Source organism: Eretmochelys imbricata, chromosome 18 (assembly GCF_965152235.1).
Source record: "Eretmochelys imbricata isolate rEreImb1 chromosome 18, rEreImb1.hap1, whole genome shotgun sequence".
Taxonomy (NCBI): Eukaryota; Metazoa; Chordata; order Testudines; family Cheloniidae; genus Eretmochelys; species Eretmochelys imbricata.
Window position 1 is genome coordinate 18,705,377 of NC_135589.1, and position 562,675 is coordinate 19,268,051.

General features: G+C 44.9%; 10 protein-coding genes, 3 long non-coding RNA genes and 1 pseudogene across 26 annotated transcripts; 8 read left to right on the forward strand and 6 right to left on the reverse strand.

Moving 5' to 3' along the window:
- Positions 1 to 21,841: 21,841 nt before the first annotated feature.
- LOC144277067 (large ribosomal subunit protein eL14 pseudogene) lies at positions 21,842 to 30,527 on the forward strand (annotated as a pseudogene).
- Positions 30,528 to 36,382: 5,855 nt separating this feature from the next.
- On the forward strand, positions 36,383 to 320,413 carry PLCH2 (phospholipase C eta 2). The gene is made up of 22 exons (XM_077837140.1): positions 36,383 to 36,494; positions 218,102 to 218,248; positions 223,141 to 223,384; positions 225,641 to 225,770; positions 239,205 to 239,375; positions 244,926 to 245,019; positions 256,955 to 257,158; positions 258,812 to 258,932; positions 262,661 to 262,832; positions 267,525 to 267,632; positions 271,629 to 271,787; positions 284,573 to 284,665; positions 288,040 to 288,140; positions 289,455 to 289,552; positions 290,434 to 290,616; positions 291,105 to 291,212; positions 294,384 to 294,508; positions 297,742 to 297,826; positions 298,474 to 298,620; positions 299,988 to 300,067; positions 312,449 to 312,788; positions 317,384 to 320,413. The coding sequence occupies exons 1-22, from the start codon at positions 36,383 to 36,385 to the stop codon at positions 319,126 to 319,128; spliced, it is 4,767 nt and encodes a 1,588-aa protein (XP_077693266.1). The 3' UTR covers positions 319,129 to 320,413.
- Positions 297,274 to 315,963, reverse strand: LOC144276792 (uncharacterized). 2 transcript variants are annotated; one of them, XR_013348336.1, is made up of 2 exons: positions 315,781 to 315,963; positions 297,274 to 298,206 (listed from the first exon to the last, which is right to left on the reverse strand). It is a non-coding gene; the product is annotated as an uncharacterized LOC144276792 (long non-coding RNA). The 2 variants fall into 2 exon arrangements; XR_013348335.1 differs by lacking the exon at positions 315,781 to 315,963 and adding an exon at positions 311,803 to 311,924.
- A 1,613-nt stretch (positions 320,414 to 322,026) lies between the features above and the next one.
- Positions 322,027 to 325,506, reverse strand: LOC144276760 (uncharacterized). The gene is made up of 3 exons (XR_013348331.1): positions 325,432 to 325,506; positions 324,539 to 324,672; positions 322,027 to 322,336 (listed from the first exon to the last, which is right to left on the reverse strand). It is a non-coding gene; the product is annotated as an uncharacterized LOC144276760 (long non-coding RNA).
- A 590-nt stretch (positions 325,507 to 326,096) lies between these two features.
- LOC144276757 (putative glutamate receptor) lies at positions 326,097 to 348,023 on the forward strand. 9 transcript variants are annotated; one of them, XM_077837033.1, is made up of 12 exons: positions 326,097 to 326,115; positions 326,352 to 326,578; positions 331,127 to 331,235; positions 334,458 to 334,489; positions 338,155 to 338,217; positions 338,950 to 339,129; positions 340,737 to 340,963; positions 342,344 to 342,441; positions 343,067 to 343,284; positions 343,707 to 343,932; positions 344,746 to 344,993; positions 345,964 to 348,023. In XM_077837033.1, exons 1-12 carry the CDS (start codon positions 326,112 to 326,114, stop codon positions 346,054 to 346,056), a joined length of 1,725 nt encoding a protein of 574 aa, XP_077693159.1. In that variant the 5' UTR covers positions 326,097 to 326,111; the 3' UTR covers positions 346,057 to 348,023. The 9 variants fall into 9 exon arrangements, with proteins under 9 accessions (XP_077693159.1, XP_077693160.1, XP_077693165.1 ...); XM_077837034.1 differs by having other exon boundaries at positions 331,130 to 331,235; XM_077837037.1 differs by lacking the exons at positions 326,097 to 326,115; positions 326,352 to 326,578 and adding exons at positions 327,870 to 328,065; positions 329,461 to 329,560 and having other exon boundaries at positions 345,964 to 348,022.
- Positions 348,024 to 349,924: 1,901 nt separating this feature from the next.
- On the reverse strand, positions 349,925 to 378,626 carry PANK4 (pantothenate kinase 4 (inactive)). Its single transcript, XM_077837032.1, has 19 exons — positions 378,494 to 378,626; positions 373,689 to 373,771; positions 371,764 to 371,972; positions 370,684 to 370,867; positions 368,843 to 368,935; positions 366,422 to 366,575; positions 366,043 to 366,224; positions 364,385 to 364,466; positions 362,986 to 363,086; positions 361,355 to 361,510; positions 360,345 to 360,457; positions 358,631 to 358,718; positions 357,731 to 357,882; positions 356,000 to 356,055; positions 355,296 to 355,345; positions 354,310 to 354,417; positions 353,182 to 353,282; positions 352,148 to 352,216; positions 349,925 to 350,313 (listed from the first exon to the last, which is right to left on the reverse strand). Exons 1-19 carry the CDS (start codon positions 378,618 to 378,620, stop codon positions 350,100 to 350,102), a joined length of 2,322 nt encoding a protein of 773 aa, XP_077693158.1. The 5' UTR covers positions 378,621 to 378,626; the 3' UTR covers positions 349,925 to 350,099.
- LOC144276758 (transcription factor HES-5-like) lies at positions 378,323 to 412,506 on the forward strand. Of its 2 annotated transcripts, none has more exons than XM_077837043.1 (6): positions 378,323 to 378,594; positions 380,498 to 380,601; positions 382,765 to 382,834; positions 410,336 to 410,839; positions 411,063 to 411,243; positions 411,379 to 412,506. In XM_077837043.1, the coding sequence occupies exons 4-6, from the start codon at positions 410,777 to 410,779 to the stop codon at positions 411,618 to 411,620; spliced, it is 486 nt and encodes a 161-aa protein (XP_077693169.1). In that variant the 5' UTR covers positions 378,323 to 378,594; positions 380,498 to 380,601; positions 382,765 to 382,834; positions 410,336 to 410,776; the 3' UTR covers positions 411,621 to 412,506. The 2 variants fall into 2 exon arrangements, with proteins under 2 accessions (XP_077693169.1, XP_077693168.1); XM_077837042.1 differs by having other exon boundaries at positions 378,538 to 378,656.
- On the reverse strand, positions 382,604 to 383,337 carry HES5 (hes family bHLH transcription factor 5). The gene is made up of 3 exons (XM_077837044.1): positions 383,284 to 383,337; positions 382,975 to 383,140; positions 382,604 to 382,857 (listed from the first exon to the last, which is right to left on the reverse strand). Exons 1-3 carry the CDS (start codon positions 383,335 to 383,337, stop codon positions 382,604 to 382,606), a joined length of 474 nt encoding a protein of 157 aa, XP_077693170.1.
- LOC144276942 (transcription factor HES-5-like) lies at positions 395,016 to 396,193 on the reverse strand. The gene is made up of 3 exons (XM_077837402.1): positions 396,128 to 396,193; positions 395,535 to 395,715; positions 395,016 to 395,284 (listed from the first exon to the last, which is right to left on the reverse strand). Exons 1-3 carry the CDS (start codon positions 396,191 to 396,193, stop codon positions 395,016 to 395,018), a joined length of 516 nt encoding a protein of 171 aa, XP_077693528.1.
- A 6,883-nt stretch (positions 412,507 to 419,389) lies between the features above and the next one.
- Positions 419,390 to 434,637, forward strand: LOC144276761 (uncharacterized). Its single transcript, XR_013348332.1, has 3 exons — positions 419,390 to 419,504; positions 424,529 to 424,671; positions 434,090 to 434,637. It is a non-coding gene; the product is annotated as an uncharacterized LOC144276761 (long non-coding RNA).
- A 1,427-nt stretch (positions 434,638 to 436,064) lies between these two features.
- LOC144276875 (tumor necrosis factor receptor superfamily member 14-like) lies at positions 436,065 to 450,274 on the forward strand. 2 transcript variants are annotated; one of them, XM_077837275.1, is made up of 8 exons: positions 436,065 to 436,380; positions 438,959 to 439,064; positions 440,668 to 440,793; positions 441,905 to 442,060; positions 444,829 to 444,919; positions 445,919 to 446,106; positions 447,212 to 447,228; positions 449,425 to 450,274. In XM_077837275.1, exons 1-8 carry the CDS (start codon positions 436,372 to 436,374, stop codon positions 449,512 to 449,514), a joined length of 783 nt encoding a protein of 260 aa, XP_077693401.1. In that variant the 5' UTR covers positions 436,065 to 436,371; the 3' UTR covers positions 449,515 to 450,274. The 2 variants fall into 2 exon arrangements, with proteins under 2 accessions (XP_077693401.1, XP_077693402.1); XM_077837276.1 differs by lacking the exon at positions 438,959 to 439,064.
- Positions 450,275 to 457,908: 7,634 nt separating this feature from the next.
- LOC144276874 (tumor necrosis factor receptor superfamily member 14-like) lies at positions 457,909 to 471,529 on the forward strand. 2 transcript variants are annotated; one of them, XM_077837274.1, is made up of 9 exons: positions 457,924 to 459,378; positions 460,131 to 460,264; positions 460,645 to 460,750; positions 462,328 to 462,453; positions 463,567 to 463,722; positions 466,479 to 466,569; positions 466,874 to 467,043; positions 468,162 to 468,178; positions 470,058 to 471,529. In XM_077837274.1, exons 3-9 carry the CDS (start codon positions 460,738 to 460,740, stop codon positions 470,178 to 470,180), a joined length of 696 nt encoding a protein of 231 aa, XP_077693400.1. In that variant the 5' UTR covers positions 457,924 to 459,378; positions 460,131 to 460,264; positions 460,645 to 460,737; the 3' UTR covers positions 470,181 to 471,529. The 2 variants fall into 2 exon arrangements, with proteins under 2 accessions (XP_077693399.1, XP_077693400.1); XM_077837273.1 differs by lacking the exon at positions 460,131 to 460,264 and having other exon boundaries at positions 457,909 to 459,378.
- A 431-nt stretch (positions 471,530 to 471,960) lies between these two features.
- PRXL2B (peroxiredoxin like 2B) lies at positions 471,961 to 485,873 on the forward strand. The gene is made up of 8 exons (XM_077837439.1): positions 471,961 to 472,724; positions 474,142 to 474,416; positions 475,914 to 476,118; positions 478,304 to 478,355; positions 479,174 to 479,237; positions 479,848 to 479,923; positions 483,460 to 483,578; positions 485,700 to 485,873. Exons 2-8 carry the CDS (start codon positions 474,354 to 474,356, stop codon positions 485,724 to 485,726), a joined length of 606 nt encoding a protein of 201 aa, XP_077693565.1. The 5' UTR covers positions 471,961 to 472,724; positions 474,142 to 474,353; the 3' UTR covers positions 485,727 to 485,873.
- Positions 485,874 to 491,042: 5,169 nt separating this feature from the next.
- On the reverse strand, positions 491,043 to 537,475 carry MMEL1 (membrane metalloendopeptidase like 1). 2 transcript variants are annotated; one of them, XM_077837380.1, is made up of 24 exons: positions 537,430 to 537,475; positions 537,156 to 537,159; positions 536,717 to 536,880; positions 524,132 to 524,191; positions 522,442 to 522,603; positions 520,992 to 521,072; positions 519,111 to 519,206; positions 517,560 to 517,678; positions 516,740 to 516,805; positions 514,544 to 514,678; positions 512,460 to 512,549; positions 508,542 to 508,678; positions 507,867 to 507,960; positions 506,309 to 506,437; positions 505,464 to 505,562; positions 504,190 to 504,273; positions 503,764 to 503,867; positions 500,746 to 500,804; positions 498,359 to 498,478; positions 497,133 to 497,266; positions 495,596 to 495,661; positions 492,885 to 492,980; positions 492,275 to 492,351; positions 491,043 to 491,142 (listed from the first exon to the last, which is right to left on the reverse strand). In XM_077837380.1, exons 1-24 carry the CDS (start codon positions 537,473 to 537,475, stop codon positions 491,043 to 491,045), a joined length of 2,322 nt encoding a protein of 773 aa, XP_077693506.1. The 2 variants fall into 2 exon arrangements, with proteins under 2 accessions (XP_077693506.1, XP_077693508.1); XM_077837382.1 differs by lacking the exons at positions 537,156 to 537,159; positions 537,430 to 537,475 and adding an exon at positions 526,157 to 526,185 and having other exon boundaries at positions 524,132 to 524,163; positions 536,742 to 536,870.
- Positions 537,476 to 562,675: the final 25,200 nt, after the last annotated feature.

Consider the following 562,675-nt stretch of genomic DNA (forward strand, 5'->3'; position numbering starts at 1 on the left):
CTTTTCCTGCACTGGATGTTGCAAGAGACTAATGGAGGGCTATGGCTCTTTTGTCATCTTTGATTTTTACTGGGCTCATTCTTCTTAATTTGTTGACTTCCAGCATTGTGGACTGTTACACAGGTGCTGGGTTCCACCCTAGAAGAGGTAGTATTTGTGATGGGTGAAGTCTCTAGTGTATATATAATACCTAAATGTTACAATGCTTTCCATCAGTAGATCTCAAAGTACTTTACAATGGAGGACAATATCATTATCCCCATTTTACAGATGGGGAAACTGAGGCACGGAGCGACAAGGTCACCCAGTAGTCCATTGGCAGAGCCAGGAATAGAACCTGTGACTGCTGAATACCACAGGGCTATAGTTTATTCAGAGTTTTGGAATCCTTATTGTATAAATGTAAGACGATGATGTCATAAAGAATGTGAAGATCTGAGTAATGTCAGTTTTACTTTATTATAAAACCCCCCTGTGCACTGAGAGAAAAACAGGATTAATCCATATCTGCAGTACAGGGGACTTGTTTAACCTCCAAGCTAGTTAATATTTGTACTGTGCTCTGTAGAGATGAAGTGCTGTGTGATTTTGTTAAAAAATAAAGGATGGCAACATTCTAGAGCTGCCTAGGGGGCAGCATTGACTTGTAATGTAGTTTCCTAAGTTTCCTTAAAAAATAAAAAATTGCTACAACAAATATCCCATCACTTGAAATGCACACAACTTCCTAATGCTTCCAAAACCAAGACATATTGGGGACTGTTACCAGGTGTAGCTTTTATATTGCATCAATACAGTTTAAATATGGACAGGTTTGGGGAGGAGGGCATTTAACAGAAATGGTTCCATTCCCTCATCTGTTCCTGTCTTAAGATCTTAACTTCTCTTATGCAGAAAGGAATAAGAATGTGAATATTTTACAGCTTTTAACACAAAAGGAAGATGCAATTGTTATGGGGGAATCTGGAGATTTCTTCCCAGAAATCATGGATCTGAGCCCTAGGTAGGAATTGAGATCTCTATAACTTAGAGCCAGGTTGTGTGACTCTGTTGTCCCATTGGTGAGCAGTTATTTGCATGACTAGTCCCCTTAGCTTCAGTGGGGGCTACTCATTCAAGTAACTCCTCCCCAGTGGGAGTAAGCAGTTAATGGCCTGACCCTTAGTTCATAAACCTAGTAAAAAATTACTTACAAACTTGTGGTCACTCAGGTTGAAATATTAAGTGCTCAAATTTCAGAAAATATTTAAAGTTAAGGCAAACTTGCATGCAGGAGTAGCTGTTTGTAGGACGGGGCCACTAGTTAAGATGTGACATGGCGAGGTAACTGAATGGTGTTCTCAGAAGCACTCTAGATACCCAGTTAATAAAAGAACATATCCTTGTGGGTCGCCTCCTGCTCTCGCCCACCTGTTTATTCTCTGCCTCATTTTGTTTCTTGCTGTCCTGCCCTGACTCTCTCCGCTCTCATGAGCAGGCTAGTGAAGGAATGGAAAAGCAGATTCTCTGTCTGCCTCCCTGAAGGCCAATGACAGGCTGCAGGGGTCAATTCATACTCCAGCTTGTTTTCCTCTCCACTTATTTCTCATCACTGCTCTTTTCTTCTCGAGGAGAGCTGTGGGAGTGGAACCATGCAGCTGTTCTTCTCTTGTAAAACTGGCCTTTCCAACAGAAAGGTCTATCAGTGTCAACTTACATACTGGTTTGTAGGTATGGATTCATAGCCCCAGTGGGGCAAATAGTTTGGAATGTGGTGGTTGACTTATCAATTGTGTATTCCCCCCCCCCCCGCATTTGGAACAATAATTACTTTGAAACAGCACTGTAATAAAATGGGTTAGTAATTAAGTGTCTTTTGGTAGCAATGTGAATGAATGGCACAAGTTAGTTCTGGTTCTAAAGTTATACAGGATTTGGCTTTGGTGTTCTGTTTGCAGTCTACTGACATGCATTCACATCGATCTATATTTGCAAAGGTTATTGTCTTTCTTCTGATTAATATTTTGCATGCTGTGGAAGCTCATATTGGACCAAATTCTGCTCTTGGGTGCCCCATGCATCCCTGTGGACCACACTTGAGTTTGTATGGGGGCAGCTGAGAACAGAATTTGGCCCAGTATGTGTTGCAACATTGATGGGGTTTGGTGATGTACACAATAGGAAACTGTAATTAGTCAAATTCCAGTCATCTCTGTGAGTGGGCTCGTGCCCCAAAAAACCCCCGGACTGAAGAGTGACTGTAGGGCATAAATCTTGCACTCTGAGCCCTACAGAGGAGGTTGGCTGGGGTGGCTTTGGTAATATTGTCTGCATGTTTCCAGATCAGATGTCCCGTGACCTGCCTATCCCATGTGTCTCACAAATTCCTTCCCCTGGCAGGATTACACTGAGTGCTGGAAGATGTAGAATAGGGAGGGGTGGCTGATCTGAATATGTGCCCGTGTTGGTGCTGCTTATGTGTGTCTAGGCCAACATATAGCTAGCATACTGTAATGGGAATTGCAGTGAGAAGAAGGCTGAAGTTAGAGTGAGATACATAAGCTGCCTTTACAAAAGATACTGAAGCGTGTTGCTTTTTCTTAGTTGCACACAGAGTAGTTTATTCCTTTTGCACTAAAGGAAATAATGTGGTGTAGCACAAGACCTAGGGCTTGTCTACACTACTGCTTAAGTGGTGTGAAAAAGCCACCCCCAATAGCGCTGCAAGTTACATCGACCTAAGCGTTGTCCACACCAGTGCTCAGTCGGCGAGAGAGGCTCTCCAGCTGGCATAGCTTCTGCCTTTCGTTGAGGTGGAGTAATTATGCTGACGGGAGAGCACTTTCCTGTCAGCATAGCCTGTCTTCACCAGACATGCTATAGGGGTGCAACTGCGCTGATGTAGCACGGTAGTGTAGACTAGCTCCTAGTACATTCCAAACATCAACTGCTAATCGCTGGCTATTCTGAATATTAGATAATTGAAATTGCCACAGCAGATCACAGCTGTAGCCCATCATATATCCTCCCTCCAGCAGTGAAGATTGTCTGATTCTGCAGTGGAAAGTGAAAACCCCTTGAATGCACCTGGCTAATTGTTCTGTATTATGTGTGGTGGGAGGAACAGTTCCTTCCTGACCTGCAAGGTGATCATTTTATGCCCGGAAGCATAAGAGTGATTTTTTTACCCCTCCCTTTGCACTTACTCTGTAATTGCAAATATTGATCAGAAAACTATTTAGACCTTCTAAACTTCTGCTACACTGGCTTGAATATAGGACTCAGAATTTTGCAAGACTGAAACTCTTTGCAGACCTGATCACTATTGAAATCTAGCATCCTGTTCGCCACTGTTGCCTACAACAGACATGATAAGGGATTTATTCCACTAGCAACTAAACAAGGAAGTCCGAAATGTAAAACAAATACAGTATACGCTAATGATTAACTTATTCTCCCATGTATTGCGTGAGTGTGCATTATTAAATATGGTTTTATCTCCATGGGCTTGTTAATGTGGAAGAGGCTTGGAGTGTAATATTCAAACATGGCAACAAACAGATGTTTCAATTTCCAACCTGAAGAACAGGTTCCCCTGATAAAAAAGGGGCTTAACGTCTGTCCAAGACTGTTACCACCCTCTGCTTCCCTTTGCCTCCTCCCACTCTGAACTTGTTACCCTGGAGCTGAACTGTTTGAACAAGGACTGTAAGAGTTGCTTTGTGATCAGTGAGCTGAGAGCCTTTACCATGTAAAATACAGGGGAGGAGCCTTTAACTTCAGATTGTGCTGAATTTTTTGTTTGTTATACATATGAAAGACTCCGGATACACAATGCAAAGAGGCTGGAACAGAACTGACTCTGCACAGTCCAGAGAAAAGAGATAAAGGTGTGTTCTTTATTTTTCTCCCCTGTCTCCTCTCCCCAAGCCTAGATTCTTTTCTTTGTACTTCTAACACTTCTTCAGTTCTCTGGTCTGAGAGGTTAGTTCAAAACTTCTAACAAGCTGCAGCAGGAATATCGATAGCTTTACAGTTGCAACAGAACTCGCTAATTCTGTTGGCCTCTGCTGTTACCTAAGGAAAATAGCATGGAAAAGCATCCAGTTTGGGTGCTAAATTTATGTTTGTATATGCTTTTCCTTTGTATATTTGTATATGCTAGGAAAATGTGTTAAGCTTTGGATTGGGGTCAGCCCTAGCATCTGGGCTTCAAACTTTTCTAGCCACATAGGAAGGATGGGGACTGCACTTGTGTATAGACCAAAATAATATTGGCAGGTGGTGTTTTTTTTTTAATTGGGCAACTTTTTCCAACAAGGAGATTTGGTGCACTCATATCTCCAAAATGACAATCCCAGGCACTTCGGAGCACTGAGCTCATGCAAAGTCTGTGAGTCTAATGGGAGGTGGACTTGCAAAGGGAAAAGTTGATCATAAAAAGAACAAATAGCAGCTAGGTAAAAGCAAACAAACAAGCCAATCTACCTCTGTGATTGAGCAGTAAATGAAACTCGACTTGGAAATAAATGCCAGCATCATTTCGTGTCCCTTTTGCCTTTGAACAGCATGTCATATAGCATGGCAAAGGAATTCCCAGTTACATTCCTGTGCCAAGGATGCAAATAGGATGTTGGAGACATGACAAAAGCAGGGATAGGTGAACTCTAGTGTACTGGAGATGAGCTCAAGTTGTGAAGTTTGGATGTGGATCTTGAGCGTGTCCAAAGTTCTATAGTGTTCAGCTCTAAAGTCTTGCTTTGACCCATTGTGGAAAGGGGGAGCAACTGTAAAAACGCACAGATCTGGGTTTGGATTCACTGCAAAGGCTGGGGATGTTGGACTCCCAGATTTTTGTTTGGGGCTCTCTGCAGTATCTAGCTCTAATTCCGTGTAACTGTTGGAGAGAAAGTGGTCAAAGTTTTTCTATTTAAGAGAGAAAGTCTCTGCTGTGATGGGGAGGAGGGGGCGGAGGCAGGAGTGCTCCCTGGGTACCATTCCTGTTTTTTTGTTGTTGATTGTGTACGGGAGTGAGGGATGGTTGGGGACTGTTTGATCAGATAAAGAATAAGAATTTTATACATTATGAGAGGAGGTCAGTGGCTGCAAATGAAGTATGCTAATTATGTAAACACAAGAGAGGCTGAACAGAGTCTCAATTCACATCCCCGCCAGAGCTGCATTCTAGTATTGACCTGAACACCAGTGTGTGGAGAGCAGAACATCTGCCTGTGCATAAATGTCTCCTCTCTGCTAACTCACTTCACAGCTCTTTGCTAAGAGAGAGAGAGAGTGAGTATGTGCGTGTTTGTGCTACCAGGGCTTGCCTGTTCCCGAGGGCTGGTGTGATGCAGGAGAGAAGGATCAGATTCTATGAGAATTTGAGACTTTAGTCCAACTATGTGTGGGCTTTTGTGGTTTATTTAATAAACCAGCAGGTTCACCAGACCCTCTTATCTCGCTGTCAGACACATATCTGCCTTACAGTTGCATGATCGTGAAACAGAGAGGCCTGCATAGCTGAAACTGAAAGCATTAAGTGTCTGTGTCCCCCGCCCCTCCCTTCCCGACAGCTCACAGATTGTGTTGGAGAAGGATCAGCTGCTGTCATGTATTGAAATTCTTTGGCCTGCTTATGCAGAAAGTCAGATTAAATGATCAGAATGGTCCCTTATGACCCAACCTGTCCTGTTTACTAGAAAAGGATTTTAAGTGAGTTTTGTGCTAATGAAAGGTGTTGCATTGGTGGCCCTAGAGGGTAATGCCCTTTGCTTAGCCCCAGGACAAGTACAGTGGCAGTAGAAGGTTGCCTCTATGCTGCTGTCAATGTGCTTCACTCCTGCGTTGCAGGAATCACTGATCCTGATCCATTCGATCCTTGGTACCTCTGCTGATCCTGCTAACAAGAGTTTGTGGTACTGGTGGCTGTTATGATACCTGGCTACTAGGAACTGGATTGAGACTCACCAAACTCGTTTCACACAAGTCACCAAGCGGCCTTCAGTCATTCCTAGCTTTGGGGTCACTTGTGATGAGTTTGAAACCATGACCGAAACTGTCTGATCTCCTACCAAGCTACTGAGCCATTAAATCTGCCCCTGCCACTTGGAAAGACTTCTGCCTTCCTCTGAAGCATTCCTCTCTTGTACTGAAAGTCTGGTCTGGTCATTCCAGACTCATCACAGACTGTATGAGAGGGCAGCTAAGTGAGCATTGCTGCTGAGAGCCCTTTCCACAACACAGGCTTGTTGATAGCAGCCACAAATCAGCAAAAGCCAGCTGCAAACACACTTCCCTCCCTCACCCCGCATTGCTGCTTTCTTTTTCTCCAGACATGCATCTGTGCCAGGGATTCCTGAAACTGATCCACCTCTGGCCTGTTGTAAAGGCTTCCCAACATTTCCCCAGACTTGCCCATCGCAGGTTTGTCGGGTCAGACAGGGTGTGCGTGAATTTCTAACTTGAGCAAACCAGTGAAAACACCACCTGCCAGCTGCTTCTGCTGTATCCCTTTCAAATTGTTTTAAAGCTACCTAGTACTTTTCAAAGGGTTCCTTTTTATGAGTGCAGAACTGCAAGAGAGGTGAAAGGCGGGAGAGCTTTTAAAAAAGGGCCTTTTCTTCTTGCTAAGAATACATGAGATACTGAAGAATACATGAGATACTGTATGTATGTTCCTTTGTAAGGTTCTGCTTTATCTCTTTCACAAGGCCACGGAGGCACTCCTCTCCCGGCCTAACAAGAGATCATTAAAATTGCTTTGATTATGGTGTTCACTTGATTTAAACTGAAATTTGCAAAGCACTCGACTCCTAAATACAATCCAAGGGAACCATCCTGCTGCAAATGCCATTGGACTCTGGTTATTGGTGCAAATAAGAAGTACCACCTGGTTTAATAATCCAGACTGGAGCAAATGGCTGTAGGAGTAATATCTGGGTGGGTTAAGCAGGATGTGGATGAACAGCCCTTCTATAAAGATATTCTCCTTGAGTTTTCTGAGCTTGCCTGACACTTACTGCAGTTTGTTGGGTGCCTAGCAAGGAGTGTGATGTGTCCGATTAATGAACATGAAATTAGGTGAATAGGAACACTCTGCCAAGAGACTCTTGGATTGATATTAAATTCCTTCCAGACAGGCTCTATCAGCAGTTCAGTTCTCTATTTTATTGTGTTGTCCTGAAATGACACATACGGCAGTTCCGAGTGAGCCCAATTGATTCTCAAGCTCTTCGCTGCTGAGAGCAATGGCAGAGTATTAAGCTGTGGAAGTGCAAGGGAGATTATTTCATGTGATGTTATTAGTGACCAGTGTGGGCCAGAGTCTCTTCTCAGCTATACCAGTGTAAATCTGGAGTTACTTCAGTGGAGTTATTCTTGATTTTATCTCAGGGTGGCAGAGGGCAAAATCTAGACCTGCCTAGTTAATCTAGTTGATGACAAAGTCCAGATTGTACTCAACTTTATGCTTGTACAGTCCTCTTGAATGAAGTGGGTCTGCCTGGCGTAACAGATGGCAGAATTGGTGCCACGGAGCGTCCCTGGCATCTGGAGTGCTCCCCTGTCACAAACCAGGGGCTTGATTCTCTATTGTCCTGCACCCAATATCAGTCCAAGAGCGGGTGTAAAGGGCTTCCGTTCTGATTTGGAAATGTTCCACCTCCACTTTGTACTGGGTGAGTAGAGATCCGGAGACTCAGTCCCTAGACTTCAGGGCATGGTGGTTTCCATAGCAGCATATTTTGGCAACCCTTGTTTTCAGGCTCAACCTCAGATTGGAGGCCCTATGTAAAGACAGAAGTACTTGGGCTCCAGGCAGCCACCTGTAAGCAGTGCTGTGATAGGGGGACAATTATATGCTCATCACAGGGACTCTTAGAGGGTTTGGTAGGGCGTACTGGGGTCTTGATTGGGGGTGCTTATCACTTGGGAGGGGGGATGCTGGCTCCCCAAACTTTTCAAGGGGGTGTGGGAAGGTGTTTGTGGCATGCTAATACCTGGCGAAGGTTGTGGATACATGATGGGAGCGAGAGGCTAGTCAAAGGGCTACCCAAAAACTACACTCTAGCTCCCCGGTACGACAAGGTGGCCTTCTCCTTTACAGCCCAGAAGCCAGGTGTCAGCCAGCCCTGTTCAATTAGCTTCACCCCACCAAACCTGGGCATGATGTGGGTCTCAAAGAAAGACCAGTGGTAGGAGGGTAACTGGGGAGGGGTTTAGACTGACTGCTCCTTCCTGAGGGCTGGCTGAGGATGAGACCTGAGGGAGAGTAGGGCTTTTCTCAACAGCTACACCTGCTTTGCTCTCAAGTCTTTCAGTGTGTTGGGGGGTCTCTTGAGAAGGGTCTGGGGAAGGAACCTGAGTGAGCCTAGGACCAGGGGCAGGGGAGGGGATTTTTCACAGACCCTAGTGGGAGGGAGCAGGGAGAGAACCCAGGCTGAAGAAAACCGAGGATGTGCAGAGTGGATGTTTCCTACCAGTGTCGGTGAGTGGTGGGGGTGAAGGAAGGCCTGGTAAAGTTCTGCTGTTCCATACAAGGAGAAAGAACAAGCTTGGAAAGAAGTCAGGAGGGACATGAGGCTTCTGTTAAGTTCAGGGAAGGGAGATGTTGGTGGTTGTTGCTTTGTTTTGAAGGAAGATTGTGGCGTGAAGAAGAGTTGAGAGTGACAGAAGGTGTCAGAGACTCAGGTGTCGAGAGTTACATTGTGGAACCTCAGAGTGTGCCTTTGAGAGGGGTAATAATAAATTAGCCTGTGACAAGGGACCCTTAGCCCAAGAGAGAGTTTAGAGTGACCCTGAGAGGGGAGGAAACTGAGGCTGGGCCTCTGCGGGGTGCCTTGCAGCCATGAGGGGCCCGCCTGAGGAGGGCCTGACATGTAACGTCTCCCCCCACCTGCTTCCTAGAGTGCCCTGCCTTCTGAGGGTCTGTGTTCCGGTCTGCAAGCTCTTTGGGGCAGGAACTGTCTCTCTGACTGTGTAGAACATGTTGTGCAAATAGTAATATATGCTAAAGGCTGGTCTGTGCATGTGACTGTATTGAGAGGAAACTCATTGTACCAGTGTGTTTCTTGGGGGTAAAATGTGTTTTTATAATCTCAAAGCCTCTTTTGTACAGTTTAAACCCCAGTTCCCTGTGTCTAATGGGGGTATGCTGGGACTGAATGGGGGGCTGTGTGCAATTCTAGAAGGGGACTGGAGTCAGAGGGAACAAGTCTCCTTTTTCTTTATAGCTTTAAGAGTAACATTATGTATTCAACCTAAATATAATTGATTTTTTTTAATAGTGAAAGGTGCCTTGGTTACTGTACCTGGAGGGCAGAAGTTATTTACACAGCATTATGCCGGCTCCGCTTTTCTGTTTGCTCTCTTATGCAGTCACAAATGCATATTTATCAAGACAACTCCTGCCTCACCTGGTGATAGCAATGAAGCTACTGCCTTCAGGAGATAGGAGGAGGAACTGTGCTGACATGTCTGTCTTGCAGTCGGCATGCAGGAAAAAACCCCATTGGCTTCACTGATGTGCAGGAGATTGTGCAATATTGCACAGGGGAAAAGTTATGCTCTTGCATGTTTAAGATTTTTCATTGTGTCTATGTATATGTGTGTATTTTATTTATAAATTAAAATCCTTTCTTTATTTCTTTCAAAATACCTCATCTGGGGGCTATAAAGCAAGAGTAGATCTGTACTTACAGCCTTAGAATATTTGTGGGTGTGAACTGCTACAGTAAACGGGTTGGGCTGTGAATTATGGGAAGAGTCTAGGTTCGTGCCATCCTAAACATCTGTTTCTCTTTTCCTGTGTGATGAAAATAGAAATATTAATTGCATGGGGTTGATGCCAAAGCTTCATAGCATTCTGTAGCCTGGTCACAGTCAGTGCTGCCTGTATCCATCTCCATCAGCATCCCTGCCCCTCTCTGTCCTGGAAGGCAGAGCACCTAAAGGATATGTAGGATATGCCTGCATGTATAAGAAGTTTTGCATCTGAAGTAGGATGCATTGCCATTTTTGGAATAAATGAGTAGTTTATTCCTGACTCCTTGTGGAGCAGAAGGAATCTGCTGTTGTTTTAGATTACTACTATTTAGAACTGTATCTCTTCAAAGCACTTTACTAACCAAATCTAATCTCACAATAGCCACTGTGAGGCCGGTCACTATTATTATCCCCTATTTTACAGATGTGGAAACTGAGTCACAGGGATTAACTGACTTGCCCAAGGCAGTAGATGGAGTCAGTGTCAGAACCATGATTAGAACTTGAAAGCGTTCAGGCCCATAGACCATATCTCTCTAATAGTCCAAAAGTCTGGACAGCATCTACCTGTGGCATGAACCATTTGGAAAATCTAGTTTATTACCTGCTAACATTTGAATTTCATATTCCCTTAGCAGTAAATGGTGCCTCGGTTGGTAGCTGAAGCAAGTCAGGGGCGATCTAGTGCATGGAGCACAAGAGAAGACTGATTTCTACACTCAGCTCCGCTTGCCATGTGGCCTTGTATAAGCTACTGTACCTCTCTATGACTTGGTTATCCTACTTGTAAAACGCGGAGCAATAGTTCTCCACACATTCTCTGTAAAGTGCCCTCAGATCTGTGGAGAAAAAAGCAATGTAACTGCAAAACTGTGGATTATTATTAATTGGCTCCTTAGTGTGGGAAGAACCTGTAATATTTGTTCTAAACAGATTGTACCAGATGTCTCTCTAGTTTACTCCGTGAAATCATTTTGATGGGTGTTTATAAATCTGTAAGTAATGTTTACTGATTTATATTACTTTTTAGGTATTTTTACTGGAATATGGAATAACATTCCCGTTGTACTTACTGTCATCTTTTCAATTTACTAAGATTTTGCTCGAGCTTGTTATCCATCATGGTAAAAGGCAGATAAATAAATACTGCAGCTGCTTGCCATAAATACAGCTTCTGTAGAATGCAATGGCAGAGAGGACTTATGAAAGAAACAGTTTTAAACTGCCTGTTCCAGCATTTGCCTCTCCCAAGTGCTCAAAAATCATGAGTCAGATTCCCCAAAAACTTAGATTGCCTTAAAGGTGACACCCACTTTTGCCCCTAAACTTCTGCAAGCCAAAAAAGGGGAAATTAATCCTCTTTAAAAAGAACAAACCCTTCACCAAGTAGAGTTTTGATCTTAGACGTGCCAGAGACTCCATTAAATCCATTACGGACTCTGCTGTTGCTATTGAGTTTACAGTACGTGGAAGGCACTCAGACAGAAACTACACTGTTAGCAGAAGAATAAAACCCTAAAACAGGTAAAAATGGTCTTTTTAATTGAGTTTTAATCTTAGGTCACACTTTCACACTTTTCTCTGCAACCAGGAGGGCTTGAAACTTCTTAAAATGAAAGCTGAGATTCTCACCTAGTAATTTGTCTCCAGGAACTGGGGCTTTAAATAAAACCACCACATGCCATAAGACTTTCAGTAAAATCACGAGAGTTGCAACACTGCCTTAGCTAAAAAATCCATGAAGTGACATACTAAAGTAGGGAACAATGGACGGTATTAACCCTGCTCACTGTGTCAAACAGAAGATTTGGAAGGATCATCTGAGCTGATGCTAGAAAATCCCTTTTAAAGGCCTTGTCTAAACACAGAAGCTGCACCAGAAGCTGGTCTGCACACAAACGTGCACTGAAATAATGAACCCAGTGCAGTCCCAGTATGTACACAGTTCTATTAGGCCATGTCTACATTGCACATCTTAAAACGGTGCGGCTGTGTGACTGCAGTCGTGCCATTGTAAGGTGCGCAATTTAGCTGCCCTTTTGTCGCCAGGAGAGAGCTATAAGCAAGCTATAAGCCATAAACAGCTATAAGCAAGGGGTAAATAGTAAGATGTAATTAAACCAGTGTTAAAAATGCACCTTTAGTTATGCTATATCTACATTACAAATCACTTCGACACAATTTACGTTGCTCAGGGATATGAATAATCCACACCATTGAGCGACATAAATGACACCGACCTAAGCGTCAGTGTGGACAGCACTGTGTCGGCAGGAGAGTTTCTCCCGCCAGCATAGCTACCGACTCTCGCGAAGGTAGGAGTTATTAAGCCGCATTATTAAGTTATTAAGCTGTGCTGCTGTAAATGTAGTACAGACATAGCCTTAAACTGAGGCAGGTTTGTGTGTGTGTGAACTGGGCCTAAGATACATGCAAGGGACTTTCTCAGACCTGGTGTATGTTGGGGATCTGGTCATTTCTTTCAGTGTGAAATTCCTCCCCAGGTCAGGGGGCCTGCGCAAGGCCTAGGTGCTAATTAATTCTCACTTATGGTTTAAAGTGGGGCAGAGGAGTCTCATGCTGGCTCTCTGCACAGACTTGGTGAATTTCACCCTCAGTACAGAGTTTCTTGTTTTTCAAAGATTGCATCATTGTGGAAATTGGCCATAATATCATAAAAAGAAAAGGAGTACTTGTGGCACCTTAGAGACTAACCAATTTATTTGAACATAAGCTTTCGTGAGCTACAGCTCACTTCATCAGATGCATTCGAAAGCTCACAAAAGCTTATGCTCAAATAAATTGGTTAGTCTCTAAGGTGCCACAAGTACTCCTTTTCTTTTTGAGAATACAGACTAACACCGCTGGTACTCTGAAACCTGTCATAATATCATAATATCTCATAGAAAGAATCTTGTTGCGACTGAAGACATTGTCTCTTACCAAATGTCTTTCTGTTTTTGTCATTGATTCACTAAACAGGTCTTTAAATATATTTAATTTAAATTCCAATTACATCCCTAGCACTCAGTCAAAATATCTTGTTTTAAAAGAAAATGATGGAAGTCTGGAAACTTGTTATGTGATAATGCTATAATTGTGTACCATATATAGATAGAGGACTCTCTGTTCCTTCTTCTGTACTCAAGCCAGACATAATAATAATAAAACAAAAACTATTTGTAGAGAGAAAAACTTCTCTCCTCTGTTTAAAAACTTGGACTGACTTGAAATCAGTTGGATTCCAGTGGTGGAAAATAATCAGGAAACAATGCACTGATCTTAAAATTCCTGTAATTCACAGTTTAATGCCAGGCAAACAGAATTTTCCCTGACATTGTTATTGTAAAGCATTATCATTTGGATCGGACACGGCTTGTGTATGTGTTTCCTTTTTTTAAATGATCTCCTTTGCTATTGGATGATATAGTCCTTTCTCAGTTTATTTTGGAATGAGTGCACAGTTTGTCCTGAAGAGCAAATGTCATATTTAAACAACTGGCAAATAATTTTAGGAGAACTGTATTTTGGGAGGGAGAGTATACATCAGAATTAAAAGTAGCTTCATTTGACAAATGGGTGATTACTGAATCATAGAATCAAATAAATTAGCAGTAAGAAAGATTCACACTGGGCTAAGCTCATCCAAGTTGTCCTCAGAGTCACACCAGAGATGGATCTGGCCAGTGCAGAATTATCCCCGTAGTGTATCGGCAATGCAGCTTTCCCCAGTCTGCCTGGGAGACTGTTCCCCAGTCTAACTGATCTCACAGTTATGGTGTTACTGCCAACATTTAGTTTGAATTTCTTTTTCATTTCATCCCCTTATTCCTAGCTGTGGGCTGAAACCTGTTGTCACTGAAACTATTGGGAAAACTCTATGGCAGCAGGATTGTCCTGTATGTTGCTTGTAAGACTATAAACAATGCCTTGAGGCATGGGCTTGGTAGTAGGGTATGGGGCCAGGTATGGAAGACTTAAGGCAGTAATAGTTACCATCAGATGGCAGTTTAGAGGCCTTTGTGGTGCAAATGCTGTGCCTCGGTTTACTTCCTCCTGGACAGCTGTCCCCATCGCTAACCAAATGCAGCACCACGGTGGCCCTTGTGTTGTTGATCTCAGCCAGCAGGCCTAGGTTTGCAGGCAGTCAGCACGATGTTCTAATCTCTGTCATGTTACCACTTGGAACATAGACTCTAGCGGAGCAGAGAATTTCCAAATCTTTTATTCACTGTGTTACCAATTTTGCCTTTGGGGTGGGAGGCTTTTTCCCCCAGCATACTTAGCACTCAGCAGACTCCTTGGCTGTCATGCTTTCAGTCTGGAGCTCTGTAAATGACAGAGGAGGGATAACTGGAAAGCTGCAGGCTCTGACACAAACGGTTACTCCTGCTAAGACAAATCTCTCTGTCTCTCTCTTCCTCCCTTTCTGTTGTTTTTCTGTAACCTGCTATTTGACAGTTTGCATGTGTGCTGTCAATGGCAATTTCATTGGCGAAACCCAAATGACTAGGCAGGCAGGCCCAGCACTCCAGTTGGGTCTGGAATGTTGGTTTGCACTGTGCAGCAAGATGCTTGTGAGCTCACTAAAGAACAGTGACAGCTGGAGTCAAGACCCCCATGTATTTGTGTTTTCAAAGGTGAACTGCACTGGAGCTGTGCAAAATGTTCACGGATGGGAGGCCGTGGGGCTTAGGGAACAGAGCACTGGACTAGGACTTGGGAGACCTGGATTCTGTTGCCAGCTCTGCCACTGGCCTGCACGGTAACATTGGGCAAATCACTTCAACTCTCTGTGGCTCAGTTTTCCCATCTGTGAAATGGCTGTAATGATACTGAGTTCCTTTATAAAGCACTGTGTGATCTATTGATGAAAAGTGCTATAGAAGAGCTAGGTATTTATTTTTGTATTTATTACACAGCCTCAAACCAGGGGAAACTGTCCAGCTATCACTAACACAAAATTCAGACCCAGTTGGTCAGACCCTGTGATCAAACCTGGGCCTGGTTTCAAAGCCCAGATCTTTGGTTTGGCACTGAAATCTCCCCAAACTTGTGGCTCCCAACTGACATGAAACCCACATGCTTTGGCTGAGTTGAGTGAGCTTTTCACTTTTTCTGAATTTGAAATTCAAAATGCAACTCATGGTATATGCCCCACGCACAATTCCAGTCTGGGTCTGAACTACCCCAGAGTGTAAGGCAGCCTAGATTGGGCCAACGGTAGTGGTGGACTAGGTTGTCTCTGATCCTTGTCCAGGGGTTGAGGAACTCCCTCTCTGTAAAAAGAAAAGGAGTACTCATGGCACCTTAGAGACTAATACATTTATTTGAGCATAAGCTTTCGTGAGCTACAGCTCACTTCATCGGATGCATTCAGTGGAAAATACAGTGGGGAGATTTATATACATAGAGAACATGAAACAATGGGTGTTACCATACACACTGTAAAGAGAGTGATCACTTAAGGTGACAGGTAAGCTGTAGCTCACGAAAGCTTATGCTCAAATAAATTGGTTAGTCTCTAAGTGCCACAAGTACTCCTTTTCACTTAAGGTGAGTTATTACCAGCAGGAGATGGGAACAGCAACAGCCCCTGCATGTCATCCACATACCATGGAGCACAATTTGCCACAAAAAGGGTGGGGGCAAGGTAAGCATGGCCCTTCCCCCTCTGCAGCAGCCTCTGGAGACAACTGGGCACACTGGGGAAGCAGTTTGCACCAGCCAAAAGACTATCCTGAATCTCAATCCCTGCCTGAGCTCCCCCAGGGGTGTACTGCTCTGCACCACTCCTGACGGGGGTCTGTCTGTGGCTGAAAGCCTGTTTTGCCATTAGATTGAGCTGGCTTCTGAAGCTTCATCTCTCTTCCCCACAGGTTGCCATGGGATCTTGAATGCCTTGGGGGTTAAAATAGAAACAAGGTGGGGAAGGGAAGGCGTCTACTGGACAGTCAACAAGCATGAGAGGCCGAGGGCTCTAGTGAGTGGGCTCCATTTCCTCCAGGTCTAGGTTGCTGAGGGGCATTGTAGGGAAACTTACATTGCCTCTGCTCATGGTGAACCTGTTTGATATTGAGGTCTTGGCTCCCCATGGTGGTCAGTCCCAGACAAGTCACCCTGCAATATTTGAAAGGGGCACTGTTTATTTTACCTGTGATTCCAGATTTCTCAGCATCTTCTCTTAACTATAGCACAACTAGCTGAGGGCTGGGGGTGCACTGATGCAGTATTGGGAGGTTTCTTTTGTGGTACTCATGTTTCATTACATCAAAATAAAACCTGGGTTTTTAAGAAACAAACAAACTTTTTCAAACTCCTGTTTTTTGAGACCAGTAGCTGGTAGAATTGTAACTAACAAACAGCACTTCTGTGATATTCCTCTGCTTTCAGTGGAACAGAGCCACAAATATATTATTGTGGTAACAATTCTTTTGTTCTTTAAAAAAAACAAACCAACCCAAAACTGGTGCTACATAAGTGCTGCATTTTCGTATTATCTACATTCACAAAAGTCCCTGTTTTCTGTAAATATATTATGCAAACTTGGCCATTAGCGTCAGAATGTTTAATCAAAGCTTCTTTTGATCCTTCAGTTGAAAGGAGAACTTAAGCAGGAAGGAATACTGTAGATTTGTTACAACTTCTACAAATGGGAACTATCCCCTCACTTTCCTTTGATGTATTTGGCTGTTTGTATTCCCTTCTGAGCTTCCTAAGCCTGTCCAAAGACTACTGAGGTCAAGACTCCAGTGACTTCAGTTGGCTTTGGATCATAATAGGCAGCAGGTTTAAAACAAACATAAGGAAGTGCTTCTTCACTCAATGCAGTTAACCTGTGGAACTTGTTGCTAGGGGATGTTGTGAGGGCCAAAAGTATAAATGGGTTCAGAAAAGAATTATGTTCATGAAGGATAGGTCCATCAATAGGTATAGATAGTCAGGGACACAAACCCTATGCTGCAGGTGTCCCTAAACCAGAAGCTGGGGCTGGACAACAGGAGATGGATCACTGCCTTGTTCTGTTTATTCCCTCTGAAGCATCCAGCATCGGGCACTGTCGGAAGACAGGTTATTGGGCTAGATGGACCATTGGTCTGACCCAGTATATCTGTTCTTATGTTCTTAAACCTATGGGAGGGGAGTGTTGGGGTATTTGTGTATGTTTTTACTGTAGATTTGGAGAGTGGGTCAAAACAAGATTTTGTTTTTTCAGTTCTGCACCCTCTGGTTTTAATGTTGATAATTTTTAGTAATCCACTTTGACTTTTGTGGAAGATATGTCTGTCTCTTATTGCATCTGGTGAGATTCCCAGAGGCTTCTAGGCATGGATTGCTGGAGAAATACAGATGTAGAATAATAATAGCTCTATCATTAATCATTAATAATAGCTCTATCATTAATTCTGGGGACACAATCTCACTTCAGTCTTTCACCAGTAAATCAGCCATTCAAACCCAGCTCATATTGGTAGCAGACAGGTGTCCAGATCACAAACCCAACCACCTAACTGGCACTCTCAGTAGAGAGGCCAAAAGACTGAAAAGGCCATAGAAACTAAACTTGCTTGCTCACCCCAGAGGTGGCTCCTCTCTGTCAGGATATGGTCATGTTGGTGGGGCAAACTGGCTAGGCCTGGTCAGAACTGATGGGAGGGAGGGAATCTCCAGAGGCTGTCAGTATAGCACATTTTTTGGCTACTAAATGGACAGAACATTTTCAAAAATACCAACAAAAAAGAAGCTTGATCGCTAAAGCTTATTAATGCTCCAGGATTTTTTCTGACACAAGGACTGAAGTAGTCCAACCTTTCCGATCACTGATGCTGTGGGTTTAAAATAATGGCTTTCTCCACAGATATGTGGCTAACCCTGTACTTAGTGCTATGTCCGTGTCTTGGCTGAGCTGATTGACTCATCTCTGGGTTTCCCATGTTGTGGTTTGTGGCTAAGTAAACAGACATTTATTCTTTAGCTTTCAATGAGTGCCATAGACACTCCATAGCTTTCTCACATCAATAAAACGTTGTTTACCGTGGGTAGATTATGAACCAGTTTTAAGAAGAGGGATTCCTGCTATTGTCCCCTAATCCTTCTCCAGATTGTTGTGCACTTTTGAGGATGTGTGACGACTTCACAATTCCAACACACAAAACTCGTTTGAGGCAGAAGTTACTGGGGAAAACTTGACTCTCTGATTGCTAGGTGGAATTACTCACGGATAGAGTAAGAGACGTCAGTTTGATCAACACCACAGGGGAGCACACAAGGGTAGGTGGGATGGATAACAAGGGAATGACATAGATCAGGAAGCAAATGTTTCATGTGCATTTTGAGGTCGTTGCTCAGAATTATCTTTGCGGAAATGGCCTTGTGAGATCTTCTACCACAAAATTTTTGTTCCTCCTACTATGCCCCCTACTCTCTGTGGTGTAATCAAATCATGGGGATCTCTATAAGGTAACAAGGGTCCACTTGGGAAATTGACTGTGTAAAAGGAATGGATGGAAGGGAGCAGAATGCGGAGCTGTATCTTGCTAAGTGATATGAACTGGGTAGTAGACTGGTGCTGTTGCTTCCACTGGTTGAGGAAGGCTTGCTTTATGGCCACGGAAGTTTATCACTTCAGAATAACTAAGTGGTGGAGTGGTCCCTGGGAAGAGAACTGTTCTTTGTACCCTACGGTTTCTGTATCCATTGTCTGGCTCCTCCTCCTAGACAGATCCCATATCCTCTCTCTGGAGAGCGGATCGGCTGTTCTGATGTGTCAGACTTGTCTCCGGTGTCTTTGGGGGCCAGAAGCACCCCTTCTCTCCCCATTCTGGCTTGGAGAAGGGCTCCTCTCCCCCTGAATCTGGTGGGATGAAGGGTCACCAAACAGGGACTCCTGAAGTGGGAACAATGGGTTGAGCAAGTGCCCCCAGCCACCCCACCAGTAGATGGAGCAACAGCACCGCCACCTTCATGGTACAAGAAAATGTTGCCCAGCCTGGGAGTCCCCTGTCCACCATCTTGACCTCCACAGAAAGATCTGGGTCCCCCTTCCTTCTTGGCGCGGAGAGGGGGGAGATGCTGCTTTTGCTCCTAGGGAGAAAAGACAGGCCCATCTGATCCCAGAGGTAAGAGAAGAGCAATGTCAGCTCTGTCTCCCCCCCCGGGGCTCATTAGGGGTCTGTGGCTGGAATATGGAGGAGGTGGAATGGGTGCCCACGGAGGAGTGAGCGAAAAGGGAAGGGGGTGGGATGGAGGAATAGAGGAGGACTGTGGCTGGAGGACAGACAGGGAATGCAGGGTAGGGACAGTGAGTGGGGATGAGGGATGAAGTGGCAGAGGGATGAGGGGTTACGGGCTAGTAGAATAAAATGGGAAGGAGAAAGGAAGAGCAGAGAGCCTGGGAGACCTAGTGAGAGAGCTGTATTGCTTAGGGAGCCCCGTGCTGGAACGATTGCATTGAAATGCATTTTGCTGCTTGCTTTGGGTGCCAGGGATGTGACCGCGTAAGAGGAAGAGAACAGAGAGGCCCGGTGGTGCATGGGAGACGTGACCAATATGCTGGCATAGGGGCTGAACCAAATCTCATTGAAGTCAGTACACTCCCATTACCTGCAGTCTGCCATGGCTCTGGCCCATGGAGGGGACGGGATAACTGCTCATGTTTTGCCCTGTCGATGCTAGCCTTCAGCATAGTTCAGCGTGGCTGCTAGGGAATAAGAGAATAGGATTGGGGGCCCTGGGCTGTGGTGTGCTTTGCCTGAATGTTTTAACTAGGATGCAGCTTTCCACTGGCAGATGCCAGTCTGTGGTTGCAGTTCAGGGCCATCTCTGGTTAAATGGTTCAGATGGTAGCTTTCTCTCCTCTCCTTCCAGAGACTTTGCTGACAGAACATCACATCTACTTTGGAAGGCAGAGTAAGCGCCATGTGGGATATAAGTTACTAGAGCAGTGTTACTCAGATTGAGGCTCTTTAATGTGTCTCCTGCGGCTCTTTGCAGCACTTGATGCATGATCTCAAAACACCGCATGATTTAATTATTAACCAATCAGGCTGCTTTCACTATGTTACTAACTATGTTATTAAGTAGACTACTTGGTTGGTCATTTTGCTGTAAGAATAATTTTTATATATAGATATATATAGTAAATGAAACAGTGAATTCACATTACTGTGGCTCTTTTGGGTAATGTTGATGGCTAATTTGGCTCCTGAACCACTGAGGTCGGAGTATCCCTGTACTGGAGTAATCATCTCATTTTATTGAATAGCAAAATACCAAAGTCCATGGCAAAAATACCAAAGTCCATGGCAAGGACCATAAAGCAAGACACAGGGATACTTTGGCAGTTACAGGCTGGTGCTGTTTAAAACTCCCTTTCTTATAGTAAATCCAATGCTCCTGTGTGCCCCTGCCCTCTACTGGACAAAACTAGAACTGCTCAGCTGTGTCATAAGCTCTATACTGATAACAACTAATGAAGATTCTCCTTTGGTTCAAATGGTAGGAGCCTGAACTCCAGAGCAAGAGGATTTGGCTTCTGTCTCTTTCACTTGTTGCTGTGAAGTTCCTAAATGTGGCCATGGATTTCTTGTGCATATGTGCAGTGGTCATTTTAAAGGCCCACTTCCTGTGTTGATGTTACTATGGCAGGGTGGGGCAGGGGGATACCCACTTGAGCCTTAGCTATGTCTACACTGCAGTTAGACACCCGCGGCTGGCCCGTGCCAGCTGACTTGGGCTCATGGGGCTTGGGCTAAAAGGCTATTAAACTGCGGTATAGACATTCAAGCTCAGGCTGGAGCTTGCGCTCTGGGACCCTCCCTCCTTGCAGGATCCTAGAGCCTGGGCTCCAGCCCAAGCCTGAACGTCTACTCTGCAATTAAACAGTCCCTTAGCCCAAGCTCTGCAAGCCTGAATCAGCTGGCATGGACCAGCCATGGGTTTTTAATTGCGATGAAGACATACCCTTAGTGAGCATGCTCTTAATCCTAGTTGGATTATTCATAGCAGGGAGGGGGGATGGTTCAGCTATGAAAATCCTAATTAAACATTTTATCTGTGTCTGCCCCTCCTTAGAGCGAGTCATTCCTTGGACTCATGGAGAAGAGCTGTCAGATGGTGAGAGGGTTGGCAAGGCAGAATGCAGGAAGCACTCAAAGGGCTGAGATAGTTTCATTTTACACCAGAAGTGACCACCTGATCTTCTAGTCTGACCTCTGCACATCACAGGCCATTAATTCTCACCCAGATACCCCCTCTGTTGAGCCCAGTGACATTAAATAGACCTCAAGGCATTTCAGTCCTCAGGAGACGGAACTGTTGTGTGCTACAGGCAGAGAATAGGAGAGCCTGAGGTGTCACATTGCCCGGGACTGCTGCCCAGGTAATCATAACAGGAGAGCCATACTCCATGCTACAGAGGAAAGCGAACCCCACCAAGGTCTGTGCCAATCTGATTTGAGGGAAAACTCGTTCTCTGTCCCCAATGTGACTATCAGTATGACCACGAGGAAGCTATAATAAGCATCTATAACTGGTTTGGCTATCTCCAGCTAGCGTGGAGTCTAAAGGTGATCCATCTACCTGCAGTGGCAGCAATGTTCAAATATGAAGAGCATGAGTGATCTGAGAAACAGGATGAATTCCTCACTAAAACAGCCATCCTCCAGCTAGTCTAACCAAACAAAAGGGCTTTTAACGTGATGGTATCTTGGATGAATTTACCTCTTGTGACAAATAGCAGCTCATGGCAACTCAAGCCCCCCCTGTCTCTAGGATCTTCCACAGAGCTGCTGCGTTCAACTCTCTCTGTCTCTAGTCGTGTTATTCATGTAGTACGCCATGGCTTTAATGCATGCCTATAGTTCAGAGCTACCTTGGGCCCCATGGGGAGGGGATGTTGGAATGTTCAGGCACTCCAGAACTGATGGCCAGTTCTGAGCAACTGTGAACTTCTGTGGAGCTGGGACCCTCTGAGATGGCGTCTGGCTTCATTTGCATTTAGCTGCTCCCCCGCTGTAAGGCTGAGCTTGTGTCCCCTCCGAGGGAGGTGGGAGGAAAGAAAAATGTAGCTCTACTAAGAGTCACACCCACAGCTCTCACAATGCTCTTCACAGCAACGTCTTCTACTAGAGCTTCCTGTGCACGGCCAACTAAGGAGCTGCTGACAGAAATAGCCTGTGGCAGTGGAAAAAGACAGGCAAGTGAGAGAGAGAGAGAGTGCACGCTCACACATAGAACTACTCCATCTGCACCCTCTCTCTGCACTGTTTGGCCTGAAGGTACCTATGGAACATGCTGCCTGAATTGCAAACCATGAGGGCTCCATGTTCAGCTGACTCATTTGTGCTTTTACAATAAGAGCATATATGTAAATCATCTGTCAATGGGAGAGACATCAATATTTGGCCCTAACTACAATGGAAAGGGATTACAGCTGAGATGTTCAAAGCGAGCCAGGCACCAAGTACCATTAAACTGCAGTGTGATTTGGACCCTAACCTCACTTGAACTCCCTGAAAAAATCTCAGCCCACACATTCAAGCAACAAGGAAGCCCAAGATAGACCAGGTTCACTGGTAAAGACTCTTCTTTCCAAACTCCATCAGTCAGTCTTCACACCATCTGCTGTCCTCTATTTAAGTCTCTTCAGGTAGCATTGTGACAATCAGTGTTTCAGAATGGACCCAGCACTCTTTTCATGCCCCCTTCTGCAGGGTTCATTGCAGGAAGGTCACATCAGTATTTTGATCTCACTATCATCTCCAATTTTGAAGTCTTTCATAACTCACCTATATTTTGGCTTTCCTGCAAGCCATACGCAGTTTTTGCACATTAAAGCAATGCTTTACATATCTATAGTACCTCTTCATTTGGGATCTGGAAGCTCTCTGAGAACTCTCATTGAGCCTCACAACAATGCCCATTGTGGAGTATTATGTATCCATTTTACAGGTGTGCAAACACAGGCATAGAGAGGGGAAGTGACTTACCCAAGGATATATAGTAAATTAATGGCAGAGTTGTAGAGCAGTTAATTACAGTAGTCCTGCCATTAGTCTTGCATCCCAGTCCCATGCTCTAATCTAGCGGTGTCCAATACATTCGCCACTAGCCACATGTGGCTAATAGGCTATTGAATTGTGGCTAGTGCATGTGGCTTTTTTATAATGTGGCTAATAAGAAAAATTCAAAACCACAAGTGTGGCTAGCATCGAATTTCTGTTGGACACCGCTGCTCTAATCCATACCTAGACTGTTCTCCTTGCAGCTGTTCTGAAGGCTAGGAGTCATGGGTTCTTACACTATAGTTATGTGCTGCTATAAACTATATTGATATAGCTCTACCTTGGAGATCCTTACATGGAAAATGCAAATCACAGAAGTGCAAACCATTATCCTCCTCCCAGTCTCAGACGATAGATTGTCTGAAACTGGGTCCTGTGAATTACCTGCTGACTCTGACTGCGCATTCCAGCTGTCCCATTATCAGCCCTGTTTCATGCCTCTCCACAGGAAATAAAGCCATTCTCTTCCCTTGCGCATGAAAGCTGAGGTGAATCAAACACTGTGGTTTCCTGTCTCCTAACTCACTCAGTGAATCACTTTCTAACATCGCAGGGAGCTTTTGGTTTTAGGTTACATCTACATTTCAAACTAAGGGTGTAATTTCCAGTTTGAGGAGATGTACCTTCGTTAGCTCAGATTGAGGCATCATGCTAAGAACAGAAGTGTAGTCGTGGTGGCGGAGGGGCTAAGCGTTTGAGTACATACCTAGTGTCTCAAATGGGATTGTATTTGGAGGGGCTAGCCTCCCACCACCCAGGCTGCCATGGCTACACGGCTATTTTTAGCACACCAGCTCAGTCATAGCTAGTAGGAGTGTGTTTCCTTGAGCTGAAAATGACACCTTGTTTCTGATCTTTACTTGCACCCAGGGTGATCTTTGCAAACTCTTTGGGGCTGGCCCTGTTTTTATGTTTGTATGGTGCCTAGTGTCTTGTGGTCTCTAGGTGCAACTGCAAAACAAATAATAAATATTCAAAATAACCAGCTGAACTGTTCAGAGCATCGCATGTGGTCAAGAACCTCCTAGAACTCTTGGTGCTCACTTTGTTTTAATTGCCTGTTATTTTTCAATCTCGGATTCTAATTCTACACTTTAACTTAATGCTAGACATCCTTCTGTTGCCCAGTATTGTTGGACATCACTTGGGCCACCGCTAGTGTTTGATACTCACCACTGACTATAGGTATCCAAAGCTGGTCTTGTCAATTTGTAGGCCTTGCCTGATCCATTACATCCAGAGTTTTATCCCTTCTCAATTCTCTATAAGTAGGCCAGATAAGCACTGATCAAAGCTCTCCAGGTATACTAGTATCCACTCTATTCAGACTATCAGGCTGTCTGTGCTAGGAAGTGCAGTCATTATCAGTGTTGTTAAATCTCTGATTGCTTTGTAGATCTATTCATGTGTATCAAAGAGGTTTTTAATTTGATTTAATTGAGTTTTCAAATTGCTCAGATCTGACTGTATATATATTTTTGCTGTAGAATATGGCCAAATGATACAACTAATGGATAATTACAATTATTATGTGCCAAAAGATTGCTGGAATAGCGCAGGCAAAAAAGATCTCGACTTGTATTCAGGTTGGGTGATGTATTATTATTTTTTAATTTAGATTTAGGAGCTGTAAAATAGACACATTATTTAACAAGTGATAGCACTTTGCAAAATGTTTATTATTTTTCTCTCTGATCTTCTCCTTCCCCTTACCTATTGGGCCTGATCTTGGCCAGTGCTGAGCACTTTCAGAGGGATGCTGAGTGCCCTTAACTTCTATTGACTTGAGTGGGAGTATAGGATACTTATTGGATAGCTGGAATAGGCTGTTGCTCTATATCCAAGAGCAGGGGTGGGCAAACTACGGCCCACGGGCCGGATCCGGCCCCTTAGGGCTTTGGATTTGGCCCGTGGAATTGCCCCCCTGTGGGACCGCAGGCCCCGCGCCACTCTCAGAAGTGGCCGGCACCACATCCCTGGGGCCCCGGAGGCGGGGCAGAGGGCTTCATGTGTTGCCCTTGCCTCCAGGCACCGCCCCGCACAGCTCCCATTGGCCGGGAACTGGGAACCACGGCCAATGGGAGCTTCGGGGGAGGTACCTGGAGGTGTGGCAAGGGCAGCACGTGGAGCCCTGTGCCCCCCACCCCAGGGGCAGGGTAGGGACCTGGTTCCGGCCGCTTTCTGGAGTGGCGCCACATGAGGCCGGGGAGGCAGGCAGGGAGCCTGCCCTGGTCCCGGTGCATGCTGCTGCCACCCTGGAGCCGCTTTAGGTAAGCAGTGCCGGGCCAGAGCCTGAACCCCTCCTGCACCCCGCCTCCCAACTCCATGCTCTAAGCCCCCTGCCTGCACCTCGCACCCCTCCTGCACCCCAACCCCCTGCCCTGAGCCCCCGTCACACCTCGCATCCCAACCCCCTGCCCTGAGCTCCCTCCCCCAGTCTGCACCCCTCCTGCACCCCAACCCCCTTCTCTGAGCCCCCTCATATGCCCTGCAGCCCTCCTCTGCCACAATGCCTTGCCCTGAGCCCGTTCCTGCACACTGCACTCCCTCCCACACCCCGCAGTCCATCCCGCACCCCAATCCCCGCCCCCAGCCCTGCATACAATTTCCCCACCCAGATGTGGCCCTTGGCCCAAAAAGTTTGCCCACTCCTGTCCAAGAGACTAATGGCTACTGTAATGGACTATTGGTTGGAATTGGAATGGCTCAACTATATGTCATATGTCGCCTCGTGCTAATGGAGATTCCTCTTTAGATGAAGTAGTAGGGAGACAGAGGCTGCTAGCCAGATTTCAATGGTATTGAAGAGTATGAATATTATCCAAATGCAGTCCTCCTCCTGAATACAAACAGCCTCAGAACCTAGAGCCTGCTCACCCTGCTAATGTAACCTGCTAATCCCTTGGGCAGTGTAAACCTCATTTTTCTTGCGGACGTCACCTCCTACAGAGCTGTCCCAGCGCTTCTGAGTGATGGCTGGAATAAGAGCACTTTAGGGAGTGCCTCCAATCCTAAGCCTCCTGGGAAAAGACAGAATTGCCAAGCCTTCTCAGGACTGAACCGATGGCCCCTCTTTCCTCTGATTCCCAAGTCTGCACAAAGCATTGCTTAATTCCTATTCACCCCTTACAGGCTGGATAACAATGTTGATTGATTTTCTTTCCTTTGTTCTGTGGGCCCCTGTGTGAGCTGTAGCTCACGAAAGCTTATGCTCAAATAAATTGGTTAGTCTCTAAGGTGCCACAAGTACTCCTTTTCTTTGTGTGAATCTTGTTATAGGATCACTTCACTCTCTAGGCTTCAGTGTTAACTAGTGAACAGCAGCATTTAAAAAAAAATAGAAATGAAAAAAGAAAGAAAAGCAAATAAGAGAGGGTTAAAACGACTCTCCCAAAACAAAACAGGGCAAAGGGGAAGTTTAAAAAAAATGGGAAATGAAAGAAAAAGGGTTATGTGTTGCTTCTCTCTTCCCTCCTTCCATCTCTCCTGGGTTTGTGTGCTGTCTCCTGAAACTGTTAGCTCTTCAGAGCAGGGATCTGTCTTCTGATGTGTCTGTAAAGCACCTAACACATTTTAGGGTACTATATACTTAGGGCCAGATTTGTGTCTTTAAGGTGTGTCTGGAGTGGCAGCATGTAGCTACACTTCTGCAGGAGGAGCTGAGCTAGGACATAACCCCTTGAACCGCAATTCCCTCCTCCTTTCCCTGGCTTGCAGTCTGCACTGTCAGTTAGGGGCATCCATTGACGTTGGTGGAATCTAGATTTATGCTGGTATAATCAAGATCTGAATTTGGTCCTGGGATATAGTCACCGATGGGCTCTCATATCTTATATCAAACTGTTAGAATCCTTAGAAGAATAAAAGTTTTTCACAGGAAATCTTGCAAATTTCATATTGTACCATGCAGAATGAAACTTGAAACTTCCAAGTGCCTCATGAGATGAGCTCTCAGACAGCATCTTGTTCGTTGCCAACCAGTTCCCTGTGCTTTCTATGCACAATCTCCTAACACACATTTCTGAGTCTCCCCCTCTGCTCTACCTCCCCGTCCCCACTGAGAAATGCAGGTGCTTTTGGGAGATCACTTCTTTGGCTGTTGTGCAATGTGCTGCATCACCATGTCAATTTCAAGCTTAAGATGTGTGTGAGCTGTCTTTCTGCAAGAAGAGGCTGGACTCCAAGAGGCCTTCTGGTAGCTCTTGGTAAGTAAGAAAACAGAACAAATGATGCAAGTAGAGCTGGCTTCTGCATATTCGCTTCCCTGGGTTCACCTTCCAAAAATTGCCACAATGTTAAATTTAGATTTGTAAAGCAGATGCTGAAATACATGTTATATAAGCTTATTGGTATAATTGGACTCTTCAAGCCCGGACTGAATATTCTTTAGGCTTAATAACCGTGTTTAATTATTTGAGGAACGAATGTGTAATTATATCATTCTCCAAAAATGCAGAGCTACTTCTGCATTGTATACATGTCCCTTCAGCTCTAGCTGTAAGAAAGACCTGCCAAGATTTAGAAGGTGTTCTCCGTAGATACAACAGATCAACTGTGTTTAGGTTTTAACTGAAAGACTGGGCTGCTAGAGAAATGCGCCAGTAAATGTCATCTTTTCCTTTGATGTTGTTTGGTTATTTTATTTTTTAACCAAATCATTTTGCCATCCGGCTCCGTGTGAGGACAGTTTACAACATGCATGCTCTGTCCCCATGGAAATGGAATGCTACGTCACACCCTAAGGTGTGGTTTTACCCACTTGTTCCAGAGTACTAAAACAGCCTGCTTTCCTCTTGCAGTTGCCTTGGATGTGAAACAACTTGCTTGGGCGTGTAAATATCTCAACTGGAATTGCCTGACAAATGATTTTGCATTTTAAAAGTGAATAGTGTGTCATAGGGAACAGCAGCTAAGGTTAAAAACAACCCCCAAATTTCACTTGTTAATGCTTTTGAGTATCTCTTTGGTATCATGTTTGACCTCCCTTCCTTTTGATCTGCTTCTTGAGCAGATTCAGATTAATCTGGTGTCTTGTTTTTGTGAATTTTGTGTCTGTCATGTACTGTGGCTATTTTGTTATTTACTCTGAGAGGAAATCAAAGCCGATCTGTATGCCATTAGACACCAAGTGGTAGCTGTCTAAACACAAAAACATGGCCTTTTTCAAGTGAGATTTTAAATAGTTTATTTGCAGTGATCAAAACAATGGCAAAGAGGATTAGTAATGGCATATGCAGTCTTTCATCTCTCAGGTTTATGTACCCTGCTGTGAGGATTCCAATCACATTGCCTTCCCAAGGAATGTTGGATGTGACAAAGATGGTAGGATATGGCCCTGAGCCAGGGTCACCAGTTCAAATCCTGGTCTTATGGGTTTGAGCAAAAATTGTTAACCTCTGCTGGCTGTTTCTGTGGCCTGTGTCAATGACCTGGTGGGCCTCAAGAGAGTTCCTAGTGTGCAAGAGCCCTTGTCAATACAAACTATTGTGGACTGTGATTCGCTGCAAGAAGGGCACTTAAGCATGTGCTGAACTCCCATGAAAGCCAGCGGGCCTTTAGCACATACTTAATGTTAAGCACATGCTTAATGATTTCCTGAACTGGGGAACCACACTTTGTGTAGTTGTTTATGTTCTGAAACAGGAAGCTCTGGGCCCAGAATGAACTCTTCTCTTTCCATTAGTAGCGGCTCCTTCAGTCCATGCCAGCAGAGGATGGTGTGGGGGAATGCTTTAATTGTGCCAAACCTGTCCCTGTTCTGGGGATTCACATTATTAATTCTACACTCTTGTCTTGCAGTAGTACTTACAGGCCAACCAAGCATGGTCCAGTTGTGCTAGGTACTGTACAAAGACAATAAATAGCAGTCCTTGTCCCAAACATTTTGTGTCTAAGCCACAAGACATGAGGAGGCTGAGACAGACAAGCAGGCTGCCATTGGGGAAGATGGGGTGACTAAAATACTAGGGTGCATGCAATTCTTAGCCTGTCAGGATGAGTGAATGAAGGGACATCACTTTCCAGCTGATGTCAATTCATCACCTTTGCCACAGGGTGGTTTTTTTACATAGTTACCAGGTGTTTGCGAAAATACTTATTGATTTGGTAAAACAGAAAGTTGGTCACTTTTTTTAAACACTTCCTTTTAGGCAGTGTGGGCTAGAAGGTGGGGCACTGAGCTGGAACTCGTAAGACTGGGTTCTATTTGCAGATATGCTACTGACCTGCTGGATGACTTTCTCTCTGCCTCAGTTTCCCCGTACGTAAAATGGGGATAATGGCTACTGATCTCCTTGCTTTGCTCTCTGCTGATGAAAAATGCTAAACCAGAACTAGGTGGTGGTAGTGTATCTTGCGTGGTATGGCAAAGGGAACATTTCATGTGAATGTAGCTTTAGCTGCATTGCAGTGAAACTCGTGAAGCGTAGCACTGGAAAAAATGTGAATGGCTCCAGAGTAGTGACAGTGAATTTTCTTTAAGGTACGTCCCCAGGAATGTAATTCTGAACACCTTCTTCTGGCAAAACTCCCGCTTGTAGTCAGAGCAAATTTGCCTGAAGAAAGAGTTCAGACCAGGACTGAGCTGAACTGCTACCTTCTGTGATAGCATTGGCATCTTGTGTCTGTAACTCAAATTAATAACATTGCGTGGATGTAAAGTACTTCGTTTATCACTGGTACAGACACAGCATGAGCAGCTCGTACAACCTTCCCCCCACACCATCCTCCTGTTCATGTACCTCAGTTCTGACCATGAGGGACCATTTCTTGGGGCATAGTTCAAAGTCCAATTGGTCTCCCTTTCTGCTGAGGTTCCCAACAAGGCGGGCAGTTGTAGTGGTGGTTTTGTGATATGGACACCAGGGACCAGATAGTCAGCTAGTGTAAATGGACACTGCTCCACTGACTTCACTGACATTTCATCCTCTGAGCTCACTAAAGAAACTCACCATTTGCATTATGTTAAACTGTCTACAAAGATTAATTGTCCACCCTTCCATTGGCACCCCTTGGCTAAGACATGGCTGCCTGGGGAAGGTGAGGGCAGAGCTATACTTGGTGGTCAGAGGTGCTCACTCAGCTTTGTTACAACTCCAGCAGTGCTGAGGCTGACAATGCTCTGGAGAGAACCTGGGCCCAATTTCAAGAACATGGGCCCAGTTCATGGCTGTGGGTCCAGAGAACGTGAGAAATGAACTGAAGGCGAATTTCAGGGAGTGAGAACCCCCACCTGCTCCCAAACTAAAGAAAATGTACTAGCGAACCCCTTGCAAGAGATTGGCCGAGTTGCCTACATCTCCTTTGGGCCACATGTTGGCAAGCTGGTGGCACTTGTGGATGTTATTGACCAGAACAGGGTGCTAGTTGGTGGCCCCTGCAGTGGTGTAAGAAGGCAGGCTATGCCCTTCAAGTGCATGCAGCGAACCGATTTTGTACTCAAATTTCCACACAGTGCTCGTCTGAAGCACGTGCGAGTTGCCGGGGAGAAAGAAAATATTAATGAAAAATGGATAGGTACAAGGTGGGCAAAGAAGATTGAAGCCAGAGAAAAGAAAGCCAAGATGACAGACTTTGATCGCTACAAGGTCATGAAGGCAAAGAAAATGAGGAACAGGATCATCAAGCATGAAGTAAAGAAGCTCCAGAAGCAATCTTCCAAAAAAGCATAAACAGTCAGTAGTCAAATAAAGTTCCAGTTTACTATTTAAAAAAAAAAAAAAAGAGTCTCTGCTGGCATAAAGCATGGTAGCAAAATTGACAGAGCTCTAGCGAGGACAGTTGGCACTAGCAGAGGATCTGGCCTGCTGAACTTTGCCCATGTCTGAAGGACACACTGCTTGGTGTGTAATCAGTCACAATGATTGAACTTCCTGTAGCGGGAGCCACTCAAACAAATCCTAAAGCAAACTGTTAGGAGTGTTTGGCAAAGCAATTGCCACCCAGCTCTGCTCTCTGAAGAGTGAATGGACAGATCCTGACTCACTTTTAAGCATTTCCTTCTCTCCCTGGGAATCATCCAGGAAGCCATGATTCCTTTCGTAAGACATGCAGTGTACACCTACCACAGCAGTGGTGTGGCTGGTGGGTGTACAACTATCAGTGCGGAATAGGCTTGGAGGAGAAATTACTTAAATGATTGAAAGTGCCAGATAAACTCTCCTGCTCTGAGGCCAGGCCTGTTTTTTAGCCCAGGTTCTCGGTATGCGGGTGCACAGAACCGTGGGCCAGCACTGCTGCAGCAAAGCAATTAATCACTTTTCTGGCTTCTTCAACTCACAACTTCCATGTTTTTCTCTCTGTCTCCTACACATCTTGGCTGAACACTGGAGGCACCTTTTGACCTATGCTCAATTCTCCCCCAAAGATCTAAGAAAACTGTGAGGCCTCTCTTTCTTCTTATTCATATCGGTGTAAGTCAGGAACCACTCCACTGGAGCGAAAGGAGTTACCAAGCTATAAGTGAGCGCAGTCTCTCTTGTTATGGGCCAACAGCTTCTCTGTCGCAGGTTTTATTTACTCTCATTGGATAATTGCCTGTGGCAGGCTCAGCCAGTCTCTGAAGATGTCCACTGGCTGGGGTGTAAAAATTAGACAAGGAGTAATCTGTTGCCACCTCCCAAAACATGAGAAAGGCGTGAGGTATAAGAGCAACACAGAGAGAGATCCTGATGCAGGATTGTATCCTGAGGCTTTTGCTGAGGCACACTCCCAGTGCAAACTCACTGATTTCAGTGGGAGATTGTCTGACTAAGGGCCGAGAGCAAACAAACGTAAGGAGCTAAGGGTTTGGCCTGCAGTGAATATTGCTAACATTACCTAAGAGCAGCTCTGTTTTACTGCACAGCATTTGCATGCCTTAGCGAAGCATCTGTTCTGGATAAGGTGCTGCTGCTAACAGGCCTCAGCAACTGTTAGCTTGTATAGGCGCTTTGTTGTCTCTGCGTAAGCATGGGTATCCTTTACTCATTCTTGGTCTTTGATCACAGCAAGGGTTTGATACTGACAGGGGGATTAGTCAGAGTGAGATAAGCATCATATGTACTGTAATTCCTAGACCTACACTGAAGGTGGCCTGACAGCCTCAGATGTGGAGTCTGACTTTTTAAAAAACAGATGCACAATTGCTTGCCTAATGTGTACACTCAGTTATAGCAACTGCACATACAAATAGCTCATTGTGCTCACAATTGTCTTCTCTCCATTTGCACTCACAATTGCCTGATTTGCACATGTAATTATAGCTAAACTTTTCCAGGTTGTTGTGTGCGGGGGGTTTTTGTACCTCATCACAACATTATTTCCCTGTAACAGCTAACGCACAGTTCCTTAAGGAGATTTCTTATCCTTTGTACATGATATTATTGCTATTTGTTTCAGAGTAACAACCGTGTTAGTCTGTATTCGCAAAAAGAAAAGGAGTACTTGTGGCACCTTAGAGACTAACCAATTTATTTGAGCATAAGCTTTCGTGAGCCGCAGCTCACTTCATCGGATGCATACTGTGGAAAGTGTAGAAGATCTTTTTATACACACAAAGCATGAAAAAAACCTGGATTTGTGCTGGAAATGGTCCAACTTGATTATCATACACATTGTAAGGAGAGTGATCACTTTAGATAAGCTATTACCAGCAGGAGAGTGGGGTGGGAGGAGGTATTTTTTCATGCTTTGTGTGTATAAAAAGATCTTCTAGACTTTCCACAGTATGCATCCAATGAAGTGAGCTGTAGCTCACGAAAGCTTATGCTCAAATAAATTGGTTAGTCTCTAAGGTGCCACAAGTACTCCTTTTCTTATTACTATTTGTATTTCAGTAGCACTTAGGAGCCCCAGTTCCAGACCAGGACCCCACTGGGCTAGGTGCTGTACAAACAGATAATGAAAAGGCTGCCCCGACTCCAAAAATCATACAGTCTAAGTATAAGACAAAAGATAACAGGTGGATACAGATGGGGGAGCACAAAGAAATAAGGCAATGGAGTGTGTTTATTACACTGGGCTATGTATTTTGAAGATCCATTAGCAGAATGCATGGTAGTTTGAACCAAAAGTGGCTTCAGATTTTCCTCTCTTTCTAGAAAGTGTGTGTCTGTGTGTGTGATAGACAGATCAGGCACTGCGTTCCCCCGTGACTCCCACACTGAAAGGCAGACACAATGCCATTCTTTCTCTGACTACCTCTTCATCAGCTGCTTAGGATTCTGGAGCGCTCTAGAAATGCCGTTGCAGAGGACTGGTTGTGGGAGGTGGGGCAGTGGCTGTGTGTCAAAGTCTCTTGTGTTCTTTTATTTGCTTTAAGACGTGGTTAGGGATTGGTGTTTGGAGACAAGCCGAAGCCTGCAGAGATTTCCTGTCCCTGGGTGTATGGAAAGCAAGGGGCAGTATATAGTAACATTTAAAAAAGAGCTAGAAAGTTCACATGCACGAAGGAGAGTCTGGGTGTTTATTAAGTGAGGTGAGCAGTGCTGGTGTGTTGGATCCTTTAGTCGGGGAGTGGTGAGCATTACTGGATGGAGAACCCTGGAGACTGAAATCTTCCAACCACTGAACAGACACAGCCCAGAAAGTGGCGGTGCAAATTTCCCACACTACCTTGTTAACGTGCTTCGGCCCTGACCAGGCTGGGATTGGCTGTGGGGATGGGGTTGGAATTCAGTCTCCCCCTAACCCATTCCATTTTTCACCTCTCTGGTGAAAGTGCCAACAAGGAGGCATCCATGAAGCTGGGTGTTGCTGTGTGGATGCTAGCATCTGGGAGTGGGATCAAAACCACCCCCCCATTGAAAGTATCTTTTTCTTTTCTTTTTTGGTATTGCAGTAGGGTTTAGAGGCAGCCATCGGGGACCAAGACCCGATTATGCTAAATACTGTGCAAACATGCACCAAAAAGATGGCCCATACCCCAAAGAGCTTACAGACAGCTCTGGGTCACTGTGCACCTGGGTAGCGTACAGCTCAATAGCAACTCCCTCAGCAATGACAGGTTTCAGAGTAGCAGCCGTGTTAGTTTTGCAAAAAGAAAAGGAGTACTAGTGGCACCTTAGAAACTAACCAATTTATTTGAGCATAAGCTTTCGTGAGCTACAGCTCACTTCATCGGATGCATCCCTCAGCAATGGGCTCTCACACGTTATCTCCGGGGTGGATGCTGTCTGGCTCCCACTCCTCCTTCACCCACATGGTATTAAGGCAGTCCTAGTGCAGGCACTGAGAAAGGAATGGCTGCAGCCTTGATGGAGCATCTAGATAGATAATAAATATTTAAAGGCTTTTAGCTAGGTCCACTGGAACTGAATCAGATGGTTCCGACGTTGCCAGCTCAGACCAAACAGAGGAGCATCACACCCCAGTGAGAGCCGACTTTTGGGAGGGGGGATGATGCAGAAGAGTCTGATCAGAGTCCTGCCTCCTTTTCCCTGGCCCATGGAAGGGGAATGGCTGACGGGGTGGGGAGAGCGCCTGCAATATAAATATAAGGACACTGCTGGGTTGGGAAGGTGTGGGTGTGGCTAAGATGTGTCTTATGATGGAGAAGGGTCAGGAGTGATTGTATTGAATATAATGGGTGTATAACAATTCTCCTGAGCAAGGCTCCTGGATGCAGACAGACTTTGTGGCTCTTTCAGCCTTTCAAGGTCCCAGGCTGACGGCAGTCTGTGCTACTGAATGTCACCACACGGGGTCGCTGCAAGTCCTGGCCTGGGATAAGCAGGGGGTGATGTGCTGATGGAAGGAGATTGCTGGGATTGTCGGGGGGACAATGGTACTCCTGACACCTCGTAGAGCCCGCGTTGTGCTTGCACACACTCATGCCAATGTGTAGGGGTCTCTCCTCTGCAGTCAAGGTTCCCTGGTGCTGAGACCCTCCTGAGTGCAGCAACCCCACTCCTGAAGGATGCCCTTGTCTCTGGTGAGATCCTCTCCCATGTGGGTGTAAAAATGCTGTGGTTTCAGTGGCATTAAAATTTTCCACTGCATAAATATTGCTAAGCCCTGACGTCCCGTATGTGAAGGAACCGTGCATTCAACTCACTGTCTAAGGTTTAGTTTGCTGGCTGAGGCGTTCCTTCCTCCAGGGTACCTGGGGCAAGACAGACTGGGGGAGAAAAGGCTTGCAGTGTTGCAGTATGGAGAGGAAACTGTTTCCTGCTGTAGTTGGATGAGGGAGCAAACGGGGAAGGCCCCTCTCACTTTGACTGGCACTTGCTGTAAAAAGGACACCTTTGAACTAGATTTTTGTTTTGCTACAAGCAAAACACCTTAATATTCCCCCCTCGCCTCTTACAAATTCTGTAGTGATGCCTCATTGCTATCTCTGTCTAGAAGTTCACTTCAGACTAGATCTCTGTTATTACAGCAAAACCTGTCCGGACAACGTTCCAGGGCTTAACTTGTAATTAAAAGCATGGAGTCAAATGGTTACAGTGTTAATACAAGAATCGCAGAGTTTTCTCCCACAGCCTTTTCTGATCATTGCGTCAGAGTCGGCTCTAATTTCTTTGAGAGGAAGGAGGCCCAGGGAGATTTGTGCGGAGCAGAAAGTTGCCTTTCCTGCAGCCCATGCGAGAAGGATGCCTGGTTAGAAGGGCGGGGGGTGGGGTGGGGATGCAGGTATGGAGATGAGGTGACAGCAGGTAAGAGAAAAGGGAAATGAAGATATGGAAGCTAAGAGGAGGGGTGGATGAGCAAACAAACATCCTAACAGATGCTGCTCCCAGCTATTTGTGTCCATTAGGGACGTGGTGTATTCTCTGATTTCTCCTGAAACAGGGTTGCATTTGAAATATATGTGATAAACTGTAACTACAGCAAGATACATCTGATGGTATCTTGAGAACCTGTAGCTGGCAGAACTGATCTCTCCCTGCTTCTACTCCAGCGCTCTTAAATGACATGAATTGAATGAAATACCAGAGTCCTCTGTGCGGCTCTGCTCTCACTCCCACCTGTGAATCATGGGAGTTACTTTGGCTTTATACTAGCATAAATGAGATCACAATCTGCCCAATGTGTGTAAGCAGGAGCAGAGTTTGGTCCATTGTAGATAATCCAGCATGGTGCTATTATAAGCTTTGCTCTTCATGATAGAATAGATGAGGTTATTTCAACTATTTGGAAAAAAAAATGTCTTCACTAGGTGTGTAACATGCAGTACGTACTGGGAGGAGATGCTGAATTCCAGCTCCTGTCACTCTGACCACCTGGAATGCAAAGGCCAAGGGATTCACTACATCAAGGCAGAAGACAGTGGTAACTTCTCTTTAGCAGCAGTACCTGAACATCTGTCCTCCATCTTGTATTGCAGGTGTCAATCGGACTGAGACAGGACAGTCTTCTGGACCTGGCAAGGCGAGCTTGGAATTCCAGAGAGGAGACTCTGCATGAATTCTGTAGGAACCTGGGACTATCCTCTAAATGGCAGGAGAAAGCCCCTGATTCCCTGAAGATTCTTTTTATCACTGGAACTGAATCTTTTGTGCCAATATGACATTTTCCATTTTCCAGTCTGACAATTGAAATAACACGCTGCGTGGCTTGGAGTGGACGTTCTGAAGGGGCAGCTTTGAGAGGCTACAATGGCTCTGGCATATCCAAAGGCCATGCTAGGGGACCTGCTGCATCCAGAAGAACCATCACTTGATAATGAAAAGTGTCACCACTTCCTGTCTGCAAACATCATCGCAGTAGGTAAGTGAAAGCTGAATAGCTCCTGATTTTATTGTTGTTGGGTATTTAAAACTTCTTTTCTTGTGGTTTTTCGTTTGGAAGCTGTGGTCTTACATGGGGCATCTAGTTTTCTTGATTATGGGCTGTACTACGGCAGTGGCTCTCAACCCTTCCAAACTACTGCACCCCTTTCAAGAGTCTTAAAAACTTACAAAATCAGACATAAAAATACAAACATGTCACTATTATTGACAAATTGCTGACTTTCTCATTTTTGCCATAGAATTATAAAATAAATCAATTGGAATATAAATATTTACTTACATTTTAGTGTATAGTATACAGAGCAGTACAAACAAATAATTGTCTATGGAATTTTAGTTTGTACTGACTTTGCTGGTGCTTTTTACATAGCCTGTTGTAAAACTAGGCCAATATCTAGATGAGTTGAAGTACCCCCTGGAAGACCTCTGAGTACCCCCAGGGGTACACGTACCCCAGGTTGAGAACCACTGCACTAGGGCATTGTACTGTGGTTGGCTTACAAACGATTGGGGCGGATTCTCTGATCTGTCCCACTCCCTTTGCACCACTCAGACAGTGCAGAGGGATGTGTTGAGACATGAAGGCAGAGTGGCCAGAATGTCATCTGCTCCAGCAATCCTGGGCTGGTACATGGTCCCTAGGAGACCATGAACCAGTGGCATAGCCCAGGACTCAACAGAGAATCTCGCCTCTTAAGTTTCACTGAACAGTAAATGTTCTGAAAGGCTTTTATGATCAGTCTTAGTAGCGTATACAACACAACAGACCAGTCAGTCAGTCTGTGTCTGTCTGTCTGTCTGTCTCACTCACACACAGACTTTGGACAAGCCTGTTGCCCTTTTCCATGCCTCTACTGGTGTAAAGCTGGGTAAATTAAAATATGCTCTTTCCAGCACCTTTCACCTGAGCATCTCAAAGCACTAAACGAATAAAACCTCTGATCCCTGCCTCAGGTAAGTAAGGGGTATAGAGGGATCACGTCTTACAGCAGCTGTTTGATAGATGTCTGTTCTAGGATTTAGTATGCATCATTACCATCTCTAAGATTGCAGCAACACCACATAACTGTTCAACTGAACTGAAAAAGGATGCAGAATCCAGTTAAAACAACAGTCACTTGGTGAGGCAAAATGTATCTGCACTGGAACTTGCCCAGACGCCTGGGGTTAACCCCCAATGCTTACTAAGAGATGCACGGGATCTTTAATGACCATGAGTTGAAAGGACTTTGTTTGACAAGTTGCCCTTATGATGACACCTTAGCAACACAATTTTTCATAGTACTATTCTGGCCCAATTCTAATTTGGAGGGAAGAATGTCCCCTTGCAAAGTCATTAGCGCCACTTCCCATAGCATCTCTTCATTCCTTTGAGGTCCCCTGCCCAAGTACTGACCGAAGCCAGCACAGCTTACCTTGGGAGAGCTGGGAGGATCGCTGTCTGTAGTGGTATTGGTTTACTTAGCCTTGATCTTTATGTTGGCACAGTGCACAGAAACCTCATGGTAACTATTAGATGGAAAGGTTGAGTCATTTGCCCAAAATTGCACATTGTGTCTGTGTTACAGACAGGATTAAAACCCAGCCTGCAGTGTGTTGTGCTCGACCCTAGTCTATAACTCATCCTCAATGCCTGTGTTACTGGCTATCATTTAAGGAGATTGAAATTGGAGCTGTGTTTATATATGTTGCTTTGCATAAAAGAGCTGCTTACTTTGTCTGTGTTCATAAGTGCATCCCATAGAATCTGTGGGATAATTGTGTTATGAATTTGTGGTACATAGTACCATAAGATTATTGTGGTTGTAAAGAGAGATTCATGTAGCAGTAAATGAAGCTTTCAAATGCTTCCCGAGTCATGCTAGGCCTAATAATCTCTTTATGTAGGCAATCACATTTAGGCCCCAATAGACTATCTTAATGTTTTTGAGATCCACTTGAATAAATGGGAAACTGAACTGTGGTCACCAGGGCTTTAACACAGTGTTAACCAACATCACAAACTGGGCACTCCAGCTTGTTGGGGGTCTTATAATGACAATCCATATTTGATGTCATTCCTTAATGTGCCAAAATTGGGAAGCCTGGCACTAAAAAGTGGCATGGGCCCAATTTCACAGAGAAGTTGGGAAGGCAGAATAAAAGTACCCTTTGTACTTACCAGTCTTCAAACAGCACTGGACTGTGTGGGGCAGGGAGGCCATCAAACCAGCTGTGATCCACCATCTCTTAGGAGGGATATGCTTTTGTAACAGAAATGGGTCTTTATGGGAATGAGGTGACTTACATCGACAGCTGGACCAGATGGGGCAATTTGGCCCCTGATTTGCTAAATGGTTCAGTATAAACCCAAAGTGGGACAGTGGGTGTGCCTGTAGAAATGCACACGTGCCCACAGAATGTGTGAGCATTCCCAATGTGCCAACAAAACCTTGTGTACTCCTACAAAAACCTATGATGCATCTAGTGTACCTGCAGAAAGGGGGTGTGTGTGTGTGTCTGTGTGCACACACACACATGCACCTATTATTCCAGACACAAGAATGCAAATCCCATCTGATGCGGCCACAAAATCAGTGCATTTGCACATGCAAATAAGCACTTTCAAATACAAATCCCAACAACTGTACACATAGGAATCTAAATATCTGGTTTGTGCATCCAAATGCAGGTTGTAGCAGGCAATGGCAACACGTTGTTCACCCTCCCTTTCACCTACTGTGACAGTTCGGCCTGAAGCGTCAATCTGACTGATAGTGGCTAACAGTCTTCTGAGGGAAAAGCTGAACAGCCCCTGCTAAGGTTCACTATCTGAATCTCTCACCATGCACGTTCATCTGCCACTGAAGCCTGGTTAACAGTGATGCCCCTGACAAATAAGTTAATTAAATGGAACATCCTCACTGGACAGTGGGCAACTTGGTGACTCGTTCTCTTTGCTAATTAGCTGATGTAGGCTGAAAGCAATTAATATTATATGTAAAAATGAAGCTGGCAAGAGAGTTAATTACAGGTAGAAAGTTGATTTCTCCCCACATGAGAGAGTGGGAATTTAAGGCCAAGTCAAAACAGTCCTTTAAGGTCACCATTAGAAGTTCAGTGGAATGTGCATCATTTCTTGTTCAGGGCAAGTAACAGGAAACTGACCAAACACGTGTACTCTAGATCAGTGCTACGCAAAGTGGTGGTCCGTGGACTGGTGGCGGTCTGCGAGCCATCGGCTGCCGGTCTGCGCGCATATTGGAAAAAAAAATTGCCAGTCCCCCACATCAGATAGCACTTGAAATCAGATTACAGGGATGAAACCTGTTGATCAAGTCAATGGGCTAGATCCTTAGATGGCATAGGTCCATTCCAGGTTGGGACAGCGACTTCAGATGGTATACGCATAGAAAATGATGGAATTGTCCAACGAGGGTGTGTTGAATTCTATTAGACACCTAAATCATTGACTTGTCCAGGAAAAAATATTCATTAGAAACTACTGGGTATCCCCTTAAAATGGTTAAATTTAAAATGGTCAGTAAATGTAGGAGCAGTTGATGCAATTCATTGTGTGTGTGTGTGTGGTATGGGATTCTCTCGATGTGTATGAAGTTTTGGGAAAAAATTTGATGTTACATGCAAATAGTATGCTGGCGCCAGAATGAGCTATGTTAGCGATCTCGGGGACTTGTCAATTATACATAAAATGGGTGAACAACTTCTCCTTTGAGCAAACTTGATACAACTAAAAGGGATAAGATGGGAAACACTGAAAATTCTGAATGCTACCAAATGGTATGTTGTCCTAACAGATCTGATTGGCCTTGAAAAGGTAGCTTAGCAAATGAATAACTAGCAGGAGTTCAATCTTTTTTAAAGACATGGATGATTAATGTAATTGTTGTTCGCTCTTCCCTCTCCTGTACTGGGAAGTAGCACAGAAGCCTGTCTTAGAAAAAAATATGTCTAGATATGTGTATGCTTAGCCAGGCTGTATCTGTGGGTTAGCATCCATACGACTGCATTACATTTAACTGTGGAAAACACAAAATTGTTAAAACAAACAGCCTGCAAAGCCTGTGTGTGAACATAGGATGTGAACTGGGGACCTGATGCAGTGAGTTAATGTACTGACTGTTCTTTAGGCCCAGAGACCAGAGCAATGTGTAGTTCCAGTTCAACAGCAAGGCTGAGTAGCTGGTTTTGCAAATTCTTTCCATCCTTTAGCTCACAATTCAGTGTTTTTTCTCCATGTTCAGGGGTTTCTGCTTTTCTGGGTCTTGTGCACTCTGATCTGTTGGGGCCCTCATGGGAGAGGAAGAAATGAGGCCAGTCCTAGTCATTGTTTCAAGAGGAGCATTAACTTTCAATCTACCATGGGCCAAATCTTAGCTCACTTATTTACTGATTGCTAAACTCCCATTGACTCATGGGACTAATGGAAATTGGCTTAGTTTTGAGCCATTGGAAAGCCTGGGATTGTTTACTATAGAAAAGAGACGAGTGAAAGGGAACATGATATAATAATGAATGGAATAGATAAGGTAGCTCAAAAGATTCTGTTTTCCCTGTCTCATACCACAAAAACAAGGAGACAGTAAATGAAATTAAAAGGGGACAAATTCAGTACAGATAAGAGAAATATCTTTTTACACAACGTGTAATTAGACCATGGAACGCCTGAAAATCATGGAGGCGAAGAACTTAGCAAGATTCAAAAAGGGACTGGACGTCTTATACGGATCAGCTGCCCCCACATCTGCTACTGTGTGGTTCTTACACCTTCCTCTGAAACTTCCTCTGATGCTGGCCACTGTCATGCAGGATAGTTGGCTAGATCCAGTCTGGCAATTTCTGTATTCCTAAAGTCCGTGAAAAAATGTATAAAGAACTCAGGGTTTAGCCCCATGCAAACTGTCAGCAGTAAAAATGTGTGTCTCGGACTCCCTCACAGTCTCCTGAGAAGGGGAACAGCACACGTGCTGTGTCTGTTTGCAAGTCTGCTGAAACTTTTGGGAGGGCAAAAGTTCACTGTGGTTTTTGCCCTTGTTTGTTTGTTTCCCTTCTTGTGGTAAGAGCAGTTGATACTAATAAGAAAGAAATGTCAAAAATTGTGTGACCTTATATCACACAATATATATATATATATATATATTGTGTTGGGAAACCTGCAGCCCGCAGGCCGCACGCGGCCCGTCAGGGCAATCCGCTGACGGGCCGCCACACACTTTGTTTACATTTGCATGACTGCCCACAGCTCCTGGCCAATGGGAGCTGCGGGAAGCCGCGCGGGCCACAGGGACGTAGGTTGCCCACCACTGCCTTATATAGAATTAAATGTCCCTTTTTATGGCTTGTGCTAATGCAACTTCCATGGCTACCTTTCATCTTTCACCTTTGCATCTTTCAGCCACCAGCGCTGAATTCACTTAAATAATTTTCTTCTTCTCTAATTTTTAATGAGTAAGTTCCAGAGGGAACACTGGATGGTGGAAACCTGTGAGGGAGTTTCGATAATCATCCCCTCATCATTCAGGTGTGAGGACAGTATGAAGAGCAAGTGAAACCCAATGATTACTTTTTAAAAGCCAAAGATCCCGAGTAAGATCCTTGACTGTTGTAAATCAGTGACTTAGGGGAAGACTTTCAAAAGCTGCTATGTTATTTAGGAGCATCAATTGAAGATTGGGACTTATGCTCCTGCATTCCTTAGGTGTTTTGGAAAATCTTCCTGTTAAGTCAGTGGAGCAATCCGAATTTATACCCGCTGATGTTCAGGCCCCTTAACCCTAAAGTGTTTCAACATCTGAGTTGAGAGCTTACATATTTACCCTAAGAATGATGATCGCTCACTGTTGCTGCTGTTTGTTGAGTGCTGTCAGGGTGTTTGGAGGAAGAAATGGTCCCTAAAGAGTTTCTCATGCTACAGACAATTTAAAACATCAGCTGTTGAGAGAGCAGAGGAATTGTCCAGTGGCCATTGTTGAAAGTCTTTGTGGGCTCATGGGTGTTGTAAGAAGGGATTTGAAGGAGATGGGGCAGGTTGCTTGATGCACAAGAGGAGCACTGAATTTGGCTCCCATGGGAGTTGCACCTCTTAAAGCTAGGCTGCATTTGATTGAATCTAGCCCATGAGATGAAATTCACCCCTGTGCATTGGCATGTGCACTGCTTAAGCACTTAAAGTAGAGTTTAAGTTGTGCCTAGGTCTTGTCCTGGTCTTGCACAGGGATGAATTTCACCTGATGGGTCAAATCCCCATTTGGTATAAACCAGTGTAGCTTCACCCTTTTTACACAAGCTGAGGGTCTGGACCTACATGTGTTGCTCCTACTAATATTGATGGGAGTGAAACCCACTTCACTGGTTACAGCACGTCAGTGGAAAGATAGATCCATAAGGGATGGCAGCTGTGCCAGTTCTTGTCTCTAGTTACCTAAGTGGGTTTTTTTCCCCAGTAGAGCTAGTCCATCTAAACATGCTTCTTGGGTTCACAGGGAGAAGTAACTAGTGAGATATTCTGCACCATTTAGTAAGCTGTTGTGTAATTTGTTCCATGTAATGCAAGATAATCATCTGGACACAAAAAAGAACCCCAGCTTATTCCAGCAATGCTTTTTACTTTTTCAAAGTAATCATCTGAAGAGTGAGAGGAAATTAACTGTTTCAAAATTTCCTGCAGTAGCAGTTACAGTTCTGAGTTAACATATGAAGACATGCACACTTTGTCTTCCTGGTCTCTCCTCAGGCATTTTGTCCCCATCTCTGGAAGGTAAGATGTAATTATAATTCAGTGGCCACAATAAGATTCAGGCCCTGATCCTGCAAGTTGTTCCATGTGGGCAGATCCCTGCATCCATGCAGAGCCCCAGTGGTTTAAACAGAGGAAGTACTTGCAGGATCCTAGCCTAAGTGTAGTCCCTTTTGAAAAAATCCTGTAGAATTCAATAAAGAATAGTAACCCTTCTATGGGATATTTTAGACTGTCTCATAGCAATATAGTTATAGATACAAACAGTGATGTAATTCTCTGTTCAACTCCCTCTACGCTGGATTACTTTCCATAGAAAGTTTGTTTATTTTTCTGGAACCCCATTAAAAGTCTGCTAGAATTGTATTTGTTTCATGGCAAATTTCCAAAGCTCTTAAGCACGTGTCTGAATTAAGCTTGTGCTTAAGTGCTTTGCTGAACCAGGATAGACTGAAGTATTGCTTAAATGTGCTGATGAACTGGGGCCTTAATTCCATAGGCTATTTCCATAAGGTATATCAATTTATTGTTTGATGCATTCTGTGTTCTGCGGAAAAGGACCTAGGGGTGACAGTGGACGAGAAGCTGGATATGAGTCAGCAGTGTGCCCTTGTTGCCAAGAAGGCCAATGGCATTTTGGAATGTATAAGTAGGGGCATAACGAGCAGATCGAGGGACGTGATCGTCCCCCTCTATTCGACATTGGTGAGGCCTCATCTGGAGTACTGTGTCCAGTTTTGGGCCCCACACTACAAGAAGGATGTGGATAAATTGGACAGAGTCCAGCGAAGGGCAACAAAAATGATTAGGGGTCTGGAACACATGACTTATGAGGAGAGGCTGAGGGAACTGGGATTGTTTAGTCTGCAGAAGAGAAGAATGAGGGGGGATTTGATAGCTGCTTTCAACTACCTGAGACGTGGTTCCAGAGAGGATGGTTCTAGACTATTCTCAGTGGTAGAAGACGACAGGACAAGGAGTAGTGGTCTCAAGTTGCAGTGGGGGAGGTTTAGGTTGGATATTAGGAAAATCTTTTTCACTAGGAGGGTGGTGAAACACTGGAATGCGTTACCTAGGGAGGTGGTAGAATCTCCTTCCTTAGAAGTTTTGAAGGTCAGGCTTGACAAAGCCCTGGCTGGGATGATTTAATTGGGGATTGGTCCTGCTTTGAGCAGGGGGTTGGACTAGATGACCTCCTGAGGTCCCTTCCAACCCTGATATTCTATGATTCTATGAATACTGTCTGTCTGATCCAAAGTTCATAGAAGTCAAAAGACAGACTTATCTAAAAGCAGACCTTGCAGGGTTATGGATGCCTAGTGAAATTTGCTCCCATGTAGGGGGCCACTCCAGCACAAAGTTTAGGCTAGGGATGTAAAACTTTAACTGGTTAACCGATAAGCATCAGTCTTATTGGTTTCGGTTAACGATTAAACTCTGCTGCCCCACAGAGCCCAGGACTCTGACTGCTGCCCCGGGCGCAGCGGGAGGGGCAGGCGGCAGAGACCCTGGCCGTGGTGGCGGGCCACTGGGGCTGGCAATGGGCAGCGGAGTCCCTGGTCATGGCAGTTGGCTGTGGGGGCTGGCGGTGGACGGCAGAGTCCCTGAGCACAGCGGCTGGCAGCTGGGACCCCAAGCGCTGATGTGAGCAGTCCCATTAACTTCAGTGGTACTCCTTTCATGAGGAAAGGTATGCACGCACTTAGGTGTTTGCAAGATTGGGGCCTAACTAACTACTCAGTCTTTTACAACATTGTCGTGAGGTAGCTGGGTAAATAGTAGTATCTCCATTTTATAGATGGTGAAACTGAGGCACAGAAGGGGGAGGTGCCTGTCCAAGGCTAAAGAATGAGTCAGAGGTAGGGCCAGGATTAGACTGCAGGACCTCCTGACTCCTAGTTTTGTGAAGATTCCAGGGCAGAACAGGGGACTAGAAGTTGAGACTGCTGGGATCTAATCCTATCTCTGCCACCGACTTTGTTTAAGCAGGTCCTATGACCTCAGCGTGGCTCAGTTACCTAATATACAAACTGGGATAATTCTCACTTATAGGAGGGTTATCAGCTTTCTTCTTTGAGACCCATTGAGATGTGCAAAGTATCTGTATAATATGCTCTGTCACTGCCTTCCGCTGGATGGAATGTCCTTTCCATGCCGGCTGGAGCAGATGTAATTATCTTTCCCTAGTGGCTGCAGCCTACAAAAGTGACCCTATATAGTATCAAGGTAGAGTTGAGATTATTATCTAATAAATTTCAGGGGTCTAGCATTGCTTCCTAATGCAAATATCTGTCATATTGCTATTAGTTGTTCTAGATTTTCAAAGTTTAGGTATATGTTACAAGCACAAAGTGCTGTTTGTTGCACCTACTGAGTACGGCCTTAATGGAGTCCAGAAAATTGTATTAATCTTTAAAAAAATCTAATGTCAATTTCTTTGATGTTAGAACACACAGCATTCTATGTCTGTCCAGAAAATCTTGTTTCATCTGAGATCTATAATAGCTTTTAGCTTCTGAAATAAAATGGTTTTGAATCAGGGCTGCACAGCCACTGACAGATCTGATTATTATTATTTATTCACTTTAGGAGTTCTGTCCATTTTTATAGTCTATTCAAATTAAGTTCTATGATGTTGCAGACCTCTCTCTTATTTGCAAACCACATTGACAGCGATTGCTTTCTTTCTCTCTCTTGTAAATTGGGTTTGCGAGGGATTTGAAAAGGAGATAATGGAATCACAGAAATTTAGAGATGAAAAAGATGCATTAGATCATCTAGTCCATTCCACATGCTCCCAGTAGCACAGGATTAAGAAGAGCTATTCTGCTTGCTGCTGCGTTATATAAACTGTCTTGCAAGAGGATTGTCATGGTTTCTTCCCCACTCTGAAATCTAGGGTACAGATGTGGGGACCTGCATGAAAACCCCCTAAGCTTATTTTTACCAGTTTAGGTTAAAACTTCCCCAAGGTACAAACTATTTTACCTTTTGCCCTTGGACTTTATTGCTGCCACCACCAAGCGTCTAACAAATATATAACAGCGAAAGAGCCTGCTTGGAAACGTCTTTCCCCGCAAAATCCTTCCCAAACCCTACACCCCCTTTCCTGGGGAAGGCTTGATAAAAATCCTCACCAATTTGCATAGGTGAGCACAGACGCAAACCCTTGGATCTTAAGAACAATGAAAAAGCAATCAGGTTCTTAAAAGAAGAATTTTAATTGAAGAAGACAAGTAAAAGAATCACCTCTGTAAAATCAGGATGGTAAATACCTTACAGGGGTAATCAGGTTCAAAACATAGAGAATCCCTCTAGGCAAAACCTTAAGTTACAAAAAGACACAAAAACAGGAATATACATTCCATTCAGCACAGCTTATTTTATCAGCCATTTAAACAAAACAGAATCTAACGCATATCTAGCTAGATTACTTACTAAATTCTAAGACTCCATTCCTTTTCTGTTCCCGGCAAAAGCATCACACAGACAGAGAGAACCCTTTGTTCCCCCCCCCCTCCAGCTTTGAAAGTATCTTGTCTCCTCATTTGTCATTTGGGTCACGTGCCAGTGAGGTTATCTTAGCTTCTTAACCCTCTACAGGTGAAAGGGTTTTTCCTCTGGCCAGGAGGGATTTAAAGGTGTTTTACCCTTCCTTTTATATTTATTGCAAGGATATTTTTATTTTTAGGATAGATTATATTTTTGGGGCCTCTCAAACAATAAGTGCCTTTTACACGTAGAAATATTACAGATGGCTGTATGTACATGTGTTTTGATAAGGGGGGTGAGGGATAAAGGCTGTGAAGGGATGCTATGAAAAATAGCTGCAAGGAGCCAACAGCATCTTTATTGTCACAGTGCCGCTCTTGCAGCATTCCAGGGAAAGCGGGCTTGATCCCAAACAAAAGCTGGCCTTCTACAGAGGAATCCTTCTGCAGCCCTGCTCGTGACCTTACTTGCACCCTCTAGAGTCTGTTCTGTTCTTCTTAATTCCTAAATCACTTTTGTGGCTAAGACTGACTGTTGTCTAGCTGTCACCATCCTACTGCACTCATCACTGATTTCAGCCTTCACATCACAATAAGTGCAAAGCAAAGCAATGCTCATTGCAGTGATAATGTTGGTGTTGGGCTGTTGCCTCTGCCAGTGACCAGTTCCTAATTCTTTGGAGGAAGGCAAAAAATCCTCTCACAGTGAAACAGGCCAGTTGTTCCATTTGGCACATGATGAGGTGGGATGACTTCTAGAACTCCGTGTTGATTAATTAGTTTATACTCTGAAATATGAAGCTTCGTTTGGATCAGTTAGGTGAGCATATGTGCAAGAAAGGGTTGAAGGAAAAGAGGAAGAAGGTTAGCTTTCTCACTGATATAAATCAGCGTAGCTCCATTGATGGTAACCAGAGTATCACCAGATGCCTACAGTCTGCTCCTGCATCTTGATTCATTGCTTTCAGGGGGTGCTTGAAACTCTGTGTTCTCTGTGATTCCCCCCCCCCCCCTTTTGTCGATAAAGAGAGCAACTGCTTGTTAGAGCTGATATGTCCTAAGGGAGGGAAATGCCCCTTTTCTGTGTGGGTCATGACTAACTGGTTGATCAGACATATTAGTAAGTAAAAAATGATGGAACATGGATAAGGGGCTGCTACTAATCAGTTTTCTTGTTAATAGCTACATGTCCTCAACAAAGTAGCATTATTAGCAAAGTCAACATTAAGACGGATGTGGTAAATTCAATAATCCTCTATTTCTAAAATGTGCTCTGACACGTCTGGGCCTACTTTGCCCTGTGGGTATGATGAAAGATTGCTATGCACAGACATGCAGTCCCAATCCACTTTGGGTTGCCATGCACCAGGGGAGAGAGAGGCACTGGTAAGACTGCCTTGGCTATGAGAAGATAGCGCACTGCTTGTCCACGTGGGCCATACGACCCGCATAGCAGGTCTTCGCATTCAGGGCTGCGTTAAGGCGACTGCTATGAATGAAAGGCTGTTTGAATTGACATCAGCTCTCTGAACACAATGTTAATTGGAGTTGGATCATTGTGAACTCTCTCTGCGTCAGGAGTGAGATTTGAACTAATGCTAGGATTGTGCTAGTGACGTGTGTAGCCGGGAGAGTACTTGCTTAGAATTAGATGACACATCTCTTTATTGGTAAGGTTTCTCCAGGGTGTTTCAATTTAGCTGCAACCAGCTTATTGTGTTGCTAATGTGTAGTCAATGGACACTATAGAATCATAAGGCCAAATCAGAATGGATAAAAATCAATGATTTTTTTTAAAAAAATAAAAAAAAGCAGATTTTTAAAATTTAAATCGGATTTTTTTGATAAAATGGTTTTGAGGAAAAAACTTATCTAAAGATAGATACATTGTAGCTCAAAGATATCTCATTATGGAATAGGGATTATAAATTCTAATTCTATAGTAAGAGACAATATATTCATGTAATGTTTAAGAAAAGTTTTGTAAATGAGTTCCAATAGTTCACAGATTAGGGACCCAATCTTATGGGGTTCCACAGGCTTCTGTATAGATTATTTAGGTTAATCTTTCTATCTAACGAATGGGACTCAGTGCTCAGTCTAGAAGATTCCACAGAGATACTTAGTTTTGCAGTTCTCAAACTGTGGATTTGTGTCTCCAGAGGTAACATGCTTGTTAACAGCAAAAATTTGATTTAAATCAAATCCACCCTGGGCCAAATCCTGAAATCTTTAGTTAGTCACTACTCAGCGAAAACTCACTGGTTTAAATAAGAATTTTGCCTGAACAGAGACCAAATGAAAATAGAGTAAAGGCTGTAGTCTAGTGGATAAGGTGTTAGACTGTGAGTTGGTAGATCCCACGTTCTGTTCCCTGTTTTGCCAGATCCTGGGCAAGTTACTTCGCCTTTGTCTAATTTGTTTAGATTGTAAACACTGACTGTGTCTTAGTGTGAGTTAGCACAGCGCCTAGGGCCTGAATCCTGGTGGAGGCCTCTAGCCAGGACTGAAATAAAAATAAAGACAGCAGGACTTGACCCAAAGAATTTAGAGATGGGAGACACATGGGAGGTTCCGTTGTCAGGTGGAATTGTCAGGGATTGAGTTAATTATCAGCCATTTGTGAACCAACCTGCAGGCTATTGTTAGTGAACCCCAAGAGGAACAGAGTCCTGTGGGGTTTGCAGAACTAGAAGTATGGTCAGCTTCAAGTAAGTGCTGTAGGGGATCTGTTGGAAAAGCATTCCCCTCACACAAAGATATTCTATTACAGAGACCCATAGGTATATTCCCAAGAAAAACAGTGGTATGCCTTTTGCAGTGAAGACTGTGTAATAAGTGAAGAGCATGTTGCAAAAGGCAAAGGTTGATTTACCAAAATCATTATGTATCCTAGGTAACATGCAGTTTAGTTTAGAGCTACCTAATCTAATTTTGTGAGTGAGATGATGTGCTAAGAATGGAAAAACGATGCAATTAATTTTTGTTAACATTAAGAGTAAAAATCAGAGAGGGACACAGAGGTGAGTTAAAATAAGTGTCAGTCAGTCCACATCTACTAGAGGCAGTGTAATCTTGTGAATTGAGCATCAGGATGGGAGCCAGGAACTCTCAGATTCTAATCCCCAAGCTCGGCCAGTGTCAAAGTTTCCATCAGATCCCAAAGCTGGTTCTTCCCCACCCGCCCCACGCACACCCTGACTTTCCAAAGCAAAGTAAATGTTACAATAATAATAGTACCCAGCTGTTGCTTAGCTTTTTTGGCCCATAGACCTCAAAGCACTTTACAAAGGCGCTGTCTTTATCCTCATTTCATGGATAGTGAAACTGAGGCCCAGAGGGAAGTGACTTATCCAAGGTCAGAGTTGGGAGAACTCTCAGGTGTACATAGTCCCAGGCTAGTCCCTTTCCATCTGCCAGCCAAGGAATACAGACTGAAGACCCTTCTTCATCACACAGGAACAGGCCAGTCTGTCTCCTTAAGTAGCCTGCTTCCCTTCTTTCTGGAAGCTGCATGCATATATCTAAATAGCAGAATTTGGCCTAGAATATTGAAAACTGAAGATGGGTAGTAAGTAAAATCAAAAGTGATTGCATTGGAGGAACACCTCCTCCCCCTTGAGGCCGCTAATGTGACATGCCGAATTAGTGACAGATTGTTATATCTGCACAGTGAGAGATGGACCCCTAAGTGCTATGCATCGTGTATGCACCTCCAGTCCCAGCTAACTCTTAGAGAGGGATCCATACTACCCTCTGATCTGAACATCCCCAAACCTAGGGGGAATTGGGATCCAGAATTACACTGGAACTTTATAGCTAGGCCCCAGCTCTATGGTGAGTCTGTTCCCAACTGTGGGATGAAATATTGGGTTAGTTTGCGTCCAGTGATGGATTTGTACTCCGTTGCTTGGGCCTGTCCCTAGCTGGCAGTGCGCTGAGGCTATACTTCTGACATTTCCTGATGCAGCTTCTAACTATCGGTTTCAGCTCCAGCCACATTTTCAACAGGCCTCACGAAAAACAACCTGTGCTATTTACGGGTGCATCTGTTTATGCATGCAAGGAGGCAGCCAGAAGCACGGACTCATGTTTGCATGAGCAGGCACAAATAAACGCATTACGGTCTCAGCTCCTGGCCTGGAATAAGCAGGGGGCACCTTGCGAATTGAAAATAATAGTGCAGTTGAATTAATTTACTTGCGGTTTGTAGTTTAGGAAAATCTTTCTTCTGCAGCTCGTTTTAAATACCTTTCCCTGATGTGGGATACAAAATGTGTGGGGCCCCCAGCAGGAGTAAGTTCTGGTTACAAAATCATCTGAGACTTCACGCCACACGTTGTTTTATCTCCTACTGTGAAAATCTCCCATTAAATTATGCCAAAGTGGTTATAAATTTGGCCTCTTATTTAAAGTGATGTATAATTTTAATGAGTAATATGTGCATGGGGCATGAGGGGGAAGGGAGGCTGTAACATCAGAACCTTCAGGGTCACTTATTTGCAAGAGGGAATACTTGCTATAAAGTTAACACTAGGGGGCGGGGGTGTTCTTTGTAATTTCCATGCTCAGTAAGATATAGGGCAGAGAGTTACAATTCATATATTTCAGAGTAGCAGCCGTGTTAATCTGTATTCGCAAAAAGATAAGGAGTACTTGTGGCACCTTAGAGACTAACCAAGAAGTGAGCTGTAGCTCACGAAAGCTTATGCTCAAATAAATTGGTTAGTCTCTAAGGTGCCACAAGTACTCCTTATCTTAATTCATATATTGGAGGAGGTACCAGGAAGACATCAAGTTTATATTCTGTTCTTGGCTTTTGCCAGAGTTGGCTGAATCTCTGAAGGGTGTGATGTTCAGCCTGGAGAATTCAGGTGGAATCGCCTGGCCCAGAAATGGTGTGAGAGCTGATTTGTACACCTGACAGGGATTTCATCTTCTGGGTCCAGATAAAAATGGCAAGGTCAGAGAAACATCAGTCATTTAAACTGCAAATTTCTGTGAACATTTTGTATTTGTTCTTTCTTTGTTGGAACTAGTTTCTCCCCCTCGCTCCTTTTTTTTATTATTATGGATAAAATTGGATGTAACGGGGGAAATTATTGGGACCTAAACATGTGCTTAAGTGCTTGGCTGAATTGAGACCTAAGTGGTGCGAAATTCCTATGGTTGAGTCTACAGATGGTGACGCATAAAGAGAGAAGTCTGTTACTTTACAGTACGTGGAGGGGGGACGGTAAAAGGAGAGACAGAAGTCCTCAGCATAGATACATTGAAATAGCTCTGACGTTGGCCCTATATTTACAGCTCACTACTCTAAGCAGTTCTCTCATTTGTGACTCTTTGCAGACTCCTTGCACTTGGCTTGCCATGGTTTAGTGGTAAAACCGTATGAGCTCCACACAGTTTTAATGCCATTTTTGATGCAACCAGATCAGCCATTGCTTGCTAACATCGAGCTCTAATGTTTTGTCTGCTTGCCGTAGTAGCTCTGCTAACTGGCATTGCAGGATTCATTTCTTTTAACTGATTTTGACAAGCAAGCATTCTTTTTTGGCTTATAGACAGTATTTATGTCAAAAGGAAATGATACAGTGCAATACAGGCCGCTGACTCGTGGCAGGAAGGATGGTCTTATGGTTCAAGCAAAGACACTTTGCCTGATTCTCTGCCTGGGCTCTGACACTGACACTCAAATCCTTTCAGTGCTACTTAGAACCATAGAATATCAGGGTTGGAAGAGACCTCAGGAGGTCATCTAGTCCAACCCCCTTCTCAAAGCAGGACTAACCCCAACTAAATCATCCCAGCCAGGGCTTTGTCAAGACGGGCCTTAAAAACTTCTAAGGATGGAGATTCCACCACCTCCCTAGGTAACCCATTCCAGTGCTTCACCACCCTCTTAGTGAAATAGTTTTTCCTAATATCCAACCTAGACCTCCCCACTGCAACTTGAGGCCATTGCTTCTTGTTCTGCCATCTGCCACCACTGAGGACAGCCGAGCTCCGTCCTCTTTGGAACCCCCCCTTCAGGTAGTTGAAAGCTGCTATCAAATTCCCCCTCATGCTTCTCTTCTGCAGACTAAATAAGCTCAGTTTCCCTCAGCCTCTCCTCGTAAATCATGTGCCCCAGCCCCCTAATCATTTTTGTTGGCCTCCGCTGGACTCTCTCCAATTTGTCCACATCCTTTCTGTAGTGAGGGGCCCAAAACTGGACACAGTACTCCATGTGAGGCCTCACCAATGTCGAATAGAGGGGAACGATCACGTCCCTCAATCTGCTGGCAATGTCCCTACTTATATATCCCAAAATGCCATTAGCCTTCTTGGCAACAAGGGCACACTGTTGACTCATATCCAGCTTCTCGTCCACTGTAATCCCCAGGTCCTTTTCTGCAGAACTGCCGCCTAGCCAGTCGGTCCCCAGCCTGTAGCGGTGCATGGGATTCTTCCGTCCTAAGCGCAGGACTCTGCACTTGTCCTTGTTGAACTTCATCAGATTTCTTTTGGCCCAATCCTCCGATGTTTTAAAGTCACTCTGGACCTTATCCCTACCCTCCAGCGTCTCTCTCCCCCCAAGCTTAGTGTCATCCGTGAACTTGCTGAGAGCGCAATCCAACCCATCCTCCAGATCATTAATGAAGATGTTGAATAAAACTGGCCCCAGAACTGACCCCTGGGGCACTCTTCTTGATACCAGCTGCCAACTAGACATCGAGCTGTTGATCACTACCCTTTGAGCCCGATGATCTAGCCAGCTTTCTATCCACCTTATAGTCCATTCATCCAATCAATACTTCTTTAACTTGCTTGCAAGAATACTGTGGGAGACCATATCAAAAATTTTGCTTGCCTCAAGTTCTCCATCTGTAATGTGGAGTTGAGGCTTCACTTTTAAGAAATTATCAGATCACATGGCGATCATTGGATGGAAGACACTATAGAAATGCAAAGTATTTTTTACAGTTGTTTAGAGATGGGGAAAAAATTCAAAATTTGAAAAGTTTAAGCCTAAAAATGGAAAATTTCATTAAAACTTCTTGCAAGAAAATTACTATTTTTCTACCAGTCCTGAAAGTAATGACTCTGGATCCAAGTGTGTGTGTACATGTCTGAGACAGACAGACACATATGCATTTTAACCGTAGCAAATAATTATTAAATTTTAATACTTTTGCTTAATTGCAACTAATTTATTCAGCTAAAGCCACCACACTAGTTTTCAAGGTGATTTTAACTATATGGAAAGTTTCAAGTGGTACTAACAAGCCATTTTTGAACTAGAGGTTTGAACTAGCTACATTTCAAATTGGGGTAATCTTTATTGACCTGCAGTTCAAAATCAATTTGACCAGGCTTTCCAGAAAAACTCCCTTTTGCCTCCGGAGTAAAACTGGAATATTTCAGGCCAGTTCAGTTTTTCATAAATTCTAAGGCCAGAAGGGACCATTATGATAATTTAATCTGACCTTTTTGCAAAAAAATGCCTTAGAATTTCGCCTCATGATTCTTCCATCAAGCCCAGTAACGTGGTTATGCAACAAGGATTAAATTAGGTTTATAATACAACCTGGCTACACCCTTAGGTATGGAAATATGACCAGAAATGTGTTGTAATATTAAGGTTGCCAACTTTCTAATTGCATAAAACTGAACACCTCTGCCCCGCCCCTTCTCTGAGGCCCCGCCCCCCCGCTTACTCCATCCCCTCTCCCTCCGTCGCTCACTCTCCCTCACCCTCACTCACATGCACTGGGCAGGGGTAGGGGTTGGAGTGCGGGAGGGGGGTGAGGGCTCTAGCTGTGGGGGTGGGCTCTGGGTGGGGCCAGAAAATGAGTGGTTCAGGGTGAAGGAGAGGGCTCTGGGCTGGAGGAGGGGGTTGGAGTGTGGGGGGAGTGAGCGCTCCAGCAGTGGGTGTGGGCTCTGGGGTGGGGCCGGGGATGAGGGGTTTAGGGTGCAGGAGTGGGATCAGGGCTGGGGCACAGCGGGGAGGTGAGGGCTCCTGCTGGGGGTATGGGCTCTGGGGTGGGGCCAGGGATGATGGGTTTGGGGTGCAGGTGGGGGCTCCAGGCTGGGACCGAGGGGTTGGGAGAGAGTGCGGGTTGCAGGCTCTGGGAGAGGACTCAGGGCTGGGGTAGGGGGCTGGATGTGGGAGTGTGTGTGAGAGGGCTCCAGCTGGAGGTGTCAGCTCTGGGGTGGGGTGGGGATGAGAGGAGTGGGAGGGGGCTTAGGACTGGGACAGGGGTTTGGGGGGGTGTGGGCTCTAGGGGGGAGTTTGGGTGCAGAAGGGGGCTCCAGGCTGGGGTAGGGGGCTGGATGCGGGGGGTTGGGGGATGAGGGTTCCGGCTGGGGGTGTGGGCTCTGTGAGGGAGTTTGGGTGTGGGAGGGGACTCCGGGTTGGGGCAGGGGGTTGGGGTGTGGGAGAGGGTTTGAGGTGCGGAGTCCTGGCAGTGCTTACCATGGCTCCCAGGAAGTGGCTGCCAGGTCCCTGCAGCCCCTAGGCGCATGGGTAGCCAGGTAGGCTCCGTGCACTGCCCTCATGCACGCCGGTGCCTCCCCTGCACCTCCCGTTGGTCGCGGTTCCCAGCCAATGGGAGCTGCGGAGCCGCCACTTGGGGTGGGGGCAGTGCGTGGAGCCTCCCTGCGCCTGCGGACCTCAGGGACCTGGCAGCTGCTTCTGGGAGCTGCGCAGAGCTAGAGCAGGCAGGGAGCCTGCCTTAGCCCCTCCCCTGCTACGCCACCAACCGGACTTTTAACAGCTTGGTTGGCAGTGCCGGCTGGAGCCACCAGGATCCCTTTTCGACCGGGCATTCTGGTCAAAAACTGGATGCCTGGCAACTCTATGTAATATGGCAAGCCAGACACCAATGATCTGGATAGGAGGGTTGAATTTGATAAGTGCCATTGGCTTGCCAGTAAAATATTGCCGGTTAAAATGCACATATAAAATGACAACCAAAGAGTGCATTCAAAAGAGGATGGCAAAGAAACAATCAGCTCAGTGATACTCACCAAAGAGGAAGTGATTAATGATTGTCCCTACCCATCTGTACATGTCTCTAGACTGTACTAATCTAGGGAGAGATACAGACAGGCGAAAAAGGAATTAAGGAAAAAAGCATCTCCTGAGCAGTGCATGTACACTGAACCTGATGGATGATACAAGACTGATTTTTCTAGCTGTTTAGCTGCCCAGGAACAGCATTTGTCTATCTCTGTATTATCTGACAGCTTGTGGTGTTGCTGGCTAGCAGCAGTGTATAATTTAAAAATAAATCTCTTACCCAAGTGGAACTTTCCTTAACAACAACAATAATGCCACAGTTTATGAAACATATTACCAGTTTCTCCTCGGAGATTTTGCAGTTTGCTTTTATTCAGTCTTCCTCATTTATCTGATTCTGTTTTCTGCTCTCCTCTGCACCTGTGGAAAAAGGCCTGCAATTCATTAAGAGTTTATATATCTTAAGGAGCATTGTTGTTTTCTTTGTTTGAAGCAGCATATAGTCTGTTTGCTCTGTCTTTGTCTACTTAAAAACCTGCTGCAGTATCAAAACCAGCATTGGAAGTATTGATCTGTCTTGGTAGCGACAAACCTGTGGGATGCTGATTGGTGGAGGGACATGGAAAATTCCGGCCAAATTCAAAACTGGTTGGAATTTTACTGCTCAGACCATTTGCATTAAAAACTTGGCTTGGCTTTTTTGAGTGAAGTGCATCCATTTCTGCTGAGAAGTGGACCTGTTTTCTGAGCCAGTTTGAGCCCGCTTTAGAGTAAAGAGGGCTTTGAATTAAAAATGTTCTAAAATTCATATATTTGCTGTAAAAAGTTACTTCTCTTAAATTCACATTAAAGCAAGATTTTGGAGAGTGCAAATGTGACAACACCTGGGGACTGAATTGGCTTTGTCCCCCTGTGCTGAACTGCATCCACCGTCTGTCTTCATTAAAACTTCGGGATCCAAAGTAAATGAGTTTGTCCTTGGCTGTAGATTATTGGCACCACAGTGACATGCTCATTAACATTAGCCAATGTATTCTCCTTCCCCTTCCTTAGGCACCGTAAATAAATAAAAAAATAAAAAATAAATAAATAAAAATAAATAAAAAAAAATCTGCTTTTAGTGGTTTGTATCAAATTGGCAGGATTACGCAAATTTATTTCCTAGGTTCAAGAAAGAAATCCCTACCTGCATATTAGAGCTCTGCTATACTTTAATCATTGTCTGGACACCAGAGAGATGTTTTCAAAAGTCCTCCTTTTATTGCACTTGCAATATTTGTAGACATGCACCTGTTTACGTGCATACAGCTGCCCACACATGTACACACTGTTATGCACAAGTGAGTGCTTGCACATGCATTTTGAGTAACAGGGAGAAGAATTGATTTGTAGGCATAATGCAAGTTTTTATACACTGTGCTGTGAAGAAGGTTTAGCCCACATTTCCTTTGACTCCTTTCATAGAAGGAGTGAGAGCAGCACAGTGCGGGGAAGATGGGATAAATGTTAATCCTGTATCAAGAGACAAGGTGGGGGAGGTAACATCTTTTATTGGACCAACAAGTTGGTGCGAGAGACAAGCATTTGAGCCACACAGAGCTCTTCTTCACATCTGGGAAAGACACTCAGAATGTCATTGCTAAATACAAGTTGGAACAGATAATTTAGCATAAGTAGTTAGCACATATTCGGGGACCTTTCCCAGACCTGAAGAAGAGCTCTGTATAGCTCGAAAGCGTGTCCCTCCCACAAACAAGTTGGTCCAATAAAAGATATACCTCACCCACCTTGTCTCTCTAGTATCTTGGGACCGACACACGCTGCTTAATTTGTAACGAAAGAGGTGCCAGGGTTCAAGCAATTAGGTGCCAGGGCTCAAGCAGTTTTTTTACATTTATAACTTATGCAGCAAGCCTAGAGGTGCCAGGGCTATGAACTGTCAAGCCCACAGGTGTTGAGACTGTGAACTGCCAAGCCTAGAGGTGCTGGGGCTCAGCCCTGGCACAAATTAAGCGCTGCTGACATGGCTACAACACTTCGTGCAATCCTGTATTGACACACTATAAGTCCCACATTGTTCCCAGCACAACTAGTCCCCCTTTTATCTGTGTCACTGTAGCAGGTTATCAAACTTAGCACCATTCACAGGTGTGCTCATATGCCTGTGAATGCAGCTGCAAATATTCATCATTGCTGCTAGATCTGATAAGTGTCGATCAGAACCTAATGAGTTCCAGCTGCTTTATGGCCACAATCAGATTGCAGAGGGAATGACTTTTCAAAGTGACAAGCTTCTTCAGATGCAGTCTGAATTGGTGGGACATGTAGCAAAGGACTAAGAGGAACAGCACTGACAGCTGCAGTTCAGGAACTACAGTCAGAGCTGATTTCATAATGTAACTTATGCACCAAGCAGAGTGATCAGTACATCCCATCCTTTTGGGTTCAGAGGGGCTGCTCTCTTGCCATCTGAGCTGAGGCTTTCTCACCTGGTTGGCTAAAAAGGCTTTGATATGTTTCAAGAGAGATAGTGGATAGAGGCAAAGAACATTTATACACAATCTCTTGGGTGCTGCGCAGGATAAATATTCCTATACTGTACTGTCCCTGCACATTCTTTTCCATTCAGCAAAAGAATGAAAAGACACCATGTGCCACTAACCCCTCAAAACAGTATTAGGGCCAAACCTTGAAGTCCTTGGCCCTCATTCTCCTCCCAGCATGTATAATCATTTACCCACCATGTAAAATGAGCTTAAAATGTTACTATTTTGGTTTGGAAATGTTTCACACTCACTGGTGTAAATGTTGCCATGAGGTACAGGGCAATGGAGAAGCTAGACCCAGTAGTCTAGTGGACTGAATGACACATGTTTTTCCTGCTGTTATTCATGCTCGTTTTCAGTGGACTCACTAGAGTTGGAGTTCCATTTCTTCAAGGATAGTGGTTTGACTCAAATGGTCTCTTGGACATCACCATTTAACCATATTGACTCTTTTTCTGGCCTTTGGGCTGAGGCAACTGGGTCTCTTTTGGCTAGTTTTCTCCACTTTTTTTAATTGACGTCAATAAGATTTAGATTAAGTCAATAAGATAGGAGAGGAAAGATTGCCTAGTGATTAAGGCTTCAGCCTGGGCCTTGGGAGACCAGAGTTTAATTCCTATCTCTGTCACAGACTTCCTGTTTGACCGTGGGCACGCCACCTAGGCCTTGTCTATGCTTGCTGCAGTGTGTAGGGTGCGAGTAGCTTACATACAGCAGGGAACGCAGGCTAAGTCCACACTATGAAGTGTAGCCACACCCTGCCGGAGCCTTTCCCTACTGCCTGCCAGAGCCTTTTCTTCACACCGGAGTCTTTCGATGTGGGCAGGAAAGGCTTCAGGGCACTGCCACGCTAAAAATAGCAGTGTAGATGAGGGTGGCACCACTCAGGCGTGCAAAGACCCATATATGGGGTACATGCCCTAGGGTTCTGGTGTGTCTCTGCTCTGCTCACCTAAGCCTCACTGTCTACACTGCTGTGTATGCCTAGGCTGGCTGGGTGTGTAGTGTCTGTGCACTACACGCTGCCATAATTGTAGACCTTCCCTTAATCTCCACGCCTTAGTTCCCCATCTGTAAAATTAGTGACAGTAACACTGCCCTGCCTCACATGGGTGTGGTGAAAATAAATATGTTAAAGGTGCTAAAGCACTATGGTAGTGTGAGTCACAAAAGTACCTAGATAGATTGACGTCAGGAGAGTAGCTGGGATCAACTAACTCATAGATTAGTCTCCATTATTGGAGGGAAGTTTGTAGTACAGATGTAGTTTTCTCCCCAGTCTTGGGGAAAATCTGTCTAGAGCACAGACATGACTGATAAAAAGACCGGAGCCATTTGCCTACCTAACCATGTTTCCCGCATTAGTTCCATCTCTCTTGTGTAAGACTCTTCACTCATTCAGCAGTTGTTGTAAAATAGAATAAAATCTATCTGAGAATTTATGCTGGAGAATCAATTTTTTTCTGTAAAGTTAAAAAATATCTACCAATGCCACACATATAATTATAGCCATATGGCTCTGTTATGGGAGAAATCTGTGTCTTAGTCAAATTTTGGGTGCTGTCATTTAAAATCCTTATGCTGCCCTGGATACTTTTGGGTTTGAAAAGCAAATTGACACATGGCGGGTGGATGGAATCGCTCTCCTTTCTGCTGTCTAGGATTTTCCTCTTCTGCAGATAAGGAGAGCTGTCAACCCCTTCCACCTGCACAGAACTCACTAAAAGACACAAGAGATGGATGATACCCCAAAGTTACATGAGTGCCTTGGCATCACAAGGGGCTCCGTTGAAAAGTTTCAGGCTTGGCAAGGGTCCTAACAATTAACATTGTGTCTTCTCAGGTGAGGTATCTGCCACTTTTTATGCTACACAGGCAGCCTAATTCATGCTGCTTAGCATTTGGCAGAGGAGGGATGCACAGGTTGAAAGATGCGTCAGACTTTAAAATTCCCCCTCAGCACTCTAGGTATTTCATTCAGTCTGTGCTTTGATATCAGTAATGGGTTCATTAGTTGGTGTTTTCATAACTCGCTCTCACACATACATACGGTTGACAGTGTCAGGCATTTATAGTGAAGGGATGGCTGAAAAATGCTCCTTCTCCACAGTTATAACATACAGCAGGGAATAGTTTTTCCTGTCACACTTTGAAAGCACCAGCTCCGTTTTAAGAGGAGAAGAAAAATTATCTCTCTCCACAGAACGGTTTGGAAATAATGCTAGAGCTCACACCTCTCTGCAGATGGAGTTATAATGGATAAGTGGCTATCATGGGCCAGAAGTGATTTCCAAAAACAAAAGTCATAACATTTTTCTCTGGTTATACAGAAGAGAAACATAATTTGCACAGGACAATTTCAGGGCTCCTGTGGGCATTGCCAGCAGTGGTGTGAAGTTCATTAATTTTACTTCACAGGGATTTGTGCCCCTGAGCTTGACTCTGAATTTTGTGTCTGAACAAAATCTAAAGCACAGTGCAAAACTTGGTTGAAACTCCAGAGTTTAAAAGGGGCTCGACTTCACTTGAAACTGACCCCTGGTTTGTTTTGTTAGCTGGATTGTCGGCTGCTGTAAGTCCATGTTGCGCTATTGAAGGTATTGGAGCTATGCCAGTTTATGCTGACTGAGGATCTGGCCCGGGAAGCTTAAATCAGCGCATGTGGAATCAGAAGCGTGCACCTAGAGTTGCTTTTGCTGTATTGATATTTTTGCACGGTTGTTAGAATTTGGCTAACACCTGAAGCTCCTCTCTTGTATTCCTGTAGTGTCCTGCAGGATTGTTCACAGTAGGCTTCCATGGCTGTATTTTGAATGGACCGCTGAGGCTCTGGATCAATACCAGCAAATAGCTCCAGGGGTGTTAAAGTTAACCTAATGCCACTGAAAGGTGCAATGAAAAGAAATAGGTCTACCCAGATGGAAGAAACTCTCTCTGGCCCCTTGGAGGGAGAGTAGATAAACAGGGAATGTGGCTGTTCATTATGTTCTCTTTCCACAAGTCCGTTTTTAAAATCAATGCTTCACTTTCGGTAAAGTTCCAGGTTGTCCATCCTATAATCATTGCTCTACCTCAATAGGGGCAGTGACCATTACCTGGCTGCTGCTTCCCCTCACCTCTCCCCAGAAATCACCTAGCTGGGGGATGTTTGGGTGTAAGACTTTCCCTGGGCTGGTCTGTTTCTCTCTTGCTTTCCTCTTTACTCAGACCATGCACACCCAGATGGTCTGAGAGGGGACTTGTACTATGTTCCACTGAGTGAGCAGCAGAGGCGATGATACCAAAGAAGTTCTGGTTCCCAGCCCCTTGTCTATCTCTGACAGAGAACTGCTCTAGCAGTTATATGGATGTGTGTGTGGGTGCATCTTTCCAAGCGAAATTATTCACACATGAGGTAGACTGGGCCATGACAAAGGACCGTTAACAAAGCCTGCTGGCACTGAGATAAAGAAAGCCCACACTCCTGTAGAGAGACATAATTTATTCAGACTTTGATTCTCCAGTGAAGAAGAATCCCATATTTAACCAAGTAAAGGCCTTTTTTAATTCCTGTGGTGTCCTGAGTTCTTTGCTGCAGTCATTGCAATGCCCAAGGTAAATGACAAATTAATTCTTTGCACAATACAGCAATTTGTAGCTGCATTTTAATTCCTTTTCTTTCTGGTATCTGTGTGCCCTCCCTAAAGTTCTCCCGATGATGATAAGATTTCTTACTGCTGTGCGGTGACACCTACTGGTGCGGGTTGGAAATCCAGGCTCCCAATTCTGGAGCTCGGAACCAGTGGGCTGCTCTCTTCCTTGGGGGATGCTTCTGCTTTTAGACCAGTGTAGCCTTATGCGCCATCCCCTTAGGGGATAGATAGAAAAATAAGCCCTTATGTGGTTCTAACTATTTTGTGGCAGAACAGAAGGTGTAATTGACTTCTGCCCTGACATATTTAATCACTGAACTAAATTAAACCCATTTACTGCAGGCTTCAGATACAGTGATTTATTTATAGACCTTCCTATGGCGCTCATCAGCATAGCGTCCGAGCACTACAGAAATATGAATGGATTTCTTCTCCTAACACCCCTGTGGGACAAGTGGTGTCATCCTCAATTTTTACAGATGGGGAAACTGAGGCACAGACCTTGTGACTTGCCCAAGGTTATGTAGGGCGTCTGTGGTAGAATTGGGGTCACCTGACCCCTATACCCGAAGTGCATCCTTTCCTTTCTCCTTCTTCTGTATGTCTGCTACATACAGTAATTGCCTTTCCCACCTGCATTGCGAAGCAGAGTGTTAAAAAGTCTGCTTGAAAAGTACTGTTAAATGTAGACTCATGTGTCATGGGCCTTAAACTAGCAAAGTAAAAATTACAGCGACATTTCAGCTGAAGTCCACCTGTCGCATCACTACCAATTCCCAGAGAATTCAAGCTAAGCCTTCTCCTCACAGAATTATTATTATTATTTGTAGTGTGATAGCACCCAAAAACCCCAGTCACAGACTGGGGCCCTGTGGTGCTAGGCCCAAAAAGAGGGCCCCAGACCTCTTACAATATGAGGTTTGTCTATGCAGCAAGTTCCTGTGGAGCAAGCCAGGGCGTGAATCTACAGTGCATCAGGTTGCCGTGCGGTACCATCCTGTGAGGGCACGGTTACAGCGCACTGAAAGTTCCGGAATAGTGTACTGTATGACAGGAGGAGTTCAGCTGGCAGGTCTCTGTAAGTTTTACTTTGCTACATAGTTCGTTGATGCTGCACTTCTTAAGAAACATCCATCATGATTTTAAAACCAAAGCTGCCTGTTTAACAAGTCGATAAATGCAGCAGCATATGCTACTGACAGAGTCTCACCTGGAGTGAAAACTCATTGACGACTTCTACGCCAAGCCATGGTCTGGGGCTTTCATTGGTCTGTGGCAGGATCCACACGGGACATTACTGCATAGCAAGCAGGTGCACTGTAGATTCACATCCTGGCTCGCTTTCCGGTAACTTGCTGTGTAGACAGAATAAAGTAAAATCTGGCCCTCTGTGTTTTCTAAGCATTACCTAAACAAGCAAAGGGAATATTGGAAATAGCTCCTGTCATTTGAGTGGAACTTCAGCAACATGAAAATAACCGTCAGCTAGTGAGATGTAAGTATCCAGCTTCTTTCTGCTTGTTCTAGCATTTAAATGTATTACCTGTACTAATGTTTACAGTGAATGCAGCAGGAGATGTTACCTACCCTATTGGATAAACACATGTAGCGATCCCTCTGAAACACACAATTTCTTGTTACTCTTAATACTGCGCCTGTAAATGCCATTTTCAAATAGCAGGGAGATTTTTGTTCTTTTTTGCGCTGAAGGCTACAGATTATTTATATTTTTGTTGTATTGAGACTGTGAAGGTTGCTGGCATTTGAAAAGCATATCACAAAATGTGAGCATCAGCATGCCATTTAAACAGAAGGTGTAATCAGTAGGGTGACCAGATAGCAAGTGTGAAAAACTGGGACAGGGGATGGGGGATAATAGGTGCCTATCTAAGAAAAAGCCCCCCAAATCTGGACTGTCTCTATAAAATAAGGACATCTGGTCACCCTAATGCAATGTAACTACAGCCTAGCTACAGACACTGTCAGATCTCTCCCCACCCAGTCAGTCTTGGGGAGAGGATAAGCCACTAGAATGTCTGTATGGGGTCTTGCTGCTGAGAATAAAAGCAAAAGCCATTTTAAAGACCTGGTTTTTCCGACCGTCTGATCCTGATGCGTCCTCCTCACTTCCTGACTGTGATGGAGTAGCCAGCACCACAGCAGTTTGGTGTGCTGCCACCAGAGTGGCTAGTGGTCGGAGCATCACAGTGGGGGTCAGGAATGCCTCAATTCTAATCCTGGCTCTGCCACTGATCTCTTGGGTGAGTCATTTCACCTCTTCATGGTTGCGCTCTGAGGATCAAATGCTTAGAGCTAGCTCTTTGATCCCTCCTTAATCCCAAAATTCAAGCTTTTGCTTGAAGCTGCCTGAATGCAGTGGTGGTGGAGACCTCTAGCATAAGGAAATCCTGAATTGGACCAGCACTATGCCAGTCCCCCTGCCTCCCCCTGCCCCTGAGTAGGGAGCATTCCAGAATGGGAAAGGGGCATGCCAAGGCAGAAGGGGGCAAGGCCAAAGTGTGATGTATTCTGGTGATCCTGGGTGGCAGAGTGCCTCCATGGCTTCTGCTAGAGCAGCCTTCAGACTGCTCTAACTTGCACTGAGGGCCATTTTGGCCCCCAGTGTTCCTCAGCATTTGGGGAGCAGAATGGTGGAACCACTGTTTTCCCCCTCCTCATAAGTGATGACTGCTTCTGAGGCATACATGGGGATTCACCCCTTGGGGTTACACATGTATATCAATGGGGGAAATGAGTCTGTTGGTTACGTTACCGCCATACTATCTACAATCACCCAGAAATAGCCACCTCGGCTACTTGTGGTGGCTGGCCTTTCCCACTGGGTACATACCACAACAGAACTCAGTGATCTGCACTGGCTGCTGGTCGATTGCAGGTGGCTTTAACCCACAAAAGCCCTCCATGGATTGGTTTGAATCCCATCTACTGGAGAGACGTATTTCCCCCTCATGGTATTATAGAAGTTGTGTTTCTCCGAGTCCTTCTGAGCTGGCTCTGAAGAAGGATCTGGGGCTCTGGAATTCACTTTCCATATTGCTTTTCCAGAGCCTGCTTCTCGTGGTCTGCAATATGGGTCGTAAGAGCCACCAGTTATCTCAGGTGATTCCTAGAGAGGAGGACTGGTGTGTTGGGAGGTAAGAAGTGGTAGGGGAGATGACGTTGGAGGTCATAAAGAAGTCTTTAATGGTGGCCAGGATGTACAGTTAGGTTTTGTACTGAGGCTTGTGCTGTAAGGGGGCTTGGGCCAGGCCTGGGAATGTTTTTCGGAGCTGTTTGTGAGGTACGTTTTTTGCGTATTGGTAATCACTGTGCTTTTAAAACTGTAATGTGCTTAGTGTTTGTGAGATTGAGATAAAAATTCAGGCAAATTACCGTGGCATCAGTCAGCACCTGCATGGGATATAACCCACCTGTCCGTGATTTCTCTACCCAGCAGTTGTAACAACAAAATCAACACACGTCCTGCCTTTCAGAAGGTCATTCATTACTTTGAGGCTGTTTGGATGGGATACTGGATTGGGACTGGTTCTGGTTCTGTTCTTGGCTTTACCACTTCCCTGTTGTGTGACCTTGGACAAATCCCTTTCGCTCCCTATGCCTCTGTTTCCCCTCTCAAGATTGTAAGCTGTATGCTTGTAGAGCATCTGCCATGACAGAGCCCAGATCTGGCTTGGAGCCTATAGCTGCTTCTATAACAAAAAGTTAGGAAAATACGTTAATATTGTGTTCCTAGTTCATGCCTCTGTCCTTACTTGTGTTCTTAAAGGGAGGTAGAGTAATAATAGATATTAGTCATTTGTAGTGTTTATATATCAAATACTCCTAACCAGTTATCTAGAAAGGGACTTTTTGTTCGTATACTACATTTAAACACTAGTGATCTCTGAAGAAAATGGGATCACATTCTTACAATACTTCCTGTGCTTATTTAACGTAATTGAGCAATACATTAGTGTCTGATACAGGCTGTAATTTATTTGGCGTGCTATGAAATCTTCAGTATATTTAGGAATTATCTGTGATACTAATCAGACTCTGACAGGTTTTTGTGCAAGTTGGGGGGAAAATGAGCTTCCTATTAAAGCTTCCTTGCAGCTGTTAAAGCATTGACATCAGCGACAGGTGAGCCTCCCGAGTGCAGAGATGCCAGCCCCAGGCAGTCATGAGTGTGGGAGCCCCAGAAGTGCTCTGGGCAGGAATCTGTTCCTCCTCAGATTCACTTCAGATTCCCTTGCCTGGGTACACTCCTACCACTAGCTCAGGAGGAGAGGGAGCTCTGGTGGTACAGGGCTCCAGCAGCTGAGGTGATAGGGTTGTGCTCCAGGGAGTAGTATTGTTATGGGTTTCAGAGTAACAGCCGTGTTAGTCTGTATTCGCAAAAAGCTCACTTCATCGGGTGCACGAAAGCTGATGCTCAAATAAATTGGTTAGTCTCTAAGGTGCCACAAGTCCTCCTTTTCTTTTTAGTATTGTTATGGTAGGAGTCACTAGATGGCACTGATAGTCTTACAAGTTGTTTTTAGCATGCAAGCATTGTTTAGTCTTTGAAGAAATGCTGTACCGTTGTTAGTTTTGTGATGGAGAGACTTTATGGGGATCTGTTGCAAACAGCAGGGAGATTGCTCTCTGCCTTAATGTCTCTAACTAGTGTCAATTCTTGGGGCAGAGTTGCTTCCTAGAAACCGGGCATTGATGATGTGGGCTTTGATCCCTGAAAGGGGGATTGCCTGCTTGCTGTTTGAGTTCAAGGACAGGTGTATACAATATAAACAAATAAGTTGCATGAAGAAAATATCCAGATTTCTGCATCCCTGATTTTTTCCCCTCCGTTGGGAAACCAGTCTGCAAGGCCCCAACTTTTGTTATTGCTCAGCAGAGTGGCAACGTTGTAGCTTAATATTTGTGTTGTGGTAGCACGGAGACAGCTTATTATACTAACTACCAAGCATACTTAAAACAGCCTCTGCCCCAAATAGCTTCAGCCTAAGTATAAAGGGAGAGAGAACAGGAGACTAGAACAAACAGATAGGAGGATGGAAGGAACCCAGAGATGCTTAGGAGTAGTGTAACAAGCAGCAGTCCCAACACACACAGCTGCGTAGCCATTGTTGACTGTTCTGTATGCATAACAGCATAGCTGAATTTTAAAGAGTGATTTGAAGGAGAATGGCTTTGCAGATGTTCACAGATAGCTCCTCCCCTGGATAAGCTATATATTGGTGGCCTGTATTTCAGGTTCCTTGTGGCACAGATGTGTCTGAACTCTGCCTGCTGGAAAGTTCTCTGCCCATCACTGGTGCAGCACAAGGAATAAGTAATGTTAACACTGCTCTCTTGTTGCTATCTGCCTCTCTGGCTTATAGCCTTGCTGTAGCAGCATTGCTGAATTTCACGCAGAGCAGATAATGAAGATTTAATGAAGTATTTTGTCTTCGGTCCTTTCCAGTGTTGCATCTAAGAACAGGACATTTTTCAGAGCAGTTGCTTGTGGGGGGAAAAAGCATCCTAACATTAGACTATTGTGAATTTCACATTTACTCCGTTAGCCATATTGATTTAATTCCATCTTTAATTTTGTTTTTACACCCAGACTTAGAAAGAGTAGATGATAAAGCTTATGCTACCTCAGTGCCATTTGCATTGGCAGAAATATTTCCGGAGCTACTGTATCTGACCGTTCTCGAGGGTTACTGCATATGCCAACTGTTCTCCAGTCTTTATTTTGTCCTGACAATGGACAACATATTTAAAGGATACACCATGGGTCTATGACAGCAGGAAGGCATGTTTCTCTATGTTTGATCCTTTGGAAATAATAATAATTAATAAGGAAAAATGTTCAGTCAGAAGCTTAAAATAAGTGCAATTTGTTTAGCGAAAACAGTGGAATGAATAAGCTAATTTCTGATTGGCTGAAATACTGGTGAAATAATTTCTCTCTTAGCCAATCAACTTTCCAATAAAGGTGACCCTTGTGATTTCTGTCTCATTGTCCCTATAACTTAAGGTTCCTGGAATAAAGTCTGGCCAGGACATTCACGTGGATGCTTGCCTGTCAGCCATATCCCTGGTTAGCATCTGCATTTGTCTCAGGGGGAAAATACCATTACCCATGATAAAGTTTTACTCCGTTGACATTATCGCTAAGAAGTTGTTAAGATCCGGTCATTAAATGTGAATAAATCTGTCAATCACATCCGCTAGCAAAAATATCCAATACTCGTAAATATTGTTAAATAAAAGTCGACTCTCTCTCCCTCATGGACATTTTCTTACACATGAATTATTTGCATCTGACGATAGTTCTGGTGAATTTAGTCCTTTAAAAGTCACTGGATGCAGATACAACCAAGCTATTCTTAGCAAATCTGCCTTGCAGCATGGACTCATGCCTGGCTTCTAATTTGCATTTAAAGTTTGGTAAATGGCTTTTAAAGATGCAAGCCATCCGTCTCTCTGGGTCGTGATAATGGGAACACTGCCAAGATCTAGATCCACTCACCTGCCAGAATATAAATACCATTCACCCGTGTATAGGAATTTTTTTTTATCTGTGTTCATAATCTTGTTTATCAGACAGGTCTAAAGTTAAATAGTTCATTGTAGGTTTAACAAAAGGATTTTCCTTTTTCTGCATTTCCTGCAGAGCAGATAATGACGGTTTGCAATTGTAATTAACTAACTAATGAACTGGTCTGTGTGTGCACGCATGTATGTGACTGCACTTCGCTGGATGGAATCGGAATTTCTGAACTGCGTTCTAGACCCTATATGGCAAATAGGGAAAGGAGACTCTAGTTTAACTCAAGTGGTATGAAACTGTGGTGTTAGAGAAGGAGGATCTGAGTTGTATCCATGCTGTCACCGTGAAATAACAACTGCTTTCATATGAATCCTTCATTTGGAAGAGGCTCTGCATGAAAGTAACAGCTGCGAATGATGCATGGAATTGGGGTGAAGGGGATATTTTTGGTTATGTTTGACTTTTGCTTTTATTTACTCCTTGTTCTGAATGTGGCATAGGATGACCAGATAGCAAGTATGAAAAATCGGGGAAAAGGGGGAGGGGGGGGGAAATAGACGCCTATATAAGAAAAAGCCGCAAATATTGGGACTGTCTCTATAAAACTGGGACATCTGGTCACCCGAATGTGGCAGAGCCCCAGTGTCAATCTGGTACAGTGCCTGTGTGCCCAGCATAGCTATAGCGTAAAGGACGGTTCTGTTTTATTTTAAAAATCCCCCATCTATTGAGCAGAGTGAGTGTTGGGACCTCATGCCTCCAGTGACAGGGGATCAGGCTGGCTGGTGAATACAATACTTGGATTACACTAGATCAAGCCCAAAGTCTTGTAAACAACTGGATGCAAAAATCAGGTCTCATTGGTGCCACTCAGGTCTAAACTGAGTGTGACACTTGAGTAATCCCTCTCATGTGGCATGCAGAGGGGATATGCTGAAGGATGGAGCTTCCTGCTTCAGCAGAGGGATCCAGGGTCTAGTTCCAGCTCTCTCAGGTCTATGTGATGGATCTAGCAATTGTCTGTTGGCTGTATAGCACAGGGTTTAATCACAGTCCCACTAGGTCAGGTTGCAGCATGTTGTTGTCGGGGGATGGATGGGGGTGTGTGTCTGTCATTGTTTGTATTGTGTTCGTTCTTTGGTGCTCAGTGCTTTCAGACCAGAAGCACCAAGTTCACCCTGTTGATTTAGTCATGTATTTGAGCGAGTACTCTCTTCTCTCCCTCTGGAAGGTCTCTGAAGGTGAATCCCAACATTAAGCTCCTCTGTGAGAGCTAAGTTCGGAGAGTAGTGCCCTGGGGACCTCAGGTTTGTGCAATTCTGGAATGCTTCATCACATAAATTCCAAATAACCCCTTTGGTCTGTAGTGTCACTTCAGATAGATTAGCACCAACAAGAATAGCAAAATGGGATATGGAGAAGGCAGGAGAACAGTGGCAAGCTGGGGCTTTGGCATAGCTGCTGGACCTGAGCAGTGCTGCTGCTATTCTGAGTGATGAAGGGGTTTCTGCTGGTAAATCAGGTGACTGTTGTTTTCTCTGTACTTAGGCTTCTGGGACACTGCCTGATCTGAGTCCCCTTAGACAACGGCTGGCAGAGCAGCTCCAATGCCTGGCATCAGCTAGTGGAGATGATTAGCTGAGCAGTTGGAGGGCTCATACAAAGCACGCATGGAACTTGCTCAGTGCATGTTGGCTTATAATGGCAAAAGTGAAGCTCGCCATTCTGCAAACATGCACTTATTAATGATGTCCCTAGTTAATCAACTTGCTTGTTATACAGCCCTTCTCTAGCGTGGCAGATGCAGCTCCAGTCCCTCCTACAGCCGGTCCTGGGGTGCCTTAGCACAGATTTTATCTCTTACCCACAAAAAGTAAACTCTGAGGCAGTTCTGTTTACAGTACTATGTTTTAAAAATGTTAATAATCTTCCTTAAAGTTTTGATTTAGAGTTAGGGAGCCACTTCTTTGGGAAGAGAAACAAAGCCGGTGCTCTCGCGGATTATGCCATTGATGATCTTTTGGCACTTCTTGCAAGAACTGGGGGGCGTTAGTCTCCAGTGTCTTGACCAAATTCCAGCTGAGCATTGCATCCTGCCTCCCTTAATTTCCCTTGCACTTATAATTGGATATGGTACTCTCAACCACTACCAGTTCTAAAGCTCTCATTGGTCAGACCCTAATTTGTCAATTACCAATCACAAAAAATAAAAGAATCTTGGGAGCCTTCTCTGGCTGCGATGTGGGTGAATGAATGAAGTGGTTTCCCATCTAGCTATGCACACGTAATGGCAGAGATTAATACAGTAAACAGGGGGAGCAACGCTCAATATGACCCGATTTTCAAAAGCATTCAGCAACCTGCTGCCGTTTTTGAGCTGAACATCTCTGAATATCTCACCATACACAACCCTCAAAGCTTAGGACCTAGCTACCTGAGACATCTCTCCCCCAATGGGAACAGTAGAGGCGCCCAAGCCAGAGTCCTGTTGGCAGGGCATATTCTGGGAGGACCTTGGAATTCATGCTTTGGAATTCATGCTCTCTCCTTTGGTATAGAAGAGCATCTGAAGACCTTAGGGCATACTGAAAACATGTCTTTCTCTCCCCCCATCACCGCCCAACATGTGAAAATGAGGAAGGTGGAGAAGGAAACTGTAACTCTAATTTATAGACGGGTAATTGTTGGACAAGGAGGGGATTTGAGCATTTAAGTGGCTTACTGGTGGTGAGTTATCTGAAATGTCACTGCTGCACTTGAAGTTTATTGAAGCTATGTCAAGGACACTTATAATGTATGGAACAGGTGCTCGTTTTGCTGTAAATCTACATTCATACCAGCAGTCTTGCAGTAGCATGTGCTACGTGGGTAATTGCCGGCATTGATCTGTATGCATTATTGTAGCTCCGTCCTGCAATAGTAGACATTTGCTGGAAGTCAGTCTGTGTGATTTGAGTGAGGGATGTTGGGATAAGAAGCATTTTTTATTTAGGTACCATTTCAAGAGAGAATATATTTTTATATTGTTATGCTTAATCCAGCAGGCTTTCCCCAGAGCGTCATGGTCATTCCAGACAATCTGTTTCTCTTGACCCCATTTTTCTTGTGCAGCTCTCCATAAAAATGTGCAGCTGAGAAATTTTCTCCAGGGATGGGGATTAAAAACAAAGTTGAGTCCCTGCATTGAGAGACAGACCTCTAGCAAATGCAAATACTGCATTTCAAAGGCTCCCACTGTTCCAAATGACTGCACTCAACTGAGTAAAGGGACATGCCAGCGTTGGTGTCTTCTGAGACATTGTGTGAACGGTACCTGCATTGTAGAAGCCTGTAAGTAAGGGGGTGTTGCCTGGTAGGTGTGTAAGAGTAGAGTGAGAGTAGTGGGGGCAAAGCCTACTTACAGTTATGGCAGTGTAAATCTGGAGTAATTCTACTGAAATTATTCTACTCTGTTAGCTTGGATTGGAAAATGCTTTAAGATCTTTGGATGAAAGGTGCATAAAAGTGCAATGTATTGCATCTCTCTCTCTCTCTTTCTCTCTCTCTGGTCTGCCTATCCTTTCTCACTTTCTTGACTTTTTTTTTTAATGACTGATCACATCTGACTGTATCTGGAATCTAAAATGTTAAGAAATTCCTTTTTCTAAAGGTAGTGAGTTAGTTTCTTTGGGAATAGTTTATGCTGTAGCACTTTTGGCTGTGACTATAAAATGTTTTAAACAATTAAACTTTAGGAAGTGATGAGCACTAAGTCAATCGGATTTGTGCTCCTATGTCACTTAGATAGTACTGGAAAAAGTAGATTTTCAGTCTACGCTAAGTAGATTTGTCCTGGCAATTCTGCCTGTGTTGTATTGTCCTATTGAGCAATGGAGGGGGATGCCCTGGAGATCTTAAAGGAAGAAGCACTACTTAAATAATTGCCATTAAATAAAAGAAGGAAGAAAAGAAAGGAAAAGAGGAAGATTCTCTATTGTCTTAGAAGAATTGATTCTTAGGCACTGGAGAGCATATTACTAAAAAATAGTCATCAGTCTGTGAAGGGTTAATAATTCTAGCAAAAAGTAATGTAGCTAAAATCCTGCCCCTTCCCTCTGCTCCAGTGTTTTCTACAGCAAAGGAACATGTATCATCAAGAGAGGGGAGAAAAGGGAAACTGACAGTGATTCCTCAGTGGCTGAGCTAATAAAATGGGATGAAATTTAAACTACCTTCTCATACAAACACAGAGAGAGAGAGAGAGACGCACACACACACACACACGCACACACACAGACACACACACACACACACACAAGCTACAGCAAAAGAAGGAGAGAGACAGAGAGGGAGAGAATGCTGGGAGTATTTATATTCTAATCTAGGCAACTGAAAAAAGTCTTATCTCTAGAAGACAATGGATTTAGGAAGCCTACCGCAGAAGCACAGTAGGTGGATTTATTCTTTCTACCGTATATTTTTTAATTTTTAGCCAGAGGGTAGATTGTACTTCTGCTTGCAAAATATGGCACAGTTGTTCTCTCTAGCCTTACTCAGGTTGATAGCAGAGCGGTTTGTACCCCCCTTTCTTTCAGTTCTGCACAGATATTTGTCTAGTTGAAAGAATACCTGTTACTTTTGGGACTGTAAAGGTTTTTTGTTTTTGTTTGTAATTTTATCAGTACAGTAGTTGGTTCAGAAGCTCCTCTTTCTCTAAATAGATATGGTTTATTAATTATGGCAATGGTATCCAGATTAAAAAAAAGTCTCTGCTAAATAAATGAAACTCCATTCCAGCGCTCAGAAACCAAATATATGCAGCAGCAATGAAACCTTGGTGGCAAAGCGATGTACTGAGTTAACATTTTATGTCAAATTTCAGCTGCTCCAGAGGAGTTTCAGCAGCTGTAGAGACAGCATATAAGCAGATCTTGCAAACTTTACCCACGGAGGAAGAGAAGATTTCGTTCTAAGTAGGAGGCAAGGAAGGTGATGCTTTAAGGAAGAGTCTTGCACTGCATTCCCAAGGAGTTAGGAATTGGTTCACATATTATTTGATAATGGCATTACCATGATAATTGCCACTTGGTAAACACAAAGCACTGTATTCCAAGTGTGGCAGTCACTCAGATGTGGCTGCATTCTTACTGTGGTTATGCAGTAGTTTTGCTTGTGTAGATGATGCTAATACCTTTTGACTGTGCAGCCATTCTTATCCTTAGTTATAGTGCATATTTCACTTAAGCATTAAATAGACATCTTAAATCTTAAATGAGGTTTTTTCTTCAGTACAGCGTGTGTATGTGTGTGTGTGTGTGTATGTATGTGTGTGCCAGCTGCATGTTGTATGACACAAGGCATTATCCGGGAGACAGCATTTTTCATATCTGTGCATTTGTTTAAGATAAGTCACTCAGATCTTTGGTGGTGGTTGTAAAATGTCAGGCATGCTATGTGATAAGCCATCTTGGGTAGATAATCAGTTAAATAAATGACTGACAGGTAAATTGCAGCTACCAGATGGAATACATCTGACTGGTAACAGCACCTGTAGGCATTAAGGCACAGTGTAATGCCAGCTCTTAACAAAATGCAAAGTAGGGAGATTAGAGTGCCGAAGACTGTTTGAAATGTACACCAAGACTCACACAGGACAGAGTGATATCTTATAGTTCTCTCCATAGCCAAGAAGGCATACGTGATCTTAGTGATACCCTTCCAGTGGAGAACTTCTCTTCTCACGTCTGTCTTCTCCCTTCAGGCTTCTGATTTTAGTGATTTTGCTCCATTTTTCTAATGTGTTTTGGACCCAGTGATACGGACATATCTAAGCTTTCTCAATAAAAATATTGATAGGTTTCCCCTACCCCCTTTTAAATAGGGATAACTTGCAGACACCGGCTGGCCTAACTTGCAGACACCGACTCAGTTTAGATTCTTAGACAGGGACTAGGGGAGGAAATAGTTTGTATTGTATGTGTGCCACATCAGAGCCAAGGTGTACCACAGTAAATGTGGGGCTAGATCCTCAGCAGATTTGTCCTCAATGGGGCTATGCCAGTTTACCCCTGCTAAGAATTCATCCCATGGTATTTTGTCTCTGGGTTAAATTGTGATATCATGTATGTCTGTGTAAATCCAGAGTAACTCAGTCGAATCCACTGAATGAGTGAGCTGCAGTTATTTTATACAGTAAAAGTTATTAAACAATACGAAATAGTATTGAGGTATGCAGGACCTGGATTTTGCACATAGATCAGAGCCAATGAGTTAATGATCGAATCATAGGAATTGGAGATGGAAGAGAGCTCCAATATTCGGTTAGCTACTCCAGCTGGGGCAGGATTTTCCCTGCCTCTCTGCACACCAGGACTTAGTTTGAAGTGTCCCAGGCAGTATGCACAGGAAGTTTCTTCTAATATTCTGAATTTCTTTCTATCATTGCATCCCTCTCCAGGCTGGGAACACTGATATTAGAGCTAGGCAAATATTTTTCAGTGAATGGTTTATCCAAGTTGACCTGAAATTCCCCCGCCCCTCCGTGATTTTTTGGTTCAGCCATTGAACTGAAAAATCAATTATTAGGCCAGCTGGAGCTGCTATAGAAAGGACAGCTTAAAATAAGCCTTATGCCCCCTCTGGCAGTTAGTAAGCCAACAGTAGCATAGACCCTTCAAAGGGACTTTGCTTTCAGTTATGCTGGTGTAAATGTGGAGTAAATCCACTCAAGGCAGTAGTTACACTGTGGAAGAATTTGGTCCTTCCCAGGGGCTTTGCGCATTGCTGCCTTTCCCATTCGCACTGCTGTCGATCCAGAGTCACTGCACCAATGCCAATGACGTTAAACATCAGTATAAAAATGGCATGAGAGCAGAACTGTGCCTCTTACCTTGTTTGATGTTACATCCGTCACTGTCCCTGCCTGTACGTTCCAAGGGGCTGATTCTGATCCCGCTTACATTGTGTTTATACTGGTTGGTGTTGCTCCATTGGAGTCATTCCTGTTTTACACTGGTGTAAGTGAGAGGAGAATTCAGCCCCAGGTCACCAGCTTGTGAGGATGCAGTGTCTTGTTTCATCAGACCTCTTGCCCTTTAAGTTTGAACGTTCTGACTCTATCAGACCTCGGCACTCGAAAACAGTTAGAAGTGGATATTTTAAAAGAAAAAACCAAACCCTTCTAGGAGGGCTCCCAGGAAGCCCCAGGTTCAAACTGGCTGGGATGGACTCTTTATCCTTTGGTGGTAGATAGGTGGATACCATGCTGCTTACTAAGTGGCTGGGGTTTATAATTTTTTCTTAATGAGGTCCCATCTACTCAGTATAGATATTACAGATCCCCAGGCACTTTATAGAAGAGCAGGGGAGTACACTTATAGCCTGGAAAAATCGGTTTTCCACGCCCTTCCCTAACTCCGGAGGCTGCCCTCCAGCCTACAGGTGGATGTATTTCAGTTACATTGCATATTAGGGGATGAGTCTGCTCTTGGTCACAGCAGTGTAATCCAGAGTAACTCCCATCTAAATCCAGGGCGTTTAGATACTCAGAGAATTTAGCCTTGCATCTAGATTGCAGAGCTCTGCAATTGAAAAGCTGATTGGCTGCCTTTGTGTGGAGTAGGCCCTGATTCCCTAAGTAGTCCCATTGCAGAGGAAGGTATACCTCAGGGCGAGTCCGTGGACAGAATTGGGTACATGGAGAGCTTCAGAAATGCAGATTATCAGTTTGGGTCCTGGCTGAAATATTCAGTGTAAAAGCTGTCCTAAAGCAAGTTGTGATGGGATTCTGGAGTCCAGTCTGGGTTCCTTAGGGAGATATGCCGGAGTCGTGGAGTTGGGATCTTGACTCCAAGGTGGTGCATGGGCCTGGTGTTTTGGTTTGAGGGGAAGGCCGGCTCTATAGCTAAGATGCTGGGCTGGGACTTCAGGTATGTCTACACGGCAGTTAGACACCTGCGGCTGGCCCGTACCAGCTGACTCAGGCTCGGGGGGCTTGGGCTAAGGGGCTGTTTGACTGCAGTGCGGACATTTGGGCTTGAGCTACAGCCCGGGATCTAGGACCCTGCAGGGTGGGAGGGTCCCAGAGCTTGGGCTGCAGCCTGAGCCCAACATGTCCACCACAATTAAACAGCCCCTTAGCCCGAGCCCCAGTCAGCTGGCATGGGCCAGCTGTGGGTGTCTAACTGTAGTGTAGACATACCCTTAGAAGATCTGGGTTCAATTCCTGGTTGCTCTGTGTGAACTCTGGCAGGTCACTGAGTCTCCTTGGGCCTCAGTTTCCTCTCTTTCCTTTCTGTCATCCTTTGGTTGTCTTGTCTGCTTAGACTGTAGGCTCTTCAGGGCAGGGACACTTACTGTGTCTCTTTACCTTGACCTCAGGTGGAGCCTTCCGGTTCCATTGTAATACAAACAAATACATAATAATGGTTTGGGTCCATATTCCTCCCTGCAGGAAACATGGCTGTTGTGGGTAAATCTATTTCCCTTTGCCCCTTGCCACTAACAATTCCTTGAAATGGAAGCTCAGTGTCTGCCAAGCTGTTGGATAGACGCTTTGTCTCACAGAGAATCTGCCAAGTGATCGATGATTCCCCCTTGTGTCCTCTGCTTGTCACTCTTTGACCATCTCTCCTGCTCTGCAGGATGGCAGCACCCCCAGCAGCACCAGGCAGGGAATAGTTCCCCATAGAGAAATGGGATGTTATGAAAGGATTATGAAATTTGTTTTTCTTTCTTTCTTTGCTTGCTTGCTTGCTCTGCAGATTCTTCAGGATTGATCATGTACTGTCATTAAATTGCTCTGAGAGTCACTTCTGCTGCTCTGTACGCAGAGCTGGTCTGTGATTTTTGTCTCTCTCTTTTGATCTTGAGAAACCTGCTAGCTGTGATGTTTGGAGAAACATTTCTTGGGGATTGGTAGTACATTTTAGCTTAAGATATATAGGTACTCAGGAGGAATGGTGTAGATAGTACTCCTGTCTGTCCATCACACAGTACCTATATAAGGACCAAGAAGGCAGTTCTTTCCCTTTCCTCAGCATTGGTTAGATCAGAGCTGAAGTGCTGCATACAGTACTGGATGCTGCGCTATAGGAGAGACAGAGAGAAGAGCTCAGAGACCAGAACAAAGATGAGATAGGATTCAAAGGGAAGGTGCTATGAGAGACAGGGGCTGGGGAGGATGGATTTATGGGTAGAACAAAGAGTTGAGCATTTCCCTTTCTACCTCTGTCTCTGGCTAGAAGTGTGACTTTGTGTAATGCACTTAATTGCTCTGTGCCTCGGTTTCCCCATCTGCAATTTCATTTTGGTATACTCGTCAACTTCCGAACTGTCCTGAAGTGTAGCTGCGTGCTTTTAATCAGCTGCCATATTTTACCTGAGAGGTGGCTGAGTTTCAGTGTCAGTTGAAGCGATTCTTGCATACAAGTTAAATATTTATTTTTAACTGTGCTTTGTGATCTTTCGATATTATAGGTTCTATATAAAAACTAAGATCTAGCCACCCTACAAATATCTCAATGTGGTTTTATCACCTTAGCACTCACTAGCACAGTAGCTGAGGTGAGCAGGTTAAGATTTGTGTGTTTACAAATATTAAAATGTTGACTTGATTCGTGTCAAGGGTGACAGAATGTTAAAGTGAACATGATAAAAAGGTGTAATATGAAAACATGTTTTCAGTTTAAAGAAACAAATTTGTTTTAACTGCATTTTCTTGGTAAAACACAAGACCACGACGCATCCCTGATGCAACAGCATTGACTCCAGGGGAGCTACACCAAATATGTGGTTGCCCCATAATATTTAACATATCTTTTTGATTATCCAGTCATCAGTCTAAAATGTTTTGGCTTCTCAGGGTGCTGGTCTAATAATATCCAGTGTATTTTTATTTCCTGACCAGAATCCATGGTGCACCAGTGTTCCTACCTTTTGTAACGCCAGTGCAACACACCTAGGTGTTTGTTTCTAGCGACAGTAGGCTCTGCAATATCAAGTAATTTCTGCTCCACTTTCACTTTGCAGTGGAGAAACAATTGTGATGTCTCCTGCCCTCAGCACCTGATCAAGTGATGCTTATGTTTTTTGAAGGAGGCTGCAGACAATGTAATATGCTCAGAGGTTTAGTGCATGACTTGAAAACATTGCCCTGCACAGGGCTAGCCTCTCAGCTCCTTGGATGATTGCAGTAACGAGCTTTCTGTGGTTGTGTTAGAGATGTGGAAACAGAGTTATAATGATTGTCATGCTCAGTAACCAGCCGTTTACAATAATAGTTGTAATTAGATTTTAATTTTTAATGTTTCAAACAGGTTAAGAGCTGTGGTTCAGTTTATATATTTTCAGTTATCATTAGTGCAATGACGGTAACGATGAGCTGTTTGCTGTTAAAATCAGTAGTACGCCACCCCCAGGAATGGAATAATACACTGAAAAATAAACAGATTTTGGCAATCACCTTGAAGAAAGTAGCTTAGTTTGGCACAGTTTGAGGCGCTTAAGAATCATAATTTGTGCAGTGGATTGTATCCCTGAAGACCAGCGCCCGCCTTCAGAATGAAATAATTAGAGGCATCTTTCCATCCCCTCTGATGCTTTGGGGTTCTGTAGACATGCCATTGTGAGACTTATCTAACCGCGCCCTTGTCCATGACCAGATTATACGGCCCGATTCAAAGCTCACTGAAGCCAATGGGACTCTTTCCTTCGACATCAAGGGCTTCTGGCTCAGACCTTTAAAGTTACATCTCTGATGTTTCACATGGGGCTGTCAAGGGAATGCCATAATTGTCTCTGTTAAGGATTCCTTAGCTGGACATACGTTGTACTGGCCAAAGATTCAATTCTCTATCATCCTGTATCCCTGCTAAAAATGGTGGTCACTGCTCCTCTTGCATAGAGAACTGGAGTGCAGAGGATTCAGGGACTTGGGTTTTATGATAAGGCTGAAATAATGGCACTTCTCAGGCCCGATTCTGCCCTTCCTTACACCACTATAAACGAAGAGTGACTCCATTAATGCCAATGGAGCTGGTGTAAAAGAGGAGAGACTCCACTGAAGCCAAAAAGAGTCATACTGGTGTAAGTGAGAGAAGAATCAGGACCACTGAGTCTATTTTGGCAGTATCCAGCGGTGGATTAAGGCAGGATCTTTGAATCCTTGGGATCTTTGGAACTATAATGGGTGAGGGTCCAGATGTAGCAGGTGGGGTTGCAGCACAGCATGAACCACTGTGCTGGAGGGCAGTGCTTTTTGGGGGGAGAGCTAAAGCTTTGGTAGATCTTAATCCACCTCTGGTGATACTGTAACCAGTCTGTGGCCACGTGCTGCACACCGTGGCCTGCTCCAGAAGCCCCAACCCAAGCTACAGCAGAATCTCCATTAGCTGTGCATGCAGTATGGAGCACATGACAGACAACCGAGCATGTAGAAAGCAATGGTGACAGTGTCTTTCTTTTATGAGTCCTCTTGGGAAAGGCCCTGAATCTGCATCCTGAAATGTGGTCAATGAATAGGGCCCAGGGCTGGGAGATGGGACACTTGGCTTTTATCCCTAGCTCTGTCATTGGCCTTCTGTGTGACCTTGAGGGAGCCACTTCACCCCTCTGTACCTCAATTTCCCCATCTGTAACATGAAGATAAGAGTAGGGCTGGTCTACACATGGAAATTGCTTCGATTTTAACCAAACTGGTTTCTAAATCACTTTAACTAAATCAGTGCAGCTTTCTCGTTAAGCTAAGTCAGTATTGGTTATGCTTTTATTGAAAACGATATCAGATATGATTCAAGAGTGTCTTTACAAATGGGTTGTACCAATTTATTATTAGGGAAAAAAGGGTTCCTTGTACTCCCCTGTCTGTATCTATCTGCTGTCTTTTGTCTTATACTTTGATTGTAAGCTACTTTGGGTCTGAACCGTCTTTTTGTTCTGTTTGCACAGCATCTAGCATAATGAGGTCAGGTCTATGACTAGGGTTCCCAGACACAATGGTAATACAAATAATAATAAGGACAAATCTGTTACCAGAACTGCTAGATAAACAGCCAAATTCCCCAAAACCAGACACTTTTCTGCCCTCCATGACTGGTTTTGATAGTGTAGGGGGAGAATTTGACGTAGTTAATTCTGTGTCCCTGAATCCTCAAATCCCTCTTTCCAGGATTCAGGAAGATTTCATTCCTTTTTTCTGCCCCAACTTATTATAATACACATGGGGGGCAGCGGGGGAAATGGAGGTGGGAGATGGAGAATTCGGTAGCTCCCATGGATTTTTAAAAAATTCTCGAGGCATATATATGATTTTTATCCTATTGTACAAATTTCTTTATGGTTTGAGACTGATAAAATCAAAGGCTCTGAATATTCAGATATGTCTGCAGAGACTGCTAGAAATCTGTACAGAATATACAGGTCGTGGGAAGTCTTTTATGTTCTGTTCTTGCAAAGCAGAATCCGACTAGCCTTTGAAAGTGATGGTTCAATCTGTGTTCGGAAATCTCAGTGTGAACCCCACACGCACACAGAAAGCAATCAGTCCTGGCCTAAATTTATGTCAAATAAATTCATAGCTGAGATTACTTAAGAAATGACTCATCACAGAGGGGCAGGAGCCAGGGCTTCTGTTCCAGTGTCTGACAGGAGTTGCATCCCTAACAAGAGGAGGTCATTGCTAGAAGAAGCTTGAAGTTGGGGGGGGGGAATCTTCCTCCTTTTCAGCTTCCTTCCACAGCTTCCTCCTTTTCTTTTCCTCGTATCAGAATTATTCATAGGCCTGTTTTACACCAGGCGAGCCATGACCTCACTGTTTGGTCACTAGTAAACTGAGCACATGCGGGATCACTTTCTGTCCCTGTATTGTCTGGGTTTTGCAGTATAATGAAAACATTTCAAATTTCCAGCTTTTCAAATGCTGGGAAATATGAGCACCATTCATTGGAGGATCTTAAAGCACTTCAAAAATACTTGTTAAGCCTCACACGACCCCCACCAAGGAGCGAGTAGGTGTAAGCTCTGTGGAGCAGGGGCAGTCTCCGTGTTCTGTTTGTACATCTAACACAATGGGATGCTGGCCCATGACTGCATCTGCTAAGCGCTACAAATATTTAATAATTATGGTAGCCTGGTGACAGATGACTTTCCAAAAACCTGAGAAGATCTTTCATTGGGGATACTGAGACAGAGAGTTTAAGCCACTGGCCCAAAGTCCATGCTGTGAATCAGCAGCTGAGGTAAGGAATGGATCTCCTGGGTCCCTTGCCTGGTAACACCCCTTCTGATATAATCATTAGGGTAGACCAAAGCAAGAGTAACATGAAGTCATTAGCTATATTGTCTTGACCTGTTTTTAATGATCTGCTAGCGAACTAGTAGCTGTTATCCAACAGCTGTTAACTGTTAGCACCAATAACCTCTCTGGCCATTGGGACAGGCATTATTCACAGTCTCAGCCCAGATGCATTGTTTCTTGGAGAGCACACAGACTGGAAGGATAAAACACATGTGTCTCCCATTCACCCACTGCCCTGGGGAAGTATTGGTAGCAAAAACATCTGACTTTCCTGTCTGTCTCCAAGCTCCTGTGTTATGTGCTACTTATGGCTCAAGGTCATCCCTCTGATCAGGACCTGGCCCTTTTTTCTTTTAGGATTATTTACAGATGCTTAGGTGTTGGGTTTGATGTGATATTAGATCTACTGGGAATAGCCAGGAAATGATTAAGCCATCAGGATAACCAAGTGAAAAATAGAGACATCAAATAGCTGTCATGAATGGCTGGCTCATCAGAGGTGGAGGAATGGATTTGCACTCAGAAGCTTGGGGCAGGGATTTATTTTAGGGGGATGCTAAAATGATTTGCTTGGATCGTTCAAGTGAGCACTTTGGAGACTGGACAGAGACACCCACCCACGCACATAACAACCTTAAAAGCACCTCTAGCTCCTTTTCTTTCTCCTATTTCTTTCACTTGAAAAAAGTATGTAGGGCTTGTGAAAGCTGCCGGATTAAGAGCCATGAAGATGAGCTGCGATGCAGTTTAGGCCACGCTGGCAGTGTGAGCTTCTCCAGTGTTTCCCAACAATATGCTTCACCTACTCACGTGGAGCCATTTGTATATGTGAAAAGATTTGGGCTAGCGAAAAGGAACTTCTCACAGCCTCTCTGCTGGGACTGCAAGCCTGGGTGTAAGTTGGTGCCAGCTACTCTCAGTTAATTTCCTAGCAGTTAATAGGCTGCCCTGCAGCCACCAAATGGAAACAGCTTTCAGTCACTACCAGTTTGGGACCCATTTAGAACCAGTGAAGAGGTTTGCTTTCACTCAGTCCTTGCCCTCCTACACAATCATGTGGCTGGCAGTCTGAAAAGTGCCTTGTACTCATAATATTCTAGTACTCAGGTTTTCATCTGTATAGTCACTGACCGGTACAAATGGAGACATAAAGAGCGTAGTGGCTAAACAATAATGGAAGAGCCTGTTCCAAGGAGACACCTTTTGGGTTGGTGCCCTTTGGATCTCATTATTTTGCTTTTTTGTTGTTGTTGTTGTTTTTTCCCCTTCCTTCCAACACCTCTGGGAATTGAGTTTGAGTTTGAGGCGGTAATAAAATGAAGACATAGCAGCGAACTGAAAATTTTTAAAATAAATAACTTGTTCAGATTCCAATTTGCTTACAGAATATATTGTCCATGCAGAAAAATAGTTGAAAATCATTTCCAATCTCTACTTATCTGCTAAGAGCTGAGTTCAGGAGAGCAGATGGCTTTTTCTCTGCAACCGCTGTAGCACTAAATTTACTCACAGTATTTTAAAAAAGACTATTAATGTGAGGGCCCTGAAGAAGTGGCTCGCTCAGGTGGGGAATGCTTGCACCCTCTCTCAGATAAATAGCAAACTAGTGATTCATGCATCAATCAAAGGAATATGTATGATCCACTGGGCACGTTTGGGGGCCTGATAAGTTACAGATTTTCAAAAGTGCCCAACATTGGCCTAACTCTACTACCTCCACTGATGTTTGAGAATTCTTCCATTGACTTCAGTGGTTGTAATTAGATCAGTGCTGTGTGCTTTCGAAAAATCTCGCCTATGTATATGTACAGTGTGTGTTTGAAAATTAACTACTTTAATGGAGCTGTCTTTATGTAAAATAATGTGCTAGAGATGTACGCCATACCAACATTTGCTGTGAATTTATCATCTTATGTGAGCTACGTATGGTTGGACTGGACCAGGACTTCAGATGGAACACCTAGTTTTTCTGCCACTCAGTCAAGTGCTATCATAATGAGAGTAGCAGGGCAAGAGCCCATGTTTGTGTCTCAATGGCTTTAAGAGGATGCTTGCTCTGTAAACAACCCAAAAGATTATTTTTATAATTGCTGTTGCTGTAAGCTCCACCTAAGATGTGGAACCCAGTGGGGTTCTGCAGTGTGTAGGAACTGCGCTGCAGTGCTTATTGAGATGATACTTGACTGCAACAAGGAGACAGACTTGCTATGATGTCCCACAAACAGTGTTGCACCCCCCCATATTGTTATGTTCACTTCGTAGATTTCTGGCACCTCCGATCCTGCAGTTGCTGCCAAAAAGAACTGAATGGCAAATACTGTTAAAAAACCTTCAGTCATAGAGTCAGGCTGAGGGTGTGTAGTACTCCTTTTCTTTTTGTTAGATTACGTACTTCTGGAATCTGGCAGGTCATACAATGTCATGTAGAAAGTGAATTCCCAAAAGAAAAAGACAAAGTGAAGTGGGTAATAGAACTCCATGTGCACTGATCAACGGTGACAATCATAGTGTTAGGTGGCCACGATGAAGACGAATACTCCAAGCAGCACTTATCGTTAGCTAACTTTCCTGTACACCTTTAACGATGGCTTTAATAAATGGATCATCCATCTTTAATAAGAATTTAAGTCTATTAATAACACATACCATCGCTGCTAACAGCTGTAATGGGAAAAGCAAAGGGGTTTTCATGGAGAGCATTAGAGTCGGTAAACATAGCCTTAAGTCTCATTTTAATCAAACATACACTTCCCTTTTATCTGCGGGGGGGGGAAGAACACCAAAGAGAGAACATTGCTGTAAGTTAATTGCTCTTGGCAGCAGGAAGTAAGTTCAAATTGCTCAGTTTGGTTCAAGAGAATGGGGGGGATTGGAAAAAGATTATGCAAATCTAATTGGCCCCTTGATGATTGCAAATTTATGTGGTTTTTATACAACCAATTAAATGCTTTAGGAAAAGAGGGTTTGTTTCTTGTTTCTTGCTGGTCTAATTCATTCCATCAGTAGTGACCCATGTCCAGTCCAGAGGTTGTGGAACTATATGGGATACAGGAGGGATTAGTGATGGGACACACACTCATCGCTGGTTCAGTTCAGGAGTAGGTTTGGAGTGGCCAAAAGTGGTTACTGTCTGAATGCATCCGATGAAGTGAGCTGTAGCTCACGAAAGCTAATGCTCAAATAAATTTGTTAGTCTCTCAAGGTGCCACAAGTCCTCCTTTTCTTTTTGTCTGATGGTTGTTTCAAGGCCTGTATTTAATAAATTTGTGAGCTCAGTCCACGTTGCAGATGCCGAGCAATGACACTGACAGCTGAGATGTCGCGGACTGAATGGTCCTGGGTATTGTCCCATGGGGTTATTTCTCTGGGCACATTGGTGAGGTAGCCCACACTGTATCCGTTTGACTTCAAAGGTGTCAATGTGGCATGTTTCAGAAGCACAATGGGCTAATTTCTCTGCCTCCGTAACTTCATTGCCTTTGATGGAGTTATGCTTGCACAGAAGTTGGCCCACTGTACTTCTGAAACTCCATTGCCTTGGATGGAGCATTGTGAGCAGAGAATTTGGGCCTTAATTATTAAAGGTTTTGGTGAGGAGTGGGAAGGGAAAGGAAAGTGAAGGGGCCAGGTTTTTATTGTTGGGTTTTGTATGGACACTGGCAATTTATCTACAATCATCTTCAAATATTTAGAACTGTATTTGATGCACTGCTTCTGTCAGTAATGGGTTATGAAAGAAAATCAATACCCTCTTACATTTACAATTTAATACCTTTTATGATAGGCAGATTTCCTTCACCACAGTCCTTTAAATCCAGTGTATCTCTGCCAAGTCAATGGCATACACAGAGCAGGTTGTTAGCTGTTTTCACTTGAGATGGTCCCTCATTTGGGGAGCTGGAGAACCTAACTTTTAGTCTGAGCGCATTCTAAGCATGTCCATTTCTCTTTGATAGTTTGCTACTGATAAAGTCATGAGAAAAAAGTCCTTTGGTTCAAGAAATGAAATTGATCGCAACAGGATTTGGAATCCAGCATCTGTTGCTGAGGCATAGAGTTCTCTGCAATGTTTATGGAAAAACAGAAATAACCACAGTTTATTCCGAGCTCTGTACCCAACACTGTATCACACACTTCTGAATGTAGAATGTTCCCTTCTACCAGGTATATCTCAAGTCTGATACATCAGTAACAGAGAGAGGAGAAGCCAAACACATTCGGTATTGTTCGGTTTTTTGTTTTTATTTCCAATTTTCAGCCATATTTTCAGTCACCTTATCTGCACTGTGTCTGCATCCACACATACTTCTTTTTGCATGTGCTAAAGCAAGTTTTTTCCTGTACAAATTTTCAGAGTGTATTTTAGGAGGCTCTTTTTGAAAATGAGGCTTCATATATGTGAGATCAGTAACCTATTTGTGTAGACTGACATGAGCCTGTGAAACATTGCTGAAGGAGGAACATGGGTTACATGATCTGTCATGTGCTATCTCACTGCTACAGAGAGGACTATACCGGAAGCGTTAAAGAAAGTTACTGTGATGCACATGGTAAATTATGCAGTGGTGTTCTTTGGGGGAAGCTGGGAATTCTTTCCTGGCTCTTGTGGTGAGCAGTTTATGCCTTGAAACACACAGTGTTATTTACCTTCTCTTGACATGTTAAACCACAAATGTTGTATTGGTAACAAAATTATCCAGCTCTTAAAATCCAGCTTCAGCATTTTACTTTGACCTCCTGCAGCAGTGAATATTTGTTGGAGGTCTGTGACTTTATCACAGTGCTTAGGTATGAAGCCAGCTGATCACCTCAATGCCAGCATCTTTTATTTAATTAACTGAATCCCTTTCCTTCATTATGATGTGTTGTTTAGACATAGTTTTACAACATGTCAAAGGCACTAGATCATAGTCACCAGGGGTGTGACATCACTGAAGTCATGACACTATGAAGTCAGTGGAATTACACCTGAGATGAATTTGGTCTATTGCGCTTAAAAATAAAATAAAATAAACATCAAGCCTGGATTTTGCTGCATGTTTGGTTTTAGCATTCTCCAGAAAAAGCCTGTTCATTGTAGATTTTGGTTCATGTTTGGGAATATTTATATCTGTCTTTAACACCCTTTATGTTTTCCACAAGATTTTTTTCACTCTCCATGAAAATTGAGAAATTTTTTAAAAGAAAGTTTTAAACCTTCCAAAGAATCCTCCTGAATTACAGAAGAACAAATTGCCCCAGACCTAGACCATAATATTTCCACACTGTACGTGTAAGTAAGTGTAACAGCATGAGCAAGATAAGTCATTTTGACAATTCAATGTGCAACCTTTCTTATGTGCAATATTGTAAGGAGATATTTTTAATATTTCACCCAGAAGCTAAAGCTAAAAATCAGTTAGGATATAAACGAAAATTGGTTAGAATAGAATCCATCTAAAATCTCAGAAACAATTTCTTCAGTATTTTCACTTATAGCAAGTGTGAATTTGGCAGGTGGGGAGGAAATTTGTGGAAAGGAGTTGTCAAGGTTCCTTCCCCACTCTGAACTGTAGGGCACAGATGTGGGGACCTGCATGAAAGACCGCCTAAGCTTATTCTTACCAGCTTAGGTTAAAAACTTCCTCAGGGTAGAAACTTTGCCTTGTCCTTGAACCCTATGCTGCCACCACCAAGCGTGTTAAACAAAGAACAGGGAAAGAGCCCACTTGGAGACGTCTTCCCCCCAAAATATTCCCCCCAAGCCCTACACCCCCTTTCCTGGGGAAGGTTTGATAAAACTCCTCAGCAATTTGCATAGGTGAACCCAGACCCAAACCCTTGGATCTTAAGAACAATGAAAAAGGAATCAGGTTCTTAAAAGAAGAATTTTAATTAAAGAAAAAGTAAAAGAATCACCTCTGTAAAATCAGGATGGTAAATACCTTACAGGGTAATCCGATTCAAAACATAGAAAATCCCTCTAGGCAAAACCTTAAGTTACAAAAAGACAAAAAAAAAAAAGGAATATATATTCCATTCAGCACTGCTATTTTACCAGCCATTAAACAAAAGAAAATCTAATGCATTTCTAGCTAGGTTACTTACTAACTTTTTACAGGAGTTCTGAAGAGCATTCCTGATCAGTTCCCAGCAAAAGCATCACACAGACAAACAGACCCTTTGTCCCCCCCTCCCCTCCAACTTTGAAAGTATCTTGTCTCCTCATTGGTCATTTTGGTCAGGTGCCAGTGAGGTTATCTTAGCTTCTTAACCCTTTTCTGGCCAGGAGGGATTTTATAGTTCTGTATACAGAAAGGTGGTTACCCTTCCCTTTATATTTATGACAGGAGTGGTTTCCATGTTCAACTTGTGTAGGAGTGATTAAGTCCATATGTGTATTTCAACACAATTTTCACTGCTTTGCTCTTTCCTAAATAGTGCAGGAGGAAGTGTGCAATGCACATTAAGTGTGTATAATTTTTTTCTTTTTTTCCCAGCATTTGTATCAAGCCTGTTTTACATCTTGCATTGCTGCGCATCACTGAAGCGGCACACTTAGTATCTCATTATATTGTAATGAAAATTCCCAGATTTATGAATAATTTTACACAGATACGTATGGCTTGTATTTTCCATTAATAGAATTTCATCAGGAAAAAAAGAGACAAACATGATTGCCTGTGACTGTGGCACTAAGATGTCTTGTGGGACTCTTTTTCTGTTTTGCTTTCATGAAAATGTAAAAGAAACATTTTGTTAATTAAAAAAAAGTCTGGTGGTGGTGCATTTCTAAAGAATGTGGGATCACTTATACGTGCCTTCCAGCTCCCCTAGGAGTTTCACTGGCAAACGCTGTTCTGCATTCTGTTGGCTCAGTGAGCCTTTAGTGTATTGAGTTGTCATCAAGTTCATATTGTTAATTTCTTGTCACTTTCAGGGACATGACATCTGTCACTCTTTTCTAACAGGGTAGTAAGGAGAACTGGGAAGATGGAATATCAGTTGTGTTGCTCATCCACTAAGCAAATGTTTTTCTGCTTTTGCTACTTCTTACATGTACATTTTGCTTTCAAGTTCTCCTACATGAGTTTGACACATCACTAAAAGTGACAGGGTACTGAGAATCTAGCAATTTTTTTTTTTTGGTGTGATGATTTACAAGCTGGTTAGTGTTAACTCTGGGCATTTCATGGTCTTGCTACTGATCTTGGATTGCATACTGGGACTGGGACGTCTTATATGTGTGGACAGGGTAGCATGTTGTGAGTGCCATTATGATACAGACAACAAGAGAGCAATATAAAATCCCATGATGTGTAAAATGTGTGCAGATAGGATCTGAGAGCTGAGGAAGTGTACAGAGCACCTGAGGGTGGAGGCAGGAGTGAAATGATAAAATGTCAGGAAAAAGTTTATTATTTGCATTTGCTTAAAAGCCGCAACCAGGCACAGTACAAGTCCATAGTAAGAAACAGCCCCTACCATGCACGATCTAAATAAACAAGAAAAACAGACTGGATGGGAGGGAGAAAGAAAGAATTATCCCTGTTTTACAGATGGGGAACTGAGGCCCAGAGAGAGTAAGTGGCTTGCCCAACGTCCCGCAGGGAGTCTGTGGCAGGGCAGGGAATTGACTCCACATCTCCTGAGTTGCAGTCCAAGCCCTTACTCACAAGGTCGTTCCTCATCACTAAGCAAACCCTTTAATAATCTATATAATATTATCTGTGAAAAAAGATTGAGATCTTGTTTCGGTTTTAAAACTTGGTGAAGGTGTAGGGCGGTGTGCCTAGCCCCATTTTCTACCCGGTCTAGAGGAAGGTCACAACCGAAACCCTCAGGTCAGAATGCCCTTGAACTTTGGAGATATTTGGATCTGGAGTTGAACTTTTATTAAGTATTGTGCTCTGAATATACGTGGAAACAAGCTACTAAGAATTGTCTCCAGGAAAGTCAGAGCTGTCATTCTGCTGCACTTCAGTAGGCATGAAAAAGTGGCACAGATGACCTCCAGATGTCTCCATTCCACACCTCCTCCACTGTAATGAGCTCTCCAGCTCTATTAGAAAGTTTACTCCATATAAATAGACTCCTACGAAGAGCTAAACATTTGGATTCACTTGCTTTTCATTATTTCCCATTTTTAAAAGTTAAATACTGCGAAGAATTAGCCTAAATTATGCTACTCAGTAACTTGTATTTGTATGGGGGTGGGGGGGGTTTCACCCTAAAGGATCTCAGAATTCTTCACAGATCTTGCACACAGAAATCATTACTCCCAGCACTGACATGCATTCACCTCTGTGACAGTGCATGATAGTTGTTTAATACCTCAGAACAGTTTAGGAAAGGAAGTGAGGAGCACCCCACCCAAATGAAATTGCAGAGGGAATCATCATACCTGTTAGGCAAAATGTGATACTATAAGTCACGGTGGACCAAGGCCAAAATCTCCAGTCCAGCACAGCTCTGGAGCACGTGTTTAACTTTATGGGTGTGAGTGGTCCCACTGAAATCTCCTGAAACTCTAAAAACTTATCTCTGCCGATCCAAATGGAATGGATACATAAAATCAGATAAAAGAAAAGGAGTTCTTGTGGCACCTTAGAGACTAACCAATTTATTTGAGCATAAGCTTTTGTGAGCTACAGCTCACTTCATCGGATCCAATGAAGGCAGTGTTTTAATGGTAATATTCCCAATTTAAGTTTGCTTCTGTTCAGATGCGAAATAAAACTAAAAGTTACTATAACTTAGACTGAATTTATTTATTGGATTAAATAATTCAGGGAGGTTTTTGGTGACGGCATGTACTTTCACTGAAATTCTATCACCTAGGAAGGCTGTATGTGACATTTCGCACTCTTCTATATACATAATTTACACTGCCTCCTAAATATGCAAATATGCGATAGCACTGTTATGCCCGCGTAGCCCCCAAACCAGCCACTTTCAATATGTATTTATATTTTGCTATTCTTTCTGGAGATCCTGCATATTTTTCCTTAAATAATAACACTGAATTTAATTTCCAACTAAGATTTCTTTTGTCGGTGTTTTGTAGCATGCTTCTAAAGGCAGTTGTGTGCAATAGTTCCATAACAACATATCATGCAACTTGTAAATAAATATTTGAGGCTATGCCTATTGCTTTATTACAAGCTGGTGATCAGTTATAAATTAAAGTCAGACTGTGCTAATTGCTTTATAAAAGTATATGACCAAAAATAACAGTTCACTGAGATATTTTTTTTAAAAGCTAGAAATGTATTTTTAAAAAGTCTTTGAGAGCTTAGCTTCTGGATCCCAGTAATGATGTATTCCAGTAATGAGAGAGTGAGACTTTGGCATCATTTGGATATGTATCATGCCAGCAAATGTATTGGAATTGAATTGAGATTGTATAAGGATGTTCTGGAGAGCTCTCAAGCTGTTAGCATATTTACAGCAAGGAATCAAATATCTGGACTTTCCTTACTGTAAAATATTAGTGTTTTTATTAATTGGCTTGATTTCACTCTAGTAGATTTTAAGTGCTTTGTTCCTTTGATCTCTTTGGCTCTTCACTCTTTAGAGCACTGCTTCTTGAGGCCCCATTTCTGCCACCCTTCTTATTGATTCCAGTGAGAGTGCTTGTGTAGCGAGATACCATTTAGTGTGAGTAAGAGGGGCAGAATCTGACCCTATATGTTTGAGCAAGGACCCTATTATACCCTACCAGATTATGGACTTGGTTCAAGTAACTTGAAACTTCAGATAACGTTTACTATTTGAGATGGGGGGAAATTTTCATTCTGCCGTTTTTTTAGATGGAAAATTGGGTTTACAAGTCAATGAAAATTTTCACAGAAAACATCTTCTTTCCTCAATAATGTTGGATTTTTCAGCAGAGAGTCACCAAAATATTGTGAGTTAGATGGTTCTTGGGGTAGAGGGCTGGCCATTAGATGTGTTGTTGCCAAGGGTGAAAAATGTTTTTGGTGCCCTTCTGAATGGCCGAGCAAAACAACAACAACAACAGCCCTGGTTTGGCTCCCCTGGAAGCTGGCATCCCAGGTTACTGCCCTGATTGCCTGCCCCTGAGGTCAGCCCTGTCAGGGTATGTCCTTCCCAATTAGAAGCAAAAGTACTAGAAATCTCATGACCGAGCTTGTTCGTGTGAGTTCACCAGCCTCTTGTCTCTGTCCTACTCCTATGGGGGTGAAATCTTGACCCCATTGCAGCCAATGGCTAAGAGTTTAGCCATTGACTTCAATAGGAGTAGGACCAGGCACTAACTTTGTAGATAGTGGGATAGTTTGAGAAAACATCCAAGCTTTGGTATGTTTACACAAACCTTTTAAAGTTTACCCATTACTACATTTGATGCTTGGGTGAGATTCAGTTGCCTGATGAGATACATGTATTCTGAATATGCACAAATCTGAGAATTAGACTGAAAATGTGGTTTTTATATTCGTGATGAACCTTTACATTTTGTACAATTACGAAGTAAATCAGTGTGGAGCTTACTAAACGCCGGGGCTTCAGTTAGAGAACATGGCACATGTTAGAACTTCTAATATTGGAAAATCTAATTTTTAGCATGTGGTTTCCTCTGTCATACATGGAAATCAATGGGAGATTTTCACAGAACCCTACTAGCCTGAATCAGCTGGCATGGGCCAGCCGTGGGTTTTTTATTGCAATGTTGACATACCCTTTGAGTCCCAGACCAATTCACTGACCACTAGAGGACACTGCCTCTGTCTTATCACTCTGATCGTTAATTTTCTCTTTATTTTATCTACAGTTTCTGTTAATGTAATCTATTTTAGCTATCTCCTGTACTTCCTGTCTATTAATCTTTGGAGGGAGGGGGGTGTTAAAGCACCTTTTGCTGTAGTATCTACTGTTGGACAAACTATTCAGTGCAAACAATTCATCTGGTGCATTAGGCTCTTTTCTCTATTTGCAAATGACCCAGGAACAGACTTTGATTTCATATGAATTTGCTTGTTCAGCGAGTATAATAATAATAATACTGTAAATTAATAAATTTGCTAACGCTGCTCCACTTAGTTTATATCCTTGTTTTTATTTAACCTTCTGCCTTTATTTGTTTATATTTTCATTTGCAGTAAGTTTGACTGTTGTGGTTGAACAACTGTTTAAAGGAAGCCAGATTATTTGTACCACAAACACTCCCTGTTGTTGGTTTTTGGTTTTTTTGGCATGCATCTTTATGTACCTTAACACATGCAAATTCTGGCTACTGCTAATCTCTCTTTGCGGGCTGGTGGTAATTGACTTTATAGGTCAGATTCAAAGCCCGCTGTAAGAGTTCACGATAATTATCCCCCTTTCCAACACTGTGTGTCTGTCTAATCCTGCTTTCTGGTCCCTTATGAGAAAGTCCTGTACAATTTTATAGACAACGCTCAGTAGGGTTTTTTTAGCCATGCTGTAGAATTTAAAACCGTATGCTTGCTATAGAGACGTTAACATTCTCTATAGACTTCAGTGGAGCTGTGCTCATTTACACCAGTTGTGGATCTGGCCCTGTAGATTTTAAGACTGTTGTAATTTCTGTAGTGCCCAATTAAAGTGTCTACAGAATTGTAGCAGGGATGCCAATCCAGCATTGGCAGCTGCCTCAGTTTCCCTTCTTCCCCAGTTAATCAAACTTCACCCTCCTTGTGTTTTCACAAGAACCCTGCCTTCTGGGAGTCTGAGTCATTAACACCAATCTTCCACCCTGATGGGTCACAGCCCTAGCTGCAGGGTTCTCAGCTGGGGCAGCCTTTCTCCCCTTGCTTTCCTAGCTGACTTGTACTTCCCATGTGTTCTACCTGGGAGCTCTGGATAGTCTACTCCATTGTGTGGGATCCCCTAATTCACGTTGACTTGAGCCCACAAGCTCCATATAAACTGTAGCCTTGTAAGACATAAAAGTCCTGCATCTGTCCCATAACCTGTACTAAATGAGGCACAGGTAAGGCTGAACCCTTTGAACAGAGATGCTTGGATGTGCATGCCCCCGGGGGCCAGTGTCGTTTTACAAGGACCATGTCCTATTGAGTGATATAGGACTCTTCTATAAGGGGTGGCGATCCTGGCCTGTGGTAGCTGAGCGCTCACAGGGTTGTAGTTACTGCCTGGAAGGAATCAGGCCACTGAGTCAGGTGAGGAAATCACATTCTGGAGTGTCTGGATAATCAGCATGTTGCACAGGAGTGCAGGGCAGCAGGAATTGATGTAATTTCATCTTCGACTTAATTGTAACAGCATAACACGAGCTAGACCTCCTTATCGGGTTGAGAACATTTCAGATTAACTGGATATCACATCGGTACCATTGTTTAGAAAGCCACCTGCAGTTTAGACTTCTGTCAATGAGAGAATAATAGAATGAAGCACTTGTTCTCCCTCCCAGGGAGCATAGAAGGAAAGATTGAATGACTTCATCTGTCTTCCCACTAAGATTTGCCTGCTATGTTTACTATGTAAGTTGCATCGGAAGACTTAGTACAGCTCTATTATATTGTGCTGTTGGGGAAGTCAGCTCTTCCAAGCTAAGCAGGCGTGGGCTGGATCAGGAGTGGATATCTGATCCTGTTATACCTGGCCCATGTAGTAGTAATAGTTCCTTACTTAGATGACAGGTTTCAGAGTGGTAGCCGTGTTAGTCTGTATCAGCAAAAACAACAAGGAATCCTTGTGGCACCTTAGAGACTAACAAATTTATTTGGGCATAAGCTTTCGTGGGTTAGAACCCACGAAAGCTTATGCCCAAATAAATTTGTTAGTCTCTAAGGTGCCACAAGGACTCCTCATTGTTTTCACTTAGATGAGAAGGCCAGATACTATTGTGATAAGCATCATAGGAATTATTATAAATGCGACATAGGTTTACCCACTGTTGTCGCAACTGATGTGATGCTACGAAAGGAAATGTAGAATATCTGACTAGCAAGAAAGTCAAGATGTTCAGCTATGGTAATGAAGGGCATATAGGTACATTGGCTGATAGAGGGAATGCTTCAGGGTCACAAACTCTGCTTTTAGAAAAGGAGTACTTGTGGCACCTTAGAGACTAACCAATTTATTTGAGCATGAGCTTTCGTGAGCTACAGCTCACTTCATCGGATGCATACCGTGGATACTGCAGCAGACTTTATATACACACAGAGATCATGAAACAAAACCTCCTCCCACCCCACTGTCCTGCTGGTAATAGCTTATCTAAAGTGATCATCAAGTTGGGCCATTTCCAGCACAAATCCAGATTTTCTCACCCTCCAACCCCCCACACACAGACTCACTCTCCTGCTGGTAATAGCCCATCCAAAGTGACAACTCTTTACACAATGTGCATGATAATCAAGGTGGGCCATTTCCTGCACAAATCCAGGTTCTCTCACCCCCTCACCCCCCTCCAAAAACCACACACACAAACTCACTATCCTGCTGGTAATAGCTCATCCAAAGTGACCACTCTCCTTACAATGTGCATGATAATCAAGGTGGGCCATTTCCAGCACAAATCCAGGTTTTCTCACCCCCCCCCCACCCCCATACACACACAAACTCACTCTCCTGCTGGCAATAGCTCATCCAAACTGACCACTCTCCAAGTTTAAATCCAAGTTTAACCAGAACATCTTGGGGGGGGGGGTAGGAAAAAACAAGGGGAAATAGGCTACCTTGCATAATGACTTAGCCACTCCCAGTCTCTATTTAAGCCTAAATTAATAGTATCCAATTTGCAAATGAATTCCAATTCAGCAGTTTCTTGCTGGAGTCTGGATTTGAAGTTTTTTTGTTTTAAGATAGCGACCTTCATGTCTGTGATTGCGTGACCAGAGAGATTGAAGTGTTCTCCGACTGGTTTATGAATGTTATAATTCTTGACATCTGATTTGTGTCCATTTATTCTTTTACGTAGAGATTGTCCAGTTTGACCAATGTAAATGGCAGAGGGGCATTGCTGGCACAAGGAACTTATCCTTGCAACAAAGCCCGTTGCCAACTGTGCCCACATATCTATTCAGCGGACACCATCACAGGGCCTAATAACATCAGCCACACTATCAGAGGCTCGTTCACCTGCACATCCACCAATGTGATATATGCCATCATGTGCCCCCCCCCCCCCGACATTCTGGTTAAACTTGGATTTAAACTTGGAGAGTGGTCAGTTTGGATGAGCTATTGCCAGCAGGAGAGTGAGTTTGTGTGTGTATGGGGGGGGGGGGGTGAGAAAACCTGGATTTGTGCTGGAAATGGCCCACCTTGATTATCATGCACATTGTAGGGAGAGTGGTCACTTTGGATGAGCTATTACCAGCAGGATAGTGAGTTTGTGTGTGTGGTTTTTGGAGGTGGGTGAGAGAACCTGGATTTGTGCAGGAAATGGCCCACCTTGATTATCATGCACATTGTGTAGAGAGTTGTCACTTTGGATGGGCTATTACCAGCAGGAGAGTGAGTTTGTGTGTGGGGGGGGTGGAGGGTGAGAAAACCTGGATTTGTGCTGGAAATGGCCCAACTTGATGATCACTTTAGATAAGCTATTACCAGCAGGACAGTGGGGTGGGAGGAGGTATTGTTTCATGATCTCTGTGTGTATATAAAGACTGCTGCAGTATCCACGGTATGCATCCGATGAAGTGAGCTGTAGCTCACGAAAGCTCATGCTCAAATAAATTGGTTAGTCTCTAAGGTGCCACAAGTACTCCTTTTCTTTTTGAGAATACAGACTAACACGGCTGTTACTCTGAAACTCTGCTTTTGTGACTGCAGCCCATGATTTAATTATTGACTCAGTTATATACTGAGCTGTGATAAATGGGAGACCTGGGAAATATTCAAATGGATGGAAGACTCAATGAAATGAGCGTGCCCATTGGAAAGCCAAGATGGAAGCATCCATAGATTAACATGTCTACATGTTAAATAGCATGTAGGTCATGAGTGTAACTAATAAAAATTTGGAAGTGGAAACCCAAAATGCTATAGCCAACTGGGGATTCGTACCGGCACTTAAATATTTAAGAATTTTATGGAAACAGGTTTGTTCCCTGCTTGAGGAATATGTGAAATATGTGAATGCATATAACTGATTGCAAGGAATAATAATTGAGATTTTTAGTCCTCACGGAACCTTTTTTCAAGGAATGTTTCTGAAGAGAAATCTGTCATTTAAATACACCCTTCCTGGTACAGTTCCAGATGGCCATGTTCTGTTTCCAAAGGCCATCCACTCACTGCTCATACCATCACAGAAAGCCTTGTTATGATCATTAGACTAAAAATAGCCTCTCATTCTGGTTTCACCATTCACCCATGGCGCATCCTGCATAAGTACAATGGATACTTTATTCTGGCTTCATCAGAGAGAACGCATCACTGTGGCATATCCTGTGTAGCCACAATATTTAATAAAAGGTAACAACATAGTTCAGCCCAAGCAATGTTAAATAATTGATCTTATATGTAACAAGAATATTTTCGTGGAGCTGAGGAGTGCCACAGATGCTCACACTGTTGTGGAAAAAGAGGACGGTAATGGTGTGTGTAACAGATGGATTTAAAGGTGGGTCTACCAGATTGATAAATGCTATTAAGTTTTACCATTGCCCTGGGATGAGACTTAAATTGGTGCCCCCAGGCTCTACCCACTTACTGGCAGAAGGAAAAAAGATTTGCTCCCTCATAGGATCTTGATGAAGAGTTCGGCAAGCAGACAAACCTTCAGGTATAGATAATAGCACATTGGACCTGGAGTCTGTTGGATCAGAGAGCATCTGATGAGCTATTTCAAAATATGCAACTGAGCCAAAGCAAAACAGAAAAATAAATTGTTCTGTGGAAAATCATCTGTGTCTCCCCTTTTCTTACTTTCTTGACCACAGGATGCTGGCCCATTTGGTTTATAGGTAAACATGTCCTTCCCTAACATGCTTTCACTGGATGTTCAAGGAATATGCTTTGGAGATGTTTTATATATGTTGTTTGTGGAGATGCAGCCTAATGAATTACAAAGAGGCTCATGCAAAACAGAAGCTCTTTTCTCCAAATAGGATGATGTTTTGCAGTATCTTTATGCAGATTATTTTCCCTGAAGCAACAGTGGAATCTGGCATAATAGAAACTACTTTTCTGTGCTCGTGTGTGTTTACAAACTCATGAGGTCTGATCCTGGACTGCTGAAGTTAATGAAAAAATTGCTATTGGCTTCAATGGGAACAGGATTGAGACCATATTAAGCTAGATAAATATTATCATGATGTTGCTTCCCCTTAACTTGGCCCCTTAGCCCTCCCCTCTCCACTCCCCCCCCCCCTTTTTTTCTTTCTTTTTTTTTTTCTGTTTGCCTGCTTGCCTTTTTAGCTACTAATCTCTTTGGGGCAGGGACATTGTTGGTGTTACTGGAAATCAATTGTGCAAATAACCCCGCTGCTGTTTCACGGACAAGGCTATCTGCACCATGCAAGTGGCCGATTCCATTGGACCCTTCCAGGAGAGCTTAGAATCTCAGGTGCAGAATACCAGAGCCTGTTGATCCTGTATGATTCTGCAAAGGTTTCCTTCCCTGGGTGCCATCTTTTCCGTATATATTTCTCCCCACATCTTTTCTGAGTCAGTCACTTTGATGTTGGACCCCTGCTTTCTAGGCATTCATGTTCATAAAATTCAGCATTAGCCTTTATTAAAAAAAAAATCATCTGGGATCAGAGCTGATAGTAAAGCTTTGATGCTTGCTGCCGTAGCACACCATTCAAAGTTCAGTCCCCCATGGCTCCCTTGACTCACTCAAGTCTCTTTGTTTATTCATATATTATTTAGCTAGCAATCTGAGTAGAAGATGCAAATAGGCAGCATTCATAATTTATCACTGAGGGTGAGCACACAGTGGTCTATGGACAGGGAGTGAGGACAAAATCAACTCGGGGTTGGCTTTTCATTAAAGGAAGAGTAAGACTGATGCTCTCACACAGCTGCCAAGGACGACAAGGGCAGTCTCTGCTGGTCATCAGAGGGCTGTGTGTGTTACCTTTAGTGATGGGCCATAGCAGTTCAGGGCATTGCCAAACAAAATCAATCTGTGCAAAACGATGGGGTGGGGTAGTGCAAACTACTCTCCAGAAGACAGCACTCTCAGTAAGCTAACTGGGGAAGGGGGCCTGTGACTTTTCCTTTAATAGCAGTGAGAAAAGATGGAAGAATCTTACTAACACAGTGAAACTTATGTAGAGACCCATCTGCAACAGGTTCCCCTGTTTTATGACAGTTGAAGCATCCCCGTGGGATCTGTAGTACAATCTTAATAATACTTAGCACATGTAAAGGCCTAATCCAGTGCCTCGTGTTGTAAGCTCCTCTGCGCAGGGGCCATGTCTTCCTTAGTATGTGTACAGTGCTCAGTTCCAGGGCTGGATTTACACCTTATGTGTCCCTAGGCGCAGCATCTTCAGCTCCCTCCCCACCCCCCGCCTATAGCTGACCTTTGTGTTGCACACAGTTTTAGAGAGGTAAGGCGCCCCTAGAACGCCAGCACCCCTAGGCACGTGCCTACTTTGCCTAATTGGAAATCCGGCCCTGTCAGCACCTGGTCCTGATTGGAGCCTCTAGGTGCTACCTCAGTAGAAATAATAATAGCAAGGTGTGCGGCGCCCTCCCCTTGGCAGGACTCAGACTGTCCTCACCTCTGAGTGGGAGTGCTAGGATGTTCACTTGACCCTTCTTTCCGGGCTACTTTTACCCTGGGTTTTTTCATAGGCCCAAAGTCTAATTTCCATTTGTTGCTGCTAGTATTGAGGCTTGCTCCTCTCTTTTGGCCTCTAGTTACTATAGGGCAATATAACGGATAATAAGTTAGCAGGTCTGTAGCCAGTATGCTATCCATAGTAGTCCTCACTGTAGACACGGGTGGGCAGAACGCTCCTCCATAATGGTATGGTCTATGGAATCACAGTCCATTTTAAACAGGGGCGTTTATGTAATAAGGCAGCTACAGACACAAAAGAAGCAGGCTTCCCACACAGCTTGTCTCACTTGTTCACCCTCCTGGGAACTCTGTACACGGGCAGCTAGTGGCTGAATAATGTACTGCAAGGAAACTTATTACTAGAGCTGGTTGGAAATTATTTTATGACAGTTTTTTATCAGATAATGCCAGGTGGTCAAAACAGGAAGTTTTGTGGGAAAGGGTCAATTTTGACAAAAGATTTGCCAGGAAAGTTTTTCAGGTCTAGGATGGAAATTTTTGGTCAAACTGAGGCAGAACGCTACCCATACTCCCCTCTTCTGCCTGATCTGGGGCAGGAACTCCTATATCCCAGCTGACTGCCCTGAGCACTGGACTATAGAGTCCAGGTTGCTCTCTCTTGCCAGCTGGTTATTTAATTATTTATACAAAATGGAACAGCTCCACCAGGAGAGATTTAAAAAAAGAGACTGACTTGATAGGCTGGTAATGAGGGCACTTAGCTGGGAGATGTAAATCAGGGAGAGCAGGACTTTGAACCTGGGTTTCTCACATCCCGGCTGAGTGCCCTGACCCTCAGGTGGGGTCTCTTCTCAGGAGACATTTTAAAAGGTCTCCATTTCGTCCCAGTGTGGAACAAAATTAAATGGCAAAACCTCCAAACTATTAACAAAATGGAATTCTTGTTTTGTGCTCAGCCCTAATTGTTGCATTCTGGCCTCCAAACAGAATTGGAGAGCAATGCAGATGAACTCTTCCCATCCTCCCCTTGGGCATTCAGAGCACCTTTAGCAAAGCTGTCAGCCAGATCTCTCCACATGCAGGTCTTTTGCTTGGCAGCCTGGCACACTAATGGCTGAGCCATCCAGCTGCCTCCTCTTGCCACCAAAGCTCTAGGAAACCTGACACAAACATTTTGCAGTGCTTTGATTCATAACACCTCAGGTCCCATTGGGTGTGTCTTGTAAGCTGTTCCAGCTAACCGTACAATGATGAAAGGACCCCTGCATATTGGGTACATCAAAGGGCTTTCAGTCCGTAGATAATTAACTTTGTGCTTCCTTGGGTGTGGCACCCTGCCTCTTCTTGGTGCTCTGGATCCATTTCTGCCTCCTTGGATCTGTGTAGGAATAATACTCAGTATGAGAGATGGAAACTGCAGCTTCCTTTCTGATAACAGATGCCTCCCACTTCAGGTTTTAAATATCTTATTGTACCATTTCACATTGCGGGTAGGGCACAGGAAATTTTCTCCTGATTCCCAAGTGAACCTCCATGTCATCATGACATAGTCTGTGTGCACTCCAACCAGCATTATTACTGGAAAATATTGATGTCATAAAACAAAAAACTGCATTTTATTGCCAGAAGCTTCCAAGGTACAAAAATCCTTCAGGAAAATGAGACTTTATATAAAGTGTCTTCAAGGCAAGTAATCAGCATTCCCAAAGAGATACTGATTAACTGCTGTCCATCCCTCCCCGGAAGCCAGAAACAAACATGAATTTGAAGAAGAATCTTTCACTTCTCTCCCCAAAAGCTGCACTGTTTTTATTATTACTATTGTTACTTATCATTCTGAGCCCTCCAACAGGCTCAGGATCTTCTCCACAGAAGGATTGCTGCAGGCTTATGGGAAATTGCCGAGGGAATCTGAATAAGATAGACTTTGGGCTTGTCTATATGGTGCTTTTGTCTGGACCGGGGAGGGGTGTACATTTTAGTCTGCACTAGTGTGCCATGCACTAACTGGCCCGTGTGGACCCAGCTGGCATGCACTAAAAGTTCCCTTGTGCTTATCAACATAGTCCTGCTAGTTAGTGCACAGGATCCTAGTGCACACTACAGTTTACCCCTCTCTGGTATTGGCTAACTCAGTGTGTAGACAAGCCCTGTCAGTTTGGATAAATTTCCACTCAGTACTAGGATGAAACCTTTGGGCTGGATAGTCAGCTGCACTGAGCTGAGTGTAGCAGACGGGGGCTGTAAAGGAGCTGTCTGTGGCTCCCCTGTCTTGGATTTTGAGTTGAATAGACTTTGGGTATAAATAGTTCAGGGCTGCTCTAAACTGTGCCAGCTCGCTATAACCACCAGCAGCTGCTTCAACAGCTAGAAATTGAAAGGTAGCAGTGTTCTGGCTGCACCCTGTGTGTTGGAGAATATGCTGTAAGAACCAGCATAGCTGGCTCCATTCCACCCAGCTGGCTGGGTCTATTGGCTTTATTGAACCCCTTTGCACTGGTAGACTGGAGCAAAGGGCTGTGTCATGGGGGAGAACCTGGCTCTTGAAGTTCTTTAGGTTAAACCCAGCTTTTTTTTCATGCACTGGCCTTTCCCATCAGAGAATCGTGCCTCAGAGTTCAACATGGCTGTGCAGCAGAGATCAGAGGGCCTTGGTCCAGAATTTGGGTTCAGGGAGCGTAGAAGTAGTATAGACATATCCTAAGTAGAGCAAGTCTATTGAAATGTGTTTGTGCAGTTTCCTGTGGCACGTTCTGCATGTGGGCTGGACCCAGGCTCAGTATACTTGAATTCTGTGCCTTCATCCCCAGATTTCTGCAGCAGAGCTGTTCAGGATTGTGTTGCACTATGAAATGTATGTACCAGTTTCAGGTTCCTTCCATAGCAGCATTTTACTGACCTGAATATGAAAAGAGATAATGCAATTAGTAGAGTCTTCCCCCTAGTATAACAGCACAGGGCACGTACATGTGAATGTCCCGAATGGGTAATTGCACGCACAGAGTGGTCTCTAGGTGCAGTTTCAGAGGCTGCTTTGAAAATTTGCCTCCTAATCTGAACCACTGAGTTCCACTGTAGGGAAATAGCATCGGAAGACAGATTTTTTTCTGCCTTGCAGCTTTCCTGTCTAAATGATCTGCTGTCTTGCTCTGTGCACCCAGAGAGCCTGCATTCAGTTGAATAGAGCTCTTTGTGTGCTAAGCACCCTTCTTTATCAAATGCATTGTGGATCTATCCATCCACAGTGAATACAGTTTGATCTATGTTATTTTTAAGTTGGGTGTCACTGGACATGTTTGGAATTTCTGCAAAGATGGTGAATGGGTTTTCATTGCAAACAACAAGGCTGACCATGGAATACAATAATATTCATTCTCACTGAAATAATTTAATACATTCTCTCAGTGGTGCATAGTTAAGGACGAAGATGCTTTCATATCTTTATGACAGTATATCGCAAATGGCAATAAGAAAGCCATTGATTTCCTAAGGATATTATTATTTCTTTTGGAGCTATGAATGGCTTTTTAGAAAGCACTGCATGCTAATAACTTCAGATGAAAATGAAAATCAATCTCTTATAGCAGAATGCAAAGCTCAAAGTTAACATTTGGCCCAGTTATGGTAAAACAGCAGTGCAAGCCCCATATAGGATGTCCAGGCACCAGGAAGTCCAATAGGCACTTACGGCTGGGTTAATTCACATCAGTGTGTGGACTCCATGTTCATAATTTTTAAGAAAACGTTCAAATGATTGAACTTCTAAAGACCTATTACTGGGTCAGCTTCTCAGGTACCTAGATAACATCGAGTCCAGATGAACTAAATTTTACTGCCCTTGTAGTAATCTTGACAAAAGTTATATAGTTTAAGATGACCAGTATTTAAGTTGCTCAGACAGCTGTCTTCGCTGGAAGTGTGGGACATTTTCAGTGGGTTAGCTGGCTAGCCCATGGCTTTGCAACGTTTCTTCTTGTGACAGTCGGATGGGCAATCACCTTACGTTTGGGAGTGTAAAGAAGAGATTGTCACATCGTAACCAGGCTGAGCACCTCATTCTTTTGAAGCCCTGCTGTTAAACTGTAATATCCCCTCATTCTCATTTTGGAGAACAGATGGTGAAGATTGTTTGATGAATCTAGAACATGTTAGGGGTGGTGAGCCACCAAGCTCAGCTGATTGTTGGATCTTTTGTATTAAGGGATCCGTGGAAAGCTTTTGGAGTTGAGAAAGATTTTTGTTGTGTTTCATGGATTGCCTGGAGTGCAACGTGCTCATTCATTTGCAAGCAAATTGAAGGCCTGGAGGACTGTGGTTTAACTTTCTCTCGCATCTGTGGTATTTTGCTGCTTTGGCTCAGAAACTGGAAAAAGAAAAGCAAACTTCTCTGGCTATAAAAACGCAAAGGAATGTGGAGTTTGGTGGTTTGTGGCTTTCAAATTTCAGGGTGGAAGACTTTTTTAAACACATTTTGACATAAGTGAAATCTGTATGTTCTTGGAGGATATGACATTGAGAAGCATCTTGCATTTCCACAGCTATTTTGCACCCACAGTGTGGGCATATAACGTAGCTTTTAGACAACTAGCTACCTGATCAGAGATGTCTACATGCTACAGATTCCACCTGCAGTTTATAGTGGGAGCAGGATTTGGGGGCAGTTTCCCTTTTTATAGGCATAAAATTGCATCTACAAAACTCAAAGACTGGTTTGAGGGGAAATGAAGACATTAGTGGCTAAAATATATTGTCAGTAAAACTGGCCAAAACCAACCAACCAAAATCCTTCTACTTTCTATGCATTTAGACAAGGATCACCACAAGCCAAGAGAGAGGTCAGTTTATCATGTCTGTTCAGTCCTTGGTCTCTGCTGGAAAGCACTATCTAAGTTACTCTAATACACCAAACTTCTTGATTTAATGAGTGCTACAATATATTACTGTGAAATCAAACAAATGAACTGATTGTGTATGTGCATTAGTACAAATCTACCAAAAATAATGGCTGTTAATGACACTAGAATGATAGCTTTAGATGAGATTAACATACCTCTGAGCAGTGTAGATTAGTTGTTTTATACAGTACAATGCATCAAGGGTTTTTTGGTATTTGTAGCATGTACATTCCTTAATTAGAATTAATTGAAATAGTAATTCTGACTACCTGGTTTATTATAAAAATAATGACTGCCTTATTTTTGGAAGCATGTGGGCAATAGGCATGCTGTTGAATTATAACAATTCTAGACAGAGTGGAGCGCTGACAATGACTGGATTAAAGGGAACAATACAATTATAGGCTCCAGCAGATGTAGCAGTATCTTTACAGGGAGGAGTGTGGGGAATGGCACATAAAATTCCACTCTTTACCAGTTTTTGAAATCAGTGACTAACTATGTTAGCCTGCGAGCTAAAGGTCCAGAAAATACAAAAATTGGCTACCACATTTTCTGTCCTATTGACAAATCCATATAATTTCTTAAATCGCCTACAGAGCATATCAAGGTCTATATTTTGGGTGTCACCATGTATTTGTGCATCCAGAAATACTCTGTGATGTAATTGATTGAATAGCATGGATTTCACAGTCAAATTTATTACAAATTTTGGTAGATAGTTTCAGCTGCATCAAGGAGTAAATTCTATCCTCTGTTACACCTGCATAACCCCACTACAATCAATGGAGTTGTACCGGTATAGCAAAGAACAAGCTTGAATCTATTTTTCTCCTCTACGGTGCATAATGGTAATTTGGAGATGTATCTTTTCCAAATGGGAGGTGACCCCGACATACCAAATTAATTTATAACCAAGAGGTTGAAACTAAATTTGCTCCAAGTAAATAGAATGTATTCACCTGTGGTTAAGGAAAGTTTTTCCTTTTGTAAATTGCAAGCTGGGTTTTTTATGGGGAGGGATTTGTTTTATTTTTTTATTCTTATTCTTTAAGAAACTGATTGACCAAGCAACAGACAACTAACACGGCTGTTACTCTGAAACCTTTTATTTTTTTGCCTTTGTTAGTTGTCTGTTGCTTGGTCAATCAGTTTCTTAAAGAATTCTGGGAGGAGACAGGAAGGTGGAGATTATTGGTGTCTTTTCTCATGGGTTGGGATCAGGAAGGATCTTAGAAAGGGGGATGGGTGGAAATCATTGGGAGCTAACTATTTTGGGGAGGTACTTCTAGGCGAGCCAGAGTGGATGTGGAACCTGTTGTGGGGGGTGAATTTGGGCTGATCCTTTGTGCAGAGAATATTAGTGCCAGTAACTGAATATTGGATTGGGAGAATTGCAAAATAGTAAGAGTCAGATGTTCGGCTGGTATAAACTGGTGTCAAACGTCAGGTGTTATCCCGATGAAGAATATTGGACTTCAGAAAAGCAGACTTTGACAACCTAGGGAACTGATGGGCAGGATCCCCTGGGAGAATAACATGAGGGGGAAAGGCGTCCAGGAGAGCTGGCTGTATTTTAAAGAATCCTTATTAAGGTTACAGGGACAAACCATCCCAATGTGTAGAAAGAATAGTAAATATGGTAGGCGACCAGCTTGGCTTAATAGTGAAATCCTTGCTGATCTTAAACACAAAAAAGGAGCTTACAAGAAGTGGAAGATTGGACAAATGACCAGGGGAGAGTATAAAAATATTGCTCGGGCATACAGGAGTGAAATCAGGAAGGCCAGATCACACCTGGAGTTGCAGCTAGCAAGAGATGTTAAGAGTAACAAGAAGCGTTTCTTCAGGTATGTTAGCAACAAAAAGAAAGTCAAGGAAAGTGTGGGCCCCTTACTGAATGAGGGAGGCAACCTCGTGACAGAGGATGTGGAAAAAGCTAATGTACTCAATGCTTTTTTTGCCTCTGTCTTCACGAACAAGGTCAGCTCCCAGACTACTGCACTGGGCAGCACAGCATGGGGAGGAGGAGACCAGCCCTCTGTGAAGAAAGAAGTGGTTCGGGACTATTTAGAAAAGCTGGACGAGCACAAGTCCATGGGGCCAGATGTGCTGCATCCAAGAGTGCTAAAGGAGTTGGCGGATGCGATTGCAGAGCCATTGGCCATTATCTTTGAAAATTCATGGTGATTGGGGGAGGTCCTGGACGACTGGAAAAAGGCTAATGTAGTGCCCATCTTTAAAAAAGGGAAGGAGGAGCATCCTGGGAACTACAGGCCAGTCAGCCTCACCTCAGTCCCTGGAAAAATCATGGGGCAGGTCCTCAAGGAATCAATTCTGAAGCACTTAGAGGAGAGGAAAGTGATCAGGAACAGTCAGCATGGATTCACCAAGGGCAAGTCATTCCTGACTAATCTAATTGCCTTCTGTGACAAGATAACTGGCTCTGTGGATGAGGGGAAAGCAGAGGACGTGTTGTTCCTTGACTTTAGCAAAGCTTTTGACACTGTTTCCCACAGTATTCTTGCCAGCAAGTTAAAGAAGTATGGGCTGGATGAAGGGACTATAAGGTGCATAGAAAGCTGGCTAGATTGTCGGGCTCAACGGGTAGTGATCAATGACCGTATGTCTAGTTGGCAGCCGGTATCAAGTGGAGTGCCCCAAGGGTCGGTCCTGGGGCCAGTTTTGTTCAATATCTTCATAAATGATCTGGAGGATGGTGTGAATTGCATCCTCAGCAAGTTTGCAGATGACACTATACTGGGAGGAGAGGTAGATACGCTGGAGGGTAGGGATAGGATACAGAGGGACCTAGACAAATTAGAGGATTGGGCCAAAAGAAATCTGATGAGGTTCAACAAGGACAAGTGCAGAGTCCTGCACTTAGGATGGAAGAATCCCATGCACCGCTACAGACTAGGGACCGAGCAGCTAGGCAGCAGTTCTGCAGAAAAGGACCTAGGGGTTACAGTGGACAAGAAGCTGGATATGAGTCAACAGTGTGTCCTTGTTGCCAAGAAGGCCAATGGCATTTTGGGATGTATAAGTAGGGGCATTGCCAGCAGATCGAGGGATGTGATCGTTCCCCTCTATTCGACGTTGGTGAGGCCTCATCTGGAATACTGTGTCCAGTTTTGGGCCCCACATTACAAGAAGGATGTGGAAAAATTGGAAAGCGTCCAGCGGAGGGCAACAAAAATGATTCGGGGACTGGAACACATGACTTATGAGAAGAGGCTGAGGGAACTGGGATTGTTTAGTCTGCGGAAGAGAAGAATGATGGGGGATTTCATAGCTGCTTTCAACGACCTGAAAGGGGGTTCCAAAGAGGATGGATCTAGACTGTTCTCAGTGGTAGCAGATGACAGAACGAGGAGTAATGGTCTCAAGTTGCAGTGGGGGAGGTTTAGGTTGGATATTAGGAAAAACTTTTTCAGTAGGTGGGTGGTGAAACACTGGAATGTGTTACCTAGGGAGGTGGTGGAATCTCTTTCCTTAGAAGTTTTTAAGGTCAGTCTTGACAAAGCCCTGGCTGGGATGATTTATTTGGGGTTTGGTCCTGCTTTGAGCAGGGGGTTGGACTAGATGACCTCCTGAGGTCCCTTCCAACCCTGATATTCTATGATTCTGTGATTCTATTATCTGGTGGCTTGTTCTTACTATGGAGTAGGGGCAGTAATTGGCAAATGCAGATTTTTCTCCCTGTTTGTCACTCAGAGAAGCTCTGTGATTTAGAAAACCTCATTGTCATAATAAACCCTGTGGCAGCATTGGGACTGCTGTCTGCTTCCATTTCAATTCCCCTGTAGGTACAGTGAAGCATAGCACATTCCTGCACTTTATACGCAGCGCTTAGAAGTGGAGTAGCCTGTCGCCAAACTCTGGCTAGTATAGAAGAAAGAGTATAAGGAGTTATTGGCATGAATATTGGGCCTAATCCTGTAGCCCTTACTTAGACACGATTACTGATGATGCTAGCAGGCCAAAATCCTCTCTGGTGACTCCTGTTGATTTCATTGGACTTACACTTCTGGTGGATTTAGCCCAGTAGGAACTTTGCCCCAAATCATTGAAGTAAAAAAAGGGTGTGCGGGGAACTGGAGATGTCCTAAGCTCAAATATCCACACTTTATACAGACGGAAATTCTACTACCATATTATGCTATAGAGCAGAGTGGTCTGAAATGGATTTGCTCTCCCAGTGTTCAGCTCTTTCACACAGAGGAACTAAGGGCAGATTTCCAGTGTAGGAGAGAAACCCCTAGTAGCAGGCCCTCTGTCTGAAGAGAGCTCCCCAAGTGGACTGGGTTTGAGTCCCACTCACTCACATCACTTTTATGCTGGTGTAAGTCAGTTTATGTTAATGGCTGGGGTAATGTCACAGACAGGCCCACTGCGAACCATTCTCATGCACTTTCAGTAGAAGATCCACCTCCGTCGAGCAGCCAGTTTTAAGAGTCCTTTTTCAGTATACCCAAGCCCTCTCTGGGATAGCAATAAACAGCCACTCTACAAATGTAAACAGAATAGATGTGTCTTCCAGATGTATCCACTGTATTGCATCCCAATCAAAATCCCCAAAGCACCATTAGGTCAAGAAAGCAGCTGTGTTAAGGGATATAACAAGGTCCTGTATTTTGTTCTCCCTTGACCATTTACATATCAGATCTGCTTCGTGCTCAAAACGAGGTTTTTCTGTCTACCAGCTAGGTCTGGTATCTGAAAAATCAAGCTGTGCTCTTCCTGCTTAGTACATGCGGAAGAAAGGCCTCTGGAAAAATGGCTCGGCAGGTTCCTCATGCCCTGCAGAGTAGCATGGAGGCACCACAGGGAAGAGAAGCCTGGACTCCCTGGAGAGGGGCCAATGTGGGACAACCCGGTGAGGGGGAAAGAGAAAAATCAAGGACTTGGAGCCCCTGCACCAGTGCTTTTCCCCCTGATCCTGCTAGATGTAATGTGACTAGAGCATGGCCCTACAGTTGTGGAGCCAGAGAGAGCTTTGCTAGTGAAGAAAGAGGCAGAACAGCATCCACTTTGCACTCTTGTGGCAACTCCGCCAACTCTGTCATGCTGACAAGAGGAGAAAGTTGTTTTTGTCGCTCCTCTGAGCAGATATGACTCAGAGAGGCATAGGAAGGAGTGTACCTCTCTGTTACGCCTCACTGGGTACGTCACTCACTTCAGGCCCAAATTTACCTCCAACCCTCACAAACCTGCTGTCACCTCATGGTTTATTTCAGTGCCTTAAATGACTTCAGCTGAAAGGCTGAATCTTGAGGCTGGGGTTATGGAAAAGTTTATGGCATGTCACTCCCAGCTCCATCCTCTGCTAATTAATCTGCAATGTCACCAGGGGTCTTTGTCATGTATTTCAAAGGCCAGTGTATCACCTTTCAATCTTGCTGGGTTGGGAGCTGTGCATAGAACTGAGACAAGCACCAGGAAGGGTGGGTTGGAGAGAATCACTTTTTGGCCATAACCAGATTTTCCAGAAGGGTTTCTGGTTGTATTCACATAGTTTTGAGACTGTATAGGCAATAGAACAATAGTTTGTTTGTTTTTCATTTGACCCAAAATTACATTTTACTGTAAAAAAGAGCAAGGGAACATGTATAGATCCTGGAATGGAATCTGCAATTAGTTATGCTGTCTGTATCACAGTATCTGATCTAGTCAGTCATATATCTAAGGTACCTGTCATATCTGTTTTACCTGCCACAGAACTCTTATTGTGGATAGGAATCTCTCTTTCTCAGGGACTTATGGCCCCATTTCCACAGTATCTGTGCACCTCTCAGTCTTTACTGGACTTGTCCTCACAGTACGCTGGTGAGGTAGGGAAGTATTAATCTTCTTTCTACACATAGGAAGCTGAGGCATGAAGAGACTTAGTGACTTGCCCAAGGTCACCCCGGTAGTCCTAGGCAAAGCAAGTAACTGAGCCTAGTTCTCACAGGTTCCAGGCTAGCACCTTATGCACAAGGAAATCATTCCTCCTACAGATAATGTAGTAAGAAATATTCCTACATGATCACAAAGAACTCACTGGGGCACATTTTCAAATGCACATCACAGGTTGCCAAGCTTGACACAGCAATATGGGCCAAGTTCTGCTCATGGCTGTGCCAGCGTAAGGCTGGAGTAACTTCGCTGACTTTGGATTAACGCTGGTGTAACTGAGTACAGAATTCAGTTATCTCGGTTTAACCACGGGTTGCTGTCTCAGCAGCTGAATTCCATCCAGTCTGGCAGAATGGACTCCTTTGTGGGCGTTAACAGGATGAGGATAAGGCTTTCTCTGGGCTGCCAATGTATTTATGTGCAGAGCTCTTTGGGACTGTCTTTCTGTTCTCTGTTTTGTATAGCACCTAGCACAATGGAGTCTTGGTCCATGACTGAGGTTACTAGGACGGTACAACCACACTAGAAAGAATTAATAACAACACATGACTTGACTGGACAATAGGTCACTCTGGCCTTTAGAAGGGGCCCCAAATATAAAGAATGAAAAGTCAGCCTCCATGGAGAGCATGAGGTCAGAACAGCAATGAAACCGTGTTGCAGACAGCAGGTGCTTGATAGATCACTAGATTAAGACCAGCGGTGCAATGGTGGCTCCACTGGACTAAAAGGCAAAATCTCATTGACTTCAGTGGGGCCAGGCCCTTCCTTAAAAAACTCTGATAACTGGTAGCAGTTGGCATCCTCTCTGTGGCCCAACTGTAGAGGTCAGTATCACATGTAAATGTACACATGTGTGCACAGACAACAAAGGACCCCAGCCAAAAAAGTAACTCATTTATTGTAACTAATCATTGGTGGGTTGTGCCTGTTTTTCATTGCTCAGAAGCAGAGCAGTGTAAGTTCTCTAGGATAAAAGGATAAATCATCTGCAACAGGGTGCAAGGGCACTGCCAGGGTCCCGACACACAAGGGGTTAACTCCTGCACCTCTTCTCCCTCTTTTTGCAGAGCTGTTCAGAAGAAAGGCTGGTGGGGACCAGAATTAGAATATCTGGGAGTGACGAAGAACAGTGCAGGGCAGGCTCTGCTCAGCTCTGATTTGAGGGTTCTGTAGAGCCCCAAGTTGGAGACATTTTTGTTGGCTGTTCGTAGTGCTTGTATTACCTGGTTCTGATTTGGATTTCTCCCAATTGTCCCCTGCTGGACAGACCTCTTTTCCTGTTGCTGTGTTACTGCTTGGCTGTCCCTTGCCACCCAGCCTTATACCATCTTCCAAAAGCAACAAGAAAATGGTTACTCTGAGTCTCTGGCTCCATGCAGCATTTGCTTTCTTTTGAGTGTCATGAGCAGGGATGCGTAACAAATAGGTTAAAACACTTAGCAGGCTCACTGTGAAGGGTCAACAAAGTTCCTGATTCAACCAAAAGGCCTGCAAGCTACATAGGCAAAACCTGCATGTGGTCTGTTAGGATAGAAACAGCTAGAGCTCTCATCACGGCTTCCCAGCTGGAGTTCCCATCGTTTTCTTCAGTCAAGGAGCAGCTGCCACCATGTTGCGTTCAGACCAGAGCAGCTCAGCAGGAGCCCCGCAGATAACTGTGACAGCCTTGCTCCCATTATGTATCCACTGTATTCACTTCCTTAGGCACATGTATTCACTTCCTTAGGCAGCAAGCCCTTTCCTTTACACTGGAGATCACTCTTTACTCTTCAGAGGGAAAAAGGAAGGAAAAACACCGATCGGGAGAGAAGAACTTTGGTTTTAAAACAATGAGCATTAAAAGTGAGAATAGATGTATGTAATATAGGCACATTTGCATACTTGGGTGCCTCATATTCAGGCAGCTCAACACGGTGGCCTGATTTTCAGAGGTGCTGAGTACCCACAAATTCCATTGAAATCCATGGGAGCTGCAGGTTTTCAGCATCCTTGAAAAGATCTTTTATTTTGGTACCTAGACATGAATTTAGGCAGGGGTTTTCAGAAGCACCCGAGTAATTTCAGAGCACAAATTCTCTTGGCTTTCAATGTGGCTTGTATTCCTAAATCACTTGGATGCTTTTGAAAAACTCACCCTTATGTGCTAACTTCATGCACCCAAGCTTGAAAAGTTTGACCTACATAGAGGGGCTCAGGAGACTGGTCATGGTATATAAAGCCTTTCATGTTTACTGCACAGGCCAAATCCAGCTCAGTCTGGTGGTAACCAAGAGCTGTATGATGTTTTTCATGAAATAAATTGGTGCTTCCAGGAACAGTTCTTGATGGACAAAAATCTACAAACCACAAAAGCCACCATCATCATTGGCATGACTTTTGAACTCTTGGGGTTGGCAGTACGGATAGTTACACTTAACACGCTTGCGAAGTGTTTGTGGTCTAAGGATGGGAAAATGCTATGTAAATCCTAAGTACTAGGGATTTAGAAGCAAATTTGCCTCCACTGTATGAGAACTACTATGCTGCTTTTATTATTATATTTTTACTTTCACCCAGTATGCTGCATCATGAAATTGTTATTTTATGCTTAAAGTAATTTATCCCACCACAGCATTTTAACTAGTCTTTACGATCTTAGCAGCTGAGTGGTAAAGATTGATAAGGTATTTGATCATGTATTTTGCAAGAAAGTTTTAGAATGCAGCTTTGTCAGGGCCAGTTGCTCCTTGGGAATTCAGGAGATGATGCATTTTGGATGTTATTTTGAGCTCAGTGTGATTTGAGAATTATTATATTTTCAACTCATAAGGGCAGTTCCAATGGCTGGGTGATAAATCAAGCTGAACATTGTCAAAGGGGTGTTATTATTTGGCGAGGTTTTGCATTAGATAGAAACAGAGTGGTGTGACAGTGTTAATAAGTGTTAGACCTGGTAGTTTATTGAAATGTTCTAATTGTGTCCTGAAGGCCAGGTTTAGTACAGTAAAATATTATCAATATGAATTTCATATCAGCTTGTAAAGGATTCTTGTTTTGTCTAATTTATGTGTGAAATTAAGACCAAGGAATTTCAGATCTTCATTCACATACCAACGAATTTCAAACACACACACAAAGTGGCATGGGGAGTGGAAAGAAAAGAAATTTGATCCAGTGACAGAAGGCCCTGACCAATAGCATGGAGGCTTATTCACGTGGCAATGTGGAAAACAAGGCCACAGCTGAAATGTGTTCTAACTAATTACTGGATAATTGGGAAAAAATGTTTCATTTGCTGCCAAAAAATAGTGTGTGGTTATTGAAAAGTATATCTGTCCATCCATCCATCCTTCCTCTTTGTTCCAGCACCCATCTACCCTTCCTACTGCGCCTGTCAGTCGAGTGCACGCTTGATTCTGTATGCCCTAGGGCTGCTTAGAACATCCATTTATCCTCTTTTTGCTCTCGTGAATTAAGCAGGGATAGTGAGTAAGAGATCACTGACTGGCTGTAGCCTGCTAAGATTTCAGAATCCCCATTCTAGCCCTATTCCACCCCTGTCCTGAATAGCAAACTGAGACATGTGAAGAGAAAGGCTTAGCTGGTGATTTAAAACCAATTCGTGGCTTTTGAGTGTCAACTATTATGAAGAATAGAATCCTAAGGACTTTACAGGCATACTGTTTTGATAGCTGTCATTTTCCCTTTTGTCTGTTCCTCCGTTTCTAATCTATCTTCCTCTCCTCTCCTCTCACCTTTTAATCCCCTCACTTCTCCTCTTTTCCTCCTGGAGATTCCCAGGATCAGAAGAGCAGTCCAAAACTCAAGAAAAAATACAAGAGAAATCCCCCTAGAAGACAGCAGCTTTGGTTTGGGGGTCCTCCAATGTAGTGTGTGCGCTTGTACTCTCTCTCTTTCTCTTTCAGATAAGCCCTTTATATGTTATACTATTATTAATGATCACATATGGTGGAATTTTCAAAAGCACAAAGCATAGACTTAACTTTACTCTTTAAATCTTTTAAATTAAATCTTTTACTGTCAATGGTGAGGTCAATGGTGAGGCCAGAGAAGAGTGCCCTTGGAAACCCTACCCATGAATATTATGATCAGCCAGGACCTTGATACGTTGCAGAATAAAATAAAATAAACCATGACAGCATTTGGAAACATCTGCGCCATTGGCCTCCTCCAAGATACTTGTTCAGCGCATCATTTATATAGGTGAAGTTACATCAGCAGCTCTGATGGAGAGACACAAATTAGGAATCTTTATAGGAATTGCTCGCATGTGAAGTTCCATTCCGAATCGGGACAGATATGGGCTTACATGCTTAGGGATGAACTTGCGCTAATACCCACTGAAGAGCTTATTATACTTGTTTCCTGCTCCTGCTGCTGCTCAGATTTTTCTGCTCCATCCTCCTTTCCTTAATGGCAGTGCTCATGATATTCTAACAGATCGCTGGTTCATGTCTTTTTATGGTAAACTCAGCCTCCTCTGTCTGTAATGCAGAGGGCATGAGGCTGTTTTCCATCCAATTTTAGGTTTTATGCTTTTCAAAACATATCTGGGGCAGAAAACTCATTTTCTAGAGAGTCTGGCTAAATTGCAGCACAGCTTACCTGTGAAATTATTTAGCCCATGTTAAGAATTAGGGCTGATTGAAAACTTTCCATCCTTCTTTTTTCCCAATGGAAACTGGAGGTTGTAACAAAATGAAATGTTTACTGGAAGTGTCTGCTTTGTGTGAAATGTTCCATCTTTCATTGAAGTTTTTCAGCTGAAAACAAAACTTTTTTTTAGTTTTTAGCAGTTTCTGTCCTAAAATTTTGTCAGATTTTGGCCAGATTTTGAAGGGGGTTCAGTTGCTGAAATAAAATAAAATAAAATAAAATAAAATTTAATCGACAAAAAGACAAACTTTTCCACAGAAAATGTTGATAAAAACAAAAATTTTCTTCAAGGAGAAAATTTTTTCTGACCAGCTCTATGTAGGGTATTAAGCTTTTGTGTTTTAAAAATACCAAATGATTAAATAGAAGAAGTTGGTGAATTAGCACTGTGTGAAAAGAGCCTGAGTGACAGCTCTGTAGACTACAGTCTCTCTTTATCCCCCTAACTGGTACGTCAGCAGCAGGGCATGCTTCTCCCGAACTGCCCCTCCTCTGGGCCTTAACCCTGACCAGGAAGGATGTCAATGGTTGTTCGTTCTCTGTTCTCATTCAGTCCTTGACTGCGAAGTGCTGACAGTTACTAACTAGAGCTAAGTGTGGTGGTGTTTGTGTGTTGATACTAGGCCATTAGGAACTGGGCTGAGACCCACCAAACTCATTTCACACATGCTCTTAGACAGCCATGAGATGGTTCCAGGGTTTTGGGACAACTAATGAAATAATGCGTCACATTCCGCCCTGACCTAACCAGTTGCGAGTCCTGCTGAAGCCAATGAAGTAGCATCCACTTACCTTAAGGGCCAAATTCGTTCCTGCTGTATGTCCACACTGCAGTCAGGGTTGTGACTTCAGCAGGTGTAGACATACCCCAGCTAGCTTTACGTGCTGCATCATGGACTAGCTGCTCGAATACGTAGCCAGGGTCCTGAGCGGAGTTGTACAGCAGTAGCTTTGCTGCTATTGTTTTCAAGCTAGCTAGATCAAAGCTCGCCCAGGTATGTCTGTGCCTGCGGCAGTCACGCCCCTGAGTGCAGAGCAGACATCCCCGCAGAGCAGTGTTCTGCTTTGGTGAAGCTCGGGTTTACCCCTTACTGTGTCATGAAAAGAGACACATTATAGAATGAAACCTTGCAGTCTCTTCTCGTTATCTGTTGACCAGCGACGCCCTTCATTGCTCCATGTGATAGGATTCTTCTTCTGCTTGGCTCAAGTCTTTGCCTGCATCAGGACCCCTAGAACACAGAGACTGAGCTGGCATAATCCCTGGAATTTCCAGATCTGAAACAGGAGAGCATGAGGATTATGGGCCATCTGTTCAGCGGCTCTGAGATCACCAGAAAGACACAAGATCCTGTGTACTTGACTGGAATTAATAGGGCTGCTGGCTTCCCTCAGCCTGGGTCAATAATTCAGCTGGTAATGCCACCAACAGCATTTCAGAGGCTGAGCTCTTTAAATGTTTAATTCCTTAAATCATGGGACATCACATTCTCTGAACCCTGCGAGTTTCAAACAGCATGAGCCTCCTTCAATATTTAGAGCAAAAGGAAGTGTGAAAATGCATGTCATTAGCAGGCTCTCTCGGTCCCCAGGCTGCTGTTTCACATCAAGGCTCTATAGGCAAAGAAGGCAGCAGAGCTGCACCAGGGAGGGATTTTGTCCTTTAGGAAGGCTCAGCTCACCCAAGTGGAGTGATAGCAGCAAGGGAATTCCTCCTGCCCCAAATCTAAACCCCCTGTGCCCTGGTGGTAAGCATCCGGGGTCAGTTTGTGGCAGATAATTGCAGCCCTGCACTGGGGGCTGTTCAGAACGGCACTGTCCCATGGTGCTTCCAGGAGGGATTGGATAGATCGTGGTCAAAATGCAGATGAGGGACAGACCCAGCCAGCCAGAACAAAGGTCAGATTGCCTGGGTCAGGGATGCAGCTAGCAACACTCCAGTCTCCCATCAGAGCTGGCTCTGATCACAGAAAGTCTAAGTGACCTGCCAAGGGTCACACAGGGAGTCTGTGTCAGAGCAAGGAATTGAACCTTATCTCCCTAGTCCCAGGCTAATACCTAGCCACTGGACTAGATCATCCTTCCAGATAACTCCCACCCTAATTTACCCACTAACACTTGAAACCTCTCAACCTTTAAGACCTTTCAGCTTTAAACTCCACTGAACTTTATTAGGAAACTTCTGAATTTGTGGGCCACTGTTGCCAGGTGCCCAGCTCCTCCTCCGAGGTGGTGAGTGCCCTCGAGTGCCATTGAGTGTAATCAGATTGAGGGCACTCAGCACCTTCCTGATGAGATCCTTGCTGTAGGGTCAAAGCTACAGGATGAGCTGGCTGCCCAAATCAGGAAACATTTTCATTACCAAGAAGCTATGTGATCAGAATTTCCTGCACCCAGGCAAAGCGAAAGCTTGGGCACCATGCCATGCGCGCATCTGCCTTTGGCAAAGGACAGACTTTGCTTCCTAATGCTACCTGAAGGGCACCCTTCTTGATAATAATAATAAAACAAACAAATGCGTAAGCCCTGAATGTTGCAGTTTGAGATAAATGGTGGGATTGGGGAAGTTTGCAGGAGAACAAATCATTCCCTTTTCCAGTCATTCCGTGCGATGGTGTGCCAGACCTGAGCAGCTCCTGTCTCTTATGCTGCCGGACAAAGTCATGCACAGTTCTAAAACTGTGATGCTGCAAAGGAAAATAAAGAGAGACATTCTCTCTCACTATTCCGTCCCTTCGCTGGTGCCGGAGTATGTTCAAAATGATTCCCATTGGCCTGGGTGATATAGTAGAGTGTACAAAAAGGAATAAATGTCTGCTTCAATATCCATCCACCATGTGTGTCCAGATGAAGGGTGAAGAGGGGAGTTTCTAAGGAGCTTCAGGCTTGAAGGCAGAGGGAATTGGTGATAGGATGCTGGGTCAAATCAAACCCTGTGGCTCGCTGGCCTTGCAGGGCTCAGTGCTTCTCAGGATTGGGCCTGTGGTTGCTGCCATCTAAAGCAGTTTATGCAAAATGAGTTGGTGATCAGACTAATTCTTGGTGGGCAGGTGTCCACATCATGCCTAGGACTAACCTCTGGCAGTCTAAGCAGAGAAACCCAGGACTGAGTCAGCCATAGTTTGAATTTGCCTTTTGCTCCTAACCGAAGAGCCCTCCTGGGAAGCTTAAAGACCTGCTGCCTGATGTGCAGACTGAATTCTTCAGGAGTTGTCAGTCGAGTGCTGTTCCCCTGCAGAATACATAGGCATGAGATCAGAGTCCTGGACACTCAGGAATGGGTATGTCAGAGACTGTGCTGTCCAGCTGGGATCAGAAATCGCTCACATGAAGGATTGTTGTTGGCTTTGTCATTAATATAGTTGTGAAGTTTTGTAATCTGTAATTTACCATTCCATCCAGAGGAACATTGCTCTTCATTTGAGTTTCTCCAGCAGCACAACTTATTGGCTGCTCCGATAGAGCTTGTTTCCCTCTTTAAAGGTCACATTTCTGTGTCTTGTTTATTTGGGGGGGAGGGAATCCTATTTCTTGCCCTAATTTAACCAAAATGCCACAACACTGCAACTATTGTCTTGAAAATTAGTTAATCTTTTTCATTTTCTTTTGCAAAGCTAGGTTTCCATGATAAAATAACAAGGATCAAAATGTTATTTTTTAAATTCAGTTTTCATGGAAAGAGAGTTTAAAAAAAACCCAAAACCTGCAAACTTATCTATACCTGTATCTGTGTAATTCTGGTTTGTGGTTAGCCATAGTACAGTAGTGTGCATGTCTTATTTTAGGGATTGCGTCCTGTGTTAACATAAATGGTGCATTTGTGACCATCTCTATGAGAGGGCAGGTATTTGTCTGCCTTTCGGGGCTGGTTAGGATATAAGCGTCTCATACTGCCTGTAGGGCACTTAGTCCCTTGCTCAGCAGTAGAAGCTCATACTTGTAGCTCTAAATGCCCCAGATACAAACCCACCTGTTGGCCCAGTCAGCACTGGTAAATGTTCCTTTCTCCATCAGCACTACGTTGTTCATTACGTAACAGGACATTTTCCTCCAACAAGACCAGCACCTGCTATGCATTCAACACTTAACTGACATGCAGCACACTGAAAGGAAAGACAGATGTGACACACAAGTGAGGAATGCTACCCAAATGCAGAGCCTTTATGATCCTCGACATTAATGGAGCTGTGCAATCCGCACGGGGCATCAACCCCTTTTTGCTTGATTATTACCAGTGGATCTTTGCACAACCTTGATTGGACATGGATTCTCTTGGAACTGATTGTTCGGTTTCCACACCCTGACTCACTTGTGCAGATGCAGGAAAGGATGGGGTTGTCTTCCACAGGGACCTGATCTGGAGAGGTGCTGAGCATCTGCAACTTCCTCTGGAATATATCTCACTAAATATTAACCCTAAGTGCTGTATTTCCTGAGAACAGAGCTTCAACAGAGAACAGTGAACATCCTCCTGGTTCCTTCCCCTTGCTTTCTAGCACACCCCTGTACATACCTCGAGAGATGGACTAATGCCCCCACCTGCCTATCAGAGGGGATTCTCACTCTAAACTCCTCTAAATAGAAATGGGTTGGCAACTACATATCAGGGTTTCATTGTGTGTGTGTCTGTGTGTATATTTATATATACATATACTGTGAAAACAATGATTATTACTTTATTTATTTACAGTAGCCTCCATGAAGAGCTTGGTGGTTTCCAAAAACTCAAGAAGGGTACAGTCCTTTCTCCCAGGAGCTCACAACCTGAGGACAGAGGTTTAGGGGGAAAGCATGGAGACAATAGGCAATTGACAGTCCTCTCAACTCACTGTAGGTAGCAGAAGTGGGTCTGTAAGAGGGACCTAAATGGGGTCACGATAGGGGCATCATGGATGAGGTGAGAGAGGTTGTACCATGACAGGAGGCCCTGTAAAAGAAGGCACATGGGTGATTTGGGATGGGGGGTAGGATGGTAAATGGGCATGTTATTTAATATAAAGGAACTTTGCATAATAGGAAAATGATCTGTGATTGAGAACTGGAAACAGAGAGAGGAGGGGGAGAAAGAGAGAAGGATCCATTGTTAAGGGCAAGACACAGCTCCAGATTTTAGCTACACACAGCAGAATCTCCTTTCTTAAATATCCCTTCCTTCTCTCAGAGAAATTCAGTTTTTACAATCTCCATAAGGGTTCACAGAGGCAGAAGATGCTAATTTTAGAAACACTGTGGCAGCATGTCTCTGATTTCCCCCACCCCCCTAGTTCGCTGAAAAAATGTATCAAAACAAATGATACATTGCATAAAGAGCAAAGCTGGGAGCGCTCAGGTCACCAGCCTCATTCCAATGGCATCTTCAGGAAAGTTAGGACTGCTTAAGGAAAAACCCAGGAGGCTTTACACATTCCCCCCCTTCTGGGTCCAGAGTTCACAGGAGCACACAGAAAGACAGGAGTAATAACTGAGCTGAAAGCATTTAACGGTGCAGTAACTAGGACTAGTCTTCCACTCTCGGTGAGCCGTTTAATCATGCAGCAGAACCAGAGGGAGCTCCAAGTTTAATATTTTATTTCCCTGGTGCCAAAAGTATGCTAAGGCACTTCATAGACAGGTGCAATGTCTAATGTATAATCTGGACTGATCTAGCTGTAGATCTGTTATTGAGCAGAGACTAGCTGATCACTCAAAGAGCTTCTCGTCTCTCTCTTACCCAGTAATCCCAATTCAAGGAGGCGCTGTTAGAAGTGATTGTATGTGTCTGTTAGCATGCATGCATTCTTGTACAATGCAGAGGATAGAATCGACTAGATGGAGCATTCGCCCACTCCTTCCTCATTTATCTCTCCCAGTTTATGACAGAGAATGGTAAGAATGATGGGACAAAGCAGTGAATACAAATTTTGTCCATCTACAAAACATCATAACATAAAGGTTGACTGTATTTGGGACATGAATAGTAAATAGTTACCAAGGACAGCTCTCCTGTTCTTATACCCTGTCCCTCTGCATTTTAGGAGCTGAAAGACCAATCCATGGGCTTGGCATTGACGTTGTGTTGACACTGAGGGCTGGAGCAGTGAGTTCTCAGGGTAGGGTTGCCAGGTGACATTGCCGACCGGGCTGTTAAAAGTCCAGTCAGTGGCACAGCGGGAGTCTGGGGCTCCCTGCCTGCCCTAGCTCCATGCAGGTCCCAGAAATGGTCACCAGGTCCTTGCAGCCCCTAGGCGCATGGGCGGCCAGGGAGGCTCCACGTGCTGCCCCCCGCTCCCAGTGCCAGCTCCGGAGCTCCTATTGGCTGGGAACCGCGACCAATGGGAGCTGTGGGGTTGGTGCCTATGGGTGCGAGGGCAGTGTTTGGAGCCTCTCTGGCCACCCATGCACCTAGGGGCTGCACTGCGGGGACCTGGTGGCCGCTTCCTAGGAGCCGCGGTAAGCACCGCCAGGACCCCGTGCCTCAAACCCCCTCCCACCCCCCCCAACTCCCTGCCCCAGCCCGGTGAAAGTGAGTGAGGATGGAGGGAGAGTGAGCAATGGAGGGAGGAGGGGATGGAGCGAGTGGAGGCGGGGCCTCAGAGAAGGGGTGGGGGGCCTTGGGGCAGGACAGAGGTATTCCATTTTGTGCGATTAGAAAGTTGGCAACCCTAGCTCAGGGCCATGTGTGAATCCAAAGTAACTCCACTGAAGTCAGTGGGGTAACTATACCAGCAGCAATTATGATTCCCCCTGTGCTGGTTCAGCTGTTATCCAGAGCACGGGGGAGGGTGGAGCCAATGCCTCTCTCTGCCCACCTGCTCCAGGACGTGAGGACCTCTGTTAGGCCCCTACGCCCAGCTAGCTAGCAGGCATGTAGGGTGTGGCCCTACTCCATATGGTTGTGTAATTCAAGGCACGTTCTGCCTCTTAAGTCTGCCTGGGGGTTTCCGTCTCTGGTTTATACCCGCCTCTGCCCACCCACATAGGGAAACATTCCAAGTCTCTTTCTTTAAAGGGCCCTGGCTCTGCTAGGAAACTAAATGAACTGGGTAGTTACAGTGAGCTCACATCGAAATCTCTGTGCAGAGACTGGCTTCACTGGCAGCCCTTGTGCTTCATCTTAGAAAAAGAAGTGCGAGACACAAGAGAAAGGAGGAACAGCCGCTCTCTCTCCCTGGAGATGCAGGTGCGCCATCAGGGAGCCAGCTGAATGGTAAGAGTGCATCTGAAGTGACTTGAAAGGTGTTGGATTCAGCACCGATCTGGTGGGAGAAGAGCCATTGTCAGTGTCTTTCCATTGCACTCATGCACTGCAAAATTAGAGCACGCTGAGACAAGGCAGGCAAAATCTTAGTATCTTAACGGGATGGAGGGCAGCTAAGGGCTTGTCTACACTACGCAGCTTTTGGTGACAAGGCTGTGTCGACACAGCCTTGTCGCTAAAGGCCAGCGTGTGTGAACGCTCTCTGTCGGTATTTTGTTGGCACTTTTGCTGACAAAATACTTCCAGCCCCGCAAGCGGCATTAGCTTTGTCGACAGGAGAGTGCTCCTGCTGACAAAGCCACGTTCACGCTGCCACTTGCCTCGGCAAAACTTTTGTCTTTTGCAGGGGGGCTTTTTAAAGTACCCGTGAAAGACAAAAGTTTTGTCAGCAACATAGCAGTGTGGACAAGCCAAGTGACACCAGTGTCCAAAGATGATGGGTTCTCAGTTGTTCTGTGCATCATACTCTGCTGCTTAATGTGACCCAATCCACAGGAACTTGAGCTATACAGGAGGCTTGCAACATAGACTAATGGCAGGAGCTAAAGCTGCTGCTGCATCAGCATGTGAGCTGCAGGATGGAAACAGGTTAGGAAAGAGAAAAGATGAAAGCAAATGTTTGTGGCCATGTGGGGCCTCCCTGGGGCCATGAGAGAAACGATGATGATAGTAGTTTATTATTATTATTGGAGGGAAGAGAAGCTGAGGTGCTGATGTAGAGAGGATAATAGTAAAGAAAACAGGAACAATGATTGTATCTAAAACAGTGGGTGGTTAAAAGATGTGAGGACACAGAAAGGAGATTAAAGGAGGAAAATGCCCAAGGATTATATAGGGTAAAATGGATGAAGCTTAATAGAAATGGACTCTGGATCTGCACAGACCTGAATTCTGGGAAAGATCCAGGCTTTTCCCCCACCCATCTCTGGAACAAGCCCCATTTAAAGGCTTGATCTCATGAGGATGAGGGCTATTGACTGCTATTGATTTAAATGGAAGTTGAGGGTGCTCAGCACTTCCAAGATTGGGCCCTTACTTAACAGAAAATGACAACCCCTCCTTCTGGGAAATATGCACATCTGGATCACACCATCTCAAATTCTGATGAAGTTTCAATGAAAAATTGAAGTTTTAGGTCTTCATCCTGCAAAGCGCTTCTGCATGGGCACTTAAGTTGGAAAGCAGCCACATTAACTCAGCGGAACCACTCACATGTAAAAATTTGGCACATGCTTTGGTGGAGCTGGACTTCAGTTTCCTCTCAGTTCCTATTCCCACCCTAAAAACTGAAGCGGCCTTGACATGAGAGTGTCCAGATATGGAAGGAGAAAGGGCACATGCTTCTCTGTATAGTTATCTGGAAACTTTTAGCGTATGTCTATGCTGTAAGTGAAGGTGGTATTATAGCACAGATAGGCATGTGTGTGCTATCTTTACTCTAGCTAGCATGGGTAATCAATGGTAGTGTCAATGGTGGCATAAGTTAGCAACCCCAGTATGTACCCATGATTCCTGATGGGTTTATACTCAAGTTGCTGGCCTATGCTGAAGCTCATGCTGCTATGTCTACACTACTGTTGTTATCTGGGTAACCATGCAACAATCACACCTTTAGTCGTAGAGTAGACAGACCCTGGAAGCGCCATGTCAGATCTAGATGTGAAGGAGTTATGATCTCTGAGCGACCCCCATGGCTCTGTGGAAGAACAAAGCAAAGCATTTTACAGTACATTTGTGCCTAGCTATATGCAATGATGGTGTCTTGTTTATAAAGTATAAGGCTGCAAATGCATAAAACAATTTAAAGAGCTTATTGCAAAGGCTTAAGCATAATCCTGTTGGATCTGATGTATGAGTCAATCACAATGTGTAATTTAAAAAGAATCTAAGATTGGTATCTTCTTTAGGGAAAAAATGAACTTTTAAAAATATAAAATAGGAAACTCTCTTAAATCCAAAATGCCTTTGTGTCTCTTGTCCAGATTGTAGCTCAAGTGTCTTCTGAGATCCTAAAACCCAAGTGTTGTGAAAGTTTTGGTTATCCCCCAAGTTCACATTTTATTTGTGACTGACACATGATCTTTCTTGCATATTTTGCTAGTGTTTTATGCCTCTGAACAGCCTGATGGAGAATTGGTATGTTCCAAAGCCTTGAGCAATGGAACTATAAGTCCCATAGGGTGAATGCTCTTACCTTCTTTAATGTAACTTTTGCTTCCTGCCTATACTTGATTCTCTTTCATTAATATGCAGTGAGGGGACACTGTGTATGCACACCAGCTGTGCTATTGTCCACCCTGTCAAACAAACCAGCAAGCCTCCATTATAGCAATGATCTTTTATTGCTTCCATCCAAGGCAGAATTTAGGAAAGAATGGTGGTTGTGGTTACCTTTTATCTTTCCACTGTTTCTGGCTTGTGGCCTTGTAATGAGGTGAATCCAGAGTAGAGCATCACTACAGCCATGTTGGAAGAAACTGTCCAAATTCTGCAGGTCAAAGTTGAGATAAGCGTTCAGAATTCTGGATCAAATGGCAGGATGCTGGGTAGAGACATGGGTTGGTCTATCTTTGATTAACCTAACCCGGTCAGAAGCCTGCAGAATCGCATAGGGCCATATCCAGTCCAGGTGTGACTCATCTGACTTAAGTTACACACTTCTGAAATGGCTGGCAGATTTGCATCCTTGGGGAAGCTGATGGGAAGCATGATGTGAAACACCATGAGAAGTGATGGAGTCTTTCCTAGCTAGGCATGGGAATGCCCAGTTATTTATACTTTCCTTTGGGATCTGGGGTGCAACGGTTGTATACAGTGATCTTGGAAATGGCCATATCAGTCCTGAATGGGGCTAAAGTGAGGGAAGAATCACAGCAAATGAAGCCTGTAAGAAGCTGAGAGTCAGGCGTAGTTTTCTTATTTAGCAAATGCATTTTGAATGCATATAGCAATGCAGGAGAAAGGCCTGACTTTGGCAGGTTTTCAGGGGCCTGTATGGTAAAGCTATCTCAACCCTTTGTTTATGAAATTCTAATTGTTCTGCAACCCTTGTTAAAAGATGGAGTATTCACCATATTTCAAGCAGCTACATCTGAACTGTACATTGCTCAAAGAGCAGCCTGGGAGAAGGGCTTCATCAGAATTCCAGAGGTGCCTTCCATATGGTCACACAAAGGAACAGAACTTGGGTATTTGTGCTCTGCTCACACTCCTTTGCAGATGCTATCTCTCTGTTTTAAATCCTCCTGTAGCTGGATTTTTCCCCCTAGCTAAAAAACTCAGAGATTCTGGGGAGTTTTCTGCAGATGCATTGCCTGTTCCGTGGATGATAATATTAGTATAGAAAGCCCATATTTATCTTGTTGTGATAACCAGAACAAATACATTCAAAGCTGAACTCAACCCCAGCCAACCAGCACTGCTCAAGCAGCGTGCAAGCACCAGGATCTCATTTTTTATTTAATCTCTATGGTTTATGTGACAATTATTTTCAGCATAGCACAAAAAAGGTTCCTAAATCGTTAAATGCATGTAATGCTGGCTAATGTATATTTTGTCATCTTCTTTCATGGAGATGAGCAGACAGAGGCTGTTCTGTATAGATCTTCATTTTAGCAGAAACTGTGCTTTCAGTTATTCCATGGGATCAGTTAACAAACAATTTTGCAATATTTTAAACATTTCTATCCTCTTTATAGAGAATGTGGACACATTTGATCAGGTAGGAGGTCTCTGTCCAGCCCCCTCCAAATGACAATGACCCTCAATGAACCAGCATCTTAGAGTGGTGGAAGCTAATCCTGCTTCAGGCTGAGATTTTGACAGGCATTTTTAAAGGTGTGTATGCATCGCTGTGCTCAGCATTGCCTTGCCTAGCTAATTCAGGATCCTAAATCTCATTTTCAAAAGGGATTTAGGCACTCCTAAATTTAGGCTCCCGAATTAGTTAGGCATTGCAACACTGAACACAGCAACGCCTACATACTTTTTGAAATCTCATCTTAAGGTCCAACTCCCACTGAAAAAACCTCAACAGTGATCTCCGAACTCCACTGAATTTCAGTGGGATTTGGATATCTCTCGGCCTTAGGCACCTCTGACAATCCAAGCCAAAATGCATATTGATTTCTTTTTAATCTTTATTTGTTAGTCCACATATGTCCACTGATCCCTTACACTAGGCTCTCCTTGGCAATTCTCTTTCTCTGTCTATGGTGCTTATCTGTGGCCCCCTGCACAATCATGCAAACAATCTTTAATGTATTTATCCTACAACATTGCAAACAATCTTTAATATATTTATCCAGCGAGGTAAGAGGAGCACTGATTTCCCTTAACTCCTACTCCAACCAAAATCCCTACGAGAAGAGAGAATAAATGTGACATGAGGAGCGTGGAGGGAGATTTTAGCTGCACTGTTAGGTTTTCAGTCTGACAAAGTGACTTTTCCCCCCTGATGGATTTCTTAAAAGAAACTTTACTCATGGTGCTTCTTAAATATTTTTTTCTTTCAATACAAGCTACTGAAGCATTTGCCTCTGAGGGCTAAATGAAGGTGAAGTGCGCTCTCTCTCTCTCTCTCTCTCTTCCTCTCTTCTTACACAGCTGATAATATTTAACTCTTTGCCGGCTGAAAATGATGTCTAGGGTTCTGACCTATATCTTGATAAAGTTGTTTAGGCTCCTCACGGTCACAACCATCCAGAAGGTCACAGCCCTCAGGCATCCCAAGCACTGACCCTCCAGAGACGTTGCTCAACCTGTGCTCCTGGTGAGAAATTACAAAGCATCTGAGGGAGAGCTGGTTGGAAAATGCTAATTATTTGATGTGGGCAATTTGATTGTTTTTTCAAAAATTCCTGTAAAATTTTCCAATTTTCCCACTGCTTTTGATTTCAAAAAAAGGTTTTGTTTTCTGTTTCTGATTTTGACCAAAATGAAATTTTTCTGTGAAAGTGTGTGTGTGTGTGTGAGAGAGAGAGAGAGAATTCCAAGCCTGAAAACTTTTTTAGGCTAGAAAAAGTTTGCTTAACTTTATTTTTCCAACTCTGTTTCTTTTGTGTTTTGATCCATTAATTAAATGTTTTCAAGGTGCTTGGAGTCTAAGAATTCTGTAGAATCTCTCTTCAGATTGAGTTGTGCTGATTTCAAAATAAAAATGATGAGCAAAAATCCATACGATTTGTAACAAAGAGGTGAATTATTTTAGACTTGTAATCAAATCCCAGATTTCAAGATGTTGGGAGACAGATATTTCAAACTCATCCAGATGCCAAGCACTGGAGTAAGAAAGGCCTTGAAGTTGGAATATACTTAGAGTTAATATACTCAATCATGATACTATAATGAGTCTCATGATATGTTTCATTTAAAGCCTCAGCTCCTAGGGTCATGTGAAGAGAAGATAACCTTGGCTTTATTTTTTTTTTAAAGGAAGTTTCTAGCTCTCCTGGTTGCAGAGAAAAGCTTGAAAACATAACTTGAGAGTATCCTACATGCTGGAAACCCAGAGGGTAAATAAAAGGAATCCAAAATGTATTTTTAATCTCATGATTTTTAAGTCAATCTTATGATTTTTGCAGGGCTGACCCATGATTTGTGACTGCTAGGATTGGCAAGAGAAGACTGTACTATACTAGCATTGAAATGTGTCTTATAGTCAAAAGCTTAAAGGAACACCAGAAGTTTGAATTTGGCTCAATCTTTAGGCTTTGTAAAACCAAGCTCATGATTTTTAAACTAACCGTATCCCTTTAATGTAGTACTCCTTGTTGTTCTGATTATCCATAATTAGTACGGCTCTGATCTGTGCTGCAGTAATTGTTTATTCCCTCAAAACATCTTTAGATCATCTCTCTTCATTACAAAGAGAATAATGCTCAAGTGAGCTAAATTAGGAAGTGTTGAGGCTTTTGTTTTTCTTTCCTTTGTGGTTTTGAAAATGCAAATTTTGTTGTTGAAAGTTCTTTATCCCCAATTTTAGTGCAGCCTCCTGGGGTCATTAGGGATGGCAGTTCAGTAGATGCTGATTGCAGTCGCTCATGCACCTTTTATCATGGTTACTGCACTGATTTCAGTGGAGAAGCTCCTGATTTACTCCAGTGCAAATGAGAACAGAAATCCCTAGTTTGTGACTTTTCTTTTCAAAGTGGATAAGTGTAAGGAATTGAATCAGCTCCCATTTATACTCCCAAAGCCTGTGATTTGGAACATAAATCTATCCTGATTTGTGTTCTGAGTACAGAGAAACTCTTTGGACTTTACTTGATAGTGACCAAATAAGTAGAGCTCAGCATATCCGTGGATATCGGCTTTATATCCATGGACTATGTTTGGGATTGCGAGTTGGATGCAGATAAAAATTTTGTATCCGCGCAGGGCTCTACACATAAATGCATATGTGATCTAAGAGTTTGCCTGTCACTTAGACTTACTGTATGTCCAAAAATAATTTCCCTTTGACAGTAGTTGCCTAAAAACAGAAATAACAAATCTGTATCCTGGTATTTACTATGTCTGCTTTTATTCTCTACTTGACTCGCCTGCATAACTCACAATAATTAGCTGTTTGCAGAGGGTCAGGAAACGCAGAGACTTACAGGGGGTAGAAGAAGTGAGATGAGAACTTAAGCTCTCTTGGCATTAAGGCTGTGCACATTCCACTAGGTTAAGGGGAAAGCATGATGGTTAAGCTGCAGGAGGAGCAGAAGGAGAGGCCCTTTTTAAGTAGGACTAGTTCAGATTTTTCATTTGAAAGGTTTTTTCAATGAGAAATGTTTATTTGCCAAAAATCTGAAAACATTTCCATTTACCTCAAAAAAATTTATGGGAACAAAAGCAATTTCCCAATCAGATATACTTCTAAGACCCTGGGTTTCAAAAACATTTGGAAAGGTGTCTGCTCTCATGGGAGCCTAGGAACTACCCAGCTTATTCTGCATTTCATTTAGAAATGCCCAGTGTTCCAATCAGGGTACAGAACAAAACCACTAGCACATGTGCTCAGTCAAAACCAATTTTTTCTGACCATAGGCCATTCACTGCTCCATGAGGAGTGCTTTTTCTGTGCCAAGTTGTACCTCTCAAGCCTGAGCTATTTAATAAGAGGTCACAAAGAATTGTTTTGTCATGGGAAAACTATTTCCCCCCACTCCTCTCTCGTTCAAAAATGACTGGAATCAGTTTTACCCAAACTTTCCAAAATGAAGCCTGGAAAATGTTGGCCCAAAAGGTGAAAGTTCCATGAAGTTCTGGCCATCTGAGAATAGGGCTTTATAATGGAAACCATTTTGCAACCATTTCTACTGCAGCTTAATTTTCAAAGTTTACAGAAGGTAAACTTGGTGCTGAGGTGCTGAGTAGAAAGGTGCTGAGTAGGGCTGGTCAGAAACTGCCCATTGAAACTGTTTTCTGATGAAAAATCGAATTTTTGAAGGAAAAGTAAAATTTTCACAAAAAGTATCTGATTTCCTTAGAAAATTTTGACTTTTTGTTGAAAAACAGAAAACCTGAAAACTGAAAATTTTCAGGTTTTGGTTTTTTGGGGGGAAAAGTTTAAATTTTCCATGGGTGAAAAACCCTTTATCCAAACAGCTTTAGGGCAGAATACCCAAAGTTCCCACTAACTTTGCATGGTTGCAGGTGCTTGGCACCTTGGTAATTGGTCCCATTGTGGTCACTGCTGTTAATTCTGTAGCGATCACAGTTACTAGGAGCTGTAAGTTGAGAGGCAGGATAATGATGCTGTGTAAAATAAGGCATTACCAGTTATTTCAGAGCAGATGCATTACTCAAAGCGTTTTTGGTTTCCCACAAGACCCACAACATTGATTTTTAAAATGTAAACATTGCTAATGAGGGGTCTGCTTAGGAAGGACTTTTTCTCTTCCTCTAGAGCTGGAAATGAAATGCACCAAAGTGTTCATTACATTCAGAACACAATGAAAACAAATCTGCTTAAATCTTACACACATCATAGTTTTAAACACCCTCCAGTGTTTGCAAGGGGTAACAGAGCATGAATCCATCCACTCAGTGCTGACGCAGAACAACATTTCTCTGTCTCTCTCGTCAGCCTGTTTGGGGGGATGAAATTGAGCATCGTGCAAATGCAGCATGCACCCAAACACATGTTCTGTTCCATAGCTAACTTGGGTTTGGAACAACACTGCTGTATATTCAGTAAGTGTTAGTAGCCCAGGCCCCAAAACATGTATATATTAACCTTTCACAAGACACTGTAGATATCTTGCAGACACTTATCTGTGTAGCAAGGACATCCAGTTATGTTTGTAACAATAAATACTGTTTGTATGAACTTTCCTGTTGTAGACTACAGGCCATCCATTAACTAATGTGGGCAGGAAGAAAGTTCCTCTGTACACAGGTTATTCCATAATTGTCCACTATGGGATTTTGTTGTAAGCATCCGGTACTGAGCACAGTGAGAGAGAGGATACCAAGCTATGTGAACAAACCACTGGTCTGATCTAGTCTATCAATTGCTGTGTGGGAGAGCCAGGTCACGTGTGTGACTGTGGATGAGCCAGGCATTAGGATTCTGCAAAGAGAACTCTTAGCTCCGAGCACATGTCACTGCTGACCTCCTTTCCCCACAGCATACACCTGTCTCCAAAAGACATTGCTGTAGTTATTGTTTAATGCTATTATGTCTATCTGCTTTTTTTGAAAAATAAAAACAATAGCCTATTTTGTGAATGCTCCACTCCTGTCTTTGGTTTTTAAAAATATGCAGCCTAGATACAATCTACGGGCAGGTATGTTATTATGGCCTTTCTCGAAGGGCTGTTTTGTGTGGTTCTGGCGGCAGCAATACCATTTTGGCTGTGGTGGTTTTCCACCCTCCCCATGGTGCTGTAGTAGCAAATATGGGAAGGGGAACTCAGCACTTATCCCCTGCTCCATTCTCCACGACCGTCAGAGGAAGCTAGAATCTGAACAATCTGCTGCATGTGCTGTCCAGGTAAGTTCTTGTAGTTTTGTCTCTTAAAAAGAAATAAAAGATTAAATGGAGGGATACAGGAGTTTAAGGTCACTGTGAACTGCTGTCTGTCTGTCTTATAGTAGCACCTCCAGGCCCCAACCAAGATCAGGCCTCTACTGTGCTAGGTGCTGTACATACATGGAGAGAAAGACAGCCCTTGACCATAGCATTTACAAATCTAAACAGACAAGACCAGGGGAACCAGTGGCACAGAGAGGGGAAGGTCTCACAGAGAGCCAGTAGCAGAGCCAGGAATAGAACCCATTGCTCTGTTCACTAGAGCAGTGGTTCTCAAACTAGGGGCGCCACTTGTTCAGGGAAAGCCCCTGGCGGGCTGGGCCGGTTTGTTTACCTGCTGCGTCCGCAGGTTTGGCTGATCGTGGCTCCCACTGGCCGCGGTTTGCCGCTCCAGGCCAATGGTGGCTGCGGGAAGGGCGGCCAGCACATCCCTCGGCCCGCACCACTTCCCACAGGCCCCATTGCCCTGGAGCGGTGAACTGCGCCCAGTGGGAGCCGCGATTGGCCGAACCTGCGGACGCAGCAGGTGAACAAACCGGCCCGGCCCGCCAGGGGCTTTCCCTGAACAAGCGGCACCCCTAGTTTGAGAACCACTGGTTTACAGGCTTTAGCAAGGGTTTAATTTATTGGATTTTTAATGGATATGCAGTGAATGTAGGGACAGTGGGCCCACTCCTGCTCCCACTGAAGTCATTGAGAGTTTTGCCATTGACTCCAGTGCAATAAGGATCAGGCCCTATCTTAGTAGTTCATTGTAGGTACATATATTCAGCAAAAACCAAAACCTTACCACCAACAAAAAACCTGAGGCATTGAGTCTCAGTGCCTGGGTCAACTGGCTCATCCTGCAGGGCTAAAAACAGCAGTTTAGGCATTCAGGCTCAGGCTGGAATCTGGGCTCTCTGAGACCTTCCCACTCGCCAGGTTTCATAGCCCAGGCTCCAGCCCGAACCTGGACCTCTACACTGCCCTTTTTAGAGCTGTAGCATGAACCCAAGAACTCTGAGACTCACTGCCATGGGTGTTTTTGCTGTATAGACGTCCCCTCTTCTGCCAGAAGACTTTAGTGCTTTATTCCCTGTGCTGCAGAGGTTCAGCCACACTCCCCTGGCTAACCAGCGGCTACTCTGTGCAGGCTATAATCACGAATGTGCTCAGGGGGTGATGGGCTCAGCAGGAGATGCAGATGGGAGGGGACAGAGAGAGAGAGATTAGGCAGATTATTTTCTTTAGGTTCAACTCGTCTTTTCCCTTTAGGAGTTCCACCCTTTTAGCATCCCACATTGTGTCTCTTCTTCCTTCTCTCTTTTAGCACCTGCTTTCTCTCCATCCCCGCTGCCTTTTGTCTACAATGTTTTTTTTACTCATTCTCTGGCCACCACTGCCAGCCCAGCAGTGGGGGTCCTGGCAACCTGCTGGAGACTAGCCATTTGTTTACCTTACTGGCATTATTTCTCCAGCAAAACTAGTCAATAAGCCAGAATTTTGCTAACAACTTAAAATTCAGAAGGAAAGCCACCCTGCGGCGCACAAAGGTACCCTGCAGCTTTAGAGATTAGTTGTTACCTCAGTCAGTTCCAAGAGGAAAACGCACCAGAAGCAGCAGTCATAAAGGGCAGCCTTCTGTTCAGCCAGAGGAATGTAGAGCTGATGAGTCTGGGGGGGAAAACACACCGCACTTTTAGTCCAGTGTTCTAGAGGCCCAGCTATATAAGGACCATCCCTGTTTCAGGAGATGCCCAGAGAAAAACTAAAAATATGTACTTAGGCCTTGGATGGAAAGATATGAATGATACCTAGACTGAGAACCAAATGGTGGCGGAAACCCACTGCAGCCAGTTGGGGTTGGAAGGGAGGACTCCTAGGGATCCTGGGCCAGAAACTCCTCTCTGCCACTTGGGTGTTAATCCTGGCTATCAGCACCATAGTCAGCGGAGCACCTTTGGATTTATGCTTGCGTAACTGAAGCAGAATGTGACCTGTTGTGCCTAGCTCAGGCTCAATGGGGCCTCCTTCTGATCTCACTTATGCCAATGTCAATCAGGAGCTACATCCATGAGGGAAGGATGATGTAGCAGTTAATTCGCTGGAATAGGACTCAGGAGTCCTCCGTGTTAGGTTCCCAGTTTTGTCACAGACTCCCTGCGTGAGCTTGGCTGAATCAGTTCAGACTTGATCCAGAGCCCACTGAAGTCACTGGAAAGACTCAGATTGGCTTCAAAGAACTTTGGATCAGGTGTCCAGTCTGTCAGGGCCTCAGTTATCCCATCTGCAAAATGGGGATTGTAACCCATACCTGCCTTGTTACTGTGTGGGACACTGTGGTGATGGGGCCATTCAAGGGCCCACTGATGCTGTGGGTGAGAGCAGAGCAGAGCATCCCATGAAAGCCTGCAGGGCATGATCCCACAACACTGCTTTAGCTCCCCAGGCTAGTGAGGAGGGGCGTGGGGCCATCACCTCCACTCTGTGCTCCCTGCTGTAGCATATTCCTATCTCCCATGTTCCTCATGGACAGCAAGGGAAACGTTTAATCTTTTATCTAAGGCCAGAGCTGTGCACCCTGTTTGTGGCGGAGGGCTCTGCAGCTAGGATATTGTAATGGAAATGCACAGGATCATGGCATCTGTGTTGTCACCACGATATTAGCAGCAGAAGCACTGTAAGGTATTTTAATTAATCCAGAGGCTTTGGAGACAGCTTTGGTGAATGAAAAAGCCATGGACAGTAGTCTGTAAAGGGCTTTGGAAGACTGTAAAATCCTTTTGACTAAAAATGTGTAAGTTTTAAACAAGGCTGAGGAGAGCATGCCCATTAACCTGTGTACTGCTGGCATCTCCAGCAACAGTCACCCACTGACATGGCGATCAATGGGCTGTTTGGACATGCCAGTTATACACCATCTCTGCAAATGTGTTTTACCTGGGCATCCCTGGAATGTCTGACAGCACTGCAGGTGCCTTCCACCTCGCAATACTACAAGGTGGCAAAGTAGTTCAAGCAACTCTTCTCTTGGGGCACCAGAATTGCTTCTCCTCCTATTCCATTAGATTTTAGATTTCTTTTTATGGGCATGTTAAACACTTAAAATATTACCCGTGTGCTGACCTGTTAGTTATTAATTTAACAGCAAGACTATGGATCACTGAGCTTATGCTCATTTGGGATTCCAGCTCACTTTCTCAAATAGATCATGTACTTTGCATCACAGGATTATTGTGGATTGCTGCTTGCAGTGATCCTTTGGCTGTGTGGATCCAGACTTACCTTCCAGAAGCTGGTGTGTTATGTGTGCCCCAATTATACTAATCTGTGGGGTCGTTCACCCATCAGGCTCCGGTTAGAAGTGCTTCACTTAACATTTTTGCCAGGCTTCAGTTAAAATATGTCTCATTTTAGGGTAGTGTTATAGATCCAATGGTAATTTGACTGACTTTTCCAGTGCTAACATAGAATGTCTGTCATCCCTGCAGAATGGCATACCTTGCTGTCCCCTCTTCCCTTCTAGGGATAGCTCATGATTTCATGGATCTGCTCCTTGTGATTACTTGGAGGTAAAGATCACAAGAAGTCAGGTCCTTCTCACTGAATCTGACTGAATCCGCAACACAGTAAAACAACAGACTCTTCTGGTGGTGGGATGGAGAAATTCCTGGGTGTAGTCAGGGTCCAATGAAGGCAACAGATTGCCTTCCCAGGCACACCCCTTATCAGGCCTCCCATGGGCCAGCCCTTGTGCTGAGATTGCCTCTTTCTGAGTGGCATAGGGTTCAGTGTTAAAATGAATAAGGCAGGTCACACCTTTTGGAACTATTGTTTCGGGCTGTCTTCATGCTCAGGCAGGCATCATTTGCGCTTAGTTTGTGTTATCAAGCTTTTTTTTCCCCTTTGCATCTATTAGGGCTAGAAACTTTAAAAAAAAAAAAAGAAAACTGAGATTCTGATCTCATCACTTGACTGTAGGAGCTGGGCTGTAGGCATGGTCCTACTGTATCTATGCTTTAATCCAACCCGTGTGTAGGGTAATCCTTCCACACTAAAGTTTCACCCCAGATTTTCTTGTACACAATTGGCAGTATGTGGATAATACATCTTCACAGTACCCACCAAACAGCGAGTGACCTCTCACACAGTTGTAAAATTCATCCTAGCTACCCATGCACTCCTCTTACATTGCAGGCGGCAGAATAAAGAGGCTTTCACGTGGATTGCCACACTTGTGGTGAATATTATCAAACCTAAGTTAAAAGGCTGGGATAATTTCAGTTGATTCCATTAGCACTTCATATGAATGGCAGCTGCCTGAACACTGGCTGTTGCTGTAGGTAGTGCACACGGCATTCTTGCTGTACACATTGTAACAGGAGAGAATAGCTCTCTGTTCATTTTCTTTTTCTAATGTTTTAAAAATCCATATTAGACTTCTTGCTGTGACCGTGTTTCCCCTGTAGGGGGAGCTCTAAAAATACTCTGCAACCCATACTCATGTGAGTGGCTTTTGCTTATGCAAACATTGACTTTAGCAAGTAAGGACAACTCTGTGAGGGAGGGTGGCAGGATTGGGCCCTTATTGATGGAGAGCCTTAAAAAGCTTGGCATCTGTGTTCAGCTTGGATGAACATCCAATAAAAGTTCAGCTGATTCTCGGAGGCATGGAGCCCCTTGACGCTGCAGAAGCAGTAATCTCATGAGAACAGGCCTTGTGAAATGTCAGTCCCATCCACACATCAGATGTATGGTTAAAAAACAGAAGAGTCCCTCTTTCCCAAAGTGTTGAGAACTTTTAAAAGATTCATTTCATGTTTCGTTCCAGAAATGAGGAAAAGTTTCAGAACATCTTACTTTTGTTTAAGTGATGTCTCCATCTCCAGTGACCACCATTGATTTTGAGAATCATTGAGTAAGTTTCATATCCTGACAGGATCTTGGAAACTGTCTGTTTCTTTGGCCATCCGATGGCCAGGTAATAACAATCTCTACCTCTTATGCAGCACTTTTCATCTTTTCATCTCAAAGCACTTTACAAAGGAGGTCAATCTCATTATCCCCATTTGAGAACTGGGGAAACTGAGTTACAGAGAGGAGTAGTGATTTGCCCGAGGTCACCCTTCAAACCACTGGCAAAGCAGGGATTAGAACCCAGGTTTCCTGAGTCTCGGTCCAGTTCTCCATCCACTGGGCAGCACAGCCTCCAGAGACTTGTGTTTTAGTCACCACTATGCCACTGACTCAGTGTGTGACCTTGGGCAAGGGACTTAACTTTTCTGTGGCTGAGATTCCCCATCTCTCCAATGGAAATATTGATACTTGCCCACCTCTGTGAAAACCCTAAGATTTATGGATGGTCATTGTCATGCATTACTATTTTATGAATAACTTGGAAGCTTTCCAAAGCTCTAATAACATTCTCTAAATGTCAACACTTGCCAGCACCGTACAGAAATCAATTTCCAGCTGCTATAGGCTATGTGGTAGGACACAGCATTTGCTGCTAATATGAAAATATTGTTGGCACTTTTTTGTCCCCTTCCCCTTTGTGGACTGAGCTGATAACGCAATTGAATGTAAAGCTGGTCTGGTTGCCTCTGTTCTCCAGGCTGTTGCCTTCTGCTTTGTTGGAGCAAAGAGTAATTTTGTATTGAAGATGGGATTATGTGGGAGACAAGGCACGTGTGAGAGCAAGGAATATAAACAGGAGAGGGGTCAGTTTCCTAAAGCATTGTCCTGAGTGACACGCACATGCACACACACGCACCCCCCTCCCGCCCCCCCGGGATAGTTAGATGTCTGGCAGACTGTGACATCCACTAGGTTGTCTTTTATACAGAGTGCCAGCTGCGATGATCCCTTTTTGTCATGAGAAAACCCATTAAGAACTAAACTCGGGCCAACTAAACTCGGGCCCAATATCTCATTTCATGTAAGCCTCTGAACAACGCTCTGAAAGCAGTGGTGTTTGGTCATGAGCTGCAAGGTCTGTACTGAGCTGGTGAGCTAAGGAGAAAGGCTCCATGTCCCAGCGCCATCCCGCATTGAGTTCAGTTGGTAGGACTGCTGAGAAGAGCTAGCTCAGTGACCTGACAGTACTGTAATGAAGGATCTGAGTTTCCAAATGTGTCAGCATTAGAGGATGGATAAATAATGAACAGGAATCTAATAACGTGTGTTCATGATGACAGTGAAGAATGTCTGCCTGTTATCCCATGAATGAGTCTGCCTTCTAGGGGACCAGTGATACACTCTCACGAGTCCCTTTCAGGCTATGTGCAGGGAACAAACACGTTATGTCGTGCAGAAAGCACAGTGTATAGACTGGAGTGCCTTGTAGTGTCCCTCTTCCAAGATCATCAGTGCAAATAAAACCTGGGAACTTCAGCATCACTAGCATTCTACTTTGTTGTTTGAGCTAAGGGGCAACTTAATTTACTAACTGGTACCAGTAGTAGTTTCTTATCCTGCATGTAGATCAGTCACAAGACCAGGACACGGCATGCTTAGTTAGACTGTTACATTCTGATAGACTCAAGTCCTGAATGTCCATTTTATACACTCAAGAGTTACATTCATAAGCTGGAAAGAAATAATTCATTAATTTGTCTTATTAATGGGACCCAGACAAAGAAAACTTCAGGGGTGGGGAAAAGTGGAGGGGTTAAGCAGAGTTGCTATGTTCTTAGTGATCACTTCTAGGACTAACACTCTTATGAAACTTTTGTTCACTAATTTCTAGGATTAGAGGATCCTTTCTATGTTTAATAAATCCAGGGAATTAAAATGTTCCAGCAGTCTGTGTGAGAAACTGTCTTGCTCATTTCACCCTTCCACTAACATCTAGTCTGATCCAGGTTCATACTGAATCGTATCCAGGTTTTGTATATGGTTTGGACTGCGGGGCTGTACTCAGGGGAGTCAGTAGATTTTGACATTTATCATGTGATGAGTTATAAACTTTAGTAACCTTGAGAGGGGCAGGAAAAAATCTCTCACCAGCCCTCCTGAATGTAACACCTTAAGTGTAAGCAGAAACTACCGTAGTCTTGGCAGAGTCCTGTGGCACCTTATAGACTCCAATATGTCTGCTAGTCTATAAGGTGCCACAGGACTCTTTGCCGCTTTTACAGATCCAGACTAACACGGCTACCCCTCTGATACTTGATACCCTAGTCTTGCACTGGATCCTATCACACTTTGGTACTGTGTTTGGACTTTTGCTGGAGCACAACACATTATATACCATTCTGAATCCAGCTGTTGCCTGTCAAATCAAGGAAATCAGAAACCCCCTTTGAGCCTTGGATTCAGCTGTTTTACTGCCCGAAATAACTAACAGTATGTAGCAATTAACCATTAATTGGTAGGCATTAAAGTTAATGTGCTAACATTAATTGATATTAATGAACGGTATTAACATACAACAGCAATAATTATTAATAGTTTCTACATTTTATACACTATTGCCAACCCCAACTGTTCAAAAATAGTGAGTTTTTTAAAAAATATAATTTATTTTGGATGCTTTTTATTTACCTCCTTTTTTTGAGCCTTTAGGGTACATTTTCTTTGTGTTTTCAAGCTTTGCTCTGCAACCAGGAAGCTGGAACCTTTCTTTTTTTAGGGGAAAGCTGACATTCACATATCACATGACACCAGGAGCTGGGGCTTTAAGAAAAAGACAAGTTTTCCAAGACTTGCAATGAAATCTCAAGAGCTGGCAGCACTGCTTTCATCCCAGAAATTTCCAAAGCAACATCCCTTCAAGATTCAGCACTTGACAAGCCTTCCAACACTGCTGTGAGATGGAGAATGATGATTAGCCCTCTGTTACAGGAAGTGTACAGAGTTAAAGGACGTACCCAAGGTCCTCAGAAAGTCCGTGGCAGAGCTGTGAACATTTGCTTCAAGACAAGCCTTTTCCTTACCTCAGATGTTATCTCAAAGTAGAAACAACCCAGTGCATCTCTTGTGGGCTCTTGACTAGTACATGCATGCATAAACAGAAGTAGAGCAAAGCCGTGAAAATTCTGCTGCTGGATATTTCTCTTCCTAGGCATAAACCGGAACAATAACTTGGACAGGGATCTGGGTGTGATTCAGTAAACAATGCTATTTTAATAAGCATTTCTATCTTGGTTACACAGTTAAACCATGCCTGTGGACTGCATTCATCTCTGGCATAAGCTGACCCCATTCCACTGCCTTCCCTGGAGTGGTGGGGGCTTATTCCGGGTTGGTTCTGGATCTCTGTCTCAATAAAACAACAGCCTGCAGAACCAAAATGGCAAGAAGCTATTCATTTTCTTGTCAGCCTTTCTATTGTTTATAAAAGCCCATCGCAGCCATGCGATATCAGTGACATTTAGAAGCATTAAATCAATGGACACATCGAAATATTGTTTTGTGCGGTGCAAACTAGTGAAAGTCCCAAGTAGAGAAACACAATGAATGGGTGGCAGGAAAGTGAGTGCATCGTCTGTCCAACAAGTCCCTGAAGCATATTGAAAGTAAAATGATTCTCTGTCAGTGATAATTGTTAAATCAAGATTGGATGTTTTTGCTCAAAGATCTGCTCTAGGAATTATTTTGGGGGAAGTTCTGTGGCCTGTGTTGTACAGGAGGTCAGACTAGATAATCTCTGAATTGACCTGGACTCTAGGTTACTTTGCCCAAGGTTTCTTTATTGCTATACATCCGACAGGAAAATTATAGGGCATGATTAGATCAGCTGGAAATTTTCCAACTCTGCATTTTTCCATTGGAAAATGCTGTTTTATCAAAATCAAAATGTTTTGTGGAAACATAGATTTTGATGAAATTTTGTTTAGATGATGTTGTTTTATGTTTTATAATTTTATATAATGTTTTTAACAAGTCAAAATTGGAACAAAACATTAAGATTATGTCAAAACAAATGTTTTGATTGGATTGAAAACAATTTTATTTCAGAATTGTCTTCTCAGGAAATTTCAAATTTTTTTTGTTTTGTTCCAATTCAGAATAAAAAATTTTGAAATGTCAGAATTTCCCATAGTACAGAAATTCCAAGTTTCAATCAGCTCTAGACCTGATATTGATCTCGCTTACAGTATACCACTTATATCTACCCAAGTCCATAGATTTCAGTGGAGTTTCTCCTGATGTACATTAGTGTCAGTGAGAGCAGAATCTTTACCACAATGTGAAATATCTTTGGAAACAGAGACATTGCCACAGTAGAAGGATAATCTGCCCCTCACATTAGGTCTGATCCTCATTTATGGTAGTCAGAGATTGGCTTCACCCCTGAAGCATGAAGTTTAATATCCCTTCCAAAATGTTTGTTTGTAATCATTATAACAACTTGGAATATCTTTGTTATCCATGATTTTATCCTTTAATGACCTTGCATTCAGAGATCCTGAGCCCAAACCTCTCCAGTTGAAGCCTCTGAAAATCAGACCACAAGTGCTTAAGAGGTGATCTATCAAATCTGAGGTCTGACAGTAGCCCGAGTTGCAAAATGTGTTAGTGAAGAAAAGCCTGGGGTGCTAACTAGTCCTGAGCCCTTGCTTTCAGCAGGACGGCAATCACACCGAAGCTTCTGGTCCTTGCTGTATCTGAAGGCACCTTTTCATGCGCCTGGCCTGTGTGATCAACATTTCCACTACCCTACGTTTGTGTCCCAAATCTGCAATGTTTGTGACTTCTTATTTCTCTCTTTTTCCTCTCCACATCCATCCAGTTTAACAGATAATCTAGTTAGTCTCATGGGCAAATTTACTATGAAATTTAGGTCACATTGATGCAAATTAAATAAATAAATTAGCCTTGAACAGCTATGAAAGTCTGGATGTCAGGAAATAACAGACGGTGGTTTGAGTTGGGCGCTGCCTTCCCTTCCTGCTGTTGTACCTTGCCTATGTTGTCCCCAGTTTACCTGCAAGCCACTTTGTTTGATCACATCTGATTGAGTGAAAGACAGATATCGTCTACTGATCTTTTTCCTTCCCCTTTGTTATTGACACCCTCTAAATTAATCTGAGTGTAAGAGATCTGCAGCAATGCCTCAGCTCTTGTCCTGGATGGTCTGTCTATGGTAAATATAAATAAAAAGAAGAAATAGATTCACATGGTCTGGAAACTCTCTTGCTTATAAGTTGTTTGTTGTAAGTTGTGCCTTTGTTTTTGGAGTGTCTCATTGATCAGGGGGCAGCAGCAGTTTGTAAAAGCTGGGGGGGTGGCTTCGAAAATACACTCACAGCAAATTGGTAGCCATGGAGCCTCCTACCGTGGAGGCGTTTAGGGAGATGGTCATTTGTGCTGCCTAAAGCTGGGGCTGGGGGGTTGGGGGTTAAAGACAATGTGACCTACTTCTATTAAACCAAAGTCATATGTATGCAGCAGACAGGAAAACACAGGAGCTTTGTCATTTGGATATTTCAGTGGCCAGTATCCATTGGAGCTGATGATAATTGTACATAGGTAGACTGAATACCAGTTCCTAGGCTTCAGAGCCCGAACTCCAGCCTAAACTGTAATGTCTACTCAGCTATTTTTAGCACCTTAGCATAAGCCCTGTGAACCTGAGTTGGTCAACCTGGGCTCTGAGACTCTGCTGCGGGCTGCAGCTCGCTGTGTAGACATAGCTATGGGAACCTGCAACAAAGCCAGGACCTAAACCCAAATCTGAGTCCCAAGGCAGTGCCTTAATTACAAGCTCATCATTCCTGCCCTCAAGCCTTTCTGTAGTCATTGGACTTGGGGTTAGCTTTAGTCTCACTCCTTATCCATCTCTGATAAAAGCAAAAGGCCATGAACAATGGGGCAGTACCAAATGATCTTATTTTATTTGTCTGAATGAGGCAAGAGACATTGCAGATGAACTCCAGACATCATGATGTTATTTGAAGCACATTTAATTTCAGGGTAACATGTCACAGCATTTTACCTTTCTCTTAGTTGAAAATGGCAAAGGTAGTGGCTTACAGGCAGTGATGGATTTGACAGGAACTTTCAAGGAAATTGTTATGTTGGGCAAACAGCTTGTTTGGATATGCTTTCACTGTTATTTTTCTATCACTGGGATAATTTCATTGCAAGAAACCCAAATGTGCTGCTCTCCATGTAGCTGGGCTTTTACCTTCCTCACCATTTCTCTGCAGAAAGCCCATGAAAAATATTGGCCAGAGCTAGTGATTAGTGCTTAGTTCCTGTTAACATATGATTTAACAGTTGTCCAGTGTGAGACCCAGAAGTGAATAAAATGTCTGTAATGCTGTGGATACAGACTGTGTACAATCAGCTACGTGGTAGCATCTCATGGCTGCACGTAACAGCCCCTTCACAGCATCTCCACCTGTGAGAAAATCTGTGGCAAAAGGGGGAGGAGCCAGCTGCACAACACAGCATGGTCTCTACCTTAAAGCAGCAGAAGCCACAGTGGTGTTTGGGTTAATTCTGCATTATCCTCCCTGGAGGCATCACATGGCTGACACTTGGAGACCAGTGAGAACATGGTAACTGAGCCTGCCATCTCGCCAGTGCTGGGGAGAAGCATGGGAGATTGGCAGCAGTTATGGAGTTAGGTGCACAAGACCGCAATCTGCAGCAAGTGGGTGGTTTCTGTGGCGTTGGCTGTGATTTGGAGGCCATGTCCCCAGTTCTTTGGGCTCCACTCTGCTTTGGAGGCCATGTTGCCCAGTGTTTTGGGCTCTGTCCTGCTCTACCAAAGTGCAAATACAGTTTCCTCAGACAGTAAAGTCTGGGATATTTCTTGGAAAGAGGAGAACCCATGGGAAAAAAACAATCACAAATTACATAGAATTAGCTGCTGAGATTCTTAACAGTCATAAAAGAATCAGGCCATTATATAAGTTATGGGCTAATTGATAGTAATTAAACATGAACTTCTTCATTTGCCAAGACGTGAATTGACTTCTCTTCACGTGCAGGATAAATATTATTTTTATTAAGTAATTCAATTGTGTGGTCGTTTCCCAAAATGTATTTATTAATCTTAATTAATTTTAGATAAGCAGGAGTAAAGAGTCAAGTAATTGTTTTTTTTTTAATAAAAACAGTAATGGTAAAATAATTCTTTTCCCATCTATGTCCCTTAAAGATGAGGATTTCAAAGCATTTTCAAAAGACTTAATTTCCTCCTTCTCCTGGGAAGTAGGTTAGTGTTTGTAACCTCATTTCCAAGGCAGTGTGGTGGTGAAGCAAGCGAGTCAGGAATAGAACGCAGGAGTTCTGACTCTGTCTCTGCCCTGCTCTAAATATGAGCTCACACGTCTTCCTGGAAGCAGGAGTTGAGCCCAGGAATCCTGACTCCCAGGCCTGTGTGCTACTGCTAGTTCACGCTCCCCTTGCTCTCCAAGGAATTGTTGTGGCTGCATTTTCATAATGTGTCCCGAGTCCTGCATACCCCTTAAGCTAACTATCTGATGAGCAAATCTTTTATAGTACTTGCAGCTTGGAACAGCAATTTGTAAACGTCCTCAGCTCATCTCCTTTGCTTTCTAAGTGGCAGAAGCAGCAGCAGATGAAGTCTGAGGCAGAATTTGGTTGGTGCAATGAATCATATTTCATCCTGGCAGGTTATTAGGAATTGTTTCCCTGGAGGTTTATGTAGAATAGAAGCCAGAACCAGAAACCTCAGAAATGTAATAGAGGGTTCACCCTGTAGAATATCCCCTGATTTTATTTACCAAAAAATATTTAAAAAATCTTCATTAAATGTTAGGTGCAAGTTTCTTGAGTTTCCCAAAGTCTGAGGGATAAAGCAGATGATTTTCATCTCACAGTAGTGCAAATGAGATCTGTGGGGGGTCAGTGCATTCTGCTAGTGCTTGTTTGTGTAGAGAAATCAGGGGCTCCATGGTAATAGCTGCTTCTGCGAGTGCAGAGGAGCCCAACCCATGCAGCTGGCTGATGGGGGGCGCCGGGGGTACGGAAGTGGGAGGAGGGCTGTGGCAGTGCTGTTTCCAGCCTGTGCTTCCCATTTCCATTCAACCCTGCATAAGCCCCTAACGGGAACCCTGGGTTGTGATTGGGCGATGGGTCCAGATGGTTCTCCCAGATCTGCAGGGCAAGTAGAAAGTAGTTACTGCAGCCACGTGGGTGGTGTCACCCATCATGTGGTGCACTTTCCCTCCCTGCCTGAGCAGGGCTCTTGGGCAGCTGGTGGGCAGGAGGGGTGGGAGCTCATTGGAGGTAAGAGATCTTCAGGCAAAGGCCTCTGAGGATACCCAGGAAGTATGGTTGCCAGGTATCCGGTTTTTGACCAGAACGCCTGGTCAACAAGTTTGTCTGTACCTGTGTTCCAAGCTCTGACCTTCCGCTAGCAAAGCTTTCTGGTAGAGGGAAACCATTGGCCACTTTCATGAGCTAATAACCAAGGGTTATCCTGTGGCTATAATAGCTCCAGTGACATTGATTCCTTCCCCTTTTGACTTGCCCCTGTCCCTACATCTTCAGTTCTTATCCCGACTTCACCCTCCGCCATCTGTCGCTGTAAATAACCTCACAGCTCGTATATCAGGGGCTCAGTCTGCCTGCCAGAGTGCTGTCAGAAATCACCACTCCCACATGTGCAAGTGGGCCCAGTAGACAGTGCCTAAGGTGCACAAAGCCATGAGACGCAAGTGCAAAATCAAGGGTCTGCTCTTGAATACTGGCCCCTGTTGTGGTTAAGTGCCTGATTAGACAACCTGGGCAATTTGCAGATGGGCCAATAGAGGGCGCTGCATGTTAGAAGCAGCCTCTGACCCCTTCCTTTTTTTCTTGTCCAGGGTACATGTGGTACATTGGCAGATTTCTCTGCTATCCCCAGACAAGTGGTTAAAATCCTGCTCCAGCATATGAGCACTGTTGCTCTGGGAGAGCTGGCTTCCAAGGAGAAGAAAAGCCCTGTGCTATATTTTATTCTAAACAGGGTTTCTGTATTTAAACATCATTAATTCGTTTGAAAAATCAATAATTGCACTGAAAATCCCCTCCCTGCCTTTGTTTGCTATGTAACTATCAGAACAGCAGGATGCTGCTGTCCATGATCATCCTTTGTCTCAATGCACATACACAGCTTCCAGATGAGAGAGGGTCATCACTAGCAGTGCCAGCAGCATCTAGCTCCTTTGCAGACCTCTGGGCAGGGCGGGTGGATGAGGACAGAGTAGGATGAGGATGGAGTGACTTGTCAGACTGTGAAGTTGTTAAGCTTGTATCCAGTTAGTTGGGCCGCCTTGTATTTAGGAATGTCTGGGATTTATACATGTCTGCCTCTTGGTTCAGGATAGATTCCTTGGGAAGTTTATGGCAGGACCTCTTGAAGGAGAAAAATGTTTCCTTCCCTTTGGCTAGCTCTGTACAGGGTGGGATACTAATGCCTGCCCCTTATAGGATTGGATTCTACCCTCTAATATGCACATGCATTTCCAGTTTTGATCAATGGGACCTATACATGCTTATGCGAAGGCAGAATTTGGCTCATGTAACACCTTCTTTCAGAGGATCCCATAGTGCTTTGCTTGTACCCATAGCAATACATTTAGCCTCACATTGGGAGGTACCTCAATACCATTATCAGAGGATGCACATAGAATTCTAAGTGACTTATCCAAGTTCTAATGGAGAGTCAGGGGCAGAGCTGGGAATGGAACCCAGGAGTCCTGACTCTCAGTCCCTTTCTTCCAGCCACTACTCCATACTGCCTCTGATACGCTTAAGGGCTTCCTCCTGAATGGAATGATCAGCAAGTGGTGGAGCTCTGCAGTTTTAAACCATCTTCATCCTTCTGCTACGACCTCTTTCCTACCACCGTACCAAACAAACGTTTTTAGAAATGGCCTGATCCAGTCTACTGAAGCCAATGGAGAGACTCCCATGGACTGCAATGGGTGGCCTGAAATGGGCAGTTGGGCTACTCCCCTTCCACCTCAGAGCTGCATCAGCACCACTGTAGAACCATTGTCAAGGTAGGGCACATAAAGAAGATGGGGTGACCTTGTGTCAAGAAGGCAGAGATGGCTGGAGGGCAATTCCGACAGAGCACGGGAACTTACTTGATCAGACAGGAGGGGGTGGGGGAAAGGCGAGAGAAACAAAGGACTATATGAGAGCGAGGGAGAATCTCTGGAAGACATGGCGAGTTTGAGTGGTTTGTACATGCCACAGAACCCTACGATAATAAACCAATGGTTTATCATATGCTCAGTTCACCTGCAGCTTACTACTTCTGACACTCAGACCCCAGTCCTTCTCAGATCAGAATCTCCAGTATTTGTCCCCTGGCTAGCGAGGTCACATCCCTCTTGCTGTTTATCTACTTTCTTTTTAGGTTGGTTTTATGTCCTCAACATGTTTCTCTTCATTCTTCCCATGCAGCAGCAGAACCGGGGGACACTGCAGCAAAAGCACAGGAAATTCCTTATTTAAAAGCAAAAAAGTCACAGAGGTTTTACATGGGATATCATGTGCTGCTGTGCTATATCACAGGGCACGTTGCTCTGTCAGGCTCAACACTGCAAATGTGCAAATTTATTGGCAGCTTGTGGAATTACTCTCAGGGGGCAAATAGATTAGCCCCGGGGGATGCTGCAGGTTGCTGGGCCTAGTGCATTGCTCCTGGGGTAGTTTCACAGCTTTTCCTAAACACTTGGCAATTAAATCCTTTTCTGGAACCTCCCCATTCATCACATGTTTTGTTGCTGCCCTGTGTTTTGCTTACGTATTTTGTGCTATTTTTTTTAGCTGCCCTCTGCTTTTTCCCCTCTGAAGTACACTCGTAACTATGGGAACAAAAGTACCGTTGGTATGGGGGGACTTTGCGACACCCACATGTGCCAAACCAAGTCAGTTTATAAAAGGGTTTTGAAGTGATGCCATGAATTGTGAGGTCTGGGATGGGATTCAACAGCTTTCTGTGGGAGCTAGGTGTCTAACTCCCTTAAGCTATCTTGAAAAATCCCACTAAAGAGTAGATCTGATGTTCTCCACTTTCTGTCCTACCCTGTGGTGGTGTTGCTGTGCTCTGTCAAACAGCTGCCGCGTTTTGCCCCAGAGGTGGCAGCATGGAAATGATTTCTGCCTATTTGTGGCGGGAGAGTTGTGCAAACTAGTGCTCTGAGCGTGGTACTGAATGGCAGAAACTCCTGATGGACTGTGGGTCATGCCAGCTTGCAGTGCACTTTGGGGATCTTTGGGGGGAAAGTGCCAAAGGCATGTAGGAGAATAGATAGACAAGTGCTTATGTAATCCAGTGGTGTGTCACATGTCCTTGATCCACAGAGGATATGAGTCTGTTATGGTGCCATCTGGCAAGCATTGCTTATGCTTTTAGCTCTGGAGGGACCCCAGTTCGACCTCTGGTGTGGAGCTGTCAAATACATGGCTCTAGAAATAAAAGCTTCAGCTGCTAGAGCTAAAGAGCCCAGTCTCACTACCTGAGAGCCGTAGCAGACTCTCATCCTGTGTGCATTAAACAGGGAAGGTGACCGTAAGACACACTCACCAGTAACAGTGAATATCAGAACAGGTGATAAGGCCCCTGAGATGCAGAGAACCGCTGTGGTTCCAAATAAAGGAGAAGTTGTGCACCAGATATGGAGCCATGAGTTTCAGCATTCGAATGGAGTATACAAGTGTCCAGCAGGCACAAGGTCAGTGGATTCTTCTTCCCTGTCTGCCTCTGGTGTTTGTTCTGATGGCAGCTGCCTTTGGTGCGAGCTCCTCACTCCTCTCCCCTTGTGCTGTGGTGTCCAGTCCCTCTCCAAGAACATGAAGTGTCCTGCTTGGCTGGTTTGAAAGATCGAAAGAATGATGGAAATTGAAATACTTGCATCTGTCTCTGCCACCGCCTGGGCTGTGTCCCTGCTGTTGCCTGATATCTCTCCCTGTGTGGGGCCATCAGGGCACTGAGCATGTAAAGGGGAGAGCGGAGGAGGCAGCGGTGTGCCACAGAGTCCGTCATCTGGGCAGAGGGAGGGGGATGAAGACAGATAGTGTGCCCAGAGCAGGGTGGGTGTGTGGGGTGATCCATGTGCTCGGAGAGCAGGAATGGCGCTCTGTTCTGCAGCACAGGGAGGCGTGTTATATCACTGAGTCACACTGTGCATTACAGCTATCCCAGCCCTTCACCGTAGGCATGATAGGGTCGGGGAGAAACACCTGCTTCTGCAGTCCCAACTCAGGACTCAGGGTGAGTGGAGATTTTTGGAGGTGACATCTCAAAGACAGCAGACGCAACGTGGGAAGGAAATGAGACCTCCCTGTGTTCACTCAGCCAACACCAGGCTGAGCTGTTGGTCTGATCTGTTCCCTCACTGCTGGGCAGGCTGAACAATCCAGCATCTCAGAGCAACGGGTTGGAACCCAGCCATGCCGTGGGGAGGCAGAGATGGAGACAGGGAAAGCAGCGCCAAGAGAACCGGATCCCAGCTGGACGTCTCTGGGGCACAGCGGCGGTAGGAAGATGTGTTCACACCAGCAAGGGACAAGGCCTCCAACGCCCTCAAAGTTCAGCTGTTTCTCCAGACAAGTCTGTACAGCAGCAGGTGTGGAAATCTCCTGAGATGAAGCTTTCTAGCTAGATTTCAAGGGCTCCCTGGATTAATCAGAAATAGGAACACTGATGGGAACTAATGACAGATTAAAGCTCCCTGCTGCCCAAGCTCAAGGCTAAAACCCTTGCCCCCGGAGTAGGTGCTTGCCGCACAAGAATGCAGGAAGTAAAACCACTTGGCCACATCCTCTCCAGGAAGCCCAAGGTTTACTAGGGCCAAGCTCCGTAAACGAGCACTGCTTCAAGCACACACAACATTGCGCTGGATGTGGTGTCCAGGGAACTGAAGAACATTGCAGCATCATAATGAGACACGGAGCCAAGTCCCATCATCACTAGCAGAATGATGAAAATCAGTTTTGTATCCCATCTATCTGCCCCTGTCCCCCGTCCAGCCCAGATCTATCTGTACTTCTTCCCGGGACAGCGTCTATCCCAATGTTTACCCTTGTCTAGTGCCTCCTACTGGAGGATCTCAGAATTTCAGTATACTTCTGTTGGCAGAGAAACTATTTCAGCTACTAGTGTGTGCAAAGACATTGTACTGTGTCCTATATGTGTTATCAAATCAGACTTAATAGGCATGGAAACTAGACAACTTTCCCTGCTCTCTGCTCAGTGGAGGATGCATCCACAGATCGCGTTGTGGTGCTAGAACAGATAAGGCCTTGAGATGATGGAACGCTACAATTCAACACATGGGCGTTGCAGCTGTAGTGAAAGATCTCATGGAATCATGATTTCCTGTGTGAATCATTCCCACTGTAAACTGACAGCAGTGTGCTCAAAAGACTCACTCTGGGAAAAGGGGTCTTTTCACCAGGAAGCCATAGGGAAAGGTTCAGAATGACGTGAACAAGGGCAATTCGAGGACGGGTCTATTCTATTCTATTCTATTCTATTCCATATATGTTTTTATACTACGCTTATCACCTTAGTATCTGAGTACCTTCCAGCAGTGCATTAAGCAACATGACTAACACCTGTCACATGGTGTTTGTTCAGCCACTGGAGTGGAGCCATCCACAGTGTTTCAGCATCCCTAGCCTGCTTCTTGCAAGAGGACAAATGATTCTTGTCTCGTTATATCCCGCTGTTGTTAAGATGACTGTTATTTAGTGAGCAGTCAAAGCGGTAACCAAGCCCCCCGTAAGTAACAACTGAAGTTGCTGAAATCATTATCATAATTTTTTTAATTGAATATATTTAATGTCATCCTACAAGGAAAAATAAATAAATGGTAATAGCTACAAAGCCGTAAAGTCTCAATACAGAACCAGGCAAGCCAGCTGCAGTTAGCCCTTGTTTAGAAAAGGCTGCAGAGGGGGAAAGCTGTCCCCTGCAGGCAGGTGACCAAAGGTAAATTGACATCAGAAGACAGCATGTCACATTGTGTGATGCTGACATCACCTTCTCTGCTCTGTGGGATGGATTCCACATCTGCATGCCAGCGCTCGCTACATTTGTCAGGTAATTTTGTGTAAAGATATTGCTTCCAGCTCTAATGGACAGAGATTTATTTCCGCCCAAAGAAAATAAAATACAAACTTTGTCTTTAAGGTGCCACTAGTACTCCTTTTCTTTTTGCGAATACAGACTAACACGGCTGCTACTCTGAAACCTTTCTGTGCTGTATTGCAATAGCTGTCCAGTGGATTTATTAGCCTGGAATCTTTAAAGGCTATTTTGTGACTGGAAATTGGAGGGAGCACCCCAGATCTCTGTACTGCACAGGAGAGCTCCCCACATTGAAGGTCTGGGCATGGGGGAGAGGAAAGAGCCACCATGCTACAATTCTCCCTACCTGAGCCCTCCTGAACTGTCGGATAATTGTTCTTTGTTTGGAACAAAGGGGAAGTAATTGGATCTCTCAGCATTATATAATTCCTTTCCAGATCCCCTCTTGGAGTGGCGCTGCCAGGCACTTCTCAGTGCTTGGAGCAAAGGCAGTTCTGGTCCTTCCAGGAGCACAAGAGGCTTTTCAGCCTCCTCACAAGCTAGTCTCCTCAGTGGGCTCATCTACAGTCCATGCCCCATCCCAGCCCTGTTCCACCGTGCCACTATTGCAAGGTGGCTGCTGAGGGCTGTACACAGCCCTATACTGCACCTCTGCTGGGGTAATTCCCCAGAGCCCATTGTGTCTCCTTTATGGGACAGTCCCCATATGTTGCCAGAATGACATGTGGGGGCTGGTCTGGGGGCCAGAATTTGGCCCTCAATCTAGCCCTAAAGGAGCAGTTATTTATATAGGACAAAATCCTGCCAACCTTACACTGCAATATTTTTCTCCACAAAGAGCTCTTAAGTATTATTTGTTGTGAGAGCAGCAGGATTTGGCCCTTATTTTGCAGACTATATTTTTTCCTGTGCAGGTTATTTATCCTGCACTGGGGACGTCCCCCTAAAGAAAGATGGATCACTGAAAATTAAAATCCTTACAAGCCCAACAGGTTCTCTTTCCAGATGACACGGTTTGTTTTCCCGTCCGTTTTGTAAACCACTCGGTCATCAAGCAGCCAATGATGATGAATTGATGGCATTTTACCCTCAAAGACAAGATACAGCTTAAATACTCAGGAAGAACATTGACAGCATCAGAATTTTAAGCAAATTAATATAAAATGTAGCATGCCATTTCTAAATGAGATGCCTTAATCACAGGGACTGTCATAAAAGACACAATCTCGCTCTTTATTTCAGTTCAGTGGCTCTGGACTGGCAGCATTTGAGAAACTATTGAATCTAATTTTGCAGATGTTTGTTTGTTTTTGTATTCTGTGCAGACACGAGGGTAAAATGTCACATCATATGATGGAGTGGAGCTTGGCATGACATCAGTTTGGCATCATCACACACTAGAAAATTTCTTTCTTTCGTTCTTTCCTTCCACCAGAAGTGAGTCAGGTGCCTGATTTTTAAATCTGCGCTTTGTAGGACTCCAGCATGTCCCACTGTATTTGGGGCATTCTCTCACCAGATCCGTCTGTGACCCATTAGGGCCTTGGGGAAGTTGAGTTTACAGACCGGTATTCGATAGCCATTATTTTTAGCAACAAATATATTTAATGGGTCTAAAATCATCCATCTCTTTCAGATGATGATGTTTGTCTTATGGGAGTAGGCAAAGCTTTCTCCTAATTGAATCCTGTGTAGTGTCTAAGACAAGAGACAAGGCTCCCGACTGCTATAGGGACCTGATTTTCCAAGTTGTTCCTTGAAAGGTTGTCAGCCATTATTGCTGTGTAAAAATAATTATAGGTCCCATAAAAGGCTGAAAGAAAAGAAAGGAGGGAAGAAGGAAAGGAAGAGAATCATACAGATAATGAAAACCTCAGATTTCTTAAGAGCTGCATAAAAGAAACCAGGCTCTTAAAACAATAACCCAGAGATTGTATTAACCTATGCTCCTGTTTTTATGAACAAGGCCTCAGGGCTTGCAACCTGGCTTGTAGAGTAGATCTGAACCGATGGGAAAGCCCGCCTTAATCCTCTGTTGTTTGTTCTTTGCTTCTTAGTCTTTCAAGAAAGTGTCCACAAACCTCCCTCAGGGGACCCACTCATCTAAACATATCTCCTGTCATGTAATCTCTTCCCTCCCAGATCTGTTGAGGTGGGAGGGAAAGCTTTTGTCTCACAAGTGCTGGCCTATAATTTTCTTGTCAAGTGCCTGTGTAACCAAACAGTCTGAAGTGGGTCTGAGATCTGTAGGCTCAGAAACTGGATCACATTGTAAGGGAAGAGGGAATACATCCCCATAAAAGAGAATGGGGGTGCACAAGCTAAAGACCTGCCGGATGTGCACAAGAGACTGCTGCTTATTAAAATAGCAAGGGTTATGGTGACATGATCAGCAAGACTGACTGGGCAGTGCAGATAGTGTCACTTGAAAGATCTGCACTTTTAATCAAGATGGAGAACAATCTTTCCACCTCTGCATGTTGTACCCCCATAGCATTAGCCTGCCATCTGCAGAGGCCTAGATTTAGTTCCAGGGGTTCCAAGGGTTAATTAGACAACATTGGTAGGATACTTTGAGATCCTCAGCTGGGAGAACTAGACAGTTTCAAAGAATGACTGTTACAAACTGGTTTTCAGGAAATGCTTTGGGCCTGATTCTCCATTGTAACCCACCTTGTGTTGTCATTTATACATGTGCAAAACGCTACCCTATCACAGTGGCTGCATCTAACCTCACTTTGCACAGGTGTAAATGACGATAGCAGGTTTGAGGCAAGTGGGGAAGATCAATCCCTTTGGCTTTGTTCGTAAAAGACATTTAGTGAGATGGAGAAAGTCCATTTGATGAATTCTGAATGTGTCAGAGTTTACTGGAAGCTTAAACATTATTTGCTTGACAGCCGTTTGCATGACAGCCATTAAGTGCTTAAGAAGGCAGAGATTTAATTATTTCTCTGCTTCATAATATCTTATTAAAATTTCTGCAAGGTACTAGGAGCCTCATTTGAACAGTTGCTTTGTTATGGTGTAGATCATTTGTTTGTGTCAGGCTGTGTCTCCTCTGATTGCTTTCCTAATCTTTTTTTGCTTAGCTTGCTCCCAAGGACATCGTTTGAGACTGTGCATCTAGAATTTAATTTCTGATGCACCAGTGGGGCTCCAGTGAAAAACTGAAGGAGGTCTTTTAATGACTCAATTGCAGTCACTCTAGTGCTGCAGGGCAGAGCAATATAGGAAGGCCAGGGTGAATAGTTTGAGGTGGAAGGAGGAAACCATGCTTATCAGAGGACTTGACGCCCTCTAAGCAACCAGAGCAGAACTGCACTCCAACATCCTGCTCTGAAATCTAGAGATCTTTCCAAGCTGTTATTAGATTGGTTTGCAGCAAGGGGTCTTGTGCACTATTGCCAGAAACCCTGCAAGACCTGCTTTGCCTGTGATGTTTTGGCATAGCTGGATCCAGCTGGCTGGAATGTATAATTCCACAACCATGAAAAATAAACTGAAACATATGTTAATCAAACTCTTCTGAGCCTCCAGCAAGGGTTTGGGTTTGGCTTGACTTTTGAGTGAAGATCCAGGTTGTTTTTTGCCCATTCCTGGTACAAAATTTAGGGCCAGATTCTGCTAACCTTATGCTGAATATCCCCTTAGTTCTGAGGTGACCATGCTACTTACTGTCTGCCACTGTGGCAGAATTAGGTTTTTACAAAACTGAACAGCCTGACATGAGAAAAAAACAGATGGAGAAGATGATTGTGCAGTGGCCACAGGATACCATTTGCAGAGTGCCCTTTGGCACTGCTGGAGATGCTGGAAGCTGGAGTCTTGCCCATTCTGATCTTTACTGGGTTAGAGTCTCTAACAGATTCCTACCCTCTTTTCAGGGTGGGAGGAGTTCGCTTCAGGGAAACGCTCCTTTCCCTCCCTCCATTCCTGGCCTTTCAGTTCCGTGCCATGTCTCAAAGGCGCTTCAGATCAAAGCACTCTTTTGCACAGTCATTCCAGTGATTAAATTCAGTGACTGTGGGCACTGAGCACTTCACAGGATTGGGCCTTTAGGACCCAATCCCACATCATTGACGTCAATGGGGAGTTTTGCCATTTGGTGTCAGTAGGAAGCAGGATCAGGCCCTTGGTGGGTTACAGACCAGTGTAGCTCTATTCTAATTACATACACTAGCCAGTCTATACAGCCAGGGGTAGATTGTGCCTATCTCGCATGGGTGTGAAAGGAGACAAGTGTGCCAGGACCCTTCACTCCCTGTGCTCACCTGCCCAAGATCCAAGCCCTTGTGCTCATGGCATAAAAGGATGGGGGAGTCCGGCTTGGACACCACAAAGAGGACCGAAAGGAGAAAGGAAGTGTGGCAAGGCCATGCCTCAAGCCACACCTCCTCCCTGGCCAGTGGGGCTGGGCAGGGGCAGAGGATATCGGGGTGGCTCAGGCTTTTGTTCTGCTAAGCGCAGCACTTTGTGAGGTGGAGATCCTTCAAGAGCAGCTGCCAGCCGCTTTCCACCCACTGCCCCATGCTGTTTCTTTGGGCCGGATTCCAAGCCAGTGGATAGACTCCCATTGATATCAAGGGAGACTGGAGTAGGCCAGGGGTTCTCAAACTTCATTGCACCATGACCCCCTTCTGACAACAAAAATTACTACATGACCCCAAGACGGGGCACTGAAGCCTGGGCCTGCCCAAGCCCTGCTGCCCTGGGTGGGGTGCGGAGGGGCAAAGCCAAAGCCCAAGGGGTTCAGACCCGAGTCGGGTGGGGGGGCCTGTAGCCTGAGCCCCTCTACCCAGGGCTGAAGCTGAAGCTTGAGCCCCAGGCAGCGGGCCTTGGGTTTAGGTTTTGGCCCCAGGTGGTGGGGCTTGGGCTTCAGCAAGTCTAACGCCAGCCCTGGCGACTCCATTAAAATGGGGTCACAACCCACGGCTTGAGAACCTCTGGATTAGGCTCTTTCTGCATAAATCTCCCATGCTGTCCATGGAGGACATCTTCAGTTGAAGAACGATCATAATAGGGCAGCCTGTTTTCTCTTTGCTTGCAAAACATTTCCATGCATCAAAATGTTTGTGGGACATTGGCTGCGTGACCCTTTTATAGCTACAGGGCAGTTGCTTTATTTGGTGGAAAACACAGAGAAATAAACCCTTTTCCCTGCTGTGTTTTGAGTATTTATATATAGATCTCTAATAACCCATATTGATTCTGAATATGTAATGTCCTCATAGGTTAGGTGTTATCATTTAAAAACAAACTGTCCCCGCGAAAAGCAGCAAACCTTGATGAGTTTGAAATCAGAGGCTAACCTGAGAGTGAATTAGCCCGAGAGATTTGGAGCTGGTGTCTTGATTTTCTCTGTCTCTGAGCAAACTTCCATAGAATAATAATCTCCTGAGGGCAAGATTGTTCCTTTAAGCTCCCCAGAGGTGCCGTGCCTCAAAGGCACCCCTGAGAGTCGCAACCCCTGTCCTGCACCTCCCCTGTCAAGGGGAGTAGTCATTCATCGGTGGCCTACTTTTCCCACCTCTTCCTGTCCACTCTCTGCACACCTACTCCAGGAAGGGAGCAAGCACGCAAATAGCCCTGCTTACTTGTACACGGCGGGAGTCGAGGGCCAGGCCTGTCGAGAGAAATTGGAGGCTCCTCCCATTTCGCTTTATTTACACAGATCTGTTACAGACGTTTTGGAGGCCCCGCTGAGCTCTGGGCCCCAGTACAACTCTCCCGCCCCATCTCCCTCTCTCATCAGCCCTGCCAAGGTCTAGGTAGCCTTTTTGAGGGCCCTGCAGCAGTGGACAGTCTGAGTCATAGCCTAGCCCTTAGAGAACACCTTTCATCCCAAGGCATATTACAGACTGTCTCCAGAGAGGGCATATTCAGCCACTGCCAGAACGCAGTGGCCTAAGGGGTGGAGGGCAGCAGGCTTGCTGGCATCTGCTGTGCAACACTCTGCACAACTGTATGGGTAAGGGTAGACTTAGCCAAGGTCATTCGGCTACAGGCTGACTCTTCCCAGAAGTGCTCTAGGAGCTTTAATGCCCAAAAAGAACCTTGGGTGTTTATTATGGATTGTTCCCCTCCAGACAACATAACAAACAGTTTTACACAATACAGAGACAAAGGAAAACACAACAAGATAGGAAAAACTGCTTTGTAAGTTTATCCATATCTAGACAAATACAGCAACTCAGCCATGGGGCTGTCAGAAGATAAAGTAGTATGTTGACACAGAAGTATTTTTGTACACATCCAAAATCAGATCAAAACTCCATCAGATTTGTGCTCCAAGAAATTAGGATCTTCATTCGTATTCGTTAAGATCAGACTCATTAATAACTTCATTAAATTGACCATTGTTTGATGTTGGCTTTCTTGGAAGCTTTGAAAATAGAATAAAAGAGTAATCATTGTAGCCTCATTGAAATCTGGAAGCTGTGCAGGATGAAACATTTCTGCCTGAGTGCTTGTTTTATCGACCTCTTGCTTCAAGAATCTAAGACTCATTCTGGGAGGTTGAGTTTCCTTCGTGGGTTCTGGAAACATTAAAGTGCCATGTGCCACATAATTGACTTGTGTTTGCTGTTTGCAGTGTTGGTCCCAGGACATTGGAGAGACAAGGTGGGTCCAATAAAAGATCATACCCCTCCCCCCAGACACACCCCTTGTTTCTCGTGTTAGCTGGTTTAGTTATGGGGGACATAGACATCTGAAAAATCCCCCTCTACTATGCTGCAAACTCATCTTTTCTCCTTCAGCAGGACAGAGGGGTGACCTGGGCTTCCAGACAGCATAAGGCTGCCATACTTCATGTTTAAACAACAAAACCATCCCCTGTTCTAGCCTTACCCTTGACGAGGATCAGCATCTACTATTAGCAACTCATTTACCAGCCCAGCAGGACGAGTGACGGGTAGGTGAGATGTGTTTTGCTCTTCCGTTGCTGCCTGGAGAATTCAGAAGGGATGTTCCTTTTTATCCTTAAATCTCTGATGAACCAATGGGAGAGCAAACCCCACAATCTCTCATGTAATGATTACATCCCTTTGAAAACTTGGCAAGGCTTTCTGTGTAGGGATCTTCTCTGTTGGTCAGCATTTCTTCTGCGTGTTTTTTTCCTTATGCAAATCACCTACATGCAAACAGGTGCAGCTTGAGCATTTCACCTGCTGCTACTGCTTATTTCTCCACTTAGTTTCACAAATAGAGGATTATAACTTGTTATTATTTATATGGAACACGGGGTGTGCACCGTGTGTACAATGGGCAAGGCATGCCAGGCAATTGGCAGGCCCCTGCCCTGAGGAGCTCCCATTATAAAAGGCCCAGCAGCTACAATAGAAAACAAAACAAATGCTGAACAGTGTGAGTTTATGATGTCCCAGAGGCCTCCTGCAATAAGTGCTCCTATGGTAATAGGTTGCTGTGGAGATAGTTGCAATGTCTCAGAGGGCATGGTGGCTTTAGGGGAACAGTAAGCAGCAGAGATCCTATTTTCATGCAGCTGTGCTTGAGCCAAGTCCTGACGTCCTTACACGGGCAATGATGTCAGCGGGAGTGTTGCATGAGTGAGGATGGAGCAGCACGTAGGAATTGCCAGATCGGATTAGACAGACTGATGGGCTGTCTAGTCTCCTGTCTTAGCCAGTGGCGATAACCAGACCCTACAGTGATGAGTGCCTGAGACAGATGAGGTAGAATGAAAAGCCAGCAGAACCATCAGATGCTGACAATGGAGAGTAATACGCATGCATTTCTTGCCATTCCTCTAGTTGACCAGGCTGAATATAGTCATCACTCCCCAGCGTCTTTCAACCCAAAGGACCCCACAGCCCTTCACAGACTTTCTTACGTCTACCACTGCAATGCAGCCACCTCGGAAATGAAATGCCACAGCAGCATAACAACGCCACACAGCCAGTCAGGGAAGGAATGGCCTGATCCTGCAAGGAAATGAGTGTGTCTTACCTGTGGGATGCTAAGAACCCACATGAATCATCCTCCTTCTCACTCACTGCAATCAATGGAAGCTGAGTTCTCAGCCTCTCTCAGGATTGCGGTGAAGAGGAGCTCCGTGCCTGTTGAAATCTACAGAGGGTGAAGAGACCTGGGTTCAGTTCCTGGCTCTGCCATATACTTCCTGTGTGACTCTGGGCAAGTCACTTCATCCCCCCTGTGCCTCAGTTCCCCTTCTGTGAAACAGGGATAGTCACACTTCCTTTGTCTGCCTTGCCTGTTTAGATAGTGTGCTCTTTGAAGCAAGAACTGTCTCATTCTGTGTATATGTACAGCACCTAGCACAATGGCAGCCCGTTCTGGGTTGGGGCCAGCAAGCTTTCATGTACTATAAATTAGTGAGGCGGAATGTATTTATTTCCTTTACAAGTTATCCAGGACACAGAGGTTTGTGCCCATCTTGTTGGGACACAGCAAACAGAGTGCCAGGCATTTGCATTATTCACTGACTAGTGTCCATCAATTCTAAGTGACTATTTCCTGGCAAATTAAAAAGGAGAGAAACATGGGTTGTTTGCCAGAAAAATTAACAAAAAATTAAAAAAAAAAACAAAACAAAAACGAGACAAAAGTCCAAAGACAACAGCTTGCATGTCTTTATGAGTAACTCTACACTTGCATTCTGAAAACTAGCCGAGTAGGAGTGAGGATCTTAACAGGCTGGAGGGTACAGAGCTGGCGCAGGGGAGGTGTTAAAGCATACAACACCAGAGCAAGCAGTGAAGACCAAAGTAACGCTAAGATAAAGAAATGAACTGACGTCCTGCTGGTGAGAAGTGAAATTAGTGACAGCTGCCGACTGAATGAAACAGGTCCCAGGGGAACATGGCTGTCAGTTACCTGTTTGTTATTTATTTCCCAGCATCTACCATCCTTTCCTCTGGCACTTCCATGAGGGAACCAAGACTCCCATATCCCAGTTGAGAGTGGGGAGCAAAGAGTTAATTCACGATTATCCCAGGTGGCTGAACACTTGAGTTGCAGTGAAAGGCTGGTAAAATTCATTTAACTCCTGCGCTGGTTTCTACCTATCAACGGCTCCTGACATACTGTACAGGGAGTAAAATGAGCCTGTACAATCCAGAGGAAGCAGAAAGCATTCTTAGGAACTTTCTGACGTTGCATTAAAGGCCAATGTGCATGCATTATTATTATTTGAGAGGATGCTTTTAAAGGCTCAGTGATGAGCATTGCTTTGGTCTTCATTGCTTTCTTTGGTGTTTCTTTCACTTGAGTCCGGCTGGAATATGGACGATGCAAGCACCATTAGATGCCTCAGTCAAGATAAAGGTAAGGGAAGATTTTTTTAAATCACCTTTTCAAAGATTTCGTTACACTGAGATGGAATGCTTAGTTCCGCCTACATTCTGAGTTGATTATTATGTGTTATTCAAACTGAGATGTCTAGTGCAAAGATGTGGCAGTTTCTTGAGTGAGTCTTTGCAGTAACTTGGCTTTTCCTGACGTTACCAACAAGCCTTAATAAATGTATACATACACACATGCACATATATGTTTGTAGCCAGGGTCTGCTTCTCACCGATGAGCAGAAAGGAGGCACAAGTTGCATCTATCTCCCTTTTCTCTTGTCTAGGTAGCTGGCTCTCACTGTAAAGAAGAAATTTCAATGTTTATCCTCAGACCTTTTGCTACCCACAGCAGAAGAGGAAAAAAAGGCTCCCAGAACTATTGCGAGTCAGCTGTTTGCTTTTCAAAGAATGCCTGTGATTAGTTTTTAATTTTAAACCTACCAGGCTAGACACACACTGAGCCATACTCATCCCTGGTGGAACCCCAGGTCTTCTCTGTGAATTGCCTCCAGCTGGTTTGATGTTGCTGCAGACGTTACCAGTCACTTGAATTTGGGGGTCATACCCTCAGCTCCTAAGGTCACCGGGAGAAATTATAATAATTTGAGCAGAAACTTGTGCAGTCTCTGGGCAGATCTACACTGAAAATGCCTCAGCGGCACTGCTGTAGCACTTCAGTGAAGATGCTATTACACTGAGGGAGGGTTTCTCTGTTCGGTGTAGGTAACCCACCTCCTCGAGAGGTGGGAGCTATGTCAGTGGGAGACTTCTCCCCTCGACATAGCACTGTCTACACCGGGGGTGAGATTGTTTTAACTGCATCGCTCACGGGTGGGGATTTTTCACACTCCTGAGTACCATCATTATACTGACTTAATTGCCTAGTATAGACCTGGCCTCTCTCTCTTTATTTTTAAAGCTGTATCATTGTTATTGACTTCTTTGGAAAGAGTCCAGTAACAGCAACCCTGAGTTGCTGTAACATTACATTAATGGAGTCAAATGCCTAACTGCTTATCTCTGCATATTTTATAGCACTGTATTTTATGCCTGGTAGCCATGCAGTTTTATAATCGTTTTGCAGGAAGTAAAGAGTGTGACTTCTTATATGGCTTCTCTGTGTGCACTGGGTGGGGTATGTCAGTTATCTCCTTCACATCTGTTGGAATGAATCCCTAGATAATGCCACACCAGACCAGGGACATATTCACCGGGCTTACATCCCTTTCAAACCACTGAAGATGGGTCCTGGCTGGAAAATTCACAGCCGGATTCAAACTTCCCCAAAGTTAGAACGGCACAGACCGGTGTGGCTGGGACCATTTCAATCATTCATCACTGAAGCAGTTGATGCTTTGGCAACCCGAAGACGTGGAAGCCAACTGGATTTTAAAAGCCTTGCTATACTGCAGTATTTCAGCAGTGTTAGAATAACAAGGGAAGTCTGGGGAACTTCACCTATGATTTGACATGTTTTCAGAGTAAACGGCCAGACTGTGGGCCCCTTACTCACAATGTTGAGCAGTACTCACCCAAGTAATTCAGTTAACTACAGTGAAGTTCACAGTCTGAACCCAGGTAGCTTGGATGCCCAACAAAATTCCTGAAGACCCTCTAATCTGTAACCACTAGCCCATGGGGTTTGCGAAGAATTAAACAAAATGGTAGAAGTATTTGAGATTCAACGGGGGACATGCTTTAATGATGACATCAACTTAACTCTGAGTGTGTTACAAGAGTATTGAGATACTGTCAGTGCTTTGATTTGGTTTTTTAATATGGTCAACTTGGTGGCAGTCATCTTGCTAAACTAATACTCTAAAAAAATCTTATTGTTTAAGCAAAGTTCTTAAAAACAGACTTGCTCATGGTAAGGGTTAATTTTGTGTATGGCAATAGAGACAGTGCTTGTGAATCTCTTGCGGTGACGCTAGATGACACCAAGGATTGGGAGCATAAAAGGTTTTATCCTTAAAGGAGCTAAGAAGAGCTGGGTAGGAAATGGTTTCCCTGTTCCATAAGAATTTTTGAGGTATAAAAAATTCCTATCACAAACTGTGACAAAAAGTCAATCCCGGAAATCCAAGAGAATTTTTGGATTGTGTCAATTGAAACAGTTTTGATTAGACAGTTTTGAAAAGTTTCAATTTCAACCTTTTAAAAAATTTGATAAATTAACTTAAATTTCAAAATGAAAAGCCATTTTGAACCAAAACCCAGAACTTTTCATTTTCAAAAGTGTTGAAATGGACATTTCAACTATTTGAAACTTTTTTTTTCAAAATTGTTCTGAAACAGGAGAGTTGTCAAAAGTTTCAGTTTTGACAGATTGGCATTTCCCATGACAGAATGTTTTGTTGAAACATTCCCAACCAGTTCTAGTGTTGAGTGCCTCCAGGAGGATACTGAGTGCCCCCAATTCCTGGTAACCTGACTAAAGGTTGACAGCACTCCACGTTTCAGGTTTGGGTCTAATCTTTGCTCTCTGAGGTCAGCCACTCCACACCTAGGAATCGTCAGGTGGGGAAGCAATGGTAGAGTGGGAAGCATACCACCTGCAGCACCTTAGCCTCTTAGTCGCAACCCTGGTACTGCTTGTTAGTCTATCTGGGAAGAACAGACTCGGGGCACATCGGAGCGATGAGTTCTCAGACTTCCATCTCCCAGGCCCCAGGGAAGCAGTCAATCTCAGTTACTTATTTGAGTCCCATTGTTTAAGCCCTAGCATTGTCCAACTGTGGTTTGTGGACATTCACCAAGTCTGTGTTTTTGCCAGCGGGGGTCATTCTAAGCCAGTGATAGGAAGCATCTTGGAAGCAAAGGGTGCTGGGGCAAGAAGAAAGAGCAAAAGTACTACAAGCCTCTGCTGTAAGGCTAGCAGCGAGGCCATTACATCATGTTTCTTTTGTACCAGGCAGGTGTTTCCTTCCTGTCACTTTGTGTTAATTGAGAACCTGATTCTCCTCTCACTTTTGCTAGTGTAAAGCAGGGATGACTGCACTGAAGCCAGTGGAGTTGCACCAGGATAAGAGAGAGCAGAACCAGTCCCTTACTGGAATGTTTTGTATACCTGAATTACAGCCTGGTAGCAATGAAAGGTGTCAGCTCAACAGCTCTCGCGGCCAAAGCCCTCAAGTGACCCGCAAGTTGGTAAGAAACAGAGAGCTTTTCCCCTGCAGAGACACTGTAAGATCACCCCTGAAGTGTTTAAAAAACGCTGCACTGCTTGGTAGCAGATTCCCAAATTTTCAGCAATTGCTCAGGACACAAGGGAGATTGGAAACAAGCATCAGTGAGAGCAGGGTTGGGCCCATAGGCAATAGAGCCCAAAGTCTGCGGAAGAGACTTTATAGTATTAGGAATTTCCTTTCCATTTGGCATTGGTAAGAATCCCTACTGCCCTGATACGCAGCACCTTGTGGGTCAGTTCTAGGGTGTTGGTTAGGAAGTCAAATATATGTTCCCATTAGATGTGACCACAGAATCAAGCTGGAATTGCAGCTGTGATGAAACATCTGTAATTTTGGAAACACCAATATTCTGCTCTGAGTTAAACTGAGGTAAATCTGAGTAACTTTACTGAAGTGAATGGAGTTGCTGTGGATTTACACCATCTTAACTTGGAGCAGAATTAGGCCTCCAGTATACAATGGGCTGGGGGCCAATTTATCAGATGTGAACGGGCATCTTTTATGGGCATCCTAGTTGCTCCTATTAGTTAGCTGTCTCTTTGCTGCTGCCTGACATTCATCTCACTGTGCTCAGTCCCGGCTGTCAGTTTAGCTAGTGTCAGGTGGAAAATGCCCGTTGCGGTGCTCAGTGTCCTTTCCTATCCATCAATCTAGAAGTGGTCCTGAGCTAGCTGACAGGACACTTTGAAATAGCACTCCAGGATCAGTTTCTATTTTGAAACCTTTTACTTACTACACACCTCTCAAGAGCAACATATTCCGGTTTGCATTACTCCCAGAAATGGAATCTGATAACAAGCTTTACTGATGTGAAGTAGGGTCGGGCCAAAGAGCTGGTGTTCATTTGAGATGGGGATTCAGGTTTTGAGACTGAACGAGGGCTTGGATTTGATGGTGATGAAATCTCATGAGCTGCTGCAAGGTTGCCGCCCCCAAATTATAGCAATCTGCAAGAACAGCTGCTTTTGTGAGCTTTTTGCCATTTTGGGCTGAATCCCAATCTGAACAGACTCCTTCCTGGCTTGGATCCTCAGCCAAAAGCATAGGGCAGGATTGGATTCATGGAACTAAATCTGAAACAACCCCAGTGTTTTGGTCCAATCTTTAGTAGGAGATAAATACATAACTGGTCTCTTCCATTATGGGTAAAGTTCTCCCCTCTGGCGGATCTGCATCGCAGACTCCACTCAGTCTTATACATGTAGCTTCCATTTTCATTCAGCTATGGTGATTGATGCAATATATTTGTCTTCCAACGGAGAAAGATATAGGGGAGGAAGGATGGTCTATCGAGTAGAGTACGAGTCTGGGTCTTGGCACACCTGGATTCAATTCCCAGCTTGGCTACAGACTTCGTTGTGTGACTTAGGGCATGTCAGTTAGTTTAGCCTGAGCCTTGGTTCCCTATCTATGAGATGGGATGTAGCCTAATCAATTATTACACTTATCAGATCATTATCAAGGTGCAACATGCACTTATCACACATGACAGGTTCTTTTTTCAGGTGGCTACTTAGAGTTAATGGAGAAGATGAAATTTGGTGAAATACATAAACAAACTTTGAGCTTTACTTCATACAGACAAATATAATTGAAATAATAAAAAAATCAGTACACATAAATATCAGAATAAGAAGTACAATAATATGGTTTCCAGCATTGTTCATATTTGTAATCTTGCATTGTGTATACTTACAACTTTACGAAGATCATTGGAAACAAAGACAGTATGAAAAGTAAATGGAGCTCATCAGCAGGGAGGCCCTGATTTGGTTTACACTGTCTCGGGGACCCAATGAATTCAAAAATAGGAACTAGATTTATCCCCCTTCTTTATGTTTGTTATCGGCTATACAACCATATTTGGTCAATGTCCATGCATGCAACAAGATTAATACCTGCCCCTTATCCATATGTGGCATTCCAGCTTTCCATAGCTATGCGTTTAATCATGAATATTGCTAAACTATATCACACATTTCTGAATAATTCCTATACATTACTACGGTCTAACTACCTAGTTACAGCCTAGTAACCAGATTCCCTCTCCGCAAACTCCCTTCTGGCAGAATTCTGCAGCGTACTGCACTCTTTGTGGTTACTCATTTGTCTCTCGAAATGAGAGTGCAGAATTTGTGACCTGGAGTTATCTTCTTGGGCCTACCAGCTTTTAGCTAAACTTCAGCCTTTAGCATGACTACTCCCACAAGGCCTCACACTAATAACACAGGTCTTTAACTATAGCAAAACCTAACGATCCAATTATTTGTTCTCCTACTTGCTGTTACAGCTTTGCTACCTTCCATTAAACATGCTTAACAAAGAAATTATATTTTACCCAAAACTATAAACCCTCCAAGGTCAGGTCAGAGTCATTGGTCAACAGGGGATGATGCCTCCTTGTCACATAGTAGAGTTTTGAGATGACAAAATGAGTTAATGGCTGAGAGCTGCACTGTTACTATGATGAGGAGGGCCTCGGTAAGTTGATTTATAAACTAGGTTCGGTGGGTTCTTATGGGTGAGTCTACTGGACTATCTGTTCTTGCAAGGTCGTTTGGGGGGGAGAAAACCTGGATTTGTGCTGGAAATGGCCCACCTTGATTATCATACACGTTGTAAGGAGAGTGATCACTTTAGATAAGCTATTACCAGCAGGAGAGTAGGGTGAGGGGAGAGAAAACCTTTTGTAGTGATAAACACCCATTTTTTCATGGTTTGTGTGTATAAAAACATCTTCTGTATTTTCCACAGTATGCATCCGATGAAGTGAGCTGTAGCTCATGAAAGCTTATGCTCAAATAAATTGGTTAGTCTCTAAGGTGCCACAAGTACTCCTTTTCTTTTTAGTGGGATCAGTGTCTAAAGAGGAAACGCTCTAATTTATGATGGGGAGGAACATTTCTGATATTCCATCTGTGGAGGAGGTTTGTGCTAGTCACTTTTTGGTGTGAAAAGTGAACAAATGACAAAATTCCACTTGAAGAAGTAGGCACAGCCTTCCCTGAGCTGCTTTCATGATATGTGTCGAAGTGAGATGACCAATAAGTCTGATACATCAAAGAGCCTATTACACTTGCCAATTGTCAGTGAATTAATTAAGGTGGAGGAATTTATTTTTATCTTTAGGAAACATTTGGGCCTAATTCTCTGTGACCTTTCACTTTGCTTGGTCATTTGTAGGTCTAAACAGTGGTTTTAAAATGTTACCTGAGTAACTTTCCACTCACAGCAAGTGATAGCATTTTCACACTTACTTGGCACAGGCATAACAGCTGACACAGAGTGCAAAGGAGCAGAGAATGGGGGCTCAGATAGGTAGCTACATACTGTAAATGTGTAAAAAAAATTATTCTGTCCAAATCTGAACTACATGGTTGGCCCTACTGTTGCATCATGAGTGGGGTTGGTAGCACCACCTAATATTAAGGTTGCCTGACACTTCCCAGTGCAAGACTCTGTTTTGAGTTGCTTATAACTTTGCCAAACTTTAACAGTTTGGGCTGAAATTTTCCATGGAGGGTGTATGCTTCAGGAGGATTTTGAATTTTTTAGCCAGAATGGTTCAGTTGTTTACGACAACAAGGTTAAGGAAAAGTATGTTGCTTTCCAATGCAATGAATAAATAAATCAGGTAACCTTTCCTTTGTAAAGCTCTAGAGCCTCAATGCTTTCAAACAGGGACTGGAAATGTGGCAGGAGGGTGCCTTTATGTCAGGGATGTGCTTTTGTCTTCCTGGTGAAAATCTGCCCACGTCTGAGCATGTTGTAAACATAGGTGCTGGAACTAGGAGTGCTGGGGATGTGGCTGACCTCCTGGCTTGAAGTCATTTCCATCATATACAGGGTTTGCAGTTTACTTCAATGGCTCTCAGCACCCCCACTATACAAATTGTTCCAGCTGCCCTGGTTATAAGTAAGGCTGCGATTTGGTCACGGAGGTTGCAGAAGTCACAGAATCCGTGACTTCCACAGACCTCCGTGACTTCAACCCACAGCAGTTGGGAGCTGCAGGCTACCCCCACCTCCCCTGGTGCCTGGGAGCTTCGGGGTATCCCTGCCGCCTGGAGTGGGGGGTCCCCCGCAGCTCCCCAGCAGCCGTGGGTGCAGAGGAAATCCCCCAGAGCTCCCCAGTCTCCGCGGGTGCTGGGGATCCCCAGAGCTCCCCAGCCACCATAGGCAGAGGGGTGGGGGGAATTCCCTGGCAGCTCCCCAGTCCTCAGGTGGCGGGGTATCCCTCCCAGCTCCCCAGCCGCCATAGGCGGGGTCCCTCCCAGCTCCTAGTCACAGGGCAGGGACCGCAACTTCCAGCCACAGCAGGGCAGGGTGCTGGACCCTCTTCCCTCCCACTTTTTGTCATGGACAATTTTAGTAAAAGTCAGGGACAGGTCACAGCTGCCCTAAATTTTTGTTAATTGCCTGTGACCTGTCCATGATCTTAACTAAAAATGTCCATAACAAAATCGTAGCCTTAGTTAAAAGCCTTGGAAGAATCTCAGTTTGCATATGCTCAACAGAGACTTAGATTTTAGAAGCTAAAATCTCTGAAATGTCAGAATTAAGATTGTCTGGGCAAACGTAATCCGCACCTCTTGTGTGTATGCTTTATGATCGTCTTTAATTATATGATCACATACTATTTTGTCCACGGGATCCCTGCCTCAGTCAGTGCACAGAGTGGATCTGCTCTGGGAATGAATCAGAGTTGTGTAGTTAAGGAGACTTGTGTGCAGGACCCCAGCTTTGTTTCTTGTAGACATCGGAAGAAGTGTAGTGTATGTGGCAGGGACTACAGGAGGAGAAAGGATAATCTCATGGCTAAGGCACCTGAATGGAGAACCATATTCTATCCCTGCCTCTGTTGCAATGTTCATGTAAGATGCTGGGCAAGTTGCTTAAACCAGACTTTTCACAGGGGGTCACTAACTGTGTTCCTCATTTTCTGGGTGTCTGACTTATGATCCGATAGCAGAAGTGCTGAGCACGCATAGCTGCAAGTGAAGGCCCTGGGAGCTGTGCTTTGAACAAATAAAGTGCTGTATGATGGTGAGGACTCTGAAAAATCAGGTCTCAAATTGGGCACCTAAAGCACTCTGTGTCCCGCAGATCCCCATCTATGAAATAGCACCCCCTCACCTCACAGTGGTGCTGGGAAGGTAAGTTAATGTTTTTGAAGCACTGAGACATCATGGTGCTGAGTGCCATAGAAAAGCCATTGAGGAAGTTTGTAACTCTTCATAGCAGGGTTTAAACAGTGTGCAGTAAATAAGGCATAAGGCCCCACACGGAACAAAAGGGACAAAACAAAATATTGAATAGGTGCTCATTAAGTGGGCACCATCCATTCTGTGCATTAAATGAGGCAGGAGGCCTGGAATAAATAATACATGATCTTGTAGTTAAAGACTGTCGTAATTCATATGCACAAGAGGGTTGAATTAAGATTACAGAGACAACCTTATTTCTGACATTCCCTAACTTTACAGGGCTTGACTTTGCAAGCTTAATATTCTTTTAACATAACTGTTTTGTGCATAACATCTATGGAAGATAGCTACTATAATTTGTAGTCTAAAATTTGTAGAACTGTTAAAAAAGGAGAGAGCACAAGTTAATACCAAAAGCACAACAAATTGATGTGTTTCTCATTTAATGACGTCCCTAAGTGGCATATAAAGGATTATTCTCAGAATCTCGACCCTTTGTGGGCCTCTGGTAGATAATTTAACATAAATCTATATTTCTACACACATTAGCTGTACTATTTACGCTCCACTCCTTGCTTTAAACATATTATCAGGGTATTTATTGCCTCAAAAAAAGCTGACTTTCCCTGTTAATAATACATGTGTTGAATCAAGCAGTTTGCTAGGCAACAGATCAAGGAGATAAAATTCAATTTTGAAAGATTATATATCCTGTGTTATGGAGGAATGAAATCGGGGGGGGGGAATACTTTATTCATAAAACAACAAAGTGGGGAGAGGGCTGAGGGAAATGGTGTTGAGAAAGAGGAAGGAGAAGCCCTCTGAATACATTACACTGCACTTGTTAAAGAGAAACATAGCCAAGCCAGATTACCTGGGTGAAATTCATCCCTCTTCAGAGGGGATAATGCACCACATAATTCCCCACTTAAGTCTGCAGAACAGGTTTTAAGTGGTGCCTAAGACTTGTGCTTGTCTTTGTTCACTGGGGTGATTTCAGAATTTGTATAACTGAGATCAGAACCTGGCCTTTGGACTCTACCTGGATTTCACTGGCTCTGCAACAGCTAGAGTTCATGAACCAAAGTTTTAGTAAAAATTTCTAGCTGAAATGAACTTCTTCTTGTGCTATCTTTCTTTTTTTTTTCTTTTGTTATTGTTGTGAGCAAATTGGACTTTGTTTGTAGAGGACAGTGAGCTGTAACTATAACCATACAGAAATTGAATAAAAATGAATGCTGCTCATTCAAGATTTTTACACTTTATAGGGGAGTCTGATTTTTAAAGATGGTTGACAGCAAAACTTCACAGTCTGTGTCATACAGCATCCCATAAGCTAAGCAAATAGCCTGCAAATAATCATTTCTTCAGATTTAGCCTCCTTTTATCTTCACAGGTGGCAATGCTGTTAAATGTATTTCTCTGTCAAATTTAATTAACAAATATCTTTTCCGATTTTGTTCTCCAGGGACTGGTCACAGATACTTTACATTCCCGCTGGGTTGCTTAATTTTGATTGGCCAAATAAGTCAACGTGTACTGCTCCTTGATTGGATGCGCAGGCAAGCACTTCCAACACAGATTCTCTTATGTATAAATTCCATATCTGGTTTCTGTGAATGTTCACATATGAAAGCTTGAAATTTGCTTTCTGACAACTTTTATTGCTTGAACATGTATGGGAAACATGCACAAAACGGGTGTGAGCATCGCAAAGTGAATTCTTGTCAAAAAGGATATTTGCCTTATTCTCTCCCAGATCTATCTGTGATCAAGATTACCTTAGCTGGGGAGATCATTGCATGACGGCTTGATTCACTGCACAGCAGAAGTTCACTGCACATAAACTGGTGGATTAGATGAAGGAAGAATCAGACATTCAGGGCAAACTGTCTTTTCTCACTTTGGTTTGTTTAATTTGGCCCATTTAAGTAGACGTCTTTAGCACTGGAAGGAGGGGAAATGATAAATGTCCTGCTTTTGAGAGGAGGAATGCACTGTCACTCATAATAATATACAGGAGCTACTGGGAATCTTTGTCTAGCTTTAGGACTGTAAATCAGGATTTCTCAGTGGAGAAATTTCACTGTCTTTCGTGTAAATCAAGATCAGTCATTATCTTTAGTAGTAGATGAAAGGATAGGAGAGATCCTTGTTGCTGTGATATATGCACCATTTTCTTCCAGGAGCTTTAAAACCCTCTAGCTATTCTTCTCAGACCTCTTAAACTGTAATGAAATGAATTGAATAATGCAATTCTTAGCTCTTTACATTTAAAAAGATTTTTAGATCCCAAAGGATTTTAGACTCTATTAGGCCATGCAAACCTTTATGTTTAGTATGTTCCCTGAGACTGAGTGGTGGGGAATAGGGATAAAAGCTTCCCAGGAAACTGACATTGTGAGCTTTATCTTCCTTCTGGACAAATTTCTTCTGAGATTAGATCACATCATGGCCTTTGAGCTAAGCTCAAGGATCTGATTCTGATCTCACTCTTCTTTATAACAAGGGAGCGACTCCAGATTTACTGGTGTCCGTGACAGGAGAATCATGCCCCAAGCATTGAATGATGAGGATGGGTGGACCTCAAAGAATGTGGAGGTTTGTTTCAAATCCAAGAGTCTGAATAATTGCCCAGATTTCTCTGGATCTCTTTGGTCTTGAATTCTGGTTACAACTCCCATAAGAGGATCCTGAGGCTTCCAGGAGATTTCTGGTAACTACAAGTTACAGTTCAGTTGGAGGTATTGCAAAAATAGTCTTTCATGAGAGTTTAGCATTTCCACTTCCTATACTAGCCCAAGCCAGCTAGTGCAGAGACCACACAGAGATTTTTCCAAGTTTACTGAACTTTTTAAAACATCAGGAAGGGTTATCTGCACATTCTGGGGAAGATTCAAGATCAGTTTTGATTGTGTCCCAGCCAGTCTTCCCATTGCGAATTCACAGTCCCCAGCTCTCTGGTTTTCCTGTGTAATGAGGAAAAAGATCCAAGTCCAGGGGAAGTTCTTTTAAGGAAGTCAACTGGTAAAGTGAGTCCCCATATGAAAGTCAGAGTCATTTCATGCGATGGGTGGAGTCTTTAACATTCAGCCAGCAGCTTGAGATATAAAACAGAGATGGCCGGAGAACGTTCTATTAGTAAAGCCCTGCGCGGATACAAAATTGGTATCTGCATCTGATCCGTGATCCACTAACATGGTCCACGGATATCCGCATCCGTCCATGATCTCCAAATGGTCCATGGATATAAACCTCATATCCGCAGATTTGCAGGGCTCTATCTATCAGGACCCAAGACATTATGTTCCAAAGTGGACCTTGATCTGTTAAAGGGTGTCTGCTCAACTTACCGCCTGGTATTTCAGGGCAGTGCTCAGATGTTGCTTAGAAGTTAAACAATTCACCCATCAGCTCACTTGCTGGTTTCCTTATTTCCATTTGTATATTTGAGCTTGTGGAGAGCTTAGATGCTGTCAGAGTAATTGTGGGAGAGTAAAATTTACCTTCAGTTCCAGTCTCTGGTTACATGTTTCAGAGCTTGCTGTTCCTCAGCCATTCAAACCTGTTTAAAATTAAACATCAAATAACATTACCAAAGCTCCCACAGGCTTCAGTGGAAGACAAGGCACTCAGCACCTCAAAGGATTGGGACCTAACACATGGCGTGCTGTATCCTCTTTTACAAGAAACTCACTTTTGGCCTATTTCGGTTGCCTTTTCTATATGCACATATTAAAGTTCTTATAGTTACAACTTGCTTGTGGTTCTGTTCTCAGCTCAGAGACCATGGCGATGGGCGTGCTATATGTGCTCCCTCCATCTATTCTATTCACCTGTTGCCTACAGTTTTATGTGAAGATTGTAAGCTCTTCAAGGCAGAGACTGTTGCTGTAATTTGTTTGTACAGTGCCTAGCACCATGGGGCTGGAGCCCTTAGGCACTACCATGCTACACATCCACACAGCCAAAACATGTGTCCAGCCTCTCATTATCTCGCACCTCAACTTCTGCAACATCCTTCTGTCTGGCCTTGACAAATGCAATCTTGCCCTGTTCAGGTTGTTCAGAGTGCTGCTGCAAAGATCATATCCATAGCTCATTGCTTTAACCGTATCACCCCTCTCTTGACGGCTATACACTGGCTCCTCTTTCTCCATCACATCAGACACAAAATATGTGTCTTCCTGTTCAAGGCCCCTCACTTTATATCCTCATCCCACCTATCATTTCTCATCTGCTATCGAGTTGCTGACCCCAGCCTCCAATCAGCCAGTCATCCCAGCCACCATCACCCACTTGTTACATTCTCAAACCCACACCGTTGTGCTTTCTCCCATGCTGTCCATCACGCTTAGAATGAGCTTCCTGTAAGCATCCGCAGAGCTACTGCCTTGTCCTCTTTCACATCCCTCTTATAAGTCTCCTTTACTGTGATGCCAGCAAAAAAAGAATGATAATGGTTAGGAACTGGTGTGTTGAAACCACTGTCGGTCCTACTGATCCATATTGCCTCATTGTTTCCTTGTGCTCCACCACCTCTGTCTGTCTGTCTATCCACCTGTTTTCTCTTCTCTTACACTTAGATTGTAAGTTCTTTGCGGCAGGCACCATTGTTTGTTTTGTGTTTCTACCCTGCTTAGCACTACAGGGTCTTTGTCTGTGACTGGGGCTCTTAGGATACGTCTACATGGTTAGCAGAACCCTGCGGCAGTGAGTCTCAGAGCCCAGGTCTACAGAATCAGGCTTGCAGGGCTTGCACTACGGCACTCAAAATACCTGTGTAGATGTTTGGGCTTAGACTGGAACTTGGGCTCTGAAGTCTAGGGAGGGGGTGGGCTTCAGGCTCTGAGTGCCAGTCTGAGCCCGAAGGTCTACACAGCTATTTTTATAAGCCTAGCATGAATCCTGCAAGCTGAATCTGTCGATCCTGGCTCCGATACACACTACCGTGCATTTCTGGTTGCCGGTTAGACTTACCTTTAGGTTCCACTGCAATGCAAATAAATAAATAGTAATACCAGAACAGGTATGCAGAATGATGGAATTCATCCCTTGTGGACTTGTACCTTTACGAGTTAAGTTTTGACTAGGGAATAATATATAATGAAATAGTGAATGAAACTGTGTTTTGTGCTTTGCTCCCATTTGAAACCTTGATCAGGGTTGTATTAGCAGGGGGCAAAGTTCTCCTTTGGCACTGAGCTTCTCCTTCTCTAGTGAAGGCTTCATAGAGCCTTCACTGTCCTAGAGGCAATCAAGGGAAATCTCTAGCACAGATTCCCACATTGCTTCCTGCAGTCAATTAGCTGCAGGCCTCCTCTGAATTTTTGACCAATCTTCTATCACAAGGCACCATGCAGACAGCTATCCTGGTTCTCTCTGGACTACAGATGAATGAATGAGTACAGATAAAATAAAAACCAACTGGGGCCTTCATCAAAAACTCAGACTAAGCTTGAACAGATAGGTTCAGTCACTTTGTTAGGATTTTGCCTCCGGGTTCTGGCTGAGGTGGGAAGTGTAGGCAGGAATGAGAAATACTGTTTTCACGTATTTCTGCCCCAGGTACAAGCAGGAAGGTGCGGAAAACTTAGGCTCCCAGAAGTAGACCTGGGCAAAAGTTTTTGGCTGAAGCTTTTTTTCAGGAAAGAATGCAGATTTGGTGACACCAGAACATTTCACAAATTTGTGTCTGTTTTGCCAAATAGTTTTAGTTAAAAAAAGAAAAGGAAAACAAACAAATTCTGACAAAGTGTAAATGTTTAATTGTTTGACATTTTCAAAATGAAATGTTGTGATATTTTGGTTCAAAATTACTCTTCATTTCAGAGTTTCCTTTAATTTTGTACAGAACCAATCCAAAACACTTTGAAATGGTCAGAATTGAAATGAAACATTTCATTTGAACTGAAACCATTTTTTTTATTCAACTTTTCAATTTGCCAAAAATGTTGGTTTTGGCTTGACCCAAAAACTCTTTTTTAAAGTCATTTTTTGGGATTTCCAGCAAACTAAAGATTCCATTATTCACACAGCTCTGCCCATGAGCCTTTCATGTCTGGATAGTTCATAGAAGCTTCCAGACCTCTGGATGCTGACCTGAACAAGATCTCTGACCCTTTTGAGGCTTCCCATAAATCACAGATGATTGGGCTGCTAGGGACCCCTTTGATAACTTGCTAGATTTACAGGATTGAACCAGATGATCTGGGAAGTCCTATCCAATTGCATCACCAAGGAGTCTGAATTATTGACCATAGCTACATCTGTCTGGCGCACATGATTGACTTGTATTGGTAAAGACAAGATGCTGGCTGTCCAAGTGGGGGTTTCTATACAACACCTGGGCTTTGAGAGTTCATTTCTGGTATAAATATCATGGGCTGAATCTGTGCTGACTCTAGTTCGGGGGTTCTCAAACTGGGGGTCGTGACCCTTCAGGGGGTCATGAGGTTATTACATGGAGGGTCACGAGCTGTCAGCCTCCACCCCTAAACCCTGCTTCTCTTCCAGCTTTTATAATAGAGTTAAATATAAAAAATGTGTTTTTAATTTATAAGGAGGGTTGCAGTCAGAAGCTTGCTGTGTGAAAGGCATCACCAATGCAAAGTTTGAGAACCATTGCTCTAGCTGGCTTACACAGGGTGTGCATCAGAACTGAATTTGGCTGTGCTACTGTTGTTGTTTCTTTATTATTTCACTATTTTTATTTGTTGCCGGTGGCAGGGAGCTGTTTTGCTAAATGAATGTTGATAATTTGCTCTTGGCTTTGCAGAGCTTTGTGCTAATAAAAGAGGAATCAGTAATAAATTAAAAACCCAACAGGAGTGAACAGGAAAATGTTGTATGAGCAATAATTCCATTTCTAGTTATTGCAATGAGAAGACAGTCCCTAGGGTAGCCCCTGACTGACATCCTTGGGAGGCAGTTTGGTCTAGTCAGGAGACTAGGTTAGTTCTAATCCTGTCTTTGCCATTAAGGTGCCCTGTTACCTTAAACAAGTCACTTCGCCTCTCTGTGCCTGTTTCCCATCCTGCCGTTTGTTGTCTTGTCTGTTTAGACTGTGAGATGCTTGGGTCAGGGACTGTCTTATTATTTGTATGTGCAGCACCTAATGCAATGGGCCCTGATCTCAGTTGAGTCTCAGTGCTATGGTTATATGAGTATATGATAATAATTGTGCTGAGTACTGTGAGGGCATTGAAACTACTCACGTGCATAGTGTTAATCATATGCTTAAATGCTTTGCTGGATTGAGGACAGAATGCTCAGGACCTTATGTGATTGAGCCCTAAGATAGTGAAGCAAATCTCAGGGTTCAGGAAGGAATTTGTCTTTTCCCATTTATAACATAGCAATGTGCATGAGTGGGAATGGTTTGGGATTCCTTGGAAGCATCAAGCATAGGTCAGATACAAAAAACAGACTTGATCCAAGGCAATGTAAGGCAAATCCTGCTAAAGTTCCTGCTGAACAGAAAGACACTGTTGCCTGTCGTTTCTAAGCAGATACAACCAATGCGGATGAAAGGTCCTGGGTCGACAGTCCTAGAGACTGAGGGTATGGCTACCCTGCAGTTGGATTGCAGTTCAGGTAGGCATACCCACACTAGCTTTAATCTAGCTAATGTGGCCAAAAATAGCAGTGAAGTTATGGCGGCATGGACCTTGGTGCCAGCTAGCAATGTGAGCACATGCCCAGGGTTCCAGGCAGGGGTGAGCCCTGGTGTGTGTCACTGGAGTGCTACATCTTATTACAGATGGAGAAATGGAGGCCCAGAGAAGATGAGTGAAATGGCTGAGTTCACCTTGCCCGATCAGTGCCAGCTGTGGAAATAATGCCCAGGAGTCCTAATGCCCACTCTCCTGCTCTAACCACTAGGGAACACAAAGTGTATAAACCATCTGATGGGACTTCAGAAGTCTTGTCTTTTAGTGGGGGACATTTTGAATGCCATTCAGAAGACTCTGATATAGGCCTCTCTGTCTGCCATCAAATGGGCTATAAATCAAGAGTGAGTAATACAATCAGTGCTGCCCTTTGAGCCTATATTTTATAGCCTTGTGAATGAACACAGTGGAGGAGGGATGAGCACAGAATCCCAGAGAAAGCCAGTGTAACTGATGCTTATGGCAGAATCCAGTCGAGGGTTATTAATATGAAGAATCAGGCAGTGCATAAAGCTGTGAAATGGGCTATTTATAGAGTTGGTTTAGTCTTGATGGGCCTGTCGAACATGATTAATGTGAACAAGAATGCTGTCCATGCTGAACCTGGCTACATGCTGCAGATCTATCCTGAAGAGATTTATAAAGTAAAGGAATTTTTTAAAAGGTTAATCGTCGACAAAAATGCCAGATTCTGAAGAAAGTTACGACATGTGAGTAAAACCCTAATTACATCAAATGCAGAAACCCTTGAAAAGGTTTAACAGGTACTTACAAGTCTTCATTCAGACTCAAGGTCCTGTCTCGAGGGAATCCACTCACACACATAGGTGCACCCTTGAGGACCCTCCATATTCTGCTTAGAGCAGGGGTCGGCAACCTTTTAGAAGTGGTCTTCATTTATTCACTTTAATTTAAGGTTTCACGTGCCCATACTACATTTGAACGTTTTTTAGAAGGTCTCTCTCTATAAGTCTATATATTATATAACTAAACTATTGTTGTATGTAAACAAGGTTTTCAAAATGTTTAAGAAGCTTCATTTAAATTTAAATTAAAATGCTGATCTTACACCCCTGGCCCACTCAGCCTGCTGCCGGCCTGGGGTTCCATTCACCTAGGCCGGCAGCAGACTGAGCGGGGCCTGCGGCCGGGACCCCAGCTGGCAAGGGGCCGGCAGCCAGAACCCCAGACCGGCAGCAGGCTGAGCGGGTCCGGCAGCTGGGACCCCAGACCAGCCGTGGGCTGAGCGGCTCAGTGGGCTGAGTGGCTCAGCCCGCTGCCGCTCAGCCCGCTGCCGGTCTGGGGTTCCGTCCGCAGTCTCCTGCCAGCCAGGGTCCCGGCTGCCGGTCCCGCTCAGCCCGCTGCCAGTCTGGGGTCCTGGCCCTGTCCACATAGAGTAGGTACCTACTTTCTCCCTGGTTCTGGCCCATTCTCTTCCTTTCTCTGCACTGAGCTGAGGGTGGGAGTGCACTGAGCACAGGGCTGGGGGTGAAGGAGCAGGCTGGGTGTGTATGAGGAGGGTTCAGGGATCAGGGCAGAGGGCTGGGTGTGTGTGAGGGAAGTGCAGGGGTCAGGGCAGAGGGCTGGGGGGGTTCAGGGTCAGGGCAGAGGGCTGGGTGTGTGAGAAGGGTGCAGGGGTCAGGGCAGAGGGCTGGGTGTGTGTGAGGAGGGTTCAGGGGTCAGGGCAGAGGGCTGGGGGTGCATGAGGGAGGTGCAGGGGTCAGGGCAGAGGGCTGGGGGGGTTCAGGGTCAGGGCAGAGGGCTGGGGGTGTGTGAGGGAGGTGCAGGGGTCAGGGCAGAGGACTGGGGGGGTTCAGGGTCAGGGCAGAGGGCTGGGTGTGTGTGAGGAGGGTTCAGGGATCACGGCAGAGGGCTGGGGGTGTGGGCTGGGGTCGTGGGGGTGCTCCCAGCCCCCTGCCCTGAGCAGTTCACGGCAGGGGGCTGGAGGGGATATGCCGATTCCACTCCCTTCCCCAATGTCCCCAGAGCAGAGAGTGCGCTGCGGCTCCGCTTTTCCCTCTCCCCTCCTTAGCAAGGGCCCGTCAGCTGATGGGCCGCAGGGAGGGAGAGAAGGAGGGGCAGGAACCCTGCACACTGGGGGAAGAGGCGGGGGGAGGGGAAAGCTTGCCTGCCCTGCAAGGAGAGAGCAGTGGGTGGGGGCAGAGAAGAGTGGGCTGGGCCAGGCAGGATTTTTAATTGCATGGTGCTGTCCCCGGCAGACAGCTGTGTACCATTAAAAATTGGCTCGCGTGCCGTGTTTGGCATGTGTGCCATAGGTTGCCGACCCCTGGGTTAGAGCATGGGCTTTTGTTTCTGGCTTTGCTATTGACTTCACATGTGACCCTGGGCACATCACTATGAGGATGATACCCTCACTTGGGGTAATTTATATTTGTAAAGTGTGTTCAGGTCCTTGAAGGAAAAGTGCCAAGTAACATTACTTTTAGTAGAGCTGGGAGAGTGCTTATTTGCACAATTCATGTCAGAAGTGGATCTATATCTACTTTAGAAGAGAATTAAGCAAATTGAATAAGGTACACTTACTCCACAATAACAGCTTTCACACATGAAGTTAATCAGGAATAGGTAATCCACTTTAAATTCATACCCTCCCTTATTCCAGATTAATTTTCATGTACAGGCAAGCCCTAGGTACGTGACAAGAGATAACAATCAGGCGGGGGAGCACAAGGTAATAATGAGATGACGGTAATTAGTGCCAGACATCAGTCACAGCATGCCAGATGACCAGTTATTGTCAAGCATTGGTTGATTGACCACTGCATTACACCACTTTGACATCAGTGGGGGGCATGTGTTTGTTGTTCCTTTAATAAATCAGCAGCTAGCAGTAAAAAGAAAAGGAGTACTTGTGGCACCTTAGAGACTAACCAATTTATTTGAGCATGAGCTTTCGTGAGCTACAGCTCACTTCATCGGATGCATCCGATGAAGTGAGCTGTAGTAGCTCACGAAAGCTCATGCTCAAATAAATTGGTTAGTCTCTAAGGTGCCACAAGTACTCCTTTTCTTTTTGCGAATACAGACTAACACGGCTGTAACTCTGAAACCAGCTAGCAGTAAGTCATTCCCTTTAAATATGCCATACTCAGCACTTTTGTTGCTCTTGGTTTCAAAGGGGTTTTGATTTTGAAATAATTGGTGCTTTTGGACGCGGGATTGCAGCACAGGAATACCCAGATTTCAGCATGTTCTGGTTGAATTATCAGCTTGTTACAGGTTAATATTATGGGGTGTCCTGATTATTCGCATGCTTACAGCTTTGGTTTTCAGAGAGAATTTTTTTACAAGGATTTTATTGTCACTGTTGTTGTTGTTTGTACTTATTTTATTCTGAGTTGATTAAAGCAGGGAGAAAGGAGCCAGAGTTTGCTCCCCAGCTCAACTGACTCACATGGCTTTGAATTAAGTTGCCTTACCCGAGAATGCTTTATAGCATACAATCCCCCTTATCAAAAGCATTTCTCCTGCTCTGCTCTTTGCAAAGGTCCTTTGAAAGGCTTGCAGTGAGCAGTCGAAAAAATCAAGGTGATTATTTATGGAGGCTAGGTTGCCACATAGAATCAGTGCACAAGTGTTCTCTTCCCCCTTCCCCCATGGCATCTTATCAACTGATGTTTTGTTAGTACCTAAGAACACACACACATTGCACTGTGCTTGTGGCCTGAAGTTCAAAGAGGTGTGCACATTTCTCTCCTTCATTTTTGCATACATAATTTCCTGTCGGTGCCTGATTGGCAGCCTTGGAGGTGGAGATCTGATCCAGTGTTTGCCCCTATCTGTGTGTACTCGGCTTGTTCTCCAGGGAACAGATGGGAAAGGAGAGTTCAAGTCTCCCTGCCCCATACCATCCTGTCCTCTTTGTGGAGACGGCCCTGCAGGAGGCAAGTCAGTGCCCATTCTCTTGGTGGGTTTTGGCATGTGGATTTGTGTTATTGGCACGAACGTGACTCAGTTCCTGTAAGTGGCTGAATGGCCTTCTGATGGCAAGAATTTAAAGGGCCAAATTCAGAGAGGCCATAAATGGGTGGTAAGTTATAAACTGTCAAGTGGGTGTAAGGTAGTCCATGTGTCACGGAAGGGGATGTAAACTACACTAAGGGAAGACACTTCCTCTGCTTGAACACTTACATCCTCCTGTTAGTTCCTTGGCCTGCTGCACCTCGTTCTTCCACCCCGTGACATATAAGGAGTATCAGTTTAGACACCATTTGACCCATGACCAGCCTAGAGTTTAGCACCACTTTGCACATCACCTCTGACTTTGGCCCAGCGTCACTGCTCACCTGGGTCACTGCTCACTCTGGAACCGATGATGTTGTAGCAAAACATGCCATATCCCATTCGCAATACCAGTCTTCTGAGCCCCCCCCCCCCCGCCCCACAGCACATGAACCAATCAGCATAAGAATGCCGCTAGAAGTAAAAACAACAACAACAACAACCCCTTATGTGAACTGCATTAATAACAGAAGCATGCATAAAACGTGCCTTTCACTGTGTCGTCACTACAGTGGTGGGCACAAGTTGGCAAGAGCTGCTGCCATGTTTTCGATAAAGCTGTTTTCTTTGCCATAAACTGAAACGCTGGGAATGGTTTGTGTTCACCCTGCAGCTGCAGAATGTCTCCAGCATCACAAGAGAGCCTATTCATTCCCCACTTAGCTAACTGTCTGCGAGAGCTGCCTGGTGGCCTTGATCTCTCCTTCCCTGGTAGAATAATCTTGCCCATATTTGGGTCAAAGGGAATCCAATTTGGGAAACAACTCAAAGATTGGCTGCGTTTTATTTGCAGCTCATCTCATTAGTCAGCCTGCTTTGCAGGTAGGCAGCAGTAGCTGTCTCTCCAAGAGGCCAAGTGCAGCTGTCCTTTGTGAGCGGTGCAGTGTAATACCAGGAAGGGGCCCTTGGGTGAAGGAGCCTTGAAGTTAGTGTCTGAGTCAGTGCATGGTCTAGGAGGGGATGGTACACATTGGTGTGTGGGAGAGAGCTGTTCCTACACTGCACTGGGGTCCAGTCCCTCCAGGTATGAGCATTCTTGGCTTCCCCTGACATCAGTGAGAGCTGAAGGTGCTCGGGACCTCACAGGATTGGGCCTGAAAGGGTCAGCTGATGGGATGTCGGATGGGGCAAGAGTCCTGCTCATTCGGATAATTCCTGCAGGAAGCTTCCCACACACCAGCTCCTCTGCATGCTGAGTTCCAGTGGGATGGGTGTTCGCCCAGTTAGTTGTTTGTGCCTCCCATTTCCTTCCTTCATCCTTCCTCCCCCTGCTAGTGGCAAGTGTCACACGTGGCTACTCTGGAGGCTGTCGGCACAGATCTCAGGGGGTGCTCAGGATCCCATTTTTGCCTCCTCCTTCTCTCTGTGCTTTGCACCCCCACCTCCACCCAGCACTGGGAGCCTGATCCAGGCACGACTGTTGCTATTAACTGTGTTGGGAGCAGGCCTGGTGTGCTCTGGGAGGGGAGACTTCGGGAAGTCACCAGAGTAGCTGTCGCTAACTGTATGAGAAGCACTGATTGCTCGGGAAGCTTGTCCCACATCCCAGATCAACTGTACAGAAAGAAAGGGTGGGTTGGGGAAGGTTATTGGGGTGCACAGAGCCTTTGATCTCCAGTTAGCAGTTGCAGTCCAGGCCATTTGGTGGTCTCTTTGGAATGAGCGGAAGTGTCTCAGGCTAGTTACTAGCAGACAGATGTCTCTGTTACGAGACCATCTTTGAAATTACCCCCCTTGGATAGTTGTATCCTAGGCCCAAAGGAATGAATGGAACTGGAACTCCCCTGTCCCCTTCACCCCGCTCCTGGTCACGCTCTTGGGGTGGAGAGCAGTGGGGGAAGCTGGCAGTGCCTCGCTGCTCCCTTCTGGAGATAAACAGTTGAGACTCTGTTTTCTAGGGCCACAAACAGAGCCCCCGTCACCAGCAGGAACTTCCTGTAGCACCAGATTGTTCCCCTTGCACTGGTGAACAGCGACTTGCATGGGCAGTGCTACTGAAATCACTGAGCTGCTCACCTGTGCGAATGAGGCCTTCACAATCTTCCCATCATTCAGGGGAAACGGTGCACAATGCTAAAGTGATCAAATCTGAGCGTATTCCTTCTTTAAAGAGTCTCCCCAAATCAGAATTGGGGCTGAGCAGGTGACTGTGCCGTGTGCATCCCAAGTGTCTTGTATTCTTCTCCCTGCTCTCCAACAGATTCAGTACTCGTTGCTGAGTATACGGACGTCCCTCAGCATTGCGCTGTCAAGAATACAATGCTCTGAATGTAAGTGTAGAAATAAGAGCAGCAGCCAGCATCCCTCTAGCCTCATGCTGGAAAGAGCTTTCCATTTCCATGGCTCTGGCATGTCTGAATGTTTTGCAGGTAACATTGTCCCTGCCCCTAACAAGGAAGCGGCACATGCCATCTGCTGTCCTCTCTCTTGCCTTGGTTTGTTTATTAGTAATTTTCCCATTTGCCAACTTGGGTGACTAAGGAAAGTGCTTTCTTGGGTTTTGGATCTAGATCTGCAGCCGCCGAAGGCACCGTGCAGCAAGTACCATTCTTGTGTGTTTGCTTGTGAACAATGGGAGATGAGTTTGCAGTTACCAAAGTCTGAATTCTTCCCTGCATTAACCACTGAAGGGTGCCAGGGGCTCCTCCCCTCACACCTCTCCTTTAGCAAGGAGAAAGCTTTAATGTAAGCAGGCTCAAGCCCCTGTGGCCATCACTCTTAAGAGACCTGGATTGGATTCCTTGGGCCCATCTCTGTCTCCTTAGGCCAGCAGGAGATACAACAGTGGAAAGAACAGTTCAGCTTCTAGGGAGGAGGCTGCAATGAAAGAGAGAGCTCATGGGCGGCGCATGAACCGCCGACTGGGGGAGACTAGCCCTCAGCCCCGCCCCTTCTGCCTGAGGCCCCGTCCCTTCTACCCCCCTGCAGGAGCCCAGAGGTCCCCTCCCCCATTGCAGCTACCAGTCCCACCACAGGCTAGTACCCCCCAGTCCCAGAGCGCTGGGAGAGCGGGCAGCACATGGCCGCAGCCCCCCCATCCCGGAGTGGGGAGCAGGACGCGGGGGGGGCTAGGGTGGAGCATGAGCAGGGCCACGCCTGGCTGTTTGGGAAGGCACAGACCTATGCTACCCACCGCCCATGAGAGAGCACCCTGCCCTGGGAGAATGTGCCGGCTGCAATAAGAAAGGGAGAGCTCTCTGCTCAGGGAGAATGTGCAGGGTGCAGTGAGAGAGCGAGTACTCCCTGCCCAGGGAAAGGTGCAGGCTGCACAGAGAGAAAGCTCTCCTTGTCTGGAGAGAGCATGAGAGCTGTAATTAGTGTTGGCATGTGCAAATCTAATGAGTCCATCTGATGGGGAGCAACGTAAGCCTGCGACTGGACATGCTGGAACCAGCACCGCTGTGCTCAAGGAAGTTCAGCAATGCTGTAAAATCCGGATCTCTGCTAAGTGTTATTCCCAAGGAGCCTACTTTCACAGTTCAGCCAGCAAGCCGACTCTCTCCAAGCTGCAACCAGCTGCCTATCTTCTGCTCCTGCAGCCCAGAGGGGAATGTCTATCTGACAGCTAAGTTTCAAACTGAAGGGGTTATTGGGGGACCTTGCAAAAAATAGAAACACTTTTCCCTTAAGAGCCCAGAAGCAAAATTGTTTTCCCTCCTCTGTGAATACCCTACCCTACCTACTGCATCCAAGCCTCATAAATATTCTGCAGTGAGCTTTATTGACTTGCAGCCATTGAGACAGTGTTGGGACTTGAACTCGCAAATGTCAGATGCAGAGGGCTACTGCTTTATTTGTTATCAGTTTGAGCCATGGTAGAAAGAATCAGAATTCACCTTTTATACCACATCCATCATATCTCATATAATTTTGTTAACATTTCCACTTTGGGAATACAATAGATGATTGCTGCTAAAGGCAGGATAAAGTACAGTTGTATCCTTCATCCAAATTATTACGAAAAGATCTGTGATCAATTCCCAAGAGCCGCAGACTCTGGCTTCTCAAAAGTGTAATATTTTGCAAAATAAAGAAATAAGAAACTGCTGGATAGCTGTTTTTCAAAAGCATTTGATCAAAATGTTAAAAAATGTTCCTCTTCAGGGGGACCTCCAGGTAATGTTCCCAAATGGAAATGGGCTTGTCTGGACATGTGTGCTCAGCGTGAAACCACCACTCACTTCAGACCATGTGGCCATCAGCTCAGGAAGAGACATGGGGCCTGGAAAAGCAAGGAAATTGCAAGTGAGGTTGAAGGGGTTGTTGGCAGAGCCGTAAGAAAGGTCGGTCCTCGGCATTTCCTGAGTCTAATCTCATGCTTTTTGGAGTCCAGTGCTCCCAGCAATCCTCTTACTTATAACTCCCCAGTCCAGCACCCCAATCGCAGCTACTGAATCCCTCCCAGGTTCTGGAGTAAAAAGTACCATGAAGCCCCACTCGGTTGACAGTTTCCCAAACACCCACTCAGACTGAGCAGGCTGTAGATGTCTTCCTGAGGCTGCTGCAGATTTTACTTGGCACAGGGCAGCCCTAATCTTGGTAGGACCCTAAGGCCAGTTATGGGACAGCAGCCGTGGAGGCAGGCAGCACTGAGATGCATTTGTAGATCTGGGAACCCAGGAGAGCAGTGGGGTTTAGAGTAGAAGGACTGTGCTGTGCTAGCAGAAGTATCTGGAGGAAGCCAGCAGAGTGCCTATCTGCACCATGTCTGGTTTTAGCTACTGCTATCAGTCATTCATTTTCATGAGCATGAGATTCACCCAATTAAAAAATATACAGCATATAAAAAAGCCATAAATTCTGCTTGATGGGCCTGTAACACAAGCAGGTTCCAAAGCGATAAATCTAATACGTTACAGTTGCCAAGAATGCAGGAAACTAGAACAGTCAACTGTCCATTATCATTCAGTAAAAAATTATGAGCCTAGAGAGATAAACACTGAATCCATGATTCATACATATTCTCCATCTGAAGAAATGTGGTTGACACAGAAACTTCTAGGGAGTGTCGGACCATTGATAATAGTCCTAACCAGGTCAGCAGTGATCAAGTGTTGTGTCATTGGAAAGCTGTTTTGTGGCTGGTGTGACATGAACTGGCTGTTCCATGTGGACTGGTGTCCACTTTGCGATGGATTTTCTTGCTGGCATACTCAGCGAGGGAGGCCCATGAGAGAATGGAGATGGAGAATGAAATGACCAACTCCAATGGTGGTCCTTTGATAGCAGGCTGAAGTACACCAGCTGGGGCTGGTTGCCTGGGTAGCTTGTTGTGCCACTACACCAGTTCTATGGCAAAAGTCTTCAGCTCTGTTCCCCAGAGCTGGTCCAAGACTGTCACTTAGTTCTGGCAGGAAATTTTGAAAAAAAAAATTCCCTGTGAAATTATCATTTTTTCAAAAGCCATTTTCAGTTTTAAAAAGAATGGGTGGTGGTGGGGCATGGTAAAAATGATCAGTTTTTGTAAATCGAACATTTTTACCAAAAACTGAATTGTTTTCCTAAAAATCCTTTGGCTTTCAGAGGGCTTTTTGGTTATAAAACCAGAAAATTTTGACCAAGAAAAAATCTTAAGTGAAAATACTCATTTTGGTTAAAAAAAATGTTTTGCAAGAAAAATTTCAACCAGTGTACTATTCACAAGTGCTAAATCCACTTAAAATGAATGCATACAATCACTTTGCAGGGGCCTGAGGTCTCACAGTGGGTTGATCGTTTTATTTCAGAATACCATTAATTGCATTAATTAAATGTAATGTTTCCCATGGGCTAATAGAAAAATACTATCGCCAGAAGGAGACAAATGCAGATCTACACATTTTCTCTGCACTTTTTAGAAAAGAGATCAGTAGCACTCTGTATCGGTTTGATGAATAGTTGGCCCATTAAATAAAAACATTAATATTCATAGCTCCAAAGGGCTAATTTGAAGGAAAACGCCAATATCTGAGCAGCAATACACCAAAAAAAAAAAAATCTGATGTGACATAAATCCACAAAAACAAGGAAGTCAGAGCTAAAGTTAAAAGCGCATTCCTTTTCTTCCTAAGACACCTGAATATGCCTTGGGTTTGCAGCTGATTACTGTCACGGTTCTTGCCACTGTCTGATAGCGATAGGTAAGGTCTCACTTGTTTTCCAATGGCGCACAGGAACTGATCAAATACATGCTCTATCCCTGACTCCAACTGTGGGCAGTTCTAGATGCTTCAGTACGCAGGGAGTTGTAACATCATGCCTTTGGAGCATGTTTCTCTCTAACCCTGGGAAGCCAGGTTGGCTCGTGCCTTGCATCATGAGAGTTTAAGTCTTTTATTAATTTAGTCCGTAATCCAAACCCACTAGAATCTATGGGAGTCTCTCTGTTGGAACAGGCCTGCATATTCTAGCCAGTCTAACTGGGGGTGATGGTGTTCTTTTATCATTTATATAAATGTCTAATCCCTATATAAAATCCTGCCCTGCTTTGTACCTCTTTCCCTTAGGAACTGGAGACTCCAGCAGTATTGGGGGTGGGAAGGAGCAGGGATATTTTAAAGTGGAGCATTCAAATTAAGGCCTTGGGAAGCCAGGCTTGTGGGGAGATTTACTGCAAGCTTGTGAAGTTTGGCATAAGAACGAGGATGAATTCTTTACATGCATTAGCTTAGCAACATACATTTAATTACATGCATTAGAGTAGGAACAAGAATCAATTCTTTACATGTATCCATAGCCTACACGAGAAAAGGTCACCATGTGGGACCGCTCTGTTTTTTGCCATGGCTGTGTGTGTGCAGGAGCACACAATATTACAGAGTCAGAATGTGAAATACATTCCACCTGGTTTTATTATTCCTCATGTGGCGTTCTGGTAAAAGACATGGAGAACAGAGCCATATGCTGCCCTTGATCCGCATGCGCCGCTTCTGTGGACATCATGGAGAGCCTTCTGAGCAGAATGCGGGCTGGTCATGGCCTTTGCTAGGCTGAAAGTATCCAAGTTAGTTAACATCTCCACACTCCCGTCCCTGCTCATCATGGTCACAAGTGTCAGTGTGCTTGGTTGGCTCATTCTTTTTGCCTGTCGCCAAAGTGCCACATGGTTTGGTACCATTCAGCCTGCCTTATGCTCTGTGCCCGCAGAGGGCCCAGATAGGAGATGCTGAAGGTCAGGCCTGAGAAGCAATTTGACACCAAACATCTTAACAAAAAATGATTCTCTCTCATTACTTAGATATTTAACGATGGGCTGAGCTTTGTGGTCCCAGTGAATGGGTGTCCCTGGCACAGAGGGAAAAGCTAGTTTTGCGGGTAATGTTTTGGCGAAGGAGACGTTGGTTCAGTTCCTGGCTCTGCCACAGACTCCCTGGGTCACCTTGGACCAGTCACTCGGTCGTCTCTGAGCCTCAGTTCCCGGTTTGTATAATGGGGATAAGGATAGTCCTTCACCCTGTGTCTGTCCGGTCTGTTGGGAGAGGGACTGCCTCACACTGTGTCTCTACAGCAGCAGCAGGGCTTCGATCTCGGCTGTGGTCGCCAGCCACTAGCGTAACCCCCGTCATACGCAGTGTGGCCCCGGGCACCGTTTGGTACCTTGGCTGGGAGTCTCAGCAGGGAGGCCCAGGATTTGTTGGCAATTCAAGGCACATGAAGATTTGAGCCAGTGGAAGGAATGAGGTTGGCAGGAGGACAGTGTGTAGGGAAGCCAGTGGTGATGCACGCATTGTACTTGTTGCGTGGATGAACAGAGGACTTTTTTCCAGGACTCTGCACCTTGCACAAGGAGCAAAGGGACATTCCTGTTATTGAAATGGACAGATTTCTTGTAAAAGTGGTTAACTTTCCATCTCTGGAAAGCTTTTACATCAAATTTCAGGCTGGAAAAAGGTTTGAGATTTTACAAATCTTTGAAAATAAAGAGTGTTCTAATGGGAACATGAACAAACTCTCAAGCAGGTGCTAACACAACACTGCAATAAATAAATAGATCCTGCAATACATCATTTCCTCCCAAGTACTCTCTCAGAATAAGAGGTAATTGCCAGTTAAAAGTTTGTATAAGAAATAATGTTTTAGCAAACCCAAAGGTTGATCTATTGCTGTGCTGTATGTATTAATCACCTTGAAGAAATGCTGGTTAATTACACAGGACAAGTCGGATCCTCAGCTAGTGTAAATCGGCATGGTGCCATTGACTTTAATGAAGCCAGGCTGATTTTCACCACATGACGATCTGAATCTCTGTTCTCTCAGATTTAGGATTTCAGCTGGATTGTGTTTTTTAAGGGGGAAGTGGTGCATTCCAACTAAAGCCAATCCTCTATCTTCATCAACCCACAAAGGACTGTAGAAATTGGATATGACCTTTTAGGGCAGCTAGCTCAATTCAAGGTGTTCCAGGACAATGTATTATCCAAGACACAGAGACAGATGGTTTAAAACAAACATCAGAGAAACCAGTTGCACCCAAAAGAGAATGATCCCTTTTAGGGCTTGATCTTGCCCTCACTGAAATCAATGTCAGACTTCAAAGTTCAGAGTAGCAGCCGTGTTAGTCTGTATTTGCAAAAAGAACAGGAGGACTTGCGGCACCTTAGAGACTAACCAATTTATTTGAGCATAAGCTTTCGTGAGCTACAGCTCACTTCATCGGATGCATTCAGTGGTATTTTCCAATAAATTTGTTAGTCTCTAAGGTGTCACAAGTACTCCTTTTCTTTTACACTTCAGGTGAGCCTTTTTCACCAATGTGTGAACTGCCCCCTGCTGTTAGAACTCCAGACACGCGGGAGTTTTGTCTCATTAGGATTCTATCTGTCTCTCCATCCATGTTAGGTTTCTCTGTAACAGCCATCACTGTAATACCAAGGCCCCGATTCGGCAAAGCACTTAAGCACATGCTTAACTTTGTGCATGTGCATAAATCCCAGTGTCACTGGGACTTGAGCACATGCTGGCATTCTTTGCTGAATAGGGATGAACTCTCTCGTGTCTTAGTCCAGTGCATTAACCACCAGACCATTCCTCCTTCCTAGACAGTCAACAGAAACAAACTTTCTTAGAAGGAAGCAGCTCACACTGCGAACGTTGCGGATCTGACACAGCAGGTGAGACTGGCAGGAGGGAGGGAGAGCATCTGGATGGCTGCAATATAGCATAATGCAGCCAAACTCTTGTGGTTTTCCTTTTATACTGGAATATTTTAATTACTTCCTGTTAAAGGTCCAAAGCTAAATTAAAAGTCAGGAAGGGAATTTGCCCTGATCTTGTGCTTAGTGCAGACTGCAGATTAGCTGCCTGTGCCAATTGTTGTTGAAGCTTTGGGAGCATCTCTCAGCATCCTGCTTTGTCCTGAGACACACGTTGCATTTTTGTTTATGTCTGTCTCTGTAATTTAACGGAAGGTTCTGGTCCAAATATTTTACAGGAGCCATATCAAGAGGATGCAGTTCCCTGCAGAGCAAGTACCTTAGGTAGAAACTAAAAGTGCTGATTAGGTTCAGTAATATGGCTCAAACAGACACAATGGCTACAGATCCACCCTTTCTATGTGGGTTACATGGATAGCATAGACACTTAACGTTTGCTTTGATGTTGCTCTTTGTAATCCTGTATGAATCACTCTGCTCATTCTAAACACCTGAAAACATTTTGAAAGTTTAGCTGTTAGAGTACAGCTCCTTGATGTCTAGGTGTAGTTGGATTTGGATGGTTTACCCTAATTGCTAGGAAATGAAGATTCACCAAGGCGAGTTGTGCTGGGGGGTTGAGGGTGCGTGTGCAGTGAAATGCTTAGGATCAGGGTTTCAGAACTCCTAGATTTTATTCCTACCTACCTCTGCTCCCCAGTACAAGTAGCTCTGCTGGAATTTACAGAGCAGCCCAAGGGATTTAGCTACCCATCTCCCATTGAAAGTCAGTTTGCTTCTTTAAAAATTCCAGCCGAGTCTCCATGTTCAAACTGGGGTGCCTTCAGTTTACCACTTAAATCCATAGTCAGGCACCTAAATAAATGGGCTGATTTTTAGAAGTGCAATCAGCACCCTCATCTCCCACTGACTTATTCGTGGCCTAAATATGGTTGTAGGTGCCTAACATTAGGCATCAAGATTTCCTGTGCCTTAGTTTTGCCCTCTATAAAAGTGCTATCAAAATACTTCACTACGTCGTGTTCCTTTCTTTACCTACATTTGAGTTCAATAGATGAAGGATGCTACAGAATAGGGGGATGCTATTATAACCTGTGTCTGTGATATCAAAGTGAACCAAGCTATTTCTCACAAGTGGTGAAAATGGCTTTGCACCAAAATAAACAAACAAAATGCACATTTCCAACCCCCCTCCCCAATCATCTGAGATTGGTTGTGCACCACAATTAACTAGGCAAAGCAGCTTCCTGAAGAACGACCCCATCCCTTTGTAAGGTACCTGCTTGCGGTCTGTCTCATTTGATCCTTAACTAGGAGACAGAGACCTGCAAAATCTCATGGATTCAGGAGTGCTGCTGAGATGCTCCAGTGAATCTGTAATCTGCACTGACAAGGCTGAGATGAAGCCGAGATGGCGGTGTCCTGCCAGAGGCCGGGGCAGTCTCTGAACCCCGAGTGATACTGTGGTTAAAGGAAAATTGCTTTCCCTCCCGGCCTGAAGATTGGAGCCATCAGTAGCTGCGCTCAGATTTAATCATAACTCCCTTAGATGGATTGAGGTGGTCAGGGGTGTTTCTCAATTCTTGATTTTTATCAAGGGGATAAAATAGATTGTTCTGTGGAGATAGAAAACCTAGGCCTGGATTTTAGCAGAGTGAGGGAACGTGCTGTGCCTTTCAGAAATGAAGCTTCAGCACAACATTTAGGGCCTGATCCAACGCCCTTTGAATCAGTCAGAGTCTTTCCATTAATTTCTGTGGGTGTTGGATGGGCCCTTTAGAGCATGATGGTGTGAAGTGCTGAGCATCCCCAGCTCCCATCTAAATGTATGAGTGCTCAGAACCTTGCAGAATCTGGCCTTAAGTTAAGAAGCCCTATTGGTCTGAAACTGCAATGGACCCATCTCCAGGATCCGGAAGAGACGTAAAAATCTTCCTTTCATGTGAGCATGGGCTTCCCTTGAGGATCCATTTTTGGCTGTTATTTTGAGAAGGGATTTGTTGATTATCATTAATCATAATAAAGGATGTGTATGTTGCTGGCACTTTCCATCCAAGGACTGCAAAACACTTTACAAGTGTGAATTAAACCTCACAGCATAGTGAGGTAGGAAAGCATTATTATCCCCATTTTACAGATGGGGAAACTGAGGCACAGAGTAGTGAAATGAGTTGCTCAAGGTCACACAGCAGTTAGTGTCAGAGCTAGGATTAGAATCCATGAGTCCTTTTTCCTGGCTCCCTGTTCAATCATACCTTGAGGCCCAGCCACAATTAGTGAGCATGATGAATTAACAAAGGACTCTTTCCTAGGAGTAATAATTAGATCTTTGTAACATCTGGGGCCTTTATGTCTTGCATCTGAAATGTTTGTACAATGCTATTCTGTGGTTTTATCCCCCAAAGTCCCTGCTCACAGCCAAACTTCAGGACTTTGTGTATCCCATTTCCAAGATGGGTTAATGCAAAGAAAGACAATGCAGAGAGGAGTTTGTGATCATCTCCAGCTAACAAGGCATACACACATATAATAGAATTGCTGGCAAGGAAGCAGTTTGCTTAGAGAGATCTAAGGTACAGGCATTAGCTGACAGTAAAATCATGACAAACAACATGAACCTTTCATCACAAGTCTCTGAATCACCACACCCCATGTTGAAATGCAGCCACCTGCGGGGGGTGGAACTGAGCAGGTGCATTGCACTTTGGAGCTTCTTTGCCCTTTGTGCAGTCGCTTGTACCTTTGCTAAGGGAGTGTAGAGTGGGCGTAAGGTGCTCCTAGTGGGGCAAATGAGTTGAGAGTTCTGGTTTGGTAGCACGTTACATGATAACACAAGGTACAAGGCAGGGGAGAGTCCAGCCACTGATGTTCAGCAGCACACAGCAATGCTACACAGCAAGAGAAACATTGAATTCAGGTGAAACTGCAGAGGAAGCTAATACAGTTTGGGATATGGGCAGGACTAACAACCCTGCACTTGTTCAGCGTGTGGTGGGTTTTTTAATGGGCACATTTGGTCAGGAAGATTTCAGTTGCTAACAGTAGGCTGGGCCTCGAGTTCAGTGCTGAATTATAGAGAAGAACTATACCTACCTAAACACCTACCCCACTGCAGGAGCACTCTGGACTTAGAGGGTCCTCCATCCAAGTGCTGATCCAGCCCAACTCTGTTTAATATATGACAGCTGAGTTGAACACAGGCCAAGGCTGTGGACCATGGAGCACAAACCAAAGTCGATCCCTTGTAACAAAGCATGCAACCCTAATCTGATGTCTCTTGACACTAGGAGGGTCATCTCATGCTGGAGATGTTGTCTGGATTATGCATCATCTAATGGCTGCCTTTGTACAAGGTGGCACAGAGGCCTTGTTAAAAATGGACACACATGCTTTTAGACTGCCTGAGTGATAGGTGTTCAGTATGCACCTGGGAGTGGACTTGCCAAAGAGCCAATCTGAATATCATTTAACAGGACAGGCTGTCATCATAAAAATGTTACCGCAGCAGTCCACTCAGACTAGTTTTGGTGCCCAAGGGCATCATGTCAGCACCAGTCCAGCTCAGAGCTGGGCTGCCTTTGAAAATCCCAAAACAGTTTCTGCAAATGCATGAAGTGAGTTTATGGCTCGGGTGGTTCAGGATTTGTGCTCCCCGCAGGGGAAGGAAGGCAGTATTAGAGAAGTTTCAGAGGAGCAGCCGTGTTAGTCTGTATCCGCAAAAAGAAAAGGAGGACTTGTGGCACCTTGGAGACGAACCAATTTGTTAGTCTCGAAGGTGCCACAAGTACTCCTAGTATTAGAGAAGTCTCAGCTCCCCCCAACACCTCTTGCTAGGGAGACTTCCGCCACTCTTGGCAAAACAGCTTCCCCAGTGAACGTCTCTGGAGAGTGCTGGCCTTGATTTCCCTTCGCTTCCTTAGGCTGCTGCACTGGAGAGTATATAGTTCAGCATATACTTTGTGCTGAAGAGGCCCAGGGCTGCACCGCCCAAGGGAAACAGCCAGACTGGCAGGAAGAATTCCTTGCTGGTATAAAACTCGGTCTAATGGGAGCTGTGCCTGAGTAAGGATTGAATAAAAACTGGCGAAGGACTTCAGTATGATGAATACTATGATTTTCTAAAGAGCCTATGTGATTTAGGAGCAGAAGTCAAATGAGCTCTCAGTGGGAATTGTGTTCTCAAATTACTTTGGCTCTCTTGAAAATCCTACCTTGTGTTTACAGTAATGGTAGTTTTCCTGCTAGGCTTAATCTTAAATAGCAAAGAAAGCCAATGAATGCTGAGCTTGAGAGTCAGGGGGAGCCTGTGCTGGAGTACGGCGCTGAGCAATAGTGTATAACCCTCTGCTGCCTTGAGTAATCTGGCTGTAGGGCTCAGAAGGCCAGTACGGGGCATAATAGATACATCAGAGGGATATGGAGCTTTTTAACTTCATTGGGGGAACATAGATCAAAGCATTGCTGTTGGAAGTTACTGGTATGGTCTGGTGAGTGCTGAGGAATGCATAGATTCTAGCCAACAGGCATTCATGCTCTCAAAAGCACTCTCTTGCCTGGCATCTGATGGTACCACCACTGGCAGCCAAGGGGCCAAGGATAGACTAGGCCATGGAAACTGAACTCCCCTCTTGTCCCTAGAGCGGATTTCCGGAACATATCGATGGGGAAGCTTGCACTGCTGAATTCCCTGGTGCAGCTGCTCTGTGGATGATTAAAAGAACTTTATTGACAAAGGGTCAATTCCTTCTCCTCTTATTCACTGAATGAATGGCAGTGAGCAGGGCAAGCAGGATTTAAACTAGTGCTGCTCCCAGAGAAGTCAATGGAAAAGCCCCTTAGGACCACCCCTGCTCTTGGTTACATGGGCATAAAACAGAAGTGACTCCATTGGACTCAAGGGAGTGGCACTGGTGTGTGAGGAGAATCAGGCCCCTTGACTTCAGCAGGAGCAGGACTGGTTCCTAAGCCATTGCCTAAGACTGCAGAGCAAGTCACAGGCAGAGCCAGGATCAGAACTCAGGTCCCGGTGGTCCGTATCATGCGCCATCCACTATATCGTGCTGTCTTTCGGCACTCTATATCCTGCACTTACAGGGAATACCTATAACGGTTTGACTCAGCCAGCAAGACAGCTGGTTAATTAACGTTTTCCCCAGCTGAGAACCTATGTGCTAAGACAGCTTGAATTTCTGTTGGTCAGTGACAGAATATTAACGCTGCCGTAGGCACATCTGTTAAGAAAATGCCACTGCAGTGTAGGGAGTGCCAGCATTTTGAGATCCCATTTTTCTTTCCGTTGCTCTGAATGCTGCATGCTTCCCTTCTGCTCAGAATAAACATTATCAGTAGGATGTTATAAACTGTCCCATAGACTGAGATTATACGATTCCTGCTCTATCTTATTATACCACCATCATGAGTGATCTCCCATTAAAATGTAAACGAGGGATGTGAACCCGAGCCTGACATAAAGTTACAGATGAGAAACAACTAAAGAACGTGTCAGCTGAATGTATTCATAACTAGTAAAAGTGAAGCAATGAACACCCTGTCCCCTAAACCAGGCAGAAAGAAATGCCTAAACCAGGCATCAGCCACAGTTCCTAAGGTAGGTTGGCAGTAAGGATGAGCAAGACTAGCATTGTTTTGGTTGGGTGAATCCAGAATACAGGGGTGCTTCAGAGCTAAATGCCCTTTTACCCAACCCACTGCCATTTGAACAATTCAGATCAGTGGTTCTGGTTGAGACTGCCTGCTAGCAGACCCTTGTAAAGTCCATTGTAGTGGAAAAGAGACAGGACTTGATTGTAATGAGTAGAAAGGGGGGCTCTTTATTGAGGGTGGACACAGATGGGACCCTGCAGCTCCAAGATGAATTAAATACAAACCATGTGCTATGCATCATTGCAGAGGGAGTTCTAGGTCCCTCACATGGTGGTTTCTGGCAAGCTGCTCTCAGGGCCAAGGGTAGCATCTGAATCACCTGCAGGGGGAATTTGGCCCAGATCTTGAAAGGTATTTAGGCACCTAACTCCCCTTGAAATCAATGAGAGTTAGGCACCTAAATACCTTTCAGGATCTGGGCCTTCGGCACTCCCACCTACTAGATGTCTCACATCTGTGCAAACACTCTGCAGTGGCTCATGGGGACTGCATCCAGTCCAGAGGATAGGTTCTTATGACTTCTTCTCAGGGTATCCGCAGCCGCATCCCCATGTATACCACCAGCCTTTCTTACTCCGAGGCAGCAAAGCAGACCTTATGTTGTACTCCATCTCCTTTGTGTATTTAAGCCTGGCACCAGTTTTGCTGCCCTGGTGGATAAGTGATCAGCTTGACTCTCTAGGGAAGCACATTTATCTCAGACTTCTCCAAGGGATTTCAGAACTCCTGCTATCTCCCTGCAGCAGCAGCCAGCATTAACACATCCACAACAGGGGTCTAAGGCCCGGAAGTGGGGAGACGGAGCTACGGATAACACAGATGTGTAAATAGAGCAGGAGGACTAAGAAATCTGGTGAGGAGCCTAGGAAGAGAAGGTGAAGAAAACAATGAGGCCCTAAATATGGGATTCCCTAGTTCCAGAAAATAGGAATGAGTCAGTGGAGGGAAAAGACTCGATTCTTTGTCTGACCCACACAAACACAGTGTGAGTCACGTACCCCTTGGGGGAGCGGGAGCTGGGCTACTATAGGATAACAGCCTACTACAGCTACCAGCTAGAGGAGTTACTCTTTTAGCTCTAATGGAAGAAGCTCATGTTTTTTGCAAAGTAAGTGCATCTTGGTTCCAACCCTGATGATGACCTAAGTGGGATGCGGGGAGAAGTGGAGGGCATTGTATTTGCACTTCCGTGGTTTGCTTTGCAGACCTGTTTCCATTCAGTATGCTGTCCCACCTATTACTCATTCCCTCTGCTGCTGGGAAAAAAGGAGCTCTCCCTATATGCTCATTAGTGCTTTGCCACAAGGGAGATACAGGTTTGATCCAGGGTGGTAGAGGCTCAGAGAGCTAGAGTTGTGCAAGTTCAGGGACCAGTGTAACTGGTCAAATTCGCAAGATGGATGTAGGCCCAGTCCACACAGAACTCATATCCTTTGCTGCTCAGAAGACCAATGGGAGGGGAGAGAAGCTGGCCTAGCAGCCAACACCATTCACACCAGGACCTGCCTTTGGCCGCTGTACTGGGTATCTTAGCTAGCAGCAAAGGAAAGCCAGTGCATTCAGACCCTGCAGGGAATAGCGGGGACCTCAGTGCTATTCCTTAGCCCTGTTCTGCACACTGTCTGACTGTGGGGTTTTTAATTTATGTAAAAATCCATTAAGTGACTTACTTTTTGTAAGCAGCTGCCTACTTTTGCGTTTCACTGGCATTCTCCGTGGTCTTTCCTCCTTGTTCTGCAGTCGCACACTGTCTGTCAAGCACCGGTAACCACTAACCAAAGGGACCCAAATAGCCCCATTACAGTCCTTGAGCTGGGAAGCTTCAGTGCCTGGGCTTTTAGGACATGAAGCTTTCTAGGACTGCATCTAGATCTACAGCATGGGGGGAAGCCAGCAGCCTTGAGAGTGTCTCCCTGAGATGGCTGACTCCTGGGTAATTCAAGAGCTAGGGAGTACACTCAGGGAGGGTGGAGAGTGGGCTCCTCCCACAGGAAACGCTGTTTCAAAGACCTGCTTGCCTCAGTGTCTGGCATGGGGGAAACAAGTTCTCACACCCTGCCCTAGGCAATAGGTCAAGTCTCATCCTTGCAGTTTGGAGCTTCCACTTAGTGTCTCAGTCCTCTGAGTCACAATCTTTGTTCCTTTTTGATGAGGCATAAAACCCTTGGTATAAAAGGCCTGAAAGAGAGAGTTGTTACATGTGGAATAAAGCTGCAGCATCTGTGGGATTCCCGTTTCCTTTAAGGTAGTGCGGCTGCAAATCCCACAGGGGAGTTGGTGGGGACTACCGCCCCGACTGCTGCCTTGGGGAATGGTGACTTGAGCAGCAGGTTTGTTCCCTGATCAAGTTGACTCCACATACACTAGATTCAGGGAGCCATTCTCCCAGCTAGGTGAGCAGAGCTAGTGAGCTCACGAAGACTTGCAGTGGTGGACAAGTGTAGTGCATCTCTGTGAAGAGGGCTTTGCTTGCTGTCTTTAAATCTGTCTTGCTCTGACTTTGTTCCACTTTTTAAAAGTGTTTTGGTGTGAGGCTAATGGTTCAGTAACAGTGATAGATTGATTTTCTTCTCATCTAAATCTCCTTTCCCATGTTTGTTACTCCTGTCACTGAACAGATGGTAAAGTGTTGAGAGATCTTTGGATGTAAAGAGTTTAAGATCTTACCTCGGTGATGGTGTAGGGTATCTTATTATGTCAGCGAGAGGTTGGCAAACAAGGTGACCTTAGAGCAGGATTTATAGTCCCTATTTCGGGCATAGAGGGGGGGAAAGGATATTCTATCCTGACATTTCTCTTGCAAACATGCAAACTTGCACTTTTAAAATTTTCATGTAAAATAGTTAATACACATTTTGTTCCTTGTTTCACTAAAGTGATCTTGAAAGCTGAAATTTTTCTACCAAATAGCTTCAGAATTCTTAGTGGAGTTCATTAGTAGCTCTCTCTTTTTATATCCTTGTAGGCAGAAAGCTAGATAAATATTGCAAGGCTGATATATATTTTAAATGGAAAAGGGATAATGCTGCTTGTAGTGGTAACAGAATTTAATTAAGGCATTTTAAAATGTCAGACCCTGTTTCATCCTTTTTTTTTTTTTTTTTTTTTTAAATGCCTTAGGGACAAATCCATGGTACACCTATAATGCTTAATTGGTAAAACATGATAAAAACCTTAGTGTGTATTTATTAAAGCAACAGCCTTCCTCTAGGTGAGAGAAGCTATTTGGAGACTTTAAAAGCCAGGGATAAACACTCACTTAAGATAAATTAGGGATTTTTATTTATTTGAATGTGTTGGAGTATTTTGGATGCCATGAAGGAAGTAACTCCACTGTGATTATTAAATGGATATATTGATAATAGATCTTGATCCTGCAAATGCTTAACTATTACATGGGGCTATTCCTGAGAGTAAATTTATACATGGGGCTCAAGTGACTGCAGGATCAGGGACTGCCTTTTACATAAATTTGCATGTTAATAATGAGGGAAATGCTTTGTTTGGGTTTTTTTAATATACAAAAAATAAGTTTGCAAATGGAGCTTTATTTTGTCTGACTACTGAAAACAAATAAACCTTTGCAGGAAGTTACTGGATCTCACTAGGTTTTCATTTTTGTGGAATGTATGTGATGAGCTGTGTGCATTTGGAAGGAGCTGCCCTGAATAACGAATACATTGTGTTATTTCCTAGCCCTCTCTTGTGTGACTCTACATTTCCAATTTTATTTCATGAATCTTAAGAAAAACCTGGCCAGAGAAGAGCCGCTGAATGGTGCTGCTCTCACTGTCCAGAACTAGACAGGCTAGGCCCTGGTCCTGCAATGAGCTCCGCAAGGACAGGCCCCTATACTGGCCTGGAGCCCTGTTGGCAGTCAGTGGTGCTGAAGACTGGCACCATTACCAGAATACCCAATATCTGTGTATTTGTAAATAGTTCAGGTACCAGGAAATGGCACTCAGGAATATTTGTTGTAGTTCCTGGAACTTATAGACCCAATAAAGCTTGTTCTTGTGTACACTACAATTGATTTTTCTTTACACAAATCATTACATCAGCTCTTAAAAGCACAAGGGTCTGCCTATGTGGCTCATTGGGACTTTAGGTCCTATAACTTTCTTAGGCTCTGCTTTGCAGGCAGTTTGCTGTCTGATCACACAGTCCTTGCCTTGACTGTGCAGGCTAAAGATTGACATAATCTGATGATATGGAATGTGACATTGTTGCTCTTCCACTTCCTTGCTAGAAAGAATAGTAGCTTCCTGTAAGGACTCCTGTTAGCTGTGCAGTTTGACTGGGATTTTCAGAGGAGCTTAAGAAAGTTAAACACCCAAATCTCAATGACTCTGAAACTCCCATGGGCTCTCTTGAAAGTCCTGCTCTGCATGCATAGCTTGCCTCGCTACAAAATAGACATTGGTACTTTCACTATTCTTTTATTTATTTAAAAATGCTCCCATCAGTCCTGAGGAGGCACTTCCACTCACGTTTGCAATTTGTGTGTCACTAACGTTCAAAATATAACAGCTTCCCAAAGCCAGCCACAGTAGGACACTACCCTGTCCGCCCATCCAGCCACCTTTCCCAGCAAACACTTGGAGCTGGGGGAAGTGAGCTTTGCAGCATGAAAGCCAATCTACTTGACCTCTAGAGGGCAAGTTCCAGAATCAAGGACCAGGCCCCGAAAGACTGCTTTATAATCAAATGGCTACAGATTGAATTATATGTAAAATGAGAGGAGAAACTCTTTTAAAAATTGGTAGGTGACAAGCATAAATAAAGTCAATGAGCCCTGAAAAGGAACTTCCTAATGTGGCTAAAGGGGCCACTTCCAGGATTGTCATCGAGATAAGAGAGAAGGAATCCTCTAGCTCTGGGGGAGCAGTCATAGCTGGGGACTGACCCTATGTGTATGTTCCTATAAAAATGCTCTCTGCTTCGAGCAACCCTATTGAGGCCATGTCACGGTGCCTATGATAGGGGCAACGCCAGCGGTATCACAGTCTAAAATCTGTACTAGTGCATGTGTAATTGCTCCATGTCCAAGCCCATGAAACAATGAAACCAAGCTAAAAAGGAACCCTAAGTACTTTGTGATGGCACATTGCTTGGAACTCCTGTTAGGCTGAAGTGTTGCCAAGCAATTAAATTGATAGTTCTCCCTTTCCTGTGTCCCGTCCCGTTCCTGCGCCCCCCGACCCCCACAATTGTCTCACTGTTTGCAGAGCCCCTTTGAGTTGCGCTATTGCGGTGGGTGATGGGTTACTTAGGCTCCAATACCTGTGAGTCTCCTCTCAATGAGCTTCCATAGAAATGAAGCCAGCTACTTCCATCTGTCTAAAGAAAAGGAATACTTGTGGCACCTTAGAGACAGCAAGGTGCCACAAGTACTCCTTTTCTTTTTGCGGATACAGACCAACACGGCTGCTACTCTGAAATCTTCCATCCATCTGTCTGTCCATCCACACACTGCTTGGCTCTTAATTCTTTAAACTGAGTTTCCTTTACGACTTCCCCCAAATAGCAGGGAATACACTAGAAATCCTTATAAAGGATGGATGCATTGCGGGGAAAATCCTCCTCCCTCCAAAAGCTTACTGAATCTGTGCACAGAAATTGCAACATTCCCTTCTTCTGCTACAATTGTTGCACCTGCAGGAGGAATCCCACACGGAAAAGTCGTATAGGGCCATGCAGTCCATTGGAGCATGGGCCAGGCTCCTGCTAGCTCTGCTTTTAGGGCCATGTGGTTTTGAAGCCTAATTCTTGTACATTACCGTCCATTCTTCAGTACTTGAAAGCCGGAGTTCTTTCTCTGCTGATTTGGTCCATTTTTTTCAGCTGTCAAACAGATTCCTCACATAAGTCTCCACATAAAGCTGCACATAAAGGGGATATCTCTTTGTGTATGGGTGCAGCGTGCCTGTAAGAAGGCATATGCCTTGCCTGGGGGCTCATGCTGTAGCAGAGATACCCCAGAGTGTACATCTTGCTGAAGAATCTGCCTGTCTGGGATATTTTTGCTTTCCAAAGACAATTGTGAGTTTGCTGCCAAGAGGAAGTGTCGTGGGGTCTCTTTTTCGGGAGCAGGTTATTGGACCCATACAGAGAAGGGAAAGAATGATGAAAGACACTTTCTCCCCTGAGAAAGAGGAGGCTGAAAGAGCCCGGCTTATTTTGCTAGGAGTGTTGTTCACAACCTCATCTCTAGCTCCTGCACGTTTATTTTGTGGCAGAAAAATCTTCAGCAAAATACACTGGTTACGTTCTGGTGTCTTCCTTAATAAACCTGCTTGGTGCAGATGAGGCCTCACTAAGATCTATAAAACAATTGCTGGCCTTAGCTTTACCGCTAAATAAGGAGGGCAAAATGCATCTGTTGTTGAGAACGCCCTGTGATCTTGCACTGGTAAGTCATAGTCCCCTTTCTCATTCTTGACTTTAACAATAGGCTTCTCTGGGGCTGGTAGAGAATATTCTTATTAGCTGACCTACTTACTGGGCAATTATAGGTTAATGCTTTCTAATCCTTTAGCAATGAAGTGGGTCAAGTGGATAGCAGGTATGTTTGTGTGTGCAGGAGGCTGTCTATTTTATCTGGGTTTCTAAAGAGAATGAGATAATATAGATTTTTAAAAAATCAGTACTTGGGTTTGATGTCTTTAAGAAGATCGGTCTGTATGGATTTCTTTGATATGGTAGCTCTGGCACAAGCCATCCAGAGGTGTCAGAACTCTTCCGACCCATATTCTGTTCTTTCTTTCTCTCACTCTCTCTGTCAAATTGCCACTCGTTGGCATCCTTTTGTCTACGAGAGACAGTGGGAATTGCAGCCTATGATGTAGATAGTTTGCAATGTGACTGAATAGTCCAATCTGAAATTTGCATGGTCTTTGGCAGTTATTACAAATGTATGTACCTGATGTCAGAGGAAACTCAGCTAGTCGAATATATAGTCTTTAAGAATGAGGCTGGCAGCCTTCATTCTGCTAGGCAAATGAATGCTCTGATTGTGTTGCACACATCTGCACTCCACAAAGGGTTGCAAGGGAATATGACAAATGTTACAGTGCATGCAGATGACTTTCAACTATGAGATTTCCATTCAGATTCCTGCCGAGAATGAAAGATGTGGGTGCTCTCGTGGTGCCAGCCAGCCTTATTCCTTCACTGCTGTGCTAACGAGTGCTGGCTCTAATCCTCAGAGAGTGATGCGTCACAGGAATTAGAGTGTCAGTTTTCAAACCCAGAGTCAGACGAGGCAATAAAGACACACAGCGTATGACTGTGAAATGGGTTTTATTTATTTTGTACTAGCACCCAAATATTTGGAAAATGCCTCTGCTAGAGTGGGGCTGGAAATCATGTTCCTGTCCCATGAGAAATTTTGATTTCTCTTTCCCTTAGCAAATTAAGCTGAAAAGTCAAAACCTCACTTTTCCGCCACAGATTATCAATTCATGAAAATTTTGAATCTGCTCAATCAAAACATTTTATATCAATTCTGACCTTTTTATTAGATATAAAATCATTTTAATGTTTTTACCTTGGTATAAATTAACATTTCAAAACAGAGTCATTTTGAATTTAAAAAATAACCCGAAGTTTTCATTTCAAAAACATTGAAACAGGAGTTTTTGACAATTTCAAAACTTGTTTTAAAAAACTTATTTTAATTGGAGATTTGTCGAAACCGACCCTGTCCCATGAACTGTTTCAGATTTGGAAAGTTGCCATTTTCCGATTTAGGGGGAGAAATGTTTCGTGGGAAAATTCCTGACCAGTTCCACCCTCCACCCTTGTTTCTGGGTTGGCAATGGAAATTTACTTAGCTGTACCTCCCCATTAGAATAATTCCCACCCTCCCCCAAATTCGCCTTCTCATTGAACTGGCTTTGTATTGCTTTTAAGATGATGCTGCCCATAGACGAGAACATGGGTGTCAAAGTACCTTTCAGATCCCAAAGTATGTTACAAAACCTTCCCATTGAAGTCGGTAGTGAATTAGATACTAGTTATGTGCTGATTAAGTAAAGGCAGCAGCTCCTGTCATTACATGTATAGCACTTTAAGCATTAGTCTTGGACACTAGGACTTCTGCTGGTGAGTGAGGGAATGTAAGGTGTGACTTGAGTTCCCTACTCACTTTTTATTGTTCGGGGGGTGGGAAGAGTGATGGACAGCTAAATGCAAGGGGTTTCTTAATTGGTCAGGGAATAGGACCTAGGGTTTAAGTCTTGCCTGCAGGGCAAGATCATATGAAAGAGGAATAGATGGGGGATGTTCTTTAACAGGCATATTAATGAAGGAGTTCTCTTCTGTAAGATGGATGTGTGGGTAATATATAAGCAACTGTAGCACTTGGTTTATCTCTTTTCGGGGGGGGGGGGGGGAATATGTTGCCTTTAACCCTCTATCCTCTTTGCTCCACGCTGTCTGTACTTGCACAATATCCTGCCGAAGCCTTTTCCCCCCCAACAAGGCACTCACCAAGCCATTAGAAAATATAAGTAAGACTCTGCAGCACTGAATAAAAGAAAGTGGACCTTGTCAGCTCATCCCACTCCAACAGAAAAGGGGTCAAAAGCAGGAGATGCCATTAATATCTGGCTACTAGTGCATAAACTTGGGGTTTTCTTAACCTCGAACCTCTCCAGTTCAGCTAGAGATCCTCCTTGAATAAGGAGTGAGCCGCCCAGCCTATCCATAACCAAGCCCCCATTATTGCAGAGTGGGCCATTGGATCACTGGCTGTTGAAATTCTTGGATGACTGATTGCAGCTGTATCCTTGCTATCCATCAGTCCCCTCTAGATTCAGATAATTTATTATCTCACCAAGTTTTTTGCTATTCCACAGAGGATAATTACTCTGGGGCTGCTAGATGACCAGGTGAGGCTTTGAGGGTGCGGTTTGGTCCCATGTGCATTGCCTGTTTCCTGGCGCCAATCACTTGCTTATTGGCAAGTTTTAGGATTGTTTCTCCTCTTCCAACTTAAGAAATAATGTTGTCCTCCCAACCAGACGTGTGCTGCACTGCTTTCTAAAGGGAGAAAAACAGACAATGACTAGTTAACACCACACATGCCTTTTCTACTGGTCCTTGTAACTTGAGGAATGTGATAGGCACGCTGACTTAATGAGCAGTTGCCAGCTAGTCCACCCATCCAGCATTTCTCTGACTCAAACCTCTTGAAATTCACACCAAGGCCTTAACTACTTGGCTTATTCACAAGACCTCATCCAGTTCTGGGAGAACACTTCCTCCAGGTCTCTGAGACACAAAAAACTCTAGAGACTAACCAATTTATTTGAGCATAAGCTTTCATGAGCTACAGCTCACTTCATCCGATGAAGTGAGCTGTAGCTCACGAAAGCTTAGGGCTCAAATAAATTGGTTAGTCTCTAAGGTGCCACAAGTACTCCTTTTCTTTTTGCGAATACAGACTAACACGGCTGTTACTCTGAAACAAAAAACTCTGTTCAGCTTCAGCTCATCACTCAGGTTACTTTATTAGGAATGTAACTACTCTCAGCCCAGGCTGGCTAGGTCCAGACACAGTTGGTTTATGTACAGGGTGATACGACACTTCCAATTCATGTCACACACCCCACAGTTTGTTAGTAGCAAGGAAAGATGTATATATTTACAGTTCTTCCATGTAAAGACCAATTGCTTTGCAAATTGCGTAAGGCAAGCCTATCAGTTTAGAGTGTTTCTGCTTACTTTGTTTTGTTTGTTTCTGCCTCCTTTATTTACTCTTCACAATAGTTTCTAGAGCTTGTTCAGCAGTTACTCATTCAGGCATGTCTTGTCTTAACTTGGGCCTGCTCATGTCTGCTAAGCCAGCCCTACGTACATACGGTTGTGAAACCTGCTCATCTTGTCAGAGAAAGCTCTCTAGTGACAGAGGAGCTCATTAGAAGGAAGGTTTAAATAATCTCAAAGACAGCTGCTCACTAATACCATGGCTCAGCACTGGCTCCCTCCTCTCTAAACCACTTCCTTTCCTGAAGTTCTTGGTGGTGTGACCAGTAGGGTAATTAAGATAAATCCTTCCTATAAGAGATAGGCCAAGTGGAGTGGTTAAAACCAGATTATGCCCTGTGTATGTGATGAAATAGTGTGTGCATATCATTGTCCTCTTCCAAATGGAATTGGAAGCGCTCAGCTGTGCCACATGCCCTATTCTGCTAGAAGTTAGCTTGTGATCATGGAGCAGGTTGACTGGAGTTCTATCCCTGTGGATGGCTGAGTGGCCACACTGTGCAGCCCAGTGACAACTGTGAGATTTTGCATAACTCAGGATTTGTCATAATCAGCCTTGGAAAATTCACTAACCTAGGCACAAAATCTGCTTACCTGGCCTCCACCATTACAAGAAAACTACTTAATGAAAATTGCCTCCATTTGCACCCTCCAAAAAAAATTATTCACCCAAAGTGAGACTGATTAAGTAGAATTTTGCAAGGCTCAGCTCAATACATACTTATCTATTTTTTATTTATTTATTGTAAAATTGGAATTTCCCTGTGTTTCTGTCAAAGCTAGGATGTGCAGAGGCTGTTAGCAGAAATACCATGCAGTAGACTAGTTACTTATAACATTTCCAACTTTTGGCTGAAATCAGGAAGCACTGAAAATCTCCAAATTTATGGCTGCTCATCTGAAGCGACCCTCTGGAGGTTTTCCCTGTCACGAATTCCAGTGCTGAAGTTGTCTTAGGCTGCAGAATGCACAATGGAGTGTGTCGGGTTTCAGCTGTAACACTGCTCTCAACGGGACTGCTTGCCATTTAAATTTGTGCAAATTAAAGAGGTGTATTGTGTGATATAACTGAGCCACTTAGGTCAGCTCTGGCTCTGTGTGAGGTTGCCGGGCTTTGGCTTAGTTCATGCAATGTTAAAAACTGGGTGAATGTGTATGAGACAGTAAACAACAAAATCCCCACCTGCCATGGGGAAGATATGTGGCTTCAAGCATGACCATGGATTGATTAGAGTGCTTAGTGCTGCTGCCCATCTGGTGTCGCAGTTTGTAGTCGGATATTACTCCGATTGTGTCCATGTTGAAGTTCATTTAAAGACATATAACCATTCTAAATGTTCGAGTTAAGGAAAAAGCAGCTTATAAACTGTCATGGTATTGCTGTGACCCAGCTGGTCTTGTGAAAATGCCTCCTCAGCCTGTCAATTCATGAACCGGGGGGTGCAGGAAACTCAGCCATGACTCTGCATGTGTCTTCAGACATCTGTGGGTACTTTTCCCCTGGGAGTTGATGGAGCTGTGTGAAAGTGACAGCGCCAGGGAGCTTTTAATCTGAGATAACTATTCGGTATCCAGACTGGGCCTAACATACATCTGTTTACTTAAGTGCATGATCCTGGTTGCTTTGCCCAGAAAGGAACTAAACTAGAAATATAACCAATTAAAAGACTTGGTTCCCTGATGACATTTCTTTTTCCTTAATCCACTCCCCCTCATAGCAAGGGCTGCAGCACTGACAGAACCTGTTCCTCTGAGGGACCCAGTGGCCAACTCAGTGATGGATTTGTCACAGGCACGTGTGGTGTCTTCCCCTGAAGTCTCTTGTAGAGAGAAGTTGGGACTCTCACAGAAAATAATAAATTAAAAAAAAACCCCTTAATGTTCATTATTGCTGCTGGTGGTTCCTTCTGGCTCTGTAGCTCCTGGAAAATCTCAGTTTGTGCTGCCTGGTGTCACCAGACAGGGTTTTCCCAACTCCTGGCCTAGATTGGCGAGGCATGGAGTAGACTGTTGTCTACATTACTCCCCTTTCTGTTAGACAAAAGGGTATTGGAATGGAGACATGCAGGACACACCACAGGGGAAACGACTCCAGGGCAACCAGCCTGACAGAAGACAGGCTGAAACTAGGAGATGCTGCTCTCCTTCGCTGTCTGAGAGGCGCTTGCTTGCATTCTCAGGAATGGGAAGACAGTTTCTCCTGGGAAAAGGCAGAAGTGGAAACCCTGCGTTTTGAAAGCTTGAGCCCCTCATTAGTGTCATGACTTTAGGTGACCAGGTCAATCTCTCTTGTGCTCCTGGCATGACTGTTTCTGCTGTGAGAGGGTAGTCAACATGGACATGATTTTGGGTAGGTGGGGGGGGAGGGGGGAGGGGGAAGGGAGGTGGACCTGGATCTGTGCCTTAATTAATTAGAAACGGATTAGAAAAGTATCTGCATTTACTTATGGTGGGTTTTAAAATATATATATATATTTCCCCTCTATCGGGTTTCAGAATCTCTTGTGTCTCTTGGCTAAGTTACCGTCTCTCATAATTATTCATTTGAAATGTTGCTGCTTGGAAACTCTTGCATTTAACGTCCTAGTTTTTTGATTACACATTTCACATGCCGCCACTTCTAAACAGGCTCTCTTCTCCCTCCCCTCCAGTCTCTCTCTTAGATTTACATAATTTCTGTCACAGTTGGGGTACCCACCAAGCTGTTAATGGCTTTAGTTTCCAGTGCTCTTCTGTGGGTCATGGGGTCCTTGCTGTCCCTTGGAGACCTGTAAAAAGCCGAGAAGCTACTTGGGCTGTATTTCTGGCTTGGAAGTTCCAGAAACATGGTGAATTCTTCTTTGTTCTCTTGAAACTTTTTTTGGGGAGGGAGGGGAGATGTGTCTAGAAATCTCATGAAGCATCAGAACCAGCATTTTGGAGATACTCCCAAGCATTGATGGGTGAATCATGTCACATACCCATTCACTCTTCGGGATCTCCATTCCTTGTCCTTTTCTTACATGATCCTTGTTTATGTACTGTATCTTCTCAAAGGTGCTCATGTCTCTCTTAGGAAACTACCCCTTTCCTTGACTCTTGCTATAGAAGTCACTTAGATTAAGACTACCCAACATCACAGCACTGCTCTTGAAGACTTTAGAGTTCTGCTACTAGCTACACCACAGAGCAAAGTTGGACACTTCCACTGGAAAAAAAAAGCAAACAAAACTCTGGTGACTGCTGGGAATAATGGGAAGTCTCTAAGAGTGCAATAGAAACAAGGCTTTAATCTGTGCGTTGTGTCACTCGAGGAAGATTTTTCTAAGGATGTTAAGTGAGGCAAGAATAGAAACCCTTTTCAATAGGCTTATGTCTAAGTACTTCAGCTCAATATGCTCTATGAAGAAGTTGGAGGAGGGATTTTGTCACATTTAACCCTTTTTGATTTCCGATCTCCTCCCTGCATGGTTGCCCAGTGCCCGCCATGGGTGATCAGTGGATGGAGGGGTTTTTGTTTGCATTTTTTAAATATTATGTTTGTTTTTGCTGTCTATGTGAGCCTCTTTGTAAGTGGCCTGAAGGACTGATTGATTGTCAACTGCAATGATTACATTGATGGAAAGCTTCCTCTCTGCTTGTCTTGCAAATCTAGTGTTAGCTGTATATGAAGATGGCTTTTTCCACACCTCATCCTCCGCTGGGTTCAAAACCACCAGCATTTCTTAGTTCTGAGCTCTGGAAATGCCAGACCAAACATCTGAAGGCTCTTGTTCAAGAGTCTGCTTATAGGGAGGGAATTCTAACTCAGGACTGCTGTCAACTTAATATCTTGCGTAATGCTGCTATAGGAGCTTTGTTCCACCTCCCTCCCACCCCGTGCCCAGATTGATATCACATGAATGGTTAATGCTGAATCTAGGGTGTCCCTGCTGCAAATGTTGCTGTTTAGAAAGAGTGCTGCTCCTCGTGCATGGCGAGCCAGCTCCCAGGATTTAGCACTCCGAGCACTGCAGCCCGTTCTTCTCCCCTGGGATTCAGACTTGCCGTGGTAATGGTGCATGGGAATGAAGGCGCTCGATGGGACACCCTTTCTTTTCTTGGGAGAGGAGGGGGAGCAGGTGAGCACAGTCCTAAATCTTAGCTCAGTTCAGCAGGCACCATGTTCTGTAACACCCCACCAGGTACTGTGGCACAGGCATTTCGGATTGTTTTACACAAACACGAGTGCAGACACTGCGCGCTCAGCTAGCAGTGTAGGTGGTGAGGCAAGAAGAATGCCTTGCACCGTCAGGTGTGTTCCCTAAACGCTCAGACAGTGCCTCCCCTGTCTATGCTGCTGTTTTTAAGCGGCGTAGCGTCCGGCTACCAGAGCTTTTCTCTGCTGCCTCCACCTTGCTGGAGCCTTTCACTGTGGCATGCAACTGCAGGACCTCTACATGTTGCTGCAAGCACAGGCAGGGCCTCAGGTGTACCACGTCTTTGGTACCACCATCAGTGTAGTAGCTGAGCAGTTTAGTCCTTAATGTAGTTACCCTACCAACAGTGCCGTGTGGCAGGGAAGTGCTATTTTCCCCATTGTACAGATGGGGGAACTGAGGCCCAGAGAGGCTAAGGAGGTTGCCTAGCAGCACCTAGGAAGCCTCTGGTGGGGCAGCGAATTGAACCCAGCTCTTCCAAGTCCTAGACTAGTGCCCTGACCACTGGGCCGTTATTCCCCTTAAAAAAGATTCAAGTGTCTTTAGAACCAGGCTGTGTGGACCCCTGCCTCTTTCTCTCCAAAGCAGCAGGTTTTCATCCATAGATCTCGGAGCACACCACAAAGGAAGTCCCCATTCCTCAGATGGGGAGCCTGAGACCCAGAAGTTGGGAGGGGAGTGACTTGCCCAAGGCCATGCACTTAAGCCAGTGGCAGAGCCAGCTGTAGAACCCAGGTTTCCTGACTCTAGTCTGGTGCAGTCTCCACTGTCTCTGTCCTGAGAAATGACATGAGGCAGCCGCAAGGTGTTTGTGGCAAGCTCATGAGCACATACATGTGCTCCTCATCCTCCCTCCAGTCCCAATCAGCAGTCTTCCCCCTGTGCTGTGCCAGATTCTACTCAGAACAGATCTCCAAGCTGGGAAACCAGCAGTCCATCCCAACTTGTGACCCTGTCCTGAGATGTGAACTCTGGACTTGAGGCAAAAAGACTGTCAAACTCCTCCTTTTTGAGAGTCACTTCTTTCTAGGTTTAGCTATTCCGCAGCTCCACTGAGCTGTGAAATGGGGAGTGGAGGATATTTTAGGGAGTGCTGCTTAATATGCAAAGGTCTTGCTCGGCACCCAGAGAGGTAAGTGGATCTGTTCTTAAACAGAACTGACAGGCAGACCCCCGCCGCCACCGAAGCCGTAAGATGCATATTACACTCCCCGTCTGGCCCAGGAATGGCAGGAGTGAACTGGGTGCATATCCATGATCTACTGTAGGCAAGAAAAACTTGACACCGTTCCAAAAGGTGAATGCAGCTACTCTGAAGATTTAGGGAGACGTTTCTCCTGGAAGGTTCCCACTGGATGAGAAATGGCAGCTTTATGGTTTAGAGGAACCTTGCCAGTGTTGAGCTCTGCCTTTTTCCCGGCACTTGGAATGCTCTTTCCATGCCCCGCTAGCCGTGCTTGTGCTGTACTGGCTGGCTGGTGTCCTGAGCAGGCGTATTTTGGGGGCCGTCTGTTCGTTAGGGCTTGGCACTCTTGAATGGGCTGTGCAGTTGGAGAGAGGCTGCCAAGTTAGACTGGAGGAAAAATAATCGGAGGTTTTGTTGTGGTGGTGTTTTTTCCTTTTCCCTCCCCCTTCTCCTTTTTCTATGGCTGCAGAATGTGCCCCCTAAATGCCATGACTGGATAGGGCAGAAGCCAGAGCTTTAGGATTAGTGCGTAGGGAGGATTTAGGATTACAGGCGGACATGTATTGCTGTGTTTGGATTGTGTGTGGTTTCTCCTGGCCGGAAAGAAATAGTCTTCCTCTTCTAAACATGCCAGTTAGAATATTCAAAAGACCCGTCTGAGGCTTGAAAGGGAGGAAGGTTTGAAGCAAGGCTTTGAAAGAGCTACATGAGAAGGGCATGTGAGCACACAGAGATGGAAAGAGAATGAAGAACTCAGGCACCTGGATGGACTTGTGGCGTGGAAGATGTTCTGAACGGTGTCCTTTGTGTTTATTCCAACAGACATTATTGTTCATGGGTGAGGAGGTAGAGGCTGATCCTCACAGGAGCGAGACTTCAAGTGCTTTACAAATCCAGCATGTGTGAGGGATAAATTCACCTGTGTGTAAAGTCGCAGCTGAAAGGGGGAAGCGTCCTACAGACTCCCGACAGCTGAGGGCTGGTGTAATGGTGCGCTGGGTTCCCAACAGCTGATGACTTTTGGAAAGGAAATAAAAATATGCTTGAGAGGTCTTTCTGTGCGCCTTGAATGCATTCTTCCAAATCCTGCCTTACCTCATGGGACTATTGGAGCTCCTCATGTCCCCTCTTTTTAAATAGCAAACTTGAAAAAACACCTTCTTAACTACGAGATTCAAAACCAAAACCCCGTCATATAGAGTGACAACTGAATGTATTTTAATATTCAGTTTTGCAGCAGGTGGGAAGAGTCTAAATTAAACCATGAAATTGCTGTGTAACAAAACAGCCTGAAGAAACATCGTACTCTTTACTTCACTGATTAGCTTGAAGATTTTTTTTTCAGATTTTTGTCTTTGTTGGTTTTTTTTTTGTTTATGGTGGTGTACTGGAAATTGCAACCACAGAACATTGGCCTCCGCTCGGGGGAAGAGCTGCCTGGAGCCCTGGCATACAATTCAGAAGCTCCCTTTTGTCTCCAACATGGACACCTTCAAATCTCCCTTGCTTCAAAATAAGTTTTCTGTCGCCCGCTTGGCTGCGGAGTTTTTCTGGATTGGTGGCAGCATCGTGGCTACGCCGAAATGGAAAATGGGCCAGATTGGTAAGACAGGGAATGTCAGAGTCCCTGCTGCTTAATTGCACAAGATAATAGTATCTTAAAGGCTTTCACATTTACATCTTATTTAATGACAGCTTTGTCTAGCCATAGCTGGGGTGGGGAGGAGGATGTTGACACACATTTGCAGAGCATGCAGCCCCTATGTTCTTTTATCTTTCATTGCTTTATGAGTTCCTGGCATGTCTCTCTCTTTTATTGTGAAAGATTCAAGAACTTTTGAATTATATTTTGACTCTTGATTTCTTTATTTTTATGACAATCTGAATAAAATGTGTATGTCTTAACACACGTTGACTTTGAAAATCCCTATTTTGCCATAGATTCCCCCCCCCCCCCCGAACACCCCGTCTGAAAAAATAAAGTAAGTTGGTTGACTGGGCAGATCTGGTGTTAGCAGCAAGAGTTTGTGCAGTGTGAACAATTCCTCCTGGCTCATCGCTTTTCACAGACTGTCCACTTTCAGCAAACTGAATCCTTCACCGTTGTAAATTTGAAGGAGCCGTGTTTAGAAGGAGCCATGTTGCCTTTTCCCGGATTCAGATCCCTTCCTGGGTGTTTAATTGTAAGTGCTGATAAGCTGTGGCACAATCCTTTGACCTCAGGATTGAAATTCTGTACTAGCTGGATGAGGTAAGAGCACTTTATTATTTAGGGAATAAAAAGGGGACACCTGGCTAGAAATGATATCATAAATATCTGCATGGTACAGTATAGTAATATGATAGAACAAACAAAGCTTCCTGTTACATTGGTGCATTGTCACTCGATAACCGTGGGCTTGCCCAGATGTAACTGAGACTCTGTAGAAAAGGGGTTTGCCTACAGAGCCTTCTATTACTTACACCGTTCAAAGATCTACTTCTTAAAAGGAAGCCTGGGTTGGGGCTTGCTTGAAAACTGATCAGAGCTAGCTGCTTCTACTCTGGCCAGAACCACCATCGTGAGTGGAGCACAGTGCTTCGGCAGCACCCCCGCCTGTAGGTGGGTTGAATGGATGTTAACATAACATAAGAGCATAAGAATGGCCAAAGGTCCATCCAGCCTAGTATCCTGTCTACTGACAATGGCCAATGCCAGGTGTCCCTGAGGGAGTGAACCTAACAGGTAATGATCAAGTGATCTGTCTCCTGCCATCCATCTCCACCCTCTGACAAACAGAGGCTAGGGACACTATTCCTTACCTATCCTGGCTAATAGCCATTAACGGACTTAACCTCCATGAATTTATCCAGTTCTCTTTTAAACTCTGTTATAGTCCTAGCCTTATAGTTCCAGTCCAGAGGAGCAACTGCAGAAGCAACAGGTTGCCCGTAAATTAAGCTTTTTAATTTTTGCAGCGTTTCCAGTGTCTCTTTTCGCATTAACCTCTTTGTTAATGATTGTACGCTTTAATAATGGAAGCATTCCAATACACTCTGCTTTGTATAGTACCATTTGTACAAACACTGCCCATCCCTCCACTTGCAGGTTTAAGCAGCCAGTAACTCAGTTCCCCTCTCCCTGATGTTTTAAGGGCTGTCTGCCCGGGGGAGGAGAAATGGGGTTCAGCTGAGAATTGAAATGAGACGTGAGTCAATGCAGGCAAGAACTTCAGAGGAGAAGGCTCTTGCACCAAGGGTGACGAGACAGTGTGCAGGGACAAAGGAGACCTGTTTATCCAGCACTGAGGCAACAGAGAGGCAGGAGTACAAAGAGAAACCAGGTAGAGGGAAGCTGAAGAAGTCTGAGAAAGGCAATTATTGAGCTGGGTCCTGGAATCAAGTGTGCAAATTGCTATCAAGGCAGCCCTCTGTGCCTGGTGCAGCTGTGACATAAGTGAGTCTCCTTGGCTCTGCCGACTGACTGTACCAGTCACTGCAACACAATAGCCTGCTCTCTGTCTGAAATGGAGTCAACCCAGTGAACAGCAGCCCATGCATTGTGTAAAAAGAGATTTTCCCTCTCTCCCCGAATGCTGCAAAGAAAAGCATTTGCAGAACATCTGTCCTCCACTTCCATTTGTGTGCAGAGCCTCAATCACTCTTGATCACAGGGGTAATTTAAAAGAAACAGGCATAGCTATGACTGCTCACCCATCAGCATAGGGGCATCTGCTGCTAGTGGCAAAAGCCCGCTCTGGAGCCAGTGGCAGATCGTCACGTTTCTGTAGTAACAGAACTCAGGGGTGAATTTCTGCAGGGTAAGAGTGAGTGGAATGCAAGGCACCTTACACTGAGCACTCTAAGGTGAGTTGCCAGGGAAAGGACTAGCTCCCAGGAAGCCATTGTGCCGCTAGTGGGTTGGCTTTTTAATATGTCCTCCAGTTCTGTGGCCCTTCAATGGAACAGAATTCTCAGAGCTGAAGTAGGATACCGGGGTCTAAATTGTATGTGGGCCTCGTTCCTCCTCCCCCGTGTAAACTGGGACTAATGTCGCTGAGGGCAATGAGACTGCAGCCGTGTACAGCTGGGGTGCGCTTTAGACCATGCAGGGGCTGCTTCGGGCTGGCAAATGTCACATACTTGGAGATCCTTGAAAGGGAAATGAGACTCTCCTTAAGCAGGTGCTCTCTCTGTCTCTGCCACCCCCTGCAGTGAAAAGATGAACCGTTGTCATGCAGGATGCAGAAAACATGCACTTTGTAGGTTTCCAAGTCAGACTCTGTTAACAAAACTGGGCTGAAAAGTTCAGCAGAGCTGTGAGCGGCTGGGCTTCTGACCTTCCTAGGGAGCCTGGCTGTGCTAGCAAAGCTGCATGATGCACCCTGGAACCGGGCCAAGCTGTGTTTCTGAATGTTCTGAGAAAAATCTGAGCCCAGGTGTGAAGATACCCAACTGCTCCCTCCGCTCTGCTACCTTGCATCCAGTACAGGCAGTCTCTTCCCCTGCCCCCCCCCCCCGCCCCCACTGAAAGCAGTAAGAAAAGTTACAGTGTTACAGTGGGGAGATTTATATTTATATTTTCTCTACCTGGGTTTCTCAATCTGTAAAGTAGGGCTGCATCCCTGTATCACAAGAGTATTGTGAAGCTGAATTAGCGTTTGCAGGAAGGTGCTGCGGGGGTTAGTGAAAGGGCAGAAATGAACAGTTAAGGAAGGTAGCTGAGCTCTGAGCGCATAGGAATATTTATCCACCTTCTCATGACTGTTCTCATACATTAAGATTTTTCTACCTGTAACTTTCCTTGGTATAAATACCACCATGGAACTCCTTTCCGTAGAGCTGCCACATCTCCTCTAGGGGAAGGAGCTCTTCCAGACCTTAGGAGGTGCCTAAGAAAGGAGTGTAATGTATGTTTGGGCTCCCCACCCTACCCCAGAAATTCCTCTGCTCTCTCTACCACCACCACCCGCAAACCTCCCCAGGGCTGCCTTCTTTCCACGTTAGTAGGAATTTGCAGTTGTGTGCACCCGCGGGATGCTGCACCGCCGAAATGCTTGTCGGCGGCATGTGTGGCGCCCTCCACAGTCTTCTGGGAATAGGAATGTGCTATTCCCACAGAAAGGTTGGGGACCACTGGTCTAACCTAAAAGAGCTTTGCTCCCCCTGCCCCCCTTTGAATCTTGGCTTCTTTTGAGTCACAGTCAAAACATGGCCATTGAGCGAAACTCTTATTACTGGAGCTCCTGCACCAATCCAGCCGGCTGGGGGAATAGATATTCAAATACACAAGAGCAGTTAGGCTCCTGCTCAGATTGACTTTCAATAGCAGTTAAGTGCCTAGCTGTCTTTTTTCAGAGTAGCAGCTGTGTTAGTCTGTATTCGCAAAAAGAAAAGGAGGACTTGTGGCACCTTAGAGACTAACAAATTTGTTAGAGCATAAGCTTTCGTGAGCTACAGCTCACTTCATCGGATGCATTCAGTGGAAAATACAGTGGGGAGATTTATATACATAGAGAACATGAAACAATGGGTGTTACCATACACACTGTCTTTTGTGCCTCTAAATCCACTCCATGAATAACAAATAAAAGTGTTGCACAAGAAACGCCTCTGTGACACTGGATGGTCTGGGTGTTAAACGGATACAGGTGTCTTTACTTGTGCATTGGGTGCAACATTTGAAGATTTTTCTTAACTTGGAAAGAATCATATCTTTGTTCCATTGCTTCTCAAACAGACAAAAAGGAATTTCCGAAAGAATATTGCTGATAAATTCACATTAAACTTGTTCCAGATTTTTTTCTTTCTTATTCATTTATTTTTATTTTATTTATTTATTCTATCCTTTCAAATCACACCAAAATATTTCTCATTTCTTTCTCCTTTACAAACTTTGCTACAAAGTGCAGTGCACATTGGAGTACCCTGTTGTGCTACCAGACAAGTTAAGGACTGCAAATCAATCTTGCCTCTGAACTTCCATGCATTTTATGCAAGAAACTTCTAACAGCTTCATGTTTTCTCCTGATCTTGCTCTAAATTATGGGAATGAGTTTATCTGAGACATGCCAACATTTGGGAACAGTTTTAGTTTTGCAGACTTAGGGGTGGTTCTGTTCTACTCCACTTATCACCATGGTTCTCAGATGTGGTTTCTCTTCTACCACAATCTGCAGATGTCAGGGTAGGATGGATAAGTGTTTATCTCCTAAGCTTTAATGACTATATTAAATAGTATTGGACCACTAGACTTTAGGCTCCAATCTTGCAAATACCTAAACAACACGAGGCGTTTTACTGGGACTGCTCATGTGCTAAAAGTTGACTGATTTGTGTAAGTGTTTGCAGGATCTGGGTTCTAGACTTCAAGTGCTTTTTGGGCAAGGACTGTCTTCACTCTGGGCCTTGAGCAGTACTCAGTATTCAGTCAACATTTTAATATTCTCACCCTAAATATAAAGTGTTCCATGAACTCCTATTTTTCAAATCCACATGAAAACAGACGGGGGGAGGGGTGGTTTTTCTTACTGCTTTTCTTGTACTGCCACCTTTGTTTTCTGTTCTGTATAGGTGCTCATCACTGTAGTATCTGAGTGCCTTCCAGTCAGGGCATCAAGCAACACGGCTAACATCTGGCCTGTGTTTTGTTCTCTCCTTAGGAGGAGAGTGTGCAGTTGAGGGTTGTTTTTTTTTGTTTTTTATGGTTTGGATTTTTTTAAAATATATATTACACACCTTGCTCTGTTTGTTAGAGAAGGCAGGTCAAGGAAGTGTGCATGGCACTGAATAGAAGGCGGACCGGTTTGTATCCTTAGTCCCTGGGGCAGTTCAGGCTACAGTCTTGGGCTGGCTCCCAAGAAAGCTCTGTCTCCTGCACAGATGAACTTTATTTACCCTAATGGTAGAAAGTTCCAGTGTGCTTGAGGAGCGGAGCTGTCAACCACAATCTTCATCCTGGAGCTTTAGTTGATCTTTTAGATACCTTGTGCCCAGGCCATTGAGCACCTTGAACTTGATTAAATATTCTCGGAGAAGCCAGCTTGTGCTGCTTTTTGCTATCCGACTGTCACAGCTGTAAGCAGACCAAGTTTAATGATCCTCTCTTGAATAGTTCAGCAGCAGATGGGAGTGCTTTATTGTCTGCTGGAGTTCAGAGCTCGGAGCCATAACCAGAGCATTCAAAGAAAGGCAACTGCATATTTATCTTCAAAAAAAAATTTTTTTTTAAAGTATTAACCCTGAAGCTGGCACATTAGAAACTCCCTCCATTGCAGACTTAGCTACTGCTTCGTATTGCTGGTTTTTATTAATAAATCTGTTTCATTTTTATCTACGAACTTACCTTAACATTGGGCTCAGATGGCCCATTACCATGAAATGAGCCTGAGAATATTGGCATCTAACTCACAGCAGTGCAGAGAGTGATGCATGTTGGGTTGTTTTTTTTTTAAATCTTACAGAAGTATATGATGCATAAGGAGAATGAGCGTGAGTATCGATACTGTGGTGAGCAGCAAACAATTACCAAGCTCTAGTAATAGTCACTTGAGCATCAAACTGACTCACGGCTTCCGCTGTTCAGTTCCTAATGATGGGATGCAGGAGGTAGCAATGGTGCAAAGTTGGTTTGTTGCTTCTTCGAAGAACAGAACATTTAGGGAGATGGAGGGAATTGTTTTGGAATGCTTTGTTCAGCTCTGCGTCTCTCTGGCTATCGTACAAGGCACTTAGCATTACACAGAAGATAACTGCAGACTATTTTATAAGAATGTAGCCTCTGAGGCTGCCTTCGTCTTAGCAGATGGCCCTTTTAAAAAATAAATAAATGAATTGAATCCAGTGTGTGTTTCTAATAACCTTTGTGCTGTTAATTTTTAATGCCTCCCCTCTATAGTGGAAAAATGGTTTTTAGTTCTAAAGCAATTTGTACACTAAGGACTTTTGTGAATTATTTATCAGGTTCCAGAATATTTGCTATATTCTGAGTGGCCAAGTTGGGTAATTAATTTTTTTTCCCTTTAGTTAATTGGGCTCCGGGTAGGCAGGATGCTAATTCAGCCACTTCCCAGGAAGCAAATTTATTTCTAACTGGGGATGCTGCTGCCCAAAACTTCTGACTTTGTAGTGAGAAATGGTGGGGAGGAGGGGAAAGTGTTATCTTTTTGTCAAAGAGGCAGTTGGAAGTTTAAAGGTCAGCTCTCAGCTGGTCGGTGTAAATCTGTGTAGCTCCACTTATGGTAACAGTTATGCCAGTTTTACATCTGCTGATCATTTGACCTAAAGGTTGAAATTCCCCCGCCATGCAGAGGGTCAGCAGGAGGCCTAGACATCATGAAAGTCCAGCTTAAGTGGTGCCTAGTTCTTGTGCTGACCTCCTGTGCTACTGTGGATTCCACCTTAGATGTGGAGGTGGAGCTTTTCAAAGGCACGGCTGGGAGCTGTCGGCGAGAAGGGACCCCTGTGATCATCTGGTCTGACTTCCTGTGCTACTGAGGCCAAAGAACCTCCCCCTTTGACTTCCTGGGGCAGTTGAGTGCCTAACTACACGTTGTGCCTTTCAGAATTTTGAAGAATTTCAGTCTTGTGTCTAACTCAGGCTGTCCTTTATTTCTCTCTCCAGTGGAAAGATGTATGAGCTGCATGCAAGCTGGTACCCAGATGATCAAACTCCGGGGCAGTTCCAAAGGGCTAGTCCGGTTCTATTACCTCGATGAGCACAAGTCGTGTATTCGCTGGAGACCGTCGCGAAAGAATGAGAAAGCCAAAAGTAAGTGCCGGCCACTGGGTCTTTCTACTGAGAATGAGAGGTTTGCGTTGGCACTGAGCAGCCGACATGAGGGGTTCGGTAACATGGAAGATGACCAAGGCAAAAGCTGTTGCTGGATTGGCAGGACTGTGCCTGACTTGTATGAATGTTAATAACATGTCTGCTAGTTGAGGGCTAAAATAACCCCACAGACTTGGAGATGAGCTCCAAGCAAATCCTATGTGAATAACCCCAGATTTAGGAGAGTCTGCAGTTTGACGTTTGGGTCTTCCCTAGAAATGTCTGTGGGAGAAGGAAGGGATATTCCCTCCCCTCCACATCCATATCCCATGTGGCACAGCTAGCTAGCTGTATTTATGGTTAAGGCAATGTTCCTCTGAAGCACCTGCTAGTGATCATTGCTGGAGACAAGATCCGAGGTCATGTGGACCAGTTGTCTGATGGGTTGAGGGAGCTCTGGTAGGGTTTATCGTGCACCAGAAGGGTAATGATTACTGGTTGCAAATAAAGACGCCCAATCCTGCAACCAGGTCTATGTGGACAAAACCCCATTAGAGTCAATCAGGATCCATTTAGACACAGGGATCTGCCCTTGCAGATCATGCTGCATATTCTGGCTCCAAGAGCTGATATGTCTCTGCATTCAGCTACATGTTGTGTTGTATTAGTCATCCTGAGAGCCCCCCACTGAAATCGGGGCTCCATTGTGCTAGATGCTGGAGAAAAAGATAGTGAAAGGCTCCCTGCCACAAGGGGCTTGCAATGAAATCGACAAGACGGATGAAGTTTGGGAGCCCCACCCCATCTCCCAGTGGCCTAAGGGTAAGGGTTTTTACCTGTCAGGACTTTTGTTCTTTAACTGGGGCCGCTTTGTAATATTTTCCCCAAATGTGTGTGCATGTGTGTGTGTGTTTTTTTCAGTGTCTTTTTTCACCAGATGGTGGCTGATCTACTCCAATGAACATATACATGATTGAAAAGCAATGATTGCTTCACAGACACGAGTTGTAACCTGCACTAAAACAGGGCCTTCAATTATTTGTTTAACAAGATGTGTGAAACTGTGCTGGCAAGGAAATGCTGCAGAGAGGTGTCTGACAACCATCATGTTGAGGGGAGGATCAGGGAGACTGAGATCTTGGGGACCAAATTAATCTTATTGTTTCCCCTTTCAAAACTACAAATATGAATGTAAATGTTGGCACAATCTGCATCTCTGCTTGTGACCTGTTTGTTGGTATGTAAAGATGCACAGGGAGGACACCTAATCTGAGAGGGGTGCTGGCATAGTGGTTAGGGACATAGTAGATTAGGACTTGGAAGATCTCGATTCAATTCCTGGCTCTACAATAAACTGTGTTGTGACTTCTGACAAGTCATTTAATCTCTCTGTGTCTCAGTTTCCCATCTGTGAAATGGGATAATAATCCCTCCTTTGTCTGTTTTAGCATAGATTGTTCAAAAGTGCCCACCATCCCTGGGTGACTACAATGGGAGCTTGAGGAGCACTTTGAAAATGTGACCCTTTTCCAGTGTTGACCCTAAACTCTTCAGGGCAGAGGTTGTCCTCCGCTAGCATGTTCATAGAGTGCCTAGCACAATGAGGCACCAATCGCAGTTGGAGCCTCTTGATTCTACTGAAATACAGATGAATAATAATGCACAGGAACGAATATTGAATAGTGAACTTAAACCTCTACTGAAATCTAGCTCTAGACTTTTCCTTTTGCCTCCTGTTGCATTATTCAGAACCAGCTTTTTAAACTGCATGCAGAAGACCTAAAAATTCCTTCAAGTATGTGAGTTAGAATTACTTGGCTGGTTGTTTAAGCAAAGATACTAACCCTAATAATAATTAATAACATGCACATCTTCTCCGACTAAGCTGTAACGGATTAGTTTAACCAGCTACCATTACATTAAAGACATTTAGGAAATTGTTTTTTTCAAAGTCTGTATCTCCTTGATCAGGCTTTTTTAATTTGCGTTGAGTGGCACAGTAAAGCTAGAAGCACTAGCATACCAAGCCACCTTGATAATGTCCAAAGTGTTAAATTTTTGCCCCGTTCTATAAAATGACTGCACGTAAATCGACTGCTCTAGACTATTAAAGGCTGGGCTTGGCGTTGACATTATCCTTGGCGTGAGTTGTGCCGTCAGCACAGAGGGCTCATAAACCGGAGGTTAAGTCTTTTTGCATTTCCTCTTTTGACATTTGCTTTGACTAGTGCTATTTGAGCTCTGTGTGTCTGTGACTGTCCCATACCCCCTTGCTAAATAACAGTAAGCCCAGAGGGCAGTGATGTAACACAACACAAATTCACTGGTTTCTGCTTCGTTTAATTTCAAATGAAGAAAATCTGCCAGGGTCTGGAGTCTGTGTTGGATTTTAAATGTTTTCCTCCCGTCCGCTTTGAGCTAACTGCTTCCCCCCTAGAAACAGTTAATGGTGCAGTTTGGATTTTGGCCCTGCTGCAACACTTTTCCTTTTTTAAATCTTTTAAACTTCTGGCACGTGTAGATCTGGGTAATATATCCTCTGTAGCTGCCCAGTACACATACCATAGCAAACAGCTGTTTGCTTCTAGGGAGAGCCATGCTTCTTGTAATCTCAGGAGGACACTGTAATCTGCAAAATTAAATTCTGTGCTGGGGTTTATTTTATTGTTAAAATTTCTCTTCTTGACACTCAGGATCTAGGATCTTTAGAAGGGAACAAATTATTCAAATAATTATCGGATGTGCTGGCTCTGAGTGCATGTGGATACTAGACACCGTTTCATTAAACGTAAGGGCACTCTATAGCATTTTAAGATTTGTATATTCAAGGGGAAGAGGAATGGGGGTTGACAAACGTTACCAATATCTTGGTAATTTACTCCCAAACCTAGATGTAGGAAGGAACCTGGTAGCTAGAAATGTGAACGATTAGTTGGATCAAGTCCTGCAAAGGCAAGAATTCATTCCTGAGTAAATGACACTAGGTGGTTCAGTGGATTGTTTCAGAGTCGGGGTACCTGGGTTCTGATCCTGGCTCTGCCACTGAACTATTGTGTGACCTGGGGCAAGTTACTTCACCTCTCTGTTCCTCTGTTTTGTCTCTCTTTGCCTGTGTTGTCTATTTAGATCAGAAGCTTCTCGGTGCAGAGACCATCTCACTGTGTATGTACAGTGCCTAGCACAATGGATCTCAGTGCTTAGAGCCCTCAACTATCATAATTATAGCTGTTCTACTGATACTGTGTTTCATCTTAGCCAAGAAGATTTACAGGATGCTTCACAACAGACTAGGATGTGCCTAATGTCCCTTGTTGGCTGAGCTTGCAAATGCCTTAAACCCAACTCAGCGGCATTTCTCTATCTATAATATCAGAGAGACAAGGTGGGTGAGGTAATATCTTTAATTGGACAAACTTCTGTTGGCGAGAGATACAAGCTTTCGAGCCACACAGCGCTCTTCTTGGGGTCTGGGAAAGGTGCTCCCAGTGTCATGGCAAAATGCAAGGGGGAACAGATTGTTCAGTATTTGCATTTTCCTGTGACGCTGGGAATACCTTTCCGAGACCTGAAGAAGAGCTCTGGGCTTGTCTGCGCTTACAGCGCTGCCGCTGAAGCGGTGGAGCTGCGCCACTGTAGCACTCAGTGAAGACACTACTGCGTGGATGGGAGAGCTTCTCCCTTCGGCGTAGGCCCTGCTTCTTGGGGAGATGAAACCCTCCTGCTGACCTAATGCTCTCTACACCGGGAACTGGGTCAGTATAACTGTGTCACTCAAGGGTGTGGCTTGTCCGCATGCCTGAGCGATTTAGTTTTACTGCCATAAGTTGGTAGTATAGACCAAGCCTCTGTGTGGCTTGAAAGCTTGTCTCTCACCAACAGGAGTTGGTCCGATAAAATATATTGCCTCCCCCACCTCGTAGGCATGTCAGTCCCAGGATATTAGACAGACAACACTGCGTAGTATCTGTAACATAACTTTGAATGCTCTAGCTGATCCATTCCAAACCTCACGGCATGTTCGAGGTATAAGTGGCTAGAACCCAACTGATTTGGAGAAAGGGGAAGAAATGGGGGCAGTAGGACACCTCTGCCAGCTCTTTAGCACTGTCACAGCCTCAGTGTGGGAAACTAGTTTTAAGAGCAACCATTCCTGGGGGAATTCTGAGGCTACGACTCATAAGAAATGCTAGTTTTTAAGGTGTTTCTCTGAATTCTGCAAAGAGTTTTACCCACCTCTCCAGTGTTAGAGGCCTAGGATATTGACTGCCTGCTGCACAAAATCCATTGACATTGGTGCTAAATGCTGGTGAGAACATGGGGGGCTGGCTCGCTGCATGTGCCTCTGACTCTTCCATAGACAATGTGTAGGCTCTCTTTACAACGGGTTGTGTGTGGGGAAGCAACTGTAATGTGCAAACTGTGTTCGATTTTATTTCTAGCTGGAGAATATAGCAAACCAAATATAGCCACAAAGAATAGTGGAAAAGAGTCACTAACAATTGATTGTCAATGCAGACAGGCTACAAAAGCTTAAAGGAAAGGCACGAGAGTACTAGAAACTAAACGGTGTATCATAAGATCCTGTTGTATTAATATGCAGATTACCTCATGCTCCTTCGCCTTCTCAGACTAAAATAAGATCTGGATGCTTGTCTGGGCTCATTTTGTTACAAATCCTTCCCCCCTCCCCCCCATGGCAAAGCTCTTTCATTTATTAAGTCATCCTCCAAGTGATAATGCTCAGCAATGAGGATAAAGGGGGTGATTTGTTTTTCCAGGACAAAAAAAAGGACCCTTTTCCCTCCAAGAGTCTGATTGTAACTAACTAACTAACACAAATGATTTTCCACTGACCATCTCTAACGAGCCACCCACCTCTCTTGTTCTTCTAGTCTCCATTGACTCCATGCAGGAGGTGTGTGAGGGGAAGCAGTCGGAGATCTTCCAGCGCTACGCCGATGGCAGCTTCGACCCCAACTGCTGCTTCAGCATCTATTATGGAGACCACATGGAGTCTCTCGACCTGGTGTCCTCCAGCGGGGAGGAGGCACGCACCTGGATCACGGGGCTCAAGTACCTGATGGCAGGGATCAGTGATGAAGACAGCCTGTCAAAACGGCAGAGGACCAGAGACCAATATCCTTCTGTGCTGTGGGGGAGGGTGCCTAGCAGGGTGGGGCGGTATCACTCCTAAAGGAATTTGTGGAGCTGTCCTTAGTGCTTTATTTCACTGGCAGCAAGTGTGAGGCATAGGATTGCACAACAAGGCCTATCATACGTTCCTGTTCCCATGGGGCCCTACACAACCGAGTATGGGGTGCAGCGTTCCATGCTCTATTTCATCCCAGAGCAGATTCCCACTTCTGCGCGCTCCCATTTAGATCCCCTCCTCCAGTCCAGCCCACACACCTGCTCTCCTGTTATCTGTGTCTCACCCACGCACATCCTGAAAAAGCCAGGGGGATATTTTCAAAGGCACAAATTAAGTGCATGACTCCCATTGACGTTCAGTGGGAGATGGGCTCCTACCTGCCCTTTGTGTCTTTGCCAATACCCTTAGCGGGTAGTTTTCAGCCTTCTGGGCTGAGAATAAGGGGCAAATGAGTGAGAGAGGCTGGGGGGTGGAGAAGGTGGGTTCTGTGTCCTATCACTGGTTGTCATCCTGCAGGAAAGTCTCAACAGCTGACACTTTGCATGTCAAAAGTCCTTCATTAGGATTAGAGGCCTGTGCTAGGCGTATGGTGAAGGGAGAATGGAATTTTAAAAAAATAGAGGGCCACATTCTGCCTTCAGTTAGACCCTGTGCAGCCGTATCTATCTCTGCAGGTTGCAGAATTCAACCCTAAGTTTATATTTGTTCAGAGCTTAAAGCCATTTCTCATTGTGTATCTGTGGGTACATAGCCGGTGCTGCTGCTGAGGAGATTCACATGAGCAGGATTTTAATAGGCATCATTTAAAGCTCACGCGCAAGCAGACCAAAATCCTCTCCCCACATCTTAACATCAGGGACCGGAGAAAATTGTATTCACGGACAAAACTACATCAAACCCCAAATCAGGCAGTGAGATCCTGGCTTGGGGCTGCTTCTGAGATGCTAAAGGCCCCATCACTCTCTGCTTATTGCAATTCCTGGATCACTCCGCTATGCTGGGCTATTGCAGGGTGTCTGCTGTGGTCACCACTGGAAGACAGAATTTGCTGCCAGTGCCCATACAGTGAGATCTCTCCGAGATGCCATCATTTTCTTTCCCTGTATTTAGAATAGGAAACAGATTGTAGACTTGCCAAATATTGTCCCTTTGGTGATGGCCACTGTACGGTATCTCTGATGTTAACTCTGGCAGGTAGGAAGCCTTTGCTGCTTATTAGATCCTGTTCTGTAGAGGAAAGCCTGTCCCCTGCTATTGCATGTAGCCATCTATTGTTATTTCCTTGTACAGGGAATGTTCTTGTGCTGGTGAGAAGAAAAGGGCATTGCGGTCCCTTTAGCTAACTGCTGCAAGGCAACGTTAGGTCGAGCAGTCTGAGATCCTGGCCTGGGAAAGAGGCACCATAACAAGGTGTGTAACAAACTGTCAGCCTTCAGGAAGGCTGCAAAGAACTTCAGCTTTTTTGGGGACCAATAACCTGTTTAACAAGCGCCAGCCAGGAAAGGTGCTGGGAACCTGTTAAAAGCTTGTATACAGCACCTGACGTGCATTTGCATCCTTTGGATTAGGGGGTTTTTATATCCAGCTTAGGCTGTCAGGGTTCCCAGTGACAAATCTAGTTCATGGGCAATAAAGCTGCTTTTATTGTTTTTCTAGTTAAGCTATCTTCGGTTAGATAGTAAGAAAACCTTTCTAACTATAAGTGTGGTTGAGCTCTGGAAAAGGCTTCTAAGGGAAGTTGTGGAATCCCTGTCAATGGAGGTTTTTAAGAGCAGGTTAGACAGACACCTGTTGGGACAGTCTAGGTTTAGTTGGTCCTGCCTCAGCACAGGGGCTCAGACCTGATGACCTCCTGAGATCCCTTTCAGCTCTGTTTCTTTGATTTTTATGTGTGGTTTACAGCCTCAGTAGAAAGTCCACTAGTCTGTAGTGCTACAGCTGTGCCGCTGTTCATTTGCAGCGTTGACACTTTCTGCGGTGAGAGAGGGGGATTTTCCACCACTGTAATAAATGTACCACCTGGAGAGGGGGTAGCTAGGTCAACAGAAGGTGATTTTAGTGGTCAATGGAAGTATCTTCTTCCATTTACCTAGGGGTGTCTATACTGGGGCGTAGAGCAGCTTAACTACGTCTCTCCGGGTGTGAATTAGGTCCACGTACGTTTTAGGTATAGACTGGGCCTAAATAATGTTCAGTAAGGTCCCTTGATGCTCCATTGCCTTCCTTAACTCCAATTAAATGTGGTTGAAGCAAACCTTTGATGAGGCCGATAAGAATGGTGATGGCAGTTTGAGTATTAACGAGGTGCTCCAGCTGATGCACAAATTGAATGTGAACCTCCCCCGACAGAAAGTCAAGCAAATGTTTAAGGTAAGACGTGAGAATGATCATTTCTAAGGGAAAAAGGGCTGAGCTGCAGAGATCTAATGTGCAACACGGCAGGAGAGAGAGTAAATGCTTCGCTAGCAAATTCCTGTTCGTTTCCTCAGTGGATACTGCATTGTGCATTTCAGCAAGTCGGAGAGAACTTTGGAAACAAAGGGGTCGTGAGTAAATTCTTAGCTGCAAAAGGAAAAGATACTTGCACCAAGTTGCTTCTGGAGTTTTACAGTGTAAGGACAAGCACAGCGCATCTGCCTCTGTCAGCTTCTGTGCCCTACCCTCCTGTGCTTGGGGCCGGATTCCGATACCCTTATTTGCATTGAACCAGGCCTTCTCACTGGAGGAATCTCAATCTCCATCATGGGAGGTTTTTCGGAGCAGGTTAAACAAACACCTGTCAGGGATGATCTAGATAATACTTACCCCTGCCATGACTGCAGGGGACTGGATTAGATGACCTATTGAAGTCCCTTCCAGTTTTATGATTCCTCTAACTCCAGAAGTAAGGAACTCAGTAGGACCACTCATGGAGTAGGGTGATACCCTTTCTCTCACAGAGTATCAAAATTTAACCAGTATTGTTATAAACCTGGTCTTCTATGGCCATTGGTTTGATTATCCTTCATCATTTCCAGCTGTGAAGTGACATGGGCATTCTTCCATGTGCAATGGACTGCTCATTTGGTGATGGTGACTAGGTGGACTGTGCTCGCAAACCATGTGCTTCATCCAAAAGCCAGCTGCTACCAAGTAATTTCTGTTACTAGATCTATTGCTCTACAAATACCTGGGGAGCCTTTTCGCAGTTTGAAAGGAAGAAATGACTCCAAAGGAGTACTATGGGAGGCAAATGCAGATACAAATTTAAAGATCCTATGGATTGACTGAGAAACACGTTAAATAGCAGAACCTGGATTTAGGTCCAATGACTATGAAAGCGACCCACTCTAAGGGGCTCCGTTTCCATTGACCTGATCTGTAGCTAAATCCCCATTTCACTAGCCTAATTGTCCTAATTTTTAATGGTCAAGCAAAGTGCTGTTGCTAAATAAGGTGAAGTGACTCACGCATGATGCCAGGTGCTGTTGGCAAACAGGGAAGTCATTGCATTTCTGTGGACAGCTGCTTGGGGTGATTACTGTGTGCAACAGTGGGGCTGTGGCTTCACCTTCCTTCTCTGTCATTCCCTTTCCTCCCTTTTCACTGTGCCTCTTCTTCTTTAAGTTTGGCCTAGAATTAGGTCACATGAGTTGCTGAGACATTATCTCCCTCTTGACTCCAGGGATCTCTCTTGGCATTTCCTCCTCTCTTCAAAGTGCTCTGACTGTTCTTTCAAATGAAGTCTTAATCCTCCTGCCAAATCTCTGAGTAATTATGACTGGCCTGCTCCCTTTCGCACAGCACTTTGTGAAATGCACTGCTTGTAGTGGGTAAATTATGGGACGCCAGGTGATGTGCCCAACCTTTCTCCTCCGATATGCTCAGTGCTTCACCCAGAATACGTCACTCCTACTTAGTGGAGAAGGAAAAGTTCTCTGTGTGGCTGGGCTTGGAGTCGATTTCTGTTTAAATGTCCACTTGAGTTGGGCTAAAATGCTCTTGTAGATGTTCCGGCTAAGGGGAGCAATGAGTGAGGTGAAAGGAACTGATTGTCTGCGGGGAGAGGGAGTGTGTACGTAAGAGAGATTGAGAATGTGATTGGCTTAATACAGGGGATAACTGGCTGTCCAAATTCTTGCTATTTTTGTCCTGCTGTTGAAAATATGCCCTTAAGCTGTCAGGCAGTAAACCCAGAAGCCCACCAATGGGACCCTCTTTTTGTATGTGCAAGATGGGGAGAGAAGGGATTAGTCTCCTTAGGAGCTGAATTGTGGTCCTCGGTGGTGAATTCTGTATACATGGGCAGCTACTCGGTGTGGTGGTGAACCTATTAAGTTAGTTTTTAATTACAATTCAGACTAGACATGAGCCATCACCCTAGGGATGATAGTGAATGTAGAATGAAGAGAAGTTGTTTTTTTTTAAGATGTGGCATTAGTGTTTTTTCAGGAGCCCTGAATCTGAGATCTGCTCTCTAGTTCTGTTGGGCTGTGCCTGTTCTGACCATCATCACGGTACTTGTGTACTAATCTGTCTTGTAGAATATGGACCAAAACCATTTTGGAAGCTGTAGCTTGATTATAATTATTTCCTTTAAAAAGCCTCAAATCATGCTAATAACAGGTTTCAGAGTAGCAGCCGTGTTAGTCTGTATTTGCAAAAAGAAAAGGAGTACTTGTGGCACCTTAGAGACTAACCAATTTATTTGAGCATAAGCTTTCGTGAGCTACAGCTCACTTCATCGGAGCTGTAGCTCATGAAAGCTTATGCTCAAATAAATTGGTTAGTCTCTAAGGTGCCACAAGTACTCCTTTTCTTTTTGCAAATCATGCTAAGACATTCACAGAAAACATAACTTACATCCTAAATAAAGTCATCGCATAACAGATGGCTGCTGGAAGAACAAAAGCAGTCAGGAAACTTGACTACAGTAAGATCTTTGTTCATTAGAATGAGATGTTGCTGACCTCTGGGTCTTGCATGTTTTGTTTAAAATCTACGCTGCTGGTAAGATGCAGAGGATTCCTCCAAAAGTTCCCTGATCAAGGAAGGACATTTGTAAGGTGCATGTGTTTTAGAATCACATCCTGTCCTGGGGTCAAGTCCTCAGCTGGTGTAACTGTCCTAGCCCCATTGACAGCAGCTGAGGATCTGTCCTCTGAAGCCTTCATAGTGGAGAACTTAACAAGTTATATCTGCCATTTATACAGCAGCATTGTTTCTTAAAGTCTGGTTTGGTGATAGACTTCTCTGCAGAGAAGTGTAAAGTCTGGTTCTTTTATATCCAAAGACATTCACTGGCCAAAAAAAAAAATTAAAAAAAAAATTTAAACCTACTTGATATTTGATAACTTTCTGTTAAATTGCTTTCCCGGGGTTTCCTGTTGGGGCAGCCAGACATCAAAGATAATATTGCTAGATATGGCCAAAGCATGTATGACTGTTGCAGAGAAATCTTTCTTGACCTACCTGGTGATCTGAAGTCCAGTCACCGACTTGGTGTCCTCCGATCACACCTGCTACAATCTCTGTTTTTGTTGGAGTGTTGTATCAGGTATGCAGATGCTCATATATGTCATGTTGATACAGCTACAACACTGCATACATGTCTGTTGCAATGCAGATAGCTGCTCCTTTGCAGTTAGTTCTGCTGTTGTCCTTGGCCCACTTTATTGTCTAATTGAATAGGAGAGGATTAAGGATACATCTGTGCCTCCACACCAATGATCAAAAAGCTGATTGTGCATGGGACCCTGCTGGGAATGAAGTCAGTGCGGTGTTTTTATAGTAGGCAAACAACGGCAGCCTTTGCTGTATGCCATGTGCCTCAGAAACATGCCAACAGTAGCAGAATTTTAAAGAGGCGGCTTTGCTGTTGATGATGTGCTGGAGATTGGAGAGAAGGGATGTTTTCAAAAAATCTAAATGGTGGGATTTCAATGGAGCGCGGCACCCAGTTCCCAATGACCCTCTGAGATTTTGGGCTCCATCGAAATCCAGCCTAAATCAATTTATCTTAGATGCTTACATGGCCCCCATTACAGTAGTATCTGAGAACCTCAGTCTTTAATGTTGTTACCCTCACAACACCCCAGTGGGGTAGGGCAGTGCTATTATCCTCATTTTACAGATAGGGAAACTGAGGTAGACCAAGTCACTTGTCTAAGGTCACATGGAAAATCTGTGGCAGGGTAGGGAATTGAACCGAGGTCTCCCAAGTTCTAGATCTGTGCCCTAACCACAAGACCATCCTTCCTCTCTTACCATTTGTCCAGGTAGTGTCTCCAGCTCCTGTGCAGACTTGTACAGCTCTTGTACAAACTGCAACTGGTTTAAGACTCAGTGGTGAAAGATTTCTCTCAAAGTCCATCCCTTCATCTTCCAAGAGTTTTTCTATCCAGACTTCTGGACTCTCTGTGGTTGTGCTGGTCCAACAGGACTGGAATGAGGCTGCCTTGACATAGTGGGCCTCTCCTCTTGCTCTGTAGCGAGACAAATAAGGAATCTGGGCGTCATAGCCAGTGTTAAATTGCCTTGGATCTGTATATGTAATCAGTTGGGTAAAAACCATTCCAAAGCTGCAGTCAGGGGAAATGCAGTTGAGGCACAATACGGTTTGAACTGTTACAGATTCCTTTGAAATCCTAGTGTGGTGGTCACTGTGCCATGAGACCTTGTTTGACTGAGCTCAGATGCTTTGCGTCTCCGTGGGCAGGAGCCCCCAAATGATCTTCCAGGAACCATTCAGGAGCAGGCAGTGCTAATCTCAGTAGTCCGGTGTTTCCTGGTATGTTGTCTAGGGATGTCTGTAACTTGGGCTTCTGGATTCTCTCACCGCTGCGTGACCGTGGACAAGCCTCTTACCTCACTGTGGGTGACATGCAACCCTGTGCAGAGGGCTAGACACTGCTTCAATCCTATTTGCAGGGCTTAAGTGGTGCATGGATTCACTGTCTGGGCAGTGCATTGAGATCCTTGAATGAAAGGCACTAGGAAAATGGATTCACTACTAGTAACAATAACAACTAGTCATAACATTGCCCTAGGGCGGGAGCAGAGCTCAGAAGAAAGAGTCCAGCCTAGATTTTTCCCTTGCAATGCAGACCCTGTCTGAATAGGTATCGTCACTCATGGAGAGCCCTTACTGTCCCATCCTGAGCTGCCTGTATTGTTTACACTCGGAGTGGCTCCTTTGGCAGTGGGGTAGCTGCTGGTGTGACAAGCAGAAATCAAGTCAGTCAATCCGTTTTTTACAGAGATCCCAGCCGGAACAAAAACACCCGTCCCCAGCTGGGTTTCCCAGCCCTCAGTACCCGTTCTGGATTCCTCTCCTTCCACTCTTGCTCATGCAACTGGGGAGGGAAAGAAAGGCAAAGTTAATCCCTTGCTTACTGGAAGGCAGCACTACCCTCACACCCGCCACCAGCAGCCTTTGTGGATAGACTTTTTGGCCTTTGATTTTGGTTTTTGCCTTGAGTTTTTTAGGAAAATGAGAAGGGGAGGCAGGGGGAAGGTGGCGCTTTGGAAATGATCTGTCTTGATTCTGGGGAGAGAAGAAGATGCCTCTGGATTCCTTCCCCTGCCTCATGACTGTGGTAGCAGATTTATTCCAGTGCCTCTGGGCAGAAAATATTTTTAGCCTGCAACTCTTTCTGCTATGTTTTCTTCATCCTGCGGACAGCTGATGCTAAAGCCTGCCCTGCTGTCTCTTGTGTCCAATGTAGATTCCTCTATGGATATACAATGGTAGGATTTGCTCAGCTGGAGCATGGAAAACAGAATGGCTCTGTGGCTTGCAGCAGCGCAGGGTCTGGGGGAGGGACAGAGAAGCTATTGCAGAGGCTGAGAACCCTCCAGCAACTGCAAAATACAGGTTACCCTGGCATATACTGTACCTGTAACTTCAGTGTCTCTGGTGCCCTGCAGGTATAGAAATTGCTGCACTGATAACCGCTCACAGCTAAAAGATGGAAACACCAGGGCAGGAGCTGCTTATAGTGATGTCTTTCAGCCATAAACTTCACACACCCAGCAAGTCTGTGTTACTGAATAAAGTCTTGGATGAATAAAATAGGAGGGATTTTAAAACTCTGGGCTGAGGCTTTTTTTCAAAGGTGCCCTGGGGATTTGGGCACTTTGTTCTCCTGGTCAGCTTGGCCATCACAGCCCTGAACTTTGTAACAATTGGCACTGTTTCAGATTAATAAAATGCACGTGCAAATGGAAACTTAATAGGTGTGTTCTGGAACTTGTGCACTAGTGCAAAGTCTGGGCTCACAGCACTGCAGGGGATACCTCTCAGCGTAGAAATTAGCCTGAACTGCATGGAAACACTTGTAACCTAGTTAGGTTGTGGCCAGCCCTGCACATTAACTTAAAGGTTTTCCCCATCCTCCCTACACCGCATTCCTGACACACTTGCATCCACGTGCTCAGAGAATGCAAGGACTACGAGAGTCTGTAGCACCTCTGGGGGTGCTGGGTTCCTCAGGGGGTGTGGTAGGGTTTCTGACCCTAATCCAAGCCACAGAAGGCCATTAAATGCTGGCCTGTGGAATCATGTCACCCTCTAGTGGCTGCCCTGCTACCCACAGCTAAGGGAGAGTTTCCTAGAAATCCCAGGCCAGCTGGAGGGAAGGAGTCCAGGCCCATCTCCAAGGAGCATGTGTTACTCTGGCTGGTAACTGTCTTAGCTCAGTGCCTGGCTTCATTCTGCTCCTCTTGAACGGATGTTACAGGCACCACGCTCCCCCTGCACTGCAGGACGCATTGCTGCTTAATGGACCCACCACTGGGAATGAAAAGACTTTTTTTTTTTTTGGTTTTTGCCTTGAGTTTTATAGTTGGGGTTTTTTTTTGGTTTTTGCCTATAAGGAGGGGAGGCAGGGGGAAGGTAGCACTTTGGAAACGATCTGGCACTGGAGATCTGTGTTCTATTGCTGGCCCTGTCACTGGCCAGCTGGCTGACCTTGGGCAGGTCCATTCCCCTTGTGCCGCAGTTTTCCCCATCTGCAAAAGGGGGATGATGATACTGGCCTCCCTGGATGGTGGTGTTACTGCTGGATGCAGCGTCGCAGGAGGCGAAGAAGCAGCTTCTCCCCAGTGCAGCCTGCTGAGCCACGCTCCGCACCTGAACGCCTCTAACCAGGCGGGGCCTGAGTGCCTTGTGAGCATCTTTACCTTGAGCTGAAAGCAAGTGTGCTGAGTGCGCGCACACGTCTAGGTACCCCAGCTTTAGCCCAATGGGCCCATGCACCTCAGTGCATTTCCTTCCATTTGGGGGCAGATGCCAGGCTAAAAAGCTTTGTAGAAACATATACGTGTCCGCACCCGCAACAAGAGGCCCTTGTCAAAAGCTTGTTTTTGAACAAAGGCTCTTCCCTCCCATGGCAATGGGAAGATAATACTCATACATCTATTAATATGCACGCTGCCTGGCAGCACTATAATCTGCTGATCCCTGTGTTATTAGACCCTGTGCACCATGGACTTCTGCTCCACTGAGAATCCTGTCCTTTCATCAATTGTGCTGGACTGTAATGAGGCTTTTGGAGCGGGGCAGGGGGGACATGGTGTCTCTGTACAAGCAGAACATTTTAATAATGTTTTAATAAAACTTCTTTGCAATGCCAGCAAATACCACACTCACAAATGCAGCACTGTGGAAAACAAAATTTCAGAAACTCATTAAAATTAGTGGATTAAAGGGAGTTGCTTTCTAGGATAAATCATTCGGATTAACTGGAGCCAAAGGGTAGAGACTGGTATAACTTCTGTGACCAGAGAATGGGTTTCTACTAGTAGCATGCTAGACTCTTGTCTTAATAGTTTCAGATGAATGGCAATAATTAGAAATCCTGTTAAGGGAGGAAAAAATGGATGAGCCTTTTCCATATGAAAGTGTATAAATGAGAGCAGCCTGGTCTGAATTATGGATGTAATTGGTGTTCTGTGATATAAAATTCCTGATATTAAGCAGCCTTGAATTGCCTAATCAAAGCAGAAATCTCTGCCTTGGTTAACGAAAGAGCTAAACAGAACGTTGTTAAAACTAACATTGTATATCATACATGGGGTTTGAAGGCAGTCCCCTTGGGTTCAATTTTTCTAATTAATATCCTTTCACTGACTTGGATGAATGCCTGCTTTTATTAAAGTGCTGTATTTTCATTCTACCCAGAACTTTATTTTTAAAGGAGATGAATGTTGTGTGTTTGCGGCCCCCCGCTGCCCCATTCATTCATGGTGGTGGGAGGAAACAGTGCAATTTTATTATTAGCAAGGTTTTGCTCACAAGTACATTCAGATATGTTTCACTGGGCTCCTTTAATAAGTTCAGTGTCTCTGCATTGATTGACCTGTTTTATATTGGTGTCTAATTCTATTAACCATTTCAGAGCCTACACAAAATTTGGCTTCAGTGTTGTAGTTGCTACAATTCTAGAGTTGTTAAAGTGTCAGGCTGCTAAATAGAAATCTAACATCCAGGGCAATCAAGAGTTAGAAAGTGTGTGTGGATTCCTTGGGGGCTGAGAATAGACTAGGAAGCTGATAATGTATCGCTGATAACCTATTGAGTGTCTCTCTCTAAGTAAATCAAGGATTTTCAGTTTTGCCGTGTTCCTGGAGAACTAGCTGAGCATGGGTACTTAACCCTGGGACTCCTAAATGGAATTTGTGCTGTTAGTTCAGTGCTGTTTGTCCATGGTCTTGGTGTGCTGTTGTCCATTGTCTTGAGACGTTTCCCAACTAACTGATAAAACTGCAGCCTTCATGGCACCAGCCCAAGGGAATGCAGCGAAGAAGTATTATCTGGGCTGTACAAGAAGCCTGAAACTTTGTCTCTGATCTGTAATGTGCTTAGGTTTGTCTACAGCAAAAATGTGCAAAGCAACCAGCTGACAACTCAATTGCTGGAAAACAAAGTGGGGGATGTGGGAGGAGCTCAACATTAAAGCAGGTCTGTGGAATCTTCAGTCCTGACACTATGCGAGACACACACATCCTGGCTTGATAATGCAGCAGTTTAATTCCAAAGGACAATGTCTGAAAGGGATGGTTAAGCTCTGTATGGTAAATGAGCACAGGCGTCTTACACTGGGAAATAATGTATGCAATGTTGTTGTAGCTGTGTCAGTCCCAGGATATGAGAGAGACAAGGTTGGGGAGGTAATATTTTTTATTGGACCAACTTCTGTTGGTGAGAGAGACAAGCTTCCCAGCTACACAGAGTTCTCTTTCAGGAAAGGAAACAATGAGGAGTCCAGTGGCACCTTAAAGACTAACAGATTTATTTGAGCATAAGCTTTCATCGGTAAAAAACCACTTCTTCAGATGCATGAAGTGAAAATTACAGATACAAGCATAAATATACTGGCATGTGAAGACAAGGGAGTTACCTTACAAGGAAAGAACCAGTGATGACCAGGCCAATCCAACTCCTCGTTGTTTTTGTGGATACAGACTAACATGGCTACCCCTCTGATACTTTCAGAAAGGAGTCGGTTAGCACCATCCTAGCAAGATAATTACTAAGCAAATTTTTGATTCTCTTTTCAAACTTTTTCTTTCTCTCTCATGCTCCTACAACAAGACACATTTCCATTTTGCCTAGCCAGTGGGTTGATTCTCCAGCCTCACTGACAGGCCCATTCATAAAAATGGGACCAAGTGAGAATAAGGATGGGAAGTGCTGATTCAGAGCTATCCTAAAAGATCCGCACATGTGGCATCTGACTGGATAGTGCATTGTTCTGCCTGCCATCTGCCAAACTGCCAGCTGCATTTTCTCATAGTCTGAAATGGAGGTGTCTGGAATTATCACCTAAGGGTATGACCACACCGCAGTGAGGAGGTATGTAGATATACCCAAGCTAGCTTACATCTAGCTAGATAAAAAGCTAGCTCAAGGAACAAGAGCAATGAAGCCATAACAGCATAGGTGGCTTCCTGCGCCCTGGCTACATACTTACGCAGTAGTTATACTGCTGTTGTTACTTGAAGTCGCTTTGATCTACCCATGCTGCAGTCACACCTCCTGATTGCAGTGTAGACATACACTGAGTAGCTCAACATTCCTATACTTGTCTGCCCAATTGAGTCTGAGGATGCTGGACTAGCTGTTCCCTAAACCATCTGCGAGAACCCTTCTCCGTTCGAATGCTTGGTGAGGTCTGACCTGACCGCTGCACCTTTGGTGGGAGATGTTCATTGGACTGAGATCTTCCAGAAGAGTATTTTTCAGGGGGGCCACGCTCAACAAACAAAATTCAGATCGGAGTTTGGATTTTAAGCATTCTTAAGCTTTTGATGGGTTCTGGTCTGTGAAGTTTTGGTTCAGGCTGATGTCTAAATGTTTTGCCTTCCTACATTTCTCATAGTTCGTCTATGGCTGATAGTGGCCCTGAATTTTACAGTAACTGCAGCAGAAATGTCCACTGGCTGACTCGGATCAGCAGTACTACAAACCTATTCAGCAGCTGTCTTAGCTTTTCCCCTGGCATCATCAGTATGCATGCCTTACTGGAGACTTCAGAGCCTATTCCTAAGCATCACCCAGATACAATCAGATAATGTGTCATCAGACAAAGCGACTGAGCCCTGCGGCCTTCAAGGGGCTCTTTTTAATCCTTATGATTTACTCGTTGATTTTTTTCTTCTTCCTCCTCTCCTCTTCATAACAGCTGCTCAACTTTAATTGAAACTTCAGTGTTGATGTGGTGGACTCTACACTGAAGCACTGAGCTGCATTCAGATTCCTCTCGCTGTTCAGGAGATCTGCTGGCTGTTCTGGATGGCTGGCTTTTTTTCATTATACTCTAGTCGTCTTATGCCATTGTATTGACTTTACTCTGCCTTATCTGCCCTGCTCATTAAACAGAGCTCGTTTTGCATATTTCATATGCCTGCATTGTACGAAGTATTTTTCCCTCTATCTGCCCATCATAGACTGTTCCTAATTTAATTTTTAGGGAGGGATTAGCCATGGGAAGGGTGGACCATTCGTTCTCAATAATCTTTTTAAAACTCTGCCATTGGTATTGCTCAGCCCAGCAGCTCTGGGAGATTTGATTAGTCCTTTTCATTAGGCACAAAACCTTATGCCTCACATCAGCGGTTCTTTTTTTATGAGACACTTTATGGCAGTGGAGCTCCCCTCTATTCAGTTTGTGGGTGTGAGGGGTCTTTTCACAGCTAGCTTCCATAAGCTCACATGCAAATGAACAGCCATATTTACTCCGGCCACTTTTGTGGGTGGGTCGGTGGGGTCAAGGGGAATAGTGGTACAATACACATCTGCAGAATTTCTGCCTATGCTTTCTTTAGGCTTGCAGCTTGTTGTGGGTAGAAATCTGAGTTCTTTAATTGACAGATACCTAGCTGCAGTCACAAATCAGGTGCATAGCCCCTGCATGGCTGGACTTTGGACGTTGTGCATTTCAAAAATACAGGTGCAATTTTTGCCATTGCATGTTTTGTCTACCAAAAAAAAGTTACCCTTTAAAAATCAGATCTCATACAAATTGCTCCCCCCCCCCCACCCCCAATCAATAGAAAAATCATTGAGACTCTTGCCTAGGGCACGGAGCTGGGTTTTGTTTGGTTCTGATCATGGCGGTTCCACTGACTGCATAGGCATCCCTGGGGCTCACTTCACCCGTCTGTAGAATCACTGGCTGTAATGTATTTACTTCACATGTCCTTGTGAGGCTCAATGCCTGTAACGGGCTTTTGAGACTGCTGGATGAAAGGCACGCTAGAGGTGCATCGTGAATGGCAATCCAAATGCCAAACCTCTTGTCCGTCTGTAATTCTCCACACTCCTCCTGTCATGCTCCCCTCTAATTTTAGGATATGTTAGTCCAAAAAGCTGGGGCTCCCTTTAATAGAGAGCAAGAGGACTGAAGTGAAGGAGAGGACCAAGAGTCACAGTACTCCTTGAGACTTATGGGTAACGGAAATAGGAGCTGATCTATATTCCAGAGGACATCAGAAAGCATTATTGCACAGGAGTTCTGTGTCATTAGCACTAATGGAGCGTGAGGCCTGCGTGGTGGCAGAGTGAAAATGGAATCAGATTTTTGTACTCAAAGCAGTTATAGGTGTAAACCAACTCTTGATAAACCGGCAATGCAGTTAAGATACAATGTGAAATTGCTAATCCAAACTGATGTGTGGTTATTTTGGTATCGTCAAAGCTGAATTCCAACAGGCTCTGATATCTTGGCATTTGCTGACATGGGACTATATTTGCACTTCATCCAGCTTTAAAATCCTGTGAAGAATCCTGTTGTTGATGGGTTGCAAAGGGGAAAAAGTGCTTCTCCCATTTGAAACATCAGAGCAATGATTCTCAACCTGTGGCCCGTGGGCCGCTTGCGGGCCAATCAGCACGCAGCTGCTGCCCATGTGACATCCTCAGGGCTATACAGGTAGTATTGGATGCAGTAAATAGGTTGAGAATTACTTCATCAGAGGATAATTAGGGACAATGTAATGGGGAGAATTGGCTCATTTTCTGTGGTGTGGTTTGTTTGGGATTTTTTTTTTTATGGCTACTTTGCTTCAAGGGATATTTTCACACTCCTGTATCTCCATGTATTTCTAATTGATGAATAATGTTTTTTTTAATTAGCGTTTTCACAAAGTGTGCCAAGGGACAAACATGCCGAATGAATGTACAACATCTCTGGAGATGGTGTGTGTGGCTCACTGAATCCTATAGCTATACAGAAGAAGCATGGCCTTGTGGTTAAGGCACTGGCCTGAGAGACTGAGGATCTGGGGTCTATCCTCAGCTCTGCGGTATACTTTATGGTGCCTTATTTTCCTTCAGTAAAATGGGGGAAATATTTGCTGTTCCATCTTTTGTCTGTCCTGTTTAGATTGTAAGCTGTCTGGGCAGGGATGGTCTCTAGTATCATGTGTTTGTACAACACCTAGCACCTGCAGGATGGGTGCAGGAACTCCGCTGGGACCTTTATGCAGGCACTACGGTAATATGGTATGTATCTCAGTGGCCTCCAGTCACGGACATGCACGCAACTGGCGGTGCTCTAAGGATCAACGATAAGCTTCTGTGTTGGGCCCCACTGGTGCCCTGACACTCACGAGACTGGTCTGGAGCAGCCCCATTTCAGCAGTGATCAAATGGAAGGTTTTGTGCCGGGTAGGCTGGTGCAATTGGTCAAAGAGTGGAGAACTGCTGAGATGTGTAAACTTATTAGGCTGGGTGCCCGAGGGCAGTGTATTTTGCTGCTGCTTTATTTCCTCCGTAGGACCCTATTAAATTAACGTGTGTATGTGTCTCTGCCCTAGGAATTCACAGGTGTGCTCCTGAGCCATGGGCTTCTTGGCAGGATGGTGTTGTTTCTAGTGACCTTCCCAAGACACCACAAGTGTCCCCTTTTTCCTGGACACCTGCATGTCCTCTCCCCAGTACTCAATTGCATAGTGCCCTGCCTCAATGCCATAGATGGGAGAACCCTCCCAATGTGGGGGACCTACTGAAGACTGCTGCCTCTGGGAAAGTGAGCTCTGGAAGCCTGCATTAAAATGCAGATGTTTGAGAAGGTTGAAAGGGGTGGGGGTAGGGGGGTTGCAAGCCATTCATGATACCAGTTTCAGCCTGGTGAGCCAAATCTTCCTGAGCAGTGTGTTGCTAGGCGAGACTGCATTCAGGTTAAAAATGACTTTCTTGTGAAACACAAGGGTTTGTGTATTTTGGTTTTAGTTTTGGTTTCTTTTTCAATTCCCTCCATTGTAATGATCTTGCTGGGAACCGGGGCACCTTTAACGGCACCTTGCTGTTGCGTATCGCAGGAGGCTGATACGGATGATAACCAGGGCACGCTGGGCTTCGACGAGTTCTGCGCCTTCTACAAGATGATGTCGACGCGGCGCGATCTGTACCTGCTCATGCTCACCTACAGCAACCACAAGGACTATCTAGATGCAGATGACCTGAAGCGCTTCCTTGAGATTGAGCAAAAGGTAGGTGGGCACTGGGGAGAGAAGTGCAGCTTGGGTGCAGAACCCTGGTATCTCTCCCTTAGAAAGCTACAATGTTCCAACCTTCCACTTAAAGGTGACCTTTTAATGGTTCGCTCGTGGCTTCTTCCCAAAGTGGATAGAAACCCTATCAAACCTTGACATTTTATGTGATAACAAGGTCACCTGCAGAGCATGTCCAAACCTGTGCACAGAAACTTCAAGCCTATTGCCACTCGATGTTATTTATCCCAGCTGAGTTCTTGGTTTTGATGTCTTAAAATGGAAGGAGATTCTGATAAGCTAGTGCTACCTCTTTTTCTCTTTATATGCAGCACCCTTGGCAGGTTTGAATAATCGGCCTGCTCATTTAGGGAACATTGGAGAAATTAATACTCTCCATAAACTGGGAGAGCAAAGATGGGCTAACCATCTAATTTAGCATGGAAGATGGATTGTGTTTTACTCCTGTGGATCTCACCTGGTATGTTGATTTCTTAATGATCATAATTTGCACGCCCCACCTAATATCAAAATTGGATGTCATTGTACATAGCGTACTCTGTATGCACTGGACAGCTTTTTTAATTTAATTTTTTAAAGCAGTAATAACTGAGTGCTTTAATTGCGCACAGCAGAGCGTGGGCATGACTCTTGGTGACAGAGGGAATAATCCAAGAAAGAGTTAATGTTTGCCATATGTTTGATTCAAGGCCTCTTCCTAATACTGGTTTATGTTAATTTCATGCTTGTAAAAGAGAAGGACAAATAGAACTGGCCAGAAGCAGGCAGGAGATGGGCAGGTACTATACAAACATGCCATTCATATGTCTGAAAATGTATCCCAAGGTACCCCTTCTGTTGCAGTTATTAGTCTCCCAAAGCCAGAGCCTTCTGATCAGGCCAAACTCCATATGGCCTAGAAAAATGCATCCGTGTCCACCTCAGACCACTGAATTCACCTTTCCCATTTTCAGTGACTTTTTGAATAAAGATTTAGTTTCACGCTACAGACTGTAATATTGTTGAACAAACAATTGTCACTGTAGGAACATGTTTTGCAGTATCACACCTACCAGCTGCTTTGATGGGCCCTGCCTCACGAGCTTGGTTCACAATGGTTTTTACTCTACTAGACACTTATTACTGGAAAGATACATGGCTAGCTTTATAACTAAGCATTACTGTAAGGTTTCTGACCAGCCCCCTGGGTTCTAAATCTGCCATGTTTTAATTCTGTGGGTGGGATGAATTTTTACATTTGTTTCAAGTAGAGAGCATTTCCGAGGTGCAATTGAAAAGTTTAGTAGCTACCTACATCTGGCCACTCCAATCACGGGGCATGTGGGGCACTCAGACAATTGGGTGACTTAGACAAAAGCCACTGATACCACTTCAGGCCTGGTGTGGATGTTTCCTGGAATCTCCTTATTCCCCTATCTCCCTAATGCAGATCATTCTGCTGTAGCTTCCCTCCTTCCCCTTACTTTTCCTTTAGAAAAATCCTGCAGACATGTGGCTAGATGGAGACATTTGACTCTTTCCAGTATGAGAGATGGGAGTGGGAGGTAATATCTTTTACTGGGCCAACATCTGTTGGTGAGAGAGACAGGCTTTCACAGAGCTCTTCTTCAGGTCTGGAAAAGATACCCTGAGTGTCACAGCTAAATAAAAGATGGAACAGATTGTTTAGCATAAGTAGTTAATACACATTTCAAGGGACCATTCAATTGTTAACACCTCTCCAGTTATCACCTTCCCAGTATGAGGTAACCTGATCCAGTGGTGATATTTTTGCCTCTGTCTCTGTCTTGCTGCATGGCCTTGTGGGTAGAGTAATGAAGTGATTTGCTTACTGGAGGGTGGCCATCTTTCCCAGGCTTATTGAGAGGATTCACTGCTGGCTTGGATAGCCCTTTGGAGATAGAAAGGACTAACTGTTTGGTCCTTCTCTTGCCACTCTAGTGGGTTTTACAAGTCACACAATGTTCTGTCAGTTCATCTGATTTGAAAGAGATGAAGAGTTTATGGTCCAACAGAACAGGTGATTCTCTAGTAGAAGCCAATACCTAATGGCAAGCGTTACACCTAACGCTGTTCATAAAATCAGACCTTTCATATGTCTTCAGAGACTTTAACTCCTGGGTTTATAAGCTTTACTAGTCAAATATTGAATTTTACCTCGATGCCCTTGCCATAGTTATCAATGGGCTATCAGTTAAATAGCAGCAAACTAATCTCCGTGCACCCTGTTGCAATAGCTGCTATGTACAGTGGAATTAATGATTTGCTCCTTGTAGGCGAGGGCTAAACAGGAAGGTTTGCATTCTTTATGCATATTAGTCACTTTTATCCATCAACCAGTGCTGCAGATTAAAGATGTTGGCTCCCTTTCCTGACAGCTCCTGTAGGCTTTTGTGAAAAGGAAATAAATAGAGGTGTACCATGCTTTTATTTTCTCATGGCTAAAGCTAAGTAGCTTCCTCTCTGCACACGTACGTACACATGCTTATACAAATGCATTGATCTATTCCATCTTCTGCATCAAATCTCAACTATACCCACCTTGGTGGGAACAGCCAACTGCCAGCTACGTGATCATCTTGGTTATTGGTGGCTTCAGTGGGCTGATCGTTTTAAAATAAGCCATGAATGATGAAAAATACAAATGTTAATATCACCCCTCTCAGCAGCCATAGGAATGGAACAAAGGCTGCCACATATCATAGAATCATAGAATATCAGGGTTAAAAGGGACCCCTGAAGGTCATCTAGTCCAACCCCCTGCTCGAAGCAGGACCAATTCCCAGTTAAATGATCCCAGCCAGGGCTTTGTCAAGCCTGACCTTAAAAACCTCTAAGGAAGGAGATTCTACCACCTCCCTAGGTATTAGGGCATCTATGCCAGCAAACACTGGTATGTACCGAGGACGGCTGCAAATAGCTGGTAGACCTTGCCAGAAGTGCCAGTTAACCAGATTTTGTGACCCATTCATCTGTTGCTTAGTGTGAATGTGCTTTACTGTACCTGTACTATACTGTACCTATACCTTACCAGTTGTTCCTCTTATCAGGTTTTGAGCGGCTTCTGATGCATAGCTGTCTAAACCTTTTGGACTGCAAGGTTGTTGGCTGGTCTGTTCTGGGAAAGTTAAAGCCTATTGCAGTGAAGAGGCTGGTGATTATTTTAAGTTGGCTGGTAATGGAGGAGCGATTTAGTAAGCTAGAGTGCCACTAGCAATGGGGACAGGGAAACCAGCCCACTATAAATGTGACCGAAGGAACATGTAATAAAAGACCACATTGCAATGCTTAAATAAAAGGGGAGAGGGAAGGCGGATGCCAGAAGCTGAAGGGTCAGTATGGCCCCAGAGGAAGACAGGAGCTATGAAGTTAAGGTAAAATCCAACCAGAGAGCCCTGCAGTTTAGAGTATTTCTTTTCATAGAGGAGAGAGGGATTCCAGTGGGATTTTTTTTCAAGATTTCATTAAGTCTGAGAATTTAGTGAAGTTGTTTTGTTTCTCTCGCTCTACTTTAACATCCTCAGGAGAAAGGGAGCATTTCAACTGCCCATTGGCCCCACCCCACCCCACCCGATATAAAACCCCTTCTCTCCTCTACTTCTGCCCTGGAGGCTCCTCTGTCAGGATGAGGCTGGGGCATTCCTGGTTTTAGGGAGGCAGCAAAATAATAGCTCAGCCAGGACTTTTTTTTTCTCGCCAGAATTGTAGAAGTAGATGGGGTGGGAAAGAAAAACTACCATGGACAGCAATGGCGAAGTCAGCACGAAAACTCCTAGGCTGGGCTATCTCTGTCCATGTGCTTCTGCTTTTCATGCTCTGATAGAGTCTCTTGAGTCATCTGCTAATTAAATAAATGAACACCCATCCCTTTGTGCCTGTTGTCTCTTTAAACGAGTTATGCAGTGTGTCTGTTTCCCTGGGCCTATTGATCCTCTTCATGCTGAGAGAAAAAAATTAACTTCAGCCATAGGACTCAATCAGTTCAGCTAATCGCTGGCACTGAGCACTAAAAGCTCTCCAGCTTTCCTCCCACAGATAGTGCTGCCCTCTCTAATGCAATATGTCTAGAACGAGCAGGTGTTGCTGCTGTAGGTTTGAGCCTTGTCAAAAACAGAACAAAAGCATGCAACAGCAGTGCTGAGCTAGCAGCAGGGAAAGGCCTTGTTGTGGGATTGGGACGAGAAATCTCATGAAAACCAATTTTCTTATGAGATCCTGCCTTTGCTGGTCATGGCCAAAATGTAAATGCTGCAAGAAAGGTGTTTTGGTAGGGAGACTTCTGGGCTTTTGTGTCTCAGCCCAGCCCAGCCAAGCCAGGACATTCAGTGGAAGGAGAATGCTTTTTTCATGCTCCTTAATCTGTTGTGTTTTGAACCTCCCCACAAGAAGGCTCCAGTCCAGTGTCAAAACTGCTGACCCTTTGGGCATGGGTCCACCTTGCCCAACCCACCACCATAATTAGTCCCTTTGTTGGCAGACTCAGCAGAGAGGGCAAGGACGGAACGGTCCATGCACTCTGAAGTCCCCTTGCAAGTGGTTCCTCCTGGGCAGGATACAGTTCTGTTTGTGCACTTCCAGAGAAGCTTGCACGGCCACTGCCATGCTGTAGGTCTTCTGTGGCTAGATGGAGAACGCCCTGCTCCAGGCATCTGTCATGAGATGTTAACTCCTCGTCCCGCTTTATGCTTTACTTTGGTTTTACGTGTGTATTTTTGAAAGATTCTGCTTGGCTTTTTAATCTGCACCACTCTTTGGGACAGGCACCATATGGTCGTGTGTGTGCACAGCACCTCACACAGTGAAGCCTTGATCCTGATTTGTAGCACTGCTGATGACAGATGTAGTAAATAATTGGTCATCCAGTTCTGTTTACATAATGCAGGGCTATATGGTTCCTTTTTAAACATAAATGGAGCTAACCATAAATGGCCTAACTTTCAATTGTCAATGTCTCAGAACATGCAGAATTTTCTCTGTGCACACATCTTGAGGACCAGAATGAAATCCTACCATTGATCAAAGTAACGGATGCACTAGAAATGCTTCCAATAATCTCCTGTCCTTCTGATACCTGGCCAATTTATTATAATTCATTCTTCTCTCCACTGGCTCCTGGAGTTCTGTTTTGTTGCATGCCTCTAAAGTAAAAACCTTTTGACAACACAAATTAATCCTGCAGCCAAAAGACCCTATTGGGCCATAGCAAAACACGTGCTGTTTGGTTGCCCTGTGGGCTTAAAAACACTAAACAAAATTGACCTACAAAGCAGAAATTGGGCTCTGTGTTTTATTGTGTGCTATCAGGCAGCTGCCAATGGGACTAACTTTTCACTAAGCAGCCTGATTCTTATCTGACCTGACACTGAGTGGCAGGAGTGGGAATTTTAGTGAACAGTGTAAAAATCCTAGTACTAGTGCAGAAAATACAGCCAGTTCTCATACTACACAGAGAGAAGAGAACTAGGGGAGCAGTGGATGATTATTTAGTTAACGAGATGTTCTCCACTTCATGTTCTGTTTCCTTTCTAGATGACTAATGTGACCAAGGAGTACTGCCTGCAAATTATCAATCAGTTTGAACCGTGTCTGGAGAACAAGAAGCAGCGGGCTCTGGGAATAGACGGTAAGTTGGTTTTTGCTGCTGTTCTGGAAAATGCCCAATGGACGGTAAATGCTAGTTCGAATTTGACACTTGTTTGAGTACTGTATGGTGTCTCCTTGCATAGGGGATGCTTTGTCTGTGCTTTTCCGTTAATGTTGTTGACGTGGGCTGGGATTTTCAAAGGAGCCTAAGGGAGTTAGACACCCGGAGGGATGAGGCTTCTGTCATTGCAAGTCAATGGAGGTTGGATGCCTGTCTGTCATTTATGCCTTTGAAAGTCTCTCCCCAGGTCCTACTGAAATGCAATGGAATTTGGCACTTAACTCCCCTAGGCATCTGTGACAATCCCAGACAAAGTGTTAATCCCCGTCACCCCCCAAAGAACAACAAATGTTAGAGTGTTAATAAAACCAGTGTTCTGAGCATGTGTCGAAATTTACAATGGGGGTGGTAAATAATGTTGCCCCAAGAAGCACACTCTCAGCAGGCCCGGTGCTAATGGGCTCTCACTGAACACCAGGTGCTGCACTGAACAAGACTTCAGTGGTGGCCAGGTGGTGGTACAGGTTGCTTTAGGGCTGATTCTGAATCCCTTACTCAGTACAGTGGCCCCTTTATCCACGGTGGTCCCATCAACTTCAAAAGCAAACAAGGAGTGCTAGTCAGGCCCTGGAAATGTTGTTTGGCAATAGATTGTGTGGGAAGTGTCTTGAGCTATGTTTCAAAAAAAAAAGCCGTAATATGCACATCTGTGGCTGTGTTGAACTAATGCAGAATGGCCAAGTATAAATTGGTACAGTCTGTTCTTCAACCCAAATGAATGGGGTAGTTTCCAATACCTGGAGTCGCCTCTTTGTCGTTGGTGAAGGATGGTTCCTATATAATGGATTCAGGTCTCTCCTGCTCTGGGGACTGAAATCGCTGTTTCCCTGTCCCTTACAGCAGGTAAAACACTCCATTCGGGATGTGTTGTGCTTTACGCCCACTTCACCTGAGTGTGAGAACAGAGAATTGGGTCCATCAGCTTGGCTGCCTTGTGATTGGACATTAGCCTGATCTTACCTGAGACTTAGACATGTTAGACAAGAAGGGATTATTGTGATCATCTCATCTGACCTCCTGCATAACAGAGTAATTCCTGCAATGAACCCAGGTTGTCTGAGTGAGAGAGAACATCTGACTTTACTCTCATTATGTTTTAACACAACTTCTCTTCCTTCTTACCGTTAAACTCAAAGTGTGTGGGAGTTACTGCTCACTCCTGGGCTCAGAAGACAGATTGCACAGATATTAGCGACATTGGATTGCCTGTTAGGGTCTATAAGCATTGCTTATGAAGAAGTCAAGCCTATGAGCAACAGTACTTACCCCTAACAGGCAAAGCATAGACTGTGGGGTCACCTTGACAAGAGGCACAGAACTACGTTACTCACGGCTGGTTGTGCTGCTGTGAGAGATTCTGGAGCACAGGTGTTACTCTACCATGAAATGGAAGTCTAGCACAGGAGCCAGTAGCTTGGTCCTCATTTGAGAAGTCATTGCAGAGGGACTCCATATGATTTCTTTCTTACTTTTTATATATACAGTTTCTTATGGATGGAAAAGATGCTCTTGTGCTTAAGGCACAAAATAGGGAGGCAGGCTTGGTGTCTACTCTTAGCCAGTGGTGAGCTGGAACTGGTTCGCTAGAACCGGCTGTTAAATTCCACGAGGGCCTAAAAAGGCTTCTAAATTTAACCGGCCAAAAGTGGCGCCTTAGGTACCGACTCCATTTTCCAAGGGGAAAATTTGGTGGGTGCAGAGCACCCACCGGCAGCTCCCCGCCCTACCCCCAGCCCCAGCTCACCTTTGCTCCGCCTCCTCCCCTGAATGCGCTGCCCCGCTCTGCTTCTCCGACCCCAGCCCCCCCCGGCTTCCCGCAAATCAGCTGTTGGCACGGGAAGCCGGGGCGGGCTGAGAAGCCGGCGGCGGCTTCGCACTCAGGCCCAGGGAGGTGGAGGTGAGCTGGGGCGGGGGGACGCGAGGAAGGCTGCCCACGCCACAGCATGTAACCAGGGGGGCTCAGGGGAACCACTCCCCGCCCCAGCTCACCTCCGCCACCCTCGGCCCGAGCGGGAAGCCGCTGCCTGCTTCTCAGCCCTCCCAGGCTTCCCGCTGAACAGCTTATTTGCTCTGCACCCACCAAATTTCCCCCTGGGTGTTCCAGCCCCGGAGCACCCAGGGAGCCGGTGCCTAAGGCGCCACTTTTGATGGGATCAGTGGGGGGAGCGGTCGCTCCCCCTGCTCCCCCCCTAGCTACGCTCTCCCACCCCTAGAAGCCAGAGTGACCTGCCGGATGCTTCCTGTGAGCTGCCCCAGGTAAGCACTGCCGGGACTCCCCACCTCGCCCTGCAGTAGGTCCATCTGGCTCTTAGGGGTGGGGTGGGCACCCACTACAGTGGCCCACGAGACCCTCCTGCCCAGTTCTGGGGGAAGTCAGGGGACAGGGGAGGGGGTGGATGGGGCAGGGGTCATGGAGGGGGCATCAAGGAACGTGGGGGGTTGGATGGGGCAGGAGTCCCAGGGGAGTGGGGGTGAGCAACGACCCCCTCGTGGGGTGAGGAGGGAACTGGTTGTTAAGATTTTGGCAGCTCGTCACTGGTCTCAGCTCTGTGCCAGATGCCCTATATACCCTTGGGTTTAGGTTAGTCTCTGTCAGTTTTCCCACCTCCAAATGGGAGTAATAATAACTCTGACCTCCATTCTTCCCAGGAGGCTGTAAAGCTTCACTTCGCTAATCTTTTATGAAGCACTTTGAGATCCTGGCGCTACAGAAGCACAGAGCATTGCTCTTTATTATTGTGGTTTGAAAATGTAAAACAAGTGCTTGGGGTAGTTGACGGAGTTTATGATGAAACATGCTCTATTTCTCCGCAACTTTTTATTGATAATTGGTTGCAGTTCTAAGATCCTACCTGGTATTGACCAAGCTTTTGGTCTGCCAAAAACTGCTGAGAGAGAGAGAGAAAGTCTGGTAAATGTCTTGTCTGGGCTGCCTATCTAGGAAATACACCTGTCCCTGTTTTGAAATGTGCAGAAGACTGACAAGTTATGTATATCCAGGACTCTTGTTTGCAGGCATTGCAATTATTGCAATTCTTTCTGCTGGTCTACACATCTCATTTACCCATATCTTATCCCAGGACTTGATTTTGAGAGCCTGAATGCCTAATCAAATAGCTAATATATTTGGGGAGGAGGGATTGAGAGCACACTTTATAGATTACTAGATTTTGCTGAGGATGGACAATAGCCAGGCCTGAGACTAACGAGTGAGCTCCAGGAGTTATTTTTCATTAGGATGAAGAAAGGATGGAGAGGGACAAAGCCCCTCTGTTTTGCTCAGATAGTGTCTGAGGGGGGCTGTGTAGGGCTGTTTCCCAAGCATTCTCCCTCTTACTCCATTACCTTTTTTAAATTGGCATCTTCTCAGGGAAAAGTTCATTCTTCAGCGCTGTCCACTCTGGCACGTCTAGCTAAATGTCCTCTAAATGTTTTTTTTTTAATTCACACAGGGGGTTGTGTAATCTTATAACCTCCTTAGACTTCAGAATGCTGCTGCTTCATTTATGTAATCTAGTACAGAGTTGTTCTTTTCATGGCTTTGTGTTCTCTAGACTTTAGGTCTCTCTTGCCCTCTATAAAGGCTAGCTGGAAGAGGGCTAGCTAGAGAGGCTGGACTGTAATAGTGCTGAAGACAGAAGTCCTCTGTTTTTCCTCGGAACCAGTATGGCCACACGCAATGCAGTGCAAGTTCCCTGCCAATGACTTGGAGGGCCCATTCTCTCCTGGTGGTCTGTTGAGATTGCCAAGTAGGGATCTAATTTATGTCCTCTGTAGTTGGTGGCTTCTTGTCATGTGGCACCTGACTAGTAGGAACTGGATAATTTTAATAGGATCACGGTTTGCTGCTGAGCAAAATAAAGCACCTTGTGTGACAGGAGGCTTTCCTGAGAATGGAGTCAAGCTCTTGAGGTCTTCGTTTCACACTGCTGACAGCATCCCGAGGCATTCATTTTTCTTCATTCTAGAACTGACGGACACAGTTAGTGTTAGCTAATTACGGCAGTTTCAGCATTAAACTTCAGCAAGTGCATGAAACAAGCACCAGGGCCAGTTCACAGGGGGCCCAATTAGCGATACACAGAACCGCTCCTTCAGCAGTCAAATCTATCATCCAGAATGAGGGAATGATTAATTTGCTGCAAGCAGCTGGTACTATTTTTGCTAGTGTGCAATACATCCTATTGATTTTTCATCCTAGCTGATCTTACTTGGGTAGCCTCTTGCTTTTACGCAAGCTATGGTAATGGTTTGCTGGAGGAGGTGTTCTGATCATGATATGTTCAATTCTCTTGCAAGCTGGCCTAAAGCTGCCGTGTCTTAGTGTTGGCTACAGGAGTTATGAGCCTGCTGATTTGAAAGTGACTCCCTGCTACATTGCATTCAGCACAGGCCATCAAATAGGGTGAAATCTTGTTATCAATAGTTGGTGGAAGTGGGGTGGCTAGTGCTATTATTGGGCCTGATTGCTTATTTCTGTTTGAGACATGTTTGATGGAAAGAGAAAATGCTACAGTGCAAACATTATGCTCCCCTCTACTGAGATAGTCTTGAGATAGCAGTGTGACTTGCCTATGTAGTTCGTTGGTATTTTTGCAGTTCTAGCAAAGATGTTGTTTTTAAAGAAAAGTCTAAGTGGTATGAATGCAAATCAAGCAAATAATGATTTAATCAATGAAGATCAGGTGTCAGTTTATCTGCATAGATCCACAACTGAGCAATTAAATACAATAATAATTAGTGAACAATTGTTTTTCTTTCAACATGTATTAACCCAGTTACTCTTATGGAAAAGTTCCTGTTGTGTTTAATAGGAATTAAACCAATTGGGTTCCACAGAAATTACTTTCATATATAGAATGTTAATAGATAATGAGAATCTTTTGTGTAGGTGGTATTTGAATTTTCTGTTGCAGGAACAGAATTCTCTGTTACATTCTGTAGCAGTGGTCCCCTGGGGGGAGCACTGAAGAATGTTTTGGGCGGATGCATCGGGCCCCGGGCCAGCCCCCATGGGGGGCAGGGAGGGAGCACCGCCAAGCTCTTCTCTCAGCCTCAGCTTCTCTCTGCCCCCAGTCCAGTTCCTCCCCCATCCCCAGTTCTGCCCCCAGCTCTGCCTTCAGCTGAAACTCCTCTGAGCCAACTGTGCAGTAACAGAAGGGGACATGGACTGATTCTATTACTGGTAAGGGAGGGGAGTGACAGGAAATGTTTGGGTACCACTGGTCTATGGGATGGCTGGAAAGCCTATAAAATGGTTACTGTTTTCCATTACGTCCTATAGAACTCTTCCATAAGAGTAGCGTGACCTAACTTTAGTTTTTGAACCTTCATGCTACGTCCTATAGAATTGTATGGAAAGGGAGGACACAGCTGAATACAACTGACAGTCTCTACTAGGAGTCAGGTTTCAGAGTAACAGCCGTGTTAGTCTGTATTCGCAAAAAGAAAAGGAGTACTTGTGGCACCTTAGAGACTAACCAATTTATTTTAGCATGAGCTTTCGTGAGCTACAGCTCACTTCATCAGATACATACCGTGGAAACTGCAGCAGACTTTATATATACACAGAGAATATGAAACAATACCTCCTCCCACCCCACTGTCCTGCTGGTAATAGCTTATCTAAAGTAATCGTCAGGTTAGGCCATTTCCAGCACAAATCCAGGTTTTCTCACCCTCCACCCCCCCACACAAATTCACTCTCCTGCTGGTGATAGCCCATCCAAAGTGACAACTCTTTACACAATGTGCATGATAATGAAGTTAGGCCATTTCCTGCACAAATCCAGGTTCTCTCACTCCCTCACCCCCCTCCAAAAACCCACCCCCATACACACACAGACTCACTCTCCTGCTGGTAATAGCTCTTCCAAACTGACCACTCTCCAAGTTTAAATCCAAGTTAAACCAGAACATCTGGGGGGGGTGGGGGTAGGAAAAAACAAGAGGAAATAGGCTACCTTGCATAATGACTTAGCCACTCCCAGTCTCTATTTAAGCCTAAATTAATAGTATCCAATTTGCAAATGAATTCCAATTCAGCAGTTTCTCGCTGGAGTCTGGATTTGAAGTTTTTTTGTTTTAAGATAGCGACCTTCATGTCTGTGATTGCGTGACCAGAGAGATTGAAGTGTTCTCCGACTGGTTTATGAATGTTATAATTCTTGACATCTGATTTGTGTCCATTTATTCTTTTACGTAGAGACTGTCCAGTTTGACCAATGTACATGGCAGAGGGGCATTGCTGGCACATGATGGCATAAATCACATTGGTGGATGTGCAGGTGAACGAGCCTCTGATAGTGTGGCTGATGTTATTAGGCCCTGTGATGGTGTCCCCTGAATAGATATGTGGGCACAATTGGCAACGGGCTTTGTTGCAAGGATAAGTTCCTGGGTTAGTGGTTCTGTTGTGTGGTATGTGGTTGTTGGTGAGTATTTGCTTCAGGTTGCGGGGCTGTCTGTAGGCAAGGACTGGCCTGTCTCCCAAGATTTGTGAGAGTGTTGGGTCATCCTTTAGGATAGGTTGTAGATCCTTAATAATGCGTTGGAGGGGTTTTAGTTGGGGGCTGAAGGTGACGGCTAGTGGCGTTCTGTTATTTTCTTTGTTAGGCCTGTCCTGCAGTAGGTAACTTCTGGGAACTCTTCTGGCTCTATCAATCTGTTTCTTTACTTCCGCAGGTGGGTATTGTAGTTGTAAGAAAGCTTGACAGAGATCTTGTAGGTGTTTGTCTCTGTCTGAGGGGTTGGAGCAAATGCGGTTGTATCGCAGAGCTTGGCTGTAGACGATGGATCGTGTGGTGTGGTCAGGGTGAAAGCTGGAGGCATGCAGGTAGGAATAGCGGTCAGTAGGTTTCCGGTATAGGGTGGTGTTTATGTGACCATTGTTTATTAGCACTGTAGTGTCTACTAGGAGTGTTATTACATTTTTGCAAGTCTTTGTGAGAACTTGCAGACTTTTGTTCTGAAGGTGAAACTTTTGGCATCTAAGATGGCATAGACAGGGATTTCCCTTGCAGGAAAAAATAAAATCCCTATGGAGACAAACATCTGAAAAATTGAGCTTTTCCCATTTGTTGCCTTCGTTTTTACCAGCAAAGAGGTGTCTGAGCTAAAATGACTGTGTTGCACTCTTTTTTTAATTTTACACAAGTGTTTGCTTCTGGTCTGACTTGGTTTTTTTTTTCTTTTTTCTTTTCTTCCCCATGGTTTCTAGGCAGGGAGGATTGCCTGGCTTTGCACACCATTGTGAAAACTTAACAGCACTTAGTGCTTGCTCATGGGATTACTTGACTACTTAAAGTTAAGCCTGTGTTGAAGAGCCATGCTTTTGTTCAGAGCCTACCCAGGCAGGGACTGCACTAGGGCTAGGTTGAGGCTTTGGAGAGCTGTCTCAGGGTGGATTATTCAGCACTTAACTACCAAAGTTCTCATTGTAGCCTGTGTTTAACAGCTCAGTTTAATAAGCATGTTTAATTAACACTCAAAGTCAGAATTTGAAGCCAGCAAGAACCATCATAAAGGAAATGTTTTTGCAGCAATTTATCCCCAAGTTAATTTTCTCTGCAGCTTGAAGGCCAGTATTGGGAGGCTGATTCAGATTGTTTCTGTTTTCATTTCCTGGGTAGTCCTCTACTCTGTGACGGACTGATGTATTGTTTCACTAGAATCATAGAAGATTAGGGTTGGAAGAGACCTCAGGAGGTCATCTAGTCCAACCCCCTGCTCAAAGCAGGACCAACCCCAACAAGTGAGCGTGTTAATTCATTTAGGAGGTAGCAGCATCTTCTTATAGTCCCCACTTTGCTTATGGACTAGTGAGAGAGATGTCAGGGGAATGATTCATGGCAAAGCAGAGATTCCAGGGAATAAAGTCTTCATTGTTGTGGAGAGCTGTTAAGACCCAGTTGCAAATGGGGAACATGCAGCATTTCAGTGGAGTTGAACAAAAGGGATTTGTGGGACACTTAGGATGGAAGTTATGGTTTTTACTAATCCTCTGTCCTGCACGTACTGGGATGTGAGGCAACAGTTTCTCAACTATGGGAGAAAATCAGTGTCCCAAAGCTACTTCTCCAGTCCCTTCTTCCCCCCGTGTTCCCCAAGTCTGTAAAGGGACGTACAAAAAGATGGCATGATGGATCATTGTGCAGTGTCCTTCAAGGCAAGGAGTCTGCATGATCAACAAAAATTCCATCGCTTTGGGAAGCTAATTCTTCAGGTAGCATCTCTGTGCCTAGTCCAGCTGATGAGCGGCCTGGTGCCAAATCCACAGTATTTCAGCGACCTGCAAGCTTGATAAAGATACAGACAATAATGTGGTGCTGGCCTCTCTTGTCAGCATGCATATGTGGAAATGTGGTGGCCCGTTAAAGTCAGGGATTCAAGTATCTGTCTGCAGGAGCCAGGCAGAAGGGCAGACCAAGAACCAATGCACAGCCATGCCAGACAGGTTGGGGGCTGAGGCTTTCTCAGGAAGGCTCTCATGGGAGTTGGAGGAAAGAGAGGAATCCTTTCACGTTGTCCCTGGCTGTGGCCGGGCATCGGAGACTGTCTGCATGGATGACAGTAACCCCTGCAGCTGTTACTCTCCCTCTGCATGTAGGAGAATGGCCGGTGCAGCAATGTAATCATGGCTCAACTAGCCAGAAACCTTCATACTCCGGACACTGTGGTGCAGGGAACACCTGAGGAACAGCACTCTGGAGCATGCATGATGCCAGCAGCCCCTGAGAGAGTGGTCCTCAAATCCTGCCTTTCTTTGTGGAGTGAACCCACACTAGATTTGCCAAGTTAGGGGGGCAAGGTTTGGTCCAGACAATCTCATATGACCCTTACTCCTGACATGCAACACTGTTCTCTCAATATCAAATTCCTGACTGGGAGGCCTCTGAATGAGCCAAGTAGAAGTGTGGCTTTGTCATGTCCCCAAGGGACTGGAACGAGACTCCCGTCCCCCAAACTCATCTCACTGATAAGCAAAGGTCTCCAGAGGCTTCCATCTGCTCAACCCTTGGCCAGCATCTGTTTAATGAAATTAACCTGAATCATCAAATCTAGGCAGTAAAGAAACACTGCAGCCCTCTGTGCTGCAGAAGGCAGTCCAGGGCAATGTAGAAGGCAACCAGGAGAGATTCCAGACACCTTTTCCCTTTAACAATACATCCTCAGAACTAATTATCAGACTCTAGCCATGTGACAGTTTTGAGTTCTGTCTATTCTGGGTCTGGATTTTTTTGTTTTTATTTTTTTTTTAACTACAGACTTTCAAGGTGAATGTAAAGATGCGTTCAGGGACTAGTTACTCCGAAGGTTACAGCAACAAATCTGTCACAGCCCAAGTACAGACACAAAGTCAAACAGCAGCACTGTTGGGAAGATTAGGATATAGCTAGACCAAGCAGCATCAGAGAGCTGAAAGGATACAGAAGCCACAACTGAAAAGTAAAAGGAATATTAAGACAGGCCGATGGAAGGTTTAAGGACTTGTATGTTGTGTCTGAACTGGTATTTAAGACCAATTATCAGCTGTTTGTAGCTTTATAGTGAGTTTGCCAAAGAGAAAGCATCCGCTGCCCTGGATGGAATGCTAGAATTTTGACAGTGCTAAATAGATTTCAGATTCTTAATATAGTAATATACTTAGGAGTTCTGTAACTCTGACTTGTCTTGCAGCCTTTCACTTCCAAATCTGACATTTGGGTCAGCTTTTCTAGTCTAATTAAATCTCCATAGAGCTGGCTTGCTACTGTATTGGAAATCGTGAGTCAGTTGTGGCATATACTGTCCACAGAGGACATTAATTGCTGGAAGTCAGTCGTGGAGATAACCCAGTTGTTCTGTAGGAATTAGGATTAGTATCACAAATGGAACCTGGACACACTCTGTCATGAATGATGAGAAGAAACTGTGGGCCAAAGTACACAAGCCTAAATGAACCTGATCTGAATTAATACTGTGACATAAAACCAGGTTACTTTCACATAGCTTCCAGTTCTGTTGCCCACCTAACTTTGTGTCACACAGGCCACCCATCACTTCTGTTATGATTTATTGCTTCTATTTTTCAAGCACCGAGATGCTAGGGCCCTGTGCTGCTAGGTGCTGTGCAAACATGTAACAAAAAGACTGTATTTGCCCAGAAGAATTTACATTTGAAGTCTAATAGTAACACCTAACCAGAGCTGAATCAGGTTAGTAACACCTAACCTGGACTGGCTACCTTTTGGAGAAAAGATCTCCATCCTGATCCTGATCCCCTTGGCCAGAGTTATCCCAATTAATTCATAACAAATTTTGGAAGAGATATTTAATCTCCTGCTTCAGGGTTAAGCCAGTCTCTAATTATTAGAGACCAGGATGACAGTTTACCCCACATATGGTACTGCAGGGGTTCTTTGCACCTTCTTCTGAAACATCGTCTACTGGCCACACCTGGAGCAGGATATTGAACTAGATGGACCTTGGGTCTGGTCTAGTTTGGCAACTTCTAGGTATGTGAAAGATGGCAAGAGCAACAAAGTGTTACCCTTCTGGAAGCGCAGAGAGATATGTGAGCGAGACCATTCTGAGCTGTTGTTCGAATCCCACTGAGGGGAGTAAAACAACATTCGTAGGGACAGCCAGGATGGATCAAATGGATCCGAGGATCAGGGGTCTATCTCGTGTAGTATCCTGGCTCCAACTGTGACCCACACCACATGCTCCAGAGAAGGTGCAAGAACCCTGTATTGATATTTATGGGATCACCTTCCCCTGAAGAAGGTTTCCCATTAATCCCCAGTAGGATTCATGCCCTGAAGTAGAGAGGTTTATATTCCTTCCAAAATGTATCTTAAAATCGTTGCTCTTGAAACTCTGAATGTTCTTCTTATCAGTATAAATGTTCATTCCTTTATTGCATCCTGCTAAGCTCTTGGCCTCAAAATGGAGCATTTAAAAAGCGTGTTCAGTAGGGTTATAGGAGAGGGAAGGTCTAGCAACTCTGCCTAACAATCTGTCTACAGCATAGTTCCTTTCCTCTGGGGTTAGCAGCTTCATAGCATCGTCTCTGGTGACCTCCAGGAATAACAGTGGACACTGGGAATAAACACAGAGGGAGCAGAAAAGCATGAATAACCTTTTCATTTACACTTTATAAATGCAGATATGATTGCTCTCCAAGTGGGTGCATTTGTTTCGTTGTTTTCACAGACCCATATGCTCAGTAATTCCCATCAGAGAGCTGTCACTTTGCAAAAGAAAGTAAGGGTTTCTGAAAGACATCATGTTGGAAAAGAACCTGAGCATCTTGTCTTGCTTCTATAGTTCCCATCATCTCAGGGACCAACATAACAAGGAGCTCTCTTAAACTGGGACTGGTTTTTCCGCAGGTCAGGGGATTGGAACCACTTGGTTTTGCCATTTGGGAGTTATTGACCTGGTGGATGTAGAAATGGCGGCCAAAATGGTCAGTGACCAAGGTTTAGACTACATCATTTGAAAGGACTTTGACAGCTGTATGACTGTGTCTTCTCTCTGATTGCTGATTTTAAACCATGAAATTAGGTGATCTTGGTCTCCCAGTTTCTCTGCTTGCTTTTTCTTGAATCTCAGTGAGCCCGTTAGACATGGAAAGAGTCAAAACCCTCCATCCTGTAAAAGGAAAACTCACCACTGCTCTCATGAGAATTTGGTGTTCAGACTGTTTCACGGCAGATGGGGTGCAGAGGGGTTTGTGTCAGACTGGTGTGTGTTGGGAAAGAGGAAGAATGTAGATAAAGGAGAGTTTATACCGAGCAATCTCTGATTCACATTCTGCTCTCAAACAGAACAACAAACGCTGTTGCTAGCCTATCGGTTTTTCCTACAGGCTTCACCAATTACACACGGAGCCCGTCGGGGGACATCTTCAATCCAGAACACTACCAGGTGAACCAGGACATGACCCAGCCTTTGAGCCACTACTTCATCACCTCTTCCCATAACACCTACCTCATGGGGGATCAGCTGATGTCTCAGTCTAGGGTGGACATGTATGCCTGGGTGCTGCAGTCTGGCTGCCGCTGCGTGGAAGGTAAAGACAGAAGGGAATAACTGTGAGGTAATCAGGAGGCTCCATAGTTCATGTGTCTCGTCTTTTAGGGAAAGAATCATGAGAGCAAAGTAGGTGGGTTGGGGGAAAGGTTTAGCACAATGTGCATTTCCTGTATAAGCAATGGCAAAACAGGGCTTCTATGACAGCAGTATTTATGGCCTCCTCGCTGGTGCACTTTCCATGACACAGCAATAGGAAGAGGCCTGAGGCCAGTGTTGTTGTTTATACTCATAAAAAATTTTGAATCCGTCTTTTAAGGGAGAAGGCTCTTTTCCCAAAGCTATTCTATGCTTGTTCTCCATTTGCTGCACAGGGCTTGTGATGTATGGTTGAGCTATACCGATTCCATCTAGTACAGGGCATTGGTGCACATACACACTAGCCTGGGATTTGCAGCCATGTTGCTAAGTGGGAGGGAGTCCCTGATATGGAAAAGGGGGTCACGCTATGAAACTGTTGTGACAACCCTTGCACTCCACAATGGGTCTGTTGTTTGTTGCTGGGGAATCAATCGTGGAGTCTGTTAGCGTAAAGTATCCTGTCGGTAGCAGTACCCATGTTGTCCCTGTCTCCAAGGTCTTGACCACTATATAGAGGGTCACCGTCTCCAGGAGGTAAATATGGCAGCCTGCTCAGGTTGAGGTTTGTGAATGTGGTAACACATTCTTAGGGGAATGAGCATTACATGGAAATATGCCTATAGGTGAGTGTAAAGCTTGGGAAATTCACTGGAGGGACAGAGGTGCTTAGATCTTGGCATTACTGCTACCCTGAGGAGCTCTGCTGAGACTCTGCTCTCTAGTCTAGTGCTGAATCCGAATGGGATTTTTACGCTTTAATATCTTTCTCCAGGAAGATATTCTTCTGCACTCACAAAAGAACATCTTCTTTGCTTGGGGCTTTCTCAACTGAAGGGATCTGGGTCAGCTGTTCACAACATAATTTCATGGCAAGCAAGTGCCTGCAGAGGAAACCGCTCAGGGACCTATAGGGAGAGACACACATGAGGTGGGGGGAGGAGGCAAGCCTGCACTCAGCTGCAGGACAGTGGGGGGCAGATGCTGTGTCTGGGTCACAATGGGGAGTTGCAGGTTCTGAGCACCTTTCACAGCGGCACGGCCCCAAGTCACTCCTGGCAGGATGACACTACTGTAATGGGTAGTTATGCTGTTCAGCAAGATGCGCCCAGTACCAGGAAAATCTCTGGCTCTCTTTTTAATGGGCTTGAGTCTGTCTGTCTGTCTGTCTGAATTATCTGTTATAACAGGGGTGGCCAAACATGCTGACTTGCTGAGCTGCATACGATGGTCTTCAGAAGTTCAAGAGTGGGGTGCACCTGCCGGGGCTTGGGGTTTCAGCCCTGCTCCTGCTGAGCTCCCCCTCCTCGCTGGGCATAAGGCCCTATCCCACCACCCTGCTGCAAGGCAGAGGTCCCAGGCCTCCTCCCTCCCTTCCTCCCCCCCCGCCCATGTCTAGTAAGTGGAGAGCAGGGATGGCGTGGGGGGCTCCACGGGCTGCACTTTAACTGTAAAAGAGACACTTGCAGCTTGCGAGCCATGGTTTGGCCACCCTGGGTTATAATCTATGATTCTAAGATCTAAAGATAAATGGGACCTTTTTTCCCCTCTGTAGTTGACTGTTGGGATGGGCCAGACGGCGAGCCAATTGTCCACCATGGATACACCCTCACCTCCAAGATACTCTTCAAAGATGTGATTGAAACCATCAACAAATATGCTTTCATCAAGAATGAGTACGTACCCAGCCTGCTGCTAGCTCCCTTGGTATCCCCTGGCTCCGTGGTCCTAGATCCCTGTTTAGGCAGCCTTGCTTCGTGCAAAGGCAGTATGCAAAGCTGACTCGGTACTGTATGAGCCAGACAAGCCTGCACGTGCTTGCTTCTTCCTGCAGTGAATAACTCCTGTATGGGAGGCGTAATAATGCAGAGATGCTTGTTGGCCTGATAACTTTCCCTGTTCTATTCATTCACTCTGAAGCATCGGGCACTGACCACTGTTGGAAGACAGGATACTGGGCTAGGTGGACCGTTGGTCTGACCCAGTAAGGCTTCTCTTATGTGGAAGGGCAAAATTTAATTAGACCAAGTGGGGCTTTCCATAATCTCATGTCTAAAAGCCAGAGACTCTAACACATTTTGACAATGAGTGCCCTGCTTATCCATGTGCCAGTAATACCAGCGTCACTGGGTGAGAAGTTGGGCAGCAAAGGGCTAGACAGAGGCAGTAGCCTGGACCTGGGTTACTCAACCCATTCAAGGGAAATGGGGTTTGTCTGAGTCCAGGATCTGGCAGGAGACCAGAGAATCACCAGGGGGGAAGATGTTTCCTACAGCTGACCGTACACACAACCTGCACTTACGATGTGAGGAGTTGGGATTCTCTGTTTGGATATTGAGATGAAAGGGCAGGGCAGCCACCCAAGTGTCCCTGTAAAGGATGCTGTGAAAGGCAGGGGACCGGTGCCTATGGCAGTTATCTGTTTTGTTTTGTTTTGTTTTTCTCTTTCCTTGAATTTTTGTCAGATGAAGCAACGCGCCTGCTGAAGAATGCTGGGGTTGGGGTACAGATGGGTGTTTCAGTTAAGCTTCCCCTGTTGCACAGCTGCTTTCTGAATTACCTCTACAACATGTGCCTGTGTGCAATGAAGAGTGGTTATTGTATCTCTATAACCCTAAGTAGGCAGGGACTGTTACCTGATGCTGAAAATCTGTTCCTGGGTCCTCTGTGTTTGCCTGGTCTGACGTTTTCTACAAAGCAGCAAATCTGATGAGCGCGTGAGCAAGGTGTGAGAGCACAAGGCTTTCACGCAGTTCCGGAGACCTGTATAACACCGCACTGGGAACATCTGGGTTTCCAGTATCACACCCATCTTTGTTCTCTGCCAGAGAGACAAAAAGCTGTGCAGAGCCATTGTAACCCCAGAGCCCGTACCCCACAGTATATGTCTGCTGCACCCCAAACACAGCCATGCTTGGCCTTTTCTCCTGATCTATAGTTCTGGGAGTGTGGAAGTGGTATGTGTGTGGGGAGAGTTATAGCAGCTTGTTCCACAACTGACTTCCAGGAACCCAAGCAATTCCCCAAACCATCTGCTTGGGGAGAGCAAACTCGTTACATAGACTTGTGCTTCTCCAGAGTAGCTTACACAGAAAAGCCCTGGTAAGTTATGGCCACTGTGGGCAGCAACAACTAGCTATTGACAAAAGCTGCACTGTGGGGTGGAGTGGTATAAATATTTCCATGGAAGGATATGCGTGTGTGGTGGGAAGGCCTGCACCTCAGGCAGCTCCAAAACCCCAACCTGCATAAACACTAGACTCTGTAGCACACTTCTGCAGAAGCTCCAATGTGTTCAGGGCCATGTTTCCTCCCCATTATGTTCTTCATGGTGTTTAGCTTCTAGGCAGTGGATGTTTTCAGCTGCGTCCCATACCACCGACCATCTTTGTCTTTTCACTGGAGGGCATGGCGTGCCTCAGAGGAGAGAGCGTTCGGGAAGGAGGTTCCTGCTGACACTAGCCCTTACTTGGTACTTTTTAGAGCAGGCCCGTGGGTGCTGATTCCGCAGTTTTTGGAGGTTTCAAAATTTGTTTTCATTCCGCACTGGAAGGGAAGCCAGACCTTCTTAACGTGTCTGCGAAACAGAACTGTGTCAAGATGTCCATTTTCTGATCAAAGCCCAAGCTTTTCTATTCAGCAGGGCAGGTGACACAGCCGGTACTTGTATCCCACCATCTGCGTTACTTTCTGAAATCACACTTTAAAAAAAATAATACGTCTTTGCGTGTTGGATTCTGCATTTGTCCCAGAATCGTGTCCCCTGTAAGCTAAACAGAAATCCATCTGGCTTTGGTTTATATATAGTGCTGATCACCTTGGTTTCAAATTCTATGAATCCTTCTTGACGAGTTCTAAGGAGTGCAATGTGATTTCCCAGCCTCAGCCGGAAGGACCCAAAAATAGATGCTGAAAATGAAAAATAACCCTGGAGATTGATTGCCCTTTACACGATGTTGTCTGGGTTGTTAGACCTTGATAATGAACTTGTTTTGGCAGTAGTTCCGTGTGTGTGTGTGTTTCTTTTTGGTGGTCTTTTCTTATCAATAATCTAGAGCTAAGCTTCAAACTGAGTCCTGTAACCATGTGCTGTTGTAGGTGGTCCACATAGCTTTGATGCTGTTCCCTTTTGGGTGCAGTGTAACCCTTGGGAGCAATCTGGAATTAATCTTTCCAAATCCTAAAACTTCTGGCTATGTTTTCCAGTATGGAAAAAAATAGGAGAATTCTAGACCTGGTCCAAAGCCCACTGAAGTCAATAGAAACTCTCTCACTGACTTGAACTGATCCAAAGATCACTGATCTGTTAGCAGAAGCATGTATCCCCAAGAACATCCAAATGAATAGTGTCCTATAAATAGTGTCTGAGGGCTCTGGTTTGCCCACTTTCCATTTATATAGTGAGGTGGCTGATTATAAGACCTGTGGATGTCTGTGCTGGATAAATTGGGTGGTATTTCATACTGCATTTATCGAGCTGCCATCATTTTTATGGGGCTTTCCATCTCATTGTTTATCACCTCTGAATGTCTTGTCTTTGGAAGAGCGATTCATATTTTTTTTTTAAATGGCCTGGAGCCCTGCCGTGATCATGAATAGAATGAGGCACCATTAGGATTTGCCTGGGTATTTGTCAACAAGCTACTTATAACTCCTGTAGCTATTACACAATTGTTAGACAATGAAAGATGCTATGAGTAAGGTGAGGCTGTTAGAGACCAGATGGATGGTAAGCGTTTTAATAGAACAATCCTGCGGGGGCAGGAATGAGAGGCTCTGCCCACTTTGTTTGATATGTTTTTTGTAAAATACTGACTGAAAATAATTTTGATTTTTTTAAAAACGACATGAAATGACGTTTGTTGCAAACCTAAAAAAACAAGTAAAAACAACTTTGTACCAGAGTGTATGATGACTAGCAGCATGGTCATGTGAATCAGATGCTGGCCTGGCATTTAGAAAAGCTTGGACAAGTCACTTTACTGCTCACTGCCTCAGTTTCCCAATACAGGATAATGATGCTGACCTTCCGTAAAAAAGCACCTGTAGATTTATGGATGAAAATCTCTAGATGAGTGACCATTAAACGTCACACTTTATATAGTGCTTTTATTCTCTCAAATCCAGGAACAATCTCCACAGAACCGCTTTGTGAGAAGCACGTAGGCAAATGTTATCCCCAGACATGAAAACCAAGATATGCCGAGAGGTTGCAATTAATTTTGGGTCTGTAACAGGACACTACCATGTACACTGATTGGCTGAGTCAGTCCCTTGAGAGTGTCAGTAACTGTCCCTAGTCAGACTGAGCTGCTGAATTGGTTGGATTCAAATGGTTCTTTCTCCATCAGCTCTGTAAAATGCTGACTCTGCAGATGGTCTTTCCTGGTTTTTTCTTTTCCAGGTATCCTGTTGTTTTATCCATTGAGAACCACTGCAGCGTTCTCCAGCAGAAGAAGATGGCTCAGTATCTTATTGAAATCCTAGGGGACAAGCTGGACCTGTCTTCAGTGCGCAGTGAGGATTCCACCAAACTCCCTTCCCCGGAAAGTCTTAAAGGAAAGATATTAGTGAAGGTAAAAGACCTGCTTGTGTTTGCTCTCTAGCCCTCTTCTTTGGTGGTTTTAAGCTCATTCTGGGTTATGAACCCCTTGCAGCTTCACTTAAATCAGATCATTAGAGGTGCTCTCAAGTCACAGAACTTGGATCCAGATTTCAAATTACTCAAAAGGCTTGTAAAAACCCAGGCGATGACCCAGATGAAACACAGCTACTGGGGACGGTAGGAACAAGGACTGAATGTGCTTGTCATACCATCCCTTTGCACTTTCCCCATCACCTTATATCAGTGAGCAATGGAGTGCTTGTTGCTCTGTCCTTGCACCCCTGGCTGCCTTTAGTATGGTGGGGTGGCAATCAGAATTGAATGATCATCGTTCACTCAGCTCAACTAGGAGGTTCTGATTTTAACCCAAATTAAGATAAATATGTCCGGCTGGCTCTCACTGTAAACTTGATCTTTCTGTATTTATTTTACATTTGCACAAAACATCACGGTTTCTTGCTTAGATATTAAGTTGCTCTTCTGTGAATTGGAAGATGTCACCTGTATGTGCGTGTTTGTGTTTATACAAGCTAACATTTTTCAGGCCGTTAGTTTGTGATGTTGACTCTGATGCCTCTGGGTATCTGTTGGTGGGGGGAAATAAATAAGAGATGACAGGGTTATAGGATTTAGAATCCTGGTTCCCTTCACCTGCACATGCTGTAAATTATTTTAACAAATTGTTTGTAAGAGTATTTTCTTGCACCAAGACTCTGGCTGATGTCTTTTGCGCTTCCTTGGGGGTGGAGCACATAAGTGCTTTTAATGCTAATGACCCATTGAGAAGGATGTGTTCCTAACTGGCATGAACGGCACTCAGGCTGATGTAATATAAGAGCTGTTCTCTAATCTTTCCAGTCCAGAACCTGTTAAATATAAAGAAGTGTAGCTGTTTCAGGGAAGCCTGTGTTATCTATTGGCTCAGTAATGCATGCACTGACGTGAAAACCTTACCTGCAAATCTGTCCTGGCTCATTTTGGAAATGTCCTAAACTTTTAGGTCTATTGTATGTGCTTTCTTACAGTCCAGATGAAAGGGAAGGGTGCTAATTTGGCAGGTCTTGTGGCTTCATTAAAGCACCAGGGTCAAACTTCTGTCCTTCGTTTATGGTAGCTTGAGGAGTACCTGGGTGCCCCTCAGAGGAACTCGTCTGGGAGAAGGGGTATGTTTTCTCTTGCTGAAGAGGGGCTCTGAGTGCTTTAGCCTTCCCCCATGAAAACAGTTTGCTCCTGATCTGGTCTGTTAAGAGTGGCCTATGTGTGGAGGGATGGGATGCAGACTGAAGGCTTCATTGAAGGGAGGGTTTGTGGTCTAAGCAATGTTAGAGCCAGAGAAGAGGTTTGGGGTCAGCTCCTGGCTCTACCTTTCACTCACTGAGGCACCTAGGCCAACCACTCCGCAAACTAGAACTGTTTTCCCCCCCTGCACTTTGCCCCTCGTGCATGGACATAGAATTACCTGTGCAGATGGATGAAGATGTGCAAAGCAGCATCCATTGCCTGGTTGAAAGGAGCATTTGTATTCGGTCCCTAGTTCTTTTCAAAGTCAGGGCTGTTCCATATGACTCTTCCTTAAGGCACTTGAAATAGTCGCTGCTTAAAGTAGGTTTTACCTGTCTAAATAAATAACTCTTTGACCGCAGCTAAATTCAACATCTCTGTGGAATCCTTCCAGCATCAATCAAGAGCTAATGCCATGTGTGATGTAGCCTGTAAAATTTGCCTCAGGAGGGCAGGGCCAGTCTTGGATCAACTAAGTGAAAAAAATATACAGTTCCTATTATCTAAGTGTTGTGCAAGTAACAGGGCAGAGGCACAGTGGGCTGCTAGCCATGACTGGCAGTAGATTCCAGGTGCTCATCCAAACCAGCCATTCTGCACTTTTTACTGGAAAAACTAAATGTATAAAAACAAAGTCTCCTGAAGTCCATGTATGTTCTTAGATTAATTCAAACATAGCAATGTAAAGGGTTGAAATAAAAATGATTTTTCTTCACCCTACTCTGAACATTTAATGGTAGGTTTCCAGTGTAGCTCATGAGGGAGGTTCATTTTACATGGTGCTGAGTGCAGGACGCAAACACTAAAAACCAAATCACTTCTGTTTGTGGAGGTTTAAATATTAATACAGTCATACAGCCTTCCTCACTACAGTCTGCCAGCCTTTCTCCTTCTCTCCAGTCCAGAATAATAATGGGTTTTCAGCACCTCTTTTACCCTGGGAATCCAAATAACTTTACAGCGGTTTGTTAGTTAACTAAAACCTCTCTGTGCCCTGTGCTATACCTGTGTTGCCTGTCATATTCTTGAACTGGTTCCATGGTTCAAAGATGGGATTTTTCTTTGTTTCTTTTAACCTGCCTAGGTCTGGGTTTCATTTCTGATGCACAGGACACTGGCATCTCCATAACAGATGCAGTAGGTGAATCTCAAGACTATTAGAGTCCATTAGGTACTTAGTCAGACTTAGCACAAGTTCTTCAAATCTTGTCATCTCCCAGGCACCTGCTAACGAGAAATAACTTTCAGCTGCTTTTAACTTATTCAAGGCTAATCTATCAAAAGGGCCACTGGAAATGTCAAGGACGTTTTCAGAGATGGAATGAAACCAGAACAAATGGGATTAAGGGTAGGTTACAGCTGTGCTATTGTAGTGCCATAGAGTAGACGCATCCTACAGCGATGGAAGGGGGTTTTCCATTGACGTTAGGAAGTCCACCTCTCAGAGAGGCAGTAGCTAGGTCAACAGAAGAATTCTTTCATCAGTCTAGCCACGTCTACACAAGGGGTTAGGTGAACCTAACTTCAGGTCTCAGGGCATGATATTTTTTCCTTGCCCTGAGCAACATAGGTAGGTCAATCTAATTTTTAAGTGTAGACCAGGCCTAATATAACACAGAATAAAGCGGAGAGATACACTGGTGAGTGAAGATATTGTGGTGAGTGCCCTGGGACTGAGATGAGCTAGGCCCCAATCATCTACTCTCTGAATTGGGATGGCCACCTGGCTTAAATCAATTAAGAGACCCACTCAAAACTTGTGCCAGTCTTTGAGGTTTGAGAAAACCCTGGGGCAACTTATTTCTACAGCTCTATTTCTCTATCCCCTGTATTCTTCACATCCTTCTCTCTTCAGGTTTCATACCCAACTGGAAATGCCCTAAGAAATTTTCCTTGTGGCATTTCTGACCTACCCCATACCAAAGAGGTGCAAGGAATCTCATGAGACAAATGGTTCTGTGCAGGGGATGGACTGTCAAAGAGTGGCATGATGGTCTCAGACCAAGCCTTCACCTCAAACTGATCCAGAAATGAATGCTGCTTGCCCAGCTCCGATTCAGCCAGGCGATAAATACCTGTCTTCAGGAATAATCACACTGCAGCTGACGTTACTTATCTGTTAAATGTCCGCAGTTTCAATATGAATGACTTTACCCGTGCTGCTATTCTGGTGGAGTCAGAAATGCCGGGGCACTGGGCTGGCACACTCTGTGGTTCTGGTGGTGTGAATATTTGCTTACTAGGTCAAAGGGTTTCTGCTGGGGCTGTACAGATTAATTGCTTTAATTGTACATGCTGAGTTTGCTTTTGTCCTGGCAAATATCAGTGACGGCCCTTTCAAATGAAATTAAATCTCTTTCCTGTGTGGACTGAATGGACAGGGCAGCTGGCGACTCAGCTCTTTAAATAATATCACCAGCTCCTGTTCTTCCTCTTTTGCTGCCATTTCAGCTACTGCAAATGGTGATAAGCATCCGTCGAGGAGATTTAAACTCCCATTAAATCCTGCTCATCAGCAGCAGTGATGGCTCTTAGACCAGAAGGCTCTGAAAGGTTCCATGATTCTACCCTTTCTTGAAAAAGCTCCAAGCCCAGCCTCTGTCCAGGTCACTGCCTGAAGCTGTAATTCAGGCTCATTCCCCTCTGCCACCCTTTGCTCTGTAGGTTGGGGCACACATTGAAGAATACTATCAAATCTGGAGTTTCCACTCTGGCTTGAGGTGGCTCATAGCAGCTACTGTGAGGGGCAGTAGCAGCTAGGTTTGGAGGAAAGAAAGGGAGATGGGCAGCAATGGAAGGGAAGGTATCTCCTTTGGGCAGGCAGGATAGATGTGCAGTACCCTTTTCCTAGGTGTATATGTAATGTGAGAAGGAAGCTAGGCTTTTCCAAGCCATGTCCACTCACCAACGACAGATTCTGTCCCCTTTTCGGTCTGAGATTTCACGGCCAGACCTTCAGAACTGCTCATTGCTCATGAGCTCCCATTGAGAACCTCTGGAGCAGCTGGACACTGAACTCTTCTGAAAATCTGGCCCCTCGCATCCGCTCTCCTCATAGCCATTTCCTTCCTGACTATGTTTCTTGCATTAGTTCAGTCCACCTTGGGATTACTCAAGGCAAGAATTACAGCAAAAGGACCAAGGAGGTGGAACGCTTTCTTCCCTACAATATGGGCTAAAGGAGAGTCCTTTCTTATTCTTGAGTGGGTCACTTGACAACCTTAAACTTAATTGAACCCATGATATACTGACTCCACAGACCACAGAAAACCGGTCTGGACTCCCAGCCCTTCTTATGTCTCCAGTTGCACATTATCACTTTCCTCTCGTCATACCAAGAGATGCATGGTGACCTGCCTGTCTAATCCTTTTCGTTTTCCAGGGCAAGAAACTTCCAGCCACCATTAGTGATGATGCAGAGGAAGGGGAAGTGTCTGATGAGGACAGTGCTGATGAGATTGATGATGACTGCAAACTAATGAATGGAGATGTAAGTAAAACAGATACATGAATATAAATGTATGTTGACCTGTTCCACTGCAGTGGGATGAATGCTGAGTTCATATGGTGTCTGGAATGTGAAATTAGGTTCAGGCGCATAGGGTTCTCAAACTTTGTGAGACTCTTTTTTTAAGGAGAGAGAGAGAGGGAGAGGGAGAGGGAGAGGGAGAGGGAGAGGGTGTGTGTGTGTGTGTGTGTGTGTGTGTGTGTGTGTGTGTGTGTGTGTGTGTGTGTGTGTGTGTGTGTGTGTGTGTGTGTGTGTGTGTGTGTGTGTGTGTGTGTGTGTGTGTGTGTGTGTGTGAGAGATAGAGCTGACCTGAGGGTGACAAATCTGTTTCACGTCTGGGAGATCTGCATTAGAATTTGGGAGGAAAACTAAACTTTCAAATATTTTTCACAAAATCGGAATTGTCTAAATGTCTGTTTTGGTATCAAAACCTGAGGTTTTCAATTCAGGCAGAGGTACCTCCCTGAGTGAGTGAGTGGGTGAGTGGCCTTGTTGTGAGGCCACCGGCCTGGCATTCCATGTGGGAGAGTCCGGTTCACGTCCCTGCTATGTCTGACTCAAAACAGAGTTGTTCATCCCAGATGACTCTGATGCAGACAGAGCAGGGACTTGAATCTGGCTCGCCCGTGCTATAGAGTTAAGTTAAGAGAGTCTCACTCTTTGTCAAAAACATTGTGACACAGTCTGCATCCAAACAAAATGGTTTGGCTTTGACAAAACTGCACATTTTGGGGAAATTTTATTTTATCAAAAATGTTCTGACCAGCTCTAGTATCAAATGTTCCAGATAGGTACAGATCTGGTTTATTTTTCTTTCTTCCCTGCAGAGGTGCTAACCACTTACAGCTCCAGTCACCTTCATCTGGAGTTGGGGATGCTCAGTTGTTCTGCAAATCAGGCCCACAAGGGTGGGGTCTGCGTGTGTATGTGAGAGAGAGACGTACAATGCATGTATATGATCTGATTTTCAGAAATGCTGCACAACTTAATCTCCCATTGAAGTCTTTTGAGAGCTGCAAGTGTGAGAACCTCTGAAAAATCAGTCCATAAATATACATTACATGTGTCAGGGTCTATATATTAAATGTAAAAAAGATGCCCTGTGGAGGGGGTGGGAGAGAGCCATACCTACATGTGTGTCTCTCTATATATAATTTCATTGTAACTCTTAAACTTGGCACTGCATGTGTCAGAGAATAGACTGTAAAAAAGTACTGCAGCTGCTTAATCAATGGTAAATGACCGTGGGTAACAGCAGTCCAGTTGCTTTTTTCTAACTTTCCTTTGTGTGTGTGTGTGTTTAAGATAAAAATGTCACCTTGCAGATTCTTTGGTACCTTGGTGGGTTGTATTCTTCCAAAGTGGAGTATTCTTCCAAAAAATGTGAGCCCCCTTTCAATGCTTCCCACCCCATCTCAAACTGGGCCTTCTCTGGAGAATAATTTCCCCAGCTCTGTGGTCCTTTTATTGAGCACTTTTTGACATGTAGAATGCTGTGCTTAGTTGGCTTTAACTGTACAAAAGTGTTAAAAGGAAATAAGCTGTTCATTTCTGCTTACTTCAGCCTGAGAACACCTTATTCGTTCTTTCCTTTTTAGAAGTAAAATTCTTCTGACACTTAATCTTCTGGCATGCAGTGAGTATGGCATTGCAGCTTATGGAAACTTAATATAAAAGGGACAGCAGAAACCTTTAATAACATTAAACCAAGATTGCCTTGGACGTGTGTCACATTTGCGGTCCTTTATTTTTGTCCTTCAGACTATTTCCTTCTTTCCTATTATGGGTGCAATTGTTTTGTTTTAGGTCTAGAAGAGAAACTTCTCCTTAGAGCTGTGCTAGCGTGGAAGGGAGCGGGGGAGGACCTTGAAATCCATCTTAAGGAGGAGAATTGGTTTTGTTTGGTTATATTTCTACTGTAGCACTCTTAATTTTTTCCCCTTAATCTTGAGATCTGCAATGTTTTGACACTTTGCTGCTATGGTTTTTGTCTCTCTCTTTCTGCCTGGCATTACGTCCATTCAAAGTGGAAGGTACTGTACACCTAGGCTGGTGGTAGAGGTTAGCCTGCCGGGCTTTACATTGTGGGATCAGTCCTGTTACCAAGGAATGAACATGTGGAGCAGGGAAGAAAAAATCGTTGGAGGGTATTGAGGTGAAAGGCAAACCAAATTGTACTAAAAGTCCCACATTCACATGAACTATACAATCCGATCCCCCTGCCTTTTATGGTTGTGTATACGGAGCAGCTAGAGATGGGCAAATCAGATAAAATAAGAGCCTATGGAACACTCCACATCTGCAGACTTCAGCCCAAATTGAACTGAACCTTTCTACTGCCATAGGCCAGGGTCATGCAGCTTGTTGTTCTTCTCCCTCCTGTTTTCCACATGCCTTTGTCTTCGTTCCCTGGACTCACCAGGGAGCACCCAGCATCAGAAAGCAACAAGGGAACCATTTCCTCATTCCTGCTGGAACCAGGAAGTGTTTCAAGAGCCTGTTCTCGCGGCTTTCCAGCCTCGTTTAGTAGACAGTTCAAGTAAACGCTCACATTTCTGGATGTTGTTCAAAAGCAAACTTTTGTGACTCTCCCATTGGTAGGTTTTTTTCAAGCCCTTTTTGACGCAGCTTTCAGGTGAGCTTCTGTTTGAAAGAAGGAAGTTTTCCTCCCTCAAACAGGCAGAGAGAGCTGGGGGTAGTAAAAGAGACATTCTTTAGTAAAGAGACTCTTCCACTTTCCCTGCTACATCTTAGAGCTGGGCACATTACTTTCCAAAAAGCCCCTGTAGGCACTGCCTTGCTTACATCTTTGTCTTCATTAACTAACAATTTGTTTTAGTCTGACTTGTGCCGACATCTGGGATTCCAGATTTGCTCGACCTGGCTCGCTCTACAGTGAGGCTTTGGGAAGCATGGGAAACAACAGCTTGTTTCCTGATGGAATTAATCAGGACATTTTAAGGCCTGTTAAGCAAACACAATCTGTGAGGGTGGTGGGTTTTTGGTTTTTTTAAACCGTCCAAAGATCTGAAGTTGTGAGTTGCTCCATGTAAACTGCATGACTAGAAAAGAGAACCGTGTTTCCATCTCTGTTCCCCTACACCACTCCTCACCTCAGTCGTTCAACAGCCTGAATGGAAGAAGGGAGCAGGAACATACAACAAATATTGCGTTTTAACTGTGGAAGTCCTGATTCACCAGCTGCTCCCATTCCAACTGAATCCTGCAGGCACTGTGGCTGCAGACACAGGCTCTTCCATAGCAAATAGTTGATGGTTTTGATCTCTTTAAGTTCCCTCAAACTTGATGTGGAATAGAAATGCCATGTTTTATTCAGCCTTTGTGGGTGTGCAAAACTTGAGAATGGCAAAGCGCAGTCACTATAGTGAAATAGATCCGACTGTTTTTGTAAATGAGTACTACAAAATGGAGCCTGCACTAGTCAAGTCTCCAAGGAATCACCTCAATACCAGCTATTTCCAGGTAGCACATCAATGGCTTGGTAACAAAGCCCATGCCACATGAGCAGCCTTGCTGACAAGCGATTTTGGTTCCACGCAACCAGAAGTTGTTATATTTTTATGTATGTGTTTATTTATTTTGAAAAATGTTTAACTTTCATTCCATTGTGGCTTCAGGTTATCTATTTAAACTCCCTAACTAATCTCCAGGTTAGGGCTTCACATGCCTACATATCTGCTGTGAAGCCCAACACTGGGCACTCTTATAATTGCAGATAACTGACAATGTTACTGTATTTCACAGTGTACAAACTAAGAGGCAGCTGGGCTATTAGCATGGAGAGCAGTAGTTAATAACAGTCCTTTAGAATGAAGCCTCAGTCCATTTCTTTTGCCTCATTTTCTTCTTATTTTTTTCCCCCTTAATGTACAGTTTTAGTTTGTGTTACCTCTTGTTGGAGAAATGAAGATTTCACATTAAATGTGCCCTCATTTAATGACCGCATTTCATTGATAGGCTTCCACCAATCGGAAGCGAGTAGAGAATATAGCAAAGAAGAAACTTGACTCGCTGATAAAGGAATCCAAAATCCGTGACTGTGAAGATCCAAACAATTTTACAGTCGCCACTCTGCCACCATCTGGGAAACTCAGCCAAAAGTCAGACATCAAGAAGGTGAAAATCTTTTTTGTCTTTCTCCGCCCATAACAGAGTTGACTTTTCATTTTTCTCTCTCTTCCCCTGATGTACATTAGTATAATAAATATTAAGAATAACAAAGGTCTACAGAGCTGCGTGCTTAAAGGTAGGCTTCTAAACACACATTAAGACTCCCAAATTGAACTGACTTGGCTTTTGGGTGCTGAGAACCTGCAACTCGTGACACCCATGGGATTGGAGCATGCCCAACCCCTTTATTAAATTAGGTCTCTTCTATTTGTGCGCTTGGATGTGGATTTAGAAGCCTAACTTTAGGCCCTCAGCTGTGCCCCCTTTCCCTTTTTTGGCTTAATAAGTGTGTCTTGTTCTTTCCTTTTAAAACCCAATAGTCTTTTAGCCCGAAGAAGGTGTGTTACTATAATAACCAGTATGACTTTTAATTTGGATGAATTCCAATGTGTGTTGATCTCAACGTATAAATCATGAAACTTTTTTTTTTTTTTAAAGTATAGATTACTGTGATTGATACTTTTCCGTATTAAAAATGCTGGCTGCATGGGAGCCCTGAGTGCCCAATTGAATATTAATTTTGCAGAATTATAGTTCTGTGGTGCTTTCTGCAGCAGACAAGACCATGGAAAGGCTAATAATATCCCAGCTGTTGACTCCAAGTCCCACTGGAATCCCTTGTTTCCTCTCTGAGTGTGCGCTGCAGTGGCTGCTGTGTGCAAGGGAGATATCCTTGCTGGCGATGTAACAAATTTGTGCCTCATGTTGAGTACGCGGTGTTGAACTTCACCATATGCAATGCTAAATATAGACTGGAGTCACTCTGTGTGTATGCAAAGACATCTCATCGTGGGAATTTAAAGAACCGGCAGCTAAAGCCTGCTCTCATTTGAAATCTATGGCAAAGCTCCAGTTCTAGTTCGACTTCAGCGAGGGTGAATAATAAACCATATTAATTAACAATGGTTGAACCCCCACCACCCCAAAACCTGTGGCGAATAAGGCCAAACCTACCCTTTTTAAAAAAAAACAAACTGCTGATCTCAAAGCACTTGGGGTCAGAAATTGGAAAGAAACCATATCGGAACCCTCGAGCGTTCAAAAATCAGGTGTTGGCCTTCTCCCCTGCCCCAAGTCATGAATTTTTTTAATACTTTTGAGTTTCTTTTTATTTGCCTTCTGGTTTTGAGCCTTTATGATTCACATTATCCAGCTTCTCTGTGCAATCATGAGATCTAAAAACTTATCTTTTATTAATGAAGGTGGAGAGTCTCGTCTAATCACATGACTCTGGGAGCTGGGCCTTTACAGACCAACTTGCAATAACATGTCAGGAGTTGGCAACACCGAGGAGTTCTAGAGAGCCAGCTTGCTTGGGAGATTTCTATTAATGTTTGTTCTGGTGTCCTTAATCATGCAATTAAGTTGCATGGAAATCACTGTGGTTTACTTCTCTGATTGACCCTAAGTTAATTAAATTAACTATGGGAAATTGGGAGAAGTAAAAACTTCAATGAATCTCTTTTTCTGATTGTCTCCAGTTAATGACATGGAAGTAGCCAGGCTCTTAGGAGTGAGTCATCAGAAAGGCCTATAGTATTTCCATCCTGCATGTCCTTCCATATGCCCGTGAAGGAGCTATCTGCAGTAGGTCGAGAGTTTGTTATAATTGGCAGATATCATTCCCAAAACAGCCGGTCTCTCTCTCTGTCTCTCTCTACCCCACAGCCCCTTGGTCTCTTGCATGTAAGTCTAAAGCAGCCTTGACACTCTGTATATAAACCAACAGGAACCTTCCAGTACATAGGAGGTGATTGGGAAGTAAGTAGGTGGAAGAGTGGGAAAATACAGGCCTGGGATGGCATTGGAGATCTATCAAAACCGAAGCTCTGCAATCTATCTTCTTTGCAGCATGAGCCTGTCCTGCTCAACTCTAAGCTATACCCCCAAATGAGCGAGTGAGCTCAGATAAGCCCGGATTTATGGGTTTTGTGTGTGGACAATAGGGTGTTGGGCTAAAACCGAGGTGAGAGCCTGGGGTTAAGCCTGCTGTGCAGCCATACCCTGTGAGGCACACCTGGCTGAGCTGCCAAATGCAGGGAGAGTGGAAGTGGCTGTTTTTTTATTATTGTGAGTTGTATTAGTAGCGGAAACCATGCTGAGATCCACTGGGCTGTATTTTTAGAGTAACAGCATGCTTTGTTTGTAAATAGGGACACCTACATGTTGTTTAGTCTGCTGAAGCTGCCCGGAGAGCTCTGAGTACCCTTCTATTTAATGCAGCTCGGTGCTTGTGTCATACTCTGGTATTTCAGTTCCTGGGTGGTGGCTTTCTGCTTTGGTGCATGGGGACATTCTGTTGCAAAGAGCTCCTTTTGTTCCTTAGCAGGCTCTGTCTGTTGACTGCTATAATGATAATACTTTGCCTTCCCTAGTGCTTTCCATCCATAGATCTCAAAGCCCTTTGCAACTGTTAATGAATAAATCTTCATAGCCCACGTGTTATGCTGGTAAATCCCATCTCCAGTTTGCAGATGGGGAAACAAGGCACAATGCTGGCTGGTTCTTAGAGAAGTCTGGGGCAGAGTCTGAAGCAGAAAGCCAGATCTCCTGGCTCCTGTGCTTCAACCACTTAGCAGAGCAGGCTGCTCTGCATGTGGCTGCAGAGAGGGCTGATGCGGAGAAGGCTGCAGTTTCAAACAGAAGAACTGTGATGCATTTGGAGCAAGAGGAAGCTGGGTTACATGGGATTGCTAGGCAGTAATGGCCCTGTTTTCATGTCAGTGTCATGAGGAATAAAAACTGAGGGATGTTAAATCCCAGGGGGTGATATTTCGATCCTGCTTTCCTATACTTTGCTTTCCTGTCATGGAAACAGGATCTCTGCTTCTTGAAGACTTCAGCGATCCGGCTGCTGGGGAGTTCGGTCCAACGTGAACCCCACTGGGCAAGCTGGGTTCTGCATCGGAACCTGCAGTTGGAGTGAGTCCTATCATTCCGTGGCAGCACAGACGGTTGCTGTGGCAATGACTGCAGCGAAAATGTCCACAAGTCCCAAGTGAAAGAATCTTTTGTCTCGTCCTATTTCACACCTGTGCCCATCACAGAATTGCCATAGAGCAGGCAGCCCTGTTTGAGACTAAAATAGCAGGGATCTGGTTGCTCACGATCATTGAGGCAGGAAGAGCCGCAAATCAGCTGCATTGGAGTACGGGACTGGCAAAGCTGAGGGAATGCAGGTGCAGTTGCTAGAAAAGCATAGAGGAAGCATGCGTAGTGCCTGTCCCTTCTGCACCTCACTCAGTACATCCATAGCTGCTTTTCAGTAATGTAAAAGGTGTGGCGACTTGCATAAGGAAAGCACTCTGAGGCTTTAGCATTGGCTGCTAAACCCAGGGTTGTGGGTTCAATCCTTGAGGGGGCCGTTTGGGATCTGGGGCAAATATTGGAGATTGGTCCTGCTTTGAGCAGGGGATTGGACTAGATGACCTCCTGAGGTCCCTTCCAACCCTGATATTCTATGATTCTTTACGATCAGTGTTCCCGTCTCTGCCTGAAACCCGTTCTGTTTCATGTGGTGCCAAGCGCGTTGTCACTTGAGTTCTTACGAGACCCACCTTTGAAATACTCATGTCACTGGGCAAAGAGGGTTCTCTGGCTTTGCGAGGGGCATGGAGTACATTTCAGCAGACACAGCAGCAGTCTGAGGGGGCTTTTGTTTGTAAGTCCATGTTTTATTATTTGGGAGGCTTTCTACGATGATGGAGTCAGGCACATAATCACGGTTAATCCTGAATGATGGCGGGGAATCAGTTTTGCCGCGTGTTGCTAATTTAGCTTGAAGCGTTAATGGCACTATTTGGCTTTCCCCTTAATCATAATAAATATTTGTCAGTCCACATCCACCGTCACCGTTTAGCATGCGCCATCAGATGCTTCGAGTGCAGTGAGGCATGCAAAGCCTTTCATTTTCCTGTAATGAACCATTAATATCACTTTTTGGCACACACACAGCCCTTGCCACTGCACCAGGTAGGAAGCAGGGAATATGTTTCCCTGGGCAGAGAGGGGGCCGGGGGGAGAGAGAGCTATAGAGTTAATTTCATTCAAAAACCCCATTGTTATTGGAAACTTGTGTTCAGGGGTAGAAGGTGGCAAACTGCTCACAGCCATTTCTGGGAGGGGCTGGGAGAAAGAGGCGGGCCAGGTTGAGTTTTGTTGAAGGGTTGGTATCTGTAAATGGCAGTGCGCATGGCAAAGCCAATCCAGCTTTATAAAAAGGATATAAATAAAATGTTGCCAGGTTGTCTCATTAAAGAAGAAAGATGAGGAAAGGGCACTGGGTGGGCGCTAACAGCCTGGCCCAGAGCTGGCGAGTAATGGAGAAAAATGATTTGCACCGATAAATGCCGTGCTCCACTCAGGCTTTGGCTTATGGAAATAGATGGGGGTGCTGTGTGCACACTTTTGGAAGCTCTGCCTGTAGTTTTTACGGATGAGGCTGTTGTGAGCAATCTCTGCCACTTTGCTGGGTGGCTGGAGATTTCCTTGTCAAAGGAGAGGGAAGAAAAAATGGTCTCACATTTTGTGTGCTGGTCAGATCAGAGTTTGTGCTGCTAATGCAGTGGGGAGACGTAATGCTTCTAATGCAACAGTTTTCAACCCCCCCTTTTTTTTGACCCCCTTTTCATTTGCGGACCCCTAAAATTGTTGAATGCTATTTATGGAAGGCACAATGGACAAATTAATTCATTGCTTTTTGCACCGCTTCAGTCCTATGTATAAAGAGGGGAGGAGGGAATTGCCTCTACTTCGAAGGGCAGCTGCTACCGATGGCCTTGTTCCAGCAAATAATTCAGTCTCGGGATAAGGCGCAGCGCTGGGAACGGGGCAGAAGGGCTCAGCCTGCAGAGATACAGCGGCAGTCATTTAAACATTCAAGCGCTTAGAGGCCTCGGTACTGATTTGCACAAATGGGATCATGCGTTACATAATGCTAAATAACAATAGCCCATAAGCCAGGAGCCGCATTCCAGCAGGAGACTTGCAGAGTAAATATTTTGGGTCTGCAGCTTTGCAGGAGGCAGCACTGCGCTGTTCTGCTGCTGCGGCTTCACATCAAATGGTTGCAAACCTCTTCTTCCCCTTTCTCGGCAGCGGAAGACAAAGCTATTCAGATGTGGAGCAATGGCTTTCTGTGCCCCCGGGATGGAACATTTAATCCTCCCTCTAGCTCCAGTTTTCACTGGATTAGGGGTTGAATATGATCTTTACTATTCAATACATCCCTGTGTCTGGAAAACTGTTCTTGGCAGTGGAGTAAGTAAAGGGAGAGATGTGCTCCAAGTTTAGAGCTGGGATCTGAATCTTGGCTGTCCGAGGGTGTCAGTAGGCTCCCTAGGCTGGCTGTGACTCATGGGAGACAGGACCCACAATACAGACATGGGAAGCAGGAAGTTGGTTGGAGGTTCTGAAGGAACATTTTCCGTCTGAGAACGCCAGACGTGAAACATTTCATGGAAATAGTTTGATTTCAATGAAGTTCTGACCGACCCCAGGCAGGATTTCAGTGGAGCCTTGTCTGGTTTCCAGCCCACTCGCTTGCCTGGTTTCTCAGCAGCCCACCTGGTGGGATGCCAGGGAGCTGGAAACCATGCTCCCAGGATCCTAGCTCCTCAGCAGCCTGCACTCTCAGGGCTTCCAAGGTGTGGGGCAGTGTGCCAGGCAGACCCCCTTGGCTCCAGGGTTCCAGTCCCGTTCATGGAGAACATCTAAAGTCTGGGGCTTTGTCCTGAATCAGAACAAAGACAAATTTCAAAATATCAAAATCCTCCATGAAACAGAATAACTTATTTTCCCAGCTCCGATGGGACACTTTGGAGAGAGAAGTAAAAGGCTGACGGTATGAAGTGGTGACGAAGGGAGATGTCCCATCACCTTGCCCGTTGGTATAATTTATCTATTGCGGCAGCAGCAGCCGCCGAACCTCAGGTGGAAATTAGAGTTGAATTGACTGTGTCAACCTGAGGCCAGGAGCACTGATGAAGCTACAGGATAATCCATCACTGCTGAAGCTGAGCCACTTCCCTTGCGGCAGGAAGTGATTGTTCCTGCCCTGAGACTTTCCAATCTAAATAGACAAGACAGAGAGAGGCAGGATTATTATTCCCATTTACAGACGTGGAAACTGAGGCACAGAGGGATCAAGTGACTTTTTTTCCCCAAGGTCACACAGTGAGTTTGTGACAGATCTAGGAAATGAGCTCAGTTTCATGAGCTGCAATCAAGACCATCCTTCTTCTCTGGGATCCTTTCGATAGAAAGGAACGAGTTTGAGACTCCATCCCAAAGCCCCTCCTCCACCTTTGAAACCTCTCCATTCCAGATTTAATCTTCATCCTGCGGTTCTTGTCTCGGAGGAAGAAATTTCTAACTGTCTTAAATCTAATTCACGAATGAAGGGAAGAAAATAATTTCTTTCCTCCCACATCTCTGTCCAAAAGTGTGCATGTGAAATGACTTGTTTCATCTGACATAGGAAACATTGCCATTTTGGTCTAGAAACTCTTGAGGACATGAATAGCAGGTTCCTTACACCCTACTGACGTCGTGGCTTGATCTTGCTGACCTTATGGTAAATGACTTTTATTTAACGTTTTTCACTCTGTTCATCAGAGGCACTTATCTTACACTAGGATCTGTATGCAATGCTCATTTAGCTCCTTTGTTTTAAGGCCACTGAGGTATTCCTGTGCCTCTCTGTGTTTTGCTTGCATAAACTTCTCTACTGCGATATCCTGTCTGGCAATTTGGACGCTACAGGCTGGAATCAGCTCTAGGCTGGTCTGTAAGACCGAGGCACACCCTTGGTGAGCTACCCCACTGGAAATAAATAGAGGAAGAACTTGCACAGAACCTGGTAGGAATTGACAAAGTTGAAAAATTCTCCAACTAGGGATGAGCAAGGCAGTACAGATTAACCCAAGTCAGCCCTTCACCTGAAACATGAGCTTCTGTGACCTGTCCCCGTCACCTTTTCTCCTCCTCGCTTTAGGCTGCCCTTTCTAGTGCTATTTGGAAATGGAAGTGCTGAAACACTGAGAGAGGCAGGAAAAGGCAGAAATACTGTGGAAGAGGCTGTTCTGGTGAATTGTCTGTTATGATAAAGGTACACAGATGGACTTGTTTTAAAGAGATTAGTTTGTGTTTCCAGAATTAGAAGAATAGTGTGTGTGGGGATGGTTAAGCTGTTAAACTCTTGAGCTGCCAGAGTGTGTTGTGGCAGTGAATTCCACAGGCTAGCTCATAGCACTGGACAGGGGTATTTCCTCTCCCATCAGATTTTAACCTTGCTGCGTCTGCATGTTGTGGTGTCATGCAGGAGGGAAAATAGAAGCACCGTCTCTACCTTTTCTGCCATTCATTCTCACGTAGAAAACTCTCTCATGTCCCAAGGGGCCCAAGCACTGGGATAAACATCCAAATGTTTTAGGGACTTCAATCAGAGTTCAGAACCTGCACGGTTTGCCTGTCACCCTGCAGTTGTTGATGAACCGTTGTGTGAGGGAACTCCCAAGCCTTTAGGGCTGACCATCCTGCTCTGTCCTGACTGGTTCTTTTTGTTAAAGACAAGAGAATTACTCCTTTGAGATTGCGACGGTTCGAGGGACACACAAAGCTGCCAAGTCTGGCTTGAGAGTCTTGCCCTGACGTTACGTTGTTGGGGGATTTGAAAACATTTGACAGACCCTATTTGTAACCACTAATGCTTCCTGACTGAGCAATGAGAGCAAGCGCTCTGGGGGGGCCTGGCTTCCTGCCACCCGCCTTTTGGAGTGGGGCTGGGCTCTCAGATCCTGTGTTCTGTGGACTCTGTGCAATTTCCAAGACCTCTTCCCCTGGCATGGAAAAATTATCCTGATCCTGGAAACATCGCAATTTGCAGGAGCAGGGAGCCTAGATGATGCTCTTACAGAGACTCTGAATAATTGTGGCTAGAGCTGGGTGAACGTTTTTAGCAAAATGCAGTTAGGGTGCCACTGGAACACTTAGTAAATTCTTGCCGATTCTGCCAGATGGTTTTGGTCAAAAAAATCCTGAGAAAAATAGTCTAAAATAATCAAAATATTTCATTTCAACATTTTCTAAACAAAATGTTTCAATTTTTGGGTTCAAAACAAGTTTTTATTTCAACATTTCTCTTAATTTTATTTTAAAAAAATCAAAAATATCTAAAAATGGTTGAAATCAAAATGAAACATTTTGGTTTTGTTGGAACGTTCTTTGACCCAAAATGATTTTTTTTTCTGAAAATTTTGAAGAAAAATGTTCCTTTTGGCTCAACCCTAAACTAATTTTTTTTAATTGTTTTTGAAATTGCCAGTGAACCGAAGACTATGATCCAGTTCTATTTGTGGTGGCACCCAAGAACCCCCCACTGAGTAGAGATAATTAACTTTAGCTTGGGCTCTAGAATTTTCAGTTGCTTTTGATTCCAGACTTGACCCCCTCTTCTCGGCTAGGTCAGATCACTATTGATTTGTCAGCTGTCTGCAGTTGTATAACATGGTTAAACAGCCTGTCTCCGTGTGTTCAGTGCACACAAGCATTTATTTTAACAACATCTACACCTGCTCTGACAGATAGTCAGGAATCAACTATTTATAAATAATGCAGTTCTGTAATATGCTTTTGTAAGTTATTAAAGAGATCTTAATAAATATTTAATAACTAGAAATAGCCATTTTTAAACGTGCTTTTTAATTTTAAAGAAGAAAACCATTTAAGTAGTTCAAACCCCAGATTTGCCGATATATGTAGGATAGATGTTCTCTCTGTTCTAAAAATGCAGTAGCTGTGTATGGAAGGGATGTGATGTCTTGGCTCTTTAGAGAGGAGAGAGATTCTTGAAAGTTAATGTGGGTCAGACCTAAGAGAGGCTATCCCAGGAACTGGATACCTTCTTTTTTCGTTTGCAGTGTTGTTGTAGCAGGGTTGATCCCAGGATATTAGAGACAGACCTAAAAGTCGCAATTCTTCAACAACAAAACTTCAAAAACAGATTCCAACAAGAAACTGCAGAACTGGAATTAAATTGTAAACTGGACACCATTAAATTAGGCTTGAATAAAGACTGGGAGTGAATGGGTCATTACACAAACTGAAAACTATTTCCCCATGCTAATTTTTCCCCTACTGACAGGTTTCAGAGTGGTAGCAGTGTTAGTCTGTATCAGCAAAAAGAACAAGGAGTACTTGTACTCCTCATTCTTTTTTTCCTACTGTTACTCACACCTTCTTGTCAACTGTTTGAAATGGGCCATCTTGATTATCACAACAAAAGTTTTTTTTCCTCCTCCTGATAATAGCCCACCTTAATTAATTAGTCTTGTTAGAGTTGGTATGGCAACCCCCATTTTTTCATGTTCTCTGTGTGTGTGTGTGTGTATAAAGATATATATATAATATGTCTTCCTACTGTATTTTCCACTGCATGCATCTGATGAAGTGGGTTTTAGCCCACGAAAGCTTATGCCCAAATAAATTTGTTAGTCTTTAAGGTGCCACAAGTACTCCTCATTCTTTTTGCTGATACAGACTACACGTCTACCACTTTGAAAGGTGGGTGAGGTATCTTTTATTGGAGAAACTTCTGCTGATGAAAAATAAAGAGTACTTGTGGCACCTTAGAGACTAACAAATTTATTTGAGCATGAGCTTTGGTGGGCTAAAACCCACTTCATCAGATGCATGCAGTGGTGCATCCGATGAAGTGAGCTGTAGCTCACGAAAGCTTATGCTCAAATAAATTTGTTAGTCTCTAAGGTACCACAAGTACTCCGTTTCTTTTTGCGGGTACAGATGAACACAGCTGCTACTCTGAAACCTGATGAAAGATACAAGCTTTCAAGCTACACAAGTGGTGTTAATGTGTCACTTCACCGTGAATGGTCCCTTGAAATATGTGTTAACTACTTATGCTAAATAATCTGTTCTACCATGACACTCTTGAGTACATCTCCCAGCCATGAAGAATAGCTCTGTGTGGCTCAAAAGCTTGTCTCTCTCACCGACAGAAGTTGGTCCAGTAAAAGATGTTACCTCACCCACCTAGATCTTCTTTTTTTGACATTTATTTTTTAAAATTATGGTCCCGTCCACCCACACCTCATCCCTCACACTATCAATGACCGTTCAGGAAGTGGCATAGCTTTCTGTGTGTAGAACCATTGCCCTCTAGAGGTGCAAAGCTTTCTTAGCCTGGAAAACTCTATTGTGTGCTGCATTAAGAGTGAGGATAGTCTAAGCCTCTCTTAGGGAACAATCCTGTAGATTTTAATAGAAAATAGCTGTTCTATGAGGGGTTGTGAAGCTTTCTAAAGAATTCTCTCCATGCTATAGAACGCTCCAGGCTTACATTTGAAATTTTATATTCATTTTTATAGTTCTAGATCAACCCTATTGGCTTCATCACTACTCAGTTCTGTAGGATTTTTCCATATGACTTGGAGCATTTTAGATTTCTTCAGTTGGTTGCAGGGCACCGCGGGTTTCTTTGGGTTATCCAGCAAAGTTTATCCCCTCTCGGTTTTGGAAAGCTGTTTGGTTGGCATTGTGTTGGATGTGAAAGCGCTTTGCTGACCACAGCAGATGGGTCTAATGGACAGTGTAAGCTTTAGGTTTTAACTGGTATATATCAGTTTTTTACTAGTGAAATAAACCAAACCAGCAAATGTTGGTTAAATCAAAAGACACCTGAGGATCGTTCCTGCCTGTCGCCATCTTTCTCCTTGTGCTCATCATGACACCCTTGGTTTGCTGCCATGATCATTGCTGCACTAGAGGGACCCCGGAACAGTGGGGCTATGTGTATCAGGAGCAGCAAAATATGCACTGGAAATGACAGAATGAAGCAAAGACAAGGCTGTGGCGTGGGGATCCCAACCTTTACTTAATATAGTAGAGTCCTGTCAAATTTCAGTCATGTGACGTAACATGTAAGGACCAAGATTAATGTCCCTAAGGCATATCCTCCCTATTTCAGCCTCAGGATATTAATGTCCGCTATCTTCATTGGCCAAAGATATGCCAGCAAGCCTGCTTATAATATTTAACTGCACTTTTACCTATCTGTGCTGTTTGGTTTCTTTTTGTCTGCAGCCAGAGACGGGACAGAGTCTGCTCTTGGATGGTTATAAATCCAGAGGTACTCCACGGGAGTTGTTCCACTTTTATAACACTCCAAGATTTGCTTCTGACTGAGAATATTAAGAAAATAAAAAGGAAAAGAATGTTTCCCTCTGCTGTAATGTTTGTCATGGGTCTTTGTTGGTACTTTGAGTTGTTTATGTAAAAGCTATTTATGAAGAAAAATGTCTCTCCTGTTGATGTCCATTTAGAGGTCTCTTTCTGCTTTTAAGGGTGAGATATTTTTATTAGCAATTTGTATAGTGAATGCTGGATACAGGAGGATAATCTGTCATTGCACATGAATAATGGAGTGTGGCAGTCTTTGGAAATGCAAATTGGGACTATGGAGGAAAAGGTGTTTAGCAATCTACTTTGTTGGATTTTACTAGCTTTCTGTATAAATTGTTTATTAATGACTTTGGCTTCCATAGCTGAATGCACACAGTTAATGACGCTGCCAGGTGAGCAGCATTGTCGGAGACACAGGGCTTTTTTTCTGGCTCCAGCACAGAGCAACCGGGGCGTGACATATACACTGGTGACTTTTTTTCTTTTGAGCAAACAGAATTTGTGTTCCACTGTAAAGTGCATTTAAAAATTTGGGGGTTTTAGTGTAAGAAAAAAAGTGTCTATTCTCTTGTTTCACATTTTTAATTTTATAATAACAGTTATGTATAAAAGTGTACTCAGCCCACTAACTAAATTGCATGAACTTGAAGCACTGCCACTTTAGAGTTTATCATTAGCCACAAAGGGCTTAGGGAAGGTTGTTACATGCAAATTAGAAATGTTCTAGACAGGTTACTTAGCAAGCATCTTGGAACTAAAGCTAAACTAGGTTTAGAAACAGAACTCTGCTTCCCAAGTCTTGCTGGGGCTTGAGTTTGTGCATACTTTTAAACCTAGCTGTTTTCGTAATGTATCGTGGAGTGTAGTCCAGGTCAGGGCTAGGCAAGTCCCTGTAGGGACTGCACTAGGGAGAACAGGCTGTGTTGAGCCAATCAGGGAGACAGAGAACCCCAGGTTCTTGTCTACATCCAGTGGCCTCAGTGAAGAACCTCCCTTTAGAGTCCTAAGAAGTCTTTTCTCTTTCTTACTGTGAGGTATCCTATCATTACACATCCGAGCAATAATACAGCCACTCAAACAATAAGCAGAATTGTTTGACCTGATCCTGTTAATCCTAAAGAGTAGACAGCTCAGCTATTGTGAGAGAAGTAACTCCCATCAGTATCTGCCTTGCAAAACAATCAAATATTGATGCATGACACATAGTTTGTCACCGAATTTTTGCCACAATGGACAATGTAATAAAGTTACCATAGACTGGTGCATGGGTACTTTATGTGGTTCTTGTGAAAGTGACCATGGATTGTGACTATACCAGTGGAAAAGAGCAGTTAATAAGATCATGCTGCTGACTTCAAAGGTCTTGCGTTGAACTGGTAGGGGAGATGTTGGTATCAGTCTGAGTTATGCTGAGGTTTTAGGAGGGATTTTTCAAACTTCTGGTTGTATTTCAGTGTGGTTCTCTGCAGCACTGCTGTCCTGTCTGCTATCCTTTCATAGTCTCTCTCTCTCTTGCTCTCTTCTTCCTGTAGAACAAACCTGAGGATGACGTGGAATCTGGAGAAGACTCAAGCACCAACAAACGGTACAGCCGATCGCTGATGGGCAGCTTTTCCAAACGCAAGGTTAGTCTCTCAACAGATAACTTGCACTGGATAGCAGAAGAAGCACTGAGCTCCCAGATCATAAAATCATAGAATATCAGCGTTGGAAGGGACCTCAGGAGGTCATCTAGTCCAATCCCCTGCTCAAAGCAGGACCAACCTCAACTAAATCATCCCAGCCAGGGCTTTGTCAAGACTGACCTTGAAAACCTCAAAGGAAGGAGATTCCACCACCTCCCTAGGTAACGCATTCCAGTGTTTCACCACCCTCCTAGTGAAAAAGTTTTTCCTAATTTCCAACCTAAACCTACCCCACTGCAACTTGAGACCATTACTCCTTGTTCTGTCATCTGCTACCACTGAGAACAGTCTAGATCCATCCTCTTTGGAACCCCCTTTCAGGTCGTTGAAAGCAGCTATGAAATCCCCCATCATTCTTCTCTTCCGCAGACTAAACAATCCCAGTTCCCTCAGCCTCTCCTCATAAGTCATGTGTTCCAGTCCCCTAATCATTTTTGTTGCCCTCCGCTGGATGCTTTCCAATTTTTCCACATCCTTCTTGTAGTGTGGGGCCCAAAACTGGACACAGTACTCCAGATGAGGCCTCACCAATGTCGAATAAAGGGGAACGATCACGTCCCTCCATCTGCTGGCAATGCCCCTACTTATACATCCCAAAATGCCATTAGCCTTCTTGGCAACAAGGGCACACTGTTGACTCATATCCAGCTTCTCGTCCACTATAACCCCTGGGTCCTTTTCTGCAGAACTGCTGCCTAGCCGCTCGGTCCCTAGTCTGTAGCGGTGCATGGGATTCTTCCATCCTAAGTGCAGGACTCTGCACTTGTCCTTGTTGAACCTCATCAGATTTCTTTTGGCCCAATCCTCTAATTTGTCTAGGTCCCTCTGTATCCTATCCCTACCCTCCAGTGTATCTACTACTCCTCCCAGTTTAGTGTCATCTGCAAACTTGCTGGGGGTGCAATCATAGAATCATAGAATATCAAGGTTGGAAGGGACCTCAGGAGGTCATCTAGTCCAACCCCTGCTCAAAGCAGGGCCAATCCCCAATTTTTGCCCCAGATCCCTAAATGGCCCCCTCAAGGATTGAACTCACAACCCTGGGTTTAGCAGGCCAATGCTCAAACCATAATCCACACCATCCTCCAAATCATTAATGAAGATATTGAACAAAACCAGCCCCAGGGCCAACGGTTGGGGCACTCCTCTTGATACTAGCTGCCAACTAGACATGGAGCCATTGATCACTACCCGTTGAGCCCGACAATCTAGCCAGCTTTCTATCCACCTTATAGTCCCTTCATCCAGCCCATACTTCTTTAACTTGCTGGCAAGAATACTGTGGGAGACCAGATCAAAAGCTTTGCTAAAGTCAAGGAATAACTCGTCCGTTGCTTTCCCCCCATCCACAGAGCCAGGTACCTCGTTATAGAAGACAATTAGATTAGTCAGGAATGACTTGCCTTTGGTGAATCCATGCTGACTGTTCCTGATCACTTTCCTTTCCTCTAAGTGCTTCAGAATTGAATCCTTGAGGACCTGCTCCATGATTTTTCCAGGGACTGAGGTGAGGCTGACTGGCCGGTAGTTCCCCGGATCCTCCTCCTTTCCTTTTTTAAAGATGGGCACTACATTAGCCTTTTTTCCAGTCATCCGGGACCTCCCCCGATCACCATGAGTTTTCAAAGGTAATGGCCAATGGCTCTGCAATCGCATCCGCCAACTCCTTTAGCACTCTCGGATGTAGCTCATCCGGCTCCATGAACTTGTGCTCATCCAGCTTTTCTAAATAGTCCCGAACCACTTCTTTCTTCACAGAGGGCTGGTCTCCTCCTCCCCATGCTGTGCTGCCCAGTGCAGTAATCTGGGAGCTGACCTTGTTCGTGAAGACAGAGGCAAAAAAAGCATTGAGCACATTAGCTTTTTCCACATCCTCTGTCACTAGGTTGCCTGCCTCATTCAGTAAGGGGCCCACACTTTCCCTGACTTTCTTTTTGTTGCTAACATATCTGAAGAAACCCTTCTTGTTACTCTTAACATCTCTTGCTAGCTGCAACTCCAGGTGTGATCTGGCCTTCCTGATTTCACTCCTGCATGCCTGAGCAATATTTTTATACTCTTCCATGGTCATTTGTCCAATCTTCCACTTCTTGTAAGCTTCTTTTTTGTGTTTAAGATCAGCAAGGATTTCACTGTTAAGCCAAGCTGGTCGCCTGCCATATTTGCTATTCTTTCTACACATCGGGATGGTTTGTCCCTGTAACCTCAATAAGGATTCTTTAAAATACAGATGTGTGTGTGGAGGGGGGGAAGGGGAGGGGAGAGAGAAGGAAGATATAATACACAGTCTGACAGAGTCCCACTCCAGTGGTCAAGCAGGCAGGATGACCAGTTGCCTTTACTCTTAACAACTTGCTTAAGTTCACATCAAATGCCGACAAACTCAAGCTATCAGATCCAACCTGAAAAGCAGTAAGGTTAATTTAACCTCTTGTAGAGCAGTTTATTGCAATGTGACTTAGAGTAACAGTGGAACAAGAGAATCCTTTTCTCACGCCCTCTCTGATCATAGTAATCATAGTAGCACCAATAATAATTCCCCTTTAGACAGCACCTTTCATACTAGCATCTCTAGTCCCATTATGAAAGGCTCTAACCCCAGGCTGTCTCGTCCATGTGTTCACAGATCAGTTCTGGCGTAGTGCAGTCTCTTGTAGTAAAAGGTTGCCATTTCCCATTCCCTGGAAGAAACATGCTCCTTGAAAGAATGAAGCAGAATTGCATGGGGCAGCGTGGTCAAATGCTTGTCTGATGAGTGTGGCTTTAAAAGCTAGCTGGCCTGGATCAACTCCTGTGCCAAAATTTTCAAGGATGACTAAAACTCTGGGTGCCGAACTTGAGGGGCCTGTTCTTCACAAAATGGGTGCTCAAAATCTGGGCCCCTTTCAAAGTCCCTCAAATTGGGTACCCATAAATCTCTAGTCACTTTTGAAAATCTGGGTCCAGAATAATTTGCCACCATATGCAAATGCGCCACCAACATGGCTCGCTTGCATGTGAATGGTTAACCCCAGACGAGCTGATCCATCCTCTGACAAAGGCTTCCCAAACTTTTATCACCCTTTTCCTTTTCTAGCACCCTCTTAGAATTTTGCAGATATCTGTTTGGTTGTTCCCCTGCACACAACTTTTCAGAACAAATCCTAGGAGGTTTGCTCCACTTTGCTTGTAGCACTCAGGCACACATGACTAAATCTGTTTTTATTTTTCACACACACCACCCTTTAAATGTTTACTTGGTGCCCAAGTGAAACCTAAGACTTTTCTGAACAATGATGCCTGTTTTGTACCGTGGTTTTGTTTCCTTTATGCAGAAAAAAGGAAGCAAATTGAAAAAGGCATCCAGCCTGGAAGAAGGTGAAGATGACCTAGACTATCAAGGAAACTTAGCCAGGGGCGCAGTGCATTATAGCAGGTTGGTAACAAGGAATCCTGGCCATTTAATGCTCTACAGAGGTGTGTACACAAGTGTAGCAGGTTTGGAAGCTATAACCATGTGATTGGAAGCCCATGTAAAGGTAGATCCAAAATGTTTGTGACTCCATCATCAGATTAGTCTCCTGACACGGCTCTTCCTAATTTGTCAGTGGACGACTGAGCCAGACATGTTGTTCAGACCTGGCTTGAGGTTTCACTACTTCGCCCAGCTCTATTGTGAAGATGTCTCTTAAGTTGGTGTAGCATTTTAGCCATGGGAGCCTTCCTGTAGCACAGGGGGTTTCTGGTGAGCGTACGAAGCCCATGGCTGTTTAATTTGTTAAATGGCATTGCACCTAAGAGTCGAAGTGCTGCTTTGATTTTGAAAATCATCCCTTCAAAACACCTGAAGCCAAAGCTTTTTTTATGAGATTATCTGATGGGTTCCAGACTCTGGAAGCAAGAGATCAGATGGAAATCAGGTTGGGAAGCTTAGGAGAGATTCATTGGGGCTACCAGGAGAGCTGACTGGAGGGCAGAAGAGGGTGTGTTGGAAAAAGGCCAGTGGAGTAGCCAGCAGCCTTGTCAGAGAGCTCCAGGATCATAAACCCACTTGGCACACTGTGGTGTTAACCAGAAGCAAATGGAAAGGATCAGGGCACCAAATTCTTTGGTATTTAAAATATACGTCCTTTAAGGACTAGTAAAATCATATCAGTTAGAGGTGAAAAAGACCTTTTAAAGGGCAAGTCCACCGTTCAACCTCCTGTCTAGCAGCACAGAGTATCTGCGACACACCAGATCTTAAAGTATAACTCTTAGTCAGAAGTTCAAGTCTTTTCTTGGCCATTAACATACAAGAAGATGAGGCTCTTTGGCCCAAATTTTAAAACATATTTAGGCATTGCTGTGCTCAGTGTTGTGATGCTTAAGTCTCATCTTCCAAAGGGATTTAGGTGCTCAGGAGCCAACAGCCCATTGACAGTCTTTCTGTGTGCTTCCAGAGCTGGTTTAACCAGAAACCTGTACTTTTACAATGAGTCTTCATGTGGCATCCCTACAATTATGGCATAAGAATGGCCATACTGGATCAGACCAAAGGTCCATCTAGCCCAGTATCCTGTCTTCCGACAGTGGCCAATGCCAGGTGCCCCCGAGGGAATGAATAGAATGGGCATGGCAGCATGCCTTATTGGAAGAGACTCCTCCCTGTATTTCATTACCATGCCAGTTATTTAAAAAACTAACGTTTTATGGGGGAAAAATTGTCTCTTGATCAGTTTATGGAAAACTGTTTGTTTTATTCACCCAGGATGAGCAGACAGAAGAAAACAATGAAGCTTTCCCGGGCGCTCTCTGACCTGGTGAAGTATACAAAGTCTGTTGGGATCCATGATGTTGAAACCGAAAGTAGGTTGAACTAAGTGTCTGCTAAAAACAAACTGCCGTGCATAGAGCTTGAAACTGGCATGGAAGGTTTATGTTCTTTCACTTAATTTTGATGATAAACGCTTTATTCCAAGAGGAATTTGACAGTAGAGCTGCATGCAATAAATCTGTGTCATTTCAAAGTGGCCAGTCATCATTTGTTAAGACTTGGAGTCTGCAATGTGAATCTGGATTTGTGCAGGAACTTCATTAAAGTGGATAAAAATAACCACATGTTGTAGTAACCCGTTGGCTACTGCCAATTGCTAGAAAGGCTGCTACATGCCAGTTCATACTTTAAGAAGCAGGACAATTCTGAAAGGACATTTATGCTACTCCCAACTAGAATTTGTGGTGGTTTGGAGAGGAATCACTACATGAGAAATTTTAATCTTCATTACAAAGCAATAGGAAAATCTCCAGAACTTTGGCTAAGTATATGAAAGTTCAGGGGCTGCTTCAAAACAGTTGATCCTGCAAAATGAAACTGCTTGGAGAGTTTAGCCCTCCTTGTATGTTTTCTGCACCTGATCCTGAGCAGAACCAGAAATTCCAAATGCCACCTGTGGCAGAGAGAAATATTCAGGGATTAGGGGATTTCAACTTTCCTCAAGCCATCCTCAAACCTCAAATATTTGGGTCAAGTTCTGTGTGATGGTTCAGATCACTTATTGTACCTGACCTGGATTTCCCATCACTAACTCTTCCGTGCATGAAGCAAAATGTGATGATGGAAGAGAGAGAAAACCATATCTGATCAGGTTGTGTTTGCAAGAGGATTATTAGTAACGGATGGGATGTTGTTGAAGGGGATTGTTTTTAAGGGGAAGCCATCCCCTTCTAACTTTCTTCTCTCCTTGCAGTCTCTTCCAGTTGGCAGGTCTCATCTTTCAGCGAGACAAAGGCCCACCAGATACTCCAGCAAAAGCCAGCACAATATCTGCGTTTCAACCAACACCAGTTGTCCCGCATCTACCCATCTTCCTATCGCGTAGATTCTAGCAATTACAATCCCCAGCCCTTCTGGAATGCTGGCTGCCAGATGGGTAAGCAAAAAGGACGTGTTGTTTTGTTTTATTTTTGTAACTAGGTGGAAATCTCATGCTTGAATGCGGTCCCAGAATCTATCTTTGAAAGACAGGCTGAACAGAAAGCACCAGCAAAGATCCCTGGGTTACCTAGTCATCCAACTCTCCTGACATCTGGGTCTTTGGTACCTGGGGTATTGTCTGTGTCTCTAGTAGGGTAGGATGCCTTGAGTATTCATATGCCTAGTGGTAACTGGTGGCTGAGACATGGAAAGCAATGCCCTCTTGCCCACTTGCAAGAAACCCTACAGACAGGAGGAAAGACTCTTCTCGGGAGTCTCTGTCCCTGGAGCTGTGCTGTCTTGGGTTTAGGAGGAGAAGAGAGTCCCTTTTCCAACATCTCTGGCTCTCTGTCACCAGAGAACAAAGTTTAAAACATACGTCAGTTTTCTTTCCCGTGAATGTGCTGAACAGACTTAATGTTGTTGCCTCCTTCTTTGCAACAGTTGCATTGAACTATCAGTCAGAGGGGAGAATGCTGCAGCTGAACCGGGCCAAGTTCAATGCCAATGGGAATTGTGGCTATATCCTCAAACCGAAGTGCATGTGTCAAGGTAAGGAAAAGCCAGCCAGTAGGGACTGCAGAGGGAGAGGAAGGCTCCTGTGGGTGGGAATGGTACTTTACAAGGGAAAGATGTGTGGTGCTGCTATGCATTGTGGGATAGGCCAGCAAGCGATGGGAATGGAAGCAGTAGAGTGAATAACTCATTATGTTTGGGCGTGACTTTTCCAGCAGTTTCCAAAGTTGTTCGAGTAGTAGGGGAGTGTACGTGTACAGCTGCTGGGCGCTTTCCTCCAGCTTTTCCTTCTCCCTTTGAAACTTCAGGCCTTATCCTGCTCTTACGCTGGCGTGAGTACCGTTGACATCAGTGAAGTTGTTCCTGAATTACACGGGTGTAAGTGAGAGCAGGTTTGGCCCAATATCCCCAAGTGTCTCTGAATGCATTGGGATGGAATAATTTTCCCCTAATACATGTATCATAGACTTATTCGTTAGTACTTCTTGAAAGTAGAGACTGCAAGTACTGTCACATGGGCTGTGTGTAACTGTAGGCCCATGATACGTCATCTAAGGTAGTCACAGATAAATGAAAGCTAAATGAGGCCCATATCTCCCCACACACGAGAAAGACTCATCCTCTCTACAGCTTCCATATTTCGATTGGCTGGAGTTGTGGCAGTTTCCCCCTGAATGGAGTTTGGATTGTATTGCTCCAGGTATGGTGCCTTAGTATACATGACTGCAGCAAGGAACCTACGAACTACACACTAACCACTGCTTGCATCCAAAGTGATAGAGGGATTGGGATCAGTATATAAAATATCTGTTTCCTGGATCTCTATAAGTCTTTCACACATAAGGCACCATCTTCTTCCCTTCAGCCCAGCCAAGTCAGGCAAGAATTCACAAACTCCCACAGCATTAAGTGCTGTCCCGTCCTTTCTCTTTAAGGAAGACGGAATCCCAGTTTAGAGCATCAGCTGACAGGTAAATGTAAGTTTGGCAGGCTCTTTAGCCTCTAGGGGTGACCAATTGCTCTCCCTCTAAATCCACAAAACACAGCATGGGGAACCAAATGTTATCCTGCTGGGGAGATGCCATAGTAAATAAAGCTGGAATAGCACTGACAGGTATCCAAAGTGGTACAGGGATTGGGACCCAGCCCTCACAGGAGACACGTTTCTTGGTCCTGCTGCATGTGGGTTTATATAACTGTTTGTCATAATAATCATCAGACTTTGGGTGGGGTTTTCAAAACTACTTGAGTGATGTAGGAGCCACAAGTCCTATTGAAAGTCAGCAGGACCTGGGTTTCTAAGTCACAGAGGGAATGTCTACACCAGCTGACTCAGGCTTGTGGGTCTTGGGCAAAGGGGCTGTTTAATTGCAGTGTAGACATTCGGGCTCAGGCTAGAGCCCAGGCTCTAGGACCCTGCGAGGTGGGACGGTCCCAGGGTTCCGGCTGCAGCCCAAGCCAGAATGTCTACACTGCAATTAAACAGCCCAGTAGCCCGAGCCTGCGTCTGCTGGTATGGTCCAGCCATGGGTATCTAATTGCAGTGTAGACACACCGTTAGACATCTTGAAATTTACACCCCTTGTCAATTATATTTTGGAATTTTAGGGGAGGGGGGCTTTGTTTGTTGAGTTTTTTTTGTGCAGTTCTCACCACTGCAGTCTTATCATCACTGTGGTGTTCATTACCACTTCCTAAGGGAATGCCATGGTAACCTTATCTACTTGCAAAAGCAGACATGCAAAAATTATACAGCAATTGCCATTATAGGCACTCAGAAGTTACCAGGGGTGCACGTTTATTAAGTCTAGTTTAATTAAATCAGTTACACTAATGTGTTTCAGAGCGGTAGCCGCGTTAGTCTGTATCAGCAGAAACAACGAGGAGTCCTTGTGGCACGTTACAGACTAACACATTTATTTGGGCATAAGCTTTCGTGGGCTAGAACCCACTTCATCGGGTTCAAGCCCACAAAAGCTTATGCCCAAATAAATTTGTTAGTCTCTAAGGTGTCACAAGGACTCCTCGTTGTTTTTACTAATGTGCTTGTGGTTAGAACAACTCTTAAGCAGAGCCTTGTGCGTGTGGAATGTTTTATGGGAGTGCATAGGTCTGTGCAGGTGTGTTCCTCCTTTAGGCCTTACACTACTACACTGTATGGGCTGCGTAATGAACATCTCCCGTGAAGGCACCCAGCTGTTAAGGATCTATGTGTTTGTTTCAGGCTCTGCTGAAGCAGATTTGTCCCTGAGAAAGATGAAACCCTCATTTTTATTGGGTTGATTTCTCATTTAATTCGTCATTTTGTCTCTGTCTGTAACCCTTTATCTAGAATCCTGCATATTTCTAATAATGTGGCCTTGAGCAAAGTATTTTAATACTACCTTAGTGTTTGAGGTGTCATATGTAAACAACTCCCACTTTTCTTCATTGATTTGATATCTGCCCAACCCTGGACTTTTAAATAAATTGAATTTACTATCCTATCTTCTCTATTGCAATGTCCCATCTCCTCCCACTGCTCTACAACAGTACAGTCCATTACTATCCCATGCCTGATCTGGTCTTCAGATGCTCTTTTAACTTCAGATAACAGCTGACTGATGGTTTCTTTCTGTTCTAGTATAAGTCAGGTAGAGCACTTACTAGCATCCTAAGTCGAGAGTTTCAGTGTGTTATGAATTATTTCACCTCAGCAAAGTTCCAGTGTTTATGATCTAAAAGCGATTGGTGCTGGTTCCAAAGCCATAAAATTCAGGTCTGGATTTTGAAATCCACCACACACAATTATGGGGTGTTCAGATCCAAGTTTCGGTTTGGCCCCACCTCTCAGTGCCACCAGATCAGTAACCTACTACCTGGTGATTAATTTGGTAACATGCAATATTTGCAACTAAAGCTTTTTCCAATTGCCTTTGTAAGCAATTAACTTGTCCTTGGTGCTCGCTATGCTGAAAAGTATCCAGAATGCTGTACCAGTGTGTTATCTGCTTGTAAAGATGTTAATGACTATGGTGCATTTTTGGATGTTTGTACCTATAAGTGCTTGAGGGGACTGGGTGGGGCACCTTCCTAAGTATAGTTTGTAACAACTGATTGTAGAGTCAAATAAGTAGGGAAAAGAGAGAGGAAGAGCTCGAGGAAAATGTCACCATCCCTAAAATAGCACCAGACCTCCTTTATGTTCTGCGGATTCTTGCCCCACAGGTGTCTTTAACCCAAATTCTGAAGACCCGCTTCCCAATCAATTGAAGAAGCAGCTGGTGTTGAGGATAATCAGCGGGCAACAGCTACCGAAGCCCCGGGACTCCATGCTGGGAGACAGAGGAGAGGTGGGAATGCTGAACGAGGGATGAGGCTCTCCTATCCGAGAGTGTCTGTCTCTCTGGGAGCTGGTCTGGACAAGGCCTTAACTTCCTGCATTTGTTTCTGTGGGGAAACACTGAGCTTCACTTGGAATATATCATGCAGCTCATTAGCTTCAAAGAGCACCAGGTGCCTTTCCTCCCTTAAGCATTGTGGAGCTAGTCCATTTTGCCTTATTCTCATACAGTGCCTCTAGGATGTGTAGGAAAACCCAAGATGCTTGATTACTGTGATGGGTCCCTATTCACTGCAGTGCTCTTAAACTCCAAAACAGAGCCAGCAAAACCCTGCGTCCCCTAAACGTGCACAAAACTGCTGAGCTCGTCAGCAAGACAAATGAAGCTACTTGAGGGTCCCTCTTGTCCTCTGCCTGTGTGAGTGCTTGTTCTTTGAAAGCCTCTGGCAACTCTAATTGAAGCAAAATCAGCCAGTCCGTAATGAGCAAAAAATTTAGCCTCTTGACAGTGTTGGGGCTTTTTATTTCTTCTGCTGTTCTGTATCGAATGCTTGTGGAGTATGGCCAGTGTGCCTATATTAATTAAACATTAGTTTTCAGAAATGTGAAGACCGAGCAACTAGCTCCTAATAAAACTTCCCCTCGAGCCTTTAGCCCATTAGAACTAGAACCGAACCTCTGAGTGGTTCTGAAATGCTTGGATTTGTCACGAATACTTTGAAATACTCTTTCCCTGAATGCTTAGTGTTGAGAGATGTATCAGTCTGGAATGGCTGTCATAATCCAAATGAAGATTCTGGCCAGAAGCAGCAGGATGGTATGCGGTTGAATTGCTGGATAGTCCCCTTAGAGATACAGATTTCAGTCCTAGTTTTTCCACAAACTCACTGTTGGGCAAGTCACATAACCTCCCTGTGCCCCAGGTCCCCGTCTGTGAAACTGGGATAATAGTCTCCCTTTTCCCCACCTTTTGTCTGTCTTGTGTGCAGAGAGTGAAAGCTCTTTGGGATAGGGACTGTCTCTGCATCTCTGCAGCGCCTAGCACAATGGGGCCTTGATCTCAGGTGCAGCCTCTAGGTGCTCCTGTAATACAAACAATATTTATTGGTGGGGTGGAAGGAGCTGCTAATATTGAAAGATTAATGGGCTATGGGCTCCACATAGAAAAAAATGAGTCAACATCTTCCTTTCACTTCCCTTTTTTATTGCCAAGGGCACTTAGGCTGTGCACAGGTTGTCTTCTCCTCAGAATGTTCATCTCCTTTCTCTCCTGCCTGTCTATTTATTCCCCACCCTCAAGTGAGGCAAACCTCACTTTTTGACATCACAGTTAATTCTCTGGAGGGGTTTGTGATGTCACAAGCAGAGGGTGGTGACAAATGGGTCCTTTTGGCAGGAATAGTTCACTAATAAAGTTTTTTAAAAACAAAACAGGGGAAAGGTTGAGGGTGGGAAAAAGCAGAAAATAACTGAGTGGGGGTTGCCCCAAAACTCTGGATTCCAACAACCATGATGGTCTGTATATCTGGTAGAAACTTGGTAATTCCATCCCATGGGAAATTACAATATTTCAGCATTTGTTTTTGTCCCAAATCAGGATGAAAAATCTACCTTGGAATTTTTTTTCACAAAATGAAATAGGCAACTTCTTATAGAATAGAAAAGTCAAAACAATAAAGTTGAAATGAAATGTTTGGATACGTGCCCTACATGACTTAGAAACACCATTGACCCATGTGCCCTAAAGTCCCTCAGGCCTGACCTACACTAAAAAGTTCGGTTGACCTACCTACATTGCTCCGGGCATGGAAAAACACTCACCCCTGACCAATGTAGTTAAGCCCACCTAACTTCGCTGTGTAGACAGTGCTGGGTCAGTGGAAGAATTCTTCCGTCGACCTAGCTACTGTCTCTCAAGGAGGTAGATTAACTGCAGGGATGGGAGAACCCCTCCCGTTGGCAGAGATAGTGTCTCCACTGACATGCTGCAGCTGCGCTGCTGTAGAATTTCAAGTGTAGACAATCCCTTAGCTGCTTTTGGAAACCCCACCCTTTATTTTATTGGCCGTGTGGTACGACCTAGAGGCCCCAATCAGTTATCAGGGCCTCATTGTCCTAGGTACTATATACATGTTGTGAAAAGAGAGGCCCTGCCCCAGAGCCTTTTGCAGAATAGAGCTATATGAACAAGGTTCATATGTACTGAACATTCAGCTGTCTTGCAAGCAGTAAGGAGGGAGGTAAGACAGTTGTGTTTTTCTTTAGTGACAAAGTATCCCGAGTGCTGAACATTTGTTTTCTGCTGAACACCAAAACTCTAGCATATAACCATTACTCAGTCCAGCCACTCTGTGTTTTGTTTTGCTTTTGTCATCCCAATTTAGCTGGTCTCAGATTTGAGATGATTCCTTATAGTTTTTGTCAGTTTCTTGGAGAGCAATTACTTGAAAGGCTCTTCTCCCTGCTGAGACTGTATTGAACGGTGGTTGTACGTACTCTGTGTTCAGCATACACTGACTGAAAGCAGTAGCAGGCTTTCCTAGGATCTAACTAATTGTTAAATTACTATTCTTCATCCCCACTATTCTTAATTTTAGTTCCTAGAAGTCCCAACTGAGATCATGGCTCCATTGTTCTAGACAGCTATAGACACCCAGCAAGACACATGCCCTGTCATGAAGATCTTCAGTCTAAACTGATAGCAGGAGGGGGAAAGGAGGCACAGAGAGCAGAAGTAATTTGCCCATGATCAGAGACTAGAGCAGAACCCACATGTCCCGAATCGTAATCCATTGTTTTATTCACTGGATCAGGCTGCTTCTCTAGTCACCCAGATCTTCCACAACCAGAAGTTCCCTGAACTCGCTCAGTTTATGTTGTCTTGCAAGCTGTCTCTTTACAACTTCTTTGCAATGGTGACCACCTGAAGAAATTCTTAAAGCTTCTGCTTAGATGTACACTGAGTTGAAAGTTATTCAAATAGAGAGAACTGTTAACTTGCTGTAAGCTCTAACACCCATTTTGAATCAGTGGGGAAGTAGTCACATCATGATGATGAAGGTTATTATATTTTTTTAATGTGATGTAGTCCTACATCTTTTAGCAGCAAAGCAACAAGTTACCCATATGACCCTGGCTGTTTCATCTGCAATAGCGTGTGATGCCCGTGTGGTGAAGCTAAGGATATTACTTGATTTCTATCTTTTTCATTTTTTTAAATATTCTTTCCTTTTTCTTTTCCAGATTATAGATCCATTTGTAGAGGTAGAGATCATAGGGTTACCAGTGGACTGCTACAAAGAGCAAACTAGAGTAGTTGATGACAATGGTAAGACCATGGTTTGGGTGTTTTGTTTGTTTTATTTCCCCCTTGCCATCTAGTACACACTTGGACATGAAGTTCGAAGGGTCATTTTGTCACACGGAGGCAAAATGGGCCAAACTTGGGATCCATTGCAGCAAAGCATTTAGCACATGCTTAAGTGTTGTTAACTTCAGTGACGATTACACGTTGTTCCTATGTGTTTTGCTGAATCAGGGCCTAGGTAAGGGAGTGTTGTGTAATTACAGTCTTGATGCAATGAGATCAGACACACAGATCAGTCTGTATATTTATGTCACACTCCTCTTCATTAGTGGTCAGGACAGGAGACTGGAAGCCAGCAACTTCTCAGGTTTATCCATTCCTTGTTCTCCCACTTGGTAGACCTTCGGAGAAGATAAAAATGTTTGAGAGACATTAAAATCCTGTGTTTCTTACACCATCGCAGCTCCAACTGATATGAGTGGGAGTTCCGGATGTGCAAGGAATACAGAACCAAAGCCTTTATGGTCAATTAGAGTGACCATTGCTATGTAGGAATTGATGGATCTTCAGAACAATATAGCAAGAACTAAATGGGTTTCTGGTCCGTAGCTGGGGCTGCTTGGGGCTGCTGCAATATAAATAACAAAAGCTGATTCTCCAATTCCCAGGTTTCAATCCAATGTGGGAGGAGACTCTGGTGTTCACAGTGCACATGCCAGAGATTGCACTGATTCGCTTTCTGGTGTGGGATCATGATCCAATTGGGCGGGATTTCATTGGACAGAGGACGATAGCTTTTACCAGCATGATGCCAGGTAGGGCCGTGCTCTCTGTCTTGATGACCTACAGGATTGATTGGCTGAGGCCTTGTTTTATAAAATTGTGACAATTAAAATATACCCAAGGGTAGCTTTACCACGTGCACATAAATATGAATCTGCACTGGGGAGGAGTCGTGAGCCAGTGGCTAGAGCAGGAGACTGGGTATTCAGGACTCCTGGGTTCTGTACCCACATCTGTCACTAACTCATCCTGTGACCATGACCAAGTCACTTACCCTCCTCTGGCCGGATTTTCAAAGGTGCTCAGTGTCCAGAAGTTCTCACTGAGAACAAATTCTAGCTACTTATTTAGGCACTTCTGTGGACACTGGTGTTGAGCTCTTTTGGAAAATATGGTCCCTTGTGCCTCAGTTTTCCCACTTGTAAAATGGGGATGCTAATACTTGCCTCTGTCACAGGCATGTTATGCAGCTTAATTAGTGAATGCCTTACAATGCTCAGGTTTAAAAGTGCTCTTGGGTAGAAGTGCAGGGGATCAGGCGGGAACTAGGAAAGCACTATATAGCTACGCATGCTGGACTGGAAAGGCGACAGTAAATGGTCCATTTCTTTCTGTCCTGTTGTGCTACAACTTTTATTTTTTTTCTCAAATGTATTATTTTTATTTGGCCGCTGTTTGGCTTTTGACAGCATAAGTGAGATACGGTGACTTCCGTAGACAGTGGGGCAAACGTTGAAAGCCTTCCTGAACAAAGCTGGAGTCGCATTTGGTCTTGTGTTTGCTGGGAGCTCACCAGTGGCCACAGTTATTGCCTGTGCTAGCTGAGTGTAAAGTAGGCTGCTGGTTGGGCTGCCGGTGAGCTCTGGAGATTTGTTTGTGTTTTTATTTGGGGGGGTGGTTGTTTTTGGGTTTTTTTTTCTGACTATTTTGTGCTTTTTGCGCAATCTTATTTCACATAAAGAAAACAGCTGCACCCACAGGGTGCTTTTACCCATCAGAACAGAGGAAACTTAGGTTTATTCAGGGGCCGGATCCCACAACCCCCATCTGGGTAATGAGAGTAACGTCTGCTGAAGAATTAATAATGGCCCCAAGTCTGCCAGGGACGAGCTAATCAATTTGCATTGCAGAATTGACAGCAGCAAAAGTGTAAAGTGGGAAAATTAGGGTGACTTTTTTTTTTTCTATAATAAGGAAGGGACAGGGGAAAACACCAGTAAACTTTGTAAATGGCATATTGCTCTCACACAAATCAAGTGTGGCAAGATGATGTTCAAGCCTGAGTGCTCAGCGGTTGGACGTGGCCATAGAAAGCTTGTTAAATTTTTCCCTCCTGTGGTTAGAAATGGAAAGTCTGTAGCGACAGGAGGCGCTCATCTCTGCTCGCTCTGTGTTTCAGGCTATCGGCACGTGTACCTGGAAGGCATAGAAGAGGCATCCATCTTTGTTCATGTAGCTATTAATGACATCTGTGGTAAGGTGAGTGACTGACTGCAGCGCCATAATGCAGCCTGCGTTTGTAATCGTGCTGGCAGGGTTTGTACCATGCAGGGAGGGGGAGAGCCCAGGGGTGGGACCCAAGCTGACCCATTTGTGGAATCCAAGTAACTGCTGCTGCTCTGAGGTTTTTATAGTAGCCTGAGAATTCTTTAAACATCCATGTAGCATAAGCGAGTGGCACAACCAGGTAAGGAACCTCCACTGGATTCCTATCTAGATACTCCCCATACAGTGCTTCAGTTCTGGGGCATTCTTCCATCGCTTCCCACTCTATTGCTCCTAACGAAGGGCCAAATCCTGATGCAGTTCTTACTCACTCCTTACGGCTACTAGACAAAACTTGGCTAGGAACTCTGGTGTAACTCGGAAGTGGCTGCACTGATATGGCAGAATTCAGCCCATTGTCTGAGTAAGGCCTTTGGGATTTCGCCTAAGTGTCCTGCTATCGATGCAGCCATATGCAGCAGCACAAACTGGCGAAAGCCTGCTTGTTCAGTGAGCAGGTTCTCTCTCTCCATCACCACATGCCTCTCCAGGCACCGGGCATGTCTTCCAGCCCTTGTGGGGGAATCAGAAGACAATGGAGCATTTAGACCATATAAAAATGTGTCAGGCTATCTGTACTTTACATAACACATCTTCTGGTGGTTTCTGAACACCCCCCCTTTGTAACACTGATACAAACACTCATGCAAAATGAAGGATTCACCCACCCCCAATATATTGTGTAATTGGTGGACAGCTCCTAAAGGGGACAGCAGCACCCTGCTGAGTGATAGCGTTTTATAGGCAGGCGTATAGCACTTCAGCACATATGTGTGCATGTAAGGGAGTGTCTGATACATTTGGTGCTCCTAAATTAAAAGTGCAGACCTGAACTGTTGGGTGCTTTCTGGCTGCAGAGTTTATGCCATGAGTGCCCTGTCACTCTGCCTCCCTGATGCTTTAGCATTTTAAACATAGCGCTGAAGAGTCGCCAGCTTGGAGACTTGATCCCTGCTGCTGCACTTTCCTTTTCGGGTCTGTCTTTGACTCTTGTTGTGCTGAGAAGTGCACAAAGTGGCCTCCTTCCTGGTTTGTGGGGCTCAGTGGTCTCTCCCCACCTGCCATTCATCTGTCCAGCCTCTGGGTTGCTTCACATGCAGTCAAAATACAACTGCCTTTATGACATGTTCTGATTTCATATGAACAGTTCCCAGGTTGAAAGTACAGCCTAAGAGCTTCAAGCGTCCCCCCTAGCTGAGTCTGAGACTCTTTCCATTGCAGTCCATAGCGTTTAGTTACACATCTCCTATTCATTTTAATGACGGGCATGTGGCTAAATCCCTGCAATGCTTTGGAAACTGCAACCGTTGCTTGGTATAAGGTGATAAAAAGAGGGGCAGCAGGCTGAAATATTGGCATTTGGACAGCAGGAGGCAGTATTAAACAGGCTGAGAAACCTAAGTGTCTCTAGTATTGCTCATTTTAGGATAATTTTTTTTAAAGGAATGTGGCTTTTTTAGGTGAATTCTAAAATAGGAAAGAGTTGGAATAACTCATGGGAAAGCTGCACTTTGGGGCATAGAAAGGGGGTGGGTTTCTGGAAGGAACATCCCACTGCTCATTTCAGTTAATGCCTCTACAAGGAGAGGAGTGTCCGGCTGTTATTGCCCAGGTATCTAATGCCTGAACTGACAGCTTTCCGGCATGTACATCTCCCTCCCTTCTGACTTTGCCGACAGCCTTGACTGCAGCGTCTGACCCAGGATTTCATTTTCCTCGTGAGAGGAGCATTGCTCTCAGGAGCAGGAGACTTGAAAGCTTTGGGTGAGAGGGAAGTGGCTGGTGCTGGGTGGCGAGCAGTAACGTGCTCAGTGTCAGGCGCTCCAGCCTGTGGTGCGCCTATCCCCTCCACAGCTTGGTAATGCCAGTCCCCAGGAGCAGGAAAATAAATGGCAGGCTGAGAATAGCTATTATGAGACTGATTCTGCCTGAGCTCCCACTGCTATGTGCCTGAGATCAAAGCAGTTGCACAGGGTGTAAATCAGACCAGATTTAGCCTTCTATATAAGGGGGGAGGGATAGCTCAGTGGTTTGAGCATTGGCCTGCTAAACCCAGGGTTGTGAGTTCAATCCTTGAGGGGGGCCATTTAGGGATCTGGGGCAAAAATTGGGGATTAGTCCTGCTTTGAGCAGGGGTTTGGACTAGATGACCTCCTGAGGTCCCTTCCAACCCTGATATTCTGTGGGGAAGAGTGTGGTTTTGGCCCAGGGACCTGCTTTCAGATACGTGCTCCCTGGCCTGGATTCAAGCAGCATCATTTGGTTTTACCCCACAAACCTCTTTTTGATTCTGGGGTCACTGTGTGCAGGTTGATTGCCTCTTTCCTGGCCCCTCTTGCCCCACCACGCGCCTAGAGCTGGGAGAGCCAGATGTTCAGGGCCCTCAGGACAGTGGCCAGTGCATGCCTAACTGGGCCACGAAGGTGAAACAAAGCGTCTCAGGACTGTCCCCACTGCACTGACCTGCAATCACCAAACGGTGCCCCTCTGCTCCACTAGCCCAGCTCTTGAGCTGACTGTCCCCTCTACCCAAGGCAGGTCATGGAAAGAGAAGTGATAGAATTTACCAAAGCAAAACTTTTCCGAAATGCAGATTCTTCTCCCTGCCCCAGTCAGAATGCTACAAAACAGATAAATTCTTCCCTCCCTCCTGATGCAGTGTGTGTTCGCGCTGCTGCAGCTACTATGTGCAAGAGGGATTGTGCAGCATGATGCTCTCCATCAGGGGACACGGTGGGTATGTCTACACTGCAGTTTTAGACACCTGTAGCTGGTCCATGCTCGCTGACTCATGGTAAGGAGCAGTTTAATTGCAGCATAGACATCTGAGGTGGGAGGGTCCCAGAGCCTGGGCTGCCACCTGTCTACACCACAGTTAAACAGCCCCATAGGCCAGGTCAGCTGTCACAGGGCAGTTGTAGGTTTCTTAATCGCAGTGTGGGCATACGGTGTCCGGCTAAGCCATCCAGGCCCTCTCCTTTCTCCTGCTTCTTTCAGGGACACTGTTGCTGGGGCCAGTTGTGAGATCTCTGTTGCTTAGGCAGTTCCATAAACATGAGTCTGCTGGTGGAAAACAAAGCCAAATCCAAACATACACACACACTCCTCTCTCTCTCTCTCTCTGTTTGAAATCATTAAATTTATTTTATGAATGTTCACCTGCCTCTCCAGTTCTCAGTTACAGCTGGGATAGGACAGAGAAGAACCAAAATAATACTAGGAGAGCCGGGTCTGGTGCTATTTCTGACCCAGCCTGAGATAGGAAATGCTGGAAATGTCCAGAGAATGTCTGTTGGTTCCCGTGAGACCCTATTGTAGCTTCTCGGCTGGGGCACAGATGCTTTGCTGAACTGGTGATGGCCCTAAGCCTCCGAGACTGTCACGGATGGCACAACTCACAGCTCCCCTGCCACTATAAACCTGTTTAATTGTGTTTGCTTTTGGGCCTCTGTTGTTCCACTGGTTTTTGACCTGCCATCTTCCCCCCCAGACCCCCGCATCCTCCTGCCAAAAAAACCCCCAGAAAGGCATGGCTGCCACTATCCTTGCTACAAACCCAAAACAAGGGAGAGAAAAAGGCCAAATGATTACCAGTGCTGCATATCGTAGTATCCAGGTGATTATTTAGCTCCAGAAAGCTTTGTCTATTATAGAAGAAGCAGCTTCTGGAGCTTAAATCCTGTACCTCCCAAATACTAGTTAGCACTTAATTACTGCAAACTCCACAAGGGGGTTGTCTTTTTTTTTTTTTAAGCTGGAGGAGGATGGAAAGGGGGGAGCATCAGGACTTCATCTATGGCCCCAGGTGATTGGAGAGGGGATGTACAGAGACTATTCCATTTCTGTTACTTCCTGAGTTACCTCCCTCTTTATAAGAGCTACTTCGTGTCTGGCCCCTTCTGCTGCAACATGCAAAAGGAGATGGGCTAGTTTTTGTCCACCTGAAGATGCCAAGAATGAAAACAAACCTGGGGATGAGGGTGGGAGATAAGAAAGAACTGATCCTAAAAACAACAGTAGGCTATAGCTTTTGTACATACACCTTCAAAGGTGAAAGGCCTTATATACCCTTACTATTCCCCTGAGCTATCCAGCTTTCCCAGAGCCATCAAGTGGCTACACTGGCAAGCGAAAGACAAAACTTTTGTCATTCAGAGGTGTTAACAAAAGCACCCCACTGAAAGACACAAGTTTTGCTGATTGCAAGCGCTGGTGGGAACACTGCTCTGTTGACAGGAGAGCCAACAAACAGCGGCTACACTACGTACCTTTTAGCAGCACGGCTGTAGTGTCACATAGCGTAGACATAGCCTAAGACTCTTCTCTTGGTGAGTGAAATCTTGGCCCCTTGAAGTCAATGGGAGCTTTGTCATTAACCTCCAGAGGGCTGTTTTTAAAGCAGAGCCATTCTTAAACTTGGTTTCAGAGTAACAGCCGGGTTAGTCTGTATTCGCAAAAAGAAACGGAGGACTTGTGGCACCTTAGAGACGAACCAATTATTTGAGCATGAGCTTTCGTGAGCTACAGCTCACTTCATCGGATGCATCTTCTACATTTTCCACAGTATGCATCCGATGAAGTGAGCTGTAGCTCACGAAAGCTTATGGTCAAATAAATTGGTTCGTCTCTAAGGTGCCACAAGTATTCTTAAACTTGGAAGTCAATTAAATTCAGAGGGCACATTTTCAACTCTTTTTTTCATCTCTTTTTTAAAAAAGCTTCTTAAATGTGCTGGGTTTTTTTTTTTTTTTTTTTTTACATGGCCCTAATTAAAGGCAGGGGAAAGTGACAGGAGATTTTAATTAGGGCAGCAAGAAATAACGAAATAAACAATAAAGACTTTGTCTCAGTTCAAAGAAGTCTGAGGGGAAGCTAGGGAGCATCTGATGCCAGCCACTGATGGTTTCAGGGTAAAACTGTTTCAAGTGTTGCCTGGCAACAGCCACAAAGGAAGGAGAAGGAAAGTGCCCACCTGCCCAGCCACGTGCTGGGATCAGAGGGGATGGAAAGGGGAGCAATAAGATGAAGGCATTTAATTTCCAGTTAAGTTTCTTTCTAAGGTGCCCACTTCCTTCTAGCCTCTTGCTGCCAGTGGACTGGCTTGTGGTCTCTGGTTTTGTATCTGTTTGCCTTATATGATTCTTAGATGCAGAGAAGTTGTCTCTTCAGCCCTGGTCATCTACAGGTCAAGTTCTACAGTATCTCCTCAGTGCACCCTCTTATGTTACAGCAAGAGGAAGACGACCACCACAAGTCCTCCTTTTCTTTTTGCGGATACAGACTAACACGGCTGCTACTCTGAATCCTAAACCGTAGTCATCCCTAATCTTTGTGACTGTTTCCTCTGAAGTGTCCTTAGCCCCCTCTTGTGTGGCAGTTCCTTGGTTTAACTGCTCCTAGGAAACTATTTCATATCTAAATTTGCCTTTCTTTAGTTGAAGGCAGGCACTCCCTTTTACTACCTCCTTGGTCAGTCTCGTATAATTATTTGCTTTTCTTGATTTCTCCTTTTTCCCCCCGACTAACTTGCTGATAGATCATTTTAATTTGCAGCAGGGTGACGCATTTGTTTAAACCTTTACAGGAACTTTGGGGTTGTTGGATTTTTTTCAGAAAGCTGTCTTACACAAGTAGTTATCTTTAAGCACATCAAAGGACCCCTGTTGTGTCTTGCTGTTTCATCCATGTCTTTATCTCTTAGCTTCCAATCTACTGAGCTGATTTGTTTTCTGAGTGCTTTATTTCCTTTTCATGTTCTCAATATATTACACACCGCTTGTTGCTTCTCATTACCACTGCAGCCTCTTTAGCTTTGCTGTTGTTTATATGCCAATACTGAGATCTCACCTCAGGAAGACACAGATTTTTAATGAGCCTGTGGACACTTCCAATCACATCTTCTACAAAACGTGAGACAAAACACCCCCAGCCCTGTGTCTCCACCTCGCACAACACCTGCTCACCCCAGTCTCTTTGGACCACATTCTGCCACCCTCATGTTAGGGTAGTACCTTGACATGTAAGTAGACTCATTGTAATGAACAGAACTGCAGATGGAGTAAGTTTAGACTCAACAAGAGCAAAAATGGCAGTATCTGACTCACAATCTGCATCTGGACCATTTCCCAGTTGATTATAAAGACTATCGTCAACAAGACTACTGTAGCCTCCATCGGAACCCCTACACCTCTTGTTAGCTCGGACTTCTTGCTTATTTCCTTGGATCAACTTCTGTTTGTCTGCTTTGCTAATGGTTAGAGTTGAAGTCTCCTGCCTCTTAGCAATGTTGCTCCAGTTTCTGTGGTTTGTCTGGTCTCAAATCACAGGATCAGTTCCTATTGTTTAGATTTAGGGCCAGGTCATGAGATGGTGTAAATCAGTGTATTCATTAGAGCTATGCCCAGTTTACACCTGCTGGCTAATTGGCTTATTAACATCAGTTAAGCTATTCTGTTTTATACTAGCTGAGGAATGAACCTTTAAACTGAAAGGATGTTGACTCCAGTTTTTCAGAAAGACTTCTGCTCCACTCCATGTTTCTATCTGGATATAAGTGCTAAAAGACTTTGTAGGCATTAATATTTGCTGGTTTTAGACATCGATGTACTATAAAATGTCCCCAAATTTCTATTCAGGCTCATTGTATCTGATGTTGCTTATAAATAGAGATGGTTGGAAAATCTGTGAGTAGTTTTTTTATTATTTTTGACCAAAAATTGGGAACTTTCTTAGACAAAAATTTTAACCTCCCCCTCTTGGCATTTTCCAACCAACTTTACTTGAAAATATTATTTTTTTCTGAGTTTGAAAAAGAACTCCGAGTTGATCTCTGGTTAGGAACCTGTGTAAATGCCTTGATCATGTTAATTTTGGGTGGTTCTGTGCTGTGTTTATATTACTGGAACAAACAAATTTTCAAAAACAATTATCAATCAGTAGAGATGGATCAAAACCAGAACCGTATATCTATTTCCCCACACAGCTGGGTGAAAGCCATGTCACATGTCTCAGAACAACCGTAATCAACCTCTGGTTTTGCCTATCCTTACCGATCCATTTGCTCCAGTGCAACTAGCATTCTCCTAAACTTAGGTATTGTCGCTTCTTCGGTAATTCACAGTTGCAAAAATAGGGTGACCCAGCACCTCTAGTTAACTTAATACCTCTTTATGGGCTGTTCTGTCTCCTAAATTTGATCTTCTGTTTCAGTCTCTTCTGTAGTCTATTCATGTATTGTGGAATTTCTCATGTTTTTCTAGATGTGCGTATCTCTTAGAGCCTCCCTCAATGTTTTGTGTCTTACTTGCCTTTACTCTGTCTGTTTGTGATTTCAGTGGACTTCTCTATGTCAAAAAAAAGTCTACTTTTAGAAGCAGAGCAATTTTAGGAGCCTTGAAGGTACCCCCTCCTGACTCAGGAAGGTGTAGTGAGCACCACCACACACCTGCATGCCTCTAACCAGTGAACTCATTAGCATTGTTGTTTCCTTATTAGCATTTTGAAACTCTTCAACTCATATAACATGGATTGTGACATTTTACTTGGTTAGTTTTGTCGGGTCATTGATCAGCCAGAGAGCCCACCATTTATGAAGCAGATCCAGGATAAAAATCTTTCTTTCTCCCAACCCATCCCCTTCCCCCGCTCCTTGTTGTCTCTTCTTCCACGTCCTATCTTTTTTTCATTTTTTTTAAGCTACAGTTCAAACCGTTTCCTTCAGTTGTATGTGATATCATTAAACATAATGTGGTTAAGTTTTGGGAAAGTCAACAGTGAGGACCAAAGGGTCTGGTGCTGATTTCTATAGGTCTGCTTTGAAGAAGGAAATCGCCAGCACTGTTTGCAAAAGCTAGAATTGGAGCTGAAAGCAGATATTCTGGATCTTCTTCTAAATGACTCTTGTTTTTACTTTTTTTTTTTTTCTTTTAAACCAAATTTGCATTGGATTTGGGATCTTGAATCGGTAATTTGATTCAAGCATTAATGACAAGTCTAGCAGATGCACCAAATAAGCTAGAATGATACCTGGGGCCCTTCACTGCACATCACCCATTCCATCAGTGGGCCACTTTCTTTCGTTTTAATTGGGGTTATTTGTGTGTGTGTGTGTGTGTGTGTGTGTGTGTGTTTGGAGATTTTTCTGAATTTTGCAAGTATTTTGTACCAGGTCTGATTATCATTTTATAGTAGTAAATTAGTGCACTTGCCAACTTGTCTCAATTGGATTCTGCTTGGAAACTTCATATTTTGGCTGGTATAATTTCTTTCCCGCTCTGGTTATTATCAGATGCGGTTGCTCAACAACAAATGTTTAACAGCTTAACAGCTTGTTCTATTGCCCGAAATGTCACAGAGAGCTTATTTGTTTGTAGTGTTGTTATAGCCCTGTTGGTCCCAGAATATTAGAGAGATAAGGTGAGTGAGGTATTCTCTTTTATTGGACTGACTTCTGTTGGTGAGAGATGCAAAGTTTGGACCTACACAAAGCTCTTCAAATCTCTTTTGCCCACACAGAGCTTATTGATATTTAACCTCAGTTTTTCCTGCCCTATACTGTTTGCACTTCCTTTGTTGGCTTATGGGAATAATCAGTCCCTGTCTTCTTTCTTTAAACAGGTATGTTTCTTCTTCACACAGAAACATGCTTACTCTTGCTGGGTGTAAGGCTGATCCAAACCCTACTGAAGTCGAAAGAGAAGTTCCCGTTGACTTCAGTGGGTTTTGGATCAGGTCCCTAAACTATGATTTTTATGGGCTAGGTTTATAGGCTCACACAGAGCAGCTTTATACCCAGTCTGGCTGGCTGGTTGAACTGGGTGTGCAGCTGCTTCCTAGCTCTGAAGCCATGCAGAGCAGGCAGAGCATCCTGGTGAATCTGACCATGTGTTCCGGAGTAGGAAAGTAAAATTAAATTGAACACTTCTGCACCTACAAATGGTATTGCAGAAATGTGACCTCCTCTGTGACGTCACAGGGCAACGGATCCAAAGTGACTGCAAGCTAACTTCTAGCTGCTAGCGACACTGAATCAGTTGCAACCTTTATCTCCGAGCTGATAAATTTCAAGCCCTGGGTTATGGGGGCCTCTGATAAGAGCATGTGTACTCCTCTTTACACTCCAAATAGAGGACAGAGATTACCCTGCTACCACAGGGGAATTTGATCAAACTGCAAACGAGACAGAGTTCAGGGAGGGATGAACTGGTTAGAGCCGATCAACAGAAGCAAGTTATATAAAAAGATGCTCCAAGCACACAGTCAAAACCAAAGGAGCCCTTTATTATGCATGAGCAGCTTGTTACTTAAAAAGTTGGCAAGTACACCTGGAATGTTTATAGGAATGCTGAAACTTTGTAAAATTCACTGAATTGTAAATCAACTGGGGGAGGGTGTGGGGAATTGTCTGTGTTTAACATTTGGATAAGCATTGAAATGTATTTATTATGGCTCTGACTGCCTTTGCTTGTTTATAATGTGTTTCTCCAATGATGAAAATGTGCATGAGGGACATTTGGATGAGGAGGTTGTATGATGGGAATTGATTAAAACGCAATCCCATGGGTGGGGAGGGCCAGAATACGTCCTTGAGACGGAAACATTTCTGGTGCTGGAGCCTGGATATATGGTCTCCTGTATGCTATTATTATGGCACCTGTGATAGTCTTCTGTTTGCTATAGAACAGAATGTGGCATTTTATAGCTGTTTTAGACTTCCCTACAATTACTAAAAAAATGTAAAGATCAGTTTGAATGACAGGGTTATTTTTGTTTTTGATGAGGCATGTGGGATTTTTTTAATTGAAGGGGCATTGTCTGATTAAACTGTCAGCTTAAAAATTGAAACCGCACCCATGTTACTAAGAAGGCATTGGCTGATTCAAATTGGAATGATTTTTAAAAATACATTTTTAGCTTGACCCCATTTCTGTTGTTTTGTGTTTTCAGCTGTTGTGTGTCAATCATTCTGGACCTCTCTGTTCTGCTTTGGACCCTGACTCTCTCCTGCCTTGCACACTATGTGCTCAGTTACTCCTATGCAAAGTGTTAGGGTGTGTCTATGCAGCTGACGTAATGTGGCTATGTAGTGGTGGCTCCAGCCCTGGGAGAGAGGTCTCCCAGCGCTGTAATAAAATCACCTCTGCGAGGGGAGTAGCTCCCAGCGCGGGTGCACTGTCAACACTGACATTTTACAGCGCTCAAACTCTCACCACTGGGGGGGGGTGTTTTTTCACACCCCTGAGTGAAGAAAGTTGCAGCGCTGTAAGTGGCAGTGTAGACAAGGCCTTAGAGAGGGGAGAATTCTGATTGGAAGCATTTGACACCCACTCTGCACAGCTGTTAACTGACAGCACAAGATGAAAGGCCGTGGAGATTCAGCCCCATATTTCTACTCACTTTTTCTGCCGGGTACTCATGCAGTAGCCCCGTGCTGTTGTGTCTGGGTTTCCAGTATTACAGGTGACTTATTGAATTGCAAAAACATAATTTTTAATTGACTTTTTAAAAAAAACCTTTATTGGGTTTTTCTTCCAGACTGGCCTAGCCTAAATGAAGTGATCCTTTTAAAATAATTGTTTGTTTGCAATATATATTATTAGTTTTATTTGTATTATGGTCGGGCCTAGGGGAAGCCCTGCGCCACGGCATGCAGTTCTGCTCTGCAGGGTGACACACAGCTCTCCTCTGAGACTCTCTGCCTTTCCTGGTGGCAGCTGGCACAACAGGAATGGCCTTGGTCCATAGCCAAGGAAAAGGTGGCCCAGGATGAGGGTGAAAGGAAAGAGGCTTGGGACAGTCACTCAGGCTGGCTAAATCCATGCTGTCGTCACTGGCTTAGTGAGGCGAGGGCTCTGCCAACACCAGTGGGTTAGAGAAAGGTCCACTGAGATGTCGAGGGAGCCTCTGATTTTAAAAAGTGCAGCACAGTGTGTAGGCTCACAAATCAGCACGGGCAGCCCCTAGGGACTCTTTCCATTGGCTATTTCCCCTTCCTTCTGTCCTGTAGCAGAGCCAGTTACAGGTGTTTGGCCTGGCTGGAGGGGGAATGAACGTGGTGCTTGGATAAGCCAGCTACGTAACCACTGCAGTGAAAGTGGGAAGCTGTTCCCTGGACATGCACAGCTGACGTCTTTATCTTGTTGAATGATAGCCTGCACCATTTCTAGGAAGCTTTGCATTGGAGAACCAGGGAGGGGTTAAGGGCCTGCCTTAGATAGATACAGCAATGTCAGGTGAAAGAGCTCTAGCTAGGAAGTAACTCACAATACCTAATATTATTTTTTAAGGTGCTCGTCCAATTCCCATTGAGGTCAGTGGAAGAACCCTGTGGACTGAAATAGAGTTGGATCAGACCCTAATGTCATAACTGTCGCTCGGCTAAGAAGTTGCTGAGAACATTACAGGTGTAATGTTGTCCATTTGTTGAGTGCCATCATTGTGGGACTCAAGACACTGGCTGATCTGGGTAACCAGAGACATTCAAAGTTGCTGTAATGTACATTCTTAATATGTTTTTTACATTTAGGGTTACTACTGTTTAAAGTATTTTTTTAAACATTAAAACACTTTCAGTGTTTGTTAAAATTAAATATAAATTAACTATTTTAAGCAGTTTTATTTTGTTAAGGGAAAGCACTAACTTTGCAACAAATTTGTAAGTCTCTACTTACCCTGGATTCCACTGAAGAGTTGATTGCCTCTTCTCCCCTCACCCCCAAGTTCTGCTCTGCATCCTCATAGTGAGCCTGTGGGTGTGAATCATTCACACTTGCGGGCACATTGGAGGGCTGACCCACCAGCTGTGCCATGGAGATAGCAAAACAATAACTAGTATTTTGAAAAAGTTCCTTGAAATTCATCGTTGGGAGCCCCAAGGCTGTAAATTTATGAGTACCCCAAAGCTTGCTGCTTTCAGCAGGCATTGGGACACTCTGCACCTTTCAGAATTCAGGTCCTTATTTAGTGTTTTTCTCTCCAGTATCTTGCCCCTGTGGATTTCCTTGTAAGGAGATGTGTAGTACTAATACAAGGATTATTAATACAAGAATAAAGCTAAAGGAAGGGTCATTAATACAGGAATAAAGCTGGTTGGAAAAATTAAAACAACATTTCAATGAAAAACAGCGATGAAATTCTGCAAACCCATTTGCCTTCTCCATCCCCGTCATTTTCCAACCAGTTCCGGTGCTGGGCAGTGACAATTTCACAGGAATTGGGGAGGGGGAACACTCCTTTGCACTTTACTGCACCTCAAGTACTTGTGTGCCAGGGCAGACATGCACATCTTCTATTATGGGGGTTTCTTTTATTTTCCAGGTCAAGCAAGCTCTGGGCTTAAAAGGTCTATTTCTCAGAAATCCAAAACAGGCCTCGCTAGACAGTCATGCTGCTGGTCAGCTCCATCGCAAACACTCCTTTAGCAGCCACATTTTACGGCGGACGGCCAGCGCCCCTACCAAGAGTCAGAAGAAGAACAAGAAAGGCTTTCCCGAGATTGTTATCGACACCAAAGACAACAGCTCTGAAGGGGCCAGTGAAGACCACGAACTGGAAGATTCTTCGCAGCCTCGCTTTGACAAAGAGCCGGAAAGCTCCTCTCCATCGCTGGCTCCCAGAGAGGGGGCCAACGGAGAGGTACATGGCAAAGGGTTGAAAGGTAAGGCCCATAGTTCTGGTAAAGGTAAAGGCCAAACTCGTACTCATGGGGGTGCAACTTTCAGTGAGCCTACACGGAGGTCCAACAGGGTCCGTCTTCAGGAGCACCAGCAGGAGAAACAGAGCGTCTTTGCACGCTGCGCCATCAATGGCTCTGGTAGGATCGGAGTGGCAACCAATTGCATGAAATGCATGATTGGTTCCAAGGAGAGCCCCGATCTAGAATGCAAGTGGAGTGACCATGCTACCAGGCTAATTGCTAAAGATATGCTGCACCATGATCAGTATAGCAGTATAACGGGAGACGAGAGGTTAGAACTAAAAAATTGGGGTATAACAGAGCAACCCAGGCCTCGGTCAGATTTGCAGACTTGCAGCAGCCTCGGAACGGCCAGTGATCAACCAAGGAGCACTCAGTCCTTTGTGACTCCAGGGAAGAAAAATGGTGAAACTAAATGTCACGGGATGAAAGGTCATCCCCGGCAGAGGTGGCCGTGCCAATCAGGTGGCAAGTATGGAAGCACTGTCAACTTGGTGACAGCCAGCAATGGCTCAATATCCTCCAACTCAAGCAGTCTAGAGAGTCTTGGAAGCCCAGAATTCCCCAAGCGCTTGTCTGAGAATTCCCGAAGGCAAGTGGGCACCCTTCAGAGGGAAATGAATGCCTTGTTCATTCAAAAATTGGAGGAAATTCGAAGTAAATCCCCTATATTCTTTACTGGTAAGACCAGATTTTTTTCACCCCATTTGCCTTAGATCACCTCATTGCCTTGGCTTCCTCATAGCTCCTCCCCTTAGAAGCTCCCAGATTTTTATTTTGCCATCATAGCTCATTTTGTTTTTTTCAGTGAAAGAAAAACATTTCTGCATAAATATGCTTTGTTTTGTTCCCTAGTTGTATCTGATCTAGACTGGTCCTTTCCATACCTAGCAAACCATCTTCAGTAGCACATCCATCTGTCGTCCATGAATGTGGAGTGGAGATTTTAATCATGAATAAAGTATGATACTAAGTAAATTTTGAAACTCCCAACCAGAGCATTGCTTAGAGATTGAATTGGAAAAGGAACACTGCTGTCCATCCTGATTGTCATCCTCATTATCATTATTATCTGTATTGCAGTAGAGTGCACAAGCCAGAGCAGGATAGGGACTTAGTTGTGCTAAGCACTGTACAAACACACAATTAAAGACAGTCCCAGCCCCAAGGAACTTACAATCTAGATATTCTCTATTTCAGCTACTATTTATGGGCTCAATGCAGGATTACTGGGTGAGGTTCTCTGGCCTGGGCTATGCATGAGGTCAGACTAGATGAACATAATAGTCCTTTCTGGTCTTAAACCCTATGAATTTATAAACCCCATGACAATGCAAACACTTAAGTACCTGCTGAACTTTAAGCATGTGATTTCAGTGCAACTTACAAACATGCTTTAAAGTGAAGCATTTGTGTGTCTGCAAGGTGGGAGCCTACCATGGATGTCCTCTTTAATTCTCTTAAAGGACACTATCTAGATTAAAAATTATTCTATTTCTTTAAAAAAAATCTTGCTAATGAGATTGTAGATTATTAAAACTGAAAGATTTTTTTTTCAAACAATACTGTTCCCTGTCTTTGCCATCTGCCATCTTAAGGTTGTATGTCTGGGATTTCTAAAGCAGCTAAGGGAGTTAGACATCCAGGGTGAAATTTCAGAAACACTTAAGTAACTTAGGTGCTTTTAAAAAGATTATTGCCAACTCCCATTAAATTTCACTGCAGTTTATTTCAGGCTCCTTTGAGAGCCCCAACCAAAGCCTAAAGAGCTTCTAGAGGGGAAGCCAAGACAGATTTGCCTTCCATGGATTAGGCTGCTCCTTATATCTTTTTTAATTTCAATTTTTAATTTTGCTTTAAATGATCTGCTCTGAACATCTGGATTATGTTTTATCGCCAAGTCGCATAGCATGAAATTAAATCAAAACTGCAGAACCCTTTGTGTATCTGGATTGTTCATAAGCTCCAAGAGATGCAACATATGGAACCATTTACCATCGTCTGTGCCAGCGGGCGGGAGCCCCACCCCAGCCTCCTAAGTCACTGAAGAAATATTAAGATAGGCTCTAAATTTGATTAAATCCACCTGACTTCTCAAGTGTAGAATCACAAACCTTTAAAAGGATGAAAGAGGTATTTGGATTGGATGTTGATGAGCTAGTGACCAAATATTAGGGTTGCATAAACTGCAAGCATTCTCCGTCCACGTACTATTTCAGTGCACTGTGCAAAGACCCCCAAGGAGCCAATACAGATAGGCTAATCTAACGACACTTCAGAAATAAATGTTGTGTTGGTGAAAGATGCCAGAAGGATGGGACAGGAAACTGAAGGCCCCTGCTTGGCCACAGAATAGGGAGAGCTCTGGCAGCAGCAGTGTGAGCCTTGGTTCTTTTGCCATGCTAACGGGAGAGTGAACATTCAGCCCTCGGCACTTCTGAGCGCCCACAGTGGTATTGATCAGCACCACTGGTAGGGAATTTTTTCACGTGGGTACTTGCCTTATAGATATTAGACTGAGACACCCTCCCCGACTGGTGGTATATAGGCCACTGAACAGCCATCTGATGCTTCCAGTCACTGAGCTAGGATGAAGTCCAAGCTTAGTTTGCTCAGCCCCCGCACTGGGCAGTGCCAGAGTCAATGGTTCATGTGCAGGGGATCTATGAAAGGGATGTGCAGAGGGGGAGAAGTCTTTCCTTCCTCCAGCCTGCTGGCTTGGCATGGAGTTGGTATGCAGCCACTAACACAGTCTAGGGGCTATGAAAGCCCCATGGGTCCTTGCCTGCCCCAAGCAGTCTAGGAAACATACTGATTTGGGCCTGATCCAGGAACGCTGACATAAATGGAAGCTTTGCCATTGATTTCAGTTGAGCAGATTTGGGTCTTTGGGACTTTTTCTTCTACCTGGGAGGAAAAGGGCTGGAGAGGGGAGAAAGTTGAAGCTACTTACCAGTCCTCCTAGAAACCAGCAAGGTTGACTCTTGGCAGGGCATCTGCTTTCATGCAGCTAGACCACTAGACTGGTCCCATGATTGACCCCAGTCAGCGAGGAACTATGGCTGGAGATGGATGAATGGACAACATCCAGATGACAGCAGGAACCTGCCCCTGAACCTGTCAGATATGTCTACACTTATTGTTGATTTACCTTGCTGCATGCATGCCCTGCTTGTGTGATATGTAGTGCAGCTTTATGCTGAAGTCATGTTCTGCTCGCCCCAAGATAACTAGCATCTGCTGGAAAGCTCATTTGTGCCCAGTTAGTGCTTCTTTTATAGCAACTCCAGAATGTCAAGTAAGGCAAAAATCAGCGGTGGTTTCAGACTCAGGTTACATGTTTCCAAAACTTCCTTGAACAGTTACAAATTTTCCAACTTCTTTTTAAAACAAAAACCTTTGGTCTGGGTCCAATTTATGCAATCCATTGTGTGCTCTGGTTGGTCAAAAATTCTTAGGATCCTACAAGAAATGTATTACTATCTGTGTCTATTTCCCTCTCCCTCCCCACTAATCGATCCTTTTATCTGCTCCTGCCTTCCGTAAATTAACTGGATTTTTTCCTCTGTTCTATCCTCCTCCACGTGCACACTCTCTCTCTGTAGTTAAGAACTGAAAGGACAAGCAAGTTCAAGGTAACTGTTTATTGAGTGTCACTGATGCAAGCATTGTGTTGCCCGGGTTCCTTTTTAGTTTCCAGGCATCTTATAACTACCTCCTCCTTGTACTCCTAAACCTGCTGCCTGGCTTCTTTCTGCTGCTTTGCTAGTTCTTGGAGCATGTTGGCATTTTGGTCAGCGGGCAGCCTTTTGTTTGTGTGTTTGTTTTTTTTGGCATGATTGTTTTGTATGTCAGGATATACAGGATAAAGAATATAACCTGAGCATCTGTTTTGTTCAGGCAACTGGCTACTCCAGTGACTTCTCAAGAGTGGACTGTCAGCTTTGTTTTCATCGGCATGCCTTCGTGTGTGGTCTTTGAAAAATAAATGACAAATTCATTTGTCAAAATAAGGTGGTGCTTGCTGATAAGTAACAAAATGGGCAAATAGCTGAAAAGGATTTTTTAAAAATCACTTTGGTTTTCATCTCTTCCACTGCCCCTGCACCACCTTCCTCTTGAACTACAATGGATGCCAAACACGTCACCAGCTGGTCAAGCAGCGATCTTCTGACTTTTGTCTCATGCTGGCCGTTCTCAGTGCTGCTGAAGGATAGAACAGTTCAAACAGATGGGGGATGGGGTCAGGGTTGTTTTGCTTCTTTGGATTTGTATAATCAGTGAAGTAACATGCTACAGATATGGTCAGAAGTGACTAGTGATTTTTGTGTGTCTCATTGATGCTCATCGCTTTCTGAAGATTGCATGTCTTCAGTTGGGTACCCAACATCACGACGAGTTACTTTTGAAAATCCTGGCCAACATTTCTGACAAATGACAGTTTTCATAGCAAAGGGATATTGAGTAAAATATGCATCTGTAAGTGAATCAGCATTGTTGATAGTTTGATTAACCTTTACATTGCCCATGTATTTTTTTTCTCTCCCTCCCATTAGGCGTCTGCCAGCTCTCAAGGCAGAGGTCAGTCACTTCTTTATGCAGCCTAGAAACTATGACCGAAGAACCCATCGTTGCCAATGAAAAACAACATGCTGGTTCTTGTATCCCTCTGCCTGTTAACCCCAGCAGCGATTCTGAACAAGGGTCTGTGTCTCATCATTCCAGTGAATCTAGATCGGCAGGAAGTAGCCCAACAGACCAGCCTGAGAAAGCTGCTCTTGCTCATGAACCACAGGCAGGCTTGGCTTCAAAAGACCAAGTGCTCGTAACTCCAGGGACAGCAGCCACAAGCACGTTGGGCCAGGAAGGTAAAAGTAGAAGCACAAAGGGACCACTTGAAGATGGGGGTGACTGGGAAAAAACCCATGGTAGTGGTGAAGATCAGTCTGGTTTGGCAGTGTATCCTCAACGAACCTGGGGGATGTTGGCACTGAGTGATACTTCAGTCCATTCCACTGAAAGCTGCCAGAAGCAACAAGACCGTGTATATCAAAGGTTACCAGATGTGAACTGCGCTGCCATATCCATAAGCCAGAAGGATGGTGCCACAACCAGCCCACCACGACCACGCCACCTGAATAACAGCACCCAGCCGACTTTGCCTCTAGATGCTTTCCAGAGACTCCAGCCTGCCTGGGCTCCGACTGCTTCTGTTTCTCTGACCAGCTCTCACGTATTAGTGAGGAGGTCGAAGAACGAAGGGCACAAGAGTTCTGACTACTCAGCCTTAATGAAAAATCCAAGTAGCCTGTCCCCGGCAGCAGAAGTGTACTCTGATGCCACTGTTCATGACCAGATCTGGAACAAGCTAGATTCCAGCAGTCACCGGGACAGTATGTCTTCCTCCTCCAGCATGTCATCCAACGACACTGTGATAGACCTCTCTCTGCCCAACCTAGCTCGCAAAAGCCTTCCAGACCTAGGTACCCATCACGAAAACATTGAGACCGTTGCTGTGAGAAAGGGCATGCGCCCCCGGTCTGCTACGACATCTGGTAATGAAATGCCAATAGTGACCAAGAGCAAATCCAATCCCAACCTGCGGGCCAGCCAGACGTCCGTTGATGAGCTGCACGCCAGGCCTCTGGCCAGGGTACCTCAAGATGCATTAGCCTCCATCCCAAGGAGGCATACCTGGAGCAGGCTCTACATGGAAAGTCTCAAACAGTCTTCTGTCAAGTCCAAAGCCCAGGATAAAGCAGGGACCAGCCAGGCAAAATCCAAAAGCCTTGGGGATCTTACCTCCGATGACATTGCGTGCACTTTTGAAAGCAAGTACCGGAGCATCAGCAGGAGCTTCGTCACTAAGTCGATGCGAGAGCAGCGCCGCTCCTCAGGTATAAGGTCCTCGGCCAAGCCCCAGGACCAACTGACCGAGCAGCTGAAGAAGCTGACAACCTTTCAGGAGGAAAACGACATCACCTCCCCAACTAGCCTCGAGCCAGTTGAATCCGAGGAGGAAGAGGAGGGCTTGCTCCTCCGCAGGTCGTCCTCTCGCAGCCAGAGCAGGGTGCGGTACGTTGCCAATCGAGCCAAGCAAGCCCAGGAGAGGCAACGGCTGCAGAGCCTGGGCCAGATCAATGGGAGCCCCATTGAGGAGAGGGGGATCCCCGAGGGAGCCTGCTGCATTGCAAAAGGAGTTTGTACGGATTCAGCTGCCCCCCGTCTGCTGACACCCCAGCTAAAGAACCAAACGGATTTTAACCAGGACACTGAGGTCTTCTTCATGCTGAAACTCTAATGCTGGGAAACACTGAACAAGGTCGATATTTACATTCCAGTCTGAGCAAAACTTGGAAACCCGAGAGGTGTGAAATGTCCACACGCATGATAACATTTCTTCGCCCCCCTTAAAGATAAAGCAACCAAAGAGATTGGCTGTGAAGAGATGGATGACAGCGTATTGGACATCCAAAATTAGGGCAGGCCCAGTGGAGTCAGCAGTTTGCAGATACGGTTACAGTTTTAAGGGCCTGGGGTTTTTGTGGGGTGGCTTGTTTTGTTTTGGCAGCCTCTACTCTGGCCTTTTTTTCTATCTGACCACCAATTTGCTCCTTCAGTTGTCTGTGCACTCAAGCCACGTTGCTTCTGCCTGCCAGGTAAACCTCTGTGTGACACTAGTGGTGCCCACAGCTACTTGCTCCCGCAAAGTGCAGGTCCATAAAGGGAGGCCTGGCTTTAAAATCTGGCCCCCGGCTGTTTTTCTGAAGAGGCTGAGGCAGTCTGAGATAGTCAAAACCATAGTATAGCTGTTTTTCTGTGTTAATAATCCAGCCAGCAGAGTCCACCGCCCAGCCTGGTCTTGTATGTTCCAATGAAAGTCCCCAATGCCTCATTCTTTTAAGCTGAGGAAGAGAAATCTCTCCATGTTCAGAAGCAGTGCTTTTAACCCAGTCTGTCTATATATACAAACTGTGTCAAGTTATTGTTTCAGAACCCTAATTTTGGGGGAGAAGGAAGGTGCTCGAAAACAGACAGGAAATGTCTTCTATTGACTTTGTTTAGCTCTGCAATAGTTAAAATGAATGCTACTATTCCTTTGAAAAGAGAATTGACCCTTTTAGGTGAGATTTTAACCATGCTGCTGTACATAGCACCTTCAGGATGAATTTTACTTTTTTCTGTTATGCACTGCCATGCAAGATTTTTGAGCGTATGTTTTAAAAAGATATATATATATATATATATACACACACACACAAATTTTAGGTTAACATATTTAGAATGAAACCCAACCTAAACAGAATAATTTTTTCATTTTTTAACCTTTTTTATTTTTAGTTTATTTTTGTCAGGATTATCATTTGTTGTTTGAGATGAGATGTACATTTTATTGGTGTGGGAGGAGAATGTTTGTTGAGATGTGTTTTTAAAATGGAGCTAAAGTTTTAATTTTATTTGCCTAGTCCCTTTTATTGGGGGTATTTTTGTTTTTGTTTGTAACGATTCCTCTCTGGATAGTTCAAAATTTTAAAATCTATTTGTAAAGCCGTCTGACACTACTCAAATAAAAGCATTTAACCTTTTTCAGCTTCCAGACTGTTTAGCTGCAGCCAAACAAGAGAAGTTCCCGGGATTTCTTATGCTCCCTATAAGATTGTTATGGAAATGTGCCTAATTTCCCGTTTTCCACTTCCATGATACATGCCATTTAATGGACCACCTTTCCAAGGTGCCACCCATTTTGGATCCCACACAACTTATGTCCATCAGCTCCACCGAAATGCAGCCCACTCTGGTTAGAGGGTGGCCTCCCATTGTGTCACAATATCCTCACAACCATTATTCAGGGTGTGTGGGTTCAAAAGGGATGGGGGTGCCTCTAGCTGACAATTCTAGGTGGCCCTGTATCTTCCCCCTCTATAAAGGCCTGAACCAAGGACCTAATGTAAAGTCCACTGAAGTCAATGGAAGACTCCCACTGAGGGCACTGAGATTTTGCTCATTCCTGTAGCAGTCCTCAGTGGCTGCCAAGCTGTTCGGCGGAGGGTCTCTATTGCTGCATTGGAGCCTGCGGCTAGAAGGTACGAGATACAGTCCTGGGCAGCTGCAGCCTTCTGGAGCGTTCATCTGTAAGAGCTGTCCCGTGCCCACGGAAGCTGCGCGTGGTGAGTAGAACGGGGGGAGGTAAACGTGGACTGTTTACTCTGTGGAGCAGTGGTGGAAGTGAGGTTAAGCTTGACTGAAGACAGAGTGGCAAACCTCTGCTCTGATGCTGAGGGCCCTTGGTCTTTGCTCTTTCATGTCTCTGTAGGTTTCATACAAAAATGCCCCTCCCACCCCCGTGTGCAGCAAGGTGCATATTGCTCAGTTCACGCTATTTACACTGGAAGGACAATCCACCTGCTTTGTGTTGCAGGGTATCCAATACTCATGGAGTCGGATCCACAGATAGTCGGGGTCAATTTGGCCACAGGCATTTCAGACCTGGATATTGGATCATAAAGCCACCTTATCGGATGATCACTAGTGACTTGTTGATCACAATGCATAGAGGGACAGCTTAGGGGGGCTAACTTCTCTGACAGAGCTTTTAAAGTGACATTGAAATGTTATCATAAAGCAAAGTCTAGCATCCTTAAATATCCCCAGATGGAAATCTTATCACTCCAAATGCCAATTGGACAAAAGTTTTACTAGACTCCCAGGGCACAGGGACTATGGTAACGCTTATTGAAGTGGCCCAACGGGATCTTTTGAATCTCTGAAGAATAATGCCGATTGGCAAAGCGGAATGCGTGACTTGCCAGGACTCGTCCCGCATTGTCACCAACACAAAGCAGCTCCCATTAATATTCACAAGACACCAAGTTGGACTCTAATGCCATTTATCATTGGGCTGAAAAGCTGTATGTTTTTGTACTTAAAACTAGAAACCCATAGAGCAGAGTGTGTCAGTTTAAGAATGTTAATAGTTTATTTTAAGCTCCCCTGCTGGGTTCAGGTAAGGAATGGGGAGAGGCATTTAAAATGCATTTTAGTTTGGGGTTTTTTTAATCTAGTTTCATAATCTGGTTCTCTGTATTCAACTGATTAAGTACCTTTTTATTTAACTAATGCACAATATGAAAGTCAAAACCATGAACCACTTCCAGCCACTTGGCTTTTTTCACAGATATGAAACCTGCATATCGTTTTAACACCCTCTGGTTCATTTGGATTTTGTCACCTGCTTGTAGGTCTATAGCAACTGTCTCTTAAGCACATTTGGACGATTCGCCGGGTTCCAGTAAACCCAGGGGACAGTGAATGCTGCTACATAGAAGACTTTTAATGATGTGTTCAAGTATCTATTCTAGTGGGATTTTCTTTCACGGTGTCTACAGAAGTTTAATAAGCCGCCTTAATTTCTCTCCTTGCGTTTAATCTTCTTGGCTAGCACACTGGTTTCTCTGCGTCCTATTCTGCATTCTTGCTCGGTTGGTTGGATGCTGCTGTCCAGAGCTGATCTGCGGATGGAAGTCAGGAAAGTGCTGTCACCCACTGTATTGCCTAAAAAATTGTGAGACAGGTGGGGGAGATTTTCTAAGGTACAAGCGGGAGCCAGGTCCCCAAATCCCACTGACTTCCACTGGGAGTTGGCGGGCGTCTAATTGCACTATGTGCCTTTGATCAATCTCCCCTTCCGTCAATATACCAGCAGACACAATGAAAAGGCAGGCCCTGCCCAATGGAGGTTACAATCGACTTTTAAAAAGGGAGGATGCCACAAATAGAGCACAAATTAACTGTCAGATGATGGTGATTATTGTAATTAGCAGCAGTCACGGGACACCCCCTGCCTTGCCAGTATCATTCACTCCTGGACATCTGAAGTAATCAATAATAATCATGAATGATCAGTAGCTGCAAACATTCCTGTTCCTATAACAGGTGAAGTGGTTCTACAGCGCTCTCTGGCCTCAGAGATCTATCGGGGAGATATAAGAAACTACCCCCATTATACTGTTAACTCCATGTAACAACCCAAAGCCCTGGCAGATACTGTACACACCTCGTTCTGCTGGGCCCCATTTGGATTGTTGTGCAGCAGAATGGCAAGTGCCAGAGATGGAATGGCAGCAGGCGTTCAGAGGGGAAGTAGGCAGCAAGGGCAGGTGAATTCAGCATCCTTCCACAAGGCCAATAATGGAAAGGCCAGAGAGAGGACACTGCCATTCTGCTCTGAGATGTGAGTCCTACAATAGCATCATGTTGGTTCAGTACTTTCCACTGACTTCCAGCTCCACCCTACTTGGTTTACACGTTTAAAAAATGACAACCACCAATCCTGAAACCTCCACTTGTGATCAGAGGTGGAGTTCGTTCTGGCTCAAGCATCATCATCACTAATTAAGACCCTGCAGGTCAAATTCCATCCTCAGTTACTAACAGGCAAACCTCATGGTCTACTAATTTGTCCCAAAGTCGAACCCGGGCCAGTCCATTGATATCTGAGCATTGGCACAGGGGTAACAGAATGCAGAACTTGGCCTTGCAGATGGAACTGTATTAACAATGTTGCTGTTACTGAGGCACAAGCCAGACTAGTGATACGGGTCAGCTGTGCCCAAAGTAAATAAAGCTACTCCAAGGGCATGTAGAGAGAGAGACAGCACTGTGAGGACATTACACTGGTGAGAGTTGCAGTGTTGTATATAAAAACTCAGTGAAGCTCTCCTAATCCACTCCTCAGAGACCCTGGCACCCGCCAGGCACAGTAGGAGATAAATAGTGTTACACATCCATTGCTTTTTATATCCTGCTCTTTGAGCTTCTGTTGTCTTGCTTTCCATCTCCTCTGCGAATGGGCCACCTGCACGTGCAGCTGCAGAGTTATCGCATGCCAGGAAATGCGTCTTCCCGCCATCCCCAAGCTCAGCGAATCCTCCATTATTAGTATTTGAATTTTCCAGAGTTTGTGACTAACACAGCGTGAGAATGGAACTGTCAGAAGAGAGCAGAAGCCAGCGCTTTGCGCTTCTATACAGCACCTGTCTCCTAAGACACTCAGACTGCCACAGATGGGTCTGAATCCAAATTCCAGGTCCCCTCTTATAATATGGATCTGAACCTAGACCCAACCTTGCAGGCTGGGCCCTAGGTAAACATAAGGCTGGACTATCCGTCACATCCCAAATCCAAGCACCTCTCCACTCTGAGGAAACTTGGATTTGAGTTTTGTGAGTTGGATCCATTTCTATTCTATGCCCTGTCTAGGTCTTGCAGCATCCCAGGAATGTATTCTTACCCCAGTACTGCAATGGGGAATGGAGGCCTTGAGCAGCTGTGTCTGTCTCCCAGGAAAGAAAATAGGGTCTTCGCCACCTGTTGCTATGATGCAAAGGGACAAGGGAGTGAGGTAGAATCACAAGAGCAGGCGTGAGGTAATGGGTATCTAGAGTCACCTTGCTGCCCTGCAGGGTTGCCTATGCAAGCAAGTATTTTGCCTCGATGCTGTGATATCACCCACACCTTTAGAACAAAATATTTCATCCCTCTAAACACCAAAAAAGAAATGGTTTGGTCTGGAGCCCATAATAACGGCCACACTAGGTCAGACCAAAGGTCATCTAGCCCAGTATCCTTCTTCCAGCAGTGGCCAGTGCCAGATGCTTCAGAGGGAATGAACAGAACAGGAATCATCAATTGATCCATCCCCATATTTGTACCAGATACAGCAGTTGGGTCTTCCCAGGATGCTCTGGTCTTCGTCCCTCCTAGCTCCTCTTGGTAAGGCATCACATGCACCCAGCACTGCAGCTTGCTGGAAGAGGCAAAAGCATTGCCTTGAGTAGCCAGGAGCCTATGTGGAGAGACAGCAAGAGTTTTCCCCTGCCCTCAGTTCTTGCCATGAGGCCTTGCATGCTGCTCAATTCATTAAACCCCTGCGACTAGGACCAGTGGTTCCACTTTACAAGCTATTTCCCCCTCAGGGTTTGGCTGAGTGTTTGTCCTCCAAGCCCCTCGTGTAGCTCAGTGTTTGGCCTTGCTGATGGTGAGCACTTGATTGTATTTTTAAAAACTCATTTTGGCAAAGCACAAACATGCGCAGCAGCCCCTGGTTTTACTTATTAGCTGATTATCCCTTACTTGCCACCAGCTGTGAAGAATCTTACACATAATTTACATCTTCTTATAGCCCATAAAATTTCACAAGAACCAGCATGAAGCTGCTTACTCCCCCCCTCCCCAGTTGCTTGGATTCTTGCTTGACTCCTGGGAGCAGAGAGTGAAAAACAAACGGAGGGATGATCTTCTTAGCCTCTTGCAGGAAAAAGGTGTTTGTGCCAACCACAGGAGCTGGGGACTGCCCCTGCAGGGGAGCCAGGAGGAGAGAGCCGTGGCTGACGCCACTTCTCAGGGTTCTTTGACCCTTGCACTGCAGCCATAAGAATGAGAAAACATTTGAGCGTTTTCTCTTCCTGCCCCTACTTTCATCCACCATGGTCTCTTGTCATTCCTTGTGCTGTCTGTTCAATGGAGGGCCAGATCCAAAACCCATTGAAGATACTAGAAAGACTCATTGATTTCAATGGGCTTTGGCTCATGCACTTGAACTGACCATTCTGTTACGCAAAGGTGTATGTAGAGGCAGCTCTGAAGGATCTGGAGCTGGCCGAGCGGCAGCAGGAATTCGCTCTTTGCTTTGGTCTCTGAGTAGAGCCAAGGCTGGAGGCAGAGTTCCACCCTAGGAACGGTGGTGGGCCAAGATTCCTGGAAGAAGGGGTGTTGTCAGACGTCACCGGTGTGGTGCTCTGCTCTGTTCAGTGCTGATAACAGTCGGCTGCCTGGGTGTCTTCCCTCTGTGTGCAGCCCCGGCTCTGCAGATCACTGACACAGCAGACCCGAGAGAACCCCCAATGACCATAGACTCCGATAAGGTACGAAGGCACTCATCCAGGTTTATTGCCAAACGAAACACAGTTTCTCGCTCCCCAGATCAGATGTGTACAGTTCTGCTAGTACATATGTGCTCCCTGACAATGGATAACTCCGTCAGCGGTGGGATTTACCGCTGCCCCCTAAGCGTGACAAGACAACTTCTCAGGGGTAAATTCTTATACACGGGTACAAACAAGTTACACCTCACTCCTGACGTATTGAGGTACAACCCCTCCATATAGTAAGGTGCTGCCTATCAGCTTGTACATGTTGGTTCGAACAAAACAACTCTAGCCTTCATATTACCCTTTTGCCCCTGTCTTTAGGATGGGTCCGCCTGTTCCTTGTTATCTGTGTGGAATGTGTGAGTATCGGAGTGTTCTGGTACCATCCTGGCACATGTTTGTACCTCTAGTGTCCAGTACCTTGTAGGTATGTGTATTTTTGCAACATCAGCTCTTTCCTTGCCCGCTTCTGTGAGCAGGGCCTGCCTCTGGCTCACAGGTTAACTTTGCTTTATGTTAACAAAGTCTTGACCATTCCTTTAGTTCAGGCTTTAGGCCTCATACCGGGCCTCTGATACAAGGGTTTATGTTTCAGGGCCTCATCTTACCACAAGGGGTTGCCCTGTTCGCTCTCTGACCACCTCATTTCCGGGCTGTGGTACGTGTACAACTAAAGCCAGCCTCCACAGCGCTGATGTATCGTCTTCTGGGAAGCCAACCTGCAAGGCCGTGGGCATCTGGTACCACCCAACAGAGGGGCGACAGTGGACCCTGGTGAAGGGCAGCAGCTCCCTGGAGCAGGAATTGTGCCTTCTAATCCAGGTCTGTAGCCTTCACACTTCAACTGCCTTGCAAGGTGCGTTGCATCAGATTGCATTGAGTTCCCTATGAAAGGGAAGCTCTGTTCCTGCAAGTGGGTATGAATTTAAACGTCCAGGGGTCATGTACCTACATTACCGGGCAAAGCAGCGTTTCTGCCTGGATAGCACTGCGCTCCAGGCTGGCTCTTTCTGATATGGAAATTGGTAAAGGAGACATAGCAGGGGCAGGATTTCACACAAATCTGTGTGTGATCAGATATTTTATAGCGTGTTTCAAAACACTGGTGAATACGCCTACAAACTCTCAATCACTTTGCCAGTTTTTATATATAATTATAATAAATTCTTTAATAAAAAAACAATTTAATTCCTCACTTAAACAGTTGGTTAACGAGGGGCAATGAGGCTTCAGATAGTAATGAGGGCCTCCCCGTCGCCTGACGTGCAGCAAGGAGCACCCAGCAAACCATACCTTGCTTTATCAGCTCGCTGTTTGATAGTGTGCCTAAGGTGGTTGTCACCTTGGGGTCCGGGCGCGCTTTACGTGGCTGAAAGTTGGGCTGTTAACATGCAAAGCTAGAGGCAAGACCCACCTGCTGCAAATCAGTTTTCTCTTGCAAAGACACTGAACTCTCTAGCGGTCGCTGCTCAGAGCCAGCCCTGGTTCGTCTGTGAACGCCGTGAGCCCTTTGGTCTGTGACAGCTTGCCTGTCTCCTGGCACGTTCTTGCAGCGAGGGGGGTTTATCCCGAGAAGTATGTTCTACACATCTGATGGTCTCCCCCAGTCTTTGTAGGCCACATGTTGTGGCCTTACACTGGAAGCCCTTCAGCACAGGGACTGTGTTTGTGTTTGCACCTAGCATCACAGGGTCCTGATGCTGTGGGAAGGCCTGAACGCTATGGTAAATAACAGACCTGTCAGACAGCCCAGCCCATAGCCTTAGTGGCTTAGATGTGGGATTGGTCCTGCTTTGAGCAGGGGTTGGACTAGATGACCTCCTGAGGTCCGTTCCAACCCTGATATTCTATGATTCTATGTGCCCCGATGAACTTGTATAAGGAGACAAGCCAGCCAAAGAGCGGGAGGGTAAACTGAGGCACAGAGTGGGGGAAGCGCCTTGCCCAGACTCGCTCAGCAAGCTGGTGGCAGAGCCAGAACAGAACCTGAGTCTGCTGAGTCTGAGCCCAGCACCCTGCCTGTTGGAGCACTCTGCTGCTGAGCCCTCCACTTTGTTGGTATGATACTGCGTTGGCGTGAGCCCCCTCTCGCCTTCCCAGAATCAAGGGGCTCTTGCTGTGTGCTTGGAACAATAGCCAGCACTCTCCCTGCTGGAGTCCCCTTCGCCTGGCTCCTCCTACTGAGTCCAACCCTTTATCTAGGGGAAGGGGCGAGCCAGCCTGCATGTTCGATTTATCCCAGCTCAGAGTCGTTTCTGCTGCGGTCCCCTGGCAGACAAACCAGTCTAGGAGAGGCAAAGGGAATCGCTGTAAGTGAGACGCTACCTTGAATTGCTCCTCTTCTTGTTTAGCTGAAAGGCCAGGTGTGCAGCTGGCTTTTCAGCTCCGTCCGTTGGGGTCCTCTGTCCTGCTAGCTAGATTTGGCAGCGAACATGGCAATTTGCAAGAACTCTGCAAACGGTGGAGCTGGTAATACTGACAGCTTTTGTATTTGTTAACTCTTTGTAGAAGGAGAAAGCCCCCGAAGATTGCGCACCAGCTCTGCTTGTCTCCCCTCCTGCTTCTAGTGAAGTGACTAGCCCTCTCCCTGTGAACAACAGTAGTGCTAACTCCAAGCCAGTTTCCCTAGAGCTGTGTCGCTCTAGTCTAGCCCCCTCTCTAGCTTTCTGGAGACTGGGATGCCCTGAAACCCTTTGGGGCTTTCCTTCCCCTTGTGCCTGAGCTTACTGGGACCAAGTCACACACTGTTTCCTAGTGGAGCATGACACATGTTTGCATGGCCTTCCCAGGTTTTATTCCTGAGTGTAAGAAGCTGGAAAAGCTGGAATCTGTTCCTGCTAACCAGCATTTCACCAGGCTGTTTGCTTATGGCAGGCACAGGCAATTCACTACCAGCGCAAATCCAGTATATTCCTCGAGTGGAGATGCCAAGTCACTAGAAATAAATCCAGCACTTTACTGTATGTGCTCTGTTGTAAACGGCTGAGAGCTCAATTTGCAGTGTAACCCGGGTGGGGACTGTTTTTTTTTTTTATGTGCAGTGGTGGCTGATTTACCTGGTGTTCTGGCAACAGCTAACTGCAGCTGCTGCTCAGTCTCCACCCCGCAGTGATTTTCCAGAAACCCAGGTGTGCACCCCAGACTGAATTCTCGCCCTGCCTTTGGGATTTAACAATAAAACCCCACTTTTGAAGTCTCTTTATGAAGAAGGCAGCTGTAATGTTTACTCCCGAAAGGCTGCTTTTGCATCAGCTTTGGTTTCTTTCAGCTCCTCTTGCTCTCTTTGGAGGGGAGAAGGAAAACTTAGAGGGAATCCGCTAGGGAAACAACTGTGTCTTTGTATTGTTGAGTGTGTGCGGGATCCCGGGCTGGGGGTGAGCGCCACTAGAGCTGGGAGGAAGAAGTAAAATATAAATGGAAGCATTTAAGAGGCAGTTTGGGAAGCACAGGTGCTGAATGAGCCACTGTGGGAGCTGCTAGCACTTGGGAGGACTGGATTTGTTGTTTTAGCTCTGGGTCCCTTCCCCTGGTGAGTTCCCACACTGGGCGAATAGCTGGGGGAGCTTTGTGAGTCTGTCCAGCACCAAGGTTTGCTGGGACTCTCTTGGTTGTCAAGCTGGCAGTCTCTCTGGTTGGGATCCTGAGTGGTGCTAAGTCCCCCAGTTAATGGGAACTGAAGCCACTCAGCACCTCCCTGGATCCAGCCCTCTCTCAAGATCTGACCTGTGTGAACTGGACCATGAGTCCTGAGCCCAGCATTCAAACACGAGGAGCTGCTGCCTGTTTGTCCAGTTGAAAAAGAAGGTGAGCTTTTCGGAGCAAGGTAAATTTGAGAGACGTGTCTCTTCCCTGGGCTAAGGGTTGAACTAGGGATAGGGGGGCCAGGAGCTGATCTGGGAGGCTGTGCAGACCCAGTTCATTCAGCCAATGAGGTGGGGTTTTGAGAGCGAATCAGCTTTGGGAGAAAACCTATTTTTCTCCCCAGAGAGGTGGCCTGGGCCATGTGTCCAGGCCAGAGAATTCCATCTACCCTCTCCAGCAAGATCTGAGGCGATGGTGGTGGGAACCTTAGAGGCGGCTGATGCTACCAAACTGTGCCCTGGTAACTCAGCAGTGTGGGCAGGGCCTTGGAAAAGTGTGTTAAGGTTTTTAAGTGGCTAGTCATTTTGGGTGCTTGGATATTGCGTGCCCTGCGTGAGGCACCGCCAGGGGTCCTGAGCTCCAGAGGGCAGGTGCTCCATTGTCTGCAGATCACGCCCTTTAAAATGCGCCAAATTGAGCACCCAAAATAACAAGTTTCTTCTGAAAATCTTGGGCTTAGCTAGCTGCTCTGCCCTATTTTCTATGGACGGGGGACCAGAGATCCCTCTCCTTACCTTGTCTCTTAACCAGCTATTTGTGCTCAAACCACTAAGGGAGCGAGTCATTTCCAAGATTACAGCACGTTGCCCTCTCTTCTGTATAATTTCCTGGGGTGTGAGCTCTCTGGGGCAGGTACTGGCTCTGTGGTTTCGTGCTATGGCAATAGAGGAACTAGAGCCTTTTGCAATGGTCTGTGTGACTTGGCATAATACAGCACCATTGCATCTGTCATTGCAATTACAGCTGGTTGCAAATTTTTCATCAAAGTTGTTCAATGACAAACGGCTTTTCAAACTTTAGGAAAACTTCTGTTAAAAAAAAAATTTCATAACATTCTAACGTTTCCAGTTTTGTGAGGAAACAATTCAGAATGAAATTTGTTCATTGTTTGGTGCAGAATGAAAATGTTTCACTTCAAAACATTTTGGTGAAAAATCCCTGAAAAGTTTTGCTTGAAGCTGACACTTGTAATTCTGACTCTTTTCCCAGAAAACAAATCCTCCTTTTTTGTTGTTTATCCTGCCCTAATTGCAACTCAGGCTGCAGCACAAACCAGCAAGATTTCAGTACTTGGCCTGTGTCCAGTTGCTCTGCGCTCACTCTGCTTTCTTCCTCCTGCCAGCCCAAGCAGGCTAATGAGGAGCACTGCTTTCCTATTAGCACCTCATTACCACACACATCTGCAGCCATTTCTCTTCTGCCCCGGCACACTAATTGTGCCAGAGGAGGAAATGTAAGTCCTCCCGTTTCCCCTTTCCTTCTGATGCAAGAACGGTGACTGGAGAACCCTGCTTGTGGCATGTCCTGGCGTATTTGCTGCAGTGAAATGCACTGGTGACCCCTCACTGAGGTGCCTGGTCCCATAAGCCGTCATACTTTCCCCTGGAGACCTCCCTTTGAGTCAGAGATTTTTAAAAATACAATGCAGAAAATCAGCGATGCCGTGACATTTACCCAGCCCTAGTGAACTGTGAAACTGACTTTACCCTACCTGCCTTTTGTCTCTAGCAGGGCTCCCTCTGGGCACCAGCTGCTTCCGCCCTGATGGAGGAAGCTTTTCGCTTGGCTTTGTGCGTGACGATGGGCCTGCTGCTCCTGGGGGGATCGCGCCTGGCAGGTGAGAGCAAAGTCTGCTCCAGACGTGGGAGGGACCATCCAGACACATTCTCACTCTACCTTGGGATGCGGTCATCTGTGCAGCTCCCTCACTGATGCGAGCATACGGGACTGTCCCTTGTGTATTCTGCTCTGTCCAAGGCTTTAGCTTGGCTACAGGGATGCAGCCAGGTGCCTTCTACACTGCAGCTTGTAACCATGCTGCCACCAGGTTAGGAGACATGTGGCTAACCCCGTTTTGGTTGTAGAGTGGATGAGTGGGGCCAGGAGGCAAACTGGCTGGAGAGAACTGGGAAGGGAGGCTGGGTTTTGCTAAACCACATCAGTGAGGTGTCTGTAGCTAAAATCTCCCCAGCATTCCCCACTTTAGCCTGCCCCTTGCCAGTGGTATTTTCATGTAACTTGTTAGCATCCTGGAAGGGAAGTGTGAAACGGGAAGCAGTCATTCTGACACGCCTCCCGGGCATGGTGTGTCCCTGAGGGGACGCAGGGGCTCCAGGGAGGTGTTTGAGGGAGAGAAAAGCCCTGCTTGGTTTGTGGATAATTGATGCTGTGTTCCCTAGTGCTATCCACAGACAGCAACAGGAGCTTGGCAGGGGCTTGGCACAGTGAGGACCGGGTTCACCCCTCCCTCAGCCCACTGCACAAGGAGCCAGTTTACTCTCCTCTGCTCAGGGGGCTTGTGTAGCCAAGGGAGCTGATGTTCAGCTGCTCAGGTTCCTTCCACTTCCTAGGTTCTCCCAAGTCGTCTGCTTCAGGAACAAGCTCTAGGGCAAGCAGGGAGGGGGCAGGAAATTGGGTCAAGCCCCCTCCTCTGAACAGTGGTGCCGGGTCTCTCACTGCCCGTGCGGAACGGAAAAGCCCTGGGCTAAGGTCTCCTCTGGCAGGCCGCTTGTGCCATGTGGCATGTCGACCGGATGGGGTAAGGGCTGAGAATACGAGACCTGCAGTTCTCAGATCTCAGGTCTGTTGCTGAGGAAGCTGAGGTGGCCTCTTGCCACTGGGAAAGGCTTGAGTTCAGGGGCACGGAGCGGGGTGGACGAAGGCGCTGCTGTCCTTGCTGTCCCCAAAATGCACAGTCAATGCGTGTCGCAGCCCTCCGGCTCCCCCCTGCCCTCCAGTGGAGCACCAGGCCCACACCGCCGATGGGAGCTGGACGTGTCCCCTCTGCAGCGCAGTCCCTTCGTCCTGTCCCTTCCCCCGCTCCTGGCCTCTCCTGGGTTCCCTGGAGACGGGCTTAGGCCCCAAAAGCCTCCCTCCCTTTGCGGCCTGCGAAATCGGAACCCACGTCTCGTTCCGTGGCTTGCGCCCTCGTCACAGGGGCGGGAAATGGCCGTGGCGGTTTGGCCCTGGAGCAGAGCCTGTTGCTGTTGAAGGGGCAGGGAGCAAGCGCCTACGTGGCCTAGGCGTAGCGCTTCAGCCCTCCCCAGCACAGGTTGCTCTGTGTCCAGGTGGCTCACAGCTCCCGTTTGTCTCTGTTTTCCTCTACCCCCTTCATTTTGTGCTGTGTACTTGGATTCTCACAAAGGGCCGGCCGTGGATTTGGGTGCAAATGTCGCTGTTGGGCTTGGCGCGAGTGCTACCCCGCTCGGTTATTTACCGTCCTTTCACACAGTGAGAGCTGGATGCGGCTCTGACAGTGAGGGTTTTGAACGGCCCCATGCAGCGCCGCTGCGGGGGGCTGAATACTTCAACACAGATGCTTGTTTTGTTCCAAGAGTTCCAAGAAACTCTTCAAAAAGGAGCCCAAAGGAACTCGTGCTGGCTCTAACTTCTGAAACAACAAAAGAGCTCCTTTGAGGAGGTTCCAGCTCCCCGGAGAACTGCAGCGGCGAAGGAGAAAGCTGGGTTTGTTCTACAATAAGCTAGAGTTCAGCCTGAGAACAGAAGAGGCAAAGCTGATGAACCTTTGTTAAATGAAAGAGCCCAGCAGCTTCCATTTGAAAGTGCTCTGAATTCTGCTCGGGGTTTGGCCTTGCAGGCTGGTAGATCAGTATCTCTCTCATCCCAAAACACAGGCTTGTGTTTTCCCGTGGAAAACTGATTCTGTGCAGCTAGTAAACGATGCTCTGGACTGTTTGCGCTTTTAGTCCAGCACCTCCAAGCACTTCCATTTAGCACTGCAATCCTGGGGTGGGAGGTGAGTATTAGCTGTAATTTTGTAGATGCAGAAGCTGAGGCTCAAAGGGACTTGTTCAAGGTCAGGTGATAGAGCTGGGAATAGAACCCAGGAGTCCTGATCTCACCACTAATAATAGTGTCCAGCTTTTATACAGCACTTTTCAGCCACAGATCTCAAAGCACTTTACGACAGAGGGCAGGGTCGTTGTCTCCATTTCACAGATGGGGAAACTGAGGCACAGTGCAGGGAAATGATTTGCCAGCAGGCCAGTGGCAGAGCCAAGAATAGAGCCCAGGTCTCCTGAGTCCCTGCCCACTAGGCCGTGCTGTCACGCACCAGACAAAACTCCTGCAGCAGTAACTGGCATTTTGCTCTGTGTGCTCCCGAGGGTGGCACAGTGAGGCAGCAGCTCAGGCTGGAGTCCGTTCTTCTCTCTCCCCAGTGCCATCATCGATGGGGTCCCTGTCTTCATTTCACTCTTTTCAAAGACACGGCATCTTCCCAGCACCCTGCATGCCATGCCAGGGCCAATGGGCTCTCCATAATGGGGCATGGCGGGGAAGGATTCCTGCTTCCATCCTGGTGGCTGCACGGCCGGGTGCCTTCTGCTGCCCCAGCCCTATGCAACTGGAGAGTATGGGAGCCTCGCTCTGATGTCTGGGTGTTGTTTTGTTTTTTTTTAATAACTTCCTGCCCCCCCCCTACAGAATTTCATAGCGAAGATGATTGAAAAACACTAGGGAACGTATCTCCATCACTATCAGCTGCAACAAGGCTTTCCCATAGGGATGCAGGTGAGGTCCCTGGGCACCCTTCCCTGGAGCGAACATGTAGGGCTTTCGGTACTGGTGGCAGCTGGGATTGTGGCATTTGGCCACATGTATCTGTAGGTATTTGCTGCCCACTAACAGTGTGGTGGGAACAAGGGAGCACACAGAATAAACCCATCAAGTGTCATGAAGCCAAACTCTGAACCTGATACAGAGCCCCCTGAAATCAAGGAGAGTCGTTCCCTGGATCGAATTCCCCCCTAGGAAATGTGATCATTGCCCTTTAAAAGCAGAGTAACCCTCACCAAAAACATTTTGTTTGTATTTGCAGGAGCTATCGAGACTGGAAATGCTGTCAGTAAGGTATGTCAGTTTGTTAGTACACAGCTGTGAATGTTCATGTGAAAAGGCCTGTTTCACTCCAGAGTGGGTTGTTGGTATTAGTGTTGTCAGTGCATAAAGTTTGATCAGGAAGGATTAATTTTTGTAATGAATTTTCATGGTTAATGACATCGGTTCCTGTGTGTGTGTGGTTTTTTTTTTTAATGGATTTTATATTTTTTGCCGTATCAAAATAAGGCTCAAGGAAAAACCAACCTTCAGCTATTATTATTTCAGGACGATAGAAATAAACTCCTCACTGAGGGTCAGAACAAACACTGGATTGTCTGTTTTTTCAGCATGATGGAATGCTGCATTTTTAGCCAGACACGCACAAAATCCTTGTTCTTAGCCCTCAAGTTGTGTTTTAATTGCCAATAATTTCAATTAACAATAATTCAGGGGAAAGGGGAGATAGTGCCTCAGGTTTTTGCATGAAGGAAGAAATAGGCAATTAAAGGACGTTTACTAATTAAATCTAATCCTGTTTAGAAATAAACTGCAGGTCTGATAGCAGCTCGGGTAGGCATCCCCACGCTAGCTGTGATCTGGCTAATGCAGCTCAGGTTGGCAATGAAGACATGACAGCATGTGCTGCATGAATCTGCCTGGAAACCCGGGTCCACACTTGCATTCCTGGTCTGAGCCAGGGTCCACACTACCATGCCTTCACTGCTGTTTGAGTCGCGCCAGCTAGATTCAAGCTAGCACGGATGTATCTACCTGACTCCAACTGCCAGGTACACATACCCTTTATTATTTTTATATTAGGTAGTGTCTAGATGCCCAAGCCAAGCTAGGGATTCTGTTGTGCATGGTGCTGTATGCAAAAAGGGAGGGAGGGGAAACAGTGGCATAGAGAGGGGAAGTGATTTATCCAAGGTTACACAGCAGGGCAGAGTGGGGAACAGAACCCAGCTCTCCTGGATTATGGCTACACTCCAAAAAACAACCCCTTGTGCCAGTCAGGCTGCGCCTGGGGCAGCTGGCTTGGGCTGGCGCTCTGGGGCTAAATGTAGCAGTGTGGATGCTTCCATTCTGGCTGGAGGCAGCTCTGGAATCTGGTGAAGGGGGAGGGTTTTGGAGTTCAGGCACCAGCTCCAGCAGGAACATCTACACTGCGATTTTTAGCCTTGTAACGTGAGCCTTGCAAGCTCGTGGCAGTTGCTGTGGGGTTTGGGGGACTTCTTTGCAGTAAAGACGTACCCCAAATTCCCACGCTGGTGCTCTAGCCACCAGATTGTGCTGCTTCTGACAGGGAGGCAGGTAGATAAACAGATGGATTCATTCACTGTGTTTCAGAGTAACAGCCGTGTTAGTTTGTATTCGTAAAAAGAAAAGGAGTACTTGTGGCACCTTAGAGACTAACCAATTTATTTGAGCATGAGCTTTCGTGAGCTACAGCTTACTTCATCGGATGCATACCGTGGAAACTGCAGCAGACTTTATATATACACAGAGAATATGAAACAATACCTCCTCCCACCCCACTGTCCTGCTGGTAATAGCTTATCTAAAGTGATCATCAAGTTGGGCCATTTCCAGCACAAATCCAGGTTTTCTCACCCTCCAGCCCCCCACACACAAACTCACTCTTCTGCTGTGTTGCTGATTACAAAAATAAATACTTCAGCTTCCTGCAGGGTCCCTTATTTTCTCCCCATCAGTGCGACTCTTTCCGTTGGGCAAGTTTTTGTCTCTTCCTCTCGTTCAGTTCTTTCGATGGGACTGAAACGAACGCAGCTTGTTTGACTTCTGCAGCGCTTTGTGCGATAGTGGCAATTTCAGCATTGCTTCTAGAACAGCATCTTCGTTAGCTGCTGACGGATGGCACCCAACTCAGGCCCTGATTCTGGGAGGTGCCCAGCTCCTTCCATTCCAGGGGCACTCAACACCCTGGCAGATCAGACCCCCTTTTTCTGCTGCACCTCCTGCAAAAATAGTAGCTCTTGGTGTTTCTTTTGGCAGCAAAGCAGATGTAAATACGTCTTATAGAACCTGGCCTGTTTTCAGGCAAAGCTCAGAAGAACTTTAGAATGGGTCAGGTTCTGGCCCTAAAACCTTGCGAAGGTGGCCGTGCGAGGGCTGTGAAGGTAGGAAAACACCGTTTTCCAGTTCAGTGCTCCATGCAGAACTGAATCTGTGCTTTCCTTACCTCCCCCTTATCTAATGCTCCCTGCCGTTCTGTGCCTCCTGGAAGTGAGCTCTAATGAGGCCTTAATTGGCTTCCAGCTGTTTTGTCTGCAGTGTAAATTGATCGTTTTTGAAAGAATGTGTATGTGCTGTGTATCCCAAGAAGTGAGACAACATGGAAAGTGATTTTTTGTTTGGGTAAAATATGTTGGCAACACACGATAAAGTAAACGGTTGTGATTTATTAATTACCATTGGGGAGCGAGTGACAGGTGACGGAGTCGAGTGGGAGGGGGAGACATATCGCTGCGAACACTGGGCCCGCTCCAAAGCAGGTGAAGAGCTGTGGTGCTTCATTGACTGCAGTGGGGTTGTGCTAACTTACACCGGCTGAGAATCTGGCCCTTTAAATCTAGACGTTCAGTGCTGGCAACAGCATGGAGTGTTGGCTGCCCTGAACATGGCCCCCTGGTGCCGGGACTGCAGGCTGGAGGACCAGGGCCTGTGTTCCTGCAGAACCATGTGGCAAGTGGATTGCTGCAAAACCTCATATTTTGGAGTGTGGCTCTCTGATGCTGCAAGGTGCCCACCTGCCCCAGCGGGGAAGGCACAGAGGACCTTGGGGGCATCGCCAGGTGTTTAGTGTGTGAACCGGATAAACCCCAGCGGTGAGTCTGCCATTATTAGAACCATTTAACACATGCCTGTGAGATGCCTTTACCCCGGAGTTCCAGTGCAGAAAGCAGAAATGAGTCTGCTTTGCTGGATCGAGCCCTTCCTCCCATTTCTGTGCTGAGCGCCTCGAAAGGAGACGCTTAGTTTTTCTGGTGGCCTTGGCATTGCCGTGTGCCTCAGTTTCCCCATCTGCCACATGGGGATAATGATATTAAACTTCCACCTTTTGTGGTGGTGGAGAGTATTTATCCAGCACTTTGCAGGGCCGTGTTGGTAAGTGTCTGGCTTTGATGCAGCACTTTTTATCAGTGGATCTCAAAGTGCTTTATGAAGGAGGGCAGTATCGCTATCCCCATTTTACAGGTGGGGAAACTGAGGCACAGAGAGGAGACATGTTTTGTCCAAGGTCACCCAGCAGGCCAGTGGCAGAGCTGAGAATAGAGTGCAGGTCTCCTAAGTCCACTACACCGTGCTGACCCTGGTACAATGTGTGACGGGGCAGAGAGAGGGCAGTTTCACTCATTGCTGTCAGGAACGTGCCAGCATTCAACCCTCGATGCATGGGTGGAAAGTGGAATTTGCAGCCGTCCCTTCACTCCCGATGGCATGTGCCATTTGCTTTCCCACAGCTTGAAAGCAGGCTTGCTAATTCTGTGGTACCATTTAAATGGTAAGGCCCTTGGGACAGGGACCATCTGTGTTCTGTGTTTGTACAGTGCCTCGGACTATGGGGTCTTGTTCGTGACTGGGCCCCTAGGTACAATAACAATGGGTCGGGCTGAGCCGGCGCACTTCATGGCTGAGATCCAGCTGCTCACCCTGAATGCTTTGCATTGCAGGGTGGTGATGAGGAAGGACAAGGGGCAACGGATCCTCAGACGCTGACTGTCACAACAATCCTGGTAAGGCCAAGGAGCCTGTTGCTGCTAGCAGCTGGGGTAGCGGACTCTCTTCATCCCACCCCTAGGCTTGCACGTGGCTTCGTCCGTTTTTGAGACCAAACTCCCTTCCTCTCTCTGTCTTCAGTGAGTCTTTCTAGGGCGCTCAGGTACCAGCTAGCACAGGCTAGAGGAAAGAGTGCCTGGAGGCTTCCGGGACAGAATGGACCCAATCCAGCAGGAGGGCTGGGTGGATGCTTCTTTCAAACACATATTATCTTGAGAGCTGGGCCTGTTCCCAGCTAGACGCGGCCAATGCCCACTGAGTCGTGTCCCGCAGCGGAAGCTGGTAGTGCCCAGACTTGTCGCTCAGCATTGTCAGGAGGCTCAAAAGCAGAGACAGATCATGTGAAAAGCAAATAAAAGCCTAAGTGGTAAAAAACGAGGCCGCCCTGCTTTAGGATTGGGGGAGTCTATGTTTCATGTGAATGAGTGACTGCTAGCATCTCTTACCAGGGAGGAGGTGTGTGGGGAGCAGATTTCCAGGCCCTGGAAGCACCACAGCTAAATCCTGGGTTCTCTCACCAGGTCTTGAATCTGCAGGTGGCCATCTGTTGGGGGTTTGGCAGGCCGAGGGGGGTGGAGGCTGCTGAAATGGGGAAGGATCTCACAGCCGGTTCCTGGTTGTTGATGGTGGAGCTGTCTGGTTTCAAACATCCTTCTCCTTCCCCCCCCCCCCCGCCCCTTTGCGTGTAGCAAGACCCCTATGCGATGGCAAGAGGCACAGAGCTGGAGGGCTATTGCCTGGATCTGCTGGACATGCTCGCCAAGAAGCTGCACTTCAACTACAAGGTGACAATAGTGAAAGATGGCCGCTATGGGGCTGTCTCCTCCAGTGGGAACTGGACCGGGATGGTCGGCGAGATCGTCAGGCAGGTGACTTCTCGGGAGGGCTGAACTTCCCCAGGTGTGGGGGTGGAAACAACCACGTTAGCATCCTCCGCCGGGGATTCTTGTTTCCCTGACAACCCCAGGGAGCTGTCACCCTTCCCACTTCACCTCAGCACTAACAATCCAAGTGCCTAGCGCACATCTCCTCTTCACGCAGCACTTGGCAAGCATTTGGTATGGAGGCCTCCCTGTGAGGTAGGCCAGTAGTGTTATCCCCATTCTTCAGATAGGGAAACTGAGACACAGAGATGGGACATGACTGTGCACAAGACCACAAAGGAAAGTGGGAGTTCCTGGCTTGCTGTGTTGTGCTCAGACCACTAGGCTGTGCTGCCTCGTGGACTGCTGAGAGGTACTGGATTGCAACCAAGTGGCCGCAGTGTTCCATTCAGTCTGATGTGCCGAAGATAAAGGCTTTAAAGGAAACTGTCTTAAAACCAAACAATTGGCTGAAATACACCCGAGGTGCAGCCCTTGCTAGCTGGTATCACGGAGTCAGAATGAAACTGATGCAAACGCCTTAGAGGCTGGGACAAACTCACTTGCCAACTTTCAAAGAGACAAGGTGGGTGAGGTCACAGTTTTTATTGGACCAGCTTCTGTTGGTGAAGGAGACAAGCTGTCTTGACCTGAAAAAGAGCTCTGTGTAGCTCGAAGCCTTGTCTCTTTCACCAGCAGAAGTTGGCCCAGTAAAAGATACGACCTCACCCACCTTGTCTCTCTGATTTCCTGGGACCGACATGAGTAACTTTGAAAACTTTTGGTCATAGCAGGTTTCAGAGTACCAGCATAGTAACAGAGTAACAGTCATAGCAGTTGCTCAACAAGGGTGCATTTACTGTACGCTTCCTGTTTTTCACATTCCATGGCTCTATCTGGATACATGCCAGGGCTGGTCCAGAAATAAAGGGCCAGCCCAAGTATATGTAGCTCCAGGTAGATTTTGGAGGAGGAGGGAGGGAGAAAGCAGGCCTCTTTGGGTTTATTACAATAAACTAGTTAAGGACACGTTTGAATGGGCGCCTTGTCCTGTCCTGTGCTGCCACCTGGTGGCAAGTTGCAAATTAGAGCCTACGCTGCCTTGAGCCTGGCCCTGTGTACCTACTTGCAGCTCTCCAAATCCTGGCTCTGGCTCAAGTTGCAGTGGGGGAGGTTTAGGCTGGATATGAGGAAAAACTTTTTCACTAGGAGGGTGGTGAAACACTGGAATGCGTTACCTAGGGAGGCGGTGGAATCTCCTTCCTTCGAAGTTTTTAAGGCCAGGCTTGACAAAGCCCTGGCTGGGATGATTTAGTTGGGGATTGGTCCTGCTTTGAACAGGGGGTTGGACTAGATGACCTCCTGAGGTCATTTCCAACCCTGATATTCTATGATTCATGCCTGTAAATGCTGCAGCCTGGAGAATTGGGAGACACAACTTGCTTCTCAGCCCTGGCTCTTCCCGAAATGGGGATGGCTTGCCAGATGGCAAATACTAGGCTGCTAAGTGGGACAGTGATGGGGGTTGTCCGGTGGCCACCTGTCCACTGGGAACTGAGACTCCTCCAGCTTGTGTCCCAAGGGTTGCTGAGACATCACGGCTTGTCCTGCAGGAAGCAGACCTCGCTGTGGCTCCCTTGACGATCACGTCAGTGAGGGAAGAGGTGATTTCCTTCACCATGCCATTCCTGGGCACAGGGATCGGGATCCTGCTCAGGAAGGATGCTGCCTCCCAGGGTGCTTCTCTCTTCGGCTTCCTTGCTCCTTTCAGTAAGGAGACCTGGACTGGCCTGATGGTTGCTTACCTGCTGACCTGCCTCTGCCTCTTCCTTGCAGCCAGGTAAAAATACAGCTGCTGTTCTGTACAATGTGTTTGGCTTTCTCTGGGACCTATTGCTTTCCCCAGGCACCGAACAGACCCTTACTCCTAGCCAAAGCACTGGGTTGTATTTGCTTCTGCACGCCTCAGAACAGCTCACTGGGCTAAAAGTGCAGATAAAGTGTCTCTTTTAAGGCCCACGGTACTTGAGAGATCTCAGCAAAATCAGGGTCTCTTCCCCTCTAGATAGTCACATGCAGCATGTCTCTAACATTCTAAAAAGCTTTGGATGCTCCATTTAAACACACGAATTTCATCCCTGTGCTTTCACCTTCATCCCAGTTAATTTCTCTCCCCTTAAACCTGACCATGTTTGTGTCTATGGCGCAACTCACCTCTGGGTGCTTCACTCACACTGGCTTCAGTGGGTGGAATTCTCTCTCCTCTAGGGTGACCAGAGAGCAAGTGTGAAAAATTGGGACAGAGGGTGGGGAGTAATAGGAGCCTATATAAGAAAAAGACCCAATAATCGGGACTGTCCCTATAAAATTGGGACCTCTGGTCACGCTACTCTCCTCTCCTGCCCATGCAGAGCAGGGATATCCAGGCATGATGCGGGAGGAAGAACTTCACTCCCCACTTCCAAGCCAGCCGCAGCGTGGCCCCGCTGCAGCCACAGGCTAGAACAGCAGCTGCTGCTTTGCCTTCCTTGTGCTGGGATTTCCCTGTGGAATCCATGTCATCACAGATCCACTCGCTGCGCCTCCTGTCCCGAGCACCCTGCACAGCCCATCTCTGCTGCTTCAGTAGAGTTGAGGATGGTGAACAGGGCCACTCTTAGCACAGCCCCCCAGTAACCAGAGGCCTTGGTGATCATCTGAGCTGTTCCCCCTCCTGCCTCTCTCACTTGGAACTGCCTCATTGGATTCGTTCTTCTCCCTTGGCCTGGGCATAGGCTGGGGCAGTTAAGCAACCCCAGTGCCAGTGCATATCAGCCACCATTCATGCCCCCAGGGCAGAGTGATCTCAGTGTGCTGGGGCCCACACCGCTCGCTTTGTACCAGGTCTTTCCCTTCAGTGCCGCCCCACTCCCTGCGGAAGGCCCAGCTTCGCAGCCCAGCACTTGTTCCTCCCAGCTGGCTGCCACCGTGGCCAGGTTGGGAGAAGGAGGCTTGTCTGTGTTTCTGGGCAATGCACCCGTCCCAAGCCTTCACTGCTGCGATGCACCCCAGGTCGAGGGCAGCATCAGCTGGTCGCTTCCGAGGTCATGGCCCGGGTGCTCCAAACAGGCACGCAGTCACTCTGAATCAGAGACTGGAGCCGTGTGGGCCTCGGAACAACCCCGGCCCCTCTGCGGTTGATGCTGGCGGGGCTGGTGTGACACCTGGTTTCTTTCCATAGGCTGAGCCCCTGTGAATGGAAGGAACCCAAGAGTGAGGAGAACCACTTCACCTTTCTGAACAGCCTCTGGTTTGGAGCAGGAGCTCTTACCCTGCAAGGTAGGACCCTAGTGGGGCTGTGGGTGTGACCAGCTAAACCTACAGCTGTCAGGGAGCCGATCGCACCATTTCGGCCCACATCCATCGTGGGGTAAAGACCTTGTGTGCGGCTGGCATGCTCTGCTCTGTGGATGGCCCTGCCTGTTTGATTTTGATGGAGAAGGCCATCTCAGCAGGGCGTCCTGCAGCACTAACTCTGCCCACTGGACCACAGACAGTACCTTAGTCATCGCTCTGCTTGAGTAACGGAGGGGTGGAGGAGTCTGGCTGCAGTGGGAGGTGGTTTGAAGGGACGTTACCTGAACACCGGTGTTTGTGGTCAGAGGGTGCCAGGCTTTCCTTTGCCTCTGGCCATCGGTGTGGTTTCCGTGCAGCGGGTGGGTGGACTGGGCTGAGGCTGAGTTGCTGTCCAGGGCTCATGTACTAGCCATGGCTGCTGTGTGCTGGGCTCTAGCGCTGCAGGGGAAGTTTCCATCGGGACGAGTGTCGTTAAATAAAGAGAAACGCACTTTTTCAAGCTCCCTGAGTCCCTTTAAATACATGGATCCGCTCCCGGCTGCCCGCGCTGTCCCTTTCGTGAGCGTGTCAAGCTGCGAACCCTGCAGCTGCCTTCTCTCCTCTGCAGGTGCAGCACCTCATCCCAAAGCACTGTCCGGGCGAATCATTGCTGCCATCTGGTGGCTGTTCACCCTCTCTCTGCTGGCTGCCTATATTGCCAATTTCACCGCCTTGCTGCGAGCTGGGAACGAGCCGCTTCCAATCCAGACTTTTGAAGATCTCGTGAAGCAGAGAGAGATCGAGTTTGGGACAGTAGAAAGTTCCTCCACGTTTCAATTCTTCAAGGTGCCTGACCCTGTTGTAGAGTCCCTAAGAGCCCAGGAGCTGCGATTGTGCTCAGAGTCAGACTCCGCACGTAGACAGCTTGAGCTAGCCAAGCTTTGATGAGCTTCTTTTGCTTAGCTAGTGAGCTTCCTGCATAGGCTGGATGTGTTCCCGCTTCAATTCTTGCTGACTTTTAAAGCTGTGTATCCCCGGTCTGCCTGGTGATGCTTTACCTTTTATCTGAAACCTGTGTACTTTGCTGAGAGACTGATTAACTTCCCCACCAGGGATAGTGCATTGGCAGCTCTCAGTACAGAGGCTCAGAGGGAGAGAGAGTTTAAACTATCTTCTCCAGATGGCTATTTTGCAATTGGTGCACACCGGTCTTGTACAGCCGCTTCCTTGATCACTGCGAGTTTGACGCTTTACTTTGTGGGCTGCAGAACTCCAGGAATCCCATCCATCAGATGATCTATGAGTACATGGACAAGAGGAGAGACCATGTTTTAGTCAAAAGCTACCATGAGGCGGTTCAGCGTGTGCTGGAATCGAACTATGCCTTCATTGGGGAATCTGTATCCCAAGATCTTCTCGCAGCCAGGCACTGCAATTTGATCAGGGCTCCCGAGGTTGTTGGAGCACGGGGATTCGGCCTGGCCACAGCAAAGGGTGAGACGTGTCTGCTGCTTTGTTTCCACCCCGCCAGCTCCTTTCAACTCACTTGCAGTAACTGTGCCACAGAGCTAAGAACCCCTGATTTCTAGATCCACTTCAGTGCCCTTCTGCCGGCCCATGGGACATAGGAAACTTCAATGGGCCAGGTCCAAAACAGCCTCTCCTGCCATGAGACTCCGAGGGGAGCTCCGTGACCCGAAGCAACGTCAATATCCAACATATTAATTCTGCTGATGACTTTGGGCTCACAAAGTTTTGCTCTCTGACACGGACCCTTCATTCTTTAGAGGCTAAAGAATCCTCTGCCAGTCAGTGATTGGTTAATTTTTTTTCTGTAGCCCCAATGTCCCAGAATAGCAGCCGATGCATACTGAGGACTTTAAAAAAAAGTAAAAGTTTGCTGGGAAGGCTTTGATGATTGTTCTCTTTAATGGCTGTTCTGCCTGTATTTTTTACATTGCCTTTCCCTGTATCTCTTTCATTATTTTTTTAGGCGGACTGGCATGAGGATAGCATAGCTGTTCAACAGCTCAGCCGCTCCTACTGCATGGCTGTTTTGAGATGTGACTGTTTGTTTTTAAAATGCAAAGATTTAACATTATCTGTCATGGTTATCCCATCTTTCCTCTCAAAAAGCTTCAACAATTACACACACAATATATGCCTGGACTGCAGCCATTCCAGAGGTGGTAGGCAGCAGCCAACCGACTGCCTGCTGCGTATTTATGGGTTGTGCCTGAGCGGCTAGCAGTAAGTTGTGCAAGTGTCGTATAATGCTCCAGTTCACTTCTCTCTGCTACCCTCCAGGATCACCGTGGGCCAGTAAACTCTCCCTCGCTGTGCTGAAACTGGGCGAGTCAGGCGACCTGGACTACCTACGTAACAAGTGGTGGGAAACCACCTGTTTCCATAAGGGCCCGGACACATGGAGTCCTCTGAAACCGCAAGCCATGGGAGGACTTTTCCTGGTTCTTGCCATTGGCCTCGTGCTGGGAGTGATCGTGGCTTTGGTGGAGTTGTCAAGCAAGAGCCGACATGCTGCTGAACGGGAGAAGGTAAGTGGCACTGTGAAACCTCCTTACCTTTGCACAGCTTTACTCTCACGCGATGGACCTAGATCCCTACCCCCAGTACAGCTGCACCTCCTCTGATGTAACTGGCAAGTCAGAGAGGTGTCCTGGACCCCACCTGGTGGAAAACATTTGACATGGGGTAGATCTGCACTGCAACTGGAGAAGTTATTTCCAGCTCAGGTCGCAAAGCTAGTGTCTGAGTATGTACCTAGGATCTCAGACAGGATTGTCTATGAGCTGTTAGCCCATGACACCATTGCTATGCTGCTATCTCTGTCAAAGCCAGTGTGGCTACAATTACTCAAGCTGGAAATTACATCTCTAGCTGCAGTATAGATGTATCCTTAGAAACATCTTTCTGTATTACTATGGATCTTTGCACAAAACTACGATCTCCATTATGGAAAGAAATCTGTTTATTCCTCACTTCAAATGATGATCTATAACATTTCCACAGCCTGTGATTCGTGATGATATCATTGAGGGTTACGAATTTATTTAGGGAATAAACTGGAGGAGATAAGAAAAAAAACTTGATTTTTGTTTAACTCTCGTTAATAGTTAGTATCCGTGTGCCTTCTAACTTGCTGTGGACAGACAGAGGACGAGTGTGTGTCAGAGTTAACGTCAACTGCATTGCTTAAGTTATGCTGCCGTAAAACTAGTGCAAGTGGAAAGCCTTGGCAGTACACCCACTTTATTTGCTACTTCTGTCCTGTTTCCTTGGCAATGATAAATTTGTTCTAAAGTACCAGTAGTTCTAACGAATGCTTTGACAAGTAAGGGAATGAATGCAAAGAAAAGACAGCTCTTGCAGTTCCTGTACTTGGATCTCAGCCTTGTTGTGCTCAGCTGATTCCTTAGTACAACCAAGGCCCTGTGTATATTAAAAGGGACTTTTCTGGGTCACATGGAACACCTTCTCCTCCCCCACCCCCTTCATATCTTTCAGAAATCTTGCTGCTCTGTTCTCATCGAGGAGATGAGTCATCGGTTCAGAATAAAAGAAGGTGCAAGAGAGAATCCAGAGAAGGTTAAACCATAAGAACCTCTTTAGGGAGTGGAGTCTCAGTGTTAATCAATTTCTTTCCTAGGGTGTGTATTCAGTAGTAGCTGTTTCTCTGCATGAGTTTTCTGCACTGGTACTGTATCTCTGTATACCTAGAGTGTAGCTCCCCTAGCACTAGGAAAGGTCAATCTCTATAACGATTGAACTGCAGACAGAGAACTAAATAGCTCAGAGGACTGACTCCAGATCCTGGCCGCTCTAAAGCACTAAATCCAGCCTAGCAATGATTACTGAAGATGTCAGCATCTGATGGCTACTGGGTGGCCCCCGTAAAACAGTCACAGCTCAAAGGTTGAGGATTGAGCAAACGTGGAGAATGAGCACCTCATTCATACAAGGTTCTGTCTACACTGGACTTGGAGGTGTGACTGCAGCACCTAACCATCGCAGTGAAGCCTTAGCAGCATGGGCTGGACAGCCCTCCCGCTGATGCTGGGGTATGTTTTGAAGCAGTTAGCCCATGTTACCCAAGCTAGCTCAAATAACAATAGAAGTGAAGCTGTGGCCAGTCTGTGTGTGCCCCTGTCACACCTGACTGCAGTGTAGACATACCCTTAGCATATGGCGACACTGCAGCTGGGGATGTGACTAGCAGCTTGTGTAGAGTGAACTAGCTCGAGTACCAGCTACTGCAAGTCTGTCTGCAGGCTGTGCCAGTCACACCCTCGGCTGCAGTGTAGACGCACCTTTAGAAGTGGAGCCTGCAGCTCAGAGTGATACATGTAAGCTGTCCCTGCTCTGTGACGCAGCAGAGGATTGTGGCTGTCAAGCCAGCAACCTCCATCAGCGGTAATTGTTCATTTTAAATGCTCAAAACTGAATGACACGTGGAGCTGCAAGTCAAGGGGATCAGTGTGAATATTCTGGAACCAAGCTTAGGAGACTCTAGAATGAGACTTCGAGAGCAGTGTAAAACAGAATAAGCAGCATTTTCCATGGTGCTGCCCAGGTTACTGCCTGCCATTTTTCAGTATGACAAAGATTGTGTCTGTACAGAGCTTTGAATACTGAAAACATAACAAGTATCAAAGAACAGCTTTGCTAGACAAAATACACTTATTCGGAGCCAGAGCATGGGAACAGCTCTATTAAAAAACAAACTGATATTTAGCCTTTAAGTTAATGCAGCTGCTTGCCACCTGCCAATGTTTATCAGTATAACTTCCTCCAAGTGAGATGCTAGCCAGGAGCATGTTGAAGGGCACAATGATTGAGATTCTCTCATGCAAAACTTCCAGTCTCAAGTTCCTAGGTCTCACTCACCGACCACACGAAGGTGAGTTTTTTCCCAGTGAAAATGTATTGACTATTTAAAAAAAAAAGGGGGGGTGGGGGAGGGTGCAAATCTTGCTGCCTGCGGTTTTCAAATTGAATGACTCACTTAATATCAGCCACCTGTGGAAAGAGTGACTGCAATGGAATATTAACGGCCTCAGTTATGCTGAGCTTGAACTAAATAAAATGAGGTAAATCAACTAAAATAACCTGGCTCTTAAATCAGCAGGGCCAATTTAACTAACGTGTGATCCAACAGAAGTTGCATTGTTCTTACCCTTGGTTTCTGAGACTTTTGGTTGCCTTTCCGCATATCAGAAGAGCTGGGCTTAGTGGCAGAGCATGTTACACAGCATATGCATTGCCCTCCTGTATATACTGCCTTATATCTGCTGCTAGTTTTGCGTGGCTGTAGTGGGAAAGGGTGAAGAGGGACAGTCAGTTTCGGTAACATATTGAATATTGGCAACTGCAAAACTTGGGAAACATGCATTGCCTTGTGGTAGCAGGAACATCTGTAGAGTCCCTTTGCACCTGGCACCTAACAGTATATACAGGAGGGTGAAGCATAAGGGATGCTAAAAATGTTAGAAGAAAAGGAGTACTTGTGGCACCTTAGAGACTAACCAATTTATTTGAGCATAAGCTTTCATGAGCTACAGCTCACTTCATCGGATGCATACTGTGGAGGAAGTGAGCTGCCGCTCACAAAAGCTTATGCTCAAATAAATTGGTTAGTCTCTAAGGTGCCACAAGTACTCCTTTTCTTTTTGCGAATACAGACTAACATGGCTGTTACTCTGAAACCTGTAAAAATGTTAGAGGAACAGTCTGATCACTTGGCTGAAGTTACTTAAGGACATGTTTAATCCCGGCTATTACAGAGTAGGAATTTTCAAATTAAACATTCAATGTTACTGTCTGTCTGGCTTGTTTTTGACTGAACGATATAAGGGATCTAATCTAATTTAAGGGAGAATAAAGTAAGTGATGATCTCCATCTACCCCCGGAAAGGTAAGAGACCTTCATTTACTGTTTGGCTGGGTGGTGAGGGAAGAAGCAGCAGCATGTTGACTATGGTTCATATTCACCTTCGGGCTGACGGGAGTTTACTGTGTAAATACATGGTGCTTCATGGGGAGAGCAGACTTCTGTGCTGAGACTATCCCTCCTCTTGTAAGAGACACGCTAGTGCTTTAATACAAGGCTGAGAGCCACATAGCAAATGCTATTTAAAACTATGAAAGCCTGTCACCACTGCAAACGTAACCAGTCCGCCACCCTTAAAAAAGTTGTTTGAAAAAGAGCATGTGACTTACTTAAAACTAAATTAAATTAGTTCTTGACAAGTTGACTCTGCTCTTTCATCCCTCTAGACAACACTAAATATCGGGACTCTCCCTATAAAATCGGGACATCTGGTCACCCTAAATAGGATACTGCTGCTAATTTAAAGTTCTATAGTGAAAGTCAGTGAAGAGTACGGAGTATCTTTCCTTGCAAGCTAATGGAGACTTCACCAAGCAGGCTTACGTTACTACAGATTTTCCACTATTTAGAATATCAGGAGCAGAGAAGAAACAGGCATCTTCTCGCAGGTATCCTTGGAGAATGGCCAGGAGGGAATCATTACCATTCACTCTGAATGGCTATTTGATGCTGAAGATTTGGCCATAACCCTCCAATTACTTGCCTTTATTTAAGGGAAACTGGAGCAGAGCTGAAATGAATGTGAGCGTGACCTGAAGTCACTTGTTACCCGGCGTGTAGGTACAGCGCTTTGAGCTGATCAACAAAAGCCAAGTAGTTTAGCATGGATATGTGTACGTTTGGCCAAAATCTTATTGCCAGGGAGGGTTTAACAAGCGGAACAGATTAAGAGAAGCATGCATTAGCTGATTCTGTCTTTAGGGTACAGGAATATCAAATGGAAGAAGAGAGTACATGGGAATTCTTGAAGGCCTTATTCCAGATTAATTCCTAGTCTAATTTAAGTAGCTGTATGGGCGAGGAATTGAGCTTGCTTTGGTTCAGCCTTAAAAAATTAGACAATTTAGCTGAAGAGACTGGTTTTCCTTAACCCATTTAGATGGGATCCAGAAGACTATAAAACCCAGGAATGGAGGTGGACGAGCTTCAGGAATTTAACTTCACCCTGCAGCAGCTGGATAAATCTTAGCAGCAATAAGTCTGCTGCTCTCATTGACGATCAGGTCAGTTACTGTTCTAGGCTCCCATGTGTCTGAAATAAACACTGCTCAGAGCTTGCAAGGAAATAAGTCTCTTCCTAGCTTAACAAGAGAGGAATTTAGAAAGGTCTGAAGTATTTCATGAACTAAAATATTCAAATGCAAAGTCAAACGCTTTCAGCACTTTAAAAACTCTATTTGGTATGTGCCAAGTCACTGCTGGCATAGTAAGCAGAGATATATAAAAAGAGTTCATTGACATTTAAATATATTTCTATATGAATGTCTCACAGAACAAAAAAATAAAGTCTTTCCATCACAAATACTGCAGCATTAAAATAAACACTTACCAAAATAAACAGTGAGTGATATACATATATATTTTGGGTGTATTTTTTATATAATGAATATTGTTGCTTTAAGTCACAAAGCACAGTATAAATATGGAATTTCATGTGAATTCATTTTCCCTGTCGTAATAAAAATACATTCTTTACAATTAAAGTAAAACTAGTGCAAGTCCATTGCTGCCACACTTCAGGCCTCCACCCCAATCACTTGCGTGGCACTTCATACTTAAAGATGACACTGAAGATTTTTCCGCCCAGCCGATCAGCCAACCATGAGTTTTTGATGACTGCAAGTTTGAGGCTCTCACACTGCAGAGCTGCATAGTAATTCGTATGGATAGCACGGCCCATCCCTTCAATTATAACCAAGTCAGTCCTCCGCTCTCTGACCAGCAGGGCCAGGCCTTTGTCCAGCCGGCTGTAATGAGATGCAGATAGAAAATTTAATTGTCCAGTTATGTCAGTAATGGAGTAAGATCTGACTACACCTAAAACATAGGTTGACCTAACTATATTGCTCAGGGCTGTGAACAATTTGTCACCCTGTGTGACATAGTAAAGTAGACTTAACCCCCACTGGTTAACTGAGGAATTCTTCTACTGACCTAGCTACCATCAGTCAGAGGTGGATTACCTACGTTGATGGAAAAACCCCTTCCATGGGTGCACAAAGTATCTACACTACACCGGCATAGCTGCTATGCAATTAGTCCAACATAGCTGCTATGCCGGTGTAGTGTAGATGCACCCATTACCTGATAGTCCATTTGGCTTGCAGAGAGCACCTTCAGGAGCTCCAGAGACTTTACCCTGCATGGCAGGCGGATTTAATGTCTACACTGCAATCACAGACTGTGGCTGCAGCTTGTGTTAGACATATCCTAGTTAACTGTGTGCTGGTATCAGGGAAGGCTACAGAAGCCTTCCCAGACCCTCAGGTAATTATTCCGGTTGCTAGCTTGTGCTATCATGGCTTTAGGGCTCCAGTACCTGACTTAGTGCCATTGAAGCTAGCTCAGGTATGTCTACACAAGCTGCACTCACTCCACGATTTCAAGGTAGATATACACTTAGCCAGACCATATAGGTGGTACCGCTAGCGTATCTACAGCGAGTTCTCTCCTTCCATCAGGGAAGGTTAGGAATGGTTGATTTGGTTATTCTTCCAAGAGGGCTATCTTGCTTTCCCCATGCATTGTTTCTTCTTTTAAAGCAATTAGTCCAACAACTAGGGGATGAGAAGGGAGCAGGAGACTCATTCTAGCCCATTTGGAAATACCAATTGAGAGAAACCAAGAGCCACAAAGTTACATAGAGCAGGGCTTGTGAGATGTCCTCAAGCTCCCTTCCCCCTGCAATTTTCTCAAGCCAGGCCTATAGTGCTCTAGCTGCCTTCTCAAAAGACAGGTAGAATGCAAGCAAAGGGTTCCAGTTAACTTCTTTAGAGAGAATGAGGTGCCAAGGCAACAACACGCAGGATAGGAAATAAAGCATTACATCTAGTTCTACAAGTGACAAAGCTGTAAGAAGTCCAATTGTGCCAAGTACAGACGGGGTCAGGATGTTAGAAAAAAACCAAGCACTAGTGGCATTCAGCTTCTCAATGGGCTGCTGGAAAGGATCACTGTCTTTCTGCATCGAGTTAAAGATCTTACTGCAGCTTTGATTTAATCACTAGACAACAGGAATCTGCGCGATGAGACTGAATCTTGGGGTTAAGTCCCCTTTTCTCTGCACCGGGGCAAGGACTCAAGTTAACCTCATGTATGGCAGAGAGCAGTCTGTGCTTGCTACCAAATCCAGTACATAAGGCACCCGTGACTGAGAAAACTACTTTAAGACAAAGAGTCGATCCAGGCAGAACTGCCTACAATAACTACAGGATTAGGCCTGTTACCCTTAAGAACCAATTTTTCATTTCCGACAATAGCCACCTGATGTAGTTACATAAAAAATTCAGAGTAGTTGAATATTCTGAGCCAAAGCTTTTAATGTTTAATCCACTTGAGGGTGAAAGTAGATATGTTTGCTGCAGCAAGAGAGAATTAAGATATCAGACAGACAGCAGGGACTGATCATTATCATCATACATGCTTGTCTGCAGGTTTCAGCAAGTATAATGGATTTTATAGAAATGCTTTCTATTGAAAGAAAGAGGTTGGGTGGTTACTGTACTAAAGTGCAGAATCTACCTCACTGCATGGCAAAGGCAGAGAATTTACAATACACATTTCATCCACTGGTAAACATACCTCAGATCTAAACATGGGGAACTGGAGCCTGTTTGTACCAACAGCAACCTCTCTTCCGTCAGTGCAGATCTTTGGAAAAAACAACAAAAACAAACAAACCACATAATTTCTTTCACTACCATCTAAACAAGGAAGTCCTGAAGGCAAGAACCCTTGGGAAAGCCAGGCCCACAATGCAGCCAGACTGGCATTAGTCTGAAACAACGCAAGACTTAACTCCCTCCTGCAGACCAGAGCCAAGTTCTAGCTTACTCCATGGAGGCAGATGGGGCAACCTACGCACTGAGGCTGAATTGTGAGTATCCAGACACATGGCTGCAGGCTGCAACGTACCCTGCCACCAAGATGCTCTGTGCCTGTTGCTGAGGATTCTTTCTCAATCTTATGTACCTATTCAGGCTGAGTAGAAAGGGGGGCATTTAGTCATCCTTTTCCAGAATTTCACTCTCAACTTATTACACGATTATGAAGCAGTTGCTCGGACAGTGGGGACATATTTCACTCATGCAGCCCTAGAAGGGATGCTTTGTACACCACATTAATATACATTTCTCTCATTTCACAATTCAAAAAAGTTAACACCTGTAAGGATTTGAGTGGCATCATGTAAGGGATCCCCAAGAACAGTTAAAATACATCTTTGGTGCTTTATCATCTTATATTATGAAAGCTGAAAGTTTGTGAATTCTAGCTTATTGTTACAGAGTAGTCAGTTTTGAATTTCCACTCAGTTTTCATTAAGTTTCATTTCAGTATTTCCCCATTTATTTCAGGTTCTGGTTCTCATGCGTTAGCCAAATGGGGTTGAGTAGGAGACACAATCATTACAGGAGGTTTCTCTTCTCACTGACATTTAAGATATATTCAATCTTGTGTATATCATGTATTCTACACCTTCAGCATGGACAGTATTTCCTTTTAAGGAAATGACGGGGGAGAGGGCAGGTCAAAGTGCAGAATCTAGTTTAAGTATTTATAAATGTGGTCAGAGCCTTTTTCTTCACACAATTCAAAAAAGGAAAAAAGAGACTTACTGTATAATGGGATCCATTGCTGCTATCCGCTCAGCGACAATCAAGGATTCACTGTAGGTAACATCGTTTAGTGCAGGGCCAGAGTTACAAGCCAATATAACCTGCAGCAAAGAGATCAGAGGATTTCCCCTCTTATCTAAGATATTCACACATTCATCAAAACGGGTGGAGGTGGAAGAATGTCTAGCTGAAATCTCAATTTCAAAGATGATCAAGGTTGTTTCATGTTCTATGGCTGCCTTCAATTGCCCCTGCCAAATTGTGGCTTTACAATGACATTTTCCTAGTTTTGGTTTTCCCTCCCCAATACAGCATGGAAGATCACCACCAGCCACAGCCTACACCCATGCATGCACATTTTCCCGTTCTAATAGTTTATACAAATAGATAGAAGCATGGTTTTTAAATTTGCTAAAGCCAATGGTTGTATCAGACTTTTAGTGTATTCTTTTAAAGTTTATTCCACTACTGTCTAATACAACAACATTTTGGATTGGAGTTGCCAGTTTCACAAAGTTATTACTTTTACCAAGACTTGCTAAACTTTCTCTCAGATACCCCTAGCTTCACTTAAAAGGACTGAGGACCTCAAACCTAACAGCCATTTATTACTCAATTTACCCGTCACCGTTTCTTACGCTCCCTGTCACCACACTCACAACTCCCTTATCGGTAGTCAAACACGCAGTCAGACTAAACCCAACATTTAGTGTATTAAAAACAAGAGTGTCAGATTTTTACTGCCATTTAGTAACTCCTTAAACTGCTCCAGCACATTTCAACTAAAGAGATCATAGCACTTTTAATTTATCCCTCCCCCAAATTCCTCAGTTTCTCCTGCAGTAGGTTATTATTAGACTCATTTTACAGCTCATGAGACAGAGGCTGTGATTTTTTTAAGTCAGAGCAGAGATGAATCTAGAAGCCAGGAGTCCTGACTCCTAAATTCCCTTACCCATATCACTTGGCCACATTCCTCCCATTTGGTTTATTATTACAATTTCTGGTGCACAGAAGTGCTTTAGCAGATGTTAGTGGGAAGTAGTGTTAAGTCTTTCACTATTAGTGAACACTTCAAACAATTATAAAGCCCATGAAGCATCCATAATCCAGAGTACTCAAACTCACCTCTGTACCTCTAGAGAGTAGCTCTCTGACAAAGGGGAAGACTCCTAAAATGATGTCTATTCCACTGTTATCTGCGAAAATTAAGGCACATTTATGAGGGGGACCTTCCTGAAAGAGAAAACCAGTGCATTCAGGGTTGAGTTGCCAGTTCTCATAAGTTCAATGACTAATTTGTGTTAACTATTTACAAAGATTCAGATCAAAACCCCAGACTCTTAGTATCCAGAAATTAATGATATCGTTGGCAAATGTCTGCATGGGTCACCATTATTTGGAAGCAGCTCAGCTCTCCTGCTGGTGAAGAAGGCTATACTGACACAGCTGGAAACAGAAGCCCTATTCATAGTACAAGCAGAGCAAGATTTCCACAACATAGTCCTGCCAACGAGGTTTAAAGTAGCCTTGAACTACCCTATTCCCGTAGAGGTAGCATCTTCAAACTCTGATCAATTAATCCTAGGCCTGTCAACTAAAGTGAACTGTGGCAGTTTGTCACATCAACACCAACTGAGGCTATGGAACAGCCAAAGACATTAACTACTCCATTGTCGCCACTGATCTGGGCTGCCTTAGTACTAGGCAACTAAAATGAAAAGCTTATTGCCTAGTCCCACTCCCCTTCAATTCACTCCAATTCTTAGGCTATGAAAACTTTAAAACCAGTCTTATGGTACTGCAATTCATGCTGCTTAAAGTATTTTCGTTAAACCCTGATTGAGGTTTTGATGAGGAGTAACAAACCTTTGTTTCGGGGTTTTTAAGTTATAGAAGGCAAGTAATATGTTTTCCACTTTAATAAACACGATCACAAAATGCAAATTTGATCAGTAATTACAGAGCTTGAGGATTTTTTTTTTTTTTTTAAGATGGAAATTTACACCTGAGACAGTGATTGCATTATGCAACTCAAAAGGTGATCAGAGTAATTTTTATGACTATTGCATAAATCTAAGTGAATAGTTAAAGCCACAATGGACCAAGCATACCTTTAGTCGTTGTATCCACTCACTGTAGGAATCTTCTAGCCACGGGCGCTCTGTAGAGTTGACAAAATCAGCTGGTTAGCATTTTTCCCATGGCAATCTTTGTAAGCATTGTTAGAACAAGTACTTATGAAAAGGCAGGTCAGGTTTATATATATCTGCTTTAATATTAAAACATTTGAGCTCTGGACGATGCTATAATATTAGATTTGTAGGTTCAAAGAATTCTTGGGCTCTTAACTGTGAAAGCAGATCAGTTAGTTTCCCTGAAATAGCACTTGATAAAGAATACAGAACAAGTCATAAGAGATTAGAGTCAGTGTCTCCAGTGACACACTGTTACCCCTCATAGGATGACTACTTTCTATTTGGTGTTGCTAAGCAGGAGGTATATTTAGAATAGCAGGCAGGAAAAGACGGTTGACATTCAGGCAGAGTGTTCACTGGAGCCTTTTTGCTCACTGGAAAAAAAAAAAATCTTACATGTTCTGGACTAAGAGGAAATGGGGCCCTGACATCTTTGGAATTCAGAGAGCAGCAATTCAGTGAAGTACTGTAGCATAGTCATCTGGAATAAAGACTAGACACCATTTATTTCATGTGACCTTCCTTGGTAGAAGAACTCTCTCCCACTAGACACTTTCTTGCCCACCTCCATTCTTATATTAACACGCACAGGCAAGATGCCACAGAATGATTCTCTATACCTTGCAATTTTTCCTTGGCTTCTTCAAATCCAAATTGTGGCTCAGATTCCAAAACGCTGCATCGGAAGAAAGACGAACAGGACAGCATTAAACAAGTTTGGACAGGGCATCTATGTGGGATAAACAGCTCTGCAGCTGAACAAACAAAATATCAGATGGGGGTTTTATAGCATCAGTTTTAGTGGGGGTGTGCAGAGATCCACTGGCTGAACAATAGGTGCTTTATATTATTTTTATAAACAAAAAATTCAAAATTTTAAACAAGAACTCCTCTTATGTTCAAAGGAAAGAGCTGCCAGCACCATGTAAAAACGTACAGGCACTAACAATAGGTTCTAGGGAAAGCATCGAATGGTAGCACCTATATTCTCATGTAAACATAGTTATGATTTATATATAATCATGACAAACTGCAAGACAAGCTTTGGATATTTTTGTACAGGAAGCAGTAATTTGCCTTGTTTAATTTGAAGATGACAGTAGAATTGGTATTGAACATTTTGTCAAACTTTTAAACAAAGCCATTTTAAAGTTAAACTGGTTGACAACATATTGCAGACTTCCCCATCAGCTAGACATTTTAAGCAAAAACCTCCACCACAGTTAAATGGTGGTGTGGATGATGCGAATATGATGGCCTGGTTTAATTTCAAGTGATCAGCAGTGAAATGTTGCAGAGCTCTGCTGGGTTTCTCCACCATCCTTGACCCCTTCCCCATTCCCATTAGATGTGTAGATATTGCCTGCAAATCAATTCCCACCGAGATAAAATTCCTTGAGCCAGTTGTGAATGCCATTAACTTGGACATCTTCCCTTAATCCTCTCCTCTGAGGGAAGAGAACATGCACTGATGAATAGGTGGGTGACCAGATCTATATTAGTAACTACAGTTGGTCATTTTAGGAACTGAAATTCTGTGACTTACTAGGCTAAAATCGGATTGGCCATGGAAACATTCACATAATACAAGCCTGTTTAAAGTGCTTCCCAAAGAGTGTTTTCTGGAAGGGGTCTATACCAGAATAACAAGCTTATACAGAAAGCCAAAGAGCCAAATCATCCTGGCAGGTGCACAAGGTCACCTCCTGTTGGTTTTAAAGGGGCGTTTTGTATGCGCATCTCCCAGAAGTCAGACTCCCTGGGTTTAAGGCAGCTAACCCTGAGATACTGTGAGAATGCGGGTATTCAGGTATCTAGTGCTGACAGGAACGAGGAATTCATTTGTGTGGGAGAGTTTAATAAAAGTTTTCCAGATAAAGATTTAGTCTGAGCAAAGTATTGGTAGATTCCCATTCTATCCAAACTCGTTCAGCCATCCCTAATTACAAACTACCGAGTGAACACGTAATACAGGGTACTAGGACAGCACAGAATAACAGTGGGAAGTACACATTCATCTTACAGGAACATAATGCCAAGCTAAGTGGAACACATATCCAAAACAGTGCTAAAGATGTCCACTACAAGCGAAGTGCGCAAACTTTCAAATGTGAACCTCTGTATTATTACTACTTCATTCAAACATTCATAGTGACATCTGCCCGTTTTAAGGGTTGGTAATGGTGAATTTCCTGCAGCACCACAAGTCTTGCAAATAAACAACCAGCATTTGAAGAAGATGACATACAAACTATTCCATTAAAATTGGATTGGTGCACTTGAATTTGTTAAAAGAAAGATGGGATATTTAGTGTCTTAAAAATGGTGTTTTTAAAATATTTAGCACCTACTCTGAGACTGCTTTTGCTCCCCAGTCAAAGACATTCCCCGCAAGAAGTCCTTTCACCAGAGCAAACTGCCTCTCCTCCCAGCCTAATGAATCCAAAGATTCGATTACGCTTGGAAAACATTTTAACGCTATGCCATTTTCTTTCTGCTTTACCTGTAAGAAAGATATGAGACATTGGATTTATAGATGAAAAATTCTTACCCATCATTGGTTGCCTCAGTGCCAAGACCACCTCCAAGCATTCTCCTCTAGGTTCATGGCCTCTAATGGACCAACAAGTTACTGTTATCAGCATGCTTAGTATGAACAAGTAAAAATAAAATATCTCCTTGGCTGCTAATAACTGCATTAATGCTAGAAAAAGAGCACAAATTGCTATTGTTTCTTTTCAAGACAGTGACAGGACAATGGATCTTGGCCAGCAGGAAGAAGTAGTGTCAAGTGAGCCATCAAGAACAAAAAAAAAAACAAAACAAACTAAAACAACCCTAAGCAAAGGCATCCCCATGATAATCAGCCTTGCAAAATGCATGCATCCCCCTTATATTTACTATAAATGTAACAGTAAAAAAATCCCAGTGATAATGATTAGACTATATAATTTGTATTCTGAGAGGTTAACAAAATATTTGATTTAAAAGGGTAAAGGTGTGCTGGGAATAGGGGAACAAGATTTTCTTTAGTTTAGATTGTAACAAAAATGTTCAATGCCTTGCAATCACCCTGATTGCCTTTCATGACCCCTGGGGGTAGCGACCCACCAGCTGAGAAACTCTGCCTTAAGCTATCCAGTCCCCACCTCCTCACCATGAGCAACTACCTACCTACATCAAGTTTGAGAGGAACCAAAAATATCTTGAACTTACATTTTTGTCCACCCTGTAAAGCAAGAAGGACTTACCTTTGAATAGGGATCTGGAAAGTTGAATTCATTTAGACAATGTTCCCTTGTATCCAACAAACTTCTAACTGTTAAGGTGCCGTAGGCACTGAAAGAAAGAGTGAGAATGGAGGATCAGCTGCTTCAGACAGTGGAGGAAGAACTGGTTCTCTCCCCATGCCCACCATCTTCAGAATCTGATTCTGTAAACTGACCCAGATGTAATACAGGTGCCACTTCACTATACCCTAGATTCACGACATCAGTCACTATTGTATCTGAGCATCTAAAGCAGGGTTGACTATTACACACATGCTTCTTTTACTCCAGTGAGAAAAGTCCTATTTTAAAGTGGCAAGGATAGTGAAGTTTTGACCAAGAAACTGGCCATTAAACTATTCTAATTACTACTTCTAGGATCATTGCCATATCTAGACCATCAAGTTTTACTGTGCAATAAAAATTAAAATGTCTTTGTTAAGTTCTAGTAATTGTGGTCAAATCAATATGGTTAACTAGGAGCACAGGCACCTCTGAGGCTAGGAAGGTACTACAATATAAAAGGCTACCATACATAAACTTGTCCACTGCAGTTTGTGCAAGCACAATTAGCTAGAATGAGACACAGTAATGATTAGCTGGACATCTGAATCTAGAGAGGTCCTTAATCTTATTTTTCATACTTTAAGAGGTAATGTATCAGTCCATAGTCTACTCTTAATACGGGCCAAGATCATAAAAAATGGGGGCCTACAGCAAGCTTTACTTATGGACATACAATGGAATGTTGATTCCTACTCTAGGAGACAGTTGTCGTTTTGATTACTTGGGATGTAGAAATATTTTGTTTCCTACTAATGAGTCTGAGCACCCTATATAAAAAAACAAACCCAATTTCTTCCAATATGCATCTGTAACAGGGTGGCCTGCCTCTTTAAGGGTAAGGAACCCTCAGGCTAGCCAGTGTGTTCAGATAGCCCCACCTCACCACACCTGTGCAGGATGTAGGACTTAAAAAGGGAGGAAGCCCAGCCATCAGGGGGATGGCAGTTGGAAAGCTAACTCCTGTAGGGTGTCACTGGAAAAATAGGCGAAGCTCCAGGGAGGCAATCCGTGGGCTCAAGAGGAGCCTGAGAAGGATGAGAGGCTCAAGCCTGGAGAGGGGTTAAATATGCTTAAGTTAGCTTTGTTTGTTGTTTTGAGTTCTACTGAGTGGTCCCCAGAGATTGACAGAAGAGTGTCAATCTGTTAAATTCTGTTTGAGTTGGAAGGACTTTGGTGCTGGCTCACAGAGGTGCCAGGTGAAGGGATGTTGAATAGGCCAGCCAAGAGAAGCCAAATGGGGGCTTGACAAGTTACAGCTGGATTTGGGTTCCTCAGAAAGGGACTGAACTCTTAAGTGTGAGCTGGCCGGAGGGCCAAGTCACTCAGCCAGACCAACAAAGAGTCTGAACAGCCATCAGGAGGAGGCAACCAAGCAGAAGGCCCAGCAACGATGCACCCAACCATGAGAGGGCACCAGCTGGTGAGTCACCTCTGTATGCATGGGGCTCACTCTGGGGTAGGAGTGAGCAGTAGTTTTAACTTTTTATTTCTTATGCATATGACCTAAATGTAACATGTAGGGAACAAAGAATTACAAAAGTGAGCTACTTGCTAACAAATGCATATTAAACATACATTTACTAAATCACATCTAAGTTAACTGTGCTCACTGGAAAAAGCCCACACTTACAAAGGCTGCTGTCTGAGTGTCTGTAGCTTATTCCAATACTTCTGTCGGAACTTTTCAGCTCGCTCAGCTGCATCAATAGAGTCTGGCTGACTGACCATAGCACGATTCACCACCTGGCAGAGAAACAAGGAGGCTGGATTGGAGACACCAAATGCTTCTACCCTCACGTGATGGGTAATGCAACAGTCTCAATGGCTGAAGTTCAGGCTTAGAAATATTTGTTCTGTCTTCTGTAATGTTCAGTGTGTCAATGCCAAAGAACTTTAGACTTGAGGTTTTCCCCCCAGATTCAAGTCGTAGGTTGAAGGATATGCAATCAGAGAGGAAATAGGCATCTAAAAATAAGTGCTTACTATTGTTTGAATAATACAGGTAGAGGGGGGGCATTCCAGATAATCCCAAAAGCTAGAAGCATCTGATACAATATTCTACCAGTCTGCTACAATAAAGTTCAAATCATTCGCTCTTTAGTTAAGATGCGGGTTAGTCAATTGTTTTTATATCCAATAAATTCTTTGGATGGGTTTGCTTACTATGGATACAGGAATTCAGGAGTGATTTATAAACACAGAATCCTTGAAGAGCATGACAATCATGTGAATTGTTTAAGTTAGGCCAAACTGTATTCATCTGACTCACACCAGCAGTTCCACTGCAGTCAGTGGGACTGCTTAAAAGAATAAGGACAGCAGGATTTGGCCTTTTAGGCATGATCATCTTTGCCCTCTCTTGTTTGTTTGTTTTTTTTAAACAGGGAGCGTTTTATTGTTTAGAAACCATTCAAAAAAGGTCACAAGAAAAAAAAATTCCAGCTATGCTGAGGTAAGAGTGTCCAGAGAACCTCCACCAATGCACCTATAAGATTTGCTAGAGGGAAGGCTCCATTATCCACCAAGTGTAACTATGTGCTCAAGTTAGCAGTTTGAGCTCATCCATGTCAGCCCACAGAAAAATCTATTTGCCAAGTCATGAAACTATTTAGACACACATTACTGCATTGTGACCCTTACCCCATCCAAAGCCTCCTCAAAGCAAGTGAGCCAGTATTTCCTGGCCATGGCATCATCAGTGAGGTCAACAGTGTCAGGGATGTATGTGGATGGGTCCTTTAGCAAGGGTAGGTTAACAAGCGGTCGCTCCAACCGATCCATTTCGAACATGTCAAACTGGGAAGTGATGGGGGAAAAATAAAGGTATTAGACTTCTCAATTAAATTAACTCAGAAACAGGCTGGTCCAGTAAGATTGATTTATAATGGGACTAGCTCACAGAAGTTACAGCTTAGTGGACAGCTGCCTTAGAGTGTGCATAGAGTATGGTAAAGAATGTTTCCACAATTGTCAAAGCTTTGCCTTGACATCTTAGGAGTTTTCATTAATAAAAAAAAGCTTCTTATAATCCCCCTATTTCTTTCCCCTTCCCACAAGTTTCCTGGTAAAACGAGAGGTGGGATCATTCTGAAGGGAGTATTCAAGCACACAGCTTTCACTTTATCAAAATGATATTTCCCTGTCCATTTCAGTTCACACATTCCTGTTTGCTGCCCCTCCCCCACAGCCCTTAAACTTATAGAAAAACAACACTGAGGGTCAAATGTTTAACAGGCAACACACAAGCAGTTAATTCCACATGTACAAATATTCTGTTGCACAGTTTAAAAAAAAGCTAGCAAAGTGCATAGATTTATTTTTGCAAATGAACTGCATATTATGCACACACAGTTACCTGTTCTCACCTACGTATAATATGTACAACTTGGACACCTACTTTAAATTTTTTGCCATGTCAGATAAGAACTAGGAAGCTTAGAAACTGAGCGCTCAAGTATTTCAGTGGTTTTACATACAGCCTCTGAGCACTATTGTGTATATGCTACTCCTTATCTAGGTACAGCAATAGGCAACAAGAATCTCGTGTGTGTGAATTCCCAGATTTTTTTATTTAAATATTCTTCTAAAATGTTATCCAAGATTGAGTGTAAATCATACAAGTCAAAAGTGTTCTTTACTTCAAAATTAACATTGACTGCGGCTTCTTTACTAAAGAATTCTACCACCATTCCCTGGAGAAAGAGTACACCGCATACAGACAGGTTTTCCACCTGTTGAGACTCAAAATCAAGCTTATGAGTCATACGGACATTACTAACATCTGAAATAGTTCAGTGTACTCCTTCTACTGCTTTAGGCATGAGCTGTAGCAATGGCTACAGAAGAAACACAAACACTGGTTTTTGCAGGTCTAATTGAGGATCTGATTTTTCACTTAGTTGGTTTTAAAACATTGACTTGCAAATGTTGGGCTCTGTTTTCAAGATACAGATTACCGACTGCACATGCAACACTGCATGCACAACTGTTGGGACTCATTTGCATACACAACTGATTTGCATGTGCAGTCTTAACAACTGTGATGACAAGACTGACACCCAGTTGATGGTTAACTTTCTTCGGGCGGGGTGAGAAATCAGGCTACAAATTATTTACTTGGGATCTTGAACTATTATTTAAGATGGGGAGGAGTGTGTGCAGGGAAGGTAGTTAGGAGTTTGATAGTTTTATTACAGTCCTGAAGTCCCATGAGGGTTCCAAATGATCTCTCAGGGAAGACAGCTTGTGGTCCTAGAAAGACAGTAACTTACCGTTCCACTCCTTGCACGTTGCATGGGGCAGAGATCGGGTGAAGTGCTCATAAGGCCAGAACTCCCAGCATAATTCTCTCCCCAACTGTACTGGTTGGGATCTGGAGGAACAAAGACAGAGATGCCATAAACTGAAAGTAAGACAGTCTATACCACAAGTGATTTTAATGTCTATATGCCTCTGTTTAGGTTTTAAATAAAGACAAATAGCCATGGAAATAAATGTTTTTTAAAAAGTGCAGTTACTCAACCATCCAGTTAACTAGTAATTTGGGGCTTCTTATTTACTGAATTCGGGGAGGGGCAAGAAACCTTAAGTTTCAGAAATGATCACTTCATCACTTTTTAGTAAAGTAAACTTTAAAAAAAAAAAAGGGGGGGGAAGGGGTGTTCTGTCAAGAGAATACATTTTTTTTTTCCCCTTCTGGAATTATCTCCAAGCCCCTATTTTTATTTCCAAACCTAGTACATCTTCATCTTTAGAGCTATTAAAGTTCTTATTAAGAATGCATTGCAACCAATTAGTTTAATAAACTCTTTACAGCTATTTCTAGGAAGAATTGGCTCTTTTGATAAATTAAAAAAAATGCACTAGTCAGAGTGTAGGATATACAGCTACAGAAGAAGAATGCCTTGTGTTGCAGGGATTCCTAGTTACTCTTCCCACACCTACAGAACCTCCACCAATTTACATAGCTTCTTAGGGCCTTAGTTTTCCATCTCTGTAAAATGGGTATGAAAATTTCCTGCTTTACAGGACTATTATGAGGCTTAATAATTTCTGTGAATGCAGACGTCACTGGATAAGTAAGGAGAAGTTTTCTTAACCCCAATCTGTCTGGTTCTGTTCCCACCCTAACACAAACTGAGTGGCTTGGCCATACAGCAACTACAAATAGTAGTGACTAATCAGAGAGTGCAGCACCACAGCTCTATACTCAGCAAAAACAACCTGTAACTGAAGAATGCTAGGAGCAGATATGTGCTCTCCAATTATTGAGGTGTTTTTATGGGCAAAAGAATGCAATTTCATAATTCCATTATTTCTACACTAACACACTGGCCATATTCAGAAACTGTCCTCTCTGGAGCAGAGAGAAATCAGAAGCCTGGCTTCTCCCTCTGCCTTTAGAGAGGAGGTTGTTCTTGGCACAGTCATGCGGGGGAGGGGGAAGAGAAGAAGCAAATCTTCCAGGCTCCTCAAAGTGGAGCAAGGAAGTGGAGTAAATAGAGAGCTCCTTGCCAGAAGAAAATAAGCGTTTACAAAATAAATCTGTGCTGTTAATGGCAAACGTATTTGATTAACCAATGATTCACATGCAGCCCCGTGAAAGAACCTTGGACTGATACTGACATTTCAGAACACTGCATATACAGAACATAGTGATGCTGTACTTACTGTCTTGTTCAGCTCCTTTTAAAAATGCCCCAATGGCTCCCAGGTAGCCTTCATGTCTCAGGAACAATGCCTGAACCTCTCCCTGCCACAATATGAAACATTGCATTTGGATGGCCCCTGATTGCTAACATGTACTTTGTCACTAATTTACACTTAACACAGATAAACCAGCTAGAATATTTTATTGTATCCATGCTACATTCCAACACACTTCAATAATTTCAAATGGTGCTGTAGGAGGCATGTTTGAAACATGTCTTTTCAGCATGTGCTACTTACACCTACCTGCCCAGGACTATGAGACAGCCAGGGAACATGCAAAGAGGAATATGCAGTTTGTTCTAAGACTGAATAATCCTGAAAGTGTAATTAGCCTCTGCTTCAGTATAGAAAGCTACTGCAACTTCCCATGGAAAAGTGCTGTTAATGTCGCGGCATTTGGCACATTCATTCATGTTTGGCAGTGCATCTCTCAAATGTTCTAAACCATGACGCTCGTTTCCTTCCTCTGCTTCACTCCCTCTCACGTCGCACTGGCTCAAGATCCAAGCACACACTGGAATGTCCATGCAAACGGAGAGAGCCAGTACACCTGCACATGCACACACTTTGTTAAACCAGTCAGGGAGATATTCACTCGTCAACACCAGAAAGCAAGACCTCCGCAATACAATGCAGGAATCTTCGTGCTAAGGAGATGTACCCATTATCCACCAATCCCCCTCACCTTCCTAGGCAATCAGAAATTTTGTGGAAACTGGGAGGGAGAGAGGGGGGCAAAATCAGCTCCCACATAAAGGAGCTCACAAAAGAATGTTTTGCGTGGGGTACAGCAAAAGACCAGCAATGACTTCACAACTCACTTACACAAGTGGAGGAAGTTTCCTAAAGCTTTCAGCTAGTCTATAAAAAGGCATTGTAGGGGTATGACAAAGGGAGATCAGAGAGAAACTGAAAAAAGATCCAGAGACCCAACCCTGGAGGGTTGAGTTGAGAATGAAAAAATCTAAGCATTGATGCCTACGGGGTCCAAATACTATTAAGTTTATAAAGCCACCACACATGTAGACCAGTTCCCACTCTGGCAAACCAACAGATCTAAAACCAGCTCTTGGCTTTGGATTTCACCCACACACTCGGTTCACAAAACTTTGGAACTAGGGAAAGCCTCTGTAAAGGGGAAAATTACACTTTGAAATGATTTCAGATAGCTATTTTAGAAGGAATGGCAGTTGGTATTTTTTAAAGCTGGTATCAGTTGCAGGTTTTATCTTAGAAGAACAATCCCACACTGAACTTGACAAGGGAATGTGAAGTTTAACAAGAGGATTTGAATAATCATGGTAGCATGCGAGGAAAATTGAAAGGATCAATGCTAAGCAGCCACAGGACAACTGAGATGGTTAGAAAACCCACAGACAACTACTCTGCATAACTATTTGCAATTGATCTTTATAGCAGTACTTGACCTTTAGTAAAGGATGGCCCTAGTCAGTGGCCATTCATTATTAATAATCATGTGTTACAGATTCACTGCATTACTTTGATCATGCTGCCAACTTGGTACACTTGAAAACAACTATCTTAAGGTCTTCCAGCAAATTGGGAAAGGTACCCAAGACTTGTTCTAGTGTTCCTGAGAGCTTAGTTTTTATTACCTTGGAGAAGAAGTTAATACTGTAGGTGATTGTGCGCATAGTGACTGGGTGACCCCGAATAAAGAATCCTCCGAAGTAAATTTTGTGTAGGTTATGGAGTTTAGCATAGAGGCAGGCAAGCTGTCCAATGTCATTACTGATCATGTGCAGTAAACTCTTTGCCATATCATCTTTAGAAAATTCTAAAGAAAGAAATAATAAAATACATTAAAAATGGTTGAATCATGCCCAAGTGGACATTCTCATCCTTTCAGTATTTGAAAGTGTCACAAATATTCACACAATCAGCATACTAAAGTAAAATGGGCAATAGGCAAAATATAGTATGATCTGTACAGCAAAACTTGGGCAGACTCCTCCCCTTGCCCAGTGTTGGTACCTTTATCTGCTGTGGCAGATTTCCCAAAGCTGCTGGCTATTAGATTTCCACTTAACCCCAGTGTCTGGTAGGCCCCACCATACACATCTTTCACCAGCATGTCGACATTTGTATGCTGTCCCTTTGAAGCAAGCTGCAGCAATTCATCAAATTTCTGAGGAAGAAAAGCAAACGAACAGTGTTACTCCAGGTTTTCTGGATGGCAAGATAATTTTGTCTGAATCTCAAACTTCTGCAGAACTCTTAGTAAGACTAGTCATTCAAAAAAACCCAGCCCCCACCAAACAGGCATTCCTTGTATTTCATATCACAGGGACTGACTACCCACCCTAATCTTAGAGCAGAGCTTCAGAATCTCCTATTGTAACCACTCCTCTCTGAATCAGACCTCAGATGACCAAGTGACCAAGATATGCAAGTAACTGGTTGAAAGATGTTCCTCCTGAAGACTGGAAATGAGGAATGTGCGAGTGTCCTCCAAGTTTATTGCTTGCAACCCCTTAGGGTATTGCTGCTCTCTGGTGGAGAACTCCATCCTAGACTAGCATGGTGCGAAATGAGACAAATATGTACCTTTCACCCAAACAACTCCCATGAATGGCTCAGAATTCAAATAGGGTTCCATAGGCATATATAAATAGAATGTGACCCAGTATCCCTAGATACTTTGGATTCTATGTTTCAAGAAGCAGATTAGCAAAAAGCCTTAGCTCAGTATCCTTCACCTCACCCTGATTACAGGGATAACATGTTTCATAGATTCATAGACTTTAAGGTCAGAAGGGACCATTATGATCATCTAGTCTGACCTCCTGCACAACGCAGGCCACAGAATCTCACTACCCACTCCTGCGAAAAACCTCTCACCTATGTCTGAGCTATTGAAGTCCTCCAATCGTGGTTTAAAGACTTCAAGGAGCAGAGAATCCTCCAGCAAGTGACCCATGCCCCATGCTACAGAGGAAGGCGAAAAACTTCCAGGGTCTCTTCCAATCCAAGATTCACCAGCCAGATACCCAGTAAGTAAACTGTAGTGAAACTCACAAGAGCTACTCTGGATCAACTTCTTAATACTCAGCCGTTGTTTCCATTCCTTTCCTTGTTACTAGAGACCGTTGGTGTAGCCTAGCAACCTTTCAGGTATCAGCATGAATAGAATTCCAGCCAGAGTCTGCCACATAGGCAGCGTACCGATCATCTACTCAGGATGGGAGGCCAAGTGGGCTTAGTTATAGGATGAAGTGGGATTATGTCTCAGAGGTATTTTAGTTCAAAAAGTAAAACTATAAAAGAGAGGCTGTCTGTCCAGCTACAGAGAGCTATTAAAAGGAAGCACCAAAATAAAATAAACCTAGCAGCAGACTAGTCCTGCCTTTCTGGGCTCCCCCACTGCTTACAGTTCAGCTATAAACTCTGTTAGAAGTCTAGACATGTTACTCCACCAAGTCCAGTAAAAGAGAACTTGTGAAGCTCTGCTCTGAGACTAATAAATGTATCTGACAAAACACTGCTAATATAGACTCTTCCCTTTGACCTTTTGACAGGTTCATATGTAACAGTATCTCCTCCTGTATAAGCTAACATTTACAGTCACATGCATCTTGGGACACAGAAAAACCACATGATTTAAACGGTTGAGTTAAAACACAGCAGTACCAGGTTAGGCTGTGGACTGGCAATTGGCCTTCTGGTCTCTGAACATACAAATCCCCTAAAATGCAACAGGAACTGAGCTACCCCTCTTGCCTCAGATATACTGCAATACTCAGGCTCTCTACTTTGCTACTCTTCAGGACTTTAGACTGAAACTGAACCTGGAGATCAGATCTCAAGGCGTGAGCAGCTCAATCATTTTGGAACACAGGGCACAGAAAAACAGGTAACATGGAGCAGACTACTCAAACTGTACACAGTGAGGGGAAAAGACTCTTCAAGAATAAAAGGGAATTGTACACTGCACCCTCTCCATGCAATCCTAGAAGCTGTAAAAAAAAAAAAAAAAAAAAAAAAAAAAAAAATCCTCTATCCCAGGCAGCCTCAGCCTTTTGCCCACTTGACAGGTATTTCTTTATTGCTTTGTCCCCTGTGTTTCTAAGGGGGCTTTTTTTGGTTTATTGCTTGGATTTATGGACCAGTATCACAAAGGATATTATCACAGCTCAGGGGCCTAGGTTTGTTGTTTAATAGTAGCAGCAGAGACAAGAGGGAACAAAAGAGCATTTAACAGAAAATATAAAAATAAGCTGCATAGTGCATTAATGGCAATTTTAAAAAAATTTCTGTGGCGGAACAGTGATCCTTAATCTGTAACGTTAGAAATCATAATTCTCCACCAGATTGTTTGTTCCTCGTTTCTAAAGAGCAACACAACTGAAGGCCCCTGTATTTCCCCATTCTACTTTAAGTGCAACTGTCAAATACCTTTGTTTTTGTGAGTAAAGCTCCTAGACCCCAGAAGGTTCCCCCTCCGATTGAACTCCCTCCAATCCATTCAAATTTGTCCTCTGTTTCCACCTATGAGTCAAACACAAGTTTAACAAACAATCATGGATATAAGTATGAATTAATACACAACACACTTATAAACCGATTAACATATGGACTCCAAAAAATGGAAAGGATGCAAACAGTATGAATAAATGCTGTTAACAGGGCTGCTTAATGATCTAAATATCAGGTATGAAATATATAGACTCCATGGAACTACATGATCCAATCTCGGTAGGATCCATTTAGCCCTTTATCTTCAGCTACAGACTTGCTGCATGAAATTCAGTTTTTGGTCTTCAGGATGACTCCTTAGAAGTCGGAAGTCCTTTCAGCTCTATGGACAAACCAACATCTCACAGTATCTGATGTAAGAGTAGGAGTTTGCTTAAGAGCCCTGGCCAAAATTTCCTCCCTTCTTCTCCCAATATGTTCAGTGTGCCAGCTGTCCACTTGGCTGCCACACTCCAACAGAGGTGGCAGCATTTCAATGGCAAAATTCTCTTATGTAAAGAATTTGTAGCGTCCTTGTCTTTAGATTAGAAGAACTGGGTATGTCTGCGCTGCAATACAATACCTGCAGCTGGCCCAAGTCAGCTGTCTCAGGCTCATGGGACTATAGAATTGCAGTGTAGATGTTCAGGCTCCAGCCAGCTGACGTGGGCCAGCAACTGGTATTGTATTGCAATGTAGACCTACCCACTTGTTGAACATATTCGTACAGATCACAGCACAATCTTAATTGAGGCCTTTGGGTACTTCTACCACAATAGTTACAAAAATACAATAAGTTATCTATAAGCTGAGATTCCTTGCCTTTGTTACATATCCAAGTTATACTTTGAAATCCTACATTGCTTCTATAATCTCTCACTCTGTATCTGGCCCACTGGTTACCATATAGCTTTTTCTTTAACCCAGACTGTTTAGGGATTAGAACTACAGACATGCTTTTACAGAAAGAGTTGCTTTAATGGACTGAGCATGATTTTAGCCACTACAGATGTGCATAGGATAGTTACTAGATTTAATTTAGAGGATATTAACTATGACAACACAACCCTTGTCACATGCCGAGAGTTGGAAATTGTTAGTCATTAATACAACGTACAGTGCTTTCGATCATAACCAGTCCTCTAAAACTTCTGAAGCAGGGAAGCACTGCCACCCCTCATACCCACTTTATATACTGAGAAGTTCCGGCAAAGAAGTTTAAGGCAGGCATTCTTCTTCTGCTCAGAGCATCCATCTGAAGACTAAAGGCTTTTCTACACTAGAAATGCTACCACAGTGCAACTGCACTGCTGTACTGCTTCAGTGTAAACACTACCTCCACTGACAGGAGGGGGTTCTCTCTTCAGAAAAGGTAATCCACCTCACACCCCAGAGACATGACATGATGATGATGTAGTTTCCCAGTGTGGACCAGCCCTAAGCGTTTATCCATAAGTGGCTGCCAAAAGTGTGTTTTTGTATTTGTCATTTGCAGCTGCAGTATTACACTAGCCTCTTTAAGCACAGCATTATCCAACTAAAAGGGGACAGATGGTAGTGCAGTGGAAAAGCAGGTAAAACGTATATTAAGAAATGGAAGTCAACATGTGTGGTTGTGGTCTGGGTCTTTTTGTTTAAAATTTGATAACCCAGAAAGGAAACAAACATCAATCTGACAGTCTTACATGTAGATCTAGATGACTACCGTTCATCAGTTTGAGGACACAACCCCCCCACTCTCCCCACACACACTAAATGAAATAGTCTAATGGCTTACTCACCTTCACTATAGAAACCCCAGAGCCAATATTGACTAGCAAATAAGGGAAAATATTTGGATGATTTGTCTGAAATCGGAATTCCGTATCTGAATCTTTCTGGTATGCAAACACCTCATGGGGTATATTTTTTAACACAAAGTTACACCCTTTAATTAGGCAAGTCATTACATCTTCTTTATCCACCCTGAAGAGAAAACACACACACTTATAAACAGAATAATCCTAAAGACAATATGCCCTTTTAAAAATTACCTTTTTTCCACACACATCCAACAATACTTGGCAGGAAAACAGAAATCAACAATCATGACTTTTAATGGCTTATGATTTTGGACACAGTCTATGTAGATTTGTTATGTACAGAAAAATATTGACGTGAGAAAATACAATAGTTACAGGCTAAAGATTCCAGAGCTTTGCAATTCCTGTTGTTAAAGAACTGATAGCATTTATATAGTGCTTTGAATTTTGAATCCACTGTGATAGGTATCCCAGAGATAGGAATGATGGTTTCTATAGGAACTCTCCTCAAAATGAATCCAAAGCACTTTAGAAACTGATGGAGAATCACTTGCCCACCACTGAAATGCAGCCACCTCTGAGATAAGAGTTGAACTGTCTAACATCAGAGTCACACTACATAGTGTTTAGGACACAGAGGTAAGATTACCATATGCAGCTGAAACCGCAGGGAGAGTTTTAGGGAAGCAGAATATATTAACAATGCTGGAGTTTAGCCAGGACCCTGAGGGTAAGACCCCTATTGTGTCAAATTTTCAGATCTTTAGTGACCTTCGTTATTTGTCAACTGAAAGATGGCATGTATGGCAGCACAGCACACCCAACCAACATGCTGGGGAAATTCAGTACCAACACAGGGGGACAAGTATCTCCTAGTGAATTACAATCACATCAACATTCCTTGATGTCACCCATTCAAGCCCAGCCTTGCTAAGCTTATGAGGTCCTAGAAGATTACAGTACAAGCACGTAAGGCTACAGTCTAACATTTACTAGTGACAGTATTTTATCTTTCAAAAAGAGTTATCCCCTAATGAGTTTCAACCAGTTTCCACTTACTTCAGTCCTAGTTTCTTCTCAATGAGGTCTTTGAATTTGTAGGCACCACCCCCTGTGGCTTTGAGCACTTTAGTTTCTGTGTTGACAAGATGGTCTTTAATGAAATCTAAGCAGGTTTCAATGTAAGTGTTCTCAAATTTAATGAAGTGCAGTCGAGCCGTGATTTCCTCTTGAACTGTAATTTCATATGGAGATTCATGTTCTATGTCCTAAAAAATTCAGAGTAAGTATTTCTCTTTTGGCTTCACTTGTCAGGGACATTTTTCTGAGCAGTAGAGTTAGTTATTCAGTAAGCTAGTGAATATTTCCATTTGTATTTTCTATGCATGCAACAACTACCTAATGGCTACCAAAGCCTCCCCACGAACACCCTCAATTTTCTTCACATAATATAATTGTAATACACACTAATTCATAGAGAATGCCCATTCCTCTATCTTTACACAGGCATACACAGAAAGCACCAGTGTACCAGACAGAACTTGAGTTTAGAACTTCAGCAGTCTTGTATTTTGTATATAAGATGGCGACCCTGATGTTGCATACATCAGCTGCATAGAGTCAAGCATTCCTTAATATCCAAGCCCATGAAGAGTATATATGACCATTGGTTTGATGCATGAGAGCCAACACCAAAAGATCGGTTCAGAAGACTCCTACCTTTTTATTCTAAGAACCAAGTAACTAGCCTTAGTCATCCAATGGTATTTATTATTCACACAGCATGTCAAACAAGAGCGTCAAACTATACCATGGTCAAAGAGCCAACAGTTGGAGGAAAGCTTCCTCCCACCCCACAAATGCTGCAGTAAGACAAACTCTCTCCCTGCCCCCCCCCTTTGAAAGGGGGACTTGAAATTTGTGTCAGGAACGTCTTTTGCCATCCTTGTGAAAATATGTCCAAATTATCAGCCTTGGGAGGGGAAACGGGGGGGGGGGGGGGGGAATCAAACGAGGCAGGGATCATGTGGAAAAAATAGTCTGATTATGTGATCACATACTATCATAATGTACATCCATAAGGTGACCAAGTTAAGGTTGCCTGTGCAATCTCAAATCTGGCATTTCCTAACTTGACTTAGCAGCCTTAATAACATCCTTTTAACAAGTTCTTTGTTGAGTTTGCATACTGTGTTCTTCATGCAAGCTTGGAACGAGAACTCTAATAAGCTTCCACAATGAAATATGAGTGTCAGCTGGCAAACCTGGGCCAAAGGGTTGTTTCACCTGAAATACTGAATCAAACTCTATAGGTGTGAACAAAAACAAGGGTCTCACACACACTTAACCTGAAATGCAAGTATCTACAAATGGTTAGGTGCACACTCAAAAATTTCCGCATTACAAGCTATAATGCAGGACAACAGTAATTGATAATTTAAGGTCTCAGGTAGGACAATCGCCCTGGAATTTCCTTCTTGACCCCCAGCTGCCTGACTTCCACCCTCCTCCAAATCCCTTCTCAAAACCCAATTCAGTATTGGCTTATAAGCTTAGATGTTAGGTTTGTTTTTCATTTCAGATACTGTACATGCACTGCTCACTCACGTGAGCACACAACCTTACTGTCATTACCAACAATTCTTCCTTGTGCTAAGCCTCCCATTTTGTTTTTAAACGCCTCTTAATTTAGGGTCCAAACTTGTAAACCCTTACTACAGTGCTTCAGGTCAATGGGACTCCTCACAGCAGGAACCATTAAGGGTTTGTAGGATTGGACTTTAATACCATGAGCAACTCGTGGCAAGAGCTGTGCTCTGAAGTACCGTGCACATATATAGTGCTATATAAATAATAGATATTCCTGGTGCCATCTGAAAATTGATATTATGGAAAACTGCCCTGTTTCAAATTTCCATTTTTTTTTGTTTTCTCATGCCTGCTCACATTAGAGGTTCTGGTTTGCTATATAATGCAATTCTTACCTTTCCAGAATGATCAAAAGATCTCACTCTTGCTACTTTATGCTGCACAGTTGAATAATAAGCCAACTTGGTTAACGACCCACCTGTTATCAAAAACAAGACATCATGCATCTCAGATTCAGGCGTCAGACAGAATTTAGATACTTCTGCGTATTAGTTACCTAGCACAGTTTTAAGAATGGCTTGGATGCAAGCAGAACTAATTAGGCAAAGCTCTTTATTCAGTGAACCAAAGGACAGTCATTTGGGGACTGTCTTGGCATAGCTAGATCCAGATGCATTGCGGGAAGGTAGAAGCTCCACAGAAGGGACTCAAGCCCAACTGATGCTGGGGTGGCTGAAGATGAACAGAGGTCATGAGTTCACTTCCTAGTTACCTCACAGTATGCATGTAAACAGACTACTTGCTTGAGTAAGGGCTATTCAGGTGATTATAAATAGATGATTGCAGGATTGGAAATTTAACCTCCAGCCCCTCCAAGATTCAAGAAAGCTTCTTTCCCCCATGAAATAAAATCCCTTAGCACAGACAGGCTCTCTACTGGAGGTAATGAAATCAAGCTTTCAAACTGAATGTGATCATTTTTAAGGTTGTACATCAAGAATTATGACTTTGCTAGACAGAGTAGAAGACGTCTAAAAAAACAAAGCTTTTAAACTCACAAGTATCCAAGCCATTTTTGCCAACAGTTTATAGAATTGCATTAAAGGCAATATAATTACAATGTTCTTAGGAAAGTACTTTTTCAATCTAACTATTTTATAACTGCCAAAATAATTTAAGACTACTTGTTTTAAAGCAATGACAATTTCTTAAGGCTGTTGATCAGAATGTCGTAAGTGCTTGTTGCTTTGCATTACACAGAAATACTTTGATAGGCACCTTAAAAATATGCTTTCAAATGAAAACTGTTTCTCTTGCTTTAGTTGATTACATTTCCAGTATTTAGTGCGGTTGTCATCCAGAGTATGGGAAACACTTCACTTCATACAAGCAAAAGTGGTGCTTTCAAAAGGGTTTGCTTCAAACCCATTGGTAAATGTGAAATAATGTGTAGACTTCAGTTCACCTTTAAGGCTTCTCGGTTATCTATCACACACCTTCTTGCAATTCTATTTCTCCAGTACCATCCCATACAGGGATTACCCACTCTGACAACCCCACCCAAAACACAAACACACACACACACACACACACACACAGAGCTGACTGATTGTCTTTAAAATGGATCAGCATTGCCTATGCCCCAAGAAACCCAGCATCACCAAGAACACACACAGAGAACCAAAATCTGAGCAGTGACTGGAACCAAATTTTTAAAACTGTTTAGCCAGCACTCTACTAGCACATCAGTTTCCTTCATAATTTTATTTTACCTTCTGACTTTTGGACAGATGTTAATTTACAGGAGCCAATGCCCAAAAGCCTCTGGGCAATCTGAGAGGAAAATAAACCCCTATTTTAACCGCAAGTAGAAAATATTATTTAAAAGGTGTTATGGGCTACACATCACATAACTCCCTCCCTCCACTCCCACACACCTACATAGAAAGAAACACATCTTAAACCTTGCACCGAAGGATGCCAGTGATATGTTGTAGCCAACACAGGGCTACAACATATCAGGGCATTCAGAATCACAGATCCTGAAGGAAGATAGTGCCTCCTTTCCTCTTAGAACAGAGCCTAGGAGGGTTCTAGGTCTCGTGCTGCTGTTTTGCAAATAACTATACAATTAATTCTCCACCCTATCTCTCTCATCCAACTATTTGGAGAGGTGTCCCCTTATTAAGATCTGCATTTCTCTTAGAAAACATACAATGCACTCTTGTGGTCCACAGCAGCGTTCCGGATGCTGAACTGCCAAATCTCTCAGACATATCCTGTGATTTTTCCAAAATCCAAGTGAAAATCTGCATGCACTAAGCCATATCATACTGCTTCACTAACTGATTCCTGGACTGCACACGTCCCCCACTGGTAAATTCAGTGTCACGCTTCTGCAAACTAAAATTTGCAGCACTAAAGATTTGTAATTTAGGCAAATGAGGAAAGTGGGTTTTTTTGTTTTTGAAGAGTGGTACAGAGGAGACACTGAGTGCCAGACAGATTAAGCAGCATATGATGGTCAGTTCCACAAGACCAATTATGACCATTTATGGTAACAAAAGCAGTGAAACTTAATAACCCTCAGACCTTCTGAAGTCCCATTCTGATGCATCAGCTGAAACTGTCACTTCCAGTTGATAAGAAAATAACTTTTTACCCTTCTCCTAGTTTTAACTTCAAAATAGAAATTCAGAGATCAACACAAGCTTGATGGATCTCTGCTGAGAAGGTACATTTACCTTCCCAACCTCTAAAAATAGGGAAATATAAAAGATAGGGATGCTTTGAAATTAAAGTGGTGTTTGTAAAGCACTTTGAGATCCCTAGATGAAAGGCACTGCAGAAGTACAAAGTTATTTCTTGATATCTACCTTGCACTGCAATTCTCTATCTAGCTAAATTGCTTTTAGCTTTATTTTCCCAGTTTGGAATTTAACCTGAGCTGCTTCACTTGCACCTAGAGAAGTATCCTGTCTCCCTTTGTGCCATTCTTGCAATGATCAAGTGCTGGCAAGGAATATGAAAAGCTGGGGGAAATCTATCCCTTCAGCCTCTGTTCCCTGGCATAAAGGTTCAACAGTGTCACAACAAGTAACATAGTAGTTTCATCTTCCCATTTGTTTGTTTTCATTTTTTGATTATATTGTGAAATGCTATGCACCTTGGTCCAAGATGTCAAGACCTTTGTGTATATGCCCATTGGGTTTTCACCAGTGCATATTGGTACTTTCACAGAGAAATATCCAGTGGTGAGCTGGAGCCGGTTCGCATCGGTTTGTTAGAACCAGTTGTTAAATTTAGAAGCCCTTTTAGAACTGGTTGTTCTGCGAGGGACAACTGGTTCTAAAAGGGCTTCTAAATTTAACCGGTCAAAAGTGGCACCTTAAGCGCCGACTCCATGGGTGTTCCAGCCTGGGTGCACCGGGGCTGGAGCACCCAAGGGGAAAATTTGGTGGGTGCAGCGAATCAGCTGAAGGGAGGAGGTGGAGCGGAGGTGAGGCGAGCTGGGGCCGGGCACAGGGTGGGGAGCTGCCGGTGGGTACTCTGCATCCACCAATTTTCCCCGCGGGTGCTTCAGCCCCAGTGCACCCAGGGAGTCAGTGCCTAAGGTGCCACTTTTGATGTGATCAGTGGGGGAGCGACTGCTCCCCCTCTAGCTACGTTCTCCCTATGAGCCAGAGGGACCTGCCAGATGCTTCCTGGGAGCTGCCCCAGGTAAGCACCACCGGGACTCCTCACCTCACCCCCTGGCAGGTACCTCTGGCTCTTAGGGGTGGGGTGGGCACCCACTACGGTGGCCCATGAGACCCTCCTGCCCAGTTCTGGGGGCAGTCAGGGGACAGAGGAGGGAGGTGGATGGGGCAGGGGTCCTGGGGGGTGGGGGTGGGCAACAACCCCCTCGTTGTTAAGATTTTGGCAGCTCATCACTGGAAAAATCCCATCTCCCTAGGTGGCTGTGGGAAATGCACACACATCCAGCTGTCAATATAGATAGGCTACTGGCATACTATAAATTCAGAAATTAGCCTTTCCTCCACCATCGCCCCCACAGTCCTTACATTCTCCCTAAAGCAAGGGGAGGGGGAAAGCAGGAGGAAAATCAGGAAAAAAAGACATGGCTAACAATACTATGTCTTTCTCCTGAATGTGTTTTTTGAGGGGGTGGGTAGAAGACAACGGCGTCAGAGTTTGTCTACAATGTAAGCTCAGGGTTAGTACAACTCGCATTAGCAGACCTTGGGGTTGTCAGCCTAGGTTTTGAGTATCCCTACGCTCACTTCTAATCTGAGGTTAGGAATAGTTGAACCCCCAGCTCAACCTGGGGCTCCAGCATCTATGCGGCCCAGCGTTCAACCAGGCGTATCCCAGTCGTCCTAGCACCCTCTCACACTGTGACCGCTCTAGCCTTTGTCTGCGGGGCAGCATGGGGAAACCTGACCGTCCACCAAGCTTAACTGTCCAGAGGACAAAGAAAGTCAGCCCCTGGGCCTGTCAAATACTTTTGAAGGACGCCCCCGAGCACAAGTCCGGAGGGGCTGCATCTACACCGAAAAGCAGCAGGGCTTGAACCCTGGGTCGCAGGGTGGGCGCCTGGGGCCGAGGCCTGAGTTAGCCTGATGTGTGTGCCAAGTTCTGCCTCCAGGCCCGCTCTCCCGAACCGTGCACCCGCCCGCGCCGAGGCAGCCCGGCCCCCCTCCCGGGGGCTAACCCCCTTCACTCCTCTCCCTTGACGCTGCGGAGGCCTCCCTCAGAGGGGCCCGTCCCCTAGCCCCCTCCCCGGGGTCGCCCCCTCTCCTAGGCTGCTGTCCTCCGGCCCCCTTTCGTCTCCCCCGCAACGGGCCCCACCCCGCTCTCCTCGGCTGGCCCCTCCAGCCTGTTTACCACCCCGGCCGGCCCGTTAGCAGCCCCCGGCGGCATGCTGGGACTTGTAGTTCGACTGCCCGCCCTCTGCCTCGCCACGGGAGAGCCTCTGGACCACAACTCCCGTCATGTCCCGCTTCGCCAGCCCGCCGCGGCGCACGCCGGGAGCCGTAGTCCCTCTCCCGCTCCAGGCAGTGTGCGTCGCGCCCAGCGGGACTGCATTTCCCAACGTGCCCTGCGCGCCACTGGCTGCCCGTCCCGGCGGTTTCCCTGAGCGGTCAGAGCCGCTCCCCGCCCTCGACCGCTGCCGCCCCCGAGGCGCCCGCCCGGTTACCGATGTCTATGGCGAAGCACTTGGCGTTCTCCAGGTTGCGGAAGATCTCGTCAGGTGGGAGAGTGATGCTCTTGTCCAGGCTGCTGTCACTGCCGCTGCTGGTACCTCGCCCGGCCCGCTCCGCCATTTTGAACGCCACCCACCACCTTGTCTGGCCTCATCGGTATGCAAATATATGCGCATATATTTACATATTAATATGATATGTGCCCATATTATGCAAATGAGGCCAGGCTGGGGCTCCCTAAAGCTTTACCAGCATTCATCCTTTTTGCCCAGGGCAGTGTGAGAAGGTGGATCGTGGCCCCATTTTATCTGCAGCCGAAAAAGTTATGAGGGGGTGGAACTGGGCTCCATATTTTTTACCTTACAAAGTTATTGGTAGGTTAGAACTTTGATGCCAAATAATCTGCCCGCCCCCCCAAAAGTTACAGGGGTCTAGATCTATGATCTACAACGTTATAGGTGTGTGAGGGTCTGGATTCACTTTTATTTGCACCTCGGAGTTGCTGAGGGGTTTCCACCTGGCCCCTTTCATCCTCAGCCCACAAAGTTACTGAAGAGATGGTAGGGGGTGTGTTGGGGGTTTGTGTTCCATTTCATCTGAAGTCCCAAAGTTATTGAGGGAAAAGGCACATTGATACAAATAATCTGTTTGCCTCTTCTCTAATATAGCATCATCATTTATTTTTATTAGCAATGATACTTTCTATGGGTCTCTCATCCAAGGATCTCAAAGTACCTTATGATCATAAATTGTTGTTAATAATACTAGTACACTATAATATCCTGCGCTTACAGTAGATCACCCCAAATAAATACTCGTAGTTTGCAGGTCCTCCCTGCTCTTGAGAGAGTTTGTACCCCCGCTCCATTTTTGGTGAGAGAAAAGGAGATTTTTCCAGGTATTGCACAAAAAATTGAGGACAAATTATTGCGAATGGATTCAGTAACACATTATCTTTTGATAGCTAATCTGAAGACCCCCAAACCCACCCAAATGAGAAAGGTGTTGCAGCTTTCCGTAATATTGCTGTTTCATACTGACACAGTGCTTGAACTGGGCCACAGGGTGGCATAGCACAGTTGGAGATTACAGTTCTGCTTGTGCAGCAAACATCACATGATCCCTCCCTGAAAACGTATAAGTCAAAACTGGAGTGATGGTTCAATGTGGGTAAAGAAGACAGGAGTTTTTGGAGGGTAAAGTCAGAGTCAAACAAATGTCTCTACCTGTCATAAACTAACGATAGGGCAAACAGCAAGAGAAGTGGCAATACATAGAGCTTACATTGATGCAGGGGCATTGCTGGAAACTCCAACAATTGAGATATTTATACAGGACTAGACAAAATACTAGCAAATGTGCTGTAGGAGACACATTAGATGAGACCTGACAGACCTCTAATTTCTGTGATTCTAGGTGGGATACATTCCCTTATTGCAAACACCATTTTTTAGCTCCTTGCATATATGCTTCTGCATTCTCAGGTAAAACATTTGCACTAACAAATATGAGGTAAAGGCAGGTTGGTGTGGAATGGAGGTACATTTGGGTTTAACTGAAATGAGGGAGAGTTAAGGGTTATCATCAGCTTAATAGCTCCCAGTATTCCTTTTTCTCTGAATAAAGGGATACCTTGTTGGCCTAACATATAGTTTGAGTTTTGTAACCTCTAACTTTCCCACTCTGTGGCCCTAATACTGCTCCCATTCACATCAGTGTTGTGGGTTCAAGCCCCAGGTATACTGGCTTTTCCCCGCAAGGAAGAATTAAGTAGCTACAAATATTTCTGCTTTATGTGGAAAACCATTTGGATCTAAATTTTGTTGCATCTCTTACTACTAACTGTTGCTGCCCCACATCTATTTAATATATAAAAAGAAGGGAATTAAACATTAAGTGCCTAGCAAAGTTTATTTTCACTTATGAAGTTATTTCTTCCTTACTTGAAGTGGATTCTCTGTTTCTAAAATGATGGCCCTCATTTTTCTCATTCATAGATACATCAGAGCCACCCCGGACCTATCAGTCTGAATATGGGACCGAGACCCAAGAGCTCCTGAGTTAAATCCAGCTGTGACACTCACCTTTTCTGTGATGTTGGGTAAGTCACTTGGGTCTAAGTGTCTAGTGACGTTTGGTTGTCTTCATTTTGGGGGAGTGATTTCTGAAGGTGCTGAGCGCTCACAACTCCAGTTGAAGTCAGTGAAACTGTATACCTTTATCACCTTGGAAAATCAGGTCTTAGACATCTGAAATTGGGCATCTGAAGATTAGGGGCTTGTTTAGAATATTTTTACTTTAATCTCTGTCTCAGTTCTTCTATATTTAAAGTGGGAATCATAATATGTAAGGGCTTAATATTATTGTTGGACGTCTGCAAGGTGTTTGATTTTGTTTGTTAAAGGGGTATCTAGCATGTGACTAAGAAGCTGCAAAATGAGCAGTTAAAAGTACAGTACTAAAGTTAAGTGTCTCAGTCTTTGAACTAATTTGTGAGTAGCCTTGTTAAATGAATATGAGATCTATGAGAAGTCTGCTGTAGAATCATATTTATTGGATTCTTCCCCTTAGCAAGGGCTTTGCTTTCCCCTTACTGTCTTCTGGCACAGTCTCAACAACTCAGGGATACCAGCCATGAGTATAGTGGATTTGCCTTATTAAACCCAAAGGCAGACACCAAATGGCCCATTAAAACATTTCCCCTCTGAATTAAAGAAATCCTCTGACTCTGGATAGTGAGTGTTGAGGGTGGGCATTCTGCTGCATTATAGAATGTGAGTGCTTGATCCTGCAAACCCTTACTCACATGAGTAATCCCTATTCACAGTTTCCTCACTGCTGAGGAAGGCTGACTATGGCTCCTTCTGGATCTTGTCAGTGCCATTCTGTATGTTAATCAATAGGAGTCATTCAAATTACAGTGCCTTAGATCAAACTTTACAAATCTGGGTTGCTCCACAGCTGAACTGTGATCTTTGTGTATCTATTGTGAGGTCTCCTATGGTAATTCTTTAAAGAGCACTATCCTGTGAAGCCTCTGTCAAAGGGGCATCAGTTAGGGATTTCTACACAGAAGAGAATAACTTGCTGCATATAGATTCAGTAATCAGATTTTATTTTAACAGTGTGTAAAGTTTCTGCAACTTTTGAAATTCAAAATGGTTTCAAACACAGATCATACAATCGGTGCACCTGACAGATACACATCAGAGCATCCTCTGAGGATTATAGTGAATAGACTATCTTCCATAACATTATGGTACCAAAAATGTAAATATAACTTGTACAGTTGCCTTTCATGAAAGACTTTTGCTAAATATTTCTTGTAAAACCGACAACACAAGTTGATACTTTCCTTCTTATGAGGATACAAAACAAGTTACTGCCTTTATAAAAGGCATTGCATATCCTGAACATAACAAACAATACTCTGCTTTTAAGAGTAATACATCCTGAAGAATCTCCTCTACTTAGCTTGAGTTATGGTGTAACACTTTTCCAAATACACTCAATAAACTCTATAAACATTATAGAACCCCTTACAACAACAATATGAGAGCCAGATTTTCAAAGGTGCCCACTAAGATTGAATGCTCACCTTATGATTTGTGGGACATTGATTTTTCACAAGTGGTGAACTCCCACAATTCCAGTTGAAATCAAGTGGAGTGGGATGCTGCACGCTTCGAAAATCAATGTTCTGTGAGTCTCAGGTTGGGCCGCTAAAATTGGAGGCACTCCAGTTGAGTGGACGCTTTTGAAAACTGTAGCCTAAACTTCCTAGAAGTTACTTCTTTCTAAACAAATACACTCAAAAACCTCAGCAAGGTTAAAAAACCATTAAAAGTTCCCTTTTGAACAACTCCTCAGTCATCCTACCATGAGGATTACTTTGCACATTCTTTTAGAATAGCTACCTCTCCGCGTGGTGGGAGCATTTAGATCCTTCTAGAAGGGAAATTGACATCCAAGCATAAGTATGCTCTGTAAAAGGAAAGTATTCTTCCCTACTCATTAGAGGAGTGAGAGGACTTGTACAGCAAGTCACAGTCTCCTCTGGAATATGAGTGAATGTCCAGAAACCATACAGAAGTCCTTCTAATCTACCAGGGCCTCCAAAGTCTGCTGGTGGGTTTCAGTGCTGCTTGTTTTGCAGACATTTGGTGGGCTGCAGAGGATGGAGCTGGAGAATTTGAGTCCTTGGCTGTAACTTTAGGCCTTTGGAAGTGGCACAGCAATTTCATCTGGGTTTCTGTGTTTGCAGAATGGAGAGACAAGAACTGCAGAGCCTCTTTGAGGCACCAGGAATACCCTTCACTGTAATCCTGCTGCAGGTTTGTAGAAGTGGGTGCAAAATCTGGGAAGAGAGAAAAGATGGAGATGGGTTTTAGATAGGGACATCTAGGCTGGAGTTTGGACCGGGGATAAATACAGCACAGGGGAGTTATTTAGAAGCAAAGGGGAAGGCACTTACTTTGACTGTATTTTAGGTAGCTGACAGTCATCTCCAGGATGTCAGCTTTCTCCAGCTTGGAGTTGGGCTGGTGTCTCTGGAACTCCTCCTCCAGCAGGAGTTTCAGCTGCTCGATGCTACTGTTAATCCGGTCCCGGCGCAGCTTCTCTACAATCGGCTTTCTCAGCTGTAACACAAGAGAGGAGAGAAAGTTAGTGACCACATTTCTCTTTTCCATCCATTTCCCAACTTCTCTGTGTAATCAGCTCAGCCTGTATCAACCACTTGCCCTTTAGTCAGTGCATGTTGCAATATGCAGTGGATACTTACTCTGTTTTTCTCTTTGGATGTTAAGATTTCCAGTGAGATAGTATTGGGTGCCATTATCCCAAATGTTCAAGTGCAGGTTTCACTTCCAATCTTGCTGTTTAGCCAGTGCAGAAAGGAGCTGGAAAGCTCTTCTATTTATACCCATAAGCTGCATACAAATGTCTGGGTCCTAAGCTTCTTTGAGTTTCCCACACTCACTAGCCAATCCATGCATTTACCAGGACAATAGAGAAAGCATCTATTACAGCATGGTAAATTGACTGTGAATTGCCTGGGGATAATACTGTGCTCCCAAAGGAGCAGGTGGACTGGGGAGCGTGTTACACAATAGAGACTGGCCTTGGAGGGAACGTGGGAAAGCATTCGTAGTCATTATAATCAGTCTTGTGCCTGATGTTGGGAACATCAACATCTCAATATGCTGCCTTTTCCCAGGCTGCGGTGAAATTAAGCACAGAAGACAGCTCCCTGGAAGGGAAAATGTCCCCTACTTTCCTGTGCCCAGAAAAGAAGCTGTAAAGGGAAAAGTGCAGAATTAGAGAGACTAAACATTTTCATTGACATTAAACCGTGCTTAGATGAATACAGTGCTTGTCAATTTTCAGGCAACTGTGATCAAAATCAAAAGGGAAAACACATGTTTTTGGGGAAGGGATCTTTTTAAGAAAGATACAGTTCAAAATGCTTTTCTCCCCATCTTTTATAGACATTTTGGTTCCTCTGTCATTCTTTAAAAGTCTTAAATCTTTCTTTTTTGCTTTTTTTTCTGGGCAATCTCAATTCCTCCTATGATGGTCTGGCAAATCTGTACAATAATAATTAATAGTTGCTTTGCCCTTCCCTGACATCTTCCATTTGATATCTCAGAGCATTAGACAAATAATCATGAACTAAGCCTCACAACACTCTCCTGTGCCTCAGCCCCCATGTGCAATAGGGGAATATCTTCCTTAACACATGGGGAAACTGGGGTACCAAGGAAATCATGTCCTCACCCACACTCGGCCTCAATTATCCTATCTGCAAAATGGCTATAATACTGCAAGATTTCCTGACTCCTAGTCCAATCTCTCTCTCTGTCTCTCTCACATACAAGCACCATTTTTTTTCCAATATGTTTGACTGTTTTATACCCCATATGCATTAGATATATTTGGCACAGTCAAATCTGCCACAGGGAAGTGTGAGAATAGCACACAGGTGGGAATATTTTCTAAATAAATAAATAATATTTGTTTTATTTTTCATCTGACCTGATGCCAGAAATCTTGGATCCTGTTCCAGAGACGCTGGCTCAGTGATTAAACTGGCTTAGAGAAATGCTTTTCTGGTCACTTCTTCCCTTACCACAGGCCCTGCACTCATGAGTATTTTGACTATTAATAAAACATATAGACCCCGATTCATGTTTCTTTCTTAATTTATATCATCAATGTAATCATCATCCTCACTGTTTAATGGTTAAAGCATTGCTTAACAGCCTTCAAGTCGTAAAATGACATAAAAGGTTGTTATAAAGAGGTGGGTGATAAATTGTTCTTCTTAACCAATAAGGCCAGGACAAGAAGCAATGGGCTTAAATTACAGCAAGGGAGGTTTAGGTTGGAAATTAGGGAAAACTTCCTCATTGTCAGGGTAGTTAAGCTGGAACAAATTGCCTAGGGAGTTTGTGGAGTCTACATCAGTGGAGGTTTTTAAAAGCAGGCCAGAGGTGGTCCAGATAATACGCAATCCCGCCTCAGCTGTCCAGTCTTACATTGCTGCGATTCCCCATCAGACACACACACAGCTACACACATAAGTTCAGAGGATGGACTGCAATTGAATAGTGTAATCCTAAAGAACAATCAGAAGTAGTGTACTGGAAAAAACCACCCCCAAAGTCACACAACATGCACACAGGAAATACGGGGGATGGTAACAGAAAGGAACCACTCGTGGTCACAGTAAAAACACCTTTTGGGGGGGAAAGGTTTAAGATGCCATTTAAAGTGGAGTGGGAGGGTCTGAGATGTCAGTAAGTTCCACTCTCTAGGGAGGGCTCTGAGATGTCAGTAAGTTCCACTCTCTACCACACCAGAGGCACAGTCACCTGCTGACCGGAGCCATGATGTTAGAATCTAGAATCATGTGGTGTCAGAGCAAGTATGTGAGATCTTGTTTTGACAGAGGCGCCAATTCTTTCTATCATGCCTGGTCAAACTGCCATGTTTGCTTGGAGCACCATTGATTTCAGTGGGGTTTGGTGTGTGCAGATTTGTCCTCTCAGGAGCTACACGTTCCAGAATTGTAAGCTGGGGCCTGAGAGAGTACCCAGAGCCAGAAATAATAACATCTAGCACTTATATAGTGCTCTTCAGCAGTAGATCTCACAGTATCACTGTTCCCATTTTACAGATGGAGAAATTGAGGTGCGGGGGGGGAGTGACTTTGCCTTCCTCTGTGGTGTGGGGCATGGGTCACTTGTGGGGGTTTTTTTTTGGTTTGTTTTTCCAACTAGAGTAAATGGGGGATTCTCTGTAACATGAAACCCTTAGATCAAGATTTGAGGACGTCAGTAACTCAGACAGAGGTGATGGGCCTACTACAGGGCAGATGAGATTCTGTGGCCTGTGATGTGTGGGAGGTCAGACTAGATGATCGTGATGTTCCCTCCTGGCCTTAAAGTCTGAGTCTAAGATCATCCAGTGTGTCAGTGGCCAAGACAGGAATAGAATACAGATGTCCTGAGTCCCAGTCCAGTGCTCTATTCCCTAAGCCAGACTTCCTTTCACAGAACCCAGCTCTTCAGCTCTGCTGTTCACAGATTAAGGACCTAATTTTCTACATGCCTCAGTTTCCCCATTGTTACAAAGACGTTAATGAAAGCCTCATCTAACACTCTTTGTCAACCTTTTAAAATGCAGAGAAAAAACAAATAAACTTTTTTCTCTAAGCTCACTGTATGACCTCTCCATACTTCAGTTTCCCCATATGAAAAATTGGGCTGACAATGGTATCACGTATGGCTGCATGTAAATAATAACACACACACCGTTGCTGAAAGGGCGAATCTGTTACAGTTTGAAATCCTGCAAGTATATTTTACTGGTCATAAAATTTTGTCATAAAGTTATCTAGCTGTTTTTATGAATCAGTTGCTGTAGTAGTTAACTCCATGACTTCATGTGACAATGAGTTCCTTTCAGTTACCCCAGGGCGTGTTATATGTTAATAGCTTATTCATTATTTTTTATTGTTTTTCAAAGCACGTGGGTGACTCAGCAACACAAGTCCCGTTAAAAGTCTGCCTCTAGGTCACTTTATACATTTTGAATTATTATTATTATTACTTATTATTTTATTTTATATTAGCCAATACAGGATGACACACACTTTGATCACTGTTGTATCTCACGGTGAAAATATAATGCAAAGCTCTGTACAGGATCAGCAGTATGTCACATGCATTGGACAGGAAGTCCTGCCACACGCTGGATGAGAGGGGATGTGTTTTCAGCAGCAGAAGGGCACCATCAGGTGGGAGGTTTCCTTCAGCCAGAGAAGCTTTTGATCCAATTTTCAATTCTGAAAATATGAAATGAGTGGTTTTAAATAATGCCATCCTCTCCCCGGCACAATGCCTGGGAACGCAAAGGACTGAACCAGCCCTTATTGATTAAAGCATTATCCCTTTCTCCGAGTGCTGGCCAGATGGTATAGAAGGCATTAGCTTTCTGCTCAGGACCTGCAGAAGCACACTTCTATTGTTGACAGTTTAACACTGTGAATGGAGTGATGTGTGGGAAACTCTCAAAATTCCGGACTCACACCATCTGAGGTGAATGGTGAACTAGGCAGGCTGCCTTGCATTGCATGCACAAAACAACAAGCCTCTGGGGTTACAAACTCCAGCTTCCCTCTCTCTGTGTCATCAGTTGGAAAAGACCAGAGCTCTAGCACCACCCTCCTGTTTTCTGCCTCACCCCCCTCCCCATTCACAAATCAAAGAAATAAGCCAGTCCTTTCATATTTGCTTTGATTGTATTATGCAGGTCTAAATACTTTATAGTAAGTGAATATTTGTGAATTAGTATTTCCTCACATGGTAATCTCAGATTAATAAAATCCCTAATTTTTCCACGGTATGCATCCGATGAAGTGAGCTGTAGCTCACGAAAGCTCATGCTCAAATAAATTGGTTAGTCTCTAAGGTGCCACAAGTACTCCTTTTCTTTTTGCGAAGACAGACTAGCACGGCTGTTACTCTGAAACCTAATTTAAGGCTGCCACATAAGTAGATTCGTATGTAATGTATATTTTATTTATTTCCACAAGGAAGAACAAACATTGACTATATAATCATTATCACCTCTGAATATGGTGGAAATCAGAGCATCAAGGTGATTAGAATGGGATGCTACTGTACTTTAGCTGGAGTCATATTCTCCCCCCCCCCAAATATTCACTATTACATTTGAGCACCCGCAAAGCATCTTTGTGCATCAACATATCTTTATGTAAGTAGTCTATTCAGTAGGTCAAACTCTTCCCTGTGATATTGCCATCAATGAAGTTACCCCAGGGATGAATTTGTCTGCCTCTATCTCATGTCCTTTGCACCACTTTTTTTAGTTTATCCCATGTAACATCATTGTCTTATTTTCTTTAACCCTGCAACACAATTTATGAGTCAATTTGAATGAAAAATACATGGTCTATTCAGAGTGGTAGCTGTGTTAGTCTGTGCAAAAACAATGAGGAGTCCTTGTGGCACCTTAGACTAACAAATTTATTTGGGCATAAGCTTTCGTGGACATCTAAGATATTTGCCCTTCTGGAAGAAAATAATTTGTATTGTCAACAGTCTGTTTGTCTTTAATAAAAGGTTAGTAACTAAAATGTTGGTCTTGTTTCCGTCTGGCAAACATGGCTGTTTTTTGTTTAGTTTTGCTTTTTAAAGGGAAGCTGAAAAGTTCAGTTTCCGTAGCAGTTTGTCCTTTAAAAACATGCTTGTGCTCCAAGATCACCCATTGTGGGAAGGGTTTGTGGCTTTCAACTAGCAGTAACTGTAGGGGAAGCAGAGAACGTTGTTTTGTGTGAGACTCACAAAAATCGTTATAAGTTGTTTCCCCCCCTCCCCGGTTCCCTTCCCCTCCATTGTTAATGGAATGATAGATTTAAAGAAACAAACCACAACATGCACAAAAGACACTGGAATCTAGATTGTACTAATCAGGTAATTCCAATTTTTGTAGATCTGCTAACTGCAGTGGTCTAAATAATTACCCTCTTCTTTGTATGAAGTGGTGTTTTAGCAGTGTTGATCCCAAGATATTAGACAGACAAGGTGGGTGAGATAATATGTTTTATTGTACCAGCTTTTGAGTTTGCACAGAGCTCTTCCTCAGGTCTGGGAAAGGTACTCCGAGTGCCACAGCTAAATACAAGGTGGAACAGATTGTTTAGCAAACATGATTAACACATATTTCAAGGGACCTATTCTAGGTGAAGTGGTCATTAACACCTCTCCTGTCACAAGGGGGAGAGAAGGAGGAGGGAAAAAGCTGGGAGGGGTGGTTAGTGAGTTATGGATTGTTGTAATAAGCCATAAATCCAGTGTCTCTAAACAGTCCATGATTTTTAATGTCTAACAAAGTTATTAATTTAAGCTCCCAGGCTCATCTTTTGAAGGTGTTGTGCAAGCTTCCTTTGAGGATGAGGACTGAGAAGTCAGATACAGAACCATCACTTTGTGAGAAGTGTTCACTCACAGGTGATTTGGTGGTTTTGTCTTTTTTTATAATTTTTTATGAGAGAGTTCATTCAAGAGCGTAGTGATTGTCTTGTTTCACCCATATAGTTGCTATTGGGGACATATAGTGCACTCTCTTCATTGTAATGCTTCCTGTCATATTTCATTGCTGTGAAATATGGACCAGATCTTGAGAGATGGACTGCAGCTGAGCACTTAAGCCATTGCACCTGTGACGTTCATTTTCTCAGTGGCCTTGTTCAATCATGAATCACGTTAACAGTCAATAGCAGCACTGTGAATATAGGACAGCTTCAAAACTATGATAAGAATCACTGAGGAGAATAGAGGGGCTGATCTATCTAGTTACGTTCATTATTTTGTATTGATTAAATATTGGCACCAGAAATCAGTGATGTCACAAAGGCTGAGTCTTCTGTACACTATGGCCATGTGACCCCCACCTGCTGTAAGGCCAGGCCTTAGTGTAGATGAGAATCAGGCCCATAACATTTTATCAGTCATAACAATCAAATGCATACAGGGTTGCCCCCGCCCCTCTTTTTTTTTTTTTTTTTTAACTCCCATCTCATCCTGGGTGACTATCCCCATTCTTGGCACTCTCCCGCCCTTGGGAAGCATGCTGTTTATTATGCTGATCCTACAGCCCAGGGATACTCTTCTGACAAAGACCCTATTAACCTCAGAGTGTGGGCCTGAGTTTTTCAGAGTTTCCCACACTTTCTTCCCTATTTATGACATTCAAGGGAATCACAAAAGAAGCGTGCCTCACAACAGCCCCCATTAGTGACACTCTTTGACTCCGCATTGTGATTACCAGCAATTCCTGTCCCAATAGACCATCTGGAGAGCTATTTTCCCAAGGAGCACATTGATCGATCAGTATTATCCAGGCCCTTTTAAAACTTGGGAATGTTATGCTCTTTGACACTAAATAGGTGGCTTGAGGATGGATTGTCAGCTCGATTTTAAGATATCTAAGGTGCAGAAAAAGATGATGATTGTTCTTTTAAAACACACACACACACATGCAGTATCGATACCTTTCATGAGACAGGGTGACATGAAGTCAGGAAGTAGCATAAAATGCAAAAGAGGGTTATGTGAATGTAATGCTGGATGCACAGCCCAGGAGAATAAACTTCACTCTTTATCCACAGAGCAGGTACAACCCTGGCAGTGGAAATGCAGGCGTCTCTCTTCTTGATTTATACCAGGATGAGTGGAAGGAGACACCTGCCTTATGGGCTTGATTCTGATCTCACACCAGTTTTTCACAGATTTTTCTGATTTTTTCCTGATTTAAACCAGCGCAAGCGAGGTCAGACTCAGACCCAGCAGTCCCTAAACTCTTGTTTTCAGAGTTTTTCTTTTCTGTTTTTCTGTCTGACTTCGTCAGTTTAAACTCAATCCATGTGTGATGTTGCTCAGTGTGATTTTTAGCAAGCTTCTGTGGCTCAGTTTACTCCAAGTAGATGTAGGTTAGCTCCAAGGGCTTGTCTACACTACCGCGCCAGGTCGATCTAAGATATGCAACTTCAGCTACGTGAATAGCTTGACGGTTTGACAGTTATGTGCAGATTTAATTTCCTTGGGAATTGTAGATAGGGAAAGTAAAACCTCAACATCCCGTGCTGAGCTTGCTTGGGAGTGGGATTTCTCTGGAGGAGTGGCACTTCTTAAGTGTGAGGGAAATCTAATCGTAGATAAGGGATGTGGTTTGAAAGTGACTGTAAAAAACGCTGTCTAGCTGTATCACTGGGTGGCTGACTCCTTAAGAGGAGATGGACTTCAGTGCCTAGGGAAACAAAGATAAGAGGGCCTAGAGAAGCAGAGGGGTTCTCTGCAGGGAAGAAGGAAGAGAGCAGGAAGGAAGTGCTGGGAGTTGCTGCCAGTGCTTAGTAAAAGAGTAGGAAGACAGACTAGATCCTCAGGACAGGAGGACTGGGTCCATCTTGAGGCTGGCATGTAGATGCTGTGTGGGTTTCTGTGTTGTTGGTTTGGCATTGGTAGGTATATCCTAGATGGGGTGGACTTCTGTTAAATGATATAGCCAGAGGGCCAAGTCACTGCAGCAGCCACACCAGGCTGCAGGGTTCTTTGAGATGCCCTGAGAAGGGGGAACTGATACTGTATTGTTCTAGAGACACCCTAGGCCATGAGGGGACGCTCAGTGGATGATGACCTCTAACACTGGTGCAGTCAGCAGGATTTCTCCTGTGAATCCCCGTTAGTTAGAGCAGAGGATGGAGGAGAGGAAGCCAAAAAGCAGCAGCTGTAGTTAAGCCGTGGGGTCAGCAGTAACTACTATGGTTCCTGTTCCAGTTTTTAGAAGTGGACAGGTGGCACAAGCCAATCCAGGAAGTTCTCCTGGTGGATTTAGAGGCAGCAGGAGGCACTGTTGTATCTGCAAAGATGGCTGGCAATCTTGGAGGAGTAGCAACAGCAGCAGCACCTACTGGGGATCCTGCAAAAGAAAACATCCGTAGCCACAGATATGGAGACTAGAGAAGGTCTACGATGCCTGTGGGCAACAGGGACACCTGAGAATGGTTTGCCCCTATGGCACCATTGTTGAGATTGACTTCGGGAAGCAGAGCACAAAGTTGCAGGCTGCAAAGAGAGTGGCAGAGAGGCTCCTACAGGGAAAAGACCCCAGGCTGGAAGGCTTGGGAGTGGGTTAAAGAATAGCCCAAGTGGGGTGGAAGAACTCTTGTTTGTTTGGACTTCTGTTACATTGAAACCCAGGTGAGGGGGATACTGAGGCAGGGTGCTGCAGTGCCAGGCTGCCCACAAGGTGGCTAGACCCATGACAAATTCTATAAAATATTTTTGTGAGAGAGTGAGTGGGGAAGGTGCTCAAGGCTGGCTTTGTGTTACCCAATAAAGTAATGCGGGGGGCTTCTCCCTCCCATCCTCAAATCTCCTCCATCTGTCTTCCTTCATTTTCCCTGGCTTTCCATAATCTCTGTCCCTGATGGTTGAGTGGAGGATGGACGTAAAAGTTCTTCTAAGGTACCTATCTTCCCCCCTCCCCGCCCCGCCACTACTGCACTATTTGAGCACCTCACAATTTATAATGTATCTTATCCTCCGCATACCCAGGGGAGTCAGATAAGTGCTATTAACTGATTTTATAGATGGGGACTGAGACGTAGAGACTGAGTGACTTGCCCAAGGTCACTCAGGAAGTCTGTGGCAAATCAGAATTGAACCCATGTCTCTCGAAGCCCAAGCTAGTGCCTATGACCATGGTGGACAACGCTGCTTCTGCTCCGGCACAGTAGAACTTTCTAACACGGGTGAAGCTCATCTTTGCGGGAGACAGCGCTTTCTCAGGGGCTGCTCTGACGCTCTGAAACAAACTCCTGCAGGCGCAAAGGACCAACACAGGCCTCCCCACATTTCACTACTCTGACCTGTCATCTCTAACAAAGACACAGAGCAGCATGGGGATCCTCAAACCTTCATCACCCCACCCCCGAACAAACCACCTCACTACAGACACACTTCCAACCCATCCAGCACTTCAGAGAGAGAATGAGAGAGAAAACAGCTGGCAGATGTTAGCCATGTCGCTTAATGCACAGCCGTACATGCTACAGTGATGAGGTGGGACAGGAACCTCGATAGACTAGTACAGAATAGAATGCTGCCTTTGTGCTTCTTTTCCAACTCCCAGGGAGGGAAATTGGCAAGCCTTCTCTTCTAAAGCAAAACACCTGTCCATTTTAATCCTTTGCCTGCTCTCGGGAACAGACCTGGCTGGTAATGTGGCTACTGCACCCACGTCTGTGGTTCACAAGAAGCCTAGCACCTTGGATTTGTTTAGCTTGGGTCACCCAATTGGTGTGCTGGGGTTTTCAGGCTTTTGTAACCCCTCATTTAGGAGGGCATGTGGGATTTGTTTTCTCTGTTGGGGTGGGGGGAGAGATCAAAGTTGTCACGGTCATATTTTTGAATCTCAGCTAATAGGGTTTGTGTTAAATATTTTAAATGCTGGAGTGTGGCAGTATTTCCTTGAGGCAAACAAGCCCAAGTTAAAAGTGTACGGTTAATACATAATAACATCTAGCATTCATATAGCAATTGTCATTCAGAGATCTCAAAGTGCTTTAGAAAGGGTGGGACAGCACTATCCTCCCAGGCCTACAGATAGGGAAACTGAGGCACAGAGGTGAAGTGACTCACCTGAGGTCACTCAGCAAATCAGTGGCAAAGCAGGGAGTAGTACCAAAATCTCTTGATTCCTAGCACTGTGCTTGATCTTCCTGGACTATAATGCTGAATTTCTGAGCCTTACTTGGATTCCTTAAAGAAGAAAGTAAAATGCTTTTAGAAAACAAGAGAAAATAATCTGGAAAAGGAAATCCGTAAGAGATTCTATAGATTTGCAATTTTCCTTTTAAAGGAGGAAGGAGAAGCTTTGTGTTACCTGTGAGGACCAGCGTTCTCCTAATCAGGTTTCTGTGAACAAGAGTTGTTAACATCAAAACACCAAGTGACCCCTGAATTTTCTCCTATTAAAGGAACTGGGAATTTTGCCAGTGACTTCAGTGGGAGCAGGTTTAGACCAGAGCAGAGCAAGGAGCTGAATTCTTCATAGTTCATAAGGTGATGTCCATGCTACCCACCCCTGCAGGGTAGGGAAACATAGCACTCTGAACTCAGGGCTTGACAGGTAAGTTAACAGAGTTGGTGAGGGAGGGCAGTGACATTTTTCATGATGTTTTATTTTTGAAGTCTATGCGTGGTTTTAGGAATCTTACACATCTGTCTATAGCATTTCAATTCACCTTTAATACACATTAGGCCTTTGTAACTTTTATTTTTGGTACCTTTTTTGTTTATCTTTTTAAGCCAAATCCTGCTTCTCTTCCAGCTGAAATCTGTGTAGGTGCTTGCATGAGTGTACACACTGGAGTTAGGGTTTGCAACATTTACAAACAGCAACATCCCCACAGAGCCTCATTCTGGATATAGACTAAAAAAGGGGGGTGGTCTATTGTAATCTGAGAGCAGCAGAGTTCATAAAACAGTGCTTAAAGAGCACCCCGGCCCTAAGCAATCTGGCTTGATTCTGAAAAAATGTGTTTGCTCGATCTCCCAGGACCCCTTGTGACACTCCCACCCCACACACTTCAAGTCCTGATGTTCCTCACACATTGTCCAATAAAATTCTATGTTTTAATGACTTCAAACAAAAGATCAATGAATAAAAAAAACATTTTATTGACATTTACAGTAATGGAACCAATGTCACTTTCAACATCACAACTTTATAAAAGTATGTTAAGCTCATCAGCACATTCAGTGAATGACTGTAGAGTACACATTTCCCACCATCCCCACTAGGTAAAATACACAGCAGGTACTTCCTTTACAAAAGGCATCAATTATCCCTCAACTGAGATTAACCCATGCTGCATGTTAAGAGAATTTCTCCTACAGTCATTCGTTATCATAATAACTTTGCACAAGAGATTATACTAAAATAGTATAGGAACTTCAGAAGCATCCATATTTCTGAAACAAATCTTTCACTCAAAAGGTAAAGGCTAGATTCTCTTTATGATACAAACTACATCCTCAAATGCCCCCTCTTTCTGAAGATCAGTGCCTAATATAGGGCCAAAACAGCTCCTGAATCAATGCCCATAGAAATCCATGAAGATTCCCATTGACTTCAAAGGGCATTTATCAAGCTAAACTCTGATTGGAAGCCAATGGGAGATTTGCTCTGTAAAGTGCCAAAGGGCTTGGCCCTGTATTCAGCCAGGAGCCACCCATAAGGGCAGCATGTTTGCTGCAAGATACAGACACCATCCTTCACCATGAAGGGAAACTACTGCAGAGAGCATGTCTCATGACAAACAATAAAACCCCTCCTGGAAATCAAAGTTTCCTACTTCAAAGAGGGACCATTAAATCAAAGATCCCTTTGGTTTTGCAGCACACACACACATAAATGTCCAGTCTACCATGGTCTCCAGATGGCAGCAACAGTCACAGGGATGTTCTTCTGGGAAGGATGCTTCCTGGGTACCAGACATGACAGTGAAGGTGGGCTATGCATGGGGGTTGAGCATAGGTTGTCTGGAATCGTCTGAGCTTTGCAGAAATGCTTGATCAGCCGGGCCTGAGCTTCCTTCTTAGGCTCACAGTAGGAGAGGAAATGCAGAGCTTCCTTCAGGCACTCCAGGTAACCAGTGTTAAAATCCTGTTCTGGGCTCTTTTGAGTGAACACTGGAAAATAAATGGGAGAAAATCAACATGTTAATGGTCTGTCCAGACTCTGAGCAGTGTAAATACATCTGCAGGGATCAACATGAGGAGCCATCTCCCACAAATCCTTGCTCATGTGGATAGTCCTTATGCAAATGGTCCCATTGACTCCTGCAGGAGTAAGGTCTACTTGTGTGAGCAAAGATTTGAAGGAGTCGGCCCTCAAGGAAGCAGCATATGTGAGTGAGTGAAAAGCATGCTGCATACTCACTTTGTGTCTGCAGCTGGCTCTGCTGTTTCAAGTAGCCGACTGCCACTTCCAGGATATCGGCTTTCTCCAGCTTGGAGTTGGGCTGGTGTCTCCGGAACTCCTTCTCCAGCAGGAGTTTCAGTTGCTCGATGCTGCTGTTAATCCGGTCCCGGCGCATTTTCTCCACCACCGGCTTCCTCAGCTGCACAAGAGAAGGGCCAGGTTGTTAGGGATACAGTTGGATCCAATTTATTTACATAATCTCCATTGATTCCCACCCGCGTACATTAGGACAAATTTCTACTCAGTAGGAACTCTATGGTCCTGGCGTGTCTGTCTGTCCATCTGTCTTCCTCTTTTTTACCTCTATATGTCCATCCGCCATCTTTACGCCAATCTTTGTTCTCGTTCTTTACATCTTTTTTTTTTTTTTTACTCTATCACTAATCTATCTGTTTATTCTTATTTTCACGTTTCTATTATATCTCTCTGATGTTCCTGTATAAAATCGGTTAGGTAAACACCCAACTGGCTCTGAAGTTTCAGATGCATTAGGAGTCACACTGAATATAACCTAACACTCACTTTCCAGCCCTGTCCATTGTTTAACTTACTTTATTCTTCTCTTTTGGCAGCAGTTTCTCCTCCACCTGGGCCATGAAGCTGTTGCTGGGAGCCATTCTTATCCTTGCCAGTTAGGGCCACAGATCTGTGGATCAGGGGTTCCTGTGCTGAACACAAGGCTATGTGACAGCCTCTATTTATACCCAGAATGGCCAAGCCGATATGTGAGTCTCAGGCTCGTTGATGTTTCCCACACTTGTTCAGCCAATCCGGGCACATGGTCAAACAATAGAGGAGGCATCTATCAGTGCATGGTACATTGATTATAAATGCCCCGGAGAGAATAACCTTCTGCCCAAACCAACTGGTGGAGTGTGCAGTGTGGTGCTGCAGGGCTGCACTAGGATCTGGGAAAGCACTGACCCTCCAGCTGGTTGTCTGGGATCAATTGCATTCCAAAGTCGCAGCATGTGCCAGTCACATTCGTACTGGGGATGGAGGCACACGTTTCGGGGAAGGCGGGAAAAGGAGGGGGCAGTGCCTTAAGGGTTAAAATAAAGAGTTCTGCGTCCATCTCTCTGCTCTTTCTGGAGAGGGCATTGAACACCCAGCCCCGTTATCACAGAGTTTACCTGCTGAGGGTGCTTGCTTGTAGAGTACTTGGGGTTTTCCCAGTACTGACCAAATGGCAAAGTAAAATACTGTCTTAGTGTAAAATGACAGGCCCATTAGAAAAGCAGGTTTTAAGTGCTGAGGAGATTCTAAGTGATGACTGCTGGATGGCTAGCGAGGGGTGTGTACGGGGGTGGATACAGTTCACGGGGGTGGCTGGGTAGGGGGAGTGTATGAGGATGGCTAGAGCTCATGAGAATGACTAGGCGGGGGGGGAGTATGCGGATTGATAGAGCCCGTGGGGATGGCTAGCAATATTGCCCTTTTTCACTGTAGAATGATAACTCAGGTAGGTTCCAGACTAGAATCCATTAGACTTTGACCCTAACTGACTGTGTGACCTTTGGCAAGTCACTTCACCTCTGTTTCATGGTCTGGAATAATAGTAGGGCATGGAGACAAATGGATGAGGAGTGCGTTCTCCTTTTTTTTCTTTTCTTTTCTTTTTTGGCTGAAATCAGCAAGTGCAGAGGCACCTAAGAATTTTTTTTAATTAAAATTTAAACTAACATTTTTGAGCCTCAGAACTCTCTCTTTAGGTTTAGTTCACATTGGGGCAAATGTTCAGGTCAGTTCTGATTTTTATCCAGTTGGATAAATTTAATCCCTGGGCATAATCTTAAAGGCAGCAGTGAAAATAGCGTAGGGCCAGATCCTCAGCTGGCATAAACTGGGATAGCTCCATTGATATATGATAGAGGGGTATACATGGAGATGGATAAAAAAGGGTTACACATGGAGCTGATCTCAGTAAAGCTATGCTGTTTACACTGGCGGAGGATCTGCTCCGTACTGTCTAAAGGATAGGAGCCCTTGTTTCTCTACAAACGATGGGCATGGAACATGGAGGCAAGGCTGATGAATAGAGAAACAGAACTGTTTCTAGTTGTGGGAACTCAGCAATGGTTAAAGAAAGCCAAGGACTGTTGCCTATGTGTAAAACCCTGAAGTAAAGCCTGAATTTAATAGGCATTTGTCAGGAAGGGAAGTCAGAGAAATAGCCAGCTTCATGGTTTTCATTGTATGGGCCTGAAAGGGCTTAGTTCTTTGTTAGGGACAGATGTTGTCCTCAGAGCCTTTTATTCCCTGTGTTCTGGGAAAGCCGGGAGATAGGTCATCTCATGAACATTTTGATCCAGTCAAAGGATTAAAACATTAGATAAGACGCAGCCCAGTGACGGTTCACCAGCACCACTGGCTTTTGCCAGCTCTAATAAGATGCTGCCCTTTTCCTTGCATCATTTCACCGCCCTGTCTCCAAAAGGCCATGTCTCATGTCATTTTTCCCAAAGCGCCAGAGTGATGGCAAGGGACCTTGAAGCTAGAGTCTGACAGGTAGTCGTTGTACCAAGCTGGTTAAAGAGACTCTTCAGTGTCAAAGAGCATCTTTTTCCCAACTTCTGAGAGGCAGCCCTGACCTTTATTGCTATATTATAACTGCTAGCCAGATGGTCTTTTGGGAGTTGGATTTTTTCCCTTGAATTCATTCAGGCTCAGGCACCGTCACTAATGTTGCAAGTCGTCGCAAGGCACACGTCTATTGTCCACACAAGAAATGTTATCAATAGGGGGAAAGTGTGGGAAACTCGGAGAAATTCAAACCCACACAGCTTGGTGCTAATAACTCCTTTGTGGAGTCTGCGCGTCTGTCAATGCACCATGAATTCACGTGATTTTTCTCTGGGCGTCACTAAAGTGCTTGGATGGCCATGTGGGTAGGAGCGTCTCAGAGATCCTTACCGCAATATGGGGGGGCAAGGTGCAGAGTTACGCCAGTCTCTGGTTTATGCCCAGGGCTGGGATTTAGAAAATCTAGGCTCTGCCACTGACTCCTCTGTGACCTTGGCCTAGTCCATAGATGCCTTTCTGCCTTGGTTTACCCTTCCATGAAATGGGGATATGGTACTGACTTTCTTTGGAGGGGTCTTGCTACGACTGTTCATGGTCTACCTGCAAGCCTCAGTGTTGAGCCCATCTTTGCAGTGCCTCCAGTGTGCCTTTCCTGCCTCTAGGGCAGATGAGGCAGGTGACGGGGCAGGTGAGACCAGCTGAATATAGGACCCAAAGGAGGATGACTGTGTGAGCAGAGTCTGTAGGGAAAGCACTTCCCTGGAGATAGAAATGCCATGAGTGGCTTCTTCCTCCTACCCAGGAGGGTTACAGCTGGCAAATTCTCTTCTCCCCCCCCCATAGGGGAGTCTGGCAGAGACCTCTTCTGCCTAATACACGTGCCATGCTCCCCTTGGCACTGCAGCTGGATGGGTGGTAAAAACCTTGCAGAACCTGTTCGGACTGCACTTCTGAAAGAGTGTTTGCTTATACTTTAGGCCAGCCCTGTGAAAGCATCATTGTGCAAACTCCCTTGACTGACTAATGCTCTAAGCTTCCTAGATTTTTAGAACGACAGGGTCAAATCTCAGCGGGTTCAACTCAGCACTCATCTTCCTCGGTAGATAAACTGAGTTCCATGCTCTACTCTGCATGAGGGTCTCTTGGATGAGACCTGGGGAGAAAAAATCATTCCTGTGTACCATGCATGACCGTTAACGATCCTTTGGCACTTTCTATATGAGTAGCAGTTTAAAGTGGCGTTGTTGGACAAAATTCACTCTGCTTCAGTGTGCTGATGCCCCCCACTCCAGAGATGGTGTTATTTTAGTTGTCCTGTACTGTGTATGGCATATAGATTCTGAAGTGCTTTAGGGTGAAAGATGCTATATAAGACCTGATTCTGTTGTCCTTAGGTAAAACTCCTCATTCTGGGCCAGATTCTACCACTTTTATTCATGTTGATTAGTACTTCACACCACAAATAGACTAATGGAGCCACGTAGTATAAGTGTGGCTGAATCTGGCCCTTTCAGAGAAAAAGACATGATGATCGGGCCCATTATATATAATTAATTCTTACTATGCCATTGTCTGGATGACTCCTCCTCTCACCTTCCCAATGCAGGACGCACGTACAGGCTTTTTTAATGCTGACCAAAAAAAAAAAAAAAATGAGGAAGACCTTTTGTAATGCAGCTATAAACCATTCTCCCTGTATGTTTAACCTTCAGTTTCTTATTGGATCCAGCATTCTTAGACACTCATTCTTAGGTGCTTAAGGGAAGGCAAGCAGGTTTTGATCATTGAGGAACACAAAACGCATGATCCAACCTGATCTGCATTTCCAAGGTAATTAGAGGTGAAATCAATTTCCCCAACTGCTTAAGCGAGTGACCCTGAAATACTCATGGGCCAATGACATATTCTCCTTACAGCAAGTATCAAAAATAATTAAAAATTAAACAGTTATTCTTTTTCTGCCTAGTGGAAATTCCCACAAGTCACCTCTCAGTATATTCAAGGGTGCACAAGAAGGATTTATTATTTCCTGGTATATTGACTCTGAAAGGCCTGGGGATTACAGCTGTTTTGCACATGAATAGATGGAGTGTGTTGTACAAAAGGCAGGAGCTGTAAGATAATGTGTTTGGATGTGGGAAAGCGCTGACCCTCCAGGAGAGCAGGCTGGTGCCTGATGGCAGGAATCAGTTACATCTCAAAGGAACGCATTGCCCTGGGAGCAGGGGTTTATCAAAGCAGCCGCCTTACGTATTTATTCCTCCGCACCCTCTTCCCCTCCAAAATCAGAGAGATCTATTTTCAAACCTCTTTCCATGCATTTTTAAAATGGCCTCAGTGAAAGGTCCCAGGTTGAAGTCCTTTAATGATCCATAGAAACATGGGCACCAGCAGGGCAAACTTCCCTCCCAGCCCCAAGTTGGCAAAGGTGAAAGAGACATGCGTGGGTAAGGATTGGTTCTTCAAGGGTTAATGCAAGAATTGTGCCCAGCCGAGCATATTCTGTGCCTGGCACTTACCCTTCTGCATGGGCTGCCAGTGGCCCTTAGCCCTGCCCTGCTGCAGGGCTGCCAGGCAGTATCATGGTAGTGGTGGTTTAAGTGAAGTGGCAACCAAGAAGCTGAACTGACACCCCTTCCACACAGGCCACTGAACAGCCCTGGGATGATAAAGCCTTGTTGACATTACTGACCTGTGCTGGATTCGAACAGGCAACCATGCGTTAAAGACTTTATGAACCTATTGCTGCTCCCATTGACTTAAATGGGAGCAGAAATGAGCCCTGTATCCCCAAGTTAGTAATTGACAGCAGGTTTCCTTGGGCCCTGAACTTGGCCTGGTGAGAAAAAGGGAGGGAGCAGCCCTCAGATTCTGAACAGAAATGATCTGTGGAACATAGGAAGCAAGCGGATCCGGCCAGTGGTCCAGCGAGCTCAGTGTCCTCCTGGCACAGGCAGTATCTGGTACCAGATTCCTCAGAAGGGATGCAAGAAACCCCATAATGGACAATCATGGGATAACCTGCCTAGAGGGGACGTTTCTTTTTAACCCCATCAGTCAGTGGTTGTGACTGCCCTGAATCATGAGGGCTTCTGTAGCTTTTTCAATATTTCATTCTGTCTAATATAACTGTGGATGTTCGCATTATTCATGTCAGTGACTTGTCCTTTTTTAATTATGTCAGGGGAGGTGCCCTTAATATTGCCCTTTTTAGGCCTGAGTAATTAGACAATATTCAGGCCTTGCTGGGTTGGTTCCATTAGGAAAATAAATTGATGATGGAGTCAGGTTCAGCCAACCCTGTTTGTTTTCAAAGTCCTGTTTCCCCAAATACAATGGAAGTAAAAAACAGCAGGCAGTACTCGAAAATCCAGGTCTGTTACTCCAGCGAGGACTGTGTCCAAAAGCAGCTCTGTCTCACAGCTTCCTCCCAGGCCAGAGGCACACTCACTACTGCTTTTCTCGCTTTCTGCTAGCTTTCTGCATTCACACTTACAACCAATCAGTCCCTTAAACCCTGCATTTGCAATCAGTGCCAGGGAAACCCTTCAGCCTACACAGCTTACTTTCCTTGCCATGTGAAGCACGGCCTTGGGCGGTGGCTTCCAGCTATCAAGAGACATTCAATTGTTCTTTCCATATAGCATGAAAGAAAGGTGCTTAGCATACCCATCAACTTGAATGAGGTCTGTGATTGTCTCTAGATCAGGGGTGGGCAAACTTTTTGGCCCAAGAGCCACATTGAGGTTGCGCAACTGTACAGAGGGCCAGGTAAGGAAGGCTGTGCCCCCTAAACAGCCTGGCCCCCGCCCCCTGTCCACCCCCTCCCACTTCCCACCCTCTCAGAATCAGATAAATTCAAGGTGGATAGGTCCAGCAGGCTATTAACCAAGATGGTCAGGGATGCAACCCCATACTCTGGGTGTCCCTAAGCCTCAGACTGCCAGATGCTGGGAGTGGGCAACAGGGAATGGGTCATTCCCTCATTGAGTGCCCTATTCACCAGGCATTGGTCACTGTCAGGAGACAGGATACTGGGCTAGATGGACATTGATCTGACCCAGTATGGCCGTTCTTATGAGAGATTATTACAGAGCAGTGGACTTAGTGTCAGGACCTCTGGGTTCTATCCCTTTACTACTGACAACTATTGAAGTCAGTGATGGAAAAGGGTGTATTAATGGTAGATAATCAAATCCATTCCCCTGAAAGAGCAGGATTTATCCCCCAGATATTCAATAGTGAATGAGTCAGATATTAAACTGCTCAACCTTAGCGGGCTTACGAGGCTGGATCAGTTAATGTTCCTACAGTTCTTTGAGCCTTGGATGGAAGGTGCTAGTTCTGTGGAGAATATTGGTATGAGGCAATGCCTCCGGAATGGGCACCCACCTCTGGGACAGGTTAGTTTGTAATCCAAACTTGTCTATTCTTTGTGTTACAGTGCAATCCCCCTTGGCCCTAACCCTCCAGTATCCCAGCCTGGATCTCAGCATGTGAGCTCTGCACTTTCTCATGCTCAGCGGCTGTCAGTCACAGTGCTGGAGCGAACAATGGAAGTGTGTCTTGTGAAACTGTCTTTTTCACCCTGCTGGGCAGGTGGGTTTTGTGGGACGCAGGAACATGTGCTCTGCTGGCAATAAAGTGAGGAGATTATGCCTGTTAAGAGCAGACGGCTGCCTTGCAGGAAGAGCTTTCAAAAGCCAGAAAACAGGCCTCTGAGCCTGCCAGAGTCCCAGCACTCTCTCTAATACATGGGAGCGTGCAGTAGTTCCCGCTGAAAGAGTTTGTGCTGTCTAAGAGCTCAGCCCTGAATGGGAATGCAACGGGGTACTGTGTGCTAAGACTTCCTCACCCATCCTCCTTGCACTGCTGGGGTAAAAGACCAGGGGAGTCCAGCGCAATAAACAGAGCCAGACTCCCAAAAAGAAGTGGGACAGGCTGGGGTGAAAGTGGGGGCCAAGATCCTGACTTGCTTCCTTCAGCATCAATGATACGGTTGTGAGCAAGCCCTGCTCCCTGGAATAAGCTGCAGCAGTTAGTGCTGTTTTGTATCCACCCCCAAAGTCAAGCATAATGGCTCTAGGAGCTGTCACCGGGACAGTGTACCTCTGCAGGACCCCCCAGTATAAAGCCACAATCCACTTCTAGCACAGTAGCTGTGTCTGGTACTGATGACTTGATGGCTCCAGAGGCTAGTAATGGGCTATGGAGCCTTTCACCTGTAAGGGCTGATCTGCACTAGTAAGTCAGGTCAACCTGGCTGCATCGCTCAGGGGTGTAAAAAATGTGCACCCCTGAGAGATGTAGCTAAGCCAACCTAAGACTAAGTGTAGACAGAACTGGGTCCTGGGGAGAATTCTTCCGTTGACTTAGTTACCACCTCCTGGATTTACTGCATCGACCAAAGAACCCTTCCCGTCGCTGTAGGAAGTCTACACTACAGCGCTACAGCTGAGCCGCTGCAGTGTTCCTAGCGTAGACATACCGTAAGTCACTGGTTCCAATCCCGGCCATATCCCTAGTAGCAGAAATTCATCACGGTCTGACAGCTGTTCAGTACCCTGGGTTAGTGCTCTCAGGTCAGTTCCTAGCCGAAACATATTTCATGAAACTACCCAAAGGTCTGGCATAATTGAATATAAATTGCAGTCTTTACTCACAAGAGCTTCAGGTCTAGAGATTAAACATGAGGTGTTACTGACAGATCCATGTGAGGGTGTATTGGCAGAATGAATGAGATGAGTGCTTATAGAGCAAAACCCACATTCTTTTCCTAGCTAGTCCCTTGTTACTGAATACATTGTGTAGTTCAGAGAGAGGTGTCAGCGTAGCCCTAGGGGACAGGAAGTCCTGCACTGTCACCCCAGCTCTGACATTAACTCCATCTGTGGTCTTGAACTAGTCAGTCTAGCTAAAATTTTCAAAAATGGCTCCTGATTTTTGGGTGCCTAACTGATGACAGCTTGGGGCCTCATTTTCAGAAGCATCAAGTACCCAGTTAAAATGAAAATGGGTGCTTTGCATTTCTGCGAAACAGGTATGTGAAACTGAGCACCCAAAACCACTGGCTGCTTTTGTATGTTTTGGGCTGATCCTCTCTGTGTCTCTGCAAAACGCAGCTACTAAACAACCCTCACTCACAAGGGAGTTCTGAGATTTCATCAGCGACTATTCGTAAAGCACCTTGGAAATGCAAAGCACAAGGTATTATTCCCAGACGTGATCCCTCACCACATCATTAGAATCAGAAGTTCAGGCTACTGCATACAGACTCATGACAACATCCAAAAGTTTAAAAGGAAGTGAGATTGTTAAACCACCAACTGCACCCCCCTACCCAGGCCAGATGTTAAGCCCTAAAGAACTGAAGTGGCACAAGGAATTACTTTCCCAAGTTCCCCCAGCTCTGGCTGACAGACCTTGATCAATGTTTTTCTCCACAGTAAGAGCTATGCAGATGGTCTACCCAGAACAGGGTTTCTATGAAGTACAAAGGGAAGTCAAACACCATTTCTAATTCAGCTTGTAGCATGGCACACTTTCATTATCCTCTGTCTGAATGCGGTGAATAGAGAAACAGTGTGGGAAACTCAGAGGAACTCCAAACTCACACAGTCTGAGGGCCTATAACATACTCTTGTCCTCGGTCCCACATCTGCCTGTAGCAGACACAAGGAGAGAGAATGACAGAAAGAAAAATCGGGTTATAAAACACCGCAAGGGTGGTGGTTGAGGGGAAAGCCAGTGAAGAAAAAACAGGTTACTGTAGCTGGAGAGAAATTGCTGGAAATTCAAACGGGGAGCTCTTAGTAATATATAAACCCTCCTCACTCACAAGCAGCAGCACAGGGAATGACTAGGGGGAAAGGGCAGACCCAGGACTCGATCCAGCACCCATTCAGGCCCATAGAAACAGTCCCACTGAGTTCAGTGGAGCTGTACTGCTGGGCCAGTATTAGGTTCTCTGATCCAGGCCTGCATAGTGCCGAGTGCTTTGTCTGCCCCAGAGTATGCAGTATGGGCTCCTGGGTTTTGCAAACGACTTCCTTGGTGCAGCTCCATCTGTCAACTTTTACCGGCGAGAGCAAGAGCTGAGGCTACAACAGCATTCCAGGTGTCTGATTCCTTTCATGCAGAGATCTCAAAGCCCTTTGCAAATATTAATGAACCAGGCCACTTGGCCCTCTTGGAAGTGTTATTCTCCCTGTTTGACAGTTGGAGAAACTGAGGCACAGAGGAGTGAAGTGATTTGCTTAAGGCCACACAGTCCATTAGTGACAGAGCCCAGAAGTCCAAATTGCCAGTCCATTGCTCTAACCCCTCCCAGCTCTGTCAGGACAGCTGCTGTCATCAGGGAACAGTCTGAACAAATGTCACTACCCTCTACAGATCAGTGTGTTAGCAGTAGTGAATGTTGCGGTACTTGTCCACTGGCTTTGCACCATAGTTGGGGGCTCAGTGCGTCCTTACCCAGTGAACTCAAATCCACAAAGTTCTCAAAACTCAGTCAAAGCTGAATCATCTTTCATGTGGAGGCCATCCCTGCAAAACTACAAACTGAGCCCAGATGGCCTCACGACTGGGCCAATGTTTGAGTTGTAGCAAAACAATTGCCAGATGCAGGCTGAGTCCTGAGTTGGCAGCCGAGGCCGGAGCCTGATTTGCGCAGTTTTGCTGTGGAGGTTTTGCAGCTCTCTGATTCACAGAGCTGGAGAGGAAGGATGGCTGTGTGTGCAATGGGAGTCCTCTGGACTATTGCCACATCTGCCATGCTTCCTGCATGAACTTTAAAAAGTCACTGAGGGCCTGATGGGTTGATTGGTTGTTTTTTCAAAGTAGATGCCCACTTGTATGTCTGCTTTACATTTGTGCTTACTGTGTGTGAAAGGCCAAGTACGGATTTGCACATGCAAGCCACCTAAGTAGCACCTATTTAGCCACCTAAGTGTGCAAATCATGTGACTTGGGGACACGCGCACACACACACAGAGTAAGTACACTCAAAAAAGTAGGCCCAGATCTTTATGAAAATCAGGCTTTTAGCCTATTGCTGCTCAGTTATCCTGTGAAATGGGATATTCTACCCAATTTGTTCATAAATGCTTGAAAAGGGCTCTCTGAGCTGCTTGGATAAAAAGGCCTGATTCTGATTGCAGCTATGTTGCTGAAAATCCGGGATAATTCTCCGGAAGATGGTGGAGTCACTCTGGATTTACATTGGTGTAGCTGAGATCAGAATATGGCCCTGGAAGTGCCAAAGGATATGGATCAAATCCATAAATCCTGCTCAGGCTTTAGTCAGGCTGAAATTCCCATTGGCTTCAGTGAGGGTTTCTTCCTGGAAAGAGTTTCAGGATTTGGCCCAATGGGAGTTTTCCCCGAGTAAGGTCTCCAGGGTTCAGTGCTAACTTTGTGTATCCAAGTCCACCAAGATCTTGCCGCCTTTCCCATCCCTCACACAGAGTTCCTTTTCTCCTAAGTACCCTACCATGGTAAGCAGCTTATTAACATAAGGCTGTGGAAGTTTGTGTACCTCCAAGTTTCCCACACCATTTCTTAACTATATTCATTCCCCACACAAAGGAAGTGTGCCTGGCTACAAACCATATTAGCAATGGTGCTTGACTTTGTATTGTGTTCAGTGGGAAACCCTACTCCCAAAAGGCCATCTGGGTAGCAGTTATCAGAAAGGAAGCAATCAGAGCAGTGATGATCTCTGAAGACTTGGGAAAGCAGCAGCTCCTTTAAAACGCCTTGAAAGCTAACATCTGGCAGAGATTCAGGAGGCAGGATATTGTTTATTCCACATTTCAAGTATGGTACCTGTATGTAGGATCTTACGGTCATCATCTGTTTTCTTTCCAATGCCGTGTGCTCTAGTCCCACAGTAGAAAGCAATCATTCTGACGTTGGGACATAAATTAATTCCAAATTCATGATCCCTGGTGTAACTCCATTGATACTTGTAGCTTTACACTGGGTATGAATCTGGCTCATTGCCCTTCTTTGGGATTTCCAAATCAAACTGGAGTTACAGAAGCTCATTCTCATGTCATGCCAAAGTGACGGTCTCCTCCAAAAGCTAATTCTTCACGGGTTAGTTAATTTCCCTTGTTGATTGCAAAGCCACAAAGAAAACCATGGAGTCATTTTTTTAGTTTATTTTTCCTGAAACTAGAACGTTTGTTCCAGGAACTACGGTATCCTTGTTGTGTGACTCAGAGGGAGGCAGGGAAAAGCTGCTGTCAAGTCAGGGAGACTTTGCACTTATATCACTTTACAGACAATAGATGAACCCCACAAAACCAGTAAAACACACTTTACAATCATCCCTCTTTTACAACTGAGGCCCATAGCAGTTAAGTGACTCACTCAAGGCCACAGAGCTCATACCAGAGACAAGGATAGAACTTGGGATTCAAGGGCTCCCAGCCCCAACCCTGCCACAATCAAATGGCTCTTGCAAAAAAAGTCCATCAAATTTCAAACATATCAAAAAAACAAACAGAACTAGAAAGTAATTCCCCTTCGGGGCTTATTGGCAGGGTCCTTGGAGGAAATCAAATGGGGATTGAATTCCACACCGTTAATTTCCTGCAAGTGTTGATCAATCTCCAAAAGCCTTGAGGAGCTGGTGGGGGGAAATATTATGTTCTTTTTTCCAATGCGGCAAATTCTGCTGTCCTTAATTGAGTGAAATTACCATTGACTTCAATTGAGCTATAGCAATTCAAGGTGGCAAGATTTGGCCCTATGTAATTATTTGATTACTCAGGCTACCTTCAGATGAGAAGTAAAACGTCTGTTTGCAAATTCTGTTAGTTTGAGAACATGTGTTCTATAAGCAAGGGCCAGATCCTCAGCTAGTGCAAATGAGTGTAGCTCCATTGACTTCTGTGGAATTATTTGGATTTATACCAACCGAGGGGACAAAAGTGACTCTAATTACCCCGGCACAGTCAACTAACAGCTCTGAGGATCTGGCCAGTTCTAACTGAGTCTGACCCCAAGGTTCTCTGTTCGAAAGAGCATTCTGAGTCCTGGCACAAAATCTCAGAAGTGGCCGGAAGCCCAAACTGTGATAGAAAACAGGCACATGCAGGACAGGCTCACCTGTGCACTCCCACGTCCATGCTAACAGGCTTTACCACTGAGAGCTCATTTTCTTCCACAAAAATAGAAGTCCTGAGATGGGCCAGAAAACTCACAGGGCACAGAACCCCTCCCCCGGACCCTCCCAAAAGGAGGGTAAGTGTGAAAATGCTTTGATTGTTCTGTACAACTGGTTATTACAGGGAGGGGCATCTGACACTTAAAACTGCTTTGTTAGATTAAACGTGGGGCATGCATGTGTGTGGTTGATGTTGCAGGGAGAATTTATGGCTCTTCCCGTATCTGGTTATTAGTAAGCGCATCTGCAAAGCAGGAACAATCTCAGGCAAAGCTGTTAGTTGTGTGTGCGGGCTGGGGAACTGGCAGGTTTCTCCCAGTGTGTCATTGGCTAATCAGCCCTAGAAATGAGTTTGCTGCTTGAGAGTTTCTGTTTCAGAGGCTGTCCCCAAAGGGGCACGGGAGAGCAAAAGATGGGGTTTCTAGGTGGCATTAAATGGGCTCAGAATTAATCCACATGCTTTGGAGGAAACATGTGAGAGGGTGTCAGAAAACTTTCCCACAACTTGACATAAAAGACTCAGAGCTCAACAGCTGCTGTTCTGTACAAAAGAAGTGAGCCTATTCAAAGGCAGTACAATGGGGGAAGGAAAAGCAGATCCTGGAAGAGGTCTCTTAAGCCTTACCTGGTTTTAAGAATAACTGAATTAGAGAGAGATGGCTAAGTGTGTGCGTGTGTTTTCACTTTCATATACATAACGCACAGTTTTATACCACATTCCATGGCAGGATCCCCAAACTTTTAACAAATATAAACTGAGCCTTATAAGACTAGTGAGAGAAGGGAATATTATAATCCCCTTGTCACAGATGGGAACACTGAAGCACAGAGAAGTGAAGTGACTTGATTAAGTTCACACAGTGAATCCGGAAGAAATTTGAGAACAGAACCCTGTACTTCAGCAGCCTGGCTCCATGCTTTAACTCTACCCTTGAAATGTAACTAATTGGAATGGAAGACATGCACTGTTCTTATCAGGCTGACTCCATGCAATTCTAAACATACAGATGGTGCAGAAATCAATCTGCTTCCGTTTGATACTCAGCTTATCTTTGTGTGAGGTAATGTAATGCTCAGAAAAGTGAGCAAGGACTCCTTGCTATTCAAGCAGGCAGAGTGTAGTCAGGTGTAGTGCAATTTATTATTATTTATTATTATATTGTATTTTATTTTATTTATTGGAAACATGCAGCTCTAAGGATACATCTTAATATCCTAAACAGCAGCATCTCTTGCTAGTGTATCTCTAGAGCAGAGACTGCTAGTAAGATAAATTCTAGTATGGATTGTAGCCTAGAGAAGGAGAATGGAATCAGGACTCCTGGCTTCTATTTCCACTTGTGTTTCTGACTTGCTGCATGACTTTGCTCTGTGCCTTAGTTTCCCCATTGGTAAAATGGGGATAATCACACTAAAACCTAAATTAATGTTCATTATATGTTTTGAGATTCTTGGATGAAGGTAATGCATAAATGCAGAAGTATTACATATATTCAGCACCCACTAAGATTTCCCCCTTTTACCTCTGGATTCTCTCTCGTATTTAAGAACAGATAAATAAAGTATTATTGTGACTATTTTTCCCATATGGGGAAGTTGAGATGATCAGAAGTGAAGTGCCTAAGATCACTCAGTACATCTGAGAACAGAACTCAAATCTCCTTCCTCCCAGTCCTCTGCTTAACCACAAGACTGTCCAAATAACAACACTCTGTATAGCTGTGTGTACCCACAGTGAAGTGCATTGCTTATCCTGAATCAGACCATGGAGTACACACTCTGTTTTGAGTCAGGCAACACTTGCATTGATGTCAACTGAGGAGGAACTTCAGAATCTGGCTCATTGTTATTAAAACAAACCCACAGAAAACAACAACCCTGGTTTTAAATTAGCAAAATAAAGTCTATAGTTTATTTTCAGCAGCTAGTGAACCCAGCGATCTTCGAGCAAGTGTGCTGCTTGCCTTCATCGGTGTGTCTGTGTGTGTGTGCACGCCCGAAGTGTGTGCCTGGGTGTGTATGTTTTCAAAAAAGATACAATCCCATCTTTTCCTCTGTACAGATTAGCTTTTTTCCCGCCATCAGCAACTGGCTCCCGCATTCACCATTGTATGTGAACTGAATATTGTGTGTGCCCGGAAAGCTATTGATCTGCAGCATCAGTCAGCAGCCTTTTCTCACTGAGGGCCAGCTCTTTCCCAGCTTCTAACATGTAATTTGGATCCCAATCTTTCACGTACCACACACTCCCCACCTGCTCATCTGGGAGAAGGTCATTATCCCCCAGCTATTCACTGGCGATGGAGCATGCAAGAATAGATGCTTCTTCTATTGTCCTGCTTATCTCTGATTGGCTCTGGAGTGTGGGAAACTCAACCAAGTCAGAGACCCACAGATTCTCAACAAGGTTGTGCAGTATAAATATAGGGCAGAGTCCGCTTCCAGCAGCACACTTCCACAGGACTTCAGCACGACTGAGATCTGCCTCCTTAGCTCAGGACAGATGGCCCCCAGCACTGTTTTCATGGAGCACAACAACCTGCTGACACCAAAAGAGAAAAACAAAGTAAGTACCGGCACAGGCTGCTTTGCTGACTGCTTCAGTGAAAGAGATGGGACTAGATCCTCAGCTGGTACAAATAAGCGTAGCTCTATTTCTGTGCTAATTTACACCAGCTGAGGATCTGGCCCAAACTAACTACATGCATTCAAACTATGCCCCAAACAGTCCAGAGATGTGGCAGAGTTAGGATGTTTTCTAAGCAAATCTTTTGTCCTGCTTTTTGCAGCTCAGGAAGCCAGTGGTGGAGAAAATGCGCCGGGACCGGATTAACAGCAGCATTGAGCAGCTGAAACTCCTGCTGGAGAAGGAGTTCCAGAGACACCAACCCAACTCCAAGCTGGAGAAAGCTGACATTCTGGAGATGACTGTTAGCTACCTGAAACAGCAGAGCCAGCTGCAGATAAAGAGTGAGTATCAGACTTGGCTTCACTCCTGGCTGTGTGCAAAGCAGTGATGTGCTGTATGAAGCTCCAGAGAGTGACATGAAGAATGAGTCTAAATCATGATCTCTTTTCTCCTCCCCTTTCTCTTTCCTTCTGTAGCTGCAGGATCCATCCATAAAAACTCTCAGTTCGACTTCAAGGAAGGCTACTCCAGGTGCCTGCAGGAGGCTTTTCATTTCCTGTCTCTCCATAAAATCCAAACAGAAACACAGAGCAAGCTCTTGAGTCATTTCCACAAGAGCCAGTCGGCTGCGCCAGAGATCATCTGCTCCCCTTCCACCCAGAACACCCCAAAGCAAGCATCCCTGAAGAACGTCAATGCTCTCTGGAGACCCTGGTAGACTGCAGGAGGAGGGGGGCAGGAAACACTTGCTCTATGGACCTTTGTCTTTTATATTCCAGAGGATGGGTGTGACTGCATCTGATAGTCACACCCTGATCCTCTCTATGTAGGGAATATTATTTCCCATTTTATTTATGTGTGGAAAGAATGGGATACTTTTGATTCTTCAGTTTCATGTGGGATCCTCTGGAAAAGGTTCAGGTATTCTGTTGAGTGGTATTTAAGCTGTGCAGACACTGGTGACAGCAATGTACACCAGGGCACCCAGTTTAGGGGTGCGTGTCTTCATAATGAAGGAGGTTTTTGTAGGTGGCTAAATGTTATCAGTGTTACAGTTGTGTTAAGATTGTAACAGATAGCGGTCTCTGTAGGAGAGAATGCTCTAATTTTGCTTGTAAAAGCTTTCCGCTTTGCTCCCGCTTTCTTAGCAACCTTTGCTCACTCTTAATTTAGGACGAATTTAGTACCTCACTGTTGGTGGACGGTTTTACAAGTTCTGTTGCCCTCTGTTTGCTTGCAGCGCTTGCATGGCAGCAAAGATAGATTCCTAGCTTCTGTTCACCCATCACACTTTAGGGCTAGCAAGAGGTCACTAGATAAAACTATGTGGAATATTTCTACCATTTTGCTGCTTTTTCTGTTTAGGAAAATAATATTTTAATGCTTTATATTAAAGAAAAAAGAAGGTAGATGCAAGGTTTGGTGGTTCAATGTTATACATTTTGGCTGTCAGGCTAGCTCTTTCCAGTATGTTCATTATTATAATGATTGTTCTCTGTACTGAGCGGTTTCATTCATTGTGGATGGTGAGTTTCTCCCATGTTTGGGAATGGCCCTGGTGGGCTCTGTGCATACCATGTATGCATCTGTATCACATGATTGTAGAGAGAAATAAAAATGCATTTGTGTGCAACTGCTGGCTAGGTTTCCTTCTTGTCAGCTATGTGCAGCTGCATGGGCCATTGAAACGCTCTTTGCTAATTTAACACCACCACAGTGATTGCAAGAGGAGACTTTTCAAACCAAAGGAGTTCGTGTTCCTGCCTATCCTAGGCACTGACAGGGCCCCCATCAGTGAGATAGTGGAGCACCTCACCGCCTGTAACACATTGATCTGCACAACACCCCTGGGAGGTGGGGCAGTGCTATGATCCCCATTTGTCTCCAAGTCCCTTATTTTACTCACTGTCTTGCCCAAGGTCACACAGGAAGTCTGTGGCAGAGCAGAGAATTCAACCCCCCATTCTCAAGCCCCAGGTTTGACCCTTAACCAGTGTCCCGTCCTTCCTAGACCACGCACAGTTTCTACAGGGATGAAAGCAAAGGTTAGACACCTCTGGCCCACTCAGCCTCCCTTTAGCTGTTTTGCCACCACACCACTGCCCCAGGGAGCACAGGCATCCGCACTGGCAAGCGACTCCTGCCATTCTGGGCTTTCTTAAAATCCAGGGATCTGATTCTGATCAATTAGGGCTGTGGATTTACACTGGCATAAAACTGATGTAAAAGAGTACAATAGAGGGAAGCTCCTGGGCTCTCCTCCCTCCTGCTTTACGCTGTTGAATGACTAAAGGATGTACATTGGGCAGGAAAGCATGGTTCCAGGGACACACCTGTTCATTTTCTCCATTGCCCACTATGCTACCTACCTGATGTTCTGCAGTAAATCCAGAGTGACACCTCCCAGCCAGGGTAACATCAATGCCATGCAGTACCAAGCCCTCTCCTGGCCAGAACCTGTGCCAGGTCACCTTGGATTACCCAGTGCTGCTGAGGCCCTTGCTTTAAATGAATGGTTCCAGTTCAGTGAAGTGCCAGAAGCCAGAGGCCTTTGAAAAGTGCCCCAAGCCTGTGTCACAACAAAGATCCCATGTACTGGCTAAAATGGAAAACCTAAACCACCTACATTTTAAAAAAATACTAGAAAGGCCCAGAAGAGGGGCAGTGCTTATTTAGGGGAGGGATAGCTCAGTGGTTTGAGCATTAGCCTGCAAACCCAGGATTGTGAGCTCAATCCTTGAGGGGGCTGTTTAGGGATCTCCAGCAAAAATTGGGGATTAGTCCTGCTTTGAGCAGGGGATGCGACTAGATGACCTCCTGAGGTCCCTTTCAACCCTGATATTCTATGAACATCAAGATTATAACATGAGCCTTCACATCACTGCCTGAGGTTCTGGCTGGGCTCAGTTTCCAGATCTGCAGCAGCCTCCGTGTGAGCTGCTTTAATTCCTTTACAGCCATCCCAGTTAACAAATCATGAGAGTGACCCAGGCAGTGTAAGTGGGTGTGAAGTTGCTGGGAAGAGGGATGTCCTGAGCAGGACTGTATTCTTCGCTAACAAAGCATGGAACTCTGCCATACCGTTTGCTCCCGCAGGATTGTGATTGTTTTTTGTAATGATAGGGACTGGAGGGTTCCATTCGATTCTGTTGTTGATTTGTAACACACTGTTTTGGACTGATGCTGGTGACTCGGATTCCTTGGCCATGGGGCCCTCATAAATCAATCAGATAAACGCTGCACGTCTATTACAGTGTGTGCGGCACTAGCAGAATGGGGCCTTCATCCCAGCTGAGGCTGCTACCGTAACACGAGTAATAACGTGTCTTCCAAGCAGAGACTGGGCCTCGGCTGCAGAGATGTTGCTGTACCAACATAGGTGTAGTTTGACTTCTATGTTTCGGGGCAGGGGGAAGCTCCAGCCAGGCTAGGGTGACCAGAGGTCCCTATTTTATAGGGACAATCCCCATATTAGGGGCTTTTTCTTATATAGGCCCTTATTACCTCCCACCCTCTGTCCCAGTTTTTAACACTTGTTATCTGGTCACCCTAAGCCAGGCCAACTGGGTTGCGCATGGGAGAAAATTCCATGCCTGCCTGAGGCTTGCGGTTTGGGGGAGCAATGCCCGCTTATACCCCTCCAAACTACGCCCATGTGTACAAACTACACCATCATGCGGCATTGTGGTATTATTTATAACCTATACATGCCCTTAAAGTAAAATATTTGACAATGTCTGTGCTGTTACTTTTGCAGACTGAGTATTTTAACCTTATGGCTCTAAAACACCTGCAAGGATTTTAAATTAGATTTCAAGAGAGCAGTTCTCCTTTTCCACCACCAGGTGTCTCTCAAATTGTTCTCCGCCTCCAGGCTGCCAGCTGTACAGGAGGAGGTGCCCTACACTCTCGGCTAGACTGGGGTCTAGAGCTGGCCTGGTGGGATTTGAGTTTGTTTACCAGCTGTAGTTGGTTTAGTCTCTTGAGAGGCCTCGGAGACATGTAGGAGGTCAACAGCTGTCTTGCAGAGCGTGGATAGTACACAGCACACTGATGATTAGTCACTGTGGTTACCTGCCGGACACGGTTTCATTTTAATGAGCAAATGTCACGGGGAAGTGGGGGGAGGTGGAAGCTGGAGATTTTAGGTAAGCTCCCCGTGCGCCACTCATGGCATTACAGTCATTTCCACAGCAACAAGCTGCAGTGCCGCACACAGGATAGTTTGGTATTCAGTAAAATATACAGGGGAAATCTTCCTGCATCAGTACAATGGGGATCCTGTAAAAAATGCATATGCACCCATTAAACTTTGAGAACTCTAGGTTTGCTCTCCTCTAGGTTTTTATGTGGCACCTGTCATGGCAGTGTCTGAGCAGGCAGGCGGTTGTGGGCACAAGCCATCTCAGCGCATGCCAACGCATGTACTCGCTCGGAGCACTGAAATGTGGGGCTCTGCGGGTGCATGCCTCACACCGACATTTGCAAATGCTGCCCACAAGGTGCCCCAAAGGGTCTGGCACTAGAATGTTTTTCAGTTTCCATGCTTAGTGTCTCCTTAAAGGGAATGCCGTCAGCTTTATAACACTTCTCACTTCTGTCTGCACAGCTTTACGTACCCTTAGTCTGAGGCAAGACTTCTGGCTCCCAGAAATGATCATGGTTCGAAGGACCCTGGTTTCCCAGTACTTGGTGCATTCAACAGCACTTGGGGGCAAATGGGAGAGGTTGGGTGCTCAGCACTTTTGAAAATCTGTCCCTATTATTTAGGCACTTATAAGCGATGCTGAGTGCTGTTGAGAAATACTGGCCATATTCGTGTATAGTCAGCTTCACGCTTTTCCCCAGTTACTTGTGCACGTCTGTCACTCAGTGCCAGGAGAGAGGAATGCGTTGAAAAGAACAGGGAGATGTATAGGCAGGTGTAGCATCTGGACATACTGCTAGCTTGCGTTTTGAAAGAGATACAACTTCATGTTGGACCTTTTATCAAACCGAACCCCAGCAGCTTGTGCAACAACATCCTGTTTTGAAAGGAAAAAATTCAGAGCTGTGGCTTTGTATTTGAAGAGAAGCTTTAGGCGGTGTCTACACTGCCACTTTCAGCGCTAAAATTTGTCATTCCGCGGTATGAAAAAACACCCCCATGAACGACCAAAGTTTAGCGCTGAAAACACCACTAGATACTGCCTCGTTCAGGGTGGTTATTTTTTATCACTGGGAAAGCTCTCACGCAGTGATAAAGTGTGACTACACTGCCCACGTCACAGCGCTGCTGCGGCTACACTGTAACGTGGGCAGGATAGACATAGCCTTAGCTGTAACCTTACCTTCCTGGGACATATGTGTGTGTGTCTTAGGGCTTGTCTACACTGGCAGGTTTATGCCCAACAAGTTATACCACGTTTATTAAAGTGCTGGAATTAAACCGCTCTTGCATGTCCACACTGTGCTCCTTGTGACGGTGGAGCGCATCCACATTACAGCTGCTTTTCAACTGAAGTGGGGGTAGGAGGCAGAATGTGTGACAGGGAGAGAGAGAGAGTGTGTGTGTGTGTGGAGGGCGGGAGGAGAGCGTGTGTTTTGGGGACAGTGTGTCAGCACGAGCATTCCACATTAACAGTCTGCTTTGTGTCCCAGAGCAGATCAGCACAGCCCACAAGGGCTGTCAGAAATGGAACTCTGAAAGGGGAGGGGCGCATGTCTCCAGGGCAGTCGAGTTCAAAACAATGAGCAGAGGGGCCACTTGAGGGATTATGGGACACTTCCAGTTGATTGCTTTCTGCACCTCCGTGTGTTTACACTGTCAATACAGTGCTGGAGCCTCTGCCCTTTAAGGGTGCGTCTTCATTAGCAACCGCAGCAGCGCTGAAATGTGGCACCAGCGCTGGGAGAGATCCGTCCCAGCGCTTTAAAAAGCCCCCCCCACGAGGGGCGTAACTCCCAGCGCTGGTGCACTGTCTACGCTGCCACTTTACCGCGCTGAAACGTGCAGCGCTCGGGGGGGGTGCTTTTTCACACCCCTGAGCGGGAAAGTTGCAGTGCTGTAAAGTGCCCATGTAGACCTGGCCTAAGGCTCAGGACTCTGGTCGAGGTGGTTTTTTTGCAACGCTGCAACTGAGGAGTTTCTGCGCACTAAGGGGCTTGGCAGTGTGTGCACCTCGGGAGGTACAGCGCAGAAAGCTGCTTTACTGCGCGGTAACTTGCCAGTGGAGACAAGGCCTTAGATCATTAGTATCTGTAAAGCTCGCTGAGAACCTCAGCTGGGGGCGGGAACGACAGATGACAGTAAATAATTAAAGGAGAGAAGGATCTGTGGTTTAGAAGATCCCAGCAGACTTCTGCCTGCTGCTGTGTTTCTTTCCCGTTATTTAACCCTTGCAAATCCCTGGTTTCAGAGTAACAGCCGTGTTAGTCTGTATTTGCAAAACGAAAAGGAGGACTTGTGGCACCTTAGAGACTAACCAATTTATTTGAGCATGAGCTTTCGTGAGCTACATCCGATGAAGTGAGCTGTAGCTCACGAAAGCTCATGCTCAAATAAATTGGTTAGTCTCTAAGGTGCCACAAGTACTCCTTTTCTTTTTGCAAATCCCTGTTATTCCAAATAGTCTATTTGTTATTTAAAAGGGCAGAAATTAGTTTCACAAACCTCCCATGCAGAAAACTTTCACTTATACTTCACTCAGCCCTGCCAGCTTCCTGGGAACCATGGCTGGAAGGGTGGAGAGCAGGACGGGCGGTGGGCCAGAGAGCAGGTAAGCGGAACAGCAGGCTGTCAGGGCTCCAGGACCCCCAGCTTTTCTACTCAGTTCTGGTTTTGTTTTATCTCCTTTCTCCCGGATCCTCAATTATGTTAATCCCCGTTTATTAACCACACATAGCCCTTTTGGAGTGTTTGTCCTATGCAAAGATAATCAGTGGCAGCCTCTTAGAGCTGGATATTTCCTGCCTTATTTTGAATCAGAGACTTCATACCTGCTGCTGTAAATTGGCTGTGAGTATCAAATGTCAATTCGAGCCTCAGTTTCTCCTGCCCACTTTCAAAGACCACCAGCTTCTGCTGTGATTGATCCAGACCCTTAGTCCCCCTGATAATTATCATCTGCAGATGGGGAAACTGAGGCAGAAAAGTTAAGTGATTTGGACAAGTCCACGGAGAGTGGCAGTGTCAGAGACACGATTAACACAATTAGAATAAATGAGTCCCTTCACTAATACTATTTTTAAAATAATATTTTCCTGTCATATGTTTTAACTGAATGTACAACAGTTTCTGACTGCTCCTTCCTCACAACAGTGAAACTCATGTGGCAATATTGATTTGCCGTTAGAGGCAAGAGGTGTGAATCAGGACTCCTTGGTTCTGCTCTTGGCTCTGTCGCTGACTTGCTGCATGGCTTTGGCCAAGTCACTTCACCTCATTGTGGCCCAGCATGTACCTTGCAGCGAAAAGGGGGTAACAGCACTTCACTGTCTCAAAGGGCTGTTGTGAGTGTGTGTGCTTTGAGAGCCTCGGGCAAGAGATGCCATATGAAGACTAAGAATAACATTTTTATTGGAGCTGGTCAGAAAATGGTCCCCCCCCCCCTTAGGAAAAATGTCAAATTTTTTCAAAAAATCAACATTTGAAATATTTCAGCCAAAACCTGGAAAATGTCAGTTGTTTGCCTTGTGGAACACAGCCTGGAAAAGACTTAAAGCTTAAAGCAGAAGACTGGAAAAATCAGCTCCTCTGCTTGCCCACCAAACCATGGCCTCCGGCAAGCGGTGCATTGTGAGTCTGAACTCCTGGTCTCTTCTCTGAGCTTGGGGCAGAGTGGTTAGAGCAGTAAGACTGGGATTCGGGGCTGTGGTGTTATAAACAATCTCTACTCCTGACGGGCTGTGTAACCCTGGGCAAGTTGTATGATACACTGCTTTGAAAGGACAACGTTCTAGTGAATTCCTATCTATGTTTGAAGAGACATTTTTCCTCCACAGCCCGTGGGTGTATGTGTGAGAGAGAAGAGTGTATGCAGAAGTTCTTGATTTATAAGAAGAAGAGGAGTACTTGTGGCACCTTAGAGACTAACAAATTTGTTTGAGCATAAGCTTTCGTGAGCGACAGCTCACTTCATCGAATGCATCCAATGAAGTGAGCTCTAGCTCACGAAAGCTGATGCTCAAATAAATTTGTTAGTCTCTAAGGTACCACAAGTACTCCTTTTCTTTTTGCGAATACAGACTAATACGGCTTATCAAAGCAGCCAGAAGCTGCTATTAGAGACCCAGGATTGACTGGTTAGTGAGACAGCCTGGCACTCTGGCCATGGAGTGTGGACAGGCTGCAGGGTGGGGGATATTTGGTACTTGTGCTGTTATTTCTTATTCATGAACTCAGCCAGGAGCCACTCCTGGAAGCAAAGCCCTGTAGAAGAAATGCCCCTAGTGGGAGAGCGGGGCGGACCCTGCAGGAAATGTTTGAACAGTCATTGTGATGTTCCAGGATGCACATCCAAATTTCTTTCCTGAGGAGTGACTTCTTGGAAGGATGACGATGCTCACCTACTCATCAGAGGATCTGTGCAGCCTTCTGTGTGGCAGCTAGAGCCACGTGCAGGTGAGGGCCTGTTCAATAGGAATGCTAGGGAGCTGTGCTTTAGCTAAGGTGAATTGCACAGGATAGGAGGGGTACGTGCAATGCATGCTGTGACGCAATCTTCCTCTGCTTATATCTATGCTGCTGCAAAGATAATTTCCCTGGCTTATCGCTTTTACCACGTGACTGGCTCCCCAGCTCCATTGCATCAAACACAACTTCTCCCTGCTCAGCATAGTGCCACGCTGCCCATCATCTCTCATGTACTATCCAGCTGTTGATTCTCGCCATGCACCACGTGTGTGTGTGTGTGGAGGGGGGAGGGCTAAACCCCTTCCCAGGGCCTGAGGCCCCCTGACTCATCTATTGCCACACTCAGAATCTCTGGGTCTGCATCTGATCCCAGAGTCAGGGAAAAGGCATGAATGAAACGTGCAGTACCACTGTCCTTCACAAGGGGTTAATATTGGTCTATCAATCACCTGACTTCCCTTCCTGATGGGCTAAATCTACCCTGTTTTTATTGGGCCTTAGAGACACTTAGAGAGGAGTTGCTAGGCAGGTTAGCAATGTAGGCAGGCCCAGCCTGATTTTTTCCATTGGTGTATTTTTGTGATTGGGTGACCATGATGCCAGGTCGACAAACCACTCTAATGCATCTGATGAAGTGGGTTTTAGCCCACAAAAGCTTATGCCCAAATAAATTTGTTAGTCTCTAAGGTGCCACAAGGACTCCTCATTGTTTTCACTCTTCCTCTGGCGCTGTAATCGGTAGAGGAGGTTGAACAGAATGTGTTTTTTCGATTGGCTAGGGGAGACTTGTTACTAGGCAGAGTAGCCAACCCATTGTTGGAGCACCTTTAAAAGCAGACCCAGATAGGGGTGCTTGGGAGGGTGATTTTGCCCCCTCTAGGGGGGCCAGGGCTGGGTGTGTGACGTCTTGGGGTACAGTTGCACCCAGCAGCCCAGCTAGAGCCGTCTCTAATTGTCTCATGGCTTCCTGGGCCTGCACCGTCTTTCTGTCCATCTCCATGGGTTGAGGCTCAGCTGACGAGTCCAGTGGCAGCTCTGTGGGGCAGGGACCGTCTGTGTGTTCTGTGCCTGTACAGCACCTGGCACGGGGGAGGGGGCTGAGCCATGACAAGACTCCTATGTGCTATGTTAACACACAGCATAATAAACCCCAGAAGAAGGTTAGGGTGGGGGGGGTGGGGAGGGGAGAGAGCAAAATGGTAGAGATGTTGCCTTTTCTTGTGCTCTGGGTGCTATTCCCTGGGCACAACTGGCCTTAGGAATCAGGGGTTATAGTGGGCAGAGCAGAGATGCTGAAATCTACACAGGCAGCCCATTTCCAGATGATCATGTCCCCAGCGTTTGCTACAACCAACGTAAATGCCTCTCCTGTGATAATCACATTCCCTGATGGGGAGACAGAGGAGGACTGGCTAAGGGAGTTGCCCAAGGCCGTAGAGGGTGCAATGTCAGAGCCATTATTAGCATAATCAGAATGACAGGAGCACGTGGGTGGCTTCATTAATACTAACAAATTCTAACAAAAGTTCTTAGGCCTGGGAGCTGCCGAACCAAGATGGGAAAGAGAGCAGGAGTCAGTCCTCGCTCCAGCACCATCACTCCCAGAGGGAGCTACCCTCCAATCTGTATGGCCAGCTTTGGTGTCCAAGTGAGAAGGTCCCCGACCAGCTATTCAGATCCTGGCTGCAGGTTAATAAATGAGCAAATATTATACGCTCTCGTAGTGGACTAGACTGCAACATCCTTTGTCAGCCACTCAAGGCAATAAATCCTACTCCTCCCCCCTCTCCCCAAAATCATGATCTGGTTGAGGTGGGGAGAGCAGGGGCTACCCACCTGATAAAGAGCTGCAAGCTGGTGGAGGGGGGAGGAAGAAGGAGTCCGGGCTGCTCCCTCCCCATTTGCTAGCTAGGATAGTTGTCTGGATGGGGAATAGGTCCAAGAAAAGAGGTGAAGTGATTTTCTCATTCCTCCCAGCACAAGGGAGGAAGTGGGTCTTTGAGACACAGTTTGTTCTCTGCTCTGCTCCTGGGGTGGGGTAGCTACATGCTGCCCTTCACGCTGCAGATTGCAAAGGTACAATCTGCTCCTGAGCAAGAATCAACACCGGACCTGCTGTAGGCATTTGACAGTGGCATGGTTACCCAGTCCTTGCTTGTTACATTGGTTTGGGCTGTGTCTGACACAGGGGTGCCTACCCAGTTATCTGAGTCTGTATGGGTGATGGGTGCGTGCACAGGGTTTCAGCTAGCATGCCTCAAGCTGAACACTAGATAAGACGCTCACCTTGCACTGTCTGGTTTTGAGGCGGGGGCTCAGGCACAAATCTGGATTGCAACGTTGAAGAGCAGCTTTCTCTCTGGTTTGACTGCACATCTGTCCATTGCACGGAAGCGCCTTCTTGCAGTGCTCCTGAAGAACACGTTCTCAAAGCCGCCGACCAAGGAAGCCACAAGTACAATGTTGGTCTTCATTGTAGTGCTGCAGCGTGCTTTGCACTCTCTGTGAAGTATGCAAGTTTCCTGTGCATGTGAGGGGTCGGCTCGAACTTTTTGAAGCAATTCAAACCCACGGTGCACACATGAGCACCTTTTGCAGCCTGTATGCAGTTTCAGAGCATGATATTGTGTCTAAGGGGAAGATCAGGCTTAGGAGACAAAGTTAAATCACTCAAATGAACGTTTAGAAAACCATCTCCAAACACCAATTCTCCCCTGGGGTTAGGGCTAGCAGTGGGTCCGACCTCTGGAAATATAGGTCTTTATTCAGACCTTTTGAGGCTACTTCCCTTGTATTATTTATATTGCAGTAGCCCCTAAAGCCCCACTGAGATCAGGAGCCCACTGTGCTAGGCACTGTACAAACACATACTAAGAGGCTGTCCCTGCCAAAGAGCTAGTCTAAGGGCATGTCCTCACGAAGCCTCACTCTCCCAGCACTGTAAAAAAACCACCCCCAGGAGATGAATAGCTCCCAGCGCGGGTGGACTGTCTGCACTGCCATTTCACAGCGCTGAAACGTGCAGCGCTCAGGGGGGTGTTTTTTGACACCCTGGAGCGAGAAAGTTGCAGCGCTGTAAAGTGGCCGTGTAGACAAGGCCTAAACAGAAAAGACATGACAAAATGTAAGAGAACGTGATCCAATTGCTAGAGTGAGAGAGAGAGAATGATCATCCCCTCTTTAGAGAAGGCACAGAGAGATTAGGTGACTTGGGCAAGGCCACGCACACTATCTGTGGCACAGCTGGGGATAGAGGAACCTAGATTCATGGATGCCAAGGCCAGAAGGGACCATTCTGAGCATCTAGTCTGACCTTTTGTATAACGAGCCAGAGAACTTCCCAAAATAATTCCTTGCCCCAATCTTTTAGAACAACATCCAATTTTGAGTTAAAAATCGCCAGCGATGGAGAATCCACCATGACCCTTGATAAATTGTTCCAGTGGCTAATTACTCTCATTGTTAACAATTTACACCGTTTTTGTCCAGTCTGACTTTGTCTAGCTTCAGCTCCTTTAGGCATACGCAGCATATGCGGCTGTGTAGGGCACCCGAAAATTTGGGGCACCATTCCCCTCGCTGACCGTGGCTGGAATCCTCTCTTCTCTGGCCTTGTCCCCACGCTGGGCCGGCGGGCTTCTCCCAGAGCAGCGCGGCCGGTCACTGATGGCGCGGCGGCCCGACCCACCGCCGCTCAGAGCGGAGTCCCTCCCTGGACCCTGCCTGTGGGCGCCGCTCGGTCTCTGGCGGGGCCAGGACAGGAGGACCGAAACCTCCACGTGAGTCAGCGGGGGTGGGGGGGGGAGAATGGAGCGGGGGACTTAAAGTGACAGTGCGCTCACTGTCTCTCTCACTTCCCTAACACACACACGCACGCACACGCGCTGTCTCTCACACCCATATACACTCTGCCTCTCACGAGTCACAGTCCCTCATACAGATTGTCACACACACACACAGAGTCTCACACTCCCCAACACACACACAGCCACACACACACACTGGCCCTCTCTCTGTCCCCCTCACATGCGCTGGCTCTCACACACACATACACATTCACATACGCATTCTGTCGCACACACACACGTATTATTGTTGTTGTTACTGCTTGGTACTTCCTGTCAAAATGCTCGTGGTGAGCCCGGAGTGGTTGGGGGCTGCAGGAGGGCCGTGGGCTCTGGCAGGATGCAGCCACCTTGTGACAGCGCGAAGCCGGCCTTGAGCCACTGCCGCGGCATCTGCTGCGTACGAAGCTTGGGGTGTGTCAGCAATGGGGGAAGGTTCTGGGGGTCCACGGGTGGGGGTGGTGGCTGTGCCCCATTGACACACTGGGGTCAGCGGCACCGGCTGGTGACCGTCTTCAGTGGAGCATAGGGGCACCAGTTTAATAATACTGCATAGGGCCCCATAAATCCTAAGGACAGCCCTGAGCCCCCAGCTTCCAGCCAGTGGCTCATGTTATGCTAGGGATCAGCGACCTTTGGCCTGCGGCCTGCCAGGATAAGCCCTCTGCAGGAAGCGGAGGCCAGCACATCCCTCGGCCCACGCTGCTTCCCACAGCCCCCATTGGCCTGGAGCGTCGAATCGCGGCCAGTGGAAGCTGCGATCAGCCGAACCTGCGGACGCGGCAGGTAGAAAAACTGGCCCGGCCCACCAGGGGGCTAACCCTGGCGGGCTGCTGGCCAAAGATTACCGATCCCTGTGTAATACCTTTCTCTGCTAGGTTCACAAACCCATTATTAAATACTTGTTCCGCATGCAGGTACGTATAGACTGTAGTCAAGTTACCACTTAACCTCCTTTCTGTTAAGCTGAATAGATAGACTAAAGGAGCTCAATCGCTATTAGGCTTGTTTTCTAATCCTTTCATCATTCTCGTGTCGCTTCTCGGAACCTTCTCCAGTTTATCAATATCCTTGAATTGTGGGCACCACAACTGGACACTCTATTCCAGCAGCAGTCACACCAATGCCAGATACAGAAGTAAAATAACCTCTCTACTCCTATTCCAGGTTCCCCTGTTTATGCACCCAAGGATCACATGATCTGTTCTGACCACAGTGTTGTACTAGGAGCTCGTATTCAGCCGATTATCCACCAGGACCCCCAAATCTCTCTCCGAGTCACTGCTTTCCAGGGGAGAGGCCCCCACTGTGTAAGTACTGCCTACATCCTTTGTTCCTAGATGTATACATTCCCATTTAGCCACCCACCATTCCCTCGGATTCCAATAGGGTAGCACCTCACCAATTAGACATATTGCAGAATAGTCCTAGTGACAAATTTCCGCCCAGCCAAGGTTCACTGGCTGTGTGTTTCAGGCTGACTGCGTGCCTGCGGTCAGGAGGTGTCAGGAGGATATTTGTAAGTCCCTACACCCTCGTCTCTCCGCTGTCTGGGTTTTGGCTCAGAAGTGGCTGCTGTCCTCTGGGGATTGCAAATTCAAGGCTGATTTATTCACAGCTGTTAAAACCTCTAGTGAAAGTTGGGTTTTTGTCACAATGAATCTATCCCTTTCGACAGGTTTCAGAGTAACAGCCGTGTTAGTCTGTCTTTGCAAAAAGAAAAGGAGTACTTGTGGCACCTTAGAGACTAACCAATTTATTTGAGCATGAGCTTTCGTGAGCTACAGCTCACTTCATCGGATGCATACCGTGGAAACTGCAGAAGACATTATATACACACAGAAACCATGAAACAATACCCCCTCCCACCCCACTGTCCTGCTGGTAATAGCTAGACTAACCAATTTATTTGAGCATGAGCTTTCGTGAGCTACAGCTCACTTCATCGGATGCATACCGTGGAAACTGCAGAAGACATTATATACACACAGAGACCATGAAACAATACCCCCTCCCACCGCACTGTCCTATATTACCAGCAGGACAGTGCGGTGGGAGGGGGTATTGTTTCATGGTCTCTGTGTGTATATAATGTCTTCTGCAGTTTCCACGGTATGCATCCGATGAAGTGAGCTGTAGCTCACGAAAGCTCATGCTCAAATAAATTGGTTAGTCTCTAAGGTGCCACAAGTACTCCTATCCCTTTTGACAGGTTTCAGAGTAACAGCCGTGTTAGTTTGTATTCGCAAAAAGAAAAGGAGTACTTGTGGCACCTTAGAGACTAACCAATTTATTTGAGCATGAGCTTTCGTGAGCTACAGCTCACTTCATCGGATGCATACCGTGGAAACTGCAGCAGACATTATATACACACAGAGATCATGAAACAAAACCTCCTCCCACCCCACTGTCCTGCTGGTAATAGCTTATCTAAAGTGATCATCAAGTTGGGCCATTTGCAGCACAAATCCAGGTTTTCTCACCCTCCGCCCCCCCCCCCCAAATTCACTCTCCTGCTGGTAATAGCCCATCCAAAGTGACAACTCTCTTCACAATGTGTATGATAATCAAGGTGGGCCATTTCCTGCACAAATCCAGGTTCTCTCACCCCCTCACCCCCCTCCAAAAACCACACACACAAACTCACTCTCCTGCTGGTAATAGCTTATCCAAAGTGACCACTCTCCCTACAATGTGCATGATAATCAAGGTGGGCCATTTCCAGCACAAATCCAGGTTTTCTCACCCCCCTACCCCCATACACACATAAACTGACTCTCAGGCCATCACACAAGGCAGGCTGGTCCCTTTCCTGGAACACAGAAAGAGCTGGAGTGTGCTGTCATTAAGTTCCGTTCTCCAGTGGCAGGCACACGCCCCAGTTCTTCATGTTCCTGGCTGTTTGCTGGCTAACTTAGCTGCTGACTAAGCACTAAGCTGGGCAAGCTGTTGAATCTTATCAGCTCATCTGCAGTTCCCAGAATGTAGCAATGTAACTGACTCCTTCCTCTGTGACCTGTCAGCCCTGCCCTGTCTGATCAACTCTGAGAGCATGTCTACAGCGCCATTAAAACCCTGCACCTGGAAGCCAGAGTAACTTAAAGCAGCCCTGACACTGCTCTGCTCTAAGGCAGAGATCAAATTAGCGATCAGATGGAGTGCCATGGAGATGAGCTATGGCATGAAAGCTGGCATCATTTGCAGCTTGGTTGCCATGGAGCACAAACAGGAACCCACCCCCTTATCCAGACACTGCTGCTCAGAGTCTGCACATACCAGCTAGCCTCAGCTTGGGCTGCACTTTAACGAGACAGTCCTCTTGCCTTCCCAGGGGCCACTGATAATAGCCCCCCATGGTAGAAAACAGTGGTGGGTTTCCTGCCTGTAAACGACCTAAATTAGTGATCAATGTTGGCCACAAGCAAAGGGGATTCTAGCTGTGAAACTCCACAGCAACAGGATAACATCAGCAGGCAATGTGATCACATCTCTGACTGCCTAGCCCTGGCAGAGCAATGCAAGCTGAAATCTATCCAGGGACAGGGCTACGCAAGCCTAGGTCAGCTCTGTCTGTACAAGCATACCTTAGCTGGCAGCTTTTATTTGTAGCAGTGTGGCTCTTATTCCCCTGGCACACACCTCACAGGTGTGCAGAAGGGAGGCAGTGATGGGTGGAAAGCTGAGGCAGCTACATTACCAAGAAACAACCTATATCAGTGCTCTGCCTGGAATTGTTTCACATTTAGTGACCCATAATCCCCACCCACAGTTACTTGAAACCCCCCAGTTCTCTCATCCTGAAAATAAAACTGAAAATGATGGAGACGTTCATGACTCTCAACTTCCCATTTAAACATAAAGGGTGTTTTCACTGGTGGCTCATTTTACCTAGCCCACTGGGACTCTGACAGACTGAGGGGGATTCTGACCACTAAGGCTATGTCTACACTTTGAGAGTTTTTGCCCTGTCAGTTTCAAGGGTGACAGTGAACCGGTGAAAGAAAAGCACTGGTTTGTGTAGTCACTCACTTCCACAGGCGTTAGAGAGTGTTTACATTTACAGAACTTCCATTCCCAGGAGAGCAGCGCACGGAGGGCAGCCATCCCACAGTGCAGCTGTCTCCATTTTGACTATAGGCCTTGTGGGAAGGTGGGGTGTGGTGATTGCGGGGCATCCTGGGTCCCTGCACAGCCTCCTCTCCCCAAACACTGATCAGCTTCAGAGTAGCAGCCGTGTTAGTCTGTATTCGCAAAAAGAAAAGGAGGACTTGTGGCACCTTAGAGACTAACCAATTTATCTGAGCATAAGCTTTCGTGAGCTACAGCTCACTTCATCGGATGCATACTGTGGAAAATACAGAATACGTTTTTATACACACAGACCATGAAAAAATGGGTGTTTTATCACTACAAAAGGTTTTCTCTCCCCCCACCCCACTCTCCTGCTGGTAATAGCTTATCTAAAGTGATCACTCTCCTTACAATGTGTATGATAATCAAGGTGGGCCATTTCCAGCACAAATCCAGCCACACTATCAGAGGCTCGTTCACCTGCACGTCTACCAATGTGATATATGCCATCATGTGCCAGCAATGCCCCTCTGCCATGTACATTGGGCAAACAGGACAGTCTCTACGTAAAAGAATAAATGGACACAAATCAGATGTCAGGAATTATAACATTCATAAACCAGTCGGAGAACACTTCAATCTCTCTGGTCACACGATTTCTGATCTCAAAGTGACTATCTTTCAACAAAAAAACTTCGAAAACAGACTCCAACGAGAGACTGCTGAATTGGAATTAATTTGCAAATTGGATACAATTAACTTAGGCTTGAATAGAGACTGGGAATGGTTGATTCGTTAAAAAAGTAACCTATTTCCCCTTGTTTATTCCTTTCCCCCCCACTGTTCCTCAGACGTTCTTGTTAAACCCTGGATTTGTGCTGGAAATGGCCCACCTTGATTATCACACACATTGTAAGGAGAGTGATCACTTTAGATAAGCTATTACCAGCAGGAGAGTGGGGTGGGGGGAGAGAAAACCTTTTGTAGTGATAAACACCCATTTTTTCATGGTCTGTGTGTATAAAAACATCTTCTGTATTTTCCACAGTATGCATCCGATGAAGTGAGCTGTAGCTCACAAAAGCTTATGCTCAAATAGATTGGTTAGTCTCTAAGGTGCCACAAGTACTCCTTTTCTTGATCAGCTTCAGTAGCTCAGCATTGCTCCAAGCAGAGGATCCTTTGCTCCCTGGAGCAGGCATTGTCACCTGGCCAGACAATAAGTGAGCACTTGCCAAGAAAACAGGAAGGGGAGTTTCAAAGTTCCCAAGGCTTTACAGGGGGAGGGGTGGATGTCTGTTTACCTGGGGTCAAAGCAGCAGAGCTGCTGGCCAGAGTGGTCACCTAGGCACTGTGGGATATGCTGCAGGTGCTAAAAGCTCTGTAAAGAGGAAGAACGTGTTTTCACTTGCACATCACTGCAAAAGTATCATCACTAAGAGCTGTACGCCTCTCATGGAGGTGGTTTCATTGGCAAGTGTAGACGCTTCAATGGTTTTTGCACAAAAAAGGGACTTTTTCTGCTTTAAATGGCAAGGGTAGACATGCCCTGAATAAGGAAGGATCCAAAATTCACTCCTTGAACCATCCCTTTCCTCAGAGCTGTCAGTTACTTACCTTGTAACCTACCCAGTTAGATATTAACACATTAACACACAGCAATGACTGGACTTTGGAGTCTGAGCACTGAAAAGAATCCACAAATTACCCTGACACTCCCAGCTTGATGGGTTGTTTATCTGCGTTTAAAGAAACACACAGAGAGGTATAAACTTCTCTGTGGCACTCTGAGATGACAGCATTCTGGGCAAGAAGGGTTTTACCAAAGAATTCCTCTGTTCTTTCTTGCCAGCCTCCTACCCAGCCCACCAGCTCTGCTAAACTGTAGCTTGATTGGCAGGTTCTGTCAGTTGACACAGATTCCCTTGCACCCTTGGATTCCATCACCTGAGTAAGGTGCTTGTATGGCAGGAGCTAGTAGAATTGGGGCGTGTAGGGGTAAAGCTGTGTTTATACCTACCTAGAAAAGCAGAACTTCAGCCAGTCGAGGAGCTGCCTTATCTGCAATTTTGATTTAACCCAGCAGTAAATAAATGAAGGGGAGGTTTGTATTTTTGCAGCAGACGTGCAGGGCCAGTAAAGAACAATGCCTCCGGGCCTCCGATCTCAGACAGGAAAAAGGGGGGAGTCGGGCAGAGCAAGATTTAGCAATAGGCAACTTCCTCTGCGCACGCCTGGCAGTTGATTTGGAATGGGGGGCAAGGAGGGAAGCTACCTAGAGTACGAATGTCATGGCGAAGGTGTGAGTCAAGGTAGAGGCAGAATAGTTGTTAAAGCCCCAGTGTAACCACGCTTGTGATCAGTGACCCCCAACTGCAGGGACCTCTGTGTGCTGAGCATGTGGTGTAAGGAATCAGCCAAGGCACTGGGAACCTGGAACTCCAGAGTCCTGTTTCCAGCTCTCCCACTGACTTGCTGAGTGACCTTGGGCAAATCACTTCGTCTCTCTGTGCCTCAGTTTCCCGCTCTGTAAATTGAGGATCATGATGTTGAGTCACTTCCTGGGGGCACTGTAAGAATTAGTGAGTGAGTGAGTGAAAATCTGTAGGAGGACAGACACATACAATTTGTAGGATGACAGACACACCAGCTGTGGCTTGGGGGGTTGTAGGTTCTCCATCCTGCTTTGGTAGTAGGTTGTTGCAGGTTTTATCCTGCTCTAATGTTTTCCTAGTGGTGCTCTCCATTTTCTTCACTTCTGGTTCTTTGGCAGACACGCTGGTGAAGAGAGGTAATGGAGAACAGGACCACACCCGGCTTGTTAGGCAATCTGCAGCCCACATGCTTGGGAGGAGCTCCCCATAAACATCCATAAAGCTACCTCACTATCCATCTTCAAATCCCGTCTCAAAACCCTCCTGCGCCATGGCACCAACAAAAATCTTGACAGTGGTTAGGCTGCTGGTGTGGTGAGACTACAGCTCATCATGCTGACCAATATTGTCTCAGTGTTTCCTTTTGCACCTCCATTTGTCCGTCTGTCTGGATCTGTTGTCTCATCTTGTGCCTAGATTAGGGGTGGGCAGTCTATTGCCCGCGGGCTGGATCCAGCCCACCAGCTGTTTTAATCCGGCCCACGAGCTCCCACTGGGGAGTGGGGTCTGGGGCTTGCCCCGCTCCAGCACTCCGGCTGGAGAGCAGGGTCTGGGGCCTCTCCATGCGGCTCCCAGAAGCAGCAAAATGGCCCACCTCTGGCTCCTACCCATAGGGGCAGCCAGGGAACTCCACTCTACACACTGCCCCCACCCCAAATGCCACCCCCAAAGCTCTCATTGGCCGAGAACTGTGGCCAATGGGAGCTGCAGGGGAGGGTGCCTGCGGACGGGGCAGCATGGAGAACCGCCTGGCCATGCCTCCGCATAGGAGCTGGAGAAGGGATATGCCGTTGCTTCCGGGAGCCGCTTGAGGTAAGCACCGCCCAGAGCCTGTACCCCTGAGCCTCCCACCGCGCCCCAACCCCCTGCCCCAGCCCTGATCCCCCTCCCACCCTCCAAACCCTTTGATCCCAGACCGGAGCACCCTCTTGCACCCCAAACCTCTCATCCCCAGCCTCACCCCAGAGCCAGCACCCCCAGCCGGAGCCCTCATCTCCCCCACCCCAAACCCCTGCCCCAGCCCTGATCCCCCTTCTGCCTTCCAAACCCCTCGGTCCCAGTCAGGAGCACCCTCCTACACCCCAAACTCCTCATTGCCAGCTGGAGCCCTCACCCGCCCTTGCACCCAAGCCCAGAGTCCCCTCCTGCACCCTGAACTCCTCATTTCTGGCCCCACCCCGGAGCCCACACCCCCCAACCAGAGCCCTCACCCCCTCCCGCACCCCAGCCCCAATTTTGTGAGCATTCATGGCCCGCCCTACAATTTCTATGCCCAGATGTGGCCCTCAGGGCAAAAAGTCTGCCCACCGCTGGCCTAGACTGTAGGCTCTTTAGGGCAGGGACTATCTTTTGGTTCTGTGCGTGTGCAGTGCCTAGCACAAATGTGCCCTGGTCCATGACTGAAACTCCTAGGTGATACCACAACACAGATAATAAATAATAATCGGTGATGTGGTCTATGGGCCAGAGCGGGTCAAAAGGCCAAGGAGAATCAGCCCCTCTGTGTTTCAGGAAAGATGAACTTCATCCACTGCATAATTCCCCCCATTCAAATGTGTCTGCTCCTACCAGAGATAATCTTCATGGGAGGATATACAGGGATAGCACAGAGAGGGTCTGCAGCCAGCTAGCTGAAACGGGGCAAAATAAGGAGGTGAAGCAGGATTAAAGATTTGTCCAGTTGTGGGGTGGAGTCCGGGGAAAACCCTCAGAGTAGTTGACCCTAACAAGGGTGCCTTGTGTGAATGACTCCATCTGCCCCAGTTGTGGAAAACTGGAAAGTACCCTTAACAAATGCTCACATGGCCCTTCTCACATGTCCAGTGTGACGAGCGCAGCAAAAAGGGAAATGAATCTCTCCGCAGCTATCAAAAACAAAGAGGAAGCTCTTGTTGCTTGTAACCGTGGGTGGGAGATCAGCGGCTGATGAGGGGACAAGTCACATACACCAATTCAGACTTTATGGGGCAGATCTTCTGCTAGTGCAAACTGATGAACACCATTCACCTCTGCGGAACTAAGCCGATCTATACCAGCAGAGAATCTGACCTTATATCTGCCCATTTAATACAACAATTATATCAGAGCAGTGACTTGTGCACTTTGTATTTTACTTCTCCGTGTAACTGAAACCACGGGCTAAATTTGTCTTTTTCACCTTTTAACAATTTCAAATGCACCCTACATCATTCCCGTTTTCTTTTCCTCGTGTGTAACATAACATGAAAAAGATACCAGCAGTTACTTACAGTAGGACGATTTGCTTCATAGCAGGTTGGTGTAGTATAGTTTACCTTCACACACGGTTTACCTTCACACATGGTTGTTTCTTACTGCTTGTTCCAGTTTTGCATTAGGCCTGTCTACATCTGAAAATTAGATGGACCTAATGTCATCACTCACATCTGTAAACATTTTGTGCCCTTTATGTGACATAGTTAAGTTGATCTAAGCCCCCACTGTAGATGCAGCAAGGTCAATGGAATAATTCTACCATTGACCTAGATACCACCTCTCAGAGAGATGGGTTAATGACACTGATGGAAACCCCTTCTGTCGATGTAGGACGCAGCTACACAACAGCACAGTAGCTGAGCCTCTGTAACCATGGTAGTGTAGCCAGACCCTTAGTTTACATGTCACTAGTAGCACCGACAGCATGTGACATTGTGGGTAGAGCAGAGAACTATGAGTCAGGACGACTGGGTTCTCTTCTTGGTGCTGCACCTTCCTGAGTGACTTTTGGACAAGTTATTTCACTGCATTGTGTCTCCAGTTTCCATCCCCCTGTACAAGGAGGATAACAGCCTTCAGTACCTTACAGGGGTCTGCTTGCAAAAATTACATTTTGCAGAAGTGCTTTGAGATCCTCAGAGAAAAGTACCATGTTATAAAACCAAGTCAGGAAGGTAATAACCGAGAGGAAGTGGACGCCTCCTGGGAATAATCTCTGCTGTCCACACAGACCTGCACTTAAGGAATGGTGTCCACTCAAATTCAGACCCAATGCTAAGCCCAAGAAAAATATTTCCATGATTTTCTGTTGTTTTTAAGGTGCAGCAGAAAGTTGTTAGTACACAACGAGATCTTTCATTCCCCTGCAGTGTTCAAGGGGGAGTGAAATGTTTCTACAATTTATTTTTAATCCCAGTAAAAATTCACCTACACTTTTTGTAAGCTCAAACATCAAAGCAGGAACAATCTGAGAGTGACACTGACTAAAATCACTAAAAACAAGAGTGATGCTGGCTGCTCCTTGGACATGCTGACAGATATGCAAACAACCCATGAAGAACTTAGTACCGTTCTGACTGGACTTCCTCTGCTCCCTCTAAGGCCACGTCTACACGTCTAGCGCTGTAGCGGCGCAGCTGTGCCAATCCACTGCAGTGCGTCTGGTGAAGGTGTTCTATGCTGATGTGATGCTGTGGGTAAGAAAGGAGACCATTTCTATCACTGGTGTTACCATTGTCCCACAATTGCCATGGATCTTATACAGCTTGTATCATGTAAGGTGTCAGTGGAAAAGCTGCTCCAGAAACAGACTTCAAAGAGAAACTGCTGAGCTACAATTCATTTGCAAATTTAACAGAGTTAATTTGGGCTTGAATAGGGACCCGGAGTGGCTGGCTCAGGACAAAAGCAATTTTCCCTCTCTTGGCATTGACACCTCCTCATCAATTATTGGGAGTGGACCACGTCCACCCTGACTGAATTGGCTTTGTCATCACTGGTTCTCCACTTGTAAGGTAACTCCCTTCTCTTCATGTGCCAGTATATTTATGCCTGTTCTGTAAATTTCACTCCATGCATCTGAAGAAGTGGGTTTTTTACCTATGAAAACTTATGCCCAAATAAATCTGTTAGTCCTTAAGGCGACACTGGACTCCTCGTTTTTTTTGTAGATACAGACTAACACGGCTACCCCTCTGATAAGTGGAAAAGTTATGATTTGCTAAGTATGATTATCTGTTTATATGCATGTATCACTTTGTATCTGAAGTTATGAATATTGGCTGTGTACTTGGATCTTACACATGTGTTGTGTTGTTGGCCAACCCAACCCCACCCTGATAGAATTTACATCAAGGCTAGACAGCTATGTGTGGATGGCCCATCAAGGACAAACAGCTCTCACAATGGGCCATTGAAGAAACTCATCCCCTCCGGATAGTTCTTCCTGAGGATGCTTCAGACAGCCAGGGGCCAATGGCCACCCCCCTGAGTCAGCAAACTGTGGAAGGACATGTGATATGCTCATGTGACTCTGGACTCCAGCTTGGGTCAGTAACTTTCCACAAACAGGGGCTCTGGGCTTTGTTTGGGACAGTAAAATTCCAAGCACATGGCAGAGGATATAAAAGACCCCTGAGTCATCTCCATTTTCTCTTCATTTCCTGCTTCATTTCTCTGGACTGGATTTCTAACAAGGAGGCTCTGAAGAAGTATTGATGACCCCCAATCTGTTTGGGTGATTCCAGAGATTCTTTTGCAAACCAGCAGTTTATTCCATCTCTTCTACAAACTTAATATAAGGACTTTGCAATCACTTGTAGGTATATGGTTCCTTAACCATTTGTAACTCTATTCTTTTCTTTTATTAATAAATCTTTCGATAGTTTACAAAGGATTGGCTGACAGCTTGATATTTGGGTAAGATCTGAGATTCATATTGACCTGTGGGGTATATGCCTGATCCTCTGGGATTAGTATCTGGCTGGGAGCTGAGGGCTGGAATGCCTAAGGGGGACTGTATTTGGCTTCTGGTTAACCACAGTGGTACTGCAGAAGCCATTTGTGTTACTGGCTTGGTTGATCTGATTATAGAAATAACCACCAGCTTGGGGATTGTCTGCCCTATTTCTTGCCCTGAGTGTGGCATTTTCAGTGTAGCCCGTCCCAGGTACCCACTCACAGCAGACGGGAGGGAGTTCCCCCCTTTGGCATAATAAAACCACCTCCACAAATGGCAGAAGCTACATGTGTCCGCCGACATAGTGCTGTGCACACGAGCGCTTATGTCTGTGTTACTTATGTTGCTCAGGGGGGTGGTTTATTCACATTCCTGAGCAACACAAGTTCTGTCTGCATTACAGCCTAAGTCTCGTCACCTCCCCTGTTCCACACCTGCCCCTCTTCCCTTCTCCTGCCCCGTCTCCCTCACCCCCTTCCCTTTTCTTTCCATTTATCCAACCTCCCCTCTGCCCCCGCAAGAAATTTAGAAGGTTTAATGCTGCTGAGATGCTTTGGGGTTCACCCAGGCCAGGAGGGGGCTCAGTCAGCATCTGTCTTGTAATCCTGGGTGTCTTGTGGCTGTTCAGCTTTGGGTCAGCAGCACTCTGACCCCAACAGCCTGCCAGCACCCTCCTGCCACGGCACTCGTTTTTGCAGTGTAGACGTAGCCTTTGGCTTGGAGTGCTTTAGCGGTGTAGATAGACTGGCACAGCGCTCCTGATTGGGAGACACTTTATACTGGCAACACTGTGATTTTACCTGTAAAGGTTATTCCCACCCCCACCCCCGGAAAACAAGCTGTACTGGCAAAATGCTGTTCTGCCTCTATAACTGCATCTGTACTGGCGGCTTTGGTGGTCAGAGATCACACCACACCCTGCTTGACATAGCTAGACTGGCAGGAATCTCTCCGCTAGAGCTGGCTCTAGCGTTCGCAACACTGACCTGGGGCACGAGACACAGAATAAGAGAGGACGTTATAACACGACATAGGCCGTGTCTTCACTGGAGAAAAACAGGCCTGTTTTTATATGGAGAGAATTATCTGGATTTAAAATCCTAATGTAGCCATGGCACAGATAGTTTTTTACCTCCATGTGACCCCTCCAGGGTCAACACTATGTGCCCACTATACTGTGGGTTTACATTAAGTGTCTCTCTCCCTATAACAATATAATCCTGTATACCAGCCTATTGGGAAAGTCCCTGCCTCCTTGCATATTTCACTTTCACTTTCAGTGAGCCTGGGACTGAGTCGGAGTTGGTCTCGTGGCAGCTGCTGCTGCTGGGCCATCGGGCTTGGATTAGACCCCGAACCGGAGCAGAACTTTGGAATTGTGTTCTGAGAGCGGGCCCAGGGAGCTCCCTGGAGAAGGGGGCGGGGAATCCATGGGACGGACACCCCAGGTCAGGGCGCTGGCACCAGGCTCACCGAGGCCAGCAGTTTGCCAATGACCGGGACCTGGAGGCCCCGCTGAGCAGTAGAGGTCAGAGACCCAATGCCCTGCGGGGGGCAGAAGCAGACACACTCTGCGGTCTGTTCTCAGGACCATGCTCTGGGTAAGTTGATCACAAAAGCTCCTGAAATAAAATGGAGGTAACGAGATCGGACCTGCCCAGCAAACCCAGCAGAGAGACTGTGGGAGGTTTGGGGGTGCCTCTGTGGGGGAGGGAGTGGAGGATGGTAGGGAGAGGGATTGTGGGAATCTACTGTGACTAATAAGAAGATCCCAGGAACTTGAATTTTTTACTTTTATCCTTTTTACAAACGCAAACTGCACGCCCTTGGCCCGCTGGAGTTTGGGGTTGTTTATTCCTTGGTTGAGAAAATCTCTCTGCATTTTTTTCAGAGTAACAGCCGTGTTAGTCTGTATTCGCAAAATCTGATGAAGTGAGCTGATGAAGTGAGCTGTAGCTCACGAAAGCTCATGCTCAAATAAATTGGTTAGTCTCTAAGGTGCCACAAGTACTCCTTTTCTCTCTGCATTTTAGAAGCTGTTGGGCTCCATCTGGTGGAAACAGCAAAGACCAACAAAAATGGATCTTAAAAATACAAGTTTTCCTCCTTCATTTAGTAGGAAAAAATACCGCTGGGAGATTTTGGTTTGTTCTCAAAAGCCTGGAGCTGGGGGGCGGGGTGTAAGTGGATTGACTTTTCATTGTATAGATTGGCAAAAGCTTTTTTTAACGGACACTGATTTTAGAAAAACAAGCAATCCTACCGCCAAAAGTTGCCATTTGAATGGGGAAAACTTTGAGGATTCTAAATGGACAATCGCTCGTTGTGGTGCGTTGTATTGAATTTGTTGCTGCTCTATCCCCATCGTTTGTTGTTTTGTATCTGCCATTTCCTCCCATGGTTTCCATGGTTGTATGGACGTGAGGGACAGGCCAGCACAGGAAATAACACTTGGCCCACACGGAAGCTGTGCTGATGGGTCTCAGTTTGGGGCTTTCCTTGGCCAGTCATATTGCTAATTTCAACTGTATTATAAGTACTTGGCAAAACGCACCATGGGTAAAAGGGAAAGAGAATATACGGGAAGAAAAAGGAATATGATTTCCAAGTGTCTAACAGGGTATCCCCCATGATTCTGGATTTAGAAAAATCATTACAGAAAGCGGCTTTAGCTGAAATGTCAAAGGCCACGTTCTATGAATCCAAACCCATCACTGTGATGCACATGATTAGACCCAAACTGAGCTAAGCACACATATGAGTCAGGGATGGAGGATCATGTCCCAGGGCTGTAAAGGCTGGATTCTAGCCAAACTAATGTCAGTAGAATTATTCAAGGTTTAAATGAGAGCAGAGTTTGACCCAGTATCTGGATAGTGGTACTGAGGAAATGGCGATGTAGGTGAGCGTCAGACACCATCGATTTGGTCATCTTAATGTAGTCTCTCTGTACAAATACACATCACACATCATTTGAAAGCTTCATATGTCTACTTTAAGATGAAGTATGATGTGGAGCTGTCAAGTGGTGCCGTTACCCCAGAAGCGGAGATAAACAGTGACACCATGAACACATTAAAATTACCACTTTGAAATTTGCATTTGTTTCTGTTAATTGAATGACTCTATGTATTATTTCAAGAGATAAAATTGGATTTCTTTGTGACCTCAAAGCATCACAAGAATACCCTGAAGGGTAAAACAAAATATGATAATAAACTTGTATAAGTATCATGGAAATGTAAGAGTGCTGGTAACATTTCTAGTCAACATCATTATCATCTTGTTCATCGTTATGATCTCCATTGAATGTGCTTGCACTACCAAAGTCTTCCTTGCCTTGGCTCGTACACAGTTCTGTCCTGGAGCGCTCGGCGGGCAGGCAGCGCGGCCTCCAGCCTGAGCCCCAGAGCAGTGGCTGGGCAGCAGGGCCCACAGCCCTGGAGCGCGGGGTGGGCGGGCGATGCAAGCACTGGCTCCAGCCGCCCAGAGTCTCTGGCTACGGGCCGGCCCTCAGTAGCCCCAGCCCAGAGCAAGGGCGCCAGAGCCCTCCCAAAAGTCTGCAGGAGCGGTGGACCCCACCCACGGTGGAGGTGAAAGCAGCCCCCTGCCCATGTCCCGAGCCCCTTGCCCAGAGCAGGTGGAAGGACCCAGGCTTCCAGAACCCATGTTGTTGTTTTCCTTGTTGGAATAGCTCCTTGTTGGGTGTCAGGAGAGAGCAACTCAGCACATGACGCTTATACCCAGACACGACTGAGGCACATGCTCATGGGGTCATTGAAGTTATTGCAGTAACATGCAGTTTGCGAACGCTGCTTCCTACTGCAAAGGAAACATCAAAAGACACTTAAAGGGCCTGATCCTGCAGTGTGCTGAGCACTTCCTAAACAGTGCCCCCAACTCCTATTGCTTTCAGTGGTGTCTCTGTAGCGGTGTGAGAGAGGAGATGGAAGCTGCTCTGTAGACACTAGAGCTCATTGCATCCGGGTCAGGGTTGAGAAAAGCTTGCTAGGAGTGTTGTCACTGTTGAATCCCCACCTTGAACCTGAGGGACACAAAATGCTTTAGGCAAAAGCATCGCAGCACTAATCAGTGCCGCAGTGCGACCAGCTCCTTCCAGTCTGCTTTTGAGCCTGCATGATGCAAATCCAAAACTCTTTCTTCTTTTCTTCCCAAAAGATTTTTGTCGTTTTCTTGATAACACAACTGCCCCATTCTGAAGCTGTAAAATGCTACCCAGGCGAATATGAAACAAATGGCGAATGCTGTCCCATGTGCAGTGCTGGTAGGTACATATGATTGCTTCCTTAAAAATCAAGACCCTTCCCTAAAGAGTCCAATTGCCCGGCCTCCGCCGGAGAGCTTGGTCGCCTCTATTACTGTGAATCTGACTGGTGGTGAGGACACAGATCTCTCCATGTAAACATCTACATTGCTTGTTACTCACCTGTCAGTGGAGGACATAGAGAGGATGGTTCTTGTGGCCTGGGACACAGGAGATCCAGAAGGAGACATACTGTGATACTTTGGGCAAGTCACTTTCTCCATAACACTTCTCTTCCTCACCTGTTGAGGCCTGTCAGAGGCCAGGTCAGGTAGGACCAGCTGCTGGCCTGCTCCCTTGACTGACTTCACTGCTGGGGAGCCAGTAAGCCGAGTTGCATCACGGGGCAGTCACAGCACCCGAGTGACTGGTGGATCAGCAGTTCTGAGTCCTGCTTAGCAGCCTGGCACCCAGATCAGAACAGCGGCTGCTCAATGTGTACCCTGCCTGCAGCTGGGCTTGCCCTGCTCCTGTGTCTAGTCCTTGCTCCTGCTCTGTCCTAGCCCTGCTCCAGCCAGCTTCTGTCCTTACCCCAGCCCTGTCCTGGCTTCGGACTCCCACCCCCGACCCTTGGTTACGCCTCCTGACTGTGACTCTGGTTAACCCTTTGGCTTCTGACTCTTGGCTGCGCCTTCTGACTACAACCCTACTTTACCCTGCGGCTCTTGCACTCGGCTTCTGTCACTCCAGTACTGACCATTGGCTTGTTCCTGGACCCTGCCCCCCTGGACCCAGCTCTGACCGGTCGGCTGAACTCTTGTTTCCAACTCTAGGCCTGACGGCCCATGGCCCAGATCTCTGCCCTGATTGACTGTAACACAGACAATACACTGTCCCCATTAGGATTCACTGTATTCACCCTTTGCCCTGCATCCAGGATCCCCCAGCCCTTCCCCAGCCCCTCACAGTCCCCTTCTATCAGGATCCTACTGATCTTTCCTCTGCACAGGGACCTCTGCCAGTCCCAGCCCAGCCACAGCCCTGCGCCAGGCAGCTGTCCAGCACGCTGCTGTGGACACCAGGACTGCCCCAGCCCCTCACCTCTCAGTCTACCTCTTATAGTACTAGAGGACTGGCCACAGGCAGCCACCTGACTTCTTAGTCCCTGGCCCTTTCTGGTCATATGATCCCTCCAGTCACTTGCTTCACCTGGGGATTCTCCATCCCCCTAGGAGGAACTACAGCACTCAGAACTGCATCTTTTCCAAGATCCTGACTGGTCACAGTGGGGACACACGCATCTGTCAACAGTCCCGTATCCGGTACACAGAGTCTAAGCACGACTGTACTAGGGATACTGCTGATAAGGGAGGGGTGTGAGTTATGAGATTGTTTCTGTCTACGCTGTTCCTGTGTTGTGCAGAAATAGAGGATTTCGGGTCTGGCAGTCTAGTTCTGAGACGTTTACCTTTTATTTCCAGTGGTGGTGTGTGCAACATGTAAAATCCACAAACATAGCGTGTGCATTTGTCCTGCAGCATGACCTGCTTTTGCAATCTCTGTATGAATGCATTAAATATATTAGCCTGGTTTACACAGGAGCTAATTGTGTTGTTTGCTTTAGGGACTAGGGTGGTCAAACATTGTAGAGAAAGTAGCAGCACAACTTGCATGCCATGTGTGGACGACACATATACAGAGCATCCCAATGGCCTAACGGAATGCATGAGATGTAAACTGTGCGATGCAGGTAAGGAAGCTGCTCTGTGTGTGGGTGGATTTTAATTATTTTTTTCTGAGTTGTCTCCCCCGGCCCACACATACAAAAGCAGCCTAGTTGTTAGGGTCCAGGACTGGAAGTCAAGAGACCTGGGTTCCGCTCACAGTTCTTACTGAGTTCCTTGCAGTCTTGGGCAAATCACGGAAGTGGAGATTTCTGGCACAGTGCATGGGCTTTAGTCGCACATCTTCCACTGATTAAGGTCTGTGGAATCATCCCGGGAGATTCTTCTCAGGAGGAAAGTAGATCTCTAGATTTAGCAGAAGAAGAACAAACACAATAAACAATAATTGTAATCAAACATTTCAGATGGCATCCTTTGTCCTAGAGCAGCAGCACTGTACCCTCAGGATCTGGACTGTACGTGGGGAAGGCTATAACCTTCCCTTTCAGGGCCCAGATCCTGAGCAGTGGCTGAGGAACACGCACCTACCTCAGGAGGCGGGAGTGACATGAGTGACAGTGAGCAACCATTGCGCTCCTCTGTTCGTGGGGGAATTAGGGTCTGGTCCCCAGCATGAATTAGAAAAGCCTGCAGGCTGCTCTAGTTTATATCAGCTGCCTATGGCCCCAAAGGCCGTCCCAGCTCAAGGGGATCAGCTGGGCAGCCAGGAGGAGAGGTTGTGTAGCAGGTGTTATGGCCACTCCAAAATCCCACTACAGTGGAGTGCTCCTCCAGTGACCAGCTGGATTGGAGGTTGTGGTCCTTTATCTGTGGCTACTGGGAGCCTCATTCTCCACCGCCTTTGTCATTATTCACACCCGTGCAGATGAATGCAGAGTGGGTGCAAAGCATGATCTCAACTGCAGCTGTGTAGAGAACCCTGATTTGGTAGCATTTTGCATGCAGCCTTTGCACAGATGTAAATACCACGCAAGGTGAAGGGCAGCGGAGAATCAGGCTCCAGAGGGTTCTGTTTACATGGCAACACTTGTTAAATGGAGTCATCATAACAAACCCCTCTAGCTCCTGTGCCCTGTACCATGGATCAGCAATGACTGGGGATACACATTAATTTTTGTATCTGCTCTGTTTAGTTCCCGTGTAAATGTATTTGTGATGCATTTAACTTTGCTTTAGGAGCCAGACTGATAATAAAAGAAAAATGCTCATATACGAAGAACACCATGTGCGGCTGCGACCTGGGGTATTTCTGCAGGCACATTGCAGGCCTGGACTGTGAAATGTGTCGTCCCTCCACCATCTGCCTGCCTGGCTCTATGGTGAAAGAACCTGGTAAGGCAACATAACTTCTGTAATACCAAGGGGAAACCCTGCAGTCACAGAACGAATCTGGAGCAGGGCAAACTGGTGGAGACTTGATCCAGGTGAGACTGAGGTGATGCTGGTGAGCTGGGGAAGCAGCCGGAAGAGTGGCTGAGCTGTAGATGGGCCCCCCTCTTTGAGGGAGCGTGACTGCCATTTGTAACAGCGTTGCACAGCTCCAGGGTGGTGTCAGAGCACGTGCTGAGCTGGATGTCCAGGTCACAGCTCTGGTGAACAGCACTTCTTTCCATCCGTGCCTGGCCAGACGCCTCTGACCTCTTCTCCCTCAGGCAGGAGTCTCTGCCGCCGAACTGTGCTCTGCCTGGGGCCACCCTTCGGACCCTGCAGAATGCAGCAGCCTGCTGACGGAGTGGAGTTGCCTGTTGGTACCATGTCGGAATTGGGTTTGACCTGTAGAGACAGAAGTGGTTTGGGTCCTGGCTGAGATGGAGCTCCCTCAATATACATGGGAGGCAGGGGGTGGGAGAGAGAAAGCTGCTGGGGGTCCTTCACTCTGGAATTGCTCTTCCCTGCCCGAGGTCCTGCCCTAGAGATGCGCTCCGGTCGCCTTCCAGACCAGACACAAAGCTGCCATCCCCCTCCTAAACATGCATGAAAAATACAGGGGCAAGGTTAAGTGTCACAGGCTGTGATGAGCTGAGACTCCTCTGGGTGTCGTTGGACACTCGCATGATGCTCTTGCAGGCAGCAATTTGCATGAGGCCGTGGGTTTGCACTCACACATGTTGGCAGCCCACCTACGCAGCAGCAGAGCGCAGTGTGAGTTCAGCTTCAACTTGCACACCAGAAACAGAGCTCCCTCAAGCACGCTTTTGGGCAGAGAATTCTGTTAGTAAGATAAGTGTGCTAAACACACCCTTTTCTTCAAACAATGCCCCCTTTGGAGCTCCTATGGTGCAACAGACTTGTTCAGCAACACATTTTCCACTGAAAAAAGAACAGGAGGACTTGTGGCACCTTAGACTCTAACAAATTTATTAGAGCATAAGGTTTCGTGAGCTACAGCTCACTTCATCGGATGCATGTAGTGGAAAATACAGTGGGGGGATCTCGTTTGAGTCTGTTTTTGAAGTTTTTTGGTTGAAGTTCAAAAACACACTCCAACGAGACACTGCTGAATTGGAATTAATTTGCAAACTGGATACAATTAACTTAGGCTTGAATAAAGACTGGGAGTGGATATGTCATTACACAAAGTAAAACTATTTCCCCATGTTTATTCTCTCCCCTTGTCCGTCCCCCCCCCCCGCCGCTCCTGTTCCTCACACTTTCTTGTAAAGTGCTGAAAATGGCCCACCTTGATTATCACTACAGAAGGTTGTCCCTTCCTTCCCCCCACCGCCCCCCTCCCGCAGCTCTCCTGCTGGTAAGAGCTCACCTTACCTGATCACTCTTGTTACAGTGTGTATGGTAACACCCATTGTTTCATGTTCTCTGTGTATATAAAATCTCCCCACTGTGTTTTCCATTACATGCGTCCCATGAAGTGAGCTGTAGCTCACGAAAGCTTATGCTCAAATAAATTTGTTAGTCTCTAAGGTGCCACAAGTACTCCTTTTCTTTTTGCGGATACAGACTAACACGGCTGCTACTCTGAAACCTGACATTTTCTACTGGTGCAGAATCCCTGTTAATTACACTGGAGTGCATCACTGCTGTAGACACATAAGTCCCTTTACAGAGAGAGAGGGTGTGGATCCAGGCCATGGTCCATTGGTAAGGCTTTTGATCAAGGGCACGTGTGAGTTCCAGACGAACCAAAAGTACCTCAAGGTTCTTTGCTCTAGTAACTAATGAGCTTGACTGTCCAGCTAGCCAGGTGTGTGTTTCTGAAGGTGGATACTGCATGGGGTGATGTGAGGTTAACGCCCTGAGAGATCGGCACTTGGAGATACTGGGATGGGAGCTGCTGTCGAAAAGCAGAGTGTGTGGTGTTGTTCCATTTACATGTCACCCAGGCTGTTCAAGAGCATTTCTACACTGCGACAGAAAGGGCGGTTGCAGAGAAGTGCAGAAAAAGGCAAAGAGGCGCCTTACAATGACATGCTAGGAAGGGACCTAATTATGTCAGTGTCAACAGGAGGTGGGAGGAGGCAGCCTGTCAGGAGCCCAGGAACCTGTGGGGCAGCCAGGCTCCTGGCAGGGAGCTGCCAGCAGAGCCAAGAGACCGGGCTCTCAGCTCCCCACACTGCCCCTCTTAGGTCAGTAGAAGCCCTCCTGGTTAGGACATGCACCACTGGCCCAAGGAGGGTAGTGTGGAAATGCACCACCGAGGCAATTACTGCGGTGGCTGTAAGTCGACCTAATATATACATAGGTCTGCAAGTCCACGTCCCAAAACCCGATTGCCCTCCACCCCTGCTGTGTTCTGTTGCAGTTTTTGTGCTATTACACAACTTGGCACCATTATTTTGAGTCTTACTATTCCTTTGGGATGTTGGCCCTTGTAATGGCCCAGGTATGTGGGGCAGCAGGAGGTGCATTTTTCCCCATGTACCTGTGCTCTATGAGTACTGACAGATTTAAGTACAGGGCAGGAATAAAACACCAGCGCAGATCTATTCTTAAAGTGCTAACTCCTGCACTGACCGAGATGGCTCTGCAACATGGTGGGGGTGGTGACAGTGGGGAGATGTGGATGGAGACCTTTCTGAAATCGAAGCTCCTGTAGGCCCCACATTCAGGAAAGAATCCAGTTATGTCGTCCTCTTTTATAGGCACAGAATTCCGTGACAACGTATGTGAGATTTGTCCTGATGGAACCTTCTCAGCAACCAACATGTCAAGCGCCTGTCAGCCATGGACCAAGTAGGTGACTCTGACGACACATGGCCTTTTCCCTTGCACTGACTTTACACACTGCGTTCTCGCCTTTCATTCATGATTATTTCTTTGTACCTGAGTTTTGCGGCTATATCAGACCTGGATAGAGATGCCCTGAAGTTCAGCAGCTGGGAAACGTAACCCTAAGTCAGTACAGCTGTGAGCTGTGTGTTGGGGAAATCCTTTCCCCAGGAATCCCTTTCCATACCCTGGGCACTCTCCGTGGATTCACCTCGGGGCTGTTTATAACCGTGAGATGGGATGGCTGGTGGATTCCAACCACAGCCCCCTCTGCCAGATCCTCACTGCACAGAGCCCAGTGTCATGGCAGAGAGACTGTGTGGAACCAGATCCTGGGCCACCCATGCAGTGTAACAGCCCCAGTTCCATGGCCAGAGAGCCCCATGGCCACACAGGAGCGGGCAAGGTTTGCAAATATAAAGACTTGAAAACCAGCTCCTTCTTCGATTATCCACCAAGTCCTAAAGACCTTTCTGCCTCCTTGGCATGGGCAGCTGGGGGCCAGTTCAGCCCCTGACGCAGGTTCGGTCCGTTCTGAGGCCGACCAGTGGCCATGGCTCGGAGCTTGGGGCGGCAAAAAACCTAGAGCCAGTGACACAGGCATTAAAAACACAGAATCCTACGCTGAGGTGTGGGCAGGTAAAAACTTCTGAGGTCACTACAGTCAATTTATTGTCTTTGTATTTTTCAGTCTAATCCTATGTTCTGTTCACTATTTGGGCCCTTATAACTTAATTTTCCAATGTGCAGGTTTCTATCGCTCAAAGGGCCCAATCCTACAGCCTTGAAATGAGTGGGAGTTTGGCCTGTCCACAGACTGCAGGGTCAGAATCTGGATGAGGTCTTATCATATTTGAGCCAATATATTAAAGAATCCACCTGGCGGAATGATGGGTGCACCGAGACAGTGAGAAGACTGTGGATACGCTGACATGTTTAATAACATATCTTCCTTCATCTTAGGTGTGAAGAGGAAGGGATGACAGAACTAAAGGCCGGGACAGCCACTTCTAATGCAGTTTGTGTACAAAAAGGCCTTTCTGTCAAAGTGATAGCATTGATAATTGTCCTTCCAGTGTTACTTGTACTTCCAGTGGCTGGAACAGTGGTCTTTTTATGGCGGAGGAAGAAGAGGAAAAGTGAGTTAACACGTAAGTAAGAAAAGCGTGGGACCTGTGAAACCCGTCAAAGGGTCTCTAAAGGGGTCAGACTGGCAGAGTTCATATTTCCCACATTGGTCGTTGTTTCACCCTGGAACATGCCAACCTGTAACTGGAATTGCCTCTTCAAACTGAGAATCCATGTGAGAGTCTAAATCTCTCTTCTTTAAAGGGTTGCCTTTAAGACCCTCTGGCCCTAAATGTGACCTACTTTACGGGGTGAACTGGCTGGTCCCAGGCCAGGGTGCTGCGCTATCGCCCCAGCTGCAGTGGACATGCCCCCTGCCCAGCTCGGGAAGATCCTCTCCCTCCCCAGCTCATGGCCAAAACCAGCCTTTTTCCCAGGCCAGGTTCTGCAGTGGCTAGAAATACCAGCTGTTCACATTCTCCAAGCGACCTGGACCAGTTCTCCCCTCCTGATGATCTTTCCCGCTTGTATCTGATCTGTGTTTACAAAGTTCCCTTTTCATTCACTGTGGGAGCAGGGATGTTAATGGAACGGGAGTTTGGGCTCTATTCATAACCTGTTACTCCTTCAGAAATAAGCATCTCCGTTTTGCCCCATCATTTATCCACCAAGAGAAGAACATGTTCTCGGGTCTAAGAGAGAACACTGTTTACTGGTTATAGCTGGGACTGGGAATCAGGACTCCTGGATAATAGTCTCAGCTCTGCCAATGACCAGAGGTGTGAATTTTGGCAAATCGCTCAATTTCCCTCTGCCGTAGTGTTTGACATAATGCCCACCTTATAGCTTGCTGTTTGCAAAACTCTTTGAGATCCTTAGAGGCTAGGTGCTGTATCAATGCAAAGCATTGTTAGAGCCCAGAATCACATTGGATTAGCATTGTCACGTAACCACCTTCCTCTCCCAGCGGGGTGATTCCTCAAGATGCTGCTAAGTGTAGTGCAAAGCGCAGTTAGAGCAGAGCGGGGCCGCGTTCTGCGGATGTGCACACACATGGCCCCAGTGAATCGCAGAGAGCTGTGCACGTGTCTCAGGGCAGGGCTTGGCCCTGGGACATTAATACAGAAACGTGTCAATACAAAATGCACCAGACTGTTTTCTGACGCAGTTGTTTCTTTTTCTTTGCAGCTGCACAGGAGACAGGGGTGAGTTGTCTTGTCTTTTATTTACTATGCACAAGACCTGGAGCAGGGGTTTGCTTGAGTGTCTCTGCCATGGCTATGTCTGCTTGCTGCAAGTGTGTGTGTGTGTGTGTGTCTCACTATGTGACTTTGGAGCAAGTCACTTAAACATTATGGTCCAGATCTTCAAAAGTATTTAGGCTCTTAATGTCCATTGATTTTAAAGGTATTTAGGCGCCTGATTTCAATGGAAGTTAGGAACCTAAATATCTTGGGGGATCTGGGTAAATATGCCTTACCTTCTGCGTCTGTAAAATGGGAAAACTACCCACCTTAGGGGATACCAAAGACTTGACTCTTCCCCCACACTTACACATGCATACTCTGTGGCTGTGCAAAGCCCGGAAAGCAACAGAGCAAATTACCTGGGCTGTGCATAGACCATGATTTGCTCCATGATGTTTGTAAAGTGATTTGAGATCCCTAAATGGAAGGTACCATAGGAGTGCAAAATTCGGCGTTAAACGTGCCCCAAGGTCAAGGTCCCCACTATTTGGACATCTATCATCCAAACAATGTAATGAACCTTTGTAACAGGTGGCTCTGAGTGATAGCAAACTTTAAAGCAAAAGAATCTTTAACGTCTGAAGTTAAAATGGACTTTTTTCCTTTGTCTTTTGGCCCTTTAATCTCCCAGGCGTGCCACCTGAAGCCTATTTCCCAAACTGCTTAAACATACATGAGACAGACAAGGTGGGTGAGGTCATATCCTTTCCTGGACTAACTTCTGCTGGTGGTTGACACAAGCTTTTGAGCTTCACAGAGCTCTTCTTCAGGTCTGGGAAAGGTAACCGGACCACCACAGCTAAATACAAGGCGGGACAGATTTTGGTGAACCTCTTCCAGTGCACCAGCTGCCCCAACAACTATGTGGACGATACCAGACAATCACTACACTCTCCAATGAGCTCACACTTGAAAAATTATAAAAGACACCCTTGGGTGAACACTTTTCACAAAGCAGTCACTCCCTATCTGACTTATCGTTCCTCGTCCTCGAAGGAAACCTGCACAAGAGGAGCCTGGGAGCGTAGGCAAGGTCTGCACTACAAACTTACATTGGTATCACATTGGAAGTCGCTCGGATGTGAAAAATCCCCCCCATCCCCTCCGAGCGACGTAGTTACACCAACCCAACCCCTAGTGTAGACAGTGCTATGTCGATGGGAGGACTTCTCCTGCCAACAAAGCTACCGGTTCTCACGGAGGTGGATTAACGACGCCGACAGGAGAAGCTCTCCCGTGGGCATAGTAGTGTCTTCACTAAAGCGCTTCAGCAGCTCAGCTCTGCTGGTGCAGCTTTTTAAGTGTAGACTTGCCCTTAAGTTCATAACTCTGCTTGACCCTAAGGGCTTGTCTACACTGGCTGGGAGCTACGCCCCTCGTGGGGGTGGTTTTTTTTAGAGCCCTCGAGAGCTCTCTCCCAGTGCTCTGCTGCGACCACACAAGCCACGTTAAAGCGCTGTCTCGGCAGCACTTTTGCATTGCCAGTGTAGACTAGCCCTAAATCATGGACTCAGCAGAGACACCGGTTATACCAGTCCTTACAACTATTTGTAACCTCCTAACCCTGCTTTGTCCTATGACTTGCAGAGGTGTTAATTTCCCACTTTGTTTAAATAGTTTATTGCAACATGTGTTAACCTCTTACGCTTAACAATCTATCCCACCTTTAGCTGTTACCCCCTGGTTATCTTTCCCAGACCTGAAAGAGAGCTCTGGGAAGCTCAAAAGCTTGTCTCTTCCATCAACACAAGTTGGTTCAAGAAAAGATATTACCTTACTTACCTTGTCTCCCTTTCAGCATATTTGATTTGGAAATGGGCTTCTCAAGAACAGTTGCTGTTTTATGCCGGGTTTATCGATATCTTTATGGCACTACACAGTTTAAGATGATGTGAAATTAGCTAGTTACAAAGTCTAAGATCCATCCAGCAAACTGGACACTTTTTATAGGAAAAAATGATGCCAGACAGTATAACTTTTTGTTCTAAGTGGGGAACAACATTAATAAGTATTATAATACTTCATCATAATGACTAAAAAAACAAACTCTAAGAAAGAGAACTCCAGCAGGTGTATGGGTCAATGTACCAGCCATTTGATTGTTAGTAACTGAATGTTCAAAATGTCTTTGTTTTACTTTGTCATATTTTAAAGGATGCGTCTAAAGGACAGGCAGAGAGAACTTTGTTGCAGACTTCAGAGAATGGGACTGAAAACATGCCTACTCAGGAACAATGCCAATGACAGAAGTTCCACCGCAAACAGAAAACCACCTCCACGAGAGGCGTACAGTTCTTACCGCTGATCCTTTTGCAGTGAGGTGCAAGTGGAGATGTGTTCTTCCTGTGAAAAAAGCTTTTAGCCTCCAGAGAATATCCCACAGTGCCTAGCGTGATCACTCTGGCGAGCAGCTCTGATGCTCTGAGGCCAGGTAAACCGATGTCCGCCCCTCCCCCTGTAAAGCCGCGGGAACTCCCTTTCCTGTTTTGTTTGCAAGTGCTCATCTGGCCGAGTAACATTGGCTGCTCCACAGAGCAAACGATCGCCCGCTTGGACCCTGTGCTTACCCCCCACTTACCACAAGACCTATAGTCAAAATGGAGAGAGCTGCACTGTGGGATAGCTGCCCTCACTGCGCTGCTCTCATCGGGGATGGAAATGCTGCAAATGTAAACACTCTCTGACGCCTGTGGAAGTGAGTACAGAAACCAGCATGTTCCCTGGTGAAACTGTCAGCGCAAAAACTCAAGTGTAACCATACCTTCCACAAACACTTACCTGGTATCCAGGGCTCTCTACTGGACCAGTTGCTCTGATGACTATACTGGACCAGGTGACCACGTAGTCAACGTGGATTTTATACATAGCTTTAGTTTTATAACAGGGCAGCAGAGATGTTGTATTGCTGTAAATATTAACTCTTAATATACCTTCTCTCTGGGTGAGATAAAATCACAGGTAAGAAGCATGGTTGGAAATAAAGCTAAACCTTTTTAATAGTGAAGTTTGGTGGGGGGACTTCATGATCTTGCTTCCCTTGATAAAGCAGCAGTCAGATGGCTGGACAATCTAGGTATGGATTTGTGATGCGTATGAAAGAAGAAGACCGTGAAGTCACATTCACTCCAGAGCAACCTTCCTGTCAGTGGGGATAACGGGTTGTGAAGCTTCATTCATTAATGTATTTAAGCACTGCAGTGCTTGGATGAGGGGCGTTAGAAGAGAGAAAAGCAGCATGATTAGTATTCTGTGGTATGGTAGAAGTGGGTCTTGCGGAGGGATTTGAAGGAGACTGCTGTGGCCTTTTCGATGAGTCTGGAGCGATGAACCAGGCGTACAGGAGCCGTGGAAGAAAGAGCCAAGGTGCTTGTGGGAGAGGCAGATGACTGGGTGATGGAGGCTGCCATTGTGGGAGGCCTGGGGATGCTGGGGGCAATGCAATAAGATACAGGAGCAGACAAGTAGGGAAAGGCTGCGTTATGAGGAGTCTTAAAGGTAAGGAAGAGACCCTTGTGTTCTATAGAGTGCTGAAGGGTGAAAAAATCACTGTTGCAAGGTGTCTGGGCATCGAGGGCAGACTGTTAGTCTTTAAGGTGCCACCGGACTCCTTGTTTTTGTGAATACAGACTAACACAGCTAGCCCAGATACTTGATTTATGGCTCAGATACCTTCTCAGTCACCTTCTTGAGTTTTCTAGGATGTATTTCATCGGGCCCTGATGATTTGAAGACATTTAACTTGTCTAAGTAATTTTTAATTTGTTCTTTCCCTATTTTAGCCTCTGAGCCTACCTCACTTTCACTGGCATTCACTGTTAGACGGCCAATTGCTACTCACCTTTTTGGTGAAAACCGAAACCAAAAAGTCATTTAGCACTTCTGCCATTTCCACATTTTCTGTTATTTTTCCCCCCCTCCTTACTGAGTAATGGGCCTACCCTGTCCTTGGTCTTCCTCTTGATTCAAATGTATTTGTACAATGTTTTCTTGTTACCCTTTATGTCTCTAGCTAATTTAATCTCATTTTGTGCCTTGGCCTTTCTAATGTTGTCCCTACATACTTGTGTTATTTATATTCCTCCTTTGTAATTTGTCCCAGTGTCCCCTTTTTGTAAGACTCTTTTTTTGAGTGTCAGATCGTTGAAGAACTCCGGGTTAAGCCAGGGTGGTCTCTTGCCACACTTCCTAACTTTCCTACAGAGTGGGATAGTTTGCTCTTGTGCCCTTAATTTCTCTTTGAAAAACTGCCAAGTCTCTTGAACTGTTTTCCCCCTTAGACTTGCTTCCCATGGGATCTTACCTACCAACTCCCTGAGTTTGCTAAAGTCTGCCTTCTTGAAATCCATTTTCTTTATTGTGCTGTTTTTCCTTCCTACCCTCCCTTAGAATCATGAGCACTACCGTTTTATGATTGCTTTCACCTAAGCTACCTTCCTCTTCCAAATTCTAAACCCGTTCCTCCCTATTTGTCAGAATCTAATTTAGAACAGCCTCTCCCTTAGTATCTTTCTCTGTCTGCTGAAATAAACACTTGTCTCCAATACGTTCCAAGAACTTGTTAGATGATCTGTGCCCTGCTGTGTTATTTTCCCAGCAGATGTCTGGGGAGTTGAAGTTCCCCTTCACCACCGAATCTCGTGCTTTGGATGATTTTGTTTGTTGTTTAAAAAAAAGCCTCATCCACTTCTGCTTCCCGGTTCGGTGGCCTGCAGTAGACCCCGACCATGACCTCTCCCTTGGTTCGTTACCCCTTTTATCCTGACCCAGAGCCTTTCAGCAAGTCTGTCTCCTATTTCCATCTGATCTCAGTCCAAGGGTCTACATTTTTAATATATAAGGCAACATCTCCTCCCTTGCTTCCCTGCCTGTCCTTCCTGAGCAAGCTGTACCCATCTATACCAATATTCCAGTCACGTGTATTATCCCCACCACGTCTCTGTGATGCCAGCTATCTCATAGTTGTGTTTATTAACTAGCATTTCAAGTTCTTCCTGCTTATTCCCCATACTTCTCGCATTAGTATACAGACATCTAAGATACTGATTTGATTTCCCCCCTATATTCTCTCTTGTCTCTTAGTTTTGGACTGATGTTGGTGACTCTGATTCCTTCGCCGTGGGGCCCTCATAAATCAATCTGATAAATAAAGGCTGCACCGTCTATTACAGTGTGTGCGGCACCTAGCCCAATGGGGCCTTGATCTCAGCTGAGGCCTCTACCGTAACACTAGTAATAACGGGTCTTCCAAGCAGGGACTGGTCCTCGACTGCAGAGTGGACCTGTGCATGGGGGAAAAAGTCCATGCCTACCCAAGGCTTGCAGCTGGAGGTGAGTGGGGGGGGGGGCAATGCTCCCCTATGCCCCTCCAAACTACGCCCATGTGTACAAACTACACCATCATGCGGCATTGTGGTAGTATTCGTAACCTATTAAAGCCCTTAAAGGAAAACGTTCGACAATGTCTACGCTGCTACTTTTGCAGACTGAGTATTTTAACCTTAGGGCTCTAAAATACCTACAAGGATTTAAAACCAGATTTCAAGAGAGCACTTCTCCTTTTCCACCACCAGCAAGCAGTCTCTCAAACTTTGGCCAGAGATAAGAGGGAGTCCGTTTGTTTTTGGAGATACATCTACCCATAAATGGCTGGGCTCAGAGCCTTAGGGGAGGGCCTGTTCAATAGGAATGCTAGGGAGCTGTGCTTTAGAATCATAGAATCATAGAATATCAGGGTTGGAAGGGACCTCAGGAGGTCATCTAGTCGAACCCCCTGCTCAAAGCAGGACCAATCCCCAATTAAATCATCCCAGCCAGGGCTTTGTCAAGCCTCACCTTAAAAACTTCTAAGGAAGGAGATTCTACCATCTCCCTAGGTAACGCATTCCAGTGTTTCACCACCCTCCTAGTGAAAAAGTTTTTCCTAATATCCAACCTAAACCTCCCCCACTGCAACTTGAGACCATTACTCCTTGTCCTGTCCTCTCCTACCACTGAGAATAGTCTAGAACCATCCTCTCTGGAACCACCTCTCAGGTAGTTGGAAGCAGCTATCAAATCCCCCCTCGTTCTTCTCTTCTGCAGACTAAACAATCCCAGTTCCCTCAGCCTCTCCTCATAAGTCATGTGTTCCAGACCCCTAATCATTTTTGTTGCCCTTCGCTGGACTCTCTCCAATTCATCCACATCCTTCTTGTAGAGTGGGGCCCAAAACTGGACACAGTACTCCAGATGAGGCCTCACCAATGTCGAATAGAGGGGAACGATCACGTCCCTCCATCTGCTGGCAATGCCCCTACTTATACATCCCAAAATGCCATTGGCCTTCTTGGCAACAAGGGCACACTGCTGACTCATATCCAGCTTCTCATCCACTGTCACCCCTAGGTCCTTTTCCACAGAACTGCTGCCTAGCCATTCGGTCCCTAGTCTGTAGCTGTGCATTGGGTTCTTCCATCCTAAGTGCAGGATCCTGCACTTATCCTTATTGAACCTCATCAGATTTCTTTTGGCCCAATCCTCCAATTTGTCTAGGTCCCTCTGTATGCTATCCCTGCCCTCCAGCGTATCTACCACTCCTCCTAGTTTAGTATCATCCACAAATTTGCTGAGAGTGCAATCCACACCATCCTCCAGATCATTTATGAAGATATTGAACAAAACTGGCCCCAGGACCAACCCCTGGGGCACTCCACTTGACACCGGCTGCCAACTAGACGTGGAGCCATTGATCACTACCCGTTTAGCTAAGGAGAATTGCACAGGGTCGGAGGGGTACGTGCAATGCATCCTGTGACGCAATCTTCCTCTGCTTATATCTATGCTGCGAAGATAATTTCCCTGGCTTGTTGCTTTTACCACGTCACTGGCTCCCCTGCTCCACTGCATCAAACACAACTTCTCCCTGCTCAGCCTAGTGCCATGCTGCCCATCATCTCTCATGTACTATCCAGTTGTTAAAAGGAGGACTTGTAGCACCTTAGAGACAAACAAATTTATTTGAGCATAAGCTTTCGTGAGCTACAGCTCACTTCATCGGATGCATTCAGTGGAAAATACAGTGGGGAGATTTATATACATAGAGAACATGAAACAATGCGTGTTATCATACACACTGTAACCAGAGTGATCACTTAAGGTGAGCTATTACCAGCAGGAGAGTGGGGGGGGGGGGGGGAAGGGGGGGGAACGGACCTTTTGTAGTGATAATCAAAGTGGGCCATTTCCAGCAGTTGACAAGAACGTCTGAGGAACAGTGGGGAGTGGAGGTGGGGGGGAATAAACATGGGGAAATAGTATTATTTTGTGTAATGACCCATCCACTCCCAGTCTCTCTTCAAGCCTAAGTTAATTATATCCAGTTTGCAAATTAATTCCAATTCAGCAGTCTCTCATTGGACTCTGTTTTTGAAGATTTTTTGTTGAAGTATTGCCACCTTTAGGTCTCTAATCCAGTGACCAGAGAGATTGAAGTGTTCTCCAACTGGTTTTTGAATGTTATAATTCTTGATGTCTGATTTGTGTCCATTTATTCTTTTACGTAGAGACTGTCCAGTTTGGCCAATGTGCATGGCAGAGGGGCATTGCTGGCACATGATGGCATGTATCACATTGGTAGAAGTGCAGGTGAACGAGCCTTTGATAGTGTGGCTGATGTGATTAGGCCCTAGAATTTGCAAACTGGATACAATTAACTTAGGCTTGAATAGAGACTCCAGTGGATGGGTCATTACACAAAGTAAAACTATTTCCCCATGTTTATTCCCCCCCAACCCCACTGTTCCTCAGACGATCTTGTGAACTGCTGGAAATGGCCCACCTTGATTATCACTACAAAAGGTTCCCCCCCCCCCCCCCCCCCCCGCTGGTAATAGCTCATCTTAAGTGATCACTCTGGTTACAGTTTTCAGAGTAACAGCCGTGTTAGTCTGTATTCGCAAAAAGAAAAGGAGTCCTTGTGGCACCTTAGAGACTAACCAATTTATTTGAGCATGAGCTTTCGTGAGCTACAGCTCACTTCATCAGATGCATACCGTGGAAACTGCAGCAGACTTTATATATACACAGAGAATATGAAACAATACCTCCTCCCACCCCACTGTCCTGCTGGTAATAGCTTATCTAAAGTAATCATCAGGTTAGGCCATTTCCAGCACAAATCCAGGTTTTCTCACCCTCCACCCCCCCACACAAATTCACTCTCCTGCTGGTGATAGCCCATCCAAAGTGACAACTCTTTACACAATGTGCATGATAATGAAGTTAGGCCATTTCCTGCACAAATCCAGGTTCTCTCACTCCCTCACCCCCCTCCAAAAACCCACCCCCATACACACACAGACTCACTCTCCTGCTGGTAATAGCTCATCCAAACTGACCACTCTCCAAGTTTAAATCCAAGTTAAACCAGAACATCTGGGGGGGGTGGGGGTAGGAAAAAACAAGAGGAAATAGGCTACCTTGCATAATGACTTAGCCACTCCCAGTCTCTATTTAAGCCTAAATTAATAGTATCCAATTTGCAAATGAATTCCAATTCAGCAGTTTCTCGCTGGAGTCTGGATTTGAAGTTTTTTTGTTTTAAGATAGCGACCTTCATGTCTGTGATTGCGTGACCAGAGAGATTGAAGTGTTCTCCGACTGGTTTATGAATGTTATAATTCTTGACATCTGATTTGTGTCCATTTATTCTTTTACGTAGAGACTGTCCAGTTTGACCAATGTACATGGCAGAGGGGCATTGCTGGCACATGATGGCATAAATCACATTGGTGGATGTGCAGGTGAACGAGCCTCTGATAGTGTGGCTGATGTTATTAGGCCCTGTGATGGTGTCCCCTGAATAGATATGTGGGCACAATTGGCAACGGGCTTTGTTGCAAGGATAAGTTCCTGGGTTAGTGGTTCTGTTGTGTGGTATGTGGTTGTTGGTGAGTATTTGCTTCAGGTTGCGGGGCTGTCTGTAGGCAAGGACTGGCCTGTCTCCCAAGATTTGTGAGAGTGTTGGGTCATCCTTTAGGATAGGTTGTAGATCCTTAATAATGCGTTGGAGGGGTTTTAGTTGGGGGCTGAAGGTGACGGCTAGTGGCGTTCTGTTATTTTCTTTGTTAGGCCTGTCCCGCAGTAGGTAACTTCTGGGAACTCTTCTGGCTCTATCAATCTGTTTCTTTACTTCCGCAGGTGGGTATTGTAGTTGTAAGAAAGCTTGACAGAGATCTTGTAGGTGTTTGTCTCTGTCTGAGGGGTTGGAGCAAATGCGGTTGTATCGCAGAGCTTGGCTGTAGACGATGGATCGTGTGGTGTGGTCAGGGTGAAAGCTGGAGGCATGCAGGTAGGAATAGCGGTCAGTAGGTTTCCGGTATAGGGTGGTGTTTATCATGTTCTCTGTATTTTCCATTGAATGCATCCGATGAAGTGAGCTGTAGCTCACAAAAGCTTATGCTCAAATAATTGGTTAGTCTCTAAGGTGCCACAAGTCCTCCTTTTCTTTTTGCGAATACAGACTAACACGGCTGTTACTCTGAAACCTGTCCAGTTGTTGATTCTCGCCCATGCACCACATGTGTGCGTGTGGAAGGGGGAGGGCTAAACCCCTTCTCGGGCCTGAGCCCCCCCTGACTCATCCACTATTACTCAGTGAGTCTCTGGGTCTGCATCTGATCCCAGAGTCAAGGAAAAGGCATGAAACCTGCCCTCCGCAAGGGGTTAATATTGGTCTGTCAATCACCTGACTTCCTTTCCTGGTGGGCTAACTCCTTTTTTTTTTCTTTTTTTTTTTAAACTGGGGAGTTGCTAGGCAGGATTCCAATGTGGGCGGGTGCAGCCTGATTTTTCCCATTGGTTTATTTTTGTGATTGGGTGACTGTCTTGCCAGGTGACAGACCCCTCTTTCTCTGTCGCTGTAATTGGCAGAAGGGGTTGAACAGAATGTGATTTTTCGATTGGCTAGATGAGACTTGTTGCTAGGCAGAGTAGCCAGCCCATTGTTGGGGTACTAGGTTGTGTCTTTGCTGGAGAAAAACAGGTATGTTTTTATATGCAGGTAATTATCTGGATGTAAAATCCCAACGTAGCCATGGCACAGGTAGTTTTTACCTCCATGTGACCCTTCCAGGGTCAACACTATGTGCCCACTATACCGTGGGTTTCAGGGGTGCCATTTCAGATTTGGGGGGGGCAACTTTAACTGTGATTCCAAGGGCTACTTAGGGACCTGAAAACTCTATGTGTTGTTTTTTTTCCAGATAACTTCAAACATTAAGAAAATTCTATGTTTTAAAGTTGAGACAAAAACGGAGACTTCTGAGGTATATCGGGGCCACTGCAGGCAGGAAAGGAAAGTCAACAGGCAGAGGTGCTCTTCCTTTAGAAAGAAAGTTGGAGGGTCAAATCTTCTAGTCCTTAATCAACTAAAACTTCTATTGCAGTCATATTGGCTCAGGGACTGGATTTTCTGGCATATTCTGAACAGTGCTCAGCACACAGATGGTGCCCAGTGAATAATGCAAATCATGACAATAATCATCGACTTGATGGACTCAGTGGATGCTGTTTCTGTTCTTTATTCTGGAATTGGCCTGAGTACAGCTGAAATCCTAAGAATTTGTGGCATAAACACATCTGATACTCGTACTTTCTCGTTCCTTTCTTTTCTCAGACTCAGAACAAAAAATGACTGAACAAAATGGTTTTCAGTTAAAATGTAAAATTGCACAGCAGCCATTGCTCTACAACCCAGCATGGGGCAGAACCTGCCACCCCTTCGGAGTTAAGTGATCTCCTCTCATCTGACTCTCATTCTCCATCCTTCCTAACCTCTGTGCTGCTTTTCATGCTGTCAACCATGACATCCATCCTGGGACCATTTGCAGGAGTCTCAGAGAACTGGCCGCCTTGGTTTTGCTCCCATCTATCAGAGTCGCTGGATAGGGAGCTAGCCCTGAAACACCTGGGTTCTACTCCCTCCAGGGACTTCCTCTCTAACCCCCGGCCAGTGCTGTAAGGACAGAGGTTTTTAGGCACCCAAAGATACAGCTTGGCATCTAATGGGGTTTGCAAAGCACCTAACTTTCTAAGTGCAGTTGAAAATCTCACTAGGTGCCTAAAAACCTTTGAAAATCTGGCCTTTAAAAGGCTGTGTGTGCCTCAGTGCCCCACTTGTACAATGGGGATAACAGCATTGCTCTACCTCACCGAGGGGCTGGGAGGAGAAACAGATTAGACGTTGTGATGTGCAGCCTCAGATACCATGGTGATGAGGCCACATAAATACCACAGACAGAGTGGGAGCCTCTCTATACATGGCTAGCCCCGCTCTGGGTCTGACCCCGTCTTTTCATCTACATCCCCAAATCTCCCCCTTTTCTGAATGTAACCTTGGCTCAGTGCTTTGCTGTATTTTTTCTTCCTCCCCTGTTCTCTCGAACACAACCCCTCCTCCCTCTCCCCCCTCCACAGAGGGATTTCTCTTTTACAGGCTAAACTTCCATACCCTTAATCCCCAGCCCTTTCTTACCCAGCCTCTGTTTGTAAACAAAATCCTGACTCCCTGCCCCAGGGGCACCTCACCTGTGCACAACCTCACACTAACCCCGTACTGTAGTGAAGAGTTCCACCTGGGAGCTTGCACACCTCCTGTATGAAACTGGGGGGGCTCCAGCCCTCCCCTGCCCCCCGAATTGGCGCCCTTGGTGGGTTGACTTTAAGTATCTCTTTCCGTATAACAACACAGTATAAGCCTAAAGCCCAGCCCATTGGGATAGTCCCCGCCTGCTTGTCTAATTGCACTTTCACTTTTGAGTTGGGCTGGGTCGGAGCTGGTCTCTTGGCTGCTGCTGCTGGGCCTGGATTAGAACCGGAACCAGCCCAGAACTTTGGACTTTGTGTCCTGCGAGCGGGCCCAGGGAGTTCCCCGGAGAAGGGGGCGAAGGTTCCAGGTGACGGACACCCCAGGACAGGGCGGTGGCACCAGGCTCACTGAGGCCTGCAGCTTGTTGCCAATGATCAGGGACCTGGAGGCCGCGCTGAGCTGTAGAGGTCAGAGACTCCATGCCCTGCGGGGGGGGCAGAAGCCCACACAGTCTGCGGTCTGTTCTCAGGACCATGCTCTGGGTAAGTGGATCACAAAAGCTCCTGAAATAAAATGGAGCTAATGAGATTGAACCTGCCCAGCAAACCCAGCAGAGAGACTGTGGGAGGTTTGGGGGTGCCCATGTCTACTGTGACTAATAATGAGATCCCAGGAATGTGAATTTTTTACATTTACCCTTTTTTTTGCTAACGCAAACTACACACCCTTGGCTCGCTGGAGTTTGGGGTTGTTTATTCCTTGGTCGAGAAAATCTCTCTGCATTTTAGAAGCTGTTGGGCTCCATCTGGTGGAAACAGCCAAGAACTACCAAAATGACTATTGAAAATACAGTATAACTTTTCTGCCTTCATTTAGTAGGAAAAAGCACCGCTGGGAGATTTTGGTTTGTTCTCATCAGCTGATACTCAGCCTGGAGCTGGGGGGGTCTAAGTGGATTGACTTTTCATTGCGTAGCTTGGCAGAAGTTTTTTTTAACGGACACTGATTTTAGAAAAACAAATAAGCCGACCCCCAAAGTTGCCATTTGAAAGGGGAAATGTTTGAGCATTCTAAATGGACAGTTGCTCATTGTGGTGCGTTGCATTGACTTTGCTGCTGCTCCAACCCCATAGTTTTGTTGTTTTGTATCTACCGTTTCCTCCCACGGTGGACGTGAGGGACAGGCCAGCACAGGGAATAACGCTTGGCCCACACGGAAGTTGTGCTGATGTGTCTCAGTTTGGGGCTTTCCATGGCCAATCGTAATTTAGTCCTTCCATTTTGGGTGTTACAGTGTAACCTGAAGCTCGTGCTAAATTCAACTGTATTCCGAGCACTCAGCAAAACGCACCATGTATAAAACATCCTTGCTGCAGAATTTGCGGCTTGTTCATCACTCTCTCCCTGTTTGGCAAGACCTTTGAAGTGGTAAGCGTCCTTTGTTTTGATAACATTAAACACAGATTTTCCCCCCCCAATACTAGGTAGGGATGACACAGTGACACATCCTGTTACTGGGTGTACAGCAGGAGGTACGTCTCAGAAGTCAGGAATATGTGTCACAAATCGCATGCACAGGTCTGAAGCGACGCTGGGCAGTTTTGCTAGTGATGGTGCCTGTTTCAATCCACATGTTGTCTGTGTTCCATTTTTGGAAAATAGTGAGCAGCAAGGAGCAAAACCATGGGCGGTGGGTGAACCGCAGGCTCAGGGAGGCTAATCAGTGCCACAGTGCTACCAGCCCCTCCCCGTCTGCTTTTGAGCCTCCATGTAGCGAATCAGAAACTCTTTCTTCTTTTTCCCTAAAGATTTTTGTCATTTTCTTGATAACACAACTGCCGCCTTCCGAAGCTGTAAAATGCTACCCAGGCGAATATGAAATAAATGGCGAATGCTGTCCCATGTGCAGTGCTGGTAGGTATATATAATTCATTCTTTAAAAGTCATGACCCTTCCCAAGAGAGTCCAATTGCCCGGCCTCCTTCAGAGACATTGGTCGCCTCTACTACTGTGAATCTGACTGGTGGTGACACGGATCTCTCCATGTAAACATCTACATTCTTGTTACTCACCTGTCAGTGGAGGACATAGAGAGGATGGTTCTTGTGGCCTGGGACACAGGAGATCCAGAAGGAGACGGACTGTGATACTTTGGGCAAGTCCCTTTCTCCATGACACCTCTCTTCCTCACCTATTGAGGCCTGTCAGAGGCCAGGTCAGGTAGGACCAGCTGCTGGCCTGCTCCCTTGACTGAGCCAGTAAGCCGAGTTGCATCGCGGGGCAGTCACAGCACGCGAGTGGCTGGTGGATCAGCAGTTCTGAGTCCTGCTTAGCAGCCTGGCACCCAGATCAGAACAGCGGCTGCTCAATGTGCACCCTGCCTGCAGCTGGGCTTGCCTAGTCCTTGCTCCTGCTCTGTCCTAGCCCTGCTCCAGCCAGCTTCCGTCCTTACCCCAGCCCTGTCCTGGCTTCGGACTCCCACCCCCGACCCTTGGTTACGCCTCCTGACTGTGACTCCGGTTAACCCTTTGGCTTCTGACTCTTGGCTGCGCCTTCTGACTACAACCCTACTTTACCCTCCGGCTCTTGCACTCGGCTTCTGTCACTCCAGTACTGACCATTGGCTTGTTCCTGGACCCTGCCCCCCTGGACCCAGCTCTGACCGGTCGGCTGAACTCTTGTTTCCATCTCTAGGCCTGACGGCCCATGGCCCAGATCTCTGCCCTGATTGACTGTAACACAGACAATACACTGTCCCCATTAGGATTCACTGTATTCACCCTTTGCCCTGCATCCAGGATCCCCCAGCCCTTCCCCAGCCCCTCACAGTCCCCTTCTATCAGGATCCTACTGATCTTTCCTCTGCACAGGGACCTCTGCCAGTCCCAGCCCAGCCACAGCCCTGCGCCAGGCAGCTGTCCAGCACGCTGCTGTGGACACCAGGACTGCCCCAGCCCCTCACCTCTCAGTCTACCTCTTATAGTACTAGAGGACTGGCCACAGGCAGCCACCTGACTTCTTAGTCCCTGGCCCTTTCTGGTCATATGATCCCTCCAGTCACTTGCTTCACCTGGGGATTCTCCATCCCCCTAGGAGGAACTACAGCACTCAGAACTGCATCTTTTAAAGGGCCAAGATCCTGACTGGTCACAGTGGGGACACACGCATCTGTCAACGGTCCCGTATCCGGTACACAGAGTCTAAGCACGACTGTACTAGGGATACTGCTGATAAGGGAGGGGTGTGAGTTATGAGATTGTTTCTGTCTATGCTATTCCTGTGTTGTGCAGAAATAGAGGATTTCGGGTCTGGCAGTCTAGTTCTGAGACGTTTACCTTTTATTTCCAGTGGTGGTGTGTGCAACATGTAAAATCCACACACATAGCGTGTGCATTTGTCCTGCAGCATGACCTGCTTTTGCAATCTCTGTATGAATGCATTAAATATATTAGCCTGGTTTACACAGGAGCTAATTGTGTTGTTTGCTTTAGGGACTAGGGTGGTGAAACATTGTAGAGAAAGTAGCAGCACAACTTGCATGCCTTGTGTGGACGACACATATACAGAGCATCCTAATGGCCTAATGGAATGCATGAGATGTAAACTGTGCGATGCAGGTAAGGAAGCTGCTCTGTGTGTGGGTGGATTTTAATTATTTTTTTCTGAGTTGTCTCCCCCGGCCCACACATACAAAAGCAGCCTAGTTGTTAGGGTCCAGGACTGGAAGTCAAGAGACCTGGGTTCCGCTCACAGTTCTCTTACTGAGTTCCTTGCAGTCTTGGGCAAATCACGGAAGTGGAGATTTCTGGCACAGTGCATGGGCTTTAGTCGCACATCTTCCACTGATTAAGGTCTGTGGAATCATCCCGGGAGATTCTTCTCAGGAGGAAAGTGGATCTGTAGATTTAGCAGAAGAAGAACAAACACAATAAACAATAATTGTAATCAAACATTTCATATGGCATCCTTTGTCCTAGAGCAGCAGCACTGCACCCTCAGGATCTGGATTGTACGTGGGGAAGGCTATAACCTTCCCTTTCAGGGCCCAGATCCTGAGCAGTGGCTGAGGAACACGCAACTACCTCAGGAGGCGGGAGTGACATGAGTGACAGTAAGCAACCATTGCGCTCCTCTGTTTATGGGGGCATTAGGGTCTGGTCCCCAGCATGAATTAGAACAGCCTGCAGGCTGCTCTAGTTTACATCAGCTGCCTATGGCCCCAAAGGCCGTCCCAGCTCAAGGGGATCAGCTGGGCAGCCAGGAGGAGAGGTTGTGTAGCAGGTGTTATGGCCACTCCAAAATCTCACTACAGTGGAGTGCTCCTCCAGTGACCAGCTGGATTGGAGGTTGTGGTCCTTTAACTGTGGCTACTGGGAGCCTCATTCTCCACCGCCTTTGTCATTATTCACACCCGTGCAGATGAATGCAGAATGGGTGCAAAGCGTGATCTCAACTGCAGCTGTGTAGAGAACACTGATTTGGTAGCATTTTGCATGCAGCCTTTGCACAGATGTAAATACAACACAAGGTGAAGGGCAGCGGAGAATCAGGCTCCAGAGTGTTCTGTTTACATGGCAACACTTGTTAAATGGAGTCATCATAACAAACCCCTCTAGCTCCTGTGCCCTGTACCATGGATCAGCAATGACTGGGGATACACATTAATTTTTGTATCTGCTCTGTTTAGTTCCCGTGTAAATGTATTTGTGACGCATTTAACTTTCCTTTAGGAGCCAGACTGATAATAAAAGAAAAATGCTCATATACGAAGAACACCATGTGCGGCTGCGACCTGGGGTATTTCTGCAGGCACACTGCAGGCCTGGACTGTGAAATGTGTCGTCCCTCCACCATCTGCCTGCCTGGCTCTATGGTGAAAGAACCTGGTAAGGCAACATAACTTCTGTAATACCAAGGGGAAACCCTGCAGTCACAGAACGAATCTGGAGCAGGGCAAACTGGTGGAGACTTGATCCAGGTGAGACTGAGGTGATGCTGGTGAGCTGGGGAAGCAGCCGGAAGAGTGGCTGAGCTGTAGATGGGCCCCCCTCTTTGAGGGAGCGTGACTGCCATTTGTAACAGCGTTGCACAGCTCCAGGGTGGTGTCAGAGCACGTGTTGACCTGGATGCCAAGGTAACAGCTGTGGTGAACAGCACTTCTTTCCATCTGTGCCTGGCCAGACGCCTCTGACCTCTTCTCCCTAAGGCAGGAGTCTCTGCTGAACTGTGCTCTGCTTGGGGCCACCCTTCGGACCCTGCAGAATGCAGCAGCCTGCTGACGGAGTGGAGTTGCCTGTTGGTACCATGTAGGAATTGGGTTTGACCTGTAGAGACAGAAGTGATCTGGGTCCTGACTGAGATGGAGCTCCCTCAATATACGTGGGAGGCAGGGGGTGGGAGGGAGAAAGCTGCTAGGGGTCCTTCACTCTGGAATTGCTCTTCCCTGCCCGGGGTCCTGCCCTAGAGCTGAGCTCCGGTCGTCTTCCAGGCCAGACACAAAGCTGCCATCCCCCTGCTAAACATGCGTGAAAAATACAGGGGCAAGGTTAAGTGTCACAGGCTGTGACGAGCTGAGACTCCTCTGGGTGTTGTTGGACACTCGCATGATGCTCTTGCAGGCAGCAATTTGCATGAGGCCATGGGTTTGCACTCACACATGTTGGCAGCCCACCTACGCAGCAGCAGACTGCAGTGTGAGTTCAGCTTCAACTTGCACACCAGAAACAGAGCTCCCTCAAGCACGCTTTTGGGCAGAGAATTCTGTTAGTAAGATAAGTGTGCTAAACACACCCTTTTCTTCAAACAATGCCCCCTTTGGAGCGCCTATGGTGCAACAGACTTGTTCAGCAACACGTTTTCCACTGGTGCAGAATCCCCGTGAATTACACTGGAGTACATCGCTGCTGTAGACACATAAGTCCCTTTACAGAGAGAGAGGGTGTGGATCCAGCCCACGGTCCATTCCTAGGGTTTCTGATCAAGGGCACATGTGAGTACCTGACTAACCAAAAGTATCTGAAGCTCATCAGTTATTAGAGCAAAGAACCATGACTGTCCAGCCAGGCGTGTGTTTCTGAAGGTGGATACTGTGTAGGGTGATGTGAGCTTAACGCCCTGAGAGCTCGGCCCTTGGAGATACTGGGATGGGAGCTGCTGTCGGAAAGCAGAGTGTGTGGTGTTTTTCCATTTACACGTCAGCCAGGCTGTTCAATAGCATTTCTACACTGCGACAGAAAGGGAGGTTGCAGAGAAGTGCAGGAAAAGGCAAAGAGGTGCCTTACAATGACATGCTAGGAAGGGACCTAATTTTGTCGGTGTCAACAGGGGATGAGGGGAGGCAGCCTGCCAGCAGTCTAGGAGCCTGTGGGGCAGCCAGGCTCCTGGCAGGGAGCTGCCAGCAGAGCCAAGAGACCGGGCTCTCAGCTCCCCACACTGCCCCTCTTCGGTCGGTGGAAGCCCTCCTGGTTAGGACATGCACCACTGGCCCAAGGAGGGTAGTGTGGAAATGCACCACCGAGGCCATTACTGCGATGGCTGTAAGTCGACCTAATAGGTACATAGGTCTGCAAGTCCAAGTCCCAAAACCCAAGTGCCCTCCACCTCTATTCCCCCTACCCGGGCCATATGGAATTGGAGGCTTCAGAATAAAAGTTCATGTACATGACAGTGTCCTACGATAGTTGTTATATTTACATTTCCAAGCTCTTTCCAAAGGTAATAAAATGATCTCCAGGCTATATTCGGGGATCGTTTCATCGGGGGGTGGAAGCAGACAGCTATTTAAGAGTTCATAGCCTTGCATCAGGTTAGGTCAGAAAGTGAAGACTATTATTTTCAATTAATTACAAGAGGAATGTAGGTAAATGGACTATAATTCCTCAGAGAGGAATTTGGTTAGGAGATGTGTACATGGGATTTCCAAGGCACAGGGACCTCAGGTTTACATGTGATATGAAAGCCAGCAGAAGCACAGCTTCTCCTTGCACCAGTCTATCTCCTTGCATGACCCATCACCATAGTGTATGGGAACCTAGGGTAGAAGTAGTAGGTGGCAGCATCACTTCCAGACACATTCTGGGGAGTAATCCTGGCCCCTCTGAAGACAATGGATTGGGACAATGCCCCAGGATTTCACCCATGTCTCCCAGCCAGCACCTGCTTAGCCTGTGAGCACTGACCACATCCCAGCATAAACTGGTAGCACGGCAGGATAAGTCTTAAATATTTTCAAATTCCAGCTTCCTTATCTTCATCCAGTGTCCTTTGGGCATTTAACCCCTTCACTGCTGTGTTCTGTTGCAGCTTTTTTGCTATTTCACAACTTGCCACCATTATTTTGAGTCTTACTATTCCTTCGGGATGTTGGCCCTTGTAATGGCCCAGGTATGTGGGGCAGCAGGAGGTGCATTTTTCCCCATGTACCTGTGCTCTATGAGTACTGACAGATATAAGTTCAGGGCAGGAATAAAACACCAGCGCAGATCTATTCTTAAAGTGCTAACTCCTGAACTGACCTAGGTGGCTCTGCAACATAGCGGGGGTGGTGACAGTGGGGAGATGTGGATGGAGACCTTTCTGAAATCAAAGCTCCTTGAGGCCCCACATTCAGGAAAGTATCCAGTTATGTTCTCCTCTTTTACAGGCACAGAATTCCGTGACAACGTATGTGAGGTTTGCCCTGATGGAACCTTCTCAGCAACCAACATGTCACGCACTTGTCAGTCATGGACCAAGTAGGTGACTCTGACGACACATGGCCTTTTCTCTTGCAGTGGCTTTACACTCTGCGCTCTGTCCTTTCATTCATTGTTATTCAATGTGCAGGTGTCTCTCGCTCAAAGGGCCCAATCCTACAGCCTTGAAATGAATGGGAGTTTGGCCTGTCCACAGACTGCAGGGTCAGAATCTGGATGCAGTCTTATCATTTTTGATAGAAAATATTAAGGAATCCATCTGATGGAATGACGGGTGCCCCGAGACAGTGGGAAGGCTGTAGATATGCTGACATGTTTAATAACATGTCTTCCTTCATCTTAGGTGTGAAGAGGAAGGGATGACAGAACTAAAGGCCGGGACAGCCACTTCTAATGCAGTCTGTGTACAAAGAAGCCTTTCTGTCACAGCGATAGCATTGATAATTGTCCTGGCAGTTTTATCTGTATTTGCTGGAACAGCGTTCTTTTTATGGCGGAGGAAGAAGAGGGAAAGTGAGTTACCACATAAGTAAGAAAAGCGTGGGACCTGTGAAACCTGTCAAAGGGTCTCTAAAGGGGTCTGACTGGCAAAGTTCATACTTCCCACATTGGTCTTTGTTTCACCCTGGAACATGCCAACCTGTAACTGGAATTGCCTCTTCAAACTGAGAATCCTGTGAGAGTCTAAATCTCTCTTCTTAAAGGGTTGCCTTTAAGACCCGCTGACCCTAAATGTGACCTACTTTACGGGGTGAACTGGCTGGTCCCAGGCCAGGGTGCTGCGCTATCGCCCCAGCTGCAGTGGACATGCCCCCTGCCCAGCTCGGGAAGATCCTCTCCCTCCCCAGCTCATGGCCAAAACCGGCCTTTTTCCCAGGCCAGGTTCTGCAGTGGCTTAAAATACCAGCTGTTCACATTCTCCAAGCAACCTGGACCAGTTCTCCCCTTCTGATGATCTTTCCCGCTTGTATCTGATCTGTGTTTACAAAGTTCCCTTTTCATTCACTGGGGGAGCAGCGATGTTAATGGAACGGTAATTTGGGTCATAACCTGTTACTCCTTCAGAAATAAGAATCTCAGGTTTTCCCCATCTACCAAGAGAAGAACATGTTCTCAGGTCCAAGAGAGAATGTTGTTTACTGGTTATAACTGGGGACTGGGAATCAGGACTCCTGGATAATAGTCTCAGCTCTGCCAATGACCAGAGGTGTGAATTTGGGAAATCGCTTAATTTCCTTGTGCCATAGTGTAGCTGTTTGGCATAATGCCCAACTTATAGGGTTGTGTGGCTTGCTGTTTGCAAAACTCTTTGAGATCCTTAGAGGCTAGGTGCTGTATCAATGCAAAGCATTGTTAGAGCCCAACATCACATTGGATTAGCATTGTCACATAACCACCTTCCTCTCCCAGCGGGGTGATTCCTCAAGATGCTGCTAAGTGTAGTGCAAAGCGCAGTTAGAGCAGAGCGGGGCCACGTTCTGCGGATGTGCACACACATGGCCCCAATGAATCACAGAGAGCTGTGCACGTGTCTAAGGGCAGGACTTGGCCCTGGGACATTAATACAGAAACATGTTAATACAAAATGCACCAGACCGTTTTCTGACGAGGTTGTTTCTTTTTCTTTGCAGCTGCACAGGCCATAGGGGTGAGTTGTCTGGTCTTTTATTTACTATGCACAAGCAACTGGAGCAGGGGTTTGCTGGATGGTATGAGTGTCTCTGCCATGACTATGTCTGCTTGCCACAGGAGTCTCTGATAACAAGTGTGTGTTTGCGTAAACTCTGAAGTCCCCACTGGTGAAGTGAGATTAGTACCAAGCACTCTGAAATCAGGAGACCTTGGCTCTATTCCCAACTCTGTCACTGAGTCACTATGGGACTTTGGAGCAAGTCTTTTAAACATTATGGTCCAGATCCGCAAAGGTATTTAATGTCCATTGATTTTAAAGATATTCAGGCTCCTGATTTCAATGGAAGTTAGGAGCCTAAATATCTTGGAGGGTCTGGATCAATGCGCCTCACTTTCTGCATCTGTAAAATGGGAAAAATACCTACCTTAGGGGGTACCATGGGACTTGACTACCCCTACCCCCCACACTTACACACGCATACTCTGTGGCTGTGCAAGGCCCTGAAGCAGCAGAACCAATTACTTGGGCTGTGCATAGACCATGATTTGCTCCATGATGTTTGTAAAGTGCTTTGAGATCCCTGAATGGAAGGTACCATAGGAGTGCAAAATATTATTATTCAGCATTAAATGTGCCACAGGATTAAGATCGGCAGTAAACTGACATCTATAATCCAAAAAATGTAATGAACCTTAGTAACAAATGGCTTGATTGACTCTTAATTCCACCCTGAGTGATAGCACACTTTAAAGCAAAAGAATCTTTAAAATCTGAAGTTAAAATGGATTTTTTTCTTTTGTCTTTTGGCCCTTTAATCTCCCAGGCTTGTAACCTGGAGCCAAGCTGCTTAAACATATATGAGACAGACAAGGTGGGTGAGGTAAAATCTTTCTTTTATTGGTGGAAGAGATTCTGGTGATACCAGACAATCACTACATTCTTGAAGGAACTCACACTGGAAAAATGATAAAAGACAAAAACACCCTGTCACCCATGAGTGAAACTTTTCACAAAGCAGTCACTCCCTATCTGACTTATCATTCCTTGTCCTCAAAGGAAACCTTCACAACACCTTTCAAAAACGAGCTTAAATTCATAACTCTGCTAGACACTGAAAATCACAGTCTCAACAGTTTTCAGAGTAGCAGCCATGTTAGTCTGTATTCGCAAAAAGAAAAGGAGGACTTGTGGCACCTTAGAGACTAACCAATTTATTTGAGCATAAGCTTTTGTGAGCTACAGCTCACAGTGACACTGGTTTTACGGGTCATTACAACAATTTGTAACCTACTAACCCTGCTTTGTCCTATGATTTGCAGAGGTGATAAATGCTCACTTCATTATAAGTGGTTTCTTGCAACATGCGTGAACCTCTTCTGCTTAACAATCCATCCCACCTTGTATTTAGCTGTTACATTCTGGTTACCTTTCCCAGACCCGAAGGAGAGCTCTGGAAAGCTTGAAAGTGTGTCTCTTTCCTCAACAGAAGTTGGTTCAAGAAATGATATTACTTCACCCACCTTGTGTCTCTTTCAACATATTTGGTTTGGAAATGGGCCTGTCTAGAACAGTTGCTGTTTTATGCCAGATTTATCTATATCTTTATGGCATTACACAGTTTAAGATGATGCGAAATTAGCTAATTATAGAGTCTAAGATCCATCCAGGAAATATTGGACACTATTTATAGGAAAAAATCATGCCAGACAGTATAACTTACACTTTTGTTCTAAGTGGGGAACTACATTAATAAGTATTATAATACTTCATCATAATGAATAAGAAAACAAATTCTAAGAGAACTCTAGCAGGTGCTAGGAAAATGTACCGGCCATTTGATTGATAGTAACTGAATGTTCATCATCTGTTTGTTTTACTTTGTCATATTTTAAAGGATGAGCTAAGAGAAGAGGTTGTGAAAAATTTGATATGGACTAGAAAGAAAGGGAGTGATACAAACCTTCCTGTTCAGGAAACTACTAAAAACTCGAGCACATCCGCCCTTCACAGCACCTGAACAAACACAGGCAAGAGCAGATTTTTCAAAGAGGGAAGAGAAAAAGCCATTCGTCAGCTCTGCAAGTGATAGAGGAGGAACACAGAGAGGAGTCCCTACTACAGATCTAGGGAAATGGCCACCAGCACTGGTTTCTTCTGAAGGCTCAGGACTACTCTAGAAAAAGCTGAATGATCAAGGACAGAAAATCGATCAGAGTTTAGTGACTGGATGCTTCTGAAAATCCCTCTTCACTGGATTCTAGTGATCATCATCAATGTAACTTTAGTCTCTCTGGCTATCTCCTGTTATTCTGAAGCCTTCCTCACTGACACATTGCTAGGTGTAATGTCAGCAGACTCTGGGCTCTTGGTTTCATTCAGTAACTACACTTAAGCTTCCCTTTATTCATTAAAATGTTTGAGAGTTCCCACTCACACACCACAAATACTTAACCAGGTATTCAGGAATGTTTACTGAACCAGTTGCTCTTCCATATTGGACCAGGGGAACACAAAGCATATAGTCAAAATGGATTTTATACATAGCTTTAGTTTTATAACAGGGCAGCAGAGATGTTGTATTGCTATAAATATTAGCTCTTAATATACCTTCTCTGAGGGTAAGATAAAATCCCAGGTAAGAAGCATGGTTCTTAATAGTGAAGTTTGGAGGGGGGACTGCACCATCTTGCTACCCTTGCTAAAGCAGCAGTCAGATGGCTGGACAATCTAGGTATGGATTTGTGATGTGTATGAAAGAAGAAGACCGTGAAGTCACATTCACCCCAGAGCAACCTTCCTGTCAGTGGGGGTAATGGGTTGTGAAGCTTCATTCATTAATGTATTTAAGCACTGCAGTGCTTGGATGAGGGGCGTTACCACAGAGAAAAGCAGCATGATTATTATTCTGTGGCATGGTAGAAGTGGGTCTTGCGGAGGGATTTGAAGGAGAGTGCTGTGGCCTTTTCGATGAGTCTGGAGCGATGAACCAGGCGTACAGGAGCCGTGGAAGAAAGAGCCAAGGTGCTTGTGGGAGAGGCAGATGACTGGGTGATGGAGGCTGCCATTGTGGGAGGCCTGGGGATGCTGGGGGCGATGCAGTAAGACACAGGAGCAGGCAAGTAGGGAAAGGCTGCGTTATGAGCAGTCTTAAAGGTAGGGAAGAGACCCATGTGTTCTATAGAGTGCAGAAGAGTGAGGCTACATTAACACCAGTGTGTTAACCCTTGAGGGCTCAGCTGATTACTAGTTCATCAGTAAGGCATTCCCTGGGAAATATCCCATGGTCTTCCACCCTCTGACTTCACCCCCTCAACCAAGCTTCACAACCATCATTACTGTGTACAGTATTAAATTGTTTAAAACTTATACTCTGTGTGTGTATGTGTGTGTGTGTGTATATATATAAAATATAGTCTTTTGTCTGGCAAAACAAATTTACCTGGAACCTAACCCCCCCATTTACATTAATTCTTATGGGAAATTGGATTCACTTAACACAGGGGTGGGCAAACCTTTTGGCCCAAGGGCCACATCTGGGTACGGAAATTGTATGGCAGGTCATGAATGTTTACGAAATTGGGGGTTGGGGTGCGGGAGGGCATGAGGGCTCTAGCTGGGGGTGTGAGTTCTGGGGTGGGGCTGGAGATGAGGGTTTGGGGGTGCAGGAGGGTGCTCTGGGCTGGGACTGAGGGATTCGGAGGGCGTGAGGGGGATCAGGGCTGGGGCAGGGGGTTGGGGCATGGGAGGAGGCAGGTGGGCAGTCCCCGGATGGTGCTTACCTCAAGCAGCTCCCAGAAACAGCAGCATGTCCCCCCTCTGGCTCCTACACAGAGGCGTAGCCAGGCAGATCTGCACGCTGCCCTGTCTGCAGGTGCCGCCCCTGCAGCTCCCATTGGCTGTGGTTCTCGGCCAATGGGAGCTGTGGGGGTAGTGCTTGGGGTGGGGGCAGCGTGCAGAGCCCCCTGACTGCCCCTATACATAGGAGCCGGAGAAGGGATGTGCCACTGCTTCCAGGAGCTGTGCGGAGTGGGGCAAGAGCCTGACCCCGCTCCCCGGCTGGAGCGATGGGGCGAGCTTCAGACCCCACTTCCCAGGGAGAGCTTGAGGGCTGGATCAAAACGTCTGGAAGGCCAGATGTGGCGCCTGGGGCCATAGTTTGCCCACCTCTGGCTTAACATCGTTTTGCTTAAAGTAGTATTTTTCAGGAACATAACTACAATGTTAAGCGAGGAGTTACTATATAGTGATGGGGGGCAGTGAGGAATGTCCTCAGCGTTTGGAGGCGGTTAGAGCTGAGGTTTTGGTTCCGGCTCATCTCTGCTTTAATTAATGTTCGTTAATTTTCGCCGTGGTTAATGATTGTTCGTAAAGCACTGTGAGATCCTTGTATGAAAGGCGCTAGAGGAATGTAAACTATTGTTAATAACGACTGTTTATTGTGTTATTCACTGCGGCCTAGTGATGAGAGGATGCCACGGTTCCAGCCTGGCCTGTGACGCACGTGTCTCATTGCTGTGTGACCTGGGTAAACCACAGAGATCTGCTCTCAGTGTAGGAGGAGGTAACAATATTGTAATAGGCTTCCCCCCTCCCCATTAGTTGGGTGTGGTTGGCTTTGGTTTGAGGGAGAGCCTGGAGGAATGGGGCTAAAACAAGGGCTCACTAGGAGAGGGGGGTGGTGAGGCTGCCTGACCAGTTCTTGGGGTACCATAGTTGGGGATCTGACTGCCTGAAAGTTGGTTGGATGTTTTGACAATGTGGTCCCGCCTCACTCCTTTGGCTACCCCTGATGTTACCAGTATTAACCATCCCTGCCTCAAAACCAGAGGGGAAGTGTGGCTAATGTCCATGGCACAGTGTAAGATCCTCAGATGAGAGAAAGGAGCTAAGAATTACTGTACTGCTATTCAGCACTGCCCTTCTGAGCAGCAATTTGTCTCACTGTGGCTCTAGTGATCTTCACAGAGGGAGAAATATCCTTTTGACTCAGAAGTTATTTAGTGGTTAACGCCAGGAAGCATAGTTTTCAGGAAGGAGTTTCCTGAGCTTTATCTAACTCCTCCCCCCCTCCCCCCCCAGCACACATACAAATTTCCAGCAGGCGCAGACGGGTTAAACTTCTAACCAAGCCCTGAATGATCTGCAGGATAAAGTGCAAGCGCGCACTGATTCTTAATAACCGTCCTCAGGATTTAACCACTCTGTGTGTTGCTATTTCTGTACCCCAGGTATTGCACAGACACCTTCATGCAACCTTATGATGCCTTTGCATCATCTCACCCTTGCTCTGGACGGGTTCACTTCTGGCCCCTCTCATTACACACACCCTTCCATGCAAATGCTTTGCAAAACTTTCTACCTCTTAACTCTTGCACACCCTCATTTCAGTCCCCTGTAGATTTTGCACAAATCCTTCTACAACTACCTTCTGCATGATTAGGCACGACAGGCTTATTTCCTTTTTCCAGAGGTGCTGTGCAGAACCCCGTAGCCAGTGCAGTCTGTATCATTGCCAGTCTCCTGCATCCCTCTGAGGACAGGACAAGAAGCAATGGGCTTAAATTGCAGCCAGGGCAGTTTCGGTTGGACATTAGGAAAAACTTGCTAAGTGTCAGAGTGGTGAAGCACTGGAATAAATTGCCCAGGGAGGTGGTGGAATCTCCATCACTGGGGATTTTTCAGAGCAGGTTGGACAAACACCTGTCAGGGATGGTCTAGATAATACTCAGTCCTGCCTTGAGTGCAGGGGACTGGACTAGATGACCGCTCCAGATGCCTTCCAGGTCTATGGTTCTGTGATCCCGCTTCCCCCATAGGACATAGCACAGCTCAGCCTCTGTGCAACCTCTGCAATTATTTCTCCATTCGCCCCTTAGTCCAGTCACCCCAGCCATGCATTGCACAACCCCCCTGGGCCTTTCCCTCCCTGCAAACGCTCCCTGCCCTGCTAATCTCTGCACCCCCTTTCCTCTCCCCAGCCCCGCCCCTCCCCTTGAGGCAGACCCGCTCTAGCCCCGCCCGTCCGGCCCCGGGAGGCGCTGATTGGCTGGTAGCTCCTGCCTCGCGAGGAGAAGGGCGTGGCCCCCTGCCGGCCGGGTCACGCGTGTGCCCGGCCCAGCAGCTGATCGCTGCCGGGCGGGCGCTATAAGGAGGCCCGCGGGCAGCAGGGGCGTCGCGGGCGCAGCTGACCATGGCCGCGGTGGATCTCGCCAAAGTGGGAGCCGACACGCTGAAGCACGCAGTGAGCGGGCAGGTGAGCAGGGCTGGGGCTGGGGCTGGGGCTGTCGTGGGTGGGGGCGCCCCACGGGTGGAGGGCGCACGCACCTCTCCCGGCCCCGGGGAGCCCGGCTGGGGGGAGAGGGGTCCCCAGGAAGCGAGGCTGGGGCTGGACCCTGAGCTAGCACTGCCGGGGAGCGAGGGGGTCGCTGGGTTTGCCCCGGGTCGGGGTCAGTCCAGCCGGTCTCCTTCCCGCTGCCAGCCATCTCTTGTCCTCACTGCCGCGTCTAAAACGTGTTTAAAACCCCTTTGAACTGGAGGGGGGGGGGCGGGGCGAGAGAGACAGACACCCCGTGAAAATGTTTCCTAATCGGTTATGAAAATGCTGCTTGTTTCTTGATCACCCTAGACACGTCTTAAATCTCTTTGCTACCATGTTGCTGTGGTTGGTGGAGTGTTTTGTTTATCTGTCTGCACAGGCCACAACCATCTTAATTAATTCTCAGCCAGCTGTACCTTGCTTTGGCCTACTTTAAAACTAGACTGATGAGTAGCAAATGCAGCAGGGAGTTTAGCAGGGCCATGATGTTGATCATGTGTCCCTTATAAACCTCAGCAGGTTCTGTTAAATGCCCTCTTTGATGGTGGGTGGTTCTTGTTTTGTTTTTCAGACTCCTAATAATAATTAATAATCTCCTTCTACTTCAAGTGGAAGGGACACAAGTCAGTGTCATAACACTTCCTGTCTAAAAAAGAAAAAGCTTGCCTTATCCTAGTAGTGATCATCCCCCAAACTCTGTTTTCTATCTGTTAGAGATAAACCTCATCAGTTTATCTGCTACTGGCCAGATTTTCAAAAGAGCTCCGTTCTCATTTAGCCCCACAATATAGGCCCTGTTATCTGCAATGCCCAGCTCCCACTGAGAACTCCTGTTAATTTGGCCCCAGTGCTGGGGGCTGTGTATGCTTGACCATCGGGCCTCTCCTGTATAGGCCATGTCAAGGTTTCCTGTGCATAGTCAGGTTTCAGAGTAGCAGCCGTGTTAGTCTGTATTTGCAAAACGAAAAGGAGGACTTGTGGCACCTTAGAGACTAACCAATTTATTTGAGCATAAGCTTTCGTGAGCTACAGCTCACTTCATGAGCGAATGCATCTGATGAAGTGAGCTGTAGCTCATGAAAGCTTATGCTCAAATAAATTGGTTAGTCTCTAAGGTGCCACAAGTCCTCCTTTTCTTTTTGTGCATTGTCAATTTCCTCAGTGAGGGCTTTTCACACCATGTTTCTCTGCTCCACTTCTCTCTAAAACCAGACAACGTGGCTGTAAACCACAAAGTGGGGACAGAGCTAACGATCCCTCTAATACTGTACCTGGAAACTCCTTCTAACTCTTCAAACAAACAGCCTGGAGAGTTTGCCAATGGATGATGGCCCTTGAATTTGATGAGGTTGCTATAACCTGTAAGTTCTGCAACCAGTGTTAGGATGCTTTCCTGGTGCTGGCTCTGTGGCTACTGGTAATGCCTCTCTGTAGGTGGTGGAGCTGCGGGCCCTGTGGAGGGACCAGCCATGTGTGGTGCTCTTCCTGCGGCGGTTTGGCTGCCAGGTTTGCCGCTGGATTGCCAAGGAGACCAGCAAACTGAAAGACCTGCTGGACAGTCACAACGTCCGCCTGATCGGTGTCGGGCCGGAGAGCATAGGCCTGCAGGAGTTCATCGATGGGAACTACTTCAAAGGAGGTAGGACTAGTGTCTGGGAACTTCCACCTCCAAGAGTTTCTGAGCTCTCCTGTCTCTCACCTGGGGAAGTGCGGCTCCCAGCTCATAGAGCAAGGTACAGGAGCCTTTATTCGTCCCCGTGCTCGTGCAAAACCGGGAGTGCAGAGACTCCGAGTTCAAGGCCAAAAGGGGTGACCAAATCACCTAGCCTGCCCTCCTGGGTGTGTCATAGGTCACCCAGCACCTGCACACTAAACCCAGCAACTGAAATTAGACCCCCAAGCCTTACAGCCCCTGGGAGACTCTGCTATTATGTGCCAAAGGCAGAGAATAGGAGGGACTGAGGCTCATTAAGGCCTGAGCTTCCTGCAATGGTGGGGAAGTGGTTAAGTGAGAGAGGCGGTGTTGTTGGAGCCGTGCTGGTCCCAGGATATTAGAGAGACCCGGCGAGTGAGGGAATACCTTTTTATTAGACCCACTTCTGTTGGTGAGAGAGACGAGTGCTCAAGCTCCCCAGACTCGTCTTCAGGTCTGGGGCCCCTACTCTGTGTCACAGCTAAAGTCCGGATCAAACAGATAACTTACCATAATCTCAGGTTTAAGAGTAACAGCCGTGTTAGTCTGTATTCACAAAAAGAAAAGGAGGACTTGTGGCACCTTAGAGACTAACCAATTTATTTGAGCATGAGCTTTCATGAGCTACAGCTCATGCTCAAATAAACTGGTTAGTCTCTAAGGTGCCACAAGTACTCCTTTTCTTTTTACCATAATCTGTATCTCTCTGCAAACGTTACTAGACCATGCCTCCTTATCCTGGGGCTGCCCTAAGTGTGCTGAGGTCCTTGTCAGCCGGAGAATAGCCAGAGTGCGGGCCTGCCCTGAGCACAACCTCTTCTGCCCAGATGTGCTTCCCTTGGCTGATTCTGTGCCAGATGGGGACCCCCCCATAGCAGGGCATGGGGGTGGGGAGGGGGAGACGGGACTTTTAGTAGTGGTGGGTTGTGTAACAAGGTGGCTATAGGACAACCATGAACTGACAGAAGAGAGCTTAAAATGGGACTCTCAACAAGCTGAAGGCAGAGCTGGGACTAGCCCCATGGAGTTCTGACTAGGTAATACCCCCCCTTTCCATGCTAGAATTGTTCTTGTATTTCATTCCTGTGTATGCTGGGCAGTCGTGAGGTGAAGGACGTGAACAAGGGGTAGTTAGTACTTCATGGCTTCAGCGGGCTTGGCTTAAGCGGCTGCTTGGAAGATTAAATTCCACTTGCACAACCAGGTGGAGGAGACCTGTGTATTGCTGGCAGTCTCAGCAGAGAGCCAAGGACATGATGGCCATGGAGTCTGCCCTGCCCCTGGGCATATCCTCTAGAACCAGCCCCAGCCCGACTGGAAGGGCTGCATGGGGAAGCCTGCTGTACGTGCTCTGTGGATAACGTCAGCTTCTTGCACTGCCCAGCAAATGCCTTTCTCCAGCCTCTAAAATTGGGACTGACACTCCAGACTTCAGAGCTGAGCATCTTTGCTAGCTTGCTAACTTGTACTAGGGCCAGCTGGGTGCAGTGCTGGGGCCAGGATCTGGGGGTTGGGAAGGTGGCTTAAAGTCACCTGCTGGTCTCTGGCTGCATGTTACCCATTGCCTCCCACCCACTGATTACCTGTATCTGCAGATCTGGCCCACTCTTGACAAGCTCTTCAGAACCTGATTTCCTGCCTGAGCTCCACCACACTTCTGAGTGCTCCTCTTACCCCTGCCCTGTCCATGCCCCCAAATGTGCCTGCCTTCATGCCAAGCCATTGAGCCAGTCTCCTGAGTAACATTCATGCCACACCCTTCTTCAGCATAAAACTCTGCCATGGATCCTCCTGCAACGCCGCTGATGGCCTGTAGATACTACAGGGGTGTGTGCCTGGCAGCACGTGCATGGGTGAAGTGTCTGGAGTGCTTGCAGGGAAGCTCTCTTCTGTGGATTATAGGCATGGGGGGGAGGGAGGGCAACAACTAGGTTTGAGGCAATATCTTGCTGGATGATAAAGCTATTTTGTGAGCTTGCTCTAGAGATGAGTCATGTTTTGACTATGAGCTGCTTGGCTGGCTGGCTGCTACGGAAATTATTTTCTTTTTGGCAGACTGGCATAAAACACATACTGCTGAGACAGCACATCTACCCTGGCTGTGTTAACCTCCCCTTTTTCCCCTCCCCAGAACTCTATCTTGATGAGACTAAGCAGTGCTACAATGACCTGGGTTTCAAAAGGTGAGTGGCCCCTATTGGCTTCTTGTCCCTAGTCTAAGAGAACCTCTGCCCTGAATCAAAGCAATTTGAAGGGATGTAGCTAAGATGGCTGGGGCCCATTGTAGCAGAAGGCAGCACCCCCTCCTCAGAGTGAAAAGACTGTTTTGCCCCAGTGTCGTTCTAACGGTCTCCGACTCCCGTGGGAAGGGGCTGCCACATGGCAAACTGCAAGGCTCCCTCAGTACAAACCCACCTGGGGCTCCACCTCTTGCCTGTCGCTTCGTTACCCTGGTGACCATTAATGTTTAAGTCTCTGTACTTGGTTCGAGACCTAGGCAAACACACAAGGCTTGGATCAAAACTAAAAGCCTAGGCATACCAGCGAGATCCCGAACGGAGTCGCTTCTGGCTAGCTAGTGCTGTGCTGGAACTCCTGAACCACAGGGATCAGTGGTGGTGCTTAGGGTGCTCATTACAATGAGTCAAATTCAGCTTTCTCCTTTTTCCTCCCCTGGCTGCAGCCCCCTCACCCGGGGTGGCGGGGCTTGGGCTGCAGCCCCCTCTGCCTCCGTGCCCACCCCTGCTGCCCGTGGGGTCGTGTAGTTTTGTTGCCCAAAGGGGGTTGCAGTACAATGAATTTGAGAACCCCTGGCTAATGTGACTGTTCAATAGCAAGCTGCATGTAATGAGTGCTGATCTCTCTGAGAGTTTAATTATTGGGATCAAATCCTCAGCTGGTGTAAACTGGTGCAGCTCCACTGACTAAGCTGAATTAGAGTAGAAGAGGATATGGCCCCTCAACCTTTCAGATGGCCAACATATCCTTTCTTCCCCCCCAGGTACAATGCCTTGAGTATAGTTCCTGCTGCTCTGGGGAAACCAGTTCGAGAAGTTGTCACGAAGGTGAGATCCTAGATAGTAGGAAATGCACCCTCTAAAGCAGTGGTTCTCAACCGGGCTATGTGTACCTCTGGGGGTACTCAGAGGTCTTCCAGGGGGTACATCAGCTCCTCTAGATATTGGTCTAGTTTTACAACAGGCTACGTAAAAAGCACCAGCAAAGTCAGTACAAACTAAAATTTCATACAGACAATGACTTGTTCATACAGCTCTATAGACTGTACACTGAAATGCAAGTACAATATTTATATTCCAATTGATATCTTTTATAACTATATGGTGAGAGTACACAACTTGTCAGCAATAGTGTGGCTGACACTCTCTTGTATTTGTCTGATTTCATAAGCAAGTAGTTTTTAAGTGAGGAGGTGAAGCTTGGGGGTACATCAGACAAATCAGACTTCTGAAAGGGGTACAGTAGTCTGGAAAGGTTGAGAAGCACTGTTCTAAAGGCCAGGCCTGACCAGACTTGTGCATTTGCATGACTTCAATGGGTGCATCTGGGCTCCTTTTGTCCCACTGGCTTGAGTGGGTTTAGAGAGGCCCTGAGCATCCTCAAGAGAAGGCCTTTGTATCACATTTGCAATGGACTTGGGCTTTATTTTTCCCTCAGGCAAATGCAGACGGCATCCAAGGCAACTTCAGTGGTGACCTCTTGCAGAGTGGAGGAACAATAATAGTTAGTCAAGGTAAATAAATGCAAATCCATCTGTCAAAACTACCAGGTAACTGGCCGTAGCTGGTGAAGGACACATTTCTAGATGACCTGTTTGGAGCAATTTGGCTGATCGAAGAACCTATGCCTGGAGAAGGCTTTAGAAGCTATCACATTGAAATCCTGCCTCAAGAAGGCAAGACAACTGGGTTGAGGGTAGGGAGGATTCGCAGCTAACTAGCAGAGTGGGGTGGTGGGGAAACCTGACAAAGGGAAAACTGCTAGGCAAGCATCTGAGATCTGTTCGCTGTATCAGTTGGTCACGAATGGATGCCATCCTTTCAAATGCTCTGCTTAATGGAGTCTTTCATGGTATTTGTTTAATTCACTTTCTCAGACCCTGGAAAAAGTGTGGGGTTTTTTTAGTTGTTACTACTGCCTACAAACTAAGATCCACCTTTTGAGCAGGCACTGCTTGGCAGGTCCATGGTGTGCATAGTGGGTCAGGCATCTGCCTTCAGTTGTACTTAAAAATATGCAGTTAACAAGAGTATACAAGGGCTCTGTCTGGGAGGGAAATCTCTTCTGGCTGAAACTTGGTACCTTGCAAATAGCAGAGTTAATGCAGAGCCCTGGCCCATCTGTGCAATGGGAGCTGTCCATGCTGTGGGGTCTTAGCTGAACATACTCAAGCCTGTCTTGAGATCTGACCCACCCCCAATCAGCCTAGCTTTCCTCTGGCTACAGCCCTCTCTTAGGGCTGTTTTAAGCCCTTCAAGGCATGGTGGGGTGACCACCCTGCCATACTAGAGAATACATCTTCTCTGTCCCCATCCATTCATGACTGCATAGGCTGCCTCAGACAAAGAGGTTTGATTTCTGTTTTTTCCCAATCCCACAATCTGCTCTTTTTTTCTAGCCTCATGACCAAGCAGTTGCACGTTAGTTGTCCTACCTGGAGATGTCAACTTGATGCCAAAGTTGTCTGCCTCACATTCTCTTATAATTCCTCTCAATTCTATTCTCTTCTTTTATGCCTCTCTAGTCTATGTGGAACACAGGGCTTTCACCACTGCCTGTCATCTTTGCTAGTCTTCTGTTGTAGTCTTTGCTTCTCTCCAGCTCATTTTGATAGCTTTCGGTTTTGTTACTACTGTGCTTTTCCACCTCATCGCCTCTTGCTCAGGGGGTTCTAGTCAAACACCTGTCTTATGTTGTCCAGGTCTTTCCTCCATGTATGTCCCAGCCATCTCCATTTTCATTTTGTAAATTCCTCTTTTCTGTTTCTCTTTTGTCCTCCTTGAGAGTTCTTCATTTGTGTTTTTTTTTTTTTTTTTTCTGGCCATTTGATATTGAGAATTTGTCTAAGGCAGCTGATAACAAAAACTTGGAGTTTAGATAGTAAGGTCTTAAGTCTCCAAGTTTAGTGCCTTATAGTAAAACTGACTTAACAATGATGTTAAATATTCAAATTTAGTTTGGGTGGCAAGATTTTTGTTTCTCGATCAGCTTTAGTGTTACAAAGGCATGCCTGGCTTTCACTATTCTGGCTTTAATGTCTTCATCTGCTCCACCTGTTGTGCTTACAATGCTGCCAAGATATGTGAAATGTCAGACCTCTGATATGTCAGGCCCAGAAAACTTCCTAAAATGTTTTTATAGCATGGATAGAAACTTCTTTCCTGGGTATCTGGCTGATGAATCTTGCCCATATGCTCAGGGTTTAGCTGATTGCCATATTTGGGGTCAGGAAGGAATTTTCCTCCAGGGCAGATTGGAAGAGGCCCTGGAGGTTTTTCGTCTTGCTCTGTAGCATGGAGCATGCGTCACTTGCTGGAGGATTCTCTGCTCCTTGAAGACTTTTTAAACCACAATTTGAGGACTTCAATAGCTCAGACTTAGGTGAGAGGTTTCTCACAGGAGTGGATGGTGAGATTCTGTGGCCTGCGTTGTGCAGGAGGTCAGACTAGATGATCATAATGGTCCCTTCTGACCTTAATATCTATGAATCTGTCATCGTTTTTTCTCTAATGCTGCATTCTGCAGTTTTTAGAAGTTGGGTCCAGCTCTTACCAGCAGGTGGCAGTATGGTAGAAAACATTGTCTAAACAGGTTTCAGAGTAGCAGCCGTGTTAGTCTGTATTCGCAAAAAGAAAAGGAGTACTTGTGGCACCTTAGAGACTAACCAATTTATTTGAGCATGAGCTTTCATGAGCTACAGATCACTTCATCAGATGCATACTGTGGAAAGTTTAGAAGATCTTATTATATACACACAAAGCATGAAAAAAATACCTCCTCCCACCCCACTCTCCTGCTGGTAATAGCTTATCTAAAGTGATCACTCTCCTTACAATGTGTATGATAACCTGGATTTGTGCTGGAAATGGCCCATCATACACATTGTAAGGAGAGTGATCACTTTAGATAAGCTATTACCAGCAGGAGAGTGGGGTGGGAGGAGGTATTTTTTTCATGCTTTGTGTGTATATAATATCTTCTAAACTTTCCACAGTATGTATCCGATGAAGTGAGCTGTAGCTCACGAAAGCTCATGCTCAAATAAATTGGTTAGTCTCTAAGGTGCTACAAGTACCCCTCCTTTTTCTTATTGTCTAAACACTCTTCTGAAAACAATTTAACAAAACAACACCAACTCACTAGCTAAAATGCCGCCTCTTCTACAGTAAACGGAGAAACTTTGTGGCTAAAATGATGTTTAGATGCTAGAGTGTAAAGCAATAGGAAATCGGGAGTGCACCTGTCCCAGCTGGATGTGTAGAATGTCTGAGTACAGTACATGCTGCTTCCCCTTTAATAAAATAGCCCTCTACGAAGTCGGAGTTCTAGCTTGAGTCTGTCACACAAGGGTCAGACGGCTCTCCATTCTGCATGACTTCTCAAAGGGGAGCTGGCAAACACTTGTGACCAACGCAGCCTGTATTTATTGTTCGCCAACCCGGTAGTGATGCTAGGTTTTGTAATTGTTGGAAACCTCAGTGTTCCTACAGGCTTTAGGAAAAGCCCCATGCTACCCTAGAACAGCTGCATCTGGAATTCACGTGAGAGCGTGGGTCAGCTGGCAGACAAAGGGCTCGTACACACTAGCGCTCTACTTTGGTATAACTTAAGTTGTTCAGAGGTGCTCCTTGAGTGATGTAAATTACACTGACCTAGCCCTGTCTACACCAGCGCTTATGTTAGCAGGAGAGCGTCTACCACTGGCATAACTACCGTTGCTCGGGGAGGTGGAGTGAGTAATTTGAGGGGAGAGCGCTCTCCCGTCGGCATAGAGAGTCTGCTGCTGTAGCAATTCCAGTGTAGACCCAGCCCTGAGACTGAAGTCTTGAATGGGGCATGGAGGGCAATCTGATCTCTCACCCCTAAAGTGTTTTCCAGTCTGTGGTTCTCTCTCTCTCATTGGGGTGCATGTGAGCTGTTCCAGTTTTGATGTGGACGGGGCTGGCTGTCAATCAGTGATCCCTTATTAAAGGCTATATACATTTTGCTGCCTTGCTGACCAATGCTTGTCATTTGTAATGTCCTTAAATACATCCTGTCCTTTTTCAGGTGGAGAGAAATTGCTCCTGCACTTCATACAGGATTCACCTGGTGACTATGTTCCCTTGGAAACAATTGTCAAAAGCCTTGGGATCTCGGCAAGTGTTAAAGAAGGCGTGAAACCTCAGGTAAGAGCTGTTTCCTCTAATGATGGAAACTGAGCTAACATTTTAAAAATAAAGGAACCTGCTGGAGCCAGCTCACTCTAAATCTTACCTAGCTCGAGTTAATATAGAGCACTATACCAACAACAAACCAAGCTTGTCTTGAGCTTTCAAAAAGGGGACTCAATCCCTATGAACCTTTTCCCTCTTAGAGCTGGGTGAGGCTAGAGCCTGGGACTCCTGGCTCCCAGTACCTTCTTCCTCCTAGAACTCCCCTGTTGCAGTCCTGAGCCAAGTGTCTCCTCCCACTCTTAGATCTGCTAGAGGCTCCAGCCATCCTCCTGCTGGTACCTGGGGTTTTCAGAACCCAAAGCAGTGGTACCTTCACTGTTTCACTCCAGGCAGTATCAGGAATAAATCCATGGGCACACAGCAATTTCTGTCTGACAAAATGATTAATACAAATAAGCGTGCTCTTATTTAAAACTACAATTAATTCAATATTAAGCACACACAGACATAAGCAATAAGTTTTAGGACATTCCAGATATAGTGACCCACAGTGTGAGATGGTTTTGAGTAATCACCAGCTTGATTTCCAGAGGCCTCTTTCTGCCCAGTTTATGGGGCGTTTAGATGTCAGCTCCTTTTCCAAAGAAAAGCTTCCCTCACACTGCTCCAAGTTATTTTTATAGGTAACTTTAATAAAACACAAAACCTATAGTGACTTTTAGTGGGTCAGCAGTCCAACCTTTACTGGATTACCAGTTTTCACACACACCAAAGGGAAAACCATGGTAACTATGCCAGCTTTCCCTTTGCTGGCTTTGTGTGAGGGGAAAACCTTCTAGCAGGGATGTGGCCAGGACAGGGAGATTCCCATCAGCTTGCTAATAAAGAGGATTAGCAAATCACTAGGCAGCTCTTAAGGCTAATGGGCTTTGGGAACAGAGCCCAGTGTAATGCATTTTGCCTCTTCCTAAACTGTCCCCAGGATTTCTGTAGCATTAGCTCAAATAGCCCCTTACAGCTGAGGTTTGTAGGTGCCACTAGCTCTTGCTGAGCGTCCAAGACTTCCAAAGAAATCAGGCTTTCCCATGTGTGGGTAGAACAGTTGGTGACCCTGTGGTGGGTAGGAGAGGAACAGACCAGTCCACTTTAGTGCCTTCCCCCTGAGACTCTCCAGTATACGTGACTGACCACTTAGTCACCCAATGCCCTCCAACAAATTAGTCTCATTAAGGTTAATGGTGGCAGCCTCAGTGATGCCTACAGTGGTTCCAGTTGCCAGAGGAAGCGGCTTTTAGATGAGCAGAGCCAGCAATAGGCCTAAAAAGGGAGGTGGCGTGACTAAGCCCAGCCAGTCCTCTACCCTTCCTTTGAAATCCCTAAATACTTGGTTATGCTGGCACAGACTCGCTCTCAGATGGAAAGATGCCCCTGTAAGTGGGAGGCTTCATAAACGTGTATGGAAAATCAAGCCGTAACATCCATGTGCTGTGGTGACTGGGAACAAACCCCTCCCTGGCGTGTGTTAATTATCACTCCTAACAGCAATTCTGGCACCTGCCTCTTCTCACCCCCCTGCTCCTCCAGCATGCCGCCAAACCGCTGATAGTGGCAAGCAGGAGGCACTGGGGGGGGGGGGCGGAGATGGGGGACGGACACAAGCTGATTGGAGGGGGGCACTGGGGGGTGTGCAGCAGCAACTTGACGCCTATGCCTAGAGCCCTGCAGCCATTTTGAATCACCTGGGCAATTGTCCCCTTTGCCCCAAAGGCAGCCGCCATTGCTGCATATGGAAATGCACAGCTTGAGGGCCTTTGTGCTTCAAGGGAGAAGGAAAGCTGCCCAGGAAGGGTGAATTTGGGTTTGTTTGACTGGGTGGAGGAAGCATGGCTTTTGAGGTGTGGCAGGTTGGGTTCAGAAGTGGGTTCCAGGCACAGGTGCCTTTATGGAGGCCATAAGATGAAGCAGGGGTCTAACCTAGTGGTTTAGAGAAGCTAGAAGAAAAGGGGGACAAGAGTAGAGAAGTAAAAAGGAGCCAGATAGTCTTGTGTAGGGCTTCCTAGGTGTCTTCCCTGTCCCACCTCCCCTTGGGCTTAAGGGAGCAACTTTGCTAACCCAGTGACTGTCTCTCTACAGTGCAATGAAGAGGCCTGTACCAGATGATGGAGAGAAGCAGGGAATTTCTTTAAGCAAGAAAGAAGCCAGTGTGGTGACCTTCATAGCTGCTGTAATCTCACCTCACTGTATCTATATTCATACTTTTGTATAATGGCCAAATCACTGAAGTCTGAATAAATGCTCTAAAGCAGAGTGCTGTGCCAGACTGTCTTGGACAAGCATAACAAAGCTTTCCCTATTGCTCAACCTTGTAACCAATAGCAGCTAATATGGTGGCTTTCCCATGGGATCATTTTGATCAGGTGACCAGTAGGTGGGACCAAGAGTATCATCTGAGGATTTTGAAACAAGGAGAACCTGCCTTGCTTTGTGGCCAGTGCTAATAGTTTTGTAGGCTTCCCCCATTAGCTTTCTTCCCTGGTTAGAAGTCCTCTTTCAACCTACATTACACTAGGAGGTAACACTTCTTTAGCAAGTGTTAGTGGTGGCTTAACTTTATCTGTGTGAACACTTCACCCTTCTTGAAGGCTTTAATACAAAGCCTTAAAGGTGACTGGGCAGTGTGCCTGAACACACTTCTAAAGCTGGGCCAGGGCCAGCTTTGTCAGATGGGAGCTTGAATCAGCTTTTTAGCAGAAGTTGGCTGTTGGAATGCATACCCTGGGATGCAACAGCAGGTGCAGATCATCCTGCTGCATGCACCCAGAACATAGCATGCTCTTCCTTCTAATAAAAGAGCTAAGATTATGTTCTCTTCCTATCCAAGGCTTGCACACAAGGGTCTGGTGTCTGAATAGACTCTTTACTGTAGCTTAGGTTAAAGCTACAGTAAAAAGTGGACTCAAGATTTTTTTTTCCCCCGTGGTGCAGAGAAATACTTTGTAGGTAAATTAATATTTAACAGGCACCCCATCTCATTCAAAAGACTCTTTGAGGAAAGCCCAGCATCCCTATCTACCTTCCATCTCCCTACCTATCCCGCACAATCTTCCTAATGATGAAACTTTAACACTAGCCCTGAATAATCCTTATGTTCCCAGGAAAAACTCCAGACCATGAGCCTTTATGGTCATTAAATCCAGGCTCCGAGGAGCAAAGGATGCCAGAGAAAGCCTTGATGCCTCCCTCCTCCTAAAGCCAGCGTGCATTAGCCATTGGCTCAACTAGTTGCATTTAAAGAGCCATATTCTAACTGCAGACATGCCCAAGAGGAGGAGTCTCATGCTGATGATGGAGTTTACCTTCAACTATCCTCATTATTTTCTGTTGCATGAACTTATTGCAATAGGTTTCCCACTCTGGAAAATGTGTGTAAGTGGAGATGGACAATAGTCACTTTATTTGTCATGTTTGTTCTACCTGCAACCATACACACGATTAAATAAGTTGATGTGTCAGAGTGCGAGTGCTTTACACTCCTTTGTAACCAGTCATTTTAATTAAAAACAGCGTAGAAATAGGAAACACTCAAACCAGCTTGACTATTGTACACATTAATGATGCACATTTAACTATGATGTAGGTTAATTTCCTGTGATCACAGCAAAACATATACAGCATCTTACCTGTCAAAACTTGAGGGCGATACTTTATTTCTACTGTGCTCTAGCAAAGACCAGGTCCCTACCATGAAGCGGTTACAACTTCTGAACTAGGACCAATTGCAAACCTTGCCTAGTCATAGTCTTGACCTCCTCAATAACACAAGCCATAGGCTTCCCGCAAATCATTCCTAGAGCAGAGCTTTTTAGAAACATCCACTCATCAGAATATGAAGCTTAAATCTTACACTGCATCATCCATGCAATTCTGGTTAATTTATCAGCAGAGCGGAAAAGCACTCTGCTTTGAAGATGGTAGAAGCCTAAATCTTGAAGCAGTGAAGTTTTTTTTAAACTGCCAATGAAAATACTTTGCGAGCTGTCATAATGCAGAGCTGAGGCTTCTTCTGTGTTTTGGTGCTATACCAGTGTCTTGACCTTTGTATAGGTATAGCTTTCTAATGCGGGGGAAGAGGAGAAATGGTCTGAAATACTTGATCTAGAATGTCATAAAATGGGAGAATAAGAGATCTGGTTAACTTTTAGACTAGCTGCAGTAGCCTGTTATATGGTTCCAATTGTATATTTAGTGTCACAGTGCTGATTAGAAATGGAATCTAATTTAATATACACTAGGCATAAGAACTGCATGTTAACTGAGGAGTTAACAAATGTTATCTTGGTGCTTAATTTTAACAAGTGAAGAGGCTATCCTTCCTGTTTTCTTCCAACTAAATCACCTTTATGGTGTTAAAGCGAATGATTAATCTTAATTGAACATCCAACTGCCAAGAAACAAATGACATCCGGGTTCCTAACATTAAGGGTAATTGAAACTTGCCAAATAAACACTGATTTTTTTTTTTTTTTTTTTTTTTTTTACTGGTAGGTGCATGCTTCACTTTAGCTTCACCACACTCAGTATTTTATCATCTAAGCTAATTGAACAAGCCCTGCCTCGCTGTGGAAGTGACCAAGTGCCTTCAGCTCCTAGCAGACAGGAAGTAGATGTGTTGTGTTTAAACTTCAGTAAAACTCAGAGGTCCCCAAATGCTTTCTCCCTGAAAACGACCCAGTAAAGGTTCTGCAGCTGTCATTTCAGTACGTAGACTTTTTAGGTCAGTGAGGAAGGTTTTGTTTTATACGTCCTAGAGTAGGCTATGGGGGAGGTAAATTTTTCTTTCAAAAAAAAAAAAAAAAAAAAAAGCTAGCAAAGCTTGTTTCTAGACTCATCTGTTTGGTTTTATGCCTCTAGACTCGGGACCATATTTTCAAAGGTCTCTGGCCTTTAAAGCCCAGATCCTCAAATATATTTAGGCTCCTAACTTGAATCGATTTTTTTTTTTCACTGGAAGTTAGGCACTTAAATGCCTTTGAAAATCTGGCTTATATCCTACCAACCTCATTAATGGCTTGAATATGACTGACTGTAATTTTCATTTCAGTGTGTTACATAGCCCATTTAGAAAAGGAGGACTTGTGGCACCTTAGAGACTAACCAATTTATTTGAGCATGAGCTTTCTATTTCCATTTAGTTCTAAACACTCCAGCTAGCATTATACAGCATTGGGTCCTAAACCCCCATTTTCTCCAGCTGATGTATGTGTAGATGAATACCCAAACCAGGAGTTACAGGAGTCTTAGGTAGCATTCTTATGTATGTATACACTATCTCTGCCTGAGCAAGCATCTCTAATGTATATGGTCATGTTTGAGATCCGGTATGTGATACAGTTAAGTATGAAAATAGCCCATGCTCAATGAATAGCAGCATATTAAGGGCTTAATCCTATCCTTGTTTATACCTCCTGCAATACCTGTGTGCGTAGACACAGTCCTAGATGGTGTTGAGCACCATCACCTTATCTTGAGGATCAGGCACTAACTAATGGCACAAGGCGCTTACAGATATAAGTGAAGGCAAATGCCCATGTTACTGGAAAGGGTTTCTCTCTCCCATACACAACTCCCATGGACTTTGTGGTACATAGGAGAGATTAGACCCTGAGAAAGCGCAAGGTCTCTGAGTTGGGTGTGGGGTGGGAGGAAGGGCAGATAGGTTAGTCATTACATAAATTCTTCTAATCTAGAAATTAAAAATAAATGAATTAGGAGTTCTCTGCTGTAATAGATGCTCTCATTAATTTGTAGATGAACTTCATTTTGCCAGGAGAAGGTAATGTATTACATGTACATGAAAATATTATCCAGACTTCATTTGGTAAGACTATACTATTACTGTCAAATAGTAAAATATCTCAGTGACAACTAGACACTTTCTCTCTCATGGTACGTATAAAGCTGCTACTGTTAATTAGTGCTGATTTAATTAAATGAATTCCAGCATGCATCAGTTTCTTTTGTTTTTAACTCAATGACTTCAAATTTAAAGATTGTTCTAAGACGTTTTTTAAAGGGATGGGATTAATTTGTTTGGCTAATGAAACTTGCTTGCTAGATGGACACTCAAACACAAAATAGATCTTACATCCAGTGTCAGTAGTGTTTTGGTAAGTTGCATTCCATAAAAATAAAAAATGTCTTTATGCATTAAATAGATACCAAGTGTATTAATAACTTGGTTTGACATCTGTTAAGATACGCATTACCAAATGTTAAATTATGAAGAATAAGTAGTGGTACATATACCAAAAATAAACATTCTTCACGGAAAATGTTTAAGTCCCATATAAAGGATTGACCATTTCAGTACTAGTTACTCTGAAATTTTAGCATTTGTGGAAGAAAACAATCCAGGCCTGTTTCTAGAGATAAATGCCTGAACAATTTGCTGCAGTACAAGTTTTATTTATATAAAAATTAACAAGACTTGTGCATTTTTAAAGTGTAATGACATTCAATCTTTAAAAGCAGACTATAGCAAAATAAAAAGGCCCAGGATTAAAAATAGATAATTGTTTCCCTCTGTAAATGTTTTGTTGTTTACATTAAGCAACAAGCTTTTGCCATTAAAATATTCTAAATATTTACCCTTAATGGAATAAGCATCCTCTTAAATATATTTCTGAAGGAAAGAGACCCGTGTAATTCTGAACTTGGCAATGCTAGAGAATCTCCTCTTTTAAAAGTTCTCTACATCTCATTGTGTTGAGATCACATTAAATTTCCCCAGTAGAGCAAAACAAGAAGTGCAAAAACAGTGGTTCAGCTTTGCTTTAACTTAGTAGCCAGTAGGTATTTTAACATACAGCTCACCTTGTAAAATATCAAGACAAATTACAATCTCGCACTACAAAGCAGTCAGAGGTGCGAGCAGACAGTGTTACGTGGACAGCATATACGTTTAACTAGCTCTATCCTTGGGTTTGGGAGAAGTGCACTAGAAACTGAATCAGAATATTGAAAAATAATTAACTCCTTGAAAAGTCAGACAGGCTTACTGAATCGCGAAAGGATTAGTTAGTAAGACATACTAAAGTGAATATTCCTTGCTGAAAAATAGATCTGCTTTTATTTTTTAAAGAGCTAGACTTTGTAACCCTGATGTGGTATCTTAACAGTCAGGATGTCATTTGAAACAGTCGTTTTTCTCCTGAAGCATACTGTCGCTTTCAATCCAGCCCGGCCAGACAACATTGCGAGATGCCTGCGTACATTCCAGCCGAACCAGAAAAGCCGGACAGCTGTAGCTTCTTTAATTCTGACTACAGTAGCTACACCCTTAACCTTAGCTGTCACTGCACAGGAAAACATCAGACACGTCACTGGCTAGAACTGTTCAGCAGGTAGCCACATCAGTTCAGTTTTTAGACCGTGCAGTCGAAGCATTATCATCTTCAGCATCATTGTTTGTTTTGGCTACCACACTCTGCATTTCTCTACAGGGTGCATGGCTGTGCCCTTCTTACAGTGGAACGCTTCAGAGAAAGCTTCAAAGTTTTGCAAGGATCCCATCACCCTAGACAACACAAGGGAGAAAAAGAAGGGTTTATTTGTACTTAGGCAGCATGCAGAAGACATAGTGCAAGAAAGAACACAAGCATGTCCTTGAGATAATCAGGGCCGTCGGTCTCAATCACAACTTCATCGTGCTGGGCATATACAATAAGAGATGGTCTCTACCCCAGACGGCTTATACTGTCTAAGGCTATGATTCTGCAGTCAGCTTCATGCTGGCAGGCTTTTGATCCCGCACAGAGCCAGTGGGTCTGCGGGTGGGTGGATTATTGCAGATCTAGGTATAAGACAAGATGCAATATCCTCAGTGGCACAACTAGTGCTGAGGCCAGTGGGAGCCCAGCCACTGAAACAAACTCCATGAAGTAGAAGGATGGCCCTCAGATGCCTGCAAAGAGCAGCCAGCCAATGTCAAGCACTGCCATGGGGTACAGTCTAGACACAGGTCTTGCTCCGGCAATGAGGACGACATGGGGAGACACTTGTGCCTGCATGGATCCACAATGTAGTCAAAGTGGCTCACAGCAGTAATGGGGCTCTATTTTTTAAGTTACTCTTCCTTACCTCCTTTGCTTACAGGATTCTTCCTCAAATATATACACGTGTACACACCTACACCACCACCCCCTTCCCTTGATCAATTATACAGACGAGTGAGTTTTTGTTTTAAACCCAGCTTGAAGACAATCCAGTGAAATGATACAATAGAATTATTAGTTCAGGGGGAGAGTCAGACTTTAAAAACAATGCCTGGGGACTCATTGAAGAAGCAATAGCATGAGTTTTGCAGGCTGGTTTATTGCTGCATTGTCTAATCCATGGCATGTTTCTTTGTGCTCTGATCCTCCATGGCAGGTTCTGGGTGGGATGCAGATAAGAAGCGTACTACTTGTCAGTGAGGCCAAGTTCCCGGGACTCAATAAAGGAGCGGGTTTCTTTTCAGGTGTGTGTAAGGTGGTGGAATTCTGTCAGAAATTTGCCTGGAGGGGGTTAATCCAGTTTGATTGTGTTGACTCATTAGCAAGCAGTTGCTAGCTCCATAAAACAGCAGAAGCATGCTCTCTCCTTCTGATACATTGCAGTGATGGGGTGAAATAGGTTATACAGTATTAGCGCAAGTCCTTACGACTCACCTGTATTTCAAAGGGCTGTGAACATCTGTCTTTATAGACTGGCTGGCATATTCAGGTCTGTAGGAACCACACCATACCTACACAAGGAAGAGGATTAAAAACTCATGGCTCAATGGAGGGTTAATTTAGCAGGCCAAGATGTGGAGGTGAGTGCAGCTCCATTGATTTCGATGGAGTTGCAACTGCTGAAATCCTGCCCTCATTGAAGTTAGTAGGAGTTTTGCCATTGACTTCAATGAAGCCAGGATTTCACCCATGATGTCAACTCCTTGAGAGGCCCCAGAGATGTTAACACCATGGATTGTCCTCTAGAAACCACCTGTTATTGGGAGTCAGTTGTCTCCAAAGACCCATCTTCCCCCAAGTGTCAATCATGCCCTTTTTGTGAAGGTGTTCAAAACAGTTTTACCCTACCTATGCTAATAGTTAAACCATCTTCAGCGTTGGGTCAGAGGACCCTTTGTTGACAAGCCCTGTCCATAGGAGGGTGTTTCCTAAGGTTGGTGAGGATCAAGAGCATTCGGACACATTCTTTGTCCATAAGCTTCAACACGTTATAATCCAGTTTATATTTTCATGCAACTCTCAGCAAAAGCCAGTGTGTTCCTACCTGGGCAAAGTTCAGAAAGAAAAGTTGTCTGTGGGTCAGGTCAAGTCCTGGTAACTGTGGCTCCTTCCCTTCACGTTCCAACCATTTTAAATAGGCCTATAAATGATCACAAGTTCATTTAGCAAGAGGCCTCCCCATTCAGACATGATGGCTACTCTCTGAATGTCACTGTTCAGATAGGGTCAATCCAGCCTAAAAATGCGTGGTCCTGCTACCTTTTACCTTGGACACTTTAGTAATTATTTTTATTTGAAAGCAGTGATTTGTATCTATTCTCATAAAGAGCCTTCCATCTTAAAGGGCTGTGTAAACTTTAGATTTATATATAAACACATCGAGATCACTTTGCACATCAACAGCCACCTCTGGGCTGAAACAGTTTCTGTCATGTTGCTGCAGACTAACTGTTGAGGAAACAAGAAAAACCTGATGGTTACCAGTTCTGTTCATCCCCTTGGGGGCACCTGGCATGGGCCACTGTCGGAAGACAGGACACTGGGCTCGATGGACTGTGGGTCTGACCCAGTATGGCCGTTCTTATGTTCTTAAAAAATAACTGCCAATGGAACTGCAGGTGGGATTTTAGATCAGCCCTATGTAATTACTTAGCTTTGAATTTGGGCAGCCCACTTGGGTTAACATCTCTAATCTTAAAAAGACTTATCTTTAATTATCATGAACTCTGTTGCGAGTCTCCAAAAAGGTGTAGCACTCTGCTGGACCAGGGATTCACTACACTTTCCACAGCAAACACGCATGGCAACATAGGATACATGCTACTGTTCTGAGAAGCCCTGACAAAAATTCATCTGATAATGTAGATGTAGCTCAAAGCAATTAGCTTAGCCTGCACGCGCTTGATTGTGGTTTGAAATACAAGCATAGCAGCAGATTGCCCGGGACTTTTCTGTATGACCATGGAAGGAAAAGGAAAGCAGACAGTTAAATTTCCTCCTCACTTTTGTGTCTCTCTCTTCAGGTAACTGCTCATAAAATAGCAGATAATAACCCTGAACAAAGTTAAATCCATTACCTGTTACTGTTGCATACTAATTGGCCAATTTTCTTTTTTTAGGTCCATTGACATAATGAAGACAATTTAATGTGTCTCATGCCAGTTAAATCTGAACATTTTATTACCATATCCTCTCACTCACATAGATATTCCCAAACAAAAGGCTTTAAAGCTAATGTGAATGGTAGAAATACAAGTTTCATAGCAAAGAATCTCAGAAGATCGAACTGTAGGGGCCATTAACTACCACCATGCCACTCTGTTTCCCATATTTCCAATGTGTTCTACAGCAAAGTTAATGTTTAATTTTAAAGGCTTCCTGGATATTCCGAATATTTATCTTTTTGAAAAATCAAGGAATTCAGAGGCAAGGTTACATGAACATCCTTAACTCTGACCCCTTATCTCTGCCCACAATCCCTTTAATAGGGATACAGATAGATCATAGTTACCACAACTTTAGAACTGTTTCATGTCAGTAACTACATTCCACAGTCCCACACTTTCTCTACGTGGAAGGAGCATTCAGACTGGTGAATACAGTACTCATATCTGCAGCCATTGTGTATAGAAGCAGGAGGGGCCCAGATGCAGCAGGTCTCTCTTGTGTCTGGACTGGCACATCTCCCGGCTGTTGCAGGGCAGCGAGTGAGACATACAGCGGGATATCTAGTGTGTATAAAGAAGGTGGACAGGCTAGGCTGAATTGCACCACTGTCAGCGGGATGGGTATCCTCTGGAATGTCAAATGTACCTTCTCTTGCTCTGAAAAGAACGCACAGGATTGAGAACACTTCTCTTGGGAAGGGGCAGGCTGCTGTTGATATATATAATATACAGAGTGCTATTTTCATTCTGCTCTAGAGGAGCATGCAAAAGAAATAGCAACAAGATAGAGGAAACTTCCATGTGCCACTGTCTTAAAGGTTATAAAACTTTCAAGGGAAATAACAGAGGCAGCTCAGGGGCTGGATTCTACTGTGAATTTGGGTGCAGAGATCGTTCACAGTTATGATGCATATTTCTCTTGATAGTGTTGCAATATTTCTATCAATGCTTTGATGTCTCACCTATCACACCTGACATGTTGCTTTAGTTTCAGGAGGAAAAGTGCAAGAAAAGTAAACTGGGGAGGGGAAAGGGGGGGAAGGTTGCTGTGCTTTAAAAATCATCATCATCAAATCACGTTGCTAAGAAACGAAAGCTCTGTTGCCATGTGACAGATACCATTTGACAAGCTGATTGAAGTTGAAGCAAGAATCTCAGTCCGAAGGGCTTTGGCGAGAGGCAGGTTCTTTCAAACTTTTCTCTGCCTATTTATTACCACACTTCTTGTTCACCTGAGCTGTTTGCATAGCACCTCTCAGTGGGGTCCTGGTCTGTGGTTCGGGCCTAGGCACTACAGATAATGATAAGGAGGATGGCTGCGGTCACTCTTGATCTTGTGATTGGATCCACATGGGCATTAGGGTGTGCTTGCATAGATCCTATTCAGGGCCTTGGTCATTTGAACAGTGTTATGCAATGGCATTCACTGAATTCCCTATGGCACCGGGCACTTTGCCTTGGTGGGGTATTAAACTTCACCTCTCAGTCCCAGGAGTGATGCCTGTAACTCCCAACACACTCTCCTGAAAATAAACACATTTGGCTCTGACCAATTTCTGGCTTTCATGCAAGAATCGACTCGCAGTACCTTGTAGGCCTGTCGGACTCCTCCATTGTCTGCAATATTCTCTCCCAGTGTGCTTATTCCACTGACCTATAACACAGCAATTGTTTGTTTACTGTGTGTAACGTCCGCCACTCCAAAAGCATTTCACAAGTTGAAATAGAAACACTATGCTCCCCGCTGATGTGCGGCCACCTCTGGGGTGGAAGCAACACTACACCCTGATGGAGGAGAAAGAGACTGAAAGGGAATAATACCTAATGTCACGGAAGCAGCAGGGTAGAGTGTACAGGGTCTACCAGAATTGGAAGCTGGCTAGGAAAATAACAGCAAAAGGGCTGTTGCGGGGGGGGGGAGGTATATTCTCTATCAGCCAGGGGTGGTTCTTGGTGGGACAAGCCCTTTTGTGTATAAGGGGTGGTGGGGCATGTCAATTTGTGTCCTAAGAGCTTGACAGGGTCTTGCAGCAGAAGGAGCTATGAACCCAATTCATTAGGGTCCTGTTGCCTCCTTTACACCCCACTGCCCTGCTAGACTAGCCTTGTACCCCGGGTTAGGAAGCACAATCTCCATAATATTTCCAGGGTACCCCTCACCCTAGCCTGTGCTTACAGAGCACAGCAATCCTCCACTTACGATCTCCAGCCCTGAAGTGGGTTTTTTCTCCCCATATTGGTATAAATGGGGCTTAGGCATCTGCTTTTAAAGGCATGCACCAGGCCTGGGCTCAGAGGGGCGGGGCAGGGCGGGGGAAATGTGCTGATTCAGCAGAACAGCAGCTTGCTTTCTTTTGCTCTGTTTTTAATTTTCTGCCTTTTCATGAGTTGGGGGGGGTTAACAGTTGCCGTATTTAAAGGGGAAACCCTCCTTTTAAAGCAAAACTGGGTATTTGACTTTGGTTTGTTTGCCTGCTCTGCAAAGCATTGTGGGGCCCAGAGGGTTATAAGAAGCTCAGCCCAAAGGCCGCTGAGGCAGTGTAAGATGGGGGTGTGGTTAGGGAAGGCTTCTAGAGCTAGGATTTGACTTTGTTTGTCAGGACCTGGAACTTTTCTCTATTAGTGGGTTCTGTTCATTCACTGTTTCTATGTTCGATTACCAAAACTACCTTAGACCTGAATGCCTTTAGAGATATCTTCTGAACAGATTTTGGGAAGATGAAAAAATATTCTACCTATTCCTCTGTTCTACCACTCTCTTTAAACTTGCCTGATCCTTTTTAAATCCCCCTGATCAAATTATAAATGAAGAAACAAAACTAATGAACTCCTCCAACTGGGGAAGTAGGAATCAAGCTTTTCTTGTTATCAAGAAGGAATTTGTGTCTTCTCTCTGTTTCCCTAATTCTCTGGGCTGGTTTAGCTCTGGTAGCTTTGGAAGAAAATAAGAAATAAAGTTAAGACTGGGGTGGTTTTACCTCTAGAGCCCCTGCTTCAAACCCTAGATTGTAGCATTTGGATCAAGTGCTTGAGACTCTATTGCTATCAAACTAGCTGCTTTCCAATCTGCTAAATTAATTCATAAAGGCATCCTACCCACCCTCTATCCTGCGGCGTGTACTCACGTTCTGCCCTCCAGCCAGCTCCCATGTGTAATTTCCATACTGATAAACCATGCAGCGTGACTGGTCTTTGAAATGCATAGCTGAGAAATTGCTCCACCAATCAAACATATTTCCATCTTTGTCAAAATTTCTTCCTGTTGATAAAAGCAAAGAATGGCAGAGAGACTGTTTCAGGGTGAAATGATCTATGTGTCCAGAGACCCTGACTGATTGCCAGCTTTAAATATTGGCACACAGTTTCTATAGGTACATTTAGCAGTCTAACCAGAGCAACTTCTAAACATGTTTCCTTTCCCTAGTACCCTTGTCTCCCGCCTGCCTCCCTTCTGAGTATTTGTTACACCCACTTGTATCTTCTCTATTTTGAGCATCAGCTCTTGGGGCTAGAGACTATCTCTTACTGTGCGAATGCCCAATACCCAGCACAATACGGCTGTGATCCTCTTATGCACGTCTGTGAAACAAATAATACTATACCTAATTAGCCACTAAATCCTTGCAACCCAACTGCAAATACAGAAAGTGCTCTCTGCAATTGACAGATGAGGAACCTGAGGGTCAAAGTGACTTTGCCAAAGCCATAGAGGGAGCAAACCAAGACCAAGATTCTGGTGTCTCTATTCCTAATCCTGTTACTCAGAGCACACCTTTTGCTCTGTATGGCTCTGTATCCAGACAGCTACAGCAAGCGTTTTATGTTTAAATTATATAGGGCCCATAGAGGTAAAAGCCACATTCAATAAAGCCAATGTGTAAAGAGTTATTGATTATTAAAAAAAAAAAGTATCAGAATTGAGTCTCAATGTCCAAAATCATTTTAGGCCCCTGTCAATGATAATGACAAAATCAATTATTTTTAACAAATGGGTTTAAAAATAAAGAGACCCCCAGGGTCAGGACTCTGTGTGTCCCTGTGCTGCCATGAGAATGCGTTTCACAGATTTCATTTTACTTTGAAAGGCAGCACACAGGCTAGTACTGACAGTGTTTCTGATACTTTACTGCTGTAAAAATAACAGATTTTCTGGCGTATTGCCATTAATTTAATTAATTTCTTTAAATTCATTACCTTTATTTTCTCTGATCGGTTCAAGGATCATTTACCCCAAATCACACATCTGTAGTGCAGATAGACTATTGCCACCCACATCTAGTTTTCTACTGTGTGATCGATGCAATTATAAAAGGAATATTTTGCTTAGATAATTTTTTTACCCTCTTCTCACCATTGTCATCAAAACCATGAGTAATTTCATGTCCAATTACCATCCCGATCCCTCCAAAGTTTAGTGCCTGTGGCTGGTGTTTGCTAAAGAAGGGAGGCTGTAGGATTCCAGCAGGAAACACTGCAAAACGAAAGAGAGAGAGAGGTTCAGATAATTTCATCTGTGTGTGCTCTGTAGATGGGTCAGCCTTTGGAAGCAGATCAAGCAGAAAATGTTTCCTCTGTTTATGCCACCTGCTTTATGCATCTTATAACTCATTGATGATGATCATGTGAATTGAGCTCTGCCTCTCTGACTGTGCAAGGAGTTATTCTTAAATGGTAAATGTAGCTCTAAAATCTCCCATTTGAGAACCCAGCAAAATTTCCCTTCCAGCTCAGCTTGTTTAATCTTATATATCTTGTACATTAAAGTGCAGTTGTAATTAGAAAAGAGACTTAGAATTACACAGTAGAATCTCCTTATCTATTCCCTTTTAGGGAATCAAGCAAAGAACTGTTTAGGTTACAAGCTGAAAGATAATTCCACCCCCGACCCCCCAAGCTGACAAGCTGAGCCTGAGCCTGGGATCTGAAGATCAACCTGGCTTTGTCTGCTCCTAATGTCATCACGAGAGCATCAACAGTCCAAACGACAACAGGTCACAGAATGAAACCTATTTTCACACAAATACTCCAAAACTGATTTCATTCTGAAATGTTCAGAATGGCTCCATTTGCAGTGGTCGTCGGTTTTTGCAGGTTGTTTTTTTGGAAAATTTAACAAAAGCAGGTTTTGGGTGAACAAAACAAAAGAAAAAATTGCAATAACATCTTTGATACAATGTAGAGAAAATAATGAAAAAGTCAGATTTTTTTCATGAAATACAAAAAATGTCCAACAAAGGGTTTGCCAAAAAAAAAAAATGTTGTTTGAAAAAAGGCTATTTAATATAGACGGCAATACTTCACTAGAAAAATATTGGTTTTAATCAGAACAGAACTGAAAATCCTTCAAACGATGCAGGAGGCAGAATGGGCCCTCTCCCTGACTCCTGATCCAGTTATATTGAATTTGATGGGGCTGGCACAGAGGTAGTTAAAATGTTGTATTTGTCATTAAAGGCAGCAGATCTGACTCAAAGACACACCAAGCACCCTGGGTTAGGGTTACATGTGAATATTGGCTAATCTGTACATTTTTTCCTCTTTGCTGTCCCAATGAACTATGTTCAGTTTGCATCATGGAGTCATTTTATGGGGAAGCTAATGGATATTTTATTGCTTTAGTTTTGTTAACAGAAAGCTTAACCACCATATGCGGCCTACAAATAACACTGAGGCTTAATATTTAAGGCGTACGCCACAGGAATTACTACTGTGTATCAACTGTACTTCGGATGACAGCCTTGGAAAGAATAGCTCTTGCCTCCTACACACAAAAGCCTAATATATCGGCAGTGGGGTTTATTCTTCCTTCCAAGCATCGAAGAGGAGACATGTGTGACCTTCGAGAAGGAATGAATGCTGCAAATTGGTCATTCTAATGGGTCATTCTAGAATGGGTCATTCTAATACGATGCCTTCTAATAAGTGAAAAATGTGGTAAAAAAAACTCATAGCAAAAATGTGTGTAGGGAGATGCAAAGCCCTTTGTCTGTAAAGAAGGATCATTGTGTACCCAGATCATTCACTAGGAGAAGAAAGGCAACCAGTTCCCACTAGGACAGGAGCAGAAATTTTAACACTGTGAAAAATCAAACCAGAACTCAGTAGGTACATTTGCTCTGGACCCTAGATACAATGAGCCTTGGTTTTATTGGCCAGGGAGTGTGTGAAAGGGGGGAAGCAAGAGTATTTGCAGGAGGAGCTGGTACTTCTTAGCATCTCATATGGGCCCAATCCAATGAAGGATGTTTTAGTCACAGCTTTTACAGATCTAGAAGCCCTCACGAGTCTGACGTCTCATGAGCTGAGGCAAGTTTGTTCCGTCTTGTGTGTCTCCCATAAAAATAATTTCAGTGCCATCTGCACAAACAGCAAAGCTGGGAGCATCGCTTAAGTTTCCCAGGCATGCGGAGACATTAAACAGCCTCAAATACATGGTGAGTGCTCACTTCTCCCTGAAGTTGGCACTCGCTTGGTGGCTGTTCCTTTCTCGGTTGTCAAACACAAGGCTATTGCAATGAAGGAATGTAAACAACTCTGCCAAGTTGAAGTGAGTTGAATATTCATCAGCAAAACAAAGGCTCGAGCAGAACAGCCCATCCACCTCGCACTAGCGGTGCTACAAATGTTCAGTCTGGGCAGCATATGGGCAACCACCTGGCACCCCTAACATGCCCTGCTTCGCGCACCCATACATTATTCTTAAATTCCGCTGATCAGTCAAAATGGTTTGAAACCTACCTATCTGATTTTGGTTGGGGGAATAGAATGCGTTGACCACGGCAGCACCAATGATCCATCTAGAAAGAATAATACGTAAAGATATAGTCATTTTTATAAGCATTCTCTTTATTGAGTTAATCTCCTTCAGAAAGCACTGGTTGCATATAAAATGGGAGGGTTGGAAGAGAAGAAAGCAATTGGGAATGGTTCAGCAAAGACACTCAAACTGGAAAATGATAACGCTCTTTTGTTTATATGACAACGTTCAGCCTAAAGGATCCCAAATCAAAGCCAGGTGTCATTTTGCTCGCTATTGCTAAGCAACCACCTCTGGGGTGGAACGTGGTAGTTGTTTAACAGTTCATAATACTTCAATTTAACAGTTTAAGACAGGAAATGAAGAATACAACATCTAAATAAAAATGCAGAGGGGAAGTTTAGGGCAGCAGAATGCATTTACCTACACTGAAAACTGGGACAAAGTTTGTCTATTGAAAATGTTTAATTAGAATAGAGAGTAAGTCATTACAAATGTAGAACCAGGTATGTACTACCATCTATATTATGAAACCAATTTTTCATAGTGAGTACTAATTTTGATAAGTAATTCCTGTTTGAAGTATTTCAGAGTGATTTTGGAATAGCTCCCAGTCCCTCCTCAGTCTATAATGAATGGCTACATCACAATATGGTTTCATAGCATCTCCCAGAGAGACCTCGCTAAGTCATGACTAGCCAGGAGACTTGGAATAACAAACCTTCCCTTTTACTCTACAAAGGGACACTTCCAGGATGTGAACATAGGCATTCCGTCTGACTGTGATAAGTAGTTGATACGATGCTGAATAAGATATTAGTTATAAAATCTTCTTCAATTTGGGTCTTTAAACAATGAACTGTTAACGATCTAAACTGATAAATGGTTTTATGGCTTATTGGGAAAATCTTCCAAGCCTGCAAGGGGACTTCACTGGAAGTCTACAAATCATACACGAAAAATGAAAGACATAACTCCACACACTACCAAATTACCACACAAAGAAGGCCTGAACCAAAGCTCATTAAGTCAGTGAAAAAAAGCTCCCTTCAAGTCCAATGGGCTTTTGATCAAATGATATGACTTTTCCATTGCTTAATACAGCCCATTTCCCAAAATATCAACCTATGAGTGATAGATACTGTAACCAACACAGGTTTTAGTAGGTATATTCTGCATATTAGTTGAAAAGAAAATGGCTGCAGTGCAAGGCACTGACATCAGGGCACTTTATTCCACATCTTAATCTGAACCGAATGGCTTTTGGCTGCACTATTCTAACACAAAGTTCTTAAAATCATTGTTTATGAAAAGATCATGATTTTAGGCTTGAGCCTGCTTCCTTGGAAGTTTATAGCCAAATTTCCACTGGCTTCAATAGAAGCAAGATCCTAGACCAAACCTTTGTTAACAGCATATTTTGTGTTATATAAATAGAGGTGTTAATCAAATGCATTTTGGAGTTGCTTCTGTCTTTCCTTTGTCCTGGGAACATCCTCCTGCAGCATGGAGGCCTACTAGCACGCAAACAACCAATCAGTTGTTGGCTTTTTTGCTGCTGCCCGTAACCAGCAAAACCACTCATGCTGAAGGCTAATGTTAGGGGATGATGCTCCTTACTCAACAGCAGCTTGCCTTGCCACCTCTAATGGATTTGGAGCTGCCTGTAATAGTTTATGAATGCTGTATGTTTTCTGTGTGTCTAATAGTTGTGAGGGGGGTTTACTCAATGCACGTATTGAATAGCAGGATGGTAAGGAAATGCACACCCAAAGCAGGGGCGACGAGGAACCAGATATACCCTTCCCAGCAAATGCTTGGGAAACAATGCCTGGGCCATTCCCTTGGACGCTCTGGCTCTGTCCCACTGCGGCCCTCACCAGACTGGTTTTGGGCAGCCAGGAGCTGACAGAACAAAGACTGTGGGCTGGATTCCTAGACAGGCCCTCAAGGACAAGGAGGGAGAGCTGGGGGACCAAGGGGGAAGTTAGACCTACTGGGGTCCCCAAGAAGAGGATGGTTAGACTCTAGCTACACGTGTGTGGGCCTTTTACTGTTTTAAAATCCTTTTCTCTTATGTTATGCTTTGTTCTTGTCATCAAATAAACAATGCACCTGTTTTAAGGAAGGTTGTTTTGGGCCCCTGTATTCACAGCTGGTTCTAAGCTCTCAAAGGAGAGAATTGCAGGTACATGAACCCAGTGGTCTTGCAGGGGAAGCAGTCAATACACTGGAATGCTTGAGCTCGGGACCCAGTGCAAGAAGGGGGGAATTGTTGGACTCCACCTCAGAGAGGTAAAGGCCTGAGGCCTGACACTTGACGGGGTGGACTCAGAGAGGCCAGAGAAGGACTTAGAGGTGCAGCTAGCCCTGTAGCCATGACACTGATTTCATAAAAATTACATTCTCAGCCTATTACATTCATATTTCTAATAGTCGGGGTGAAAATGCTGATATTTAATTGCTTCATCCCCCATAGCAATAAATTATCTTAATTAAAGATGGGTTTGAGCTTAAAAGTTCAGTTCTGGATCCAGATCTAAACATTTACAAAGCCCAGATGGGTTGGGAACTGGAGTTTGAAAGGCTATTTTAAGCCACGTTTTTTATCTCCTTTCAGTTATTCATTTTCCAAGGTGCAACCTGGCCCCTCCTCACTGCTCCCCTGCCAGGAAGATCAGTCACAGTGTTCGTGATAAGTCAGTCCCTGGTAATATAATAGTGTGTAAAGTGGTTCTGTGAAGGATTAAACTGAGATTCCAAAAGGTCTGAATGGCCCCATGTAGCCACTCTTACGTACATTACCAGTAGGGGCAGACAAAGAGCTATTTGTTCAATTCTCACAGATGCCCCGTTCTTAGACAACCACAGACAAAAGTATTCTTAATGATCTGAAATGAGTGGAGAAGGGCAGCACCACCACTGTAGCACCAGGGTGGTCCCGAACCATTATGCCAGGATTTAGGGTGCTTATACAGCCATGCAGTCTGGACACTCACGTGTCTTGGTCAACTCTCTCTCGAAGTTTTTTCAAGCTCTTCTGGGCTCCAGCCCTCAGGTTTTCCAGGCTGTTTTCAAAATACTTGTGCTCACTGAAGTTTAACTGAAGAAATACAAATCCCAGCATATTATCAAGTTTCTTTTAATGGAGAATTTCCTTTAATCACCTTTAACATAGGATGTTGCTATGAAATATTTGTCCTGTAGTTATGCATCGTATAGAAACAGATGGCCAGTTCTTTCTTAAATAGGGAGGTGTTTGGGGGCAAGGACTGGGTCTTTGAATGTGTTATACAGAATCTAGCACAATGGGGCCTTGGTCCTGATTGGGGCAACAGTAACACAGGCATTTAACATTGTAAATAGCAATGCAATATGTTAACGCTTTTGTATTAACCCTGTTCAGGTACATGTTGCATACTTACATTTGCATATTCCTGATCCAGCTTTTCATTCTGATCTTCCAAAATGTAGTCTGGGTAGCCAATTTGTTCCTTAATTGCCATTGCCTACAAGAAAAGAAAGCCCACAATGATCTCACAATAGTAAAAAAAAATCTGGATCGCTGCAGACAATGGATCAAATTCATTGCTGGTGTTGGTCCATTAGTTTCAGTGGAGTTACACCCTGGGTGAATTCAGCCTAGTCAATATTCATATGATGAGTCAACAAAGAGTGTATTTGATGTAAATATTGAGAATGTGTGCAAGAGTGGTTCAGGGGTGATGGCCTTGGGTACAAGCATTTGGTGCACTTATATAGGGCTTCCTGAATTCAGAGGAAAGTGATGTCAGTGGGGACTGGAGTGGGATTCACTCATCATTTTAACGTTGAATCTCCATGGGACACATTCTATCCTCATTTGTGGCCTGGATCCAGGTTCCACTGAAGGGCCCTAAAAACCTTGATTCAACGCCCATGGATGATTCTCATTGACTTCAACAGCAATTGGCTCCAGATCCAATTCATGCAATACCACCGAAGTCAATAGTCCAACAAGATATGAAATTAGCACAGGGTTCCTTCTGTTTCCTCATTCCATATGAACATATGGCAGCATCTGACTCCCTCAGAGAGAGCACCGGACGTGGGACTCTCTGCAGTGAAAATCCTCAAACGCCCCATTGCTGAATAAGCACAGCCTTTCGCAATGAGAATTAGAGTGACCCAAATACTTTTTGAAAGGAGGCAACACTACTGAGAAGCAAGAATTTTTTTAATAGGCAAAAGTTTCCATTTGGGAAACATCTGAATACCTTCATATCGTGGAACAACGCATTGGCTGGATGGACTGGCCAGCGTCAAAAAGGGTGCTCTTCATTGGATTCATACACGAGGAGAATTTAAGGAAACTTGGCCTAATCTTTTGGAAGTTTATTACTAATATATTTCTTTTGAATTGGTTTTACCAGTTTGGCTCTTTTAGGTAACTCGTAGTTTGTCTGGGTTTCTTTGGCTTACCACTTTGATGTGATATATTACATTAGATTCTATTATAGTTGGGAAATAAAAAATGTTGAAAGCTAAATAAATAAAGGGTCAAAGGCAATATCCGGGAGAAAATTATGGGTGACTGTGAAAGTGGATTTTTATTTCTCTCTCTCCTTTTTTTTAAGGGATGAAAAATAAGTCTTGCAAAATTTGACAGAATCTCCTGATATTCCCACACAGGATATTGAGGTTTTTTGTTATTTCTGACCTTCTCGCGAGCTTTCTCTTTTGACGTTTTGTCCATCCACTGTAATTCATCGAGTGTCTCAATGAATGCTTCCCGGATTTTGCCTATTAAGTCTCGGACCTAAAATAGAGACAAGTAAGAAATTCACCATTGACATGCTATTTTTTCTTCTAGAGAGATAGCAGGCTCCTAATGAAGAATAATCTCCTCAAATGCTTTGTGATAGCACATAGTGCTCTACATTTAAATATACATCATAAATGAGTTCCCTGTGTCTGCTACCTTCTGGCTGATTAGCATAGTTCCCAAGACTTGGTTATGTGTGTCTCCTGACTTGGCTGGACTGTGGGAGACATAAACTGGAGGAGCTGAAAGGCAGGCAAGAGATAGGCATCATGCTCAGCAGCTAACCATACTGGGATACGATTGGGAGGCAAAGCATGTGGAAGATCACAAATCACATAGCTTGACCCATCTGAGCAGTCTGGCCTAGTGGATAATGTACTAGTCCGGAACACTGGCACTCAGGACTGTTCTCAGCTTTAGCACTGGCCGGCTGGGGGATCGTCTTCAGTATTTCCCAACAAAACAAAGAGAGGATCTGGGGCCTGCTGGTATTCTGTCAGGAAGTGGCTGACTATCTGCACAAGGTGAAATCCCTCTCAGAAGAGAGAGCCCCATAACTTCTGCCTCAGGAACAATGAAACTCCAGTCCTGTCTGTCGCCCCTGAGTTATGTAAAAGCTCTGCATTATGTACATATTTAACAGATATTAGGCCATAGGTTTGGGATGGGAGTGGAGGCGGGGGATGAGGGGATCCATGGGAATTGTGGGCTTATGATAGCATGAAAGGTAAACTACATACCATCTTCTTGCTCTCACCAGCAAATGTCTCCCTGACATACAGAGCTCCCACCACGTTCTCCATGTTGTTGTTGACGTAACTCACGCATTCCCGCCAACGGGCCTCTTCCAGTGTTGTCCCATAAAGCGTCTGGAAGAAAAATGCTGGGGAATCAATTCTGCCTATGTACCTTCCTCTCAGCCCCACTCCAAGTTGTTAAAGGGCGAGAGGGCTAATCAAAGAGAGAGGCCCAGCCCAAAGAGAGAGGTTCAGCTTCTGTCCCTTCACACGTTAGCTTTATTTCTTTGGAAGCTCTGGTCTTCCTTCCATTGATCCGCTGTGCACAGGATACTATTAGGAGGTGGTATGGGTACAATTCAATTTCTGTCCCACCACGCTGTCCTTTCGTGGCTTATCTGTCTCTCCATCTATCTGTCTCCCTAAGGAATTTCTGTAGTGCCCCTCACCTTGGTAGCTAAGCATGATACCCACCCCTGTTCATCCATATGTTGGCTTTACCAGCAGTTCTCAACCAGGGGTCCGGGACCATGAGCAGGTTTTAGGGGCTTGGCCAAGAAGGGTTTGCATTAAACTTGCTGGGGCCCAGGGCAGAAAAGCCACCGTCTGCCATGTGGGGCTGAAGCCTGGAGCTGAAGCCAAAACCTACGCAACTTAGCTTCACAGGGCTCCTTGTGGCATGTGCTACCTCCTAACCCCAGACCTGGCTTTCATATGCAGAAATGCCCATTGTTGTGGCACAGGTGGGCTGTGGAGTTTTTATACATGCTGGGGGGATCTCAGAAAGTAAAAGGTTGAGAACCCCTAGGCTTCACAATACACAGGAGGTGAAGGCATATTAGGGAGAGTTCCTGCACTCCCGCAATCGTGGTTCAAACAAATGGTCTGTTGGAAGAGTTGTCACTAGTGATGGGCTAATGTCAAATGGGTTGGAGGATATGTATCCAAGAAAGGTCTATCTGGAAGCTCTGAGCCTATGGAGTTCAGATTGACCCAGAGTTTCCCATGGTATTTTGAATGTCCATAAAAGGCTCATTTCAGTTCCCATCTTGAGTCTAATACTAAAGTTGGTGTTTAGTTTATCTGACCTGGTTCTCTTATTCCTAGTGATGTGATGGGATTTGTATGTTGGCCCATCCCCACACGTAGGTCCAAGGAGATGCAGGACCCATTTCCCAGTGGGGCTGAAAGAAACTGAAACGTCTTACTTGTTCATTCAGCTTCGCTTTTCACTTTTCATGTCTAGGCATCCAGCTGCAACCTTAACTCAAAAAAGAACAGACCTAGATGACAACACTAGGGATGGGCCTGCCCCTGAACTCCAGATATTAACATCTCCAGACTCTGGGGGTGTTTGGATCTGAGTTTAAACTTCACACACTGAGCCAACATTTCACTCAAAGCAGAGGTTAGAATGTTGATTTGGTTAAAGTTCATTGTGCAGATATGGACTGGCTGCCCTTTGTCTAGGATCATGATGTCCTGAAGCTGACGGGTTCAAGGCCACTAATGCAGAATGATGTCACAGCTGAATGGACTCTTTGGGAGGGGAGGGGGTTACCTTTCGGTAGTTGGCCCGGGCGTCCTTGAAACGCCGACTCAAGCTGCTGACCCTGTCAACCACCAGTCGCCAGATTAGGTAGTTCTGGATGGTGCTGTGGGTAGAAAGCAAAGCGGAGTTTAATGTCATGCAATGGGCCACTCTAATGCAGATAGCCAAAGGGCAAGCTTTAGTCTGAATGCAGAGGACAGGGCTAGCAATGGCTACCAAGTTTTTTGCAACACCTATGGGGACCATGGGGTCTGCTTTTATTTAGCACAGCTGACTAACTGCAGTAGCATCCAGAGCACATAACATGCACAGAGGAGCCAGACCATCGGTATCACTCCACACAGCCCCATTCCCTGGTTCTCTTTGGGGACTAAGTTTCTAATTTCCACCTATTTCTCCTTTTAGAATGTAACGTGAGCTAAACCACACCCTCTTGTTTCTTTTCTATGACAATTAGAGGCTGAGACCCTCCCACACTTCAATGAATGTTGCCTTCCACCACCCCTGTAAGGTTGTTATCCCTAATTTATAGCATGGAGTACCCATAAATGTGACATAATTTCACCAGGGAGTCTGTGGCATAGCCAGAAAAAAAACCCTCCTTATTCCCACTTTGGCCCATTTGGCGCCTAATGGCGCCCCATCTCTTCTACCTTAGCCCCAGTTCTTTCCCAGGACCTTTACCTTGCTGAGTAGTTGGAGATAATCGCTTTGAGCTCCTGCAGGTAGGGTGCGCCGTACACAACTACTTCCTCATCCAGGTGGATCTGAACGTTTACTGAAGACATGATGCCTTGGATGAAGAGAGTCCAGTTAAACTCCTGTGAGGGCAGAGAGAGGCAGACACACCGATTCCAAGCTTTTCTTTATACCTATTACAATGAAATCCTGTCTCCTCTCACTGAGCTATCTGGGACTGGATGCTCTGGGGCTAGCAGCAGGGCATATTCAATAGAGAGGCCTCCTGCCTATAGAACTGTCGCCTTACTTGTCCATCAACACTAAGGGTCCTACTGTAACTTGTGTGGTAATATTTGTAAATAGCGCCTACTCACCCTGGCTGTAGAAGACATAAAGTCTCTTAGGTATCGGTGGAACCAAAAGCAAGAGCCGGTCATATTTTATTGCCTTATATATAGATACAGATTTTTTAAATATGCCCTAAGCATGCATCTGATCCCTTTGCTTCTTGAAGTGTGGATCCAACCTGCCCTGCTAGAGCTGGGATCTTTCCTCCTGCTCCGGTTGCAAAATATGCTCCTCCTTTCAGTCTGCAGAATAGGAAAATCTGGACCGTGATGTTGCCCTACCTCCAAGATAATTCAGTCACAAAGGAAGTGTTGTTGGAGCCATTGAACATTGTAACCGGCTAGGAAAGAGATCAACGGCATGCAGTGCAAGACAGGCACGAGGAAAAGTGCCAGAACTTAATGTCATGCGAGAGGCCTCTGTTGTTGGTGAGTCAGAGACGGACAAGGAAGCAGCACCAGTTTAAAAAAAAAAAATCTGTTTGTGGCACCAACCAGATGGGATGAGGCTGGAGCATTGAAGACAGGTCTACAGTGGAGATCGGCGCTATCAAAGCGGTACTGAGGGCACCCCATCATGACGGAAGCAGGCCACTCCGATCCACCCAATAGAGAGCTCTGTGGAGGCGAGGCCATCCGCACTTCCAGATAGAGGACAAAGGCAGTACCTGCAACCGTTGTGTTCAGGGTGGGGGTGAAGAGCACTGCAAGTCTGGATGGATGTCATCTCAGCAGGAGGCCCCAAAATAGTGGGCCAGAGGGGAAACTATAATCCCTGTCACTCCGAAGGGCCTTGTGTGACCGACCAGCATCAAAGGTCCCACAGAGAGACAGCCATCAAAAATAAACAGGGAAATGGGAAAGCCAGGGGACTTGTAGACATAGGCATGGTAAAGACTGGTATAGATAAACTTGAACAGAGGAATGGTAACTGTGAGTATAATTGTAATATTGAAAGGAGAGCAGGTAGTTGTTCACTGATGCCAAAGCAGCAAAGCTAAGCTCACTAACAGTGGGGGAAAAGGTAGGGTTGGTGTATTCTGAATGGGGTTAAAGTAGCAGCTTTGTGGGACACGGGCATGCATAGTGCCACACCAGTGGGTGAAGGCAAATCTTCTCAGTGACCCAGGAAGTGAACTCATGGAGTTGCCGGAAAAAGATGAAAGCCTGAGGCTCACAGCTTCTTATGGCACCCCTGTTTCCTATGGGGTGGGTGGGTTGAAATACACTTTCAGCTGCTAGACGGTGGGAAAGTACCGACAGTGTCCTGCTGGTCACAACTCGTAAGGTGGCGAGTTCTGTCATTGGACAAAGGGGCCAGATGACACAGGTCGCCAGCCTTCCAGAGTCATTTGTGAATGGCTTTTCCCCATGTTCAGTAGAAAAAACATGAATGCGTTGGCACAGTTTCTAAAGGCCACAAAGTCCCAGTAATAGCCCTGCCATTCATGTTACAGACAGAGGCACCTTCTGATAGATTGGGAGCTGTGTTGTATCAGCAACAGGAGGGCAAGTTACGGTGGTCGCTATGGCTCTAGGACCCTTTCTCCTGTAGAAAAAAAGATACAATTTACACTCTGGGAAAGTGGAGTTCCTGGCTCCAAAATGGGCAATTTATATTAGGCACCATCCTTCACTGTTTACACAGATAATAACCCATTGACATATGTACTGACATCAGCCAGATTGAATGCCACTGGACAGCGATGGGTAGCTGACTTGGTTGACTTTAGTTTCAATATCCGATACCAATCTGAACATCTAATATTGATGCTGATATTTTTGTCCTGTATGCGCTTGATTTGGGCATAGGAGTTTCTCAGTCGTTACGAGATAAGTTTGTGATGCAAATCAAACGGATGACCCCAAAAGTCTCAGTCCCTAAGTAGTAAAGGATGTGTTCATGTTGGAACCAAATAAAAGCTTTGCAATCAAGCAAGACTTACCTGTGGTGCTCAAAATGTCAGGATGACATTTAATGTTGCCAGGGGTGTGTAAGGTATACAGCTAACAAACTGCACCGTGGCACAAAAGGGGGCAAACTTTTTGGATAATTCTCCCCTGCATTCCCCAGAGGCAGTAATTTTCAGGCACTCCCTGCCCTTACTGGCTGAGGTTGCTGTTGTATGGAGGGGGACAGGTTGTTTTTGGAGCACCCCCCCACTTTTTTTTTGCACAGACCCCTGAGTCTCTGCTCTGTGCTACAAGTGTGAGCTGGATGTCTGTAATGACTGAGCTAATAAAAAACCCTGTGTTTTTGAAGGACAGAGTCTGCATTTTGAAGCTTGTTACACACAAACCTTTCCTACCTTCAGCTAGACAAAGTCTTTGGTTGGAATTTTTTTTTTGACAGATACTGAATTTGCCACCACACGGAGCCCATAAAGCCTGTGATTATGGTACCATATTGAATGCCATGAAGAAAAAAACAAACTGTAAAGACATACAACATCCAATATACATCAACATCCTACTTTATTTACCCTTCCAGACCCACTTTGGCCTGCACAACAGCTGGGGAGCAACTAGACTTCATTTACTTTCTGTTTTGCTACTGCCGCAAAACAGCATGCCAAGTCCTCCTCCTGGTTATATTTTCCCACACGGTTCCCAATTAAAATGGGGTGTAAGATTTTTTTACATGGTGGTAAAGTCTATCATTTTAGTCCCACCCTGCCCTCTGTCTGTAAAAATATATATATCACAGATGGGAGGAGACCCTGCCCTTTGGGGAAATTCTAACCTGAAATTTGATAGTGTTTTGGATTCCCATCAAATTCAGTCGAGTAGTGATGGTGAAAGAAGAGACATTATTTTTCCCACTACCTTGGCTAGAATTGCTACTGTGCTATTCATCAATAGATACATATATCACTTGCATATCTGTGCTAAAACCTACTTAAAATAATAGTAAACCCATGGAAGGATGGATATTTAGTTAAGGATTTCCCACCACTTTTGTCGTGTCAAGGCATTGCAAGTCAAAATGCAGACAGGATTAGTAATTGTTTAGTTGGGGGCTTGTGAGCTGTAGACATCCTTCTATACAAAGTGAAGAAGTCACTCAGTAATTTGACCTCTTTGTGCCACTGAAAGTTTAAACATAGCTGGGAGAAAGGAAACTCGAACTTATTCTTGGGACAACTTGTGGTCACAATTGTTTGTGGCATCTGCAGACTTCTGCAATGATTTTGATGGGGATACTTCCATGCTAAAAGAGATGAATGACTCATTAAAAGTTTTACTAAATGATTATTCTAGCTCTGAACAAACCATGTTTTACATCTGTTTTTTCTGTGCATAGAACTAAAGGACTTTAAACCACTCTTTTTGGACTGGAGTTGGCGTATTTATGATCATGCATGGTTCAGAGATTTAAGGTCTGGCAAATGCTTCAATTGTGGCTTTATTTAAAAGGAAAATGCCTTAAAAATCTCTTAGCTTTACATTAAGAAGAGGCATCACTTTGAATCCCTTCTGTTCGGCAGGTATAAAGAGTCTGCAAAGCTGCTTTTTCCATTGACTTGCCAGTGGGGGAAGCTGGAAGCCATAGAAGTCTTATCAAAACACTTACATTCAATGCAAACTTTTCCTGGAGCTCTCTCAGGGTCATTTTGTTGTACAATAGGGTCACGTCATGCCGTTCTTCTGCAGGAACAGTAGCCTGTGGACATTCTTATATTATCTTCAGAACTGACTGACAAGAATTTCAACAGCTGGAATCACACAAATGCAGGGACATGCTCTCTTGCACGCGCGTGTGCACACGCACACACACACTCTCTCTCTCACTCTCTTAATTGCTCCTTAAAATATATTCAGTGTTTTTAGAAAGAGGAAACTCCTCGAGTCTCACACTGGGTTTTCTGCATTTCAGTTTATCAGTGAACATCCCAGTTGATAGCTCAGGGTAGTGAGTATGAGACCATTGTGTTATTTCAGTAATATGATGGCCAAGAAAATCCCTCCAGAACCTGAATGGAAAACTGCAGCAGCAAGATGAAACTTCAATGTGAAAATCCCAGCACTGGCAAACTGAAGTCTGTGGGTTCTCTTCTGCTCTCAGTTTAAAAAATTAAGCAAATACACAGGTAAAGTCAGGATATTTATAAATAAGGGAAAATTTACACTCCATGCAGTGCTGTTTTTTGGGCAGATTACTAATCTGATCTAACTGTGGTTGGGATTTTTGGGAAATACAACCAGTCTACGCCCCTGCTGAACTTTATGTCCACCTCTGTCTGCCTTGTACCTAAAATGCATTTATTCGTCTCTACTTGTCTAGTCACTTGTTTGCTGACACAGCAGATTAGAATAACTAAACTCATTTTAGATTGGTTTCAGAGTAACAGCCGTGTTAGTCTGTATTCGCAAAAAGAAAAGGAGGACTTGTGGCACCTTTGAGACTAACCAATTTATTTGAGCATAAGCTTTCGTGAGCTACAGCTCCCTTCATGGGATGCATTCATCTTAGATAAACGTAAGAAATAAACTTCAGCTACACAAAAAAGTTGCAAGCACCTTAGCCAACCTGTGTATGACCCAGATATTAACGGGATACAAAATCTGTGCTATATCCCCAATTTTTTGTGTCCTATTCAACATGGCAAAACAGAGATCCTACCATAAAAGAGAACATGAAAAATAAAGACATATTTTTTATAATCGTAAACCATTTTTTAAATACTCAACAAATCCAGATTTTTCACGTTTTTGAACTTTCATTGCTTGTGTACTTTTGGAAAGTTTTGCCATGTATAAATGCTAATAATTATAAAGCTTAATTGAACTGTAGCATATGCGTATATATATATAATTTCTTTGATTATTTTGGGAATATGGCTTTGAACTGCTAGAATATTTAGTAATGGTTAGACACGTTATTCCACATCCCGTGATATTGAAAAGAAGTCATTCGACCTAGGTAAAAATGTGTTCTTGCAGTAAATTATTCAGCCATTAGAAGCCTCTAGGTTCAATACAGAGATCCACACAGGCTCTGGTCCCTGTTACACAACAGAGACAGAGTTGGAACTTAAACTATGTGGAAGTTTGTCAGTAGTGGTAGGTATCTTAATGATGAAGTGAGCTGTAGCTCACGAAAGCTCATGCTCAAATAAATTGGTTAGTCTCTAAGGTGCCACAAGTACTCCTTTTCTTTTTGCGAATACAGACTAACATGACTGTTACTCTGAAACCTTAAAAAAATAAATGCCTTTCAAGATGCTGCAGCACTTTAAAAGCACTGAAAGAGCCCTAGATCTGGCCAGGGGAGAATTCCCCCTTGTGTAGGTTTTACAAAAGACCGTTTATGTTGCCTTGCAAGCCCCCGCTGCAAGTCCCAGCATAGGGGGCATGGCGGGGGGCAGAAGGAAACATGGCCATCGTCAACATCACCATGACCATTCTGGATCGTGCTATTGAACAATTCACGGACGCTTCTTCAATTTAGCCCATAATCCTGGGTTAACAAAAGAGCTATAAAACTACCTTTGCCTGCCTCCCTGTGGGCTGTGAGTTTTATGTTATGCCTCACAGAGTTGCAGCACAAAAATCTCAGCTTCTCCTGTTCAAGAGAAGCTCTGATTCCACAGATCATGACAACCTATCACGCTTTCTCAGTTCACCTATCAATCTCCCATAATCTCCCATACTCACGTGTGCAATCTCAGTTTCAAGCTTCATAACCTTTGCCATTTCTTTTTGGACAAAATTGTCGTCTTTTGCCATATTCTTGTCTTCTCTGATCATTTTGGCAATGGTGATCATAAATTGCAGGTAGGCTTCCCGCACCTAAACACACATGAAAGGAAACCTTGTATGTCTGTGTAATTTTTATAAGGTTAATTATCTACATTTTCTCCACTTATCAAGGCAATCTTATCCAGAAATTCAGGTTTATAATAGCACCAGTATGAGAGATTTTCTGTGGTGTATCTTGTTGAGGGAGTTCTAGGGAAATCAGCAGATGCTCCGAGAATGAACCATGGGGCTAAATAAAAAGAAGTCATTGAACCAAGCCCCTAGATCTTAACAACCCTGAACGCTGGTAAAATTTGGTTCCCAAGCCAAGCATTGCAGCTCAGACTCTGCCCTTGTCTTTTCAATGCAAACTTCTCTCGTCCATGTAGCTTGTCTTTTTTTCTATTGTTATTATCATACAGTAGCACGGAGATGCCTCTCCCAAGAACGGGAGCCCATTGAGGTTGACTCACTTCAAATACTGTCTTTTTATGTTAATTTTTGGATCACAGCTGTATTGCACTTGGTCTTCTGCTTCCATGGGCATGATGCATCATTTTCACTCTCCGCTCCCCTTCAAAAAAATCTGCAAACATGCAAATGAAACCTGCAGTAGGGGAGCTCACTTCCAACAGACAAGGCCCTGTCCGGCCTGCCCACTTTCAAAACACCCTGGTGCCACTTCCAGTACAATTTTGTTTCCCTTTTAGATCAAATCCAGCACTATGAAGTACTTGATTTGTTTTGAAGGTTCCACTGTATCTCTAAGAAGTTCTGCAGACGATTGCCTTCAACACATGCTCGATGGAGTCTGTGAATGTCAGAAGACTTTGGCCATATTCTCGAAATAGTACCTCAAGAGTATTGAGCTAGTGCACATGCTGAATTCCATGGACAGAACAATATGGGACACAGGACATAGGAATCACAATTTGTTAAGGTGGCTGAGGTGAGGATGCCGGCAGATCTGCTGCCATCAAAATCTCACAGCTGTGTAGTTTGGATGAAGAAAGTCTTGGGATTATATCTCACTACAGGCATGATCTTGAAGTCAATGGAAAGACACGCAGGGATATCAACAGGCTTTGGATCAGGCCCCTACTCCTGTAATATGCAACTGAGTCTGAAATGTTTGATCATTGTCTACATGGTTCCCCCTTCATTCACATTAGGAAATTCAATTTAATGCTTGGCTGCAAATCTACTCAGTTAGCATGAAATAATTACAAAAATAAAAAGAGCTTCTAAAGAATTTTCAGGCCTGAAATTGACAAATTATCTCTATCCATCTACATTTGCAGCGGCTCAGCCAGGCATTTACAAAGAAAAGCAAGCAAGAAGGAGAAAGTGAACAAATTTGATCTGTGCAGTGGAGGAAAGTGAAACAGTTTCAAAATAGTGTCTCCAAATGTTCATGTAGTTTTTGGAACTCACAGCAAAAAAATAAGGATCACCCAACACATACAGGGTCAGATTCTCATCAGCTGAGGATCTGGTCCATTCATCTTCCTTCTATTTGTCCAAGTCAATCCTGATTTCATGAATGGAATTGTCTGTCTTGGGGGATTTCTGAAACCTTCTACAGTTGGGGTTTATCAGAATGAATTTGCAGATTTGTATGAAATCCCCATATTGTAGAAATATGGGAATAAAAGAATTACCACATTGGATCAGACCTGCAGTCCATCTAGTCCAGTGTCCTGTCTCTGACAATGGCTGGTACCAGATGTTTTTAGAGGATAGTATAAGAAACCCTGCAGTAGGCAGATGTGGGATAATCTGCTCCACATAAAGGTCTCATCCCTATCCCTAAAAATTAGAGATTGGTTTAAACCCTGAAACACGAGGTTTTATATCCTTTCCAGTACTCTTTTTGTTAGCATTAACTATTGCAACTCTGGATAGTCTTGTTATTGATTTAAATGTCCAATCCATCTTCGAGTCTTGCTAAATTTTTGGCCTTAGTGACATCCTGTGGCAATGAGTTCCACAGTCTAACTGCGATTGTTGGAGAACATGAAGATTCAGCTATCTGTGGTCTGTAAAAGCCGTGTTCACCTGCACATGATTAGTGAAAGGCAATTTTTAGTAGCAAAGTTCAGGAGTACTTACTCTTCCGTAATTGCCACCATTAAAGTAGTAGTCTCTGGATGGCATTCCCAAACTGGGCTGGTCGATCTGAAGGAAATCAAATACATATCTGTAGTGAGTGATGAGCAGTGAGACTGGCTGGCAAGAAGGGGTCATTCAAGAGCAACGTGAAAAGCTGCGTGGACCACTGGAAGGACCATAGCACTCTGTTACATGATAAACCCACTATAGTAGCAAGCTTAGGCTATTATTCCTTGGAGCTGGAAGTGAGATGGAAGCCAGAACTACTACCTCCAGTCCTCAGAGGTCCAAGCATGGGACTAAGATCTGCATCTTACTCTCTAGGGTAGTATCGGATGGATACTTATCCTGGGTTATAAGGCAAGATTTTTCAGTGACCATTGAGACCTCTGAAAGACCAAAATAAAGTAACCTGCCAGAGACGATGCTGCTCACTCCTGGGCTAGATTTCATTTGTAACAATAAAAGATATGAGACTAACGATATTCATAGTTATGTATGGACTAGCTATGTTTATTGGATATCTGCAGTAGAGTTTCATGCCATCTATTGAACCCTGCCAGGTAAGTCACTCTACAGTGGCCCAGTGGGTGTAAATCAGTATAGGATCTGCATCAACATGTGTTTGATACTGTTTGGGGTACCATGAATAGATTTGTAGGGTTTTTTTTAATATGCACATTTTGCCCATGTTTGGAATGCCCACCAGTACAAATCAGTGCTTATGGAAAGCATGTCTAAATGCAATGCAAATAGCGACCCATTGTGAATCTGGAGTATTGGAACTTATGGAGATGTAGTTCCCTATTATTTTTCTTACATAAATGATATGTCTGCTGGAGTCCCGGTCATCGTTCCATACGAACATATCAATGAAGACTCGTTTGTTAAATCTGGAGTTCAGTGTGGAGAGTTTTTCTTCAATGCTCCAGTTTGGCTCTGGGGGAAATAGGAGGAAAATATGCATTGTTTATTGATGTGCAACAAGGGTAATTAAGTTTCATATATTGTAAGCCTATTGCTTACGTAATTTAAAATCAGACTGGGCAGAGCACTTGAGAATATTTTGTAGGGAACAATCCTGCACTGGTTGGGAGTGGATGAACAAAGTGATCCCAGTGGGACTTCTCTATCTGTAACTGATTATTCATCATTCTTCTTCTTAGTGTAAGTGCTGGACAATTCTACCTTGCACAAAGCACACAGCCCCAGGAAAACCCAATTCTTGCTCCAAGCAGAATGTTTAGATATACAGACAAAACAGTTCAGATGCACAAGGCACTGATGTCCCTATGTTAGTGTCTGGCCTGGGTTTTGCTGGATAGAAGTGAGACAGTCACTCTAAGCTGGGGGTCAATGCTGGCGGGCTTTGTGGAAGAGATGAGTTTTAAGGAAGGACAAGAAAGACGAGGAGGGTGTTCACCTTGCACTTCCCGGATGGGAGGGTCTTGTAGGGGCAAGACGAAATAAAAGGAATGGGCATTTCTTCATTTCCAGTTTGAAGATTAGGAGTGGGATTTTCAAAAGCTACCAGTGTTGATGTAATTCTGCTTCCAGGGAAGCCAGCCATTGATGTAACCCATTGACTCCAATGGGAGCAGAGTTTGGCTAATGCTGAGTGCTTTTTAAACTCCCACACTGAGGTGTATAATCCATACATCACACCAGGCACTAGTTATCTACCTGCCCAGGCATTTGAACATGCCCATCACCGTGGTATCTAAATAGACCTGTTCTTTTTTCATGTTTCTGATGACAGATCTTCTTTGTTTAATAAAAGGGAGGTTCATTTCTAACGGCCTATAGCATCTGTAAAGCAACTACCACTTTGGTAACTAAATGTCAAAAATACAAATATGTGCATGCAAAAAAGTATATGCAATTACACACCTATGCTACAAATCACCATATTGTTGCCTAGTTAACCTGTGATGGTGCAAGACCTAATTATGATAGTTGCATACAAAAATATAGGAGCACAATTTTTGCATGGGTGTGTGCACCTTGGAAACTTGCATCTAAAAGTTGTAAAAAACTCTGGGGTTTCTACTTTCAGATTTTGTGCCTGTCTTGAGGTTTTAAAATTGTTCATATTTTATCATTTAAAAGTTATCTGCCCTTTACCTGGATTATTTATTGCAAAAAAATTATCTGTGTCTATAAAACAGGGTTCTGAAATCTTTGATTGCAGGCATTAAATCAAGGCCTTCTTGTTTATGCAGATGGATGCATTCTAAATGATGTGTGAATGTCTCTCAGAACTTCCTTAAGGAAAGCCTCCGTGGAGATGTGATGCAATGACATCAGCCTCTTTAGGAAGATAAATTACCCTAACCTGACAACGTAGAGCTCTCTGAGCACACGCTATTACCTTTGGTGATATTCCAATCTGCTGAAGCCACTGGCCAATCTCCAACCATAGCTAAAACCTCTAACAGGGGCAATGAATCTCGCTGCTCTATGAAGCCTGAGGAGGAAGAAGAGGAAATAAATGTAAAGTCCTGTTTTTGATTCACTAGAAACGAAGAAGAATGGATGAAAATTTAGACTGAGCTAAGCAGCTGAAGGCAGATTCTAAAAGTCCCCTATGAACCTGGATGGTGTTACACATTGTGGTGTCATCTTTCAACTCCACTGGGCAGTAACCGTATCCTAACAAGAACTCTTTGAACATGAAATGTTCTGTTCACAGGGTGAAAGAGTTAGTGATTTGGGGGGTGTTTTGTGACTCATTCTGGGGTTCAGACAAACCCCAATCCTCTGGTGGGTTTTGACTTGTGAAACTGAAGAATTCCATGCAAAGCTATTAGTGTAACTGTGACACCTATGAGAAGGGAGGATAGATGTCTGAAACCTCAGCCTGGTTTCTTGGGCCCCTGATTTGTTTTATAAGCTTTTGGTCTGCTTCAGTCCTCATAACATTATAATGCCTGGGCAGTGAACACACAAAGATGGAGACTGAGGCTAGTGTTTCTCTGTATAAATCAGAAGTTCTTATCCAAGGATAAAAGTTCTTCAGAATTACACAGAATTATACAGAATTATGACCAAGTAATTAACTGTGGGTGAATTTTCCACTCTGTGTCCCTTATAACATTACAGTATTGAGCCTGGTCCCTGAGTGAGTCCTGTCAGCACTCCCACAATATAAAATTAACTAATAATAAGATAGTATCACTATCATAAACTAATGCTTTTGGCTGTTACTGCATAATTTTTCTAAGTGGTGTAGTATGCACACACACACACACAGTTGTTTATAACACATTGTGTATGTTCTGTAAATCCATACACATAATCTTCAAATTCTCTCCTACAAGCCGTTATCTGCCAATGAAGATAGACTAGACTTCTCAGGTAAAATGTAGGCATTGGAGAGCTTATATCTCATTGACCTTCAAAGACACTTAGGCTCCTAAATGCCTACTTTCTTTATGAACATGTGTTTGAGGTGCTTTAGAAATCATTACTCTGTGCCTTAATCACATTTTGTTCTGCTTGTAAATGACTTCAAAAGCAAAGAAAGTTTCATTTAAAAAAACACATGGAGTTGCTAAGTGACAAGAGTTTAGTCACCCATTGCGTCATTTATAAAACTCAAATAATTTAAAGCAAAGAAATAATATTTAGAAGCATCCTAAATCTTGCACTGTCCACATGTAACTCAAAGAAGGGTTTTGCTGATTTTCTTCAGATGTTTTAGAAACATTCTCCTTTGCCTTCAGAACTACTAGAAGTTACTCGTTACTTTGATTACGAGAACAAAATCCTCATCATATAATGCTGCTTTCTGGCATTTAAGTTCCATCATTTTTGGAGAGTGGGAGTTCTGTAGCGTTTGCCCAACGGTTGGTTTTGTAGACGACTCTTGGGGGACTCTTGAGCTGCCATTCCTGAATATACCAGGGACCTGACCCAATTCCTCCTGAAGCCAACAGGAAGACTTCCATTGACTTCAGTGTGGGACTTGTATTGGGTCCCAGGAGAACATGGGATAAGACTCATGACTGGATGTTTGTGTTCAGAAAGGCAGGCTCCTCATATAGAAGTGGCTAACCTATTACCTAATGTGCCATATCCCAGAATGCACAGCCTAAATAAAGACTTGTGTGTGCACTCAAGTCATCTTCCGGCAGAAAGGCAGGGTTTTCAGGGGAGACCCGGAGAGAGAGCGATGTTGGTGGGAAGGTTTTGCCCGAAGGGTGGGTTTGTTACTTTCACAAGTATAGCAGCAGCAGAAGAGGAGACTTACTCTCATTCATGCAGGAAGTGTAAAGCATTTTAGCTTTCCGAAAGGCTTCTTGATCACCCTGCTCCGGAGCCTCCAGCACACCTGGAGGGATGGAACCACTGCAGTGAGACGGTGCCCTGCGTAACCTTCCTCATCATCTGAATCAGTGCTAGTGTAGGAATGCCAGCAACAATCAGCACCCACTGGCTCCATTGACCACGAAATCAGAGTGCTCTGTACTGGAACTATTGTACAGGAAGGGGGAGGTTGTGAAGGAGACACACACACACACACACACACACACAGCTTCTCCTACTCGCACTGAAGCCAATATCACAAGGCCAATCGATTTCAGTGGGACCGGAGCCGCCCTTTCAGTATTTGTGCGTTGAGGGGCTGGAGGGGAAAGGCCTGGTCCAGAGATGGGGTATTGCAGGTACCAGGGCGTTCATTACTTAGCATGTCACTGTGCTACATGTTGATTTTTATTTTTTACCCGACAGTTGCCAGCTGTTAACACCAATTACACAAACACAACCGTGGTATGTCCGTAATTGTGGTGTGGTGGCCGTTGGCAAAGGCTGGCTTTAGCATGCCTATCGTTGCCGGGGGGGGGGGGGGGGAAATGACATAAGTCAACTTTTCTTTATTTAAAAAAAACACAGTGGTGGTGAGAAATCCCCCTGTCACCACCTCTGCACCCATCCCCCACTCCGATCGAGTGCTGGATGGGGCCTAGTCTACGCGAGAGACATTTGCTGGTAGGGCTATTCAGACAAACCCTCCTACACACAGGTTAGACTGAGCTTTTGGCAGCAGGGACCATCTTTGTGTTCTGTGTTTGTACCGCACCGAGCACAATGGAGCCTGCTCCAAGACTAGGGCTCTTAGGTGTTGCGTAATACAGCTTTTGCTACTACTAATATTCTGGCAAAGGAGTGCTTGGGCTGGCATAGCTTATACCAGTCCCCCAAATGAAATAAGCTATCCTGCCAAAAGGATGTTTTTGCCTGTATAAGTGCGTCTACACAAGGGCTTTGGCTGGTATAAAAATGTTGTAAGAAATCACACCCCTAACTGACATCACCGTACTGGCAAACATTGTAAAGTCTAGACCTGGCCTGAGACGGATGCATGGCTTTTTTCAAGAGTCCGGATCAGATCCTCCGATGGTATGAATCAATGTCACTCCATTGACGTGAATGAAGCTATGTTGATTTATGAATGAGGCTCTAGCTCTTGTTTAGGAAGCCATGATTAAAAATTACTTCGACCCTCTTTCATGGTTTTACAGACCATGGGGGCAATGGTATTTTTTGGGGTAGGGGAGTGAATGCATTGGTTTAATGCAGATTTAATTGTGTTGGCTACCACTTCTGGGGAGCGGGTGGGCGGACATATCTTTAGTTCAAACTTCTGATGCTCAGGCTCGTTATTTTGCATACATGCTGTAACCCTGTCCCAGTCCTACCTTTCAGGATGATCTCCAGTTCATCTCTCAGTATGTCAAAAATGCTGTATCTTGAACTGGTTTCTGGGATGACATGCCGGTTTAGCCAGCCCCCACAGGCGTACTGATAGAAGTCTGTGCAAGGCTCAGTCATTGGATCCATGTTCTGAAGTATTCTAGCAGCTACAAGAAAAGGAGTATTTGTGGCACCTTAGAGACTAATTTATTTGAGCATAAGCTTTCGTGAGCTACAGCTCACTTCATCCGGTGAATTGGTTAGTCTCTAAGGTGCCACAAGTACTCCTTTTCTTTTCGTGAATACAGATTAACACGGCTGCTACTCTGAAATCTAGCAGCTACGTATCACAAAAACTAGATATCTGAGTTGCATCGGATGTCCAAGCTGCACATAATGCTCTGAGGTTATTCAGGGAGGGGTCACTGCTCGGTTCCCTCCCTGAGCAAGGACACAGGTATGTTTCCCAAGCAGGTGCTCTGCAGAACAGATCTTTCATCTTCATACTACTCATCTGGGGTAAGATTCACTCTGGTGCAATGGGACTGCAAAAAGCCCTAAGCACCATTTCCAGTCCATTTAAACCCTCAGTGCAAGGACCCAGTGGTGTGCAGGACTTTAAACGAGCCATCTGCACAGGGCAAACTTCCACCCTGGCAAACCCCTTCAGCAGGGCTTTGACTGGCTGCAAGTGGTAGTCCCCCGTGGTGAAAGTGCCACATAAAGGCATGACAAGTACTGCACATTCTGATGGAGAGTGAGAGGGGAAATAAGACCTACAAGCAGAATAGTTGGTTGGGCAGGGGCTGCTGTGCTTTTTATTATGTGGCTGAAGTCACTCAGCCTGCAGCCTCCTGCCTAGGGCCATTGACCCCCAACGGTAATTTCCCCCTGCACAAATGAGTGCCAGACTTCTCCCTATTAGTGCCAGCTGCAGATAATAACACTGATACAATAACAATACCATGTAGCTCTTATATAGTGCTTTTCATCCACAGATCTCAAAGCACATCAAAAAAGAAGTACCATTGTTTTACAGATGGGGAAACTGAGGCATGGAACCCTCGAATGCTGATATGTGCAGCCAGCTTTGGGAAAAATTATTCTTCAGTCCACGCAGCAGATCTGATCTCTTATCAACAAGGCAAATTTCTATAGTATAGTCTGCCCTGATTCCACATACAAAAACACCACTGAATTAACTGAGAGTGGGGATCCCAGGGGAGAATTTTTCCCTTTTATGTTGTTTTCTCAGATAGCTTGAATGAGTCTGAATGAGAATGAACAAGTAGCTGCTTACCTGGCTGGTCAATGCTAGGTAGGGTGCAGCAGGATGACTCACTTTCAGACAAAGAGTGGGATTTTCAAAAGCCCCTTACTTAACAGCTCAAGTCTCATTGTGCCTAAGTGACTTAGGTGCAAAAGTCCCATTGAAGTCAATGGGACTTGTGTTCCGAAATCACTCAGGTGCTTTTGGAAATCCCGCCCAAGATTCAAATCGGCAATGCTAGTATTATTAATGCAGCCAAATGGGAACTTTCATTCCTTTCAGCTCCTGAGCACCATTTCAATCATCTTTTCCTTTCCTTTTAAAGGACAGTCACAGTCTCTTCCTGGGCTTGGGTGAGAGGCGGGGGCAGTGCGTACATCTGACATGACACCTCTGCAGCCAGGGTACAGACGAAGAATTATTACCTGCTGCGACACATCCCGGAGTAATGCATATGCTGCCGGCATTGGTACCATGCTGCGTATCTGTGGGGGAGAATAAAACCACATGATGCTACGATTCACTTACGTAAGGAACAGCTGACACTCCACCGCGGCTCGACTTCATTCTGAGCTCACCTGGGCTCTTTTTATTTTATTTTAAAGGAAGTGAATTCTAGCGCCAAGGAAAGAGGCCAGGATGAGAGACCTTTGTCTATCTGAAGAATAGGTGCAGTGAGGGCAGCTACAATGAAAGCGTCTCTCAGGCTGCCCTGCCAGGACAGCACAGCTCATTTGAAGGGGGTGAGAGACTAGTTCAATTCCCAGGCTAATCCACTCCATGGTCTCTATGATACAACCTTTTATGATAAAACAGACAATAGCTACTGAAAGTTGGATGCCATCTTCGGTGATTTCTATCAAGCTGCTCATGGCACAAAGCACCTTGTTTAACTTTTTCCTATTCAGGGTTGCGGCTCAAAACCATTGTGAAACCTGGAATCTAGCGATGGTATTTCTGCCAGTGAAAACCTCTCTCAGAATAACTGTGGCTTTGAAAGCCAAGTAGAACAAGGTGCTTCTAGTGTGCTATAAGCAGGATTCCTCCTAGGCTCTTTTTTTCTATTCTGCTGTTCGCTGTCTCTCGGTGAAACTTACCCCTGTGCAGACTTGGCCCAGTTGCACCAGACCTAGGCACCACTTAGGTCCTGAGTAAGCCCTCAAAGTTAGGCATAAATGCAGCATAGTCCTTGCACTTGACAAGTCAGTTGATCTCTTTGTATCTCAGTTTCCCTATCTGTAAAATGGGCATTACCACACTTATTTTATAGGGATGCTGTGAAGCTTTTTTCATTCGTGTTTGTAAATTGCTCTGAGAGCTTCTGATGAAGGAAGGTGCAATGTTAGTGAAGGACATTCTTGTCATTAGTTGTAAATTTTATAAACAGGAATCTGTTCAGGCCACAAAGCTGGGATCTTGATCCAAAATTCCCCCCCGAGTTTGGGATTGTTTGGTATTTTACAGAGTTTGGCCTGCTCCCCAAATCCTCCAGGATTGTTCAGGAATGTTTGGATGTGGTGTGCTTTATGCCTATGCTTTTCCCTGGCATAATTTCAGTCTCATTTGTGCTTGGCTGCTTTCTGTTAAGCAAAGGATCACTGAGGCCCACACTGGGAAAAACAACCAAAAAATCACTTTCCAAATGGATTAAACTTGGTTCTCCTGTGCAGCAATGTTTCTAGCGCAGAGATATTGGGCAAACCGATTCAAGCTGAATACAGGTGTTTGCCAAGAGTAGACTCTGTCAAAGTAATTCAGGTAGACGTAGAACAGTGGGGAGGAAAAGAGTGCTTTGAAGTTCATCAGTGAAACCAACAGCAACAGCACCCCTTGTGATTGGGAATGTAGCATTCAGGGCTAAACCAAGTGGGAGTGTGTGTGTGTAGAAATCTGCGTTAGAAAAACTCCACAAATTATGGTCTAGTAATTAGACAGGGGACTGGGAATCTGGACCAGAGGCGATTAAAGTATTTGTGACATCATACAAAACTACTCAAAATTTGAGGTTTTTGCAGATTGTACAAACTTGAAAATAGGCCCGTTTTTGTGAAAAATGTTCCTAAACTGCATAACTTTTTGAGCTAAAAACCAAACCCTTTTCAATGCAGACAAGCAGCTTATGTATCAAAGGCATGAACATTCATGTGGGTGCAAATATTGGCATACTGAAATCGCAGATAAAGGGAGAACAGGAGACGGGCGAGGAGAGGAAGAGGAAAAAGCGCAATAGTCACACCCCACAAATGTGTGTATTTTGCACTGTTCTAGTCAGTATCATGGGGACCCCACTTGTGTTGGGCCTGTTTCTTTACTGCCTAAGATGATTTTACACCACTTGAAAGGGAGAGCACAGTGGGTGTACGACTGTACAACATGGGCAGGTCGAGAAGTGGCATTTTCACACGCTTTGCACTGATATAAATGGTAACACAATGCAGAGGGGAATTAGCCTTCTGCTGTGGGATGTGTATAACTTCCACTGAATTCCGTGGGAGTAACGTATATCGCAGGGAGAATCAGGTCCCTAGGTTCTATTCCTGGTTTAACTATTGACTACAGGAGAAATTCATCCCTGTGCAGAAGGAGAGCAGAATGTCTATACACTATTTGAGCTCCTCCGTGGAGGGTTTAAGTGGTGCCCAAGCCTAGAATCAGTCGTCTGCTTGGGGTGAAAGAACTTCACATTGTACAATTTACAAAGCAAATTACCCCACCTTTCAGTTTCCCCTTCTGCACAATATAGGTAACTTCAGACCTACTTCATAGGGGCTTGTGAGACTTAATTGATGTTCATAACCTGTTCCATGACCCCCAGAGAAAGGTGCTTTGAGAGAGCAAAGTGTTACCATTAGACACAATATGTGGCTATGCTTTTTCAGTTGAGCTCTTCAATAGCCCTCACTGCAAGTGACGTATAAAATGTCTGATAAACACATTGCATTAGCAGGCGTTTTCTCTCTTCTGTTTGGGCTTATTTAAAATGATAACATTTGAAGACCATATTTTGACCAGGCAACCCCTCTGGGAGGGATAGAACACCAAGTAATTATAATCACATTTGAGACAATCAAAGAACTATGTATAACATAAATAACAGAGGGTGGGGGTAAAATTTGATGGAAATCTGGCACAAGTCAGATATTCCTCAGCTTTCAGCTCATGATCAGGGACATTTTGATTTCTGTAATAAGAACATAAGAGCCGCCACACTGGGTCAGACCAATGGTCCATCTAGCCCCGTGTCCTGTCTTCTGACAATGGCCAGTGCCAGATATGCCACTTGCCTAATTGCTCCTCAGATGTTTTGATTTGTGCGTACACGCTGATCTTTCTTGTTCAGGAAAGAGGTCCCCGCCTTTGATGTCTTCATGAACACACGGTTACCTGCAATGGGCTAATGAAAGCTAACACCAAACAGCAGAGGAAGCCCAAATTGGGAATTATAATTGGGAAAGAATGCAAATGGGATTAAAGCAGAGAGGAAATTTTTTTTCTGGCTGCTATAAATAAACTGCAGTAGGGAAAACATGGACAAAAAAATTCTCACGTACTCAGGAGAATCAGGCATTTGATTTTTTACATCCACAGCATAGGGGTGTGGATGGATTAATTAGAATGAGAGCCACTTCAGCCTGAGATTCACTTAGTACATTGGCAGGTAAAATATGTCAGACAAGAACAGAGAAGTCTCATTACTCAGTGTTTTCTCCTCCAGTAACAGTCAATATAAAAGCTGGACTGCTGGAAATAGGATGGGTATCTCTTAAAAATCTTCCTCATTTTCTTAACTGGGACCCAAGATGACAGACAAGAGTTTTGTGATTTTGCTTCTCCACTTCATTTCTAATAGGTCCATCCAGTGAACCTGCTACCTCTTATTAGAAATTTTCCAGAGGAACATTCATCTGTCTGAAATGCTGATTTGTTGGAAGCAAAACCTTTTGTGGAAAAGTGTCAATTTCAATGACATTTTATTGGGAAAGAAACATTGGAAAAGAAGCATTTTGGAGTGGTAGAAATATTCCATTTTGAACTTTTTGGAATGGAATGTTTCAGTTTCCAGGTGTGAAAGGACTTTTTGTTTTAATTATTTAAATTTGATTGTCTAATGTGTGAAATTAGAAAAAAGTCAATGTCAGAAGGAAACATTTTGATTTTATCAAAACAAAATGTTTCGATTGACCCCAAATGAAACTTTTGGGGGGAATTTTATCTTGTGGGGAAATTTGAAATGTTTTGTTTTTATTCAGCTTCAGCTTCTATTGGGCTAGGTGCTGTCTGAGCCCTTAACCACAAGCTCGTCCTTCCTCCCTCGTTCGTAGCTGTGTGCATCCTCGAAGTGACCTGGGCATCACTGAGGTTCAGAGACACAAACACAAACGTTCTTTATCCAGCCCATTCCAAACATGCACAGTTGCTGGTGCAACACATGCTGCAAAAGGACGATGATCAAAGAAAAGAAACGGTTGAGAGTCTTTGTTTTAGTGAGGCCCTCTTATGACTTTGGCTTTGGTTGGAAACCCTACTGTGTTCAAGGAAAGCTTTGAGGTTCAAGAGCAGTTTATGGCCCTAATGCTACTCCAAAGATGCTGTGATTCATACTTTTCTAGCTGTCCAAATGGGTGGGACAGACTTGTTGGCACCGGGATCTGAGTCGTAAAATGCTACAGTTATCTAACGAAGACTTTTAAATGCAGGGCACTAACCCTTTTGTCTCACTCCATTCCAATAGTGTCCATACGTGCTAACCTGTGTGTCCCAGCACCACGTACCCACACCCCTCTCTGTCTGCAGCATCTGTCAGTCTCTTCTCACCTACCTGTGGACAGAGCAGCATGTATTATAAAATACCTCCATTGGGCTAATAGTAATAACTTGCCATCCTGAAAGGAAAAAGGCTATTCAGAAATGTCTCTGGCATGTTAAAGTTCTAATTTGAACACTTACAGGCCCCATCTCAGGTCAGGGCTCCATTGAGCCAGGTGCTGTACAAACACACAGTAAGAGGCAGTCCCTGCCCCAAAGAGCTTAGAATCTAAATAAACAAGACAGACGGGAGAATGGAATAATTACCAGGCCTTTTTATTTTTTGTTACTGTTAGTGACCTGATGCACCCAGAGATTATTTAGTGACTGGCCCAGGGTCACAGAGGTGGTCTGGGCAGAGCTGGGACTTGAACATAGATCTCTCCAGTCTTACTCCAGTTGATTTATCCAGGTCCCTGCCTGTTACTGGGGAATGGATGGGCTCGTGGTTAGGAAAGATGACAAGAACTAAATACACCTCATCGTCAGCTGGTGTAAATTGATTTCAGGGGAGCTTCAATTAAATGTCAACAAATAATACTGAGGTGGGATAATTATAATCGTCTCCAAGCACCTGAAGGGTGTAGAGCTGAAGCAGGGCAATGATTTGGTTAGAGTGGCTCCTGAGGGGAACACAGGTTGAACATCCAGACACATTCCCTAATGGTAAGTGCATTAGGTTGCAGAATAGTCTCTTGTGTGAAAGAACAGAAGCATGTAATTGGATTAGAAAAGAAAGCAAGTTAGAAAGAGAGACGTATCCTAGCCCACATATCAGTTGCCCATTTAAACACAGTGCTGCCTTCACAAGTGCTCCTCCCCTTGATTGGCAGCTGAGCTCTGTAGCAGGGTGACCCCGCTCTCCTGCTTCTGAGCCCGGTTGCCACCCACTCTGCTAATCACACTGAACAGCGCGATAACGTTACAGTGACCTGTTACACACTCAAGGGGAGCATTTCCCCTGGCTAGTCTCTCCAGGATGAAAGGCAAGAGCTACGGTCTTTCATCTTCACCAGCTCAAAGAAAAGCCATCTCTTTGTTGTGAGGCAAGCAAAGCAATGCTCATTTACATGAGCTGGACTTCTAGTCATCCTACAACATTTCTGTGACGTGCGTCTTCGACAGTTGATGTGTGTCTGAATCCACACATGGCAGAACTAAGGCAGTGAGGCCTAGTAGACAGAACATGGGACAGGGCTTAAGGAGATCTGGGTTCTATTCCTGGCTGTGTCACTGGCCTGAGTGATTCTTGGGCAAGCCATGGCATGTCTCTGTGCCCTCAGTTTCCCCATCTGTACATTGTGGATAATTATCCTGACCTTCTTTGTAAAGTGTTTTGAGATCTATGGATGAAAAACAGTAAGTAAGAGCTAGGTATTATAATTGCAGTCACATGGGCTTACTGCTCCTCCTCTTTTTATCCCATCACATTTTATTTAGCCTTTGCACATCCACCACGAGAGGGTTGGCAGAAACTTTCCTTTTTGATAATACCAATGTTATCTGGATTCTACTTCTACAGTCTGATCACTTCTATGTTTTAATCATAGTTTCTGCTAATCAAGTTGACGGATCCTGCACTCAACAGGGGTTAGAGGGGGCTTAGCCCTTGGCAGGATTGGGCCCTATGCCAGGACTAAGGTATATGTATTTTTTCAGATCAATTATTTCTTTTCAGTTGGAAGTGTTCTGCACTCAGCACCTGTTCACCAACCTCTAACTGACTAGTCCTGGTGTTGCTCAGCAACACTACTAAACTCTAACCCCAAAGCTTGGATAAACAACTAACTTCAGATGGGAGAAGTGTCTAGGGGCCGCTGGGAATTGGGACGGGATCTGAACCCAGATCCCAATTTTGAAAAAGCTCCTGCTGAATCTTCATAACATGATCAATCTCAACTATGGAGCTAAATGACCAGCATTGAAAATTTGTAGCTTAAGCCTCTCTCTTATTAAGATCAGTTTATAGTTTTCAAAGCCACTAATGGATCAAGTCCCAGCTACATCAAAGAGTGAATTTCAATCTATAAACCCCTGGGATAGCTGTACTCTTCTGGGACAAGGCAGATCACAAAGCACAAGGCGAAGCATATGAAAGCTAGGGACAAAGCGTTCTTGTTTGAGGGGATCTAGCTGTGGAACACACTTCCAGAGGAAATCAGATTAATCCAGAGTCTGACCATCCTTAGAAAATGCTCCAAAGCCTTCCTCTATGAAATGCCTTTCCAGCAGAAGAATGACAGTCACAACATTGACAGCCTTTCGGACCACTCAATCCCAGCCAGCCAACCAACCAACCAAAAAATAGTAATAAATGTTTTTTAAAACAATCAAAACGCTATCACTAACCTGGACAGAATTTAGACCCCAAAAAGGAGAAGTGCCAAAGACCCCATACCATCAGCTAGGACTTCACTGTTGCATCTGCTTTCACATGGAACGAACTCACATGTGGGGGTGATGGGCAGTAGTACAGAACCCTAAGACAGACTGATAGATAATTTCCCAAAAGACTGGCCACCATATTTTCTTCCATCATTTCTCATGGACCAGACTGCACCACATGGCAGTTATCATCAAAGCATTTTTCCTGACCATGCCCTGAAAATGACTTGATTCAAAGGCTGGAACTGAAACTCTATCAGCAAGCATCTAACTCCAAAGCACCAGAAAATGGACCCTGTGATGAAAGTGTAATTGAGCTGGGTGAAGGAGAGACGTCAGGTCTGTTTTGAAACCTCTGTAGCATATGTGGAGTTCTAAAACGTTGTCACCGAAGTGGATCATTAAAAATGGCCTGTGAAGGGTTCTCAGCTTACTTCCAAAAGTGGTGCTTTTGTTTCCCCTTCAATTATCTCAATTACACCTCTGTAATTGGCAAAACCAAGCTGAGTTGATGCTTTATGTGATATGACCAATGCCACCTGCTCTTACTCCCCAGTATGCTCAATGGGGCTTTGCAGACTAATCCGACTAACACTTTGCACAATGCTTTGCCATTGCTCTTTTCCTGAACCTCACATGAATTTGCTTGAAAACAACACCAGAGGTGGGAAATGTACACTCTGAGTCTACACTGCAAAGCTGTGTGTACTACATTTTCCAGCCTTGCTTTGCCAGTAAAAAAAAAATCCTATTTTATCATAATAGATAGATCTTCCTGTTGGTGTAATTTGAGGAAAGGGATGGTGACACTTGTGTGAACTGTAACCAAATACGTCAATGAAGAGTCTTAATTTGATATCCTCTGATGAAAACTGCTAAATACAAATGCCCGATATATTCCGGTAGGCTACTAATGCACAACCTGTAAAACTATTTCCCCATGCTTATTTCCACCCCCCTCACCACAGTTACTCTCACCTTCTTGTCAACTGTTGGAAATGGGCCATCCTGATTATCACTAAAAAAGGTTTTTTTCTCCTGCTGATAATAGCTCACCTTAATTGATCACTCTCGTTATAGTGTGTATGGCAACACCCATTTTTTCATGTTCTCTGTGTATATATCTATCTTCCTACTGTATTTTCCACTGGATGCATCTGATGAAGTGGGTTTTAGCCCATGAAAGCTTATGCTCAGATAAATTTGTTAGTCTCTAAGGTACCACAAGTACTCCTCATTCTTTTAACCTGATGTGACTTACTGGTATAATAGGGCAGGGATAACTCATGGGTTAATACATTTTCTGTAAAGCTCCAAAGCCAAAACAAAACAAACGTCTAGCTAGATGGCTGCACTTTGAAATGTCCAAGTATAAAAATCACAATGGGGTGAATAATGCATGAGCCAGCGTTTGACACTAACATTAAGACTAGTGCATTGCAGTGGGGAAAAACCGGATTATTGGAGATGTGGTGAACACAGCCGAGTGAATAAGTAAATGTTTGGTTTGGTGGCTGCAGTGGAAATTTTTTGCTTTTTATCATCAAGACAATTAACACAAACATTTCATTTGGGTTGAACGAAACGTCGTTTTGAAAAGACACTTCAAAGTGAAATGCCGTTTCCAATCAATGTTTCTGAAACAGTTCAACACTTCCGAATTTCCCCCCCCCTTTTTTTTCAGCTGAAACAATTTGACCTGAATTTGTGAATAGTTTCAGTGCCCTGAAAAATGCATTTTGGGGTCAAATTTACTATTAGAAGGCCACCCAGCTCTAGCTCTGACTCCATTAGCCCCACAGGTGAGCAGGAAGTCAGTGCTTGAGTAGCTATGGGGTAGCTCCATCAAAAAGCCAACTCGAGTGACAAAATTTCAACAGAGCAACACTGGTTTACACCAGCTGAGGATCTGGCCCAAAGGGAGAGAGGGAAGGTCAATGTCATTGTGGCAAGAGCTATTCCACATTCGAAGGTCTGCTGTTTACCACAGACACGTCAAAGTTCAGCAGGAACCTGATCCAAAGCCCAGTGGAGTCAATGAAAAGAATCCTATTGTCTTAGGTGAGCTTTAGAGCAGGCCCTGGACTGGGATTCATGCTTAACATAGTCAGTAACGAACTATAGGAACTTATAAATGGGTCTTTAGACTTGTTTAGCACAAGAGTGTCAGGGCAGCACAATGATTCTGCTGAGCAGTGGGTCGTTCGAAATTTTCAGAATGCAAGCATGCTTTGCACTTCATTCCCTTTTTGAGCTTTCTTTTCAGAAGGTGAGAACCCAGCAAATGACACAGTCATATGTTCAAAGCATACTCTGGCCTTGTGGTGTGGGTTTTTTGGTTTTGATTTTTTCTTTTGTCTGAGTGTCTCTCCCCACGCCCCCCTTCTTCAAGGACTACAGATGGCTGAGGATGGCACATATTAAAGCAATTAGATCCACAGTTATCGTTTGGCAGGCACTTGTTTCCCAGACAGTTCTCATCTGCAGAAGTGTTGTCAACATCGCAGATTGGCTGTGTCGCTCTTAAAGCTGAGCCGTTTACTTGTAACACATAATTGATCCACTGAAGTTAGCTTCTTTTCTTCAGAGAATATCTGTACTGGATGTCAATTTCCTCAATTTGTACACACCACTCAATTTATTATTATTATTTGCAGTTTTTGCTCCTCTATTTGCAAATATTTTAAAATCTACAGCTTGATTGTAGGCTGCTCTAAGCAACTGTTGGATATTCTATATATGTGCTGCATTGGTCAGTTGTGATTGGTTGAACAAGTCCCCTTGGGATTATTTCTGTAACCTTATTGGATGACTTTGCAAGCATTTAGGGCACAAATACCTGTGTGTACAAATCTAAAATTCATTTCCCACAGATACTTGTGCCTATGTTTTTGAAATTATTTCTCCATGGCAAATTCAGATGGATAAAACTTGGTCCATGGAGGTTTGCAATTCATCTGTCTGCAGACAGCGCTGCATCACTCTGTTTTAAATGGGAGTTAAGTGGTGCAACTTACCAGGCCTTTGACAGGTGAATATCACTTAAGAAGCAAACGCAAGCTATCTTTGGGCACAGCCGATGGAAATGAATTTATAAATTGAAGCAAGAATTAGCAGATGCTGAATATTCATCCAACTTCTGTCATTCTGGACCTGTCCCTCCTCTCATTTGGATTGGTTTTACATCCATGTAACTCCGCTTCCTCCACATTCACTCCAGTATGAAAGGTGAAGAGCATGGCTCGCTCTCAGAATTTCATTGTGGAGCTTGTGATCATATTTTTGTTAAAGCCCCAGCACCTGGAGGCATGTGATTGCCTGAGAATCTCAGCTGTATTAAAAACAAAATTAAGTTTCTAAGCTTTATGGGGCAGGGACTGTCCTTTTCCTCCATTTGTACAGCGCTTAGCACAATAGGGTGCTGGTCTGTGGCTAGGGCTCCTAGGTGCTACTGCACTACAATGAATAAATAAAACAATAATAATAATGTTAACGCTTAGGGTTGTGGAGAAAATCTTACAAATATTACCTGTGAGAACCCTAAAGGCTCTGAAACCAGAAACAAATTTTTTCGAACAGTTGGGGTTGGCAATAGTGGGAGAATTTCATTTAAATAGCATTCATCAGTGTTTTTATAAAGGTTGACTGTGGCTTGACATACTCTATTATGATAGGATCAGTGTTAAGATGCTTTTGGGACCAAAGCCTGTGTGATGCAGGGATGGAATTTTTGGGGTTGTGCTAATAACTCTCATGCTATTCAGGAAGTGTCCCTGAGGCTGATCCTTTGGGAAGGTAATGAATGGGCGAAATCATGTAAAGGACTCTGGCATATTCAGATCAAAAGTACATCCCGTCACCTTTGTCTTCCTCCCTGTCTACCCTCCTCTCAAGATCATTCTGCAGTTGTCTCTTTCCTCTGCTTTTGGACTTATTTGGGCCCGGCATTGGGGATATAAAGGCTTCTTTAGAGGTCAAAAATCCCTCAGATCTCTTACGAAAAGATTCATCAGTGCTGGTCCAAAAGAGTGTTGTCACACGGCTGCATAAGCTGCAATGTTTTGCAACATGATTGGAACAAAGAGGCGAAAGAGGACATATGAGCCTATTAATTCTCAGCTGGCTAAATAGCATTTTCTGTAAGAAGCATTTCCAGGGAAGTGTCATTTTGATGAAGACCGTATTTGGCTGTAGCTGTGAATCTGTGTACCTTTTAATTAGAAATCAAGGACCCTGTTCTCATTTCCAACCTTAACACTCGTGTGTAATTAAAATAAAATAAATAAACACAAAGTAAAAGTTCTTGCTCCCATCATGAACATTCTGTCCAAATTGCATTTCCCCGTTGCTGTGTTACTGGGAGTTACAACCCTGGAGCCTACATTTGAGCAACGCCTGCTGCCCTCTTGTTAACGTATATTCTAGGAGAGATTTACCCAGACTCTGCTCTGCATTTGGTGAAAGACTTTCTAGTGACCCTTGTGAAGGGGCCTAAGATTGTCCAGCTGCAAGCTGTCCAGGTTATCCCTCTCAGCTGACTTTTTACTTCATCTGAACCTGGAACAGAGCAGCCCCACAGGCAAAGCAAACTGCCAGATTTGACAAACCCTTTGTGGAGCCAAACATTTGAATTCTGCTCCAGCTCAGTATTTAAAAGATACTAGATCCTCCCCTTGAAATGGAATTTCAGTTCTCAGTAGCACACGAAGCCAGCGGGGATATTTTTTCTCACACCTCCAGGGGTAACAGATTAAATATGAGAAACTTTCTGCTGAGCATGATGAGTGTCAAACGCTCAGGAGTTTTGTCCCGAATTGTAACAAATGCTGATAACATTCATTTGCTAGTGGCAGAAGAGTACAAGCAACAACAAAAGGAGCCTTTTACATGAATTGCTGTTTGGAAACTGGCAGTGTTGGGGTACTTCTGAGTGCCTTAGAAAGCAATTCGCTGCAGGTAGGGAATGCAGATACAATATATAGAGAAGAAACCCTGCCTTGCTTTAGTGTTGATATTAGAATTCATTTATTTCATTCTCAAGTATCTCAACAAAGCTCTGAAATCAAGAGGTATTCAGGAAAGTGACAAACAGGAGGCAGGTGCTGCTACAAACCCTGCCTACATTGCTTAAAGGAACACTTAAGAAAAATTGTTTTGCAATTGAGGTGCCAGTGAAAAACATGGTGTTATGGGGACACTTTCCATTTAATACACTTCAGCAACGTCCACCCTGGCAAAATGGTCACATGAAAGTCACTGAACTGCATCTCACTGACATTTCAAACAGCGCTGTGCGCCCTCATTTATGTTACCTCTCTTCGCTAGCATTTTTCAAAGCAGTTTTTACACTGAAATAACGCCCCAGGTGGCTCTGGTAGGCAGCTGTTGCTTTCAGACTTCTGCCTAAAAGGAATTTAGACTCTTAGGCTTCTACAAATACACAAAAATACCAACTGTTAGAATTTACGCACACTTTCCCTCCAGAAACACACACACAGAGTGTGTCGCATACGCGTTTTGCCCAGTGAAGACTGTGACACGTTTTGGTCTCTGTCAAATCAAATTTGCTAGATCTTGGATTTAATCCAAATGATAGAAGCCACTTGCATTGCATAGTTATACAGAAAAGCAGGTGTCTGAAGATAAACATCTCTGTTAATGAGCCCAGAGCAAGACGGAGAGAATGAAAACAAAGTCTCCCAGACAGAGGTGTTTGCACCTTCTCTCCCATTTTTTGATTTAGTGCTGCAGAAAAGACTCTTATGGGTGTGTTAATGAAGAAGGGGCTTGGAGAAGGGCGAGAGTGGCAGGTTTCTTACCTCTACTGTTGGCAAACAGGATCACCAGGGCGACCACCGCACAGGTCATGAGCAGCAACAGGACAGACAGACCGATGGTCACAAAGCTCCAGGATTTCTTCCCAGATTTTGTCGATTTTTCCACAATATCCATTTGACTTTCTGATTTCCCCATTATTGTAACTCTGAAACAGGAGGGGTGAAGGAGGATCAGAAATTAATAGCACCTGGCAACTTACCAGGTTGGCAAAATCCATGGTTGCTCAGGCAAGAGGGGACACAGAACATCACCACAGGGAAGGGCAGGGAGGGAAATCAAACACTTAATGATTACATGTACTTATTGTCACGGAGTGTGGGGGAGTCCAGGCCCTGCACCCCTCTTCCTGGGATTCACTGAGACTCTCAGCCAGCCAGTAAAACAGAAGGTTTATTGGACAACAGGAACACAGTCCAAAACAGAGCTTGTGGGTGCACCCAGGAGCCCTTAGTCAAGTCCTTCTGGGGGAGCAGGGAGCTTAGACCCCAGCCCTGGGGTTCCCTGCGTTCCTCCACCCAGCCCCAAACTGAAACTAAACCCACCCAGCCGGTTCCCTGCTGCAGCCTCCGTCCAGGTTCCTGGGCAGAGGTGTTACCTCCCCCTCCCGGCTCAGGTGACAGGCTCTCAGGTCTCCCATCCCCAGGGCACATCCCCAGGTCAACACTCCCCCCTCCCTGCTGCGTCACATCGTCACACTTATCCATTTGGTTGTCCACAGATTTCCCAACTTCATTCTCCATCTCCAGTGCCTACAGAACTGACTGCGCTCAGTATGTGCTGGTGGGGGCTTCCCGCCACAGCCCCAGTTCTCCTGGTGGGGCAGCACCCTAAGAAGCCCTCCATGGGCGGTGTAAGAAGAGTCTCATGATCAATTTGGTCAACTCCCTTACCCCCACCGGGGAAGGCAAGTGAGTGACTCACCCCTCCACCCTTTCAACCAGTGTCTTGCTGCTCTCAGGACCTTCTCAAAGAGCTTTTCCCCTGGGGGAGTCAGGGAGCCCTGCTAGGCTCTGCTAAAAGAAGCTGAATCCAAAAGAGATGCCTCCAGGTGTCAGTGCCTTTGCTGTGCTGGCTTTTTCCCTGGCAGAGCAGAAAGTTTTGGAATTCAAAACCACTCCAGAATATGTGCCAGCCTGCTGGTTTGTGAGGGCTGCTGGCTTTTTCCCTGGCAGAGCAGAAAGTTTTGGAATTCAAAACCACTCCAGAATATGTGCCAGCCTGCTGGTTTGTGAGGGCTTCCAACGTCCAGCTCCTCAGTCTTCCCAGATCCCTTCCCAAACTTCTGAGCTCAGCCGTGTGCTGCTCCGAGCTTCCAGCAAATGATCCTGAGCAGCAGCGGGAGGAGGGGTTGCGCTGCAGAGAAAGATTGAAGGCTGTGCACTGAACAGTGCGTGCAAGCAGCCAGAGATACAGTATCTGCTGCAGACTCTGCTAAGTTTCTTCTTGCTTTCTAGGGATCCGCTTGCCTGTTCCTCCGCAGCTGGGTTTATTTAACTACTGTTGTTGTGGGCTATGGATTGGAAAACACAATGATATTCTATGAAGAGACGCAAGCTCCTCTGAGACCAGACTGCCCTGGGTGCCAAGAGCTCCTGGCTGTGATATGCAGAAGAACTCTGGTTTGAAAACACATTAATTTACATACTGAAGCACAGGTGCTGGAACGAGGGGTGCTGGGGGGGCTGCCGCACCCCCTGGCTTGAAGTGGTTTCCATTATACCCAGGGTTCACAGTTTGGTTCAATGGCTCTCAGCACCCACACTATACAAATTGTTCCAGCCCCCCTGCACTGAAGCGCAGAGAATTCCTCACTCATGCTGCCTTGGGAAGGATCGAGGGGCGGCAGAGGGAAGAAGGAGGGCTAAGGAGAGAGCAGGTTGGGCATGTGGTTTCCCCTCAGTTTTTAAATTTGGCAACCATAATGTCTAGAGCTGACACTGGAACGGTGTACATGGGAGGTGGGGGGCAGTGGTGTTTTCTGCGGGCTGATTTGATTCTGTAGGCAAGGATGTGCTGTTGCCACGGTTAATACTTTGCTAATCTTGGTATTGTTGCCCCTTTTGACCCAAGTGGTTAGCCAATATTCAGGGTCTTGCCGATTGTTTCTGTTAGGAGAAACGGAGGATGGAATCAGGTATTGCTTTGCTGCGATCCTCTTTATTTACAAAGGATGCACAAAGTCCTGTTTCCCTGAACATAGCAGGAATCAAACTGGAGGCAGTTTTCTTGTTCAGTATTTCAAGCCCCTTTTCCCAGCCAGCACTCTGCCCCAAAAAGCATTCTCTTCGCCTTCTCTCAGGCCAGGGTCATGCTACAAGTGCTTCTCTGGCTGTCCTTGGCTTTCTGCTGTCTTCTCTGATTGCTTCTGTGGTGTTTCTTAGCTGCTTCCTGGTCTCTCTTTTTCAGACAGACACTCACACACACAGCCCCACCAAATAATACCAAGCCCCCTACGTTTGCGTTTAGCCCCACTGAAATCCCCCTATCTCACATAGCTCAGCTCCTGACTGTTCTTGCATGTGCCATGTGTTTTGGGAGGGGTGACTCCTATTGTTTCAGCTATCTAAGTCCAAAAGGAGCTTAACTGCTTCTTACACATATTGTGAATGAAGGGCTGCCAGCTGCTTCAACAAGGTTTCACCCAACCCCCTGCCTAGCAATGCCTATACATAGGTATCAGAGTAACAGCCGTGTTAGTCTGTATTCGCAAAAAGAAAAGGAGTACTTGTGGCACCTTAGAGACTAACCAATTTATTTGAGCATGAGCTTTGTATCTGATGAAGTGAGCTGTAGCTCACGAAAGCTCATGCTCAAATAAATTGGTTAGTCTCTAAGGTGCCACAAGTACCCCTTTTCTTTATACATAGGTAATGATTGTAAGAGTTTGAGTTCCCGTAAGAGGTAGAAGCTTAGATATGTACCCTTTGCCCTGTGCGAGTGCCTGATAGCAATTTGCTACAGAGTTGATCTGGGCCAACAAAACCACTGTCTCCTGGGATAAGAGAAGGAAACAAACAATTCAATCCACTGGGCTCTGCCCCCCACAAACCCTTTGGGTGATGCATCTGGTTTGCCTTGCAGCCTGGGCTTCTGTCAGGTGGGGGAATGCTGCACTGGATCCCCTCTGAAGTTAACCTTTCTTAGCAGAGATGGGCCTGAATAAAAATCAAACTGCGGGGCTGTTTGGAAACACGACTCACTTCTGCATCCTGGATGTCTGTGTGTGAGAACAACTTACGGAGGGAAACCAAGCTGAAGCAATGAGTTTTGGATTTAGTTCTCAAGAAGTGGTCTTGCATTTCTTGTGGCAGTCAGTTCCATAGCCTCGCTCTAGTAAAAAGCTTGTCTCCCTCACATGCAAGCTTTCCCTGCATGGTCAATAGTTTCATTGTTCCAGCAGAACAGAACTGGCAGGGCAGGTCTATCTAGTTAGGCACCATTACCATAGACTTAAAGAAATCATTAAATGAATGGAAGTTAGGTGCCTAAATACCTTTAAAAATCTGGCTTTACTTGACTTGCCCAAAGTCATACAGGAAGTCTCTGGCAGAGCAGGGAATTGAGCCTAGCTCTCTCGTGTCTCACTCACGGTGCCTTCCTTCAGGGTGCCAGATGGCAACAGGCTTTGAATATCAGGGCAAAGACCTAGACTGCACCCTGCATCGAGGGTGGGGAGCCAGTGCAGAGACTGGAGTACAGATAACCTGAGTTGGGGCATTTTCTGGGGTATGTGGTGTCACCCCTGGAGGTGATGCATTGCAATCCCGTCAGCATCATTGTGTTTTTAATCGGAAACAAACCCATAGTCATCAGTTTAAAACCCTCCCCAATTCAATAGCTTTTGTTCATTCGAACTACACTTTCGAGTGTGTTGCTGCTGCCAGAGAGTGCTTCCTGACCCTGGGCAAAAGATTCAGGCTCAAGGAGCTGGTTCACAATACAATTCATAGCTTTATTGTTACAGTTTTACATTGCAGACAGCATGCTAACTAGGCTGCAGGCACCCATAGTAAGATCATATGCTCAGCAGAGTGTAAGCCCATGAATAGTCCCATTGAAGTCACTGGGCTGATCTACTTTAGGGCTAGATTGCGATCTCTTTGCTCATTCTGAATGGTCCCTTATCAATGGCATCACCTAGGCAATACAGTACTAGTCAACCAAAGGGGCAAATTTGACCCTTCCCATCCTCTACTGCCCCTTACTGTAGTTTCTGGGTGTCTTCCACACTAAATAGATTGGCAATGCCAAAATCATCCACTTGTTTCAAATTAAGCGCATGCGTAAGTGCTTTGCTGGATCGGGGCACAGTGAGAAGCTCTGCAGAAGGCAGGTAGTCAGGCTGGTCCTGCCACAATGGTCACACTTACAAAGCTTTTGCCGTGGTGACAGTTGTTTGTAGTGCCCCCTCCCCTCCTGCTTTACAAGGAATAGCTTTCAAATGGCTATATGTGCTCAGTGTAACCACAATTCTCTGACTGAGTGACAAGTGTCAAGTTATCACCAAAGCAGCTAGTGAAAAATGGGGGCCCAGAAGAAGAGCTATTGAAGACAAAATAAAATTATCCTGATCAAGGCCCTGATCAAGTATGGTGCCGTGTAGTCATGCATGGAGCAGCTCTCACTTGAATGCAGGACGTTCTCCCACAATTCTACAGATGGAAGTTTTTTGGTCCAAGCTGTACATGGAAACATAGGGATTGCTTACATTGTCTTACATTCTAAAACCACAGGGTTTTTATATCCCTACCAAAATTTTTGTTAGCAATAATGCTCCCAATTCTGGGTATTTCTGATATCCATACAAATGTGCAATCCTATTTTGAGTTCTGTTAAGTTTTTGGCCTTGGTGGCATCCAGTGGCAATGAGTTCCAAAGTATGATTATGCATTGTGTGGGAAAGTGGGGTTTTTTTTAATCAGTTTTGAATTTGCCACTTTTCAGTTTCATTGAATGTCCCATATTTTTGTGTTAGGAGACAGGGAGAATACAGACTTTTACACTATAGAAGTTTCAGAGATTAATACTGACTAAGGCCACGTCTACACTACCTGCCGGATCGGCGGGTAGTGATCGATCTATCGGGGATCGATTTATTGTGTCTAGTGTAGACACGATAAATCGATCCCCGATCGCTCTGCCGTCGACTCTGGAACTCCACCATGGTGAGAGGCGGAAGCGGAGTCGACGGGAGGGAGCGGCGGCTGTCGATCGAGCGCCACGAGGACGCAAAGTAAGTGATTCTAAGTCGATTTAAGATACGTCAACTTCAGCTACGCTATTCTCGTCGCTGAAGTTGCGTATCTTAGATCGATCCCCCCCGCTAGTGTAGACCAGGCCTAAGACTCATCTGACATAGATACTGAGATCTTCCTAGAAAGGTTTCAGGTATCTTTCTCAGAAAACTTTAGTCATAAAGAGCATTCTGCCTGCCTTTCCCTCCTACTGGCATGAAGCTGGGGTGCTTTCAGGGGTCTTTTCCTGAATCTCTGTGGTGGATGTACATGCCAGAAGGGCTAAGAAAAAGCTCATGCCCATTTCCCTACAGGCAAAATACTTTGTCCGTATCCACAATGTTGGTGAATACAAGCCAAAGCTTGTCTCAGGCCAGCAGGAACTTTAGACCTAGTAGTCAGTAGTAATGGATGGTTTATGCTTCTGTTTACTCTGTTAATGAAATATGTAGTTACTAAGCTCCCACTCTCATTGAAGTCCATAGGAATTTTGCCATTAACTTCAATGGGAGAAGGCTGGCTTGGGGCCATGATGTTGCAAGTCTATCCCGGAAATGATCTATAAAGAGATTTAATCACCAGCTTTGTTTCAGATGACATTTTTGCAACATTCAAGGAGAAATTCTGCGGTTTCTTGTCAACCTGCCACACTTTCCCCAGATTAAAATTCTCACATTTACTGACGGGGTGCTTTGGGGATCTATAAATATGACCCTTTTTTAATAATTATATTGTAGAAACTTGTAGCTCTAGCCCCTTAGTGTGATTATCTAGTCGCTAAATAGTAGCTAAAGAGGCCATTCTTGGTCAGTCCTTGGGTGGGGGACATCTACAATAAAAGCTTGCAATTGTCTTAGCGAACTATATGACGTTACCTGCCTGTTTGCAGTATTTCCTATAGAGAAATGTAGGAAATATCAAACTACCGTTACTTCTTTTCTCAAACCAACCTGCAGTTGACTTAATGGCAACCACTGTGTGTGCTGATCCTGTCCTAAGGGTACTTTTCAAGAAAAACTTAGTTTTCATGCTTATTTTTCATTTCTGCATGTGCATTTGTATTATTTAACCTTGTTTAAGGTTCATTATATGACAAAACAAATGTTGAGTTATTTAAATTAGGGCTGTAATAAAAATACCAATATATGCATGGAGAGTACACTTATAAAATTTGTGGATCACACCAAGCTGGGGGGGAGTTGCAAGCACTTGGGAGGACAGGATTAGAATTCAAAGTGACCTTGACAAATTAGAGAATTGGTCTGAAATCAACAAAATGAAATTTAATAAGACAAGTGCAATGTACTTCACTTAGGAAGGAAAAATCAAACGCACAACTACAAAATGGGTGGTACCTGGCTAGGTGGTCGTAGTGCTGAAAAGGATCCAGGGTTCAGAGTGGATCACAAACTGAATATGAGTGAACAATGTGATAAGAGTGCAAAGAAACCCAATATCATTCTGGAGTGAATTAATAGGCATCTTGTATGTAGGTCACGGGAAGTAGTTGTCCCGCTCTAGTTGCTTTGGTGAGGCCTCAGCTGCAACCTCATGTCCAATTCTGGGCATCATGTTAGGAAAGATGTGGATAAATTGGAGAGCGTCCAGAGTAGAGCACCAAAAATGATGCAGGGGTTAGAAAGTCGGACCTATGAGGACAGGTTAAAAAAATGGGGCATATTTAGTCTTGAGAGAAGAAGACTGGAGGGTAGGAAGCCAGATAACAGTCTTCAAATCTGTTAAGGGCTGTTATAAAGAGGATGGGGATCAATTGTTCTCCATGGCCACTGAGAGTAGGACAAGAAATAATGGGTTTAATTTGCAGCAAGGGAGTTTCAGGAAAAGCTTTCTAACTCTAAGGATAGTTATGCTCTGGAACAGGCTTCCCAGCGAGGTCATGGAATGCCCATCTTTGGAGGTTTTTAATAGCAGGCTGGACAAACCCCTGTCAGGGATGGTCTAGGTTTACTTGGTCCTGCCTCAGTACTTGAGATCCCATCCAGCCTGACATTTCTAGGAGTCTGTGAAAGATCTATGGCAAATGAGTGAAAAACCCACCAAAGACCCTTTCTGCTGACACAGACATTTGAACAGAACAGTGTATGCAGAGAACAGGTAAGAACCACAGATGCTAAAATATATCTTACCCAATAAAATGAGTCATCATTTTAAATTCATCAGCAAAAGAACCTGTAATTTGACTGAAGCAATTACAGATAATACGGGCAGCAAATGGCTAAACTGATACTGATGATCCTTAAGAGGGCTTTGTACCTTTAGACTCAAGCTGGTTTATGAGAAGAACTTCAGTAGAAACCAAAAATATGATTTCCCCCCCACTGCTTTACACATCTGGGGACAAATTCTCCCCTACGCATGGGCACACAGAACTATGGTTAATCAATGGCAGTTGGAGCATATATCTGAGGGCAGAATTAAGCTCTTAATAGATATATATTATATGTGAGAGAGAACTTAAATAAATATATGTGTGTGTGTATAGCTATCGAAGATACATATATTTAAGACTTACACTAGTAAGAACGGACCCTATTATGGTTATTTGCACCTTTTGATTAGGACAGAATACAGCTCAGTTTGCATTAGGAGTTTGACTTGATGTCAGCGATGAAATTAATCAAGGAAGACTTAGTTAACAGGTATAGAGGTGTCAATATGGTGCGCCCTGGTTTTGATTTCAGACAGCCTGTCTCTTGATTTTTATTAGCTGTTTCTCTTCATGACGGGGAATCTGATAACCAAGATATTCAATTGTTTTCTTTAAAAAAAAAAGAGAGAGAGCGAGCGAGCAGGCATCCTTTTCCTTCTGTATCAGGAGGGGGCCCAGAAACTGTGAAGGACACTTTTGCAGAATCATTAATCCTGTTGATCTTGAGCAACATCTGTGTGGTCATTAGCACAGGGTAATCCGTCATTCTGACAGTTCTTCAACAGGGCCATCATGTCCCTGGTCTGTTGATGGCTTCTGAAGGACTTATTTTGGTCTCTGACAAAGTGTCAATATCACCCGGTGACCTTTATGGCAAGGAGGATATGATGATGCAGCTTGGGAGCATTTTAAAAGTCACCAGGAATAGCAAGCCATGAGTAGCACTTAGCTCTTATGTGGCATCCATAGATCCCAAACCACTTGAAGAAAAAGGCAAGTCATCAGTCTCCCATTTTTACAGATGGGGAAACTGAGGCACAGAGACCTGATGCAACTTGCCCAAGGTTACAGAGAAGGTCATTAGCAGAGCCTATACTAGAACTCTGGTCATCTGACTCCGAGTCTAGTTCACTATCTGCCATTGAACCTGTAAAAATCAAACAACTGTTTAAAAGACTTAAGGAAAAATACTGTCAGGAGATTTTTCTTTTCTAGACCTTGTCATGCCAGTTAAAATTTTCACCGACTGGAAATTGTATTTTTTGTCCTATTCTCTAAATTATTTCCAGAGCTATTTCAGTGGAAAGGCATGTGAAATGACCAGGGGTTTGCAGTTTGCCTGGTGCTGCTTTGAAAGGATGTTTGCCTCTTTGCTTGCTTCATGACTAGAAGGGGCTTTGTAATCAAGTGTTAGATGAAGAAATCTGGAGCTCTAGAGGGCACACCATGAAAAGATTACAGTTCACAATATAGCCACCTACTATGGTAGGTTTGAAATGACTGTACCCTGAGAAGGTGGGGGTAGGCGTATCCAGTCTCATCTCTGGGCTACTGTCTCCGTTGGTGTCATTTTCACCATGACATCAAGGCACCAGACAACTGGTCTCCTTGGCCCCAGAAGACCCGGAATGCAGCAGACCCATAGGAATCTAAATGCAGAGGACGGGTCACACGGTGGCATGCGGAGCATTCTTGTGGAGCACCATGGAACATGGTTCCACAGAGGCGCCCGTGGCAGGCTCACAGTGGGTTACTGAGTGTGGGGCAGGGGCATTGCCTTTTGTCTGTCCATAAAGCAACAGGCATTTCTAGAGTGCTGTATAAAGTAAATAATAGTGGTGACGAGCACCACAGAAATGCCACGTGTGCACAGTAGGTAGCTTTACACCCTACTGCCAAGCACGAGCAGGTGTTTGGCGTGCTAGTGTAACACCAACAGACCCTGGTGGGCAGGATCGAACCTGGAACCTCTGGAGCTAAATGCACAAGCCTCTACTGCATGAGCTAAAAGCCACCTGCCCCTTAGCTAAGGCTGTAGCAGACTCATTCATCTCTATGTGGTCTCGGTGCCACTATGAGGGACAGAGCACCACGCCCAGGAGGGGTGTGCGTCACACTAACACAAGGCACGGGTTAGGTCTCATCTGGATTGCACACAAATCCTAGGTTTTACCAGAGGTGCCAACTTCGATTTCCTGGTGGGTGTTCGATCCCTGCTCCACCCCAGACCCCGCCCCCACTACACCTCTTCCCCCAAAGCCCCACACCTGCCCCGCCCCATTCTGCTCCCACCCCAACACACCCCACCCCCCGCTCCACCTTTTCCTGCTCCCCTCTTCCCCCTCCCCCAGCACCTTCTGCTCACTGCTGAACAGCTGATCCTCGGTGGGCAGGAGGCTGGGGGGGAGAGGGAGGAGCCAATGGGTGGGGCCCATCAGCGGGTGGGAGGCACTGGGGGAAGGGGAGAAGCTGATCGGCAGGGCCTGCCAGTGGGTGCTGAGCACCCATATTTTTTTTCTGTGGGTCTTCAGCCCCAGAGCACCCTTGGAGTCAGCGCCTGTGGGTTTTCCACTGGCTCTTGGCACAGAGTTGAGTTTCGCTCTCAGTGCTCTGCATGGATAGCAGCCGTGTAAGCGTGTCCCTCACTGTGCTGTACCAAATGGACCTCTGCCCTGGTGTTCCCTACGGAAAGCTAAGGGGCAAACAGTTACTTGTAAAGTTAAAAACCCCAGCTTCCTAAACCTAGCAGATGGGGCATAGTATTGACTCATTTCAAAGACATCATCTGTCTGGTGTGGAGCAGGTGTTGTCTCATGTGTCTTCAGAAACAGCGGCTCTGTCCCTGTAAGCCAAACCGACTGAGTCCGCAAAGTAACCGACCCACATTCAGAGAAACCGTGAGACAGAGCAAACTGAATACCTCAGATTTCCAGTGTCTTGTGCCCCGGCTGTCCTTGGTGAGTTCGAGGAGCTGGTGAAAGAGTGACGTTATAACTCTGAACTCTTCATCGACAGCCTTTAGAGTGACGTGTGAATGGATCAGCGCTTGGATGGGCTGCTGGTTTGTTCAGCACTGGAGCAGGATGGGAGTGGTGAGATCCTTTGCAGAGCTCTAGGGCTATTTTTCTTATGTTCGCAACCCCTGGCCTATCGTGGCATACATCTCATCACTGGATACCAGGAAGATGTGGAGATGCCCAGATGGGTGCTGGGTTTGACAAGTCTCCCTGTGGCACTGCACAGTCATTGGGCATTGTGATGCAGTCTGTGAGGCTTCTGTGCAGTCACTCAATCATACCAGACTATGAGACCTGCCTTTGTTATCTCGACCCTGTTTCCTGCTGTTCTGGGCAATAGCAGCGGGGAAAGAGGCTTCCTCTCCTGCTGTCTCTGGCTTGTTGGTACTGGTGAGCGAATGTCCTTGCACCTCAATGGAACACATCAAGTAAGATGAATGAGGCACAAAAGTCCTGTCCTCACTCATGGTAACTGGGCTTGGCCATCTTGATAATGGGCAAATTCAGGTAATGCGTGAAGATCCTGGCAAGCTCACTTCTGATTGGAGAGCAACCTGAACCCAGAACCCTGCACCCAAAGTAGCCCTAAGCTCTGGGAAAGTTTGGATCTGGACCTGCAAGCAAACTACCCGACTGCCTCTTATCCCAATGACGGGCTGAACAAACACCTGGATGGGAGTGTCCGACTCATGGTTTCTGAATAGTGGCGATGGCACTAGCGGAGATGTTATGTGACCTTGCAGTCTCCTTACTGCTGGTTTAGTGCACGCAGGCAGAGTCCCCAGAACAGCGATGCACACAGCCAGGACCACATCTATTTATTACTGGAAGAATGTACAGTGGCAGCTGTCTCCCTGGTGCTAGTGTTGCAATTATCAAACAGTTTCTCCCTCTCTCCCTCCCCCAGACAGGAAGCACAGACACACCCCTCAACATCCCACTAACTCTGGCATCCATGGCCCATAAAAATCCTTTGCAGTCCAAAGACCTTTCTTGTTAGAATGCAGCAAATGGGGGTATTATCAAAAAAGCTCTCATGATCGGTACACAGACCTTCACTCCCCTTTGCCTCCTACCTACCTTTCCTTGCTTCCCTCTATTTTACTCAGTTCAGACAGGTACTATTTAGTGAGGGCCAGATTCTGTTGCTTTTAGTCACTTTAAATAGCAACCATGTTTCCCAACAAAGAAGTCCAATGCACTGGGAATCTGCAAGACTCTAATGGGACTTCTTGTGGGGTACAATGCTACTTATCGTGTGTCAGGGTATTGGAATCTGCAAAGTTCTCAAATTAAACCTATAGAAATGAAAGAAAGTGTTTTATCTTTCTTCTTTTTAAGCCCTTCCTTCAGGAAAGGCCAACACAATGGTACATGTGTCCATTTTGACCTATGAGGCTTTAATTATCGACTGTACGTTGAGCCCAGAGTGGGGGTCCACGTAAGAATTTAAATGAATAAATTGGTTTCAGAGTAACAGCCGTGTTAGTCTGTATTCGCAAAAAGAAAAGGAGTATTTGTGGCACCTTAGAGACTAACCAATTTATTTGAGCATAAGCTTTCGTGAGCTACAGCTCACTTATGCTCAAATAAATTGGTTAGTCTCTAAGGTGCCACAAGTACTCCTTTTCTTTTAATGAATAAATTGACATGCAAAGCATGTTCTTACGTTATCTTGCATCATAGTTTTGCTTTTCATTATGTATTTCTGTTTCCACTGCTTTTGATTTTATTATTGAGCGACACAAAGTAGTAAGGCCTAGGCAGGTCAGTGGAGTGGTACTGATCATGTGTCAAGTCTTCGTTCTTTCCCTTAAAGCCACTGCTGTTTAGCACATTCAGTCTGGCAAATGCTCAAACTCAATCCAGGTAGAAATGTTTAATGAGAAACATATCTGAACCCGCCTGGAGGGGAAATATTTGCATTTTCTGCTCTTATTGCTGATTAGAAAGGACAACATGTCAGAAGGGGGGAAAACCTATCCCAAATGGATGATTTAAAAATGATTCTGTTAAATGCACAGTTGCATTTGGTGCAATAAAAGCTACAAATCTGCAAGGATAGATATTTCTGTTATGACTTGGGTCCCTTTGCATCAATGGCACAAACGTTGACGTATTCTGCCTATTTGCATCTGAAATATTATAAAAAGGGAAGTTCAATAACATCAGCTGAGCAAATATCTAATGAACATCTAAAAGTGATATATTTACTACACACATATATTGGTTTTGCTTAGGAATAGAAATGGCATATAATATTCCAAAATTGTATAATGTTAGTACATTTCATTTTTAGAATCCTAGTGCTAAGTACCCTCAGCTCTACCTACTTGTTTTCTGAAACATAGAACAAATGTTTATATTTAAGCAACTATACTCAGAATGGATCTTCTGTACACTAACCTGCATCCACATAGATGGTAAGGACTAGCTGGAATGCAGAAGAAAGCATGAAGCTGTACTGTAATGTTAAAAGAAGTACCATGATAATGAGGAACCCGGTAACACTAAAACTGGGAAACTCCAACGCAATAATTTGATTTCTACTTTTTGATTCATTGTCTAGGAAATGCAGTGCCTTAAAGGATGACTCACAGTGCTCATAATAACAGGTTTGCCTTTGAGCAGCAGTGTAACTTAAGACTTAACTGGCACTTCAAAAAATCTTGCTCAAAGATTCCCCCAGGTAGCCAGTTGGCTACCTGATGTGTGGACTGTAAGTGAACCCCAGCAGACACATTTTCCAAACCAGAGCAGAATCAGGAAAACATCCAAGTTCAGATGCTGCCTTGCAAGTCTTCTCCATATCAAGATAATTAATCTCTTGTAAATCATTAGAACAAAACTCCAGGCGCTTGCAATGTTAGATGTATAATGCATGCTATTATTATTTGCCACTGATTGCCAAATGCATGCAGTCTGAATAAGTAGAAATAAGAAACCGGTGAAATGAGAAGTTTTCTTACCTCTGTCTTGTGGAGATTGTTTTTCTCAGCTGCAGAAAGCAGGTAGTGACTGTGGTTTCTGAGATGTAATTGGGATGTTTACGTTTTCTGGCAGTGGGAAAGGAAAGCTTATTGTCAGTATCAGCACTGATCTCTTCAACAAGCTTGTCTCAAGAAATGATTTTACAAAGTACTGAGGCTACTTCTCCCTCCCTCTTTCCCTCATGTACATTCACTCTCACAGACAGGTGGCTTAGAATGTCCAATGAATTAAATGCTCTGCTAGGCGATTACAGAACATTAGAATGAAAATTTAACTCTTTCTGCTGTACTGGAAACCACTCCATTTTGTATGTAGGAAGGGAAAAGACTTAAAGTACTGTAATTTATGGGACATGTCTTCCCGTCAATGTCAAAGCTGATTTTCCAGCTTTCTCAGCATTTACAGATGTCTGTCCTATAATGATAATTAGTTTTTAAGAAAGCTATAATTCATAACGGTATGTTTAATCTCTTCCCAAGAGCTTTTCATGTATCTAATCCAGAAAGACTTCTGCTCCAAAAAGGGAATGTCTTGTTTTCCATCCATTTAATTACAATACACGGTGATGCATATAAAATATATTTGTGTTGGTGCAAAGTTCTCAAATTAAATATATAGAAATGAAATAAAGTATAAATATATTTTGCAAAGTATGATCACGAGTGGAGACTGAGTAAAATGAGTCTTGTTTTAATCTGGTTTTGTTAAGTTTATACTTGTATGAACAAGTATGTATTCCCACACAGTTCATATCAGGATAAAGATACACATTGAGTTGTACTATGTAGATAGCTTCAAATTTTGGCATATGACTATTATAGCAGTCACTTTGTAGTGACTGCAAATTAACAAGTTACAAAATAGTTTCCAATACTGTTATAGGCCCTGCAATAGAGTGCTGGTCCTGGGGACCGTGTAGGTGTCCCTGCCCTGTCGTTCAATGCTCAAGTCCTGTGGGGGGAGGGATAGCTCAGTGGTTGAGCATTGGCCTGCTAAACCCAGGGTTGTGAGTTCAATCCTTGTGGGAGCTATTTAGGGATGTGGGGAAAAAATGGGGATTGGTCCTGCTTTGAGCAGGGGGTTGGACTCGATGACCTCCTGAGGTCCCTTCTAACCCTGATATTCTAAGACTGAGGGGACTGAGTGCAGGGAGTAGTCTCTGAATAGCATTCCCCACTAAATGTATAGGAAATAGCTCTCAAACCAGTAAAGATGTTCAAACTGGTAGAAAGACTGTGAGCACAACCTTAGTAATGTTATATGGAATCATATATATTTTCTCTAAAACACATGTGCATTTTGTTTAATTAATCACAGAAGCCACATGCAGACACCCTTACTTAGGCATGGTGGTACCTTACTCAGTTTTAATGAGACTGTTCAAGGAGTGAGGTCCTGATTCATCAAAGTAGGTAAGCACAGGCTTAAGTTTGTGTGTCCTTAAGTCTATCCCTGTTCAGCAAAGCACTTAAGACCCAATTCCAGGAAGTATTCACAGCTAAGACTACACTTAAGCACAGACTTAAAGTGCTTAAGTGTTTTGCTCTATCAATGCCTAAAGTACTACTCAATGTGAAAAAGGAGATCAAAATCTGGCCCAGAGCAAGTATCTTAGAATTGTCTATTTCCCCTGCATTTTATACACAGTTATATTTTACAGGGCAGCAAATCTGATGGCTGAATGGCCAAACTGATGCTCTTCATAGCTGCTCCTACACTTCTGTTCTTTTTGCGGATACAGACTAACATGGCTGCTACTCTGAAACCTTTCATGATACCATGCCTTTGAAGTGATAGCATACACACCTCCTTTGCACACCTCCTTATATCTACTGGGTCCACAATGGTCCAGAAAGAATTGTAACTACTTTTCATGCTGCATGTGGTGGTCAGCTGCAAAAGGCTAGGAAATATTGGTAGAGCAGGAATGACACAAGGGCAGCAACTAATCACATCTTTTGTATTTGTCACCAGTCAATGTCTAGATTGTCCAGCCATCTCACTGCTGCATCATTGAGGGTAGGAAGGTATTGCAGTTCACCCTCCAATCTTCTAATGATGCGCCTTTCCGCCACATGCTTGACCATCTGCATTGCTGCCCACAGTCACACTGTGAAGATTGGGCTAAGCCACATTTCAGCACCGTGGCAGCCACTCCGGCTGTTCCAGTGAGCAGCCTGCTAAGCCTAGTCCAGGATCTGCATCCCAGGTTGCAGACAGGTGGGTGCCTTCTCGTGGCGTCCTCCGTGGGTAGAGTAAAGTGACAAGAAAGCAGACAAAATGTGGAAAAATGCAGAAGGTTACTTCTCATGTAGATTTACTAAGAACTTAGCCACTGTCAACAAACAAAGCACAAAAACGCTGCACCAGTTGGAAAAATGGTCAACAATGACTTTTAACTGACCACTTTGGTGTAACCAGTATTAATCAGTACTGCATAACTTGTTCTTGTGGCAAGGAATTCACTGGTCTGACATTCTTCAACTTTCTCTCATACTTTCCTTGTTTCCTATATTAAAAGACTTATTTCCAAGAGGTGCTGAGTGCAGTTGGGAGGGAAATGGTTTTCCTGTCCTCCAAGAGTTTGCAAAATTTTTCTGGTACTGAAGTGGGAAGAAAAGTCAAAATCTCAGAAAATGTTTGTAAATTTATAATCCAAATATTTTTGGATTTGGGTCAAAATTGAAATATTTAATTTTGTTTATATTAAAATGTTTTGCTTTAATTTTGCCCTTTTAATTTTTTAAATCTTTTTTTAGTGTAAATTGACTGAAATTTCTACAAGAAAAGTCATTTTGAACTGAAAAGCAAAATTTTGTTCTGAAATGGTCAAAATGCCCCATTTTGATATGTTCAAAAGTTTTTTAGTAAATGTGATTTTGAACCAGGAGATTCTTTAAAACCAAACTTTTACCTGCAAACAGTTTTGATTTTGACAAATTGACATTTTCTAATGAAAAAACATTTAATTAGAAAATCCCCAACCAGCTTTAGTGCTAAATATCCACAACTCCTATTGAAGTCATTGAGAAGTGCAGTTGTTCAATCCCTTTGTGTTAGTACCATGACATACTTGGGCAACAGCCATATTTGCACACAACAAAACTGTACAAATAAACAAGTGTTGATGCAGCCGTGCACAAATTCCCTGGCATAGGAGATTGGGGATCATAGAATCATAGAAATGTCAGACTGGAAGGGACCTCAGGAGGTCATCAAGCCTAGTCCTCTGTGCTGAGGCAGGCCAAATAAATCTAGACCAACCCCGGCAGGTGTTTGTCCAAACTGTTTTTAAAAACCTCCAACGATGGGGATTCTACAACCTCCCTTGGAAGCCTGTTCCTGATCTTAACTACCTTAGCATGAGAAATTTTTTCCTAAATCTCCCTTGCTGCAGATTAATCCCATTACTACTTGTTCTACCTTCAGTGGACATGGAGAACTGGTCACAGTGCTCTTTCCACAGTTCGTCTACTTTCATATTTAAACACTGTTACCCAATCCCCTTCTCCTTCTTCTTTCTCATGAGTAATCATGGACAGTTATTTAATCTTTCCTCCTAGGTCAGATTTTCTAAACCTTTGATCATTTTTGGTGTGCTCCTATGGATGTTCTCCAATTTATCCACATCTTCTTAAAGTGTGGTGCCCAGAATTGGACACAGGGCTGCAGCTGAGGCCTCAGCAGTGCCGACTAGAATGGGACAACTGCCTCCCGTGACTTATATACAACACTCCTGTTAATTCACCCCAGAATGATCTTAGTCTTTTTTGCAACCTTATCACACTGACTCATATTCAATTTGTGATCCACTATAACCCCCAGATGCTTTCCCGCAGCACTACCAGGTTTTCCCCATTTTATAGTTGTGCATTTGAGTTTTCCTTTCTAAGGGCATTACAGATGAGGATACCGAGGCAAGGTCCTGCAGGGAATCAGAGTTCAAATCAGATTTTAAGGACAGGAGGAGTCATTAAGCTCATTTAGTCTGACTTTCTGCACAACACAGATCATACGATCTCACACAGTGATTTCTGCATCAAGCCCAGCGACTCTGCTTGAGCTAATGCCGATCTTTTAGACAGACTTGCAGTCTGGATTTAAAAACTTCAAGTGATGGAGAATCCACCACATTCTGAGGCAAGTTGTTCCATTGAACAACCTTCACCGTTAAACATTTGGACCTTATTTCTAGTCTTAATTTATGTAGCTGCTTCATCCAGCCACTCAATATATTTTGCATTTTTCTGCTTGATTAAAGATCCTTGTGCTATCAGAAATCTTCTTGCCATGTTTGTATTTGCGTTCAAGGACCTTCACAATCAATCTCCACCCAAATGATCATCTGTCATTCACTCTCGAGCTATTGCTACTGACCTCTGATCATCCCAGGATTCCACCATCCATCGCCCTCTTGCAAAATTTGCAACCAAACACCAGCGTATTTTCTCTCATGCTGCCCCTCGCACTTGGGAGAAGCTCTCCAGAAACGCTCCCAAAATCAATGTGTTGGCCTCCTTCAAATCCTTCCTCAATACTCCCGTCTGTCATGATGCCTACAAAAAACTTGACAGTGGTTAGGCTGCTGATGTGCTGAGACTACTGCCGATCATGCTGACCAATATTGTCTCATTGTTTGCTCGTATTCCCCTGTCTGTCTGTCTCTCTGTATCCACCTGTTGTCTCTTGTTTTATACTTAGATTGTAATCCCCTCGGGGCAGGGATCATTTTTTTGTTCTGTTTTTGTACAGCGCCTAGCACAATGGGGGTCCCAGGACTAGGCCCCCGAGGCACTATGGTAATATAAATAATAATTGTATGTAACTTTCTTCAGATGAATAGTCCCATTGACTCCTGTACATAAGTGTTTGCAGGTTTGAGGCCTGAGTTTGGAGAGTGCCTGGCACACTTTTGTGTACCGAGTTATAATAACAATAGTGCTATCCGCTCAGGAATTCCTAGCTCCCAATCTTGTGCTCAGACCACTAGATTCTACCTCTCTTGATCTTGGGCTATTAGTGGGCAGTTTTCTGGTGTAATTAACACTAACACTTAGGCTTTGTCTGCATTAGCACTTCTGTTGGCAAAACTTTTGTCAGTCGGGGTGTGAAGAAAACACCTCCGGTCGACATAACTTTCATCGACAGAAGTGCTGGAGTGGACAGCGCTATGTCGGTGGGAGAGCTTGTCTCTTTCACCACCAGAAATTGGTCCAATAAAAGATATTACCTCTCTCACCCAGTCTCTCACAAATCTTTTGGTCTATTGTGAACTGTAAAGGGTCAGAGTAGCCGCCGTGTTAGTCTGTATCCGCACAAAGAAAAGCAGGACTCGTGGCACCTTAGAGACTAACAAATTTATTGGAGCATAAGCTTTTGTGGGCTAAAACCCACTTCATCGGATGCATGCAGTGGGAAAAAAGGGTCAGTTCCCTGGCATTTCCCTCTGCATCTCTACTTGATGTGTGTTTATTCTCTGCCCTTCATCAGCGAGCTTTATTAGGAGGCTTAATTGGATTCCATTAGCAGACATTTAAGCCAGTCCCAAGCAGTTGAGAATGCAATCAGTTAAAGCATCCAAACTCATTAATGATGTGGACACAGGATAATTTTTGTAGGTGGCTAATTACCCCCTTCGTTATGTAGAATTCATTGCCCAAGAATGGCAAGAAGATGCATGAAAAGAAAAGAAATATTAGTGCAAAAATACACATTGTAACCCCCTCAACAAGGCAGCGAAGTAGCAAATGGTGACGTAGGAAAGCTTAATTTGCTGTTAAAACTCGGTAACATAAGAACCAACCCTGCACTTTTGCCCAAAATGCAGATGGAACCCAAACATAGTCTTAACTTCATAAAATTTTAACGTAATTTTTAGAAAAGATATGGAGTATGGTAATAGAAGTCCAGAGTGTTAGAATGATGCATAATATTAGATGTCACAGGCTTCTGTACATTCAAAGATATTTCAGGGGGAGTGGATCTTCTGAAAAATTTCACCAGACCTTTTTCATGCAAACAATGGCTTGACTCATTCTATTGAAATGTTGGCCCCTAGCTCACTGCAGACCCCCTGCACAGAACTTCCCAGTGAAGCAATTCATCAATATAAGCAAGATTGCACGGGGGGCAATGTCAATGTGATAAGAGTACGTCCCAAGGGCACAACAAAATACACAACAGTAATGGAAAAGGGCCATTAACAGTCTCCTGCGTATGTCCTGCTTCACACTACGCTGGCTCACGTTCTCCATTGCTGGATATTCTACTTAGTTACTTTGGGGCAGGTCAGGATTGGGGCCAGTAATCCTATTCTCACATTCCGCACTTCCTATTCCCTTTACGTGCTTTGGGGAAAATCCTATGCTAGTTTATACCCCCTGCAGCTCTACCAACTTCCTTGGTATCACATGTGATGCGTATGACCATGAATCTGTAGGCTTGATAGGTCCATTGTAATACGCTTTCAGGAGCCATGACCAAAACCTTTTACATGTGGCTGCTCAAAGAGCAACCAGACCATTTTAAGGCCCCAATCCTGCACTGACCTTTGGAGCAGATCCCTCATGCTTAGCTTCCCCTGGCCCAAAGTTGCAAGGGTGGGGGCAATACATACAGAGAGGAACTCCAAAATGATGCATTCAGGAGACTTACAGTATGGTGGGATCCCTTCCTTTTGTGTAAAAGGTCTTTAATTTTCGACAATGAACATGAGGGTGCACTAAATTTATGTGGCACCTCGGTCATTTTGGGACTAAAGGCAGGTATGTCTATCCAATGAGGCACGTGAGAAGAATGGGACCCTGTGCATTGATGGTGCCCCGCTGGGGGCTTGCAGGATCAGGCCTTATTTAGGAACCTACCCTTAGGCTGTCACGTTTGAAAATGTTGGTCTATGTAAATAAACAAATCGACAGCCAGTGGTAGAGCCAAGTCTTCTGACTCCCAGCAACGTGCTCCAACCGCTAGCCAACGTTGCTGTCAGGACCTTCCAAGTTGCCGGGCTGATCCAGTCAGCTGCATAGTCATGCATTTGTCTTGTGCCCTCACAGTCTACCAGCTGTCACGTAAATAACTGGTCATGTGCATGGGGTCCCAGGGTTGCTCCGCAAGGGGGCTCACAGGGTTATGCAATGTGTCTGTGATGCAAATGCAGTACTGCAGTGTTGCAGAGGTTTTGTATGGCCTCCCACAATAAACAAAAAAAAAAAGCCCATTTATGGAAGTTACAGCAGGAGTAGGATTGGAGAGGAAGATCCTTTCCGTTCCAGTAGGCTGCTTCTGTGAGGTTGGAGTGCTGTGCATTTTAAATAACAAGCCATTATATTTAAGGTGTTGCTCAGTAAAGGCTTCGTGAACCAGCAGATTCCAGCATGGACTGGTTTAGGGGAAATGTGATTAAAAAGCCGACACTCCAAAGGCAGACTGTAATGCCAATGATAATTTCATGTACCACATTACATTAATAAGGAGAGTGGCTCCTCAGAACCTTGGCAAATTGGAAATTGCTTGATGCAGAAGCGATGCAGTGATAATGCAGTTAATCTTGCCTGGGGAGACAGTAGTAAAACACATGGGTTTTAGATTAGCTGTCATTAAGTAAAACAGCTGTCTCCAAGTGTCAAATGATGTCCTGACTTTTTTCCCCATGCAAACCCGCCGATGTCAGGGAATGACTGCAATGGCTTTGCAGGGGGGTAAGCCAGGGCAAAATTTTGCCTGGTGATCTGAATACGAAAAGCACAGGGGATCAGAGTGAAAGTCAGGGCAGCTGCTTCACTGGGAATGTATCCGTTTCCAAAATGTGACGGATGAAAAGCTTATGCTGGCTGATATTTATTTCTGGTTCTGTCAGTACCTGGCCGTGTGGAAGTGAGAGCAAGTGAAAAATAATGGAGAAGAGAGGAGAGGACTTGACAGGACCCCGCCCCCCCCCTTTTTTTTAAATTCAAAGAAGTTTGGCGTTTGGCTCTGGTTAAGTTCTGGGCAAAGGCTCTGACTGAATATTGAATCCAAACTAGCTCACCATCTTTTGAAACCCCTTTCTTTGCCTCCCGGGCTGCAATACTTAAGGTCAGGAACCTGTATCTATTCCACTGTAATTGGGCTGTCACTGTTTGTGGCTACTTTCTCTTTTATATTCTTATGAAAAGCACTGAATAAATACTTCATAAAGCCAGGGCTGCCAAGGGATCCTGTTTCATAGAGACATTTCAAGTCATTATTTTGAAGCTTTCCTTCATTATTCATTACCTGGTGACAATGCAGGGCCAGGTGTTCTCTGCTCTTCAGCTTGGTTCCTTCCCCATGCAGAGAGCTGATGAATTGGAATTGCTACATCGTCACTGGCTTACCACCGAGGCTGCAGCACAGCATTAAGGGAGCAGAGGCAATAAAAAAGAGAGGACTAGAAGGTAGACTTTTGTCTGCAGCTTCCAGTTAAATATAGACACTGATTCTGTAGACACAGCCTTTTGGGTAAACGCAGCTTTAAGGTGGATTGAGAGTTAACTGGTGTTCATCAACTCTACATCGGCTACATGGACCAGATTCTCTTCTTAGCTACCCCAGTGTAAATCCAGATAATTGCAGATATGTCAAGTGCAGTAGCCCTGGACTTACACCAGTGTGAGACAGAATAGAGCCTAAAGTATTTAGAATGGGAGACCTATCAGAGAGTTCAGAGGGCGGACATTACAGCCACCAAATGACATCTTCTGTGTGCAGCTCCTGCTCCCAGCCACACACGGGATGAATTGGCACAGATTTCTCTTTCTATCAGTACCTCTGAGAATCACAGCTCCTCCTTAAGGGAACACACAGAACCAACCTGCCACACATTTTCCATCCAGGTGTTTGAGGAGAAGCAGAAATGATTTCCTATTAGAAAATACTAAAGGTGGAAAATGACTCAGTAGGGTAATTGCAGGCCTGGTGTGGGATATCTGGGTGAGCCTTGAAGCGAGAAGAGGCTATTTCATGCTCAGTGCTACGGCAGGGCCATTCCTGGTGCACAGGGACTGCTGGCTGGGTGACGGGATTGGAAGGAAATAAGGACAAATTCTTGTTCCCCAGAGAGAGCAGGAGGGACTCCTAAGGCTCTGTTTTGGACTGCACATGGAGCCCCACAGAAAACCTCTCAACACAGGGCTTGATGTGTAAACTGCACAACCCTCCTCTGTCTCCCTCCAGATAGAAATGCAGAGTGGCGTAACTTGAGCACACATGCCTGCATGCGTCTGCTCTGTTGCAATTCCATTCTCCAAGCACTCCAGGGCTAGACTGTGAAACCCTTACACCCCGGTGTGGGGGAGTGCTCCCTCTGAAACCAATAGAAATCTTCCATGGCTTCAATGGGAATTGCAATGCACCCCACGGACTCATCACCATGCAGAAGAAGGGGTGCTCCAATGAAGGCCAATGGAGACTGGATTCTCAACACAGACTTTCTCCTACCAGGTTGAACTGAAAAAGAGATTTCTGAACAAATATGTACTAGTAAATCCAATTCTAGTGGCAAATACCTAATAGCAGAATGGAGATGATGTGGTGGGTGGGGGTGGGGGTGGGGGTGGGGGAAACCAGAATCATGGACTGGGGAGTCACTGGAGTGAAGAGGGTCCCAACTGACTTGCTTGCTCTCCAGAGTTCCAGGAACTGGGGAATTAAAGTGGGTCATGAGTGTGAAATTCCATTAAGCATGTAAAATGTGATGACGTTGCTAATCAAACCCTCTCACTGTGACTAATATAAAAGTTCTATTTGATATTCTAATAAATTATTTGGAAAAAAGAGGCTGTAACAGAAGAATAAAGAACCAATCAAAAGCTGGGGCACAGGCAGAGATACGAGCTTTGATCACACTTGTTTAATGGGTTTGGAAAGAGGGGAGAGGAGATAAAAGAAACAAATAAAAATGCTGATGAGATTGGTTAGACCTGCTGAGAGAAGCAGTCATTCATCTGGACCATGACTAATAGACTAAGAGGTTCTTACGTAACTTTATGGTGCTTGAAGAAATGGGAGTTGTAGGGACCTAAAGACAAATTCTCCCTGGAAGTAGCTCTCTAGCAGGCAGTGGAGTTGCAGTAGGGTTGAATTTGGCCCTTCGTTTAAAGGAACACTCCAGGGTAATAGGAAAGTTCTTCTAATCATGGCGCCTAATTACGAAGAAGAGTAAATTGTTAACAGACAAAGCTAGTCTCTTGGAAAGCGGCAGCATGCAGCAGTGTGTGGTGCCTTGAACCCAAGAGACCAGGATTCTATTCCTGGCTGTGCCGGCCACGTGACACTGAGCAAGTCACTTCGCCTCTGACTGTTTTCTCTCTCACCCTTTGTCTCTTTCGACTAGATAGAGCTTGATCCTGCACCCTTAATGTCAGTGTCAAAACTTCCATGGTGCAGGACCAGACCTTCAGACAGTACGCTTTTTGGATTAAAGGCTGTCTCTTAACACATGTTCATACAGCATCGAGCACAACGGGCCCTCATCTCAACAGGGGCCTCTCTACATGCTACCAAGATACTGATAATTAAAGGAAGGAAGCTACAATCTTGAGTAATTACTACCCACCCTCCCCAAATATTAAATGAATATGTTTTGACTGTGTGTTCACACCCCTTTTATGCTGTATCTATTACCCCTTTTGAGCCAAGACCATAGCCAAAGTTTGGCGCCCTGTAGGTTGCTTCCATTAGAGGGAGAAATCGATGATAGAGCCAGGCATTTCCTTTGTTGCAATCTTGTTTATTTATAAAGATTCTACGTGAAGTCCTGTTTCTCTGAACCCCGTAGGAATCAAGCAGCAGGAGACAATTCCTTTCTTTGTAGTTCCAAGTTTGCCTTTCCAGTGGCTTGTGTGTAACGAGTTGGTGAGTCTTAGCCTTGTTTCTAGTGGGCCATGTGCCTGTATCCCATTAAAACTGCTACTCATTATCCCCCTTTTGGGCACTCTCACAGTATTGCCATCCCCCCTCTTCAAAAAAATTCGTGAGAATGGCTTAAAATCATGAGTTTGTTTTAAATAATGCATTTTTAAGAACAGTTTTGAAACTTTTTATTAAGGCGAAGTTACAAAAAATTGACATCCTACATCATATGTTACTTAGTTGGGATCAGGTTAATATTAAAAGAAACTGGCTAAAGCTTCTGGCTCGCTATTTGCCTCCTGGTTTTTGAGCCTTTAGGCTGTGCTGAGGCCCCATTTTCATGCTTCACAGCAGCCGTGACAATGAGATGTTTACATAAAAGATGCAAGCTGAGATTCACATGGCCCTGGGAGCTGGCGCTTTAAGGGAAAACACCAATTATTGTGAGGCTCGTAATAAAATTGTGAGGGTTGGCAACACACTGCCCTCAGCAGAGGGACCAAGGGCTGAACGAGCTATCCAGTTCTTTCCCCCAGCCACTCCCAAGAGGTGTGGAGTCTGAGTCTCATACAGGTTTTACACTGGAATTAATCCTGATTTACAACAGTGATAACAGAGAAAAATCTGAGCAGTGGGCTCTCAGAATGAAGTTAATACAGGCTAGGGAAACTTGGATACCTGTGTATCACTTCTGGAGAAGCCTCGAGGCCTTCATTCTTTAGGGATGCCTATGTGACACCTTCACCAGCATTAAATTGTCTTGACAAGCAGCAAATTGCAAGCAACAGGGAACATATAGAGTGTGATTGGACAGCAGCCCTGCAAACGCCATGAAAGGCGCACATTTGCGTGAGAGAGACGCGATCGGCTGACTGACACCAGTTGTTCGGGCACAGAAACAGAAGAAATATCAGTATTCTCCACAAGCCAGCCTATTCCTTTCAGCTTGCAAGTGTAGCCACCATTAGTCTAAAAAATATAATTTCATGCTTGGGAAGAAGCTGTTCTATGGCTTTTTGACGCCAATCAGGAGGAATAATTACTTCTCAATGTCTCCAGCAGTAAGTTCGTTGGAAACTGTCTTGACCTTGAAAAGGAAAAGAAACCCAACCCGACCCTCCCTGTGCTCTGAAGGTGGAAAAAACAGTTATGTCAAAAGGTTACAGTCACATTCACTGGCTGCTGGGTTGGTTCCAGGGGAGTCAATTGCGGTTTTATACTGGAATATTGTCGTTCAGTGAACAATGTAAATTCATCACAAAAGGGGTGAATTTGTTCTGATTCCCCTTCTAATCTAAATCAAAATAGTAAAGCAACTGTCTTGTTTTCCAGGATGGCTTTGAAGATTGTTTACAGCAGCAGATTTTTTATTGTTCCCCCCCCCCCCCAATTATATTGTCCCGTTTCATGGACTCTGGTATTGGAGATGGAATAGGCCACCTGGAGTCACTGGTTACACCAGTGCAAAGTGACTATAAATCATTGCCATTCCGGGGCCCCATGTGCCACTGCTCTGCTCCTTGTGTACTCACTCTAGATGCAAAGTGGATGCCGACTGGAAAGGTCTTTGTCCGGTCCATTCCCCATCCAATGCACCATTCTCTGCACTGTGTTTTCTATTTGGTCCAGTGGAATTCCATCAGCCTGTTGTGTCTTGTC

What these genes read in the sequence shown, in the direction of transcription:
- PLCH2 (XM_077837140.1), top strand. Translation starts at nt 36,383, where the DNA reads ATGGCTCTGGCATATCCAAAGGCCATGCTAGGGGACCTGCTGCATCCA. An exon ending in GCAGCTTTTCCAAACGCAAG is followed by an intron (nt 284,666 to 288,039) that starts GTTAGTCTCTCA and finishes TCCTTTATGCAG; the next exon opens with AAAAAAGGAAGCAAATTGAA. An exon ending in ACCGAAGTGCATGTGTCAAG is followed by an intron (nt 291,213 to 294,383) that starts GTAAGGAAAAGC and finishes CTTGCCCCACAG; the next exon opens with GTGTCTTTAACCCAAATTCT.
- LOC144276757 (XM_077837033.1), top strand. An exon ending in TGCCTCTTCCTTGCAGCCAG is followed by an intron (nt 340,964 to 342,343) that starts GTAAAAATACAG and finishes TTCTTTCCATAG; the next exon opens with GCTGAGCCCCTGTGAATGGA. An exon ending in AGGAGCTCTTACCCTGCAAG is followed by an intron (nt 342,442 to 343,066) that starts GTAGGACCCTAG and finishes TCTCCTCTGCAG; the next exon opens with GTGCAGCACCTCATCCCAAA.
- PANK4 (XM_077837032.1), bottom strand. Translation starts at nt 378,620, where the DNA reads ATGGCGGAGCGGGCCGGGCGAGGTACCAGCAGCGGCAGTGACAGCAGC. An exon ending in AAAAGGAGCTGAACAAGACA is followed by an intron (nt 363,087 to 364,384) that starts GTAAGTACAGCA and finishes TTGTTCCTCCAG; the next exon opens with ATCCCAACCAGTACAGTTGG. An exon ending in TACTCTCTAGAGGTACAGAG is followed by an intron (nt 353,283 to 354,309) that starts GTGAGTTTGAGT and finishes TCTTTGCTGCAG; the next exon opens with GTTATATTGGCTTGTAACTC.
- HES5 (XM_077837044.1), bottom strand. Translation starts at nt 383,337, where the DNA reads ATGGCACCCAATACTATCTCACTGGAAATCTTAACATCCAAAGAGAAA. An exon ending in CATCCAAAGAGAAAAACAGA is followed by an intron (nt 383,141 to 383,283) that starts GTAAGTATCCAC and finishes CTTGTGTTACAG; the next exon opens with CTGAGAAAGCCGATTGTAGA. An exon ending in CTACCTAAAATACAGTCAAA is followed by an intron (nt 382,858 to 382,974) that starts GTAAGTGCCTTC and finishes CTCTCTTCCCAG; the next exon opens with ATTTTGCACCCACTTCTACA.
- LOC144276942 (XM_077837402.1), bottom strand. Translation starts at nt 396,193, where the DNA reads ATGGCTCCCAGCAACAGCTTCATGGCCCAGGTGGAGGAGAAACTGCTG. An exon ending in TGCCAAAAGAGAAGAATAAA is followed by an intron (nt 395,716 to 396,127) that starts GTAAGTTAAACA and finishes TCTCTTGTGCAG; the next exon opens with CTGAGGAAGCCGGTGGTGGA. An exon ending in GAGCCAGCTGCAGACACAAA is followed by an intron (nt 395,285 to 395,534) that starts GTGAGTATGCAG and finishes TTTATTTTCCAG; the next exon opens with TGTTCACTCAAAAGAGCCCA.
- LOC144276758 (XM_077837043.1), top strand. Translation starts at nt 410,777, where the DNA reads ATGGCCCCCAGCACTGTTTTCATGGAGCACAACAACCTGCTGACACCA. An exon ending in CACCAAAAGAGAAAAACAAA is followed by an intron (nt 410,840 to 411,062) that starts GTAAGTACCGGC and finishes TGCTTTTTGCAG; the next exon opens with CTCAGGAAGCCAGTGGTGGA. An exon ending in GAGCCAGCTGCAGATAAAGA is followed by an intron (nt 411,244 to 411,378) that starts GTGAGTATCAGA and finishes TTCCTTCTGTAG; the next exon opens with CTGCAGGATCCATCCATAAA.
- LOC144276875 (XM_077837275.1), top strand. An exon ending in ATGTAAACTGTGCGATGCAG is followed by an intron (nt 440,794 to 441,904) that starts GTAAGGAAGCTG and finishes ACTTTGCTTTAG; the next exon opens with GAGCCAGACTGATAATAAAA. An exon ending in CTCTATGGTGAAAGAACCTG is followed by an intron (nt 442,061 to 444,828) that starts GTAAGGCAACAT and finishes CCTCTTTTATAG; the next exon opens with GCACAGAATTCCGTGACAAC.
- LOC144276874 (XM_077837273.1), top strand. Translation starts at nt 459,316, where the DNA reads ATGCCCTGCGGGGGGGGCAGAAGCCCACACAGTCTGCGGTCTGTTCTC. An exon ending in ATGTAAACTGTGCGATGCAG is followed by an intron (nt 462,454 to 463,566) that starts GTAAGGAAGCTG and finishes ACTTTCCTTTAG; the next exon opens with GAGCCAGACTGATAATAAAA. An exon ending in ACTTGTCAGTCATGGACCAA is followed by an intron (nt 466,570 to 466,873) that starts GTAGGTGACTCT and finishes CCTTCATCTTAG; the next exon opens with GTGTGAAGAGGAAGGGATGA.
- PRXL2B (XM_077837439.1), top strand. Translation starts at nt 474,354, where the DNA reads ATGGCCGCGGTGGATCTCGCCAAAGTGGGAGCCGACACGCTGAAGCAC. An exon ending in TTCGAGAAGTTGTCACGAAG is followed by an intron (nt 479,238 to 479,847) that starts GTGAGATCCTAG and finishes TTTTTCCCTCAG; the next exon opens with GCAAATGCAGACGGCATCCA. An exon ending in AAGAAGGCGTGAAACCTCAG is followed by an intron (nt 483,579 to 485,699) that starts GTAAGAGCTGTT and finishes GTCTCTCTACAG; the next exon opens with TGCAATGAAGAGGCCTGTAC.
- MMEL1 (XM_077837380.1), bottom strand. Translation starts at nt 537,475, where the DNA reads ATGGAGAATGAAGTTGGGAAATCTGTGGACAACCAAATGGATAAGT. An exon ending in TCCGGGATGTGTCGCAGCAG is followed by an intron (nt 522,604 to 524,131) that starts GTAATAATTCTT and finishes CTTTTCTTGTAG; the next exon opens with CTGCTAGAATACTTCAGAAC. An exon ending in TCATGGTTTTGATGACAATG is followed by an intron (nt 497,267 to 498,358) that starts GTGAGAAGAGGG and finishes TTTTATCAACAG; the next exon opens with GAAGAAATTTTGACAAAGAT.